General features: G+C 42.8%; 2 protein-coding genes across 9 annotated transcripts; one reads left to right on the top strand and one right to left on the bottom strand.

Annotated features, from left to right (window-relative positions):
* The first annotated feature begins 117,089 nt into the window (after positions 1-117,089).
* On the top strand, positions 117,090-356,872 carry ERG (ETS transcription factor ERG). 4 transcript variants are annotated; one of them, XM_006269410.4, is made up of 11 exons: positions 117,090-117,287; positions 191,488-191,575; positions 303,424-303,641; positions 328,807-328,958; positions 334,525-334,728; positions 335,654-335,734; positions 337,928-337,999; positions 347,970-348,038; positions 349,889-349,945; positions 351,790-351,837; positions 354,527-356,872. In XM_006269410.4, exons 2-11 carry the CDS (start codon positions 191,537-191,539, stop codon positions 355,045-355,047), a joined length of 1,461 nt encoding a protein of 486 aa, XP_006269472.1. In that variant the 5' UTR covers positions 117,090-117,287; positions 191,488-191,536; the 3' UTR covers positions 355,048-356,872. The 4 variants fall into 4 exon arrangements, with proteins under 4 accessions (XP_006269472.1, XP_059576726.1, XP_059576727.1 ...); XM_059720743.1 differs by lacking the exon at positions 117,090-117,287 and adding an exon at positions 117,306-117,416; XM_059720744.1 differs by lacking the exons at positions 117,090-117,287; positions 335,654-335,734 and adding an exon at positions 117,306-117,416.
* A 63,961-nt stretch (positions 356,873-420,833) lies between these two features.
* On the bottom strand, positions 420,834-466,213 carry KCNJ15 (potassium inwardly rectifying channel subfamily J member 15). Of its 5 annotated transcripts, XM_019476439.2 has the most exons (3): positions 466,026-466,213; positions 465,837-465,896; positions 420,834-429,085 (listed from the first exon to the last, which is right to left on the bottom strand). In XM_019476439.2, the coding sequence occupies exon 3, from the start codon at positions 429,067-429,069 to the stop codon at positions 427,942-427,944; it is 1,128 nt and encodes a 375-aa protein (XP_019331984.1). In that variant the 5' UTR covers positions 429,070-429,085; positions 465,837-465,896; positions 466,026-466,213; the 3' UTR covers positions 420,834-427,941. The 5 variants fall into 5 exon arrangements, with proteins under 5 accessions (XP_019331984.1, XP_059576725.1, XP_059576724.1 ...); XM_059720742.1 differs by lacking the exon at positions 465,837-465,896; XM_059720741.1 differs by lacking the exon at positions 466,026-466,213 and having other exon boundaries at positions 465,837-466,019.
* Between the last annotated feature and the right edge of the window lie 89,120 nt (positions 466,214-555,333).

Here is a 555,333-nt window from a genome sequence, read left to right as displayed (position 1 = left end):
CCTGAGGATGCCCAGAGAGTCTTTGAAGGGTGCCACAGGGTGCTGTGTAATGTTAGCACTGTTCCCAGAGATTTTAAACAGCAATCGTCCACATCAAAAATATTCCTGCCCTATTTAGGGCTGTCCAGGGCTGAAGACGAATTGCCCTAGAATTGTTCTGAATTCAAAAAGGAATAAATACCAAGAGCCTTGACTCCTCCTTCATGTATTTTAATCCTTTCTCTCTCTCACATGCACACACAGTCCATAGCAGAAGTGCTTATGGTCCAACCCTGTCAGACTCCAACAAATCTGCAAATTCTGCCAGATGCCTTGTCACACAAGGACACGAGAAAGAAATGCACACACTCACACACATGCATCCACAAACTTTAAAACAGAGGAAGAGCAACTGTTATTTAAAGTGTAGTATCTTCAGGGCAGGGACCAAATAAACTTGAGTATATGATGAACAGTGAACAGTAGTATTTTTGGAGGGGTGTCTTGAGTTGAAAAAAGGTTGCAAAGCACTGTGTTAACATGTCTGAAGCTACCAGAAAGGAGGACCTTTCATTGAAAAACCCTCTTATTGTCCCCTGCCATTTACAGGGTCCAAGTGCTACAGAAAAGGAAGGGGGGGGAGGGAGGGGGGATTTCCTTGCCACTTCCAAACCAGTTTGGATTAAAAAACACAAGCCTTTTTAGCTTATCCATTTAATTGGCTGACTATTTCATCTGATTCCACAATTGGGATTTGGTGGTGAGCAGTCCAAGGAAGAAGACAAGATTTCCTGGGTAGATAAATGTGTATTGTGAGAATATTTGCAGTTGTAAATCAGGGGTTTCTTTCTGGGTTACTAGGTGGGAAGATCTTAGAGCTGGCCCTAAAGAAAACCTGGACTTTTTAATCTGCAAAAGTGTGATGTATTCTTGGCCATCTGTTTCTATAGTCATAGTCCCATTCAAATCTTTAGGGACTCAAAGCAATCTGGTAAATTCAGGATTAGAAGTGGTCTGTATTAGAAGGTACGTGTATTTGATTTGGTTGTTTTATCCAAGACAATGACTGCCCATTTTGCATCCTGTAGAAACATTGCTATTAAGCTGAAAAATATAAGATTTTGACCGGTCACCTATCCTTAAGGTCATGAGATAGCATAAACTATTTTTCATGTGTTTGGAGAAAACACGGTCACACCTTAAAGTCTCTGCTTACAGTGCTCCTTCCTGAGCTGAGCTGCTGTTTCATCTGCCTTTGACTGTTTTGAAAGAAGAAGAGTAAAGTAACAGAAGACAATTTGTGTAAACAGAATTTATTATTAAGGTGTCATGGCTGGCAGAAGAATGTGCTCTAGTCATTTTCTGTCCATAGAGAACTATAACTTCTGTGTCTTCTTTCCATTTTTCCCAAAGGGAAAAGTGGTTTATACTGAATCTGCTTGTCTAGATACAAAACTCTCCTGTTGGTGCAGCCTCGGGGGATCACTACACAAAGCAGGGGAAGAAAAAAATCAGAGCTACAGACAAATTTTTCTCTGACCATAGTGAAGATAGTTCATACAGATGAAATATTCTATTTCCTAAGTGATTTTCATTGTGATTATTGAATATTTTCTCAGTGACTTTAAATAATTCCCCTAACAAAAGTTTATGTGAACGAAGCCTGAAAGTGAATATTTATGGTGGAGAAGTATAAAACTTATTTTCCAGCTGAATTTAATTTTAAAAGTCAATGGTAATGGTGGCAGTCGTTGAATTAATCCAAATCATTCCATGCATTTATATAACACCTTCCATAATAGTTGTAGGTAGTGTTGGGTATTTGACTGGTCAAAAAAATTTGGTCAATTTACCAGTCAAATATTGGTCAACAATTGTAAAAAATTGCCAACAGGTCCAAATAATGCACAGAAAAAGCACACATTTTCCATTAAAAATGTGTCAGAAAAATTAAAAATCAAATTTCTGTCAAGAAAACTACAAAAAATGTAGGTTTTTTTTGAAAATTGCTATAATCTTTGACCGGACAAAAAATATGCAATCAATTGACCAGTCAAATGACAATATTTGAGTGGCCAGTTGACTGGCTTGCCAACCCTAGTTCCAGGTGCTGTACATTTTAGAATATAAATCAATATTAAATGCATATTTAAAGTTAGTATCCATTCCATTCACCTGTGTGAATTTCAGTCTGAGTGACTACCCTGCCTTCTGCCTGACACTAACCTGAATCATAACAGATATTCAAAAAAGCCTCAAAAAATCTACTTGCCCCAGAAAAGTGACAAACCTACCTTCTTGGTGGGGGTCGTAAATAGTAACATTTTTGCAGAATCTTGTCTGGATCTTTGAAGAGGTAACTTCCTCAAGGTGAGGTAGAGTGGGCCAGGGAGATAAGACTGGCTCTGTTAGAGTCAGAAGTTATGAAACAAGGGCTGCATTCTGTTTTCTTTTCTTTTTTTACCACTGATTCATTGCGTGTCTTTTGGGCAAGCTACTTAGCCTCTTTTACTCTGTTCCTTAATTAAGGCACAACAGAACTGCTTGGTAAGCCTTTGTAAGCCACTTTGAAATCTTCAGATGAAATACACTATGGCACTGATTTGGAAAAAAGAATATGGCACTGGGCTTTTAAGGGTATTTAGGTGCCTAACTGCATGGATTTTGATGCAAATCACATGCCTTAAATGTCTTTTAAAAAATTGTCCTATAAGCAAAATTATTACATTGCTCTATTTAACCCAATTCACATTTTAACTTAATTCATGCATTGGTACATAGCACAAGGAGGTGACTTTTCTTGAAATAGCTCAATAACTTCTGTTGCTTTGTTTTAGAGTCCTTCATTGGATTTCAGATTGCTATTTGAGCATGTCTTAAATCAGGATTTTTGACATTTAACAGTTGTAGCTTCCTTTAGCACTGGTACTACAACTCTTAAATTCCCCATTTGCTGCCCTTTACTAATAGCTCCCCCACAATATATGGTTCTAGGTGTCTGCACTTTATTGCTTATTGAACTGCTGCCTCAGAATAAGATTCTTTAACTCAATATTTCTTTTGTAGCTTCTCCTCTTCCATCTCGATAGGAACCTATAATCTGATTCCTTTTATGTACATAAATCCAGGCATATTATGACAGCATACTTTGGAGAGGCACAACAACATTTGATTATAATGATGGCATTTCTTAGTGTAGGAGAGTCCTGATCTAGTAAGGCAACATCTGTTAAAATCCTAAGGGAAACCATTACAAAGGGTATCTGGAGAGTAATTTTAATTATAAGACTGACAAAAACAATCATGCCGCCCTTTGTATAAGGGAAGCAGCTGTCAGAAAGGATAACGTGAAAGATAGAAAGTTACTTATTCTTTGATCCTGTATGTGCTGGGATCCTATGAAAAATGCCCATTTTTGCTTGGATTTTTAAATAACTCTGCTAAAAGCTGCATTTGCATCAGTTTTATACCCCCATAATTTTTATGCCATCTAACCAAGAGAATTACATTTTCAGAACTAGCATAGTGCAGTCATGTGACTTCCTAGGAACTGCCTCTTCCACTCACCATTAACTTCTATTCCTAAACGTGTTGCATTTGTTTGTTTTAATGTACTGTAAAGCACAGTGATATATACAGAGGAGCCGTATGAGTCAATGAATACTTACAATGTCAGTACCATTGTGAAATTTTCATTGAGAATCTTCATTGTGAAATCACTGTGGGGAACTGGCGCCTTTTTTGGCAAGTTCTTGTAGCTGAGTTCTCACGCTGTTGTCAAGTAACTAGAAAGGTGAAAGCCTGACCGTGAGAGAAGAGAAGTAAGTGTTAAGGCAGGAATTGCTATGAACTCATTGTATGAGGATTCTCCAGTAAGTTGTCAAGTGAGACGTTGTCTCAGTACTTATCATCATGTGTTTCCAGGGTGGCTATATGCTTCGAGTGAGATCACAGCTTTTGGGTAGTTCTCACTATTCTTTTCTTGGTATGGTGTCTTATACACTTTTTTTCAGAAAAATTATCCTCTCATTTTGTGAATCCTGGGGAAGGAAGTTGTTCAGATTTTGCAAAATATTTAAATATGAGATGTTTTAATGATCAAATTTCTCCCTGCTTTCATTGAAAGCCATAGACACTTTTCTAAGCGCATAGTTTGGCCTAATATTATCAAATTAAATATAGGTACTTTATAGAAGTAACAAAAGTAGCAGGGTACATAAATCTCCTCTAGATTTGTTGAGCTGAGGTATAACGATTTGTATGTTTTCTGTGGGGGAAAGAGAGGATCGGAACCATGGATTTTCATGGTATGAAGGAGTATGTTCTAGGCCTGATCTAGATACAGAACTCCTATTAATGTCAAGACAGAAAGGAATGGAACCCTAGAAATCTGTGGTTTTAAATCTAATTGAACATTAGAGATGTGTAAAAGGGAAGACACAAAGAGGAGCTATGTTACAAAACAAGCCCCAGGACTTTCTGGAGTGGAAGCCCCAACATGCCTTTAAACTGTACAATGCACATTCATCTGTATGTTGCTTCTCTTTCCTTGGTAATGCATCTGAGGGTAGGCATAGCCCTGAAGTGGCCTACCTTGGAATCCTCGCAGTCTTTGCCATCAGGACTGAGAGTGTGCTTGGCACCTGTTCAGAAAGTCTCTGTTTTCTCCCTCCCTTACACATTCATACAGCACCAGCCACAGCCTGGCAGAATAGCATATTTGCATTCATTACTTTTATAAAACGATTCATCACAGATGAAAAATGCCCATACGTTTGCACCTAAAACAGAGGGTACTGTCTATTCGGTCATAGCATAAAGATTAAAATTAACATCTTTAAAGTTAAAGGTCTATTTGTCTCAGTTTCAAAAACATCAGCATTCAAACTCAGTGCTGCTATGAGTAAAATAAATGAAGGTCCATACTTGATCTGTGATCTAAATGAAAGTAATTCAGGGATGAAACTCTGGTTACTCAAAGGAAAACGTAGCAAGTGATTGGTCATGTACAGTTTCAGAAGAGGCAAAGATAAATGGCAGTTACAGAATCACTTTTTCAAATCTGTTCATTTTGAAGTAGAAACTGTAAAATAATATTTGGAGAATAAAATTTGACAAAAGTTCTGCAAAGACATCTCAGTGAGTCATAAAATACAGTAATATATTCATGTATAGCATTACTTTTAACACATGCAGACTGTTATTAATAATTCCGGCAAAGACAAATGCTCTGTTACAGCTCTCTGAAGGCAAGTTTGGACAAAAGAAATCATTGCCATATTCTGCCTATGTTGCATAAAATTGATGATCATTAAGTAAACCTGTCAGCTCAGTCATTTATACTTAAAAAAATTCAAAAGATTTTATGCTTGTGTGGTTTTTTGAATTAGGTGTAAATGATATGAGCTTGCCTCACATAATGTGAGCAGTTGGACAGACAGAGATGCATAACACATGAACTTTGTTATTATGCATCATGCCATTTGAAAAACTAAGCCTTTACTCTTCATATTAAAATGGAAGGTTAGTCATTAAACTATTCAGCCAGACTGTTGCTTAAGAGATTGCTCATACCATTTACAGTACATTTAATTCATTTTGTGCTGTGAGAGGCATAAAATAAAAAGCACATGTTAATATTTTAAGGCCAAGGGTATCCAGACACCGAAGAGAATATCCTGTACTAATTTTGGGTGGTTTGTTGTTGTTGTTGTTGTTGTTGTTCAGAAGTATTGTATCTCTTTGGAAGAGTTTTCTTTCAGCATCTGAAGGGTTTTTATTTCCCGTTGTTGATTGCATTTCATATGCTGCTCATTTTCTTCTTTAAGTTTACCTTTCCTCTGTACAGACTTACTATGCTGTTGCTCCAAGTTTACTCATTAATTACTCATGTTAATTAAGCTTCCACGGATCTATGCAGAGGAATGACACTTTTCCCAGACAGTGTTGTTTTTCATGTGTTAATCTATTTGCGTTTCTCAAATTTATTATTTCACTCCTCCTCTCTGGTATTACCAAACATACCTGTTGGTTCTTTGGCAGGTTGGTGTGCATTTTTAAAAGTACTACTTTTGCTCTGCATAGGTTTAGGATGACACTCTACAATGCAAAATCAAAAAGCCATTCAGGAAGTTTGTGTTTTGTTCTGTAAGCTATTACAGTCTGGGTAGGTGCAATTTTTGTCACTGAGCATTGGATGAATGTTCAGAACCACTGCTAAACCCATGGCCCTCCCCTACTGACATATTCTGTTACCTTTAAGGAGTCAAACTAGTAACGACAACCATTTGGCTGATACTTAGCTCCTTTCTACTCCTCTGTCTATTCAGATCCTGTATCGTCTGAAGGAAATTTCTTTCTAAATCTCTTCAGCCAGTGAAGTAAAAAAGTGGAGGATGTATGTCTATTTCTATACAGTGCCTTATGGTACCTTATGTACTAGTTCCAGGACTATATGTGGGGGAGTGGAATTTACACAACTGAAAGTGAACAGTGCCATATCCAATTTCTTGGTCTAGTATGAGAAAGAAAATGTTATGATTTAATACATATGTGTTTTTACTCTGTGCTATAACATGCACACCCAGAGTGCAATGGAGAAGCTTATGCTAATTGTGGTTAGGACAAAAACACGTATTATGTTCACACAATGTACTTCAGAATCTTGGTCAAATTTTGGCAAGCATATCAGGTAAAGACCTCCCAGACATGTGGATTTCAGTATCAGCAGTGTGAGCCAATTTGCCTGCCTTTATTTAGACATGAACAAAAATCCATGCAGCGGCTGTTCTGGAGACTGTATTCAGAATTGGTGGCTAGCGTGTAAGCTATATGTTGAGTGAAAATCTTCCACACAATGATGATGAGCTCAAGGTCTATGCACCAGATATGTCCTGTTTTAACTTTCAAGTTTCCTACATGGTAGACAGTCAAAGTCTGCCTGACTAGAACTTGAACTAAATCTCAAAGAAATATTGGGTAATTTAAAGTTCCCTCTAGGAAGGTCTGATGTCTACATTGATTACGTGGAAAACTGCCCACTGTTTATTAGTAGATATGTTTTCAATGGCTAGGTACAGACAGTCAAAAAACCCGAGGCCGAATCAATTCAGTCTTTGCAAGTTAGTCTAAGTTGCAGGGAGCAAATTGAAACAAGTGAATAGACATTTACCTTTGATACAGGAAATACAGCCACATGCCTGCAGTGGCTCAGGCCAGAAGCCGGGGGGTGCTAGAGCAGGCTCTCTGTGTGTTCATTTCTTCTTCCTGCTGCCCCTGAGGCCTCTGGGATTTGCAGTCCAGATTTACAGCAGCAGGACTCTGCAGGGTTGCTCATCACTTCCTCTTTCCACTTCCCCCTACAGACTGGGCTGCAATACCACCCCCATATACTGGCCTGCATTCCCCAGCTGGGGTTGCCCCCCCACACCTCCTTGTCAGCCAGCCCTCACTGCTTCAGCTAGGGAACAGAGGGGTGGGTAGTGTGGCCATTTGTCTGGTTTTACAAAGGACAGTCTGTTTTTCTGGTCCTCTGTCCTCTATTGACATGAAACCAGATGCCTTTATGTCCTCTATTTTTTACTGCTTGGCACCCTGCCCCCCTCCTGCCGCTGACACCACTGTGGCCGCCTGCAGGAGCTCCCTGCTTGTCCCGCCCCTGCCGCCAACACCACCGTGGCTGCCTGTGGGAGCTCCCCATTTGGTTTGCCCCCACCGCCAATACTGCTGCGTTCATGGTGGTGGGGACAGTTGCACTAAATGCAACTGCCCTCTATTCTTGAGGTACCTCAATGGCCACTTTAGGGGTGAGGCCAGCCCTGCTCTCTGCAGCAGAGAGCACAGCCCAGCCCAGGGCTAGAAAGCATGTTAGGATGCTGGGGGACTGATTTAACTTGAACCAGGAAGGGATCTGGGACAGAAGTTTCATAAATTGGTTTGACCCAAATCAGTTAAGTCTGCTACTACATTCAACCAGGTTTATCTTAAACCAGTTTCAGCCATTTTGAAACTGGTTTATGTGCACTGACCTTCTGTTCTGGTACAGGTTTAAAACCAATTTCTGATCACTTAAACTGGTTTATGTGTAATTTCTATCCCTAGCCAATGAGGCCTGGCTCATTCTTAATTAAACCTTTGCTTTTGCATGTCCATGCCAAATTAGTCACCTTTACAAAAGAGAGAAATTTTCAACCACAATCTGCATTCTCCAGAACCCTGACAAGACTAGGCCTTTTTAAAAATAATTAAAACCAGCAGTGGCTTTATCCTTCCAACTCTTTTCAAATGGGGCAGGTGCAATGACCGTATCTGTTATCTGTAACCTAACATGGTTAAAATAAGAATTAAAAAAAATGGATAAAAATGGCCTAGATGTTGCATATATTGTATTAGTCATCCTCTGCCGTCTTGTGTTTATTAAAATTCAGAAAACTATGTTTGAGGTGAGTCATTAAGATTTATTAAAGAATATCTGTGTGAAAACAAATTAAGTAGAAAAAAAATGTTGGAGTTTTTGTTTTAGATACACAGACATTGAACATGATGTGCTGTGTCCCATGATAATGAAAGAATATTGTTTACAAAGCAACAAGTGAAAGTGCTGTCACTTACCTATTAATCTACCTGAGCAATATTCACTCTGCAAACTTGAGAGTGTAAATGATTAGGATTTTTTTTTTTGGTTGGGGGGTGGCATAGGAAGGCAGTGGGGCAGGTGAAATCCACTTAATTACCAAGTCAGGATCCAAGGTGTAAGAGATACTTAGCAGTCTAGCCCCTGAAAATAACTCCTCTCTGGGCATGTCTAGATGAGACGTTTACTGAAGAGTAGGCTAATACATTTCTCGGTAAATGTCTAGCATGTACATGTGTGGTCCTATTAAGCTGCAGGAAACTAATAAACTCCATAGCACTGCATCTGTAGATGCTGACGAGACTTGCTGGGGCAGGAGGGTGCTTCAGTGTGGAGGTCACCTGCCAGCTAGCCCAACACTGAAGCACCCTCATGCTCCAGCCAGCCCCTCTGCAGCATGTTGAGCCAGGTCAGAGCAGCCTCAGGCTGGCAGGTTGACCTCCTGGGGCTCCTGCCAGCCAGGGCTGCTCTGACCCAGCTCGACATGCTGTGGTTTCAGGCGCACATTCAAATGGTGCACCTGGGAGCAATAAACTCTGGCATGACATGTGCCAGAGTTTATTGCTGAGTACTAATAGCACATGTGGATGCACCCTATGACTACTATTTATAGGCTGGAAAAGCATCCACAGTTTTAGTGCTCTGACTGCAGGCAGTACAGTACTGAGGCTATGATATCTGTATACCTGCTGTTCTCAGCTTGCTGATCTTCTCAATCAGGCTATGGAAAGCTGGCATAGAGCTGGGTGGGAAACAATTTTCTCTTCCCACAAGAATCTGACTTTCTGTCTTCATTGAGAAGAGGAAAAGTTCTCAAGCTCAAAAGTTTTGTGAATAGAAAATTTTGGGAGGTTGGGTGGGAAATTGGATTTGGGTTTGATTTCAACTTGTTTCATGTATAAATTAACATATTTTTAAGTATAAATTCCAAACCCTCAAATTGAACTTTTCCTCATTGAATAGTATCAAAATGGGACATGTTGACAATTTCAAAACTTGCTTGCCAAACTTCCAGAATGGGAATTTCATCAAAACTGTGAAAAGTTTGTCTTGATACATTGGTATGTTCCAGTGAAGAATGGTTGGGTTTTTTGTTTTTGTTTTTTAATATTCCTAACCAGCTCTGGGCTGACAGATAAGATTCTTTAGATAAAAGAGACCCTTGATCATGTGTGCACCAGGCAGTTCTCACGGTACGCTCTATACAGGGACCTATTCCTCACAACTCTGAATTTCATGTTTTGGGCCAGATGTAGCCCAGTTACTCAGTAGAGAAATCCCATTGACTTTGAGATTTTTTTAGTGTATTTACTTACTGAGGTGTAGAAAGAAGACCATCAATAAATAGGTATCCGTAGCAATGTATTCCCTACCTGCTATTTTCCCAGCATTCAAAAACTTTGAATTTCTCTGAAGATAAATTTGCATTTTTTTAATATAGTGTAAAATTGGTGTGTCTTTGTTTCAACATAACTTTATGTTAAGTTGAGTGATTTGTAGCAAAATGAGAATGAGTACTAAAGTGTTTTTAAGAAAAATATATTTCTTATGTATTCTATCATAATTTTTAAATATTCAGTTTCTGTGCTACCACAATGATTGTAACAAATCTGATATCCTTATTTTCATCAGTGTATAGGAGCTATATTTTGAAAATAATACACTTTATCATATTTGGGCATTTTTAGACCAAATTCAGAGCAGAGAAAGACAAGAATGGGGTTATAGGGTTGACTTCTGTAGGGTTTATCTGGGGTCAGTTTGAAAGTTCTCAGGTACCCAGGGAGAATATAAATATTGTCTGTGAGAAACAAGCTATTTGGTTGTACGGAAAACAAAAGACAAATTTCAAGGGATGATTTTGATTTTACCTTCTTTAAATTCTTTGTTTTCTTGCCGAATACAAAATTTTTTCTTAATCCCAAAAGCTTTGGAAATGAATACCAATTGTATGCATCTGGGTAGATGACCACTCAGATGACCTGATGAACGTGCTTAAATAGTAGTTATTGGTAGCCATCTTTAAAAAGATCCTCTCTGTGACTCAGACCATCTGCCCCCCCCAACAACCTTCCAGTCCTCCTGCAACTCTCCTTGAGGCAGTCATTTGTGCTGACATATCTTCCAGTGTCTGCCCTGACAATAAACCCTACCCAGTGCCCTAAACATAGTGGCTTGAAAGGTGTGCTCAAAAAGGAACTTGTTGGATTCCCACTTAGAGACTAGGTTTGCACAGTAACAAAGTACACCATTGTGAAAACCTTGGAGGTTAATATGTTCCATAACTCATAAACAATCCATCTACCCCCACATCACACACTTTGACTAGAAAAGCTTCCTTCACTTTCTTTATGCCTCTGCATCCTGTTTCACACTCCAGTGGAAAGTTTACTTATTGAGACAGATGAAAAGGGCTTATATGACCCTGCACTATTACATACATTCCTTTTGGTGTTTTCGGTACTCATGAGTAGACTACAATTTTTTCCTTCCCACATATTACGCATACGCACACAAAACAAGCATATCAATCTATGATAGTTCCTTGTGCTTAGGCATATATATGTATGTGCATGTATATCATGTGAACTCATGCTTGTTTTCAGCAATATTTTTGTTACTTTAGAGCAGAGTGGATTTTTACATTTATTTAAGTAAATTGTTTTTCATAGCAACTTGAGCACTGAGCAATCAAGATTTGTTGTGGCTCCTGTTTTTTTGAGAGATTTGTTTGTCATAATTTGCAGAGAGCTCAGATGAACAAAATAATGATTTGGTCATGTACTCCACAAGTAGGGGCTAAACTGGATGCCTACCAGGATCAATGATGAGACAAAGAGGGCATGTCTACACATGCATTAATGTGCCTTTGCTACTGTGCAGTAATTTTAGTACCTCTAATATAAGGTACTACATTAAGTTGCATTACCCTGTGCTAATGTGCAGTAGCATAGGGGAATGTTTTTTTGTGACGCTTCATGTGCAGTACACTAACTCTACTGCATATTAGCTCATTAGTACAGTTTTACCATGATGCACTAATTTGCAGTAGAATAGGCTACTACACATGATGGCTGCGTACAGACATTCAAAAAGCCAGAGCCTGAATTGATTCAATCTTTTCAGGCTAGTCTAACCTGCATAGATTGAACTGATTTGCAAGTGAATAAACATTAACTTTTGATTCTGGAAATGCAGCCACATGCCTGCAGTGGCTGAGGCTAGAAGGTGGGGGCACTAGAGCAGCCCTCCCTTCCCTTTGTCAGCAGCTGCAAGGCTGGAGGGAAGCTGAGCTCGGTGGGGGGGAGAGTCTGGTCAGGCCCTGGCAGGTTGCTGAATATGACTGGGGTGGGTTTTAAACCCCCATGTTGGCCTGGAAGGGGAAGGGGAAAGCAGCTCTTGCAAAGTTTGTCCCCAAGCGGGGTGGGGGAAAGCATGGCCAGACACCGGCCTGGGCAGCACCTCAGGTGAAGGGATGGAGGGAAGGGGATTAAACTCCCCTGTCTTCTCCCCCTCCCACCAGCACAGGGACTCCAGCTAGGGTCTGCCTGGCTGGTGGGAGAGAGGGGAGACAAGGGAGTTTAATCCCCTTCCTTGTCCACCGTTCACCTGAGGTTGCTGCCCGGGTAGGCTCTGGCCAAATCCCCTGCTGTGTGAGCAGTGAGCAAGAAGGAAAGCTGGGCAGATCCAGGCTGGGGTCCCATGTGGACAGGAGAGGGGAAGTTTGGGGGTTTAATCCCCCTCTCTTCCCCTGAGCCTGCTGGCCCATGCTGCCCTGCCCATTCCACTCCAGTGGGGAAAAATCCGGTAGGGCTTGCTCTGCCAACCACCAGGCAGACTGCACTGTGCCAGCTGTGTTTCCCACCCCCAACCCTCAGCCAGCCGTCACTGCTCATGCTAAGGAGCAGAGGGTCAGGGTCAACCCTGCTCTGCCTGAGCAGACAGCCCAGCCCAGTCCAGCCTAAGCCTGGAAAGCATGCTGGGATACTGGGGCACTGTGATTTAACTTGAACCAGGAAGGGCTCTGGGACAGAAGTTTTGTAAACCAGTTTGATTTAAATCAGTTAAGTGTGATATGATACTACATTCAACCAGGTGTACCTTAAACCAGTTTTGGCCATTTTGAAACCAGTTTATGTGCACTGAACTTCTCTTCTGTTACAGGTTTAAATCAGTTTCTGATCACTTAAACTGGTATATGTGTAACTTCTGTCCCTAGCCTATGGCATCCCATGTAGATGTGCCCAGAGCATACCTGTTCAAATCCAAACCAGATAGTAGTTACTATCTGAAGGCTATTAAATGGCTAATAAAAAAGGAGTTAATTGATTTCACTCGTTTGTATTTGGCAGATGGCCACCATAACTGGTACTTACATTTGCCAACTCTTAGCAAGAAGGTCAAGAGTAAGCGTACATGGAGACTGGGCACCAATCCATGATCAGTTTGAGAGTTTGAGAGAGTAATCAACATGTTGTTTTGTTTTAAAATGTATTATTATGTATTGCTTGCATTGCCCTTTACCATGTGATATGTGTTCTGTGAACCATTAGGGGACTTCATTGTCATTTTAAAAAGAACAGGGCTGGTGGCAGAATGTCTTCACTCAGGATCCTTCCCTCTAGAACTTGTTCTTCTTCCTGTTCTGACAGAGCTTGTGGTCCTGGGACATCAGGGCTCATTAAAAATCTTATCTCTTTCTCCAACATTCTGTGAGAGTTAAGTAAAAGTGATGCAGTTTGGAGCATTTGTAGATTTGTTTATGTTAGGAAGATCTGTCCTACAATGATCCTATGTGATTTGTGTGTATTTTATAAATTAGGAACTTTAGACAGGCACACTTTAGCTTTTTATATTTACACAACTGAATTCTCCGGGCTCTGTACATTTGGCAGCTTTCATCCGTACTGCATTTGTTTAGTGAATTTTCAAAAAGTCTGAATCCTAGCCCTCTTTATGAATGACCACATTGTCTAATGTGGTCTGTTATTGATTTCATCCTGTGGTTGAAGGGATCACCATTTTTGTTGTTGCATTAACTTCAAGTGACCTTAAAAAGACTCTGACATCCATTGTGCTGGGTGCTGTACAAATCTAACCAGTCCTTGTTCGAAAGACTTTGCAGCCTAATATGACAAGATGCAGCAGAGTCGGTGTAATAGACAAAGGACTGAGTAGAGAGGAAAAACGATGATGTGATTGAGAATGATTAGCTTGGTTGTGTTCATAACCAACTCATTTCAAACCAGTATTTATATACTGTAAGGACAAGAGAGAAATGAATTTGTTCAGGTTACTTCTCTTGCCATTATCATTGTCCATTTATATTCTCTCTCAAAACTTTCTGTGCCATGGCATCTACACAAGCCCCAATGTTTAGGCAGCTGGTTTGCAGTGACCAGTTTTTCACATAAAAGATGCTTCCACAGGTTCTTGTGTATGGAGCAGAGCAGAGTTGAGAGAGAATGCATTAAGGTACACAAGATAGGAAGGATTAAATTATAAAGAGCCAAGTCTAGGCAAGAACCTGAAGTCTTCATCTGATGTGAGCAGTAGTCATATCAGATTCCCAGCCAGAAATATAAACAAACCAAAACAAAAGACTATGCTGTTGAGAACATGGGAAAGATGTGTGTCAGGGAGGCCAGAGAAAAGACTGCCACAGTTGGGATGGGAGAGAAATACCCATTTTTGATGAATCACTAGTCATTATCCACATGTCAAAAGTTAAAGAAAACAAAATTTGAGGCCATTTTCCCTTAGCTATTCAGTGGCTTCTCAGTTAAAACTGCACACAGTTTAGCGAGTTAGATATTGCACATACATTTCACACTTAAAAATAAAATGCTTGAGTTGACTGTTGATATCACAACATACTAAATATGGCTTTTGGTGAATTAATAAAAGATCAGCTCTGACAACTGAAGTTAGTGTGTCTAGTTTTGGTTAACACTGGGCGCATCTACACGTCACCCTATAGTGATGTTGTTATGGCACTGTACTTTAGTACATCCTTTTGGAAATACTAAAGCAGGATGCAGTAACTTCCTCTACTGCTCTGTGCGCATGGTTAGTTTTAGCCACTACTTTGCCATAGTGGCATGCTAAAATGGGGAAGTGCACTGCCAAGGCGAAGTAGCTGCTGGTCACTTGTAGATTCACATGATTGCTATGTTACTGTAGTGCACTGTACAACGATGTAGTGCATCACTATGGTGATATAGGATGATGTGTAGATGTGCCCATTGTATGCTAAACCCAGAAGTACTTCTTACTGTTAAATTTCCACAAGATTGCAATAAACTGAGTATATTGCAATGTGCACTGAAGAGGTGACTATTTTCGAATACACATGTATCTCCAGGGAATAGTAAACAATGTTGCAGTCATTCCTAATTCCTGAGACTTAACTCTTAGTCATCTATTCCTCTAGATACTATTATTTACATACATGATTACTGTGTTGCACTTAAATTTAGGATATACACACATTTATTTAATTGGAATTAAAACCTGAACTTGTGTTTGGTGATCTGAATTCCAATCCTTACTCATCCATCTATCATTTATGAAGATTATATATCTAGAATGTGATGTGCATAATTAGGATTAATTAAAGCCATCAGCAGTATGCTGAAAGACTTGCATTGAAAATAGGGGTGGAATAATTAAAGCAATTAGCCAGGACTGACTCTTTGTAATGCAGCTTCTTGAAAATATGGAACAATAATCACTAATCTTCTGGACAGAGATGGACAAAGCATCTGTCTGGTATTTAATTTTGTAAATATGAATTAACTGGGATGCTGCAGTTCTGAATTCCATTGTATCTGAAGGCTATTAGATATAGCTATTAGGAATAGCTATTAGATATAAAGTTCCCATTTTTATCTCTCTCTAAGGAATTTAAAATAATTATATTTTTGGAGTACATAAAAAAGCATTTAGGCTATGAACAATGGTACTTAATCCTAGCAAGATGCTTCCTGCTTTTAGCTCTGAGCACTTTGATTTATAGCACTTAATTTATCTGAGCTGTACATAGTATGAATACAGTGAGTAGAAGGGGTCTTATTTCACTCTCTGCTCCCATATTGTCTGTATGTTAATGCTTGCCCTTAGATTTATGTGCAAGTTACAACACAGAAGATACCTCATATTCTTTATTTCTTCCTGTAGGCTTAACAAGCTTCCTATTTATTATTTATTTCAAGGGAGGTGTGAGGGAATCTAACACCTACTCTTTGGAAACTTGCCTCTGTCATCAGGAGTTTACAGACTATGACTGGGACTAGAACTCAAGGTGTGAGAGAAAAGAGGAGTGAAGGACTGCTACACAGATTTTACAGAATCTCCCAAGACAGTGACATTTTTTTTGGACAGATCCATAAAAGGGCTTGGACACTCTAGACTGATCATGGTAGTCCTTCCATTTTAGGCACTTGGGCTAGGGAGAGAAATTAAACATAAACTGATTTAAGTGATTGGAAACCAGTTCAAATCTGTAAAACAACAGGGCTAAGGACAGACATTACACATGGACCAGTTAAAGTGATCAGAAACTGTTTTAAACCTGTAACAGAACAGACATTCAGTGTACATAAACCTGTTTCAAAATGGCTGAAACCAGTTTGAGATAAACCTGCTTGAATGTAGTATCAGACTTAACTGATTTGGCTCAAACCAGTTTATTTAATGTCTGTCCCAGACCCAGAAGTTCAGCACACATGAACTGCTTTCAAAGAGCACTTTCACACATGCGACGAGTCTGCTCCGACATGCCAAAAATCCAGTGCACTGGAGCAGACTCAATTATTTGAGTCTGCTGGAGTACATGATTGACATAACCGGTGCTGCATTGGGTGTAGTTGTGTAAGTGGTGCAGTGTGCATTAGCAGTGAGACAATGGTAGGCACTGCTTTTTGAACTAAAACACATTTGATGTTCTTTAGTTCGAAGCTTACCACTGCCATATGCTCGATACTGACGTACGCTGCACCGCGTATACATGTGAATACGATGCAGCACCAGGTGCTTTTCTTAGTGTGATCACTAATTAAAAGCACCCAGTGCTGCATCGGAGGCACGTGTAAAAATGCCCAAAATGGCCGAAATTGGTTTAAGATAAACTTGGATGGATGTAGTATCAGACTTAACTGATTTAGATTAAATTGGTTTATTGAACTTCTGTCTCAGATCCCCTCCAGGTTCAAGTTAACTCACAGTTCTCCCAAGATGCTTTGCACCCCCTCTACAATCCAACCCCTTGCAGGGTGGGTAGGCTAGCTTTGGCCCAAGCTGTCTGCTCTGACTTAGCAGGGAGGCATGCTTTAGGGGCCTCCCTTCCCCGCCAGCCCCCTCCCTCATCCCCCACTCGGCTTTTGGCCTGGGCCACTGCAGACATGTGGCTGCATTTCTGGAATCAAAAGTGAATGTCTGTTCACTTCCTTATCAGTTTAATCTAAGTATCTTAGACTAACCTGTGAAGATTAAATTGATTCAGCCTTGGGCTTTTTGACTGTCTTTACTTAGCCTTGATGCCTGTAAGGGAATCCACAGCCCTAAGTTAGTTACTGATGGTTCCTATGCAGTGCTGGTATAGTATCAGGCATCTCAGAATGGGATTCACAAAAGCCGAGACACTGAAGGCGCTGACAGATGTGCAGGCCCTTGCTCTAACTCATGGTGCCCTGACCCAACAGACATTCATCTATTGGCTTGGGGGAGGATTGAGCCTGCCTAGAGGCCAGCAGTTAGCTGAGGAGTGGTCCTTCTCCCCAGCCCCGCAGCCCTGCCCCAGATCCAGAGCTCTCAGCAGTGAGCTGCCATCTGGGGTTTGCCTGACTTGAGCTGGAGGGGAAGTTTGGAGGAAGCCACAAGATGGTGGGACTCTAATCAACACCCTCCCCTGTCCCCTCCCCACCCCAGCTCAGGCAAACCCCAGATGGCAGCTCACTGCTGTTTGCTTTCCCCTCCCCTCTTCCTTCTTGCTGACAGCCCCAGGGGTATCTTTCAGGGGAATGATAGCAGCCTGGCCTGGACCCAATGCCTGGCAGCAGTGGGGGCAGTGCCTCCCCTCCCACTATCAGCACTTACATGTATACCTATGTACACAAGAAATTTATTTAAAAACAAAACAAAACAAGAAATAATCTGAGGAGGGGTCAGGGCTGTAACGCATAGAGGGACTAGTAGCTGTTCTTCCTCCAGAAACATTGGGAAAGAATGTGGCTGTTGCCCCTGAACTTTGTAGACCTAAATCAGGTAGATGTGCTGAGAGAACACTGTATCAGATGGAGCCCAGCAGGCAAAATAGGAGGGCCTAGTTTCTAGATCCTGAAAAGGTTTAAACCTGAGCTAGGCAGCTGGGAGCTTGTAACCATCAAGACTTGAAGCACTTTTCTACATGCAGCTATAGGCACATGGGGAACTTGAATGATAAAACAACTGAAGTGTCCATGGATTTCAGGTGACACCAGGTTTAGGTGGAACTGAACAGGATTTTGAGGATGTAATTTTTGGACTCAAGCACCTAGATTCCATTTTGATATAAAAACTGAGACTTGAGTCATTGTGAAGATCTAGCCATTTACTGTCACCCTTCTTAGGTGGGGTAACAGCCTTTAATTTCTATGGCATTTGCTTCCTGTATCATAACAAATATATGATAGGTCTTCCAGTCACTTTGCTGTATGCACCTATAATTATTACTATAAAGCACTCTGTTCTAGGAAGACTTAAAAAGGAGCACTGTAAAATCAATGTTGGGTTTTTTTTTGTGGGAGAAAAGAACTTTGCACAGAGGTTGTCACTTGAATTATTTGCAGATTCTTGGGGTTTTTTTGTATTTTCAAGGAAATTAGTTTGATTGTGTGCCAAATTCTGCTTCTGTCACACAGACGCAGTTCCCAGAATTTGAATCTCATTCTTCCATGTTTTGCATTAAAATCCCAAGTCACTGAAACACATAAGTGCTATTGATTTCAGTGGAACTTAGACATGCTTAAAGTGAAGCATGCACTTTAAGTGCTTTGTTGAATCAGAGCCTATGCTTCTAAACTGAATAAAACTGTAAAGAGTTGCAATGTCAAAATTTTTCTTTAACCAGCTCATTAGTATTTTTAGGGTCTGACAAAATTTTGTTTTATAAAACCCAAATCAAGCTGCTTGTGAAAGGAAATAATGTCTTAACGGAAGTTAGGAAAACATTACCATATTTCTAATTGCTAATCTTTTTGATGTTGTCAGCTTGCACCTTAAGCAAAGGAAATAATTGTTTAACTTCCTTCCTATTTAATGTGGTCACTTTATTGCTTGCAAAAATGGCCATTGCTGGTAACAGTTACCATTTAAGGCTGAATTGTGACATACAAACACAGCCTACACTGGGGGTGGTGTCATTGTCCACAGTGTGGAGGAGCACTCAGATGCATCCTGCCTTGAGAAGGAAAGCTTCTCAGAGCTCTTTAGAGCATGGAGTATGCTCCTCTTACAATCTCTTTTTATATATTATCAACAATCTTGAGAAAACATGCCTCCTCTGTGCCCCATCCAGCAATGCCATGAAGGTCCGGAAAAGGGTGGATGAAGCAGTCTTGTACAGTGGCCGTACAAAGTGTGAGGAAGGAATCTCCACAGCCTTTTAACTAATCAAAGTTCCTTTTAGTTTACAAGCACTTATCACTATAGTCCAGCATTTGTGTTATGAACAATTTCTCAAACATGCCTTCTTGGGAGCTTTTTTTTTTATTTGAAGGTTTTCTTTTACCAAATAATTTCTTTATACATTCAGGCTAAACTTCAGGCCTGAGAATTAGACACAAACACAAACACCCAAAGTATGAAACTGCTCAAACTCAGCACTGTTTTTCTGTAGTGCAAATCTATGGTGCTCTGAGGTTTTGCTGTATTGCATTTTTTAGGAAGCTTGGATTCACTTTATGTAATGCACCAAAATTTTAACTTGCTTTCTACCTGGTTTTCACCAGATATACCATCATCATATTAACATGTTTCTACTGTGTTGGTGAATGAAACTGATCTCCTGCTTTTAAATATGTCTCATAATATGCTGAAAATTCCTTGCATCATAGCATTGTAATGTAGATTTGTAGGCTGAAAGATGCATACAAACCTGGCTAACCAGTCTGGGGGGAATTGTATTTCTCAGACTGAGAATCCAGCAGGTAACTCAAAGTTGGTAGAATTAAATGACCTCAGAAAGTCAGGATCATACAAAGTATCTTGAGAACATAGGCAAGACAGTAGCAAGACAGTATTTGTGATTTAATATAACTTGTAGATGGGATTATGTAATAGTTGCCCCAATGATTTATGAGTACTGCAAGACATAAAGTCTTGTCTGCCTATGTCCTTAGACCAACACGGCTACAACCTAAACCCCTGCAACATGGAAGATATCGAATTCAGCCGTCTGACTATTCTCCAACTATTTGGGTTGGTCTAATAAAAGATATCAAATTCACCCAAGGAACCTTGTCTGCAAGACATAAAGGGTATTTTTACATGTTATACTTAGAAAGTTTTCAGACCCATCATACATTAATGCTTACTAGCCGCATCTACACAGTTCACTTAACTGCACAGTAAACTGATTAGCAGAGTAAAGCATCACTCTCTACATGTGTAATGCTGTTAGGCTGCAGTATACCAATTAACACCACTGTAAGATAGTACTGTTGGGGACAGTACTGTCTTATGCCAGGGTAATTAACTGAGATTAAATACACATGTAGACACTGACCACAGACATAAATTATGCCTGGTCAAGGCCAGCCAAAAGGGGGCAGACTCTTGCTTGCCACCTAGCCCTCATGCTCCAGTGAGCCCCTCTGCTACCCAACCCTGCCACCTGTAGCCCCTGGCTGACCCCTCATGCCCCTGGCCCTGGCGTAAACTGTCCTTTCCCAGCTCTGTTCAACAAATTGCTGCTGTTCCAGATGCATGTGTAGATCCTGTACCCAGGAGTAGTTTACTCCAGCTCAAACTGCTGCAGAGTTTGTTGATTTGAATTAACTGAATGTGCAGATGTACCTACTATGATCTAAATATAGCACCATACTGGAGTTTTAAACTGGCTCAGTATAGTGCAGGGATTAGGAGTGACACTGTCATGGCATAGGAGCTGGTCCCAGTCCCCACACTGCACTGGAGCCTTAACCAGCTTCTGTATGATGTGGGGGTTGGGACCAGCTCTCATGCCACTCCATTGTCATTCCCAGCCCTGCACCACACTGGGGCTTTGAACTGCCAAGGCTCCAGTGGAGTGGGGGAAGGGTGAGCCCAACAGAGATGTTTGACAGGTTTCCAGCCTCCTTACCTCACCAGAGCCTTGAGCCCAAGGCTTCACAGGCTCCCACCACACTAGAGCTTTGCTGATTCAAGGCTCTGGTGTGGTAAGGAGCCCAGGAGCCCAACAACAGCATTGCTGGGCTCAGCCCTAACCCTAACCACCCCCTAGCCCCTGCTTGTATTACCTCCATGAAGCAGTCCAACGTCATCTCAACACATTAAGTAATATGGTTTGGAAATGCTCCTTGCCAGAAAAGACCTAACTTTACTAGGCTACAGAGGCACTTAGCACATGCTTTGCTGCTTGAACGCTTGGACGCTAGTGCTATAAGTGCAGTTAGTGCATGCTAAGTGTAACATGTAACAATACCCAAGGAAAGAGCTCAGATCCACAAAACTAAAGCCTATGGTTTGCATGTTTGATGTGCTAAATCTTTTTGAAGCAATCTTCAACTAGACTTGAAACTTTGCACCAACTATTTTTCTTAAAAACAAAGTTTTGTAGGCAAATCATAGTATTTAATCTTCCCAGTTTGCCTATGCACACGATTATATCTACTTATGCAAAACTGTATGCCCTAATTTTGAGCTTGCTGATGAAAACTTATCTCTAATTATCTTGAATTATATGCTCAGGAATAGGGCACCTTTATTGATCCAGATATGTTTATCACTGTGTGTGATGGTTCTGATGAAACCTTGTTGATATTGCAAGCTTTTGAGCAACTAAATATATTTATACAGACTTTGCTTCTCTTGGTTTCATCTTATTGAATAAGTGAGATCCAATGGGTGTTCCCTGCTTTCTTATCAGTGGAACCACCATTAGTGACATAAGGGACTTTAGCTTCCAGTCAGCAAAACTGCTGTATTTATGTGTGTGTGTTTTTGTGTGATCCCACAATATAGACCTATTCTGGTAAGCATACATTCATAGACCTTTTTAGTGAGCTGACTAAAAATATCTAGTTAGAAAAATACCCAGTCTTGGCATAAAAACATCAAGCAAGGGAGAATCCACAGCCTCACTAGGTAAATTGTTCAACTCAGGAAATTTGCATAACTTTTTGAACTAGCCTTTTGCCTTTAAAGTCCTCTACTACCTTATTTCTGGATCTGTCTGAAAAGTGTTTTATGGAGAACTCCATTAGATGAGGTGTGCAGGTCTTTGGCATTTTTTATTTTGTTTTTTTTTTGCCAATTTTTATGGAGTCCTGATTCTAAGGCCAGTCAGTACTTGACAGCCTGGATGTTCTAACTTCTGTGTAACTGCCAGTAGTTTCAAGGGGCAATTCTTTTTTATTGATTTTTTTTTAAATGAAACACAAAAATCAGAAATACATATATATCAACTATATCTGTCAATCTAAACTATGTACATCTCTCGCAAACAATAAGTAATAAGGGAGAAAAGAAAAAAAAGGAGGAGGGAAGAGACGGGGATAGAAAAAGAAAGCAGCTGTGCAAGGAGTAATAATTTAGTTACCAAAATAGTCTAAGAATTTTTTCCAAATTGCTCCAAACTTTTTAAAGCAGTTAAGCCTGATAAATGTGACTTTCTCCATAGATGCCAGGTGTGTCATCTTAACATACTATATTTTGACGTTCTACTTTTCCAAAGCAATAATGTAATCCTGCGTGTCACAAATAAGGACCAACTTAATCTGCAATCTGGGAAGGATTCAGTTTGAATTCCTTAGGGATATATCCAAAAACACACATTATTTAAAAAAGTATCAATGCTGTTTTAGAACCATGTTAACTCCAGTTATAATTTCTTGCCAAAAAGAATTGATAATAGGGCATGATCAAAACATGTGCTCAAGAGTTGCTTGCAATGCATTACATCTCCAGTGTATTTCATTTTTTAAGTTTAGAGGGATCCCAGTGCAGATGAAAAATGATCCTTTTCAAAAGGCTACATCAATTTTCAATGTTCAAATATTGTGAATTTTGCTGATTTCCACTGGGTTCTATCATTTCGATACCTAGGTCTTCATTTTACTGCAGTCATAAACAGTCTATATCATACCTGTTATGTGACAATATATATTCATGGTGTGATGGCACAGAATGCAGAAAAGAAGTATATTTCAAGGTAAAAAAAATAATATATCTGGAGTATTTGCTATACATAAAGCCTCAGGTCCAAAATAGTTTTCTAGTACTTTGTGCAACTGCATATATTGCCATTCAACTGTTTCCAGAGGGCAAGGTTGCCAACTGTCTGTAAATTTAAGGACAGTCCATAAAGAAACAGGGAAAAATGTCTGTCTATGAAGTCCATGAAAAAGGAGCCACCCATAAAAAACTAAGAAACACTGAGCTTGTTTGAAGATCCATCACTGACCTTGGAATGGGACTAGATCAAAGTGCCAATGGGAAAACTGTGTAGAGCAGTGCCACCTGGTGTCTGCATGGGAGTGCAGATTGATACGTTGCAGGAAACTGTCCATTAGCCACATTCCCACCTCAGTCATGGGCTATTGCTCTGTGTCCCAGCCATCACCTGCCTGTAGCAGCTGCTCAGGGCTCACTGCAAAGGAAGCAGGGCCATGCAGCTCTGGGATAGCTCAATTCTAGCCCTGGAGCCTAGGCTGGGAGGAGGGGGAGGGAAGAGGCAGTGGGTTGAGGGTCTGGGGGAGGGGTCAAGTTGGAGGATGAGCTTTGGGGATGAGCATGATGCAGGGTGATGTTGGGGGTATCAAGGTGTGGGATGAGTAGGGAACCCTTGGTGTGGGGGCAGCATGGTGTAAAACCATTGGTGCAATCAAGCAGGTTGCCAAACTAAGAACATTTTTTTCCATAATCTGCAATTTTTTTACTGACAACCACACTTTTTTTACTATGGTTGGTGTTAAACCCCTAAATTTGAACCCAGACCTTCTAGCTTCCCTCCAGTGCCTTGCAGAAGGCTTATATTTACATTATGTAAAACACATGTAATTAAAAAAAATCTGTCAATAAAAGAGTTTGGTTTTCAGTAAAATGTTTGCAGATTGTCAGTAAAAATAATTTCTTGGTTTGGTAATCCTGCTGGAAGGCCAAATTAATCAGATAACTCAGAAAATGATTTAATATGATTTCCTACTAGAGGCTGTCTATATGTATAATACCCTTGTCCATCCACTTTGTCCACATCAGCTTGTGGGACCCATACTTTAAAAAGGGTTTGCCCCAAATAGAAGCCATATGATGTAATGAAGGATGAAACTTCAGTAAGTATGCCAAATTTTTCCAAGCATGTTGGCTTGCAAAAATTGTAGGGATTAGAGAGTTAGAAAGAAACCTGTTGAACATTTGGTTGATTTTAACATAATAGGATTGTGGCATTATGACTGGCAGGTTATGTAATAGGCACAACATTAATTTTTAAAAATATTAACACCCCCCTACAACAAAATTGCCAAACTGCTCCATTGGTTTAATCCTGTAATATTACATCAACTTTCTTCTGAAAGTTTGGCAGAAAATAACATCAATGTTCTTTGATATTTTAATACCCAAATAAGAGACATGTTCTGATTGCTACTGAAACTGCTATTTGCTAAACATTTCCTTTGTGGTATGCCCATTTAGTCCAAGTAACACATATTTCTTAAAATTAATATTATAAACAGATAGATTGCTAAAATTACTGATTAATGATAAGAGGGCAGGAACTGATCTCTCAGGCTGTGACAGAAGTATTAGTGCATCATCGATGTACAACAAAATCTTGTGTTCACTACCGTAATGCCTTTTATATTGCCCTCATTCCTTATAGCTGTGGCCAATGGGTGTCTATACATGTGCTTGGGGGGGGGGGGGGATGCATTTTAATTAGATTGGCTCCCAGACAGCCGCTCTAATTAAAGTGCCGCAGCATCACATGGTTTAAACATCCCACATTTCAAAATGGCTTGGGGGTGCTTTAACTAAAGCTCATTCAACAAGTTTTAGTTAAAGTGCCCTCAGCCATTTTGAAATGTGGGACATTTAATACATGTGACAGTGAAGCACACTGGAGCTTTTTAATTAGAGCGCTCCAGCAGACTCGATTAGTCAAGTCTGCTCTGATGCATTCTAATTAGAGCACATCAGAGCACATGTATAGCACCCAATGGTTCTAATGCTAAATCAAATATAAGTGGAGAGAATGGCCAAACTTGTTGAGTCCCCCTTCCCAAGGGAAATGGATCAGATAGCTAACTATTGGTCACAACTCTTAAATGGGATTTGTATATAACAACTGTACATACACTTTTTGAATTTTATATAACAATTGTATATAACCACTGTACATCCACCTTTTGAATTCTTTACTAAAGCTCTGTTGTAATACACAAAAAGGTACTTCCAAGAAACACAATCAGAGGCCTTCTCTGCATCAAGTCATGAAAAAGCCATAGGGACTCTGGAATTTTGTACCCAAGGGGCAATTCTAATGTTAAAACAGCCAAATTGCATACATGGTCTTCCAGACCTCCTTTCTGATACAAACTATGATAGGATGGCAAAAAGGGTGACACAGATGTCTTTTGTAAGCTCTGTACAATTCAGAGATTCTCTTTATGCCAGAGGGTTTCCAGGTAGCTCATCCAGCCAGCTATATGCCTCTGGACCAGCATGGGGAGACTGTAGTGGTAAGAAAATCATGTCTGTTATTTTAACATTGACAGCACCATCTCAATACTAACCAGGAACTGCAAATCCAGCAAAATGATTTATCCACTTCAACTCCTCCTTCCATTTGCCTAGGCTGATATTCTTGTAATTAGAAGCCTGCTACCGGGGGAAGGTGGGGGGAGGGGGAGAGTTAATAAAGTTTGAGAACTATAGAGAATGTAAACAATTATCTGTTTTGCAAGAGTGCTGATTTTTGGACTCTGTGGCGTCCTTTCACTGATTATGTAAGAAAGAACACTGTGGCACAAAGCTTCACTCCCTGGAAAATTTCTCTGTATCTTAAACTCAGCTTGAATTTTTACATTTCTCTCTTTGTAAATATTCTTAGCACGCCTGCTGTTCTTTGTGATATATGCCTGCTGTACTGCATTTTGTTTTATTATTCATGGCCGATCCAGTGCTCCATAGTTTTTTATGTCTTATTTTTTATTGCCTCTGAATATCTTGCAATAAGACGAGCTTTTATTATTATATCGTAAATATGCTGTTAAGCTGGGAAAAATTAAGGTCATGAAACTGCAATTGAGAGTAGTAGTATTTTGGGGAAAGACAAAACAGAACGTCAAGAGTGATTTAGATATGTAACTCCATATACTTTGTATTTGATGTTTTTCTATGAGAGATTATGAGAATAAAAAGACCCTGGAATTGACTCTAAAGCTTTAAAAATCAATTAATTTACTGGAAAATATTAGGGAGAGTAACTTATCCTTGAAAACTCTGTATCATGTGATATATTAATAGAACAAAATTATTCAGCTTTTCCATACTGAGATATGGAAACTTTATCCCTTTCCAAAATGAAAACATTCCAAATCTATATAGAAAATAGCATCCATGCTTACTCACAAGTAATTGCATTCTTTTCTATGTATCATTGATATTATCATTGGCATAAAGCCCCTTCTCCAGATTACAAGTGAACAACATGTTTAACTTGTGGGATTTCATAAGGTCACAATAGGGTTGGACCTTGTCAATAGTTGGATGAGGTTCCATCATAGAAAACAGAGATGCTGCTACAGGAAGCATTCTTGGTGATTCAGTAGGTGGCTCTTTTTCTCTGAATCATTATTGATCCACTGTCTCATTACACTCTTTTGGATGAGACATAAAATTGACATCCTTGCCACCCATAATTACTAACTATGTCATGCCATTTCTTTTCTTGCAAGAACAGGGCTGTTAATTTATAATGGTCTGGCCAAATTCCAGTTCTGATAATTACATTTGGCTTATGCAAACTTCCTCCACAATTCCAATTTGATCTGTTAGTCTTCTTTTCATAACCTGAAGTGTTAAACAGCTCCTGTGTTTACTTTCAGTCCAGAGCTTACTAATTTTTCATGGTGGATTTTTTCCAATCCTGCTATCTATATAATTTGTAAAGTACTTTGGAATCCTTCCGAAAAAAAGATTTATATGATTATCATACATTTAGACAGCTGGACAGAGTCACCTGTTTGTCTTGTCTATATGGACTTCAGCTGCTTAAAGGATGCAGTTTCATTCTGATCTTCAGTTTGAGATAAGCTCCTTTACTTAAGTGATCTTCAAAAGGACAGACCTTTTGAACCTTTCTTTTTCTTTTAAAGATGGCTTGGAGGTTTTCTGAAGATTTGGTTGTTTCTTTCCATATTTTTCTCTGCTGGTTGGACATTAGGGCTGTGCAAAGCTTTGCCAGCTGTTTTGTTTCAATGCTGTTTCGACTCATTTCGAGCTCGAAACAGTGAAATCAAAATGAAACAAAGGGCTTCAAAACAGCCTTGAAACAAAACAAGGCCAGTTGAAATGTTTCAAAACATTTTGAGTTTCAAATGTTTTGAGTTTCAAAGCAGCAGCCAGGTGGTGGGAGGCAGGGGAGAGCCAGGGCTGCGCTCTAAATGGCTCCACAGCCCCATATGGCTCAGCCAGGAGCGCAGCCCTGGCTCTCCCCACCTCCTGCAACCGAGCTGCACTCCTTGGGGCTGGCAGAGCCAATCAGAGTGCAGAGCCAGCTCTGGCCACCTTCCGCTGCTGGCTCCATCAGCCCCATGGAGCTCAGTCCGCCTCCCTCCCTCCCTTCACCGGGCTCAGCTCCCAGGGACTGGCAGCCCTGTGGAACTGATCCCAGTGGGGGGAAGTGCAGCGCAGCTCTGGGGCTGTGCTCTGCCTCCCTCTACCAGCTCAGCTCCTAGCACCGGTCCCAGGAAGCAGTGGCAGCCTCCTGCCCACACCACCCAGGAGGGCTGCGGGACTCTGCCTGACTCCTCCCTGGGGTGTGGGCCCCAATCTGCCTGCGATTACAGGAGAATGCTCCTCCTCCAGTTTTGTGCTTTCCTATTAGAGCCTATGGGCAAAACGTTGAAACAGCAAAACTGTTTTGACAAAACGAAACAGAACAGTGCTTTCAAAATGAAACAAAACTCAAAACGAAACACTGTTCTGTTGAAATGTCAAAACAGAAGTAAAAACAGAACAGTGCTGTTTTGCACAGCCCTATTGGACATGTAGATGGTTATTTGGGTTCCCCTAAGTCACTGTTGTTCACTTGAGAATGAGAAACAAGCATGAAGGCTGTTTTTGGGAGCCATGTCATCCAGTTGGGTGCCACTGTTTTAAGGTTTAAGAAAAACAAGCTTTTCCCAATTTTATTTTTTACAAAATGTGTTCAAGTGCTTTTCATACCTAACAAAAAAAATTTTGTTTTTTTTTTCTCCAGCACCACTCTCTGGATGTCATTTTTAGAGACTGCCTGATCCATTTCCTATTTCTTCTTGTAGCAATGAGACTCAGCATTGAGTTAGATTTCTTAGGCTAATATTAGAGCCAGCCAAAACAAACAAACAAACAAACAAACAAACAAACAAACAAACAAACAGCAAATCACCTTTCAGCACCAGTTGGTGAGAGAGAGAGAAAATTAAAACATAAAGCTGTGGCCTTCGATGAGGACCAGTTTGCTTCTAAATAGCAGCATCCACGAAGTGGCTCAGTGCTCTTTCATTTACGCACTTTGACTTCAAAACTTTAGTTGATTTGCCTTAGTTTTCTAAGTATATCCTTATATAAGAGCCTTAAAAGGCAAATCATATTTCCTGTATTCAGGTCAAGGTAATGAGTAGTTTATGGGAAAAGAAGGAGTCTTGCATATTTTGTTACATACACACCAGAGAATATGCCAGAGTGGCTACTGCAACCTCCAGTAGTTAATCTCTCAGCTTCTGTGGATGGTAGATTTGCATAGATATGGATTGTTATAAAAACTGACCTGCCTGTAGCTCCATTGTGTTCAGGGTCCTCTTATACATTGTTTGGGTTCACAAGACTTTTGTGTGATACCATCCCTTAGGGGATGTCTATACCATGTTGGACTGTGCTAAGGAGCACTGCTATGAAAACATGTGTCCATCCACTCCAACTCCACTGTCATTCACCAATTGCTGGGAACATGTCGTAGCTGCTTTTGTCCAGCAGTCAAGGCTGCTTGCAATTTCAGATGTCCTTTTGAAGTGGTGATGGGCATAGCATGCTTTTGTGGTGATGCTACCAAGCCTTGTCCAGCGTGGTACAAGCATGCCCCAAGAGGCCACAATTGAAACTGGGGTACCATTGTCTTAGGTGCCATACAAATGCAAGCAGTCCCTGGGAGCTTATAAAATAGACAAGAGAGTCAAAGGGCAGGAGAAAGAAGCAACTATCTTCATTCTTGCTTGGAAAACTGAAAAGAGAGACTGAGTGCCTTGTCTCTGTCTGCAGCAGAACTGAGAAATTAAATCCAGTTTCCAGAGTGCCAGCCCAGTATGATGAGACCATCTTTTTCATTACCATTCTAGAGCCTTGACTAGATTCTGAAAAATATCAGAAGTATAAACTGGTTTCCACTTTAAGTACAATCCATGTACAATTTATGCTAGAGTTATAAGCTAATGTTTTATTTTTAAATCAGTTCTACCTCAGCCACAATTATGGCTCATATCAATCAAATTTATAATAATTATTTTATGTCTGACTACTCACTTGTAATATGTATGCATAAGCAGAATGAAAACTGGCTGGATTCCTCCCCCCTCTTCCTCAACAAAAGCCATGTCATTGGTAGGGTGCTAAAGCTTTACATCCAATGGAAATGGAATAACTGAGCATGAAATTAGCTTACAAAATGCCTAAGGATCCTTGTTTTCTATTATTTTTACATGATAAAATTTCTGAAGAGATAATCTGCTGACTATAGCTTGATTTTGAGCACTAAGCAGAAAACATGTGTTTAACACTGCTTTATTGGACAGTCAGAAGCATTTGTGGGATTTGTGTGGGAGTACAAAATTCCTTATGATGAGAAATTTAGTCAGTTTGTTGGCATCTCGTCTAGTGGCTGTTTATATGTAAACCTGAAACCAAACTAAGCAAACAAGAGTGAAGCTATCCAAGGCCTAAAATGTCATCTGGCAGAGCAGAATACTGTAAACATCAGATAAGAGTGCACAGAACAAATTGGCTGCTATTAACACTGACATGAGCTGTTCACCAGACCTTCAAAACCTGGTCATAAAGCCTTTGTAGGCTTACTTCCCTAAGTCACTGCTGTTCACTTGAGGATGAGAAAAAAGTATGAAGGCTGCTTTTGTTTATGTTGTTATGGGAAAAGGGACAAAGAAAAGAGCAAGAGAAATTGATTTCGTAGGTCTATAGAAAAGAGCCAGATCATACTCTCATTAAAGTGCACTGCAAAATTCTCACAGATTTTTCAGTGGTAGTACTATAAGCCTGAAGCATAATCATATACCATTAAGGTTATAATGCTTGTACATAGAAGAAACAATGGAGAACTATATTTAACATATCAGTTGTATATTGTGTATCTCTATATTTGGGCTTGCTGTTGCTTTCCTGTGTAATAACTATATATGGAACACAATAGACAGAGTTGGTCAGGAAATGTTTCTTTTTTCTGCAAAAAGTATCAGGTGGGTTTTGTTAGTCTGGTAGCAGTATCCTAGCACACTTACTGTGATAATAACTGAAGGAAGTTTCAGTTCGCATTAAACTAGCTTTACATCAGAAATATCTGTTCTAGGACCACTAGTCTTAGAATCAGTTATTATGTATAGAATCTGAACTGTCATGACAAAGGATGTGTTTTAAAAGTAAGACAACAGGCTCATTTTTTTTTGTCCCCATTGTGTTGAAAAATACTACTGGACATCTTTAAACAGTTAACTGGAGCAGCAGCCATTTAGATGCTAGGAAATGTGAAAGGTTTTCTTTGAGACTGTTACCTAGAATCAGATTCAGCCAGTTTGGTTTTTTTTAACACCACTGTTATTCCATTGACTTAAGTGGAGTTATTCATAATTTAACTGGCATAAGTAACATCAGAATTAAATCCGGTAAACAGGGTCAACCTGTCCTATCCTGTGAAACCTGCGGCCACAGGGGGGTCCTGCAGCCAAGGGGCCCCCTGCGGCCATGAACACTCCAAATCAGTGCCGTTGCAAGGGAGAACTGGGCAGTTGCCACCAGTCCATGTTGCTTCCGCCACAGACTTCATGATTGACCACTCCCTCCACTCCCCCCCCGCTGCCAGCTTCTTCATGACAGGGGGCTCCAAAAATATATCCTGCAGGGGGTCCAAAAAAATTGTGGGCCAGCCCTGCCTGTAAACACAAGTAAATGTAGCTTTACACTGGACCTGAACTCACCTAATGGGCAGTCCCATTCTGTCTTAGAATCATAGAAAATTAGGGCTGGAAGGGACCTCAGGAGGTCATCTAGTCCAGCCCCCTGCTCAAAGCAGGACCATCCCAAATTTCATCATCCCAGTCAAGGCTTTGTTTACCCGGGTCTTAAAAACTTCTAAGGATAGAGAGTCCATAACCTCTCTGGGTAACCTGTTCCAGTGTTTACTACCCTTCTCATGAAAGTTTTTCCTAATATCTAACCTTAACTTTCCTTGCTGCAACTTGAGACATCTGCCACCACTGAGAACAGTTTAGCTCCATCTTCTTTGGAACCAGGTAGTTGAAACCTGGTATTAAATAGATTTTCATAGATTTCATACACATTAGGGCTGGAAGGGACCTCAGAAGATCATTGAGTCCAGCCCCCCGCCCAAAGGCAGGAAGTCAGCTGGGGTCATAGGATCCCAGCAAGATAAGCATCCAATTTTTTCTTGAAGGTGTTCAATGTAGGTGCTTGAACCACGTCTGATGGCAGGCTATTCCAGACCTTGGGAGCTCAGACAGTAAAGAAATTCTGCCTTATGTCTAGCCTGAAATGGTTTTGTAGTAGTTTATAACCATTCGACCTTGTCATCCCTTGGGGCACTCTGGTGAACAAACGTTTCCCCAGATACTGGTGGTCACTCCTGATAAACTTATAGGTGGCTATCAGATCACCCCTGAGCCTGAGCTTTTCCAGGCTAAAGAGCCCCATGGATCTCAGCCTCTTGTCGTAATGTCTATTTTCCTGACCTCTGATCATGCGCGTGGCTCTTCTCTGGACTCTCTCAAGCTTCTCCACATCCTTTTTGAATTGTGGGGTCCAAAACTGGACGCAGTACTCCAGCTGTGGCCTCACCAAGGCCGAGTACAAGGGGAGAATAACGTCCCAGGATTTGCTTGAGGAGCATCTATGGATGCAAGCCAGCATTTTGGTTGCTTTACTAGCCACAGCATTGCACTGAAGGCTCACGTTCATCTTGTGGTCAATGATGACTTCCCAAGTCTCTTTCTTCCATTGTGCTAGCCAGTGTAGCACTGCCGAGCCTATAAGGATTCTGCAGGTTTTTCCTCCCAAGGTGGAGAACCTTGCATTTTTCAGTGTTAAACACCATCAGGTTCTCATCCACCCATTTGCTGAGCCTGTCCAGGTCAGCCTGGATCGCCCTCCTGTCTTCAGGTGTGGATGCTTTGCCCCAAAGTTTGGTGTCATCGGCGAACTTGGCCAGTCCGCTTCTGACTCCAATGTCCACATCATTAATGAAGATGTTGAAAAATATGGGTCCAAGGACAGAGCCTTGGGGGCCCCACTGGTCACAGGGCACCGTGACGATTGACTTCTGTCAATTGCCATCCTCTGGGTCCAACCACGGAGCCAATTTCCCAGCCAGCGGATTGTGGTGGACCCAAGGCCACAATTGGCCAGTTTCACCAAGAGGTGATCATGGGATACCAGATCAAAGTCTTTTTTGAAGTCAAGATATATGACATCAATCTCTTCTCCCTTGTCCAGGTGATAGGTCACCTGTTCGTAGAAGGAAATGAGATTAGTCACGCAAGACCTACCCGCAACAAACCTGTGCTGGCTATCCCTCAGAATGTTGGTGTTGGCCAGTCCATTAAGGATGGCCTCTTTAATAAACTTTTCTAAGACCTTCCCCGGGATAGAGGTCAGGCTGATGGGCCTATAGTTTGCCAGATCCACTTTCCTCCCTTTCTTAAAGACAGGCACCACATTGGCTTTCTTCCAGTCTTTGGGCACTTCACCAGAGCACCAGGAGCTCTCGAAGATCTGTACTAGAGGCTGGGCTATGATGCTCACCAGCTCCTTGAGTACCCTGGGGTGTAGATTGTCAGGGCCAGCTGACTTGAAGGTATCCAGACTCTTAAGGTGTTCCTTCACAAGGTCAGCATTGATAGAGGGCAGGGAGTCTCCCTCACCTGGACCTCCCTGTCCTGTAGTGGGCATGGGCATCCCATGGGACTGATGAAAGACCAATGAAAAGTACCCATTTAATAGGTTGGCTTTTTCCTAGGCGTCAGTTGTCAGTTCTCCCATCTGGTTCAGCAGGGGTCCAATGTTGCCCTTGCTTTTCCTCCGGCTCCCCACATATCTGAAAAGGGACTTTTTATTGTCCTTGATACTTGAAGCTAGTTGGAGTTCAGTTGCAGCCTTGGCTTTCCTGGTTTGCTCCCTGCAGTACTGGACCAATGCAAAATATTCCTCCTTGGAGGTGAATCCCCTCCTCCATCCTTTGTAGGCCTTTCTTTTTAGCCTTAGGAGGTCTGCTAGATCCCTGGGGAGGCAGGGGGGCTGCTGTGCCCTCTTGCTGCCTCTCCTCCAAGATGGACTAGAATTAGCTTGTGCATTGAAGATCGCTCCTTTGGGGAGCAACCACTTTTCCTCCACTCCCCTTCCCCTGGGGTCATGGTCCCTTAGGGCCTCACTGACAAGCCTCCTGAGTTTGTCAAAGTCAGCTTTCCTGAAGTCAAGGCCTTCAGTGTTGCTGACTGACTTGCCAGCTTTACAGCGGATGGTGAAGGTGATTAGCTCGTGGTTGCTGTCACTCAGCTTCCCATCGATCCTCTTTCAGTCTTCTCTTCTTTAGATTAAATCTCAGTTCCTTCAGCATCTCCTAACAAGCCATGTGCTCCATTCCCCTAACCATTTTTGTTGCTGTCCGCTGAACTCTCTTCAATTTGTCTACATCCTTTCTGGAGTAGGGGTCCCAAAATTAGACACAGTATTCCAGATGTGGCTTCACCAGTGCTGAATGAAAGGGAAGAATCACTTCCCTCGATCTGCTGGCAACATTCCTACTTATGCAGCCCAGTATGCCATTAGCCTTCTTCGCAACAAGGACACATTGATGGCTCATATTAAGCTTATTATAACCCCCCAGGGCCTTTTCTGTAGAGCTGCTGCTTAGCCAGTCAGGCCCCAGTCTGTACTGGTGCATGGGATTGTTTCATCCTACATGCAGGATTTTGCACTTCTTATTGAACCTCATCAGATTTCTTTTGGTCCAATCCTTCAATTTGTCTGGGTCACTTTGAATCCTTGCCCTACCCTCCAGCATATCTACCACTCCCCACATCTTGGTGTCATTTGCAAACTTGCTGAACATGCACTCCATCCCATCTTCCAGGTCATTGATGAAGATATTGAACAAAATGAGCCCCAGGACTGAACCTCAGGGCACTCCACTTAAGACTTTCTTCTGAAAGGGTCCTTATGGAAAGCCACAGAAAGTTGTTCATGGTAGAGAACAGGGAAGTAAGGGTCACATTTTGACACATCCCTAGTAAATCCAGCTGTGGACCTGACGAGAGAAAGGCACTCCTATCAGGGAAGCAGGGAAGAAAACAGCAGGTTTAAAATTGGTGTTGAAGTACAGGGCCTTCACACAGGTAGGCCTAGCCTCCAGTGGGTATCCCGTAGGTTCTTGGTGTTAAGCCCCCTTTTTATTCTAATAGGGAAACTTCATCTTCCCTCACAGAATGGCCTGAGGTAAAGTACTTGAGAATGCTCTCAAAATGTTGCTTCTTTCCTGGACTTCTCCCCAACCCCTCCTCCCTCCCACCCGGTTGGAAAGGGAAATCTGCCCCTAGGTTCTTTAGGTAACTGCTGTAGCAAATTCCTTCTCCCCGATATAATCCTGGTCTATACCAGTTTAGGACATGATGGGAAATGCATTAGGAAGGATTACTTGCCACTATTTTAAGACACAATATTGCCTTATAACAACTAAATATATTCAGTAAATAAATAAACATCATGGTTGAGGTAATACCTCATAAAATACTGCAAAAAGCATGAAGTCATTTAGATGAAGCATAAATACAATGAGACCAGTCATGGTGTAATGTAGACAACATTCAGTGAGCAATCAATGTTTTTGCTGTACTATATTCATTCAGTATTTCCATTCTGACCATCGCTCCACAGCCAGTTGCTGGAGAAAACATTGTTCTTTGGAATGAGAGCAGAATGCATTTGGGTGCTTGTGATGTGATATTATAAAATCCCACTAGAATAGAAATACCCTTCTTTTTAGCACCATTACCAAGATCAATAAAATGGCCCAAGTGTTGGCTTTATCTTTGCCACGTCAGGCTGTAGGCAGCCAGGTCTGGGGATCAGGAGAATCCAGGAAGTCTGAAGCCAGGAGATCGGTCTGGAAAACTGAGTCAGAGGTCAAAGGGACCGGACAGACTGTGAAGTCAAGGGAGCTAGCCAGGTCAGGAATCGAGGAGGTCAGGCCAGACCTGGGTCAGGTATCCAGAGGCTCTGGCAGAACATGAAGTCAGGAGGCTAACCAGGTCAGGTATCCAGAGAATCCAGAGTCAATAGTAGCACAAACCAAGGGTACAACAGCCTAGGTACAAAAGTGCATGTTGTTGCTTAAACACTTCCCCTTCTGGGTCAGGGATTTAAAAGGGTAGGGGTAAGATGTCAGCTGACCTTGGCTAGCCGCTCCCATGATAGGGATTGGGTGTGCACTTAGTCCCCAGATAGCACGTTCTGGCCACCTGCATCTATCCTACCATTCTACTAGAGAAGTGGCAGACTGGTGTGACTGCTGTGCCAGTTAGGCCAAGGCATGAGGTTCAAGGACAAGGCCTGATAATCTTGCTGTCAGATGAAGGGTGTCTTCATTTGAGACTTATGTTGAGCATAGATTGCTGTAACTTGAATTATTCTGGCTCAAAAATAGTGGCCATGCTGTGAAATAATAGTTTTTGTGGCCATGTGGGTGCTTTACATACTCATATACAATGCTAAGACTTCTGGGGGGATATCCCAGAGCTTTTTGCACTGAAATAAGATAAGCCACTTTGGGCATGTCTACATGAGATGTTTTACTGCACAGTAGACTAATCTACTGTGCAATAAAGCATCATCATCTACACATGCACAGCATTTACTGCACAATAAATTAGTCTACTATGCAGTTGGCCACTACCTGAGATACAGGTACTAGATTTACCACAGAGTAGCTACAGGTAGCAGGGGGCAGGGAAACTGCCCAGGCAGCTGCCTCCTAGTCCCCACTTCAATTGGTTGATCAGAGTGGGGAGCTAGGACACTGTCCCCCTGCCCCAGGCAGCTGCCGATTGGAACATAGGGCTGGGAGGCAGCTGCCTTGGAGGTGGGACAGCTTCCCCTGCCACCCCCAGAGCCCAGGCCTGATCCTGGTGCCCCCTGCCAGCTCTAGGGTTGGTACTAGGGGGAGCCTGGAGCTCCCACTAGATGCCGTAGGTGGGCAGAGCAAGGCAGGAGTAGTTCGGCCTGCACTGAACTGCTCCTGTCCAGAGAAAATTTGCTTCTGACAGGTGCATGTGTAGACATGCACCTGTCAGAAGGGAAAGCTTACTGCACCTTATTTTACTGCACAGTAAGCTTAAAGCACATTAATAGCATATGTAAACATGTTCTTTATGAATTTTCCCAGAATATTATGGAAGAATTTCCTAGTCCATTCTGGGCATGCTGGGAAGGTTTGGGAGGATGAACAGTGCTGGAACAGGGCTAGTCTTTGACTATACCAGTGGGCATATTAGCAGCTGAAAAATGGGGGTGAGCTTTAGCTTGTACTTTCTGACTGGACAGGCAGTTTCAGTGAAAGAACTACCAGTCTTGACCAGACTTCAATCAAAGGCAACACTTGAATTATAATTTTGTAGTGAAGACAAGCCCTAAGCTTTTCTTTTAGATCTTCTGATTCTGGTTGCTTGTTAACAGCCACCCTGGAATTTCTTAATAATCAATCATAACTTGGACAGTGTGGGGACAGTGAATAGTAGAATGAAAGAGTCAATATAAGCAACTTGTTTTCTTGTCCTAAAAAATTAAAATTAAAAATTAAGTCCACCAATAACAGTTTATTCTAAGGTAATTGGCTAAGGAGATACAGGATCTGACACACAAAACAGTAATCGGAAAGATGATATTATCATAAAATAACATACATTTTAATTTTATTAAAACCTACTAAATAGGATCAGCATTTTCTCTCCACCAAAATTTCTTCAGCTATATAATAAACACAAAATGTGTCTTTATCCCCCAGGGCTTTTCCACACTTTGTTAATAGGCTACAGCAGGTCTCTTAAATATACAGCAGGGTATGTTGTGTACTTGAGAATAAGGAACAGAGAGTACTATTAAAGACAGCAAGTACTTATGTCTGTAGGTAGTATGAGCTTGCCTAAACAATTCACACGATTGTTAAACAAAACTTGGCAAAAGCTAGAGAAGGAGATTCTGTGCACTACAGAACAAACGCTTATCTCTTACCCACTTTAAACAATGGCTGATTATACTTAACTAATGATATTTGAAGCATTTCAGTAAAACTGCTAACAAAACTAATCCACATCCCATTTTTTTCATAGACATTATAGATGTCATAGGCATTAGGGCTGGAGGGGATCTCTTGAGATCACCAGGTCAAGCCCCCTCCCCAAAAGGTAGGAAGTCAGTTAGGGTCAAATGACCCCAGTAAGATAATCATCCAAACACTTGTTTTTCTAGAAAAGGCATTAAATTATACTAAATAGAGTATATTATTAGTCCGGGATTTTTAATTTTATAGACAGATTTTGGAGAGATGGACAACCCCATCTATTCATTGTGAAATCAGGGCTCTGACTTTGATATCACCTCAGCCTCTAATTTATCCTTCTATTGGGGTTTTAAAAATAGATTCCTTGTCCTTCAACAGTAGAAGAATTAGTTTATTGAGGTGAAAAATAGGAGATGGGCACCTAAATACTTATCTTTTTAGGATCTTGACCACTGATTTCCAATAGAGTTTAGGCTGCTAGGTCATTTAATTATTCTTGATATTTTTGCTCTAACTCTTTTGGCCATTATCTTAAAACCAGTTTGAATACGTCTATGCTGATATTTAGGGTTGACCTGGGGGTGCTTCCCAACGAGTATGAACTATGTGACCTACTCATATATCATACTTTGCAGCTCATACCAAAGCCATCCACACTGTGCTCCTTACTTTGCACTAAGAGATATCCCAGATCCTCTTGTTGTGCCTTTCTAGTAACTGGGATGCCTACTGCTTGTCTCTCTGTCTAGCTTTTGGAAATGTGGGGTTGGGTTGGTGGAGACCAAGTTTTTTGCTCTGAGTTTGGTCTTTTGCTACCCAGGATGGGGAATACTCTGGAGGCTGAGTGCTCCATCCAGGGAAAGAAAAATCTCCTGTCCCGTTCCATAATTAAAAAATGACTTTGTTATAGGAGAAGTTGCATAGATAATCCTTGATCAAGCAGCTGGGTTGGCTTACTTTTGGTCTTGTGGAAAGAGAACAAAAGGGGAAAATGGAAGTATCTCAGGTGACAGCCTTTAAAATTAAAATCATGTTACATTGGTACTTACAATAAGGCAAGGGTGCCAAGAATCTCTGGGCTGCTCTGCAGACCAGATTGGGGTATGCCAGAGTGAGTGTGCAGGGCCAGTCCAGTGTATACCCCATACTGGCTTCCTGTACCATGGGCAGCACCCATGGAGCAAGTTCCACATTATGAGTCACATGGCAGCACAAGCTCTGGAGCAGGGACCTGTGTGCTAGCTCCAGCACAGCTTGATCCAGACTAGCCACAGAACCAGCATACAGGGTTGGTCCAGTGTGGAAGCTGCATGCAGTACATGACCCAGACAAAGCCCCTTTGCCACGTGCAGCTCCCATAGTGCCAGGCTCAGCCTGTAAACCAGACTGGTTCTGCACATTGCATTCAGTGAGTGGGGTTGATCCAAGACCCACAGGCCAGATCATACGGCTTCAGGGGCTGGATCCAGGGTGTAGGCAGTGTTTGACACCCTTGCAATAAGGTAGTTGTGTCATTTGGTTTTGTGTTGAATACTTATATTGCAACTGTCCTCTGCATGCTTGCTACTCATTAGTATATGTGGCACCTCACTGAAAAGACAGGAGGGTAGGTTGCAGAGGCTTCTAGCCACATTTATACCATTCTTTTTGGTGCTCTGAGCCAACGAGATCTACTGTGCTGCTGCTTCTTAACACTGTGCTCTCTACTTCGCTAGTGTTTTAGGCAGAGCAATCCTACCCCTTCCTATTCTACAGTGATTGGCATTCTATAATTCTGTGGGAGGAAGTGGTAGCGAGCAAGGGGAGGAGGGATCTGAGTATTTGAGTTTGTGTAACTAGAGGAGGCAACACCAAATTCCAGCCCTATGGGTCAAATGATTTGGCTTTGTGCTCTGGATCCAGCCCAAGAGCTGGTCACATACTCTGAATCTGGCCTATGGACTGGCCGCCTGCCAGCCTTACAGGGCTGGATGATTTGGGCACTGCTCACCTGGACTAATTATTTTTATTGATGCCTGACCATCTTGAGGAACTTTTCTGCAAAGCAAGTGATGTAAATGATGCAAATGATAATGTTGAGGGGCTTTTCTTTAATGATGCGGCTCCCCCGAGAAGCATTTCTAACGTACCTCATTAAAAGAGAGATTTTTCAAAGCATCCAGTATTGGTTTAATACTACTCTGGTTGAAATTCCACTGACTTCATGGGAGTACAGCAAAATCTCTGTTATCTGGTATTTCACCAACCAGAATACCTTATTAACCAGAATTTTAGTGCCATGTTGAAAGCAGCAGGATGCACATGGTGCCGCACTGTGCCACTTTGCCTCCCACTGCACTGCTGAAAGCAGCAGGACACAAATGGCATTGTACCACACTGCTTTATCTCCTGCTGCACGGGGGGAAGGGGGGAGGGGGAAGCTCGCATGCAGTGGTCACTGCCACAGCCACCCACCACCCTGTGCTGCTACTGCTCTGTGCACGGCTGCCACCACCCCCTCCCTCCCACCCCCCATTCCCTACTTGTGCTGGATAACGGGGATTTTTCTGTAATTACACCAACACTAGATACTTCTGAAAACTCCACTGTCTGGGCCTGATAATGCATTCCCCTGGTTCCTCCAGCTCCTTGCCTCCCTGTATTCAGTAGAGCCAGACCTTAGAAAGTTTTTCAATGGTTTTCTAAACAGTCATGCATAGAAGAATAGGAAGAGAAGGGAAGAGGTCCATTGCCCACTAACAGCTTGGATAAGCCAACCAAAGTCTAGTATCGTCCACCTTTTTTTGCAGAAAGTCACACAACAGGCATAAATTATTTACTAAACTGAGCTGTGTAAGTGAAGACATATGCCATCCAGTCACAAAAAAAAAAAGGAAAAAAAAGTGGGGGGGAGGCATGGTAACAGCTTGCTGTAGAGCAGGGAAAGAAATTCTACTGATTAGCAAAGAAACCTGTAAGGAATCGTTCTTGGGTTGTAAACTGATGTGGCAGCATATTGAGTAGGGACTTCTGCATTCTACCCTGACTTCTGAGGCAGGTTCTGTACGGCTCACATTTCAGCATGTTACTGATGCAATTATGTGTTTGGAGTTTTAACCCAACAAGAGGATCTGAAGTCTATCTCCAGTATTGCTTCTCCTTCCTAGTATCCACTTCTGTTAGCTTATTTAGCAGCCAACATTTTTAATGACAGTCATATTTTCTTTAATGTGTCATTTCTTCATACATTACATCTAAAATGTGTGTCAATGACAGTTATACTTTGAATCTCAGAGGGCATGTCTACATGAGATGCTACATTGCTGTAGTGATGAGCTATGGCGACGTAGCATCAGCGGGCACTAACCGTGATGCCTCCGCTACTGCACAGTAGCTACAGCTGGTTGCTACTGCATGTGCAGTAAGGTCAAAAACAACCTGTGCACTGCCAAGACTGCGCAGTACCAGCAGGTACTATGTAGTCATTTCATACTTGCGAAAGCTAAAGCAAATACTAAAACAAGTACTGAATAACTGCGCAGTACCAACTGTAGACGCACCCAGAAAATATATGATTCATCTACTAAATCAGTTATTAAAATTTCTTAAATATTATTGATGCAGGGTTTAATTGCTCCCTTTCATATGAAAACCTGTGGAAGAGGCAAAAGGGAAGACATTCCTGTGGTATTTTGTTCAGATGACTTCCAAATTGTTGTTCTAGAAAGGGTCAGGGTTTTCCCCCTGTCTACGAATCAGATCATTTAACTGGCCTCCAAACTTTGTAGCTTATGGGTCAGGGCCATTTGTGCACAGGACCTGCATCTCTGTTCTTAGCATTGCCATTTCCTAGATGCCCATTCCCTACAATGGCAGTGCTACTTCAGAGGGACTGTACAGTCAGTGTTTCCCCAGCTGTCATGAGAACCAAATATCTCCTTGAGAAGTGGAAAGGATCCCCATCAAGAAGATTCCTGGAAATGATTCTTGAGGAATCCTCTTTGAATTTTGGCAGAAGGATGCTTATTCTGCTGCTTCACCTGCTATACTTCACGCCCACACTTGCAATTCCATTGAGAGCTTTCCATAAGCCTTTGGCCCTAGCCCAGGACCCTGACTCATTGGAGGCTGCCCGCCCCTTTCTTGTGCCTGAGAGGAGAGGAGTGTGACTCATGCATAGAGGCAGCCTTCCACATGTGGAGTGGTGCTTCATTACAAAGCCCCAAAATATGTCATAAATTTACTTTCTACCGTTCAAGTGACTCTGTGTCATGCAAGCTCAGTTTTGATACATTCTTTAACTTAGAATTACTTTTGCTCCCAACATCATCCCTCCTACAGTAGCACTTGGCAGCAACAAAATTAGTTTCCCACACCAGCCAGTTGCAGTATCGTGCAATACTTTTCTACATGCCCTCTGTCAGGCTTTGAACTGCACTTCATTTCAGTTGTCGGCTCCCACTGGTCTGTTGAGATCCAGGAACTCATCATAAACTGTTGTGCAGTAGTTCTTTTTCTCTCCCAATGGCTAGGTTCATTTTGGGTTGGACTGGCTGTCTTATTTGCAATTATAGCTCTGTACAGTCACTGGCAATGGCTTTTTAATTTTACACAGTAAATGGTAATGAGCACTTATTGTACACAACAGCCTTTTTTTTTTTTTACTTCTCCAAAACTTCCATGCAGTAATCAGTAGGTTTCTAGTGGATGACTTACTATCTAAAATTATAAGCCTAGGATATTATAAAGCCATAGTAAATAATTTAGTGATTTCCTTTCAGCTTGAGATTCTATTTTGTTCAATATGTTTTGAGGTGGAAATATTTCTCTGGGGGGAATAATTTAGTTCAGTTTTCTAATTTGATTAAGGAAGTCAAGTCGGCTCATTTCATACATAGACAGGAATTTTAATGCACCAGGGAGATGTTTAGATATCTGAGTAGGTGTGCTTAATATGTTTTCCTTAATTGTATTTCCTTTTCACTAAATAAGAAAAGCCTTATCGTAATGGGACTAATCTTCCTAGTTCCCCTTGCTTTTCTTTCCTGGTTTTAATTGTACTGCTCCTCACAATCACAGTTGCATACTGTTTTATTGCATTTCTCCATAATGGGTTGTGTGCATACTAGCAATATTCGATTTATACTCTGAGGTCAGACTTTGCACTGGTTTACACCTCAGGAAACCAATTTATTTCATTGGGATTGTGCTGGGTGACAAATGAAACTCTTATAATTAAACCAGAGAACCAAATTCTGCAATTGATAAGAGTAGAGCATGTGTAACCAAAGTCATTGGTGCCTATAATTTGTCCTGTACTGATGTCACTGCTTTTTGAATAGATAAGACTCTGTGTGATGTTTACATTTATTTTCACTATTGAAAGGGTAAAAAAAGGATCATCTTATACTTCAGTCTTTAAACAAACCTCAGTCTTTCCATATGACTGCTGTCTAAAAATGTAGCACAGTGGTTTTAAACTTTTTTTCATTTGTCTACCCCTAAAAACTTTCAAATGGAGGCACAGACCACTTTGGAAATTTTGAATGGAGGTGTGGACCCCTTTGAATTGTAGGTGTGGGTATTCATACTCTTCTGATCAATCATAGTCATCTTTCATGGACTCCTTAAACCATAGCATGACATAGCCACAAGGGCCCTTTTATCCCATTTTATTCTGGGTTCTCAAAATGGTTTTTGGTATTTTACTAATAAGGTAGGGGAATAGAAATGAACATGTCATATAAAAGAGAGAAAAGAGCAATATGTGCCTTGAAGGTGAGTAGATAAATAAAGATTTGGTTAAGTACATTTTGGACCTCTTTAAAAGTTGATTGCTGAGCCTTTAGGGTGCACTTGCTCACCTTTTCAAGCTTTCCTCTGCAACCTTGAGAGCTAGAAACAATGATTTTTTTTTTTAAAGAAAAAATATTCTTATGCCATCTGTTAAAAGATTTCCAGCAGCTAGAGCTTTAAGAAAAAAGCCCATATATTGCTAGATTTGTGTTTAAATTGCAAGAGTTGACAACACTGTAATAGGCATAACAAGACTGGGGTGTTAGAGAGTCTGTACAGTATAAGATATGTCATTTGTTTCCCCGCCCTTGCCTGTGTAGAAATTGAAATGGAAATGTGCCCTTACGCAGATCCTACAACTTTCTCATGTGGGTAATCCTTGCTCTTGTGAGAAGTCTCAGTGCCAGACAAGTTTTATTGCACCATGCACATTTTCAATTATGTGCTGGCCCTAGTAAATATGTGCCACAGAGTCATTCTACTGGGCTGTGGGTGCATCTACATGAAATGCTTCACTGGGCAGTAGACTAATCTACTGCACAGTAAAGCATCACTGTGTGACGGTGTGCAGCAGCTACTGTGCAATAAAATAGGCTAACGCGCAGTTTTCTACTACCTGTAAATACAGGCAGTAGATTTACTGTGCAGTAGCACACATATAGACAACTGACTGGGATTGAATTGCTCTTGGTCAGGCCAGGCAACAGGGGGTGGAAAAACTCTCCCCTCCCCTGGGCAGCTGTCTGCTTCCCAGCCCTCACTCCAATCAGCTGATCAGAGCCGGAGCTAGGACGTCATCCCCTGGCCTGGCAGTAGGCAGCTGCCAGGCCCCTAGTCCAAGATCAGAGTTGGGGCTGGGACATCATCCCCCATCTCAGCAGCTGGGCCTTGCTCTGATCTTGGGGCAATCTCTGATCCGAACTCTGAGATCACAATGGGGGACCAGCAGCTGCTCTGATCTCGGAGTGGGGATTGGCAGCTCTCCCTCCACCTCCCAGGGCCCAGGCCTGACCCTAGTGCCCCCTGCCAGCCTGGGGCTGGCACCCGGGGGAGCCTGGAGCTCTCCCTGACTGCTGTAGGGGAACAGAGCAGGGAAGAAGTATCCCTGCACTGAACTGCTCCCATCAGGAGCAAATTTGCTCCTCAAGGGCGCACATGTAGATGCACTTTCAGGGACAGCTTACTTACAGTATTTTACTGCACAGTAAGCTTTCAGTACACTAATTAATAGCATGTGTAGACACACACTGTGAGACCTCAAGGTAAAAAGAGCTAGGTGTTAGCATTACTAATACCTGAATGCTTAAAGTGATTTATGTGAACTGCAAGATTAAGCTTGCAGAGGAGTTATAAAATCATGTTTCTGCACCTCTCGCTGCCTATACATGTGTTTGGGGCCGGGGGGAGTGCATTTTAATTGGAGTGGTTCCCACACAGCTTCTCTAATTAAAATGGCTCACCCCTACATTTCAAAATGGCCACAGTGGCACTTTAACTAAAGCTCATTCAATGAGGTTTAGTTAAAAAGCCCCCAGAACCATTTTGAAATGTGGAGGGGCTTAATACACGTGATGGTGAGGCGATGCTGGAGCGTTCTAATTAGAATATGAATGAGCATGTCTATAGGCAGCTTATAAGACTAAACAGACTGAAATGTTTTTTGAAAAAAAGGAATTACTTTTACCTCATTCTGATATAATGTGATGTATAGGATATAACACAAAGGATCTGATTAATCAAGAATTTGTTCCTGTGCCTGTTGAAGTAAATGGAAGAATTCCCACTGAATTCAGTGGGTACTTGTTCAGGCCACAAATGAACAGGTAAACTGTTTTATATCTATATATGTATAGGTGGTGATAGCATGTGTGTATAGAAAATGTGTATACACACACACATATGAACATCTGTTCTTTATAAAGATACCTTCCTATACTGACAGCTAGTTCTAACCATAGCTGCTGGACATTTAAACAGCAAATTAATGCTTCATTAATAGGACTTAATAGGACTGTCTTTCCTGTTCTTGTTTTCTATGGAGAAGATTCTGATTTGGTTCTGTAGTGACTCCAAAAGTATTTATTCTCAATTCACACACATACAAGATCAGAATCTGAACTTGAAAAAATAGTAATCTTGTCATTGTTAGGGATAGATGAGCCTTTTCAAGGAATGATAAAATGTGACATGCTATTGCCCAAATTGAAAAGCAAACCTGAACAGAACCTCTCTGAGGTTCAGATTCCATTTTGTTATATAGGCTCTTTTTCCTGCCCTATCACCATATCACCAGCTTATCAACACTGAGTGCCTTCCTTTTAGTGACTTGTTTCTATCATTGTTTTCTCATTTCAGAAGAAGTACTGGGCAGTTGAGATTTAATTTTTTTTTTTTTTGTATTATAGACAGGTTGTTTTATGTTTATGTTGGAGAAAGCACAGTCAAAAAATGTCTAGTGCTTATTATTAAGATGGCGAGATTCATGATTGTCCTTTATTGCTAGAGGACTTGATTTCATAGACTTTCTGAGTTTTTGGTTGTAGCTTTTAGTGCTTCTTTCATTCCTTGAACTCTCAGAACAGCAAAGACTCCCTGGCTAGGTACAGACAGTCAAAAAGCCCAAGGCTGAATCGATTCAGTCTTTGCAGGTTAGTCTAAACTGCAGGGATTAAACTGAAACAGAAGTGAATAGACATTTGCCTTTGATTCAGCAAGTGCAGCCACATGACTACAGTGGCTCAGGCCTGAAGCTGGGGGATGCTAGAGCATGGCTATCTGGCTGTGTTCACTTCCTCTTTCTGCTGTCCCCAAGGTCTGTGGTCTCTGCAGGGTTGCTCATCACTTCCTCTGCCTGTTGCCAGGTACCTCTGGGATTTGTAGTCCACAGCTGCAGCCAGCGGTGAGTTTGAGCAGGGGAAGGGGCCCCCAGGCCCTAGACGGGGTTTGCCAGGGCGGGGGGGCAGTCTCATCCCGTCCCCCCTGCAGACGACTGCATCCCCAGCTGGGCTTGCTCCTACCTTGTCAGCCAGCCCTCACTGACCAGCTAGGGAGCAGAGGGGAGGAGCCAACCCTGCTCTCTGGAGCAGACAGCCCAGCCCAGCCCAAGACCAGAAAACATGTGATTTAACTTGAACCAGGAAGGGGTCTGGGACAGAATTCTCATAAACTGGGTTGACCCAAATCAGTTAAGTCTGATACTACATTCAGCCAGGTTTATCTTAAACCAGGCTTAAGCCATTTTGAAAGTGTTTTATGTGTACTGAAATTATGTTCTTTTACAGGTTTAAACCAGTTTCTGATCACTTAAACTAGTTTATGTGTAACTTCTTTCCCTAGTCCCTATCTCTGAAGAAGGGTGATTACACCCCAAAAGCTTGCAAAGACCTTTTTTCCAACTACTCAGTTTGTCTAATAAAAGCTATCACATCTACCCAAAGAACCTTGCCTGCCTATAGACTTACTGAGAAAACTTTCCTTTGACAGGGGTATCTTCCTTGCTACTCCTATTTACTATTTCCCTTTTATATTTTTCTGTGTTTCTTGGTTCTATGGAGAAAGAAACAGAAGCGCAGAAACCTGATGACAGTAATTCATGGCTCTTCTGATGTGATCATGAGTGCTGGAACACTTGTATGAGAGCCTGTGAGGATTCCAGTTCTGCCCTGCAGAGTTAAGAAGTTCACATAGTCTGCATGAGGTCTGGATAAACATCTGAACTTTTGGATGTTTATCTGAACTGAACTTGAACCCTTAGGTTTGCCAATCAGTAGCTAATTATCAGTAAAACTTTTGTTAAAATGTTAAAAGTAGTTATAGAACAAATTCACAAACAACAGACAAAAGGAATCCTTTGGCAAAGTCTTGTAATTAACCCTTTTTTACTGGAGCAATGTTTTACAGTAGATACTATTTACAGGAGTCAGTGTTACTATTTTAGCATTCACAGAGTGATGGAGCTCACAGGGCTCACCCACATTTGAGGCTTATTGTTTTGGATGGCATCCAAACATGTAGTAAATAATCCAAAGATTTTACATTCTGCAAAACTGGACATAACATGTGGAGGAGAAATTAATGAGAGTGACTGGGCAACAAAAATAATAGGATGTAAATCAGTCAGGAACAAGATTCACCAAAACCATTACAAATAATGATGACATCATTAAAAGGGAGTAATAATTAAAAAGTTTACCTTTCATGAGGGCTAAACTGTACACAGGATCCCTTCTGGGAAAAAAATGAAGTTGGGCCTATTGCTGTAAAATAAATTATTTAATTGAATAAATAAAACATTATTGTTGATGCAAGGCTTAGTTACCATGTTACTACCCTTATGGTGACGTTAAACTTTAACACAATAAAGCTTGGTGCTCAGAGAGAACAGTTTCCACCCACATGGATAAATATTGATCCCTGTGATAAAGAAGGACAAACATACAGATGGCACAGTATGAAAGAAAATGAACCTGATATGGTAGGTTTATTTTTACTGCATAGTAAAAGAAAGTTTAGTCTCTCAACTGAGAACAGGGAAGGGCAGTGGATAGCTTATCAAAAAGCAGTTTATGGGGTAATAAATACTCCAACTTCAGACTTAATATCTGTAGGCTGGCTCTGCACAAAAGCAAATACACTTGCACAGTGAAATCCTGGGTGCAATTAAGTCAATGGGATTTTGGTCATTACTTTCACTAGGGCCAGCCTTTTATGGAGACGCCAAGGCCATAAGTTCTCTGACTTGGTTTTACCATTTTGTAAAAGCTTAAATTATTTATTTACAATAATTTTTTCCTACTGAGCTTGCATTTGAAATGCCACTATTTCTGTTGTGAAGTGATTGTTTCTGGTTATTCTCTTCCTGAATGCACACTAACGTCAGCCTCTGTGTGAATGTGTGTGTGCCCATCTGCATGTATTATACCACAGTCAGGGTCACAATGTGCAATTCAACCCTTAGAAAGACTGAAAGTACTAATTATATTCCAGGACACACAAACATTTCTGTATATTAGAATTTTTCTTTACAGGACATGCATAATGCATCTGAAGTACAAAGTAGTAGTAGTAGTAGTAATAAAATACCCAGCTACTTCTGAACTTCCATAATCTGATGATCTACTCTGGAATTTTCCAGACAAGGAGATATAAGGCCAAATTTTCTACAGGTAAAGACCCACATGCATAAGCATAAATTTGTACACATTTGACTTTGAAATTCAAGCATCTGACTGAGCAAACTTGTTTGAAGACACTGAAATATGTACTTGTATAACTGCAGTTATAGGCAAGTAGTTATGTGTTCGAGTACATCTATCCAATATATATTTTCATGCATAGTTTTCCCTTTCTAACATCTGCCCCCTATTTTCCCTAGTATATATATTCAAATAATCATCTAGGAACCATTTTAGCTTTTTGATGCTGTCTATGTGATGCCAGCTGATTGGCTGATAAATAATCAATAGAGGCAATTTGAAAAATATAGTTTGTGTTCAATAGTGCTGTATCAGAGAAAGATTCAGCCTAGGCTTATGATAAAACTAGAAAAAAGTTAATTTGGGGGTATGTTACTTCATTCTCAAAATTAATAGGTACTAAACTTATCGAGGTGGTGGAATGTGTAGTGAAAGAAAGACTAGTCTATACATTTAATGAGAAAAACTGTCTAAGAACTAGAAGATGGCCAGATACATATTTAAAACTGTGTACAGGAACTCATGTGCTGTGAAACAAATATTAGTAACATAAATAGCTGTGGTCCCAAAGTACTGTCAGCAAAGTAATTGCTGTGATGGCAGGGAGGTGGTGCGCTCTCTGGACACTCCATGGGACAGAGGGGGATGTGAAGAGGTGTGACACCTCTCTGGAGGAGGAAGCTTATATGAATTTTGAATTCTCTATCCTTTACCTTCCACTTTCTCAAACAGTCCTCTGGGGTTTCTGTGCTTCTCTCCTGTGAATCCACCGTGGTGGAGAGAGAGAGAAGAGTGGGTTCTACAGCTGACATGCCATAATGTGCTTAGTGCCATTTTTGGGTACCAGTGACTGTGGGAGAGGGGAGGAGATGGGGGAAGTGAAACCAGCAGCCAGGAGCTAAGATAACTGTGTGACTGGCACTGACCCACCCCGCATGCCAGATCTGCCCACAGCCCAACCATGCGCCAGCCTGATCCCACATACTGGATCCTTCAGTAATTGAGTGATTCTGAGCATGTTTACATGTGCATTAATGTGCTGTGGATACTACACATTAAGTCTAGTACCACTAATAACAGGTACTAACTAAATGTGCAGTAACCGGTGCTACTGCGAAGTAGCACCAGCACATGTCTTTTTAGTGGTGGTAATATGCAGTAAACTAATTCTGCTGCACATTAGTGCAATAGCACAGCTTCTTCTGTGAAACACTAATGCATGGTCAAATTTGTCTACTGCACATTTAGCATCTCATGTAGATACACCCACAGTGATTTGAAGTCAATAAGGCTATGCACAGTGAGTAAAGAATTGGCTTCGACAGCATTAACTGGAGATGTTTATGGAATATGTGGCTCCGCTCCTCATAGTGTTTATAAATGAAGATGGCTTTCATTAATGTATGTTATCTTTAAGGTTAGGCTAAGTGCTGAAGTTGTGCTTGCATATTCCTCATTCCAGTTATTTGCCACAGGTGGCATGCAATGTTTCTTAATTCCACAGGCTTTTTATCTTTAGACCCACAAAAATGTCAATTTATTACTGGGTTTTTTAAAGAAAAATATCTTCGGCTTTTCACCCCTCTCTCTGCATCATCACTATTTCATAATAAGACCTTTTTCAACGCTTTCCCCAGCACACTGAATCAGTAGGCATTTTGCATGCCCAACTGTCTGGATGGATGGGTCCCAGTATCTAGCACTTTCTTCAATGTTCAAGCATTGATTGACTCTTAAAGAGAGACTGTAACTACCCCAGTGCTTTACAAGTCTCCTACCTGTGTCACATTGTAGGTATAGGCCTCAGTGAATGTATGGTAGGTACAGGCACAGAAAACCTAGTTTTGCTTATGAGCGCCACTTTCAAATCAAAGGAAAGAGGAGTCTCTCAGGAAGATCAAAGAGCCATTTGGCCTTTGAAATTACTGTGTAGTATTAGTGCTACAGTACAGGCATAAGCATTAAACCTCAAGCCTTACAGACCCCCTGTCAGCACTTATGAGAGTTCGATTCAATTCAGTGGTACTTTGTTGACAGGACAAATTATACGTCGCCTAAGTGTGAAAGGGATGAAGCTTTGGGTTACTGTTGGATGTAGATACAGCATATCAAGTATCTGCGCTTGATGTGTTTGGTGATATCTCCTTTATGAGGATTTGTCATTTCCTACTCCTGTTTTGGTGGGAAGCGGAAATCTAGCATGACGTTTCCTTTTTCATCTTTTTGTTATGTATACTTTTTCCTCTTCAATTCTTTAATGGAAAGGTAATTTTGCAGAAATATTTTTCTTGAGCTCCTGCATATTTTCCATGTGGAAGCAGTACACATGTTTCTTCTCTGTCAAATTAGCTGCATGGTTGTTTCCCTCTAGAAATATATTGTGCTTTGTCTTTTCATTTCTGCCTATAATTTACAAACACAAATTCTCATTTGATAAGAGTTTGCCTTGGCTTTGCATATCTCACCATAATGAGGCAATCTACCATTGTAATAGCTTGGTGTGAAGATCTGTTATGGTATGGTTTGCTGTTGTTGGTGGCTTTTGATCTATCCCTCCCTGTAACTTCTATATTGCTGCTTTAGCTTAATGTTTTGAATGTCATTTGACTACGGCTATGTTTACTTTTTCTATTGGTATAAAAAAGATTTAGTGCTGTAACCTGAAACAATGTTGCATAAGAGTAGGTTATATTTTCATTTGGAGTTAGCTCTTAATCTGTTAGCACTTTATAGGGGTGATTATTCCTGTTCTACTTTGCAAGTTGCCTGATGGGGTGGTATCTGTGGTCATATAGAAACTGATCAAAAAGCAGGTTTTTTTAGCTTGGTTTTGTTTTGAAATTTAATTTCAGAATGAATTAGACCTAAATTGAGTTAGATCTGATGAAGTTTCATTGAACCAAAAGGGTTTGAAAAAGAAAATTTCAGGCTCAGCATATTAGAATTTTTCAGTAAACTTAGTTTCATCAGAAAACTTTTGACCAGTTCTGTTCATCCAGTAGTGTACTTGTCTGAAGAAACTCTGGTGTGGGCTTTGTCCCACTTAATGGTGGAGTTGACTGCTAAAATTCAGACCAAATTTTCTCTTTTACTGAGTTGGTAGAAAGGCAAATTCTCTAATAAAACTTGTTTAGTGACTTCTTTATGGTGGAAAACATGCTCATAGTTTCTTTTGCAATGCCTTTTAGCCAGTCTGATTCTCCTGGATCATTTTTTCATGTGATACAAGTGGGTGTATGAAATTGTTATGCCTCTGTAAAACACAAATGCATGTGCGCACACACGTTTGATTCGCAGGGACTTTCAAAAAATGCCCCAGGACCTCTGTTTGCAAACTGACCTCCACAGTCCATGTGTTGCAATAAGTTTATAGGAGACATATTAAAAACTTTCAACTTCCTACTTTCAGTTCCAGGCTGGGTTAATTTGTTTATACTTGTATGTTTAGGGCTACAAGCCTTAGCTATGCATTGAGAACACTGTTCTCTGGCCCTAAAGAGCGGGGAAGGGGTATTGAAGTGGGACTCCTTTATCTAGTTTGCTCTCCAAAATGAGAAACCCTAGTTAGGTACCTAAGGAGACTTTCTTTAGCCATTGATAATCTGGAAAAGAGATACTGGGTAGGAAGGGAGGCCAACCCAACAAGATTAAAAAGTGTAAACAGGAAAACATTATCAAAACAGTTTAAATCAGAATCTCAGACACCTCTTGGATTTGTTGTGTCAACCTTCATCACAGCTGCTGGGTAAGTGAGGACACATAGAAGTATCAAGACAAGAGGAAGGAAATGACCAAAGCCAGAAAAAGAAACAATTTCCTTTGGTTTTACAAAGAGCCAAGATTAAAATGCGAAATGGGTGTAAAATGTAGAGTTGTACAAATCTGAGGGTGGGGATTGATTATGTGCTGCTCCTGGAAATGCTGCTTTAAGGAAGGCTACGTCATTTTCATGAGATGAAAACAGTGGCTAACCTAAAGCATAAACTTGCTCCCATTAAAATCAATGGGAGTTTTTTTACAGACTTCAATGGGAGCATGATGAGTACTTTGGAGGGTATAAACAAGTGGAGATTCAAGGACTAATAAAGAAAAGCATGATTTGATTTTGGTAGCTAGTGATCCTAGATACTGATCCTAGATACTGTATCAGCAGATAGACCTCCCTTCTTCATGGACTTCTCTTGTCAGAATAATTACAGAAGGAAGGGAGACAGAATTTGTAGAGCTGGGGTGGAAGTTGGGTAGAGGCAATGGAACAAATGTGGTCCTGGGCTGAAGAAAGGAAAACCTTAAATGCAAAAGTTTGCTCAGAATAAGAAGGGGCTATGTTATGCTGCCTCTAAATTTGTCTTCTGCATACATTTACTGCATAAAGGAGCTTCAAAAAACCTTAAGAAAGTCCTGGGCTAGTAGGAAATTGTTTGAGATAAGACTGAGTTCAAATATATTTTGGGGGGTAAATTCACTGCTGCTCTGCACCAAATACAATCACTTTGGGCCTCATCCAAGACCGTATGGAGTTGTTGGGCATCTCTCTATTGACTTGATTTGACCAGATCCATAAATATCTACAAAAGTGGTTGGTGAAAAATGTTTCTGTTCTAATCAAAATAACTCACTTTCAAATTGCATTAACTATTACTAAGAAGTGATTTTAAACTATACTGAAAAAGTCACTTTTATTTTGGAGCTCTATTGTATCAGTTTTAACCTCATCATTACCCAGCGTGGAGAAATAGGAAAACTTAGGACTGACCTTAACCCCAAGGAAATAGATGGTAAAATTCCTATAAAAGCTGGATTGGGCCTAGGTGTTAAACCCCATGTTGTTGTCACTGGGTGCATCTACACGAGATGCTTAATGAGCAGTAGTCTAATAACACTGCGCAATAGCGTTCTAGGCAATATGCTACTGCATAGTAGTATTAGGCTACTGCGCAGTAAGCATCGCAAAACAAACTATGTGCTGGCACTGCTATGAAATAGCATGAGTTACTGTGCATTTAGTTAGTACTTCATTAAGCAAGTACTAAATTAAATGTGCAGTAACAATTGTGTATTAATGAACATGCAGACACACCCACTGTTAGGGAACATCTCTAGGATGACAGATTGCCTCCTTTTTAGGGGTGAGGAAGTGTCAACATTTAAGTGTCCTTAAATGTCAACATTTCACCTACCTTTTAGAAGGACTGTATCTGCAGGACTGACTGGAAAATGGAAAGGATCACTATTTTCACTTTGCTCAGAAGTGGGTTATCTGTTGTCCCATATGCATCGCTTTTTTTTCCCTTTTCTACTGTGGATCTCTTTAAAAAAACAAAAAAGAAAAGGAAGGGGAAAAAAAAATCCTTCATTGAAGAGAATAAGGACAAGAAGCCAGACACCCAATTTACTTCTTTTTTTTTTTTTACTATTTTATAACAGTGAGTATTATGACTCACTGTTATAAAATACGGTCTCTTTGGGGGCATTGCTGTTTGCCTTCTGCAGTTCATTTTAGCTATCTTCCTTATTGCACTACAGTGAACAATAACACGTTTTCCGAGAGCATAATATTCTGACATGTTCAAGGCAGGCAGCTGATTTTGGCTGGATCACTCACCAGGTGAAGCCTCCTGTGATGGGAACACTTTGGTAACCTCAAAAACAAACATGGTGCTTCGACCAAGAAATGCAGGTCCTCCATTAAAATGTCAGTGAAACCTGCAGTGTGATTTTTTTTTTGAAGAATTCAAAGAAATAAATAGTTTACAGATGAGAAACAAATGTTGTCCATCCCCCCCCTCCCCCCCCGAAGCAACTCCACTGAAAGAAATGCATCGTCTTCCCAGTCAAAATGGAGCAATGGGGAAACAACTGCAATAGTTATAATAAGTAAATGATAAGGTCCTGATCCTAGAAACACTTACACATGTAAGTAACTTTATGTACTTGAATAGTTCTATTAGATTCTACTCCAGCACATAAAGTTATTCATATGAACAAGTGTCTGCAGGGTCAACATCAGCAAGGTAGGGATAAGAATGCAGACGTCCTCTGTGAAGTGCTTTGAGAGCTGCTGATTAAAAGTGCTGTCTAAGAGCCGTGTCTTATTATGCACTAACATCAGAGCTGAAGGGTGAATGCAAATCAAACTGAAAAAAGGGCTTTGCAGTTTCAAGTAGAAGTCATAAATAAGTAAATAAATAAAGAATATGTTTGGGAAACAAATGTGCAAAAGGAATAAATAAGTCTTGAGAAATAACAGCGCAAAAATAATGGGGAAAAATGTTCAAATACAATTTTAGGAGAGAGAGAATGTTGAACAACCTTTGTCCCCCTACAGCAGTAGCTGTCCAGTCTGTTTCATGTATAATTTTCTTTTCTCCTACACACTGAACATCTACTCTGCTTTCAGACATGCTATATGCTTGATTCTCCTGTCACTTACATCACTGTAAATCAGGAGTAATTCCACAGAAGTGAATACAGTTACAGTGCTGTGAGAGGAGATTGAAGCTTGTTATATTTTCCTATGTGCTCTGTGGGTATAATCCTGGCTCCCCTGAAGTCAACAATTAAACTCCCATTAACTACAAAAGCAGTGAGGACCTCACCCTACATCTTCCTGTACAGACATCTACATGCTGCATCTATTTGCTGTGCAGCATGTATCTTTCTTTCACTGTGCTCTTATAGATGACGTATCTTGCTGTGTAGTTTGCTACTTAAAATGATGATGTATCTTTATACCAAATTGCTATCATTTATCCCTACTGCTTCAACTGAATAAGAAGCACTTCTAAGTTCAATTCCCTTCACTGAGTTTGATGTATTTTTATACCAACCTCTTCTCTTACATACATAATAAAAAGGATCATTTGGCAGCACATCAGGATTTCTTTCTTTATAAGAGGACAGTGTGCTTTTTCTCTTTTAAACTGACTGCATTTTAAAAATTTCATGAGGCAATCCTAGTCTGTTTCTTTTTAATGTGATATTTGTTACACTAATGATTTGGGTTCAACCATGCAGCCAATTCATGTATATTTAAACATCTGCGTAGGACTCATAAATAAAGATAAAAGATGCAATGTTATAAAATTCTACTGCACTGCACTGGATACATTGATTTTTTTTTCACTTACAGTGCCCATGCCATTGTAAGTACTGTACTTATAGTGCCACCATCTGGTTGATAAGAGCAACGGGTTTAATTTCCAGATTTTTTTTTTTAATTCACTTTTGCCATTCTTACAGAAAAAAATAACATACTGCTTTGTGGGAAGTGGCTAATTTAATCTCTTGCTTTTAGTTAGGAGGAATAATTTAAAGAGAGTAACTATAATTGGTGATATTGGATATCAAGGATCCTCCATACCCCTCTCCTCAAAAATAGGATATAAAGGAATTTTCTTTTCAAAATCATTAATATACATCTATATTAATATTTTAAAGGGAATATGCTCAGTTTTAACAACTGAGTCATATGGGTGTGTTTGTGGGTATATACAAATATAAAAATGTTCATGTGTGCATTACCAGTATTTGACTTTCAATCTGCAAAAAAGGAAGAATCTATTTTTCCTGTGCTGTGTGTTTACTTTTAATGCTTCAGTCAGCTTGGAAAATCAAAATAGATGAATCAGTTCTGTTGACAGCCAATGTCACTTTCTGGTCTTCATTTCCTAGTGGAAACTGGTAGAACAAGTGTTGCAAATGCTACAGAGAAATATTTGGTTCCTGTGAGAGTTTGGATGAGCAAGTTTTTAAGGGATCAAATCTCCAAAATACCTTTGGTCTGCCAAAACTAAAAAGATCCAATTATATTACAGATATTTTATAGCTGATCATTTAAAGCAGCAGTTCACTTTATCCTATGTTTATAGATTAGTTACTTCTTTGTGAAACTACAGAGCAACAGTTTAGAAAAACTGGTTCCTTTGACTGGGTTCATACTTCAAATCTTTGCTACTTGCTGGCAGCCCCATTGCAACCTTCTCTTTCCCAACACCCCAGATTCAAGATACACCCTCTGTTCTGGATTCTAGTACTTCTGTGCTCTCTGTTTCCTATCCAGTATTGTAGCTTCATTCACTCTGAGAATTTAGGGCCACCAAGAATCCCATAAGTAGCTGACTGTGCCAAACTATGGACCAGCCTAGGGTTTTGGAGATGCTAACCATTCTTGGCTGCTGACTTTTTCACCATTATATGCCCTGGAAGAGGAGTCATTTTGGAACTGCTGTCGTGACTACAAATTGACTCAAGACACACCAAATCAAGTAGTCTTTCTCTTTGGGACTTCAGTTTTGTATTTCAACAGCAAGGCCAGACACAGGTATGGGCAAACTGGGCGGCTGGACAGAAACAAGGCCCCCAAATGGTAGTTGTTATTATCATTATTATTATTATTATTATTATCATCATCATCATCTCTGGCATAGGGGGGCCCTATACTACAAGTTTGCCTGGGGCCTCCAGGGGTCTAAGTATGGTGCTGTCCAACAGTGTATGGAAGAGGATCACAGCAGGGAATCAGGGGCTTGCTTATAATAGGTTGGGTCCCATAGTATTTCCCCAAAAGGTGAGAGAAATTATTTATATAACACTTAACATTGCCCACATCTTCTCTATTTTGCATGTATAAAACAAAGGAACAGATATGACATCTACTCAAGGGCCCAACAGTGAAAATATTACTTGCATAAGCTCAGTTATTTGCTAATGTGTTTCCTTTGAAAAACTCTGCTGTGCAGGTGCTCTGAGTAATTAACTGTTTTATAGGACACTTGAGGCAAACATTTTCAGAGAGGGAGACTTTGGTAATCTCCTGGCCCCAGAGAGTTGTTTCATTTTTAATTGTGCATTTTAGGGTCTATTGGGCTCTGATATTTTACATCATATGGAAACAGAAAGCACACTGCTGTCATTGTAGTCTTCTGTTCAGGGTCATTGACTGAATTACCTCACGATAGACTAGTTAACTCTTCTGGCCTCCTTGTCCTACTCATGTTTCCACACAGCACTTGAAAGAGATGAAGAAAGGGATAAAACAGTCCCGCTGTTGCAGAGTTATGGGGTATTTTATTTTTCATTCAGTGACATTTTAGCAATGTGTTGCTCTACTCAAGTAATATAGATTCAGAGAAGTAGTAGCTTGACGGAGGGAATTTGCTTTCTGATGTCATAAGTTTGGCATATTTACTTTAATGTAAAAAAATAGTGTTTTTTTCTGTTTGCTGCAAACAAAGTGAAGATTCCTTCTCAAGCATTTTTCTCTTCTGTGCAAATATTAATTAGTATAAACAAGGCCCACACAGTTTCTTTGAGAAGAAAATACATAGTGACCTTTTGTAAGTTTTACAAAAGGCTTTGCGTTGCTAAATGTCAGTTCGTTATTCATTATAGTAATATTTTCCCAGGGTCTGATCGAGCCCCAGCCAGAAGAGCACAGGAGAAGACTTGGCTGTCTATAAAAAAGCTGCCTCAACCCTCTAGTCTAGTCCACTGATACCCATTTAGGAGCCAAGTGTCAGGACCAACAGGGGAGTTTGTGTAACATTCAAGGTGCAGGCAGAAATGACATTTGTGGTGCTATCACCCTGTTGAAATTGCTCTAAAGCCATGCCCAAATAGAAGAGCATGGCTGCAGAGCCCTCCGATAGCATGACAAATTAACCCTCATTGTATGGGTTAAAATGTTAACCGTCAGGGTTAAAATGTGTGTACAGGACGGCATGTCTGGATCTGGCTTTGTGGACCCAGATACTAGATGCAGAAGTAGGACTGGCTTCCAAATCCCCCACAGTTTAGGAGAATTTGGATTCAGGATTTTGGTTTGGTTCCACCTCCGAGCATTACTTGTGAAGGTGTCAGTGCTATAAGCAGGACCAGATGAGAAGCCTCCAGCTTTCAACTCTGATTTCTGCTTTCATTTCCAGCTTAAAAGTATGACATCCAGGAATGTGAGCACAAACAGACATACATGAGCCAGCTTTCATCTAGATAGACCTCAGTGTGGGCTATACAACCCCTTCAGGGACTCTGAGTACATATTCAAATTGTTAACTAGCACTGTAGTCCATGCCTCTGCATTGTCACTGCTGTGGTTGCTGTGCTATTTTAATTTAGCTAGCTCACACATGCTTGCATGGCCTATAGTTGTACTTTTGATTTCTTTGTATATCTTAGAATATATTTAGTAATATAATTAGTTTTTTGCCTATGGTCCATCAAGATTATCACATGGGAAATTATTTTGATTTAAAGAATGAGCCAAATTTTTACCACCAACTTCAAGAGAATTACACCAGGTATGATTGCGGTCCTTTACACAATATAAGATACTTGTGCTAGGGGTTGTACAGTACTAATACTAGGCATGTTTTAATAATGAAGAAAAGAGTTGGATGCAGTGATAACACTAAAGGCTAAATCCTAACACAGATTTATGCACTGGACAGATGTAAAAATCCAAATGTGTGTGGATGTGCATGGCTGAAGAAGTGCTTCAAAAATGATCCTCAGAAAATGAGGAACACCTTTTGAAACCCTTCCTGAAATGTCTGCACACTCCACAGGGCATGGTAGAGTCCTCTGACATCCGCTGTTACTTTGCTCCCTGCTCTCCACAACCCCCACTTGCCAACACACACACACTAGGAGGATGGTGAAGACAGCCAGGGAGTACTCACTGTCTTGTGTGCTCATCTGTCCTTGGAAGCTTAAAGAAGCCAAGAGACATCCAAGGAATCCTTTTTTCCAGACCCCTGTCAGCCCCTGGTCTCTCATGTCTCTTTAAGAAAGCAGAGGCTGAGATACAGGGATTCCTGCTTTTCATCCAGGGGGCTATAGAGAAGGATTCCTTGTCTGCTTCAGACCTGGGAGACTCCTGAGGACAGCTGGGTACATAGGAGAGTGCTCACTGGCTGTCCACAGTACTGTAGCAAGGAAGTTCGGTGCCCAGGGCAAGCCCGCAGAGGCAGCCTGCCCTCACCCTGTGCACAGATATGGTGGTGGGGGGGGTACATGCCCACATGCTTGCCCAAGAATGCATACAGTGGCAGGTGCCACTGTCCCCCCATCCCCATGCACCCCCCCCCAAAGAGCCACTTGTGACTTTGTCCTGTGCCCCACCCCAGTAGGGCAGTACCTGTTGGCACCCTTTTGCTTCAGCACCCAGGGCAGTCACCCCGCTTGCTCTCCTTCCTTGCTTTGGTACTGGCTGTCCACCCCATTCCTTCCCTTACCCAGTGGAGGAAGAAGAGAAGTGGAGGCTGCAAGAAGACCAAGCAACCCCCTATCATGCCCTCTGCCTGGAGATCACTGCTGCCTGCCACTGCAGAGATTTTGAAGTGCTCCAACAAAAGGGTGCGTCTCTGGATAGCACTGCAGTGCCCCCAAGCCCCTGATAGACATGCAAGTAAAGGCACGATTGGATCTGATGCATGATCCACACAATCATGCTTCCTGCCTTGCCACACCTACATGGCAGAAAGCATGATTGTGGAATTAAGCATCACATCCCTTCCTGTCTTTTTGATGGTGCAAGAAGAGCCTGAGATATGCTTTTGTGATTCTGGGCTCCTCCTGCAACAGCAAGAAGAAAGGTGCTGCAGCTGGGAGCCCCGTCAACTCCCAGCCAACCAGGGCACCTGGCCACGCCTTCAATTAATGGTGTGATAGGAACTGGCCACAAAGTAATTACACATTTTTTGGAATAACTTTGTGGCTTATCCTTGTTTTATGATGCTATTAATTGATTGAACGTGTAGCCGGGTTACAGCTTAAGGCATGATTAACTGGTTAATCGTGTCTTAAGGGTAATATGTGCCAGGGGCCTGAGTTTGCAGTATTCCAAACTGCAATACAATTTGGAGCACTTCAAATGCGTGCCCACGGCTGTCGCTGCTTAAAACTGGGCTTCAGCAGATTTAGGTATCTAAACTGAAATCTGAAAATCCTGATCAACTGTGCCTAATCCTGGGGGGGGGGGGTGCTAAACTCACTAGAACTATTTATGCATTTTACATTAAACAGTCACCAAATACCAACCATAAATTGTCCTGGAAGTAGAGACCCCAGAGATGCTTTCCCCTGTAAAGACTTGTTAATTGGTTTCATTCTGTTTCAGTTTTCTTTGAGCGCTGGAGTGGTGCTCTTAAAGAAACAGTAATAAATGCCAAGAAAATGGGAGCAAGAGGGGGACAAAAAACCCACTGAATTCTTCTTATGATCAAACAGTATACTTGTGACACATGGCAACTTTGTGTTGCTTTAAAGGTATATATTAGGCAACAAAACAGAGTAAAAGGGGAGAAATACAGAATGTTGGACTTGGGGAGGGGGTGGAGGTCTGAATAATACAGAATGGAAAGACAGAGGTAATACCCACACAAAATAGGAGGAGATCACACATATCTGAAAAGGAGTTAGGGACCAGAAGTCAACTGGAGAGAAAAAAGGAGACACAATACAACTTACACAGCTTACAAGGAAGAACTAATTTAATACTTTAGTATTTAGGTAATAAGTCACTAAAGGAGAGGTATGCAGCAGTAGAGCAGTTTTGGCTAGTAGCCTATGAAATGGAGGAAGGGCAGCCCAATAACTTATTCTACAGAGAGCAATTTGATGGAGATTCCCCACCTAGGGTAGCTCTGCTTAGTTACCAGACTTTCACCCATGGCTGTCATCTGAAATTGTTTTAAAAAGAAATACATAAAGATGAGGAAAAGATGAGACAGTTTGGATTAAAATGCTTCTGCTGGGTAATTAAAAATAGTGAAAGATAAATCATGTCACAAAGAAATTTGTAGCTGAGGTTATAAAAGTCTTTCTCCCTCTGTAAAAAAGAAAAAAGAAAAAGAAACTAATACAATTACTATGAAGTATGATTGTTGCTTAAATGTATTACAAAAATACAAACACTAATATTGGAAGATCATAGGATGAAAGAAAGGAGCACAAAGAGAGGAGATGCAGTCTGTTACTCAGTGTCAAATGCAGTCATCAAGTTTCATGATAGATTTAGGGACTATCCTGTTGTCCAAAAAAACTTTGACATATCATTATAACCCTTGATGTTGTCCGGACAACTCTTGCATAAGGCAGCAGCAATCCATTACATTAGCAATAGTTGCAAATGGCTTTTCCAATTTTAAGAATAATTTAATAATTAATTTGATATAGAAAAAAAATATAGAATCACTTTGGATGCTTGTTCTAGTCTGAATAGAGCCAGCAAGGCCATTAAAGCTTATAGCTCCTTTCCTCCCATAATTTTTCTTCAGATATCTCATGTACCTTGCTGGAAAACCTGTAGTTTTTTACAGTATCTGAACAGTAACACCAGAGGACTAGGATGTGAAATCATTGAAATCATTACTCATTTTAAGTACTGTAAAGCTTTAATTTTAATGGAACTGCCCAGAGTATAAGATACTGTTCAGTGCAAGGAATGGGTGAACCAATGAGCTGTAGAAAATGGAGGTTTGGGGCGGTTTGGCTCTTTTACCTTTTTTTTTTTAATTGGAGAAGGATGAATAGAGCATGGTTTTTGCTTGTAGTCTGACATCAATTTGTAAAGTGCCAGTGATGATGATACCTAAACACCAAAGACTCTCCAAAAACGATTTCATGGTGCTGTAGTAGGATACTTTCTAGACTTGCATTTCTAAGCCAATTTATAGCAGTAAAGTATTACCTACTCTTTAGAGGAAAAGTTTGCTCTCCCTCCATCACTAATCTTGTGTTATGATGACATGAGCCATGTTCATATTAGGGTGAACTAATGAGCTATAGAAAATGGAGGTTTGGGGATGTTAGGCTTTTTCTTTTTACTTTTTTTATTGGAGAAGAATGAATATAGCATGATTTTTGCTTAAATGCTTGCATGAGTTTTTAAACAGTTCCATTTTGGCCATGTGCACCTTTTCCTATATGTCTTCTTTGAGAATTTGAGTGACTGATTTTTCACTGGCACGAATTCATGGAAAGTATATTTGAAAGTTGCATATATGAGCCTTATGATTATTGTTTCCAGTAGTGCCCACAATGTGCTAGCTTCTGTACAAGCATACCAAAAAAGGCTTTCTCTGCCCCAAAGAATGTACCTCATTCATTAAAACTGAATTTGAAACTTAGACATGAGAGCACTCCAGCCAGAAATGTTTCTGTGCTCACCCATGGTTCTTTCTCATGGTGAGAACACATTATGAATGATCTGACTAATTTAACCAAGTCGCTACTTGAATAGTGAGCTTTCCATCCTCTTAACCCTGTATGATCAATGCAGAAAAGTCAAATAAAGATAGTAAATTTGCTTGTTCAATAGTGAATAAATATATGCAAGAAAATTGCAATCTAAGGGTAAAGATGGCATTAGGGGGCTACATTAATTTAATACTCATTACAAAATATTTGCTGTGATCTATTAATATTCTTTCCAGTGGGGGCCCCCTTTAAGGAAGAAGCTAAGGGGGCTCAGATGATAAGGTGACAAGGGATTTATAAGCATGTTTTAAATGATCATAAGGAGATGGTTAACTGTGGTTAACTGAACTCAGGCAGAAGGCAGGGTAGAGATGTACTTTATAGATTAAATCAGAGCTATATAAGCTTTTGTGAACAAGAGCTCACTTCATCACATGCTGTGACAAGACATGCAGAGAGCAAGCTATCAGCAAGAGTGGCTTGAAAACAAAAGACAGGGGAGACAGGGAGGGGGGAAGAGCATAGGGAGTGGGGGCAGTGCTGTTGAGGCCATACTTAACACAATCCAGTCTGTGAATGATTTCTGGTTCCGCAATTTAGTGTTCAAGTTGGCTTTTAAAGTTGTATTATTTAAGAACAGCCACTCTGAGCTCAGCAATGGAATATCCAGGAAGATCAAAGTGTTCTGCCACAGGCTTTTGTGTGTTTTTGTACTTGATGGCAGGTCAGTGTCCTCTCCTCCTTTCATGTAGGTGTTGTCCTGTCTGTCCAATGGAGACAGCAGAGGGGCACTGCAAGCAGGTCAGGTAATGTTCCAGCTTCTGCATAAATGTCCCATTTTTCTTGCAGCTCCAAAAAGTAAGAGAACTTAAAAGGATCTGGCAGAGGATACAACTTTGCAGGGAAGATGCTATTCACTTTGGTGATTGACCGCAATGATCAAAAGATGCTTAAATACCCAAGATGACCTTTGTAGTGATAGTTCAAACAAACTGTTAAAATCCATTGTTTCTGTAAAACTTCAACTCTGACTAAGCATGTATTTCCCTAGATGTGGCCTGACACTTGACAGCTGGCAGAAACCACTAAGTACATGCTATTTCTATTTCTGCCACTTAACTGGCATGGAGGGAATGGCAAAGAATGATAGATTTGATAGACCCCTCTCCCCAACACTGCCTGCTACCTTTCAACCCTGCCTTAGGTGAAGAGCTTCAGTGAACATTTCCTCAGAAAGTCAAATTTGGCTCAAAAATACTATTGTTCATTCATTGCTCTCACACCCTTTACAAAGGTGTGGCACTATTATTCCTAAATTATGCTTGTGGAAGCTGAAGCCCAGAGAGCTTTATGACTTTAAGGGCACAAGACACTTACTGCACATTAGCCTAATATAATAACAGTGTGAAGTAGTGTGTCATGGCAAAAACTGTGCTAATAGCCTACTGCCCAGTGTTTTTAAGCTAATGCACAATAAGCGTCACGAAATATCTGTGCAGTGGCTCTACTGTAAAGTAACTCTAGGTACTGCACATTTAGTTAGTACTTTTTTAAGGAAGTACTAAACTAAATGCACAGTATCTAAGGTATCTAGTTGTAGCGGTATTCATCTAAAGGCAAAAGGAATCAGAACTTGTGGTAGAGGTAATATTTTTTATTAGACCAACTGGATTTTTGCAAAAAAAATTCTTCAATTGAAAGCTTTCAGGCATAAGCACCCTTTTCTCCTATGACTGAAAAGGGTGCTTGTGAAGAAGAAGATCATGCCCGAAAGCTTGCAATCAAAGACATTTTTTGCAAAAATCTAGTTGGTTAAATCTAGTTGCCCCATTCCCCACCCACTCTCAATGGCTGCCCTGCCTGCTCTCCCAGCTCCCGGATCTTTAAAAAAAGGCCCCATTCACTGGCTGCTAATAGGTGGGGGGGTGATCCTCGCTGCCCCATGCTATGTGGGGGGCTCTTCCACAAGCCCCCTGACCCCCACCCATGCTCCTAGCCCCTCCCGCCCCCCCCATGGCTGCCTTGCCTGCCCCAGCTCCTGGCCTTTTAGAACAAACAAACAAAGCAAGCCCTGGATCACTGGCTCCTGCCAGATGGGGGGGGCTGATCCCCGCTGCCCTCACTGTCCCACACTGAATGGGGGGCTCTGCTAGAAGCCCTGAGGCTGCTGCAGCAGCCAGTGAGTTGGGGCTTCTTTTTTTTTAAAGGGTCAGGAGCTGGGGTGGGTGGAGTAGCCATGGGGGGGCTGGGAGAATGGGCAGGGGTCAGGGGGCTCATAGCAGAGCCCACCACATAGCTTGGGCAGTGGGGGGCAGCGGGGATTACCCCCCGGCCAAGCAACAACCGGTGAGTGGGGGCTTTTTTTTAAAGAACTGGGAGCTGGGGCCAGGCGGGGCAGCCATGTGGGGACTAGGAAAGTGGGTGGGAGTCATGGGGTGCTCAGGGGGCTGGGGGAGCAGGCAGGGGATGGGGCTTGGCAGGAGTCCTCCTGTGGTCTCCAGCCCCTCCCCGTCCCCTACTTACCAGCATGGAGTCCGGGTCCAGCTCCCTGCTGCAGTGAATGGGGACTGCCCAAATTGCCAAAGCTCTCCGAATCTTTTCCAAATCTATTTGGAGAGCTTCAAATTGATTCAAACCTTTTAACTGGTCTCCTGATTCAATTTGGATTTGGAGATTCGGCCACTGAATCAGGCTGAATCTCCTCTGATTAGAATCAGTACCTGAAGCTTCACACAGCCCTAGTGAGCATACACGGGCACTTAGTGGACAAACTGAGAACTTCATTTACCATGGTTATGTCTCTAGTACCTTCACAAACACTGGCGATGCATAGGGGGTGCATAGGGGTGCATGTGCACCCCCTGAGAGCGCTGGTCCATCCTTGACAGGCTATGCTCCCCACTTAGGCAACAGGCAGGGGGGGCAGGCGAGAGCACTGCTGCCCCCCCTGGTGAGTGCCAGCCAGGGGTGGGGAGTGGGAGCACCGGATAAAATTCCACGGCCATTTCCGGGAGCTCTGGGGACACTTCCTGGTTGGCGAGATTGGCCATGGGGAGACCCCCCCCAGGTGCTGACTAGTCACTTGCAGGGGGGCATATGCCCCCCCAACTAAGGTGAAACCGGTCGCCCATGTTCACAAAAATTAATTTCTGACAAATTCGCTTAAAATATCATGGTGTAAAAATTAGGCCTATAATCTTAGTCTATTTCAGTGATTATGAACCTTTTTAGACTCAAGACACTTCCCACTGGAGTCAAGGCATCCCTTCAGATAATGCCAGCTTTTAGTCATTTTTTGACTACAGAAAAATAATATAGCAATTTTTCTATTGCAACGAACTCAGGAGGACCATCACAGGTCAGAGTGTTTTCCTATTTGAATGAATTCCTATTTGAAATCTCTGGGTTTATTTTGTAAATCATGTGTAAGTGCTTGCACACCTAACATTGCTAATATTGAGTGGCACCCTGCAGGACTCTTAAAAGGATCTTATGATTCCCCAGGGTGCCACAATGCCCTGGTTGAGAATCACTGTTCTATTTGATTCCCATACAAGTAGAGTGAGAGGCAAAGGTCTCTGTCAGAATATCCATAAATTGCCTGATTTATGGGGCTGCTACCAAAGTAAGTTTTACCAGTCACAATTTTTCAGAGATTTAAAATGAAACCAGCATCCCAAAGAACCTTTAAAAAATTGTTTTTAGTGACATGTTGGTTTGTATGGGCCTGGATCTTATTTTCAAGTCCTAGGCATTAAAAGACAATTTAAGAGCTTTTCTAAATGGATATTTTGTATACCTCCTCAGACCATTCAGGGCACTTCACATTTTGTAATAATTTCCCTTGAGGTCACTCCCAAAAGAATGTTTTTCATCTAAGTATGTATACTTGGAGCTCTTTATTTAATAGAGACAGTTTGATTTCTTTGTGTCAATGTGATTTCTATGTCTAGAAGAACTACATATATGCAAGTACTGTACACATCTTGTAGCACTGTGGAGTTTTGTGGGCCCACAACCCCATATTATCCAGTCTCACAATTTGAGTGTCTCTTTGGTACTATAGTTTGGTTAGATGGAGTGGTCCCAGCTTTATTTAAAACTAACTGGAGTATCTGTGTCCAACTGACCAGTGGGGTTTGTACTACTGTGGACCTAAATCACCAGCATTAAGTGCTACAAACCAGAGGGTGGATATGAAGGCCATGCCTCTTTCTTATATACTCAGGCCTGCCAGGGAGCCCTAAATCCCAGTTTATTGTTGATCCCTGCCCTGGGACCACACTGGAAGCGGCTCCAGGCTGGGACCAACAATCAGCTGATTGTCAGGACCACATCAGTCTTGAGCCAGCTCTGGTTACTCTGCCCCACGTTCAATTTAAGGTATGATAAAAACCAGCCACAAAAATAATACACATCTTTGGCAGAATATTTTTGTGGGTTTTTTCCTATTTTGTTTCACCATTAATTCCTTGAATGTGTTCCAGAGGTACTTATGGCATGAATAATAGGTTAATTGCATCTCACTTGTAACATCTGCCCAGAACCATAGAGAACACATATTATTATTAACCAATACAATAGTACTTACAAACCCTCACTTAACTGTCCTAGTATAAATGTTCTCTGTATATGTTTTGCATCATGGACTATGGAGAGTATCATAATTTGGAGACTATCACTCTTTGTGACTCTGCACAACATTATGTTTGTAGTCATTGCTCTTTTGGGCTTTGATCTATGTAGTGATTGTGATACAGTTCCCACATTCATGGCTGTAAGGAATTCATTTGCTTGCCTCCCACTCTGGTCTTTTTCCCACCAAAAGTACCTCAGTTTCCAGGACAATTTCTATGTGATTCATACTTTCTGACCCATTTTTCTCTTTCAGACCAGCTACCAAGCATCCAATTCTCTTTTTCTTATAACCCCCTTCTAATAATAATGGTACTTTTTCTAGAGTGGAAATTTTCAGGATTTTATCTACTGCAACACTACCATTTTCAGTTTTGTTTTGATTATTTTTAAGTATTTATTTTAAGGTACAGAAGAGAAAATAAAAGACTACTTGTTGAAATGTACTGCATATGTTTTGCAGAAACAATTCATTCTTGTGAAATTATTAAAGACTTCTTTGTTTTTATAGTAGAATCTGAAAGGTAACCATGCTCTCACCTGTTTTTGTTCACTTAGTCAGTCCTTTTTCCTCAGCTATATAGTGGCAAGGTGAGGTACTGGTACAGGGGAGAACAGAATCCTTCCTCCCTGCTTCATTTTTAAGAGCACAAATGAATTATAGTCTTTGTCTGCTTTGTAGTTCTTAAGATATGCAAAGGATGTCTTGGCTTTTGAACCCTCATTGATGAATGCCTTGCATTCAAAAGCTTGTCTGTCTCTATCCCAACTATACAGTTGGTCCTATAAAAGATATTACTCTAAGAAATCCTTGACTCTCACATATGTTTGTAAAGTGACTCTTCAAAATTCCTTTGAATTTCTCAACTCCACTCTGAACATGCCTTTTTCCTTCCTCTACAAGATCCTCATTGAAGCTTTGTTCCTGTAAACACCTTCAGTTCCTGCTGGCATCAATTGGATCATGTGGCTTTAACTGTTGTTTATCAAAACATCAAAGATGTTGCTAGGAACATAAAAAATAGGACTGAATTGGATCTCATGGGATATCAAGTCCAGTACCTGATGTTGTAGACAATCACATTATCTAATTCCTTCCATAAATGTATCTAGCTCCATCTTGAAACCATTTAGGTTTTTTGCCCCCACTATTTCTTTTGGAAGGCTGGCCTAGAACTTCATGCTTCTCATGGTTAGAAACCTAAATTTATTCACTGCCAGTTTCTTCCTATCTGTTTTTGTGCCAACATCATCCTTTAGCTTAAACAGCTTATTTATCTCTCTGATTTATTTATAGATATCCCCTCTTAGCTTTCCCTTTTGCTAGGCTAAATAAATCATGCTGTTCTAGTCTGCTCTTATAAGATAGGCTCTCTATGCCCCTGATCATCTTAATTGCCTTTCTCTGCAGTTGGAGTTCATGTGTCTAAACATGGATGAACAGTAATGTACACTAATTTCCAGATGAGGTCCCAACAGGGCCTTATACAACTACAGTGGCATTAATACTTCTCTCTGTCCGCTAGTAATAGCTCACATGATATATGCAAGGATCAAATTTGCTCTTTTCAGAGGTTCATTGCATTGCAGGCTCATGGCCATCCTGTGAACAGTTAATAAGCTAGAAGAGGTCTTTCTTCTCTTCTGTCATTTCCAATGGTGAAGTCTCTAGCTTATAGCAAAACTTTCTGTCTTTGCTCCCTAAAACCATCACCTTGAACTTGTATTATCCAATTTCATCCCAATTCTCCAAGTCACCACTTCTTTCTGTGATGACTTATATGGTTCCAATCCTCCTCTGCACTGTAGAATGCAGGAGTTATTGTCATGAATTTCTTCTGAGATATTTCAGAGCAATGGAGAAGCACTAAGTCAGTGGCTTTCTGTATGTATGACAGGACTTGGAACAACCATTTACATGGCACTATATATGGCCATGATAATGTAAAATGGCCAAATTCTTGCCCTAAATAATTGAAAGTGACTTTTAATCTTTCAGCTGGTACCTTGCATCAGTTAGAAAGGCACTGCATTGAAGTCACTACAGCTCCTTGCAGGCATCTCAGTCTGTTTGTATAATTTGTAAGATTAAGGCAAAAGAGCCCAGTCCAGTCCTTGGAAATCAGTTGGAGATGGAAAGTATCCTATAGTGGATAAAGCAGTGCAGGAGAGATTTGGGAATGTAGTGTGTTGCTATCCCCAGGCCTCTTCAACCAAGCTTTTGCTCCCCAAGCACCTCTCAACAAGCCCCAGAAATCTACTGTCTTTTAGGGTAGGAACAGAAATTACGCATAAACTGGTATAAGTGATCAGAAACTGGTTCAAATCTGTAACACAACAGAAGTTCAGTGCACATAAACCACTTTCAAAATGGCCACAATCAGTTTAAGATAAACCTAGATGGATGTAGTATCAGACTTAACTGATTTAGGTTACATCTGTCAATTGAACTTCTGTCCCAGATCCTCTTTAGATTCAAGTTAACTCACAGTCCTCCAGCATTCCAGGATGCTTTTGACCTCCTCACACACACCCCCTCTCAGGGTGGGTGGGCTAGCCTTGACTTAAGCTGTCTGCTCCAACTGAACAGGGAGGCATGCTCTAGCGCCCCCAGGCTTGTGGCCTGAGCCACTGTAGGCATGTGGCTGCATTTCCAGAATCAAAAGTGAATGTCTGTTCACTTGCTTATTGGTTCAGTCTATGCAGCTTAGAATAACCCGTGAAGATTGAATCAATTCAGCTTTGGGCTTTTTGACTGTCTGTACTTAGCCTTAACAAATAAAGCAAGAAAAAAACAAAACAAAAAAAACCCTTTGTTGTTCTGGACACTGGGAGGGGTCCGCTGTGGCACCTGTCTTTCCACAGAAGGCTTGTGGGAGTGTCCCATCTCTGGTGCTTCTCCACACCTCCTTCTGGTTCAGCCTGCTAGGGATTTTGGCTCCAAGCAAACCACTTTCTCATTAGCCTTTACAAAGTTGCAGGCCCTCAGCCAGGCTGGCTGCCTCCTTTTAAGGGGAAAGGCTATCATTTTAGAGAAAGAAAGTTATCTCAGGTATGGATCAAATTAATAAAATTTCAGAAGAACAGCAAAACAAAAATACTGTTTTAATTTAAGAAAATTAAAAACCAAATTTTGATTAATTAGTGGTAACATACGACAGTTCATATGATGGAACCAACAGAGATCATTCACACACTGGAGAGATGGTTCCATGGAGACAGGAAAGTGGGAAAAGGTGACTGATAAGGAATTTCTTTGTTCCTGAAAACTAGTCTAACATTTCTTCTAACTAAGCAGTTAGTCCAGTAATACATATCACCAAAAAGTCCTTTGCTTTTCATAAGAAATTCCTTAGCAGTTATTAAATAGTGCCGGAGGAAATAAAGGTAAAGTATGTGACCATTTAGCTAAAACCATAAACAGTAAATTTTGCAGGTTTAGTTTTGAAAGTGATAGTAGTCTCGCCACAATTGCCAGGAGTACTAGTTATTCAAGGTTATATGCAAACCTGATAATATGTGAAAGAATAAGATGTGGGGAGAAGTGGGCACACTGGAGGAGAGGGACAGAATCCAACTAGATCTAGACAGGTTACAGAGGTGGGTGGATGAGAATAGGATGGAATTCAATGCAGACAAGTGCAAGGTGCTGCATCTAGGGAGAAGGAAAAAGCAACACACCTATAGGCTGGGGAACACCCTTCTCAACAGCACAGTGGCTGGAAGGGATCTTGGAGTCATTGTTGACTCCAGGATGGACATAAGCCGCCAATGCGAGGAAGTGGTCAGTAAGGCTAACCGCACCTTGTCATGCATCTATAGATGCATCACAAACAGGTTCAGGGAGGTGATCCTTCCCCTCTATGCAGTGCTGGTCAGGCCGCAGTTGTAGTACTACATCCAGTTCTGGGCACCGCACTTCAAGAGGGAGGTGGCTAGCATTGAGAGGGTCCAGAGGAGGGCCGCTCACGTGGTCAGCAGGCAGTAGGCCAGGCCCTACAAAGATAGACTAAAGGGCCTAAATCTATTCAGCCTCCACAAGAGAAGATTGAGAGGGGATCTGGTGGCTGTCTATAGACTCACCATGGGGAACCAGCGGAAAATAGGTGAGGCTCTGTTTCCCTGGGCACCACCTGGGATAACATGGAATAACGGTCACAAATTGATTGAAAGCAGGTTCAGGCTTGGTATCAGGAGGCATTACTTTACTGCCAGGGGACAGGGGGGGAAGGAGGAGCTCGGCTGGAGCAGATAGCTGGGGCCAAGGCTAGCCCACCCACCCTAGGTGAGGAGAGTGGCATTGCAGGGAGGAGAAAAGCATTCTGGGATGGTGGGGGACTGTGAGTTAACTTGAATCCGGAGGGGATCTGGAACAGAAGTTCAATAAACCAATTTAACCTAAGTCAGTTAAGTCTGATACTACATCCATTCAAGTTTATCTTAAACGAGTTTCAGCTATTTTGAAAGTGGTTTATGTGCATTGAACTTTTGTTGTGTTACAGATGTAAACCTGTTTCCTATCAGTTATACCAATTTATGTGTTATTTCTGTCCCTAGCCATTGTGACTATTGCTGCCTAAGGCACTGGTGGCTAACCTTTTTGGCAGTGTGCCACATGTTAAGGCCCACCCCTTCCCTGATCCCCATGCCTCAGTGGTGTACCTGATTAGAGATTGTACCCTGGAGCACTGAAATGGAGGTAGCGGGGCTTGAGTCTTTAGCCATGCAAAGTCCAGTGGAAGCAGGGTGCGGCTGCAAGAGAGGTGTCACCACCAAGAATTAAGTTAACCGTTCCCTGGTCCTGCAACTGCCATAGTTTTATATGGCAAGCAAGGATTCTAAGTCTTTAATTTGGCAGTGGTTGTAGGGCTAGGTTAACCCAGGTGTCAGGGATAGTATTTTTCCGTCTTCTTCTTTCACTGGGTGCAGGTCTTGATCACAATCTAAGCTAAGCGTGCAGCTTGAGCTGAGCACAAAGCTCAAACCCATGCCTGAATGCCTCTGGGTCCCAACATAGGGAAGGGTTAGCCTACTTCTTGGCAGTGACACTTGACACTATTCTTACAGCAGGGACTTTGCTTTGCATAACCAGAGACTCAAGCTTTCCCTGCCTTCATTTTGCTGCCTGCCTTTACCAAGGGTCCAATGCTCATGTTCCACACACATCAGCTGCCCATGCCACAGGTTGGCTACCCCTGGCCTAAAGGACAAAATCACAGTCCTTGGCAATGATACTTTTATTGCAAACACATCACCTTTCTTTAAAACCCTGAAATGTGGAGTGTTCTTCTATTTGACTGCTGTTCAGCACCTCCAGCAGTAGGAGGGAGACCAACTCTGAAAACTGTCAGGCTGGGGAGCAAAGGCTTATCTTACATGAGTTCTTCCAACTTCTTTTACCCATCCTGAGCTTGCCACACCTCATCCACAATACCAAAATGATCTATAAGGTCTCCCTTTCTCTCTGCTTCATTCAGTAATGAGACCTAATTCCTCAACAGAACACCGTGAATGCAACAGCTGCCTCTGGCATGGTGTGGAGGTTTACAGTAGGGGTGTGCAAAGCAGGCTGTATTTGATTTGGAGTCAGCCTGAATCAGGGACAGTGATTCAATTCGTCGATTTGGATCACTGTCCCGATTCGATTTGGCTGAATCCGAATCTGAAGATTCGATGCAAATTCAGAGAATCAGCGATTTGGCCATAGACACATCTTTGAATGTTTTTTCTACATACCTCAAGGTACCAGGCATGATTCGTGAATACTGTGATGGTGGGGTGGATGGAGCGTCCCACAGGGGGGCCCCTGCATGCTTGGTGGCGGACTCCCCCCATACTCCCAGCTTGGCAATCAGCTGTGAGGTGACCCTGGGTGCCCCGCCAGACCCAGGAGACACCAGTTGCTGAGCCAGTGGGAAGAATGGGGGTCCCCCCTGCACTCCACAGTGGACCTGGAAGTGGACCGGAAGTGCTTCTGATCCACTTCCGGGTCCACCACCGAGCATGCTGGGGGCCCACCCATACTCCTGTGGGACTCTCCATCTGCCCCAGCATCTCAGCATTCACGAGCCACCTGGTACCTTGAGGTATATAGGAAAAACATTTAAAGCTGTGTCTATATCTGAATCATTGAGTCTCTCCGAATTGATTCGGAGGTTTTTTAATTGATTCGGAGAGATTAAACAGTCTTATGATTCAATTCAGATTCAGAGATTTGGCTGCTGTATCAGGCCAAATCTCCTCCAAATCAAATCAGTGACCAAAGCTTCGCACAGCCAGCCCTAGTTTATAGGTATTGTTGGACTGTGTTGTAGGTGTTCTAGTTAAGAAAAAATTACTTGCTTTATTTTATTACTTTTTGTTTGTGCGGCTGCTGTTATACATTGATTTAATGTCTTTATATCTGTCCCTGCCAGTTTATTTTATACTCCTAAAAGGAATAATTGGCATTGGGGTGGATATGATACTGCTCAATGTATAGGACTACAATAATGGCCTAATGCTCTCAGAAAGGCCAATGGCAGTTTTTCCATTAGCTTCTTCAGCAAGAACTGGATTGGGGCTGTCTCACTATTTGTCAAGCATTATTTTTAACTCACAGACCCATTTATATAATGAGTGCCCTCAATTTGGCCCCATGAGTTTTAGTGAGCTTGATTCCAGTGTAGGACTTTACCTTGAATGGGTTTTAAAACATATCTTCTGTTTGTATAGTCACCACATGCCTGGATGTTTGCTTTTAATTTACTGCTTTTCAAATATTCTGATAGAAACAGATGTTTAAAAGTTAAAAAATATTTTAAAAAATAAAATTTTAAAATTGAAAATGAAATTGTAATTGCTGGTTTGGCAGGCAGAAAGAGCCTGAGGTATTGGAAAGCTGATAATCATGTTCTTTGTGTAATGAGACCTAATCACAGGGGAATAAATGAAACTGTTCTCTGATACTTCATGACATCTTTTGCAAGATTTGTTGAAACTTAATTTGGGGGAGGGGGAAGGCGGGGGGAAAGGCCTGAAATTGAAAGGAAGCAAAAGGAAATCATCTCAATTCTTAGCACATGTTTTGTTATATCTGTTTTTCCCAACTTATAGCAAAAAAAAGTATACATTTTTATGAAGAGTAATGTAAAAAGGCAGTAATGAGTGTTTGTCTTTTAGTCTGACTGAAATAGCAAAGATGGAAATGATTATGTCTGATAAAGCCATTTATGTGAACTGCTAAATGCCATGTATGTTTACTGTTTCCAAAGGGATGTGTATATTTTCAGGTATACTAGAACAGGACTAATTACCATTAAGAAAATAGGAATCAAGTATTATTTTACAATGTGTTCATTCTAGCCTGAGGTTTACAAGAAGGCTGAATAATTTAATGTATTTCACCAAAGACATATAAAAGGGAAAAAAGGTATAGACTGTTCTTTCTTTCTTTCTTTCTTTCTCTGGCTGGGCCACATTTTTGATATAGCCTGGTTGGACTGGGTGTTGGCTGAGGGTCTGGCTACCCATTTGGGCATGTACTTGGTCTACTGTGCCACCCGTCTCCTGGGGGACATCCAGGCCATGGCTGCCCTGGAGGACCACCAAGCACTGTGGATCATTCCTGCTGGGAATGTCCCCAGTGAGCCCTTTTTGCCACTGCCCATCATCCCAGCCATGGACCGTGACCTGGGTGGTGGGCCTGGCACTTTAATGGTTTTTCCTGTGCCTCCTGACAGCAATGCTGGCTTTCACTTTGATGCACTCCCCCAGAAGGCCCTGTACATGTGGGTGATTCATGTCTGTCATGCCCATGTCCTTTCCACTCATCCTGACACGATGTGGTGGCAGCACCTAGTGGGACCAGCACTCATTCTGCCCCGCCCCTTTTGGTGCACACTTTATAACCTGCCCATTGCCAAAAGGACCAGGGACCCCCAGTGGTGGTTACTGCATGGGATACTGGCCAATGGCACTCTCATCCACCATATGGATCCAGCTGCATCAGTGGCCTGCCCCTTTTGCCTGGGGGAGGTAGAAGAGGATCTGTTCCATGCCTTCCTGTGCCCCCGGCTCCCACCACTCTTTGCTACCCTTGGCACTTTGTTTGAGGAGCTGGACTTGGACCTGTCAGAGGCTACCTTCTTTTTTTTCCTTCCCATACCTGGTGGCTGGGGGGGGTGGGAGGGGGTGTCATCTGCCTGGCCAACTTTCTGCTTGGCCAGGCCAAGAGCTAGAGGAACTAGCTTGCTGTGCCTGGTTCTAATGATGCCCTGTGGCTCTTTCAGTTCTTGGTCCAGGCATGCCTGTTGCTGGAATTGAGCATACGGTCCTCCAGCGGACAGTCCCCACATTCCAGGTGTATTGAGCCATTCAGGGGGTCCCTTGTTGTACTGTTACCCCCTTCTTTCCCTAATAAGCATTTATAAAAGTCTGCCTGCCTGCCTGCCTGCCTGCAGGCAGTGCTCACCTTTGGGGCATGCTGGGCCCTTGAGGGAACACTGTGCTACATGGAGGATGGCTGTCTTCAATACATGCTCTGATCTCATGACTGGTCTAGGCAACCAGGCAGGCTTGGTGATGGACTGCGTGTGCCCTGGACCCTCACCAGGCTGCTTTTTGTTCTTTTTTTGTGTGGGAAGTTGAAGGTGTTGTCACATGTATGATGGCTACAGCAGGGTAGGAATCGTTTGCTTATAGACGGCTTTGGCTGTATGACCATGTGGCCGGTGTCCCAACCGCTTAATGGCATGTTAGGCACGACGTGTAACTCAACGGAAGTGTCCATCACAGTGTAATGCTATGAATGTAATGACATGGTGCTCTTGGTTTGATGGTAATTTGTTTGTCTTTGCTTTGTATAGTGGACCTGGACCCTGGAGGGGCCAATGTTTTGTACCCTGAACCCCTGAATAAAGTAGCTAAAAAGTTAAAGTCTTTCCTTCCTTTCTTCCTGTGGCCCTAAGAGGCTTAGAAAAAGTAGAAAAAGTAAAGTCAAATCTCAATTTTTATTTTAAAAATAAGATCTGCACCCATAATAGTATTTGAGCCCATAACAATATTTGAAAGGTTATCTTAAAAACATAAACCAATATAACTCTCTGTACACTGGCAACAAGGGCTAAAGAAACAAAAATCTCTGGGGAAAGAGGGTGGAGAGGAGCTTAAATATTCTTCCGTATCCTTTTATCTCATATGCAGTTTTATTTAAACTGCCAGTCCAATTGAGGGACTATTTCCCTGCAGCACTCGCCAGATTTGACAGGCTGGCCCTCTACATTGTGGATTGGCAGTGGGTCAAGGAGCTGGCTACATTTGCAACACAAACGTGGGTTAGGACAACACAAAGTATTAACAAGACTTCTGTAAGGGGTAAAGTCTGACTCTATACATTTAGCAATCCTTTTGTCAGTCACAGAAGGCTACAGTTAAGGATGAGAGTAGTTAGGATTCTTTGGGGAGAAAAAGAAAGCTTTTTGGAGATGTTTACCATTATCATCTCATCTGTTCCAATTACGATCTGATCTGTTCCAACTGTATTATATCTTTGAGCAAGTCAAAATGTTTTCCATGCTCCATCTTCCTGGCTGCCAATCCAGAAACTCTTCTTTTTAAAAAAATTATGACTGGTGCTTTGTGTAAGTGACTTTTCATTCCATTCTCTAAGGTCCCAATTCAAGAACACACTTAAGGGATGTGCTTAATAGGAGCCATTAGACCCATTCTGTCTACCCTGCTACTGCACATCCATGTGAGATCAGATACATGAGCCATGAAGCAGGAGGAGCAAACAGCTAAAGGGAGAGAGGTTACTATCCTTAGGAATTATCTCAGTCCCCTCAGTGCAAGTTCTGTATGTTGCTTTTATTCTTGAAATCAATAAACACTTTAAGCAAAAATAGAAAAAAGAAGCCATGCAGTAAAACAGCATGTGGTGCTGGCCCATCACAGGGAAGGGAGCAGCAGCCTGCAGAAAGCCATGTGAACAGTTGGATTATTTGTGTGGCCATGTGATCCAAAATGGAAGACGTGTCACACTGCAAATCTGTGTGACTTGGCAGGCATGTGCTAGACGGGAGCTGTGGGGCCTCCTGGGTTTTCTACCACCCTTCAGATCCTTGGCTGTCACATTAATCCACATTAAATCCAACCTCTCCTTTCCAGGGATTGACTCCTACATCTTTTTTTCATCTTTCATAGCAGCCAAGCAACATCCTGTGCAGCTGAAACCTATTCAGCTCCAGAATCCTCCTACAAGGAGCACACTGCAGGAGAAGCCTTTGGCCTTTTCTAGTGGCGATGGCCAAGTATGTGTGTAATGTGCTTAGTCTCCACTGGCCCACACAGCAAGAGACTCTGAGCCTCTCTTGAACTTGGGTGTAACACTTTCCCCCTGCCATTGGGCGGGCCAGCTCTAGACTAATATTTTCTGTATAGTTAATGATGACAGGGCAAGTGCTGTACCCTGGTGGAAATTTGCCATTTGAAAAATTGCCTAAAAATATATCCTACAGTAAATGTTTCTAGGCATGATTAAGTGTGCATGTCGACTGCACTAGATGGAGAGTTTCCCAAAAAGCAAATGTCTCAACTATATTTTTTGTCAGGATTTGATATTTTTAACAGTTTATTTTTATTGTCTTATTTACAAATGGTGGAAACCCCTCTGGGAACTAAGAATTCAAAAAGACCTTTAAAGATGAAAGTCCATAAAAGTCTTTTAAAGGTAAAAAAGTGGGACATGATAGGGGGAACATTTCAATCTTTGACAGAAAAGGCAGTTTGGTAGTTAGGCTCCTAGCTTTGGATTCAGGAGACTTGAGTTCAACTCCCTACACTACCACAGGCTGCTTGTATGAAGTTAGGCAAGTCACTTAATCTTGCCATATCTCAGTTCCCCATCTGTTAAACTGGGATAATAATCTTCTCTTACCTCACAAGGGTGTTGTAAGGAAATATATGTTAAGGACTGAGTCACCCAGATACTAACTAATAAGGTCACATTACTACTTTAGATTGAAGCTGGGTAGTGTTATAACTTTTAGGGGCTCCGATTGATGATTCTTTGAAACATCTAGAAAATTTGAGCTTTGCTCTGCACTTTTATGGCTTATTGAACCTAGTGGGTGAATATTTCATTGCTATAAAAGCAGGCATGCGTAGAAGGATGCATGTGCGTCTCCTGTGTTCTGTGCACTTCTCTTTTTTGCAATGAAATTTGAAATTCAAGTGGTCAGTGCAGAATTGGAACAAAATGTTGCTTGGATCCACATAGTTAGGGGTCTACCTAAATTGGGGCTGGTACTAACCAGTTTTCATGGGTGATCACACTGTAAAGTTCTAATTCTGCAATCATTTCGCAGCAGTCCGCCCCTCAGTGCTGATAGGCAGAGAGGCCCATGGGGTGGGGGGGAAGAAAGGATGAAGGGGTGGCCACCATCTTGATTACTAGCTGCCCTTCCTGTTGCCCTGCACCTTGGTGCTGATTGGTGGAGAGGCCCTGGTGGGAAGAAGGACAAGGTGGCAGATGGCATCTTTTCTGCTACCCTCTGTGCCATCCTTCCAGCAGGCATCTTCCCCTCCCAGCAGCGGGGGCTGCTGGCTCCCACTGGGTAGTCTGCATTTTATTTTTATTTTTTTATTTTGGTTTTGTGGATAATCCCAGATTTCTCAGTTTCCGCAAAATCCACAAAAGGTGAATTAAGTAGATCCCTACACAGAGTAGATTTCAGTGATGCCATTTTGCACTCCCGACATAATACAAACATGGAATTTTAAGTACATAGGAAGGGCAGAGCATTGTGTATGAGAGCAGCCCTGTGAAACAAAATGTTTCCCTTAAAAGTGTCTGTTTGGAGGTGTGTACCATCTAGACACCTAGAGCTGATTTCTACAAAGATAAGAGAGGAGCATTTCAATTATGCCCTCTGAGACAAATTAACACAAACCTACTTCATGTTCATACAAGATTTGTAGGGCTGTGATCTACTTGAGTTGTAGCGTAGTTAATCTTAGAAGTAGATTTTTATAAAGCTGCTAACTGGTATTTCAAGAAACCCCTAGGGTGTTTTGTTTTTATACAAAGCCTTGTTTGGAGAAATACTGTGAGAGCTTTTAAAGCAGATCGCCTGCTGTTAAAAGGACTAGTTGAACAATTAATGATTTCTTTATGCAATATTTTGAAAAAAAAAACTTTTAAAAATGCACTTTGTAAAAATTCCAAAGAAATACTCTCTGATTCCTATAAAATCTAAGGAATGCCATTCTATGCACCTCCTCTCACTTATTTTTAATAATGTCAAAAGTTATTCAAAAGAAACTGAATGTAGACCTCTCCAGTACTTGCATTGTCTAACAGCATTTCCCCCAGTTTTCTTTATATTGCAACATTAGCAAGTTTCTTTCCATTTAAGCAAAGAGCATCTGTTTCAAAAAAGGAACGAGTACATGAACAAAATATGACAGAACTTCATAGAATAGCTAAAGAACAGGGGAAATTGCATTTTTTTTTTTGGTTTACTCATCATAAATCACTTGGGACAGTTGGAAAAGACGTGCGGGAAAGATACTGTTCATAACAGTAGCCCTGTTGCATCATACTACAATCTGGTCAGCTCTTACAAACAAAGCACATATGGATTCAAATGCTGGGGAAATCTCTAGATACATTAGGAAGTGTGCCATGGCAATTCAATAGGGGCACCTATACAAGTTACATTTTCATGTAATCAGGCCCTTGAAAGTATTTTATAGCCATGATGTATCACATGTGCATGGCTGCAGAGAACTTCTTAAATGACCAGTTGTGCAAAAAATTAACTCTCATCAAATCTACTATTATCTGAAGATGCTCTAAAACACAGCAACTTAGGGAACTAGTGTTCCCTCAAGAGTTAATTTTTAGTGCCTTCATAGACCTGTCAGCAGGGGAGGGAGGGGGAGGCTGTTTAGAGGCTGTCAAGATGCCCAGGCAGGGGGCAGGTGAAGGGAGCCTCTCTTCACCTTGCATCCCACCCCCAGCTACTCTGGCTGGAGTATTGGGGGGGACCCAGGCCAGGCCTGCGAGATAAAGGGACTCCATTCCACCCCGTCCCCTGTCCCCCGTCCCCCGCTTCAGCTTCAGGCACAGCAAAGTCCATGCCTCTCTCTCCCTCTCCCTCCCCTGCCGACAGCCTTGGAGCTGGGGCTGAGGCTGGGGAGAGGGGCAGCCTCCTTGGAGGCTGCTGGAGTGCCCTTGCCTGCTGGCCAGGGCTAGTGCAGGCAGGCTTGATCCCTCCTGACCCAACAGTTGAATGTCTTTTGGATCGGGGGTGAATGGAGGGAGGGGACTGTAGCTCATGGTACTTTGTGTAACGTGGCATGAGTTAGAACATATCCCCTAAAGCTCTGTAGGCACCCTAGATAGCAGTCTTTCCTCTGTATCAGCACTGAATTAGTGGTCCAACATTTGATGGGGAATGTGCACTGCTGGCTAAGGTGCCAGAGATTGTGGAGGAGAGAAAGGGAGCAGAGCTTCTGGTTGCTTATGTCTAGGAAAGGCTTAGGACATTTTTTTGGAAAGTTTTAGGGACTTGTCTCTGCTTCCTGGCTAAATTCCAGCTTGTATAATCCTTTTCTACTGACCCTCTTGTCTCTTGAGTTTAAAGCAAATAAGGCAAAGGCACCAAATAAGATACTCCTCAGTTTCTCTTACTACCTTTGTTATATCTTGTTAAGGCTCTATCTACAAGGCATGGACTGCCTGCTATAACTTCTAGATATTTCTATTTTTTTCCCCTACTCAACTTCTTGATTTAAACCCAAGGTCTTCTAGCATATTTCAGGAAAAAAAATGAGAGAAAGAGAGAATAACTGTCCCAGAATAGCAAACAGCTTGGTGGTGGGAGCACCTGGCAAGGATATGGAGGAATGGGATAGGGATTTAACTCTGGATTTCTGCCATCCTATTGAAGACTTTGGAGCATGAGGCTGCTGGACATTGACGGATAAATCTCTTTCTTTTTGATCCATCCTAGAGCTGAGAACACTTTACTGATGAGTGTTTCTTCAAAATGGGTACATTCCCATGAAACGTTTTGATGCTGACAAATTTGGCATTTTCTCATGAAATATGTTTAATTTAAGATTTCCTATCTTGTTCTAATTCTGAATGATCTCACTTCCCATTGCCTTCAGTATCAGCTGACAGCACTCAGAACCAGCTGGAGTAGCTGCATTTTCTCCTATGTGTAATTGTACAAATGTACAGTGTGCTCTGTGTGTACATGAGCATCATGCACTCAAGCTCAAAGACTTTTGGGTCAGAAGTGTGCATGCAGTTTTCATACGGGTGTAGGTTGTAGCCGTGTTGGTCTAAGGACATAGGCAGACAAGGTTCTTTGGGTAAATCTGATATCTTTTATTAGACCAACTCAAATAGTTGGAAAAATTAGCAAGTTTTCGAGTTTAAGTACCCTTCGTCAGGCTGGGGAAGCATCTGTAGTTGGTGTGTGCTCTTCCTGGATGGAATGAATAGATTAATGACTAAATTATTCATTCCATCTAGGAAGAGACTCAGGAGGTACCAGTTGCTCATGCAGGGACCAGAACCTTCCTGAAATGCCTGTACCATGAGTTGAAGAGGGCTGAGGAAGCATCTGTAGTTGGTGTGTGCTCTTCCTGGATGGAATGAATAGTTCTAAGTCAGACAAGAAAGTACCAGCCATTGAGATAAAGGGTAAGGGAAGTTTGAAGGATAAAACCCTGGGTGCTTCTGGTCCACTTCCAGGTCTGCCACCGAGCGTGCTGGTCCACACCCCTCTGGGATGCTCCATCTGCCCCAGCATCTCAGCATTCACAAGCCGCCTGGGTTCTGATTCAATTCAGAGAGATTAAAGGGTCTCCCGATTCAATTTGGATTCAGAGATTTGGCCACTGAATTGGGCTGAATCTCCGCCGAATCGGATCAGTGACCAAAGCTTTGAACAGCTCTACTGTCTACCCTGCCACATGCACAAACATTGACTTTACTCAGATTGGTGGTACTGATAGACTTATGCTCTCAGACTCTCATAATATTAATGTCTATGTCAGTCAGTGCTTGGGAGCACTGCTGTGAAAACATTCCCAGCCCACTTTCCCCTGCTCTGCACATGTTGCATGCCAAAAACATGTCTTGTGGCTGCCATTACAGTGGCATTGACACCCAGTGCTGCTCTCATGAATGCACCGAAGACTGAGAACCAGACGGCAGTGGTGGGTGTGCCCTGGGCAGGTGCCATAAGGAAGCTATATGTCATTTTTAGCATGTGTTGAATAGCAGCAAGTGGGAAGAGCATGTTTTCATGGAAATGCTCCCTATTGCTCTCGGACACAGGGTAGATGAATCACCAGTGCCATCCACATCCATTTCCTTAATGCCACTGGAACCCTTATCATTTTCAGTACCAACAGTGCCATAGGAAGGAAGTTTGGCACCTAGGACAAGACTGAAAACACTGCCTTCAAACTTTAATAATTATAAAAATAATCATAGATTCATAGATGTTCGGGTCAGAAGGGACCTCAATAGATCATCGAGTCTGACCCCCTGCATAGGAAGGAAAGAGTGCTGGGTCTAGATGACCCCAGCTAGATGCATATCCAACCTCCTCTTGAAGACCCCCAGGGTAGGGGAGAGCACCACCTCCCTTGGGAGCCCGTTCCAGACCTTGGCCACTCTAACTGTGAAGAAGTTCTTCCTAATGTCCAATCTAAATCTGCTCTCTGCTAGCTTGTGGCCATTAAATCATTTTAATTGTGTGCCAAAGAAGAAAAATATTACATTTATTACCATGCATACAAAAATTATAATTAAAAAACATACATTCCAGGCTGGTTTGGGGGACCATGTCTTTGTGGGGAGTGGGAGAGGTGGGTTATACCACCCCTACGTTGGACTCTACTAGGGCGTGAGTGGGCCACACCAATGCCAGTTGCAGGGGGGGAGCATGGGCTATACCAATGTGGGTGCACGGCCCTACCAATGCAGCCAGGGAGGAGGGAGGGAGGCAGCACTGTGCAAGTGCTGCTGGGAAGTGAGCAGACTGTATCAACATTGAGGGTTGGAGCAGTGGGTGGGCCGTACGAAGCCAGGATCTGATGTGGGGGTGGTGGAACCCTCTGGGTGGCCCCTAGTGGGGCACGGGGGAGGGGTGCAGTGGCTTGTGAGGAGCTGTTGGCACTAACAAAGGGGTGGGCATCTTGCATGGGCTGCACCACGGGCAGTCCACTCCCACTCCCCACCCCCTGCCAGGGCACATGGGAGGCACCAGGCCACTTGCTCCCAGCTCACTAGCCCGATATTGACTCGCCTGTTGGCACCCCTTTGCTTTGACGCCCAGGGCAGTCTCCCCGCTTGCCCCTTCCTTGCTACAGTACTGAGTACCAAGTTCTCTAATGGCACATCCAGTGGTACTAAGGTCTTTGGCACCATCAATAGAGACAGTGTTCTTATTCCTCTTAGCCTTGATCAGTCCGTGGTGGAGGGAAGAAGCAGGGGCTAGATCAAGGCCCCCATGGTGAGGGACAGTGCCACAGAGGCAGGAGCAAGGGTAAGTTGAGTGGGGCCCCAGCCAGGTGGGACTTACCTGCTGGGGAGGCATATACCCAAATACTTTTTTCTCCCTCTGCCTCGATCTGCCCCCCCACAGACTTACCTGCTGGGGGGCGGGGGGAGGGAGGCGGCAGTGCACGGTGGATCTTGGATTGCTTTTAAATGCCAAAAGTGATCTACTCAAAAAGGTTGGAGACCACTGCTGTATATGGACACCTATAAGAAAATGCATCAAGGAATACACAAGCCTTGTAAGAATCAACCATGCAGCTCTCCTCCTCCTCCTTCCATTACAGATCATCTGAAATGCCTAGGAATAATGTGAGAGACAACCCACTCTGACATCTTGTTTGTCTCATTCCACCTCAGGTCATAGACAGTCATTCTGATAGGATTGTTGAGAGAATTGAATCAGCTCCAAGGATCCTAGGCCATGTCCCCTTGTAGGAACTGTTTGGTCCATTTTGAGTAAACATGGGCCCATATTATCATGGACCAGTGAGTCTTGGACACTGTGAGCTGGCTGCAGCATCAAGTTCAGTTCAATGCCTGCTTCCAACTGCTCTTTTCAGAGACCTTTGTACTAGATCATGCAGTTAACAAGAGGCCCTTCAGCATCAGGAGGGGAATTGTACATCAGTTACTTTCTAATTCAGAAAAGAAAAGGAAGGTGGCAATTTGTCTTGGACTGGAGAAAACTCAGTCTATTCAGCTCTAAGTTCCAGTTCAAGAGTTTAGCCATCATAAACCCTTCCTTGGAATCATGAGACTGGTTTGCACCTCTTGGTGTTAGCCTTAAGATGCCTGCTTCCATGTCTCTGTCATATCTTTCCACTTGGAAATTTCTGAGGTTCATGCTAGCTCAAAACCACTACCACTAACAGGCCTTGCCCTTTGATTCTAAATATCTCTGAGAGAGTTTACTATGGTGCCTATAGAGGAAACAGCTCTTTGCAAGAAAAACAATGTATGAATGCATCCTAACTTAAAGGTCTGGCTAGTGAATGGGATATCTTTGCTGTGGATGCTAAAAACATGTCATGCATTCTGCATCTGATCTGGGATTTGGGTCTGGAGAGGACAAATGGCAAGTTAGACCTTCAGCTGTTTGAAAAGAATGGAGTAGGTAAGCATAGCATTCCCCCTTTCCACAGGGTCAAGAAGGCACTGGACACAAATCTTGGACTTAGAAGCAATCTGTTTTGTTTCTGAGAGATACTGCATCTGATCAATGTAGACAAAAGGATGGAGGGAGGAAAGCCTGAGGGGTATCTATGGGAATTTCTTCCCTGCAGAACAGTGGAAATGTGGTGTGCTCCAATGGGCGGGGGAGCTGGGCTGGGGAGCTTCCTCCCGGGCACTAGTGACTGCTACTCCTTACCTCCCAGAGGCTCTTTGCAGATTCAGTTCATCATTGTTCACACTCAAGTTACATGTCCACACTTTTGTGTGTGTCCACCTCCCCCACCCCCCCAAATGAAAGTTCGTATTCTGATTCCACTGCTTTGTCCACTGGGGATATAACAAAAACTAATGGGCTTAAATTGCAGCAAGAAAGACTTGGGTTAGACATTATGAAAAATATTCAAACTTTAGAGCTAGTTAAGAGCTGGAATAGATTACCTTCTTGGAATAGATGTTTTTAAGAACAGATTAGACCAGTGGTTCTCAACCTTTTTGAACTCAAGGCCCATCTCCATAACTTTTGTGAAGTGAGTGGCAACCAATTTCACAATTAATTTATAGATTACAGTGCTTACCTCCTTGCAGATGAGCCTGGCAGTGGGAATGGGGAATCACCCAGGCAGGGACAAGCCTGAGCCTGCTCTTATCTGCTTAGTTTAGCTTCTTATTGCCTAACCCCTAATGGCACCCTTCAAAAGATCCACAGGCATGCTAGATTATGGGCTGCTGTAGTAGGGATGAAGCCAGGCCCTGCACTTGCCAGGGCAATGGCTACCAGGATGTCCCACAGTCCGTGGACCCCTCGGGCCATCCTGATGGTGAGTGGTGAGCCCACAGGCCAACAGCATGCCCCCTGCCATGCACCTGCTCCCCAAGTGAGATGGGCAGACAACAGGCAATGTGTTCTACATGTGCCCATCCTCCAGGCAGGCTGAGAGCCAGAAGCCACCTGGGCCCCAAGCCCAACCCAGAAAGACAACAAGTGGCCAGAGTATCTGGTGCTGCCTAGAGCCTGGAGTCCACAGCTGTAGGTGATTATGAGCCCCACAGGGGCTCTCAGCACCTGGTAGCGGCTGCAGGGCACATGGGGGTATGCAGGGGTCTGGGTTGGCCAACATGGAACTTCCTTTATAGGGCGGCACCAGCCCCAGAGATGGGGAGGCACTGGCCCACACCACTTCCACCTGAGCCGAGGATGTCCTACCTGAAACCAGCTTTACCCTGGCTCCCTCAGCAGGATCCTGACCACACTGCAGATGCTGGATGCCAGGTACCTGCAAGGGCCTCACAGGGGGTGGTAGTGCCCATGGTCCCAAACTACCCAAAGGGTTTGTATCAATACAGCCCTGCCCTATGAATTAGGTTTGTAACTGGGAGCAAACCCTGAAGAGCCTCAACCTCCTGAAGAGAAGGAGGCTGTAGGCTGCAAGTCCAAAGCAAGGCCCATAAGCAGACACAGACATAGCTATTGACATTATATCAGTTTATTTACATAGCCCAGAATCCATTAGCTGCAGACCTTCACCAGGGTCCCAGGGCTTGGCCAGCTCACATCGGTCCCACACTGCTTGGTTTTCCTATCCCAATGGACCTTTTCTCCCAGAATATGAAGACAGGCACCTAGGAAAGCCAGGCATCTATCCTGATCATCAGTAGAACACCCGAGTGGAAAGGGGTGGGGTGTAGGGGAGGTGGAGCCCTGCCAAGACTCCCAGACCTTGAGACCTGTGTCCATTTCAATGAACCCCATACAGTCAGGTGCCACTTCCTGATACCCTTTGTGTTTACACCAACTTGCAGAACATGAGATAAAGAAATAAGGGGACAAAACACCCACTGAGAGTACAGCACCTGGGCCCAACCTCAGTGTGACCCTTGAGCCTGAGTCCCATTACAGTTGCTCTCTGGCTTTGGTCCATTGGAAGTAATGGGAAATAGTGACCACTTTGAATAAGAGTAAATGCGTTTGATGACAATGATGGTGGAATCATGGAAAGCATCAATCAATCTCGTTATATATCATTCAACATGCAATAAGTCACAAGGTCTCAGAAGTAGGTAGCAGAATTAAAAATACAGTGGTGCTTCATAGAGCATTGTAGCAAGCTGAAGATTTCAATCCTTGTTTTGAAGGCACTGAGAAGCTAGGTGCCTGAAAGGACATCTAAAGCTCCTGAATTTTGACCTCTCTTAAAATCTCTGCTTGTAAGGGAGAGTGGAATTACCCACTGTAAAAGAACAGGGTATCTCAGCAGCTTGACCAAGAACATGAAACTTGACCCGTTAAGGCATAAAGGCTACTTGAAACCTGGTCACTTTCTGGTCCAAGTGAATAGTGCATTTCTTCAATCCCATTTTCAGTAACAAAAGCATACAGCACATTAAAAAAAAACACCCCAAAAACCAAACAAAAAACGCAAATGCTAATCAAGAAAATACATCATATGCAAATTTAACCTATGGAGAAAAGTGGAGTTTCATCTTGATTATGTTTGTTGGGTATCTCATTTCATGCATTGCTGCTAGCTATTCAGATACCATGGTCTTAGCATAAGAAATTATGGAAAGAGTCAAAGAACACTTTGCACAAAGTATTTTTCAGGCTGGCAAATGTCTAATAACCAAGGGTGAATGATGCTGAGAATGGTATGTCTTTCTTTTCATTTACCAAAGCGACTTTCACTATAACTGTACTCAAGGTTGCCAACTGTCCATAAACTTACAGACAGTCAGTAAAAAATCAGCTAAAAACACTTGTCTATTAAGGCCATAAATAAATCTCAGCCCTCTGTATAAACAATCAAGCTCCAGCTGCTTTGTGAAGCTCCCTCTTGAAAAGAAGCTGGAGCTTCGCTGAAGAAGAGACAAAAGGAGAGCTTCACTACTTGGTGTCTGAGGGGAAGTACAGAATCCTGCAGAAAGACTTCCTTGAGTACTTTGTAGACCCCTTGCCCTCGAGCTACGTACTGCTGCTGGTTACCGTTGTGTAATACCTCTGGGTTGCAGGTAGGCTTCTTTGGGAGCCCATGCAGGGATGGGGGAAGGAGGATCAGTGAAGGTAAGATTCGGGAGTAGGTGGGAGGAGGGGGGCACCATGATGCATGCTGCAGTTTGGGGTATCAGGGTTTGGGTTAAGTAGGGGAATCCTGTGATGGGGACAGCAAGGTATAAAACCATTGCTGTAGCTGCATAAGGCTCCCAACCAAAAGTTTTTTTTTTTTACTGACTGTAAACACATGTCAGTAAAATAGTTTGTCAGTAAAAGCTTTGCAAATTGTTGGTAAAAAATAATTCTTGAGTTAGCAGCCCTGACCATACTATTAGTTATAGACTTTTGATGTGGCTATATATGAGAATAATTCTATTCTATAGCAAGAGCAGAGGTGGGGCAAAGACTGTATGTGTCAAAATCTAAACTTGCTAAATAGAATGGTGATAAGCAACTACAAATACTTGCACAGACAGATGCATTTATTACAATATCATAAGCTTTGTATTAGTTGAATTAGATCTCTTCATCCACAGTTGACATGGATCCCTGTGCTGAGCAGGGGTAAAACTAGATGACCTCGTGAGGTTTCTTTCCACCCTATCTTTCTATGATTCTATGCTCATGGAATTTTTTAGTGGATCCAGTGCTTACAGTAAGTGTCACATTGGCACCCTTGTATTTATCCGTAGAAGAAAAGCATCACTGGTAAATTTCTCCACAGAGGTTCAACTTGGAAAAATCATACCACAATAAAATCTCTGTCATCCAGTACTTCACCGACTGGAATACCTTATTAACTTGAATTTTGGTGTGGTGCCATGTGGCATTGCTTTGCCTCCTACTGCACCATTGAACATTCCAGGATGCACATGGCGCCACACCACACCACTTTGCCGCCTGCTGTGCAGAGGGAGCAGGGGGCGGGAAGCTCACACACAGCAGCTGCAACTGCCAGCCACCACCCTGCACTCATAGATTCATAGATTCATAGATGTTAGGGTTGGAAGGGACCTCAATAGATCATCGAGTCCGACCCCCTGCATAGGCAGGAAAGAGTGCTGGGTCTAGATGACCCCAGCTAGATGCCTATGTCTATTCTCCTCTTGAAGACCCCCAGGGTAGGGGAGAGCACCACCTCCCTTGGGAGCTCGTTCCAGACCTTGGCCTCTCTAACTGTGAAGAAGTTCTTCCTAATGTCCAATCTAAATCTGCTCTCTGCTAGCTTGCGGCCATTATTTCTTGTAACCCCCGGGGGCGCCTTGGTGAATAAAACCTCACCAATTCCCTTCTGTGCCCCCGTGATGAACTTATAGGCAGCCACAAGGTCGCCTCTCAACCTTCTCTTGCGGAGGCTGAAAAGGTCCAGGTTCTGTAGTCTCTCCTCGTAGGGCTTGGTCTGCAAGCCCTTAACCATATGCATAAGCCATACGCATAACTATAACCATAAGCACTGTCACCGCTCTGCGTGTGGCTGCTGCCAACTCCTCCCCCCAACCCCCATCCCCTGCTCCCCACTCCACGTGTGGCCGCTGCCACCGCCCCCCCAGCCAGAAACCCTGTGCCTCAGGTAATCAGCACTTTCAGCTAACTGGCACCCCCCATTCCCTACTTGTGCCAGATAAAAGGGATTTTACTGTATAAGCTTGGAAGGAAATTCGCCCTTTACATCTATTAAAACCAGTGGCAACATGTAGGGGGTGCATGGGGGTGCACATGTACCCCCTGAGAGTGCTGGTGCACCCCCTGACAGTCCGCGCTCCCCATTTAGGCAATGAGTAGGGAGCACCCAGGGCGTATGCAGTGGGCACTATCCAGCTGCACAGAGGACGCTGGGGACAGCCTGGCCACATCTTAGCTCCACAGGGAAAGGGCGTGTGGCTTGGCCTCCCAGGGAGAAAGGGAGCGAGACCTGAGCCCAACCCAGCCCTGCAAGGGAAGGGGACATGGCTTGAATCTGCAGGGGAAAGGGGAGCATGGCCAAGCCCCTACCCAGCCCCATGAGGGAGGCAGTGTAGCCCAGACCCAACCCAGCCCCTAGGGGGAGAAATGGGTGTGGCCTGCCTCCAATCCAGATATAGGAGGGAGGGAGTGTGGCCCAGTCCTGTAGGGAGAAAGAAGCACAGTCCAGCTCTGACCAGCTGTCTGAGTGCTTGGGGTTGGGGAATTTGGCTGGTGGGAGGGTGGCCATATTCATAGATTCATAGATGTAGGTTCAGAAGGTACCTAAGTAGATTGTCAAGTCTGACCCCCTGCCCTGGGCAGGAGAGAATACTGGGCTCATATGACCCCAGCTAGGTAATTGTCAAGCCTCCTCTCAAAGACCCCCAAGGTAGGAACCAGCACCACTTCACTTGGAAGTTGGTTCTAGATCCTAGCTGCCCTGACTGTGAAATAGTGTCTTCTAATGTCCAGCCTGAACCTACTCTCAAACAACTTATGGCCATTATTCCTTGTTACTCCAGCAGGTGCACGGGTGAACAGGGTCTCTCCATTCCCCGCTGGTCCCCCTTGGTAAGTTTGTAGATGGCCACCAGGTGCCTTCTCAGCCTTCTTTTGTGAAGGCTGAACAGGTTCAGGCCCCATAGCCTCTCCTCATAGGGTCTGCCCTGCTGTCCCCGGATCATGTGAGTGGCCCTCCTCTGGACCCTCCCGATGCTGGCCACATCTCTCCTAAAGTGCAGCACCCAGAACTGGACGCAGTTGTCCAACTTTGGCCTGACCAGTGTCGCACAGAGAGGGAGGATCACCTCCTTGGCCCTGCTTGTGATGCATCTATGGATGCATGACAAGGTGTGGTTGGCCTTACTGACTACGTCCTCACACTGGCAGCTCATGTTCATTTTGGAATCAATAATGACTCCAAGATCTCTTTCTGCCACTGTGCTTTTGAGAAGAGAGTTCCACAGCCTATAGGTATGCTGCTGGCTCTTACTGTCCAAGTGCAGTACCCTGCACTTGTCAATATTGAATCCCATCCTATTCTCATTTGCCCACCCCTGTAACCTGTCCAGGTCCGGCTGTATCCTGTCCCTCCCTTCTAGTGTGCCTACCTCGCCCCAGATCTTGGTGTTGTCAATGAATTTGAACAGGGTGCTTTTCACCCCCTCATCCAAATCGCTAATAAAGAGATTAAACAGTGTGGGCCCAAGAACCAAGCCCTGGAGGAACCCACTGCCCACATCCCTCTAGGTTGTGTTATTGTCATGTGTTGTAGTGAAGGGTATGAGATCTTTGAAGGCCGTTAGGCGGGTATTTATGACGCTTGGAGTGGAATTAGGTACAGACACTTATCGGTTGTAAAGCAAGATTATTTATTTATGTCGTCAAGGTGGTGAAAGACGGAGGTCAGAGATATTTGGTTAGTTATAGCTTAAGGTTTAAAGGTCGGTCTGTATAAAAGTTTTTTGGTCGGGCAGATAAACGGAGAAAAAATCGGGCCGGCAGGTCATTGATTTATGTCTTAAGATTGGGTCGAGACGCGAGGGGGGCACTGGTAAGTGATTAAGTTGTCAGTTATTTTGATATGTGTGATTAGAGGTCTCCAAGGTTCGTATGGAGGTCCCCCTTCTTCACGGAAGTGAAGATGGGTTTTATTTGTATATTAGTTAATTGTTTTTTGTCACGTCATAAATTTAATGAGAATCGCCAATTGTATAGTGGTTTTTATTAGGGTGTTTGTTATAGGGACACGCCCCTGTCATTCCGACCAATTATAATGATTTATATAAAGCAAAGAAGGCAAAAGTTTTTATTTTTGTTAGTGGAGCAGTAATAAATTTTTTTTTGACATGCACAGCAAAAAAAAAACTGTTATTATCATCTTGTTAGTTAACCCTTAGTTATTTTGTATAGACTAAAACTGTTTTGATTAATATATTTTTTGTTTGTGGCATGGGCAGTATTTAAGTTATTGGTTGTGACATGCCCCCTTGTCCATGGCACAGCAAGTTATATTATATTTATGTATAGACTATTTTGTTTATCATTGTTAGTGTTTGGCAAGCGGGTGTATATAAAAGCAGAAAGCGTGGTTAGCTTTGTTTTGAGATATTGTAAAATCTAACAACCAAAACATATAAACACAGCAATCAGTAACAACAGCATAATGAGTGGCATTAACAAGTTGAGAAACCATGATGACGTGTCCCATTTAAACCAACGGAAGAGGTCTGATAGCCAACCTTGACCTATACTCGGAAGTCGGTTGACGTTTTTTGTAATTTTTTTTATTTTGTCTACTTGTAGAGATAGAGGGAGAGATATATTGGGAATGGCAATATAACAATGGTCATGAGAAAGATTAAGGTATTGACAAAGTCCACCTTGTTGAAGAAGAATGGCGTTTAATGTTAAGCGGTTTTGTAGAGTTATCTGGGAGGTGGCTTGTAACTGGAGGTTAAGGAGCTGTATTGTTGTGCTGGTCGTGTTGGTGAGTTTTTTTATTTGTTTGATGAGTTGAATGAGGGCTAGGCGGATCTTGATTTTTCCGTATCCGGGAATGAGGGATTTTGTCCCCCATTTTATGGTTTTTTATAAACGTTTGTGTTAGGGTAGTTGGCTCTAAGTATCTTGGTGTTGGTAAGGTTTATGGGTTATTTGATGACGACGGATAAAAAGACTGTGGGGTAAATATGTATTAGCGTATAAGGGGGGACACAACACCAAGTGGGTTAAAAAACATTGGACACCAGTAAGGGTGGCCAGCAAAGCGGTATATAGCCGGCCGTTAGAGCAGGCCCATAGTAGGCCTAGCGGAGTAGGAGTGGACAACTGTACACAGTCACCCGAAAAGGAATATGCTTTTTAAGCTCGTGGAGGTTTATCAGTGATGAGCTTTATGCCATGACAAGCCGAACTTATTAATGTTGTGCATAAAATGGGGTAAAAAAAAGAATGTCAGGTTTTATTATCGGACACATTGATAGCTAGAGACGCATTTTAGGTGACTAGGGGTGGGGGCCTGTTAAGAGATGAAAGAGTAACCTGAGGGATAGGCCCAGGCCTGCATGGACAAGTAGCGCGAGTATCTGAACAGTTGACACACGGATGGATATAAGGTGGGAGTTTGAGGTATTAAGGGGGAGTTAAGGTCTGTGGGTTTTATGCCAGAGAATTATTAGACCTGGACCATTGTATACCCCAAGGGTTAATTCCCCCCGGGATTCGAGAACAGAAAATTGAGATGGTATCGCCTGTCACGGTATTACTCACTAGGTGATCAGTGGACGTGGACGTACAATTATGTGTGGTCGTGTTTAGGTGGGTAAAGGTAATATCCTGCAGCCAAGTATAGGTTGTGTTTTTGGAAACTCACTTGTTGGACCCTCAGTCAAAGTGAACAGTAATGGACGGGGGATTATCTTTGGATCTATCTTGAAACCAGGCCAAAACGTCAAATGGTTCAAGATAGGGGGTCAACACCGGATTAGAAACAGAGAGGGGGAGACGAAGGCACGCGGTAAGGCTAGGGTGGTTGGTGGCGGTGCCAATGGTTTCGGCCCAAGCTGACAACATCAATAGGACGGTGTTGGTGGATGGCGGTAGACTGTCATTGTCTGGTGGTGGGTTGACACCTTGCTCCTGTAGAGGGCTTGCTCGACACAGGAGGACCAATAGACACAAAAGGAACATGTTGTCATCAGATGCAGGACGACTCGAAAGCTGGAGCTGAAAGAAAAGAAAAAGAGACAAGACAGTAATTGAATTATAACCTAAAGGGTCATTGTGTGTGGGTTTGTGTATCGGGAAAACCAATTGTGATGGGCGAGAAGCGTAGTTGGTCGGTCCTTATGGATGAAGGTAACGGTATAGGTGTTTGGAAATGTTTTGGACGGACGACGGTTTTTTTGTGGATATGCGGATGTGGCTGACGTGAATGTGGAATGGTAATTTAGACTAACTCGTTGGGTGTAAATTTTGGGACCCATGGTTTTGGGGCCCAAGAAGTGGATTTATCCCACAATGTCTTATCTGTATTTAGTGATATGATGACTTTGTTGTTTAATTTTGTCTAGTTTTTGAAGGTTTTGTCACATTTTAAGCGCAATCGCTCTTTGTAGAGGCCAATGTGTCTTTTTATTATTTTATTGGATTGGGGATGATACGGTAAGTGTAGATGTCAGGTAATGTTATGGAGGTGAGCGTATTTGTCGAGCACTGAGGAATTAAACGGTGGACCTCTATTTGATTGAATTGTGTCGGGGGTCTTTTAACTGGCAGTTGTTGTAGTAAGAGCCGATATAATAGTGACGGCGTTGCTCTTTCGCAGGGGGATGACTTTTAGTTGTCGGGTATCAAGATCTACGATAACGAGTCCCTTGTTTGGAGGCTTTGTGTCTGGTAGAGGTCCCAACAGGTCTACTTGTCAGACCTTTTTGGGTGTAAATTGTTGCGCGTCTAGCGCTCCAGCCTGATGTTTCGTCTTATGACACTTTTCTTTGGCGCATGTTTTATAGGCTTGAGATATTTGTTCTCAATTGGACCTTGTGTCATAGGGTGTGGGAGTTTTTGTGGTGGATCACCATCGTAGGTGACTAGCCCTTGGTCCTGGGTGTTTTTAGTGTTTATGTAGCCACGTAAGGAACAGATCAAACTGTGGTTTGGGGTCATCTGTTTTAGTAACTAAGACAATATCACTCCGGAGAGGGTCTTTTAGAAGCTTGTCAATGATTTTATGTATTGGATCAGTTTTAAGTTTATGCGACTTGGTGTGTTTTATGAGCGGTAGAATAATAAATTGGGATAACAGGTCCCAGATTTTTTTTTAATCCTCTAGGTTTTTTGCCGCAGTCACTGTGGCAGTAATAATTTTGTAGACATATTGGGAATCAATAGCTATGATGGGAGTCGGAAGTGTCCCGTCGTGATTTTGAAGACAGTGGCGGATGACAACTTTAAAACCTAAGAGTTTATTTTTTTGGGCTGTGGCCCCTTTTGGGGCTCTGTGTAATCCCACATCATGGCACGGTTTGTAGTAGAACCCATAGCCCCCTCCATTTCGAGTGGTGTCATCAGAGGCCATCCAGGCTGGGGCTATGGTCCCATAGAGAGTGAGGGTTGAGTTATCTTGTGCGTCGGGACCAGGGGGCAAGTCTTTGCACTTCTAACAACACTAATGATAGTGGTAATGTAATACCATTTCGTTCCAAGTAGCCATTTTTTTTTGGAACTGTGAGTCAACCTTTGTGGCGTTCAGCAAAGGTAAGAGAGTAGCAGCTGGTGCTCGAAGCGTTCTATGTCCCTGGGATAGTAATGTGACGAGTCTTTTTGTCAACAGAATTTTTTTAAAGGCTCTGTAGTGATGTTGTGCCGCCTGGAGAGCTTTGTGTGAGGCATACACCAGTTCGTTTTGGGGGTTATGGGCAGTGGCCCATACATGACTGGCAGTATATCCCAAAGTAATTATCAATGTCTCGGTGAGGTTAAGTGCTTGAAATATTAAGTTTTTTAACTGGAGTGTCTTAATGTCTGGTACGCCCAAGATGTTCATGCCCCCTAGAACTGCTTTAACGGTTTTTTTGTGATTGTGTATCCAAAATTTGACTTTTATAGCAGTTGATATAGCATTTAGCCCTTGTATCATGATGGTTTTTGAAGTCTTTTTATGAGGTGTCGCAGGTGCTACGACGTTAATTTGTGCACCTGTGTCGAGGAGAAAAGAAATCTTTCGTTGTATCGAGGGATTATCGGGGTGAACGATAATAAGGCTGGTATATGGGCGAGGATCCGAAGGGTCAGGCTTTTTTGTAGGGCTGCCGGCTCGCCCAGTGGCCACTACCCGTTTTTTGGCTTTTCGGTGTAATTGAATCCCAACTTTTTTGTTAGGGCCTTTTGTCTATCGTCCCTCAGGGTGCGTAATTGTTGTTTGGTAAGGCCGGACTCTTTTATCAGGAACCAAAACATGGCCTTTTCTTTAGGGGTCCATCCTGGGACTGGTGGTGAGCCTTTGTAGGGTGGTCTGTTCATTTTAGGTTGTTTTATGGGGTACACTGACAATGGGTCCGGTTCTGTAGCACAGTTGACACCTTGAGTTATTGCTGTTGGCTTTATGAGGGTTTGGATATGGCCCAATTGACTGAGGATGTTCCCGGCCTGTCTGTCTATTTGCGGGGTAAGAAGGAGGCGAAGAGTGATGGCATGAGATCCCCCATAGATGTTTATGTAAGCTTTTAAGGCTTTAGGGGTGATTGGAACCATTCCGGGTTGCGTTAGGAATCGATGTGGTCACGGCCCAGCGGCCTGTTGCTCCGTTAAGCCGAACCTGTTGTATTGAATATCCATCGGCTGTGGGCCCCTGTCCCATGTGCAGTACGAGGTTTCTATTATTGTTAATAAAAGTTGTTTTGCCAACGCTATTTTCGGGCGGTCGTTGTGCCACAGGTGGGACTTGTTTATGATTTGGCAGGCTAGAAGCGCAGGGAGTGGTATGGCCCAGTGTTGGTTTTTTATGATTGGGCCACGGTCGGTGGCGTGTCCTCCACTCCATGCAGCTTGGCGGATGAGGAAGCTGGCCTCTTCCATGTCCAGTAATTCTGAGCCAAATTTGACTACCAGTTGGCCAAGCCAAATCGCCAGGGTTTTTTTCAGTTTAAATTTTGATAGCTGAAAAATATCTTGTATCTCTGTTCGGTTATGGGTGCGGTAGGTGGAAGTAGCGTGAGTTATGCCTTGTGGATCCGTTGTGTATTTTGTAACAATGATAGGGAAGGCCGTTTTCATGGAAGTCGGCGAAGACTTCATCGGTGGGGGCAAATTCTCCGTTGGTAGGGAGGGATATATTAACTTGGAGGTTCTTTTTTTTTCGTCATAGGGAGGCGGTAGCTGATGTTCTGGGGTTGGAGCCGTTGGGTCCGCCCTGTTGTACTCCCATAGAGAATGAGGTAGTTGTGGACCTTCCACAACTCTGTCCTCCACGTCCTTTTTTGAAGCTCCGCCCTTCTTCTCTGATTCTTTGAAGAAACTGAGTTTTTCGCCGGCGCCATATTGGGGCGATGGTGTAGGCGATTGCTGCGCAGCAGCATTTTTAGCTGCAACTTTTTCCAGGGTCAGAAGTTGGCTATTTAAATTTTTAATATCTCGCGTTGTGTTAACAAATGCGCGGAACAGAACATTAATCATTTTTTTTTTTTTATTTGGGGCCTGCCCATTTGGTCGCGGTGCGACCCTCCCTCTCCAAGTTTTTACGGAGCTGGGTGAAGAGTTTGTGACTGGGGGACTGGGGCACCATGGTCGGACAGTTAAACTTGTCGGGGGGTGTTCCTTCCCCGCCCTCTCGTACGTGGCAGATGTAACTGGCAATCTCTTGGGCAGGGGTTGGGTCCACCCCCGCCGGCACTTTTGCCACTGTCACCACCTTCACCCGATGTAGGGATATGATTCCCGCTTCGTCCCTGGGTCTGTACATAACCCCTTTAGCCGTCAGGTGGGTATTTATGACGCTTGGAGTGGAATTAGGCACAGATGCTTATCGGTTGTAAAGCAAGATTATTTATTTACGCTGTCAAGGTGGTGAAAGACGGAGGTCAGAGATATTTGGTTAGTTATAGCTTACGGTTTGAAGGTCGGTCTGTATAAAAGTTTTTTGGTCGGGCAGATAAACGGAGAAAAAATCGGGCCGGCAGGTCGTTGATTTACGTCTTAAGATTGGGTCGAGATGCGAGGGGGGCACTGGCAAGTGATTAAGTTGTCAGTTATTCTGATATGTGTGATCAGAGGTCTCCAAGGTTCGTACGGAGGTCCCCCTTCTTCACGGAAGTGAAGATGGGTTTTATTTGTATATTAGTTAATTGTTTTTTGTCACGTCATAAATTTAATGAGAATCGCCAATTGTATAGTGGTTTTTATTAGGGTGTTTGTTATACGGACACGCCCCTGTCATTCCGACCAATTATAATGATTTATATAAAGCAAAGAAGGCAAAAGTTTTTATTTTTGTTAGTGGCGCAGTAATAAATTTTTTTTTGACATGCGCAGCAAAAAAACCCCTGTTATTATCATCTTGTTAGTTAACCCTTAGTTATCTTGTATAGACTAAAACTGTTTTGATTAATATATTTTTTGTTTGTGGCATGGGCAGTACTTAATTTGGTTGTGACAGGTTGAATATGACCCGTCCACCACCACTCTCTGGGTACGGTCCCTCAGCCAATTTGCAATCCATCTGACTGTGTAGGCATCAAGTCACCTAGCTTTTTAATGATAATGGGGTGGGAGACAGTGTCAAAGGCCTTCCTGAAGTCCAGAAAGACTACATCCACAGCGACACCTGCGTCCAATGATTTTGTGACCTGATCATAGAAGGCAATCAGGTTGGTCTGACAGGACCTGCCCCTAATGAAGCTATTCTGGTTGCCCCTGAGCATTGTCCCACCCTGCCGGTCTTTCCCAGATGTGCTCCTGGATGATCTTCTCAAAGAGCTTCCCAGGATCGAGGTAAGACTAACGGGCCTATAGTTGCCCAGGTCCTCCCTCCTCCATTTTTTGAAAATGGGGACCACATGGGCCCTCTTCCAGTCATCTGGCATCTGGCCAGAGCACCACGAGTGCTCATAAAGACGTGCCAGAGGCCCCTTGATAACCCCTGCCAATTCCCTCAGCACCATGGGGTGGAAAGCATCTGGACCTGCTGATTTGAACACGTCCAGCCCCTCCAGAAGTTCCCTAACTCAGTCCTCCCCAACCCTAGGCCTGTCAGAGTCTCTCCTGAGTCCATCCTGAATCTCAGTGGGAGAGTCCCGGTCCCTGCACAAAAAAATGGAGGCAAAGAAATTGTTAAAAAGGTCTGCCTTTTCCTCTGGTGCAACCACCAGATTACCTAGCGTATCCCACAGGGGCCCCACATTACCCAGTGCTTTCTTCATACTCCCTATGTATTTAAAAAAGGACTTTTTGTTGCCCTTAATCCTTGATGCTAGCCCTAGTTCTGTATCTGCCTTAGCTTTCCTAGCAGCCCCCCTACAAGCTCGAGTATTAGAGGCATACTCCTCTTTGGTGATAGCCCCTCCCTTCCACTGGGTATACGCCTCTTTTTTGGCTTTCAGGTGTTCCTGAATGCCTTTGGTGAGCCAGGGGGGCTTTTAAGCACCCTTGCCCCTTTGATTCTCATTGGGACTGTCACCCCTTGGGCACGGAGGATCATCTCCTTAAGGAATGACCACTCATCTTGGACACCCCATTCCCCAACTCTCCAGGACCCCAGTGCCTCTCCTACCCATCTCCTCAACTCATTGAAGTTGGCCCTCTTGAAGTCAAGGGCTACTGCCTTGCTGCAGGCCTTTGACACCCTGTCCTGGATGGTGAATTCCAGTAGGTGATGATCACTGTCACTCAGGTGGTCAAGAGCCTGAAGTCCCCTCACCAGGTCATCGCCTGTGGCCAGAACCAGGTCCAGGAGGGCATTCCCCCTGGTGGGACTGTGCACCTCCTGTGTTAAGTGAAGGTCCTGTATCTCACCAAGGAACTTTCGTGAGTGGTCCGACCTGGCTGACTGCTCCTCCCAGCAGATGTCCGGGTAATATAGATCACCCATGATGACTACGTCCCTTGCTTTAAGTGCCTTTGCAAGCTGGCGCAAGAATTCACTGTCTAGCTCTTCCCGTTGGAAGTCCTTTTCCCCACGACCTCCCTGTATTCTGACCCAGAGCACTTCAGCCTGCCCCTCCTCTGACCCCATCCTTTTAGTTGAGGACGTGCATTGCTCTTTGATGTAGATCGCCACACCCCTGCCTTTCCTCCCCATTCTATCCTGCCTGCATAGTCTGTAGCCCCTAATGTTTACTGCCCATTCATGGGATGAATCCCACCAGGTTTCTGTAAGCCCTACTATGTCTGGGTTTGTACTAGCTATCTGGAGGGTGAGCTCCTCCTGCTTATTTCCCATGCTATGAGCATTAGTGTAAAGGCATTTAAGGCCCTGTATTGGTGCATGCACCCCCCTCCCCCCGATTCTTAGGACTATCCGGACCACTATCACTTACCTGGGTGCTCCTTGTGCTCGTCACCCGTCTTGGTTGGGAGGTGTCCTACTGTCTTCCTGTGGCCCCAGACAAAGCTAGTTTAAAGCATGCCATATGAAATCAGCCAGCCTGGAAGAAAAGACATGCTTGCCTTTAGGGGAGAGATGTAGCCCATCCCTCCCAAGCATGTCTCCTGTGCAAAAGTGTGGGTCGTTGTCCAGGAACCCGAGGCCTGCCTGGCCGCACCAGCTCCGTAACCACTGGTTAAGCTCGCCAATGCAGGCCTCGTGTCACTGTCCACGTCTACTATTAATGCCCATGGCTCCCCTGCCGCCAAATTTCCTCACTCAGGGAGAGCCCTCAAGGTCAGATGCAATGGCTCCATTGCCTGCATTTGGCCTGCAGGCTGGAGGTTGAGTACCCCTGTAGTATAGTGTTAACTATGGTGATGGGATAGTAATAAAGATAGCTGTCCACTAGAAACTGAACTGATATTACCCTGCTCATCCTATATGAGCTACTAAAATGCCTTCATATGGTGACAAGTCAATTCAATTGGATTGAATGGATAATACCTGGATGGATAATACCTCATCTGTATTAATGTCTTAGAGTTAAAAGGTTTCATTTCTATTTAGCCATCCTTTGAACTATCCATTCTCTTGATGGTTTTATGGCTACTTCAACTTGTGCTCCACACTGTCTCTTGAAGCACTTTAACTTTTCTCCAGAAAAGTTAAGATCCAGAAAGAGAATATAAAGGTTGTATCAAGAATGTTTCTAAAAATGTCACTAAAATAAAATAATGGCCAGAGATAGGGCTAATCCAGCATCCAAAAATGCCTGAAGTTTGCTGGGTAGTGGTTGAGGAGATAAGAATCTGAATGTGAATCCTAACCCAAATTTTGTATGTGATTTCTAGTTCTGAAATACACTAAAGCAAAACCATTCAGGCAAATACTTTCAGAAACCAAAGTGTTCAACATCCAAATCCAGGCCTGAATCTGTCAGCTCAGCCTCTTTCTGCTAACTGTATAAGTCACACATACAATCTCAAGATGAATCTGCTTAAAGATGGATGCTAAACAAATAATCCTGACAACAGCATGACCTCAGAGTGATTGTATTTGCTGGTGAGTACAAAACACTTAGAATAATTTACTATTTCATGAAGTGATGCAGCTGGTTTACTTAAAATATTCCTGCCTGCCACATGGAGAGAGAAATGACCACAGGAAGTGGTTCTAGAAAGCCATTTTCATTCCACTGTGGCTTCTTTTGCTAAATCAGTTGCAGTAAAGACCTGCTCCAAATGATGCATTTTTCCTGCCCTGGTTTATTTTGTACTTGTTCAATAAAATAGTTTCCAAAAAAGACAAAATTGTAATTTTTAATAGGATTTGTTAAAAATAGCTGAGCTGTGGTCAAAGGGATGACCACAGGAAGTGATTTGTTTTCCATGATCGTTCTTCCTTCTCCATCACTGACCTTTTAAAATGTGTGCAGAAGATAGCCTGTTAATATGATTTAAAATTCATCACAAATAAAAAACAAACGTTAAATCTACTTTTAATCCCCAAAATTGCAAGTGACTGAGTCATTGGAGAACTGGGGTCTTAGTATTCTAAGGAGATTGTCAAAGTACTAAGCTGCTAGCCACTGATCGACATAATACAAAGATGTACAAGAACAAATGTCTTTTTAATGTTGATACACTGGGGAAATGTACAAGGTCAAACTCTTAGCTCAGTGCATGTTATTTACATGATCTGTGCTAGAGAGTTGTGGAGAGCCTAAAAAGGGAAGGAAGCATTTGCCTCAGTGTTCCTGCTCATTCAGAGGTATATGGAATGAATGCTGTCAAAGATCCAGGGATATCTTTTCTTGCTTTTTACATGATCCTAACCTCTAACTCACTCCCACAGCTAGCTGTGGCATGGAGCCAGGGAACTGGGTTTTGCAGGTTTCTTGAATTGTTGTGCCATCTTCTCCCCCTTCTTCTGACTCAGCAGACCTAGTGTGGATGTTGCAGTCCCGCTGCTTGAAATGCTCCGTGAACAAGCATTTACACCGCTTCAACCATTTAAAAAAAGGTTGATGCAGTAGAAATCTCCATCCCATCGGATGAGGTTGAAGTTCTAATCAGTTGGGGTGAACATTTGCACACAATCCCAACTGATTGGGGACACCCTGTGGCATCTCAGCTTGCCCATCTCCTGCCCTGTCCCCCTTCAGAGAAATACTCTGTGACTGGTTATGCTCTGCTGCTTTAGCCTGAGTGAATCAGAGCCCCTCCCCATGACAGCTCAGGAACTGGGAAAGCCCAGCCCATCTCCACAACCCAGAGACTGAGGCAGGGCTAGATTAACGCATAGGCAATTAGGCACATGCCAAGAGCCCTGAGCTGCGGAGGGGGCCCAGTCCTTCCCTCCATGGAGGTGGTGCAACTGGCCCTGTCCATCTCCCTTCCCTTCCCCTCCCCTCTGCTGGCCTCACAGCCATGGCAGCTTCTTCCTAGAGGTGACTCTGAGCCCTGCTCCCCGTGGACAGCAGAGCTGGGGAGGAAGGAGATTTCAACTGGCCTGGGGTCCACGAGTTTGTTTGCCTAGGGCCTAGTAAAAGGTTAAACTGGCCCTTGGCTGAGGAGCTGTCACAAACCCAGATGGTGCTGGAGGAGGAAAGCTACGTGCCAGCACCAGACCCTGTGTTGTCGCTACCCTGCCCCCACACTCACCATCCAGAGCCCTCCAACCTTCCCCCGCCCAGACACATCCCACCCCTGTCCTCAATCCAGAGACCCCTGACCCTGCCCTGGAAATGGCCCAGCCTGTCCCCACTGCCCTAGAGACCCCTGACCTCCCTCTCTGATCCAGACATGACCTGGGCTATCTCCACTGCCCCAAGACTCCTGATCCCCTCTAGACATGGTTCAGCCTGCTCTTGGGGCCCCCAGAGACTCCCAAAACCCTCATGGACATGATCCACCCTTGCCACCCAACACCCCCCACATTACTGGAGACTGTCAGATTCATCCCCACCACAGACCCTACCTAGATGACTGGGGCTAGGTCTGTCCAGAGAGTGGGAGTGGGGTTTTGGGGTAGGGACATATCCCTGCAGTTTTTGTACAGGAGGGAGCAGATTCTGGCCAATTGACCCTTCCCCCCTCCCACATGCCCCCAAGCTTCAGGGATATTATCCCTCATTCCCAGCCCTTATATAAACATGGCCTGGCCTTGAGACCCCGACCCTAGCATTCCCAGCCCCTTCAATCCCCCCTCATGGACTCTATATGGAGTATCAGACTTTATCTGCGCAGGAGGCAGGGGGAAGGTCTTGGGCCCTGGTGGGCCAGATCCTGCACGCTTTGGACAGGAGGGAGCAGGGTCTGACAAATCAGCCATGCCCCCTCTTGCCTCCAAACTATAGGATTCCTACCCCACCAGGGCCTAATACTGCACCCTGCACAAGCATGGACTGGACCCACCTCCAGTATCCAGAGACTCCCAACATCCCCATCCCCCTTCCCTGCCCCTCCATCTCTCTTCCCTCCCACCTCCCCCCATGTCAGGTTCCCCCATTCCCCATACCCCCTCCCATGGAACAATCCCGTCCCTTCTGTCCCCAAACTGTGGAGATCCCACCCCCACCAAGACCTGAAACTGCCCTCCAAATTGACATAGCCCCTGCCCCATTCCCAGAGACTCCCCTTGCCCCTCCATTCCTGGCCCTCGCCCCCTTCTCTCCACCCCTGTTTATGGCCCTCCCATCCCCCTTCCTCCCAACTCCTGTTCCTGGCTCCCTATGCCCCCACTTCCACCCTCATTAACCTTACCTGGACCACTGCATGTCCTGGTAGGACTGGATCCCACAGTTTTCAGACAGGAGGGGTTGGGGGTCTGTCAGACCAATCCCACCCCTCCCAATCCCAAAATGTAGTGTTCTCACCCAAGCCAATATTGGAGACCCCAGACCAACAGCCCTGCAGGGACACTACTAGCCCCCATACTCTGTAGGGGCTAGAAACCCTGGATCCCCCCCCCCCACAACACAACCACTGACCTGCTCACCACCCCTTTTTCTTGAAGCCTGAGGTGCTTCCCCAACCTGAGGGGCTGGAGAGCTACTGAAGAGAAAAATCTGTATTAGACCTAACAGCTAGTGCCACAAAGACAAGGATCCATTGGGTTTCTGAAGGGGCAACTGCAGGCTTGAGATGTGGGATATCTTCTCTGAGTCTGTTGTCTGAGAGCCTGACAGCTGAGGGAGGGAGAGGGTATTGTGGAGAGGGAAAAATGAGATCCCTTTTAGCAGCAGCTGATCAAGCCTGACCTGTGCCCTTGGCTATTGTCACCTGTATCCAGGCAGACAGAAAAGCCTGCATAGCACACTGGGATGTGTGCTCTGGGTCCCCTTGGCTGAGTGCTTCTAGCATTGCAGGTTGTCTACAGATCATGCAGACTGAAATAAACCAGTTGAACTTCAACCATTTGAACATCAACCAGTTGATTAGAACCTTTGTACATTTGTACACCCACATTGAGGACATTGTTACTATGGTAGTTTCAGAACTTCACTTTCTCTTCAGTGCTTACTTAATGTAGAAGGTTAAGTGGTATTTTTTCACAGCTTAAAGAAAGAGAAATATACCCTTGGGACTAAAGAATATATCACCTCTGTCTCTCCTTGCCAGCCAGCCTTGTAAGAAAGTAGCAGATGGATTGAAATACTGTACATTAAACCAGTTGTGAAAAAAAATACAGTGTAGACAACTTTAAGCAAACTATTCCCTAGAGATGAGTCTCAGCAAAATGTTGGATATGAACAGCCCTCCAGAACTCTGGAGAATTATGTTATTTAAACACTTACTTGCAGGAGTAAATATTATAAAATACAAGGTAGCAGAATTGGACCTTACTTGATGTAATGAACATATACAATATATTTGCTGTTGCTGTGGATTTATGTACAGAAAGCTGGCTTTTCTACAGAAATACATAACCTCAAATACTCTTTACTGCAAAACCAATGTTTTTATATCTTGTTATTGCTAAGGAACTTAAATATCTAATCTTTGAATGTATCTTTAAAAATGACATTTCAGTTTTCCTTTTCATTTACATTGAAACCAGAGAAGAATAGGAGCCTTTCGACTGAATGAAATTAAATGTTTCTACGCTATTAGGCTATATCACTGAAACTGCTGCATTCATAACAGATGGGCAATGTCAAAAAATAACCCAGTTTACTGAAGTCAGTAGACAATGTTTGTGTATGTGTGTTTGGCAGGGGGGGGTTAGGGCTTGTGCCCAAACCAGGAAATAAATAGGACCTTTTTTCTAACAAATGTTAACTAAGAAATTTCTCCTTTTCTAAACATTTCATAGACACAAATACATAAACACATTATCTGAGAGCCATGGTCCTACAAACACTTGGGGCTATGTTTATCTTTATTCATATAACCAGTCCCACAGAAGGTATAAAACACTTAATTTGCTAACACTGAGTGAGGACGTGTTTGGGGCTATGTAAATAAAATAAAGCACGTGATCAAGTATTTGCTGAATTGGGGCCTTTGAGCTCAATCCTACATTCATAAAAAGTCTGTTTGAATTGGACTATTGGCTTAAAAGACAGTAGGATAAGGCCCTAAGTCTTTATTCTTACAGGCTGTATTTTCACCTCTACATATTCCTTTACAGTGCAATGATCCGTTAAATTTAGAATACCATTTTTAGAATTTATTTTATGAACATACAAAAAATAATTACGTTGTGAAAAAGCATGCAGGCTTTTGAAATGCCATTTGTGAAATGTTCCAACTATGTATGACTGGCTCAGTTACTACAGTTCCCAATTGCCATCTGAACATCTATTTTTCCAAGCATTTAAGAAAAGTGATGTGTACATTTTTCATGTGTAATTAGGCAGTGTAATGTGATCCCTTGCTGCAGTCAAGCTGCCATGTGCCATAGCCTCACTGAATAGCTTCCAGATTTCAACCCAATCTCTTCTGTCTAGACTCTACGTTGCTATTTTTTTTTCTCCTAGCTTAAAACAGACTCCAATATAAAATGCCAAAAACAGAAGTTTTTGTCCCTCTTTCTCATAAAGATGTGGGACAGATCTCTCAGGCCCAGACGAGAGCTGGGTCCCAGACTTTCATAAGACACGTGTCGTCTGAAACTGACATTAAAGATTGTGCAGGCGTTTCAGCAGGTCATGCACAAAAAATTGCTTAAGAATATGGTTTTCATTAACAAAGTGAGTATTTTTAGAGAGGTGTGGTTCAGTTCAGATGAAAAAGAAAGAAAAATGAAAGCAGCACAAGAGATCCCAAACTGTTACATTAGTTATATTGCTGTTGAAATGTAGTGTGTTCTCTTTATAAACCTGTTTTTGGGAGTGAAATAATATATACCATGCCAGGACCAGGTGCATATCATGTAGAATGTTTATAATCAGAGTTAAAGTATAGCAGATTTGTATTAGAAAGAGCTGTCTCAGAGAACTTTGCAGTGTAAGTGCAATGTTTTAATCCTGGACATTATACATGATATCCCCGACTAAACTAATTATCTTTACCAAAAAGAAAATACTAGTAAAAGATTTCACAGATAATTGCAGGAAACTTGTATCTTGTGTGAAATAGTTTTAAACTTCATGTTCTCTTAGCAGCTTTTAAATTTGACTTTAGCTTGTTTTATTTAAATTATGTCAATAAGCTAAAATTTTCAAAGAGGATTCATTTCCAGAGAAAGATAGAGTTGCAAAAAGAAGCTAATGATGAGGCTGTCTTTCTCTGAATTGCTTTTCTGCATATTTTCCTGAAAATTTGCTGCATTTATACATATGCTACAATAAATATGCTTTCCCAAAACTACCTAAAATAGAAGTTGCTCAGTCTTTTAAAAGGAAGAACCTTGCAAATTCACCATTTTCAAATAAAATTTCTTTAAAAAAAATATTTATTTTCATATGCACTTTTCCAATACCTCTCCTTATGTTTTATTTTCTCTTTTTTCCATTGAAAACATGGCTTTTTGAATATTTTCTATATGACTGTCATCTTTTCTCAAAAAACACACATTTCTGATTGGAAATATTTAGCATGTTCAAAAATGGGAAAATGGTTATTCCTTTCATTTAAAAAATCATATACAACAGCAAACTTTTATATAAATATTGTCCCATATGGTAAAAGGTAAAACTGTTGAGTAGTTGAATAATTATATATGCTCTTAAGAATACTTTTACACATATGCATAGGAAGTTAACACACAATTCCAGCTATCATTGAAACTTTTTCAGCAGTTACAAACAATAAAAATGTTGATGAAAAACTTCATAGAAAGTCTGAGGTATTTTAATTGATTTTATAATAAAATCAAGCCTTTTAAAAATACTCTTCAACAGTAAAATTATAACAAAAATTCATTTTTAAATGCACTAATTTCAAAGTAATTTTTAAAAGGTGGATTAATGTTTGACAGATGGGGAAAATGAAACACAGAGTTAAAGGGTTTAGTGAAGGCCACACAAAGAGCCAATGGGAATGAGACCTGGGTCTCTTGATATACAAACTAGGTTCAGTTAACAGTACAATTCTGCTAACCTTCACTTCTGGTTTACTATTGACTGTGACCTGTTTATCATTCAGTTTTCTATTTTAATTTAATTGCAATTTAATATAGATATATAAAAGCTATGGGAGGTGTTACATTAAGGACTGTGATTAGCCATGCAGCTCTACTATTAGAATAGTGGGGTTCATAGGCTGTATGTCAATGCAGAATTTGTACCAATGTGTCTGGAAGGCTTTGGATCAGTAATGGGGTTTTATACAGAGTATCTACTCTACGTTGCATAGATTTAATAGATTTTAAGGCCAGATGGGACTACTTATGATAATCTATTTTGACCTGCATAACACAGACCTTACAGAATTTCACTCTGTAACTCTTGCATGTAATCTTGTATCTTGTATTATTATACATTTTGGAATATTCCTCCTAATATTTTCTAAAACATTAAGGGTCTGCTTCTGATCTCTGCTTCTGATACATACATATGATCAAAAAATAGAATGGGTTCACATCAGCCTCTGTGCTAAACTGTAGTGTTGCTTTGGGATACTGTCATCCTTCACAAGCCCTTTATGATAGATTATTGTGTCTAGTACACCTATGCTATGTGTGCGGCTTGACAAAATAAGGGAGGTTTGGTTCTCAGTACTTGTACTTATGTTCCAATTTGAAACCACAGTTTCAAAAGCATATTTCATGAGTGTACCATATCATACAGTTTTTGGAATATACAATGCAAATAAACCTGCAGGGATTCAGAATTAATAGGGAGCAGTCTAGATACAAGTGACTTTACATGTCCTCCAACTAATTCAAACACAAAACTAGTATTCAGAAACATCACGTAAGCCTGTGATACTATACGATGAATTTTGAGACCGTAAACTGGAAAGTGATTTATACTTCTCCGCTACGTAGTTTTTTTTTCATCTGTGACAGACAGAATAGTCTTCATTTACTAGCGAATCCAAGCATTATCTGGTACAAATTACTGTCATGAGTTAAACATGTTATTCATTTTTATTATTTCACAAATTGTGTGTGAAAGAATGCAATAAAATACAGATTGTTTACACTAAAGGAGATTGCAATTTTTTTATTTTGTCATGATTCTTAGTGAAATACAAGATATGCTATATGAGTTGAGGAGAGGGATAGGCCTCCACAAAGGTAGTATGATTTCTGAAAATTCACCTTTATGATATACCTTTTAATTCAGTGTGGTATATGGCATGTCACCAGGTGCTGCAACACAATCTGCAAAAGTTTGCCCTACCATGTACAAGAGGTTTGTATGGTGCATGCACATATATAAACACACACACACACACACATGCATCCTAGAAATGCTGTAATATGAATACTATATATCTAGCATTAAAGTATTTCTAGGATATACATACGGTTTTGATCACTAGTCATAAATTTGATGTGAAAATTCAGATTATATATGTCCTTGAGTGTCTCTCTATAGATATATAAAAAGTTAGTATCCTCTGTTCTGTTTCTTGATACATCCAGTAAAGAAATGACTTGGAAACCTGTGCTGGATTAGCAAGGCAGATGAGACATATGGTAGAGCAAAAGTACATAAATAGAGATGTGTATATAGACATGAGTATAGGTAAAACACCACACATATATGCCAGAATTATGGCTATTAAATGCCATTCACTCCTAGTCATACACATCACTGCCAGGCAGAGAGCAATATATAAATGTTTGTAATCACCTTCATGCTCTGGAACAAATTTTGTGTACTTGATAGCAGAATTTAGCCAATCACTAAAGTACATAAAGACTGCATATAAGAGAGAAATAGTTTAAGGAAAAGAGATGACCCAAACAGTGTAATTATTTAAATTATACAACCCCCTGCTGCATATTGTATCCTTCAGAGGTTTTCAAATTAGGCCATGATCTTTTCAATGTTCATAACATACTAGATGATTAAAGATAAATTGAACAATTTAAGACCATGTGCAAACCGCCCCCGCAAAACAAGTAATTTTACTGTATTAAAATTATTCATTGCTCTTTATCAAACTTTTTAAAAACATTTTTTTAAGTCAGATTTGTCCTTGTGCAATTCTCAGATGAGGACAAATTAGGACTTTATGTTTAAATGCAAGGTCTGGCTCCAAAGTACCAAACTACTTACATTCTTTGTTATTAAATTAATACACATCTTAGAAGTAATGCTATATCACTGTCTTGCCTGACTTTTTGTCATTAAGCCTCCTAAAAATTTAAACATTTGTCTCTACATTTAAAAAATGTTACCATGTGACTGGAAAAGTTCATAGTTCTTCAGAAAATGCATGCTTAATGTTTCTGAGATTATTCATTTTTTGATTAGTTATTCTTTGAATTTAGGAAGTGGTATAAAATACTAAGTTGCAATTGCTATAGGAAAAATGCTTTGTATAAAATAAGATATGACATAAAAAGTTACTCTGAAATTCAAAGTGAACGAAAAATGATTTTTTTTAATAATAATAATAATAAGAGGAAGAAGTGTGGTTATCTTTTTGTTCTTTATTGTTGTTTTTATGCTTTTTGTTGTCAATGAATTATTTTTTCTGAGGAAAGAGAAGTGTCAAAATACCAAAAGAAGAAATGTTTATGTGGCATTTTTCTAGCTCAGTTTTGCTGACTCAAGAGGCTGAGCTAAGGTTCAGACTAGTACCAAACCTTCCAGATGACTTTCCACATCAAACCTCTGTATCCATCAACAGTTTGGGCCCTGATTCAAAGTCCATTGAAATCAGTTGGTGTCTTTCTGTTGAGTCCAATGGGCATTGAGCCAGGCTTTTTCAGCGTATTTTCCATTTGTTAAACCTAAGCAGCAGCTTAAGCAAAGAACATGAAATCACCAATTTTGATTGATTGAAAATTATTTAAGTTACTCCAAAACTGGTCACAAGGGCTCCATAACTGATTGGTGTAGAACTCTGAGTAGTACATAGTTGATCCATTTAGCTGCTATTTCTCTGCTAATGAAACGTTATCTTTTACTACTCAGTAACAGTAACATAGAGGAATTGTATCTCTTCCCTGAATTAATAGTCATCTTTGGGTCTTGTCAAAGGGAGTCAGAAATGCCAAAGTGTCCTACTTGGACACTTTATGAATATTTCAAGTCATCTTTTCTGAAATTAAAAAAAATATTACTTGACTGTAGATAGATAGATGTATTCATATGTCTTTCTATCCACCTTGATTTAAATGTCATTTCACAAGAGAAAACCTTTTTAATGAATGCCATCCATACCTATGAGAGTTAATATTGATACGTTGTCTATCACAAAGTTGCTTGAAGTTAGATGTTATTTTTTTATAGGATAAATGTTACCTGTTTTCATTTCAATGAGGAAGCTAATCACTGCTATTGTATTTGTTTCTGTCACATCAATACTCAAAACACACACGTATGTATATGTATATGTATATGTATCAGATACAGGTCATATTATCTTCATATACTGATACTAAAACCTGTATTTCTTATTTTATTGAAAATTGTGATTAATATTAATAAATGATACTATTTTACTTGTACAGAACTTTGTTTCATCTGAGGATGTATTTAAGAATTAGACTCAACATATGCAGACTTTACATCTGTTAAAATGCTAATACATAGAGGGTAAATGATTTGCCCTAAAACCCATGTGACAGGCTAGTGATGTGGCTACAAACAATTTTTGAGACCTGACTTACAGATACCTACCTATCCTACACGTTCATTGGTACTCAGAAAATTTGGACTACTTTTCACTCATCAATTTATAGGTACTGTAGAAGTGTGGGCTCAGTATAGAAATGACTGGGAGAGATTATTGGGGTTTATTACACAAGAGGTAAGAAATTTATTGCAATTGCTTCTTTTGGTCTTAAAACCTATGACTCAAGTGCTAAACAAACAAATGTGAACCCTTCTAATTTTACGGATGGAGAAGTAGAGGCACAGACATTAAAACCTTATCAAAGATAATTCGATTAAAGAGCAGGATTCCATCACAAATGAGGCAAAAGGGCAAAAGTTAGGGCCATGAGTTAGGGTCAGATTTAACCTTTGACTTCAATGGAACCAAATTTTCATCCCTGCAATACCTATTAAGGTCAATGGGAATTGTAGATATCTATATCTTTGAAGATAAGGTCCCAGGTGACTGGAACATATATATTCTTCCATCAACACTGAAAGTTACATATACATGGAGCAATTAAAATCAATTGGGTATAAAAAATGTCAACAGCTGTGTCACTATCCAGTCCTATCATTCTGAAGGAATATTAGAAAATCTCTTTAATTACAATTTATTTTTCAAAATGAGAAATTTCAATATTGCTTGTCAGTTTTAAAGTTTCTGTGAAAAAAATAAAGGGTGAAAAGTATGTGAATATTTTCCCACAGTCTTAATGGGAAAGCAGAAGAAGCCTTAATGCCAAGAATTAATGCTCTTATTAACTAAATGAAAATTTCTATTTCTTTGAATGGGAACAGGATCCAGTAACTGGTTTCCAGAGAGAAAGTACTGATATTCAGCAGGGTTTCTACAGCATTTTAAGGAGCAAAGGTCAGCCCATTAACAATTGCTTGACAATGTGAACTCTACTAGGTGAAGAGTAGAATTATTGTCACCCAGTTAAAAAGGAGGAAAGCTGGAACAATAATAGACCCATCAGCCATCTTTAGCCTGACAGGTCCCAGACTAAATTCCTTTTACACCATTGAAGAAGCCAGTGTGGGCAACTCCATGCAGATGTATAAGGGTAGAAGTCCATTCTGTTGAAATGGAATTAGCTTCACTGCCCACAGATAGCAAGCTAGCCAGATAAAATGTTAATGAGCTATAATTGTTTGGGTTTTTTATTCTTTCAAGTCTTTGCTCAGTGCAAAATACAAGGGATATCATACAATGTAAAATATAATGACAAGCAGTTTGGAACATGTGAATAAAAATCTCACCCCCCCCCCTTTTTTTTTAAATAATTTGACCAGTCTTTATATTAGGGTAGTAACTGCAGAAGTGACCATTTCCATTTACGTGATTAGGGAAAGACTTGGTGACATTTCTAAGTACGATGTATAAGTTGTGGATGCCTATACTTTTGAAGATAAGGTCCCAGGTGACTGGACCACATATGCTTCCATCAACACTGAAAGTGACATGTACAAGGAGTAATTAAAATCAACTGGGCTTAAAAGAAATTGACAGCTGTGCCAGTATTGCGTCCTTTCCTCCTGAAAGAATCCTAGAAGATCTCTTTAATTTAGTTTATTTTTCAAAATTAGAAATTTCAATATTGTTTGTCCTTATGAAATCCTTGTGACAGAATGAAGACATCCTTGTGACAGGATGAAGAAATCCTTGTGACAGAATGAAGCCCTTGATGAAGGCTACGCACAGGCAGATCCCAGGTTGTTGCTGCTGTTGCACAAATGGAGGTTCCCCAATCCTTTTTGTATAAGGAGAGCTCAGTGACAGTTGTACAATGCATTTAATAGCCTCTGATTCTGGGCATTTGGCAAGCTGATGGGAATTACACCCCGTGCCATATTACAGAGCAAACCATTATTGAACCTGCTGTGCACACAAAAGAACTAACTCAAGTCCAACGTATGGTGCAGGAGTTCTAGACCCAGTAAAGCGAAATAGGCCACATCATTGCTTAGCCTTCCCTGGAGTCCACCTATTCTGCATAAGCAAACATAATTCCCCTCTTTGCCTTCTGCTACCCTACAGAATTAATCCTCGTAGCTTTGCATTGCACAGATTCACAGCCACTGATACGCAGGGACTGGTAGATCTTTAGCTACCTTAATATATCACTCTTCTTTTTGTTTCAATGGGAGATTCATTTTGAGTCCTCTTCCTGCTAGATTTATGTGCTCCAAAGATTTAAGTATATTAGTGTGGGTAATCTCACTCCATTACTTCCTATAAAACAGAATCTGTGACTTCCTCCCTGGTGTGCATTTACCCTAGTGAAATAGGCTACTATTTTCATATTTAACTCATAAAAACCAGCTCAAGACATGTCTGCCCAAAGAACAGAACACATAGGAGGACTAAGCAAGAACTTTTATTACTCCTAACAGCCTCAGCGTTACATGAAATAGCAAGCACTAACTATTGTTTCGAGTTGCAGCCCTCACATCCTCACTCAGACTCCCTTTCAGCTTTGAAAGAGGCCAAAAAAAAAAAAGTCAGAAATTTACAAGGCTTTTTAAAAACCTAGATGAGGCAATTAAATCTGCAGACTGGAGGATGTGAACCTTGAAAGGCCCTTTACAGAATATCAAAAGAAAGAAAGGATTATATTTAGCAGGTGTGACAGCCCACTCAGGACATTTCATTGAGAAAGGGGCCTGACATTATCCAGGAACCAATACTTAAATTAATATAAACCATCTTTGGGTCAAGGTGCTTTCTTTTCTTTTCTTTTCTTTTCTTTTCTTTTCTTTTCTTTTGCATTAGGACATCATAAGGCTTTCTGGCTCCTTCAGAAGTGAAGGGTCCCAATGTACAGGAGTCACCCAGCATGTAAAAAAGAGACGACATTAAAAAAGGGAGCTGAAGAGAGAGAGACAGGATAGGGCTGACTAACCCTCTGCCTGCTGCATACACAGGGGTCTACTCAGCGTTCTCCCTCTCCTGTCTCATTCAGAGATCCGCATCAGGATGCGCAAAAAGCCTATTTCTTCTCATGAAGCCGAGGGGAGAAGTTAGGCGCGGGACTTTGTGACTAGCGCGGGGAAGCCCGGACCTCCCCCGCCGGCTCCAGAGGGATCTGCAGCCTCCGAGCCCTTTGCAGCCCGCGCCCGCGGCGGAGTCTCCCGTTCCCCAGTGGCAGGGGCGAGCATCCCTCCTTTCCTCCTGAGTTCCCTTTTCAGTGCAAGGGACGAGATATCCTGATTGGTTCCTTTCTGTCCTTAATTCCCAGTCCTACTCATCTCAAGCAGGAAACTGGACGGGTTTTACTGGGAGGAGGTATTCAAGCTAACTATTCGTATTGTAGAGCTGTAAAGCTACACAACCCATCCTCGCCATAGCACATACAGTACTGGGGAGAGACACAGGGCAAATTACATTGCACTTATATTATTATTATTGTCATTATCATCATTTCTATTATCATCATCATTATTATTGTTATGATCATTATCGATATTATTATCATTATTCTAATACTTTTTGTTATCGTTATCATTATCACTATTCTTATCATCATCGTTATTATCATTGTCATTATTGTCTTTATTAGCATCATTGTTATCATTTCATTATCATTATCAGCATCATCAGCATCATTATCATTAGCATCACTACTATGATTGTTATCGTTATTACTATCATTATCATCATCACTATCAATATTATCATTATTAGAATTTTATCATTATTATCATTATCATTGTTATCACTATTGTCATCATTGTTATCATTATTAGCATCATTATCATCATTATCACTATCATTGTTATCATTATCAATATTATCATAATCATAATAATTTTGTTATTATCATTATCATTATCACTATTATCATCATTGTCATCACTATCATCATTATTGTCATTGTTATCATCATTGTTATCATTATCATCATCATTATCATTATACTATCATTTTAATTATCATTATCAGTATTATCATTATTATAATCATGTTGTTATCGTTATTATTATCACCATTGCCATCACTAGCATCATTATTATTGCCATTCTTATCATCATTGTTATCATTATCATGATCATTATCACTATTACTATCATTGTTATGATCATTATCAATATTAGTATCATACTTATAATAATTTTTATCATTATCATTATCACTATTATCATCATTGCTATCATCATTATCATTCGCATCATTTTTATTACAATCATTACATGATCGTCATTATCATTATTATTAATACGAATATTGATGTTATTGCTGCTGTTATTATTAGTAGTAAAAAATTAGGCCCAGTCAGGTCTTCAGGTCTTCTGCAAGGAAAGAACCTCCGGAGGCACACGATGCGATGGACACGAAGTGATGGCAGTGAATCAACACTGGGCAATTGTGTCGTGCCCTCTCTACCAGCTGTTGCTTCAGACCTGTAGGTCCTTCTGCTTACTTGTTTTTCTTTCCCAGTCATTCAAAAATCTGTGGTGTGTGTGTGTGGTATATGCCCGATCTCACTTATCTGCTCCCTCTCCGTGAGAGGGACACTGGTGGGAAGCCCGCATTCACGCCTTGCCATGTGCCCTCTGGCAGCTCTGGAGTTAAGGCTCCTCGGAGCCTACCCCCAGTCCCAGCCTGGGCAGTGTCTCAAATGAGTGCTAGACCCACTTGGGTTTTATGTTAATTTATTATTATTATTATTATTATTATTATTATTTTTCTTCCCTTCCAAACAGGAAATGGAGCCCTGAAGGCTTTTTAACCGGGGAAAGAAGCGAGGAGGGGTTTTTAACTCAGCCCTGAGCCTGACCCAGACTTGGGGGTCTGTGTGTGTGTGCGTGTGTGTTACCCCCTCCCCCCCTATTTTGGCAGACTTTTCGGAATGTCTGGGCGCTCAGGGCTCTGCTTCACGGAGCAGATTTCTGAAGCAAGAAAAAGAGAAAGTTATAGACTCAACCACAGAAATGTAAACATGTCTGCAGCTAAAATAACTCCGCGCTCATTGAAAACACTCCTCGCTCACAATCAGACTTCTGTGCGCTCGGCTCAATAAAACGGCATGTTAATAGCCACCAATTAATCCATTATGTAGCCCTGCTTGACAAGACGGAGACGTTTTTTCATCATCATCATTGCTATTATTATTATTATTATTATTATTTAATTAAAGGAATACTCCTCGGAGTTTATTTTGTCCCCCCACCTTTCTCCTTCCCCCTCTCCTCCTCGTGCGCTGGCTGCCGGCACCTGGCACGGGGCGGAGGGGCAGCGCGCCCGGCGGGGCGGGCAGGACGCAGGACGGACCCCGAGGCAAGCCGCGTCTTGCAGCCCCGGAGAGGGGGCGAGGAGGCTCCAAAGCACTGGTGCGATGCACAGCACTTCCCAGTTGCCCCCTCGCATTGTCTGCCTGCTTTCAAGAGGAACAAGAAGTTGCAAGAAGAAGGTCCTTTCACTTCCTCAGCTCTGGATATGCCCCCCTTCCCCTTCCCTTGCCAGGCGCAGCCTCAGCCCCTTCTTTGAATCCCAGATCTTTTTCTTCCAAGAGTCGGGGGGGGGGGGGGGACGACCCAAAAGCCCCCTGTTCTCTTCGCAAGCTTTCGGGTGCAGGGGACGTGCCTTGCCCTGGAGGCGGGGCAGTGCGCGGGGCCGTGCTGCCGCCCGAGGCTCTACATGGGGGGGAGGGCGCTTCTCCTCAGGTCAAGTTCAAGTCCCCCCCGGAGGGCGTCCTCCCCCGGCCCAGCCCCCCTGCGGGTGGGAGGGAGCCCGGGCGGGCAGCGAGGGAAGAGCCTCGGGCTTGGCGGCTGCCCCCGTCCCGGATTGGCGAGAAAGAAAGAGCCTCATTGAGCCCGGGGCCAGGGCTATGGGCTGAGCCCGCTCCGCCCGGGGTGAGTCAGTGCGCGGCTGCAGCCCGGCGCTGCCCCCCCTCCCCTCCCCTCCCCTCGCACACACGCGCGCGGGCGCCGGCGGCGGCCACTGCCTGCTCCCCTGCCCTGGACACGGCCCGGCCCGGCTCGGTAAGTGCCTCCCTCTCGAGGGGGAGCAGCCCGCAGCTGGGACCTGGCAGGGGAGCGGGGCAGGGAGCTGCCGGGACGGGGGCAGGGGGCTGGGGCGCCCCGAGGGGAGGACAGCTCTGCAACAGGCTGCCCGGGGGGGTGGGGGAGCCTCCATCCTTAGGAGGGCTCGAAGACCCCGCTAGACAAAGCCTGAGCTGGGCTGGTCCCGCTTTGAGGCCCATCTGCTTTCCTAGATGTGAGGGCTGGAAGGGAGCAGGGTCAGGGGGTCCGGTCCCCCCTGCTCAAGAGGCAGGGGTCAAATGATCCCAGCGAGATAGGCAAGTAAGTCATCCCAGTGCTTCTTAAAGGCATCTAGAGTACGTGCCTTGCGCCGCCTCTGGGGGGGGGGGGGGCACTGCCTTTGGGGGGAGTTTATTACAGGCCCAGGGGACTGGGATAGTAAAGAAGTGTTTCCTTATGTCCAGCCGTAAATGGTCTTCCTCAAGAGTTTGTGACTGTTGGACCTAGTCCTCCCATGGGGTGCTCTGGTGAGCAGGCGCTCTCCCAGTTCCCAGTGCATACCCCTTATATACTTGTAGGCTTTGGTCTAGATGACCTCCTGAGGTCCCTTCCTGCCCTCCTTTTTGATGATTTTGGGATCTCATGAAGTTTCTTGGCTGTGGGGCACAGCCTTGCTTTCCAAACATCTATGGCAGGAGCTGTTAAGTTTCCTTTAAGGCATGTGCATGGTTTGAAAGGGGGTTCACAGCCTTGCTTTCCACAGTATCACTGGAGGGAAAGCTAGTGCAGAGGATTCCCCCCCCCTTTCCTGTGGCCAGGCAGGTCATCCTGATATCCCTTCTCCCTCTTATGAGTTTAATATGTGGCAGTAGAATGGGACAATTATTTTGCCTGGCTTGGCCAAAGGGCTTGGACTAAAATGCTGCAATTCCCCCCCCCAAACATTGTATGGCAGGAGCTGTTAAGTTTCTTTTAAAGCATGTGCAAGATTGGAGGGGTGTTGCACAGCCTTCCAAGGGATGATACATGGCACTGCCAAGGGAGCAGAGACTCTTTGGACCTCCTTGGTACTTTGTTCAGCCACTCTGTGGAGCCCTCCTGCCTCAAGCAACTTGTTGCCTTGAATGTATCCACTTCTAAAGCACTCCCTGGTTTCGTTTGATCCCACAAAAGGGTAGGGGAGAGAAGCGTGTCTTGGGATTCTGTGGAAATAGGTCTTGCTACTAGCCACTGGCTGTAAAGTTTGGGGATATTTTGCAGGTCTAACTTCACAGCTAGCTGGAGTTTTTCTGCTTTGCATGTATACCTGGTCTCAAGGTAATTGCAGACTTAATCAGTTAGTTGTGCCGTACCTGGAATGTGTAGGGGGGGGGCTGTGTGTCACATTCACTGTCCCCAGTGTGACACTGTTCATCCTTCTGCTGTTTTAATACCCTTTATTGCTTCATGCCCATGATTTTTCCATTCTGTTCCCCCCCCCCCTCCAATTTTGTATTAGCAGCACTAGGTTTTTTTTTCTAGCTTTCTTTTTCTCCTCCCTGTACAATCCATCCTTAAATTCACCTATGCTGACAGTACTTTTTTAAAAATCGCATAGCTCTTGAGCATGCACAAACTAAAGGGACATCGAGAGCTGTTCCTTACACATCTCTCTCCCCCACCCCTGAGCTGAAGTTATCTATCTAAGGAGATTCAGAATGGTTTGTGGCACATGGTAGAGTAAGTGCACTGATACAGGATAGCATAGTAACTCTGCTCAAATGATCAGATGCCTTTCCAGTAGAATTTTGAGCGTGAGCAATCATATTTACAAAAGCTAAAATTGTTGGTTACAACTAGAATAAACTTCCATTCAGTGCTTACTCTGACCTCCACAGTACAAGTGAGTTCTTAGTTTTTAGTCAAAAGTCTAATTTTGTTTTAAATGTCATTCTGCATATTAACAAAAGCTTTTGTGCTGGAGTAATAATTTATAAATCACATTCTGCTCATGTAGCTTTCCCCACTAGGGAAAGTCAGATAGTTAAGTGTATGGATTGCACATGGAGAACTGTCACATTCCTTAGTTTTAACCCTTTATTGATCCCCACCCTTTCATTTAAGAATTGAGAGACACCGTGTCTGGTTAGATCAAGAAAGCAAAATTATAATCAGGATATATTTATTAGATATAATTCCAACCTTATCTATTTAAAGTAATACAGTATAATTGATTAGGAGAGGAAAGAAACTTTGCATGGAGTGTCTAACACCTTTCTTATTTAAAAAAATAGGGAATGGAAATCAAGCCAATCTATTATTAATGTTATGTGGCACAAGTATATTTTTGATGATCAATGTTTTATTCATTTCTGAAAATAAGTTTTTGAAAAAATAGAGATTGTAAATCGAAATTATAACTCCAGTCCTTATTTCTGTCTCATAGGCACATATGCTAACAATGGCTAGCTTACTACAACTCCGTGAAAAACTTTATTGGGAAAAAATTCCCCAGCTCGGAAAACATTTCAAAGCTTAGAGCTTTGAATAGCATCCATCCCCACCTTCCTCAATATATCCTCAAGGGTTAAACAAATCTTATAGTACTGGATAGAGTTACATGTTACACGAATTTTATAAATGATCTGTCAGTTTAGGTTCTAGATGTGATTAGTGTTTTTTCCTGCTAAACTTTGTTCAAATTTTGTTATACTTAGTGTAGTCTTTTAACTATAAATATATAGTTTGATTACATTGTTATAGATGCATCCTTCTCCTAATAGTTTGTAGTACTGTCTACTTTTATTTTTTCAGCTACTTTTATTTTTTCACTGCCACCTTTATTTTTTCAGCTCTTTGAAATACTTTTAACAAGTTTTGCTTTGAATTCTTTGCCAGACTCTCCAGTAATCCAAGACATTAATTCCATTGAGGGGTTTCAGGGATATAAAGCATAAGAGTAAAATTCAGACTGTCACAAACTTCATGAAGGAAGGAATTTGTTGTTGCAAAGTTGTTACTTTGCATGTTCATATAGCATATTTTTTCTATCTGAAATCTGTAATTTAAAAAAGCATATTAATATTGAAAATATTATTTGTTGGATCTGTACCATGACTTGTGTAATGTGCTGATGTGACTTTGGTACCTGCTATCATTTTGGAAGTTTATTTTGGGCATACACATAAAAGAATACAAGATCTTTGGATAACAACTTGTAAAGCAATTAGTTTGAGCAGCATCACATGAGCTAAACACCTTGCCATTGATAAGGCAAATCCCTTCCGTTTTGCTTCACCCAAACTGCTAACACTCCACTCTCTAAATATAAGCCTAATTGGATTAGTTTCCTCTATACAGAGTAGTTCATTATGATGCACTCTCGATGGTATCCACGTACACAGCAGAGCACTGTTTCTTCTCTTTCCTGATTGTGGCTACTCAGTAAGGGACAAAGCGTTTGAAAATCTGTTACAGTGGTGATGGCATCCAGAGGTTCCAAACATCTTATTTCCTTTTCTTCCTTTCCATCTGCAGTTATTAAACACTGGAAGACAAACAAAGTGTTAGTAGAATTATTTAAAAGCATTGAGACTGAAACAGGCCCCTTTCACTAAAAAATATCATTTACAAACGTTTTAATTATTGTCGTTTCAGGGTTTTTTGAAGTTGGTATGTTTTTCTGGGAGGGATAGATGGAGGGTCAAGCAGTAGTCCCTTAGGCCAGGTACAGACATTACACTTTTACTGGTATATGTGATCAGTGATCAGAAACTGGTCTGTACCCTTAACAGAACAGAAGTTTGGCACGTATCGACTGGTTTAAAAATGGTGGAACCTGGTCTAAGACTTGGCCCTCCCTCTGTCCCTCATCCCTTAGCCCCTGCACCAAAGAGCAAATGTGTATTCTGTTTGCTGCCAATCTAAATTATATTGCTAACAGAAAACTGCCTTAGATCGATTCTGCTTTGGCCTTTTCGAATGTCTGTACCTAGCCTTAATCATGGAAAGAATTCTATGGAAGCCCAAGGGACTACCTTGAGAAGAAACCTGCCTGTAGAGAATGTGTGCAGAGAAGGCCTCTGGCTTGATCTAGCTTCCACTGAGGTCAACAATGCAGGACCTAATTCTGTGCGTCTAGTAATTCGTACTGCATTTTTCTAGCACTATCTTTTTTTAGCCTGTATTTTATATGTGAAGCTTTCCCTACTGTTTAATTTTAAATGCTTTTGCTCAGAATTTTTTTTTTAGTAAGACAGTTTCAGCTTCCAGTAGACTAATGTTTATCTACGGCTTGGAAGAAATATCTTATCTCCGCACTCTGGTTTTCATTATAGTCCCAAACTGGTCACTTTCACAACATATAGAGTGCTTTTGTTACCAGCGTGCTCCTGGTCCTACACTTTATAGTCAGGTAAAACTTGCAGTGATGTCAAACTTCATTGAAAATTTTGTCTAAATAGACAATTCATGTTTGAATCCTGTGACTTCACATTTAATTTGGCATGCTACAAGGCTGCATAGTAGGAGGGAAAAATTTAATATGCTTGCTTGCTAGGATAGTAAGACTAGTGTATGTAGAAAGCCAGCAGTCTAAAATTACTTTACTAAATTTAAATGTCAGTAAAAAGTAGGTAACAGAAAAAAATTAAAGGGTATATCTAAATATGGAGCTGCGGACATAATCTGTTATATTTAAACTGCATTTTAACCTATTCTATTTATATATAGTGGTATGTGTATAATCTGGACAGCTTGATTGAGTATAAGAAACAGTTATTTAACAATGAAAACGTAGGGATATATTCTTCTCTAGATGCAATATGTGCATGGATAGTACTGATTCACATATAGGTATATTTTATTTGTGAGGACACACAAGTCAGGATTTTTTCATGTTGACTGAGAACTAAAATGATATTTGATCTAGAATAAACACAAGTGGATTTACAAAAGGTCTGATTCCCACGCTTATATTTGTGACAAAACTGTCATTAACTTGAACGGAAATAGTTGCTTGCATAGAGCATGGGGTTGTGCCCTAACAATCCCTTTATCAAAGTTGCAGTGTTACAACATGCTCTGTGCCAGTGCTTTTTTAATTAAAAAAATTCTGAAGGGAAAAAGATTGTTCTTGCATGCTGCTTGCATCAGACAAAATCCCTTCTTGGAACAACTTTCTTCCAGTAGGAGAAACTTACTCCAAAATAAAACTCACTTTTTTTTGGAGAAGATAATTAATATTTATATGATGTGTTATCAAATAGACGGCAATAAGCATATGTTCTCATTTTATCTGGAGATGCAGAGTACACTGCTGCAGAACAGTTTAAAAATAAAACCCTGATCTTATAATCAGTTTTATATGAGGAGTCCCATGGAACTCCGTGGGACCACTCACTTGTGTGAGGGTACTTTTGTGCAAGTGGTTGTAGGACTGGGCCTTATGTTTTGCATTAAGGAGTCCAAGGTAGAAGATCTAATTTATCATGTGTCCATCAGCTGGAATTTAGATATTTGTTAAAGTATTCTGTAAGTAGCAGTCCTTCCAGTACTTTCTGCCGTGTTTCTATTTATGCTTTTAATATATAGCAACCACTAAATTATTCACATGTTCTGAGATTATGTCATAGCATTTAAAGAAATTAAATTTTTACCTTTCTTAAAAGGTCAAGTTTTAGAAATGAGCATTATCACTAAGTCACATTGCACTTGGGACCTTCTTCAGAATCTATTCCTTAGTCCAAAACTTTCAATTATAGGTGCCTACAGTTGTTCACATCTATAAGTAGGCATTGAAATAAAGGATCTGCTGTTTCAGAGTGATGACTACACAGCATTCCCAAGAATCAGATCATTTTAATATATGCCTAATTGTGGATTTAACCCTCTGACTTTGGAGTTTGGGGGTTTCCACAATGGCATGAAAACTATGTCTTTTTCCTTGACAGGCTGGAATAGGAGAGGCTGTTCAGATGAACTTTTTAAAGACTTCAGGGGTGACCTCCTTTGAGAGCACTCGGGCAAGAATTTGTAGGTGGAACCACAGAGTGGCAGGGCATATCCAGTAGGTCAGAGAATAATACCCTGTCTCCTAGCCTACAACCTAATTTACAATAAGGGAATGCACAAGGACACAGTCACAGGAGAGCAAAGAGGCTGGGCTGCGATAGCAGCTGCAACTATGTGCAGATGCTATACTAGGTTAGAAATACATTTCTATTCCATGCTTGCCCCACTGTATATCCCCTGCACAAGAATTTTTTACTCCTAGCTTTGCACTGAACACCATGAATTGGCCATAATTGTTCAGAGTTCTAAGGCTTTGTGCAATTATTTATTGCTAATTATATTATAATAATGTATGATACTGCTGAGGTCAGGGCCCCATTTTTCTATTCATTGAGCTTACACAGAATACAATTTAATAAATAATTTTCTCTCTTCTAAATGATGAATCTTAAAGATTAAGTTAAACTACTCACAGCATTTTTCTGGCTTTACTCTTTTACTGTATGTTGGCAATTTTCTGATCTTTTGCTCCTTAAAAGTAGATAGGTGCAGTATCCTAAAAGTTTTTCAAATCAAAACAGATCTTTTAACAAGTTTCAGTGCATTCCATGAATAAATGTAATTATTTTAATTCAATTAAATGGCTGCAAGAGAATTGTAAATTTAATGACAAATATAGCAGATCTTTTTAATAAACTATGTTCTATATAGAAGTGAGAATACATATGAAAACAGGTATCCCTTGATTTATGCGGGTTCTTTATATGCGAATTCACTCTTATGTAGACCCATAATTCATTATATGTGAGGTAGATTCGCTCTTATGCAATCAGCATAGACACCCCCCCCCACCCAAGCAGGTAAGTGTGTGGGGGGAGGGGAAAGGGCCATGGCCCCATTCACCCCAGAGGCTGCAGCGGCCCCGGGAGTGGCTGGCGCCAGCTGCCTGCAGCCACTGGGCTGCACCATGTTTTGCCTCTCCCCCTGCGCCTGGGCTCCACTTGTCCCCACTCACCTCTGCTCCTGGGCTATGCCGTGCCCTGGTGCAGGCAGCTGGCATCAGCCATTCGGAGGGCTGCTGCAGCAGGAGCTGGGGTGAGTGGGGACAGGCAGAATCCCAGGGGGTTCGGAGCACAGTGCAGCCCAGCAGCTACAAGCAGCTGGTGTCGGTCGGCCAATCTCGAGGCTGTTGCAGTAGGGACTGGGGTGAGTGCCGCCACCCAGGGCTCTGTTTGTCTGCACTCACCCCAGCCCATGCTGGAGTGGTCCCAGGAGCATGGCGCAGCCCAGGAGCAGAGGTGAGTAGGGACAGGCGGAGCCCAGGGGTGGGGGGACAGGTGGAGCATGGTGCAGCCCAGCAGCTTGTGCTGGCTGCTCCTGGGGCCACTGCAGCCAGGGCTGGGGTGAGTGCTGTACCCTGCGCTGCCCAGAGCTCCGCTTGTCCGCACTCATCCCAGCGCATGGTGGAGCGGCCCCGGGAGCAGCCAACACCAGCTGCCTGCATCAGGGCACAGTGCAACCCAGGAGCAGAGGTGAGGGGACAGGCAGAGCCCAGGTGTGGGGAACAGGCAGAGCATGGTACAGCCCAGCGACTGCAGGCAGCTGGTGCTGGCCACTCCTAGGGCCAATGCAGCCGGGGCTGGGATGAGTGCCGCTCTGTTCCCTCTGCTCTGTTGCCTTGTTCAGCCCTGGGAGTGGCACCCCTCCCCCCACCCTTTTCCTAGTCCCAGTCTCACTCCCTCCCTCCCTCCCTTACCGCCATGAGAACCTATCCCTATTTGTTACATTGAAAGTGGGTTTTCTTTATGCAAATTCGATTTATGCACCATTCTCTGGGAACCATGTACTGTATAAATCAAGGGAAACCTGTATGCCAGTCATCCAAACTCCTTTTAGACAACCAAAATACAGCACCATTGCTTTTTCTTTTTTAATTTTTACATACCTTATTAGAAAATTGTATCTATAAGGAAAGAAATTAGTGGATATGTAGAAGCAAAGTCTTTTAATTTAAATTCAGGTTTCTAAGGGAACTTTGTCAATTCTGAATAGCAGACATAAACTTTGTAATTTAGAATTCTGTTTATGAAATAGACTATTCTGTGGAATTCACAAATTATTCATTGAGGATTTATGGCATTACTTTAAAATAATGATACATATTTTATTACAACATATACTGAAATTGGACTTTGGACTTCAGTCTGATATACAAAGAAGCAAAAATAATTTGCAAGATTCTTATAGGAATACGTATGATCAAATTAAGCCACGGTTTCTCAAAAAGACCTTTCACTGTCATGTTTTTTTCTGTGATTGTGGTTGATAGTTCAAAACTTCATAGAGTTGTTAGAACAAATTTGTTCTACTGATGTTAGAAGAAAATTTTGAAATACACAGTGGATCCTTTTTTTTAAACAGTCGTCTAATTCTGCCTTAGTTTACTTCCCATGTATACTTAGCACTTCTGTTAGGTTTTTCCCTGGATGAAAACAGGGAATTTTTTAAAATGGCATTGAAGAGATTTCTGGTATTTTTACATTTTATAACAAACAACCCACAGTGTGCTCTGCATCTCTTGCAAACAAGACAAGCTAAATCACTTGCCACCCATGCATATGTCAATGTCCTGAAATTACAAGAAACAAATCTAACTAGAGATAATTAAGGCCCCCCTTCAACAAAGCAATTTACTGTGTGATGAAAATAAGTGGTTTTCCAAGTCAGATCCTAAGATCTTGATTCTTCTATCTTTACTCGGGCAACTTCACATTGACTCAATAGGAGTATTGCCGGAATGCGAATGTTAGAATTGTTTCCTTAAGGCCTGATCCAAATCCACTGAAGTCAATGGAAAAATCCCCAATTGATGGAAGTAGGTTCTGGATCCAGGCCTAGGATGCCAGTGGCTGCTTCAGGTAGATTTAACAAAAAGCATTTTATGATAAAAAGATCAACTGAAAGTTTTAAATCTAAATGATTTAGTGATGTCATATTGTTCATTTAATGTTTTCCTTTTAAGGTTGGCAGAGTGTTTTTATTAATGTATAGTGATCGTGCTAATACAGATAACTTTCAAGCCATTTTGTTTTGGGTGACCATCACTGCTTAGAAATACATGCACACTATCAAAGCAGCAATAATGGTTCATTTGAGCAGATGCTAAACCCACAAACTGTTTCTCTACAGTGCTTTCACTAAGAATAGAAGAAGAAACAGGCATTTTATGCTTTCTGCTGAAATATTTATTTGAACTTCAGTAGAAAAATATGACATTTGAAAATATTAACTAAACATGTTTTGTTCAGTGTTAAAACAATAGTAAAACTAAATAAACTGGTGTACACTGCACTTCTTCTAGTAAGATTCTTTTCTGTTTGTAAGGGAAACAACATGCCTTAAAAATATGAATTTGAGTTTTAAAAATGTTCAAATGTTGACATGTTATACACAGCAAGTGAATTTCACCCACTTTGTAAAATACCCAAGTATGGTGTATGCACCACTTAAATTTCTCGAATTCCATTTAAACTGTCATAATAAGCTTGTATAAGATCTGTGTTGGTCTCTGCTGTGGGTTCATGTGAGTTTTTCAAGGCTAGGGACAGACACTACACACAAACTGGTTTAAATGATCAGAAACTGGTTTAAACCTGTAACAGAGCATAAGTTCAGAATGGCTGAAACTGTTTTAAGATAAACCTGGTTGAATGTAGTATCAGACTTAACTGATTTGGGTCAAACCAGTTTATGCAATGTCTGCCTCAGACCCCTTCCTGGTTTAACTTAAACCAGAGTCCCCCCATATCCCAGATGCTTTGTGGCCCTGGGCTGGGCTGGGCTGTCTGCTCCAGAGAACAGGGCTAGCCCTGCCCCTCTGCTCCTTAGCCAGAGCTCTGGTGGAGACTGCAGGCACAGCAGGGTTTGCTTGGCTTCCCCCTGTCCCCCCCCTACCCCCCCATGCCATTTGCTGCTCAAGCAGGGATCCCTTCTCCCCCCTCCTTCCCATCTCCCACAGCACAGACCCCAGCCCCGTGGGCCTTAGGCATGCTGGCTAATGCTGAGGGGTGCACGTATATGTCTCCAGTTTCAGTACTACAGGACAAAGGCAGACAGGACGGTGTCCCCTTAGGGATTTTTGAAGCTAATAAACAGGTCAGCTGGTAATGTCCCTTCTTTCCTTCCTTAGAAAAAGATGTTTAAGAAGAGCTTGAACTAATGATAGAGGCTTTTGTTTTGTTGATGGGCTAATAAACACTGTGTTATCAGCCCCCTGCTAGCTGCCTCCCGTCAGGTTTGCTGCAGACAATATGAAGAAGCAGGGACAGGGATATTGAAAATCTCAGTATCATCAACAGATGTGTGCACTTCACACCCTGCCTTTGCCTCATAGTGTTAGCCCTGGGCTGGGGTCTGATAACACTCCTGCCCCTTGAGCAACAAGTGGGGAATAGCCTGGGACTGTGCAGGCAGGGTAGGTGTTTAAACCTCTCCCTAATCAGAGCATCCTGCCAGGGCCTAGCCATACCCCCCATCAGCTCAGGACTGTGGAAGGGAAGGGAGAGCTGCTCTAACACTCCCCGGCTTCTAGCCTAAGCCATTGTAGGCATGTGCCTGCATTTCCTCAGTCCAGAAGGAATGTCTGTGCACCTGCAAACCAGTTCAACCTAGGCAGGTTAGACTAACCTGCAAAGATTGAATCAATACAGGCTCAGGCTTTTTGAATGTCTGTCCCTAGCCCAAGTGCTAAGCTACCCCATTAGATGCAGTTTATCTCTGATATTAGAGTTCTACTTTCAAAAGCCACACTGCAGGGCTACAAATAGATGGTGCATTTGTCTTGAGATAAACCATTTTATCTGAGCAGTCATTCAGCTGTCCATTGTCCTGGGATAAATCCTAAAAAAGGTTCATGAGATAAGTGCATCTGAAAGAAAAGTAGTAGTGCATTCAGCTGCTCACTAAACCCTGATTTGAAGGGTGATGTGTACACACCCATCCTGGGATATCTCTCTTTCAGAACAAACACAGGCACAACTTTTCCAGGGACAAAGGCAATGTCTGTTCTTAGCCTCTGAGCAATCATGTTTGCTGCATGTTAGTGACTTCTATGACAGTTGACAGGCAACAAAGAAGCAGGTTTAGCTAACTGAAAACTTTGCAAGCCTAACCTGGTATTTAGAGGCAAACAGTGTTCCTTTTGGCTCATACAGCATCACTAGTCATAAAGATTCTGCAGCTACGGACATCATGTGACCCAGAATAGAATTCATCTAATTCTCTCATTGCTAGGTTGGTTCTGCAGGACTAAAGAGGAGTGAAAAGTAGTAAAAATCTATTTCAGTCACTAAAGCAAGCAGACATGACTCAGAACCCAGGGAACAGAGGTATTGAGTAAAAAGGTACCATTTCTCTGGCCATATCACCCTTTAAACTCTTATTAAAATAGCATACATGCTCTGGCACTTCTCTTGGAAACCTGAAATGTGAGTGAGAGAGAGGGTGTTTTGCTGTATTTCAACATCTACTTCAAACTAGACAAATTCATTGTGATGCAGAAACACTGAAAAAAAACAGTTGAACTCATTGCAAAGGGGAATTTTGTTGGATAAATCTGAGGTGCAGGAGAGGACAGTGAGACTCCTTTTTCTGTTAGGTCTTTAGGTTAATGATAAGATGAATTCTTGATGATTGTCAGCTACTATAGTAAATTTGAATCCCCCAGTTTCTCTTGGAAAGAATAATGTAATTGTAAATCCTAAATTAGGCTGAAGTGTAGTAAGGCTCCTTTGATCATTCACTAGATGCTACTCTTAGATTGTGCAAAGTGAGTGGTCTAAGCTAAAAATGAAACTGAAACCACATTGACGTAAGCCATATGTGTTTATGATCTTTGAGGAAACAAATCATCATTGGCAACCAAAACCCTGAAGTGGTAATGTTGATATTCAAGTGAGATTAAAATATTCAATGCTTCTGTGCACCTATGGCATAATCCGACTCCCACTAGAATTAATTAAACAACACTATTTTACACCAGCTCAGAATTTGACCCAGTAAGCTATCATAGATTTCATAGATTTCATAGACATTAGGGCTGGAAGGGACCTCGGAAGATCATCGAGTCCAGCCCCCCGCCCAAAGGGCAGGACATCAGCTGGGGTCATAGGATCCCAGCAAGATAAGCATCCAGTTTCATCTTGAAGGTGTTCAGAAGAAGCTGAATATTTATCATTTTCCATGTAATAAGTGACCAGGTAAAAGAAGCAAATTCCATTTCCTGCTCCATCCACATTAGTACATTTCTGAGCTCTAGTCTTGAGTTTTAAAGGGGTAAATTGGAAGCCTGAGAATCCCCACTGGCCCATGACAACTCAGTCCCACTATAACCCTGTGGGGGACTTGTAATTGAGAATATTTTCTATTGGGCCAGTAATCCTATCAAAAAGCAAGAAATCTATTTAAAGATTCACTCCATAATCAACATTTTCAGTTGGTTTTAAATTAAAAAAAATACAGCAAAGTCTCTAGGTTTCTCTATTTAGAAGTAACCCAGGGAAGAGTTCAGAAATGAATGGTTCACACTGGGCACATCTACACAAGATGCTTTACTGCGCATTAGACTAGTTTGCAATAAAGCATTACTGTCTGCATGTGCATGGGACTTACTGCATAGTAAATCAGGCTAATGCATGGTTTGCTAGTACAGGAATCCACAGCATCCATACAGGCTGGGGAGTTCCCTTCTTGAAAGCACAGAGGCAGAAAGGGATCTCGGAGTCATTACTGACTCCAAGATGAACATGAGCCGCCAATGCCAGACCGCAGCCAGCAAGGCCAGCCATACCTTGTCATGCATCCAAAGGTGCATCTTAAGCTGGTCCAGAGAGGTGATACTCCCCCTCTATGTGACTTTGGTCAGGCCGCAGTTGGAATACTGCGTCCAGTACTGGGCACCGCACTTCAAAAGGGATGTGGCCAGCCTGGAGAGGGTTCAGAGGAGGGCCACCCGCTTGGTGAGAGGGCAGCAGGACAGGCCCTACGAGGAGAGACTGAAGGACCTGAACCTGTTCAGCCTCCGCAAGAGGAGGCTGAGGGGGGACCTGGTGGCTGCCTACAAGCTCATCGGGGGGATCAACAGCAAATAGGCAGAGCTCTTTTCTCCCCAGCACCACCTGACGTGATGAGGAACAATGGTCATAAGCTGATGGAGAATAGGTTTAGGTTAGAGATCAGAAGGCAATATTTTACAGTCAGGGTGGCCAAAATCTGGAACCAACTTCCCAGGGAAGTGGTCCTTGCCCCTACCTTGGGCATATCCAAGAGGAGGTTGGACAATCACCTGTCTGGGGTCTTGTGAACCCAGCATTCATTCCTGCCTGTGGCAGGGGGTCAGGCTAGATGATCTGTTCAGGTCTCTCCTGACCCTAGCTACTATTAAACTATGAAACTATGAAGGTGCTAGATTAACCACGCATTCACTACTGTGCAATTGCTCCCAGTCAGCGTAGGCAGCAGGAGGCCACAGGTGTTGGGGAGATGTGGGGGGGGAGGCGGGGGGGGGGGGCGAGCGGGCACTGTCCATGGCTCTGGTGTGGAGCTTGGGATCACAGCCTGGCTCAGTGGTGCTGGCTTGGGGCGATGTCCCATGGCCAAGCAGCAGCAGTGGCCTGAGCTCTCCCCTCACTTTGCTTGCTAAGAGGACAGGGGAGTTCCCTGTCCCTGGTCCCAGCTCTGCTCAGGTCCTGGCTTCACCCAGGCATGGGCAGGGAGTGGGAGCTGACAGGCATGCGCTGCCTAGGCAGGAGCAGGGCTGCGGGGATGGGAAAGCTCTCTGTCCCTGGCCTAGTGATGTGGAGACAGAGAGCTCCTCCGTCCTGGTGCTGCTGAGCTTCAGACTCCTGCAGGGAGCTCCACTATCCCCTCAGCAAGCAAAGTGAGGGGACAGCTCAGGGTGCTGCCGCAGCTTGGCCACAGGGCATCACCCAAAATCAATGCTGCTGAAGCAGGCTGCGATCCAAAGCTCCACTTGGCTGGGAGCTGTCTCCTGCTCCAGGACAACTCCCCCCCCCGAACCTCTCCCAAGAGCCCAGGCCTGACCCCTGTTCCCCCTTCTAGCCCCTGGCTGCTGCAGGGGGGCAGAGCAAAGCAGAAGCAGCTGTGGACTCAATTGCTCCCATTGGGAGCAAATTTTCTCCCAGTGTGGGTGCACATGTAGATGTGTTCCCAGGCACACTTTACTGCACCTTATTTTAATGTTCAGTAACCTTAAAGCATGTTAACTGCACGTGTAGATGCACCTGGACTGTGGATGAAATCCTGATCCTGTTGAAGTGAAGGCAGTTTTCCTACTGACTTCAAGGGGAAGAGTTTGACTCTGTTTCCTCTTAGTGATTCCCCTGGTAGTAGTGGTTATCTCAGGCCTGCAAACTTACTGATCACCCCAAAGATCTGCACAATTTGGGGTCTAAGGCCCTATTTTCTTTTTTGCTCAAGCAAGCTATGTCTTGCCTACAGAAGGAAATTTCTTTGTACAAACTTGAGAGTTTCCTATTTGTGTCCTCAGAGCTAGAAGTACAGCACCATATGCATAAAAGCCCTGTGTCTCCTGTTGCTCAGCCATCCAATTCCAGGCCCTTTCGGTCAGTACAGCTTTGCTGTCAGGGTCTTTTAACTTCCCTTTCCCTAATTTTTGGTAATAGAGCCAAGTAGTACTTCAACTGTAGGATCTTCCTAGTTTTGCTCTGTTGAAATTCTGAAAGGCGTTTGGGAAATGAAAAAAATTAATAGCCAGAGTGAAAGACAATTGCATCATTCTTTATGTGCAAACCAGCTTCCCTTCTCTTCTTTAAGTGGGATGAGTGATTTTTAAAGGGGAAGAAGAAAAGAAACAGAAACCCCATGTGCTTTGGCAAAAGTTTCTACTGCAGTCCTTGCTAATTAATACCTGAGTGGATAGTCTTACAGGAGAGACTATAAAGAATGAATGGCCACAAAAATAAAATTTCCTTCTCAGCCTGTTTTTGGACTGTTCAGAATAGAGTTTAGGAAAGTTGGTGGAATAATAAGGGATTGCAGCTGCTGTCTTTTGGAGGGAGGACTTCATTGTCCAGTGCTTTCTATATATTTCCTTTTGTCAGCACTCAATTTATTTAAAAAAAAGAATTCCACACACACAACTTGAAGCACTGTAAAATAAAATATACATTCATGTGTCTGAATCTTTCATCTTTCTGTAGACTGCATTTGTGACTACAGATTTCAAATAAAAGCAGAAAGGATCTCCCTAGTTTTGAATGACTCAGCAGATGGTGTTCCACAGCAGGGTTAGCCTTCAAGTTTCACAAGTCCTGACCAAACATTTAATGAGTTGTTTTTCCTCTCACAGCCCATAATAAATCTCACATTTAATATTTGCTAAACCTTTTATTGTCTAAAGAATTGTCTGTACTTTGTATTGAATTAAGTGGCCTTGTTCTGCACGTTATTCAGCAAGCAAAACTTATGCAGTGGTCATAAATCCATTTGGTCTGAAGAGGTTGCTGAACAGTTATCTTAGTATAGTCTGTCTTCTGAGGAAGGTGCTGGTCTAAAAGATGCAGCTCCTATATTCTGTGCCCTGGCAATAATGAATGTTTTGGGGAAATGGACTAAGGGAAGCCCATTTCCAATTATTAGGGAAAACTACTGGTGCAAAAGATCATTTCACATTAGAAACTGCTCTACAAAACCCCTGAAGAAACATCCTCCATGTAGACATGACCCCGTTATCTTGGAAGAACATAAAAAGGCAAATAAACTCTAAGTTATGCTGGCCACAAAAAAGTTTGTTCAAAAATGAATGCAACAGGGAAACATTCATGTTGTTATGAAGGGGAAAACTCTTGGAATAAGCAGTCAAGAACAACTCTCCCTCCAATGCATTAAAATAAATGACCCTTGTTGTTCTGTCAGTTTTGAAAGGAAGCATCCCTTGCATACCTGCTTGCCATGGAGATGACAGCAACTGGTAGTCAGCTACCACATATGTACTTGCTATTTTTCAAAATGTTTCAGCGTTCTTCCAGGAATATAACTTGTTCTTTCATGATTAGTCCTTCATTTTTTTCTTCACCCTCTTATGCTTGTTCACTCCCACTCAGGACATATACTATGCCCCTTATTATGCAGTTAAACAGCTATATTTATGAACAGTGGTATAAGTGATCCATAATATTTTGGTTTGCAACTGTGATCTGAAAGGTCTGTGCTGTTCTGCTGCTGAGAACCTGATCTCAAGCCAGGTTAGCTAGTTATGGAGGCATAACTGGACAGGTTTGTGCCCTAGGCAGTGCCCTGCCACATACCTTCTTTGTGGGTTCTGGCTCTAGAGGCTTTGCCAACAGGTGGTGGCACAGGAGGAGCAGCCGGAGTTTGCTGCTGCTGGGGGAAAGTGTTGCCCAATTTTTTTGCCACCGACACCTATTTTTTGCAACAAGGGTGATGTTGTAGTGGGTGTCTGCTATACACCACCAGACCAGGAGGAAGTGGTGGGTAAGGCCTCCTTCAAACAGCTAGCAGAAGTTTCCCAATCACAAGACGTGGTTCTCATGGGGGACTTCAATAACCCTGACATCTGCAGGAAGGGCAATATAGTAGTGTGCAGGAAATCCAGGAAGTTTTTGGAGAGTGTTGGGAACAACTTCCTGGTGCAAGTGCTGGAGCAGCCAACTAGAGGCCATGGTCTTTTTGCCTGCTGCTCATAAATGGGGAAGGATTGGTGGAGAATGTAGTAGTGGGGGCAACTTGGGCAGCAATGACCACGAGATGATTGAAGTCAGGATCCTGAGGGAAGGAAGGAAGGAGAGCAGCAGGGAAATGACCCTGGACTTCAGAAAAGTAGACCTTGACTTGCTCAGGGAACTAATGAGCAGGATCCCTTGGGAAGCCAGTCTGAGGGAGTGAAGAGTCCAGGAGAGCTGGCTATACTATAAAGAAGCCTTACTGAGGGTGCAGGAATAAAGCATCCCAATATGCAGGCAGACTAGCGAATACGGCAGAAGACCAGCTTGGCTTAGCATGGAAGTCTTCAGTAAACTAAATCACAAAAAAGGAAGCTTATAAGAAGTGGAAATTTGGACAAATAAATAGGTAGGAATAAGGGGTGCGCTGATGGAGATTTTTTGGGCCAATACCAATAGCCAATTTTTAAGGAGGCATATCGGCTAATACCAATCTGATTTCCAATACAGCTGCATGCAGCTGGTAAGTTCATTGTAGTGGAAGGGGCGTGGGGGACAGATCAACACTCCCTGCAATGAGGGAGAGGGCAGGGGTAGGCACTGCCCAGCTGGGGCAGGGCGTGGGATGGAGCCATGGCTCATTGGGGGGGCAGCTCCCACTTCTGCTTGCACCCCAGAGGGTATGGGGGGGCATGTGCCCTTGGATCTGCGCCAGGCAGGAGGGCTGCAGCTGCGGATTGGAGCTGGGGCTGCACTGGGCTCTTCTCAGCAGAGGCTGGGCTTGAGGCAGGGGATACAGAATGGGCTGCAGCCACCACAGATTTTGCTGTAGCCAACGCTCCCACTGTCACTGTACCTCCGGTGCAGCCCCGGCTCTTCCTGGCACGTGGGTGGAGGCAGGGTGTTGAACCGGGATTGTGCTGGCCATGCAGTGGCAGTGGTGCTGGGAGTGGGGCTATGGCAAAATTTTGGGGGGGCTGCAGCCATCTCCATAGCCCCTGCCCCAAATCCAGCCACTGCTGAGAAGCGCCTGGCACAGCCCTGGCTCCAACCGGCAGCTGCAGCCTGCCTGCTGCACCCTGCACAGATCCTGGGGCACACGCCCCCTCTCCCCCCCTTGCCCTCCCATGGTGCAAACAGCATCAGGAGCCACCCCCCAGGAGCTGCGGCTCCATCCTGCACCCCACCATACCCAGCTGGGCAGTGCCTGCCTCCTCTCTCACCACAGGGGACATTGATCTTCCCCTCTACACCCCTTCCCTCCTTCCTCCGCTTCCACCACAATGGACTTACCAGCTGCACACAACTCTGCTCCTCGCTGCCTGAGTGCTGTGCTCTGCTGTGGCTGTGCGCATGCATGAGTGTTTATCAGCCAAATTATCGACTGCATTGGGCCAATTTCCGATGCAGCCAATTTTCTTGATACTGGTACCAATCCAATATAGGACTGATGTATTTGTGCACCTCTAGTAGGAATATAAGAGCATTGCTTGAGCATGCAGGAATGAAGTCAGGAAGGCCAAAGCGCAATTGAAGTTGCAGCTAGCAAAGGACCTGAAGGGTAAGAAGGGTTTCTACAAGTATGTCAGTAGCAAGAAGAGGATCAGGGAAAGTCTGGGTCCCTTACTGAATGGGGGAGGCAACTTTGTGACAAAAGATGCAGAAAAGGGTGAAGTGCTCAATGCCTTTTTTGCCTCAGTCTTCACAAGCAAGGTCAGCTCCCAGACTACTACATCAGGCAGCACAGTTTGGGGAGGAGGTGAGCAGCCAACAGTGGCGAAAAAACAGGTGAGGGACTAGTTAGAAAAGCTGGACATATACAAGTCTATGGGGCTGGATGGGATGCATCTAAGCATGCTGAGGGACCTGGCTGATGAGATTGCAGAGCCATTGGCCATCGTCTTTGAAAACTTATGGTGATCAGGAATGGTTCTGGATAATTGGAAAAGGGCAAACATAGAGCCCATATTTAAGAAAGGGAAAAGTAGAGGGAAGTACAGACCAGTCAGCTTCACCTGGGTCCCTGGAAAAATCATGAAGCAGATCCTCAAGGAATCCATCTCTAGGCTCCTGGAGGAGAAGAAGGTGTTTAGGAATAGTCAGCATGGATTCACCAGGGGCAAGTTATGCCTGACCAACCTGAATGCTTTCTATGATGAGGTGACTGGCTCTGTGGATGCAGGCAGACCAGTGGATGAGATATACCTTTATTTTAACAAGACTTTTTATACCATCTCCCACAACATTCTTGCAGGCAAGTTAAGGAGGTATGGGTTGGATGAATGGACTATAAGGTGGACTAAAAGCTGGCTGGATTTTTGGGCTCAACAAGTAGTATTCAATGGCTCAATGTCTAGTTGGTACCCTGTATCAAGTGGAGTGCTACAGGGATTGGTCCTGGGCTGCTGTTGTTCAGTGTCTTCATCAATGATCTGAAAGATGTCATAGAGTGCACCCTCAGCAAGTTTGCAGATGACACCAAACTGAGGGGAATAGGAGATATGCTGGAGGATAGTGCTAGGATTCAGAGTGACCTAGATAAATAGGAGGATTGGGCCAAAGAAATCTCATGATGTCCAATAGGGAGAAGTACACTTAGGATGGAACAACCCCATGCACCAGGACAGGCTGGGGACTCACTGGCTGGGCAGCAGCTCTGCAGAAAAGGACCTGGGGGTTACAGTGGACAATAAGTCAGCAGTGTGCCCTCCTTACAAAGAAGGTTAATGGCATACTGGGCTGCATCAGTAGGAGTGTTGCCAGCAGTTCAAAGGAACCCCCCTATTCAGCACTGGTGAGGTCACATCTGGAGTACTGTATTCAGTTTTGGGCCCCCCACTACAGAAAGGATGTGGACAAATTGGAGAGGGTTCAGTGGTGGGTAACGAAAATGGTTTGGGGGCTGGGAGACATGACTTATGAGGAGAGGCTGATGGAACTTGGCTCATTTAGTCTAGAGAAGAGGAGACTGAGAAGAATTTTAATAGCAGCCTTTAACTACCTGAAGGGTTCGAAAGGAGATGGAGTTAAACTGTTCTCAGTGGTAATGGATGGTGGAACAAGGAGCAATGCTCTCAAGTTGCAGCAAGGGAAGTTTAGCTATTAGGAAGAATTTTCTCACTGGGTAGTAAAACACTGGGACAGGTTACCCAGAGAGGTGGTGAAATCTCCATCCTTGGAGGTTTTTAAGACAAAGCTTTGTCTGGGATGATTTAGCTGGAGATAGTCCTGCCTCAAGCAGGGGATTAGACTAGATTATCTCCTGAGGTCCCTTCCAATCCTAATTTTCTGATTCTGAATCTATGTTGAAAAGCCAAAATACCACCCTTTTTCAGCAGCAAAAAACAGGGTGGCATCTCCCCTCAACAGTTACGAACTCCAGCTACCACTCCTGCATCGCCACCCACTACCACTTGACAGAGCTACATTTCCCAAAATGCCTTTCACTTGCTCATACTTGCTGCTTCTCTGCTGGTGCTGCTCTCTTGCCACAGCTAAAGTCAGGAAGCTGCAGAAAGAGAGGAAGTGGGGAGCGAGGTTGATGCACTCCCCACTTCATTCTGTCCCTCTTTTTCCTGCACTAAGGCAATGCCTGGGGCTTGTGCCCACTCCCCCCGACCTTATGCTGTTGGACCTTTGAGAAGTTTCTTTGTGTGGAAATATTACCTTGTGGAATAGTACAGCATCAGCTTCTCCTGTGCCACTGTTCTTCAGCCTGCCAATAGAGGGAATGTGGATGTGGGAAAATAGATGTGAGCAGAGTCATTTATGTTCGGATAATCTCTAACTGCTCAAGTAGGCTCTTGTCCCTGCTCTGATCTGTGCACAGGTGTCTCAAAGTTGGGGGAGGTACAACTGTGACTTAAAATACCTTTTTGTTGAGATTGAGGACAAACATCTTCAAAGCACTTTGTCCCAGTTCATGTCTGTATAGAGCTTGTGCAAAACCACAGAACAGAATGTAATTTGTAATATTGCTTACTAGTCTCAGAAGTGCCTCCTTCATTTAACATTACTAAAGGGCACTCTTCAGGGGAGACACTACAGCCAGACTGAGGTCTAATAATTGAATATTCAAGTGTACATGGTTTTAAACTATTACTCGCATAAAAATCATTAAACTTGTAACTGATAATGAGAAAAATGTTTATGTGATTAGTGGTTTACCACTTTGGTTCCCAGAGGATAAAAACAACTTCATAAAATTGACCACAGAATGTCCATTTTTAGCCTCTAGGAAGGGCAAATGCTTTAGAAAATATGAAACCTGTCATTTTAAGAAATAATTTAGTATTCTCATTTGAGTAAGTTGGTCAAAATACCCTTTGAACATATTAGAATAGCAGGGATGTGGGGCTTAGTCTTACTGCTAATGACATTAGTAAGAATTGGGTAGGATCAAATCCAGTGTGTGTGTGTGTGGATGAACCACATCTCCCTCTTTCCCTCCCTCTTCCAAATATGTAAGACAAACTGGGGCCTGCTCCTACACTCACTGAATTAAATGATACCTATATGATACCTCAAGCACAGTGGGATCGAACCCCTTGAAGGATGGGGAATTTAATCAAAATTTGTTTTAGCAGTGGTTTTCGAGCCTGCACACTTCGGGCTTTCAAGTCTTTTTTAATGGAAAAGAGAACTTTCAGTATCCGTACCTTTTAAAAAAATAACTGGATTCTCCAGGAACGGTCCAAAGCATTCCAGCATACAGCAGTGCTGCTACTGCAGTGGTTGGGAAGATCATTGCGCTACGCTACATGCTAGTTTTGTTTTTAATAAGAGCAACAGAGAGGGGCGGTGTTTTCTAAGACTGTCTTTGATTCTAAATACATACACAGTAGATATGACTGATTTCACACAGCTGTATTAAATTGACTAGGTTGTTTGCTCTTACGTAAAAGAGGAAGGCATTCTCTACTCCGCCTGCCTCCCCTCCTGTTAAAGTGACTGTTGTGCCTTATTCAAAATGAAAATCAATCAAAGAAGAAACACATTTGGATACATGACAAGAGAAACAGAATGGTGCCAGGGTGAATTTTTATGGAAATGATCTCTGCATAGTATTTCCATGAAAAGGCAACTTACTCACAGATGTAGGCTGGTTTTCAAGAAGTAGAGTATAATGTACCACACCCTAAAACTGGCAAAGCCTATACACTTTTCACATATTTTAAAATTAGGCAAAAAGGAAGCCACACTCAAGACATAAAGGTTTTTCTTATTTACTGTGATATAATCAAGTTTCCTTGGAGATGGAACAAAATAAATGGGGGCTGGGAAGCAGAGTTTTATGGAGCTAAAATTCAAATGTAAAACTAGAATAATGAACGATCCATTGAAAAGGAGAACTTAATTTTATAAAAAGCCCACTCTAAATAAAGTTACAGTGATGGCATTTAAGGTTTGTCTGCCCTACATGCATGAAACTTGTTGATGGCACTCCCACAGGGAGTTCCATACAGCAGAGGATTGTAAGAGTGGTTTAAAGCACTCCAGCATACAGTAGCACTGCTCCTGCCAGAGATGAGGGAATTGGAGGGGCAGAGGATTACTGCAGAACCTTATATACTAGCTTTGCTTTTATTAAAAGCAATTGGGAGTGGGTGTGCTTTGTTTCAGGTTATCTTTGATTCTAAATAGTACTGATGTCATGCAGTAGATATACAAATACAGTAGCCTACAAAACTTTAATCTTATTCTGATTGATACTTGTGAAACTTTTGCTATTCACTTTTATTGAATCAAGATTGAGCCTAGAGGGGGAAAAAAATCCAGAAGAGTGAAAATGAAGGATTGCTGATTTGACAGTGCAGAAAAGTCAAAATGATAAAAAACGTCAGCCTAAACTTTGAATTTCTGTCAAAATGTACTCATTTGAATCTATATTTCTAAAGGAAATACATTTGGGGTATTTGTGTTAACTCCTTCCCCTCCCCCCTCCCAAAGAAACAAATAAACCTCCACAGACCTTTTTCTCTCTCTCTGTTTCTCTATATTTAAAATGATTAAAGAATCAGTAGCTAATTCAGAGTTGAGCATGACTTGAGAGTTGGAGTTCCAGACACATTAGTTTAATATTGAGGTAAGACAGACAGGGATAACAGAGGTGAGAAGGAGGTTGCAAGCTTTCATTATGAAAGCTTGCAACCTCCTAGCCCTGTGTTAATGGTGCAGATGTGACTGTATTATTGTTTTAATATGGTAATCACTCTACAGCTAGAGCTTCATCTTCACCCTTAAGTTGCCTTCAGTATCAGATGCACTCCCTTTGTCGAAGGGGCTGATATTACCTACTTGCCATCTCTGGCTTCTTCCTCCCAACCCAGCATTATCACCTCAGTCATATCTGGACTGCGGTTTAGTTGATTCAATTTCTCCTATGAACAGATTTCTGCTAGACTGAATGAAGCACTGAATTAGAAGTTTATGGTCTTCAACCAACTGCAAATTAATGAATTTGGCCCATAGCAGATACAGTAGACTTCCAACCTTTTATCCAGAGGTTTAATCCTTACATAAGACTCCTCATCCAGGGACATCATTATATTAGTATGAGCAACTATTTGTTTGCATATGCCTATGTTAGGTTTTACAAAAACATCAAGTGCTCATACATTGCAGAATTAAGTCATTTAATAGAGAGGAATATTTCCTTAGCTGGTATAAATTATGTAATGAAGAGTTCTGTTATAGTTGAGAATCTATCCCGCAATTTTTGTGTTCAATATTAAAAACTAAATCCTGGCTTCTGTTGAAATGGTATATCAAGTGAAGGAAGAATTTGGGCTGCCTAACTAATAGAAAGGCCATTTGTGTATACAGAATCAGTCTGCTGACGTGTTAACTAAGTTAATTCTCATTAAGTCAGTAGGTTCTGAAGGTAGTCAGAATCTCACAGCAGCGCTCATCTCTGGTCATGATGAGGTAAACTAAAAGGAACTGCTGGCAGCCCATAAGGACACTCAGTAGAGTACATTCTGCCCTTTGGGAATTTCCCTGTAAGAGATATATTTGGCATTGTCCCTGTTCCAGCAGGGCAGCATCTTGGCACAGACTCCTCCAAGATAGATTTTCTATAGGGGATAAATGCTAATATACCATGGAAAACATATCAATAACTTGTGTTGACGCCAACGGACCATTCGTGATGACAGTGGAAAGGGATTCTATTACTGGGGAGTGATACCGATAATGCTGTTTCATTCAACGCAGAACAAAACATTAACCCTTTCAATGATGTCACATATGGGGAAAAAAAAGCTTTATTACTGTTACTTTGTGATTTAACTTTGAAAGATATATAAACACGTAAATGTCACTGGGTTAAAAAAAATGGCTCAGCATAAGTTATAAATGACAATAGCTGTCCCAGAATGAGTGAACATAAGGCTGAGTTCAATCTGTTGCAGTCAATAAACTGTTTGTGTAGTGCTTTCATGGTCTATGATGTCAGAAGAGCTTTGGAGTGAATTACAGCCTTGTGTTTACTCTGGGGCCATTTATTATCCTGTGTGTAGCTGAACACACGTTTCACTACAAGAAACAATTAATGGATTTTTTTTCTCCTAAAAAGAAGAAAAATCAGTGTCAATCCAGATACAACTCATATTGAGCAGTAGAAAAGGGATATTGCATTAGAAAAGGGACTTTAAGCCAAGTCCCCAGTGCCTATATTTTTCAGTCCACTACAGGAAGGGTTCATAGAGTGTATCCAGAAAGATGTTTTTGTTCCCCCACCTTGGGTTTCAGTCCCAAGACTACCAATTAAATTATCTCATAAATCCTCCATTATAGGTAGTAAAACCTAATTTTAGATTTCCTGCCCACTCCAGTGTCTTGCCTGATTGCTACCAGTTGGACAGAGGCTCAACCTGTTAAGCAGACAATTGTAGTGAATTGCTGTTTTTTTCTATGCCACATGTGGAGAATTTTTTAATATGTGGGATTTGGTCATAATTCTCTCTGGCTAGTTTTTTACCTTTTAGTTGCTAAAACTTTTTGTAAAGCTACAAATTATACATCTGTAATTTATTCTTTTGTAAAAAAAAAAGGTTGTGAGTGAAAAAGTTATTAAAATGTTGATTAAAGGAAAAGGTGACGTTCTGTGTGACAGCTGTGGCTAAAATAATAATCTCTCATAATTAGTTCTTTTATAGCTCTTAATAGGGCAACACATTAATTCCATTACTAAAATGTAAGCTGCAAATGTTTTAGACAAATTGAAAATTACCTTCTTCTTTTCCTTCTTGGCCAGATCCAAATGTATGATTTTTCTCCAGACAGTGCTAATTTCTTAAGGACATCTTCTGATAGCTTTCCTTTCAATGAATGGCACTTTTTTCTACAAATGTCATTTAAAAAAGAACTCTTTTTGTTCTGGGCCTGCCCAACATCAAGCACAGTAGAACCATGGCCCATGACTAGAGCCTCTAGGCATTATTAATACAAATAAAAATAGTAGTTATAGGCCAACTGATAGTGTACACAATGGTGGGAAGCAGGGGGAAGCAGAATCGGGTCTTAAGGCATTTTAGCCTTGATCTCTGTGGCTGGAGACAGAAATTACACATAAACTGGTATAAATGATTGGAAACTGGTTCAAATCTGTAACATAAGAGAAGTTCAGTGTATATAAACCACTTTCAAATGGTCAAAACCAGTTTAAGATAAACCTGGATGGATGTAGTATCAGACTTAACTGATTTAGGTTAAATCGGTTTATTGAACTTCTGTCCCAGATCCCCTCCAAATTCAAGTTAACTCACAGTCCCCCAGCATCCTAAGATGCTTTGCACCTCCCTTGCAACCCCCCACCTCACAGGATGGGTGCGCTAGGCTTTGCCCAAGGTGTCTCCTCTAGCCAAGCAGGGAGGTGTGCTTTAGTGCCCCACGGCTTCTGGCCTCAGCCACTGCAGGCATGTGGCTGCACTTCTGGAATCGAAAGTGAATGTTTGTTTACTTGCCTGTTGGTTCATTCTGTGCATCTTAAACTAACCTGTGAAGATTGAATCAATTCAGTCTCAGGCTTTTTCACTTTATGTACTTAGCCTGCAGGAGTAGACCACTACCCTTACGTGGAACACATCTGTTGCTGGGATTCCCTAAGAATACATGGGTCTGCCTGTGTAAAACTGTAATACTAAGCCAATTTCCACTTCTAAAACTATCTAATAGATTTGAATATTTTTCTGGCATTTTGGCTAGAACATGTTCCTCCAAGTTATAAAATGCCTTGGAAAACTAAAATGCTTTTGAAAACTATAATTGACAGGATTTATTATAACTATGACCTGAATATGGAACTCCAAATGTTACTGTTGGTTGCAGGACTTTTTTTCATCTCCCAAAGGCCATAACAGGAAGTTATAATATTCAATACAAGACCTAAAGTCTTATTATTGACACTTGTGACTGCACACATGAGGAAAATTACCCATAGGTACATCAGAAGCAAAAGAACTGCCCCTCCTGAGCAAATTTACACACATGCAGGGTCTAGCTCTATAGACTTAGCCTTCACAGTCCCTTTAGATTGTAATATAATTTTACAATCCAGAGAGATCTGCCTATGACAACTGCTTCTATGATTGTAGCTATTGCATGACTACTCAAAAGATCTTTTAATTTAGAAAACAAACTGTGATGGACAGTAGGTGTACTAGGTAGGTTCTCTCCTAAGTGTAGAGTTACTCTTTAACTCAGTTGTATAAAGATCAGCAATAACATAAGTCCTTACTAAAGTGCTGTTTTGTCACACACACTTTTGGTTTATTATTGTAGGGCTGTTCATGAGTAGAATGATTTCATGGAAGGATTTCATCTTCTGAAATGGTAACAGAGGTAACGTTTTAAAAATGGAGGACATAAAGGAATAACACGGGCTTTACAAATAAAGCAAAGAAGAAATAAAGGATGATCAAAATTAAGCCCCACAAACCAACGTGGAATCCTTTTAAAATTAAGAAAAAATCACACCTGTAACATTATTTACGTGTTTATGGTAGGACCTATTGTGTAACAGATGCTTTCAAAGCAGACTGGGAGGAATAATGCCTTCTCTAGGAGCTCACAACTGATGGAAGACAGAGAGTTAGAGAGAAATAGAGGAAGAAGGAAATTTATGTGCTTTTTCCTATAATAGTCATCCCTGTAGCTAAACAAGTGTTTTGTACATGGGAGTAACTAATAGCATTGCTTATGTTCTATGTACTCTGTAAGTCCTTGGTCATTTGCTCCAGAAGCTACCCCTTGCTCTGGAATTGTGTTACACCATCAGGACCTTGAGCTCAAAAGCCCTATCCATTATGGTTGCAAAAAAGTAACCTTAAAATATGAAACTAGTATAAATCCTTAAAGTAGTAGCACATTTCCCCTGAAGATACTTGAAAAAGGAGTTTATAGAAAGATGGATTATTCCATCTGTCTCTGGTGCACTGATTCTGAAACCTAATTTTGACCGTACAAATGTTAACATTGGGTACATCTACATGTGCATTAACACGCTTTAGTTAATGCACATTAAATCTAGTACCTCCATGGTGAGGTACTAAGAAAATGAGCATTAGCCTGTTTTCATGCTGTCCCGGGAGAGAACGGGGGGGAAGGACCCCGAACAAGGAAAGAAAGTTACAGAAGGCAGAAGGGGCAGGAGAAAGAGGACAAACAAACATAGAAGTTAAAACAAGAAAAAACTACTTACCCTCAGCAGGAGCTGCGACACAATGGGAGCAGAGGGAGAAACCTGCATGGCTCATTAGCCGTGTCTTTATTCAGCTGAGGCCGGCAGATGACGTCACCGGCAATTGCCACCTGACAGCGATAAAAATGGCCGGTGGAGGAGGAGAGGGGGAGAGAGCGGACCCGAGGAGTGTGGGAACACCAGACCCACGCAGGGATTCTCCCAGGGAGGAAGAAGCAGCAGAGGAGGAGCCAGAAGAGGCTCCGGACACCAGCAGTGGCAACAGTGGCAAGGAACAAACCGCCAATGCCGGAGGCGAGCTAGGAGCAGCCCCCTACAACATGCGAGAGCAGCAGCACCAGGGAAGACAGTGAAGGGCGGGCAAAGACCCTCACCACAACAGGTGGGAGTATTGGGAACAGTGGGGAGGAGGAGGAAGTCTCTCTGCCGGGAGAGTCCCAGCAGGAACAGCAGGAAGGGCCACGGAGAAGCGGGGCATTGAACCCAAATGAGAAAATAGCCAGCCATACATCAGGGAACAGCAAGGCACCCAGATTGGGATGCTCTGGAAGGGAGAGAAGGAGGGTAACACCTGGTTCACTGAGGGAGTGGAAAGGGGGGAAGAGACGGGAGAATAGATGGGGTAAGGCCCGTAGGACTTTGTATTGGATTAAGCTCTTAGGGCTAGAGTGTACCATAGGCGAGTGTAGGATCCATGACTGAGGTCTCCAAACATGGACAACCCGAGGCAGAGTAAGGAAATCGGCCTCAGGAGCTGGCACCTAGGACAGGAAGGAACTCGAGAGGCTCCTCAGTGGTGTAAGAAGAGGCACATGGTCATGAAGATCAGACAATCCATCGAGGTGGTGTGAGGACGGGGCGTAGGGGTGGCGGAGTCCCATAGATGACTGTCAGGCAGACCGCGCACTGCAGGAGGATCCTGGGTAGTCGACCCTCCATTGTGGAACATTCAAAGTTATGGCAGACAAGATAGGGAAAGACTACCCATGGAGGGAACACCTACTCGGCAAGTTGCGGGAACTGGCAAGGTGTACACCACCCGGTGCTCGAGCCAAGGCTGCACGGGACCGAGTGTTTGAGGCCCAGAGAGCACACATGCACATTAACTAAATAGCACAGATTTTTTAGTGACACTTTAATGAACATTAAAATAAGCTAATGTGCATTAAAGCACACATGTAGACACACATTGTCTACTAATTCTCACTTGATTAGTCTTCATGGAATTACAAGCCACACCTGCCAATATGCCAGAAATTTGAGTTTCATTTTGGCCATCTTTGGTGTTGAAGTGATACATTCTAAATACAAAATTGCTTACTGAAAATTTTAAAACTTAGGAGCAGTGAGAACTCAATGGAAGTTAATATTGTATTCAGTGATGCTAAGGCCCCTGGCAGGCATGCAGTTAAAGGCACCATGGGATCTGATACACGATCTATGTGATCATACTTCCTGCCATGCAGCATGTGCATGGCAGGAGGTATGACTGTGGGATCAAGCATCAGATCCCATCACACCTTATTGGCAGTGCAGTGGGAGCCCAGGATTCCGGGTTCCCCCAGCACTGGCAAGTAACAAGCTCTTGCACCAGGGAACCCCATCAGCTGTCAGCTACCAGCCTTGGGGGTGCACGGTATGTACATGGAACCCCCAGCTGATCCAGATTTCGCACCTTAGCAGTACCATGAAGGTTCCTGTAGCTGGGAATGCCATCAGCTGATGACTCCCAGGTGCGGGGTGCATGGTGTGCTCCTATAGATGGGAGCCCATACCTGCTGATGGGGCTCCCAGCCATAGGAGTGCATGCTGCACCCCTGTGCCTCATTAGCTGGTGACTGCCAGCCTCAGGAGTCCCATCAGCTGGTGGGGCTTCTAGTCACAGAGGTGCACCCTATGGTTAGGATTCCCAGCCTGGACACAGTCAATGTAATGGTGTCACAGGAACCAGCTACAAAGTTATTACACACTTTTTGTATAATAATGTTGTGCTTTATTCCTTGTTTTATTATGCCATTGATGGCGTTAAGGTTTGGCCAGGTAGCAACTTAAGAAATGATGAACTAGTTAATCACATCTTAAGTGTAACGTGTGCCAGAGGCATAGGAATTCTGTACTGCTGGTTTTAGACATCTTCCTACTTCGCTGGTTTAAAATCTTGGGCTTTTTATTTTAGCTGAAGCAGCTGCAGAATGTCCAGCTTTTGGCACTGGAGTGCCTAATAATCTGAGCATCTAGCTGCAGAATTCAGGCTAGGCTTGCTGCAGGGCTTGTGGGGTCTGGAATCTGCTGCTGTTGCAAACAAAAATGTCTCTCTGGTACTCTAAAAGGATGAGACATACTGGAGTTTCTAATTTTTAGTATTACTTATTCTTTATTATTAATAGATTAGTGGGGATTTTTCCAAAGACTCCTATGAGTCACAAAAGCTCACATTACTAAACCTTACATATTCATTTATTTATTCAACTACACATTAGAGCTTATGGTCTTTTTAGCCCAGAAAGAGCCAAGATACTGTAAGCATAAATATAGTTTATTGATTTTTAGAGGTCATAAATATCTCTTTTAGGATCTAATTCATCTTGAGCTGTGTGAATCTAAAGAGGAGTCAAAATCAGGAAAGAGGGGGTGTATAGTGCTCCTTGGGACAAACTGTGTATTCATAACCAGAATGAGACCTTGGCAGACAGTAGTTAGAATTAACTGGCACCAGCCAGACAGCTTTATTTTATGCACTGCAAGGTTATGAGAGTTTTATATATTCATTTATTTTGCCAATTAAGGGCTCAATCCGGCTCCCAGCAAACTCACTGACAAAACTCCCATTGATAAATATCTGGTGCAGATGCTGTAAGATCCTAGTTGGGGTTGGGGGTGTAGTTGGGGGCTATATATGCCTCCAGTGAGGTGCTGTGCATTCCACTCTCCCCTTGAAGTCAACAGGAGTTCAAGGCAGTAGCCACTGGCAAAAGGTGTGTGCTCCCATATGGCTAAGTAACTGGGCTCAATTGTCATCTGAGGAATAGGGAGCACTAAAAGAACTGTTTGTAGCTCCCTAGTCTTAGAGCTAGTTCTACACTGTCTCTGTCTCCAGTGTTGCTTAATATAATCGCAGGTCAGCTTTAAACTATCTGGCTTTGGAGCCAAGAAGCTAGAACCTAAACTGACATGCCCCTGCAACAAGTTTTCCAAGCGTAAGGATCGGTGAGGCTGGCAACAAGTGCCCTCTATGCTGGTTGTGTCAAACCGTGATCTCCCCACACTGTGACAGAATCACTGCAGGTAGGATCTTTTGACAAGCTGGTGGCAGAGAATGCTGAAAAAAAGAGGAAATTTCAGTCATCTTATTCAATAGAAGTCACTTCAATAGAAATTAGATTTCTAATTGTGGCTGTCCCAGTCAAGGAGAGGTACAGGGACAGGAGACTTTGGGAACTGGATTTCCCTGAAAGCCTGGTTCCAACAAACCTTTATCCTGACAACCCAGGAGAGGCCCAGGATACCTATGTGATTGGTAAGCATCTCTCTTACTACCTGATATTTTGGAAGAACTTCACCAATGGCAAATATATATTCAGGCTGAGGTACAAAAGGGATTTGATAAACTGAGAAAAGTTCATTCATTCACAAATTTCAGAGAAGCTGCAGAAACAGACAAGGGCATAAAGCTATTTACTTTCTATCTGAGTGGTAGAACAAGATCCTCCAAAAGATAAACTTGTCTGGAGTTTATTCATGGGTTTTTTGGTTTCTTTTTTTCTTTCTTTTTCTTTCATTTTTTTTTTTTTACCATTCAGAAGGGATTCAGAGACATCATAATCAGGACTTCAGTGCTGTAGACAATTCCAGGTGGGGGCTGCTCCGTAATGACAAGATTTTTCACACCCTAGTAGATTTCAGAAGTCTAGCTACCCATTCTAATCAGAGCAGCACACAGACAGTTCCTGAGAATAGCCTGTGCTTACTCAAATTGCCAGTTCCATTTACCTCTGAACTACTGTGTGGGTATTTTCCAAGTCACTCCTGGGAATCTTACATCCAGCAAACCACGCTTTTCCTCCAATACCATCACAAATGACCTCAGGTCTCAGGTTTCAAACAAGCAAAAGATACAGGATCAAAAGATGCTGGAAGGAGCTCAGTGTAAAAACTGGCTAATCAATTAAGTCATTGACATAGTACTGCAGGTCTACAGAACATGTTCTGCATCAAGGAAATACTAGGATACTTTGAACAAAGGTGTAGCAAGGTGTAGAAAAAGGAAATTGAGTACCTGGTGACCAATATGCTGTCAGTTCTTAAGCTCCTTCAAGATTATTTTTCGAGATAACTTGTTCATGGTTTAAGATGCTCTGCTTATGGATCTACCTCTGAGGATGGGAATGTGTTTATATGTCTGTAAATTTCCTTCATGGGATTATTCTGGACCTAGGCCAGGCTCAGAAAGCCTCCCACTGATTTCAGTGGAAGGCTTGGTGTTTATTTTGTGTAAATCAATTTAAGCTAAATCAATTTAAATGAAACTGTAAATCAGTTTAAGCTAAATAGTATAATTTTATTTTATAGCAAGAGTCTCCATAGAGAAACATACTGATGTAAGAAGAGGTGTGAATTCAGACTGATATTTTTTGTTATACTGGTATAATTATGTGTAGGTCAGCCCTCAAGTTTTTGGTGATCTGGATTTGCTGGCAGAAAAAGCATAGTTTGTGGTTAGATAGTAGATACTTAAATGATATTTTTTCTTTTATTGTTGTGAGACAAAAAATCCTGGTAAATACTGTATTAGATCAGACAAAAAAGATCCTTAAAGTTTATTAGGACAGGCCCTAGAGTTAAACTGATTTACACCAGCTGGGTATCTGGTCACAATTTTTACATTCCAGTTCTGTGTTTTCATTTAATAACAGTGTTCTTAATGGAGTCACTAGGGTTTACTGTAAATGGATGTTATACATACTGTAGCACCATACTATTAAATACAGGATGCGGCTACACGTACATTAACATGCTTTAGTTAATGTGCATTAAGGGTGCCTGTTCATGAGCCAGGAGGCTGCTTTGATGCACTGTAATTACAGCATGTCAGAGCTGAATTTGGTAATTACCGTGCTCCAGCAGCCTGTGTCTTGTATATCAGTGTCCTTGCGCTTCAAAACGTGAAGGGGGCCCTTTAACTAAAGCTTATTTGACAGGCTTTAGATAAAATGGCCCTGCTGCCACTTAGAAGAGTGGGGGCACTGATACATAAGATGCTTTGGGCTCTTTAATTAGAGTGGCTTTTGGTGCTACTCTAATTAAAGCACCTCCTCCCACCCCCCGCTAGAGCACATGTAAATATACCCTAAATCTAGTAGAGGCAGCCCTTGGACTTACGACACAATTGGTTCCGGAAAACCGTGTCTTAAGTCGAAACGTTGTAACTTGGAACAAATTTTCTCATAAGAAACAATGTTATAAATGGGGGATTGGTTCCTGACCCAAGGCCTGATACCCTATTTTCACCAAAAATACCTCAGAATTTTGTACTCAATCAATTATAGATGAGTAATATAGCTACATTAATGTATTTATATCGTAAATAGCAATCATATTGATTTGGAAGGACTTCTTTGAGGTGACTTTGGACTTTTTGAAGGGTTCTTGGCTGGAGTCTTCTCAGGTGTCTTGGCTGCAAGTTTTTCTGGAGACTTGTCTGCTTTCTTAAAGAAAGTGTCCAAGCAAGTTTGGACAGATGTTCTCCGGGGAGATGAGCGACACAGCAAATTGGTTTGCTGGCATGGCGTCACATCAGATCAAGCGTTGTAAGTCGAAACTGATGTCATAAAGTTGAAACAAGGTGTCAATTTATAAACGTTGTAAGTGCGAAATGTTGTAACTGGAAACGTTGTAAGTCGAGGACTGCCTGTACTGCCATGGTGAAGTACTAGGAAAATGTGCATTAGCTTGTCTTAGCGCACATTAACTAAAGAGCACAGGTTTTTAGTGATGTTTTAATGCACATTAAAATAGGCTAATGGTCATTAAAGTGTATGTGTAGACATGTCCACAATAAAATACTGGTGCACATTGTTGTTTGCAGCCTGTCACGGGGGCAGAGATAAAAAGGGTCATTTAGCTCTAAGAGTGGTTCAAAGCGCTCCAGCATACAGTAGCACTACTCCTACCAGTGACTGGGGGAATTGTGGGGTGGGGGAGCAGAGGGCAATTGGCTAGTCACCTCAGGTGTCTGTACATGAATGCATGGAGCCTGGGAAGCAAGCAGGAAGAATTGTAAGTCCCCACACAGTCAAGGAACTATGACATGATTGGAATAACAAACTTGGTGGGATAGCTGGCATGACTGGAGCACTGTCATGGATGGGTACAAATTGTTCAGGAAGGCGAGGCAGGCCAGAAGAGGAGGAGGAGTTGTGCTGTATGTAAAAGAGCTGTATGATTGCTCAGGGCTCCAGTATGAAACTGCAGACAGGCCTGTTGAAAGTCTCTGGGTTAAGGTTCAAGGAGAGAACAACAAGGGTAATGACATGGTGGGTGTCTGCTATACACCACCAGACCAGGAAGATGAGGTAGATGAGGCTTTCTTCAGACAACTAGTGGAAGTTTCCAGATCACAGGTCATGGTTTTCAGTGCATGGGGGGCTGCAGTCACCCTGATATCTGCTGGGAGGGCAATACAGCAGTGCACAAGCAATCCAGGAAATTTTTTGGAGAGTGCTGAAGACAGCTTCCTGCTGCAAGTATTGGAAAGACCAACTAGAAGCCAGGCTCTTTCTGACCTGCTGCTCACAAATAGGGAAGAATTGGAGGAGAATGTAGTAACAGATGGAAACTTAGGCAGCAGCGATCATGAGATGATTGGGTTCAGGATCCTGAGGAAAGGAAGGATGGAGAGCAGAAGAATAAGGACCCTGGACTTCAGAAAAGCAGACTTTGTCTTGCTTAAGGTACTGATGGGCAGGATCCCCTGGGAAGCCAGTCTGAGGGGGAAAGAAGTCCAAGACAGCTGATTGTATTTTAAGGAAACCTTACTGAGAGTGTAGGAACATCTCATCCCAATGTGCAGGATGCAAATGTGGCAAGCGACAAGCTTGGCTTAGCAGAGAACTCTTCAGTGAACTTAAAAACAAAGAGCAAGTGTACAAGAAGTGGAATTGTGGACAAACAACTTGAGAGGAGTATAAGAATATTGTTCAGGCATGCAGGGATGAGGTCAGGAAAGCCAAAGTGCAATTAAAGTTGCAGCTAGCAAGGGAGGTGAAGAGTAACAAGAAGGGTTCCTACAAGCATGTTAATAACAAAAGGAAAGTCAAAGAAAGTGTGGGTCCCTTACTGGCTGGGGAAGGTCATCTAGTGACAGATGATGAGGAAAAGGCTGAAGTACTCAATGCCTTTTTTTTACCTCAGTTTTTAACAGTCAAGGTCAGCTCCCAGACTACTGCGCTGGGCAGCAGTTTGGGGAGGAGGTGAGCATCTCTCAGCTGTGAAAGTACAGGTTAGGAACTATTTAGAGAAGTTGTACATGTACAAGTGCTGAGGGAGCTGGTTGATGTGATTGCAGAGCCACTGGCCATTATCTCTGAAAACTCATGGTGATCAGAGGAGGTGCCAGATGTTTGGAAAAGGGCAAATATAGTGCCCATCTTTAAAAAAGGGAAGAAGGAGGAAGTCCTTGCACAGTCATGGAACTATGATGTGATTGGAATAACAGAGACTTGGTGGGATAGCTCTCATGACTGCAGCAGTGTCATGGATGGGTACAAAATGTTTAGGAAGGACAGGCAGGGGAGAAAAGGAGAAGTAGTGTTTTATGAAAAACGGCTGTACAGTTGCTCAGAGCTCTGCTATGAAACTGGGATAGGCCTGTTGAAAGTCTCAGGGTATCGGTCAGAGGGGAGGGCAACAAAGGTGATAGCATGGTGGAGGGCTGCGATGGACAAGTAGTTCTCAGCCTTCTTCACACTGGGACCTATTAGCATAATTATCAGCTTGCTGTGACCCACACCCTCCTGGTCCCTGACCCACAGAGTGTCTCTGTCTCTGTTTCTCCCCACTTCCCCTCCAGCTGCTACATCCAGCCCCCTCCCTCCCTCTCCCATTGCTTTATGTGTGCCCACCATGCCCCCTCCCCTGATGTGTGCTGGCTCCATGCAACCTTGCAGCATTTCCCTCAGACCTCCCCAGGACCCTTTAAAATCTTCTTGTGACCCATGTGTTGAGAAACACTGCCATAGACCACCAGACTGGGAGGATGAGGTAGACAAAGCTTTCTTTAAACAGCTAGCAGAAGTTTCCCAATCAGAGGCCCTGCTTCTCTGGGGAAGACTTCAGTCACCTTAACATCTGCTGGGAGGGCAATACAGCAGTGCACAAGCAATCCAGGAGGTTTTTGGAGAGCATTGAAGAAAACTTCCTGGTACAAGTGTTGGAGAGTCCAACTAGGGCTATGCTTATCTTGACCTGCTGCTCACAAATAGGGAAGAATTGGTGGGGATTGAGGTAGTGGATGGCAACTTGAACAGCAATGACCACAAGATGATTGAGTTCAGGATCCTGAGGAAAAGAAGGAAGGAGATCGGCAGACTATGGACCCTGGACTTCAGAAATGCAGATTTTGACTTGCTCAGGGAACTGATGGGCAGGATCCTCCGGGAATCCAGTCTGAGCAGGAAAGGAGTCCAGGAGAGCTGGTTGTATTTTAAAGAAACCTCACTGAGGGCACAGGAAGAAAGCATCCAGATGCACAGGAAGACTAGCAAGTATGGCAGAAGACCAGCTTGTAGGGAACTCTTCAGTGAGCTGAAACAAAAAGGAAGCTGACAACTAATGGAAATTTGGACAAATGACTAGGGAGGAGTATAAGAGGATTGCTTGGGCATGCAGGGGTGAAATCAGGAAGGCCAAAGCTGAAGTACTTAATGCCTTTTTCACCTGTCTTCACAAGCAAGGTCAGCTCCCAGACTACTGCACCTGGCAGCACAGTTTGGGGAGGAGGTGAGCAGCCCACAGTAGTGAAAGAACAGGTAGGGACTATTTAGAAAAGCTGGACATATATAGGACAATAGGGCCAGATGCCATGTAAAAAAGGGAAGAAGGATCTGATGAAATTACAGACTGGTCAATCTCACCTCAGTCCCTGGAAAAATCATGGGGCAGGTCCTTAGGGAATCCATTTCTAAGCACTTGGAGAAGAAGGTGATGATTAGGAACAGTCAGCATTGATTTACCAAGGGCAAAGCATGCCTGACCAACCTGATTGCCTTCTATGACAAGGCTCTATGGATGCAGGAAGAGCAACGGATGTGATATATTTTGACTTTATCAGGCTTTTGTTATTGTCTCCCACAACATTCTTGCAAGCAAGCTAAGGAAGTGTAGGTTGGATGAATGGAGTATGTGGTAGATTTGTTAGACTCCCGGCATGCTGCTCTGACCAGGCTCCATGTGCTGCGGTGGGGGGGTGCTCTCTGGGGCACAAGGTACCTCAGCACGGGGCTAGCTAGCAGGCAGCCCCCATGCTGAAACTCCATGCCCTTGCCAGCCTGGAAGCAGCACACGGAGATGGGGAAGCAGACAGCCCATGGCTACTTACTGCTGTCTCCATGCACTGTGGAGCCCCTGCACTGCAGCTGGCTGGGACACAGTATGCCTCAAGATGGTGGAGCAGGCAGCCCTGGGCTGGATGCTCCCCTGTCTCCATGTGCCCCAGCATGGGGGCTCCACTGCTGAGCCCCCATGTTGAGGCACATGGAGTTGGGGGAGCAGCAGCTGTCTGGGAGTCCTGGGCAGTAGGGCTGTGCGAAGCTTCGGGTGCTGATTCAATTTGGAAGAAATTCGGCCCAGTTCGATGGCCAAATCTCCAAATCTGAATGGAATCAGGGGAGCAATAAAATGGTCCAAATCGATTCCAAAGATTCGGAGAGCTTTGATGATTCAGACAGTCCCCAGTGGCTGCAGCAGGAAGCTGTAGCCGGACTCGGAGCCGGTAAGTAGGGGGCGGAGGCCCCATCCCCTGCCTGCTCCCCCAGCTCCCCCGACCTCCACCTACTCCCCCAGTCCCCCCATGGCTGCCCTGCTCACCCCAGCTCCCAGCGCTTTAAAAAAAAAACCCTCTTACCGGGTGCTGCCAGGCGGGGGGAGGCAATTCCTGCTACCCCCCACTGTCCCAGGCTGCATGGGAGGTTCTGCCGTGAGCCCCCCAAACCCCACACTGTCCTAGAACCCCCATGGCTGCCCCACTTGCCCCAGCTCTGGCCCTTTAAGAAAAAAAAATGGAGAAAAACCCCAGGACTCACCGGTCCTGCAGCAGCTTTGGGGCTTTGGGGGGTTCATGCAGAGCCCCCCACTCAGCAGGGGGCAGCAGGGATCTTCCCCCCCTGCCAGCAGAAACTGGTGAGTTCAGGGGCTTTTCTCATTTTTTTTTTTCCTTAAAGGGCTGGAGCTGGGGCAGGCTGGGCAGCCATGGAGGGGGGAGGGGGGCTGGGACAGCGGGAGGGGGTCAGGGGGCTTGTGCAGAGCCCCTCCCACACAGCATGGGGCATTGGGGGCAATGGAGATCGCCCCCTTGCCCAGCAGCACCTGGTGAGTTGGGGATTTTTTTTTTCAAATTGCCAGGAGCTGGGCCGGGTGGGGCAGCCATTGCCCAGCTGGGAGAGTGGGCGGGGGATGGGCCTGAGTGATTTGGAGATTCAACAGCAGCCGAATCTCCAAATCCGATTTGGCCAAATCTGTTCAGGATAGTGATTCGAATCACCGAATCAAATTACTGTCCCCCAAATTGGCTGAATCCAAATCCAAAGTGAATACTAGCCATTTCGCACAGGCCTACTCAGGCAATGCAGGGCTTGCTACTCCCATTTTCATGTACCTTGGTGCAAGGACTCCAAGAAGTGGAAACTTGGACACAGAGCCCCTGTACTGAGGCGTGTTAGGGCTCTGTGCCGAAGCATGAAGAGACAGGGGAGTAGCCAGCTCTGGGCTGCCTGTTCCTTCATCCCTAGGCACACTGCACCCCAGCCACCTGATTTCTTGCCATAAGACTTTGCAGCTGGCTGGGGCACACTGTACCTCAGTGCTGGGGCTCCACAGTGTGCAGAGACTGAGAAGCAGATAGCCCAGGGCCCAGGCAGCCCAAGGAGCAGCCCAGCCCTTTCTTTGCATTTGTCCCTGAGGACGCTATTTTGGTGTGCTTTGCATTGCTTCCCCTGCCCCTCCCCCCGTTTTTTTTTCTAGCAGTATTTCCTGGTAGCAAATTTTGCCCCTGCACTGCAAATTAGCAGCACCATACAAAGTTTAACATGCAATGCATGGTGTTTGTGGCACCACAAACTGCATGTGCCTGCATGTTTGGATGCAGCCTGAGAGGGGTTAATAGCAGCTTTCAACTACCTGAAGGGGGTTCCAAAGAGGATGGAGCTTGACTCTTCTTAGTGATGACAGATCACAGAACAAGGAGCAATGATCTCAAGTTGTAGCAAGGGCAGTTTAGGTTAGATATTAGGAAAAGCTTTCTCATGAGACGGGCGGTAAAGCACTGGAACAGGTTAGCCAGAGAGGTTGTATAATCTCCGTCCTTGGAAGCTTTTAAGATCCAGCTAGACAAAGCCTTGAGCAGGTGGTTGGATTAGATGACCTCCTGAAGTCCCTTCCAACCTTAATTTTCTATGGTTCTTTTATGTAAAATGGCTAAAATATATTGTGAGTGGAATTTTTAAGGCTGTACAAGGTTTAAAACTTAATTCCCATTCCAACTTAGAAAGGCAAATAGTAAAGAAGAAATAGGAAATACAGAAAAGTTTTAAAAAGTGCATTTGATTTGTCATGGCCCAAAGCATCACATATTATAAGAAATGTTCCCATCCTTATTTTCTAATAGTGTTATTTATGCTCTTTCTTCCAACCTTTTAAAAGTTAAGAACAAAATAAATTCTCTGAAAGTTTATTTCACCATTTTTAAGTGTTGATGTTCAGAAGCAGTAAAAGGTCTAAACTGACTTGGGCAAAACACTGCTGGAATTCGCCATCCAGCACAGGGTGTTGAGGTCTTACACCAAGACTAAAGCCCCTGACTTCAGAAGGGCCAACTTCAATGAATTTAGGAGATTAGTGGGGGAGGCACTGAGGACCCAAAAGGTAGAGGAGATGGGAATCCATGAGGGATGGTTGTACCTTAAGGGGACGATCCTCCAGGCTCAGAGTGTGACAATCCCTGAAAGAAAGAAGGGGCTCTGAAACCGCCATGGCTCAGCAAAGGCATTCGAGAATGCCTGAGGGCCAAAAGGAAGGTGTACACTGGGTGGAAGAGAGGGGCTATCACCAAGGAGGAATACTCCTCCGTGGCCTGTGAGTGTAGGAGGGCTATTAGGAAGGCCAAGGTGGGGGTGGAGCTCAGGCTAGCGACCAGGATTAAGGACAACAAAAAGTCCTTCTTCAAATACATTGGGAGTAACAAGCGGGCACCGGGTAATGTAGGGCCTCTGTTAGACTCAAATGGTAATCTTGTGGCTACGCCAGACAAGAAATCCGAAATCTTTAACAAGTTCTTTGCCTCTGTTTTCTTGGACAGGGAACTGGACAGCTCTCCCACCACAGGTAGGGGCAATCTTGAGGATAGCACTGCCAGGCCTCAGATCTGCGCAGAAGTAGTTAGGGATCTTCTGGAAGGGCTGGATGTTTTTAAATCTGTGGGCCCTGATGCCCTCCACCCATGGGTGTTGAGGGAGCTGGCGGGGGTCATTGCTGTGCCCCTGGCCTGGCTGTACAAGCAATCATAGTCCATGGGCCAGGTGCCCGGAGATTGGAAACTAATTAATGTGGTCCCCATCTATAAGAAAGGGAGGAAGGAGGACCCGGGAAACTATAGGCCCAAAAGCCTCACATCGGTCTTGGGGAAAATCCTTGAAAAAATCATTAAGGAGCACATCTGTGAGGGGCCAGCAGGGGAGATCATGCCCAGGGGAAATCAACATGGGTTCATCAAAGGCAGGTCCTGCCAGACCAACCTGATGGACTTTTATGACTAGGTAACTAAATCCCTGGATGATGGTGTCACCATGGACGTAGTCTTTCTGGACTTTAAGAAGGCTTTTGACATTGCCTTTCACCCCATTCTCATTAATAAACTGAGCGACTGTGGCATTGATGCCTACACAGTTGGATGCATCAAAAATTGGCTGATGGGGTGCACCCAGAGAGTCGTGGTGGATGGGTTGTAATCGACCTGAAGGGATGTGAACAGTGGGGTCCCCCAGGGCTCGGTCCTGGGACCTACACTGTTCAACATAGATTCATAGATGTTAGGGTTGGAAGGGACCTCAATAGATCATCGAGTCCAACCCCCTGCATAGGCAGGAAAGAGTGTTGGGTTTAGATGACCCCAGCTAGATGCCTATCTAACCTCCTCTTGAAGACCCCCAGGGTAGGGGAGAGCACCACCTCCCTTGGGAGCCCATTCCAGACTTTGGCCACTCTAACTGTGAAGAAGTTCTTCCTAATGTCTAGTCTAAATCTGCTCTCTGCTACCTTAGGGCCATTATTTCTTGTAACCCCCAGGGGCGCCTTGGTGAGTAAAACCTCACCAATTCCCTTCTGTGCCCCCATGATGAACTTATAGGCAGCCACAAGGTCACCTCCCAACCTTCTCTTGCGGAGGCTGAAGAGGTCCAGGTGCCCTAGTCTCTCCTCATAGGGCTTGGCCTGCAAGCCCTTAACCATACGAGTGGCCCTTCTCTGGACCCTCTCCAGGTTATCCACATGCCTTTTGAAGTGTGGCGCCCAAAATTGCACGCAGTATTCTAACTGCGGTCTGACCAGCGCCCAATAGAGGGGAATTATCACTTCCTTGGTTCTGTTCGTCATGCATCTGCTGATGCATGATAAAGTGCCATTAGCTTTTCTGATGACTTCGTCACACTGACGACTCATGTTCATCTTGGAGTCCACTAGGACTCCAAGATCCCTTTCTGCTTCCATGCCTCCAAGCAGGTCATTTCCTAGGCAGTAGGTATGCTGGACATTTTTCCTCCCTAGGTGCAGCACTTTGCATTTCTCCTTGTTGAATTGCATTCTGTTGTTTTCTGCCCATATGTCCAACCTGTCCAGGTCTCCTTGTAGTTGTTCCCTGCCCTCCGGTGTGTCCACTTCTCCCCACAGTTTTGCGTCATCCACAGACTTGGACAGAGTACACTTCACTCCCTCGTCCAAGTAGCTGATGAAGACATTGAAGAGTATCGGTCCAAGGACCGAGCCCTGCGGGACCTCACTGCCCACACTCTTCCAGGTCGATACCGACCCATCCACTACGACTCTCTGGGTATGACCTTCAAGCCAATTTGCCACCCACCGGACTGTATAGTCATCCAAGTCACAGCCTCTTAACTTGTTCACCAGTATGGTGTGGGATACCGTATCGAAGGCCTTCCTGAAGTCTAAGTAAACAACATTAACCCCTACTCCTGCGTCCAGGTGTTTTGTAACCTGGTCATAAAAAGAGACTAGATTAGTCGGGCACGATCTACCTGCTACGAACCCGTGCTGGTTTCCCATCAGCATAATTTTTCCTGCTGGGCTCTCGCAAATGTGAGCCTTGATAATTTTTTCAAAGACTTTGCCAAGGATGGAGGTGAGACTGACTGGCCTATAGTTGCCTGGGTCCTCCTTCCTCCCCTTCTTGAAAATGGGGACCACATTGGCCCTTTTCCAGTCCTCCGGGACCTGGCCCGTGCGCCATGAGTGTTCAAATATTCCTGCCAGTGGCTGTGCAATGACGTCAGCCAGTGCCTTCAGTACCCTTGGATGGAGCTTATCCGGGCCTGCCAACTTAAATGCATCCAGTTCCTCCAAGTGCCTCTGCACCATCTCAGGGTCTACACTTTGTAGTCTGGTGCCCTGCTGCTGCCTCTCTACAATCCCAGTGAGAGACTTGTCTTGCCCCTCGTTTAGGAACACTGAGGCAAAGAACTCATTGAGGAGTTCAGCCTTGTCTCCCCTGTCCATCACCAGTTGCTTATGCCCATTTAGTAGAGGTCCTATTCCACCCTGGGCCTTCCTTTTACTCCCTATATATCTAAAAAACAATTTTTTGTTATCCTTAACTTGGGATGCCATCCTCAGCTCCATGGTAGCTTTGGCCTGTCTAACTGCCTCCCTTGAAGCTCGAGCAGAGGAGGTATACTCCTCTTTAGTAATCTCTCCCCGTTTCCACTTTTTATATGCCCCCCTTTTTGCCCGTAGGCTGCTCTGGATTTCTCTGGTCAGCCAAGGAAGCCTCTTGGCCCCTTTCCCCCTTTTTCCCCGCATCTTCATCAGCGACTTGGACGAGGAGGTAGAAAACACGTTGTCCAAGTTTGCCGATGACGCCAAGATGTGGGGAGAGGTAGGCACGCTCGAAGGGAGAGAGATGTTACAATTAGACTTAGACAGACTACAGAGGTGGGCAGATGGTAATAGGATGAGGTTTAATTTAGATAAATGCAGGGTGCTGCACCTGGGGAGAAGGAATCCACAACATACATACAAGCTGGCGAGCTCCCTCCTTGTGAGCACAGAGGAGGAAAGGGATTTTGGAGTCATTATTGACTCCAAGATGAACATGAGCCGCCAATGCCAGACCACAGCCAGCAAAGCCAACCACACCTTGTCATGCATCCAAAGGTACATCTCAAGCTCGTCCAGAGAGGTGATACTTCCCCTCTATGCGACATTGGTCTGGCCTCAACTGGAGTGCTGTGTCTAGTTCTGGGCACCACACTTTAAGAAGGATGTGGCCTGCCTTGAGAGGGTTCAGAGGAGGGCCACCCACTTGGTTGGAGGGCAAAAGGGCAGGCCCTATGAGGAGAGGCTGAGGGACCTGAACCTGTTCAGCCTCAGCAAGCGGAGGCTGAGTGGGGATTTGGTGGCTGCCTACAAACTCATTAGGGGAGATCAGCAGCAAATACGAAGAGCCCTATTCTCCCCAGCCGCACCTGGGGTGACAAGGAACAATGGCCAGAAGCTGCTGGAGAATAGGTTTGGGTTAGAGATTAGGAGGCACTATTTCACTATCAGGGTAGCTAGGATCTGGAACCAACTTCCTAGGGAAGTGGTCCTCACTCCTACCTTGGGTAAATTCAAAAAGAGGTTAGATGAACACCTGTCTGGGGTCATGTGATCCCAGTGTATGCTCCAACCAGTGGTGGGGGGTTAGACTAGATGATCTATTCAGGTCCCTTCTGACCCCTAACTACTATGAAACTGTGTTTAATGGGTGTTTTGCTTAAGTAAGTACTTTAAGACTGTACCATTTTGACATAAGTCTCAGAGTACTATGATAGGACTCTGCCTCATTACCCAGGGAACAAGAGTGTTACCACTGCCATTGGTCATCTTCACTGTCTGCCCATCTATCTCCAAATCTAATTTTATGTGGCCTGCCTGGTTTTCAGAACCTTTGTGGACTAGGTTTCTGTCCTAATGCCTCCCCTATTCCTGAACTTTTCCAGTCTTGACATGTCTTATTTCACAGTGGGACCAGTTCACTGGGACTTATTTATATAATTATTATTTCTGTTGAGTAATCCTGGAATGGCCATCCCTGGCCTTTGGGGTCAGTATGTCTTAGTGTCAGTAGCACTAATTAATACTGGGATAGCGTTACCCATGTACAACATTGCTCTTTGCTTCCTCTAAGCTCAGCAAATTCTTTCTTTTTCATCTAAGGAATCTAAAAGGTTTCCTTCAAAGATAGATTAGCACCAGTACAGTTATTTCAGATTTTTGCTGGTGTAATTAAGACATGAGTAGGGCATTAATAAAAGTTTGAATGGAAAAAAAAAATCAGGGCTTCTCTGGTACAGGTTTATAGGTATGATCCTACCTCAGGCAGGCGGTTGCCTTAGATGACCTCTGGAGGTCTCTTCCAGCCCTACTTCTGTGTGCTAAGGAGTAGGGCTGCAAAGGGCACCTAAAAGGGGCACTGTTAGCTAATTTTAAGTTACAAAATTTCCCAGTTCATGCTGACTTAAAATATTACTGCTATAAGATTTTTTCTTTCTTATCAGCTACTTTTTACAAGTAATAGTTAAGATCATTGTAACAGAAAAAGATCAGAAAAAAGATATGTCCAGTTGGTTTACTTTATACAGTGTATTTGACAGCACTTTTTGTGCAGTTCTTTAACCCTGCATGGTCAGTCATTTTCTCTCTTTGTTTTTGGAGGCATTTCACACTAAATCAAAAGATAGAAAACATTAACAATGTGATTTTAAGACCACAGTTATGTGCACAGTAGTAAGACTGTGTTTCTTTATGTTTTTGAATTTGTCTATAGTTTAGATCTGGGCTGTTCAAATTCAGAGCAGCCAGTGGCTGCATGCCACCCCAGTCACAGGCCCTGGGTTGCACATTGTGCATGCTGCATGCCATGGGGGCAGCAGGTTGCACAGGCTCCCCAGGATCCTCACCATGCAGGCAGTGCGAGCCGCTCCCTTGCCACTATGTGGGCAGTGTGAACCCCTCCCCAACCATGAGAACCCATCCACCACTTTATGAGCAGTGCAAGATCCCCCACCAGCACTGCATTAGCTCCATACTGTTTCTGCTGCACAGACAGTGCACACCCCTGTCCTATCACTGCTGCATGAGCACCACAAGCCCTCCCCGTTGCATGGTCTCACCTCTCTGCTGCAGAGCTGTATGGGCAGCAGAAGCCTCCCACCTTTCTGGCAATGAGCTCACCAAGTCCCTCTTGCTGTGCTGCCCTGCCCCAGAGACCATGGCTGCCACAGCAGCAGAAACAGTGGGAGAGTGGCAGCAGAGTGGGAGCCCACAGGATGCAGGTTAATCCCTTGTGGACCACTAGTTGGACAGCTCCAATCAAGGATGTTATTTTGTCTCTCTCTTAGTTACACATATGCATGAGAACTTGTTAGCTTTTATTCCTTGAGCTGTACTAAATGATGTTAATAAAAGAACAATGCAGGGAGAACTAATTTATAATTCAGGGATGAACAAAGAAAAAGGACCATGGATAATAAAGGGCCAAAGCTTGAAGAAGAGGGAAAAGTGAAAATTCCTTGCCATGATTTTCCTGTCCCTGAGCTTCAAGGATCCTCCACAATATAAGCACTGTGTCAATGAAGTGTTCTAGGAATGGGGAGGCTTGAGTTAGAAGCAGTTTCCCAGTGCAGCTTGTCCCCTTGCAAAATGGCAGATTTCCTAGCATGCAAACGGGGAGTTTGTGTAGCAGCAGGATGTGAGTGTCCCTGTGGACATATGGTCTTTTGGTGAGAACTGCAAGAGTTTATTTCATAGATCAAAGAGTGCTGTATAATTTTGGTTCTTTTTCTCCTACTGGGCAACTCCTCCATCCTTCATAGATTGGCGTGGCGGGGTGGGGGGAAGCAAAGGCAATATTGCAAGTTCATAGTCAGAGGTTCAGGAAATAATATAAAGTAAATTATGGTGGTTGCTTACCATCAGGCTTTGTACTGTTCAAAGGGCATTTGAATGAACAACAACACTGACAACCCATGTTTCTCTAAAACTCATCTAACATGCAGGTATAACAGTATACATCTGTGTTTGTTGTTTGGTTACCAGTGTTACCCGTGCCAATACTTCTAATAATAAGAGCCTTAATTTTAGGCTTCTACCTGTCTTTTAAGTATCTAAATCAGTAGCTTCATTTTCACAGGTTCTGAACATTCATCACTCTTGATTTGAAGAAAGTTGCTGGCTGCTCAATAATTCTGAAAATCAGGCCATGTGTTTGGTGCCCAAGGTTTTATGCATAAGTATCTCTTTTTTAAAGTCTTGGCCAAATGGAGAGTATTGTCCCATATTTGTAGATAGAAAATAAGAAAATGTAATTTCTTGGCTTTTTGTTGTATTTGTATTAATAAAGCAAATGGCATAAAATTAACACACTATTTTAAAGGCATTAAACTGACGTTATGGCAGGAACATGGGGCCAGGTTCCTCTGTGGTATATACCATGGCTAAATCTGACTCAATGGGTGTGTCTACATGAGACACTTTACTGTGCATTAGCCTAATCTAATACACAGTAAAGCGTTACTGTCTACATGTGCATGACAATAACTGCATATTAGATTAGTCTAATGTGCGATTTGCTAGTAACAAAAGATACAGATACTAGAAAAATGGTGCAATAACTAATGCACTGAAGTGCATATGTAGATGCCGACTGGAAGCAAATTGTTCCCAGTCAGCCTAGGTAGCTGGGGACCACAGTGGGTGGGGAGGAGCTTCCAGCCATGCAGCAGTTTCCAGCCATGCAAAGCTTGGGATCACAGCCTGGCTCAGTGGTGCTGACTTGGGATGATGCTCCATGGCTAAGCAACAGCAGCATCCTGATCTGTCTCCTCACTTTGCTTGCAGGTGTTGGAGGAGGCCAGGATGAACTTGCTTCGTTACCAGTGTTACCCATGTCAATACTTTTAATAACAGGAGCCTTAAATTTAGGCTTCTAACTTCCATTTAAGTATCTAAATCAGTAGCCCCATCTTCACAGATTCTGAATATTCAGCAGCAGGAGCCAGGAGCTGAGCAGTGCCGGAATCGGGGGGGACCCAGAACTTCCCCTCTGGCAGAGGAGGACAGGTGATTTTCAGGTTTGCTGTGCTGTGCCACGGGGCATGGGCTGAGGGATTCCAACCTGTGGCTGCCCTCCTTCCAGCTGAGTGCCTTGGGAGGCAGAGTGACCCTGAGGCAAAGAGGATAGCACTCACCAAGAGCCATCCCTGGACACTGGAGCAGGGCCTGAGGCTGCCAAGTGGGAGGATGCCTCTTTATCTTTCTTGGCGATAGACTGATCCAGGGCATTCATCCTGGCCTCCTCCACTGCCTGCAAGCAAAATGAAGGGAGAGATCAGGGGGCTGCTGCCACTTAGCTATGGGGCAGCACCCCAAGCCAGTGCCACTGAATCAGGCTGTGATCCTGAGGTCTGTGTAGCTGGGAACTCCCCCCCCCCGAAGCTGGGGACAGCTCCCCACTGCCATCCAAGAGCTTTTCCCCCCATGACCCTTGCCAGCCAGGGGCTGTCCCCAGTGCCCCCTGATAGCCTGGGGCTGGCATCCAGGGGAGCATGGAGCCTCCCCCTGGCTGCTGCAGGGGGGAAAAGCAGGGCAGGAGCAGCCCTGGACTTGGCTGCTCCTGTTGGGCTCAATATGCTCCTGACATGGGTGCATGTGTAGACATGTGCCCAGGAGCACTTTAATAAGCCTGAATTTTCTGCACAGATACAGAGTGGGGCGGGGGGGGGGGGGGGGACTTTAATTTGAGTGGGTATGAGAACTACCCACTAAACCACCCACAGCATCACGTGTATTCAGCATCTCACACTTCCAAATGTTGGCAGGGGTGCTTTAATTAAAACTCATTTGATGAGCTTTAGTTAAAGCACCCCCCCCCCACCATTTTGAAGCACAAGGATGCTAATGTGGTGTCCTGCTGGAGTGTGCTAATTAGCGCACACTAACAGACTCTCAGTAGACTCAATTAACTGAGTCTGCTCTAACGCATGCTAATTAGCACACACCAGAGCAGAGGTCCATCACGTGTATAGGTGCCCATTAATTGCACTGGTAGATGTGCCCAATGTGATGAAAATAAGTATTAAGAATAAAGTATAGGTAACAAATCTTTTAAAATACCTCCATCCTATTTTTCAAAAATGAGTTTCAATCTCAGAATCTTATGCATCATTAAAAAGAATGAGACTTGTGCACCTAAGTCTGTCATGTACTTTTGAATTTGTTTATATTTAGCCTGTTTTCTATGGCTTCATCAGATCTTGACTTTGCCATCATCAACTTTGTGCCCGCTCATACCACAGGCAGTTTGAGGTATTGCAGATTTCCATGTATCCAAGCCACAAAATTTTACTCATGCCTTCTGAGCTGCTGTTAATTTTTTTTAAAATCTCTCCATCCTTCCATCCTTTCACACTGAGTCCTGACTCAACACCTGTGAGAAGTAGTGGAACAGTCACATAGATTTTGATGAGAGTTGGGTTGCATTATAAATGAGCTAAGAGCTTAAAAGTTATTCATAGATTTCATAGATTTCATGACATTCGGGCTGGAAGGGACCTCGTATCAGGTCTAGCCCCCTCCCCAAGGGGCAGGAAGTCAGCTAGGGTCAAAGGATCCCAGCAAGATAAGCATCCAAATGTTTCTTAAAAGTGTACAGAGTAGGTGCTTGCCCCACCTCTGGGGGGGAGTCTGTTCCAGGCCTTGGGGCCTTGGATGGTAAAAAAGTTTTTTCTTATGTCCAGCCTAAAATGGTCTTGCAGTATTTTATGACTGTTGGACCTTGTCATGCCTTGAGGTGCTCTGGTGAGCAGGTATTCCCCCAGATCCTGATGCACACCCCTGATGTACTTAAAGGCTGCCACCAAGTCACCCCTGAACCTGCGCTTCTCCAGGCTGAAAAGTCCCATAGCTTGCAGTCTCTCTTCATAAGGCCTCTTCTCTTGCCCTCTGATCATAAGCATGACTCTCTGGACTCTTTCAAGCTTTTCCATGTCCTTCCTAAATTGTGGAGCCCAGATCTGGATGCAGTACTCCAGCTGCGGCCTCACCAAGGAGGATGACATCCTGGGTCTTGCTCGAGATGCATCGGTAGAAGCAAGCCAAAGTTTTGCTCACTTTGCCAGCTGCAGTATTGCACTGGCTATATAAAAATGACTGAAATCAGTTTAAGATAAACTTGGATGGGTGTAGTATCAGACTTAACTGATTTAAATTAAATCAGTTTATTGAACTTCTGTCCCAGAACCCCTCCACAATCAAGTTAACTCGTAGTCCCCCAGCATCCCATGATACTTTGCAAACCCCCCTTATGGAGTGGATGGGCTAGCCTTGGCCCCAGCTATCTTCTCTAGCCAAGCAGGGAGGCATGCTCTAGCACCCCCAGCTTCTGGCCTGAGCCACTGCAGGCACATGGCTTCATTTCTGGAATCAAAAGTGAATGTCTGTTCATTCACTTATTGGTTCAATCTATGCAGCTCAGACCAGGGGCGGGAAATCATTTTGGGTGGAGGGCCACTTACCCCGTTTTGGCAGCCTGTCAAGGGCTGCATGGGTAGCCCTTGACAGGTGCCCTGCCCCTGGTCACCATCTTGGGACCAATGTCCCAATGTCTTGGGACCAGTGTCTCAGGGTCAGCACCAGTGGGGCCTAAAGCGGGGCACAGGCTGGCAGGGGTCTGTGGAGCTGGGCTGGGCTGCACCAGCAGGGAGAATGGGGAGCTGGCCTGGCTCCATAGAGCCCCTGCTGGCTGGGACCCCGTGCTCCTGCCACCCTGCTCTGGGCCCTGCCGCCACTGGCCCCGGGACACCGGTGCGGGCCCCATGGTCCCGCTGGCTCCCATACCTGCTCAATCTCAGTGACCCCCAGCCCTGATGTACAGATGGGGGGCAGTGCACAGCCCTGGCAGGGAAGGAGCTGGTGCTGAGTGCAGGGAAAAGCTTCCCCTCACCCACCCCACGGCCAGCACTCCCTGCTGCAGGTGCTTGCAGCCTACGCAGGGCTGTCGAGCAGGCACAGGCAACTCCACATGGGTTGTGAATGGCTGCAGCATAGGGCACCGGCCACAGGGTGAGCAAGGGGCTGCTTTTTCCCACACTCAGCACCAGCTTGTAACCTGGCTCTGCTGCCAGCCTGGGCCCCGCACCAGCTCCAGGCTTGCCCATCAGGGCTGCGTGCAGCGACAGCAGCTGCAGTCCCCCAGCTGACTGTGCTGGGCAGTGTTTGCTGCTGCTGCCTGCCCAGAGCTCATGCACTGGGCATCCCACAGGCAGTGGTGGCAAACACTGCCTGGCGCGGCAAGCGGGGCGGGGGGGGCCACAGCTGCTGTTGCCATGCACAGCCCTGACAGGCAAGCCTGGAGCTGGTGCAGGGCTCAGGCTGGCTCTGGGGCCAGGTTACAAGGTAGTGCTGAGCACGGGGTGGAGGGGAAAAGCAGCCCCTCCCTGCACTGTGGCCAGTGCCCCATGCTGCAGCCACTCACAGCCCACGTGGGGCTGCCTGTGCCTGCTCCAAACAGCCTCGTGTGGGCTGCGAGCGGCTGCAGCACGGGGCACCAGCCATGGGGTAGGTGAGGGGCCACTTTCCTCCATGCCAGGAAGTAGCCCAGGGAAAAGCTCAGCGCAGGTGGGGAAAAGCAGCCCCTCACCCACCCCGTGCCCAGCACTCCCTGCTGCAGCCACTTGCAGCCTGCTTGGGGCTGTCTGGAGCAGGCACAGGCAGCCCCAGGCAGGCTGCAAGTGGCTGCAAGTGGGGTGGCAACCACGGGGAGGGTGAGGGGCCACTTTTCCCCCCCTGCACTCAGCTTTTCCCTGGGCTCCTTCCCTGCCTGGGGTCCTCCCCTAACCTCCCCCCTTTCCTCCTTACCTGCAGTTCTGGCGTGGGGCAGCCATGTGGTCTCACGTCAGAAGCCCCTGCTGGGGCTTCCAGCTGGGGGGGCAGGGCCAGGCAGGCCCTGCTGTTGTGGGAGTCCGCCGAGCTTCCCCTGGGTCCTACTGCCCTTGGATTTCTGTCATTTTTGACAGGAACCAAGGGCAGATAAATATTAAATTTTGTAAATTTTTTAGGGGCTCTGCGGGCTGGATAGAATGGCCTTATGACCCAGATCTGGCCCACAGGCCGTATTTTGCCCACCCCTGGCTTAGACGAACCTGCAAAGATTGAATCGATTCAGCCTTGGGCCTTTTGACTGTCTGTACTTAGCCCATATGAAAAACTGTATATTTGTAAAGCAACTCTGCATCCTTTTTGGGTTGACGTTGAATAATGTGTTGTAAATTCTATGCTGTAGGTTTCCATTTGCTACTCAGACTTCACAGTTTCTCAAATGAAAGGGCTATGTTTCATCCACTAGACTACTGCAGGATTCTGGCGCTAAAAAGAATTAGTCTAAAATTATACATTCAGTCAGTATTAGCTATTTATAGACATTTTTCAAATGCATTTGAAATAAAATGAAAACAAAGTCACGAAAGCTACAAATCAAAGTATTATTAAAGATGACTTATATCCTTCCAATGTACTTGGTTTAACTGTAGGTATACATATTTCTATTTTTATAATGTATTAACATTTTTTATTAATAAAGCTAGATTTAAATTACAGTGGAAATGCCAGTCTTTCTGATACATATTTTTCCAGAGCTTTTTGCAATAAAAGTCAACACTTATTGAAAGTCACTTTCCTTTTTAAATGACTGGTGTTTGTACAGCTGGTTCTTTCTTTCTTTTCTTTTCTTTTTTTAAGTTCATACATTTGAAATGGAGGTGCCAAAAGTTAAAAACAGAAATTAAACCAAAAGAAAGAAGGGGCTAATGCCAAGGACAAATAACAGGGTTGAAAAGTATGTAATCATATGAAGGAAAAACAGTTTGAAAAGTTCAGAGCCTGCAATATACTGTTTTATTTCATGTATGTATTCTGCATAAAGACAGCATTCAAATAGAACATTTTTATTTGGTAAATATTTTAGTTTGTTAACTAGATGTAGTTTTCTTTTTATTAATTCATTTGAAATAAAAAGTATATATCTGACCACTGTATATAAGTTGATATTGCCTCCTAGGAAACCTCTAGTTTCATGTTCATCCAATATGACTAGATTGGGCCAGAAAGGCCATATTATTTCTCAAAGGGAACATTGCTAAGGCTAGATGGGTGGTTTGTATACCTCCCCATTTTTAATCTATGTTCTCTTTGTGGACTCCAGGCCCTGGTAGGAATGTTTTTCAGGGGATAGTGCAGATTCAGCTGATTTGTTTTCTGCATGTGGAGAGGCCTTCCATACATGGCTCTGGAAGGGGAATAACTGAGCCCCATCAGTGTCATTTAAACCATACATATGGAGTTTTATATAGGTTATTATTCTACTTGACACTTAGGTCAATTATGTCTACTTCTTTCTAAGACTTGAGGGAACATACCTTATACCTGAAAGCTGTCTATATCACCCCAACTATGCAGTTGTTTCAACATAAAAAAACTTTGCCTTTCACTTAAGCCATGCTGAAAAAACATGCTGGAACTTCCTGAATATTCAGTATGGTCCTGTTGGGCTATGTAAGTTTATGCATCTCCTAATTATATCAGAGCTCCAGATTTGAAAGTTCACCATGCAGGGCCATTTCTCACACTTCTTGGACAACTTGAGATTCATAAATCAATTAAAAGATTTCATGTATCTATGTAGTACAGGCTTGTCCAACATACGGCCCACGGGACACCATGCGGCCCACCAAGCCGTTTTCTGTGTCCTGCAGTGCTGCAACGGGAAACGAAGGTAAACATGGTTTACTTTTGTTCCCACCCCTTGTCCCTCCCCCAGCCCCTCAGAAGCTTCCTAATGGCTGCTGAAGGGCTGGGGAAGGGAGAAGGTTCCCACGTGCACAGTGTCAGCTTGATGTAGCTGACGCGGTGTGTGTGGGAAGAGGAGTAGCCATGTGCCTCTTGGGACAGGATGAGCCCGGCCGGAGCAGCAGGGGGTTCAGCTGCATTTTCCCCCTACCTGCGCCGGTCAGTCCTGTGCTGCACACAGCTCCACCACCGCTTCTGTTGGCTGGTGCCGACCCGGGTGGGTCTGTCCCATCCAGAGCAGTATACAGCTGAAGCCAGATTCCCATGTGCTGCTGGGGATGGGAGGAGTCTGGCTGGGTTGGCACTGGCCAGCAGAAGCGGTGGTGGAGCCGTGTGCTGCTCAGGACTCACCGGCGCAGGCAGGGGGAAAATGCAGCTCAGTCCCTGCTGCTCCGGTTGGGCTCATCCCGTCCTGAGCGGCACATGGCTCCGCCGCCACTTCTGCTGGCCAGTGCAGACCCAGCCGGGCTCCTCCCATCCCCAGTAGCTCGTGGGAAGCCGGCTTCAGCTGCATGCTACTCCAGATGGGACGGACCCAGCTGCGTCAGCACCGGCCAGGAAAAGCGGCATGCAGGTGAAGCTGGCTTCTCAAGTGCTGCTGGGGACGGGAGGAGCCCGGCTGGGTCTGCATCGGCCAGCAGATTAGTATAACATGACAAGCCTATGACTGGGGAGGGGTCAGGCTCCCTAGATCTGAGACCTGATGTAGGCTATGGCACAAAGACTCACTCTGGAACAACGTGCTAATAAACTTGTGTCTATACCCGTCAGGAACCCAAGTAGCAGGTGGTTGATACCTGGTAAGCTCATGTGAGTAAAGAGTGCTTATTGTTTTCTGTGTGGCCTTCAAAATGTTTTTATCCTACTAAAATATGCCATATTTTGTGAGAGTCATTGCCTCTGTATGAGAAAGCAGAACCATAGCCACTGAACTAAATTCATGCCTTGTGGGAATAATCACAATTCAGTAAAATGGGCGGGAAGGAAAAGCCAGAGTTCTAAGTGTGCACCCTAAAAGAGGCCACGAAAGAGTCAGAAGCACAACCTTAGAACCAGGACAGCTATCCGGTGACGGCAGTCCAGGAGGCATGATGAGAATCCTCTACTCTCATGAGATTTAGGAAAGCAAGCGAACAACATGTAGGCAGAGACAGTGTAGGGCCTTGGAGCCATGTTAATAAGTGAGGACAACTGTGTTCCCACTCTGGTCAGTGACTAATTGTGGATACATCTTCACTAGCTTCAACCACTCAAACCTGCTGCCAAAAAATAAGCCCTTCCTACCCATTTACACTTTACCTGCTCTGAACTGGAAATGGGGCAGTAAGGGCCCTTCTAGGGTGGTCCAAGGACAGTAGAAGCAGATCACACACAGAGAGTGAGAGATGTTCCCAGAATGTCCTCACCACCACACATCTTCTGAAAATGTCTTTGGACATCTTCGGATGTCCTGAGGTTCATTTAATGTTTGTAAAATGCTTGGAGAGCCCCACATAGATGCACTGCATAGAAATGCAAAATATATTTTTACTTATTTGCTTGGTCACATGTTATTGTTTCTGTAAACTTTTTTTTCATTTAGTTTTGTAGGCTTAAATCTAATCTAATTGGTTTTCTATACTTACTTAAAATGCATGATTGGTATAATTTTTGATAATACAAATTTCAACTTTGGAATCAAATGCTTACAGAAACATGTTGAGGTATTTATCTGGAGCTATTAAAGATTTTTAAACGAGTATTATTTCTTCTTTTTATAAACAGCTTTGTGCTAGGTGCTAGGCATGGTATAAAATGTTAATATTTTAATCCAGGGGTTGGCAAAGTATAGCCTGTGGGCCAGATAAAGCCCACAAAGCCATTTGATCTGGCCTATGGATATGGGCTTCTGAGGTATTTGGTGGTGGGGAACTTTGGCAGAAGTCACTCTCCCCATGCCATCATAGGTAGGGGCCACTTTAATTTGGGCTGCAGGGGATTTCAGGGGAAAGCCCAAAATTTAGGGTTTCCTCTGAAGTCCTGGAAAACTGCAATTTGGCTGGAAATGGCCTGAAACTATAGGGGAGAGGGAAGGTAGGGAAAAAAGTAAAAAAAAAAACAAAAAAAACTGGCCTGAAGCACAGAGAAGAAAGGCAGCAGAGCCCCGGAAACACTGTGGAAGCCCCATGTGTTTCCAGGGGCTGCCTAGTACGAGTTGAGCGCCTGCCAAGGTTCAGCCAATCTGGTTGTTTGATTCCCTGCTTTGGCAGAGAGTTTAAGAGCCCTGCCAAGAGTGGAGCAGGTAAGTACCCCCTGCCCTAGGGATTGTGAGCATAGGCATGCCAGGTGCCTGTCCCCACAGTCTGGGGTGGGGCACAGGGTGCCCCCCCACCCCACCTGGCATGGCTCCCCACCACTCTGCTTTTGTGCTACACAGGAGTGGAGAAGAATTTCCCCCTCCCCTTCTTTGGATGGCAGGGCAGAGCAGGGCTTGGGAGAGTTAAAAGTTAGCACTCAGTAAAAGTTGCTGTTTAATAAAGTTTATTTATTATGGTTTCATTAAGTTTGTGGTAAGCTTCTAAGTGGTAAGCTTTACTTAAAAGTTATTGTTTAATAAGTGGTGAGCTTTACTTTCTTAAAACAGCTGAAGAACAGCCCGTGTACTGCTGTTCAATGGTAATCAGCCCCATGATGGGCTCCCTCAACCAGTCATAGGTGTGAGAGAACACACCCTGAACAACACTTGAAATTGGCTCTGGTGAGCCTGCAGGGAGCCCGCTTCTCCCCTGCTGGAGCCTGAAGTACATTGGTCCCTAATCATAGGGAAAAGCACTAGTAGTTGAGTCCTAACACATGCCTATCCCTGACCCCAACTGGGACAGTCAGAGCCACTGCTTTAAATGGGTGCTGACCTTATTTTCATAGATTCATAGATATAGGGTTGGAAGGGACCTTTCAGATCTTCTAGTCTGACCCCCTGCCCTGGGCAGGAGAGAAAACTGGGCTCAAATGTCCCCAGCTAGATAATCATCAAGCCTCCTCTTAAAGACCCCCAAGGTAGGAGCCAGCACTACTTCCCTTGGAAGTTGGTTCCAGATCCTAGCTGCCCTGACTGTGAAGTAGTGCCTTCTAATGTCCAGCCTGAACCTACTCTCTAACAACTTATGGCCATTATTCCTTGTTACTCTGGGAGGCGCGCGGGGGAACAAGGTCTCTCCCAATCCCCGCTGGTCCCCACCTAGTAAGTTTATAGATGGCCACCAGGTCCCCTCTCGGCCTTCTCTTGTGAAGGCTGAACAGGTTAAGGTCGCATAAAATGGTTCCGTGAATCAACTTTTCTGTTAAACAGATACACCTTCTTTTCCATTTGTGTTTGTTCTGCTTTTGGTTGTATTTGGTGGTTCTTGTGGTGCCTTAGTCATTTAGGTCAGGAGTGTCCAACAGCTGGCCTGCAGGTTGCATGTGGCTTGCAGAGGTTAACAGGTGGCATGTGGGCTTGTGGTCCAGGTGCCATTTCTCTCATTACTCTCCTGCTGCTGCCACCGCAGTCTCTTGGCTCCACTGCCCTCCTTCAGAAGACCACCAGAGAGCCTGCAGCTTGTGGGTGCCTGTATGGTGCTGAATGGCTCAGCAGTGCACAGTGGTCAGGGGAGGACAGCTGTGGTGCAGTACAATGGGGAAGCCTGTGCAGTGCTGTGTGGGTATGGTATGTGACCTACGTGGCATGCGGCCTGGGAGGTGTGCATCTTCTGGCCACTCAGAAGTTGAACATCCCTGTTCTAAATAAAAAATTCTTGTACTATCCAGTATTTTCTCCCAATGACATAACAAAGTCATTTTGTCCAGGCTTGAAATAATAGTTCTCTATTCTGCACCCTCTTCAGTTTTTCAACATCCTTTTTTAAAATATGGACAACAGAACTGTATACATTATTATGTTATCAGTCTGAGCATTGCTGTCTATAAAACCATCTGCTCTTATTTCTAGTCACTACTCCCTGCCATTTATCAATATAAGGATTGCCTTAGGCCTTTCTGATACAGCATCACCCCAGGAGTGCATGTTTGTTTGCATGCCTACTACAAAGATCCTTTCCCAAGTCACTGTTCCATAGAGTTCCAGCAGTCCTGTAGGTTTTGTAGCTTTAGCCTGCCTATGAAACATCTCCCAAACTACAAACAGATCTAGGGGCCTTCTAAAGGGATCTCTGGCTTTGATATTCCTAGTTTGGAATATAGATAAAGGGTTTGTCTTAGATAAAATCTATTACAAACTTTCAGCCAGTGATTTGATCATATTTTCAAATGTGCAGCTAGAAACTTATTTTAAAAATAGAAAGCTGAGGATTATTACAACAATATAATATAGCTAGGTAGTCCAGATGAGTGAGGCAGAGTGAACTAAAGCCATTGACTTTGTGCTTTCAAAGGCCAAATCTGGAGCTAATTCTTCAAGTCCTTCATGCACAGAACAGCCCTAAAGGCAAAGACAGTTCAACCCATGGAAGGCTTTCAGGAATCAGTTTGATATTATACTGCAAGAGAGTATCTGCTTGACTCTGTATTGTTATAGAGTTATAGTTCATGATTGTACTTTTCAGAAATAAAGGGGTGCAGTGGCAGCACTGTCCAGCTGTCTCATTACAGCTTCAGAGGTGTGATTTAGAGCCTTGCTTCCAGACTTGTGTCAAAGGCCTCTGCCCATTGACCCAGCTATATATGACTACCTGGTTATTTGGGTCAGGGAGTCAGGGGCAGCCATATGTGAATGCTGCACACCTCATTCCTCTGTGTGCTGTTGGCTACAGCATCTAGCAGGCCTTACACTTGGTAACTAAATGGTCCTTTTTGGCTCAGGCAGACCATGATTTTCAAGACATATTTTTATTTGCCTTTATCTGTCATCAAAGGATATTGCATTTTCCCAGTTTGTGGCTTCTGTCTTGAAATCATATTTCCTTACTTCTTTGAGCTTATTAAATATATTTATCTTGCTACAGCTGATATTTTAAGTGTTATATTGGTTAAAGCTTTTGAAAAAAAGGGACTTCTCTTAATAGAGAACTGACCACAACTTGGAGATAACCACCATTTTGTTGCTATATCCCCCTCCTGATGTCATCCTGCTTTCATACAAAGTCCTGTTTTTCTTTGGAATGTTGTATTTCTGTCCGAGTACTTGGGTGCATAATTATAACCTGCAGACAAAAATTACATGGTGGCTCCTCCCCTGCTGTATGTTTTATTCTTGTGGAGTCTATTGCTCCACACCTTCAGTTTAGCATGTAGGTTGAATATCTAGACATAGAAATATGACAGACTTGACCTTGGGTGAAACAGAAAGGTAGCAAAACACATTAGGCAAGAGTTTGATTTGATCCAGCAGTCTTACCAGTGGTTTTCCACTTGGAAAACACAAGGTCTTGAGTACATTCTTAACCCTCCCCTTGGTATCTCATGCATGTGTATAAGTATCCTGTAACAGGATAAGCATCAGGGACTAATCATTATCAAACGCTTCTACACAGTATTAAGATAGACAGTCAAAACCTTGAACTATGGAAAGCAGTCATTACTGTTAAATGTGTCAGATATGACTCAGAAGTCTCCTTCCTTTCTGAAGATATAACTTTGTTCATTTTAACCACATTTGTAAGTGGCCTGGATGAAGAGGTGCCATTTGGGGAATTCCTAACATTTTTTTAATTGGTGGGAGATTCAGGAATAGCAACAGTGCATTCCATATTAATGCATAATCTTCATGACTTTGACTTTGAATAAAGTGGTATTTTTCCAAAAAAAAAATTGAAAAAGTTACTGCTCAAAGACATATTATGTTGAGGCTATGTTATATTTTAAATGTTATATTTTTATATAATAAAAATAAATATTTTCATCCATTGCCTAAGTTTTTTACTGTAGAAGAGCCAGCTCCAGGCCAGATCCTCCCTTGAGATGTTAAGTAGGGGCTAAAGTGGCATATCTGATGTGCAGTGTGGATATGTGACTTCTGCACATGCTTCCATATTCTAATGAGAGATTCTTACAGGTTCTGCCACCTTGTTTCATTGAAAGTGGTGGATTTCCATAAACAAGGACTGTTTTAAAACAAGTTTTTAACTCTCACTGCTACCAACTTCCTCCAAAAAATTGTGCCACCCAGCAGCATTATGTTTTATACAAAAGATGCTCCGCTGCTTCGGTTGGGGAAGGAGGGCAGAGAGAAATATTGGTCAAGACTGCTGCATAGAGAGGGGAAAGAAACAACTGGATGGTTGCATTGATTTGCACGTATAGATATTAAGGGCAGAAATGATTTATTAGGACTGTTGAATGAAATGTAGCCAATCATTACCTAAGACCCCACAAAATCAGGTTGTAAAAAATGTCCCAAGTATGATCACATCCATCTCAATAATTAATTACCACCCTTCTCATGTTGATGTTGAGACATATCACCTCTCAGAGTAAAGACTCACTGGGAAATCATTTCTTCCTCCTCAAAAACAAATTCTTTTTTTTTTTTTTTAATTTTTCTGGATATTTTTCTTCTGATTTTTTTTAGTTTTCTCAAAAAGCTATACATTTTCATTTATCCCAGACAAACAAAATACAAAACCCCAGGTCATGGTTTTCCATTAAAATTGAATTCTAATGAAGATTTCCATTTTGTCAAAAAGCCATTTTCCATCCAAGAAAAAACAGACTTTACTAATTAGGGCTTTGTTACATGTTACACTATGGGCCACACAAATATTGATCAGTGTTAGTGGCGAGTTTGAAACAGTCATGTGTCCAAACCAGCAGGGGCCTGGAGGACCGAAAGGTAAGAATCCATACCTCCCTTCCCACCCCCAATTCCAGGCTTCCCCCCTCCCTCCTGGGACTCCCCTATTTCCTCCTTTCCCCGACCCCATTCCCAGGGCTCCACCCTGGCTCCTCAGGGCTCACCCCCACCACTTCCTTTCGTTGTCTGTTAACTCTTCCTTACCTGCTCCCCTGGGACAGACAGCATGAGCAGCCACAAGTAAGCTATGGGTGGGGGCAGGGGGTGCAGTTAGTGGGGATCTGGGTGGCTGGGGAGGGCAAGGAAGGGAAGTGGGTCTGATTTGGGCCAGCAGGGGAGGTGGGGCAGGCGAGGTGTTTACATTAAGGCATAGCCTAGTGTGGCTGCATCTTTGTGTAACATGATCTGGGTAACCTGGATCAGAGATAATCCTGCCCTGGAGTGGCATAACTTTGAGCCACATAACAAGTGCTTAAAACCAGTTTCATGTGTTAATGTGTGCATAAACCAGGTGTTAAAAGCTCTAGGAGCCACCCAAAATTACCATGTAATATGGCTTTTAAATGGCTTCCTAAGCTGTTTTTTTTTTTTTAATACACTTTCAAGTATGGAAGAAAAGTGGGACTAAGGAAATATGCCACAACAGAAATAAGAAATAAATACAGGGCAATGGAAGACATGCAGCTGACTGGAATGGGCTTTGGATCAGACCAGATCCTTTGAGATTCCTTTGACAAAATTTTCTTTATCAAATTCACAGGGGTTTCATTAAGTGAAAACCATGACAAAGTCTAGTATGTAGTGGTAGACAGGATAAAAAGGAGTGTAACTGAGTATGGAGGATTGTCAAGGGGTCTGGTTTAACCATCTCCTCTAAATTTGAGCATCTAATCCCTGGTTTCTTTTTCACTCGTAATCTTCAGTTAGAGTGATGAAATCTCACTTAGCAGATATAATTGATTATATGGATAAACTGGCTGTACAGTAAAATATATTTAATCTATAAAGCTTTTATTGTTAAGGTTTGCAGGGAATTTTTACACATGTAAGCGCTGCAGTGGTGGGTGCTGTGAAAAGAGCCCAGCGCTGCAACGTTTCCGATTGTATAAATGGCGAAATGTGCGTCAGCCATGAGAAAATGGCAGTGGTGCGCTTTTGAACTAAAACACATAAAAGTGTTAGTGCACTGCCACCATTTTCTGCACACTGATGCACATTTTGTTACTTATACAACTGCATGTGATGCAGTGCAGTTCACCTCAGCTTCGCCAAAGCAGTGGATCTCTGGCATGTCATGGGACAAAAACCTATGTGTAGAAATGCCATTTGAGTACAGAGGTTACAATGAAACAAAAAAAAAATGTTCTACTCAAAGGCAAAATTAAACAGAGAACTACCTAATATTGTACAATGCAACCTTGTAACAATTCAGTGTAGTGATTTGCCTCCTCTGTACAAAAAAGGCACTCAGCTGGAAAAACAGTCATCATAGAAGGGTGCCACATTAGCAGAGTGCCTTTATAAGCCATTTTATTGCTGGTTTATGCTGACCAGTAAACACTCCTGTGGTGATAGAGGTTGTAATCTGGAGACACTCCTTTAGTTAAACTACAGAGACTAGGAATTGGGAGATAGTCCCTCAGTTTGGTTGCTAGTCAATTAGTTAGACAGACTGAAGGACTGCAGAAGCCTGCTTACTGCTCCACAAATAAAACTTGCTTTTTTCATTTTTCTCATTCATGTGTGTCTGTGTTTATTGAACCCAGTGATCACTACAGTTCCTACAATTCTAAGCATTTCTTTCACAGCTACTATTAGTTGCCAGTAGTTGTGCCATATATGGTCATATTTCTCACAAACCTCACAAATGGCTAGTGTGTGGAAGAGTCTGCTTCCCTGTTGCTGCAGTGGGGCCACGGAAATTGTTTCTATCCCTTGAAAGCTTAGAAATACTGGATCGTGCAATCTCCATATTGTTCTGTTCAAGAAAACTAGTACAACATTTCCAAAATGTCTGTTTGATACCTTTCTTCTTTTTTTCTTCTTCTTTCTTCTTTCTTCTTCTTTGTAGTGCTTATACTGCAACCAAGACACACTGAGTGAAATTGTGGTTCCACCAAAGTTGAGGGCAAAAACCCAGTTCACTTTAGCAGATGAGGATTTCACCTGTTTTCTTTACAATATCAATAAATAACTTAATTCATACCTATGATGGTAGGGGTGAAAACTACAGGCCCTGGACAAGCAGAACAGCTGTGTCACCTAGGACATTTACCCACCAAAGGCTGTGTACACACCTTCAAATGATCTGGGAGTATTCTGTCAAGTTTGTTGTCCTGGTAGAAAGACTTACCCAGAGATGCCTGAATAAACATTTGAATGTTGAGGCTCTGAAGAGCATAGAGCTTGCAGTGTGCAGCTAGGAGTACCCTGGGCACACTTCTCCTTCAGTCTGCCTGGGCACAGATGGTAGGAGTCCACTGGGTAGCTCTGATCAACTTATCCAGATTGCTCAGAGTCAACCCGTGTCTCCCTACAGCACAATGTCGGGTTTTGGAGGGGGTATGTTCTGCTCCCTGCTTAACTGGAGCAGAAGAGTCTATCCTGAGTGACATATTGGGAGTGTCTACATGTACATTTATGCCAGCATAAATTTACTGTGCAGTTAGCAGGAGTAGGCCGTTGTCTACATGTGCAGGCATTAAAGCACATTAATGCTGTGTGGAGTAACATAGGACGAAAGTTAGTCCGAAGTCTTTCTACACACATAGTATTATGGTGCAGTAAGGCATCTACATGTGCATTACTGTGCAGTAACTAATTGAGCATAAATTTGATACCTGCATGATGCCCGGTATCAAATTTACACTCAAGTTGGCGTAAGTTGCCATATTTACTGCATAGTACAGGAGTGCACATGTAGATATGTGTCTGTACTATGCAATAATTTTGGTTACTGTGCAGTAAATGTGCACATGTAGATACGCCCACTGTGTCCTTGGGGGAGGTAGAGTGGGAGGGGGAGAGAGCTGGAGCAGAGCACCCTGGGATACTGGAGGATGATGCTGTAACTTCTCTCAGAAGAAAACATGTACAGGCATTTACTCTTTCAGAAGAAACTCCCTCTGAGTTTTTTAACTCTTGTTGTTCCCAGGTAATTTTTCTCCTGGAGCAGCCATTTTTTCTCTAGGAGAAAAATCCTGAACATCTGTACACTCATGGCATCTCTTGGGAGTAACTAATTGGGCATAAATCCCAGTGGCTGTCTTTGAAAAGGGCCTGGCACTGTGACACTTGCAGTTGTATAAGTGGCAAAATGTGCGTCAGTGCTGAGAAAATGGTGTTGGTATGCTTTTGAACTAAAACACGTAGAAGGTGCTTTAGATCCAAAGTGCACTACTGTCATTTTCTGTGTGCTGACATGCATTTTGCCGCTTATACAACTATATGTGAAGCAACTCAGTGCGTGTCAGCTTGCATGCGGAACAGACTTAATTAGTTGAGTCTGCTCCGAAGTGGCAGATCTCTGGTGCATCGCGAGACAAAAAAGTATATGTATAAATGCCCAATTTCTGTACATAGCCACAGAAAGGGCAGCTTGAAGTTCTGACAGTGACTCAGTGTTCCAGTGACACTTGCCTTGCTAAGTATGGGCTGCTAAGAAAATGTCTGCTGCTTAGGTATTGTATCTTCTGGACACCCAAACTTTACTTGTCCTATACACCATCTCACCAGTGTGGCAGAGTAGATCCCAGGTAAGGTACGAATAGCCTTTAATTCCATCATTGGGTCCTGATAAATAAAACTCAGAAATGAATAGAGACCTACCTTTTAAAATCTGACATCTGAAAAACTAAGGTTCCTACATAGTATATGGCTTATGCAGGCTACAGATGTTATGAGGGGATTTGAAATTTTGCTGGCACTCATTTGGGATGATTTGCATAATTCACTCATGTATTCACCTCCTGTGACTAAGGGTAAAGATCCCAGTGTTATGCTTATAAAAAACCTCTGTACAACACCACATCATATTACTCACCACATTATTTGGATGTGTGTGCATGAGTTTCCATTCATAGCTGTTCATAATATCTCATCCTAACATATTTATGAAATGTGCATTTATATCATTGCATAACAAATGCCCTTTGAGGAGAAGTGACAAGAGACTGGTCCTGAGTTTAATTATCATCCTGGAAGGACTTTTCTACTGCTCACTCTAGTAATCTGTGCTTGAGTGATAATCTGATATGACTGTTGCTTTTAGAATTATGTTACTTTTCACCATTCGAGAATCTGGTCCATGAAATTTAGCAGGTTGTTTTTCATATGCACAACATTCTGTTATGGTTAATACACATATATACACAACATAGATGAATTTTGTGCATTCTGAGTTCTGCAGATATTTTGAGCTAAAATATCTGCAGACCATCCATGATCTATTCCCATTGAAAATGTGTTTATTATTTACTAATGGCCAAATTGTGGTCAAAGTTTCAGTGGATGTAGCATAGGCTAGAATTTGGCTTTAAGTCTTTTTTTCAATCAATTAAACAGAATAGCAGCTCATTCTTACTGCATTTTAGTTCAATAGATATGGTGCAGCATGAAGGATCTGCATCTATTTAGGTGAGCTTAAATGTCACAAGTTTATGCCAAAATAATGTATTAATTCAGTTAATTTAGGATGCCATCTACAAAATGAAGGATGGTGCAGAGGTAACACTGGTGCATGCAAGTGAATTACAGTATGTCTGTATTGTCACCATGCTGATCCTGAGCCCACCGCTGGAAGGAGCCCCACTCACTCACCCCTGTCCCACATGAATCCCATGCCAGAAAATGTGTGTAGTCATGTTTTGGCACATACCTAGTGATGCCCTCAGGATCCCAGTCTCAGGGTTATGCCACTGCTCTAATGATGACTAAATGACATTTTTCTCAGCATGCAGAATGTGTGGAACAGGAGTGAATAGGCAGAGTTTGTTTTATGGTGATGGTCTCTCTCACAATTTCTTTGGCGATAGCATAGACTTACCATAACTGACATGTGCAGGTAGGCATTACCTCTTTAAATGTGTATAAATAATACATGACCTCACTTGTAGATGAGAGCATCATTTAATTAGATAACTTTAGATATGTACAGCCTCCAGAGCAGAGAGGAGACACCTCTCCTTAAGTCTCCATGCATATGTTTAAATAGTTTAATCCTTTTGATTTGACTATAAAATGGGAAAACAATTTAGTCATACTAGTGAACTCCAGAGCTATGCATACTTCCAGGGCCCCATGATACATTTGTGCAATTTCAAAAATGGTACTTGGAGGTACGCATAAATATAAAGCCTCTATAGTTTTTCTCCTCCTTCATGTAGAGAATGTACTTGTTTTGGGAGTGTATGGCAGTAAAGATGCATGTCCAGGTCCAGCTGATTTTATCAAAAACATAATTTTATTTTATTTTTTTACATTATGCTCTAAATGATCCAGGACACTAGTATGCAATTTGTCCCTGTTAATTTAGTGTGCAATAATAAATGCTACTATTATTCCATTGTTTTGCTTCATATATGTATTTCCAAAGCAAAGTGAGTGAAGCCAGCTGTTAACTAAGAACACCAAGTTCTATAAGAATTCTCCTGAAGTACAGCCAATGTAAAGAACCCTTCTGTATACACTAAAATATGCTACCACTCAACATTCAGGACCTGATGTAAGAAGGCACATAAGCAAGTACTGAAATACCACTGATATTGCTGAAGTTTAAATACATGCATAAAGTAAAACACAGATTTATAAATTTCCCTGAAAAAGGGATGCTTTCCTGAATTAGGGCTTTAGTTCCATTTAGGATCAAGTTCTGTTCTTAAATTAAAGACATGCTTAATAGGAATGCAGGTCAAAATATACAGCCTAGTGCAGACCCTTTGACAGACTGTCAAGCACAACATGACTTGCATGAAATTTGGGGAGTTTCTGACAATAAATACCGTCTGGTGCAAAGAGTTAGTACCAGATGTCTGAAGCTTCCAATTCCAGCTATTAAAAGTGGAACTTACATGATTTCAATAATGCTTTTGTTTGGGGGAAAAAGCAAGAAATATCATAAACACTATGCAATAATTTTGGTTACTGTGCAGTAAATGTGCACATGTAGATACGCCCACTGTGCCCTTGGGGGAGGTAGAGTGGGAGGGGAAAAGAGCTAGAGCAGAGCACCCTGGGATACTGGAGCAATGATTGGCATAGGTAAAAATAGAAAGACATATTTCCATGGATAATGGCCAATGTGGTGCCTATCTTCAAGAGGGGAAGGAAAGAAGACCCGGGGAACTAAAAATTAACCAGTTTGACCTCAATCCCTGGAAAGATCTCGGAAAAAATTATTAAAGAATCCATTAACAACAGGCTAATGGAAGGCATCATTCTGAGAGATACCCAACACAGCTTCCTTATGGGTAAGTCATGCCTGACCAACCTCATTTCCTTGTGTGATCAGATGACATGTCACCTGGGCCGGGGTGGAGAGGCTGATGTCATTTACTTGGATTTCGAAAAAGCCTTTGACTTGGTCTCACATGATGTCTTCATGGTAAAATTAGGGAGCTGTGGCCTTAGCAACCTTACGGACCAATGGCTGGGGAACTGGCTCGATGGTTGGACCTAGAGAGTGATTGTCGATGGAACTGAGTCAGTATGGTGCATGGTGACCAGTGGCATCCTCCAGAGTTCTCGGGCCAGTACTCTTTAATATAGCCATAAACTTTCTGGATTCAGGTGTCAGAAGTGGACCGGCTAAGTTTGCAGACAACACCAAATTATGGGGAAGCGCGGTCACTCTAGAGGATAGTCTGGGGATTCAGGCTGACCTGGACAGGCTTGCAAGGTGAACAGATCAAACCTGATGACATTCAACATAGAGACATACAAGGTTCTCCACCTTGGGAGAAAGAACCCACATCATACTTATAGGCTTGGCAGTGCTACACTCACTAGCACCATGACCGAAAGAGACTTGGGGGGTCATGGCTGACCACAAGATGAAAATGAACCACCAATGCGATGCCGCAACGGGTAAAGCAAATAAAATCCTGGCTTGCATGTACCGATGCATCTCAAACAATACCCAAGATATCATCTTCCCACTTTACTCGGCCTTGGTGAGGCCGCATCTGGAGTACTGCATCCAGTTCTGGGCTCCGCACTTTAAAAAGAATTTGGAGAAGCTTGAGAGAGTCCAGAGGAGAGCCATGCACATGATCAGAGGTAAAGAGAGCAGGCCTTAGGAGGAGAGGCTGAGAGGTATAGGACTCAGCCTGGAGAAGCATAGGCTCAGGGGGGACTTGGTGGCAGCCTGTATGTACACAAAGGGTGTGCATCAGGATCTGGGGGAACGTCTGTTCACCAGGGCACCCCAAGGGAAGACAAGTTTAAATGGTCACAAACTGCTGGAAGACCATTTTAGACTGGACATGAGAAAAATCTTCTTTACCATCTGAGTCTCCAGAGTCTGGAATAGACTCCCCCAAGAAGTGGTGCAAGCACCTACTCTGGACACGTTCAAGAAGCATTTGGATGATTATCTTATTGGGATAATGTGCTGACCTGATGATCTTGCAAGTTCCCTTCCAGCCCTAATGTCTATGAAATCTAAGAATTTTTTTTAATAGCTTGGAAGCTACAAGGGACTGTTTCTGGCCTGATGAAGTGGTTAAATAGTTATCCAAGAAAGAATTAAGAATATGCTGTTAAAGATGAGGTTTAAAATAGCATCCTCTGTATGGCATCACTGCTACTCAATACTGCCTTCTACAGGAAGAATATAAAATTTTGATAACAATTACCTGTGCATTCTTTGAATTTAAACTGTACAAGCATTACTTGTTTTGGATTTCCATACTGGCTTCCATATTTGCTATCTTCTCTCTCTCTTTTTTTTAAAAAGAATGCTTTTCTCTGGTGTCATAATGTACTATGGCTGAGTACTGATATAATCCAAGCAACTCCTCCCAAGTTTCTGCCCCTGCTGCTCGCTCTAGGACTATTTGATTTCTAGAAAGCCTGATGACCCTATTCCAGAAGAAAATGTGGCATCTCCTAAGCATAGTCAACCCCATAAGTTGGACATCTGAACCCTCTGTGCAAAATTTTGCCTTTGCATCTATGAATCAGAAGGGCAAGGGCAATCAAGCTTGGCTAGATGCAGGGTGGGTATCTAAGCTATTATGGCATAGAACAAGGGTTTTCAACCTTTAAAAATAAGTGTACCCCCGGTAGCCCCCTTTTCAATGAGTGTACCCCGGGGGTGGTGGCAAGCAGTTGGACATGGAGCAGGGGGGGAGGTGGTGGCTGGAAACAGAGCAGGGGGGCTGGGGGTTGGCGCATGGCTGGATGCGGAGCAGGGGTGGTGGCAAGTGGTGGAGTGGCAGCAACGTAGCATCTGTGTGGCCCTGCTCTTGCCCCATCCCAGCCCTGCTCCTGTGAGGCAACAGTGCGGGGTGGCAGCAGTCTGTCCCCACCTGCCCCCATGTACCCCCTGGAATCTTTCAAAGTACCCCAGGGGTTGACAGCTCCTGGCATAGACTATACCAAACCTCAGCAGCCCTTCTAATGCATGAAGCACATTGTAGCATGTACATGGCTTTGGGGAGCCAGTGCTGTTACCACGGGTTCAGGTTAGAACTCCACACCATCTTTGACCCACAGTGTGTGACTAGTTGTGTTAAGTAAGCCATCATTCCAGTTTTTAAGGGAGTGCTAAGTGGGTATTGTTAACCCTCATGATGTAAATTAAATGCATTTACAGTCTTTTAAGTTTGACAGGTTAGATTTTTAAATGCAGATAAGCCCCTAGTGGGGTTTTCAAAACTACATAGGTTCTTAACTCTTACTGAAATCAATGTAGTAGGGTTGGAGTGTTGTTGAAACCCTGATGGTCCAGGAAATATGCAAGAAGCAAAGTTTGCTTGGTGATGACATAATAAAAGACATCTGTATAGTTGGGAGAGATGTTAGACAGGATTTCAGGGAAAACATGCCCCTCTTCAGGTCACCTGATATCAAGATATCAGCATTATCCTTAAATAAGTAGACAAAACCTTGAGACTCAGATTATTTTAGCTTGAAGATCAGATATAGTAAAAATTGTAAAGAAAATGTTACTGTTTATGAAAGAGAAGAAAATTATTGACAGTGTCACTGTGTCATTTTAAATGATGGAAAGGGGTCTGACAACATGATGAGGGGAAAAAGAAACATTTTGTAAAGGAATCTCAGATTTTCTAGGCTTTTAGATTAATTCAGATTAATTGAAAGGCTGCTAAAACCTGTCACATTTCTGGCTAGTTTTTCCCAATTTTTTTTACTACAAACCAAACTCCCCTTGTGGGGTCTGCTCCCTTTTGGGGTCTCTGGCATGCCAGCTGGAGGAGCTCCAGGCCACAGTCCAGAGACTGCATGCCATCAGGGACTGCAAGCAGGAGATAGACTCCTACTGCCAGGCCCTTCCCCCCCGTGAGCTGGAGGGTAGACCACGGTCTCCCTCCAGGACAAGGGAGGACTCCGGGACCTCCCATTCTGTCCAGTCAGGGGGATGGAACAAGGTGGTCAAGGGTCCTAAGGCCCGCTGCACCAAGGCCCCTGCCCCACTGGAGCTTAGCAACAGGTACGAACCTCTTGCAGCCCCAGCAGAGCCTGCTGAGTTGCAAGCTCCCGCAGGCAACACAGGCTCAACTGCAGCTACCGCCCCCGCTCTCCCCAAGACAAAACGTAAAGTGTTTGTTGTGGGAGCCTCCATCCTGAGGGGGACTGAGGGGGTAATCTGCCGCCCTGAACCCTTAGCCCAGGAAGTCTGCTGCTTCCCAGGGGCCCGCATCTGAGACATTGAGTTGAAGATCCCTAAGCTCCTCCAGCCCACAGACCACTATCCCGTGCTCCTTATTCATGTGGGCACCAATGATGTGGTTTGGAGTGCTCCCAGCTGGGTCACAAGGTGCTACAGGGATTTGGGAGTGGGGCTAAAGGTTCTGGGGACACAAGTGGTGTTCTCTTCGATCCTCCCAGTCTCGGGGTATGGGCTGAGGTGGGAGAGGAGGATCAAGGTAGTTAACCAAAGACTGTGGCGCTGGTGTCATTGGGAAGGCTTTGGCTTCCATGACCACAGCCCGCTGTTTGGTGAGAGAGGCAGTGAGGTGCCAGGAAGGGATGGCCTCCACCTCTCTCTGCTGGGGAGGAGGCTCTTCTCAGCCAGACTGGCTGACCTGCTCCACTGGGCTTTAAACTAAGCCCGCTGGGGGACGGGGGTACTACCGCCACTGCTGGCCTGCTGAGCAACCCTTGCAAACCCAGCAGGCCAAGGCACTTAAGGGAGCCCACCCCTGCCCCAGCCCTGGTACAATCTGTGGGCAAGGCAAGAGCCCCTAAGGGGACACTTGCCTGCCTGTACACAAGTGCCAGGAGCTTGGGGAATAAACAGGAGGAACTCGTCCTCCTGCTTAACACAAATAATTATGACGTCATAGGGATAGTGGAGACCTGGTGGGACTTTACCCATGACTGGACCATGGGTATAGGTGGCGATACCCTGTACAGGAGAGATTGAGTAGATAAAAGGGGGCGGGCATGTAGCTCTCTATGTTGAGGAAAGCTATGCGTCCCTGCAAGCTGATGTTGGTGAACAGGGTGGACAACTGGAGACCCTCTGGGTTAAAATCCATGGGGAACATGCCACAGGGGACACAATGGTGGGAGTCTACTACAGACCTCCCACCCAAAGTCAAGAGCTTGACCAGAAGTTCGCCCGGGAACTGGCTGAGGCCGCATGCTCCAGGACCATGGTTGTCATGGGTGACTTCAACTACCCAGATATCTCATGGGAGGATCACTTAGCAAAATCTGAGCGGTCGCAAAGCTTCCTATCATGCGCGGATGACCTCTACCTGACTCAAGAAGTCTACGGGCCAACGAGAGGTAAAGCGCTGCTTGACCTGGTACTGGCTACTGGGGATGACCTAATCAGTGACCTAGTGACTGATGGGAAGCTGGGTGACAGCGACCACAAGCTGATCACCTTCACCATCCACCATAAAGCTGGCAAGTCAGTCAGCAACACTTTCCTTGACTTCAGGAAAGCCGACTTTGACAAGCTCAGGAGGCTTGTCAGTGAGGCCCTAAGGGACCACTACCCCAGCGGGAGGGGAGTTCAAGAAGAGTGGTTGCTCCTCAAGGGAGCGATCCTCAATGCACAAGCTAATTCTATTCTATCTCAGAGGAAAGGCAGCAAGAGGGCACAGCAGCCCCCCTGGCTCCCCAGGGATCTAGCAGACCTCCTGAAGCTAAAAAGAAAGGCCTGCAAAGGATGGAGAATGGTATTCACCTCCAAGGAGGAATATTCTGCATTGGTCCAGTCCTGCAGGGAGCAAACCAGGAAAGCCAAGGCTGCAACTGAACTCCAACTAGCTTCGAGTATCAAGGACAATAAAAAGTCCTTTTTCAGAGTGCCAGAGGAAAAGCAAGGGCAACATTGCACCCCTGCTAAACCACATGTGAGAACTGACAAGTGACGCCCAGGAAAAAGCCAACCTATTAAATGGGTACTTTGCATCGGTCTTTCATCAGTCCCATGGGACGCCCATGCCCACTATGGGACAGGGAGATCCGGGTGAGGGAGATCCCCTGCCCTCCATCAATGCTGACCTCATGAAGGAACACCTTGAGAAGCTGAATACCTTCAAGTCAGCTGGCCCTGACAATCTACACCCCAGGGTACTCAAAGAGCTGGCGAGCATCATAGCCCAGCCTCTGGCACAGATCTTTGAGAACTCCTGGCGCTCTGGTGTAGTGCCTGAAGACTGGAAGAAGGCCAATGTGGTGCCTATCTTCAAGAAAGGGAGGAAAGTGGATCCGGCAAAATATAGGCCCATCAGCCTGACCTCTATCCCGGAGAAGGTCTTAGAAAAGTTTATTAAAGAGGCCATCCTTAATGGGCTGGCCAACACCAACATCCTGAGGGGTAGCTAGCACAGGTTTGTTGCGGGTAGGTTTTGCTTGACCAGTCTCATTTCCTTTTACGACCAAGTGACCTATCACCTGGACAAGGGAGAAGAGATTGATGTCATATATCTTGACTTCAAAAAAGACTTTGATCTGGTATCCCATGATCACCTTTTGATGAAACTGGCCAATTGTGGCCTGGGGTCCACCACAATCCGCTGGCTGGGAAATTGGCTCCATGGTCAGACCCAGAGGGTGGTAACTGACGGAAGTCAATCGTCATGGTGCCCTGTGACCAGTGGGGTCCCCCAAGGCTCTGTCCTTGGACCCATATTGTTCAACTTCTTCATTAATGATGTGGACATTGGAGTCAGAAGTGGACTGGCCAAGTTCACCAATGACACCAAACCTTGGGGCAAAGTATCCAGACCTTAAAACAGGAGGGCGATCCGGGCTGACCTGGACAGGCTGAGCAAATGGGTGGATGAGAACGTGATGGTGTTTAACACTGAAAAATGCAAGGTTCTCCACCTTGGGAGGAAAAACCTGCAGAATCCTCATAGGCTCAGCAGTGCTACACTGGCTAGCACTACGGAAGAAAGAGACTTGGGGGTCATCATTGACCAGAAGATGAACATGAGCCTTCAATGCGATGCTGCGGCTAGTAAAACGACCAAAACGCTGGCTTGCATCCATAGATGCTTCTCAAGCAAATCCCAGGATGTCATTCTCCCCTTGTACTCAGCCTTGGTGAGGCCGCAGCTGGAGTACTGCATTCGGTTTTGGGCCCCACAATTCAAAAAGGATGTGGAGAAGCTTGAGAGAGTCCAGAGGAGAGCCACACGCATGATCAGGGGTCAGGAAAACAGACCTTACGACGACAGGCTGAGAGCTATGGGGCTCTTTAGCCTGGAAAAGCGCAGGCTCAGGGGTGATCTGGTGGCCACCAATAAGTTCATCAGGGGTGACCACCAGTATCTGGGGGAAAGTTTGTTCACCAGGGTGCCCCAAGGGATGACGAGCTTGAACGGTTAAAAACTATTGCAAGACTGTTTCAGGCTGGACATAAGGATGAATTTCTTTACTGTCTGAGGCCCCAAGGTCTGGAATAGCCTGCCATCGAAGGTGGTTCAAGCACCTACATTGAACACCTTCAAGAAAAAATTGGATGCTTATCTTGCTGGGATCCTATGACCCCAGTTGACTCCCTGTCCTTCGGGTGGGGGGGCTGGACTCGATGATCTTCTGAGGTTCCTTCCAGCCCTAATGTGTATGAAATCTATGAAATCTTATTAGCAGAACCATCCCTTGGGGCGGCAAATCGGGGTGACTGCCTCAGGGCTTGCACTTTGGAGGCCCTGAAGACAGTGCTGTACAGGCCTTTGTGCTCCACCCTGCCCTCGCACAGGCCCTGCACACCCCTAGGGTCAGCTCTGCTTATTAGCACATATCTCAAGTTGTTGGGTAGTACTTTGTAAAACTGTTTTTAAAAATCTTATGTTTTGAATTTCCCAAGAGTTTTATGTTTAAAATTCTGTTGAACTAGATCCATGGTTCTCAACCAGGGTGCTGAAAAACCCTCTCTGGGTGGCCATGACACAGGCAGCTGATGCTGGCAGCAGCCATGTGAAGCTGCTCTGTGCACAGGGCTGAAGCATGCGTGCATTCTTACTGTGTTAGGAATCTCAGATAATTATAAAACATGTAGGATTGCTAGCTTGGGCTGTAGCCCTTCCCAGTCTGGTCCCCCACCCACTCCCATGCTCCTTGTGGAAAAAGAGACACATAAGTAGAGCTGTCTTGTGTGCCTCTTTCTAGCAAGAGTTGGGGGTGGAACGCAGACTGGGAAGTTTGAGAGCCTGAAGCAGCTCTCCTGTCTGGTTTAGGGCTGTCAGAGAACCCTACCACAGCAGGAGCACATGCATGTGCCACAGCCTTTCCTGGGCTGGCTGTGCAGCAGCCACCTGGAGGCAGCATCACCCAGTTGAGAAGAATTAAGGTAAGTTGAGGCAGCACCAAGAGTGATTCTCAACCAGGGTTGATGCCACATTAACAAAAGTGGGAAAGAGGTGCCTTGACTCTGAAAAGCATGAGAACCACTGAGCAAGATGATGTATCAAATCCTCAGCTGTTGTGAATGGGCGCAGCTGCATTGAAGTTCTGCTCATTTACATCTGAGAATCTGTCCCAATCACCTTGTGTCTTCTTAGTATAACGCACTGTCAGTTAAGTTCACTGAGGACTTTCCCTGGGGTCTGAAGTAGAAGATCAGCCCCTAACATTTGTTTTCTCCTGTGTAAAATATTTTAACTGAGTCTGTAGAAACAAACATCAGATGTATGCCACTATTGCTGGGAGGGGTGGTGGGGGAAGGAGCATGGGGAACAAGCATGAAACAAAACTTAGACCTTGTTCCTCCATAAAAGAAAATAGAGTTCTTTGCAAATAAACTTAAAAAATACAGATGCTTAAATGCTTACGTGATTTTTTGTTTTCTTGGTTATGCAGTTGCCTTGGGGCCTGAACTTCTGGGAAACACGTTGGCCTGTTAAAGGACATGATTCAGACTGTCCCAGATCCAGCAGCTCATATCAAGGTAAATTTCCTGTTGATTGTTCATCTTCAGATGTTCAGGAAGTTAAAATGTTAAGAATTATATATGTCTCCTACTGGTCTATTGTATGCCTCTAAATTCTATCAATTTAGTGGATTATCTCTCTCATTCCTTATATGTGGTCAAATATTTCACAAGATGCAATTTTTTCACAGTATGCCATTTCTTTCTTTTGCTTTTGTTTCAAAGTCTGAAATATGATTTCAGTTGGTTAAAGTAACATAGAATGCTTTGAGGATAACTGTATGGATTACAGGGCTCTGATTTTTCATTTAAAATTTGTGATGCTTGATAGACTAATCCACCTGGAGGTTACAAATCTCATACAGCCCAGATCCCTAGCTATTGAAATGGCAAAATTTTCATTGACTTTAATTGGAAAAGAAAAATGTAAAAAAACAACCCCACCCAATTCCCTCCCCCCCCCCCAAAAAAAAAAAATTCAACAGTTTTTGGTTGTATATAAATAATGGAGATTTTTGCCACTAACTTCAGTAGAACTAGGATTGGGTTCTGTATGTGGGTTGCCTAGCTTGCTGGTTTCTGCAGATGGATTTTGCTCTCTGAGGAGCTTAAAATAACGTCTGCAAGCAACAAAACAAGCAAACAAATAAACAAAACCAAGGCTTTCTGCATTGTTCCAGACACTAGGAGGTCTTTGGCTTTGGCCCCAGCATGGTAGCTTGGCCCTTCCTTGTAGGAAGTTGTTCTGGTTGTTTGCTCCTCCTCTGCTTACTCTTCTGGGACTGTGTCATAGTTCCTAGGGGGACACTCCCTGCTTATCCAAAATATCCTGTGGCTGGGTTTTCTCAGCAGGCCAGGCTGTTCCCATTTAAAAGGATGGATCTTCCTGTTACAGGCCCAAACTGCAGCACTGTTTTGCTACATCTTGAAACCTGTAGTATTTTTTACCTTCACTATTTATGTCATATTAAACTCAAAATATTTTTTTATCCTTCAGATATTATTTATATAATTAAACTTATAAATGCAGCCTCATGCTGTAGTAATAATGCTAAAGTTTTGGAAATAGCATAGACATCATAGAACACCACCTGAGCCCAACAAGCTAACTTTGGTTGATGAGATACTGTATTTCTGCCTATCTGTTGTATCATTGTAAAGGCTATGTTTGGAAAGAGTTGCACAGAATCATAGACCAGAAGGGCTGAAAAGGACCTACACAGGTCATCTAGTCCTGAGGCAGGATCATCCCTGTCCAAACCATCCCATACAATCCATAATCTCAACTCTACTTAAGACTATCAACCCGCATACAACACAGACCAAACACTTTAACGTGCCATAGGTAAAGCAGGGGAACTGTGGCAGCCAATGTCCTGCTTCTATGAAATATTGTCAATATATGATCAAGGGATCCTGGGTAGAGGGCCATGCCCCATGCGCATTACAGAGGAAAAGAAACCCCACCACAGTCCCTACCAATCTAACCCTGGAGTACAATTTCTTCCTGACCCCAAATATGGCAGCAAGTCTTACCCTGAGCAAAGGGGCAAGATCCTCTAGCCAGGAACCTCTGGTTTTGGTCCCAGCAGAAGCACTGGCACACCCCAGTCCCAATCCCCAGCCTTTGCTGCAGCCAACACCTAATGCCTCTGAGGAAGGCTTTAAAACACTCTGGCATATGTAACAGAAAAGGGGGCGGGGAGGTTGGCAACCATCAGGGCCCAGAAGCATGGGAAATACCCATTGTAGAACATAGGCTCTAGATCATCCCTGACCAGTGGCTGCCCAACCTCTTCTTGAACACCACCAGTGAAGGAGAGTCAACAACTTCCCTTGGCGATCTGTTCCTTTGCCTCTCTGTTCTAACAGTGAAGAAGCTTTTCCTGATTTCTAAATTAAACGTACTTTGCTGCAACTTCAAGCCATTAATCCACATCCTCTTCTCTACAGCAAGAGAGAAAAGGTGCTTTCCCTCTTTGTTATGGCAGCCCTTCAGATATTTGATGACTGCTATCATGACCCCTCTTAAGCACCTTTTCTGCAAGCTGAACATGCCTAGCTCCTTCAGCCTCTCCTCATATGACTTGCTTTCCAAGCCCTTTATTGTCTTTCTTGCCTGCCTCTGGACCCTCTCTAACTTCTCCATGTCCTTTTTAAAATGTGGGGCCCAGAACTGCACAGAGTACTCCAGAGAAGGCCTAACGAGTGCTGAGTAGTGAAGTCACACACTTTGTCTTGCAGCTAATGCTTTTACTGATGCATCCCAAAACTGCATTCACTTTTTGTGCAGATGCATCATACTGCAGACTCATTGAATCTATGATCTACCAAGACTCCCAGGTCCTTTCCGTAGTGCTGCCACCCAGCCAGGTGTCACCTACTTTATATTTATGTTTTTAATTATTTCTGCAAAGGCGTATCACCTTGCATTTGTCCACATTGAACTTCATCCTGTTAGCTCTACCCCAACTTTCTAATCTGTCAAGATCCATCTGAATTGGGCTCACATCCTCCATATTCACAATCCTTTCCAGTTTCATGTTGTCTGCAAACTTGCTCAAGCTTTCTATGCCAGTGTCCAAATTAATGAACACATTGAATACCACTGGCCCCATGAGAGACTCCCCTGGGGCTCCACTCAAAACCTCCTGCCATTTTGACATGGACCCATTAATAATTACCCTTTGCTTACAGCTATTGAGCCAGTTATTTATCCACCTTGTAGTAGTTTTATCAAGACCACATTTCTCTAATTTATTTATGAGAAGGTCATGCAGGACCTTGTCAAAAGCCTTGCTGAAGTCCAGATACGCTATACCACAACATACCCTTCATCCAGTCAAAGTAGTTAATTTGTCAAAGAAGGAGATCAAGTTTGTTTGATATGATTTTTTTTTCATAAATCCATGCTAGCTGCTTGTAATAAGTCTTTCCTCTTCCACATGATTGCAAATGACCTTCCTTAGGATATGCTCCAGTAACTTTCCAAGTATTCAGTTGAGGCTAACAGGTCTGTAGTTCCCCATGTCCTCCTTCTTGCCTTTTTTTAAAGAGGGGCACTCTGTTGGCCCTTTTCCAGTCCTCTGGTAGCTGGACTGTCTTCCACGACTTCATGAAAATCATTGCCAAGGGCTCTGAGATCTCCTTTGACATGTCCTTCAGTACCCTGAGAAGAAGTTCATCTGGCTCTGCTGACTTGAATTCATTCAGACCCAACAAAAATTCCCTGACTGTCTCTTTTGTTATCTCCTCCCTCAGTTTGCATAGCTAGCTGGGAAATGACAGATTCCAGATTACCTCCTAAAGAGCACGACTGCAACAATCCTATTCCAGGAACTAAATTTCTCTGCACAAGTGTCAAAAGCAGGGAAAAATACTGATATTTATTTATCACAAACATTTCAGTTATTGTTATTGTATCTCTTGCCTTCTAAAGATACACTTGATAAATGCTTTTGCAGCAGCAGCAGAAATAGATCAGTTATGCAGTTGGGTACTGAGAAGTTTTTAAGTGAAATGTGATGTTTCTTTTGATATCCACTTCCAAGTATTGAACATATCTAGGTTTTATTTGCATCAGATGCATTTTTAAATGTTATTTCTTACACTGTTTCAGCTGATGTCCTCCTGGTTGCTTCTTTGAATATCTATAATTTTGCTAGCTCTTTATATAAATTTACCATTTAAACCATTTCATTTTTTATGGATTTCTTTCTCAATAAAGTGTTTGAAACTAATCAGCAGCTTATTGAGGAATGATTGCATTTGTATAAATAACAATTTTTACTTTTTCCTATTAGAAAGTCTTAACTCAGTGAATCTTCTCACCTAATAAATGCAAGTCTCTTGAAATGTGCTCGAATATTGCAGTGACCCCAGAGCAGACAGACAGTGTGGCAAAAGTGCTTTTCACCATTCTTTTTGTTCAAATGTTTTTGTGGAATATAAGCACTAAAATACTTAGTTCATAATAATTTGAAATCAAAATAGTAACCAATTCAAATCTTTTTAAGGCATCTAATACCTTTTCATGAAGTCTCAGTAATTTCAGAGCCAAAAATAACATAAAAGAACTGATTTTCATGTATTTTGCCAAAAATTACATCAGAAGAAGCTTTCACACGGAGAATTGAATTTCAATATGGGGAGGCTGTGTATACGTGTGTGACTTTTGTGGTGAGACTAATAATGAAATTTTCTGACAGGCTGGCATTTGCAACCACCCATATTCTTCTCTGTGCATGGAAAATACACAAACTTATGTCCTGCATCTTCCAGGAACAGCTTCTAGGAGTTTGATAAACTAGATTTGAAGCAGGCCTCAGAAGTGCACTTGCTGTGGACAAGTAATACTTCTGTGATTTTATGTCCACAGAGCACCGCTGAGCAAGCAACCAGTCTGGTAACAAGGAAGATGAAAGGCAGCTTAAAGGAATCTGTTTGCAGCAGTAAAACATGCAAAAGTTAGTTATAAACATGGACAAGAAGTTTATCCCATCCATTTTCTTAACATGTTTGGGATATCAGTACTAGCTAAGTAAACTTTTATTCTTCCACATTAATTATGGAATTCATTTAAGTATAAACATATTCCTAGAACAAAGTAGTAAATGCTTCTTTGCATACAACTGTAAAAATTGACTAAGGCTAAATAATTACGAATAAACTGTGAGGAATAATCTTAGATCATCTGAGAACTGGACTACCATATTTTCTAGTATGTAACTTGTACCTGTATATAAGACACCCTAAGACACTCCCCCCGGGCAGAGTAAAATTTTGTAGAAAAAGTTTTTATATAAACCTGATTTAATTTTGGTCAACTTTTATTACAATCATTTTTGCAGTCATATTTTATATAGTCTTATATATTTTGAAACCTGTTTAGATTGCAATATATCTTACAGTTGTCTGTGGTTAGTTTTACCTGTAATGTTGTAGTGCTTGTTTATTTATAGTTCTTCATTAAATCCACAAAAAGATAGCTTCACTTTTACAAACACTGAAGCCATAGAAGTCTTCCTCTTCAGAACTGTAGCTCTTATTTTCACTTACTACATATAGAATGTCATCTTCACTGTCATCAGGCACATTGCTGACTCTATTTCTTCAATAACTTAACAAGAGCTTCTCATTTGACTTGATCCCAAGAAGTTTCTACCTGCTCACAAGTATGTGTACTGGTAGGCCTTTTTAGCCTTCCTGAAGCTGTGTGGTCCTGATGTTCAGTGTCCATCACCCACTCATTCCAGTGTTCCTTCATAAAGGTTCTTTCATAAAACAGCACTGGCCTTGCCCCCTCCCAGCCCTGCTCCCTGGAGGCAGCGGCAGCACAGGGTGCTGGCCAAGGGGGTGGAGGGGATGGCAAGGCAAGCTTCCCTCTTCCCCCCCACTCCTTGGAGGGAGTGGTGGCATGATGGGGGGGAACAGGGTCCAACCCACTGTGGCAGGGAGGGCGTGGGAGGGGAATGGGGTCGGGCCTGCCATGCGGGGGGTGGGAACAGGGTCTTGTCCGCTGAGGTGGGGGCAGGGTTGGGCTCACTGCAGTGGGGGGGAGTGGGCCTGGACCTGAACCACTGGTGGGGAATGGAGTCAGGCCCAAAGTGACTGGAGGGGAGCGGGAGCGAAAACAGGGTCGAACCCAAAGTGGCGGGGAGGGGTGGGGCTGGACGAGGACGGGGGGGAGCAGGGGTGCAGGGCCGGAGGCTGGGCTCTGTCCCCGCCAGCCCCCCCTGTCATTTTTGATGGGCAATTTGCTAGTATATATATAGTGATGTTTCATTTTAGTTGGGGATTTAGGGGGTTTAATCAGGGAATTAGCAATTTTTAAACAGAGAAAAACAGGATCCCTGATAAGATGCTCTTTATATTAAGTTCACCTTTCTCGGGAGGCAAAACAGTTTCTCATACTCTAGAAAATATGGTAACCAGCCTGGTAGGCCTTTTCTAAGCACTACTTTTTTCCATAATTTAAGAGGGACACAGTAATTTTATTTTATTTTACTTATTATTCATGTAGTTTTGTTTAGTTATGATTGGTCAGGTCAGTCACATAATGTTATTTCTTTTATGTTGTTGAGTGAATGGACATGTACTTTTGGAGAGGAAGCTAGTTTCTTCGAGTTTAAAATTGCAAATTTGAAGCTAACTTTCCAGGAACATCTGTGCTTTTAAAATTCAAGCACTTGAATATTTGTAGAAAATAGACTCAAAACGAAAGGAGGAAAGAAAGTATGATCAATGTAAATATTTATAGACATTTTTGTGCAATACCAATGGCAATTTTTTCATGATGTGAAATGTTATATTAGAAACGTAGGGGGAAAAAAATCCTGCTAGCGACAAAAGGAAAAACTAACTATTCTCACTGTCATGTCATTATACTTTAGAATGAGAAATGGGGAAGAGTGCCTTATTTTAAAAAAATAAAAGTCCTTCACATTTAGGAGTGGTTTAATTCTGAATCTAGACTGAGAGGCCACATCTAGACCCATCTGCAGCATCACACACTGCACATGCAGGTGATCCCTGTGCTGCTATCTTTCAGTGTGGGTTAGGTTTGTTTTTTTTTACCCCAGGATATTCCATGCCAAAAAAAGTGGGGTGTTGTACATGGGGATAGCACATGCTGCCCCAATCTGGAACCTGACCAGCCAGAGCCCTGCTCTGGGTGCCGGCCGGGCTCCCAGGTGAAGGACCGCTGTGGCTGCAGCTCCCAGAGGCCCTAGGAACCCAGGTAAGGCTGCTGGGGCCAGCACAGTTGCTGGCCCCAGTCTTCCTTACCTCACCCAGGGTAATCTGCCACAGCATGCATGGCACAGTCATTCCCCTGGGACAAGTAGCAGCGGCACACAAGGTGTGCCGCTGCTACTTGTCTCTGGGGAAACAAACAGCCATATTTGTCTGGACACAGATGTTGTGGCTTTATCTTTGTGAACATCAAAGCTTAAAATTCTGCTTTCTGTTTGAAGTGTTTATAACTCTCATTTCTTTTAAAATTACTTGTTTACTTATTGGTTCTGGATGTGTGCTTTCATCACCACATCATAACTTTGGGGAGCTATGGTGGTATGGGTGCTAAGACACACAGTTAACAGCCCAGAAGTTGCAAGTTTGAGGCCATAGCAGAAGCCCTCATGGCATGTCCCTGTCAGATTCTATCGAATCTGTAAATTCTGCTAAATACGTCATCACAAGGACATGAAAAGGGAAAGGATCACAATTTTGTGTTTACATTTAAAATCATTTGACATGAATGAAAATGGAAGGCTAATTTTAGAAGAACAATATTACATGCAGTTGTTTAGTCCTAGTATACAAAACGCAAAATGAAAGACTGGCATGGAAATTTTGGCTTTATCCAGCAAACAATTACATACGTGTTTAAACTTCATCCATATGAATCATTTTGTTAAGTAAATGGGATTACTTGCATCTGCAGAGCTGAGCATGCGCGTGGCTGACTGTAGGATTAGGGCCCAAGTTTCAACAGAGTTGTTACTGGCAGAGAGTAATGCACAAACTAGCAACATGAGACTAGTATCAAGCATAACTGTAAAAAATAAAGATGTTTATTTGATTTAAAATACAGCCAAGAAATTCTTTTTCAGACAGCAAACTTGGATTAAGACAAAAAAAATCCACTTTGGCCAGTCTTTTGGAGAAGCTTTTTGGTTGTTGTTGAAAGTGCTGCTATAGAAAGTGTTACTGTCTGTGGCATGGCTTGAGTTCCCTCACTCTTCCAAACTAGTTCTGCTGTATGAGGATTATATGCCAACTATGAAGCAGATTGAATGCTGGGAAGAAGACAATGATGAGGATTTCAATTGTCTCTGTATGTGCCTAAGTTTAGTTGCTGTGTTACCTAACTTTTGAGCACCTACCTTAGGAGAGAGACTTGAAATGACTGGGTCAGTGCCTAGCATTCTCATAAAGTCAATGGTGAACATCAGAACCACCTAAGCGGGATTCAGGTGTCTAGTTGTTTTCCATAGAGAAGGGGAGTGGTATGTGCCTCTAAAGGGCCATTCATAAAACTTGGAAATACTTAGAGGTTGTCAATGGGAATGACTTTTGCAAATTCCCACCATTCTCAAACTATCCCTTAACTGTTCCCATTTCCTTGCAATTCACAACACATAGCAATTCTGTGATAGACTTGTGCTGCATTTCTGAGGACAGGTAAGTTCATGACACATGAGTCCATTTGACCAGCAGTTACAGCATTTGTCCAGGACATGGGCGACCCAAATCTTAGTCCCCTTTCATCCTTAAGGGAATTACTGTATTTATTCAATAAAAGATGAGGTGTCCCCCGCTCCAATCAGCATGGGGAAAACAGCCCCTCATCTTATATTTGCATATAAGAAAACCTCACTAAATACATTGCCTATCATTATATTGCTGCCAGAAGCAGCACGTACTCAGTAATGGAAACCAACTCTTAAGCTGATTGAATGCAGCCCACACTGAGCATGCCTGTAAAACACATGGCCCATATTGGACAAACATAACTGATGCAAACCTTTTTTTTTCTTTTGGTAATTAAAAAAAGACAGGCAGGTGTTCCTTCCCCAGAGAACTGGCACTGGGCTTAGAGGTACTGCAATATCAGACCGGTACCAGGAGGGCCAGAGCCAGACCCGACACCCTCCCTTGATGACAAAAACCAAGATGCTGCTAGGAAACTTTCTTTTTTTGGGGGGTGGCGTGGTCCTTAAAAAAACCTGGCAGTTGTTCTCCCAGGAGAGAATGAGCACCAGGCCCAGAGATACTGTAATACCAGGCTGGCACAAAGAGACCCTGGAAGACTAGGTTACTTCAGCCCACTTGAATAAGATACAGTTCCCACTGTGCTCAGTCCCACTCAGTGCTGACTTTTTTCTACTCATAGTGAACCACTACACTGAATACATTTCAACTTCCTCTTCAGTTTCACATCTTGGTTTGTGTCTATAGCTTTAAAAAATCAGTTTTCTTTTAAATTTTCTCACCCAACCATATTCTTCCAGCATTCCAGCAAATCAACTAACAGAACATGATACTTGTCAGCAGACATTATTAGTTCAGACAGAAGAAAATATACTTTAAGTTGTTATATGCTAATAAAGCACAAAATAAACAAACTGCAGCAACAGAAAAAAAATATATAATTAAATGTTAGTCTAAGATTGATTTTTAAATTGCTAATAAGTTTAATCAAAACAAAAATAAGGGCAGTTTTACCAATTGGGTCTAATCAGTGCTTCAATTTAAATACATAGCTATAAACGTCAAAATATATAAATTCTTATGCGAGTAAAGAAGTGTAACCAGAATGCAAATACATTCTTCCCTTGACCAGAATCCTCTAACGGGAAGGACTAAGAATTCTGGATTTGGCGGCAATGGGGGGCAGAGCTTAGAGTATGTATAGCTATCTCTGGAATTCTCTTTAAGAAGGATGCCAGCTTGCATTTATACATATCATTTCAAAATTAACTGGAAGTCCTGAACTAAGGCAGAAATTTGATTCTGGGCTTTTTGATTACCTGAGGCCTTCCTATTTAGAAGACCATCCCTGCCTCTGAAGTCTACCCTGACCAGTTCTGAGCTGAGCAGAAGAGACACTTGAGCAACATCACACTGTTTCCAAAAGAGAAAGGTGCTGGTGACAGAGCATTTTTGCAGATGGTCTTTTTTCCTGGGACAGTCTCCCTCCTGCTCTTGTCTTGCCTGTTGCCCTTCCACGAATGTTTACATGCAAGATTTGTCATGAAGGGTGGGGTCTGGGAAGGATGAGCTCTGTGGGGAAGGCAGTTCTGCTTAGCTGTACAATTGTATTTGTTGCTACTGGGCACTTCATTTTATTTTTAATAAAATTGATGATCAGCTATATCAACTCTTTTCACTGGTTGGCCTGGGTAGTTGGGCTGGGTAGTTTTAACATATAGATTGCATAATAGAGCTAAAAAAGGGTTGCCAGTTGACACAAATTAAGCCTCCTTATTAAATTGCCTTCAGCTGTCCTCTGCAAATGCTTTTAAAGAAACTTTTACAAAATCTTTTCAAATAAAAACAGCAGAAGAAAAAAATCCAGCCTCTGGTATTCTGAGCTACTACATCTGTTTGCAGGACTGGGAAGCTTGAAAAGCAGTGTGTGTTTACAGGCAAGTAACACAAAACCATAAGGAATTCTATGAGCATTAATGGAATGAGCGAGTTAATTTTTTTGAGACTAGAGGCCGGCTGTGATACAAAGTGAATTAAACCAGAAAGAGGAATCAAACCTGTGAAAGTGAGTTTACTTGATTTTTTAATTTGCTGTTGCCGTGTATGGCTTAGAGGTTTGATAGACATATCCATACTATCGAATGAGATTAGTCTCTTTTCTCTTTACAGAATGCTTATGAGCAGTTTATGATTTCCTTTAATTCAGTCATTAGATTTATTTACTAATACTATTTACTAATACTTGTTTTTTACTCTAGAAATTAATTATGAACGGTTCATTCCAAGAATGTAATGCTCGGTATTTGAAACTTATGCTGTGTTTCTCAACTATCATTAGGGAAATAAATCACCAAGTGTTTCTTTTCCCTGACTGACCAAACATGAAACATTTAGGTGTGCAAATTTTAAATTTGATTTCTCATATATGAGCATCTTTTGATTTTAAGTCTGATTTCTCATATATGCGCATCTTTTGAAATCTGCATTTTGAGGACATTCATTCCAGTAAAATTCAATAGCACTCTCACTGATGGAAAGCAGAGGAGACAGTTTTTCTCCCACTCACACATCTACGAGATTTTCAAAAGTGGGGCTGCAGGTCATTTTAGAACAACTGGAGCTGCTGGGAGATAATCACTTCTGAAAATCTGGGCACAAATCTGAAGACAATTCATTCAAAAGTCAAACAAACATTTGCAGAAAATCTTTTCATTACAGTAGGTCAACTATACGTAAACAGTTTTTATTTTAAACTGTAATGCCACGTTTCTCTGTAGATTAGAGGAAAATTTCACATAGGAACAGTGAGTTCAAGTTAAATTGACTCCTCTTTCTTAGGGTTTGTCTGGATGGGCGATATTCTTGGTTATACTGTAACAGTCTAATTATATTAGCTATAAAGTGCTTTAATTAGACTAAACTGATGTATTCCCCCTCCTGAACAAGAGAGGCCTTTTCATTTTATTTTAAACCACTTCCTCAGTGATATAAGCTTAATTTGAAACAGGCACTCTTACACTAAAATAGGAGGCCAGATATAAAAGTTACGCTTATTGTGTGGTAGGTGCACAGAAAACAGTCTACAACTGTAACCAAACAGACAGTCAGGGCACATAGTGTACAGTAAAGATGGTTGATCCTGCTCTAAGATAATCCTGAATGGATGTGGTATCAGACTTAAGGGCTGTAGGTTAGAGTGCCATAATGAATATCTCTACACAACATCCCATCGCGAGTCACAGTAGGTTGCATTCTGCTGACACCCCAATGAAGCATTGTGGTACCCTGCTCACCTCTCCTTGTGGGATGGCGGTCTAGCTTACACCAGAGCTCATCCCTTCTGCCCAAGCACCAGGCTAGCTCCACCCTTGAGCTATCAGTGACCCAAAGTGGTGAAACCCGCCTCCAGCCCCCGCCCCCTTGTTCCCTGTGGCTAGCCATGAGCCACTATGTGGTATTATCATTCAGTGTACAGATTCCATTTACCCGATCTGGGCATTTGTAAAGACTGAAGCTTTTGATTAAGTGCTGTGGTATCTGCTGGACAATGTATTCACACAGGGAGCAGTCCAAGACATTCATCTTGTACTGTGTTGTTTTGAAGTGTCTGGATCCAGATTTCAGTCTGTTCAGCTTGACCCACGCTTCTCTGTCAAGATCATGCCCAATGGGGGACTCATTTGGTGTTGGTATAAAATGTTGTAGAAATAGATTTTAGACCAGGTTACTCTGAACGATCCTTTCATTTTCCATTTACCCCATCCTCTATCTAAATTTAGCACAACACACAAGGCCGCAGTACCCAGCCTGCTGGGCTCTCCACAGGCCCAGAAACCTGGCAACAGGGCAGTGGTTAGGCTCTGTCTTCTTATATCACTTGATCTAATGCTCTAGAGTGCAAGGAATACATCTGTGTGCAAGTTGTGCAACCTGTTAAGAGTTTCTGTGCACTGTTAAGTACCATATCAAGCTTTTTAGTGCAAAGATTTCTGGACCATGCAGGAGCACAGTAATCTTTTGAGGCATATACCATTGCATGTGCTGTAGTTCTGAGCATTTTAAATTGACACCCCATGTTGTGCTGGCTAAATGTCTTATGGCAGATACCCATGCAGAGACTTCACTGCTGACCTTCTGAATGTGAAGTTTATAGGTGAGGGAACTGTTTAATATGACTCATTGTTAAGCTGGGGTATGCTCATGAACAAGGATCTAGTTGCCTACTTTGATATTCAACATGCTCTTGGCTTAATTGTCCATGTGGAAGATGGATGATACTGATTTACTGATGCTCCTCGTTGACCTCATGCCTCTCAAACAACCCCCACAACTTCTGTGCCACAGGCCTGGAAAGAAGGTACAGCACCAGGCTTGGTGCCCTCTACTGTTGTTGAGGGGCTTATCAGCTTGTGTTGCATTGAGTGGGACATTGTGTTACACTGAGTTGTCAATCTGGGTAATTGACAACTGACCACCCCATCCCTCAGTGTCTTTACCCAAAGTCAGTGTCTTTACCCAAATCCATCTGACACAAACCCTAACCCAAACAGACCTCAATATATACTGAAAGCTTTTTTTCAAGCCCCACAGCCCTGGTGTAACCAACAGGTGAAACTGTGTGTTTTTGCTGGCAATCTTCTGGATGCAAAGCAGCTATGAATGAGCAGTTCTACAGGTAAGGTGCAGAGGGAAATGGAAATTCTCCCTAACAACGCCCCCTTCTCCCCCCAAAAATTCCGTCTCCTCCTGGAGAACCAGAGTAGGTTCATGCCTCCAGACCCTGAGACTTGGATTTCCCATCCTTCCCAGTTTCCACAGAGGGGAGATGGCACCTAGGCATCTGGGTTTTCCCAGCTGGAAGATGGAACACATATGTACTGTGCCATGGTCAGTGTTGGTTCATGAAGAGCTTTGTGGTTTCTAGTCCTGGGTAGGGGAAAGGCCCCAGACAAGGGACTCATCAGAGGTCCCTTAGTGTCTCCCTTGTCTGCAGGATCTAGATTTGTGCCTGGGAGGCCTGGTCATGGAGCCTGAGATGCTGGATCCAGGATGGTCACCCAGACACCTGCAGAATGCTGAAAACATGCACTTCTGCCCCTGAGGCAGGGGGCTGGACTTGATGATCCTCTGGGGTCCCTTTCATAGACAATGTCTATGAAATCTATGAATAGACAGCATCAGTGATGTGAGGACCAAAGGGGACTCTCAATGTAGGGCATTAGAATGGACAAGTTGGTGACTGATTGCACCCTCAGTGCCGTGGTGTATGAGAGAGTCACATTGCAGGATAGGGAGTTTATGTACATAATCGAAGGACGTTTGGAATCCAGCTATGACACCCTTGAGTAGTGTCAGTGCTGCCTCCTGTAGGGAGACTGTTGTCCTCCCACCATGGAGAGCCCTGACCCAAGGACTCTATCCTGAGATGACAGAAATGGGGGTCCCAAAAGGGGAGGCCCTGGATGGCCACCTTGTGGGAATGCTCCACACTGTGCATTGATTGGGAGAGGCTGGGGTGTGGGGGAGCCTTGGAACAGAGGTATGGTGTTTGGAAGCTGCTGATCCATGGTCCAAGGAACCAGGAAGGTGTCTGACAGGGCCAAAATGTGAAAAGCATCATTGGGGTAGGGGAGGAAGTCCAGGGTGCCTGGGACTCAATGCCAGGGCTGACATTGACTTTGCCTACCTTCCAGGTCCAACACACTACACCCAGCCACTGGTGGTCACTGTCATAGGTGCACAGCCCCAAAAATGTTCCAGGTTTGTCCTAGAAGGGAGCAGAGGCACTCAGAACAAGGAGTGGGGCAAGCTCACCAATCCACTAGGCCAGGGATTGCAGGCCTGGGTCCCACTGTGGAGGAGTGGGACAGCCTCTGTGAAGATAGGCACCCCCCTGGTCTCTGATCCAAGTTCCAGAGTGGGCAGCATCCCAGTTTTTCTTTATTATGTACGCGCAAAGTTTGACAACATTTAGTTAAATGGAGGGGCAGCAATTCATGCATGGCATTCCCCCTGCCACCCTAATGTTTTGTGTTTTGTTAAGTTGCCATGTCATAACCACCCGGTGCAGGCAGGGTCTTTCCCCATTCTCTCAATTCTTCTTTCAACTGAGAAGAAGGTTCCAAATTCTGGAAAGGGCAATGTTGCACAGTTTTTGTTTAATAAATACACTAACAACTTGGCAGTTTCAACATTTGATTAAAATAAGGCATCTCTCTTCCTTGCTCCACATTCTGATGAACCTTGATGTATGTCTCTGGGGGGAGATGGGGAAGGAGAGGAGAAGGGGGATGGTGTGTGTTGTGGACAGAGGTGCCTGTGATGATGGGCCAGAGGAGATCATGGGAGGAGACCTGTGGCTCAGTACCAGGGCATGGGCAGTTAAAGCACTCTGGCTCTGCTCATCCAGGGAAGGCTCCCAGTCCACACAGGTGAAGAGCTACTCAACCAGTGCTTCATGGATTTGGACAGCCTGCCATGGTGTGAGGCCAGGGCCACCAATATCAGTTGGGGGTGGGAGCACAGGCATCTGGGGCACACCCACACACACACCCACCCCAAGCATCTGGGGCACACATGCACACACACAGAATCCAGGCATCCAACACATGCATATATGCATGCATGGCATGGGCAGCTGGTGGTTCATAGCCATGATGAGCTGCTGACACCTCAGGCCTAGGTGGGCAGCTGTGATACCCCTGCCAGCCAATCAGGGGTGGCTGGGACCTTTTGGCTTTGCTTGGGAGTCTTCGGCAGCCTGGGGGGCCCATGGGTCAAAGTGGGAGGCGTGCAAGAGCCCCCCCCCCAACCTGCTGTGCAGGCAGGCTCTGAGCCCCCCACACCAAAGGGCTAACTTGTGTTCTGGTTCCTCTTGAACTGAACTGGAGTGTTTAGAGTAAATCTTGAAAGTTAGAGCGCTTTCACTGCCAGCTTCTTGAATGCCTGTACTTAGCCAGAGTGTCCACATGGGGTGTTGCTGTGGTATAACTTGAGGAGTTCTCAATCTTTTTCTTCCTGAGGCCCCCCCCCCCCAGCATGCTGTAGAAACTCCGTGGCCTCCCTGTGCCACAGCAACTGCCCAGCCCCCAGCTTTGCCTGTACAGCCCCATGTGCAGTGTGTGTGGTCAGTGGTGAGGAGCCCACCACATTTTATAGTAATATAACTTTTCTATGTTGTAAACCTCTAAATAAAAAAAGGGCAAAGTAGCAGGCTCCTGATCTATAAATCCGCTCTTCTCTTTCAATTAAATATGCTTCAGTTTTGTATTGTTCACCTTGATGATGCAGTGGGCTCTAAAAGAGAGAAATGCTTTGAGGACTATCTCAGAAGGGTATCTTGCATCTGAAAGTTTGTCTAAATCTCTCCGAACCATGCAGTTGTTCCAAGAAAATATATCACCCACAAAAATCCTTGCCTCTTGCATATTTCTTGAACTATCACAGTGACAACATCACTCCAATACTCAGTCTGTAAAATTATTTGTCTTCATGGTTTTCTGAAGTACATTTTATTTACAGTTCTCATAAGATCACAAATTACATACTATTTCTCAAGGATATGGATCTTTCCAATGTGAAAAAAGTAAGGAAGTCTTCTCCTAAAATCAGGGGGGAGGGCGGGGCGTGGAGCAGGACAGGTAGCACACACTTAAGAAACAAACACTGAGTTTTTAATATAGTAAATATCCTAGAAAATAACTTCAGAGTCTTCCTTTCCAGTGGTAATCCCTATTTTTTTAAAAACCTAATAAAATGCTGTATAAAAAATTCCTGGGGCAGTGCAGAACTAGGGATAGAGCCAGATGTGCTGGTTAATAACCTAGCACATGTCCAAAGCCAGGCCAGGAGTCACTTGGTATCACCTAAGCCAGACATTCTATATAGATACAAAGCAATACTGCAGAGAACGACTGATTGTATGCAACCATATTTTTTTAAAGAAAAAAGAGGGGACACAAAGATGGAACTAGAGACAATGTGTCTGTCCTGAGGAACAGCAAATTAGAAGACACTCTCCTCCACATATGCATTAGTCTGCCTGTGTGGATTCTGTTATCCAGATGTTGGGATAGATCCTCTGGCAGGGACTGTGAGGAAAAATCCTTTTAAAAGAAATCAAATTCCAGTGCTAAAATTAAGGTTGCCAGATTTTGTAAATACAATGGTGAATGTAATTTTTAAAAAGTTTCTTTTTTAAAAAATTCTAGTCACAGTGCTTACTGTTGCTGGCATTTGTGTATACTTCTGAGTATCTTCCAGATAAAAAATGCAATTACCTTAATTTTAAGCTTAAATTTGACAAACAGATGTAACAATACCGTAGGATACATGACCACCTAGTTAAATGGTTCTCAAACCAGCTCTAAGAAGTTTTAAAATAACTTATGTTATTTTGTCAATTGGATTGATTAAATTATATTTTCAAAACCTGATGTGATTTTTCCTCATCCCTCTCTTAGCTCAAACAGAAATTTGCTTTAATTCAGAGATGGCACCTATTATCCAAAAGTACAGCTAGAGCAATGATCAGAATACATCAGCGTCATCTGAATTAAAAAAAAAAAGATTCAAATTCACTCTAGATGAAAAAAAATAAATTAGATGTAAATATAAATTGCTTGAGGCAGTTATAATATATTTGTAATTTGAAATCAAAGTCTTTACATTACAAAGTGGAATGCATGCTGCATATGCACAAATGATATTATAAAAGGCAGTCTTGCTTTTGTCTCTCGTGTAGTCCCAAACCTATAACAGACTCCAGCATTTATGCATATATGGGAGCTAGGCTCCAAGTACATGGTTCCCATTGCTGAAGCAGGATCTGTAATGGAAAACCAAGTTACAGGAACACTAAAAGCTGTGCACAATTGGCTCGAAATGGTAATGACAAAATAAAAGAAAAGCATCTGTGAATCAATGTTTATTTTAATGAGTCAAATGGTGTGGTTTATTCCTTATCTATGGAGTTTGCATGAGGAATACAGCATTTCCAAAAATGAATTCTGATACTCAGATGTTGCTATTTCTACTATATTTCTTTCCAATTATCAGAGAAAGTGAGACTCTAACTAGATGAAAACTTGTACAGAGGATTTTTTGTCTGTCAAACAGAACCAATATTGGTTACAATTCACTTTGGAAAAGCAATCTGAAAATAAACAAAACAGACTATGACTGAACTAAAAAAATAACTGCATACATTTTGTCCATATATTGTTTTTCATTTTGGAACACTATCTGTCAAATAGGATTTGTGAGAAATCTTAGCCTATGATTTTACTGAAAACCAGAATTTTGAACGTAGATTTCTTGGTGGTCCTTCCCAGAAGTCTGTTCGATATGTATTATCTATTAAGACCATATTATGCATTTCCTAAAATATAAAAGACCTCTGTAGTTAATGTCTTTCTTATTTTTTTAGCATATAAGATGTACCACAAGTTATCCTTTTATCAAACGAGAGTCAGAGAGAATGTTGCTCCTTTATTTTTATATAGTAACAGGAAAGTACACTGTTTCCTAGGAAGAGGAAGTGGAATTGAGCATGTTTGAGAGTGTCTGTCTGACGGTCAGTGGTGAAGTTGATGAAATAGTGTATAATTCTTATGTCTCATCTGCAAAATGGCAAGCGGTGGTTCTGACTACTGAATCCATTTGGACATCGTAAATTATTAAGTGATGCAGAAGGACTGAGCAAAGGGGCAGATACCCTTGCTTGAGAATGAAGATACAATTTCAGACAGTTCTTGAAAACATTTCCCTTTGCCTGTCAGCATCTCCTCTATCCAGTCTAGATTCACTTCCAGTGGCTCTGTCAGCCTCTAAAGCCTGCTTCTGCACTGGGGAAGGTGGATAGTAGAGCCTAGAGAAATTTAAAGAGCTGAATGTACTCTGTGCAATCTCGTACACAAATCCATCGATCTTGCAACCATCCCTTGGGGTTTAACCCATGTGTTAAACAGGGTTATGACTGAAACTTGTGGGACTCTATAGATGAATGCTTTTGAAGCATAGAAGTCCATCATAGTCCACTATATTCTGTTGATATAAGAGTATTGGCACTAACACAGGGTGATTCATCCACCCCTGAGAGACCTCTGAGGCAATTTGACATTATTCAGACTGATATCATTAAATAATGAGGACTGAATGTTATTCTTAGACACTGGATTAAATTTTGGGTTTAGAAGTATATGAAAGGGCTCTTTGATTTTGGAAAATTCCTATGACACTGTCAAATTTGCTAACAGGATTAAGTCATCCACCCACTTTCAAAATGAAGTATCACATCCTTGTATGCATCTCTTCAGTACATTCTCATGCGGCTTTTCAAGGGATTCTGATTTATGAGTACTAAACTAGTGATTATCAACAGTACCAGGTCCAAGAACTTGAAAATCTTATACAGGGATTGTCCCAAGTGTTTTTGTTTATTTTGGGGCATGTTTGATCAACCCCTTCATGTTTTTTATTTGAGTTTCTAGTTTTAATAAATTCAAAGTCTCAGCGATACACAACTAAAAGCATAATTTTTGGTTTCGGGTTTGTTGCTGAATTTTGTCTTGATTCAGCCCCAAACCATAATGCCCTTTCCAAGTACCTAAAACCTGGCTCTAGCCCATTAATAAGGAGAACCTATTTACGTAGCCACTGGTAGCTCAAGGTTGGGGTTTGTAACTAACTCCAGGTTTCATGTGGTTCAAGTCTCATATTAAAAATGTCACGTAGTCTATTCCTGGCAATTAAAACAACTTCTGTTCTGCCTCTTGTTTGTGCTTCTGTCCTGTCTGTTGATGCCCCTATTCTACTGTGTTTTGCTAGTCTGAGTTATGCTGAGCTGGCTCTTCCTGTTTGTATATGAATAGTCCCTCTCCACCCGTCCATTTTGCAGATTTTGCAGGTGTCCAGAATTAGCAAAGACTTTGCAGGCCTCTGGCAGAAGATATATAAATATAATACTGTCATTCCTTTAAGAATTCCAGCAACAGCAGGGTTAGAGAATGCAAAAAGCATGGCGCACATATGAATTGTCTGTCTTGCACTGTTTTTACCACATGGATTTTATTGAGACTGCTAGTAAAACTGAGGGGTAGGGGGAAGGGTTTTCAATCTGTTCAGGAGGTCAGCCATACATGAATTTTTGTCTTGAAACTTTGATTATATTCTGATTGCTGTTGATCTTTATTTAAACCAAAAGACACAAAATGCTCCTGAGGGTCACCTGTGTTATTTCATAGATCATAAGGGCATGACAGACCATTTGTGATGAACTGGACTGACCTGTATAATGCAGGCCATAGAAATTCACTCAATAATTTCTGAATCCAGATAAAGGTAAAATGAGTTTGAGTATCTAGTCTAGAGACTTCCTTAAAACTATTTTTGAGTTGCCAGTATCAAGAGAGAAAATGCTGGAACAAACTCATAAATGAAATAACCAGAAGTTATCAGGAACTGATGGTTTTAATCCAAGAATTGTGAAAGAATTTAAGAATGAGGTGGCTGAGCAGCTAACAACAGCAATAGAACAAGTTACTGAAGTCTTGGACTTAAGAGCAACAAATTAGTGTATAGCTTTCTTTTTAAAAAGGAAGAATACTATTGATTATGGTTGCTTACAGACATGAAAAAACAAAACAGTGCTTTACTTTCAGCTTGACACACTGCCAAACCAAGCACAGCTCATGCTTAAAAGAAGCATCATATTAGTGTGACCCAGCTTGCCCAAATTCTGTATAGATCGGGCACTTCAGTGGGGCCTTTGGGCACTCTAATAGCTGATTGAATAAGCTGAAGGGCACAATCTATACAACTCTGAAGAGCCAGGTCAAACTAATGTGCTTTCTCTTCCGGCAAAGTGCTGTTTTTTAATTTTTTTTTTAATGTCTGTCAGCGGCCTATGAGAATTAAAGACCCCTAAGCCTTCTTGTAGGACCAGAAAAATAGAAGTGATAAGTAGTGGCAAAGTTATTAAAATACCTAGATGAACATAATATCAAATGAACAAATCCATACTGTTTCTGGGAAGAAAATTCATTACTCTCTGACATACCATCATTGTTTGGGCCAATAAACTAATGGATCAAAAAGAAAAGACAAAAAGCTTAAGAAAATGAATTAGCAAAAGGATAACAGGTTACATCCAAAGATAAGAAACTAGCTAAAGATAGATAACAACAGTGATGATAATAGTGATTTTGAAGTATTAAACATTCAATTTTCAGCATGTCACCAAATATTAATAGCAGGCTGTCCTAGACCCCATCCTAAAACTAATGTTGGTTGTATATAAAGTTATGACCTGGAGGAGGGTATGAACCATATCATGGCAGAAACTTGCAGATGACAATATTATTCAGGTTAGTCAAAACTAAATGATATGTGATGAAATTCCAATGGTTTCACAAAGCTGGGTCATGGAGGCAATGTGAGGACAGATGAAATCCAAGGGAGGTAAGTGTTAAGTAACACATATTGAAATGGACAGTCTGAGCCAGACATGCACACTGCTTGGATTAAATATATTGAACTTTTACTCGAGCATAGGTCTGGGTGCACACTACTATTAACCTCCTTTCATAGTAATAATTGTACACCTCTATTTTGCTAATGTATTTGTAGTTGATGATAGAACATTAACAAACAGCTCTTGACTACCTATACCCTGTAACAATCTCTGAAATGGAATTAAAGATTTCAAATACATAGTATTGTTGAGTTTTTTCTTTTCTTTTTTCTTTTTTTGTAATATGAAGGTACATTGAATCTGTTTTGATGCAGAGGAAAAATCTGTTTGTTAATAGGTTGTTTTGAGATATCTGTACAAAGTGTTCTTAGTTAATATACATTTGCTGCCTCTTTGCCTTATAAAAATATCCTGTTTCTACTTCCTCTTATATTAAGAGAAGTGAAAAGGTTTCAAGGTTTCAGGAATAGAGAAGTGGAATATAAAACAGAAGTACCAACTGCTTGCTGTTCAGTTACATATTAGTAATCCAAATTTAAATTCCTTCCACAACCTACTGAAGATATAACCTCAGGCTTTTGTGGGGGTTTTATATTGCAACCTATTTGGCCAGGTTCTTTTGTGATTTTAAATGAGTTTTGTGGTTAGCCTGTGGCTCCCACAGGATGCTATATTACATGATGAAGTTTCTACATAGATAGCATATCTTTATTTTTGTATATTCAGTACTCAAGAAAGGCTGATAGTCCGAGACTAAAGTTTTTTACATAAGAACATAAAAACTACCATTTACCGGATCATCTAGTCCAGTATCCTGTCTTTTTCTGTGTCAGACTGGATGCCGAAGGGGAAGCTAATAGGACAATCAAGAAAGCTCCTCCTCCAATACAGTTTCCAAAATGTAGAGTTTTAGAAGTTCTGATTCAGAGGCTGCAGCCCTATCCATCATGTTCAGTGCCTACTAGTGGACTTTTCCTACATGAATTTATGCAATCCACTTTTGAACTGTGTTAAATTATCAGTCTCCACAACAATTTGTGGCAGTGAGTTCACAAGTTAATTACCCATTGTGTGAAAAAGAACTTCCTTTCATTAGTTTTAAATCCCCCACCTACTAATTTCATATTATCCCGTAGTTCTAGTATTTTGAGACAGTAAATAATAAAGTGTAATTTACTTTCTTTGCACCATTTAATATTTTGTAAGTCTCAATCATCTCTTTTTAGAAGATGAAAAGTCCTAGCCTATTTTGTCTATTTTCCTATGGAAGCTCCTCATGCCTCTGATTAAACTTGTCCACAGAGAACATACAGAAAAGGAGGTGGTAGTGCAAGCTTCTTAAGATTGCTCTGCCTGTGCACCTCAATCTGACCTGGAACAACAATTCGCTAGGATAAAAGGGTAATTCAGTCTTTGTGCATATGCTATACAGGTCCTTTTGCCCAAGCTGGGCAACCTTGGTGCCTGCTGAATTGGTCTTTTGAGATATGAACGCTGGCAACCAGACAACCCACTACACATATCTTGTATAAATCAATGAATAATCAGCCATCTGCTAGCGACACCTTTTGGTTACTGTTGAACAGAGCTGATTTTAAAACATGGCATCAAAAGCTTTGTATTTCTCATTTTCAGTTTGCTGTGCCAACGGCATGACTCAATACCACATCTATTCTGAAGAAAACGACATAAAACAGATATAGCACATCACTTTCAAGTCTCTATTAGTAGCAGTGTATGCATGAAAGGCAAAATGCTTCAGTTACATCTGTGCCCTTCCACTGTTATTTAAATTGATCTGAATCCATAAGATTGTATAGTCAGAACTAACAACCCAGTGTCACCATCCATGTGAAATGAGTAATTCCTTGCTTTAAAGATTCTAACTTTCTACAGTGAGACATTTTACCTCTGATTATTCCAGTGTGTTCCTGGTATCTCATACACATAGGCTGATTTTCTCTAACAGAAAGACATAGTCACTTTCCTTAAATAAGAAGTGGAGACTTGCTACCTTAATTTATAACAACAGAGTAGCTGTACGAAAGAAAAATGCCACCAAATAAATTTACAGCTATAATCTGGGATTAGCTGCCTCTGCGCTTTATATCTTTAAGAATATACTTGAACAATACAAACTGTGGCTTTAATCCATAATGACCAGACAGAGACACAGAGATTAGTTAAAATTCAAGATGGTTACTGTGTTTTCATAGATTTCTGTGGGAAAGTGAAACATTTTTCTCTTGGTCTCATAGGACTTTTAAAGTTCTTTTAAAGTCACTGAACTTTATTTTACATGGTAATTTTCCTTTTATTAGTACTTCTAAGTTATAGATAATTTTAAATGTATTTTTAATCTTGTAATTTTAGGTCTGAAATACTCTGCTTTAATGCTGTGTCTGTGCTTGGCTGAGCCTATAAAATAAATACATACTAATACATGCTTCCAAAAAAATAATATCCTAATTCACAATCTCATTATCCAAGTTGATGGTATCGTAACTAACTAGAATCCATGTGTCTCCTGCAGATTTAAAATATTTGCTGACATGGAGGCATAGCATTCTTGGCTATTTGCACCATACGGTTTATAACTCACATTTATAGTGTGTCTTTCATCCTGAAGGAATCCCAGGGTGCTATACAAACTATTTTTATAGGAGTTGCCTCAATCATCAATGAAATGAAGCTAGTTCTGAGGTGAAACATGGCAACTGTTCAACTGTAATTTGAGTTTCTTCTGCAAAACTTGAACAATTTTTTAAAAATTCAGTATTTGTTAAGTGACATTTGCTATGATCCTCAGTTGGCATAAATCAGCATTTAGCTACATTATCTTTTGTGGAGTGATACCAATTAATACAAACTAAGGAACTGACTCTAGGTATTTTTCCACTGTCTGGAGCTTTGTAATAACTTTAGAAGCCACTTCAGATTCACACTTGTGAATTAAAAAAAAATACCAAAAAAGCACTATCATGCCAGAGAATCTATCTCAGGACAACCTGGCTGTGTCTACATGTGCACTTAACTGAGGACTAGGCTAATTAGCTGCTGAGTAAAGCATCACCATCTACACATGCAATGCTATAAGGCCACAGTAAACTAATTAACATCTCCATAATATAGTACTGTCAGTCTACACATGTGTTTAACCACAGTTAATTACACTGCCATAAAATAATATTGTATAAGGGACAGTACTATCTTACAGCAGGGTAATTAACTTTATATAAACACACGTGTAGACACTGACCATGGGTGTAAATTGCACCAGTCAGGCCAGCCAGCAGAGGACCAGATTTCTGCCTGCTGCATAGCCACATGGCTCTTCACTTTTAGTACTCATGCTCTAATTGCGGCTCTCCCAGGCACATGTGTAGATGCTGCATCTGGGAGTAGTTTACTCTGGCTCAAACTGCTCCAGAGTTAATTACTTTGGATTAATTAATTGAATGTGTAGAGGCACCCCTGGTGTTCTGTTCTCACCTCTGCCACTGACCAACAGCCCCTGTCTGATCAGTGTAACATTTTGCAAAAAATGAGCCATGTTCAGCCTAGAGTATGTACTTCCTCATTTCAGGACACCTGAAAAAAATAAACACATTCTTAATATCAGGGAAATATGGGAAACACAGCCCAGGAAATAGGCAGCAGGGACAAGGACAGGAACATAACTTTGGTGACTTGTTTTGGTTGCTTTTGTATGAGGCACAGTTGATCATTCAAAGTGAAAGAATGAGTGGCGCGGTGGCTAAGCTCAAATCCCTATTTGCCACAGGCTTCCTCCTTGGCCTTGGATATATTACTTAATCTCTCTGTGCCTCCATTACCATCTATGAAATATAAAAAATGGTCCGTCTGTAAAACAAGGGTAATAATATATCCATGCCTCACATGGTTATTGTGAGACTAAATACATAAAAAGGTGCATATGCACCTAGATTGACAAAAACAAGAACTATTGTTGTGACTATTTTAAAAATATCCCTCTCTTAGGGTCTGAAACACAGTTGTGCTTTCCTTTCTTAGCATCCAAGATGCTGTTGGATCATTTATCTTGATATTTAGTTTAGTTTAGTTTAGTTGAGTTTGGCATATCTGCTTTTTTTTAATCTGTTCAAATATCTGCAAATCTTGTTGCAAAATCCTGCCTTATCTTCACACCAAAGAGCAACTCACAAAGACACTTGCATGGGCCGAAAGGAACAGACTTTCACCTTCAGCTTCCTCTGTGCAAAAATGAAGTTTATTTTCTACCTATGGGGACTTGGGTTGCCATCTTTAATTTTCCCTGAGCCTCATGAAGGGTGTGTGAGCCTGAAAGGTTGCAGAAAAAGGTATATTTTTTGCAATTTCTTAGTTGGTCTAATAAAAGGCATCATTTCTGAACCAACAGTTCTAGAGTTTTGCATTTTGTTTTGTCTCAGATTAGCACGGCTACCAAATACATCTCTGCAAGTACTGTCTAAATTCCAAATTGCTCCTCCCTGGGTAAAAAGTCCCGTGGAAATGAATGAGGGACTTGCCTGGGTAAGGGTTGCAGGATTTGACCCAGTTTGCATAGACATTACAAGCATTGTGCTCTGTACAATAGGAAAGTTGTATTCTGAGAAAATAAACTAGTGATTTCATAAGAACTACACATAGGCGGATCTAGAATTTTGAAATGAAGGGTGCAGATAGTGAGGTGCATCATCACATAGAAAACAACACACATTTTTCTCCAGGTAAAAATAAACTAGAAGCTTTAGTAGTAAGCTAAGGCCCTAGGGCTGTATTATTTAGTTTATGATTAATGGAAAAAATAAATATAACTTCACTGGAATGAGTTAAAAGCAATTTGCAGGGCTGTAAAATAGGAGCTTCAGGAGCCAATGATGGCAGAACTGCAGAATAAAGGATAGCTCAATTGGTGGAACACCAAGACCATAAATAAAAGAAGAGAGGGTCATTAACATCTGTAGAAGGAAGAATTTAGAAGGGGTCAGGTAGATTATAATGAGCCATGAAATCAAATGACTCCCTCAGCCCTGCCTGACAAGACATACTGCTGCTACTTGGCAGGAAGTTGGTTTTAAACTTTGGATGGACCAGGAGTCAAAGTGGGGTGAAAAATACACCAGTGCACCCTCCTTCCTCCTATTTGCCCCCCCACCCCCCCACCCCGGGGCCTGCTTCTGAACATACATCAGAACATAAGAACTGCCACTAACTGGGCGAGACCACCAAGGTCCATTTTGTCCAGTATCCTGTGTCACACAGTGGCAGAGAGTAGATGCTGAGAGGGAGAGTGAACAGAGTTTGACCAAGGTTTTTCCATTTTTCTTCTCTCACTTGCAGCCTCCAGAATTTAAGGTCTAGGAAGTTCTGATTTAGAGGCTGTGCCCCTCACTCCCATGCTCAATAGCTACTGATGTCCATTGCCTCCAAGAATTTGTCTAATCCCTTTTTGTCTAATACTTTTATGTTCTTATGTTTAATCTTCTTTTACCAAATCATCACTGGGTGCATCTACACATGCACTTTACTGTGGAGCAGACTATTTAGCCCTGCAGTAAAGTGTCACGGTTTGCACACGCACTGGTATTAGGGAGCAGCAAATTAAATAACTCTGCCATAGTACTGTCCCTATCAGACAGGGACAGTACTATCCTGAGATGAAGTTATTTAGTCCGTCGGAACACATGTGCAGGTAGTGACAGGAGCTGGCTGGGGCATGAAGGTGCTAAAGTGTCAGGGGCTGCCTGCCACCTAGCCCTGCACTTTAGCACCCTCATGCCCTGGATAGCCCCTCTGGCACCCAACACCGCCACCCAGAGCCTGGGGCTGACCCCCCAGGTCCCCTGCCAGCCTGGGGCTGCTCTGCCCTGGCTCAAATAGCTGAGGTCCCAGGCACACTTGTAAGCACTGTACTTGGGAGTAGTTTTCTCCTGCACAAACTGCACTGGAGTTTATCATTTCACATGAATGGCACATGTAGATGCAGTCACTATTAATTATATATATTCTAATGGTTTTTGAACTAGAGATTATGATTCATCTATGGATTCCAATAGAGGAAAGGACTAAACTAGATTTATATTCTGAAATAATTTCCCTTGAACAGTTCTTTTCTTTTATTCTTAAAAGATGTATGCATTCTCATAAACTCATAACTGTCAGTCAGAGCAGAAAGCTCTCAGATTTTATCTTTAGTCTTGAAAATCTTGGGATCTTATAATCCAAGAACTTTCCACTGTATTGAAAATTCATACAAAAAGTTACGAGAAAAATTAGGGCTAGCACAGAACACATGTACTTGTATTATATAGCACATGTGCCTATAAGATTTTGTTTGGAAGTCACCATTAGTGGGATCACAATTTCAAATGCTTTAGCATGTTTCATGTGATCTTGAGTCATTTAGTCTTTGTTCATGTAGCTTACTATTATATATATTTTACAATTAGTATACAGTGAATAGATACAGAAAACTCTCTCTACACACACACACACACATATATGTACAAACATATACCTGTAGCTTTGTGTGTGTGTGTATGTGCGCATGTGCATGCCTTCGTGCATGTGTATTTTAATTAGAATTCATTCCTGAGACTCTTGTCTATAGTAGTAGCACTCTTAGTATTACTGGTTTTGGCTTCTTAGACACAGGAAAATTGGTTTAGAGCCAGAAATCTGACTTACTTGGCTGGGGGCAGAATTTCCTCTATCTTGTTCTGCATGTGGTTATAACTTAATACCATTCTTTTATTTCTGACAGGCAAACAATTTGGAAATTTTTTTTTAAATGTCTCCTTGGACTAGAAGTTCAAGATCAACTTCACACATGTGGAGATGTAAACTTTTTACATAAGCCTGCAGTATAGACAATTCTGATCACAGCAAAATTCTCACAGAATTTTCTATAATACCTCACTGGTATGAACATGAAAGACATTTTGTTTGGTATTTAGAGTGTCTGAAAAGTGACCAAAGAGTCAATAATTAAATGTCAGTTTCTTCCTAGTGTCCATCATTAATTATCTTCAAGTGGGGAAAGTAGTTGCAGTTTGAAATATTATGGTGGTTAATTTTTTTGACATGTATTAACGTAGACATGTATTAATTACTTCATAATGCTATATCTTTACATTTACAAACAAAATAAAGCTTTGAAAAATATTTCTAGAAATGTAGGACATAATTAGTTCATTGGTTAAAGAAATAAATCAAAGAGGATGGATGATTGGACATATTGAGCATATGATTATTAACTGTTAAGGTTTGATAATCACTTCTATATTGTGTAATATATAAAATATAGACTTACCTCTCCTGAAGAGTTATTCCCTCTAAGTAGAAAAGACAGAATGTACTTTGAGGCCTAAAAGAGGGAATAAGTATGATTTTTAGAAATAAATTAATAAAGTACAGATAAATATCTTGCAGAAAAAAGTTGCGTAAGATTTACCTTAATACCTCTTTCCTGCTTGTATATAAGCTAAATTATATAATCATGGCTTTTTTTTCCTTGTTTGGTGCACATCTTAATGCCTTTTGGAAACAGAGAAAGGTAGTTAGCCATGTTAGTCTGAAGTCTGCCTTTTGGAAGCAGTCCATGGGCTAATGACTCAGTTCTGAAAAGGATCCTGTGCTCACTGTTTTCCATTGATTAGCTTTAGGTGGCTCCCTGCTCAGCATTTGTTTCTCTAAATTGCCCTCTGCAGGTGCCTGACTCACCATCTTGCTGAACATTAGTTATTCCTAATGAACAGCTGTTAGAAATACCTGTAATGAAACAGTTGTTTCTAGTAGCACGCAACCAGCTGAGGTCATCTTTACTATTATGGATCTGCAATTATAGCAAATTTAAAGGTTTGAAGTAAATCCTACTGAATTTTGACCAGCTGCAGTTACTTAATTTGCTTTGAAAGTCATGAATTTCAATTCAGAAATACTTAAAATGATTTTGATGAATGTTAAAAAATGACGAATGAACAGTCATTCAAGTGTGAAAATATTTGTATCACTCACTGCATTAATCCAAGTATTTTGACACATTATGAAACATCAGGAACATAGTAAGCCAACGTGATAACTGCTGAGATTCCATAACATTTTGATGAACTTCCAATATCGAGCTGATGTAAATACTATTAAGCCTATAGTAGCAATGTCATTTGACTCGTTTGAGAACGTTGGATAAAAAATATCAACCTTAGCACTAGAGTTTGTAAACAAGGCACCAAAAATGTACGTGGAGAACAGTTACCTATTTCAACAATTTGTGACTCAGAGGCACCATTCAGTGCTTTGTGGGGCAGAGACCATCTTTTTGTTTTGTATTTGCAGACTGTCTAGTACAGCAAGTTGGTTTAATAAAGTATCTAGTTGGTCTAATAAAAGATATCACCTCTTCCACGTGTTTTGATTCCTTTTGCCTCTAGACCAATATGGCTACAACCCGGATACCTAGTACAGCAAGCACTTCTGTTCTGTGTTCATAGAGTGTCTAGTACCTGCTTTATGATTGGGGTTCCTAGGCACTACTGCAATACAAATACCAGTACAAATAATACTGATAGCACAATTTGGCCTTAGGAGTTTTGGCCTTGATGCCTGCTTTCCACTAAAATTAATGAGAATCAGGCATCCAAATCCCCTGGGTGTCTTTCAGACTGTTAGCTCACATACACAGCATGACACTTCCCATTAACACTTTGTTGGCATGTTGGTTTACAGTGACTCAAAGGAAAGAGGTTTACCACTTAGATGACCATAATTTTCCCCTGAAGAATGATAGGTAATCTTATGAAGTATCTTAACAAAATACTCACATGGTCAGACCCTGCTTGGCATATTGATATGATAGGTACAGAACCAGAAGTGCCACAGCTACAAATATACTAATCTAGAGACACTGTAAAGGTTGCATGTTTGAAGAAGAAATATCTTCACAGAGCTCTCTCTAGGTCGCAAATCAGTCTTTGAATCAGTTGCTTCCCTATACTACTGCATTGACAATTTGTATGAAACATAGATTTCATAGACATTAGGGCTGGAAAGGACCTTGCAAGATTATCGGGGCCAACCCCCCTGCCCAAAAGGCAGGAACTCAGCTGGGGTCACCTTACCCCAGCAAGATAATCATCCAAACACTTCTTGAACATGTCCAGACTAGGTGCTTGAACCACTTCTGGGGAGAGTCTATTTTAGTCCTATGCTGCTCAGTCTCTCCTCATAAGACCTGTCCTCTTGACCTCTAATCATGTGCAAGGCTCTCCTCTGGACTCTCTCAAGCTTCTCCACGTCCTCTCTAAAGTGTGAAGCCCAGAACTGGATGCAGTACTCTAGCTGTGGCCTCACCAAGGCTGAGTAAAGCAGGAGGATGAATTCTTGGGTCTTGCTTGAGATGCATCAGTAGATGTAAGCCAGAGTTGTATTTGCTTTGCTGGCTGTGGCATTGCATTGGGGGCTCATGTTCATCTTGTGGTCAATCATGACCCCCAAGTCTCTTTTGATTGTAGTGCTAGTGAGTGTAGCACTGCCAAGTCTATAAGTATGATGTGAGTTTTTTCTCCTGTAGTGGAGCACCTCGCATTTCTCCATATTGAATATCATCAGGTTTTGATCTGCCTACCTTGCAAGTCTGTCCAGGTTGCCAGCCTATTCTCTAGTGTGACCACACTTACCCATAATTTGGTGTCATCTGCAAACTTAGCCAGTCCGCTTCTGACACCCAAATCCAGATCATTTATGAATATATTAAAGAGTAGGTGTGTGTGAAGCGGGCCTTATTTGATTCAGATTTGAATACAGCCCGAATCAGGGACAGCGATTCAATTTATTGATTCGGATCACTGTCCCTGATTCGATTTGGCTGAATCCAGATCTGAAGATTCGATGCTGATTTGGAGAATCAGCAATTTGTCCCCAAACACAGCTTTAAAAGTTTTTTCTACATACCTCAAGGTACCAGGTGTGGGTCATGATCGCTGTAATGCTGGGGTGCATGGAGCATCCCACAGGAGTGTGGGGGGGGCCTCCCCAGCGGACCTGGAAGTAGACTATAAGTGCTTTTGGTCCACTTTTGAGTCTGCTGCTGAGTGCACTGGGAAGCCCCCATGCTTCTGTGGGATACTCTATGCACCCAGCATCACACCATTCACGAGCCCCTGCTACCTAGAGGTATGTAGAAAAAACATTTAAAGCTGTCTCTATGTCTGAATCTTTCTGAATCTCTCTGAATCAATTCAGAGGGTTCTGATTTGATTCAGAGAGATTAAAGGGTCCTCTGATTCGATTTGGATTTGGAGATTTGGCCAGTGAATCAGGCCAAATCTCCGCCGAATCAAATCAGGGACCGAAGCTTTGCACAGCCGTATTAAAGAGTACTTGTCCGAGCACTGAGACCTGGGAGATGCCACTGGTCACCATGCACCATGTTGACTCAGTTCCATTGACTATCACTCTCTGTGTCCAACTATGGGGTTGTTGAGGCCACAGTTCCCAAATTTTACCATGAGGACATCATGGGAGACCAAGTCAAAGGCTTTTTTGAAAAACCTGGTCATAGAAGGAAATGAGGTTGGTCAAGCAAGACCTACCTGCAATGAAGTCATATTGGCTATCACTCAGAACATTGCCTTCCATTAACCTGTTGTTGATGGTATCTTTTATGATTTTTTCCAAGATCTTTTCAGTGATTGAGGTCAAACTTACTGACCTGTAGTTCCCTCGATCTTCCTTCCTTCCTTTTTTGAAGATAGGCACCACATTGGCCCTCTTCCAATCTTCAGGAACCTCTCCCAAGTGGCACAAGTTCTCAAATATCCTCGCCATTGGTTGTGCTATGATGTCAGCCAACTCTTTTAGCACTCTTGGGTGCCTTCCATCCAGGTCAGCAGACTTGTGGATGTCCAGCCTCTCAAGCTGTTCCCTCACAAGATCTTTGCCAATTATAGGAGTATGATTGCCCTTATCCTGGTAGGCCTGAGTCCTGTCAGGCAGGGTGAGGAAAAATTTAACCTAGGAAAAGCACTGGGTCCCCACCCAAATTTGAACTCTCAGTCACTTTGCATCCTTAACTCTGCAATCAAACCACAGTACCACACAGCAAGACCAAACAAAATCCTCATAGCTCTGTTGGGGGGTGGAAGGGCATAAATTGTTTTTTCATTGCAAAATGAAATGTGTGCCTGATTACAATGCAGAAAAAGCAATGCTATTGAAAATAAGCAGAGGAAAGTATTCCAAAGATCTTCATCATTGAAAGACTGGAGACATACGTGGTGACCCCTTAAAATTATCTTTGTGCAAAAGACATTTCCTTATGTTTTATTCGCTGTAGGAAAAGTGGAGCTGTCCAGCAGTGTAGGCAAAAGACACTGAATTTTCCTGGGTTATAGAAACCAAGCAGTCTTTTACAGAGAGGAAGTGTACGTGTGTGTATAAGAAATCCTCCTTCCTCTCCTACCTCTGTATAGCAGCACATACACATGCAAGTGGCATTCTTGCTCAATTGTAGACTGTTTTATTCTTGACACACACAAATTTGCAAGAGCTAAGGAAGCACTGAAAGTTTCTGACATCAGGCACAAATATTAAATAAAAGTGGAACTGGGTAGTTGGAAGTTCGGCTTTGAAATGGGGCAGTCTTCAAAGCTGGCTTGCCTAGACTGTGTCATGATACACAGCCTTTTGTTTTGCATAAGTGCTTGTTTTAATGAGGTAGTGCAATGCAGCTCATTGAAATCAAAAACATATGATGCACCCTAGGCAAGAGAAAGGCAATAACTATACAGATTTTGCAGAGGGCTAGTCATACCACAGGCTACCATTATAACAGAAAAAACAACAAGAATTTTAATATAGCTGTCTGGCCAAATATATTAATTTAAATGGAATGGCTTTTTTCTGATATTATAGCTGTGAGGCACAATGTTCTACTGGCAAACATCTTCAAACCCGTTTTTTAGAAGATCTATTTCAAATTATTTATCTGCACCAGGTCTTGATAGTATGTAGATTTGGGAGTCCAACAAAAATAGCTTTTGATCAGTTCTGTGACCTTAAATGGGGTTTGACTTGAGAGAAAATTGTAATACAGAAGGCTAATTTTTTAATGTGCATTTCCTTGCAAAATATTGAAAATATGGCACTTTTTACTCTAAGCATCTTACCATAAACCATCAGTAGCTCTTACAGAAAAAAATGTTGACAAGTGTGCACGTTTTGTTTAATGAAATGCCGCCCTTCATTCTGTTCGGTAACTTATTTGGTTTTAGTACTGTATTTTTCTGAAATGATCACATTTGGTAACCATCACTTACAGAAAAAGATCTGGTGGGTGCTTGCTGAGCAGTCTTGAAAGGCTGACAACTTCCATTTGGGTTGCACCCTTTTAAAATCTGGTTCCAGTTGTGGGTGCTGAGCCCCCTCCTAAAACTGACCTTCAATGTTTCATTTTCTGTCATAATTTTAGAAGCCTGAAAATATATTTTCTTCCCCTCCTGCAATTACGACTTTTTCCACTTGGCAAATTTGAGAAGTTTTCTCCCCTGTGTATAAGTAGAGTCAGCATGATCACATCTGGTTTTGTTTAACACCAACTTTGGTTTACATACCAGTAGCTCTTTATCTTGACAAAACATCTTTGCACACTGGTCTCGTTCCTTGATAGCACAGAGCTCTGGGGACAGAGAACCGTTAATAGGCCGAGCACTTTCAAAACCCGTTGATGTCAGTGTGCTCAGCACCTCTTTGGAAGGGCTCAGTTGGTTATGTTGTAATGCTTATTGTTGTTGCTGCTACAGTCAGAAGAAATTGCTTTCAGCACTAGGAGCTAAATACTAGTTGAAAGAAAATGAAAAGAGTTTCTAAACCATCTTCTTTTTCACCCGATCCTGGGCTGATTGGGTCCCAAATGACTTCTGTAATAATTTAGAATAGTCTGAAGCTGTAATTCTCAATGTGGGGCCCCAACACCCTTGAGTGCCTTGAGATCCTTTTATGGGTGCCTCAAGGTACCCCACAGTGTTAGCACTGTTGTGTGAGCAAACATGATTCACAAGATAAACCCAGAGATTTCAACTAGGACCCCATAGTATTATAAACATTTGACCTGTTGTGATCTTTCTGAGTTCTTTGTAACAGAAACATTTCTCTATTTTTCTTCCACAGTCAAAAAACACATGAAAACTTGGAGTTGCCTTTTTCTGAGGGGCGCCTTCAGTCTAATGGGGACTGCTTTGAGTATAAAAAGGTTGAGAACCACTGGTCAAAGAGCTGTTTTAACCTTCATTTGTAATAGTCCCTTCAAAGCTTCTGACTTGGGTGGGGCACAAGTGATACCGTCTCTGTGCTACCTGGAGGTGCTTCTGCCTCAAAGAAAATATTCAGTTACTTTCATTGTAGAAGCTTTTTGGCTACTTTGCACTCCTGGTGGAGAATAAATTAGATAATCAGTGGCTGTAAATCTAGCTCCGCACTCTTGTTGAGGTACCAAGCTAATTTTAGAAAAGAAAATAATATTTCATTTTATACCTATAAAAATTCAGCCTGCATCTAAAATATCTACAAAGCCACTCTTTTAGTATGCCGTCCATGATTTTGTAACCATAAAAGCAATTTAATTTGTTGTAATGACAGTGCCAATGGACCACCCAACTTAAGTTGGCACTGCATAAACACAGAACTATAGGTAGTCCTTGCCCTGAATGTTGCATCGTATGACCTCCGTCTACTCCCCAGGGAAGACCTTCCATGAAAATACCATGCAGGTGTTCTGTGCATGTTAAGAGTAGGACATTGCCAAGCAGTTGCCTGGCTGTAGCATCTTTCCCAAATACTGCTGGGAAGAAAGTATAATAGTTTAATCAGCAAACTCTGTGGTTTCTACTCTGTGCTGGCAAGTCATGTCCTTTGGGGAGGCTGGGGGAGACAAAGATAAGTTCTAGCTTAGGGCACCACCATTCCTGAGAGAACCAGGCTACTCTAACAGAAAAGTGGCACCTGAGGACCAATGCAGAGGGGTGGGCTGGCTGGCTGTCTGAACAAATGTTCCAGCTATCTGTGGATACCTTTTAAATCAAAGTATAGTTGCAGGATTTAGACAATCATTCTCCCTGTACTGCTGATGGAGACAATGCTTCCTGCACTTTTTCTTGATCCCCCATGGGTAGTGCACTGTCCCTGCCCATGAGTTTTTCTGTGAGAAGGGGTGGGATGTCCCATTGTGAGTAACCCCAAGGCAGTTTCACCCACTGTTTTGCCTTGTATTTCTTCCTTTGTCATCTAATTATCATTTGGCAATCATTGCCTTTTACATCCATCAGCTAGGGAAATGCACCCGTGCTGAGACCCTGGAGCCAAGAACCTGGATCCTTTAGCCACAACAGAATTTTACAAGAGAGTCTGACTACAGTATCGTGGCCAGTCTTTATCTGTGTAATAAGCCAAACCTACCCCTTCCCCAACTTAAATACCCTCTAAATCTAAATCTGGAGCTAAATTGTATCCCCTGAGTTTATTTTTCATATTGTCTCTTACACATGGCAAACAAGATGTATAGTGCTATTGAATTCAATAAGTTGACTTTTGCCTACAGCATTTCAGTCAATCTTTTCTAAAAACACAGTGTTGTACTTGAGCTAGATGAGCACCTTTCCATTAGCACTGGTAGTTTTAAGAACCATTTTATTTAATAAGGAAAGAATAATTCTTTAAGATGTAAAAGTTATCTAGTGATGATCAAAAATGTGATTTGTTCAACATGCAATTTTTTATGAACCTGTTTACTAGTTTCCTTTGTATAACCATTTTTGACATCCTTGCTAGCTGAGTTTGTACAGTTGATTGCCACGTCTTGTTGAGTTGGAGCTTACCAAAACTGGTTTTCCTCCAAGTTACGTGCCTTCTAATGACTGGTTTGCTGTTCTGAGCATTGTTGGAGGACATCCAAACTTGTGTCAGAATCAGAGTATTTTCCAACAAAATGTTCTTGTTTATAAGGATTGCTAGTTTTTATGAAGCAGCAACTTACTTTCTTCTTTTATTAAAGCCTCCAGCTGTAAATCTCTGTGGGCCAGATCTTAAGAGATGCTGAAGACTTGTAATGCCCAGTGACCTTAGTGCAAGCTATGGGCAATGCAATCCTCAGCACATCTTGATATTTGACCTGCAATTGGAATACACCTTTATCTCTGCTGACGGTTTCTGTTCCAATTGAAGTGATTTATAAAATCTTTGCCAGATCATTTCAAAGATAGGAAACTGCCAGTTTCTCTGATGAATCATCTTGGGCCAGTATTATGTAGTCTTCTACTGCATTCTGTTTACATTAGTTGGCAAGTATGATATTTGTGTTCATATCTATGGGAATTAATCAATCACTTCCCCCTCTAATCCCTTTCTCTCAGGGATTCTAGGGGCTTCTTGCATCACTGCTTCCTTTAGTTGCAATCATGGATTATTCATTACTTTTCCAAGAACTTAATAATATTTTTCCTCATTTAGGTTTGAATTTTTTGTCATTTGTTTTTAAGTTTATCATTAGAAGCCTGATTCTTAGCTTTTGTTTCTATCTCAGCATGTTGACCTTCAATTTAAGAAATCATGCAAGCATTTAATTAACTTTAAGCACGTGCTTAGATAGCATTGATTTAAATTGGACTTAAAACATGCTTAAAGTGAAGCATGGATTCAGGTGTCCTTTTTGCCTAGCAATGCTTTCCTCAGGAAGTGTTTGAGTGCTTTATCTTGGAATAGATCTTACCTTCCTTTGGGGTCATGGCATAGATTGTAGGGGTGCACTAACAGAGATTTTTTGGGTCGATACTGATGGCTGGTTTTTAATAAGCCATATCTGTCGATACCTATCTGATCACCGATATGCAGCTCCGCAGCGCCACCGCCACCCACCCCAAGCACACGCCGGACCAACCCGCCTGCCCTGGCGGGAAGAGCCGGTGCTGCTTCTGGCTCCGGCCTGCAGCGGCAGTCTGCCCTCACCCCACACGCAGAACCAGGGGCACATGCCCCCCATGCCTCCTGGGGTACGCGTAGCAGCGGGAGCCACCTCCCCCTCCCCTCTCTGTGCCGTGCTGTAGCTGTGCGCATGCACATGGCATTTATGAACCACATCATCGGCCACATCACCCCAAAATGCCGATTGCCAGTACTGTCAATTTTCCTCATATTGGTGCTGATCTGATATGGAAACAATGTATCAGTCCACCTCTAATAGATTGTCTTCTTCAGTTTGGTTTGCATTTGCAGATGGTTAATCTGCTAAAACAATACTACTTCAGATTGTAAAGACATCACAACTTTCATCAGTTTCTGCTTGCCACTCGATGCAATTGATCATCTGCATGAACCGGAAGATTTCAAGTGGAATCCCACATGGGTCTGTTCTGGGTCCAGTGCCGTTCAATGTATTTATGAACAATTTGCATGCTACAATAGAGAGCTTCCTGAGCCAATTTGCAGATGACACAACTAGGAAGGATTGCTCACACACTAGACACAGGTGGAATTCAGAAGGATCCTGAAAGCTGAGCTAATGCTAATAAAATGAAGTTCAATGCAGACAAATGGAAGGTGCTGCTCATCAGGAAGAATAATCAGAAACACAAATACAAAGTAGGTGAGAACTAGCTGCATGGCAGCACTGTGGAGAAATATCTAGGAATCTTGGTTGGTCACAGACCTAATGAGTCTGGAATGTGACACCGCTGCACAAAAGGCAAACGTGGTTTTGGGCAGCATCAATAGGAACATTAGGAACAAGACACAGGAATCACCAAGCCTCTTTACTTGGTACTAGTTAAGCAGTATTGTGTGCAGTTTTTGGTTCCATACTTTAAAAGGACATGGAGAAGTTAGATATAGTACAGAGGTATATGACAAAAATAATAAAGGGATTGGAAGACAAACCATAGGAGGAGAGCTTGAAAGAAATAGGTAAATTTAACTTACAGAAAAGATTATTAAGAGGGGACATAAAGAAGAGGAAGAACACATTTTCTCTCTTGCTGCTCAGGGTAGTACACAGACCAATGACTTGAAGTTGCAGTAAAGTATGTTTTGATTTGATGTCAGGAAAAAAACCCTCTTGACTGTTAGAATAGTGGGACAGTGGAGTAGACTTCTGTGGGAAGTTGTGGAATCTCTATTGTTGGTGTTCAGGAAGATGAGAAGTCAAGGATGATCTAGGTGTAGCTGTACCTATGTTATGCTATGAGTATTTCCCATGCTTTTGGGCTTTGCTGGTTGCCACATGGGACCAAGAAGGCATTTTTCCCTCTCCTATTGCTACACATCATGTTTTCTTATTGACCTGCCTCAGAAACACTGTGTATTGGCTGCAGCCAAGGCTGGGGATTTTAACTATGGTGTGCCAGTGCTCTTGCTGGAGTTTTATTTTCTTCTGTAGTATGAGGAGGGGAGCATGGCCCTCTTCCTTGGATCTCTTAAACATAGTTTCACACTCTTTGCAGCAGTAGGATGCCAACTATCATTGTCCCCCTGCTTTACCTGTGGTGGGTTAGGTTGTTGACTATGTAGTTTTAGTTATAGGTTTTATGGGATTCTTGCGATAGGGATGATTCTGCTTCAAGCATGGGGCTAAACTAGACATCCAGAGGTCCCTTTCAGCTCTACTTTTCTATAATTCTGTGATTCTATGATCCTAGCATCAAATAGGTACTTTTACAACTCTTCACAAGGTACCAAGATTGTTTTTTAACTTGGTACCGAAAACATCACAAATATGGAATTAGGGTTGCTTAGCAGTGCTTCGTACTTCTACAAAATGTGGAAGTTGGCAGCTGGAGACTGAAACCCCTGAGAAGCAGGAACAATACACAACAAAATAAAACAAATGTATATTAGAAAATCAAGAAATGCCAAACACCTGCACTCCCTTAATTCAGAACCCCTTTTGGCAAAGAACACATCACATCACTTTCTGAAAACAATGAAAGGTCATGTTAAGTAAGCCCTCCCAGACTTTATTGTATACCCCACACCTCTAATTTGCATTTGGCACATACAGCTCCTGGGAAACCTAGCTAGAGAAAAAAAAAAACAGTTTATTGTGGAAATGTTGAGAGCAGTTTTCTTGGATTTTTTTTTCCTTTTTTTTATTCAGTTGATACTGTTCATCAGGTTTTTCCTGTGTTTGCATGTCAGTTTGACCAAAGCTAGGGTTACCATATTTCCAGTTCCAAAGAGGACACCTATGAAGGGGGCCTCAATCCCAACTCACAGCTCCCTGGCACTGCCAGTGCCCCGCACTCCTGACCCACAGCCCCCCAAACCCCTGGTACCCCTCACTCCCAAGCCACAACCCCCACCCCAGCCCTGCTAGTGCCCCTCACTCCCAAGCCACAGCCCCCTGTTCCTGCTGTGGCCCCTCACTCCTGACCTACAGACCCATGGTGAAAGGCAGGCACCTCCCTCCTGCCCCCTGACAGATGCAGCCCCAGCATCTGGCCACCGATCTCCAACACTGTCAGGCACCTGCCCTCCCTCACACACCCATCGCTTTCCACTACCCCCTGTTACACACACACACACACACACACACACACACACACACACACACACACAGTCCCCCCCTGCCCCCCCCCCCCCAGTTCCCAAGCCCTGGCCCTCCAACCCCCAGCCTCCATAGACTTACCTGTATTCAGCTGTCAGGGTTGCTCCCACCACCCTGTGTAGTTGTATGCCGGCCACATGCGTGTTCACATGCAGATGCATGTGGCACCTTCTGTCTCCAATTACCCTCTGCCTCCAGTCGCCCCATGCAGCTGCCAGCCTGCAAGGGAGAACCTGTGGTTTTCTCCTTTAAAAAGGGAGAATCCATGTTTTTCTACAGCAAATAGAAAACTTGGATCCCTGGTAAACATGCATGTTTTTAGGGCAAGCCAGGAAATGCAGTTCTACCAGCAAAATACCCAGACATTTTTTCATATTTCAAAAAACCTCATGGATGAGATCGGAGGACCCAAACAGAAGACATGTACAGGAAAACCTGGACATATGTTAACTTTAATTAAAGTTAAAGTTATGTTAACTTTAAGTAACTTAAAAGCTATTTTTTAACCAAGTAAACTGTTCACAAATGCAAAAAAAAAAACCAAAAACCAAGAGGCAAAACATCCAAGAAACAACAAGAAAAAATTCTCATCACATCTTGGGCCTTTCTGTGACAATGTGTTCTTAAGCCTCTCCTGAAAGATAGCACTCTGCTTGCTAACACTAGCTACATCCTTTATCTATCTATCTATCTATCTCGCTAGCTAGCTAATATAAAAAGAAGTATTTTTACCACCTACATTCCTGCTACATTCTGGATTTTTTTTAGGATAGGTTCTGTACAAGTCCTGAACACAGCAGCCTGGCATTTCTGACTGGTTACATGACTGCCCAAAGTGGAATGGTAGCGTAAATTACACAGATACAGGAGTATATTTTATATCCATAGATGATCATGCTTGAAAGCAATATTGTACCTTAAAAGACATGACTACAGCCAAAATTTTAATAGACAAAATAATCAGCCTACACAAAGAAATGTAAAAGGACAGAAAACAAACCAGCACCTTACTAGTTGCTCATTGCATTAGAGATGTAAACAAAGGAACAACTTTGCAATTGAAGAAGTGATGTGTTTTGATTCCCCTCCCCCTTTATAATAAATAACAAAAATGGTGGTAAACTCAGTGTACATTATATGCCGTATATACTCAGCAAGGTTTTGTTGACAGGTGTAGAAGTAGTACAAAGGAGACTTACTTTATTTTCCAGCTGTACTTGAACCAATACAGACATTTTTACATTGTTACCCAATTCAGTGTTGTTTGAAAAGATCATTTCTAGAGCAGTGACTCAATACCATCATAACACTTGCTGTAACTCTTGCATTTTTTATTTTTCTAACAGAAGTCCAAGCCAGAAAACCCCACTTCTTGGCAATTGATGAGAACCATTTAGCTGCAATTATGTGGTTCTAAGTCAAGTACTACATCTCAAATTCTTTCCTCATGGAGAGAACTGTGAAGCTGGCAAACTTGACAATGTCTTGCTTGGATTATGTTTCTGATATTGGTGGGAAAACACTTTGAGTTGAAAATGGTTGGTTTGAATCAAACCTGAACAAATATACTTTTTAGATAAATACACTAGTGTCTAGCATTACACATTATTTGTATTGTGGTAGCACCTAAAGACAGGAGCATAACTTGAAATTTTGGACAAAGCAGTTTTGGGTGGGGAAGGGAGCACTTGCCTCCCTGTTCAGGGGCTGCTGTAGTTGTGGTAACAGCATGGGCTGCTGTCACCTCAGACCAAGCTTTCTGAACAGGGACTGTGGCAGCAGGGACACTGTGGGCTTTGCAGGGTTGTTATTTTAGTGCCCCCTCTGAATTGGTACCTGGGTTTGGTGGGCTGCTTACCTCCCCACCTTCTCCCAAGTTACGCGGCTACCTAAAGACTCCAAACACAATTGGGGTCCCATTCTGTTAGGCACTGTACAGATGGGTAGGAGAGCACACTGTTTGATCTGTAGAGTAAAGCTTAAGACACTGATACAGGGGAGAATGTAAGCATACCATACTTACTTGCATACAACATGCCACCCCATAATACATGCACCTAGTTTGGGGAAGGAAAAATGAAGAAAAAAGATTTTCATCAAGTCTTAACTGCCACAGCACAAGCTTAACGTGACTGAATCCTGATGCTTGGCAAGAGGGGCAGAGCCCACTCTGCAGTGTCACTCAATCTCTGTCTGAAGCTACAGACATATAGTTTTATTACTCAGTGGCTGTAACAGTGTTAAAACTAAGGGTAGCTTGACCATACGGGACAATGTGAAATCCAATGTGTTCCTCCCCCCACAACTCCTGCAGGCAAAGGTAGGGGTGGGACATGACTGGTATTACTATTCAGTCAGCTATGGAGTCAGTGGCCCATTAATGACCCATTGTTCTTTACTTCACCACTGTTAGTAGTCTCCTTTTTAAATGGTCATTCCATTAATCAAGTTAAGCTATTAAGGCAGTTAGGGCAATGTTGCTGTCTGCTAGGGCTTCCTATTTCAAAGCTCATGTCTGGCATGCTTATTTTAATTTTCATCAAATGGCAGGGACTGGCCTCCAAAGTCCAGGACTGTCCTAGCCAGTTCGGGACATATGGTCACCCTAAGGGTACATATAACCATTACATACAGCCATTACTAAATCTAAATCTATGCAGGTGTTCAGGGGGGTTTAAATTGCCCCCAAATGGTGGGCCTGATCTAAACTAGTTCACACGAGGAGGCTCAGATGAACTAACTTAGAGCGGGAACAGGTTAACCTGATCTATCAAATGCCTGTACACATTTGGAGCACAGCCCTGGGGCTGAGAAAGCCCAGCCACTCTCCCCAGCCCTGGGCTATGCTCTTCTTACCCCACTGATTCTGACCAGGCTATTTTAAGCTCCCAAACCCGCTATCCCCAGAAGGACAACTCCTCCTCCCCATAGACCCACCAACCCTCTCCTGCATATCAATTAGCAACCCCCCTCACCAAATCCCACCCACTCCTCCTCCCACCATGAGTTATTTACTCCAGTTTCCCCGCGCAGCTTCTGGGACCAGTGAATGGCTGTATGTGTTGCTCCTAATCTACATTCAGGTAGACCATTCATGTAAAGCTGCATGAACATAAACCAGGAGCAGAAAAGAGCTGTACATGCCTCCAGCCCCTGTTCTGGGTGCTAGAAGTAGTCGGGGCAGGGTTTGGGAGTGGACTTACCCTGGGGCATCTGGTGGGGTTGCATTGCCTCTGGAGCCAAAGGGAAAAGGGGCCAGGTGCACCCTTCAGGGCAGAAGGAAGATCCTAGTCACGTGTGGTCACATGGGCAGGGAGCGAACCTCCATTGGCCCCCTGGAGTTCTGGCAGAGCAAAAAAAGGGAACAAGAACATGGACTTCCCCTGGAGAGAGGAATGAACAGCTGACTGAAGGATCTGTACACTCTGCATGGAGATGTGGAGCAGGAACATCCAAACAGCTGGGATGCCAGGGTTGAGCCTGGTAAGCCTGAAGGGGATCAGGATGAGACTGGGTCTGGACAAGAGAAAAGGAGCAGAGACTGCCCATTAGTTCCATGTCCTGCTGATCTGGTGGTGCCTCCAGGAATGTGATGAATCAATTGCTAGTGACCCAGGACTCTTAAGGACTTGATTTGATGATAGGACTTATTTGGGTGAATTATCTATTGACTATGCGAGAATTTGATGAACTGCCTGTTGATTAGGAGGAGGAGGAAATAATTAATTGATTTACAATAATGAAAAGCCATTGATGAAATGACTTAATTGAAGATTACTTTGGAAAGACAGAACTTAAGTGAATGTACTAGATTTATGAACCTGCTTAGTTGACGGTTGGATACTCTGAAGAGATAATGAAGGAATTGATTCCTATCACGAAGGGTCAATGAGCTAACTGTTGCCTGGTCTGGAGAGAGAAGTACCTTGGTAGAGCTTTACTGGGGATTCAACTAAACTGACCATCAAGTCTGCTGGGATCTCTGTAGATGGAGTTGATTGCTGTAGGACTTGGGGCCTCGAATCATATTGATGTGATGAACCCCAGAAGCTCCTTCAAGCAGTATAAAGACAAGAGACAAAATATTGCATAATGCACCAACAGTGTGGGTCACAGATGGTGGGTGCCTACGGTGGTTAGTTCCTAATCAGGCCTGGGCTCTAGAGTTGAGATCACAAAATCTAACATCAGACTTTAAGTGGAAAGGGCAGGTGTAGGGAAGGAGGACCCTTGCAAAAAGGACCGCCTTCAGCAATTTGGATCTCTGCCCTTGTATAACATTCAGCCTTCCTCTGTGTGAACAAGTTGTGGCAGGCAAGAGCAAAGGCACACAGGGATTTGGTGAATGCAGAGGAGAGAGGCAAACCCAGCCACACTTGCTTACAATACCCTAACTGTGATTCTGAGGGGGTGCCCTCTGCCCTTCCCTTCCAGGGTGGGAGAGAAGAACAGCACATGGCAGCCGTTACACAGCAGTCATTACATGCTTCAATTGCAGAAAGTTAGCTTCCCCACTGAACACTTACATCCCCATTTTGGAGGGCTGATTTTTAGGAAAATGGTGCATGAAGTATGTGAGTAAATATAAATTCTGTAGGGTATTGTGGGGTGAGTTGTTTTCAGTCTTTTCTACTGATGCAGTTTCACTTTGCATAGTAAGTATTTAAATAGATGGGGAAGGGCAGAGAATTAAGTAACTCTACAAGTCAGTGGGTAGGGCATTGACCTGGGAGGTAGAAACTGAACCTTGAACTGCCACACTCCAAGTAAGTGTTTTAAGCACTGGCCTATTAAAGTAAAAAAGGGAACTCCCTTCTCTCATAGTTTTGTAAATCTAGCCTTTCCTGTCATTGTCTTTTAGTACAGTGTGCCCAAAAACAGAATGTTGAAACAGTTTATGTTGAAAGAGTAAGAAAGAAAAAGAAATCCACTGAAACAAACCTTTTCAACATTTTCAAAACTTTTTGTCATTTTCACTTGGGCCAAAACTATTCAGGGATTTTGACTTGAATTCAGAAATACTCTTTCCTGCCCCAATATTATAATTTTAGATTTTTAAGAAACAGCATTTTGGTTTCCAAAATAATTTTGCCTAGCTCTGATAAAAGGCTATTTATGTGGTAAGAGTTTGCAAGAATGGGTCTTTAGTTTTGCCTTTAAACAGGGTAGAGCACTGTGCCTAAGTATTAACTATGTGATTTAATATGCTACCCGCCTTATGACTGAGTTTGAAGGCTCATGGGAGAGGGCAAATAAACTTGAGCTGACATTACTAAGTACCGTTAAAAGTAAACCTACCTTACACTGATGACTCTGTGTGTGTGTGTGTGTGTGTGTGTGTGTGTGTGTGTGTAAATTGGCTTTTCAATTCAGAAGGCAAGAAGAACATATCTGAGTTTGTATTGATTGGTGGGGGTAGCAATGGTGTTATACAGATGATTTAAAATCTGGTTATTATGCTTGACTTGAATACTTTTGTTCATAAATTGCCTCAAGTTTCAGGGGCGTGAAATTAATACACTATAAAATTGAAATGCATTATAAATATGAATGATTATTTAAAAAATTATTAATCTTTTGTATCACTGTCTCATGAGGTACTGAGACAAATCTTGGTAGCTCAACTCATTGGAAAGCACCACTATATCTACAGGAGACAGAATATGTAGGACCCTGGTGTTTTTCAACAACCCCAATGCCAAGTCATTGTTAGCACAACATGAAATAAAATAAATGCCTTAATTATGGATAATAGCTATATTAGAAAAATTAACTTTCTATCCTAATTACAATACTTTTAAAGATAATCTAGAGATCATTTTGAATATCTCATCTATTTTGTCTTTTTATTTCTTTCTTTCTTTTTTGCTAATTGGCCCTTTTCAAAGCTGCTCTTCAGCTCAAACAGACAGGAGGGTCCAAATTTTTAGAAACTTGACAGAATTTTTGCACCTGCACTTTAGATCATTTTGAATTCTAAGTCTTTCAGTGCATTTATAAATCAAATAATTTGATGACCTAAATTCGGAGTGCAAAACTGTATCTTTAGTTATTTGAGCTTCCATTTTGTGGTACATGAAAGGAAGCTCAGTCTAAGCATGAACATTTCTCACTAACTTTATAAGGTGAACAACTAGGGTCCTGATCTTGTACACTCTGAGTAGTCCTATTTAAGTCAATGGAGTCCAAAATATGGTAAGTAATAAGTCTTTGCAAAACTTGAATCCAAGAATAGTTTTATTCCAAAACCAAACATGGGTTGCTTAAAAAATACAGTTAAAGATGTGACAACAGTGTCATTGCCTGTAGTGCCATTTACAAAATACAAGAAATCAGAAGCACTGCAATAGTAATAGTTATGGGAAACATAAATCAAGGTTACTTTGAAACCAAAGGAGACATTTTCTATTAAGACTAGAGAATCCTGGCCAAACTACTTTTGGGCATCAGATCATTAAAAATGACACCAATTTGACTAATGTTTTGCAGTTAATAAGCCAGACAAAATTTTCATGCTCAAGTTTCAAGCCTCAGGTTAGCAAGATAGGACTGTATAGTAGAACTTGGTTGCAGCTTTCAGTGTGACTAGGCTATAACTTTTCCATAACAGGGAGATTAAAGTGTAAAATATATTTTTAAAAAAGAAAGAAAAAAGCAAAAAGGCAAAATTCACCCAAGAAATAGCAGAGTCCCCCTCTACAAATTTGAGGTAAGAGTGGGTGTACCATATGCAACATACTCCCAAGTAGAATGCTAAATGGTTTATCTTGAAAACTTCATAGGGAAGGTTATGCTTCCAATAGTTTTTTTCTTAATTACAGTGAAATAGTGGTGCATGTAAAGCTTTTTTCAAAAAAGGAACTTCTTTCTTCCCTGGAACGATAAGACAAGTTTTAGTAGACAAGGGCCTAATTCTGTATCTGTTGAAGACAGTGGAAGCATTGATATTGACTTCAGTGAGGGCTGGATTAGACCCAAAGCAAAGGAAGGAAAATGCTCTTTGAAAGTGCACCAATGAGGTCCTGAGTACTTTGAGGTCAGGGAGCTCAGGATCTTGGAAGACTGGGCTCAAAATACTGCAATTTTTAGAATGAGTGACATTTTGAGTAGATGACAGATATAAAATATAAAATCCTGCCTCAGCTCCATTTTATTCCAACTAAATTATAAATATTTCTTTTTTTGGTTCTGATTCTTGGGAAAGCTGTAGGCTACAAGATAATTTGGCACACATGTGTTAGCAGGTCTGGTATATCAGCCATAGTGGGAGAAGAATTTAAGAATTTCCTTTGTTGGCCTTAAATCATGTGCTAAATCCTACCCATTAGTGACTCTCTCAAATATCTGTTCTTCTCAACCAAGTTATTAAGTAGCCTACTTTTTGCTACTTGTAAAGTTATCTGCTTAGAGTTAGATTTCCAATTCTTGGGAAACTTTGATCTTTTGAGATGTTTTGTTACAAATAAGAATGTTACCAATTATCTAAAAATATCCTACAAAGTGGAAGTTCTTAAACATATGTGTTTCAGAAATATTAGCATCTAGTATTCCTATAGCCAGTTCCAGGCTCCCATCATCCACACAGGAAATCTGAATGCCCAGGGAGTTCCAAGGGTTTTGGTTTAGCAGGCATCTTAAAAAGACTCTGAGATCTTTGGTCTGGTGGTCCTGGAAACTGTGGCCACAGAAACTCTGATGTCTCTTCCTGGGTGGTTGCTTGGAAGCTGTCAGCCTTAGATGCTGGGGCTTGCTAGAAGCCTGCCAGAGAACAGGTAGCTCTCTGTGCAGAACCCTGCTATTAATGGTTTCATACAACTTGCTGATCCCTTGACATTTTCATCAAATAGTATGTGGCATATTTCAGTTTGAGCAGTCTTTTTTCTTTGCAAACATAGATTATGCAAAATTTCTCTATTTTTCTGTCTGATGAACATATTTGACTTTTTACCTATTTATTCCCTTTAGTTTGTACTTTACACTTAATTGTTTTAGTACTTATAAAGGCAAGACTTCTACAAACTTTCATAGAGTTGGGATTATTTCTCTAAACTGCAATGTTAGGAGTTATGTTATCATTTACATGTTAGCTAAAAGTATGCATATATACTTACATACACACACACACACATTGTATGTATATTTGCACACATGTGCACACTGCACATACTTGTCTGCTTTGTAAGATTTTTTCAGAGCAAGGACACTGGTATAATATTAGTTCCATTGAGGACAATAAGAGTTTTGACACTGATTTCAAGAGGGGCAGGATACTGCCTGCCATTTTTATTTTTATTTTTTGTAGAACATCATGAATGTCAACAGTTCCTCAGAACTGTGAGAAATGATGATGATGATAAATCCTAAATTTTCTAAAATAATTACATTATAACAGTTAACCAGGTGTTCTGGTTTCCTAAGAAAGAAAAACTTCCACATTTCTTCTTTTACTTCTATTAAGGTATTCAGAATTTTATCTTTTTACTCTTTCCCTTGCAAAGGCATTTAGTCATTGTGCTCAGATAAGTGCTCTGGAAACTAATTTTACCACAATTTATTATTCACATGATGTTCTTGTTCCCTTTTTGAACATGTTTTTCCAAATATGCTACATTTGACAAAAGTATCAGATCAGGTGGAACATTGTCAGTGACATTTCTTGGATTCTGGAAATGCATAGCATTCACCATCATATGTTCCTCACCCAATGTGTGATGTTATTATGCATTTATGGGGGTTCCCTGGCATATTCCATTTTCAAAAACTCTTTCATAAATTCTTTGGGTAAATGCCAAATACCATAAACTGCCAATAGAGAGTTCTTGGAATTTCTCAGTTACCAAATAAAAGTACTTTATACTACCTGAACAAGCATTAGCAGACATCTTCGCAAACATATTAAAGCTCTGATACATGGCATCTGACTGACAGGAAGAGGCAGAATTTTTGTTGCCAAAGAGTTGAGTGAATAATCTGCAGCACATAAATTACACCATGAACTTGGTCTCTCCTCCTTTTCCTCAAGCAAACACAATCAAATTGTGAGTTCCACAAAGTTTTTTTGCTGTGATCCTAGATCACATATTGCTTTATTCTAGATCATGAATAATTATAGTTGGGTGGAATGTAAGAGATTCAAGATTTGAGCTGGATCAGTTATTAGAGATCGGTTGGCGCCGTTTGGGTCATAATTCTGCTGTTGGGGCTGGTGGTCAGTTAGACAGAAATAGCAGAGAAAAAGAACAGAGCATTTTCGAAAATTGCAAATCTTTCTTTTCTGAAGCTACGCAGGTCTTGTGTTGAAGCAACATTCATGGACTATTTAAGTTAGTGTGACTTTTGCTAGGTTCATATTTTCAATTTACTTTTTATTTGATTACTTTCCCACAAAAGGATTGTACAATGGCTAGCATGTCTTCCAGTTTCCAGGCTTGAACCCCCCCAGCTAATTGTATCTCTGTAGCTTGGACAGCAAGCACCGGCATTTGGAATGTGCACTTTTGGCAGTTACAAGATATGTGGAGAGGTTCCACTTTTAGTGTATGCAACATGTGTTTAGTGTTTTGAAATACAGTCACATGAGTAGGTCCCCATGGAGCTTGAATCTGTGCTTTAGTTTTGATAAAAGTAGCATACTTTTGGGGGAGCTGAGTAACTAAATCAAGTCGTTATCTTAGTCTCTATCATTCTTTTAGCAGTGCATCTCCCATACAACCATGGAATGCAACCAAGATGTGTGTGTATGTGTGTGTGTAACAGAGAGACAGTGTTTTAACATGATACAGCCAGGTAACTGGCAAAGAGATGAATAGGGTTAATGCTGTCTATGTGCACTTATGGCTTCTTTTGTAACTGCCTCTCTTCCACGCCACTGAAGAATCATGCCTCTGAAGAAAATTGCCTGAGCTGAAACATCTGATGTTGGAAATATTTTCCATGCCCCTGAATCCACCTATACTTGGTTTAAATCTGCACAACTCTGGACACAAGTTTAATGGCAATGAATTAAAATCCATATTATGCAAGTCCTTTAGCTCTTGAGTCTATTAAAAAAAAGTCTAGGTGGTCAAAGGGTGGCAGTTTTGAGTTATTAAGAATGATCTGGATTAGCCCCAGTCTCTCTGGGTCACTAGGTTCCAAACTCAGATATTTCACATCTGTTTCTTGTTCACAGTCACTAACAAAGAAGCACAATATGTATACAGTCCCAATTTTAGTTGTATGCCTGTTCCTTTAAGGAACTCAACTAGGTACTAAAAAAAAGTGCAGCTATACCTCCTATTCAAATTTACAGATTAGGCAAAAGAACAGAGGTGAAAGGTCATTTAAAACAGTTGAAAGCATTTTCTATAAACTTCCTGATGGTGGGGGGGAGGAGAGAAAGCCTTCCAGTCCTATGCGGTATGCCATAAAAGCCAGAGCAGTGTGAGAGACACTTTAATGGGTTCCATTCTTGATGAAAATCTTAAAACAGCTTCACTAATATGGTATAGAAATCTAATATGCCAGACATTTTCTCTGTGTGCAGTGGTCTTTTATTTAGGGAGGATAAGACCTGAAGGATAGCATTCAGTAGCAAACTATTCAAACTTTGTTATAAATTTGAGCTAAAACTATGCATCCAAATTATTTTAAAAACATTTCTGAAAAGATGACAAAATATCTTGATCTTTGACCTGACTATTATATTTTTTCCTTGTGCAGAATATTGGTTTTTTTTTTCTGTTTCTTTGTGGTATAACCATCACAAATATTTACATTAAATTACTAGCCAACATAGTACTAATGCTGTCCAAGTTTATGGCAACTTTCAGACAAAGATCTAAAATCTCTCTATAAGTATTAATCTGCACAGCGCTCCTTTGAATCGGGAGGTATAATTATTACCAGAGATCCTGGTTTTCTCTGTTTAAAAATTGCAAATTGTCCGATAAAAAATAACAAATTCTCTAATTAAAACCCCCCAAATCTGTCACTCCCCACCCACAGCCCCCCCACCCCCTGCTGGTGCCCCTTGCTTCCCACCCACAGCCCCCACCCCTCCTAGCCCTGCCAGAACAGGCTCCCAGCTTCTAGGGCTGTGGGGCCTTAAGACCCAGGTCTATAGCCCCCTGCACCCTGAAGCAACACCTGAGCCTCAGCTGCCACCCGTGGGAAGTGGTGGCTGCTGCAGTGGAGTGGAGCGCGGAACCTGGCTCCCCTTCCCCTACAGGCAGCATGATGGGAGCAGAGTCCATGGGGTGTGGGGGCAGATGCTGGCTGACCGCTGCAGACTTGGGCTTCCCACCATGCTGCCCACCCCATGGGCCCTCTGTGTCCCAGTGGGCGGGATCTGGTGCAGCAGGGCAGAGCAGGGCCAGGCAGGGAAGCTTGATGCCACCGCTGGAAGCCAAGCACTACCCTGCCAAGGCACCCCCTGCCTAGCAATGGCCCCTTGCTGCTGCTGGGCGGGCAGGGGGAGCCTCACCAAGTTTATGTGGGGCTTGCGGCAGCAGCAACAAATGACCTGTCCAGCCCCACTCTGCCGTGCTGCCCTGGGTCTCACCTGCTGCGTCTTGGAGGCCCCAGGGGAAGGGCAGCAGGGTGGGGAGCCCAAGCCTGCAGGAGGCAGCCTGCACCCACCCCTGCCCCATGCATAAATCTTGGGGGCACATGACCCCTATGCCCCTCCTGGGAATGTGCGCAGTAGTGGGGAACCAGTCCCCCCACCACAGCAGTAGGATCACCAGGCAGGGGGCAATCCCCGCTGCCCTCCACTGCCCTGCACTGCACTGGGGGGCTCTGCCACGAGCCCCCAGAAGCCCTGAGGCCCCTTTTTTGTTTTTAAAGAGCAGGGTGCTGGGGCGGGCAATGCAGTCATGGGGGGCCGGGAGAGTGGGCGGGGGTTGGGAGGCTCATAGAGCCCCCCCACACAACACAGGGCAGCAGGGGGCAGTGGGGATCACCCCCCCCACCTGTCAGCAGCCTGTGAGTGGGGGCTTTTTTTTTTTTTGAAAGAGCTGGGGGCTGGGGCTGGTGGGCAGCCATAGGGGGTGCTGGGGGAGCAGGCAGGGGATGGGAACTGGCGGGGGTCCCCCCATGGTTCTCTACCCCTCCTCCTGCCTCCCCTCCCCCGCCCCTTATTTACCAGCACGGAGTCCAGGTCCAGCTCCCTGTGGCAGGAAGCAGGGACTGCCTGAATCTCTGAAGCTCTCTGAATCTTTTCTGAATTGATTTGGAGATCTTTGAATCAATTTGGACCTTTTAATTGGTCTCCTGATTTGATTCGGATTTGGAGATTCTGCCACTGAATCAGGCTGAATCTCCACTGAAGCTTCACACAACCCGACCAGGTAGGCAAGCTTTGCATGTCATGCTACATCAGCAATCAGGTCTGCATATGCAGATTGCTCTGAAGTTAAGATTTTTACTTCCTCTCGCAACTCATACAAATGTGACAGAACTTTTCTACAGGAAAGCCAGCATACTTCCATGTGCAAGAGCAAACTCTGATGTTCTGTTCCCACATCCTCACATAACAATGAGAAAAGGCAACTTTTCAAGGGCCATGCTTTATTAAATCCACTATTTTTATTGTTCCATCCAACACTGAGGAGAGTTCTTCTGGCAATGTTTTGGCCACAAGAGCTTCCTGGTGCAGGAAACAGTGGGTCACCAGCACCTCAGGGTTTTCTTGCTTGACCTTGTTTAAAAACCACTTTCCCTGTCATAGAGGCCACCCGGTCAGTAAAGACATTCAAGCAGCTTTTCCATTCTAGTTTTCCCTCTTCAAAATAGGCCATTGTCACCCTGAATATTTCATTTCCAGTTGTGTTACTGGTAGCTGCTTGCAAAATATATTTTTTTGTTTTATACCATCTCCGTCAATGTACCCAGTGTTAGCCAAGAGCTAAGCATGATCACTGATGTCTTTTGACTCATTAAGCAGCAAAGCAAATTTTCTGCTTAATTTTATTATTTCTTCAGCAACAACTTCAATGTCAGCAGACATATCATCAATGCAGCTACTTATCACATTGTCTGAAAGGTGAACCTTTGCGGTTCCATTGACTGCATCTGAGCCAAACATTACTCTCAAAATACTGATAAAATTAAAGATTCTGCAATTGCATGTTGGTTTTTTGTCTTTACAACAAGCTCAGAGACCAGTAGCTTGCCTCCAACACTTTATCAGACGCCATTACACTGTCTTTCATCATTCGCACTTGTTTTTTATTTTGAACCTTCAAATGCTTGAAAAAAATCTTTATCTGTGTTGGCAAGAGATGGGCATTTGGTTGTAAGATGTTGTTTCAATTTACTTGGCACTATGGCGTGGTTTGAAAGTTTCTCCCCGTACACAAGACATAGTGGAAGAGGGAAAGTTGGTTCACTGGTAAATGAAAATCCATAATGCAAATAACTCTCAAAGTAGTGTCAGCTTGCCCTTTTGATTTCTTCATGCTCATGCTCAGCTTTGTCAGTGCAAGTGAATTTGGAGGCATCAGAATCTTGTATCTTCAAATATTTATCCATTTTCCGTTTTCTATTCAAAATTCACCACTGTAAGTGCACGCTCCGTGAATACTCCACTCAACATGATTTTTTTTACCACATACGAAGTCATTAGAGCATAACATGACTTACTGTCTCAGGTCTGTATGCCAGAACAGCAACATGACACAATATGCTTTGGTTCCAAAACATTTTTTTTTATAAACAATATATTTCATTTATTCATTTTTAAATTTTTCTAATATATGACTTTTTTTTCCAAAATCCCACAGCACACATGTTAATTTCTGATGGCACACTATTGTGCTGTGGCACAGGTTGGGAAATATTGGTCTAATGTGTAACTTCAGCCAAAGCCATAAGGATGGTTCAGACTTTCAAGTACTTGGAAATTGGGAGTCCCTGGTGATCATCACTTAGATTTTCTGTTCTTCAATTTTTCCATCTGTAAAATGGAAACGACACTATTGCATTAAGTACTGTGATTGCAGGGGTGTAGGTTGTAGCTGTGTTGGTCTAAGGACATAGGCGGACGCATTATAATCTGCCTGGCAACTGACTCCCCAGCCCAGCCTCTGGCTTCTTTACTTTTCATTCCATCCAGGAAGAGCACACACCAACTGCTGAAACTTCCTTAGCCTGACGAAGGGTTTTTGAACCCGAAAGCTTGCTTAATAACTATTCTCCAACGTTTTGGGTTGGTCTAATAAAAGATATCAAATTCACCCAAGGAACTTTGTCTGCTTAAATACTATGAGACGCTCCCCTGTAACTGTGATGGGTGCTATACAAGTACTTAATAGTTCCCAGGTTTTTTTTACCTTATTTAGTCTCCCGTTCCTTATATGCTTTGTAGGTGAGGTCTGTAATTAGGTTGAGGATACATCAGTATAAGAATGAAGATAATTAGCTTATTGAGTAGATTGCATGATATGATGATTAGGCAGAATATATACTTGCATGTGGATATGTTTGTGTTCATGCACACATGAAACTATTATTGAAATACCTTCTTAAAGAAAATGAATTTGAAAAAAGGACTCAGCTTTAGAGGGTAAATATAGGACAACTGGAGTCAGGTGGCACTTAGAACTGGGGGACTTTAAAAATGAAGTTATGGGTGATGGAAAATATTTGTGTACTCAGGTCAAATTCAGTACAAGAAAAAAATGTTTGGAGAAGACAGAATGTTTCATTTCAATATTTTTTTATATACAAAATGCTCCAATCTTTCATTTTCAAATTGCCAAACTTTAATTAAAAACAAAAAAAAACCAGCTTGAAAACTCAAAGAAAAATGCAACATCTCATTTGGGATAATGCAGCATCTCATTTGGGGTTAAACAAAATGTTTTGGTTTCCCCAAAAATATTTTTCCCTTTTATACACACACGTGCACATGCATGTTTACCAAGAAAACAGAAGAAAATGTTTTGGGCTGTCTCCAAATGAAACTTTCCCCCCAAAATTCTGGTTCAGTCAGAAAACTGCAAAACACACTTTTTTCTCATATTTTGGGCATAAAGGACAACATGAAAAAAGATAGATGGTGACAGTCCAGACAGGTGTGTTAGCCTAATATGTTAGGTTGACTGAAGATGGCAGGCAATGGGAGAAAAGAGGTGTAAAGGAGCTAAGCTGGGACTGTTGTTAAAGGTTAAAACAATGATCTGAATATTTTATTGGAGCTGAAAAATTTTGACATAACAGGAAAAAATCTGCATGATTCATTTCTGTGAAAACATATTTCCTTGTATTGCCCCTGATGTCAGAGAGGTATACTGTAGTTGAGTAGCAAACAAAGCAAGTAGCCAGATCAGACAAGCTAAAGCATTTCTGTTAGAGGGGCACTGAGCACCCTCTAGTGACAACAATCATTGCAACTGAAAAGGAGTCAGCGTCGCTCAGTCTAGTTCTCATTCCATTCAAAGCAATGAAGCTCAAACAAGTAATGCATTGCACACCTCTTAAGATGTGGTCTGTCCCAATTCACTCAGCTCACTGCACAACACCGTTATAAGGCCATTTCTTGGCTTGTAAAAATGCAATATTTGCATTTGGGAAAGTGTCAGAGGGAGGATGACCTGTTATTCCTCTCCATGTTGTGGTTTAAAATAGAAAATAAAGCAAATAAGAAACACACAAAGTTTTGGTACAAAGGTGAAGAGAAAACAACACTTTTCAAAGCAAATATAGGCATAATACTACAATGGTGGAGAATAGGACAAGGAAACTGATGGAAAACCTGAAAGGCAGAGAAAATAAGCTGCAATACAGAACTCTTTCCTTTGCACTGGGATGCTTAGGTGCCACTTAACCTTGATGCATTAATTAGCCAGATTCATATATACATATTCCCCTGGAAAAGTACCTTATCCCATGAGTTAACTTCAGTGTAACTATTCCTGGACTGAAGCCGATTCAGTGAGAGTAAAGGTATCAGAATTTTGCCTTTTATTTTAAAGGAAACATTGCTCCTATTCTGATAGATAGACAGATACTTTCTGCATGATGTTCACTGGTTGGATGTTAATCTGAGGATGGGGAAAAAGGCAGAAAAATTCTTCAGAGAGGTTTTCTGAATATCTTCCTTTGATTTGCAAGTGATACTCTATTAATACTAGATAGATAGGTAGGTATGACCCTTCTGCTGGGCACCAGTCTGCAGCAAGTAACAAGGGCTGGGTTCAGTTTTGGAGTACTAAATATATTTTACCTTGGCTCGAGCCCCCACTCAAGACTACCTGGGAAACACTAAATGAATTGCTAGTGTCCCACATAAACAAAAAAACCCTCCTCGCAAGCAGTGTAAGCACAAAAGACATATTTATTACAGAAAACAGAGAAAAACACCAAATGCAATTTAAAACACTAATAACTACAGAGTAAAGTCTATAGGTGGCATCCTCTTGTGGATGTTTCACCCATACCCAAGCAGTCTGGGACTTGGGGGTCCCCAACAGGTAGTTCTGGGGTCCTGTATCCCTATACCTGCCCTTCAGAAATGGGCAAAGTTTCCAAGCATGGAGATCCCATAACTTCTCTAAGTAGCTAGGTCCAATACTTGAACATCCTCATAGTCAGGAAATTCCTCCTAAATTTCCCTTGCTGCAGCTTGATGCTATTGCTCCTAGTCCTATCCCCTACAGCTGCAGAGAAAAAGACTATCTCCATCCTCTTTGTAATTGCTCTTCAGGCAATAAATGTATACACACAGGTGAAATATGTATACACACACACATGTGGCAGGCTGGCCAGTGGACTCACCAGCAGCCCAGATTGTTAACTTGAGCCCAAAATGGCTCAGGCCAATTGGTGGAGCATTTCCACCAATGAGGAAGAGGCAGGAGGCAAGCTTGTCCCACCCTGACCCAGGGGCAGGGTGAAGAATTGGACCTGGATGGGAACTAACCCTTCAGGCTTTCCTATTGGTACATTTTCAATCAGGATGGAGCTTCCAGAAGGAATAAAAGCCTGCGTGCCCAGCACCTGGAGAGCTGATGGGACGGGATGATGAAGACAGGGCTTGTGAAGAGCTGGTAGAGCTGACCAGTGGAGCTGAGCAGTTGTCCCAGAAGTGCCCCAGAAGATTCCACCACCTAGCAGGGAGCAGCAAGTGTCTGCGTCCTCAGCCCTGCCATGGCATTGGTGCACAGATAGGTGCATGGAGGACCTGGGAGTGGATAGGACCCTGGCGGCTCCACAAGGCCGTGTGGGTCTCCAACCCTGCATGAGGCAGGGGCAACAGTGCACAGATATATATATTTATAAGCTCTTAATTTATAAGTGATACTCTATTAGTGCAATTTTATATTTATTTGTTTTTATATAACCCCCCACAGTGGGCTGTGTATAGCGTTTATGTGTGTGTGTGTGTGTCTGCGCATGCGCACACATGTGTGTATGTGCACATGTGTGTATAAAATTGTATTAAGAGAGTATCACTTGCAAATCAGAGGAAGTGATTCTTCCACTCAATTCAGCACCAGTGAGGTCTCACCTGGGGTCCTGTGTCCAGTTTTGGGACCCACACTTCAAGAAGAATGTGGACAGTTTGGAAAGAGTCCAGTGGAGAACAACAAAAATGGTCAGGGGCCTGGGAGACAAGACTTTTGAGGAAAGGGTGAAAGAGCAAGGGTTACTTAGTCTGCAGAAGTGAAGACTGAGGGGGCATTTGATAACAGTCTTCAAATTCCTAAAGAGCAATTACAAAGAGGATGGAGATGGTCTTTTTCTCTGCAGCTGTAGGGGATAGGACTAGAAACAATAGCATCAAGCTGCAGCAAGGGAAATTTATGTTGGAGATTAGGAGGAATTTCCTGACTATGAGGGTGTTCAAGCATTGGACCAGGCTACTTAGAGAAGTTATGGGATCTCCATGCTTGGAAACTTTCAAAAGCTGGTTAGACAGACATTTGGGCTGGGCTGGTTTAGTCAGGTATAACCCTTCCTTGAGCAGAGAGCTGGATTAGATGACCTTGTGAGGTCCCTTCAGACCTACTTTCTTATGATTCCTAGGATTCCTATGATAAACACAGTTGATGATTACACCCCCTTTCAACTTCCACCAGATGCTGGGTGGGATTTCCCCCAGCACAGACAGAGTGTAAATCTGCTGGAGTGTACCTCTTCATGACAGCTCAGTGTAGGGGTAGGCCAGGAGCAAGACAGTGGGAACATAGTGCATCTCATTAAGGAAATTCTGTGCATTGGTATGGTTCGGAATAAGTCCTGGGTTTTAAGATGTAAATTAGAACAACCAGGCCGCATCCAGATGAGTGCAGTTGTGTGGTATGTGGCACCTCAAACATGTCTGCAGCACCACACACCGTACCTTCAGGTGTTCTCTGCACTGCAATGTAGTAGTGTGGGGTGGCAGGGTGGGTGTTTGAACCTGAGAGATCCCAGGGTCAGAAAAACCTGTGCGAAAAAAATGTGGGGCAGCACATGTGGGAGCAGTGCACCCCCCAAAACTGGAGCCTGATCAGCCAGAGCTACACTGTGGTTGCCAGCCAGGCTCCAAGCAGCAGGATCACCACAGCTGCAGCTCTATGGGGCCCCCAGGACCCCAGGTAAGGTTGCCAGGGCCAGCCCAGTGCTGGCCCCAGCCTCCCCTACCTCACCTTGAGTAATCTGCTGCATGCCAGAGGGCGTGTGGCATGGGCATTCCCCAGGGAAAAGCAGCAGCAGCACAAGTTGTTCTGCTGCTGCTTGTTCCTAGGGAAACAAACGTCCATGCTCATCTGGATGCAGCCCTAGAGGTTGCTCTAACGCAATGTACACCCTCCTCAACTATCACTCTGATTCCCTACCCCTGCTGTTCTGTTTTCTTCTTCCAGTCCTGTGCTCCCTGCTTGATCTGCTGCTTTGCTTTTTTTCCCTGCCCAATTTGCTGCTTTCTGCTTCTTGCCCTATAGGCCACTGTTCTGTTTGTCCCACTTGTGGCACTTGTGCCACAGGTTGGCTGCCCCTCCTCTAATTTATGGCAGGGTCATTTTGGCCCTTAGAGCAGCTCAGAATTGAAAAAGTGGCAAAAAACACCCCTGTAATGTACAGAATACAATCTACCCTCTTTTTGAGGAAGCTCTGTATGTAGTGGTGCAGAGCACTAGAAGTTGACTATAGGTTGGGAGTGGAAGGACAGAGAGAGCAGCTGTACCTGGAGTCTTAATCCAGCTGGGCATACCTACAAAGGGGGTGCAGAGGGACAACAACTAGTATTTCAGACTGAAGTACCAGGCATGAGAGGGCTGGCCTAGCTTCCTCCTGAGCTATGGGGATGGATGTTTTTATCCCCATGAACCCACAATTAGTCCCCTATGAAAAGCCCATTTATGTGAGCTTTCTTGTTGTGAGGAGGGAGATTTTCACTCTTTGTGAACAGATTTACTGGCACTTTCTTCTGAGTCAGTTAGAACAGTGAATTAGAGAGAGGAAGTCCTGCTTGAAAGTTTGGTGAAAACTTGATAAGAATATATTTTCCCCTCACACACAAAGTCTGAGTTTAGTTTGGCCAAACTTTATAAAAAACTCTCCTAGCTACATTTAATCAAAATACTAAGCTTTTTAAATAACAAAAGGTGTATTTAACTGAATGACACTAATGCATATAGGGTGGTATGATAGATGTGCCAGATATATCATGCACTGACATTAAAAAAATCCCTATCTTTATTAAAATCTATATCCAAAAATCCAAAAACAATGACATGAAAACTAGTTTTATTCATTATTACTGTTACTATGTAGTCTGGCTCTACTTTTAATGTATTTATTACATGTAATTGCTACTTCTGGTGAGAAAAAGGGGCCTTGTTTTGTTTTTTTTATCCAGATTATATTGATTTGTATATACCAAGAACTTGTTACTGGTTGCCATTTTCAAAAGCTGTGCTGAGTCATTATCTTTATAGACCCCATACACATGATCCATATGTATTTAAGAGGGAGTTATTTATATGTAATGGGACACTATCAACTTGAAAGTACATTTTCTCTAAGCAAAAAAAGTATTTATAATATTAACAATACTTAAGCGTATTGAAAAGGAAAGGACTTTAAAGATCTAATTTACCAGTCACTCTATGTTCTCTTTATTTTATGAAATTGATGGGATAATGGGTAAGGAAAAGTATTTTAGTCATTTTTGTTTACTAATTTATACCCCAATCCGGCAACTCACACCATAGAGTACACCCTGGGGAATTATGCAATTATGTGCCCGCACAATTTTGCACATAAAAGGCATGCCCGTGCATAATCACATCATTTTGCATAATTTAACAATGGCAGGCTCTGTGCCTTCACCTCTGTAAGGCTCCCAGCACTCCAGGTGGGAGCCCTATGATGTGGAGGCACAGAGCTGCATGACTGGACAGCTGGGTAGGTGGGGAGGGGAGCTCCTGCCTGCAGGTGGGAGGGGTGGCATGGAGTTTGTGGGTGGGCATGGGGGTGTGTGTGGGTGTGGGGTTTGTGGGTGGGTATGGGCGTCACACCATCAGTCTGGGCCAGCCCCAAACAGCCCCAGCCTCTGCACTCCAGCTGGAAGCCACATGTGCAGACAAGCAGAAGCCCTCCCAACCTGATGGTGCATGGCTCCATGCCTCCATGTGCAACTTCCACTGGAGTGCTGGAAGTCCCACATAGAGGCATGGAGCCTGCCTGGTTGGATGACGCATGGACAAGGAGACGCGCACCATTAGACTGGGCAGGAAGCCGCACAGGAAGGCACAGAGTCGTGTGCCATCAGGCTGGGTGGATTCCTGCCTGTCCCTGCACACAGCTTCCTGCTGGAGTACTGGAAACCCCACACAGAAGCATAGAGCCTGCCCAGCCTGATGGCATATGGCTCCTGGTCCATGCACTATTGGACTGGGCTGGCTGGCTCTGTGCCTTCCAGCATTCTAGCAGGAAGCCGTGCATGGAGGCATGGAGCCTGCCCAGCCCAATGGTGCAAGGCTTCTGCTTGCAGTGCTGCGATCTGCACATGCTGGCAAGGATCCAGCCTGATCTGGTTTGAAGGCCCGTACCAGTGGGCCAGGCCAGCTGGGCCAGCATGTGCAGGGCCTGGGACTTAGCCAGAGGTGCACGCCACAGGGGGCTCTGCCTGCCACAGGTATGAGCACCCCAAAGGCCCATTGCCATAGCTGGCCTGAGCTGTGCACCACGGGGAGGGATGTATGATGGCGGGGCTCACACCACCCACAAAACCCAAACCCACACACACCCACACCCATCCTCCACCCCCCCCATGCACACCTACACCCCTTCACAACCACCCCACACGCTCACAAACCACTCCTGGATCCCTCACATACTCCCATACCCATACTGCCCCACAACCCTCCTTCATAGCCCCTCCACAAGCTCCACACCTGTCTACAATCCCCCACATACACCCATACCCCCACACCTTTACAAACCCCCCCACACATACATCTCCACACCTACCCCCGAACCATAAAGTACCTGCATATATTTCTAAAGAAGGTACAAATAGTGTCATATTTATTTTAATTTGTAAAAAAAAAAAAGTAATTCATTTTGCACAATTTAGATTTTTTTTCTGCACATAATTTTGAATTTTTCTGTGCATAATTCCCTGAAGGGGAGTGCTCTGCCCACAGGGAGCTTTGCTAAAGTCAACTGTGATCCTCCCAGGCACACTGCTCAACCCGTGCACAATCTTTGCATGATTTCAGGCTTTGTTTTCTGGAGCTTTATGAAGTAAAAATTTAGTCAACAGCAAAGCTCCCACTAAAACTGAGGGGCACAGGCCCTGGCCCTTTGTGTTGGAGAGACTAGCTTTCAAAAACTCCAGGAAAATATTAATTTTAAAACATCTGTTTAACATAATTTTCATACTCTTTCTCTTTCTCTTTCTTTCAACTGTGGGACACTTTCTGCTAGATTTACACTTTTATGAAAGCTTGTTTTCACACAACTTACATTTTAGGTACGTTTGAAAATAACAGCACCCTTTTCACTTAACAAGAAATTCAGCTACTTATCATCATGCCCATACGGTTGGGTGATAGTTTAACTAGTGGATAGAGGAGGTGCTAGTTTGCTACTGTTAATGCTTTGCAATGACCCACATCAAGATAAGCTTTATGTAGATACAGTCTTTAAATTGGCTGGCTTTACTCACTACTAGAGAGGTAGTTAGTCCTGTTAGTCTGGAGTCAGTTAGAAGGTAGGGCAGGGTGGCACCTTAGCAGGGGAGATGTGTAGGGGGTGCACATGAGTGTGGTGCTGCACCCCCTATAAAAAGGCACCACCGACAGTGTCAGTGCACCTGTGGGTGGTCGCTGTTTACCACCCCGCCACTGACACCACCGCTGGCAGCATCTGCAGGTGATTGCCGACCCCTGGTCGGCACTCGCCAACCTCCCCTCCCCCCTGACCACCAGTGCCAGTGGTGTCTGCTGGAGCTGCCCCACTTACCGCTGCCGCTCTCCCACTGCTGCCATACCCCCCCTCCCCCCTGCTGCAGGGGCCACACATTATTCATGCACCTTAGCGGCCCTGTTTGGGTGGCGTAAGCCCCATTAGCCCTGGCCTTCTGCCACCTGTGGAGATAGGTGTCCATTGCCCCTCTTTAAATACCTTTGAAGTACATTCCCCACTCCTTCCACAATGCTATTTATGTCTTTAAGTTAATAGCAGCCCATTCAAGTTCATTGCTAGTCATTCCAGAGACAAACCTGTCAGGCTGTGTGCTCTGGCTGGCCACTTTACTGACAGAGGAGCAGCAATGCATCTTGGAAGGGCTATGTGTGTACATGGTTGTACTACTCCTGTTTTGATCCAAGTTAAAACACAGGACAAATAGAATTGCCTCAAATGAGATGTCTACTTACAGCCTTAGGAACTACCTGGTTTAGAGAGGCGTGAACTTTCATAGGCAAGAATTCATTTAGTCAAACAATTCTGATCCTGCCACCCTAACTTACTTTCTGCCTTACTCACTGCTCATGTCTGACTCTGTTAAGATTTTCAGGAGCTTAAGCTACCCTTTGACCAATAAGAATTCAAATAATTTTAACATATTGTATTTTAATTTATTGTATTGCACCCACTGTCTGCATATTGAGAAATGTCTTTCTGCTTAATGAGTACAGTTATACAAAAAAGAATCAAAGATGTTATGGTCTGTGATATTTTATAAAACTCAGGGCCACAGAGACTGAGACAAGAGGTATTGTAGGAATGTGATCTTGTAGGGCTAAAGAGATTTAAGGGTGGTAGTGCAGTTTAACATCACATGAAAGGAGCGATACAAAACAGACATATTAAGATATATTTAGAGACGATTATCTGCATGCTCTGCTATAAATGTAGATATTACTCTTATCAACAGTTGATCAGGGAGCATGAGTATAAAAAGCTGCTGTGGCTTTTAGTACCCCCATAGTGCAGGCACTATGGGCTCAATTCTGGCTTCTTGGTCAAGTTGGGCCCAGAACAGCATTCTTGGTTATTCTCTCTGACAGCAATCTGAACATGATGGATTGCAGAACATATAAAGGGTAGGTTTTTCATTAAATGTTAAAATATATTCCCATAATGGAGCATTTTCATATTCATTGTATATCAAATTCAAGACATGAATAGTATTTTAAGATATCAATTGTATTTTAAATTACAAATAATTCATGTGGTTTAGAAATGTCTTAGGGTACATACAAGCATTATATTTCTACTGGTGGAATCACAGCTCCACAAGTAGAAATCCTAAATTTACAAGTGTTCAAATAACTTCTACCAGACCAAAAATGGCAGGTGCAATACCAACTTCTCCCATTTCCAACAAGGTAGAAGGGGCTTTTGGTAAAGTTTCTATTGGAGAAACAAATGCTTGTACACCCACCTCTCTGAGAGAAGACTCCACACTGTTGCCCGGCATTCCAGCACACATTGTTCTGTCCCCCCATTCTCTAGAGAGACAGTCTGTGATTTAGCAAGGGACTACTGATCCAGCTGAACATAGAACAAACCCCACCTCCTGTCAGCTTTGGGTTTGGGAAAGTCCAGGTCTGGGACTGTCTAGCTGACAACCACCCAACTTGGAGCAGGTGGGAGAAACTCATCTTCTCGCACCCCATGGCCCCAGACTGGCCTACCCTGCCTCTACCATTCCTAGATCCACCAATCCATCCCCCTTCCCATGGCCATGGACACAGACCTGAAAGGCCAGTCCATGTTGTGGGGAAAACAGTGGGCTCCTTTCCCAGCAAATACTGTGTGTACACTGTTTGGGTATGGGAGGGGGTAGGGACCCAGATCTGCCAGATCCCACCCCTGTACCCAAACAGTATAGGTCCAGCCCCAATGGGAACATAGTCCACCAACCCCCATCCTCTTGTGACATGGACTGACCTGACCTGGCCGCTGCCAGGAACAGAGGCCCCACACCCATTCCTCAAGGCAGCACCCAATGCACCAGCACCCAACTTCAACCCACCAGGACCCAAATCATTAGCACCTGACCATGACTAGGTTCACCCAACCTGCTCTGGAAGTGGGTCTGTCAGCTGATGCCAGAGGTGAAACTGACAGGCTTGAAAAGAAATGGGAAACTGACAGGCTTGAAAAGACAGCAGACACACTTTGGGTCTGCTGTTTTAAAGCCTGACAGCTCAGAGGAAGGAAGGGGTTGTTATGAGGTGGAGGGAGGTGGTCCCCTGGGGTGGCCAGCCAATCAGCTTAGATCTGTGCTCTTGATTGCTGTAAGTTGTCTCCAGGCAGATAAGGGAGCCTGAAGAGCACATTGGGACTGTGCAGTGGGACTCCCCGGCAGTCTGCAGAGCACCCAGCTGAGCTCCATAACACTTGTACAATGCTCTACCAATAGAATTTTCAAATGTTCATATTAACCTGCTACACTTCCAGTAGTTCATTTGAATGCTTGCATGCACCCTTAACTGTATATTTTTAGATCAGTATTTATATTTTAAAATGATGTGCAATGTCTTTGCACCACATTTGACCATTTTGTTACACATTCTTGTGTTCGTTTATTGTGCTTTGTGAGATCTTTCATTGTACGTGTGCCTTCAAGCAGTGAACATTGCAGCAGGTGTTGCATAGTTTGCGGTTGTGTGCCAGTCACAGGTGGTTGAACTAGTGTTATAGCCCCACTTTTTATTAGTTTCTTGGAGCGTCCAACTCTGGTGCATAAGCAGTCAAGACATCACCACATTTGTGATGGCTTATCAGCCCCTGGTGGTAAGTATTCAGCCACTGGAATGTCCATTTTTTCACTGTCAGGTATTTTTTCAGTCTCTTGTTCTGCATGCATAGTCATGTCTCTTTGAGTGTAGCATCAAGAGGTTGGGTGCTGGTGAGGAACCTTCTGTTTGACTTCAGTTGTATGTGTGCTGCAGGATCGTTGTACAGTGGATGTCTTACATCTTCAGTTTGTCTTGATCTCTCTATTCTGCTGGCTACTGCTGTTCTGTCAGGAAGAGCAATGCCAGCCAGCAGGTACACACTGTTTAGGCTGGTAGGCTTCAGACATCCTGTGATGCATCAGCAGTTATTATTCAGAATAGAATCAAGGCGCTTAGCATATAGGCATCTCCCCCATACAAGGCATGCATACTCAGCAGATGAGAAGCTGAGAACCAAAGCAGTAGTTCAGATGGTTGTGGGGCTAGCTTCCCATTTCGAGTTGGTGAGCTTATGTAAAATGTTGTTATGAGTGCTCACCTTCACTTTTGTCTTCATGATGTGTTCTTTGTCTGAGAGGGTTCAATCAAGGGTGATTCCAATGTAAACTGAGTTTGGACAGTGGGATAGTGGGGTCTCAAACCGTGTAATGGTGGCCTCATTGTTTTTCAGATGCAAGGCACATACTTGCGTTTTCGCTGGGTTGGCATGTAATTGGTTTTCAATGTAATATGAGGTTAGGCCAATTAGTGCCTTGCTTAGGGATTTTTTGATATGGTCAAAGCAAGTGTTTTGGGCTGTTATGTACAGGTCATCTACATAGGTGAAACATTTTGTTTCCAAATTGATTGGTTGGTCATTTGTATAGAAGTAATATATCAGCAATGCAAGTATGCTTCCTTGGGGGAGGCCATTTATGTGTTGCTTTCATCTGCTTTGCTTTGAATCCAGTTTGACAAAAAAATCTGGTTTTGAGCAGGGTTCATATCAGCTTTGTAAGGTGCAGATCTTCTGTCATTTCCAGGGTTTCGTGGAGAAGTCATTAGTACTTAACTGTACTATAAATGGCTGATAGGTCAATGAACACAGCTCCAGTGATTTGACATCTTTCAGAACTGTCTTCAATATGTTGAGTTAGATTGTACAGATGGCTTGTTGTTGATTTTTCCAGGGTGAAAGCCACCTTATTCAGGGATTAGGTGTTTACCCACGTATGGGGCAAGCCAGTTCAGTATCAGTTATTCATACAGTTTGTATGTGTGGCATAGCAAAGAGATAGGTCTGGAGCTCAGATAGACATTCAGGACCTGCAATAAATTAAGCATTTTTCTGTCTTGGATTTTTTTTTACCCCCTTTTAAAACTTAATCTTCTAAGTTACTTTGTAGGTGCAGACAGAAGTGATGATTTTTGCCTGATCTGGCCACAGAAACTGGTCTATAGCCATGACTAAACACAAGTGCACAGCTGCTAGGATTGCCAACTCTGTTTGAATGTATTCTAGGAGGTTTCTAGAATGCCAATGTGCCCACGACACAGAGTAAACATGCCCACATGCTTGTGTATGTCACTTATGGATTACAGTGCATAGACTTCACTTTAGGAAGGCAAATGCACATCACTATTACATTTTTAAAACCCACTGGACTACTGTATACATCTAATTCAACATTTAATATTTATTTTAATGAATGCCCTATCATTTATCTCCCAGGTGACTCTCAGCAGTCTCCTGGAGATTTATATCTAATTCCTGGAGACTCCAAGGCAATCCTGGAGGGCTGGCAACCTTAACAGCTGCAAACAGCTTAAAAATGGCTGAGGGTGGGAAAGGGAGTGGAGGGAGTTCAGTCTGGGGGTTTTTTTAGCCCCCACTGGAAAGTGGGGCAGGCGTATTGGAGATGGGGGGGCTCCAATTCACCCATCCAACCCTCCAACACCAGCTAGGGAACCCCTAGAACAAGCTCCTTCTGCTGTCTTTCCTCCTTCCCATTATGAAACCAGGACAGGCTAGGAGAGAGGAGGGGCCATTGCTAAGGGAAACTGACTGCAGACTTGCAGCCACCAGGTAGATTCTCCACCCACCTGGAAGCAACAGTGAACTTCTGTTTGGTCCAGATGATAGTTGTAACTCAGAACACTTCCTGCAAAACATTCTCAGTTACAGCAGGGAACTTGTCTGCACCTTTAAGTGCATGCTAAATGTTAAATACATGCTTAAGTGTTTTGCTATTCTGAGGCTTATAGTTTCAGTTTGAATGTAAATGAAAACTTCCATAGAATTTTGTCAGTTTAACTTAGAAACATCTGGTGAATTCAGATGTCTAAATGAGGTCTGTGGTGCCATTGTAGGCAGGGGTGATATGTAGAGGATGCACGCAGGTGCATGTTCACCCCCTGAGTGTGGCAGTCACCCCCTGCAAAAAGGCACCATCGACACTGTCGGTGGTGCCTGTAGGCAGTCACTGCTCGCCATTCCACCGCCAGTCCATCATCGCCATTGTGGTTGGTTGCCTACCCCTGGTTGGCACTCATCACCCCTTCTCCTCCCACCGACAGTGCTGGCAGTGTCTGAGGGAGCTCCACACTTACTGCCACCAAGCTCCCACTGCTGCGCACCTGCCACTGACAGAGCCATGCCCCCCTAGCCACCGGGGGTACACACCATTCATGCTTGTAGGGCCAATTAGAATTACTGTTTGGACATAGCTGGCTAAGCTCTGCCCAAGTCCCATTTAAGGATTTAAAGGACCAATCTGTATCTAGTCCTTTGTAAAGTCCTTGTTGAAGGGCTTTGTCAATTTAAAACTGCAAAGTGGCTTACACATGAGCTCTAGAACAAATATACAGTGATGTACCTAGACTCCTGGTGGCCCCGGGTGAACTTTTAGATTGGGCCCTCCTTTGCCAGAGATAATGATAATAATAATTGGAGAACAGAAAAAGAATTACTATTTTTGGACCCCCTTTCTGTCCAGGCCCTGGGTGACCCCCCCAGTTCACCCATGCCTGTATCCAGGCCTGCAAACATATATAGTAAAATAATAGAGCTATGTCACCACTCTTGTACATCCAAAAACAATGCAGAATTCAAGAGATCTGAGGATATGCAAAATGAGCTAGAGTGAGATCGCTATTGATGCATGTTATTAAATGATTGTGTGAGGAAACCTCTTTAGACACATTATATAATGCTTTGAAAATTTCTAGAAATAAAAGTCCCAATATTCTGGTTGTCTTGGACATTGTTTGGAAATGAAAAGGCAAGAAATCAACATCCCTGTGAAATACACGTGCTGTGAATTGCTCCCTTTTCTTACTATTCATAATGAAAGTAGGAAAGTTACCATAATTTTCCTACTCCAAATAGGCACAGTAATGAAACTGATGCAAATCACAAAAATATCCAACAGTACAATTACATTGGACTACATATATAAGTTAACTGATGGAAATAGTAAATCATCCCATCACAGAGATAAATCTGAACTATTCTAAAGTGACCAGCAGTTATAACTGCATGGGTATTACACTTAACCCTTGTGTATTCTTTTTGTCACATCCACCATCCTATTGGCTTCACCTTTTCACTGTTATAGCTTTCTTACAAGTAGTTTTGAAGCAAAATATATCATTTATCAGAATCCAAATCTGCAAATAAGTAATAAAAGGCTGGTGAGAAATACTGGAGGGAAAACGGGTCTCTGTATGAATTTCTTAGACTGAATAACAAAAGCAAAACTAAACCTGTCAGCTGACTTCAGCCTTGTGTCAATGCAAGGCACAAGTCAGGGAGGCAGGGCAGGGCAATTAGGGTTTCAGTAATCACTACGCAACTTTGAAGGTGTCAGGGGCTTAATCAACTCTAACCACTGGTTAGGGATTAATTGGGGCAGAGGTACAGCTTGGCAACACATCACCATTCTCCTCAAAAGCTTGCTTTATGCTTTCTGCCTGACCTAGATCACTCCTGAACCTATTTAATCATTTTCAGGTATGCTTTAGTGGGCAAGTCCTGTTCCCACTGCACAGTCTAGTTAGCAGAGGAGCAGGAATCATTTCCTAAGCAATGAAGTAGCTGGGAGGTTGCAGTAGTTACTATTGCTTTTTTGCTCCTTTTCCACATAGGTATAATGAACAGTAGGTTACTGTGATGACACTACTGTCAGGCTTCTCCTGTAACAACGGGTTCTTTTTTTAAACTCATGGGTGGTGTATTCACTCTTAACCCTTCCCAATCTGTCAAAAATTGCCAGCAGCACAATGCTTGTGATCAACACTGAGGGGTGGAACACCTTTCTTTTTCTGTTTCCATGTAGCAGTTTGCACTGTGCTATCCCAGTTGATGGTGTTGATACAGCAATACTAATACAAGGGTAAGTAGTAGTAATAATAATAACAAAGCAACATAATTTGCATACAGTTAAGAGAGGGAATTACCAGGGAAATTGATTTCAGTTTCAGACATAGATAAAGAAAGAAACACAAAGTAGCAAAAGAGAGAAATAGGATGGAAATATTAACATTTATTATGGACCTGGGGGTCTCTTTTGAAAGCTTAAATTATTTCACAGTCTCTTTTCCTCACTGAGGAAGAGGTAGCAAAAATAAATCATGAATTCCAAATCATCTGTCTTAGTTAACAATAATATAGTAGATCAGGTCAGCTAAAAGCTGTCGATAGCTCAAATGTCCGTGAAGTTAATAGACAAAGTCAAAGATGGCATAAGCAGGTTACATGTAAGTGATGTTAGTAGAGTTGAATGCAGTTGCACCAAATCTGACTTTGGCCCTAAATTGGTAAGTCCCCAGGGGATAGCCTATGTGAAACCATGTCGAATTTGGCTCGTTTCATCTGACATCTGTATCCTGCTTCAGTGTGGCATGTTATACTTAGTGCACATCAGATCACACCTGCCTAAGCTGTCATAGGCAATTGACTTTTTTGTTAAAAAAAATCTTGTAGTTGCATATCATCAAGAAAAACAACATTGTTTTTAGGACCTCTTATCTCTTTGCTCCCAAATATCCTGTTTCTTCGACTTGCAGTAGCCAGGACCAATAGAAACCTCTTCCTGCCATTGGCTGACTTCATTTCCCAGAGTTAGCACAATCTCATCCGCTCTAAACAACCTCATCAAAACTTCTTTCTGGTCAGAGCGAAGCAATAATTTTTATTAACAATTATTAACGATCAATAATCTTGATCACATTATGGCAAGCACTATTAAGGTAAGAAAGGGGTACATTTCTATTAAACCTTTTTTTTTAGTAACATATTCTTTGGTTTCCTTTATCAGCATAGATAAGTTAGAATTGGGCAACACCCCCACTGCCACAATAGAGGACAACAAGATTTCCTCTGTACTGCCTAGTAAATTTCCTTTTTCCTACTCCAACCATCCGCAAGGCTTAAAAACTTCAAACTCGGAAAAAAATTGGGTTTTTTAAATTCACTGTTCAGTGCTGTGGATTGCATATGCAAAACCCTTTTATGAGAGCTTCTGAAATTTCTTGTAGGTATCATTTATGGATGTATACATGGACTGCCATAAGGGGATAGGGTGCTCGCTGAAAGGAAAATAGTTTCCTCCGATTGCTAACCTTTTGGATACTTTTAAATGCTTCCTTTATTGACAGGGACACAAATATTTGCAAAAGGGAATGAAGAGATACCGGCTCTTATTTTTCTGGGTTTTTCTTTTTGTTGCTGTTGTTTGGTTGATTGGTTTTTGAATTTTTTTGCATCATGCAGCTGTTACCACTTTTTTTCTGGAAATTCTGTACTGATATTTCAGGATTTTTCTCAAACATTATTTTAGTGGTAATGGCAATCTGATTGATGTGTTCTTTCTGTCTACTTTTTGGACAATAAAAACATGTCATTGGTACATAATTAATCTTTATGAGTAAGTGTTATTTTTAAGAGTTGTTTAAAAAACTGCTTTGCTGCTTTTTGGCAGTTTCATTGCTCAGATAGCTCTATCTATCTATCTATCTATCTATCTATCTATCTATCTATCTATCTATCTATCTAGTTTTTGCTTCTGAATATGTTGCAATAGACATCAGTTACAGATATAGCAATAGCTGTAATTAATTGCAGAAGAAAACTAACTAGCTAAATGCTTGGTGACAATGAAATCATTTTTATGAGAAGTGCAAAAGTACGTGTACAATCAGAACTCTGCATCATTGTGTTTTTTGGAGATACTGAATCCAGATATTTAATTGCTTCATGGTATTATGTTTTTTTAATACTTTTCCAATTAGGTCAGAGATTTTTCTGGATGATCTAGAACAGCAACAATGATGAACTCTTAAATAATGTAACTAAAGTTTGATTCCTAGATAACTTCTGCTTAGCTGCTTAGTTTTAAAAAGTCATTTGGTGTTCTTTTTATAATATGAAAATCTTGATAGAAAACAATTTGAGGGGTATATATTTTTTTAAATCCTTATTGTCTTGTAATCTCAGAGTTTACAAGCATATCTTGATAGAGATCAAAATCTAACTCTACTTGGCCAGTACCCATCATGTGCTGAATACCTCCTATAACAGCTGAATTCCTATTGACTTCACTGGCAATTTAAGAGTACCCAGCACCTGTCAGGAGACACTCAGCACTTTGCAGGATCTGGCCTGAGATGAAAATGTTGAGGTTCCTAGAGTAAGGCTCAGTGAGACTAAGAGAAAATGCTGTGTATTAAGTAAACATTAGTGTGTGGCTCTTTCAATCAGAGAGAGGTACTTAGCCTGTTAGGCTGAAGTCAGGCAGAAGGCAGGGTAGATTTGGACCTCATAGACTAACCGAATCTTTTAAGCAGAACATCCTACTGATGTTAGTGGGAAATTCTGCTTAACAACTGTTGGTCCAATATTTCTAGATGCAGTAAAGTTTTTCTGATTTGGTATGATATATATTTTTATATTTTTATAGTTGTAGTATGGTAAATCCTTAACAGCTAATATAATACTGTTATACATTTCTTACTGCCTTCAACCTTAACAATAAGAACAATTAGCTTCATGTTACACCACATTTCCTTAATGCAAGTTTCAACAGAGATAGCAAGGTCTCAAGGGTGCAATAGTTTGTGGATTTTTGTCTCCTCATTTTGGGTCAATCGCTGTGGTGCAAGTTTTGTGTAATTAAGGCTTAAGGATTTTAGATTTAGTCAACTGGAAAGGCCTTAGTTCTGAAACCAGTATTTAATTTATGCAAGTACAAAATGTAAATTAGCTGGGGAGAAATTATAGCTGTTTTGTTCTCAAGACTCAGGAAGTATCTAACATGAAGATGATTTTCAGTCCCAAGAGATTCAAGTCCTGTTCTAGATAAACAGAGCAGTCATTTGATTGAGAGAGAGATCAGCAACTTAATTTCCTGTTTGCTTGCTTAAAATGAGTCTGCGTTTTTCTTAAGCAATGGTATAATATAATTTCTCACTTTTGGCTATTTCAAAATGATGGGCCAGATCCTCAGCTGGTGGAAAGCAGCATTGCTCACTTAGTGGCTACCCCAGCTAAAGCCCTGCGCCAAACCTTAAAAGCCTTGTTAAGAGTTCAAATTGGATCTGTGTACGAAATGCCCATTCTTCTCCACCGGAGCCTTGCATATTCAGCAGCTGTGAGAATCTGCCCTGGAATACTCAGTTTTGCTTTTTAACAGGGTACAAATTGCTACTGATATATACGCACATGTTGGTACACTTTCAGTATAACTGACCGATCCTTCATTTTTTAGCATGCCAAACCTGCAATCACTTCTACACTTTCATGCTTATTTTTAAACACAGAAGTAGTTTCACTGATTATCATGAGTAATTGGTATATTTATAGATAAACATTTGACTTATAAGAATTTGCGGGATCAGGACCAGTGTTACAAATATGGTATCGCTATCATTTTTGTAAGTCACAGCTATGTGGCTGCCCTCATGTATTCTAACTTTAGAGTACCTCATAATAATGTTCCCCATGATGATGTAGAAAGTGGAGTGTTTGATGGTTCACCCAAGGACTGATAGGTAAAGCTCAGGAGATTCAACAGCTTTTGCAAGAAAGCCTCAAACAGTTTGCTAGCTAGAGTTGGTATCTGTGGTGAATGGCTACTCCAAAGACTGGAAAAGACAACTTTGTCTTTTCCTCAGCCTTCTGGATAATTTAGTGACCTTTCTCCATATACACTCTAAGAAAACCAAATTGGCTCAGGCCCGCAGTCCCTCTGTAGTCCACAATAATGGCCAGTAGCAGCTGTTTTAGAGGACAATGAAGAAAATCCCATAATGGAACATTATGGAATAATCTGACCATAGGAAAAGTTTCTTTCTAAACTTCATAATTCAGCAGTTTGTTTATGCCAATTGAATTCTAATTTATTGATCTTATCCATGTGATGTAACTGGATGCTCTCATTATTCATGTTTAAATGTTTTTAGCATTCTGAGGTCAAACTGCTCTTCCAAGCAGAGGAAGGTATCTTAACAATAAGGACACCAAATGCAAGGAAGCAACATCTTCTTCTGACATAAATTGTATCTTAAAGGTGTGTGCAGGGTGTACAAAAAATGGGTGTACTCTGCACAAAAAATGAAGGCTATAAACACAGAACCATTGATTATAGGCTTCTTGGCAGCCTAAACACCCCCACCCCCACACACCCCACACACAAAACCAGAGCCAAATACATCTATTTTTATTTTTTAGAATGTCTTGGAGAAATAATTCAATTTTACCTTGTGGCTGAAATAAATATACTTGAATCTCCTTTTATAATCTTACCCTGCAATGCAGGAAGGAACGTAAACTGAAAAAAAAGTCTTCAATTGAAATTTTAATTCCATATCTGGCAGCTGGCTCTGTTACTTAGCACTTCATGCCTACCAGTGCAATTAGTTATTTTATATAATAAAATCCATTCTGTTTGTAATCTACATTTTATAATGGCTTATCAGTTACAGTTGTGGATAGTTCTTTCACCTAATTTACCTGTAAGCATATATATGGGTGCTTTTTATTAGTAGTTTCCTTTGTGTGGTTGGCCTGGGAGCTGTGCTTTGTCAGATAGAATGTCTATATGCATGATATAGGAATTTGGAATACTTGAGGTTATCGTGGCTGGAGTTATGAATTCTGCAGATCACCGCAGAGTGTGGGTGTGCTGATTACATCAGTGTATATAATGCAAGATCCTTTCATAAGAAATTTTAGTCTGAACACTTCTGTATAATACTGTTACTTTTCCTTCACTCTCTTTTTTTAAAAGCAAGATACTTACTGAAATATTTTCAAAACCAAGCAAAAACTGAAGGCAGTTTAAAAACCTGCTGATGTTCTGTGCAAAGCTTAAAGAAAGGTTCTGTTTGGAGATGGGTATGGTTATATTACAGCACTCATAATTTATACAGTATTCTGTATTTCTGTTCCTTGCATTAAAGCAAGATATATAAAAATATATTCTTCATTTAGGACACAATCCAACAAAGCACTCAAGCATGTGCTTAAAGTTTAAGCAGATGAATGATCCTATTGACTTCAAGGATCCACCTGCTTAGAATTAAATACATGCCAAAGGGCCTTGCTGAATCCAGTCCTAATAGACAAACAAGAACAGAATCAGAGCCGTAGAGCCCTTAGCTCTGAACCTGTGCACCACAGTTCAAACAAATTTCCCACTGATTTAAATGAGAGCTTTTATCAAATAAGGGCTGCGGGACCAGGATCATTATTATTTCCAGATCAAACAATGATGTTGCCATAAACATAAATTCATTACATCAAGCAACTAGGAAAAAACATAAGTCTTCACAAAAGGGGAGGGCGTGGGCACAGCCTTAGGCTTCCAGTTGATTTCTTTCTGCTTACACCAAAGGCTGAATCTGATCTGTAGATTCTTTTCCCCTCAAAATGATTCAACCAGTAAAGAACAAGGGATGAAAAATGCCTAGTTTTTTTTAGAGTTTTGGGGTTGTATTTTTTAACAGAAACTAAGATAAGAATGTTTTCCAAGAATTCTTAGACAACAGCTCCTTAAGCAGTAGTATTAATAGAATTAAACATCCTGAGCCCACAAGGGCTTGCCTGCTGAAAGATCATATGGAGACACTTTTAAGAAATGCTTATGCAACAATTTTTTTTCCAAAGTGACAATTCAGAATCTAGTAAATACGTATAATACTAATATATGATTCTATTCATTTAAAATTGATTACTCCATTTTCCTTTCTAAAACAACCCAGCAGAATATTTTTAGAGTCCCTTTCATGAAAAAAAAGAAAGTACTTCACTCATATTATCAGTTTGAACAAACTAGCATTTAAATAGTGAGGTATATTGGTTCTATTTTAAAACTCAGTGAAGTCTATACAAATTTTACCATTGACTGCAGTTGGTTTCGGATATGCCTACTGGTAGTTTATTTAAAAGCAACTTCCTTTAGTGGACAAAGCTACAGTGGAGTTATTTACACTAATTAAAAGATACATGTTAATTGACTGACAAAATTAACATGTGAACAGCTTAATTTATTGTTTTTGTATTTTGTATCTCTAATATTTGTGGAATGCTGATTGTGTTCATTGTACAGAGTGCAAAGGAGGACATGAGACCTGCTCTCAGGACTTTATATATTAAGTTGCTGCATTCTAGATCCAAATATGGAATATATCTGCATGTCAGGCCTTGGTTAGATATTATAAACAAGCTATTTTTTGATTGGATAAATGCCCCATTTCTCACTTTTTATTTTCCTAGTTAAGGGAAAAATTGTATAATTCCATACTTTGGGTTGAGTGAAGAAAGGAAAAGTTGTCAGATGTTTAAGTAAGATTCATCTTGCAAATCAATAGTAAATGGAAGTTCCCTTCCCACATGGATCTGTCTTTTCATGCTGGTTTTTATAGTCCCTTCCCTCCTACCATGTGTGAATCCTAGGTAAAGACTTTGTGATTTTTATTATGTAAATGCCTATCCCATTGGGAAATGAAATTAAAATAACTTATTTCATGTAAATCATGAAATAGCTATTAGTTAGTTATGACTTTTGATTATTGTTGGGTTCAAACCAATAAGCAATACATAAAAGATTCTCTGTTGATTCTGGCAGGTATTGTGCTATATAGGTCTAGCCACTGTCACTAGTGAAATACTGGAACAATTATTAACATAATATCAATATTAATTAACTTCTAAAGGTTCAAAGGGCCACGTGTAAGGAGCATGATTGTGTACAGAATACATCATGCCAAATTTTAAATAGATTTTTAGATAGACTTTGGAAATTAGTGGCTGGAGGGAATGCATACCTATAATGGCTCAAATGTATCCGTGGTATAATTCAGTTGATGAGGAAAGGTGAGACTGAGCTGATAAAAATTGATTTAAACTAGCTAACAATGTGATCCATTAAAAATTTAGTAAATATGCATAGCTAGTTAAGCAGTGATTTATGGAAAAGAGAGGTGCATAACAAATCACAATATCTAGAGTGTACATCCCAAGAAGGGAGAATGTAAGGTGGTAGGACAGGGTATAACTCTTAACATATGATCCTCTATATAGGGTATGAGAGAGAATCCATATGAGATCTGTGGGGAGATCCCAAGAATTCTAATTCCCTGTCCTCTTCCTTATACACTAGAAACCATAGTAAAGGGGATCTTCTGACTGTTCAATATTTACAGTTTTGTTGAGAGGAACAAATGATGGAGTTTAAACTGTCTTTGGCAAATGATTTGTAAATACAGTGAGATCACACAGGACTTTTTTTAAAGTCTTGTTCTTCAGAGCTGAAAAACATCTTTTTTTAGACTATATGTTTATTACCTTGATAAACAGTGAAATGCTGCCACAGCAATTACCTTGATGATAAAGTATCTGTAGACAGATACTTCCTGTGTTCATTTCCTACCCTGATAACTCGCCAAATCAGGGAGTACCAATACAGGAAGTGCTTTCAATAGGAACTTCCTATCTACTAATATCTAATTCATTAAAAGGAACTAACCACTTAATGTTCAATATAAAGGTAATTTTTACCTGTTACTGTTTAAACATAAACCATTATACATCAGACTTGCTGATGTGAAATAAACAGGATCACAGGAGCTATTGTATTTGACTATGAGTTTTGGTATGTTGCAGTGGTGGATAAGGTGATCTCAGTATGTTGAATATCAGGATGTTTAAAAAGCGCTTCGGAATTCCTTGAGGGAAAAATAAACTGTGTCCTGTGGTAGTTATATTGTGCATTAGAGGAAGACTAGGTTTTATTTAATTTTATAATCTCCTAGAGTAGAGATCTTGAGTCTTTTAAAATTGATGGGCAAAAGTTCTTAAAGTGTACTATACAGAGCAATCTTTCATTAGCAGAAAAATGGACTAAATGATCTAATAAGGCTTGTTTCCCAGATGTCTGTGATTCTACTGATTTATTATGGAAAGAGGGGTATGGGACAGCCCCATCACTAATAATATCATCCTTATGGAATGCCTTTTGTAGGACAATAGTGTCCGTGTATAGAGAGGAGTGGATTCATCTCAGGACAGGTGGACTGAATAAGGAACAATGGAGACTTGGCAGGAACACTTCTTGGATTACCTTCTTGTGTTCATCTCTGCTACCCAGTTAACATCAAATTCACTTCTCTGCTACCCTGTTAACAAGATAGGCTTGTCCAAAATATTGTTGAGGACATGGTCCAGTATATTTTTGAGGCATGGGTACCAAGTGTAATCTGATATGCAAGATGCATTCATTTGAGCTGATTACATGGAAACTGCCTCATTGTTCAGACAAACAGAACTATGACTTATAAGTCTGGACTTCTGGTGTGGAAAAGAGAAACATGGACCAAGGGAAACAGAAATAAAGGCATACAAACTCAAATAGTCATAAAAAAAGTTGGGTAACTGTTTTCAAACACATGAATAGAATGGACAAGACTCTGAAAACGTAGGATAAAATTCTGGCCACATGGAAGTTAACGGGAGCCTGGCCATTGATTTTAATGCAGCCAGGACTTCGTCCAAACTATTCAGGGGGCTGGGATTTGGAACTTGCTTCCTGTCTTTGATGAGATGCTGGTCATTGTTCTTTCAATGACTTCATTGACTTCAGTGGAATCACTCCAGTTTTCTTCAAGTGTAACTGAGATCAATATTGGGACCGTTGCCTTGCTGTGCCAATAAGCCTGGTCTAAAGCAGACATAGTGTGGTTCTGTCTTTCAGAAACAGACCCAGGTTCTGTTACCTGTAAGCCACTGCAGCCACCATGACTGACATCATTTTTAGAAGAAAGATTAGTTAAACTGATATTATTTTCTGGAGGGCCCTGGCACTTTTAGGCCAAATGTGAGAGTTGACTTGCAGACTGTTTCAAATGTAACACTAACAAGTGAATGAACACACCAATTATCTGATAGAAGAAAGTTGCCATGTATTGAGCAGCCTTTACATTTATGTTAACACAAGTGAATCACTTCATCATAACTACATTTTACCAAGTTGCAGGTTTTGGGCCCAAAGCAGTACATCATAATTGGGAAGATGCAATCTACCCTAATGTGGAACTTAACTACACTGAGCTAACTCGTTTCAGCTCACAAATATTTTTACTGTTGCTAATGTCCGGTTTATTTGCGCCAGCTTCCCTGATAACTCATATGCAGGGTATTTCCTTGATACCAGTAGCTACTGCATGTAGTCAAAATGATTTCTTTTCTTCTAATCAGATCAACTTATTAAGCGTAGGCCAGAGATACAGTTCACAAAATAGTCATGCAACCTCTACCTTTTTGTAATTTTTTTCCTGAGATTTGCCATCAAGGCACTGCTACACATCCAGTTTTCATGGAATGCAAAATCTGATTGTTTAGTCTACACAGAAAAAAGGGATCCTGTGCCTTTAATGTTGTTTATAACGGTTGGACAGAGCTTGTCAGGTGAAGGTTAATTGCTCTCCAGTTAAAGCAGTTCTCTGCACAGATGGGTTATCAGGGCTGAACACTCGTTACAAGATTAATCTCATTTCCGACAAGACTTCCCTTTCCTTCAACTGATTTTTGCTCAGCCATTGGACCTGTCATCAGCCGTTAAAAGAAGGGTGGATTACCTCTGGGATATTAATGCTTATGTGCAGTGAAACAATACAAAGTGTGTGTCATATCGGCAGGGAACATCTTTAGGAGACAGCACATTTTAGTGCCGTTATGAAGGTCGAGATTCATAAACAACTGAAACAATCAGGAGTACTTGAATTAACCCTCTTAATGAACACAGTCTCAAGCTGATTCATCCTAAGGTTCCTTTTTGCATGTCAGCCTTATTCTAAATGTTCTAGTCCAAGTTCCCAATCTACATGTTTGATGATATTTTAATTGAACTATTTGATATATCTGAAATGTGAATAGTCTGCGTCTTTACCTTTATGGAGACCACTTTATAATAAGCTAAAATACCCCCTTTCTTTTTTCAAATCTCCCTTTTCTTAAAAAAAAAAAAAGAAAAGAAAAGAAAAGAAATGAGAAGCTTTTCCGGTTCATTTACGATCTGTTTAAACAACAGTGTAATGTGATGGTAGAGTAAGGTACTGAGCATAAGAACTTCTGGGATTCTCTTTCTGACATTGACATAAATCAGGATTAAATCCATTGTCATTGAAGATGTTCCAGTGGCATAAAATGAAGGTAGGTGAAAAGAAAATCAGACCCATGAAAGGGTCTCAGACAAATAATATAATCTCTAACCTCTCTCTACCTGGAATTGTAATGGTGTGGCAGGGAAGCTTTGAAAAGCTAGACAGAATGGAAGAGAATGGAGGAGGCTTAGGTTCAAACACAAAACTCTCTCTAGAGTTTTGGGTTTATTTCAGGAATTCTGATATAACCAAAATAACACAACTTGGCAAAAATCTCTGGCTACTGAGTTTCTTCCATGCAGCTTCACAGTCAGTAAATTCCAAAACACAAAACAAATATTCAAACTAACAAACAGGGGAGCTCTTATGTTTCCTCAGAACTTCCTATCTTGGCATCTTATCAGCAAAATCCCTGTCCTTTTAAGGTGCTGAGCATTTCCATTTCCTTCAGTGGCTTTAAATCAGGCCCCCAGTTTTCTGGATCACATCAGCCAAAATGAGGGCTGCATATCTTAGGCTCTAAGATAGGACCACTGTAGGTGAATGTACTTATTAGTTCTGATCCAGCAAAGTACTTAGGAACAATCTACACTTCCAGTCCCACTGCTGCTTTAAGCTAAGTGCCTTGCTGTGTTGGGGACTGTAACAGGGGGGCCTCTCGGGGTCAGCTTCCCAGTGGCCCGCCCACCTGTTTCTGGGCTAACTGCCTGCCTTCTCACCCACCACGCCTTGTTGTTAATAGTTTAATTGATCTTAATAAGTGGGAGGCTGCCATTTCTTGCCTCGATGCCAGGGGGCACTATCTGCGGCTCTGTTCCTCCCCTACACCACAGCCCAAGCCTTGCAGATGGCATCCAGATGTTCTCACAATCACCAGCCCCACTCTGGGCCCCATAATCCTAGTCTTGATCCCCTCTATGATTGCTCCATTCCAGTGGCCAAATCTGCCTTCATCCTGGGCAGCATAGCTCCCTGAACTGCTTCCCCTTCTGGCTGTGGTCCCCCCAGGACCTTTGGCTCCCTAGCCCTGGCCCATCTCCAGGCCAGTCAGAACCCCAGGTCCTCAGCTCTTGGGCATTGCTTGAGGTGGGCCCCTGGCCCTTCGACCTTTCCAGTCCTGGCCCCAGCACTGACCAGTCAGGGGAAGTCCAGACAGGCATGAGTCTATGGCCTCACTCTCTTTCTCTGGGGGTCCACCCTCCAGACCCTACAAAGGGGTAACCCACCCGGTTGTGGGGGCTAGGGGTTATGGCACCCCGACCCATCTTTCACCGGGGTGGTAACTGGCCTGGCATTTCCTGGGTGCTCCCATGCCACTGGGAGCCCCACCAGGCCACCCACTCCTGGTAGGGTGCAGTTTTAGATCGTACCGAGGACCAGGAGTCTCCTTACCATCCCCTACAGCTCTTCCCTTACCTCCAGATGATACCTGCAGCCAGGCAGTGTTGTTGCCTGGCCTCCCAGCAGCAAAATGCCCTGTTTATATGGGCAGCCCAGAATCTAAAATGGCTGCCCTAATCAGGCATCTGCCAGCAGCTGTCTCAGGCCCTTAAAGTGGCAGGTACAAACATTGCCCTGCCACAGGGACTATATTTGAACAAGGTGTGATCCTATTTTTTTGTTATTGAATTAAGGCTATAGGAAATAACAGAACCAGTTCTACATTAACAGTGGAATTCTATTTCCCTTTGTGCAGCTGTTTCACCTGCTTTCTGTATCTAAAAGGCAGACTGTTAACTAGGCCTGTGTGAAGCAGCTAGTATTCACTTCGGATTCAGATTCAGGGGACAGTGATTCAGTTTGGTGAATTGAATCACTGTCCCGAATTGATTCAGCCAAATCAGATTCAGAGATTTGGCCGCCGCTGAATCAGCCAAATCTCCAAATCAAACAGGCCTCCATCCCCTCGCCTGTTCTCCCAGCCCGATCAATGGCTGCCCTGCCTGGCCCCAGAGTCCCGGCTTTAAAAAAAAAAAAAAAAAGACCTGCATTCACCAGATCCTGCCAAGCCAGGGTGGGGGTGATCCCTGCTTCCCCCACTGCCCCGCGCTGTCGGGGGGGGGCTCTACCGTGAGCCCCCACAAGCTCCAGCAGCTGCTACAGCAGCCAGTGAGTGCACGGCTTTTTCTTTTCTTAAAGTGCCAGGATGCTGGGGCCGGGTGGGGCAGCCATTGATGGGGCTGGGAGAGTGGGTCGGGGTGTGGTCAGGAGGGCTCAGGGAGCAGGCAGAGGTTGGGGCCTGGTGGGGATCCCCCCATGGTCCCCTCCCCCCCCTCCTCCAGCCCACTCCCCTGCCCCCTACTTACCAGCATGGAGTCCAGGTCCAGCTCCCTGCAGTAGCAAGTAGAGACTGCCTGAATCTCTGAAGATCTCTGAATCTTTTCCAAATTGATTTGGAGAGCTTCAAATCAATTTGGACCTTTTTACTGGTCTCCCAGTTCAATTTGGATTCTGAAATTAGGCCACCAAATCAGGCTGAATTTCCTCCGAATCAAATGAGCACCTGAAGCTTCACGCAGCCCTACTTTGAACTACATAAATGCAAAAAAATGCCATTTATTTACAAGTAGTGCTTCTATTTGCATTGTGAGTGTGTAAGTATACTCATGTGGGTTGAGAATGAACAGCATGCTGTGCACTGGCCAGGCACATATGGGACTATGTATGTGAGTCCATTCTGGACTGTACCCACACCTAAGCCACGAAAATGTAGGCAGCCAGAAACCCAGGCCTAATGTGTGTTATCTCCAGGGGAGAAGGAGGTGGGCTTCTGGTTTAGTCCTAGTAGCTAAGTGGTTAGGGCACTGACCCAGAAAGTCAAAGACCCAGTTGCTAGCCATTTTGCCCAGAGGATTTTTTAACCTGTCTCTAATCACCACGCCCCCAGATCAGGCATTAATAGGCATAGTCCCCTGGGCAGCCGAGAGAGGGAGACCTGTAGGACAGGGAGGAAGGTAAGTAGCTAAAGGATGTGTGGTTCAGTGAGAGCAGAGTTGCTGGCCTAGAAAAGAGCAGAGTCTGGTTTCTAGCCTGGACCCTTGCTTGACAATGGGGCAGAAACCTCTCTGCTTCGCTACCCTCCATCCATCGTACTCCATGGCTATTAAATGCAAAGGGTAGTAGGTCAGCCTCAAAAAGGAGCACTGAGAGTTCTCTGGTAAATGTCTGATCTCTGGTGTGGTGCTTAGACCACTATGCTGAGAAGTTAGAGAGAGGTACATTCAAACCTTCTCTGAATGAAGAGAGGGCAAGGCATCCTTTGGCTTCTTGGATGACTGCGCTCACTACTCATCCCTCATGGTTAACTTATGGTGGGAGGGCCTTCCTACACCACCTCCCTCATTTCTACATAATTTATGCTCAGATACACGTACCTGGGTTATGTGCACATATATGTGCCCAGTCAATATATCACCCTAATACATGTGCTCAGTCTACACATGCAAGGTCACATTCTCCTAAAGTGAAGGTCAAAAATGGTCAGGCAGACTGCTAAAAAATAGCCATTTAGATTCATGAAGAGAAAGAGCTAAAGTGGCTTACAACTGGAAGTCAGCCTTGTGTGCAATGGGGAGAGTGCACACAGCTTATTAGCAGACCCGTTCAGAAAATGCTTTCCTGAAAAATTTCAATAAACACATTTTATTTGTTTGGTTTTATTTTGTTGAAATTTGTGCTTCAAAACTGTTCAGGTTTTTTTTTCCGAACAAAAACCTAACAACTCAACTAAAACAGATATTTTAAAATAAAAAATGACATTTGTCCCTTTTAAAAAACCATGAAAAAAATTGAATTGGCTGTATTATATGGTAAAACATAGGCTGTTGAAATGAGAGTATGTGGCCTGTATGAAAATTCATGCAAAAAGGAAAACAGGCAAAAAGGCATTCATGCAAAAAGGCAAACAGAAAACCCTGGTAAGAACTATACTTAGCTGAGTCAGAAAAAAGGAAGCAGAGTTAAGGTATTTTCCTGGGTATGCAGTATTAATCAACAGTACTTAAAATATTGTCTGTGACTTCCAAAATATGAGCCTAAAATCAGACACTTAAATCTATATTGAGGCATCTAAAATAGTGGCCTGATTTTCAAGTGACAAACACAAAGTAGCTCCCACTGGTTTTGTTCATGCTGCTGTTGGGTGGGGAGTTTTTGTAATGTGACATGATTACTTTGTAAGTCACAAGTGCTAATGTGGCAGTCCTCAGCCTGTCAATGATAGTAGACCAATGCATATAGTAATTTATTTCCAAGAGAAAAAAAATGCAGATTTGAATTTAGATTCAAAGTATCAACTCTTTCTTCATTTTCACTAAATCAAGCCTCTCCAGGTACCAAACAAATAATATAGAAAGTAATGCAGTAAAAAAAATAATTACCTGGCAAACATGACTGGAGCAGGTTTCTTGGGCTCTGTCTCACTTTTCCACTCCGTCCCTGTTCCACACTCTCCATCTATGCTCATAGGTTGCAGCTTTACAACAATTTCCCTGCTGGTTTCTTTCCATCTTTAGCCCTACTTAAAAGCATGTCAAAATAGTGAGTGTCCTCATTCAGAACAATTATAACCTTGTTCCCCTTGAAACTACCCAACTCATTTTTCTTTTTTTTTCTTTATTGGGGTGACAATAACAGTAGATGTGACTTTTACCATAAAACGTATGATGTAAAAGAGACTGAAAAGATTGAAAGAGCAGCAGTGGCCTATAAATTCTGAAGCTACAGACCTGGCAAGCATTGATGATGCTTAGGGGATACATGGGGATGCATGTGCACCCCCTGAGATTGGCCATGTACCCCCTGACATTGTCCGCCACCGACACTGCTGGTGGCCTCTGCAGGCAGTCACCATTGCCACTTGCCACTCTGCCCCTTGCCTCCAATACCTCCACGGCCACCTGCAGACGGTCCCTGCTTAGCCTGTCCTTGCTGCCGACATCACCGCAGCCACCTGCAGGTGGTCCTCACTTGCCACCACCATGCCTCTGCTGCCACCACTGCCACCACTGCCTATGGGCGGTCACTGTTCCCCCGCAGTCTCAGGAGGCATGAGGCATTCATCCTGGAAAGTATATTGAGAATTTGGCAAGTATAGCTCTTCCTTTTTTAAATATGTGTTGATTACATGTTAAATACCTTTTTAAATATAGAAATACCTATCAAATCATTCTTGAATTAGTGACCTTTAATTTTTTATCCCCTCTCCCTCTTCACCCCCATGGCTTCTCTCTTTCTCGGATGGGACCCAGATTCAAGATACAGCTATCTCTAGTTCCTTTTCTTTTTCAAATCCTTGTCTCTCAGTGTGAGCAAACTTTTTAGAGTCCATAATACAGTAAGTTCTACTCCAAAGTAGTTTTCCTTTCTAGGACTGTGCCTTAATAATGGTGTATTCGCCCTATCATGGAAGTGTTATTGAGCTTCAGCCTTCATCAGTTTCAAGTAAATCTTAGAAGCTAGGGACAGACATTCAAAAAGCCTGAGCCTGAATTGATTCAATCTTTGCAAGTTATTCTAATCTGGCTAGGCTGAACCAGTTTGCAAGTGCATGGACATTCCTTCTGGACTGAAGAAATGCAGGCACATGCCTGCAGTGGCTTGGTCTAGAAGCCAGGAGGCACTAGAGCAGGCGTCCCTTCCCTTCACAATGCTGAGCTAAGGGGGGCAGGGGCATGGCCAGGCCCCAGCAGGACACTCTGATTAGGGAGGGGTCCCGTCCCTCATGCCCCCCTGGTCCTGACCAATGAGGGTGCCAGCATGGAGTTAACACAGCATATAGCACCCCATCAAGAAAACAAAAGCCTCTCATTACTTCAAGCTCTTCTTAAGCAGCTTTTTCCAAGGAAGGGAGGGAGGGACATTACCAGCTGACTTGCTGATTAGCTCCAAAAAGCCCTAAGTGGACACTGTCCTGTGTGCCTTTGTCCTGTGTGCCTTACACAGACACCTCTCAGCATTAGCTAGCATACCACATGCTGGCTATGGTCTGTGCTGTGGGAGGGGCAGGGGGAGAATCTTTGCTTGAGCAGGGAGTAGGGTTGGGGGGCAGAGGGGCAGGGCCAGCCCTGCTCTGGAGCAGACAGCCCTGCCCAGGGCTGCAAAGCATCTAGGATTTGGGGAGATGTGGTTTAAGCTAAACCAGGAAGGGGTCTGGGACAGACATTGTGTAAACCAGTTTGACCCAAATCAGTCCTACATTCAACCAGGTTTATCTCAAACCGATTTCAGCCATTTTCAAACTGGTTTATGTGCACTAAACATATGTTCTGTTACAGGTTTAAACTAGTTTCTGATCACTTAAACTGATTTGTGTGTAATGTCTGTCCTTAGCCAAATAGTAAAATTTACAGTGTTGCCAACCCTCATGATTTGATTTTAAGTCTTTGTAATATATGACAGTAGGGCTGTATGAGCTTCAGGTGGTAATTCGATTCGGAGGAGATTCGACCCGATTTGGTGGCCAAATCTCCAAATCCAAATCAAATCAGGGGACCAATTCAAAGCTCTCCGGATCTCCAGAAAAGATTTGGAGAGTTTTGATAACTCAAGCAGTCCCCGCCTGCTGCAGCAGGGAGCTGCAGCCGACTCTGAGCTGGTAAGTACTAGGGGCAGGGGAGGGGGACTGGGGAGGGGACCATGGGGGAACCCTGCCAGCCCCCCTGATCCCCCCCGCTCCCCCAGCCCCACCATGGCTGCCCCTGCCCACCCCAGCTCGGTACTTTAAAAAAAGCCCCAGTACTCGCCAGGTGCTGCCATGTGGGGGGGATGATTCCCGCTGCCCCCCAGTGCCCCACACTGCATGGGGGGCTCTGCACAATCCCCCCATTCCCCCCTGCTCCCCGGCCCCCCCCACAGCTGCTCTGCCCAGGCCAGCTGCAGCCGTTTAAGAAAAAAATAACCAAGATAAGCCCCAGGACTCACCACTCCTGTTGCAGCCTCAGGACTTCGGGGGCTCATACAGAGCCCCCCATGTAGTGTGGGGCAGCAGGGGACAGCAGGGATCGCCCCCTGCCAGCAGGAATGGTGAGTCCGGGAGTTTTTTTAATTTTTTTTCTTACAGGGCTGGAGCTGGGGTGAGTGGGGCACCTGTGGGTGGGCTGGGGGAGTAGTGGAGGGTCAGGAGGCTTGTGCAGAGCCCCCCTATGCAGCATGGGGCAGTGGGGATTGCCCCCTGCCTGGCAGCACCCAGTGAGTCAGGGCTTTTTTTTTAACAAGTGCCGGGAGCTGGAGTGGACGGGGCAGTCATTGCTGGGCTGGGAGAGCGGGCAGGGGATGGGCCTGGCCTGGCTGATTCAGAGATTCGGCAGCAGTCAGATCTCTGAATCGGATTCGGCTGAATCGAACTGGGACAGTGATTCGAATCAGTGAATTGAATCACTGTCCCCTGAATCATCCCAATCCAAAGGGAATACTAGCCACTTCGCACAGGCCTGTTGGACAGTTTTCTTAAAGCCACAGTTCCTAAAGTTCTATGAATTCTTGAAAATATCAGGTTTCACTTACAAAAGAGGCAAGTATCCATATCTTGTTTTTGTAGAGAAATACTTGAAAATGTCACCCAAATACACCCAAAAGCCAGGAGGCAAATAAAAAAACCCCACAAATTATTCTTTTAAGCTGCATGATTTTTAGTAGCCTGATCAGTGATTTTTGAATGTCTTGAAGTGGTAATACTGAATTCAACACAACACAGAGGACTGAACACATTTCAATTTGTGTGAGGGCTTGCATAGAATACAGGTGTTGTATGTATATTGTGTTGGCCCTTTGCACAGAGGTACATTTCACCTCAAGGGAATAGTAATGTAGGGCCCAATCTTGGACATCCCAACATAGGTCAAACTTTAATTAGCCTGGGTCAACAGGATTAGGTTTGTAATTAATAAAAGGAGTCCTATAACTTTTTTTGGTCAAGTTTCCAATTTAAAATATGCGGTTCGTATTGAATCAGCCTTATACTGAACATTGTTGTTAGATGACAGGTACTAAAAATCCTAAAACATTTGGAAAGAAATGGGCTTGGCTAATATTCCAATGTTTTGTGAGAAGATGTATATTTTATATAGTAGCTGATAGATGCTTATTTCTTGACATATAGTATGTCTGGTGTTTGTAGTGTCACAATATAAACATAGTCTATACCTACATATTACAATGTGCACATTTATAAGTTTGAATTGAGATTTCTGCAGATGGGTGTTAAATATTTTCTGCCACTGTAGAAAAGTGAATAAATCACAGCTTGTGCATTTAGTTTGGTGGGGTTGATCTGGGTATGCATGAACCTTAGTTTATGATGTCCTCCTGTTTCTGATTGCCCTGCTGTTCATTTACAAAACCAGATAAAAGAACTCAGAAGATTCAATATGCAGCAAGGTTTAAAGCATTTGAAAATTTTCATGACTAATGTAGAGTCATGGACCAGAGTGGTTAAAATAAACTGACTGGTAAACAACTATCTCAGTATTATTAATGTCTGTGTTCAAAAATCATAATTCAGAACATGAGGCTGACTTAAAATCAAGAGATTTTAGAAATAACAAGTGTTATTCTTTTGTAATTTTCTGTGTTTGAGGGCCTTAATGTTCCTTTCCAATAATAAAAAGATTAGAAACTGTTTGGTGAACTGTAAACAAAGATTATATCACATATAATGAAACACAATACAACCATGATGACTGATAATATTGTAGTACTGTAAAAACATATTAATTTTCTAAAGCATATTAGAAATTTAACAAATGGGAAGCAAAAAATATTAGGAATTATCTTTTTAAGGCTGTTACTATAGACCAGAACAGATATAACAAATGGGATTGGGATGATACTGAAAACAAAACTCCAGAATTGCAGATGATACCAAAACTAGAGACTGAGCAGAAGCAAAAACAACTTAATTCAAAATAGATTTGTAAACAATTGTTTATATGACTGGAGCAATATGGATAAATTCATTTCAGCATTGATAAATACAGAGCAGGTGGCTATGATGCAAAGAATTGACACAGGGAATTTTTGAGGGAAAGGAAGTGATCGTCTATCATCTGCAGGATTTGGATATTTTTGTGGGGAAAAAATACTGAACAGGAGACATTAAAAAGGCAAAGAAGAAATGATGGCCTGAATTCCTATTTACATTAACATTGTGTAAATTACACTAGTCTTTTAAGCTCATGTATAGTGCCAACCTGATTTAAAGGGGCCTCAATGTAAATGAGATTCTGGCTCTATATATTAACAAACAGGGAAAAACAGAGGATCATATTTTTCAAAATATCCACCAAGAGCCATACAAAAGTGTATCTGTGGTTCATGTTTATCTCTGTAAATTAGGAAAATATGTAGAAAAGCCAAAGCTCAGGCACCAAAACCAGCATTTTGTGCTTCCATTTACCAGATTATTCTGTGGAGTTGTTGATAGTCTATGTGTGAAGACCTTGAGCCTTCATTTTAAAAGGGTTTGGCTCCTACAGCAAAGTTTTATTATATTGTGTGTTCACTAAAGGTAGTTTAGGGCTGCCATACCCCTGGGATATTTTGTTGTCACCCACAACTAGACTGGGGCCACTGCCCTGTGAGTGAGACACCTGTCTCCTTCTTAGGTCTTGCCTCCTCTTTTGGAGTGTTTTGTATCCCTGCAAGTCTACAGCCTACAGCTGGGCCAGGTAGTAAAAAGGAGGATTCCAGGTGTTGTCCACCCACTCCTACACCACTTTGGCACAGGCACACAGATGGGGCCTAGCATCTAACATTCCCAGTTTCAGAATCTTCCCAACAAATGTTATACCTAAATCGACTACTTGATAATCAGCTAGCAGTTGCTGTTTGAAGATTAACTGTGTATTGCTGCTCTCTGCATACATTTTCTTACATGTTTTCAGTTCAGCCTAATCTGTACGATGAATCCTCCATTTGTTTATGCTAATATATTTGCAGCCCCTATATGTACCACTTCAGATCTTTTATTGTGAGAATCATTTACCAGAAGTTTAAATATCAGCATATCTATTGATCAACAAAATAGGGGCATTTCTGTATTACTGGTTGGGTAAAAACTACACTATAATTTCCTGGCCTGTTCTAATAGCAGAGAAAATATGAAATGAAGAATTTAACGTATTTTTCTACTGTTTTATCTTGTCTGATACTGAGTCTAAAAATTCAAAAGTGATTCTAGTCTATTATTCAGCAGTGCTGAGTTAAATATCAAGTGCTGATTTTATCAGCTGTGAAGCATGAGGGAACTTTTAGTACAGTAGCTTGCAATAGAAGCAGTCAGTACAATAACCTCTAAAGTGCTTTTTAAACACTTTGATTCACTTTCTAAGCATCCTGGAATCTGTGGTTCAGCTGATCAAACAGGAGAAAAAAATCAGTAAAACAACACGAATGCTTGGTGTTTTAAGTTTAATGAAACAGTTCACTGAACTTGTACACCTCAGTGGGAAACTTTGGGGAGGTCTTTTGGAAGATTGTTCAGTTTTATAAGTGTTTCTATCTGCATACTGAGTTTTTGCAACATTAAGCAATAGATAGTCACTCATACAGTTCTTTTTGTTTCTCCCTGGATTGTTGTGGATATCTCCACTGCGTTGAAATCCTTGTGAATGTTGTCTTGACTCTGCTCTCTGCTGTCCTCTCTGATCAATTACTTCTCACACAAGTTAATTCTAACATCCTAGTTCCTACTGGGACTTTCCAGTCTCAGCCTACTTTCAAACCATAGTCTACCCCTCTTCAGATTTTTCTTATCTATTCACCTATGCCCACTGCCTCAAATCTCACACATAATACTCCAAACCTCCTTCCAGTCACCTCTTTCCTTAGCAACTGCCCTGAGCTGCTTTGGTTTTATCAACACCTGTAGAAGTATATTGGCCTTGTACACTCAGTCCAGTTACTCCAATATCCCTAGGAGACTAGTAGAAACATAGGACTTGGAATTCTACATTTATAAAAGGTATAAATGGGGTCTTAATTTTCAAATAACTGGTATAAAATATTTGTTTAGATAAGAATATATTTAAATTTTCTGCTAACATTTGTTATGTGAAACATACAAATCCAGTTTGAAAGAGGAATAAAAAATACAACAAGCCATGGTAGAAATAAGAAAGCATTGCACTTCAAATCAAAAGTCTTCTCTATGGCAATGGCATGTGCCTGGAACTTTAAAGGAGAGGGAACACTCCTCTAATGCACCAAGTTAGTGAGGTGGTGCTGAACAAGAGATATAAAAAAAAAATCCCAGACCCCAATGCAATGAATTGTTTCTTTGAAATATAAGATCTGATTATCTCTGTCTTACAAAGACCTGCTTTTTAAATAACTATTTTATATTCAAGTCTTTCAGGAGCTGTTTGTATCAAAGGTTTCAGATGCCTTCCAGATATTTAAAAGACACCAAAAGATCCAGTCCTGTCTCTGTGATTCACCATAAACTTTGATAGAAGCATAGTTGTCCCATTATTTTTACATTTAAATAGATATATCTGAACCCCTTTTTCCTTGGGTAAAAATATTGCTAGAAATACAGAAGTTGTTTATCATCAAACTTGCTGCAGTAGATAGTTCTAATGAATTTATGCCTGAGCTTAGTTGAAACTTGGACATCTACATTTATAATTAGGCATCTCAAATAGTTGCCTGATTTGCAAACCTGCTAAGCCTCCACAGATACCAAAGACCTTTTACTTATACATGTTGCATGTGAATTGCTTATTACTTGATGAAAACTCCAGCTAGAACTTTCACTTGATTCAATTTCCATCTTCAGCCAGTCAAGTTCTTGCATTTGTTTTACTCTAATTGTTGGTTGGTTCATCACTTTATCATAAATCAAGCCTGAATATTATAGTAGAGCAGGGGTGGTCATCCTATGGCACATGTGCCACAAGTGGTAGAGGCAGGCTGTGTATGTGGCACATGACAGACTTGGGAGGGGATAGACAGCATAGAGATTGAGAAGGCAGAAAGCAGAGCAGGAGATCAGGCAGGGGAAGGGGTCACCTGGGAGAACCTAGAAAGTTCTAGCTGGAGTGACACCTGGGAAGGGTGCAGGTCTAATTCTTGGCGCACCTGCCAAAGAGTTGTCCTGCACTGTACTAGAAGATGGACAGTCTTCCATATGAAGTGTTAAAACCATATTAGATTTTACAGATGTGTAGTATGTGAAATTTGACACAGGAAGTGCATGCTAGTATACTGCTGCCTGTACTCATTTGAGGTTTCGCCTAAGATAGGTAGCTTCAATTTTAGCATGGAATTGATTTCACAGGGAGGAATTACTAATGGCATGTATTGAATTAATGCAGCATCCTTCCACCGTAGGTAGACATACCCCTCAACTAGACATGGCTACCATTGGAATAGATGTAGACAACTTCAGGAAACCCAGAGATTGGAACATAGGAATAGAAGAAGCTCCTAGGGCAGGGGTAGCCAAGTCCAGCCCATGGGCTGGATTGGCTCATGGTGGACTCCATTTCCCAGCAACCTCTGCCCATGTCACTGTGGCTGGTTTCCATGGAGACCCCAGGAGGGGTGGGGCCATGACAGCGTGGCGCTGGGGTTTCCATGGAGACCTACTCAAGCACCTCTCCACACTGCCAGGGGCATGCGGGCAATGGATTGCAACACTGCCCTGGCTCTGAACCGCTTAGTCACCACTGCAAAATCCTGGCCCCAGCCCTGGAGGAGCTCCCCACCCAGCCAACACTGCCCTGCCAACGCTGCTTTGGCCAGTCTTCATGGAAACCCCGGCCCCGCAGTGTTGTGGCCCCACCCCTCCTGGGGTCTCCATGGAAACTGGCCGCAATGACATGGGCAGGGGCTGCTAGGAAATGGAGTCTGGCCACCAGTCGGATCTGCCATTTTGCCCATCCCTGCCCTAGGGCCATCAAATTCAATCCCCAGGTAGGCAGGCACTTTTCCTTCATTGTTGACTTTGGGAAAAACTGCAAAGAAGAAATAGCCAGATACTTCAGCTGATAGGAACAGCCAGTAGCATAACAGAGTTGGTGCTTAAGGCAAACCCTTCAGGAAAGTGGGAGACAGTGTGTGCCAAGACCTGCTTTCAGGGAGTCATGGGTTCTGAGAGTGGGGGCGGGGGAGCAGCTGCCTTACCCATGCCAGGGCTCCTCCACAGTTCCAGCTGAGCTGCTGCTGGCACTGCTGCATGTGATCTTAAAGCAGCAGCAGCTGAAAGCTGTATTGGCATTCCTGCCACACCAATGTTGCTGGGGTGAAGACTTCATGGCATGGGGAGGGGCACTTCCAGAACCCCTCCTAACTTGGCACCTGGGGTGGGTGCCACTCTCACCCATCGCTAGTTGCTGTAGAAGCAGTTAAAGCAGGGAACATGGGGCATTCTGATAATTTTCTAGTTTTGACTTGATGCTCTTTAACCTATAGGCTAGGGATAGAAGTTACACATAAACCAGTTCATGTGATCAGAAACGGGTTTAAACCTGTAACACAACAGAAGTTCAGCGCACATAAACCACTTGCAAAATGGCCAAAACTGGTTTAAGATAAACTTGGATGGAGGTAGTATCTAACTTAACTGATTTGGGTCAAACTGATTTATGGAACTTCTGTCCCAGATCCCTTCCTGGTTCAAGTTAATTCACAGTCCCTTAGCGTCCCAGGATTCTTTGCAGCCCTGGGCTATGCAGTCTACTCCAGTGGAGCAGGGCTGGCCTTTCCCCACTGCTGTCAGAGCTGAGGAAGTAAAGCCTCTGCTCCCCAGCCTCAGCCTGTGACTATCAACACAGCGGGACAGGAGGAGGGGAACAGACCTGAGACCCCTCCAGCTCTGGTCTGCACAGCAGGGGAGGGAAAGCACTCTCCATGGGACTTTTAGCCTCCCTGCACAGACCCTATAGCCAAGCTGGAATCACCTTAACTCCCCACCCTTCCCCCCTCCAACAGCTGCACTTGCCTCTGGGGGGTGGGAGAATGCACCCACCCAGCATGGGACCCCCAGCTGGGGGTAAGACACAGGGAGCAAGCCCCCTCCACTAGGTTTTTCACCCCCCAATCCCTTCCCAGGGAGCCAGGCTGGGAATCCTTAGCCCTTCCCCCTCACCAGCTGTCCTTGCCTCCGAGGGTCTGGCTGCCTTTCCAGTTTTAGAAATGAGCATCAGTGCACTTTATTATCAGTTGTATCTGTGCAATTAAGAGTAAACTTTGAAGGATGAATTGATTCCGCCTTAGGCTTTTTGACTGTCTGTACTTAACAATACTGATTGACTGCTTGTGCCAACTCTCCGTCCCTCAGTCTCTTCACTTCACTGTCATTTAACATAGTTACTTTTTGGTTACCAAATGTGAGGACATAGTCCTGATTGCTGTACAGATATGGCTCCCACTCCAGGTTTCCTGCAATTAAGTAATTAGTTTTGTCTTTCAAGGGACATAGCAGAATACTGCCTCATGCGACAGGAATATTAAAACAGGAAGTCAGACAATTTGGAACCAGCATTCCAACTCAGGAAAGAACTTGCAATCCTGGGAGTCTTGGGGGATGCTGGGACAGCCCCAAAATTTGGAAATGTACTGTAAAATTTGGGTTGGTTCTTCACTTTGCCCACACTCCACATCTGTCTCTCCTCTCCTCCTCTCCCTTGCCTTATCCACCTCCTCCAAGGTACTCTTTCCTGTCAATTTTCTTTCCATTTTCTGTATCATCTCCAAATTCAAATCAAATCCTAGAACTTGTATGGGTTTTGCTGCAGTCTCATTGTCCAACCTAGTTATGTTTTAACTTGTTGCCCTCATCCTGTGTCTATCCTGTCTATTTAGATTTTAAGCTTCTTGGGGTAAGGAGGCTTTAGTACTTTATTTAAGTACAATGTCCAGCATAGTGGAACCTCATTCTTGGTTGGTTAATAGACACTGCATTAATACTATGATTAATAAATAATAAGGGGGGAGGGGAGTCAAATGTCCTTTCTTGGTTTTATGAGAACCTACAGCAAGCAGTCAGCAAACTGGACAAGTGTGACCTCCTCCCTAAATGTCATTTCCATTAGAGTATGTTTCACATCTATATCATGGAAGCATTAATGAAATGGTACTATTTTTGATGGTGGGTTTCCTGTATGTTACACCTTTTGTCTACAGAAAACAAATGTCAATGGCATTTCGTAACTGAAAGGACAGAATGGGCTTCACTTCAACACATTTTACAGATGGTTACAGACTCATTAATTGGGAAAATGGATTATAGCTGCCAAGTTAGTTCTAAAAATGGAGTCTTTTGACTTGCAAACCTGTTTCAGGTAGGGTGATTGAAATACTTTGTCATTTAGTTTTGTTCCCTTTTTTCTGCTTTTATGGCCTTGACAGCCCAAATTTGGAAGCAGGAGTTAGAAACAGCATAGTGACATTTACCACTGACTTTTATCAGATGTGCCACAATGAGCTATGTGTAGAATACCTACAGGAGCTCACTGCATGGGAAATGGGAGCCATGCTTGGGTTTTTCTGGTTTAAATAAGTCTCAGCAACTTCAAAGATCGCACTGTTCACCCAGGAAATTAATTAATTTGATTTTCTATTTCATTCTTCTTATAGAATGATGTGTTTCATTTTGCTTTATTTATTACATACTTTAATTTTGCTAGATTGCTAAGAAGCTTAAATGGCATTTGTTTACTTTCCTTATGGAGGAGACTTGAAATCATGACCTGAGTATGACTTATACATTGTATATAATGATATGGCAGTTTTGGACTCCAAGACATATAAAGGTGTTCCTGGAAGCTAAAAAACCAAGGTACAAATCAGTTAGACATTTGGGTGATTTTGAAACCTCAAATCCTTTGAAATAGTTGGCAATATGCCTATTGCATATTTACAGTTATGCAACTCTTCCTCTGTGTGACTTTTAAAGTTACTCCTTCCTTTTTTCTTCACGTCCCTTGGTGGTACCAAAACATTGAGCTTTTTTTCCCCTCTCTCTCTCTTCTTGGTATGGAGCATTGTTCTGTGGAAATGGGTTGTTTTGAGTTCACACTTTGTTTTCCTGCTGTTTTTCTGGGAAGTTGGATATGGCACAAAAGATATGAGAACAGCTTGTAGGAAATGGGTTTGTTTGGGGAAACAATAAAAGAGCAACTGCTAGCATACCTTTCAGATGTATGCATAACATACAAGATATACACACACATACATATATTTATGTAGCATTTCTTAATGCTATCATAAGATAAATAAATCAGCATTTTTGATGTATCCTGAACTTTGTATAATTACTGCTTCATATCACACAGTAAGGATGATTAATTATGTTGTTTAGCTACTCTCTAACCTCTCCAATGTGTTTTGAGCTGTGAGGAAAAAGTCAATGTTTTGATATTCTAATATAAATACGTAAGTTCTCTGGGCTATATATTGCCTTCATTTTGCAATGGAATTTTTACTGGTGTCACTTTAAGATAGTACATATGATCCTTTATATTGACCATACATATCTGCATTTACATGTGTCTACTTTGGTTAGTCCATAAGGTGCAAAACTACCCTGCCTTAACTTTATGTTGACTCTGGAGGTTAATGATGTTGCAGGGTAGTGATATGTTCTAAAGGAGAACTGCAAGTAATTGTTTTAACCGAATCAATTTTATGAAGCATCATAAAATCAAAGAATTTACCTTCACCTAATTCTGCTATCCATACAATTGTCTTTGACTTGCAGTAGTATTTTTACTGCGGTGGTATCTTCCTTCTTTGTATGTATATGTTGCCATTATTGCTGAGTGAATATTTTTCAGCAAATAGTTAATGTGGGATTACCAAATTATTCACAGAATAAAATATAGATAGATAGGGATATCTAACTTGAAAGCAGAACAAATAATTTCAAAACAAGATTTTTTTTTGGAAGGAGGGTTGATCTGAAACAGTTTCTTTCTTGTGATTTTCTTGGTTTTGTCTACTCAATGGTAGTGTATTATTCATGCAGCTCTAGTTACATTATACCACAAAACTTCCCTTACTAGTCTTATATTTAATGTGTGACCTGATACAACAATATCCTTAAGATATTCCTGATTCAAGAAAGAATGAAAAGGACACTAGGTTATACACAGTAAAGGACGCAATTGAAAAGTTTCCTCTAAATCCAGAGAGATTACCCATACAAGCAGCATGCCATGGTTAAAATGGGAAACACCACAAGAACCCTTTAGTATACAATATTTAGAGAGTAAATACACAGAAGTGTGAGGAAGTAAGAAGGGAATCTAATGGAGATTAAGAACATAGTAAGATGTTATACAAAAAAAAAAGAAAGTGGTCTTAATGTGGTGACCTAAAACTGGCTATATTTATTTGCATTCTAATTCCAGCTTCTAATTCTGGAATTTGCATCCTAATTCCAGTTTCCTAATTTCAGAGTACTTAGAAAATGGCAAGAAAAAAAATCCAACTCCAAAGTAAATAAAAATATATGTATAAACAAAGATGCTTTTATCTGCATTTTTTGCAAAGTTATCAAGTAGGGTAATGACTTTAATAAGCATAAAGTTTGATGAATGCTTTCCAAGTAGGGATAATGGCTCATAAATATGTATGACTTTGAACATAGTGGTGTATATTGTAACTTCAGCAGCCAAATGTGGGGCCTGGGGAAGTACACTTCCTTAGCATTCTGGCTAGGGCTGCTAAGAAAAAAGCAGTGGGACAATTGCTCTGAGAATGACCTCAAGCAGTTTCTACACTCCATTTACAGGTGCTGTGTATAATTTCCTGCACCTCTGGGTTGGCCAACAGCAATGAGAAGAGGTGAGAGAGAGGAATAAAAGCCTTAGCCCTAGACCCTTACTTTAACACCATCATTTTGAGCCAAGTTTTCACATGATCAGAAAATGGAAGATGCCCACCAGAAATATGGATGGGCCAGATGTAGAGTAGAAAGTTCCTCTTCCTCTTCTCTGTAAACTTCCATTTGATCTGGGGTAAAATTATCAATAGTACCTCAGTGGGGTAAGAGCACAAGCAAAAAGTGACTTTCAAAGAGACAGAGGCTTCTCGGTGCCTGAATCAGTTTGGAAAATTTTACCACAGATCCCATGTGACCATGTAAAATGTGAAAAGTAGTACTCACCACGTTACATCTGCCAGAGTTCAGTTGTCACACCAGTTTAGGCATTTAGGAGCCCAAGGAGCCTCATTGAAAGTCGTTGTGAGTTGGGTTCCTACCTCCTTTAGGTGCTTTGGTTCCTTTTATCCTTGAGTCTTATTTGTCTCTTAATTTTTTAGATTTGTAACATTTTTCTGATTCTTCGTGTGATGATTTGTTTGGCAGAGTAGGTTGTGTATATATATATATATATATGTTTAGCATTGGTTTGACTAAAATATTTTGATGATTTAAATATTTTAATTTTAAAATGTGCCCAGAAGCTAAAAACAAGATCACCTTAAAAATGGAAATATATACAATAAATTTTGTTAAGCTTATTGTGAATACAATATCTGGTCTTGGAGTTACAGTTCAACAGTGAAGAATGTTGTAGATTCCAACTTCTGTGTTGACTGAGGGAGTCTCAGGATATTCTTCTCCTTAGCTAGGTACAGACAGTCAAAAAGCCCAAGGCTGAATCAATTCAGTTTTTGCAAGGTAATCTAAACTGCAGAGATTATACTGAAACAGAAGTGAACAGACATTTACTTTTGATTCAGGTAATGCAGCCACATGCCTACAGTGACTCAGGCCAGATGCTGGGGGGCCGCTAGAGTATAACTCTCTGGCTGTGTGTTTACTTCCTCTTCCTGCTGCCCCCAAGGTCTCTGGGATTTGCAGTGCAGAATTACAGCAGCAGGACTCTGCAAGGTTGCTCATCACTTCTTCCTGGTGCCTCTGGGATTTGTAGTCCACAGTTGCATCCAGCAGTATATTTGAGTTGGGGAAGGGGTGTTTAACCCCGCTCCCTGGCCCCAGACCCCAGCTGCAGTTTGCCAGGGGGGTCACAGACTAGGCCATATCCCCAGCTGGGCTTGCCCCACCACCCTCTCCCCCACCCCCGCTTGTCAGCCATCCCTCAGTGCTCCAGCTAGGGAGCAGAATGCAGGGCCTCTCTGGAGCAGACAGCACAGCCCAGCCCAGGGCTGGAAAGCATGCTGGGGGACTCTGACTGAACTTGAACCAGGAAGGGCTCTGAGATAGAAGTTTCATAAACCAGTTTGACCCAAATCAGTTAAGTCTGATACTACATTCAACCAGGCCTATCTTAAACCAGTTTCAGCCATTTTGAAACTGGTTTATGTGCACTAATATTCTGTTCTGTTACATGTTTAAACCCGTTTCTGATCACTTAAACCAGTTTATGTGTAACTTCTGTCCCTAGCTCTTTAGTCACTTCAATTGGCAGAAAAAATCCATGATTGTTTATGTTGAGATTTTCTGGATAAATCTGCAAAACCAAAACACAAGGACTCAAATTGTGTCCAAGTACAACCTGTAATTCCAGACTAAGATGAATAGCCTCACAAAAATACAGTAATTCTTTTTTAAAAATGTTGGGGCTGCTACCTGTTGTTCCAAAAATGCAAAGTAGAAACCCAGAGAGGATAGGGTTGCAAGACTAGAATGAAATCTGTGTGTTGGGTCATACAGCTATTTTGGCCCTGAGACTAAGTTTCATAATATCATTTTGATCTAATAGCAAGGAAAGTTCTTAGCAAGTGTGGCATGCAGCCTCAGCTCATTTCCTATTGGGCTATGCTCCACTTTACAAACCTGCCACCCATTTTGCCAAATAAATCTTTGCTTGAAAGAAGACTGAGACAAAAACAGATGTTTATATTTTTTAACAAAGTAGAGGGCTGGCTGCTCAATTAGGCGGATGATAAGGTCTGAAGCTGGAATAGCTTGGGAGAGGCTGTGTGCTGGCACTGGTCTGACAGGATTTGAAGGAGCTTTTGATCCAAGTACTCTCAGTTCTTTACCCTTTTTGGAGTCTCAGAAGTTATCAACAAAACTGAGAGAGAAAATAGTTTGAAAGTTTTTAAAGTTGACAATAATATCAAGATGGAAAAGAACAAAAGTCCATTGTAATATCTTCAAGAAGTAGTTATTCAAGCCTCAGTGTTATTTTGCTTATTAGATGGATGGAAGTACTAAAATAAACACACAAAGTTAGGTATTCTTTAAAAATACATATACAATATACAATTGGATAGCTGCAGAATACAATTGCAATCTTTTTGGCATTCATGAATTTATCTTTTCCTAGTTATTTAGGGATAAACATTATAGGCCTGATTTATCATTGTGTTACTCCAAGTTTGCACAAGTGTAACAACACCAGTTTCAGGCCTTCTGTTCTTTAAGAAAGAGATTCTCAACAGTACAAGAACTTTGTATGTACCTAACTCCTAATTTCCATTAATGTATTTGAATATCTCACACTGTTTTTTTTTAATTCAGTTCCTTTAAAAAACCCCTATCATTAAATAAGACCCCATTTTTCTTTGCTCTACTCTTAGATATTGTAACTGAAATATCCTATCATTGGGTAATCAGTCAATTTGTTAATATTGTGATAGTGTTGATTCTTGGTGAGAATAGCCTGAAATTACTCCTGTTTTGGTACAGGAAGCATGTTTGGCTTGCATGTGTCAGTGCACAAAGCCATAAACCTGACTAATTTAGTGATTTTACACAGCAAATACAATGAAGAAAACTCAGCAAGCCTGAGCTAGTCACAAACCATATTGCCACTTGCTTGAATAGTAAACCTGCCAGTTAATAAATGAAGCTTAGTGCTAAATCCGCTATCAAAGACCATCCAGACCTTTGTCTAAAGACTTCTGTAAAATCTTGTGAAAAAGCACTATGCATTATGTTTTGTTAGCTAATGCCTGCAGTTTCTGATGCCCATGACTTCTGCAAAATGTTTTGCAGTTTCTATCCTTTAACTCAAGTTTGGGATTCTATATGTTGCTTTAAATTATTGTGAGGTATCAGATGAAATAGCTCATTGTGATATGGCATGTCTTTAAAGGTAGGTCCCCTTTGCATCCTTAATACATCCTGTGAGAGAAACCCCCAAGCACGGCCCATCCATCTGCTTCTACTTGACCACTTCAGTGCGATGTCCCCAGTAGCCTCTCTTACGGACACTGGAGACTGAGGTCTCAAGAGCAGCCACAAGGAGACCTCTTCAGAGAAGCTTCATGGGTGCATTTCTGGGTTTGCTGCATGCAAGGAAGCAAGTGTGGCATCCCTCCTGGGGCATGCTGGGAATGCAGCATAGATGTATCCTAAGACATTTATAGGGACTTTCCGGTCTTTGGAGATGATTAGTCCACCAACCTTTTGGATGTGCTAATGTTGTCATAATACCCTGCATGCAGCATTGTCCACCAGATGGAGCTGGTCTAGGAACTGTGGAGACCTAGATTCTAATTCTAGCTTCTTAAGTAACTCAATTTCCCAATCTATAATAGGAATTGAAAAGAATTTGTCTTCTCTTGAAAGCATTTTGAGATCTAGGGGTAAATGCCTGATATTCTAAATATTATGTCATGGATAAGATGTGATGACAAAAAGATGAATACCAATGGCTTTGGTAAAAATAAGGTTATGGAAATTATAATCATTAAATTAAAAATTATAATTCACCTTAAAGCTTTGTGTTTTTAGGTTATCTGGGAACTTAATTACATTATAAAATACAAAAAATTCTGTGTCCAGTCCTGCAGCCCCTATTTACATAATAACTGTGGAGCCAAGAAAACGATTTGCATAAATAAATGCTGTAGGTCTGCCTACTTACCAGCAGTTGCTTTCATGGCCCCAAGTTTCATACTGTCATTTTGATTTAGGGTCAGATATTTATTTTTCTGAGTGGGACTATGGCTGCATCTCTCTCTGGCTTTCAAATATCCTTTTAATTTTTTTCCAGCAAGACATGAAGACCCCCAATAAATGGCAGCAGAATGCCTTTATTTGAATTACTACTGACTTCCCAAGTGCCCATTTCAAATAGGTGGAGGATGTTAACTGAATTGGCAATAATATTCTTATGGGTGGAGGTGAGGACAACATCTGTCTTTCCTATCTTGTACTGGCCAAGGCTTTTTGTTGTTTCTGAACTCTCTCATGAATATAATAAGTGGAATTTTGTCTGATTTAATGAATCCAAGTCATACAGATTTAGAGATAGAACACTTTCCAGATGTGTGCTCCAACTCCTGAAGCAGGTGACTGCATTTTAAGTTTTAACCTTTGTCAGTATCTTCCACACACAGTATTGAATATCTTTTGATGAAGCTTCTTTTGAGGATGATCAGAATAGAGTTGTAAGAATGTCATGATCTAATAAACTGTAGCAAAAGCATTAATCATTTGATTCTAGTTCACTTGCTATTACCTAGTGCAATGAATCTGAGGCTCAAAGACTTGGCTGCAAGTTTGGATTATATTCCAACAGCAGTTCGACCACAGTTTGGTTTACTGCGCAGTACTGCCAGTTTTTGACCTGGGTACAGTGGAGGACTCAAGACTAGAAGATTATCCAATGTCCTGTGAGATGTTATTGACCTGCCACTGGTATCATATTAGCTACATTGTAAAAATGGCATTATTTAACCTCTGAGATTAGGTTTTACTGTCCAGCAAACAGCCTCCTAAAGTGTAAAATCAAGGGAAAATATGCCTGACAACACAGTAAAAGTAGCAAACAGCAGCTGTGCATTTCTGTATGTCATTTGATAAAAATCAACGGAAACTGTTCCATGCAACTGTATATTGTGTGCTCTTACTTCCAGTCTGGTTGACCATTATTTGGCTCATTTTTATGGCCACAGTTTTATACAAAGCCTCTTGATTCAGAAAACACAAGTTTTGCCTGTGACTGGCAAGACAGCCAGGCAGTTTTAACTGATGTCTCTCCATTGAAGTCAGTGGAGTTATACTGATTTACACTGAGTCAGGATCTGTCACTTCACGTATTCATTTTCACTATCAGGGGAGGCAATAAGCATGGGGTTAATGAATGATAACTAGAAAGAAACTTGTTGCTATTTGGCTCTTGAACCTGCAGCTTTTTGTTGATGGGTTCTTTTCTTTTTTCACTCTTCATGTATACTCCATCTCTGTATTTGTTTAAATTCATGTCACGCACCTATAATTACCTATAAGAATATCTATATTCAACATATAGTAGCCATCTATACATGCTAATTAATAGATTGAGATATGAATGGAGGTGCATGGAGTCATGGACCGGGGTGGATTCAGAGCGGTGCAGCACTGCAGATTCACCGTGCTTTCACTACTCACTCTGCCTTTTCCCCCATCTCCCCATGGGAGTAGTGGTGTGTTGAACCTCTTTTAGTAAATTCTGGATCCACCCATAGACATGGATAGCGAGGGTGGGAAACAGAAATAACTATGTGGCTTCATAAGGTACAGAACAGGGCAGAGCCTAGTTAACATGTTAATTAGTACTTGAAAAACCCAGGTGTGACAGCTTATACATTTAACAGGAATATGTCATTCTAATAAAATTTTTGATGGGAAAGAATTTATTAATTGTTTCACATTTCTAATTTTATTTTGATAATGGCAAAATGTGCTGTTTTAAAAAGGTAAAGGGTTTTGTCTTGCCTTTATCCTTGTGGTTTTAGGCATTTATATCACTAAAATCTGAAATGTAGTATAATTTACATCTTATTAATACTATTTGCACCATATTTAATAATGTGTATTACAACACTTCTACAGGTCTGAAACAAAATTATAGTTTGATATGTTTATTCTGTGAAAAAAATTGATCTGATTCAAGGTTGATTTTCATTCTGAAATGTCAGAATATCCTGAAATTTTTAATTTTTGCTTTCTGACCAACTCTAATATTTATAAATGTATAGGAGGTAGACTGTGTTGGGAGAACAGTTTCAGCCTTAGGAAACATATGCTTATGTATCTGAAAAATATGTATTCAAGTTGAATGAAAGCTCATGCAGATGGTGAGAAATAACTTGAAAATAGGGCCATAAAAAAGGTTACATAAACAAACTGATATGTTTAAAACAAAGGAAATTAGTTCTGCTGTATATGGGGCAGAAAAGGGCTCCCACTTTGAATATTGTTTGCATTATAAAGCAGCCGAGCTCTAGAAAAACTACAGAGGAATGCAACAAACATTATATAGGCGGTTAGGAAGTCTTTGTTCAGAGAAAAGGCTCAAAAGTTTTAACATTTTAAGTCTGGGGGAAAAGGAGAGTAAGACATCAAACCCTTCCATAGTTCAGGTAGACTAAAGTGAACCAAGAAGATCTCGGATACCTATTCTACCTGTAGGGAAGAAGCAGTAAATCCAGAGGCTATCTGGAAAATTGAAGGAAAGAATTAAGCTAAATGTTAAGTAATGTTCCTATTCTTGGTGCCTGATCCAGCCCTCATCAAAGAGAATGGAAAGACAGCTATTCACTACAGTGAGAGCTGGACTGGCCCCAGAACGTTATTGGGAAGTTGAACAGTCTACCATATGACGATATGGAAGCAGACTACATAAATGCATCTTGGGCAATACAAGAGATACGTTCTGCAGCTGGAATAAACATAAATAATAATGCTATTGATTCATACCTTTGTCCAAACTCTTTTCACATCCTGCTCTAGTATTTTTGTAGTAACTTTCTATATTGGTAGATTCTACTGCTTAGCTGTATGCTGCCTTAAAACATATTTTTTCTTTTTTTTTTTAATTTTACTAAATTTTAAGAAAAATGGTCTTTGCTTTTAATTTATGAGATTGAACAAAAAGGAGGGACTGATTACCCTTCATAATGCAGAATACTTTGGTCATCTGTCCTGAAATTTCTGCTTTCCAGGTCAAGTAATCTTGGTTTGATTAAACAAACACCTTTCCTCTAATGATTTTGTGTCTGTTTTAAAAGTATAATTGTCCCTATTGTTCTGCTAAATCAGTCTTTTATTCTGGGGATGGGGTTGTTTTGTTTTGTTTGGGCTTTTTTGACTGATCAAAAAGGATAAACCAAAACCAAATACAGAAGGACATTTTGTTCTTTCACCCTTGGTACAGAAAGTTCAAATGAGAGCCCTGGTATACAAACTAAAAAACAAACTCTGAATGAAAAAGAATTATATTCTTTTGTGTTGCTGATAGTGGGGTAGCAATTCTGTCAAAAGAATAAAAATAGTTGTCAGATATAATTTTACTTCTCATAATACATCAAAGTATTCCATTTCATGTACATACATGAATAATCTTTCCTGTCTGTCACTATAGCCTATGCTTCATCATGCCATGTCATGCAAACCACTAGTTACTCGGAATGAAAGCTTTAACCTTTGAGGTGTCAGAAGAATATATTATCTCATGAAATCCAGGAAGATGGCCCATCCAATTACTATAACTGTTCCCAGAAAGGTACAAAACTTGGCAGACTAAGAGGAAGCTTTGTATGACTCTATTTTTATAATATGTTAATATTTACTTTGCCTACTTGACGTTGCCAATTTTTTTGGGTAACAGCATTAATATAAATTTTAAAAAGATTAGCATGAAAATAAGTGATGAAAAATGTTTAATAAAAACATAAATGACATCCATATGCAAAAAGCTATTTTGTTATGTAACCACATATATCTATGTCTGCTTGTGTGTGTGGCTAGATCATACAGCTATTTTTCATATTGTTGATCACTGAGAAGTTTTCATATTGTTGATCAGTGAATGTTTCAGAAGACTGCACTTACATTTTTATGAAAAAAATCTATACATTTATACAAATAACATGTTTGTAGAAAATAAGAATCTATAGTGTACCTCATATATTTAATAGCATATGTCTTCCTAGCCTTTGCAGTTGAAAAGAAAGAAGAGCCTTTCAGGCATACCATATGAAAATCATTTTTACTTATTTTGAGTTTAAACATTTCAAGTAAATACATTTCTATTCACAAATAATTTGTTTAACAATGGATGAAACAATTAGCCATTAAAAATGTTAGTCTATGATTTGGTGATTCATAAGAGTTGGATAAAAGTGTGGGAAAACCTGGATAGCTTTTTCTATTATTAACATGAAAAAAATGATGAAATACATTATTTGCAAATGTTTTTTAATGATTGCTTTACTGTAATGATTGCTTTTTTAATGATTCTTTACTGTAGATACATAGATGTATACAGATGTATATGTATAACATATGGCCATTCCCTCTGAGTTCTTGTACAATGAAAATTCCCTTTGAAGTCTAAATGGCTTGGCTAAGAAGGCAGAGTATGTGTGAGTCTGCACCTGACTTCCCCTATGTATGCACATTAACTACTGATGGCATTGGAAAGTACAAGGAAGTAATTAAAAAGAAAATAATTGTGCTTATCTAATTCATACATTAATATAATGGTTAAGTCTTAGGGGCCTTACTAGAGAGTAACTGAGGATAGATTGTACGGGTAGAAATACAGGAGGAACAAACTGGTTTTGGGTACCCTATCATTTCTTGAATCACAAGATTTTATGTAGTCACAACAAATTCCAAATTTCATGGTACTATTTTATACTTTTCTACAATATGAAACTCATATATTTTTCTTCATACCATGAACCATCCTTAGATTATTAGATATTACTTTATCTTTGGGCTAAATTCTGAAGTGTCTTGAGTCACACATTGTTAAGCTTACTTCAGAGTCCACGGAAAAATCAACATTTGTCAACCCTACCATATCCAAACATGTTCCATAGGTATTCCATGCTCTAAAAACAGGTAAAAGATGCGATAATCTAACATATCATGGGGTAGTAACAATTGGGAGGCTGAGAAAAGGAGAGGATGGAAAGTATGATGGCCTGAATCCTGGCAGACAGAAAATACTGTGAAATGGCAGCTAAGCATACTAAGTTCCAAGTTTCCAGCAGTGAAATCCTTGTCCCACTGAAGTCAACAGCCATATTTCCTTTAATTTCTGGGCTGAAATCCCAATCCCACTGATGTGCAGGGGGAGAGGAGAGAATAGAATAATGCAATCCTAGAAGAATACAACTGGAAAGGATCTCAGGAGGTGATCTAGTCCCACCGCCTGCTCAGGGTAATCTATTCCAGTGCTTACCTGCCCTCATAGTTTGAAAGCTATTCCTAGTGTCCAACCTTGGTTCCCCTTGGTGCAATTTAATACCATTAGTTCATGTACTGTCCCTTATGAACGCAAAGAATACTTGATCACCATCCTTTTTATAACAACCCTTTTTGCATTTGAAGATTTGTATCAATACTTATCTCCTGAGATTTCTCCAGACTAAATAATTTAAGTTTTCAACCCTTCTTTGCATGTCATGTTTTCTATACCTCTGATCATTTTTGTTGTTATCCTCTGGACTCCTTCCTATTTGTCTATGTTATTCTTGAAAAGCAGTGCCCAAAACTAGACACAATACTTCAGGCAGGTCCTCGTCTTCTGAATAGAGTGGAAGAATGACTTCCCATGCCTTAAATGTGACACTTACTTTTTTTAATAGTTTGCCTTTTTTTCTCTTTTTTTGCAACAACACTACACTTTTGACTCATATTCAGTTTGTGGTCCACTATAGTTGCTGGGAAGTAAGATTATCCCATTCTAGGTCACGTTCCTAAGGTATGCTGACTCCACAGGTAATGCTCTGTCAACTGTTCAAACTTGTTCAAACTGAGAGTTGGACAGGCTGTTTTCCCCAAATATCTTGTCTTCCCCAGATATCTACATCTTCCAACAGCAAGGGAAAGAAGGTACATGTGGTGTCACCCAGGACTTATAGGTGCAGACAGAAATGCAGCTCCCTGCTGTAACTGATAAAGTTTTGCAGGAATTGTTCTGAGTAACAATGTTCCTTGGGCAGCAGTAGAGTAAAGGCAGACAGTACATGTAGTCTGGTTATTATGGAAGCTTTACCCTGCCACTAATTCCTCCACATGAAATAACCCATGAGTACAAAGATATGACAGAAAGTACAGATATTCCCACACTGCCTCCATAGCCCTTTACAGGGAAACTGATAACTGATAAATCACAAGGCAACACGCTAGTGGAATCTGAACTCAACTGCCAAATCATATGAGGAATTCCTGTGGTAGACTTGATATTTTTAGCTCAGAAATCATTTAGAATGAGACATGTTACTGATAAATGTAGCTAGACACAATCTTTTATGTTAATTTATGGGCTTTATTTTTCTGTTTTGATCTGTTCTGTTTTGATCGTAGTCTTTACACTATCTCCATAATTGTTACTAACTGCCATAGTTTTTTGGGGAATTTAATATAATCTGCTCAGATACATTGAATCCACTGAAATACGTTTAATTTTCCCCCTTTATATACTATAACATGTCAGGTTGTACATTCATAGGATGTTGAAAAATAACATGGAGATGTTGTAAAATAAACTAAGGGGGAGGCAATATTTTATGATAGTGATTCATGCCAATAGATACAGATTTAGTAAATCCTCCTGTCTCTTAAAATCCTGGTTTGTGGTGTATAAATACCCCCAAACAGTCTTCAGTCATGCTGTTCAGAGCCATGCTTAGTGTGATCTTGGAATAAAAGGTGTTTTATTTGGGAGGAGGGTGTGGGGTGCCTGTGTGCTTGTACATGTGTGTAAATAAAACCAATCAGCTGCATTTTTATGCAACTTTCAGAAATGTCACATATTGATTACAGATTGAAGTAACATTCTACCTGCTTTTTTTGCAGCCTTCGTTTTGCTTTCTCATGTATAATTCATACTTTCTTATACACATATACGGTAAGCAGTATTGCCAAAGTTAACATTACATAATATGTTATTCAGTCCATGTACTGACTCCACAGCGGAGCAGAGGAGAAGGAAGTGGGCAGAAAACTGTCTCGGACACTGAATAGCAGTCCATCTAGTGTTGCGAGTACATGCTCAAGGGAGAGTATATTTTCATGGAGAATTACAGAATACAGTAAAAGAAAATATTTTTCCCCCTGAGAAACTTAATTCTTTGAACCTCTGGATATGAAAATAAGGAAGTTGGATGTAAAGATCCCTTACTAAATGATGCAGCATCAAAGGGTTTTGACACCTCTTTCCCCTGACCTCTCTCCAGTGCATCCTCCTATTTGGAGCCAGGATGGTGGGGATAAAAATCCCCAGCAGTCACCCCACCTTTCTAGTAGAGCAGTTCTCACTTCTTCCCACTAGCATCTGGGATGATGTTTGCACACTGTCAGGATCCCTAAGAATATCAGGAGTTCTGAGCTACTAGGAGCACAGTGAAGAGGTGGCAAAGGGATGGGGATAGAAAATAGGCTGGTAATTTAACTATGCAATGGTTCATGTAATGCCCAGATTCTTGTGGCAGCTTTTGTGCAGCCTTTGTGTAATGTGAATAATGATAATGATACTTTGTAAAACATTTTTTCAATATTTGATGTGTACTCCCTGATACAAAGTTATAGCCTTGTTACCAGCTCTTGTGATTTTATTGTAAATCTCATGATATTTAGTGCTTTGCTTAAAGATTCAGTTCCTAAAGTCAAGAGATTAATTGATAATCTCATTTTTCATTTTTTAAATGTCAGCATCTAGCATTCCAGGTTGTGGAAGAAAGCATGAATGTTACTGAAATATACCCTGAGGGCTCAGAAACCAGGAGAAGAGGAACACTAAATGCATTGCCTTTTTTAAAAAGTCAAATATTTTAAGACAATGTCTTGACTTTAAAGTCTGATTAATGTTTTTGAACAGCTGGGATTAGTATTACTGTGGTTTATTCTTTTCTCTAAACATAGTGACTCCTATAGCTCTAGCTCTTGTCTCCGTTTCATTCTCTGTTGACAGGACCATCATCAAGGATGTTGGCTGTTACAGCACACTGGCCATCCCACACAAAATGTCCCCAGTGGGGTGTGGTCTGTGATCTACCACTTACTCTTCCCAAGCCTGTCTAGGAGACCTAGCTCATGAAGTCTGTTAGTATGTCTAACTTTTGGCAGATGTTCATATGCTGCTCTCGGCTGGGACTGTGCACTCGCAGGCAAGCAGGTCTCTTGTTTGGTGACTTGGTTTTGCCCTGGAATTCTCCAACCCACAACTGATTCTCAGGGCACCAATATGCTCTGGGCTGTCTCTCTGCTCCTCAGTTATATATTGGTCAGAGCAGAGCTTGACATAAAGGGTTCAAACCTTCTTTGTGCTATACTGGGGCAACAAGCAGATGTTACGTCTACCCAAACTGTGCCATCTAAAAGAGCTACGATGACTTTAACTGATTAAAAATAGCAACAAGAAGAAATAAAGTCATTACAAGATTAACTGCAATGGTGCAGTAAGGGAGATGGTCTTTTTTGTAGGCTACATCATTCTTGGGTTCAGTCCCCAACTATATGCAGCTGCAGCTGCCTTCCAACTGTCAGTCTTTGGTACTCAGCCACCCAGACTGTTCCAGGCTGTAAAGGTGCCATAACCACACTGTCAACACAGCGAGGAAGAGGAGGCAGGGAACCTCTTCCCACACATGCAGCAAATTAGGATCTCCATGCAGTTCCCAAGGAAGTGCTCTGAGAGAGAGATGGCTTATGGGTTGGTCAACATGCCACATTCTCAAGGAAGTTTGGTTTGTGGTTTAAGGGTGGTGTCCAGCCAACCAGTCAGCACCTCTTTTGCAGCCAGCAGCAAGCACTAGCCTTGTTTGCATTTTCATTTGCTCACAGACCAAAATCCCTGCAACAGAGGTTACACCCAGCTATATCTCTTCTCTGCATCATTCTGCTCTCCAGAAAAGGATTTGGCACTAATCCTACAGGAAGGAAGAGAAACTCCCTGTGAGTTAGCACAGTTGATTCCTCAATCATTTTGCAGGGCATTTAATGCCTAATACTCATGGATCCTTCTGCCAGATATGGCTTTTTAATTTCTTTATTTTGAATTTGCATTATTTACTGCAGTATTGGTACAGGGTTTTGTTTCATCAGTCCCAGAAAGTGAACTCTTTTATGTGTCTATAGCAAAGGTGCTCAAAGTTTTTATACAAATTAAAATTAGAAATGGGCTGAGAGCTGTACAGAAAAGCATTATAAACACACATTATTAGTTATTTTAGGCTTAGCAATACAAAGTAAAAAAGTTCAGTATCCTGTTAAATTATTATAAATTTAATAAACATAATTAAACTTTAAAATGAAATAGTGCCCTGTGCAGTAAGTAGAGGTGGATGGGCCACTGGCTTTCGTTAGCCTACAAGGATCTGGCTGGTTTCCAGGTTCTTAGTGTTGGTGTGGGAGAGACCAGATGGAGACTGCCCAGCTGGCAACACTGTACCTTACCTCAGCTCCCTGGGCTTCCCAGTGCCCTCCCTGGGCTTCCCAGTGCCTCCTGAAGGGAAAGCTGGGAACATGGTGGTTTCTTTGAAATTACTTTCTGCTGTTTTCAGGTGCTGTTGCCAGCTCTGTGCAGCACCCTGTACATGCATTGGGTGGGTCTTCATTGCCTTTTCCCTTCCAGTTGCCAAAGTTTTCATGGAGATCCAGAGCCCAGGAGCTGAGCATCCCTACTGTTCACCTCTCCTTTTCCCTTCCTCTCCAATGAATTCAATGGTAAGGGAAAATAGGATCCAAAAAGCAGAGGCTGTGCTCATCTCCCATGCTCTAGAGCTGTGTGAAAGCTCTGAACCTACCAGCAGGCTCTGGCTGGAGTCACAGCTTTTGAGCAGCTGTGGAGCTCAGGAGCTGAACACTACCACCAGCCAGAGGCCAAGCTGACATGCTAGTAAACTCAGAGCTTCCCTGCAGCTCCACAGCTCAGGAGCTGAGTGCTGCCACTACTACTGCTGCTCATCCTCTCTTTTTTCCCTGCTGCTGAATTTGGTGGTGGGCTATGGGAGGGGAAGGTGAATGGCAATTGCGCTCAGTTCATGGGCTTCAGAGCTGCAGGAAAGCTCTGAGTTTACTGGCATATATTTCAATGCAAACGAACGCTGTTGCTGCTGCTGCTCATACCCTCCTTTTCTCTGTCACTGAATTCAGTGGCAGAGGAAAGAAGGGGAGGAGCAGCAGTAGCATTCATTTGCACTGACATGCTAGTGATCGGCTGTTCACACCAGCTTCATGGGCTGCACCTGAGGATGAGCACCACTGATCTGCAGAATAACAATAGGACAGACTATGGCAGTGCTTGTGTTCCCATCCTACTCCTTCTCATGTTCATGGCTGAATAATAACTTGGAAAGATCACTCTGAGGGCAAATATGTAAGGTGTTCTGCAGGCCTATACAGTTTTTGTCCATTCTGCTAAGACCAAAAAAACACTAATTCTGGTGACAGCTTTTCTAATGTTGAGATTTTTCAGCATAGTAACAGGGTAGAGACCACTCATATATTTCACAACTGAGAAAACATCAGCTCTTATGATGTAGCTCTCGTGAAGCTAAAAGGATCAGTATTCCACTATGCTTCCTGTAAGCCATTCATTCAGCTTAGGTCATACGGAAATTCCAGGTTAGGAAAAGATCAGGATTTCAATACTAGAAGGCTCAAGAGCCAGATCATCACTTTGGGATGTTCTTTGGGACAAAGACTCTCTTTCTGTTACTGTGTACTGTGCTTCCAGGTTATTATTTTACTGTGATGCTTGTAATTATATTACAACAAATGATCCTTAGTATGCAAATAAATGGTCCATACATACCTTTCATATGATGCCTGAAACCTAACTTATTCTCATAAATGTTTTGATAATATCTGTACTACCTCTCTGATACAGTGTCATGCTTATTTCTGCTGTTTGGTTTTTAGGAAGCATTATCAGTAGTGAGTGAAGATCAGTCCTTGTTTGAGTGTGCCTACGGAACGCCACACCTTACTAAAACAGAGATGACTGCCTCCTCTTCCAGTGAATATGGGCAGACGTCAAAGATGAGTCCGCGTGTCCCCCAGCAAGACTGGTTATCACAACCCCCCACCAGAGTCACCATCAAGATGGAATGTAACCCAAACCAAGTAAATGGGTCAAGGTAATGAAGCCAGAATTTAAAATTATTACTAATAAAGCTTTATGCCATCTGTGTCCACCTGTGGTCCTCGCTACCATAGCATTTGAATAGCTGTATAGAACAGCAAAATTGGTCCATGTCAAAATGGAATGTAAGGGAAAAGATAGTGAGACATTTTAATTCTTGGCTGGTTTCTTTCTGTTTTGTATTGGCTTATTTTTTCCATAGTATTGTGCAGGCAGATTTACCAGACCCATGTATTACAGTATATTTGTTAACTCCTTTTATCAGAAGTCAGCAGGCTGTATTGTGAAAATAGTGTATTTATTCACTCATTGTATGTACCTTCCTCCCCCCTCCAAATGAGTTATGAGTTTTGAACAAGGAAGCTGATGTCCACACTAGAATGGAGGCATAATGTTGCCATAATGGCTTCCAAGACCTTGCTGCTTTTCCTTTCTTTCCCAGGGGCAGGCAGGAGAAGCAGTCACTATTCAGGTCACTCACTGTATCCTTGCAAAGCAAAAGCTATAACAGGGTTAAAACCTGAGTGTCAGAGCTAGTAGGAGGGAGAATGGTACAGGTGGCTGGGAGCATTCAGCCATGTTGAATCCATGTTATGGAAAGGATGACACTGGAAATACCATTTTTTCTTCATTCTGTCCTACCAAAACAGGGTACATATCTTATCCTGGGGGAAGGTATGTGGTATGTGAGAAGATAGGTATACTTTCAAGACCTTTTTTGTCTGATAAAAGGCTAAATTGGAGAAACTAAATTGGGTCATGTACTTCTCTAAGTTTCTCATCATGAGGTTTGGGTTTTTGAGAATGAAAAATATGTACAAAACAGTTTTTATGAAAAAATTTGCTTTTGGGAACTTTAAAAATAAAGTTGCATATTCTTGTTATCCTTATCTAATCAAAGTCATGGTAGTTATATTAAAGGTTTTAATTAGGTGATTGGATTTTGGAAGGCTTCTTAATTTCCTTTCTTTTTATTGTCAGCTGCATTAGAAAACAGGTTCATTTTGTTGCTAACTTTTTCTAGTGAATAGGTTGCCTGAGCTGCACTAATATTTAACCTGTCCATTTTACCTTTGTGAATAAATGCTTGCTGCTACCAGAGAGAGAGAAAAGTATATATTCTTTATCAAGAATCTATACTTTCCTTCTACTTCCTTAGTAGTAATGTGGTGTCATTAAGGTGAGTGTGATCAGATGAGTGTGAAGCAGATACTCTGAAAATGTTCATGGATATGTATAACATTATTTGTTTCCTTACTAGTTACTAGATTCAGAATATGGTTATCTTAACAGAAATACTGTACCACTCATAAATGTTACTGTCTATAAATGTTACTGTTACTATAAATGGGGTACTGTATGTTTCTTTCTCTAATCAAGTTCAGCAGGTTTGTAATTTATCCACATGCCACTATATAGCAATTGTTTGTTCACAAGCTATGTCGATTTTTATGGTTAAAATACAATCTCCAATTGACATGCGCAAGACATTTGTTTTTCATGTAATTGTGACTAGTTTAGGAGGCAAGTTTCCTACGTAGCCAAGGTGAAAGTGCACTCAGACAGTAATACAGAACAATGTGGACTCTCTCTTCCTTTCAGAAGCTTAGTTGACTTTGTCTGTTTTAAAGTGTTGGATGGGGCCCCAAAGAGCCTGGAAAATGGTGTCCAAGTTTGTTAACTAGACTTTATTGGAGTTGTGAGAGAGTGGTAATTACAAATGGCTGGGATTTGGGGCTGCTGTCTTTGTCATGAATGTAACCAAACAGTACAATGCAGAAACCAAGTCCTACTAGCCTACACTTATTGTGCGATACACATGCAGAAAGCACTCTACAGCCATAACAGAACAGACATTCATGACACATAAAGAACTTTAAAAATGGCAGATCCCATTCTAAGTTAACCCTGGATGGATGTGATATCAGACTAAATGATTTTAGGTTAGAGCACTTTATCAAACATTTGTACCAGATCCCATTGTGAGTCAAGGTAGGTCTCATTCTACCAGCCTCCCAGGGGCCCCTAACAGCACACTAGCCTTGGCCAGTGCCCATCTGTTTTGGGTGAGCACTGGACCAGCCCTGACCCCAGGTTATCAGAGAGGAGACAGAAAAGGCTCTGTCTCCTTCCTGTGTGGCCAGGCAGGGGAGGGAGAACAGAGCCCCTGCTGTGACCTGCCCCCAACTTTCTGGCTTGGGTCTTGGGGCTGGGCTGGGTCCACATGGCAGGGTGGCTCTGTTCCCCACCACCACCCCAGCCTTCTGACAGATTCAGCTCAGAGCTGCACACAGCTTTTAACAGCACCAGGTACTGGAGGCGGGAAGGAGGGGATTGGAGCCCCTCGATTTCACCTCCCTCCCCCTCAGCCTGCTGGCTCAAGTCTTGTGGGGGGTGGGGGAAGCTGGGTCCACATGGCAGGGGGCTCTGGTTTCCCCACCCCAGCCTCCTGATGCAATGAAAAGCCATACACAGTTGTGAGCTGCTGCTGTCAGGAGGCTGGGGTGGGGGAGGAACAAAACCCTCTCCTTCCATGTGCCCCCCAGCTTGCTAGCTTGGGCCAGGCCAGGCCCGTGCAGTAGGGAGGCTCCTTTTCTCTTGCCCCTGCTGCCCAGCCTCTTGATGGCTGCAGCTTGGAGCTGTGCACGGCTTTTTGTTGTGCTGGGAAGTAGGGGCAGGCGGGCAGTGGAACAGAACACATCCCCACCCAGGACCCAGCAAGCAGGGGGGCGGGGAGAGGGGCACATGGCAGGGGGGCTCTGTTTTCCCACCTGTGCACCCCGGTGCAGCTGTTCCTGGTGCAGTTAAAAGCCACATGCACCTCCAAGCTTCAGCTGTCAAGAGGCTGGAGCTGGTAGGGGGTGGAAATGGAGACCCCCTGCCATGTGGGGCCAGCCCAGGCCCTCCAAGACCTGACCCAGCAAGCTGGGGGAAACCCAGATGGCAGGGGGGCTCCATTCCCCCTCCTCACCCACCAGCTGCTGGCACTGACAGCAGCCAACTTGTTTGAGGGGCAGGGCTGGGGCAAGGGGCTGTACTAGTTAATCAGGCATGGCTGGCTGCTTGGCTGGCCTCAGCATTCTCCAGCAGCCTTCTGGGAGGCGTGTTGGAGCACCCCTAGCCTGCTTGCCTCAGCCAATGCAAGCAGGCTCTGAGCCCCTCCCCACCAAACAGTGAACATCTGTTCTGCTCACTCCTAACCTAATCTAAAGCACTTTGCGTAAAGTTGGATACTTAAGTGCTTTCACCTCAGGCTTTTTGAACATCTGTACTTAGCCATAATGAAAAGGGGAGTGCTGTTTATCTTTCCTGTCATTCCCCTGAATTATTTGGAGTAGCCTAGCACTGAGGAACATAGTCACAGGCCAGGACTCCATTGTGCTTTGTGCTGTACGAAACCAGAACAAAAAAATAGTCCATGCCTCAAAAAAGATTTCAATCTTAATATAAGACAATAGAGAACAATTGGGTAAGGACAGACAAGGAGCACCAGCAAATGATCACAATGGCAGAGGGAAATTTTAATGGGGGATTTGAAGGAGTATGATGAGATAGTTTTGCAGATGTCTATTGGGAGTTCTTCACAATGTGAGGATCAGCCTGAAAGCAAACACATTGGTGCTTGCTTGAAAAACCACACATGAGTGACCTGAGGCTTCATATTTAACATTTCTCATCCTTGAACAGTTCACTTTTAAAGTTGCTACATGGAAGCAACCCTAAATATCTCTGAGAAAATGGTCAATTATTTTAAATGGTGAGGGATGCATCTACAGAAGTTGCATTTCATCACTCTGTAATAAAAGCACCTGCACTTATTCACATAGTAATCTGATCTCTCAGACAGATTCGTTTAAAAAAAAAACAACCCAAACCAGCCACATGCAGTGGTTACTGTTCACATTTGCTGTACTCCCATGCCCCATGCGTGGTAAAACAGCCTGACAGTGGGTCACATCTATACAATTGTGGGATACATTTCAAAACTGGAGATGGAAACTGTACTGAACTCAAATGTGATATTTCACCAAAGGATTAGGACATACTGAAATTAACCCATAGTTAACTGAAATATAAACGATACCTCAGTAACCAGTGTTACATGAAGTCTTCTTATAATTCAGATGGTTAGGACTAAATATTTATTTTTGCATGAATACAGAAGATGAATTATAATTTATTAATTAAAAAGCAATATTTCATGTGTTTTCTCCAATGCTTCTGGGCTGTGCTGGTTGCAACATGGGGCCAAGAAAGAATTATTTCCCCTCCCACTTTTCTCTTCCTTCCTCAGAAGCCATGGGTGTTGGCTGCAGCCAAGGTTGGGCATTGTGATGGGGGTGAGCTGACGTATTTGCTGGAACTAAAACCTAGAGGTTCCTAATTTGAGGTCTTGCCCTGCTTCTTAGGGTCGGACTGATCAACCACATTTGGGATCAGCCACATTTCTCCATGGTCAGATCAGCATGGACTGTAGAATGTTTTGCTGTTGTGTAACAGGAATTTTTGACGAGAACTTGTATAGGATCGTTTGGGTAGTGATGATCTTGCGTTGAGCATGGGGTTGTACTAGATGACCTCCTGGAGTCCTTTCCAGGACTTTTTTATGATTCTATGATTCTTCCTAATATTACATTTAAGTATTTCCACTAGTTTAAGTGAGTTATGTATGAGAATTGATGGTGAGAATTCTCCAGCCAAGATCAGTGAAATACCCAAGAATATACAAATAGCATTCATAGTTGATTAGGCTCATTGTAATAATTAGTGATGTTATACATAACTAAAGATGAGCCCAAGGCAAACTCTAGGTTTCAAATACTCTGAAACTGTAGGGGAAATCTAGATAATACAGACATATGAATGTTGCAGTTGATCCTTTTTCTAAAATAGACCAAATCAGAATCTTGGATTAAAATTCTCCCAAATTTTGGGATGTTGGAAATCTAGAACCAGTCTGTGTCTTAGAGCCGGAAACAATTTCTATTGGGAATATTATGGCTCCCAAAAGTTGCCAGAATACCTGGAATGCCCAGCCACACAGCTTTTCCCCATTTTCACCCCATTTGCTAGCCATAGGGTGTAGAAGCCTTTACAGACCTTTGCACCAATGGTGAACCCCCTTATATTAGACAAATGCCCACAGAACTACTTACTTCAGCTTTAGGGCTTGGCTAAACCAGCTGAACAGCAGACTAGGATCTGACCCATGATTTTTATCTTGCTGGTATTTAAAGATAACAAGTAGTCACCATTCTTTGTCAACTGTGAGTGCATGTGAGCTAGCTCACAGAATGGTACTCCAGGTCACACTGCTTTGGAAGATAAAGCCAGTCACTGTTCTAGTTTTTAAAAAGCATTTGATAAGAACAATGATCATCTAAAGTGGTTACCATGGTAAATTCTGATTGTATATCTAAGTGGAAAAAACATCTTTAATCCTGAATACACTGAATTTAAAATAAATACTGAAGCTTTTCTGTTTGAAATAAGGTTCAATTTACTAATTTTGTATGCACCAACCTGCCACATTTAAAGAGCAAAGTACAACCAATGAATGATGCTATATCTTCTATAGTGAGCCATGAGAATTTATGAATCTCTACAGTTCCTTAGGCAAGATTTTATGCTAAAAATAGAGGGTTAAAAACTTTTTTTTTCCATGAATATGCAGCTATATATGTACTTACCAAAAATTTTAAATGTAACAATGTAATTTTAAAAAAAACCCAAACTTTTATGAAAAAAAACTATTACCCATTTGTGTCTAACAAATCCATGAAAAAAACCAGATTTGTACTTAACTCTTATATACACGCATACACATACATACAGCACAAGCTTTTGTGAGCTGTAGCTCACTTCATCAGATGCTGTGACAGATACTGTGACAGCACCTGATTAAGTGAGCTAGTGCTCATCAAAACTTATGCTATATATCTCATATCTTAAAAGTGTATCTTTATATCTATATATACAATATCTTTAAACATATATACTATAATTACATCATATTGTATAACTGTAACATTTTATGGTATGTAAAAGCCATCCCCATTCTAAGAGCCTGCAGAAAAGTCCATACACAGCTTAAGCTTTTATTAAAAGAGATTAGTTATCAGTAGTATAAGTATATTAGTAATATATTAATATTGTAATACAGTAAAAGCCACATTATCCAGCACTTTACAAGCTGGCATGCTCTATTAACCAGCATGCTGGCTAGTAAGGTAAAAGCAAAACTGGAAGTGCCCACCGTGGCACTTCCAGTTTTGCCGAGCCCCAACAACCCGGGGCAAAGCAGCCTGTGCTGCTGAGCCCCAACAATAATAGTTCTTTTACCCTTTCTCTTCTGCCCGCCTCCCTGTCCCTTGCAGTGGGAGGGGCGGCAGCATGGCAGAAGGGGCGGCGGCATACCGGACATGGCAGGAGAAGCAGTCTCTCAGGTAACTGGCATATTTTGTTATCTGGCACCCCCGATTCCCCATGGGTGCCGGATAACAAAGCTTTTGCTGTATATATGAAAAATTAATGTGCACACACATGCATGCGTGCATATGTGTGTGTGTGGTCTCATATGTCTGAAAATAATTTTCTCCATACATAGCAGGACTCCTGACTACTAGGGGTGTGCTAAACAGGCCCTATTTGATTAGGATTTGGCCCAAATTACGGACAGTGATTTGATTAGTTGATTCGGATCACTGTCCCGATTCAATTAGGCTGAATCTGAAGATTCGCCACAGCTTCAAATGTTTTTTCTACATACCTTGAGGTACCAGGCACAGCTTGTGAATGCTGCGATGGTGGGGTAGATGGAGCATCCCACAGGAGTGCGGGGGGGGGGGGGGGGCCCTGCATGCATGGCGGCAAACCCGGAAGTGGACCAGACGTACTTCCGGTCCACTTACAGTCTGCCAGGGAGTGTACCAGGGGCCAACCAGGCCACCTGGCTCAACAATTGGCCATGGGGGACCCCGGGTGCCCCCCAGATCAGGAGGCACCAGTCGCTGCGCCAGGGAGTGGGGGGGGGGGCCCTGTGCACTCTCCAGCAGACACAGAAGTGGACCAGAAGTGCTTCTGGTCCACTTCTGGGTCTGTTGCTGAACACACTGGGGAACCCCCCACGCTCCTGTGGGACACTCCATGTACCCCAGCATCACAGCATTCACGAGCCACCTGATACCTTGAGGTGCGTAGAAAAACATTTAAAGCTGTGTCTATCTCCAAATCACCGAATCTTTCCAGATTTATCGGAGGGTTCCAATTCGATTCAGAGAGATTAAAGGGTCCTCTGATTTATTTCAGATTCAGAGATTCGGCCACTGAATCAGGCTGAATCTCCACCGAATCGAATCAGGAACTGAAGCTTCGCACAGTCCTGCTGCCTACTTCCAGCAGATTCATGTGTTAGGGCAAAGGCAGAAGGTTCCACAGTTTTCCTGCCAGACTTTCTGCTGTTTGCCATGTATTTAATTCAAGGGGCAGTACTGGCTACATCTCTGTGGTGTGTGCATTGCACAGTGCTGACAGGACATGCTGCTTTGCAGCCCTGTACACTTTTTCTGCTGAACTTTTTCTGCTTTTCACTAAAGCCATTTAGGCTGCTCTAGTTATATTTATACCTATATTACTGCCAAATTATTGTAAAGGAGCCCTCATGGAAATGAGAATCAACTCTTATATTATAGTAGCTGTTTATTTGCATTATTTTTCTTAAATGGTACATTTCCTTAATGTTCACTAATAATTATATTTAAAAAATGGGAGAATGCATCTACATAACATGAGAGAGGCCAGGGCACTATGGTCTGAGGCACACTAAAGATACACACCCACCCACACAGACCCACCCACGCACACACTCACCCACATACACATGTGAGCAGCCCATGCTCACAGCAGCACTCTTCCCTCTCTCCATGTTGCTCAGGCCAGTTCCTGCCCCAGGCAAGAGAAGCAGTGCCTAGCCCAACCTGCCCCTTGCCTCCAGCTGCTGCTCAGGAGAAGCTGGGCCAAGCATGCATGGGCAGGGTGGTGCCTGCTCCTGTCTGCCCACCTTGCTCCCACACAGCATCCGTAATGCCTGCTTGTCTACCCGCCTATCTGGCACACCGTGCCACTCCGCCTCCTCTCTGGACTGCACCCCACACCCCTGCCTGTCTGCCTCTGCCTATAGCAATGCCACTGACTTGGGGGTGGGTGGAGGTAGGGCACCATAATGCAAATTTACCCAGGATGCCATTATATGAGAGGTGAAGCATGCAAAACTGAGCACAAGATACCACAAAGGAGTACATGCAGCACAGTCAGTTACTTGCTGTTTTGCATCTAGAAGGAATGTTACTATAAGTTTCCTTCTTATTATATTATACTGCTTCCTGACTACATATATATTGTACTCGGGAAGAGGATATAAAATTTTAAGATTGTACTGAGCCTTCAACAAATTAAGAACAAAGTACCTTTTCCAACCAGAAATAGACTGTTCTCTCAGTCCACTGTAATTCTTTCCCCAACAGTACTTCAGCACTTTGGCTTTAGCTACACTACATTAAATCTCAAAATATAATAGCTTCTGCTATTAGCTCACCTGTGGATTATATCCAATATTTTGACTTCCAAAACTATTATTACTTTTAAATACAAAAAAAAGAAGCTACATTAAAAGAAAATTAAAGGGTTATTTTCAGTGTATTGCACAGGGGCTTAGACATTCAGTTTCCTTTAACAATAGTAGGATTTTTAAAACTAACCCATTGTGCACAGCACTAGAAATTACCACCTTAAGGGCATAACCTAAAATACATAAAACAAGAAAATTTTAAATTAATGTTGTCATTCTCTTTGATTCTTCTGCATATATACTATAGATAATAATATACAGTATTAAATTAGGTTCTTTCATGTCCATTATGTGAGAACAGCTATTATATAACTCCAAGACATCAACATTATGGTAATTTTAATACAATCCAGCATTTTGATCATCAAAATCAAGGAATTTTGCCTGAATTTTCCTTGTGCATTAGCATTTTACTTCCATCATCATTTGCCTCAGATCCAGAAGATTTGCTATGTTAACAAGGCAGGCATTACAGTGTAAATGAAGAAACTGTATTGCTCATATAATTCTTTTTGCATGTTCATTGTAATTATTTATACATTTAGTAACATTAAGTGTGCAAAAACCCATTAACATTTATGTATGAAATCTATTTTATATACATAGGATCCAATTCACTGCAGTGCAAATACTTACATAAAAGCTTTTGTCCCATATCTCTCAGTTCATTAATGGCCTCTGGATACTTTCATTAATAGGACTTAACACACCTATACCACGAAGTCCATTAATGAAAGATATACAAAGACATGCTTGAAAGAATTACAATTAATGATAAGGACTCTCTTTTTGGCATGTAAAACTTAAGTGTTGCATAGGCACTTCTGCAGAATTGTAAGGCTGGAATGAATTCCACATATTTTGAAGCATTAGCGTATGAATAAAAGCACTTGGAAAATTAACTGTAGTATAATCATAGCAGAAGTTATTAAATATTAGATTGGTAGATGTAGGTATCTTTATCAAATTAAAAAAAACCTAGCTATCATTAAGACCTAACATCTTAGAAAATGCTATTTAAAACACACACCAATTGTGCTTCAGTGTTGCTTGAAAACCATTTGAAATATGAAATAGTATGTTATATATCCTTTTGGTTGACTTATTTGGGAAACACCATGTTTTTCCTTTTACTGCCTCCACATGCAGACTGTAGTGTCTCATAGAGATAGATGAGTTAGCTCTACATGAAACAGTCTAGCAGTGGTAGCCTGGAGTCCATGGAGGCTAATTTACCCTGCCAAAAAGTAGGATTATTAGCCCGTGCAGATAGTCTGTGTCCTGTCTGCATCTCAGATAATTTAAAATTAGATAAGTATCTCTATACAACACTGCAGTCTATAGTATAGACATATCCCTATAGGAGGTGGATTTGCTTATAATATTTAGAACCATATAATACTTCCTTAATATTAACAAAAAGAAATCCAATTGATAAAAATCCTTGTGACACCATTCCTTTTTCAATGGCATTTATTTTTTTCCATAAGTGAAGTACAGTCCTCCAGCTCATGTTTGACACCATCCTTTCCATCATTTGGTGGTATACCACTATACTCACTAATCATATACTGGGTAAACCTCAGCACAGACTAAATGATGAGTCTGATCTGAAGCCCATTTATGTTCATAGGAATCTTTCCACTCACTTCAGCAGACTTTGGGTCAGGCCATATTTCAGCCATAGTAAAACTGAAAACTAAGAGGTTGGCTTATTTAATTTACTTATTTGAGCCATTTCCATAAACCAGTATTAACTCTGGTGAAAGGGTTGGGCTTTCCATGCTCAGACAGAGTAGTCAGGTGGTGGTGGTGGCCGTGGCCTAGACAGGGAAAACTGAAACTTTAGTATCTTCTTTACATTGTGTTGTGTTTGCTGCTCTGTGAAGCTGGTCATTGCTCTAAAAAGCCAACAAATTCACATTTTCTTTTGGCTTAGCTCTATTCTTGGCACAAACTTACTGCCAAGAGGATAAAAAAATAAGGCGCATGTATCCAACTCATCTTTTGAAATATTTTAATAAGGTTTAGGCTACTTCAAGGAGTGGAGATGTTAATTATGTCACCACAATGTCTTTCCAGAAGATTTTATTTGGTGCTGTTCTGGCAGGTGCTAACTAGAAAGAAGGCAGTTGACTTGCCAATCCAGTATAGAATCATAGAAAACAAGGGTTGGAAGGGACCTCAGGAGGTCATCTAGTCCAACCCCCTGCTCAAAGCAGGATCATCCCCAGCTAGATTATCCCAGCCAAGGCTTTGTATAAAACCTCCAAGGATGGAGATTCCACAACCTCTCTGGGTGCCTGTTCCAGTGCTTTACTACCCTCCTAGTGAGAGAGTTTTTCTTAATATCTAACTTAAACTTCACTTGCTGCAACTTGAGACCATTGCTCCTTGTTCTGTCATCTGCTACCACTGAGAACAGTCTAGTTCCATCCTCTCTGGAACCCCCTTCAGGTAGCTGAAGGCTGCTATTATTAAATCCTTCCCCCCCACCTCTTCTTTTCTCCAGACTAAATAAGCCGAGGTCCCTCAGGCTCTCCTCCTAAATTATGTGCCCCAACCCCCTAACCTTTTTCACTGCCCTCCACTGAACTCTCTTCAATTTGTCTACATCCTTTCTGTAGTGGGGGGCCCAAAACTGGACACAGTACTCCAAATATAGCCTCACCAGTGCCAAAGAGGTGAAGAATCATTTTGCTTAATCTGTTGATAACACTCCTACCAGTGCAGCCCAGTATGCTGTTAGCCTTCTTGTCAACAAGGACACACTGTTGGCTCATATTCCACTTACTGTCCACTGTAACCCCCAGGTCCTTTTTTGCAGAGCTGCTGCTTAGCCAGTCAGTCCCCAGCCTGTACCAGTGCATAGGATTGTTCCATCCTAAGTGCAGGACTTTGCACTTGTCCTTGTTTAGCCTCATGAGATTTATTTTGTTCCAGTTCTCCAATTTGTCAAGGTCTCTCTGAATCCTACCTCTACCCTTCAGTGTATCTGCTACTTCCCACAGCTTGGTGTCATCTATAAACTTGCTAAGGGTGCACTCAATCCCATCTTCCAGGTTGTTGGTGAAGATATTGAACAAAGCCAGCCCCAGGACTGACCCCTGGGCCACTTCACTTCATACGGGCTGCCAACTAGACATTGAGCCATTGATTACTGCCCTCTGAGCCCAACAATCCAGCTAGTTTTTTTATCCGTCTTACAGTCCATTCTTCCTTAGCTTGCTTGCAAGAAGGTTGTGGGAGACCATATCAAAAGCCAGCTGAAGTCAAGGTGTATCCCATCCACTGTTCTTCCTGCATCCACAGGACCAGTCATCTCACAGAAGGCAATCAGGTTAGTCAGACATGACCTGCCCTTGGCGAATCCATGCTGACTGTTCCTAATAACTTCTTCTCCTCCAAGTGTTTAGAAATGGATTTCTTGAGGGCCTGCTCCATGATTTTCCAACTGAAGGGACTAAGGTGAGGCTGACCAGTCTGTAGTTCCCTTTCTTAAACATGGGCACTATATTTGCCCATTTTCAGTCATCCAGGACCTTTTTTAGCACTTTAGACCTTTCCCAATAGACATGAGCTTTCAAAGATAACGTCTCTTCAATCACATCAGCCAACTGCCTCAGTACCCTCAGGTGCATTATGTCCATCCTCATGGACTTTTCCATGTCCAGCTTTTCTAAATAGTCCCTAACCTGTTCTTTCATAACTGTTGGCTGCTCACCTCCTCCCCAAACTGCTGCCTGGTGCAGTAGTCTGAGAGCTAACCTTGACTGTGAAGACTGAAGTGAAAAGGGCATTGAGTACTTCAGCCTTTTCCATACAATCTGACTTGTTTAATTTGAAGTGATACAATTGTACAACTGTTACTTGTTGTCATATGTTCATTGTGGAGTTACTGTTTCTTAATCTGTAAGAACAAGGAGAGACAGATCAAGTTTGAATGTTCTTTTCTCCCTTGGAAAAGTAAACAAGGTTTTAAAAAATGGGTGCCTTTCAGGAGTCCAAGAAAGAGAAATCTCTCCCTAAATCCATATACAGAATGTCTCACAAAAATATATATGGGCCTTTCTTATTCTAAATACAAAGATATACAGATCAATAGTGCTGATTCTTTTGAGTAAGAAACATTACTTAGTGTACACCACTATGGGTGCTGAAGAATGTCTGCCAGAGCAGTAAACAACAGAGCACCACATATGTGTGTATACAGGGTTGCAGAGACACTTAACTAGCAACATATCAAAAAGCGCTAAAAAAAAAGCATTAGTTTTGTTTCTAAATTTAGAAATAGGGGCTTAAATTTGATCTGCTGAAAATGTTGGTGTGAAACTCTGCAAAACCTATCATCATCAACAACAACATTCATTTGATGTCCTTATTGTTAATATATATAACAATAGGAGCCAAGTAAGAATGTATTATGTACTGTGCAATCTCAGTGTAGTAGAGAAGCTCTGTCCTAAGAAGTTTCCAGTTACAGCTAGACATTTTTTGCTTTGGTTTGGTTTTTTAGTGAATAGTTTATTCAGCAAGAAAGGCAGTTTCAGTGCTTACCAAGGCTATTGCCATATTCAGGTTGAGTTTGCTGATTATTTACTGCTGAACAAAATAATCTTAGATTAATAGCTGGGTTTCCCCAATGTTCCCTGCTGTTTACCAAATAGGATAATTTCTTGGATACTTACCTGAAAGTGGAGGACCCACATTCAAGACTTTTCTTTGCCTGAAAGAATCCAAACACATCTCTCCCCACAAAGTAAAATGCTCTAACCATCATGCTACAGGTTATTCTGAGGTGATTGTTTTTAGTCTTTTCTGTTGGAAGTGTTCTGCTCTGTAGAAAATACTTAACTATTCATTGTAGCACAAATTGGAACCTGGTTGAGTGTATTTAGCACCAGACTATAGAAGCATTCTTTCTCTGCTAAAGTGCCATGCAAAGTAGAACATCTCCAGTAGAAAGAGTGAAGACAAGCCATACCACAATACCCTATTGCTGAGTTGGTGACTGTCCTTTAAGGTGGGAAGTGTAGGTTCAAATCCTTTCAGGCAGAAGAAGAAATTGAACCTGAGTGTCTCATACCCTAGGTGAATATCCCAAGCAGTGGCCTACTGAGTAAAATCATGGAACCATCAAAAGAAAGGGCTGGAAAGGACTTCAAGATGCCATCTAGGCTAACCCTCATCTCAAGTCAGGTTCATCTAACCTACTCTTAAAAACTCCAAAGACAGGGATTCCACAGCCTCTCTAGGTAATCTAGTCCAATGCCTAATTGCCAGGGATCTGGGTTTTCCATTTTCCACAGAAAAACAGAAAACTGCAGATTTCCTGTTTTTAGCAGAGAAAATACAGATTTTCTTTTTTAGCAGAGAAACCCACACATTTCCCTGCTTTTGCAAAGAGCTCTGCAGGCTAGCAAAGTTCCAGCCTGCAAGAGCTGTTTGCAAAAGGGGCGGAAAACACCCGGGGAGGGGGATGGGCGGGGCCCGACACTTGCACTTACTGGAGGCTGCTTAAGGCTCACTCTTCTTGCTGCAGGTAAGTGAAGCTTGGGGGTTGTGGGGCAAGGCTGGGGAGGGAAGCTGGCTAGGGGATGAGGGAGTGGGGAGGTATGCAGCCGGCCTGGCACTCCATCTTAGAGGGGATTTGCAGCCTTCCCACTCCCGGCCAGAGTGCCTGGCTGGCTGCAAACCTCCCTGCTCCTCAGCCCCCAGCCAGCTTGGGCAATCCCCAGCTGGGCACTCTGGCCAAGAGGTGGGGTTTGCAGCCAGCTGAGCACTCCAGATGGGATCTGGCAGGCTGCATACTTGCCTTGGCCAGAATGCCCGGCTGGCTACAATTCTCCCCACTTCCTCAGCCCCGAGCCAGCTCAGGCACTCTCTGGCCAGGAGGTGGGGTTTGCAGCTGGCCAGGCACCCCGGCTGGGAGCAGGGAGACTGCAAACCCCCACTCCTCTGGCCGGAGTGCCTGGCCAGCTGCAAGCCATGGGTCACAAATGCTGTGCTCCCTGCCCTGCTGCTCTCCCCCAGGCCCTCCAGAGCACAACATGTGCAACTGGCACAGCAGGGCACAGTGGGCCAAGCACGAAAGCTGCCTGCCGCTGCAAGTTCCACGCTGCCCTGGCCACACTTCCTCTGTGTGCATGGGGGCAGTGCACACCCACCTTGCCCCCACCCCCCACACAGATGAGGGCGTGGGTCCCCCCTGCTCCCCGGGAGTGCACCTGCCACTGGGAGCCAGCACCGCCCAAGTCTGCAGCAGGTAGGCAGCAGGGCGGAGCCGGCTCGTGCTCCTGCTGTAGCAGCTGCTACCGTCCACTGGGGGCACGGGGCTTTGGACCTGGGTCCCTGGCCCCATAGCCCTGGCAGCTGGAGGGCCCCTCAAGCCGGGCTGGGGGGCAGGGGCTGTGGATAGGGGGCAAGGGGCACAAGCAGGGCTGGGGTGAGGGACACCAAGAGATCTGGGGGGGTGAGGGGGCATTTAATTTTAACTATGGATTTGGGGATTTTTATCAGAGAATTTGTGACTTTTTATCACAGAAAACCAGGATCCCTACTAATTACCCCCATGGTTAGAAATGTCTTCCTAATATTCCACATAGATCTTCCTTGCTAAAGTTTAAGACTGCTATTCTTGTGACAGCAACCTCCTCATGCCTAAGTCTAGCCCTTTACACCATCTTGCTTTTGTTAAACTTGTCTGAAATGAAGGAAATAATTCACAAGCCCTATTTACAAGATGGATTCAGGGTGGCATAGTGGCTAGAGCATAGACTCATATAATACAACTTCATAGTAGGAAAGGATAAGCAAACAAAAATATTGAAGGGAGAGGGACAAATGAAGGGAAGTGAATGAGGGGAACCAGGCTGCAGAGAAGAGGGAAGGATAGGAGTAAGGTCAGAAGTCTGGTACAGAAGGGAGGGTCAAGCAACCATTCAATCAGCACAGGGTAAAGTCTAAGCAAAGTTATAGGAAGTACTCTGAGTATCTAGAGGTCCCTGCTTCAGCTGCCCCTGTTCCTGCCAGCTGGAGTCTTGGGCTGATTAATGCAACCTTGTGCAGATGTTCAACACAAAATCTCTGCAAAACTTGAATATCACTAACGGCATGTTTTGTGGGTTTAACTGATATAAAGGAGGCATGCCAGCTCATAGTACAGGGTTACATTTTACTTCTAGAGAATGATGGGGCATTGAAAGTTTCAAAACTGCAGCTCTTATTAATGCAATGCACTATTGTATGTTTTATAGCTTGAATATAAGTAGTATGCACTGTATTTAATTAGCAATAGATACTAATGCTTTAAAAAAGGAAAATCTTAGTTAAGATAAAGAAGACTGGTTAATCTCCAACTTGTGCACATCAATTTCACAACACAAATAATGCCAATCGCTAAAATCAGCAGACATTCCACAGAGACTGGAGACTATGGTTTCCATACAAGATGTCACTTCTTTTTATGCCAAGCATGCTGTACTTCACTAACCTTCTATATGATCCCTGCCCACAAAAGAAGGCATATGTGGCTTGGGAAGGGCCCTGACTCCCAACACACTAGTCTTTTATGAAACCACAAACACAACAGGCTTACAAGCTCTTGAAACAAAATACAATTTGAGAAATGTAATCCATTACTATTATAATAGAATTTCTATAAAAATAATAAAAGAAAAACAAGAGAAAATGGGCCCTGAAAGTTATAGGCCAGCTGGGAAGTTATTGTGGCTTTGGCCTGACTACCACTGTATTAGACTTCAGAATTCTCCCAGGCAGCAATCTCATTGTACATTACAGATACACAGAACATCACTTCTTAGCTGGGGCAGGTAATGTCCCCCTCCTCCCCACTATATTTTCCCTTTCCTCACTCCAGCCTCACACATAAGAAATATTGAAGTGTTTGTGCTAATGGAGAAATGACAACGTGCACTCAAACTTAAACCAGCTGTTTCCCTGCACTCTGAACACAAAGAGCAGGGCTGGTAATATTTATAGTTTGACTGGCCTCTAGTAAGCCAGATGCTGACTGCCTTAATTTACTGTGATGGCCTCAAGGCTTGAGGCAGCTGTGGATTGTGAGATAGTTACAGAACAGGGGAAGGGGGGGGAGAAGATTGTTTCAATTAGCAAGAAATCATTGTTTGATTGAAAATGTACAGCTTCTGCATATACTTCCTGATACATAATCATCTTTTGTTTTGTCTGCAGAATATCAGGAACTTGGATCAATGCATGGTGTTCCCTTTATCCTTTTACTGTACGAAATAACAGACTTTTTATTCAAGACCCAGTTATAACAGCACATTTGATCCCTGGTCTTATATGAGCTATCTTTTTGAAACAGGTCATCCACTAGGCTACTATAATAATTAGCATATGAATCCACTGATAAGAATCTTGTCTATAGGGACTGGAAAGTGTCCCCAGCAGGACTGGCAATTCAGAATATGTCCTGAGTTTGGAGAAGGAAAAACAGTTATAAAAAGTTTTGATAAAAGCTGCAAGCCTATTCCACTGAACTCAATAATAAATATCATCAACTTCAGCAGAAGCAGAACTAGGCACATAGGACAGTCTCTTCTCTGGACAACTAGGTGCTCAGATCTGGTCATCTACATGGCATTTTTTGGATGTGTATGTGCCCCAGCGTGACATGATTACAGTGCTGTGTTAGGAAGCAAAGGAAGCCCTAGTTCAACCCTCCCCCAGGCAAGGCAGGTCCGGAACCCAGGAGCTCCAGCTCCCAGATGAGTTGCATTTATCAATAGGGTAAACTCCTGTTACTTTTTTTCCACTCCTGAGTTTAAGGTCTGGTAGTCATGAGTTTTGGACAATTCATTTCTGGGTGTCTTAAGACCACTACATACCCACAGAAGGGGTTTAGGCATCCAGAAAAGAACAGAATGCCACCTCATGGTGTTTGTTAGGAAATATAAACTCACATGTATTGTTAATGTTTCATTCGTAAATCATATTGCAATCAAGTGCAAATAATTTTTAATACTTTTTAAAGAAAGAAATTATATAAAAGTGGGAGTGTATTTTCTTCACAATAGGCCACATGTACTGAATACACTCAGCAAATTTCAGTGGCAATTTGCTTGTATAAAAATTGAATGAGGATTACTTTTTGTGAGCATATAATACCAGTCAGTTTTTACTTCAGTTATGCTTTACCAGAACATATGTAGTATAACCTGAATTCTATCAAACCACTAAGCTGGGCTTCTGATACCAAGACAGAAGACTGTCTTCATAGTCACAGTTCGTATCTCACTTTACGTCAATGTAATCAACCCTCCGGGCTCACTGTAAAGCCTCTATCTGCTTCTCTTCTCTATCTTTTATCCAGAAGTAGGCATTTTGGATTCCCCATTTTCTTCTGGGGGATGCAAATAATATTGGAGGTGAAAAGATGCTTATTTTTTTTTGTATTAATCTGGTAAGGCAAGTCTCAATTAATGTGGACCTTTGTGCCGTAACTAATGTGTTCTTGATTTAGGCACAAAAAAGACTATTAAACAATTTCAGTGAAAATGTGTTGATTAAAAGCTGTAATGAAAAAAATTGGGAAAAAAAACACTAAAATGTCAGCAGTGGAAGGGAACATTTCTAAAAGTCTATTTTTCAATGAAAACCCTTCTTTTGAAAACTGCTGACTATATAAGTAAGTACATGCAGGAGAAGGAGAGTAGACTGAGTATGGCTTGAAACTAAGTATGTTATGACCTTCAGATGACGTAATTTTGGTTAACTATAATTTACATATATTGGCCCTCTTTGTCTGAGGGATACTTCTTTGTATGGCTTTTAAAAAAGAAAAGGTAGGGCAACTTCACAGAACTGTTCCTCCTTTCCTAGCTGTCTGTGGAAGACATTGTGAAATGTTGGGATAAGATAAAGAGAGCGCATAGATCAGAGCTGAATGGGCCGCATTTCAGAATAGAATGGAGGGGGTGGGGGTAAACTGGGCATGAAGCCAGGAAACAGCCCCATTTTCTCATCCCCAGATCATTGGAGATCTCTAATACATCCTGGGGGGATGCAAACTTTTGAGATGACACCATGAAAGCAGGCATGAGAAATCCATGCCCTACTCCCAGCCTGCTTAACCATGTTTTGGAGTGCAGTTTTGCCAGGATATTCTCAGAGTCCTTCTACTCTTATGAGACCTCTCCTTCCACTCCTGCCCATGAGGGAATCACCCTGGCTTTGGCTATTAGATTAACTAAACTAAGCACTCTATGGAGATTTCTGTAATACAGATGTCATTTTCCCCTACTGATAAATGAATGAGTTTTTCATATTACAAGGACTCTACAAAAGGATAATATAAAATATTTTTGCTTAAAAAGTTATTTTTTTATTTTAATTTTTCACTCAGTAAGGTATTTAATGGCATACAGAAATCTTTTCCAAAATAATGCATGACAAAGAATTAAAAAAAAGATTTAATATAATTATTTATGAACTCTGTCCGTCCTACTTCCACTGGCATCAAGGGATGGTAAAACTCCTAGGAGTTTCAATGAAAGCAAGAGCAGGCACTAAATGGACCATCCTATCATCTTGACTTTAAGTGTTCCTAAATAAAGGGAAGACATCCACTTGCAAGAGCAGAAATATTTCAACCACAAACATTTAGCAACATTCAGAATTGAATTAGCTCATTACATGACAAAACACTAATTGCTCTACAAGAGGGCTCTTGGTTAGCAGCAGCCAAATAACTATTGTAGCCCTGAGGAGGTGAGGGGGGGAAGGGTTGTAAACTCCAGGTGTAATGAAGCATATTTACAAAAGGGTAAAAATAACATGCAGCTGTGAAGAAAAACATCTCAGGTTTCAGTTCGAGCCCAGAGTTCAGAACAGATTGCTACAAAGCTGCACCATTTGTACTGGGCACACTTTCTGAAGGCTGCTTTCCACTGCCCTCGGTCCCCTGATGATTCAGAAATAAAACAGACTCACAAAATGTCCTAAAAAACTTTTTCAGACAATCCCTCTCTTGTTGTTCTAAGTCCTAAAAATATCTTTTTCTAGTGGCTGCTTATGTTTTCAGCTTTTATGGAATTTACTTATATTTGCTGAATTAAGAGCCCATTTCAGAAAAGCACCTAAGCACAGGCTTAGCTTTAAGCACGTGACCAGTGACTTTAGTTTCATTGGAACTATATACATGTGAGTAGTTAAGCAATGGTGTATATGCCTTGCTTATTTGGGGCTTCAGTCATTTTTCCAGTAGGTTAAAGGGTCTCTTGATCATCTGCTTCTGGATTTTAATGAAAAATGATGACTTAAATTGTGATTTTTTTTTCTCTCTGCTCTGTTTATATTCAGATCAGAGAACCACCCCAGCAGTGCTGTCACTCTGCCAAAACCCCTTTGCTACTGCTGGATCTTTCACGTAATTTACCGTTCAGTGTTTACAATAGATTCTTAATGCACGGTTGGCTGTGGAAATGGTGCAGCTAAAGCAGACATTGTATTTTACATCTACAACAAGAAATTTCTGTTGCCTTGCGTTCCAAGTTCTTTTTACAGAAATAAAAATCCAGTCACTTTTGTCAGTTAGTTTGGAAGATCTTGATAGTAGTTTTGTTTTGTTTTTTCCCCAATCTGTTCAAAATAATCTCTGTGTTCAAAAAACTCACTGAACTGGCCAAACTGCCCTCATTTGTGTCCGTGTAACCTCACTGACTTCTGTGGAGTGGTACAAATATAACTGAGGGCAGAATTTGGCCTGCATCTCTCAGTATAAATTGGATTAAGTATGTAAACTGAATAATACAGAGATGCCATTTCTGTTTGTTAAGGGTAAACAAGAAACAAAGTGATATTTTACCCTCAAACTTTGCAAAAGCTCATCATTGTGGCAGGTAAATATGTCTGGGGGAAAAAGGTTATTTGTTTTTCTGCTTACCACGATTTAAATAGAAATAGGAGGCAGCCCTTAATTATCTATTTAAAAGTGTGCAGTGGTGGTGCGGGGGAACATTTGCCCTGGTGGAATAAAGCCCATGTGTTCTGACTGAGCAGGTGGAGATTAAATCCACTGTCATACAACCTAAAGCTGTGTGTTGCTGTGGTATAACTCCTACATCCATCTTTGTGACTTATTTTAGGCCTGTTGGTTGGCATAATTGTTGCTGCTCGTTAACGCCAAATAGACTGAACTCAGAAGGTTATGCAGTTATTTTGTAGCTGAAAACTATTGGAATCTAGTATTTCTAAGACAATCATGGGTAGCTTCTGTCTGTATTCACAGAGCTGAGAACAGCCTCTGGCATGACACCAGTGAAATGTTTTTTGTCTCTTAATTATCATGATATGGAAAAATGAATCCAATATTTGCAAAGTATTCATAATTTCAGATGACTTGAACTGAAGCTGCCAGTGTATAACACCTCAAAAATCAGATGCCATGATCAGATCTATACAAATGCTATTTAATATAAAATAAAAATGGAGGCACAAAAATAATGGATACCTTAAATAACTTGGACCTTAACTTTTTTGTACCTCACTTCTCCAAGTATAAATGTTGGAGGATATCGTGTTGTTAATTCTCTGAAAACTGTAATGAAAATCACATACACATATTACTGAAAATGGAGATATTAAATTATTATAAGTACATATACAGATAACAGATGATATAATGGTTTTACTGTGCAGTTTAGACACTGGATAAAATACCTGCCATAAAATCCCATTAGCAATATTTGGAATTGCCTGATTTATATTTTATGGTGTAACTTCTTGTGCAGACCTAGCCAAAAATCTGTGAACTGATTGGCACAAAAATGGCAAAAAACAAAATCCTTTTCTCAGGAAGTTTTTTTCTTGTTGATTGCATGCTGTCATCACATTGCAGCAGCACAGCAATGGCAAAGCAGTAAATTCATAGGTATAAAGTTATTTCAGCATGAAACACTTTTTTTTCATTCTCTCAGAAACAGTAAATTAGAAACTATGTAAGTAGGAAGTCGGCAAGGTATTTTAAAGAATGACTAATGTTGCCTTCAATAGGACTATTAATGTGCTTGCATTTAGGCATGTGCTTCATTAACTTGCTGAACTGAAACCTGAAGTCTGGACCTTTTATTTGGAAGTTTGTTGAATATTTGAACACCAAATGTATCAGGGTTTTGAAAATGAATCTTTAAAATAGAAGCAAACTTGAATTAGTTCTGTACTTTAAGGAAATATTTAGGAACTGTCTCTTTATATTCCTTTTGCATACAGTGCATGGACTGTAGGACAAAGTGTGTGTACCTTTCCCTTTTTGTCCTCAGACAAATGCAAAGCAGTTCTGTGAAAGCATCTGTATTCAGGACATCTACAGATTTCCCCTTTGATACGCCTATGCTTTGCTTGTACTAGAAGGCTAAATCATCTGAACTGGGCAGCTTGCAAGACTCATGTTGAAACACTTGAGTTAGAGACAGAGGAGCAGTTCCCCGTTATAACTCATGGCACCTTGCAGGAAGCACAATGAGTTACAACAATCCCCTGGATCCAACAGACATTCACTGCTGAGTCCCTGGAGTTGGGAGATCAAACTGCTGTTTACAGCAGCTGCAAGCCTGCAGCTGCTTTCCCCTAGCAACACCACGCCCCATAGATGGAGGGAGAAAATATTATTTGGGGGGCTGAGTGCATGCATCAGCATGAGAACAACAACTTCTATTGTGCTCTGTGCCTTGCAACACATGCACAGTTAGCCTTTTCTTCCTCAGCTGCATGGATCTGAGTGCGCATGGGATGCTGGCCTGGCTGCATGCCAAGCAGTGCAGTGGTGATGCTGCTGTCACCAGCCACCACAAAATTAATTTGGGGGGGGGCTAAGCCTCCCCCAAACCCCAGCTTTCCACTGCCTATGCTGCTCGACCCTCCCAGGCAGGGCAGTATTTTCAGAATAGAATGGAGGACAGGAAGCAGAGGGAGCTCCTTCTGAGAGTTATGCAGCTGACACTGGAGGGTGGGCAGGTGGACTGGAGCCCACCCCTGCCTATCACCTAGCCATAGGGCTCTGCAAGCTGGGGCACACTTGTGGCCTAACCAGTCCCTCCACAGCCTGACACTGCTTCCTGGAACCCAGGGCTGATCCCCCCCGGACTCCCTCCCAGCTGGGGGCTGCTCCACCCTGGTTCAAACTACTTCAGTCCTAGGTGCAGCATCTGCACATGTGTCCTGGATTGTGTCAGCTTGAGTACCTACATATGCCATTAAGGTGTTGTGATAAACTCTGGCACAAACTGCACCAGAGTTTATCATGCTGCCTTGATGGCATGTCTAGATGCATTCAGTAGTATGAGTTATTGGAAGAAGGTATTGAAGGAAACTAATACCTGAAAAAGCAGTCAGTTACTTAACCAAAGTGGTATACATCTGAGCGCTACTAAAAATATACGGTCTCTCTCAAACAATATTTATTATACCAGAAGATTGCCGTATAGCAAATGTTGAGGCTGTATGGTCTCAGGAAAATTCAGAAAATTGCAGACGAGTAACCAAGTACAAGTATGTGTGTACTTGATTAATTAGTTGAATGATTTAGTAAAAACTGAATAATAAATCATGTACAAGAGCATAATATAATATCTACCCCACACAATTTCTGTAAAATAAATCTTCCCTCACTATCCTATTATGCTTCTTTGAACAAATCAGTAAAGCAGTAGATTAAGAGGAACCAATTGATATAATTAATTTAGACTTCTGAAAGGTATTTGGCAAGACATATGTCTTGCCACAAGCTGTTACTATAAAAATTAAGTAGTCCAGATAAGGGGCATAATATTTTCATGGATCAAGCCCTGGTTTCAGACAGTAAACTAGGATTAAGAAATGGAAATCTTTCTTCATGGAAAAAAGGTTAAACCAAATTTGGTGATGGCACAAAATTATTTAGATTAGTCAAATGTAAAGATGAATGTGAGGGACACCAGAACCTAACCATCATGGAAGAATGACCAATATGATTACAAATGAAAATGAAAGTTGACAAATGTAAAACACTGCATAGTGAAGAGAAAAAAAATGAATTATTCAGATCCTTTGCTGGATTAACCCTTTTAATTCAGAAGAATGAACCTTGGTATAGAGATCCTTGGTATAGGACTGAGGTGTTTTGGAGCATCTTCATCTGAACCCTCATGTAATGAGGGTTCAGGTTCAGATTTTTGTGGGATTGGGCCCTTTTAAAGCACTCTGCAGCCATGTACTTGTGTTTGGTTTTGGCTGTAGGGCACTTTCAGGGGCCAGATTGGGCAAGAACTGTCACTTCTGTCTGTGCCTTTGGTCTATATGTAAAAACCGCATAGGCCTGCCCTGAACCATGCTTTCCTGTTTCAGTACATAGAAGATCCACTCAGTTGTGCTGACTTTAATGGATTGGGTTTGGGAGAAGCCAAGACTGAGGTGCAAAATCCTTTTATGGGATAAAGTGTTCAAGTAAAAGAAAATGTCTTGAGAGTAATATTTTTGTAGATAGAATGTCTGTCTAATCTAATGTGACTTTTTGCCTGCTGTATACAACCAGAGAATAGATCTGCATATTAAATAGCAGAATTACATGAATGTTTATGATCTCAATTCTGTATAAGAAGAAAAAAATTGCCCTTCTGTTTCAAGGGTTATATTCTTTTCCTTTTGATTTGTGAAGCAATTCTTGGCTGTATGATGAAACATAATGTAGATCTTAAACTAAGGGTTAAATATGCCTATGTCTGGCAGGAAGCAAATCGTGATGCTATTAAAAGGCCATTAGGGAACCCCTCTATGGAATGTTAAACTCTAAAGGCTCTATTCAGAAACCAAAGCCAAAATTAAAGAGATGTCTGGTTGCAAATCCTCTGCAGACTTTCAGTGCTTAACTATAGGACCATGGAGATTCTACTAGTCAGGAGCTGAAAGTTTTTTACCCCCATCATGCTTGTGATATTTTGAATCGCAGCTTTGCCAAAAGTGCCCCTCATATGAGCCATATATAGAAGAATGTCTACACTGCAGTATATGATGGGCAAATAAGCATCAGCTTAGTGTAACAATAACCACATTGGAGGGAGAAAGTACTCCAAAACTAAACAGCTTGTGATAGTTTTTTTCTTACATCTCCTGCTTTCTGTGCACCAGGGTTGTTTTTAAATGTTCTCTAGTCTATAACATATTTACAGAAAGCAGCCGCATAGCTGCTTGTGGCCATCAAGCCTAGAACAATCACCAGCAAAGTCCAATTCTAGCCTGACCCTCAAAAATAAATTTCTGGCAACTGTAAGTTTGAACATGTCGGGCCAGAGCCTCGCCTGACGTAAAGCAGTGTACTGAAATCAATCACGTTTTCAGAGCAGAGGTAATTAAAGGTCCCAAATCAGTTTTGATGCTAGTTGCCACAGTTTCCAAAAACTGGCCTGTCCTTACAATAAAATCTTTCTCTCTAGCTTGTATAACATTAGTGTTGCTATTATTGAAAATAGTAATATGGGTAGTATAATCATTTAAGCATTTTTTGTCATTTCTGTAGGAATTCTCCTGATGACTGCAGTGTGGCAAAAGGAGGAAAGATGGTTGGCAGCTCTGACACTGTTGGGATGAATTATGGAAGCTACATGGAAGAAAAACATGTTCCACCACCAAACATGACAACCAATGAACGAAGAGTTATTGTTCCAGCAGGTTAGAAAGTTTAAACAAGAAATTCCCCTTTCAAGTAATAAAGTCTGTTACCACTAGGAAAAAAATTGTTGACCTGATGAGATTTAAAACATTAGCCATCTTCTATACTAAACTAGATATGGAACATGTTAAAGACTAAATTTAAGTAGAGTGATTAGAAAGAAAAAAAATGAACTCCCAGGGTTGTTATTAAGAACGACTTGAGAACATAAGAAAGCCTCCTCATGTGCCAATGCTGACTGCTTTTTGGGCAGCACTGGGCAAGCTGCAGGATTCAGCTGCTTCCTCCCTGACTTATCAGTGGCTTACAGAGCAATTTGTCACCATCTAGATTGAAGGGATTGACCAGGTCTTTGCATGATTCCTCACTGACCCTAATGCAAAACACGAGAAGAAGAAATATTCCACCCAGTGCTAGATTAAGATTTATTGGGACCCTGAGCAAACAGAAAATTGGAGGCCCCCCGCACCCCATTATAAACATGAGTATATTAAGGGGAGGCATGGGGGTATCCTGAATGGCTGAGGGGGAGGGAGGGGCCCTGAAGCCACGATTGGGCTGGGGAGTCACCGATGTCATGGTGCTTGGTGGCCTGGGAGTAGTTGTGGAGCACATAGTTCTCCATCTGCAGTTCTGTGGAGCCACAGGCATCAGCACTGTAGCAGGTCAGCCTGCGCCTGACCCCATTCTCAGAGATGCTGGACTTGCTGGGCACAAACAGCTATCACTGGGGGCCGCTGGCTCCCCACCCAGCCCTGCCCCAAACTGGCTTGGAAAGCCGTGCCCGCCCGCAGAGCCTTGCTGGTGCTGCAGACAGTGCACAGCCATGAGCATCCAGCATGTGATGAGGAGGCTGTTCCCACAGGACTGCCGCCCTGGCTGCAGGGCCACCAGGTAAGGGCATGTGCTGGGCAGCACCACCAGGCCCCCGATCATGCAGTTGTACTGCAACTGGCTCTTCCTGTAGCGCTGCCTGCAGTCTGGGACAGGGCCCTTGCTGGCCCCCACATGCATCGACTCCACCTTGGCCTCAGCCTGGTGTCTGGTGTCTTCCAGTGCCACCAGTGCCTGCAGGAAGGCAAATGGTCATAGCTCAGCCCTGTCACACACAGTTAGCCTTCCCTATGAATTTTTTCCACGGGGGTCCTGATTGACAGAGGCCCCCCTGGGCCCATGCCTTAATCTGTCCCTGGTAATCCCACGCCATGCAAATACAAGACACCACCTGGCCCTAAACATAACAGAAAGGGTGGCTTTTTGAAATCAAACAACAGGGATGATCATGCCTTGACCAGGGGAAGGGGTTGGGGATGGGATGACCTCCTGAGGTCCCTTCAAACCCTAGTTTTCCATGATTCTATGAATTTATAAAACCCATTTGTGGAGATTATTCTCAGTGCTTGAAATGTGTAATAAATGTTCATAAGCAACCTAATAATTTGCTGCAATAGAATGGCATGGCTGATAAACTTTGTATATGGTAGCAAATTTTATTGTGGGATTCAGAAGACTAATTGAACAAGTATTCACTGTTGTGTGGACTGTCTTCTTTGGGCACCTCAGGTGCAAGAAAAAAGCCTAAATAATCATAATGGAAACTCAAAAAATATACATGCTACTGGGTATATGGATATACAAATATACAATCAAACATAACACCTAGTATATTGGATTATTATTTTCCATACTGCAGAAATTACTTTGTATGAAACATTGCTGCTGCTTCCATATTGCTTAATGTTTTTACAGTTATTCGGTTGCTAAGGTCTGCAAGAGTACTAGCTGTGGCTAATTTTGCAAGCTGCAATGATTTCAGTTATTTGTTAAGCTACACACATATGCACACAAATATATTGCATTATCCTCCACATGTATTTAGGTAGTGCTTTTCTGAACTTCAGCAAAGTGAGACATTGAATGATTAAGTATGCTGAAAAACTGAAAACAGACAGTGTTTGACATGATAGCATTGGATAACTTTGGAAAGTGAATATTTCTTTCAATGATCATTGCTACCTTTTCCAGGCTTTTAGTAACCACCGAATTGTGAAGATCATAAAACTCACTTTCCTTTTATCCCTTCCTTTGCAATGTATTTTTAGATGAATTTGAATGTGATGCAAGGAGAAAGATGATCATAAGCACAACCAGTTATTTTGTGAACAAAAGAAGAAATATTTTGGGTGAAACTCAGCTGTTGTACATCCAGGCGTTTTCAGTTCTCCACCACTAGTGCAATGTACCAGCTGATGTGGCAAAGATTTGGAAAGTCCAAAAGAAGTTCATAATTTACAGCTAAGCTAACATTTTGAATAGAGCTTAGAGTTCACATTCAAATTCATCACCATAAATATGAAGCCTTTGGAAAGTTTGTACATATAATAAAAGTATGGGCAAACCTCTTAAGCTTTTGTTTACTCACTTTTGTATGAATCAAATTGCACTGATAGCCATCTTAGATAACCCCTGTTAGGGCTGACAACCAGTTATCCTCTCTTCCTCAAGGACTCTAGTTCCCTCCTGGAAGTCACACTACCAGTGCACATTTCCTTCCTCAGCAACTAGCACTCTGTCCATGAGGTCCATTAGGGTTCTTCAGACCAACATTTACTAGATTATGGGCCACTACACAAGTCATGCTGTTCTGAGGCTTTTGTTTTTGATGTGGTATCATCATACATGATGGATCTCAAAAACTCCAGAGGACTAAGGGTTCAGACCTTCAAAAGCTTAAAAATACCTATAAGAGCATATGTAAAAAAAATCCTAGACTATATGGAAGTTGAAGAGAACAGCAGCAAATAAGCTGACTTAGCTGATCAATGCCACATGCCTCTGAAAATGGCTATGGGGGAAACAAATGTAGTTCAACTTGACTAAGGGAAGAAAAGTAATTTTGGAGGCTAATGCACTAGATGGGAACTCCAAACACGAAAGTTCCTAACTCTTCCACAAGATTCTTGTCTGAACCTGAACTAGTCTCTTAATGCTTCAGTGCTCATCTTCAGTGTATGTTGTCTCGTTCTCTCTATATACACCTCAGGGAATTATGTTAAGAAAAGTTAAAAATTATGTGCAGAAAAAATCAAAATGATGAGCAGGAAAACTCAAAATTATGCAAAATTAATTACATTTTCTTTTTTACCAAATTAAAATATAACACTATTTGAACCTTCTTTAGAAATATATGCAGGTACTTTGTGTGGTTGGGGGTGCATGTGAAGTAGGTATGTGAGGGGGATTTGTGAAGCTGTGGCTGTGTGGGGGGTTTGTATGTGGGTATGGGAGGAGTGGGGTTTGTGAAGGGGTTGTGAAGGGGTATGGGATGTGTGGGGGGATTTGAATGGATGTGGGATTTGTGGAGGGCTGTGAGTATGGAAATATGTGGGGTTTGTGGGTAGGTATGAGGTTTTTACATGGGTTATGAAGGAGTGTGGGGGGGTTGTGGGGATGTGTGTAGGTGGGTGTAGGCCCCCCCCCACCACGTATCCCCCGATGGTGCACAGCCCTCGTCACCAGCAGCTCAGCAGCAGCAGGCCCGATGGCACATGACTCCGTACCTCCTTTGCAGCTTCCTTCCTGGCCCAATGGCATGCAGCTCCCGGTCATGCACCATTGGGTCAGGCTGGGTCTCCACATGTGGGGGCTTCCAGCACTCTAGTGGGAAGCCACACAATGAGGCACAGAGTCATGTTGCACTGAACTGGGTGGGCTTCTGCTTGCCTCTACATGTGGCTTCCCACTGAAGTGCTGGAAGCCCCACTTGGAGGCATGGAGCCGGCTGGCCCAGCCTGATGGCACACAGCCCCAACCCCCTCACAAACCCCATGCACACCCACCCCTCCTGCAGGCACGAGCTCCCTTCCCCACTTACCCAGCTGTTTAATCACATGGCTTTGTGCCTTCACATCATGGGGCTCCCACCTGGAGTGCCAGAAGCCCTGAGGAGGTGGAGGCAGAGAGCCCATCATAGTTAAATTATGCAAAATTATGCAATTATGTGTGGTCATGGCTTTTATGTGCAAACTTGCATAATTCCCAAGTATGTATCTATCATCTTCTGTCTCTTTAAAATGTAGGCACACCTGTCTCTTACTATGAATATCCTGTTGCATTAATTGCATGTGGCTTAAACTCCAGAGCTGTTTGAGCCAGAATACACCGCTCCCAGGCACAGCATCTACACATGTGCCTGGAATAGCAGCACTTTGAGCCGGGGTGGAACAGGCCCAGGCTGGCAGCAGGCTTTGAGGGTCAGCCCTAGACTCTGGGTGGTGGCAGAGGGGCTGGCTAGGGCCCGAAAGTGCCAAATGTACAGACCATGTAGCAGGCAGGAGTCTGACCCTCTGCTTCCTTGGCTGATCAGGTGCAATTTACACTCGGGTCAACCTTTACATGTGTGTTACACCACAGTTAATAACTCCAAACTAATATAATACTATCCCTGACCGTACTGTCTTATGGCAGAGTTAATTTACTGTGCCCTAATACCAGTGCACATGTAGAGAGTGCCACTTTACTGCGGAGTTAATTAGTCTACTCCGCAGTAAAGTGCATGTATAGATGTACCCAGTGTGTGGTTTAAAAGGGATATTGGTATTGCTTGGGGCCTCTCAAACTACTGTAATATACAGTAATAATGGAAAGTCAGTAGTCTTTTGGGATGGATGAGGAGGTAACTTAAGGAAGTAAATGGAGGTATACTTGGGAATGGAGATTTATTTAAACCTCAAAGTGTGGACTGGATTCAGGAATGCATCAATAGTTGAACAGATCATATTTTTTTCTCACAACCAGTTTTGCCACAACTTGATGTAGATCACAAAAACTACTGTAAGGCAGGAGCAGTGTAGCAGTATACATTAGTACAAAATAATATTTTAGAGTAGAAAGTAAAGAATGCTCTATCCACTAAAAGCTATGCTAATTTAGTGAATAACAGGCCAAACCATGATGTTTTACTCAGAGTTTTTCTCTGCTCTCCTTTTCTCCTAATGGACCAAATTCATTTCTGGTATGTCTCTGCTGAAGTCAATATAACAGGGATTAAAATGATCCAGTTTGATTATAGTTGGTGCATCTACACAAGATGTTTACTGCGGAGCTGCCTAATTAGATTCACAGTAAATGTCTCAACATCTTCATGTGCAGCCCTATTAGGCCACAGTAAACTAATAAACTCTGCCCTTGTGGGCAACGCATGTGTAGATGCTGACAGAGCTAGCTGAGATGCAAGGGTGGTTCAGCGTTGGGACTGCCTGCCAGCTAGCCACACCCTTATGCTCCAGACAGTCCCTCTATAGCACGTTGAGCTGAGTCAGAGCAGCCCCAGGCTGGCAGGCTGACCCCAAAGACCTGCTGCCACCCAGAGCTGTTCTGACCCAGCTCAATGTGCTATGCTTCCAGGCACAAGTGTAAACGATATGTACATGTAAATGATATACATTGATAAACAGAATTTATTTCTTTGAATTGCACGTGTAGATGCACCCAGTGTATAGTAATTTGCTATTGGTCCACCACATCAGATAAAAATCGATAACAGTATGTTTGTAAAACCATCAGATCCTACATTGTGGAGCACAGACCACGTGCGTCAGTGGTTGGAATGGGCTGTGAAGGAATATGGTCTTCCAGACGTTGACATCTTGTTGTTCCAGAACATCGATGGGAAGGAGCTATGCAAAATGACCAAAGATGACTTCCAGAGACTCACCCCCAGCTATAATGCAGATATCCTCCTCTCACATCTACACTACCTCAGAGAGAGTAAGAAAATTTTCTGACTTTGTGGTAACGGTTGGAACAAACCTCTCAGCCTTTTCAGTAGTAATGCCTTTGAATTTGAAATGCCAAAGGTCTCTACCTCAAGTGTCACTGCTTGTGACAATGTTCTGTAAGGCTTGGTCCAAACCCTGTTGAGGTTAATGGAAAGATTCCATTGACTGCAGTGGGCTTTTGGTCAGACTTGCTGTGATTACTTATAGAAATGAGATTAGAAATGTCTCAAAATGTCCGAGACAAAGATCAATTTGAACCCCAGCATATTCATCTGCATAGTATAGGAAGAAAATAAAGTGGGATTTGATGATAATGTTTTTTCTGGTCACATGCTCTTTTCTTTCTATTGTACATATAAGGACACTAAATGAGAGTGAAAGCATTGATTTATAAAGGAAAATTCCAGGCATGATTCTTTGAACATGTAGGCATCTGTTCTACTTTCTATAGGTGCATGTAACTCCATTGAGCCTAGTAGGAGATATGTATCTCCATGAAGAAGAGCCCCCTCAAATGGAGCCAAAGGATGTGTAGCCCATGGCTAATATTCTAAGGGCAACCAATTTAAATGTTTAAGGCCTCACATGAGAATATTTTGCAAATCTGTAACATTAAAAACACAAAATAGGCAAGTATGGTTTTAAAACCCCCCAAAAAAACAAGCATTGCAACACCAGTGTGGTGCAGTCTTCTCCACACTCACACTGACAATCAGTCATACATATGTATGAATAATATCAATTAAATGAATACCCTTGTTTAAGTTTAACATTCACATCTGCCCTGCCAACAACAGAACTAAACCATTTGGTAGTAGACACTTATAAAAATAGTCCTATCAGGGGAAATGGTTTTAAAAGATAATTCTCAGGTTTTTTTTCATTTTGGTGTTGCTTTTTGTTTTGTTTTGTAGCTCCTCTTCCACATTTGACTTCAGATGATGTTGATAAGGCCTTACAAAACTCTCCACGGTTAATGCATGCTAGAAACACAGGTAATGCTGGCACTGCTCCCATTCCTATAGGTCATCTTCTAAAAGCACAGGATTCCTGTTTATGAGTTGCATGCTAAAAACAGAAATGGGAAATTAGCAAGGAGCACTGCACTAGCCCAAGAGCAGACTTGTGAAGATCATCTTATAGTACTGGTAATTAAGTGTGTGTGGGGGGGTTTCTCCCATGCAGTATACTGCATCATATATTTAAATAGTATTTTATTATAAAAGCAATTAGCCATGAATAAGCAGGAATTTTATTTTTCCCCATTATAGAAAAATGGGAAATAGTACTGGCTCTTTTGAAAATGGAATATTTCCATTTTAAGCTTTTAATTAAAACCATGCCAACAAAGAATGGAATCTTCTGAATTTTAAAAGGGTTTTATAGTTTGCAGAATGTGAAAGCTGTGTGTCTTTTTTAAAGAAAGAACCCTATTTATCATGGTAATCCATTACCCACTCTAACACTATGCCTGGGTATTTTTTAATAGAACAAAAATTACATTTTATGAAGATGCCTTTCTAATAATGTTTTACAGACTTGCTCCCTGAGTATTATGCTCTGCTGAAGCCCCACTAAATGCAGAATCTTTTATCTGTGCACTGCTGTATAGATACATGCATCTTAATATCATCATATATATTGTTTATATGGGCTATTCCCAAAGTCTCAATAAAGTTTTATGATGATTACCATTCAGATTTTTTTAAATGTACAAAAATATTAATACTAACCCTTCTATTAAACACTCCAGGCAAGTATGGAGGGTAGGTAGAACTATGAGAAACACTTCTAAAATGTGTATTGTTTTCTGCAAAAATTATCTGATTCAAAGTATTTATAAAAATCGATGTAAATTCTGTGTTGTTCTAGCATTTGTGCAGTAGAGAATTACTGTTTGCTTAAATAAACATCCTGGGTATTGCATCATCATGCCTGAGGGTATTAGGTACCTACAGTGACCAGAAATAACAATTTTCCAGAAATGGAAATGCGCTACTAACAAAAAAAACCACAAAACGCATTTTTTTTCTGTTTCATAATTTATCTAGTTTTTCACTCAGGTCATTAGAAATGAGTGTCCCTAAAGAATTAGCCAGTAATTGCTCAAAGATTAGATGTTTTTTGCCTAAAGTTAAATGATTAATATCTGATGTATACTCTCTCTGTGCACTGTATCCCTGATCCAAAATACACTAAAGGAATGCGAGTCCATTGGATTGAGTGGGTTTTGGAATAAACCTTTAAATCTAGTTTTTTAAATGTAGCCTTTTCCATCTCTAACATTCACGATAGCCATTTTCTAATGACCTTTTGTGCACAGTTATCTAATGATTCCCTATTTTACCAGACACATGCAATATGATTGCAAGTGTTGAGTTCATTTGGCCAAAACCAAATAATCTGCATTTACTCATATATTGCTGGGATTATTGATATACTAGTCTTACTTAAGCAATGCTTATGGCAACATGATTATTCAGTTGTATAAGAATAAGGAACATTATCCTGTGTGGGTCAAAATCTGAGGTGGGATTTTCATTGTGGCCTGAGAGTAGTCTAGTGTCCAATCTCTATTAATATCAATGGCAATCAGGTGCATAACACAATTAGGCCTCCTTCAAATTCCTAGCCATGGTAATTATAAGTTAGTTAACAAAGTGAAAGTGATTTAAATGCCTGAAATAGTCAGAAATCAAGTTTTTGTATCAAACTGTTTTTCACGGTACATAGAGAATTAATTATCTGAGATCCTGACCCAAAGCCAATTTGAATAAACACAAAGACTCACTGGCTTCACTAGGCTTTGGTTCATGCCATCAATTGTCCGCTGAAAATATATGCACGTTGCTAATGATGACCAGGCAGCACAACTTTGTATTTCACAACAAGGATGAAACCATTTGAAATGTGACATGAGCTTTTCTAAATTTGAAAAATTTAGATTTTATTTTCTTCCTTCTTGCACTGTCCTTTCACTGATGCATCACCACAAGCTTGAACAGGTTTACCCTGGTGTAAGGGAGATCAGTAACAAATTCTATACACCACACTCCTGAGGAACAGGATATTTATTAATGCAATTAATTCAACTAAATGTACTGTAGCTGACTGGTGCATCAGAGGCACAAATAAGCATAAGACTGGGATTACCAATTCTAAAGTGGTTTGTCTCCTCTTGTTTACAGGAGGTGCAACTTTTATTTTCCCTAATACTTCAGTTTACCCTGAAGCAACACAAAGAATAACAACCAGGCCAGGTATGAATGATGACATTTTTTTATGTGCTGTGATCTTGCTCAGTTACTCTCGTGTAAACTGTATCCCTATTTCTCCGTCCTGTGTGTATATAGGAGTTTGCTATGTAGGGGAGAAAGCAGCTTCATAAGCCTATGTTACTCATTATGCCTAGGGACAGACAGGCAAAAAGCCTGAGCCTGAATGATTCAATCTTTGCAGGTTAGTCTAACCTGCAGAGAGTGAACTGGTTTGCAAGTGGATAGATGTTTGGCACATGCCTGCAGTGGCTCAAGCCAGAAGCTGGAGGGCGCTAGAGCACACCTGCCAGCCACTGGCAATGAGGAGGGAAGAGAGATGCCCTTCAAGGTTCTCACGTCTCCCTGCTGGAGTGGAGGGGGCATGGCCAGGCACCAGCGGGGGCTAGCAAGGGGGAGAAGGGGGACAGCTACTGCTAGACTGAGGAGTGGGGAAAATGTCCTTTCTCTGAAGCAAACATGTATTGAACACAGCAATTTCCCTGATGTATGCTTGAGGCTGCAACTACCAAAAATCTTTGCCTAAGCTAAAATACAGCCCAGTAAAACACAGCATACACAACTTAGTCTAACTTAAAGTATAAACCAGGAAGAGAAAAGAAAGCCTTGCATGAATCTTCCGTAATCCTGAGGGCAGAGTATCTCCTTGCAGCTGAAAGGAATCAGAGCTTGCAGTAGAGGTTATAGCTTTTATTAGACTAACTAGATTTTTGCAAAAAAAAATCTTTTTTTTCATTAATCTGCCTATGGGACAAGGTGCCCTGGCAGTGCAAGTAGTGCAGGGGTTTATTCCCCCCTCCCTTTCTTGTCTAACCAGTAGGGACTTCAACCAGGGTGTGCTGGGCAGGGCAAAGCAGCCTCTGCCAGTGACCCTCTTCTCCATCCCCCCTCTTTCCTGGACCCACTGTGAAATTAAATTAACCCCTTGGCTGCTGGCAAGTCATGGAGTCCATGGCCAAAGGGGGCAGGGCAGAGGGAGGAATTAATTCCCTCCTTGCCTGGCTACAGGCAAATCACAGAGGTGCAGGCAGGCTAGCAAACCTCAGGTGCGGTATAAGGTGATAGAGGAGGGAACTAAACCTCCTTTCTGCCCCTTTGCCTCAGAGGCCATAGCAGGCAAACTCTAGCCATGCCCCACCCCTGCTCCTGCTAGAGAACAGAGGGATTGCAGTGGAGCAGAGTCCCACCCAGCCCAGAGAGCATGCTGGGATACTGGGGGACTCTGATTTAACTGAAAATAGCAAGGGGTCTGGGACAGACATTGCATAAACTGGTTTGACCCAAATCAGTTAAATCTGATACTACATTCAACCAGGTTTATCTCAAACCAGTTTCAACCATTTTCAGACTGGTTTATGAGCGCTGAACATTTGTTCTGTTGCAGGTTTAAACCAGGTTCTGATCACTTAAACTGGTTTATGTATAATGTCTGTCCTAGCCTATGTGTTGTTTTTGAGGCAGTGCAGTGTAATGGTTAGAGCTCTGCACTGGCACTAAAGATAACCATTAAATCAATTACTTCCCTGTCATTGCAGTGTAGGACATTGACAGTGCCCTCATCTCCCTTGCTTTTACCTACAGTATGCTCCGTGGCCTGGGAGGCACTTTCCTGTCTTGTGTTCTACACAAGCAATGCTTCCACACATCTACGCATGCAATGCTATTCGACTATAGCAAAATAATTTTCACTGCCATAACATAGCACTGTTGGGGACAGTACTATCTTACAGTGGCAAAAATAACTGTGCCTAAGTACTAGGGCTGTGCAAAACAGCAACATTTCATTTTGACTTCTGTTTCACCATTTTGGAGGGACAGTGTCTCATTTCATCATTTCATTTTGTTTTGAAGCACTGTTCCGTTTAGTTTCATTTAAACTGTTTTGCTGTTTCGATGTTTCGCCCATAGGTTAAAATGTGGAATCATAAAAATGCCTATAACTTTGTCATTTTTTGCCTGACTTGGATGGAAATTGCAAGGATGGTAGCCCCTCCTGAAGGCATGAAGCCTGCCAAGCTGCAAGAAGATAGCTGCAGGGGGTTTTGTGCAACTGCATCTCAAACAGTTGAAAGCTGTGGGAACTGTGCCCAGTTTGATTCCCCAGCTCTCTGATCATTTCCCCAGCAAAACCAGCTTTGAAACTTGAAATGTTTTAAGTGCCCTCGTTTCATTTCAAAGCCTTTTATTTCATTTTGATTTTGCTGTTTCAAGCTTGAAACACATTGAAACAGCTTCAGAACACCCACTGAAATTTTGTACAGCCCTACTAAATACATGTGCATGAACGCCTCGTGCCTCCTGAGGTGGGGGGGGCATGGCAACTGCCTGCAGGTGGCAATGGAGACAGTGGGGACAGCCCTCAGGCGGCCATGCTGACGTGGGCAGCAAGGGTGGGCCAAGAGGGGACCACCTACAGGCGGTTGCAGCAATGTCGCTGAAGGGTGGGGGTGGCGAGGGGCAACCAGCCTCAGGGGGTGCATCGCCAGTCTCAGGGGTTGCACATGCACCCCCTATGCATCGCTAATGTACATGTGTAAATGCTGACCTGGGCAGTCAGTCCAGGCAGCAGGGGCCAAACCCCTGCCTGCTGCCTAGCCACAGGGCTCTACAGGCTAGGGCATTCTTGTGGCCCAGTCAGCCCCTCCACCACCTGACACTGCCTCCTGGAGCCCAGGGCTGACTCCGCAGACTCCCTGCCAGCTCAGTTGATATAATTTATTTAAACTTTTTAAAGATATTTGGCAAGACATCGCACAAGATGTTACTATAAAATTAAGTAGTCCAGATAAGGGGCATAATATTTTCATGGATCAAAGCCCTGGGTTCAGACAGTAAGATAGGATTAAGAAATGGGAATCTTTCTTCATGGAAACAAGTTAATAGCAGGGTACCCCAAGGTTTTTTTACTAGACCTGATGGCGACTAAATCCAATTTCAGTTTTATGCACCTAAATGGCATTTATGTAGCCATGGCATAAAGGTGAAATACAGTTTAGCCGATGATGTTTAATGTATTTATGAGTGAGTTGGAAAAAGGAATCTGACAGCCAAATTTGGTGATGACACAAAATTATTTAGATTAGTCAAATCCAAAAATGAATGTGAGGGACACCAGAAGAAGCTAACCAACATGGAAAAATGACCAAGATAATTACAAATGAAAATGAAAGTTGACAAATGCAAAATACTGCATAGTGAAGAGAAAAAAACTGAATTATTCATATACTTTGCTGGATTAATCCTGTTAATTCAGAAGAAAGAACCTTTGTATAGACATAAGTATATGTGAATTTTTAGTAATGATCAAATGCAATTATATGATCCTTGGAATAATAAATGTAAGAACTATGAAATACAATTCTAATACACATAATATCTGCTTCCTAAAATATTTACATAATTATTGTAAAAAAGTAATATCTGTAAAGTTAAATACAGAATACAAAGCATTAGCAAAATAAGAAATTAAATCTAATTCAACCAGTAGAGAAAAGATGTGCTTTCAGGAAAGATTTGAAATGAGAAGGGAAACTTATCAAATAGCACAATAAAAGAAGCACAAGCTGCTTGGGAGAAATAATTTTTATATCAAGGATAATGAGATTTTAAGAATGACCTGAAGGTAAATCCTCCTATTAGAACCTTGCACCTGCTAATGGATGCACAAGAGCAGTCTCATTATTCCTACTTTTTAATTTATGTTACAATAACACTTAGGACTTCTCAACAAGTTTCAGGGTACTATATCAGTTACCATGCAGATATATAACAAAGACTGCAGTTCTTTCCCCAGAGAGGTTACGGTCTACGTGAAAAGTCCCACTGTCAGGAAGTCCATTTTGAGAGTCCTGAATTGAGTGCATTTTTGTGTCAATAGGAGTGACATAATTTTATTCTGTGTACGTGAGGTGGCAAGAGAAAATAACTTAAAGATTATTTTAAGAGTATGCTTTCATTGGAGGTGAGCAAATATTGGACTTTCCTAAACTGGGACAAAAAGTTGGAAAACTACTCTTTTTCATAAAAGAAATTAAACTAAAAAAAAATTCAGAAATGTGGAACATTTCATTTCAGCATTTATTAAAAGTAATGAAGCATTCTGAAACTCACTATTTGAAATTAACAAATTTCAGTATGCTGGCCTAATACAAAATATTTTGTTTCAAGTCAGTTCAACACTTAATTGCGTCTCTGTATAGTATCACATTGTCTTATAGGAATTGTCATTTGGATGCTACATACCTCCATTCCCCCAAAGGGACAAAACTCTCTGCATAGCTGCACCTTCCCAGATGTATCCTTTCTTATGCAACTACCAACATACATGACATAGCTTAGTCAGAGAAGAGACCATGTTTCATCATGAAACTCATAGTTCTGGAATTCTGGCCCAGATAAGGGAACAGAGTATCTAATACCTCTCATGAGAAACTGCAACATTATTAGGAGGTACAATTAAATTTTTACCTGACATGAAATAAAACGTTTTCAGTTAATAATATTTTAGGTTCAGTAAGGTGAAACATATTAATCTGTGTCCAACTGACTCAAAACATTACATTTTGTTTTGGTTTTTCCAACAGAAAATAGAAAAATCTCAGAAAACTGAATTTTTTCCCACAGAACATTTTGATTTTGCAAAAACTTCTTTTTCTGTCAAAATCTATTTCAGTAGAAAAATCCTGAGAACTCTAGTTTTCATAGAAGGCCCAAATCTCAGGTACATAGTCTAGCATCTATAGTAGAATTCAGCAGAGGACAGTCACTTGATTCTGAGTAAAAGGAAAAAGAGACATAGAGGGTGCTAATTTTTTTAAAAATCAGCCAAATACTGGGAGGCAATTCCAGAAAAGGCAATGAAACATTGCCATTGTTAAAGCAATACAATGGAAAATAGGAAGTGAGCGAGGCTCCGGATGAATTAGAACAACTAAGGCATATTTCTGCAGCTATCTTTACAATAAAACACCAGAAGTTTTTTGCACATTGAAAGTGAAGCAATGATTTCTGTGGTAGTTCAGGAAGGCCTAATATGGTGTTGCCTGAATGTCTCATCAAACAGGAGAGTTCTCATCAAAGATATGCTCTAGATAAGAACCTATTGTACCATTTTCTCATGAATCAAAACAGACCTGCTTATCTGCAATAGCAATATGTTTATCAAAACACAAATCATTGTCTAAATAAACTCCAAGATCCTGAACTAAGAATGAAGTATTAATTTAGAGGCTATTTCAAGCAGGATGAAGAACTGGATCTTTCTTTTAAAAGAGGGTGTAGTCACAAAGCTGTATGGGGATGGGCCTTGATTCAGAAGGCAAAAGAGCTTTCTCACAGGACTAAATTTATAATTCTTAATGCATTTCAGGTCTGTGATATTTTACAAAAATAAGTCCTTATAATTACAAGTATCACTACTATACAGATCCACAAAGTCCAGGTAGCTAGCGTCAGTATACAGATCTACAAGGACTTTCAATGTGAGAAAGTTGTTAAACCCTAAATAAAACCCAACTGAAAAGGGAAGAGGTCAAATAGGATGGTGACAGGTACAAATCTGAATACTGTTATATTTTCCCTTTGGTCCTAGGTCTTTGGGGCAAGGGCTTTAAAGACATGGGACCTACCACATTTATACCTGATATTACACTTATCCAGTCTTTGCTTGTATATCATGTGCTGCTCCTCCAAGGCAGATTTTGGTGCTAGAGACAGACATTACACATAAACCGGTTTAAGTGATCAGAAACTGGTTTAAACCTGAAACAGAATAGATGTTAAGTGCACATAAACCAGTTTGAAAATGGCTGAAACTGGTTTGAGATAAACCTGATTGAATGTAATATCAGACATAACTGATTTGGTCCAAACTAGTTTATGCAATGTCTGTCCCAGACCCCTTGCTGGTTTAAGTTAAATCAGAGTCCTCCAACATCCCGGCATGCTCTCTGGGTTGGGCAGGGCTCTCTGCTCTACAGTAGTGCTGGCCCCTCCCATCTGCTCCCTGTCTGGAACTCGGCACAGACTTGCAGGCACAGCAGGGTCTGCTGGCCTCGCTGTGCCTCCCCTCACCACTTGCTGCTGAAGCAGAGATCCCTTCCTCATCTCTGCCACAGCAGGGAATGTAGCCAGCATGTGGTATGCTAGCTAATACTGAGAGGTGTCTGTGTGTGTCTCTCTCTCTAATTTCACTGGGACAGGCAGACAGAACAGTGACCACTTAGGGCTTTTGGAGCTAATCAACAGGTCAACTGGTAAGCTGTTTAAGAAGTTTGAAGTAATGTGGAGAAAGGCTATTGTTTTACTAATTGGGTGATAAAGACTGTTATCAGCCCCTTCCTCCCCTCCTCTGGCTGGCTTGCTCGCCTGTCAGTTTGCTGCAGACAGTATGACAAAACAGGCAGGGTAAAGCTCTGTATCATCAACAGCTGCATGCACTGCACACACACCCTTGCCTCAGAGTGCTAACCTGGGGCTGGCAACACTCCTGCCCCTTGATCAGCCAGCTGGAAATAGTCTGGAACTGTGCAGGCAGACCTCCCGAATGAGAGTCCTGCCAGGGCCTGGCCATGCCCCACTCAGCTCAGCTCCCTGCAGAAGAGAAAGGAGGGCTGCTCTAGCACCTCCCCCCCCCCCCAGCTTCTAGCCTGACCCACTGCAGGCCTGTGCCTGAATTTCCTCAGTCCAGAGAGGATGTCTGTCCAGTTTCAAACCAGTTCAGCCTAGTCAGGTTAGACTAACCTGCAAAGACTGAATCAATGCAGGCTCAGGCTTTTTGAATGTCTGTCCCTAGCCTGGGTGTTATGCAGGCACAAAGGTGGGAAAATACTGGTCACAACCATTAGATGGGAATATCATCAGCCTGAGATGTTTCTTATCAGCCAGGTGACACATTTCCACCTCCTCTCCTGCCCCCCAGGGGTACACAGTGCCCAGAGATGGGGAGGAAAGAGGCATAGTAAAACAAGGAGGATCAGGCAACAGTGTGGATGGGGCATGATGTACTCTGAAATCCTCTGCTAGTATGGGATCCATTGAGGACTACAGGTACACAGCACTGGTTCAGAGGAGCCCCTCAGCTATTCTAAACTTCATACAGGGAAGTGAGCAAAGGATCAGGGTTATATGAACAATTTGATGACAACCCACTTCTTTCTTCTGTTGTATTGAGTAGACTCTGGACACAGCAGGAAATATGACCCTTTGTATCTTCATTTTCTTTTATGACAGACAGTGAGGTCTGCAGAGCAGGCCCTATCTCTAACTATACTCTCTAAAAGAACATAGGACCATTGGATTCCAACCTGATACTAACTTCTGGGTGCTACTGTAATTCAGCTGGCAAACAGTAATAATAGTAAAGCCTACTGTTGTTCAGTTCAAGAATTAATCCCTGTACTTATCACTATTTTCAATATATTTTTAAAAGAAAACAATCAGAGGTAAAAGTGTAAAAATCATAGATAAAAAAGCATTTTGGGTTAAAATGTAATGCAATTGAAAAATGCATCTCTCAGCAAAAGCAAAGTTTTTAAAGTGTAAGATTCCAGCTGCCCCAAGTGCTGGTAGTGCCAGTCAATCCCTCAAGCCAAACAGACTAAATAAATTAAAGTCAATTGGGTTGTGAATTACACATTACACTTTGTTTCCATTCCACTTTGTCTCATAGTGTATGAAAATGGGCAGAGGTACATAGAGCCATACATAGAGTCCAATCCTCTCTGGGACTTGTTCATGACGTTCTACCTGATTTTGTTTTAACGGTTGTCAGGCAACTTTTCTAAATGAAAGTAAAGATCGTATTAAGAATCTACCATCCAAAGGACTATATGTATCTATCTTAATACTGCACTGATTTGGCAATAAGCAATGTATTTAATTCCCTTTCTTGAATTCTCAAAGCAGGACAAAAAGTTATACATTGACTTGGTAGAAATAGTAGCTAACATGCCAAAGTAAATTATGGAAATGCACAAGAAAGCAAAAGCCTTTTTTGAAAGTGAAATTAACCCCTGCATATTTCCTATACTGTATATTTTAAAGAATTTAGTTAGGACATATGTAAAGAAAATTCCTGAATAGATAAAAAGTGAAAGCAAATGAGACCACAGATACATAAGTTCCTTGTCTCAGAAAGCTTGAAATAATTTAAACAGTATAACAAGAAAAAAAGCTAGCACAAGAGGGAGAATACAGGGCAAATGACAAGGAAAACAGTTGGAAAGCCTCTGAAGAGATTTCCTTAGAGTTACTGCTGGGCATTAAGGGTTGTAGGCAGGTAATATATCATATCATGTTAACTTCTTAAGTTCTGGGTTTCCTTCAGTAACTGTGAAATTGCCACCCCCATACTGACAATGGGAAATGCTCAAGTGTAGGCCAGCAGCTAATTATGAAACAAAAAGAGGTGTTTTATGTGAATGATTATGAAGGCTGAATATGAAATTGGTAAGTGCACAAGAGATGGATTATTGTGCCAAGTGTGAGGAAGGAGCTATGCACAGGGGTGTGTAAGAAATGGCTTATATATGCGAATGAAGTTAACAGAGTGAAGGGCTCACAAAACAGGAAACAGGAACAGCTATATGTGTATGATGAGAGAGGTATACAGTAAGTACCACAACCCAACTAGCTGTTAACGAGAGAGGAAATGGTTCCAAATTTAGTGTTGTTAATAAGATTGATAAACAATAAATGGTTTCTTTAATCAGAAAAATTGTGGAATATTAGCAAGAAATAAAGGTTTGGTTTTGTTGGGAGGCCGGGGGGGGGGGGGGGGGTAAGTCTTAGTAGTTGCTTAGTGCAATGTTATAAAAAAGTACAGAACTATGCTGTCCCAAATATCCCTACTAGGTGGAACCTACATGGAAGAGGAAACACTTAAGCTTTCCATATTACAAGCAGCAACCAGATAGCCTGGATTTATCTCAGAAAGGGACAGCAACATACTAGCAAGTTACAAAACAGTAAAGAGGCTAACCAATAACACAGCAGGTGGTGAGTGAGGGGACACACATAGACTGACTTTTTGTGGGTGCTGGAACAGAGGCAGCGGCGCTTAAAACTTCAACAGCTATGTCTTCCAACAGTACAAAGTAAGCAGAAGCGGCCAGAAACCAGCTTAGAGCAAAGTCTCCAGGCTCTGAAGTGAGGAAGAGGGAATTTGTGGGAGAGGTAGGCTGCAGCCAGGTTTATGCTGCTACCAAATTTAGAATTGTATATGGTGTGGCTTTCAGTGTCACCCTTGAACCTCCCTGATTGCAGTTTCCCAGCCTATTCCTGCTACTTTTCACCAGCCTGAGACCTAACTGAGCCTGGACCAGTTCCTGCTTCTGTTCCAGTGCCCACAGGCCAGGTACATCTCTGCTGTCCAGGGCACTGAATATACTAGTTACACCTCTGGAGACCACAGTCCCTCTTTTTAAAACAATGAGTGGTAGAAGAGGCCTCCATCTCACCCTTGCATCATAGGCACCTAGTGGATCTGACACTTAATCTTCCCTCTGACCTCCATGGAAGCTTGACATCTTTCTACTGAACATGGCTGTAACACAAGTTGTCCACATGTCCACCATGCCCTTTTCCTTATAACTGAGTGGAAGAGAAAAGGTTAAAGACAGGAGCAGAGTTGTGGAGAATTTTGCAGGTAAGAATTAGGAGTCTAACGAGTAGGTAGAAGGTAACAAGATACCAAAAAATATATATAGTACAGTAGTGGGCAAATGAGGTGATTTTTGTTTTTTGCCTTGCCAAGATTGAATAAACTTTGGGGAGTGATGTTAGTCATGTCATGCTGTTAGGGAGGCCAGGGAGCAGCTGTCAGTGTAAGAAAAGAATAAAAGTACAAGGATTTGGGTTATAGGAATCCTTATTTCAGTAATATCATCGCATGCAGTGTTTTAAAACATGTTACACTATACCATACATACCTGAGACAGTGTATTTTCCTCTACAGATTTGCCTTATGATCAAGCCAGAAGATCAGCATGGACAACTCACAGTCATCCTGCTCCTCAGTCTAAAGGTAACACATCTGCTTACTTTCCAACCTAGAGGCCCAGTTCATGACAGGCAGAATTCCAGTGCAGTTTTAACTCAAACCAAAGCAGCAATATCAAGTGTCAGAATGCTGCCATTGTGGTTTTTTTAACTATTATGGCTCAGGTGTCTAGAATGGGTATCTGTGTATCACTAGCTGATCTAAGAACTTGAATGAGGAATTGGGTCAAAATGAGGAATTGACATTTAGGGTCAAAATTTCAAAATCAGAAGAGTTTGGAGAAATGTTAAAGTTTTAGTTATCTCTATGTTCAGTGTCTATTTACCAATAAAGTAAATGTAAGTGCAAGTGCTGTAGACTCCGCAGGAAGATAGGTCAAGATCCCTCCGATGTAGCTGAAATATATTTAAATGATGGGGGTCTCCTAAACGTTGTTCTTCTTTAAAGCCTTTGGGTTCCATTTTCCCATCTATGGCTGCATGAAGAAAAGACTCAGTGTCCAAAGAAGAGAGGAGTTCTGCCTCTATAAGGGAGGGCGTTATTACACGTTACCTCTCACATGTGTTAAGGTCTCTTAAAATAAAAATATCCACGCATAAGGAAAAACAGGTCTCTTTCCTTGTGAGTTTCACAAGAGGTTACTTAGAAGAATTTACTTTTTCCTCTTCGTGTATGTCAGTACTTCTGACAGGAACCAATAGAAATATGCTTGGATGGAACTTGCCATTCACTGGAGATTATGGTGTTAGAATTCCTGATCTGTGGTGCCAACAAGTCCAATAAGTAGTGCCTGGTTTATCCCACAAAATCACAGCCCCCACTCGCTAATATCATGACCTGATTGTGGTGAGGACTGCCATTTTCATTCCCAGATCACGGTGTCCCCCCATTCCCCCGATTGGCTGAGGTGGCAGATTTAGGGCCAGGTTTAATTGCAGCAGCAGAGGCCTTCCTCCCAAGACCTCTGATAGCTGCTGAAAAGCAGACAGCCCTGGCTCCAGGTGGGGGAGAGGCTGTTTGCTCCACTGGGCAGGAAAACTGGGGCACAGGGAGTTGGGGGTGCCTGGGGGCTGCTTTGGCAGACAATCTTGGCACCAGGTAGGGGAGGGACTATTTGCTTCTCTGCATGTGCATTCTCTTCCCCCAACCCCCAGTGCCGCAGTTGTCACACCCAGAGGAGCAAACAGCACCTCCCCTACCCAGTGCCAGGGCCATCTACCAAGGCAGCCCCCAGACACCCCCAACCCCTGCACCCCAGTTTTCCTTCCCAGAGAAGCAAACAGCCCCTCCCCTCCCCATCCCCAGGCTCTCTCCTCCCCCTGTCCCTTTTGCAACCCCTTCCCCCCACCTCACCTGGGCTGCTAGACTTTTGCAGCTGGCTGGGGAATGCTTTCCCCAGTCTGTGGCAGCCATCTTGTTGTAACAAAATGCCATGATATGGCTGCTTGCTGGGGAGGTGCCCAGCAAGTGGCCATGTCATGGCATTTAGTTGCAAATTGCATTTTTCGTGAAAATCACCTAATTTAATGATTTTCATGAAAAATGCAAAATCATGATTTAAACCAGGCCCTACTAATAAGCATGCATATATATGTATAGTAATAACTATGTCCTTCCAATAAAGCTAAAATCTGTTCTCACTGAAGCCAGAGGGACACTTGCCTTTATTTCACTATGTGATCAGCTCCATACTCAGTTGAGCTTATCAGTCCAAATTCCAGTGTTTTCATCATCAGATGCTGCACTGTTGGAAGTCCAGCGAGTTGTTGCTCCTTATGCCAGTGGTAACTTTGGCCTTTTCAATGTAAGATAACTTTGGTGAGGGATTTTCAAACTGGAAAATTAAATAAATATGTCCATTTTTTTATTTTCAGCTACACAGCCATCATCAGCAGCAGTGTCCAAAACAGAAGACCAGCGTCCTCAGTTAGGTGTGTGTAATTTTAAGTTAGACCTGGGTGGCAGGGAATACATTAAATGTTATCAGAAAGTCAGTACAGTGTGCCAACAGGTAGCCTACTGGGAACGCTTTTCAAAGTATGGAGTTTCCTCATGTAGCCTAGTCACTTCATATATTTGTCTGTGTGTCCTGTCCATGCAGCTGACTCTCAAACTGCAACTCCTGATACAAATCAAAGAGCCTAGAATACATGCTAACAATTTGCAGTAAAACCAGACATGGTGAAACTGCATCATTGCCAACATACTGTCATATCCCCACCATGACTTGCTTTTCGTACCATTTAAAGGATCTTTATAACTGTGATTAAACAAATCATGCAATCAGAAAAGATGGAAGCTAAAGATGACCTGGAGGATGCCATGGGTAGGGTAGATGGATTTGGATATCATGTTTTCTAGATGGACTTCAAGTCATTATTCTAGTTTATGTTATAGCTAAATAAGAATATGTGCATGGCTGCAGTTCATTAACTTGAGCTGTTTAAAGATACAGTGTTTGGGAGGTATTTTATTACTGTTTGTCAAAATAGCATTTCTTAGTTGTAGCTAATTTGAGCTCTCACATACCAGAGACCTTTGAGAAACATAGTGACAATTTATGTAAGGCTTGTAGATAACTTATTAGCTTTGTATGAACTGCGCACAGTATTTTACAAATATAAAAAATGCTACCTGATTATCCCCTGAGCTGTAAACCTGTCATCCATTTGAGAGTAGCTCTCAGGAGGATGAGGCTGTAGGGAAATGAGAAAACCCAGCAACAGTCACGTGACCAGGGGGCTTAAAGCTGCATTATTGCCCTCTAGTTTTGGCTCTGGTATTTGTGGCACTCTATTCCCTTTTCCTTCCTATTTCTTTTCCCAGGAAGGAGCCACTGAAATTCCATGGTACCTGGCTGCTTAACTCTCTCAGGCTCCTTTGAAAATCCTAAGAACTTATATAGAACATTCCTTGATGGACCAAGTTTTCAAAGAAAAATTAACTCAGCTTCATCTCTTATGTTCAGCTACATACTTGGTTCACAAGAATGGAAGATAGAGTGGATAATAGATTTAAGAGAAAGAGAGAGAGAAAGGGGCCCTTTGAATATATTATATTGGATTCTTTAGGCCAAATGTCCAGCATCTAAATATGCTTGCACATGTGTGCACCTATTGATGATTGCATTAAAAAGCAACAGAAAACCAGTGTCCCAGCACTGTTTTTTGCATATGCATGTCAGTGAATGTCTTCTATTCAAGGAAGCAGGAAAACTATCCAAAGGAGGGAAAAGACATCAGTTTCTTCAGTTTCCCTCTTCTCCCATCAGAAAGTACCTACCACTCCCAGAATTTAGGGACTACAATCACCTTCCTCTAATTCTCACTCCATGGGAGCCTTACGATTTCTGCTGCTGCTGAATCTTAGCTACTGAAACTCCGCCTCCATTTATTATCACATTTGCTGCACACAGTACTTATGCCAATGAAGGGATCACCTGGGCAGTGGGTAAAGTAAGAAGAAAGCAGGGGGAAAATACAACCTCCCTTTTTTTACTAAAAACAGATGGGTTTTTTCCCCTCTTCTCCTTGACTTAGCTTAAGCAGCGCTTCCTCTAGCTCCTTGGCTGGAGTCTCCCTAGTTCAGTTTGCTATAACCTTTCGTCCAAGGCAGGGAGGTCATATGACAGATCACAGTTCTCAGGTCCGTGGGGTGGCCTTTGCCTTTGGCTATGCATGTGTGTCAGTTATGTATGCAAATCTGTGTGCATGATACCCACATTTCTAGTTGATTTTAGGTTGTTGCATCATTTTTTTTCTTCATTTTCATGTAGATCCCTACCAGATTCTTGGACCAACCAGTAGCCGTCTGGCAAATCCAGGTGAGGATTCTTGATACCTTAAGATAACTTTTCTGATCTCACCACTGAAGAAACCTCACTACAAATTAAATGCCAGATTCAGCAGGGGAGGTGACCATTCTTAGCTGCCATCAAAATCAACCAGCAAAGCTGTAGGAGCTGATGGAACGCAGCAGATTACAGAATTGAGCTTTTAATCACATGAGTAGTCTTACTAAATTCAAAGAGAGCTCTCTCTCACATTGCAAGGGCTTATTTAAGCCTTATTTAGAAGGTTGGACTTAAGCTATACATTGGTGTTATGGTGTCCCATTGATAAGAGTGAAGTTCACTCAGTGAGATTCTCCCACTGAGAAAAAAGAGAAAGCTGCAGTTACAAATAAGATCAGATTTTGATTAAATATGACATGCCATTTCTAAAATGTTATTGAGCACATTCTGAACTGTAGCTTATAATATTGAGAAAGGGATGCAAAACATTACTATGGTGAGTAATTATTTTGATAGACTATTAAAATATTTTGATACGCTGATCTCACTGTGGTTAATCTGATGCCATAGTAATCAGTCCAGTTAACTGTGTCCAGTACAATCAGAGTCAGTCTATTATAAATGAGATCAGTCTGGGCCAGAAGATTGACATTGCGTATGTCATCAACTATTATCCCCTCTCTAGCATCCAAACACTAGAAAGCTTTTCTTTCTGCTCCTTTCCCCCACTGTATTATTTCTGTCTATAAAATGTTTTACTTTTCATGGTTCTTAGGGCAATGTTGTTATGATTTGTTTAGGTTGGGAGCATTTCAATTGGTATTGAATACCAACTTCTAATTAGTAATACCAATTCGCAATGTCAATTGCTATTTTCCCCTTTACTTAGCTTTTTTAGATATTGTATAGTTTAGTGTAATTTTTAAGACAACATTTTTTACATCTTGCAAGAAAGAAGTTAAATAAGAACTAGTGTCAGAAGGTTGTTTACAAATCACGTTGGAAGCTGGGTACCTAACTCCTTCAAACCATTTGCAAATCCCAGCCTAGCACATTTGCATCAACTGTCTTTTTGCTAGACTTGTGCCTACAGCATTCTGGAAAGTGCTAATGTGACCTGCTCTGAATGGGGATACATTTCAACATTTGGGGCAAGTCAGGGGTATGGAATTTCTACAAACCATCATTCCTGCACTTTAACAAGTTTGTGTATTTATAAAATGATGGAATTACTCTCTCATTAAAAGGAAATTGACAGCAATGATTTATTTTCATAAGACTATATATTACATTTGGAAGGCAAGTGTTTATATTAGAACATATGTTGGATTGCTTATTCAAAAAAATTGTGTTTTGTCCAGTGCTGAATTGTTTATTGATTTCCAAACTCTAATCCTCTTGTTATGTTTTATGTATTAAAATTGCATGCCCTGCTCATACCATAGATACTTTTGTTTGTTTGTTTATTTAATGCATGTTAATGGAACAGAAGAAATTCATTAAGAACAGTTTGAATAAATATCATTTAAAGGAATAGAGGTTTCAGTTGCGCTGAAGTATAAACTGCTAATAGATTTCAGATGTGACTTAAGATTGATATTGTAATGCACCCTTATAAACTTTCCAAAGAAAAGCTTATTTATTATACCTACATATCAGCTTTAAAAATGTAATTTCTCATCAGAGATGTACAGAAATGTATGGCTGACAAATTCTGCTGACATTATGCTCATAAAACAGAGCATATTACAAGCAGTTGCACATTGCAGAACACAGTTGCATGCAGTAATTTTCATAATTTCAGTGCTGCTTTATCAAAAATTGTTCCTCTTCTTACATGAATATAATTGGCAAGACCTTACATAAGTGACAACTGCTTAGAAACCTCATATTTTATTTTATCACATTGACAAATGCAACATTTTCAATAGGATCAACTCTTTCTCTTTAAGATTTAATTCCTGGAAGGAGGGGGGGAGATGGGTTGGTTCAGGATGGGACAGGAGGGGGACAGTGCTTTGAGTCTTACCCTCAGCATTTATTTGCACTCTTGTTTGACTCAGGACAATTACAGTAATTCATTTTATGAACTTTTTCATTGTTCCCCCAAATGCTATGCAATATAGTCAGGGGCAATGAAACAGTATGCTAATGAGTTTCCGTTCTGCATTTCCCTAAATACTGGAAATGGGTGATATGGTTTGGATTAGATTCAGCTTTCTCTAAACTTCTGCATTTTGTGTAGATTTATTCCATAGTAGAGAATATTTAATTGTAGAATACGTTATGAGAATAAGACCAATATCATGTAATGGAAGTGAAGGCTGTTTCTCTTGAACTTTTGGGATTAGTTTCCTAAATATGCATTGTATTATTTTGCCATCTGTTGTCCAAACTGACTGATATTAGGTCATTATTGAATCTACATATAATGGCATTCTCCTTCCCAAATTAGGAAAAACAGTATATTCAGTCATGGTCTCTGATATGCAAAGGTTTTTCTTTTTCTTTTCCATTTTTTTTCTTTTCCTTCCTCTTTTTTTTTTTTTAAGAAAAAGAAAAGAGATGCCAGTTTGAGATTGAGAGGCAGGAAGGCTAAACCACTGGCTAATTGGCTATGCATTTGGATTTTGTAGGTTTGCATGAGAGTCTGGAAGAGTTGCCATCGTTATATTATTAGACACTGATTCAACCTTTCTATTTTCTGTTCCGCTCACAGGGAGTGGACAAATCCAGCTGTGGCAGTTTTTACTGGAGCTCCTGTCAGATAGCTCTAATTCCAACTGCATCACCTGGGAGGGCACCAATGGTGAGTTCAAGATGACTGACCCTGATGAAGTAGCCCGGCGCTGGGGAGAGAGGAAAAGCAAGCCTAACATGAACTATGACAAGCTCAGTCGTGCACTCCGTTACTACTATGACAAAAATATTATGACTAAAGTCCATGGTAAGCGTTATGCCTACAAGTTTGACTTCCATGGAATTGCTCAGGCTCTCCAGCCACATCCCCCAGAATCATCTATGTACAAGTATCCATCAGACCTACCCTACATGAGCTCCTATCACGCACATCCCCAGAAGATGAACTTTGTAGCTCCCCATCCTCCAGCTTTACCTGTAACTTCCTCCAGCTTTTTTCCTGCCCCCAATCCATACTGGAATTCACCGACTGGAAGTATCTACCCTAATACTAGGCTTCCAGCTACGCATATGCCTTCTCACCTTGGCACCTATTACTAAATGGAAAAAAGAGAGAGAGACATGCACTTCTCCCATCAAGGAATATAGTCCCCAAAGAATTATAAAGAACTCTACTGGAGAACATGAATTAAAAGTGCCTAAAGAGACATGAAAAGTTTGACTGGGAAAAAAAGATGTCAAAAAGACTTTGTGTCGTAGGGATTGAAAGAAAGTTTTCAAGAAGTATAAAGATGCTAAAATGTAATGTTATATGGGCATCAGGTATACAGACCAAAAAACACAAGACTGTTGTAGGTAAAAACATGAAATGATATGGAGAACCTACAGGAGAAAGTGGTCTTAAAATGTTGATAAGCTTTTGTATAAAGTTTGATATCTTGCTAATGCAAACTGGGACTATAATACAGCAATATAAGGATAACTCTATAGTGACCTAACATACAGTATATGAATTCATTTAAAAATAACAAAAAAACTACCTGTATTTAAAAGATAGAAACATATCAAAAAAAGACTGGGCTAGTATGGAGGCTGATTTGGAATATGATGGCATTCTTTCAATTAAAATCAAAATGCATTCCATTTATTGGGGAAGTATCAGCTATTTCAAACTGTGAAGCCAACCCAAGCTTTAAGATTCCTTGACAGTATTACAGGAACCCTGAGCCAAACATAGGAATTAAGAATGTGCTGAAGGGCAAGTGTATGGTTGTAGACCAAGGGCCTGCATATGAAATAGGAAGTAGAAGGAAAGAGAAGGAAGAGGAAGTTGATGGGAATGGGAGAAAAAATGCTTCTTTCCTGGTAGATACTCAAGAGACTGAAAACACAGTGGTGCTTGGTGGACTAAGAAGAATTACTTGTTTGGACAAGAAACATTCTGATCAATATCATGCCATTCCCAGTATTACAGAAGGAAAAGACTTGATTAAAAAAAAATAGTAAAAAAGGAAGAAGCAGTAGAATTCAGAAATCAGAATATGCATCTCTTTTTTAAAAATTCAAAACTGGAATTGTTTGATATTTAAAGGTAACCTGTAGGACCTCATCAGTATTAAGGGAGTTTGTTTTCTAATGTTGTAAGAGACAAACCCAGACTGCCAAAATCAGAAATCACTTAAGTATTTTTGTTAGGCGGGCGCCAGTTTTTCTTTTTTGAGTCGCGAACGCTGTGCGTTTGTCAGAATGAAGTATACAAGTCAATGTTATTTTTTTCCTTTTTATATAATAATTATATAACTTATGCATTTATACACTACGAGTTGATCTCGGCCAACCAAAGACACAAGAAGGGACAATCAAAAATATTGTGGCCTTGAATTTTAACTCTGTATGCTTAATGTTTACATTATGAACGTATTAGTACTTAGAATGCAGAATGTATGTAATAAAATAAGCTTGGCCTAGCATGGCAATCCAGATCCACACTGTAGTCTGCATTTGCGTTTTTAGTGACTAAGATGTCTGTTAGACCATCTTCCTGCGTGTTAAGATACTTTACAATGTTTGGGTTTTAAGTATGTTTTTTTTATTTGTGAATTTTGGGAAACAGAAAAATAAGGGACAGGTAGCACAGGGTAGAGTTGGGCTTAATATGGGCAAGTCCTGTTAATCTTGTCCCACACACTTACATTCTGCCCTGCTACCTCTGTCCTGAGCATTATGTTCTTTGATTAAGTGTGAAAATGAAACAGAATTGGGGAATAGCGATCCAAAATTTCCTTTTCATTGTATCAGATAATATGACAAATCACAGCCCAAATCGTACTACTATGCTAAAAAGTTTGTTGAAACCCCACTCTCTTTGCTATTAACATATACTGTACCATTTTTGATAAATAAAATGAATACTGAGTAACTGCCATTATTCCTCCCTTTAAAACTGAGTGAATGATAGCTTCTTCACTTGTCATGAAAATCGCTCTCTAATGCATATCCTGAGCAGAACATTCTCCTTGTGTTCCAAATACAGACTGTTCCTGCACTGTATGCTAGCCCCAGGCCCACTTATTTTATTTAATGGCATAACTTCATTTTCTTCATCAGCTGAGTAGCTGGCTTAGAGATTTAAATTTTACATTTATGAGTAGCTGTTCACAGCAGGCACTGTTTACTGTGGAAAATCTAATCAATCCAGACTTCAGATTATGTCCCCTTTTTGGTTCCTCATCTGCCCTTCTTAAATTACAATGGGTGAGGTGGTTTTTAATGCAAGCATTGAATAGCCATGATGTATTTTGTTCACTCTTGCAAAGCAACAAATACTTAGCTAACAGACTTGAATGTTATGGGTGTTTTGCAATAGTCTATAAATGTAGGATTATATTACTAATATTTAAGGCTTTGGGTATAAATCAAATTGCAAGTAACAGCATCATCAGTCATACAATTGTCACTTGGAATAGAACCATTGTGAAGAAAATGGTTTGAAAAATAAAAGCTAACTGAAAGGTTACAAAAACTAGGCGATTGGGAAAGGTTAGTATTTGCTGTTTTAGTGTCAAGCCAGTTACACCTATATGCTGAATATGAGAATAATACTTTACTTTTCTATGGAAACACATTTCTACAAATGTCTGTTAATTGCATCATGTTCACACTACAGAAAATAAAATACAAGGTAAGTTTATTATTGAACCACCTTTAATTAAACATCTTAAAAATCCAAATGAAACAGAGGTCTTTATTTAGATTGGCTTGGGTGTATCTGATGGCCATGCCAAAGTACCTCAGACAATCACCGTGCTGCCCAGAGTTTCTAACTCTCTCTCAGCTTCTGTCACCTGCAAGAGGAACAACATGTTCCAACATCAAATACTTCCATCTTGATTCCTACAGAAGTTAATCATGTTGAACCTGAAAATGATGTTGGCACTACCTCTTAGAGATTGAGAGAATGATCCTGGCACGTGCATTGCCAACAGATATTGTCAGCATAACTGATGAGAGAAAGATTGCTGCAATGTAGATCTGTGCCATCCAGTGTAAGACTATACCCCTCCCACTTAGCTACTGGCAGAAGAAATGTTCCCAGAAAGAAAGGAGTCTGGCCCATACATGCAGTGGCTGATACCCAGGTGCCATCAAGGTTCATCAGGTTATCTTATTTTACAGCCAAAGCTTGTCCTAGCACAAAATAAGCTAACAATCAGGGAAGTGCACAGAAGAACTATCTTATCACCTCCCCTTGGCTTGTACTATGTGCGTTTCAGCTGGAGCCCAAGATCTACCTTGGAGATGGATACTGTTTGCTTCATTTTGTGCAAATGTAATTGTCAGTAATATGGGGTAAGATTCAGCAGGGTAAATCTTGCACCTCCATCTTAGACTTCAGGATATGTAAAAAGCAGACTTCTGTCCACAGGATCATGAACCTAAGAAATGGGTTTAGGCATCTCGACTCCCTAAGTAGTCAATGTGGAAAGTCACTGTGCCAAAGGGCAGCCCAAAAAAGCTCACATGGAAACTACCCAGAAGTAGCTAATTTGGAATACTGGGCCCAAGGGTCTGTTTGAATTCCTGCCTCTTCAAAGCTTAGGCACCTGAGTCAGGACTTCACATGTCTCTGTGCACACAAGGTCCAGAAGCCTGAATCCTCTTCTGAGGGCAGGCACCTAACTCAAAGGATTTGCTCTTTTTAAAATGCCAGAGGAAGACCAGGAGATGGAGGTGATGGTGGGCAATGGTGCTATGCCTACTAGAGGTTTAGGTGGAGCATAGATGCAGCTCTGCCTCTCATGTGGGTTGCAGTAGAGTTTAGGCTTAGGTTTAGGCCTGGTTGCTCAAACCAGGAAACTTCTGCAGATGTATAGAAACTTTGTTTAGGCACCCGGAGTAGGAGTAAGCAACCTTTTGCATTGCAGGCGGGTCACCCTTTGCAACTTGTCTCCCACTATGAGCTGCAAGTCTCCACCCCTGGAGTGGTCAGCTTCCTGCACTCAACCTCACAGCTGATTCAAATCCCTTATGCAGTGAAGGTAAGGGGAGGCACAGTGAAGTAACAGGGGAGCTCTGTGAAGGGGATAGGCAGCACTGCACAGCTTCCTGCTGACACCCTGACTACAGACAGAAGTGCAGCCCCCTGCTGTAGCTGAGAACATTTTTCAGGAAGTGTTCTGAGTTGCAACAATCCACCGGACCAAACAGAAGTTGGTTCCAGTGGGGAGAGGAATCTAGTTGCTGGCTGTGAGTCTGAAGCCTATTTCCGCTAGTAATAGCCCTCCTCTCTCCCAGCCTGTCCCTGTTTCTGAATGGGAATGGGAAAGGGAGCAGAGGGAGCTCATTCTATGGGTTTCCCAGCTGGTGCTGAAGGGTGGGGTGGCTGAATTGGAGCCCCCCCACCTCAGAAGGGCTCCAATATATTCACCCCATGCTCCAGTGGGGGCTGAACCCTCTGCCACCACCCCGACTGAACTCTGTCTGCTTCCTTTCCCCCCTCCCATTCTGAAAACAGTGACAGGCTAGCAGGGAGCGCAGACAGAAGTTATGGAAGAAGTTCTGTTTTGAAACATCTTCATCTGACCCCTCATACAATGAAGGATCAGATTTTCACCCAACTGGCCATTTTTTAAGCTGTCTGCAGCTGTGCACTTGTGTTTGGTCATGGCCATAAATGGTTTTCTGTGACTAGATTGGGCAAAAATTGTCACTTCTGTCTGCAGCCCCTGTGCTGAATGTGGCCTTCGCAGGCCAGGTGTAATCTGACGGTCATACATTCCCAGGCACTGACCTAGGAAATTTTCAAGACTAAAATGTAGGCACTGAGAGAATTCAGGGACTTTCTGGATAAATTTTTTGGACTCAGGCATCTAAATTCCTCCTACATCCTGTTTTAGCACTTTATGTGACTGTGAATCTCCCTAAGAGTACTGAGCATGTAGTGCAGGCATAGCAGAAGAGTCTCAGGAAAGGATCTATCCTTAATTCTCTGAAGCTAAATTAGGACATAAAATAGATTGCTGCAACTGCTACCTTTTAAGAGTCCCCTTAACTACTTTTACATTGCCTTTCTGTATCCAAACTAGTGAACTTCATGGATTCTTCAGCTTCCTTTGGGCTCAAATTCTGGCCTCCATGTTTAGTATACTCTGCATACTCAGCTGGTGATTTTGACTAAAAGTGCTAAACACTCCTCTTTCCCATGCTCTGTTTTGTACATCCTCCAACCATGCAGATAAAATTCGATTGAATTTAGGCTTAACGTTGCATGCACTTTAAGCAGAGACAAAGGAACCCAATTAAACTCTAAGTAGCCCTCTGAATATAATTTCACACCTCTTTTCACTGCTAAAGTAGGGGTTAATTTAGGAAGAAAAGGAGTGTTAATCTTCCTCTTTCTCCATTATCAGTTTAGGAATTGTGAAATGAGCCACTGCTCACAGTAGATTGTGTATATGTTCAAAATATGATTGTGTATTGTTTGTACGGCTCCACTGCGATCCTTATACTGGGATTCCCTTCAACAAACTCAGATCCCCCTTCCCTTTCCTGTGGGTTCTGCTAGCAATTTCAGTTTCCCTCAGGGGAAGCCCAGATGCCCTTGGTCTCAGCTTAGCTTCTTGTAAGTTTACAGAAGACTAAACAGTGGTCTCTCCCAAATGCCATGTACTTGTGACACCATCCTTATTGGTTGCTTATAGTAGACTGCAACTCCATGAATTTCCCTCTCCTTTCTTCCTTCCTCTCATGAGGATTAAAACAGTTTAAAATGCTGACCTTTATCATGATTGGGCCTCTGAGTTAACATCTCTCTGGGATGAATGAGGCAGATCACACCTTTCAGAGCTACTGTTTCCTACTATTCTTGTTCACCTGTATGATGGCCTGAGGAGGAGTGGTGAGGTGTTTTGCAATGTTATTAGCATTCACATCGTACTCCCTTTTTTCTTGCTGATATTCCCACGTCACTGAGCAGGAATCATGCAGTTCAGAGATTTCCTTAAGTGTTTACACCAAATAGGGGTTTGTATAAGAACTGGTGGCATAAATTACCTTCAGGTGGAAGGCAGGTTATATAGTCAGACTAGCAGGAGCAACTGGAAAAGTGGAGGTAACATTTACTTCCATTATAAGGGAAGTTTTGTCAGCCCTTTGTCAGTTAGGTTTGTTATTTCAAGGACATGTTGGATCCTTGGCTGTTTCAGGTTTTTCATAGAGCAGAAGATGGCCCAGAGCTCTTGCTATTCTATTCTCAGTCTAGAAGGCTGCATCTTTTCTTTTAGGAGTTCACACCAGTTCCCCATTATTCTGGCACCTGCAGACTTATGACTAGGGACCTACCGAATTCATGGTGGAAGTGGGCTGTGTGGAAGCTCCTTTAATGTTGCAGGTTCCCCCATTCATTCCTCCCCCTGCCAATTGGCAGAGAGGTCCCACTGTCCTGATCAACAGGGAGGCGAAAACTTTGTATTTTAAAAAATGGTGCCATTTTTGCCTTTCAGCTGGTCAGCAGCAAGCAGCAGGGCCACTGAGGCCCCTCAGGCAATCAGCAATGTGGGGAGAGGGGTCAGAGCAGGGGAACCCATAAGATTAAAGGATCTGCTGCGCAGCCCACTTCTGCTGTGAATTTGGTAGGTCCCTACTTATAACTGCCTTGTTCTGTGTTTAGACTGTATGGGAAGATGAATCCACAACTGCAACTAGGCCAGGCAGACCAAAATTGCTTATACACTAGCAGTGCTTCTCCCAGAAAGTAGATTGCACTAGTCAGAAAACTGCAGTAATTTCCCTTCAGTATCCAGGTTCCACTTCTTATCTGAAAAACTCTCAATACATTCATTGCTGCACATTATGGGGACCATGGGTGCCAAATGCATGGGGGCCCGAGGGCCCTGCCTCCCCCCGCTTGGGAAGGGCTGTCACCTGAAATGCATAAACTTTCCACACATCCATCATCTTAGTGCCCCCCCCCCCCAAAAAAAAAAGTTGGCATCTATGATGGTGACTGCTACTTCCTTCCTTTATATAAAGGCATTTGAGAGCATTTGAGATGCTAGAGCTCAGGGAAGCACAGATTTTTTTTAAAAAGGGAACTGGTGTCACTTATACAAGGCCTTCTTTCTGTGGGATACTGAGCTCAGAAATTTACCCCTCTTACTAACTCAAAAGATCCAACACAGAATAAGTCATCTATTTGCTCATGCTTTCTCGGAGAGGTAGACTGAACAGACAAGCAGTTTTAGGAGTGGGGTATTGAATGAAAGGTTGGGGAAATATTGTTACTATGGTTATTAGCCAATTAAAAATGTACATTTGCCTCCATCTTGGGAAAGACACAATGTGAAAAGCCAGAATAAAACAGCCCAGCTCCTCTTATGAGTAACTCTGAAACTGTTTTAAATCTATAGGAATCAAAGTCTCTATCCTTGTGTATTATAGATCTAACTTTGTGTAAAAAAAGAATGAAAGCTTTTCTATAATAATTTCCTCCTCCCACATATGAATGATAGAAGAAATAATGGAAAGAACCAGTTGGAACACACAGTCCATCTCCCAGGCATTTCAGAACTAGTCTTCAGAGTATATTTGCTAGTGTTAACTTTGTTCCCATCTCATTTCAACAGGCCTCACCATGAGGACTTCCATATGAAGCCCCTCAGGAAACTATCCCAAAAGTTAATAAAGCTCCCAGACAAAGAGATTCCCCTCCCCCCTGTATATTTACCCCACATTTCCCTTTTTGTAATTTCAATCCTTTATTTCTAATTATGCTGCAGTGCATTACACTAAATAATTCGTATCCCGCCTTAGTGTTTACATTTTTCATATATTATCAAGTTCCCCTTAGCTGGCATGTAGCCAAGCTTAGAAATATTTAGCTTTGCAAACCAGTCCCTGTAGCTCCCTCACAATTGCTAATGATGGTTTTGCTGGTTCTGCACTTGATCAATCCTGACATCTCTGTCTAACCCATTGCTATCTGCTAGTTGTTTTCCTGCCACCTCTTCCTCTGGTGGTTTCCTGCTCCGATCCTGAAGCAGACATGCCCAGAGCTTCTTCTGGCCTCAGTTGGAGTCTCTTGTGAGCAGCTGAAGAGTTGAACCCTGTGCAGCCTTATCCATCCTCATCACTGAATGCTCCTCCATGCCATTCTTGTTTGGAACAACGTCCTCCTTGCTCATGTTATAGCTCCACAAAACACACCTCTGTTAAGCTTTCCAAATGGTGACTTCAAGACCTCTCTCACGACTCCCATGACTTCAGGACCTCTTTCATGACCTCCCTCATGACTGCAGCTCATGTTACCTAGCCTTATATTGTTCATTTCTGACCTGTTTTTGTCTGTTGCCTAGCCAGATTGTAAGCTCCTTGGGGCAGAAACTGTGTAGACTTATTGGTTGTAAAGCACAAAGCAGCATGTGTAGCTGCTTAAATGAGAGATAATGACAAAAATAACTAATAAATTTTCTTATGCATTTTTGAGTTGGCTCACAATGAATTGTGTTTCTTTTTTCCATGAAAATTTCAGTGCTGGACTAAACAGGGGGTGAACGAGTTAGTTCAACGAGTGCATTAGAGGATCATAACAGATCTTTCTGGCCTTCAGCTCTATGAAGCTCTGAAAAATGTGGCAGTCAGACCATACATCATGGCTGTGGTTTCAACCATTCATTCTGGTTTTCCGGGTTCACAATTTGCACCCCCACATTTTACACCTGTAGGAATTCTGGCTGTAGTTATTTCAGAAAGGCACCTAACTACCTGTCTGTGCTAGAATACCAGGTAATTAGCCAGCTAACTACTAATTCAGTCCAGAATTACTTAGGGGTGCAAACCCAGGCAACTATATTTTGCAGTTATAAGCTTACATCCACAAAAGTAAAAACCGAGTTGAAGCCCAATCCAGATTATTGTATAGCCTGGTGATCAGGACACTCCTAGGAAATCGGATATGTGGGTTTGAATCTGTTCAGGCTATGGGCCTACAACTGAGAGCTTTCACTTCCTCAAACAGCAGTCCAACCATCAAAGGTGAACACTGCAGATGGTAAGTTAGGGATCACACTCAAAAAGGAGAAAGCATTTTAGATCTCACAGGAGTAGAGAAACCTAAGCTCTGGAGAGGAGCAGGAATTCAGACATAACACTTTGCTCAGCATTTCCTATTTGCTGCCTACAGGTGCCTTCAGGCCTCACCCTATGGAGATACCCAACCTTCCCCCCTTCTTTTTGGGGCTATCCTAGGTGCCTAACCTGGCAGGTTACCCTGGGTGGGGTAGGAGAGGCAGCCTTAACTGGGGTCCTGGGAGCCTCCAGCAGGTGCAGCTGCAGTGCTTCTGCAGCAGAAAACCTGGCCAGCACCTGGAGTGTGGCTTCGACTGGCCAGGCTCCAGTTTTGGGCAGTGCATGCTGCCATGATGTGCACTGCCCTACTTTTTTTTGAGTGGGTTTTTTTATCCTGGGATCTCCTAGGGTCAACAAAACCTCCCATGCTGCAAAGTAGCAGTGCAGGGAGCAGAGGGTGCCACAGCAAAAACCCCAGGCCAACACAGACATCTCAGCTGGCCTGGCCTCTGCTATCAGTGCTGCTGCGGCTGCTGCCACCACCTCCACCACCTAGGGCACAGACCCTGGCTACTATGCTTCTGAGAACTTACCCAAATCTTGCAAGGTAAGGAGGATGTTTAGGTAAGATTCATCATGTTGGACTTCTGCAGTACTTTGACCCATTTCTCTGATACTAATGTTTCTGATAACTAATAAAACAGACTTCATTTTGACATACCTGTGCTATGTTGCTGCTTCCACTGTCTGGTTACAAAGCTCCTAGGACAGAAAATACTTGCAGGGAGATAAGCCAAACTGTACCTGCAAATGGACTGAGGATGAGAAACTGGGAATGCATTCTAAGAGCAGAAGAATCACATCTTATTGCTGTGAAGCACAGACTTGTCAGTAGGAAGGGTGCATTCATGACAGGCCGCAAAGGGGTAAAAGGCATAGCACACCCTGTGATCCTTGATAGTTGTTCTCTGTTTCCTGGAGCTCTGAATTTAAGGAGAGGCAGAGAAGCAGACAGAGGTCAGGTGAAAGGAAACAGCAAGTCATAATGCAAGTCACTGTAACAGCAGGACAGAAGCAAATGAACTAAAGGGCACTTTAATACAGAAAGAATGAGCATATCCCCACAAGCGTACATACACAGTTTGAAGCACTTCAAAGCTGTTTGAGGTGCCACAAACTGCATGTGGCACATGAGCACCCATGCACCGTGTTGCTAATTTGCAGCGCACCAGGTTTTGTTGACATTGGGAGAGCCTGCTGTCAAAAAAAACACCACTAAAAAAAGTGGCACAGCATGCGTGGCAGCAGTGTGCGCTGCCAGAAAATGGGGTCTGCCTGGCCAGAGTTATGCTACCAGCCAGGCTCAAAGTGGCTGGCTTGGCACCACTGCTGCCCCAAGAGGCTTCCAGGACCCCAAGTAAGGCTGCTGGAGCTAGCACAGGTGCTGGCCACAGCCTCCTCTACTCCATCCAGGTCCCTTTGCAGTGTGCCGAAGTGCACGTTCAGGAGTGCCTGAGGACAAATAGCGGTGGCACAAATATGTGCCACTGCTATTTGTCCCATGTGAATCATGTGTCCCTACACATGTATGCTCATGGGGATGCACTCAGTGAGCCTTGGCAGATGAGTTTAAAGAGGCTATACCGTATAGAGCAGCTGCATGGAGGAAGTTATAGAGATTATGGTGCAAGTTGACAAATGGATGGGAACCTTGCAGCACGAGTTTCTAGGGACAACGTGAAGTCAACAGGGGAAGATAAAGAGAGGGACCTTGGAAGGTGGTGAGAAAAAACTTAAATGTGCTTTGACAACAGATAGGGAGACAGTCAAGCAGTTCAACGAGTGCATTAGTTTCATCCAATCAGCATGCAAGGAAGGTGACTTTGGCAGCTTCATTCTGAATGGAGTGGAGTCAGGGCATGTTCAGAGAGCCAGAGAGGCTGCATTAGAAAGGGCAGGATATAATGCTATAGGGAAGTAAAGGACATATCTTGGAGATGTCAAGAAGGAAGAAGTAGCAGGATGTGTGAAGTAAAGAGGAAGTAGAAGTAATCCATGATTGGCTCCCTCTGCCACCTAGTGGCCAGTCACAGTAATCAGCCCAGGGCCTTAGAGAAAAAGAAACCGATGATGCCTTTGAAAACGATTGGGGGAAAAAGGTTTTTTTGAGGTTTTTTTGTCCATATTCAACTCAAGCCAATGACAAGGCCTCTGAGAGGAGATGTCAGAAACAAGCTGTGACATGAAACTGAACAGACAGAGACAAGTTAGTGGAGCAATCAACAGCATAGAGACGATCGTTGAAGCCATGTAAGTTGATGAGAGTCTAGACTCTATAAAAGGCATATGTCCTTTTATTTTTCTTCATTTACCACTTTATTATATTTTCATCTAACATTTCTTTATAATTTTCACAAACATGTCATGCCACAACTTCATTACAATGTATATTCCTTGCAGAACAGCTGTAAAATAGTCTTGCCAATGTGGGTAATTTCCAATGGCAATGTGATAATCAGTTCCAACTGATGAGTGCTACACAAAATGAGCTAAACAACATTTTTCATTTCTTTAATAACTTACCTCAACAATTAAACATATTGCAATGCTAGATGTACAGCATATAATAAATCTTTCCAGGCTTTGGAAAAGCATCAGATGATACGTCTCTGTTGTTTTGTCATAAACTGTATAAAAGGCTGGCTCAGCCTTCTGTAAACTGCTTGGTTCAGCCTTGTCATTTTAATCATACACCAAACAATAGCAGAGTTCAGTGTATACAATGTCATGCCTCTTGTTTGTCAGACCCAGTAGGCTCTCCTCAAAGAAATACGGCCTCTTTTCCCGCCAAATGTAGATCACATTGAAAGGCTTAAGCACCAAAACATGCAGGAAGAAAAATGCGCCCAGCTTTTATACTTTATGTATACCACAAAGAATGCTTTTAAACGGTGATGGATGCTTTTGTGCGTGTGTTGGTAGAACTGTTGAGCCCCAGCTCAAGTCTGGGATCGTGCCCGGTATGCAAAGGCCAATAAAGATACCAGGGGTGAAAGTACAAAGAAGGTTTATTGCTAGCAATAAAAGGTGCGAGCGGAATAATTTCACATAACAAGCACACCAGATTACTATTTCTAAGCATCTTTTATATAGGAGTTTTTGAGCCTTCATAAGCATGCTTGTTTGATGATTGGTTATAAAGGAGTGACGCAAAGAGTTCTTTACTGAGCATGTCTCTATACCTGTGTTTTAGCCATGTATCTCATTTACATACATGTACGTTTCATTAGCATACTTTTTCCCCACCTAGGGGCGTGATTTTTAGTATTTTAATGAGCCCTTTTAACCCAGTTCCCTGTTTTTTCTTTTTGTTTTCAAGCCCTCTTTATCTAAGACTGTCTCCTCCTTATCATTGCAGATGGGCATTCGTCACATAATATTCTCTTCTGCTTCGTCTTCGGGTAGTGCTTTCTAGGTCACTCCTTACAGAACTGGAATTAATGGTAAGTCTCCTAAGCTGGGGCGCTCAACGCCTGGCCCACAGGCCACATCTGGCCCATCAAGCTGTGTCACCTGGCCCGCTGGGCTTCACACGCATCTAAAAATTTGGCAGCAGGGGAGTAGTGGCAGCATTAATTGTTGTTTCCCTGGTGCCAAAATGCTAGACCACTGGGGAGCCCTGCAGGCCAGGGCCCAATCCAGGCATGTGGCGCTGTGGCAAGACTAGTTCTGGGCCTGATCAGGCACACAAAACTGGAGTAATAGGGGGAGTGGTGGCAAGGCAGGAGCCCAGGGGCTGTAACTTAACCCCTTGTGGGCTCCCTGAGGCCTGTGAGGTACTGGTGTAAGTGGGATTCTGTACAGGGGGACTGGAGCTGCTGTGAATCTCTGAAACTCAGGACAAGCCAGGGGGCCACTATAACCCCGTGCACATTTCAAAATGTTAGATCTAGTTTTTAAAAGCTTCCCTAGTGTGGGTTTTCAGCGATGGCCTCTGCTTGTCTTCCATCCCAGAAGCCAAGTCCTTTTTAACTGACTGACCCAACAGCTGTCATGAAAGTGGGAGTGCAGGGGAGAATCCTCTAGGATGCAGCTTTAGAGTCCTCAGAAAACTCCCTTTTGTAGCAAATGCAGAGACCCAGTACTTTTAGCCCTCCTCAGCATCTTTGCTTGGCCATGCAGCCTCTCAACATTTTTCCAGTTAAACAGTTTTGTATAAAATTGCTGGTTGATTGACTCCAAAAGGTTTTATTCAAAATAACTTGAATCTGATTAACTTTCCACACATTCAAGACTGGGGTCCTAGGGGACCTGCCTGGATTCCTGGAGAAATCATCCCAGGTCAAGGTGCCCAGCTGTGGGGGGCCGATGCTCCTTGTAGGTCTGCTGTAGAGGTAGCAACCCTGGAAGTTTCAGGGTACCAAATGAAAACAATTTTTTAAATTCCTCCTATTTCTTGGTTGTCTGCCAGTATTTGGTCACTGACACCTCTGAACCAAGACTCTTATCTTGTTAGAGTTGTTGTTGTTAAGGTACAAACCTCCTGAATTCTTAGCTTACCTCTTCTCTTTGCTGGGCTGATTTTAATTCTGCGAGGTGCCTGAATCAGCCTCTTTCATGTTCTGACATCTACACAGCACACAGGAAACATCTGGGAACATGTGGCATCTCAGTCTTGCTGCTTTCAAAGCAAAGGCATATGTGGGATCTCTGCTTCGGCTCCTCCTGCATGCTGGGTTGATGTCAAAGCACAGGCCTCTTTGGGCTTAGTGACCCCTCCACTCCCCACCACCTCAAGGTTTTTGGGTCAGTGTCGAGGCACAGGCCATTGGGAAGTCACATCTGCATCTCTCATTTGTGATGTGAAGGCCCAGATTTCCAGGGGACTGCAAATTTGGCTGTCTGAGATGATGCTGAGGTTCAGAGCTTTGTGAATACACAGATTCAGCAGTAATTGTTCTAGTCAGTGAGAATCAGAGTACTCACCAGGTTGACATCATCCTGAGGACTATTGTAGCACAGTCACGCTGTAGCATCTGCTGCAACACGGAAAAGGTTCAGGGATGAGGGGACGTGTGTGTACGAAAGGAATCTCTGTTTTTAAGTGAGCCCACAACTCCCCAAAGCATGAGTGTGGGTGTGTGGTACATATCAACAGTTTAGCACTGAGGTTACTCAGCTCCCCGCTGAACCCAGGAGGACTAGGGGAACCATATTGTTTCCCTTCAATTCTGGCTAGGGGAGGAGAAACCAGTAACAAAGTCTTCCTCTGTCCTTGGAGGGAAGAGACATGTGGAGGTTACAGACTTTACCCCCTTCCTTCCATGGAAGCTGGAACCAAAAGGGGACAGTTTTCCCATGGAAAAGGAGGAGGTGGATGCAGGTAGGGGGAATCTCTTACCTGAAAAATTCTGCTCTTGCTGAGTACTGGTGATATTGGACATTTATAGACATGCTCCTGGAGGTGGGAAGGGAGGACACTTTAATTAGCGCAGCTCTAATTAGTGTGAGCCACACTAATTAAAGTGCCTGGAGTATCACATGTACCAGCGTCCCCACACTGAAAAATGGTGGCAGGGTGCTTTGAAATGAAGCTCATTGAACGAGTTTTAAAGTGCCCTGCCACCATTTTTCAGCAGAGGGATGCTGATACATGTGACACTGGAGTCTACTGGAGCACCATACTTACCATGCTCCAGCAGACTCAATTAACTGAGTCTGCTCCAATGCACTGTAATTACAGCGCGTCGGAGCAGCCTCCCTACACATGTATAGAAGCTCAGCATGGCAGGATTATCCGTGGTCCCACAGCCTCCCCATGCTGCTGCTATTTCTCTTTTTGCTCTACCTGATATATTCTCCTTCATGGAAGCGAAAAGACAGGGGAAGTCTGCATGTAAGAGATCTGTGCTCCCACTTTAGCTCCTTCATGTACTAGATTTTTCCTACTTGCAAAGCCTGCTGGAACTTGTCTTTTGTAATGTAGTAATACAGTAATTGCTACATGTCCTACAGCCTTGTCTTGTGGTTTTTGCTTGTGCAGCAAGGTTGAAGCTATTTTATCTACCTTGTATCTACAGTGACACTTAAAACTGTTAGAAAGATGCTACCTGTCTTGTGGGCTAGGGACAGAAATTACACATAAACTGGTATAAGTGATCAGAAACCAGTTCAAATTTGCAACACAAAAGAAGTTCAGTGCACATAAACTGCTTTCAAAATGGCTGAAACCAGTTGAATATAAACCTGGATGGATGTAGTATCAGATTCAACTGATTTAGGTTAAATCAATTTATTGAACTTCTGTCCCAGATCCCCTCCAAATTCAAGTTAACTCATGATCCCGCAGGATCCCAGGATGCTTTGCACCTCCCCAGCAAATCCCCCCCACAGGGTGGGCAGGCTTGGTCAAAAAAAACAAGAGAAGAGGGGAGATAGGGGAGAGGGCAGGCAGGGAGTAGGAAGCAGGGACCATGCTGTTGCAGCTAACCAACAAGCAATAAATCCATAAGAACAAGGAGTCAGAAAAGCTAATCCATGTAATGGGATAAGAATCCATGGTCCCTGTTTAAAGCACACTTACAGTCCAGTCTGTGGATGATTTCTTGTTGGTGTGCCCGGGTTACATTCTACAATTAGTTGCTCAAATCATGTAAAAAAAAAAGTTTTTTTGCTTGTGAACAGCCACCTGCGGGTCAGTAATGGAGTGTCCAGGGAGGTTAAAATGCTCTGCCACAGGCCTGCATCTTTCTGCAGTTGATGTCAGATCGGTATTTGTTCATTCTTCAAATCAGGGATCACCCTGTCTAACTAATGTAGACTGCAGAGGGGCACTTTAAGCAGGTGATGGTGTATATTATGTTGGTGGAGTTGCAAGTGAATGGCACTTGGATGTTATAATCCATGCTGTTTGATCCAGTGATGATGTGGTCTATATTGATGGGAACACACAGCTGACATCTGTAGTAGTCGACAGGCACAAAGAGTCTGCCGCACACCTAAGAAAGGGAGAACAATCCCATGGCTCTACCTGACCTCTCCACTTTCAGTATAATTTATGCCCATGGGCTTGCAAGGGGGGAGCAATCCATTTGTTCCATTAATGAAGGGACCGTAAGTGTTCTTGACTCCTGCGCTGGGCTTGGAAGGATGCATCTATGACTACTACATAGTCATATCCAACCTAGCTTTACATGAACTCGCTTAGATAATGGTAGCAGTCTAGCCACATCAGCATAGAACCTAGGGTGGGCAGCAAAGCCTTCCTGAGAAGATGAGCATGCTGTTGTGATGAGATTGCTACTGGTACCCAAGTTAGCTAGTTTAAAAGCTAGCTCAGGGATACATACACAAGTGGCAGTCACAACAATGATTGCCGTACTGGTATATCCTAAGTATGAGGTTCCTTACACCCTCCTCTCATACATCAAAACAAAGGCCTAGGAACACTCTGATTCTGTGCAAAAAATAGAAGAGGAGGTAAAACAACTGGAAAAGCTCTGCTAATTGTGTTCTCTTTCTGAGGTATATACCTCTTTCCCCCAAGAGATGGCACCAGGAGTCACTGAAAGAGAGACCGTCTGCTGTCTGAAGATTTTCTTTCTGTGAAAAATGCCAATAGATCCTTCAGATCTCATTCACCTGGATTGCATATCCCAAAACACAGATAGCTGAAAAGGGAGGAAAAAGGAGTCTTTGCCACAGGAAAAACACAACATAAGGGGGCTCTCAGAGGTGGTCAATAATGATGAAGCAAGACAGGGAAAAGTTTCCAACTTGCTGAGAAAAGAAAAACAAGAAAGGATCCCCTTTGTGGGATAAGAATAAACCCCTCTGGAGTTTGTGTATCAAACAGAACAGGAATATTTAGAAATATGCAACACTGGAGGGGGAGAATTAGTTTACTGGGATGCTAGTAATGTAAACGCTATGAGGTTTTGTATTGAGATGTTAATTATATTGACATGTTTTATTATAACATCAGCATTCATAAACCTATAGCTGAAGTGAGAGGGTCTGTTTGGGAATATAGGATATGTATTTAAGTTTCTTCAAATGCACATCATTTTATGTGATGATGATAAATATTATAATTAAAATGAAGTAAATTTATATATTGTTGCTGAAGATATATATACTGCCTTGCAATTTTTATAAAATACAAAAGAAAGCATTTTATGAAATTAGTTAATCAACTGTATTTAATGTTCCCAAACATCCAAATTCCAGCATAATGGACTCAGCATTTCTAATACATCTGTTATAACCATACTATTTGCAAAATTCTATTGATTATTCAAAATACAATGAACAACTAGATGACAGTGTGCTACAAAAACAGGTTTAGCCAAACAGATTCCTTGTGTGCATTGTAGACCAGCTAAAAAAGGATGTTAAATACACTGTGGGCATGTCTACATGTGCCCCTACAATGCTGTTGTTACTGCGCCATCATTTAGTACTTCCAAAAGGAAGTACTAAATGATGGCGCAGGCTGCTAGTGCACTATCATTTAGTACTTCCAAAAGGAAGTACTAAATGATAGTGCACTAGCAGCCTGTATTGCCCCGTGCCGGCAGCACATGGTTATTTTTAGCCACTATGTCACCATAGCAAAAAACTATGGTGAGGGAGCACATTGCTATGGTGACATAGCATCTTGTGTAGATTAAAACTAATATTTTTTAAAATGAAGATTCTGCCCCATAGAAAAGACCCATTAACATGATACAGGGTTTGTCTACATGTTCATTAATTCACAGTACTTACTGTGCATTTAATTTAGTACTTGCTTAATGAAGTACTAACTAAATGCACAGTAACTACAGTTACAGTGCAGTAGTGCCGGTGCATATTTTTTTAGTGATGCTTACTGCACAGTAGCCTAATAACACTGCACAGTAGTGTATTAGCATGATTTTTGTCTGGCATGCTACTGCGTAGTGTTATGAGGCTACTGCACATTAAGTGTCTTGTGCAGACATGCCCTCTCGGTATTAAGCAGATGCAGATGTATTAAATCCTTACATGATCACATGCCTAGATACCCTTATAATACTTGTTAAAAGAAGCACTAGCTATTAGGAATATCAAGTGAATTATAAAAAATTACTGCAAGATAGGTCTTCTTAGGAAGGGGACAGAGGACAATTATTATGGAATAATTTATCCCAGATTTTAGTCCACAGTAAATTTACTCCATATTAAAGAGATACATGATGTACACTCGAAGCTACCTGCCTAGAGTAGGTACTATATGCATTGTATGTCTGCTCCACTTACTATGTAGTAAAGTCAAATAGATCCAAGGAGGTGATACTTCCCCTCTATGCGGCATTGGTCAGACCGCAGTTGGAGTACTGCATCCAGTTCTGGGTGCTGTACTTAAAGAAGGATGTTGATAGACTCAAGAGGGTCCAGAGGAGGGCCACGCATATATTTAGGGGCTTACAGGACTATGAGGAGAGACTGAGGGACCTGGACCTCTTCAGCCTTCTCAAGAGAAAGTGGAGAGGTGATCTTGTGGCCACCTACAAATTCATTAGGGGGAACGCAGCAAGGGATCGGAGATGCTCTGTTCATTAGGCCGCCCCTTGGGGTAACAAGGAACAACGGTCACAAACTGACAGAGCAGATTTAGGCTAGATAGCAAGAAAAACTTCTTCACAGTAACGGTGGCCAAAATTTGGAATGGGCTTCCAAGGGAGGTGGTGCTCTCCCCTACCTTGGGGGTCTTTAAGAGAAGGCTGGACAGGCATCTGGCTGGGGTCATCTGACCCCATCACTTTCCTGCCTAGGCAGGGGGTTGGACTTGATGATCTGTTGAGGTCTCTTCTAACCCTAGCAGCTATGAATCTATGAATCTGTGAAAGTCAATGTACCGTGTTGTAAAATTCTATACGTCTGTATGCTTATACTTTGAGAAGTGGCTGGCACTCTCAGGATGATAGTTCCCCAAATCTCACCTACATAATTCTTCCAAACTGAAGGATTATATACATGTGATTCTCAGACTCAAATCGACCAAAAGGGCTTATTTTCAAACTGATTATGAATTGTCATTAAAATATTTACCAATTCTTGAAGACACATATGTGAAAAGTGGTGTGTGAACAACCATCAGAGCAGGAATTTGTAGGGTCCTTCCTCAGCAATGTACATTCCAAAAATGCACATATGATTTTAAATGTATAGGTATAGAAATGTCTACTGAGCATTGACCTTGTAGAGCAATCCTGCAGCTGAGGTGATCACCTGCTTAGCTTCTCATAACAATTAGCAAGCCAAACCCCAGTTATCAGGACAATAATCAAAACCCTCAAAGTGGGAGTGTGGCTGTTTGGTCACTTACAAGGGGCTCCTGTCAGAGAAGATATTAACTGATTATATTGCCACATCTGAGCAGAGTTATTTTGATCCTGTGATGTTTGATCCATTTTTTCCTGTTACTGCCACACCTACTTTTGTTTTAATTAAGCACAGCCTGGTTGATTTTTTTTTTTTTTTTATGACTCTCAACAATGGAGCTCAGTGTAACCAGGTGATATGCTGGATTCTGGAGAATCAAGAGAAGAAATATATCAATATTTCTAATCGATATAATAAAATCAATAGGTAATAATAAGACCAACAATTTGAATAGAATTTACACGTGCAACAATAGGTGAATAATTCCACCACACTGGGTGGTCCCACTTGCATCTAACAACCTCAATGATTACATTCACCTGATTATAACACTTTAAAATAGTTTCCCACCCAAAACCCAGGTTGATTTCCCTCTGGTCACTAGGGCTGTGCAAAATTTCACCACCAATTTTGTTTCAACGCTGTTTTGACCTGTTTCGAGGTTGAAACAGCAAAAATCGAACCAGAACAGATATAGTTGAAACAGCCTTGAAACACAATGAAGCAAGTCAAAACGTTTCACCGTTTCAACGCTGTTTTGACGTTTCGCCCATAGGCTATAATGGGGAAGGACAAAACAGCCTATAACTTTGTCATTTCTGGCTTGATTTGGATGAAACTTGAGGAATGGTAGCCCCTTCTGAGGGCATGCAGCCTGCCAAGTTTCAAGGAGTGGAAAAGGACTGGAGAAGGGCCAATGTGGTCTCTATTTTCAAAAAAGGGAGGAAGGAGGACCCAAGAAACTATAGGCCCATTAGTCTTACCTTGGTACTGGGGAAGCTTTTTGAGAAAATTATCCAGGAGCACATCTGCAAGGGACCAGCAGGGGAGATTATGCTTAGGGGCAATCAACATGGGTTCATTAGAGCTGGGTCCTGTCAGACCAACCTGGTTGCCTTCTGTGACCAGGTCACAAAAGCCCTGGATGCAGGTGTCACGGTGGACAGTCTTTCTGGACTTTAGGAAGGCCTCCAACACTGTCTCTCACGCCATGCTCATTAAAAAATTAGGTGACTGTGGTGTCGACGCCTACACAGTCAGCTGGGTCGCAAACTGGCTGGAGGGCCGCATCCAGAGAGTGGTGGTGGATGGGTCATTTTTGACCTGGAGAGACATGGGCAGTGGGGTTCCCCAGGGCTCAGTCCTTGGGCCCCCACTGTTAAATATCTTCATCGGTGACTTGGACGAGGAGGTCAAAGGCACCATGTTCAAGTTTGCAGATGACACTAAGATGTGGGGAAAAGTGAGCATGCTGGAGTAGAGGGACAGGCTACAACTAGATCTGGACAGGTTACAGAGGTGGGCAGATGAGAACAGGATGGGTTTCAATATGGACAAGTGCAAGGTATTACATCTGGGGAGGAAAAACCAGCAGCATATCTACAGGCTGGGGAACTCCCTTCTTGTCAGCACAGAGGCAGAAAAGGATCTTGGAGTCACTATTGAGTCTAAGATGAACATGGGTTGCCAATGTGAGGACGCAGTTAGGAAGGCTAACCGCACCTTCTCATGCATCCACAGATGCATTACAAGCAGGTCCAAGGAGGTGATCCTCCCCCTCTATGCCACATTGGTCAGGCCGTAGTTGGAGTACTGCATCCAGTTCTGGGCTCCGCACTTCAGGAGGGATGTGAATAGCATAGAGAGGGTGCAGAGGAGGGCCACTTGTATGATCAGGGAGCAGCAGGGTGGGTCCTATGAGGAGAGAGTATGGGACCTGAACCTGTTCAGCCTCCACAAAAGAAGGCTGAGAGGGAATCTGGTGGCCCCCAGAAACTTGCCAAGAGGGACCAGCAGGCAATGGGAGAGTCCCTGTTCCCCGAGCACTACCGGGAGTTCCAAGTAATAACGGCCATAAGCTGACTGAGAGTAGGTTCAAACTAGACATCAGGAGACACTACTTCACAGTCAAGGTAGTTAGGAGCTGGAACCAACTTCCTAGGGAAGTGGTGCTCGCCCCTACCCTGGGGATCTTCAAAAGGAGGCTAGATAATCACCTAGCCAGGGTCATATGACCCCAGCATTCTTTCCTGCCCACGGCAGGGAGTCAGACTTGATGACCAGCTTAGGTCCCTTCCGACCCTACCAACTATGAAACTATGAAACTATGAGATAGATGCAGGGAGTTCAGGGAAACTGCACTCCAAAGCTTTGAAAGAAAAACTCATGTCACGTATATGTGTTAAGCCACAGTGGGGTCAAACCTGCAGGCATGCTAGACCCTGTAGAGGCCACAAAGACTGCCAAATTTCAAGAAGATAGGTGCAGGGGCTTGGGGAAATTGCACCTCAAGCTGCAGACAAGCAAAACTCATGACATGGGTGACACTGTGTGTGTGTTAAGGTGCAGCAGAGTGAAAGCCGCAGGCCTGCTAGCCCCTGATGAGGCCACAAAGCCTGCCAGCTTTCAAGGAGATCGGTGCAGGGTTTCTGGGTTCCTGCACCTGTAGCTGCTGACAGGCAAAACTCATGTCATGGGTGCTTGTGCAACTGTGTCTGTCTTGGGACACGGGGCAGGGGGGGAACTACTGCAGGCCTGGCTGCTAGGCCCTGCTGTGGCCACAAAGCCTGCCAGCTGTCAAGGAGATAGGTGCAGGGGAGTTCTGGGGCCCTGCACCCCTAGATGCTGACAGGCAAAACTTGTGACATGGGTGCTTGTGCAACTGACTGTGTCTGTCTTGGGTCAGAAGCTGTTCCTGGCTCTGTATTGATTCTTTCCTCTCCTTAGTCTGTGGTTTCACAGGTGTTAATTCTTGCTCATTAACTCATTATTCTAGCTAGCTACTGGGTATTGAGCTGGCCCCTAAGTGAATCATGATTGATTGTGTAACACAGTAGCTAGCTAGCACAAGCACCTATGTCACTGAGTTTTGCCTGTCAGCAGCTAGGGGTGCAGGGCCCCAGAACCCCCCGCACCGATCTCCTCGACAGCTGGCAGGCTTTGTGGTCTCAGAAGGGGCTAGCAGGCCTGCATCTTTCACTCTGCTGCATCTTAACACACACAGTGTCACCCACGTCAAGAGTTTTGCTTGTCCACAGCTTGAGGTACAGTTTCCCCCAAACCCCTGCACCTATCTCCTTGAAAACTTGGCAGGCTTTGTGGCCTCTGCAGGGGCTAGCATGCCTGCAGGTTTGACCCCGCTGTGGCTCAACACATACACGTGACACAAGTTTTGTTTTCAAAATGTTAGGGTGCAGTTTCCCTGAACCCCGTGCATCTATCTCCTTGAAACTTGGCAGGCTTCATGCCCTCAGAAGGGGCTATCATTTCTGGAAGTTTCATCTAAATCAAGGCAGAAATGACAACTTTATAGGCTGTTTTGTCCTTCCCCATTATATCCTAAGGGCAAAATATTGAAACAGTTTCGCTGTTTCGACCCTGTTTTGACGGAACAAAATGGAACACCTGTTTGGAATCGAAACAACATTCGAAATGAAATGCTGTCCCGTTGAAACACTGAAACACTGGTCGAAATGGAACGCTGCCATTTCACACAGCCCTACTGGTCACGCTCCCCTTCCCATAACAATAAATGGCAATATAGCTTTAGCTATGATCCACCACTAGGTGAGAGAGGTGAGGCTTCTGCTGCTCCAGAGAAGGTGGACTCTTTGCTCTTTCTTGGTAACTCAGTGAAAAAAACAAGTCTCCAATCAGCCACTGCAGGTAATAAGCTTCTTTTCTTTAGTTTCCTTCTGAAAAAATACACCTCCTGCAAACACTGGGGGTTAAATGTCCTCTCACCCACCCATGCAGATTTGGGATTCTCACAGCCTGCTCCCTCTCTGGGCTGTCTCTCTCCCCCAGCACCTCCACAAGCAGACAGGGGATTCCCTCTCCAGGCCTCTGTCCCTGCAGCACAAGCCTTTCCAGCCCAGAGGACTTCCCTCTGCAGGTCCCTGACCAGGCAACTTCTCCCAGCTAGTTTACCAAGCCCTCTCCATTCTTTTCCTGGGTACCTGTGTCCCTGATTGCACAGCTCTGACCCTGGATGGGGAATCAGCTTCTCCTGGGGTGACTCAGGCTGTCCTCTGTCCTGAAGTTTGCTTCCCAGCAAGCCTCAGCTCCATTCCCTCTGCCTGGGGGGGAAGGAGGGGCAGAGTCTCTGCCTCTCTCTTCAAGCTGGTGTAGCTCTCCTGCTACTTCTCTCTCCAGCTGCTTTTCCCTCCCTCCACTTTGATGGCTCCATAGTAGCCAATCAGAGCCCAGGGTTTGCAATGGGGGCTCTGGTTACTGTTCAAATCCTCAAGTAAAAAGTATGCATTGTGCACAGTTTACCCTCCGTTTGGAAAAGCTATTGCAAACTCTGCAAATGTTTTGCTGCCTTTCTTGCAAAGTTCTTCGGCACAGCTCACCCACTCAGGTTGCAGCCAAGCAAGCCCTGGCAGCTGTTACATCAGTTATTAAGTTTCTGAAAGCAGGAAACTTGTCTTTTTGTGTGTCTGTAAACTGCCAAACACACATGTGGCAGTAGAAATAATAACTACTAATCAAACATTAACGACAGTGACGCAGACTTAAAAGTCAGGTCTGCTTGATTTAATGAGAATCAGTTATGGCCTTCCCACATCCTACCCCAAAAAGTAGAGACTTGGTGTTCTTTGAAAACTTGTTGATGCCTCACTAGTGATCATGGAGCCCTACTAAGAATGGCTTGGAAAATGCACTTCACATGGAAAGAGTGTATATTTGAGGTATAGGGAGTGAATAAGTTATAGGAGCATGAGGTACATTCTGGGGGAAAATGGGAGAAAAAACAATTTGAGTGCTTTACAACATCCAGACGCTAGGTGGCGGAGTAGGTTAGAATATTTGCCTTCCATTTCTGGAGCCCTCATTTTGTGCAGATCTCAGAAACCATCCTCAGGCTGGAAAAACTGAGCCCAGCTGTCAGCTTCTGCTCAGGCCAGGGTCTAAACTAGCAGTGCAGTTTCAGGTCTAGATTGAGAAGCTTTGGCAGAGCTGTGGGAAGCTCCTTGCAGCACTGTTTGCCTGCTGCTGCTTAAGCCATTTCTCTTCTTCTCATGCTTTCATTAGCAATACCGTTGGCAGAAAATTAAAAAAGCAAAGCCTTTGCACTGTAATTAGTCATCCCAAACAGAAACCCACAGTGGGAGCCAGGCTGCAAATGTTGCCTCCTGACTTGCCAGAATAGGGGTGGTTAGCTTTAATCATCCCTTAGCCTGTCTTCTTTTAAGCAGTGAAGTTCATAAGGCCCCCCAGCTCAGCAAGCACTTAAATGCATACTTACATTTCAGCACATTCTCAAGTCAGCTCATATTCAACAAAGCAAGTAATGACATGTTGACTCTAGCAGTAGCGTAACAAGGGGTGAGCAAGTGGGGCATGAGCCCTGGGCACTAAGATAGGGAGAGGGCACCAGAATGGATCCAGGGAGGCATCTTACCCATCCTATTTCTCCTTAACCCTCCCCCCTTGTACCCTGAGCTTTCTATGTACCAGCTTCAGCAGTGAGGTGCAGCAATGGGGCCAACAGCACCTCGGTGGTGTTGGAGGGGGTCACAACCAGTAGAAGAGTGCTGTGGTAGATGTGGGTAAGTGTCAGAGAGGGTCAACCCTCTTGTCTCCTTTTTGTGCTGCCAAAAATCAGTATTTAAATCACTGTTTGCCACCCATGTTGGCAGCAAAAAATGGGAGCAACCCTTCCTGCTACACCAGTGAGCCACCAGTCATTGCTCCTGTACCATGTGCCGCCACCACCCCAGGTGCAGAGCTGGCCAGTTACATGTCTGGACTCCAATAGGACTAGGACCTTGAGTATAGTTAGCAACCGCCTACTTGATTTGCTGAATTAGGGCCAAAGAAGCAGATCCGGCAAGGCACTAAGCACTCCTTTTGGGAAACTGAGTGCCTGCTATGCCCATTGACTTCAATGGAGGGGGGCAGGCAGCAGGGCTTCAGACATCACATAATTGTTTGGCACATTGCAGGTGAGAGCCTTTAATGTGGTTTGATGGGTGGAACTGAAAGCAGCCTTTGGCAGCTTGAATGCCTTTGTCTTTGCATACCCAGTAATTTCTGTAATCATGTTTTTAAATATTTCTTCTAGAGAAAAGTAATTAATGAAATATGAATTTCAGTTATGTTTTGATAGTTGCTTTGAAGCCATTGAGCAATGTATGGCACACGTTATTGTATTCACTCTCAATTAGCTTTCCGAAACTGGGGTGCATGTCTTAAGTGGAGAGGCTGATTTTCCTGAGAATAGCAGCAGTGGCATTCCTACTCAGGCAGCTACCAGGGAGTCAATTGACATTATGGTTTATTAGAATCTACTCAATTCTTGCCAATTGCTCTTCACTGAACAAATGTTAATGACCCACTTTCCTTTTTAATGGTCTTGCTGATCCACTAATCAAGCAAGCCTTTGCAATTTAGCTGCTTCTGGTCTCTTTCTTCCTATTTCACAGCCTTTCAGACTCTTTTTAGTTCCTTTAAAAATCCTAGATCTACCTATGGACTCCAGCATTCAGAGACAGCTACAGTTTCAGCTTTTGACAGATAAGCCAAACTTCTGATAATTCAGCTGTGAAAGGTTTAAAACTGTAGCTTTGGCCAGAGCAGGAAAGTGAGGATGAGTGATCTGAGGATTAGGCTCTGTCCCTGTTGTATATGGCCATAACTTTTGGGGAAAAAAACCCTTGTTTTTTCTTTATTCTATCTTCCCAAAAACAAAGCAAGTGTCTTATTTGGGGACACGTAGTATCAGAGAAAATGAGGTATTACTGTGACGAGATGGCTACCTGACATCTAAACAGGTTATCAGGTCAGTGAGGAAAGTTTTTGGAAACTTGCAAGGTAACAAAATATCTTCCAGATTGAAACAAATTTGGCAGCAACACAGCCCTGAACAAGTCAAGAGCAGGATCAGTCCTTTGTTCCTACAGATTGCTCAGATTGCACTGTGTGGGATTCTCAGAAGGGCCAATCTACAACAGGCATGCAAGGACTATGGCTCCATAAGTCACCTAGGGCCAGATCCAACAAAGGACCTAGATGGCCAAGTTGCCCAAGCAAACATCTAGCCTTGTGATTAGAGGGCACTCCAGGGAAATGGGAGATGTTTGAAACCTTCAGGTTGAAAAGAGGGAACCAACATCTTGGACTTTAGGGGCAGGTGCTCTAACTGCTAAGCTATTACCTAGTTGATCTCCCCCCATCTCCATGACTGACAGAGAGCCACAGGCCTATATATGAAGACATAACTTAGCACTTAAGTCTAACCCATTGAGGTTTCAGGTTGTGAATCTCAGTCTCACATAGGTGCTCAACTACAGCTCTGAAGAAAGCATCTAAGTCTTTTAGAAAGACAGGATTTCAGATACATGCCCCTCTTTGCTATTTCCTGTTGGCTGGTGCAAGTATTCACCATCACAGTGTGCTGAGTATAGAGTAGCCCAACCATAGACACCTAACTCTCCCCATTTCAAGTATGTGTAATTTAGACATCTAATTTGTGTTTATGAATTCCACTCCCAGAGCTGACTTAGGAATACTCAGTGCTGACAGGCTTGACCCATTTTTTGGATCTGACCTTTTATCTTCAAAATAATCTCAATGCATTTTAAACATGAAATGATGCTGGATCTTTTTTATCTTTCTTTTATGAGGCCTTTTTTTGTATGCAAATGCCAATTGGGATATCATTTCCTTTTGACTTTTTGAAATTTTGAGAGCTGAACTTATCCTCAAATATTCTGCATTATAACTCATTATTTATATGCTACCACTATAGTCTAGGTTCTTTACAGACCTAGACGAAGGCAGAGTCCTTGCCTGGCAATACATGAAGGTGCCTGTTTTCCAGTTGAAGATCCAGTAGTTGTCCCCACCTGTGAGAGCAGTCCCTTGATTACTACCCAGAAGGCCAAGGTGTGAGATTCTTGCCCCATAATGGAACGTGTACAAAATCTCATAAAATATGAGATTTTGATAGTGTCAAATCTAGTGTTGAACCTGAAGTCAAGCCTGACAATTTAAGGCCATGCCTTAAGAACTTTGTTGTAAATATGGCTATAAATCCAACCACTCTCTTCTTGGTCTGATCTCCAGCTAAACCTCCTGAAGACACCTGAGATTTCTCTAATTAAGGATAAATAGTGAAGAATATATACATAGTTAGGCTTATTTGATGTATAAAGCAGTGCTGATTTATTTTTAAGGCTTTATTTTCTCCTCCTTTTTTACCTTGGAATAAAGACATTAATAATGTCACCTCTGATCCTGCTTGCAGAATGTTTGGGGAGTCCCCTGGAATAAATTTTGTTAACTCTCATAGTTTAATGTTTTACAAAAACAGTCTTCTTCCAAAATAGTTCATTCATGAAGTGAAATAGGTACTAACCAACTAAACCAAACACATGGAGTTTTAAACAATGACAAAAAATCCTTTTCCATTCTCACTTGTTGAGACATACATCTGTTGATTAATCTCAGAAGTTCTCATGTCACACTAAAATTTTCCAAACAGAATGAGGAAAAAAGTAGAAAAGTAATACCATTGATATCAATAACAACCCTTTCAAACCTAGTTTATGTATTATACTGAAAAGGGGAAGAAGGGCACAAGACCATTTTCTGTAGGTCAACTTTCACCTATTTTAACATCTCTAGTTTCTAAGGACTACAGATATGTCAATAGCAAGACATGACAGGTGTATTTTCTTGTAATAGATTCATACTTTATTTAGATTAGAGTTGCATTTTGCTTACTTCAGATGGTAAAATTCTTATTGACCTGAATGAGAGTAGGTATGGCCTTAAATTGTTTTAATCAGGGCTTTAGGAAGAGAGGCAATTTCCCTAATCATGAGAAAGCAAAAGAAAAAAGCCTTTTGGAAGGCCTCCAATAGAGATATTATGTGCAAAGCAATGAAGAATTAAGAGTGAAGAAATGGGAAACATTGTAATAATTAAATAAACCTTTAAACACAAGAAAAGCAGAATTCCCAAGACCACAATTATTCTTTAAGTGTTTCTCTCCCCTTGCCACAAGCCATGCATACAATTGCCTCTCCTAAATAGCAACATTTTTTTAAGGTTATTTAATGGGGGAAAAAATGCTTCATATGGATGAAAAATAATACTTTGAGAGATAAGACAAATGGAGTAAGATGAATCTCAGATGCAAAAACAACATAAGATAACAACGGAGGTAAAATTATTACAAACCTTATTTCATTCTCAGGAATGCTGTAACAGCAGTTTAGGCATTCTTATAGTACTCCTAGAGGCATGAAACAGACTCAGGAATATTTTCAAGAATTAAATAAGTGGAGTTGGCTTTTATAGACTGCACAGTGGGAAGGGAGCCCTAGAACTCCTAATCTGATTTCCTACATAACAGTCTATAGATTTTCACCCAGGTACACTTGTATGAAAACCCATAAATACAGAGTTATTTTTACCTGTTTACAAGTTTTCAGACTGCTATGAAGTAGTAGTTATCCTTTTAAATTCCAATATTTATCCATCACAATTCATCTAATGCATTGTTTGCCTCTTTGTTCTTCCCCCTTTAGAAAGTGCTGTTTGCAAACAGGGAGCAGAAAAAATATGCAACTGAAGCAAATCACACACCTCATAGCTTGCAAATTGCCAATAACAGAAGTAAATGATTTGTGAATCACCTATACACTGGAAATTATTCATCCAAAACACCAGCAAACAGTTAATAAGTATATGCCAATTCAAAAAGGAACAACAAGGCTATCCTATCATTTTCAGTAGTCTTATGGTAGCATCTAGAGGTCCTATGAAGCGCAAAGCCTCTCTGGGTTCAATGTAGTGCAAAAACATAGCAACAGCTTTTCAAATGCACTAGGCCAGCAATTTTCTTATTATAGACTGGGCAAAAAAAGAATCAGAGAAAGGTAATGTTAGTTCCATTTTACAGATGGAAAACAGAGGCACAGACTATCCTATTAGGCACATGGCAGGAGCCTAAACAGCCTTGGAATATCTGGGTCTCCATGCTTGCCTTGACTATTTAGAAGGTCCCCGTGCCAATTTCAATGTAATCTTGCTATCTTGCTGTATCTGCTTCTGTCCTAGAGACCTGAGGAATGGTACTATAGTGTCTGATCGCTTCTCTAAGTCTATCCCAACTATGCAGTTGGTCCAGTAAAAGATACCGCCCACAAGAATTCTTGCCGCTTACGTACCTTCTTAAATAGCGTCTAGCACAATGGGGCTTTGGTATCTGAGGGCCTCTGCATGTTACCATAGTGCTGCTAAAACTGATAATAACTTAGCTCTTTTGGGTATTGTAATTATTCACAAGCGAATCCTGTTTGCCCTCATGCATTCCTTTTTTAAAGCATTTTAAACTGGGAGCTGCTAGGTTACCTTTGAGGATCTGGATCTGAAAGACTGAAGGCAACATTTTCAAAATCCCCAAAGTGATTAAGAAGCATAAGCATCCCATAGATTTGTGCACTTAAATTACTTAGGTGCTTTTGAAAGTCCAGCCTTGAAAGACTTACCCAAGGTAACCCAGTTATTAGGAGACCTGTGGCAGCTGTAGGTATTGACTACCTACACAGCCGAGTGCTGTGCATTAACTATGCCGACAATTTTAACAGGTCAGAATTAAATAATCCTTATCCCCCTCAGTGGGCATCTATTTGGTTTGAAGATTTTTTTTCAACAGCTAGATTCACGGGTGGTTTTGGTCTTGACTGCAAAATATATATATGCAATGTCCTCTTGCAAAGCTCTACACTGCTACGCCCAGGTTAAGCTTCCTTGAAAGGAAAACAGTGCAGACATGTTTTCACAAGGCATAATTGTCCCGACAAATGAACAGATATTTGACAAAACAGTGTAATTGATCATTGTTTAAGAATGGCCACCTGTTTTGTAGGTTTCTGGCACTTTCTTTGAAGTAGACTTCATTGTACAGCACTGCCTTCAGCCAGGGAACACATAGCAAACAACTGACTGCCATTCAATAATCAAGCAAACACTGAGCTCACTAACTTTTTTCCAGGTTGAGTAGTTTCTGATAATAAAGGAAATATTCTGAAGAAAAGGAGCATGTGGAACTAACCTGGCCTCAGCTACACTGCTATGACAAGTTTGCATAAGTGGCAGACTAGCCTGTGTTTACAAACAAGCATGGGTTCCCATCGACTTCAGTAGGCCTTCAGTCCATGCAACAGAACAAGGAAGCTCACCTATGTAATAGAATTTATTTTCCTTGTTAGAGCTGTACAGAAAATGGACGTTTCAATTTTTGTGGAGAAATGAAAAACAAGAATAAATGTTGGTTTGGGTTCACTGAATGTTTTGTGGGGCTTGGAGGGAAGTTTTGTTCTTATATTTGAAATTAAACATAGGTAATTTTCAAACCAAGATTAATTCCCCAATGAACTGTTGAAGTTTTTCAGCAGTTGCTAACAGTGATTTTCAGGGCTTTGCACAGCGTTTCTGTATGTGTCCCTGGTGAAGCTGAATGGCAGTGGCATGCAAAAAGAATTAGACCCCTTTTGTTGAATTGCTTTTGAGCTGGCATACTAGAATCAACTTAGTCCTATGGGGCAAAAATATAGCCATGCAAGGAATTTAGATTGGAGTGGTAGAGTCCAATGACTTGGCAGTCAAAGGAAAACTACACCTTGATATATTAGGTTGTTTTAATCTGAATTAGATGTAGCTACTTTTGTTGTGATACGGAAGATTTCCAGACAGCATGGTGGAAAAAGGGAAGCTAGCCTGCTGTGCAAAGAAGAAAGTAGGATATTGTATATAGTAACAAGACCTCTCCCAATACACATGAGCAAGCATTAGGCAGTATGATCTTGCTGTGGTTATCCTGCATTTACTCTTTGCTCCTATACTTTTTATTCCTCAGCACAATATTTCTGCCACAACAATTTAATACAGTAAGACCCCCAGTTACGTAGTTTCAAGTTACACTGATTCACCTACACACGCATTATATAATGTGACCATGTTTCAACTCATGTGATACTCTGCTTCACATTTACGCTGTTTGTGGTAGAGCGGTTGTTAGTTTGGTGTCTGCTTACATAGCGTTAGCATCACTTGTCGTCTCCTTCAAGACTGTCCATCATTTTTGGTTATGTTAACCCCTGAATATCTGTGAAAATGTCATCAAAGAAAACCTTTGATGTTGTGCCCAAAAGAGCATGTAAGTGTATCACCCTGGCCCAGAAAAAAAATCCTTAATAAATTAAGGCTCAAAACTTGAGTGAAGAGATCATGGAACTTGACCCCAGCATGGAAAGGAGACTCAACTTTAAGGGGGGCTTAGATCAACTCCTTTCATGTTACAAGGAGCTCCAGAAGGAGCTGGACAGGAATGTGAAGCAGCAGAGGATCACCTCCTTCTTCAAGCCTATTAAAGGTAAAACCTGAGTAAAGGTTTTAATAAGGCTGTTAATTCCCTTATTTTGTGTTTAAATATGTTTTTATTATGAAATAATGTTATCAGATCTTGGTCCCAGGTCCCTGTCCCCCTGTTTCCTATTAACTTAATGCCTTGAGTTACACGGTTTCAACTTACACTGTGTTTTTCAGGAACGTATCCCCCCGTGTAACTCAGGGTCCGACTGTAATTAGTTAAACTGCTATTTGGGTGATCTCCTCTTCGCTCTTGTAGAACATACTGCATAATAATGTTAAGACCTTCTACTGTTATATGACACTATCCATTATTTCAATTCTTTACATTTGGGCAATAAAGAGTGAAATTCTACTGCCTGCTCACTATTTTGTGCTTGATACACTCAAGAGGGTGGGCTATTTTATATATGCAACTATTCAAATACCTAGACAGCTGGATTGATTCTAGACTTTGCCTTTAACAACCAGCAAGATGTGTTCTTTCCCATGCTGACAGTGAAAGCCATGTGCAATATTCCTCAGCCTCAGAGGCAACTGCTGTTTGATGCCAATAGTAGAAGTACAACAGCAGTTTTTTCTCCAGGTTGTTAACTTGCCAGTCTTGGCCTTAGCTTAATCTGAAAGTGGTGTCTTCCTTTTCTCTGTCAGAAGGCTTTCCACTCGCTCACTCTCCCTATTTGGACTGGGTGATAAAATGAGGCACTGGCTTTTTTTGGAACCAGCTCTATTGTTGGGAGAGATGACAGACAAGATTTCAAGCAAAAGATGCTCTTCCTCACATCTGGGAAAAAATGGATACTGCTTAGGTTAAATATAACTTAGAACAATTGCTTGACTGAGCAAAAGATCCTGGTATTTGCATTCTTTTTTCAACCTTCCAACCAACTACAATTTCCATCTCATTGAATGTAACTTCTTATTTTAGCCTCTATTTTTTGTCACAAATTCTGATAAAATGTTGAAATACCTTGTCTTTCCTTAAACAAATGTTCCAAAAATGTTCCATTAGTAAATGGCAAAACATTTCATTTCAAGCCAGCTTAACATCAAACTACATTTTCTTCAACTGTACTGTAGTTTAAACCTAAGTTCCACTTTCCTTTGTCAGACTCCTTTTGTAGTTAGATGACATATCCCAGGAGGCAACAGTCAGGTGAGGCTGCAGTGCATCTTGAAAGCAATTCCATTTCAATTGTGTTTCCTTTCCTGTTGATTAAATCTATGGATGTTATATTATGTTGAATAAAGTTTAAATAAGAGGCACTTCTTAAAGAAACTCATAACTACAGACCGACAAACAGGCTTCTGCCAAGCTTGAGTTCCTTGTTTGTCTACTGTGTTTATCAAAGAACACACACTTTCCAAAACTAAACAACTCACCAGGCTATCTTGTGGGTGAATATTATATTATATCAAACATGTAAAGATCTTGGTGTTGCTCATTGCACTTCTCCTACAGCTGTCTAGCAACAAAGATCATAACTGCTGTATCTCTGAATCCTATCTCTATTGTTGACAAGAGTGCTCTCAATTCCATCCCCCAACACCCAGTCTGAGACAATCTCAGAATCCCTCCAACCCTTGATGAGGTGAGGAAAGCCATTAAGCAGCTGAAGAGCAACAAGGCATCTGGAGCAGATGGAATCCCTGCTAAAATTTCAAGCAGGGAGGGATGGGAGCTTACGTCACAGCTCCATGCCCTCACCTTAAGGATCTAGAATGATGAGGAAATCACAGATGCCCTCAGGGTCATCATGATCATGACAGTCTTCAAGAAGAGAGACAGGTCTGACTGTGGAAATTACAGAGGGATCACCTTGCTGTCCACCACAGGAAAGATCATTGCAAGAACCCTCCTGAACCCTGTCCTCCCACTCGCTGGAGAGCTCCTTCAGAATCTCCGTGTGGGTTTAGGGCATCAAGAGGCACAACTGACAAGAGATACACTACTTACCAGCTGCAGGGAAAATTCCAGGAACAACATAAACCTCTCTCTATGGCCTTCTTTGACCTGGGAGGGCTGTGGAGGCTGTGCTGGAGTCCTCCCGGGGGTGCAGGCCCCCAATCTGTCTGCCAGATGACAGGAGGCGGGTGCTGCTGCCTGTGGCCAGCAGTAGCACTGATCTTCCTGGCACTAGGCACGGACTGCACCCATCTGTGGTGAGTCCCAGCACTAAGCAGGAGGAGCCCAGACTCACTGTGAATCTGAGGCAGGCCCAGGTTGGGTGGAGGGACCTGAGGCAGCACCCAGACTCATAGTGAGCGTTCTGAGGCTGCAGTAGAGAGCTGGGAGTAAGGCTCTAGGAGACCGGGGCCCTGAGCCTTGGGGAGCTATAAAGAAAGCTCCCAGGCCAAGGGATTAGGGGGTAGCCCAGGGGGGCAAAGGGATCGGTTTGGAGCCCTGATCTCAATGTGAAGGCTTGTAAGCCCAATGTGCAGACTTGGAGGCCTGGGGTGGGGCTTGTACTCCCAGAATATGGGCTTGGAGCCTATAGGTGGGGCTTGGAGCCCAAAGTATGAATTAAAAAGCACCCAGCGTGAGAGTGCTGGGGCCACGAGCTCTGGTGGGGAATGAGAGTCCTGTGTGAGACTCCAGAGGTTGGGTCCCAGTGCTAGCCAGCTAGAGAAAAATCTGCAAGGCGTGGGACACAAGAAGCAGAGGTGGCTGGAAAGGTAGGCAGGTGGTTTGCTTGCCCCCAGGACACCCACTTGTTACAGGGACTCACACTTAACATTCAGAAGACTAAGAAGGTTCTCCCTCAACAAATTCTTAATGAGCAGTTCCCAGCTCCGGTAATTCAGATATTTGGTGAGACTCTGGAGAACATTGAGTATTTCCCTTACCTTGGAAGCCATCTCTTGCAGAAGACTGACATCAACAAAGAAATCCAACATCAAGTCAAATGTGTGACATCAAGTGCAGCCTTCAGACACCTGAGGAAACCAATGTTTGAAGATCACGACATCAGATTCAAAACCAAGCTCATGGTCTATCAAGCAGTCCTGATCCCTACTTTACTATATAGAGCTGAGACCTGGATGATGTATAGGAGACACCTCAAGTTGCTTGAGAAGTACCATCAATACTGCCTGCAGAAAATCTTTAAAATGCAGTGGGAAGATAGGTGCACCAACGTTACCATCCTTTCACAAGCAAACCAGGAATATTGAGGCGATGATCATCCAGCATCAACTTTACTGATATGGCCACATCATCTGGATCTCCAACTCCAAAACTCCTGAAGCAAGTTTTATTCTCCCAGCTCAGTCAAGGCATATGCTGAAGAGGGGGGCAGAGAAAGTACTTCAAGGTCATCCTCAAGGCCAACTTGAAAAAATGCAACATTGATATCAACTCATGGGGGACTATCACACAGGACTACCCCAAATGAAGGAAGAGTCTGCTGCAAGGATTTCAGTACTTTGAAACCTCACCATGACAACAGGAGATGGAAAAGTGGGAGTGGCAGAAACAGCATGTTGTGGACCAAATAAAAAACCTGGAGCCATCCACCCCTCATGGAACATGTGCCTGAGTTGCAATAGAACCTGTCAGTCTGAGTTTGGCCTTGTCAGCTATCTTCAGATCCACAGATAGGGCAATAATGGAAGACAATCATCCTTGATTGTGAGGGATTGCTGATGATCTGTTGTATCTCTGAGTAGTCTGATACCACACTGGGACTTGCGCAGAAAGACCTCAGTAAGGAAAGTGAATCTGTTGAGGAGAATGCAGATGAACTATCAGCTATCAACAGGCATGTAATACCACAATAATTTTTGCAATCTGATCCATCTCCTTTCTTGAATATGGTGATAATTCTGGCATCTCTCAAGTCACTAGGAATCTGTTTATGTTTCCAGATTTTCATTATCATGTTGTGTAGTTGGTAACAGAGATTTTTTTCCACCTGGCTTATAAATGTCACTGGTACTCTATCAGGACCACATGCTTTGTTGTTCTTCATCTGCTTAATTGCTTTCTAGGTTTCTTGTTAAATTGGTGGGTCTGCAAGGTAGCTCTTAATGGTGCACTGTGGAATGGCTTCAGTGGTATTGTCTTCAGCTTTAGAATCTTAGTTCAGGAGCTCTTGAAAGTGCTCTTTCCACTATGCATTGATGGTGACGCTGTCTTTAAAGAGTGGTATTCTAACTTTGGACCTCCGAGGGCTGGACCTCCTTGTGTGCTTGCTCCATAGATAGCTTTGATTAACCTGAAGAAACTATACATTATGGCTGTCCTCAGATTTGAGTCTCTTTTGCTTTGTCCTCCCACCGCTTGATCTTTCACTCTCAAATTTTCCTCGGGGTCTCAACTTTAATGTGGTGATAAGTTTCTTGCTTCTGTTTGGAACTGATGTAATTCTGCCAAGCTTTGAAGTATCTCCTTTTTCTGTCAATGAGAGCTTGAATTTCCCTATCATTCTCATAGAACCACTCCTGATGTTTCTTTGTGGAGAAGTGTAGAGATTTTTTGCATGCCTCATGGATGCCTTTCTTGACAATATGCCAGTGACCAATGATGTTAAAATCATCAGGGAGGCTGGAGAGTTTCTCACTGAGGCACTACTAGAGATAATCGCTTTAAGCAGAGTCTTTCAAGCACTCAGTATTGAACCTCTTCCTTCCATGACTTGACTACACCCTTTGATTCGATCAACAGAGAACTCCTATGGAAGATGCTAATGAGATTTAGATGCCCACCAAAATTGGTTACAATTATCAGATTTCTTTGCAGTGACATGGCAGCAAATATCCTAAGCAATGACTCAGAAATGGAGCCCTTCACTATTAGACTGGAGTCAAGTAAGGATGTGTGATTACACCAACACTCTTTTCTGTCTAGATCACAACTATTCCATATCTCATTTTGATAGACTACCATCTGGAGTCAGCTTCCAGCCTCACATGGACAGGAATCTCTTTATCATCAAAGGCATCTCTGAAACTATGCCTTTGATAATCCAAATCAAACTTCACATTTACCAGACTGTTTTCATCCCTGCCCTTTTGTATGGATATGAAATTTGGAGAACATACTGAAAACACCTGAAGGGTTTGCAGTGTTACCATTAGTGATGTCTTTAGAAAATCCTCCATATTAGCTGGAAGGGCAGAAGAATGAAAGCCATTGTTCTGGCTCAAGCAGATAGCAGCAGCACTGAAGCTAGATTTACACAGCACCAGCTCCGTTGGATAGGATGTGTCATAAGGATGCCTGACAATTGGGTCCCAAAGCAGGTCCTATACTCCAAACTCACTGATGGTTAGTACTCTAACAGTGGGCAAAAAAAGAGATGCAGGCATGTTTTGAACAGCAATCTGAAGAAAAGAGATCTTAACATCAGTACCTGAGAGACTCAAGCACCGGATTGCCCCAATGGCACCAAGATGTGTGACAAGGCATCAATATTTTGGAGCAAACTCGACTCACTATGGAGGAAGATAGATGATAGAGACGAAGGGAAAGAGCTGTGATCTGACATCACCAGGAACTACTATTTGCCACATATGGAGACAAACATGCAGATTTTGAGCTGGCCTCCTCAGTCATCTATGGACTCACCAATGACTCCCCTATTTACTGCAAGACTGTCATCTTCATATTAAGGGACTGCTGACACCATTGATGATGACATCAGACAAGCATCTTTCTAGGCTTTCTTTTTTAATATAATAAGCCTATTTGTTACCAATCATCAGAAGTTTTTGTGGGTATTTTTTAGCCTTTGCTAGACATCTGTAGTCAGTTGACTACAAATTCTTGCCTGGTATATTTCCACTGAACTCATTGCTCAATTGTGGGACCGTCTCTTTACTCCCTTACCATTTAGTTTTTTTCCTCTCATTCTCTCCTGTCTGTAAGAGCCTCTTACCACTTCGGAAACATTGCCTGAATTGCCCTTAATTTGACCCAGCCTCTGCTGAAATCCATATTCTTTTCTCATCTCACCTAGTGCAAGTCCTTTATTTATGGCCTGCTTAAATCCTCTCTCTGTATAAGGTAGTAACTACACTGAACAAACAACTTTGTCTAATTCAACTTAAGGCAAACTTTCTGGTTGTCAAAGTTTCCATGAACTGACTCAACCCCCGACTTGTGATATTATATCGTGTACGTTGTGCTCTTGCCCACCCATACTCTCAGTTCTTGTATCAGAAAGATAACTGACAGTCAATGTATGCATAGTTGCTCCCAGGCATGGCTGGTGAACTCAGACTGGTGGGGCGGGTAGAACATCACACGGCAGTGGGGGTGGGAAGTGGTTTGCAGCCGGCTAGGAGCGGGGTGGGGTTTGTAGCCGGCCAGGAGCTGGTGGGAGGGAGGGGATTTGCAGCTGGCTGGGCACTCCAGAGTGGGGAGGCTGCAAACCCCTCCCCCCCACTCCCGGCCGGCTGCATACCCCCCACCACTCCCATGTGCCACTCTACCCACCCCACCGATCTGAGTTCACCAGCCACACCTAGTTGCTCCTATTTTAAAATGAAGGGAGGGGAGCCAGCAAGGATTCCTGCATGTACCATCTGAAGTACAGCAGCTAACCTGAGTCACTTAGCTCCCTTGGTCTTTATTTGCTGTATCACTGTAATCTTGTTATGATGGTCATCATGACAGATGACATAACAAGTAAAACAAATCCTCTGTTCACAAACCTTCCCTAAAATAGCTACCCTTCATCACTTGAGAAGTCCTTTTTCAACTCCAGATGTCAGCAGCCCAAAGCAGGAAATGCTTCCTCCGTTGTGTTTTCCTCCTGGGAGACTGTTAACTCTAAAACCTGCTACTGTGCAGAGCACAGCTTAATTCACAAATGACTAAAAACTGTACAGCATCCTGTCTTTTCTATTCATAAAGTAGAGTGTATCAATCTCTCTATGACACTGAGAGGGACTGAAAAGAAAATTGCTCATCTGTAACCTAGTAATGCTGGATATTATGAGATAGTATTGTCCCTGTTCAATTGCAACAACTTTTTACAATATAAATGCTGAGATCAGGAAGCTGGACAACTTCCTGGCATAATACTGAAAGATTTGCTAGCTTAAAAATAAGAATTACGATGAGCTACTATGATTTTTCTTAGATGATTGTTTGTTACTTTGAACAGTACTAGGATTAGTCTCAATAGCCATTGAAAAAAAAAACAGGCCTGTAATTCTCTACTACTGAGTTTTTATTGGTGGGGCATATAAGATTTTTCTGCAGTGTCACCCTGCTGGAAGTAGGGTTACAGAGGGAATGAGAGTGATCAGTAAAGATTATCACTATTTGACAATCAATGGGGCCACATGGAAAACACCTGAGGTGCATTTAGACTGTAACTCCCACTGTTGGTACTGCTGATAGAGCTCCATGGATTCACATTTCCCTACCTGGAAATGGGGCATTGGGACATCCCCTGAGCTAAGGTAAGTATATTCACTTTGATTAACACCAGCTGAGAATCCAGCTGAGCCATTGTGTGAAGTCTTAGCTGATGCAAGAGGAAATGTTTCCTTGATGTGTGCCAGTTTTATAATTGGGGGATATACGCAACTGGGAAATACCTAGACTCTTCTTCATCTCTTGCAAGGAAACTGAGGGGTTTCATAGCCAAATATTTGTTCGGAGAATCAAGAGGAAGCAGACTTATTTATTCATCAAAGGAAATAGGAGGGCTCAGCTGCTGCTTTGGAATCATTATCATAGTGTTTTACATTTATATGGATAACAGGCCTGCTATTGCTCTCATCCTGTTTCCATTAGTGCCTAGGAAGTTATCAGTTTTGATTCTGTAAATATGCATTGTAACTGTAGGACCTAATGTTTCTCAAAGGCTGTGATGTGCCCTATCAGAGTTACAATTTATTTTCTTTTACTCTTTGTCTGATCTTTGAATAATGCTACCAGAAAGTGTTTTAGCAATAGTCAATTTATATCAATATACACAAATTTATATGCACATATACAGTGTCTCCCAACAAGTATTTTTAATGCAGCTCACTCCCGTTTCCCTACTGATTTCCTACTGGGCCCCACCTTGGAAAGGAACTTTCCAGAAAACCTGTTTCTAGGATCTGAGCTAATATTAACTGGAGTTGTAGGAAAGACTCTTTTTACGTCAGTGGTCACTCTACTCAATTCAATTGCATGTAGGTTTCCATATTATCTTTCTTTGTCACGGTATCTGAGTATCTTCCCATCATGTAATGGGTGGTGGTCATTTTTTCTTTTCCAGGGGACTGCATGTGCAGTTCAGTGTTTTGATTTGGTAGCTTCACTGTGTGCCTACTGATGTGTGATTTTGCTAAAGGAGGCAAGGCTGAAGTAGTCTGCCACACACTAGGACTAAAAGGTGGTGAAGCTTAGGATAGTCCTAAATTTCTGTGGGAGATCATGCTAAGCTGGTCTTCATGGAGCTTTGTGCATTATTGTTATAGGAAAAAGTTCCACTGTGCCAAAGGAGCCCAATGGAGGTGAGGTAATCCCTGTTCCAGAGCTTTAGGCGATCATTTAGATATGTTGAGCCCAGGCCATTGAGTGCTTTGAAGATAAGGAACAAGACCTTGAGCTTTTGTTCAAAGTTCAGTTGGAAGAGGAATAGAGAAAGGCAGGCATGTGTGATGTGGTTTTGGCAAGTTGTGTTGCTGAGGAGTGGCGCTGCAGTGTTTTGTACTCGCTGGCCATTCCTAAGGCCTGATGACTTCATGCTAGTCAATAGAGGCTTACTGTAGTCCTGACAGGGAGTGATGGAAGTGTATATAACCAAAGCCACGTCATTCTCACTATCATTATCTACCTGGAAAAGACAGAGTCTCCTTAACAATGGGAGATGGTAGGAAGCATTATTCTTCAGTGCTGATCTATGAGAACATAACATCCATGAGGGATGCAGGCATATTCCTAAACTATGGCCTGACTTGATCTATTATGGGCATGTTCACTCAGGCAAAGAATTACAGCCTGGCTTCAGACTTTCCAAAATGCTTCTTCTGCCCACCAGCATGATCTTCACTGTCTTTGGTTTGCCATCATTAGCAATGGTCACAAACGAGACAAGTATGCCCACTTGGTTCATTCTTTAGCAGAGTTTTGCTGCCTAACTTTGAAATCTCAAGAAATGTACTCTTTAAAAAAACCCACCAAAGTTTATCTAAGTGGACTGATACTTCTTTGAGAATTGTCAGAAATGCATGATGACAAAATGGAAAAGGTACAGTAGGTACCACAGTATGATAATCTTATTGAATAAATATAATTGGAAATCAGTGGATGTGTGATTAGGTTCAATATATTTGGTGTACTGGTTGAATCAGCACCAAATGATTGGTGGCATGTACTAAATATGGGGTAGGGAGGGGTTCAGGGATGAGAGTACACAAACTGCTGATTTGACAGATCCTCCTGGTTTCAACTTTTCAGACCATTATTAGGTCTTCCAGCTCACAGGTTCACACTGGGCCAGGTCAGTCAGAGTAGCAGGCAAGGTCAGTGTACATACTTCGCAGGTAGTGTGAATGTGATCACTTCTCTCACAGGTATGAACAAATACACACCTTCAGAAGGGTTTTCCACTAACACGTAACAGTGACCTGACTGAGCACCACCAATGAAGCACATGTAATTTGACTTGACAACATAGACACTCGCTAGGTAGATGGGAAATGACAGTCTAAACCTGGAATGAAAAAGCCTCCCTCTATCATGCTAGAGCTCATGGGGATCTCTTTATACTGCTGTAGATTTGTTTTTCTAGCTCTCTTGCTAAACTCTCCTAGCCTTGAACCTCAGTGGGCCATGTACAGAGTACAATCATGGAGACATACTCTGAGTTGCTCAGGTGTGGTGTGGTACATTGGCTCCTCAAGTCCATTGTCTATCCATGCCAGTCCATGATAGGTCCATGGTAATTCTAACATGGTGGGTAGCCTCTGTAACCACTGTTGAGGGAGCAGCCTTCATTTCCACATCTATCATCTAGTGCCCATTGGACAAAATAAATCTTTCCACTGGCATAAATGAGTTTTGGTTCAAACCTCATATGATCAAAGAACTCATGAGGTCTCTTGAATTTACTTCTCTGTGGCAGGTGTCAGCAACCTACAGCCCATGGACCAGATGTGGCTAGCAAAAAGATTGATTCCATCCCATGATGAATGATCCAACCCACAGCATATCCCATGGGCCTCATGCCCCTCCACCTCCCCCATGGGTTATGCTACTGCTTTAGAGGCAACCTGTCAGTGCAGCCAGCAGGCAGCAGCCAGGGGGTTAATGTAGGCCCTCTACTATACTCACAGTCTTTCTTGACTCCAAATTTATTGCCGCTTATTACTGCCAGTGGCAAAAATTGGCAGCACTTGGTGACAGGGGTGAGCAGTGGCTGCAGGAGGGGACATCAGAGGGCTCCTACACCTGGTAAGTAAGCAGGACATGAGGCTGATGAGGGGACCAGAGACACCAGACATTCAGACGCCACCTCCTTACCAGTTCCATCTCTTGGAAGTGTGTCCCAGGGATGATCAGCTGCGGGGGAGTTGGGGGATTGCCTGGTGCGTGGGGATCAGCAGCCCTTAGCAGCAGCCAGATAGCAATTAACAGCTTGCTGTTGTTAAAAAGTTGTCAACCCCTGGTCTGTGAAACACAATTTTCTGCTATTTTTGCTAGTGAAGCTCACTAATTTTATCCCAATCCTATAAAGCAGTTCTAGGAGAAGTAAAACATGCTTCGTAAATGCTTGCCTATTTACAGTATACCATTGGAACAAATCATATCCTCCCAGCTCCCATCAAAACCAATGGAATGAATCATGTGAGGAAAGCAAGTGGGACTTGGTCCAAATCCAAGCCATTCCACAAGCCTGGTTCTTCATTTTGTGTCCGAATACTATACTGCACTCTTGTGTCAGTTAAAGAGCTTTAGCATAAAAAAAAAGTTCTGTGGCTAAACAGGGTGATTTGGTAATCAGAAGGCAGTAAAGAGATAAGAAAGCTGCATTTACAGCCAACAGCACAGAAGTCACTGTGTGGGAAGGTTTTTTCTGTGCAGACTCACAGTAATATAGTCCTGTAGATTTGTGCCCAAAGATGGGTTATTATTTCTGATAAGAGTATATGAATTCTTAAATATATGGCCAGTTTGCTTTCAGATAGTTTTGTACCAGAACAAAATGCTTGTATGCCCTGGAAAGTAGTTATTTTATATAAAACACTGGCTTGTAACCACAGTGTACTTTGTTCCCTTGTTCCAGCCATGCTTCAGTTAGTGAACTATTTCATGTTTATTTTCCTTTTTAATTCAAAATGAGCACATAAGTGCTAGTTATTGACTGATGTCTGAGGCCACTGGTGAGAGCTGTACACAGTGAGAGAGATGGGTCTAGACCCTTTTGGTTTCCTGTCCATTCTGAATCTTTACTACAGCTACAGAGCTGATGCTTTTTATCTGGACCCTATCTTGCCCTTGAATGTCACATGAAATGGAAACTTTTGAATCTAGCCACCTGATTGCCCATATACTAATAAGTATATGGGCAATAGGGAATGTGACACTTGCTACATTTTCTTTCAGTGTGAGGCAGTATTTTCTAAAATGTGACACCTAACAACAGCCTGTAGTAGCCACAACCATGATCCACCTGATCCTGCAAGACCAGGATCAGATTTTAAAAGCTTTTAGTGGTGGCTTCTTAGGAGCTGGGCATCTAAATGAAACTAGAAATCTGGGCCTAAGAGCTGCTTGTGAGGTAGTGAGCCAACTCAACCCTATCAGGTGTGTCCCCATGAGCAGGGACTTGCATATCTCCAGGGACAAACAGCAGTGGCACAATATGTGCTGCTGGTTGTCTCCAGGGAATGCCCATGCACATGCACTCTGGCGCATTGCCCTGAGTGGGATAGAGGAGGCTGGGGCCAACACCTGGCCTGGCCCCAGCAGCCTTACCTGTGGTCTGGGGGGCCTCAAGGGGTTACAGCCACAGTGATCCAGCAGCAGGGAACCTGGCCAACACCTGCAGCATAACTCTGGCCAGCTAGACTCTGGGTTTGGGCAGCATGGGCTGCCTCTACGTGCGCTGCTCCACTTTTCTTAGCAGCATGGGGAACACCAGCAGTGTGGTATATGCAGTGTGTGGCGCTATAGACAGGTCTGTGGTGCCACATACCATACATGCATGCTCGTCTGGATGTGCCCATCTGGTGTAGGCAAATACAGACATGTAACCCAAGTGGTACTCCAAAATGTAACCCCCCTTCAATTGAAGGGATCAGAGCAGGTGCACAAGCGCTGTGGGAGGTGTAGGGACCCTCCTTCCCTATTGAGCAGAGCCAAATCACCAATGGCGACTTAATCATACACCTTTTAAAGAGAGAAACAGTGGTGGGAACATAACATATATAAACCAGGGAGTATAGGGGACACTACAATACCCCGAGGGGACGGGATTCAATAAAGGTTAGGCATTAACATTCATAGACATATTCATCTAGTTAACAAAAGACAGGTTAAACAAAATATAAAATGCAAACAGCACAATGAACAATACTGATTAACAAAATATAAAATGCACAAAATACAAAACACCAAATAACAAGAGATATAGGGCATAGGTACCTGGAGGGGGAAAACACAATGACCCCCTCCACTCCAACAAGAATTTCTCCCCTGTCACTTCACCCACCCCTACTTGGCCCAGCCAGAACAGCTCTCCCACATGGTAGGCAGAAACTCTACCACACAGCCCCCACTGCTGGGCCTGCTCCAGGCTGCTGGGGCTTTTGACCTTCTGGAAGCCCATGCATCACATCAAGCTGCCCTGACTCTTGCTGGAGAAACTAGAAGCGGAGCTGGGAGCCTCTTGGGTCACTGCACAGCTTCCTGCTGGAGCCAGGCGGGGAACCTTTCCTGCTGGCTGCAGCCTCTTGCTAGGGATCCTGGAGCCCAGCAGGGAGCTTCTCCTGCCGGCCGTGCTATGCCACCTGCAGGTTCTGCTCCTTTAGGCTCTTCTGGGGCAACTGCTCCTGTCCCACTGGCCCAGCTCTTGCCAGCTCTTTGAAACTCTTTCCTTGTCGTCCCTCATAGGTGTCCTCTGAGTCAGCTGCGCTGCCCCTTTTATCCCCCTCCAGCTTACCTGAGGGGCCAATCAGGGCACATGGAGGGTGAGTCTCTGGGGCCTGATTGGTGAGGAAAGGGAATCCCAAGGCCTCCAATAATTTTTTACCCTTTCAAAGCCCCTGGGTCAAATCACTACCAGCTAGCCCATCACAGACACACCAAAGTGAAGCATAACTATTTTATCTTGCCATCTCTTGAGGCACTCAACAGCTTGCAGGATTCAGCTCCAAAACACCCTTCTCTTCCTTGGTAGACAATGTTTACAATGTAGAGCTGAAACTGTTTCAGAAATCTTCAACCCTTTTCCTTTTAGACAAGAGGGTCAGGGTCAATTTCTTTACTACTATAAGCCTGAGTGGGATTATTCCTGATTTACACAAATGTAAATGGAGAATCAGTTCCTATCTGTACAGAAGGTATAATGTGATAGGGTAGCATAGTTGAGTTTAGGGCTGCTGTTCATGTTGGTTACTTGATCACTGCTGTTTGCTTGGCTTAAGGGTGAGAAAAAGCTCCTGTGGTTAAGGTACTGACCTAAAAGTCAAAATCGGAATTCAGTTCTCAGCTCTGCCATAGACTTCCTGTGTAACCTTAGGTATGTCACTTCATTTCTCTATGCCTCAGGTACCCTTCTTAAAAAGACAAGGGGAGGAATAACCTTTCTTCACTTCCTACCTTTATTTGTCTTCTGTATCAGGGCCAGAGCCTAACTGAGCTCTGTCTCCAAGGCACTTCTACTGTAGTGCTGTAACTCAGGAGAGTGATCCAGATAAACAGGGCTAGGTGTCAAGGATTCCTATACAGTGAATGGGGAGACATAGATGCTCCCTTAGTGACTCAGAGTATCAGGTTACTTAGCAGGCAGGGGCTAACAGCTTGCTGATTGGCACAGGGGTAAGTTTGACCTCCTGCTCCTCCTCAGAACTTCCTGGCCTAACTCAGAACTACAAGAGAGGCACTTTCATCATGTCCACACTCAAAAGGGAGATGCTTTTCAGTATCAGAATATCCTGACTGATGGCAGCATTGAACTCAGCATATAAAGCAATACTCTCAAGTATGTCCTGGTAGTACCCACCTCTGGCCCAATAGGCTAATGGTAAAAGCAGCTGTTCAGGAAGTGGGGTATCTGTATTGCAGGTTTACTTCATTCTGACGGGATTCACGCCCACATGTTCTGTTTCTCAGGAGAGTGCCTGAAGAGCAAAGTTATAGACAAGTCTTGGGTGGGACCTTCTTTTTGCTGCTTAGTGCATGAGGCATCCAAGATGCAATGTTTGCAGGGGAAGGATCTGGAAGAGGGCTGGCAGGATCAGGGAGCCTGGTGACTCTGTGGGTGGGGGAGGGGTGTCAGGAGGTAAAATAGCCCAATCAGAGATGGGAGAGGATAGGAAGAGCACAGTCCTGGGACTGGGGCAAATAGTTGGGCTTTCCCAGCCTTGAGCTGTGAAATGGGCCATATTAGATTTGGATTTGGATTTGGCCCAAATTGGGGGACAGTGATTCAATTAGTTGATTCAGATCATTGTCCCAATTCGAGTCGGCCAAATCTGAATCTGAAGATTTGATGCTGATTCAGAGAAACAGCTTTAAAAGTTTTTTCTACATACCTCAAGGTACCAGGCATGGCTCATGAATGCTGAGATGCTGGGGCACATGGAGCATCCCATAGGAGCATGGGGGGATCCCCCGCATGCTCAGCGGTGAACCCAGAAGTACTTCCGGTCCACTTCCAAGTCCACTGCTGAGCACACAGGGGACACCTGCCCCCCCCCCCCCCGTGCCATCTTGGCTCAGTGATCTGCTGTGGGGGGGCTCCATGTGCCCCCCCAGACCCAGGAGGCACCAGTCACTGAGCCAGGGGCGGGATGAGGGTCCCATGCATGATCCACAGCAGACCAGGAAGTAGACCAGAAGTGCTTCTGGTCCACTTCCGGGTTCGCTGCTGAGCGTGCTGGGGACCCCCTGCACTCCTGTGGTTCACTCCATCCACTCCATTATCTCAACATTCATGAGCCACCTGGTACCTAGAGGTATGTAGAAAAAAACATTTAAAGCTGTATCTATGTCCAAATCATTGAATCTCAAATCGTTTTGGAGAGATAAAAGGGTCTCCTGGTTCGATTCAGATTCAGAGATTTGGCCACCGAATCAGGCCAAATCTCCACCGAATCAAATCAGTGACCGAAGCTTCGCACAGCCCTACTCTGAACCCATGCAGATATTCCCTGGATTAAAATGTTAAACTGTTAAACAGGTTAAACTGTTCCCAATCTAAGTTAATTTATGTACTCAGGTGAACTAACTTAGATTGGGCCTTCTATTTTTGGCTCATTGTAAACCACCTGAATGTCTGCACAGATGGGCAGTTAGATTAACTTAACCTTTGTTAACCCAAAGTCAATCTAAATGTAACATCTGCACATACCCTGTGTTTGTAGGTAAAGCACCTTGCACGGTAAAACCCTGCTCTTGGTTGGGCTCTCTAATGTCACTTTAATACAAGTAATAAAAATAGCCTTGAAGTTACTGTCTTCAAATCTTCCCTATCTAAAACATCCACATTCAAGCAAAAGGTCTGAAGTTACAAGCTGTTGAGCATTCTCTGCTCAAACCAAAATTGGAGGGATTGAGAAGTGCCAGGACTTCCTGAATCTGCCCAGTACTTCGGAGGATCAAGCCCTAAATAACTAATAACAGATATTTACCTGGTAGAACATTACACCAGATTGGCCAGAAGCCAACATCTGTTTTGAATTTTGAGAGGTTTGGGATTCAAGTCTTCAGAGCTGTTGCTGTAGTTATGGTTCAAGATCAAGTCTAAAAACAGCAGGATAGGGTATTCCAGTTCTAGGGCCCAATTTCTGAGGTACTAAAATCCTAATTTTGAGATTAATGGACACTGAGGGTATGTAGCCCTGCACTGAAGGTACACTGCATACTGTAGGATTGTAGCCCTGTTTCTTGTAAGACTGAAATCTTACAGGAAAATCTTTCTGGAAAGTACTCTTATCAAATGACCTCTTGAGATTTTCAATCCCTCAAATATGAACCTGAACTCTAGCCCTGGGTCAGCCTCAAACCACAAACCAAGCTTAAACTTAGTCTGGATTCAAACACAGCTGCTTTGCCCATTAAAAACACCCACGAATTCTAAAGAGGAATTTTGGAATTCTCTGTGGTTTGTTACAATTTAAGCGGAACAGAATGTGGGTAAAACAAGCATGTAGCAGCTCTTGGTTGCTGGGGGTCAGACTCTGCTAGTTGGACTCTCAGTGAGCAATGCCATTGACAGAGGCAGATCTAGAATTTGGCCAAGCGGGTGCAGAATCACCAACTCACACTAGACAGGTGGCTGCACCCACACTCCCAGCCTTCTCCCCACCTCACCTCCCCAATGGTGTTGACAGACCATGCTACAGGAGCCTCTGGGGACTTTCTAAAGTCCCCAGAGCAGGTCAGAAGTCCCCACTCCCCCAACTTCTATGCTCAGAGTCATGTCCTCTCCTTTCCCCAGCTCACCATTGTTGCTTTCCCTGCTGTCCCAGGAGTGGGGGGAGACTTCAGAGCTGCTTCTGCCCATTCCAGCTCGGCTGAGCAGGGGTTGAACTCAGCTGGGACTGACAGCAGCAGCAGAAGTGGCAGCAAAAATGGTGGGAGGGGAGTTCTCCCACCCTTCCTGTCCCCTGTGAGTAGGTGTGGGGAGGGGGAACTCATTCCCTTACCCATCGCCACTGCTGCTGACACTGTCCCAGCTGAGTCCAGCCCCCATGCAGCCCTGCTAGAACAGGCAGGAGCCGCTATTAAATTTCCCCCCAGGACAGCAGGGAAAGCAGCAGTGGCAGGCAAGGGAGGGGACATGACTGAGCATGGAAGAGAAGAGTGAGATTCTCACCTGCTTTGGGGATTTTAACAAAGGTTAAAGCCTTTTAAAAGTCCCCAAAGTCTTGCCAGTCCAAACGGGGGTGTAGCTGCACCACTGTACCCCCTCTGCATCCACCCCAACCATTGAAATCAATGAAGCTACCTTTAGGATTAGGTGCTACTCCAGGTAAGTGAGAATGGCAGAATATGGCCTTTAATTATTGTGTATAGCTTTTGGAACTGGACTAAGAGAATTCAAAGCATGTGAAAAAGGAAGGATAAGTAGGGATCTCTGTTCCAATAGTTGCTAGGCCTGCAAAACCTGATTTTTTTTAAAACCATAGATAAAAACTAGAGTATCGGTCTTTCTGTCTGAGATTCCAGTACTATGGTATGATCCCATCAAGGAGATCTGTCCTGACCATATCTGCTTGAGTGCATAGGCAACGCATGGGGGGGCATGTGCTCCCCCTGAGATTGGCTGCTGCTGAAGCCACTGCTGGCTTCTGCAGGTGGTCACTGGTCACCCCCACCCCTGCTGCCAACATAGTCACCAGCATCTGTGGGCAGTACCTGCTTGCTGCCTGGCACTTGCCCTGCCCCCCCACCCCAGCTGACAGTGCCACTGGTGTCTGCGGGTGGTTCCCACTGCTGCCTGCAAATGGTGCCCCGCCCCGCAGTCTTGGGAGGCACCAGTCATTCACACTTGAGTGGTGTAAAATATTCAACATGGGTGCGGTCATCCTATGCCGATGGCCTGCACAAAGCTTTGCCAAATACTCAGATCCAATTTAACTTCTCTTTTAAGGACTTAGGAGGTGTATAGCTATTGTGCTGCCTCATTGTCCAGAGATATAGCTCATCCAATGAAATCTGAGCTCCTTGCATCCTAATCAAGGTTTTCACAAAATATTGCAAAAATACCATATTTCAGGCATGTGAACATGAAGGAAACAATTAGGGAAGTTGAAAAACACTGCTGTTTTGCTTAGCAACAGCATCAGATATGTATTTCAGTGAAGTCAGGAAGCATTCAGTGGCTATTTTCCTGGTTTTCTATTACTAAAATCTCTATCTTGACTTTACTGGGACCTGGATCAGAGCATGTTTGCTTGGAAGTGATTTTTTGTTATCAGAGAGGTTAAAAATAATTTGCTAGCAATCCAAAGTGATATCACCCTGAAAAACAGAAACCTTGTGTTTCAGATCAGACTGTCCCATTACCATTAAAAATGGAAAAGGGAGAGGGAAAGAAAACAGCAAATGAGAAAATGAAAAGGAAACAACAGATGAGACTATTGGATAATTATTTAGGACTGATATGTCTTCATATTTTTTACCGCAAAGGAGTGTAGAGAAGAAACGTTTCCATTCCTGGGTTTGTAGTCTCAAGCGTAACGCCATGCCATACTTAATAATGGCTTGAGAGCCTTGTGAAATATTTACCTGCCAACCTCAGATGATGTGCATCAGTGATTAGGGCAGCATCTGCTAAGCACCAAAAGTCAATTCAGAAAAAAATTCAGGAAACATGAACTGTATTCAGTCAAACAGACAGTTCTCAGCAGCTGTGGCAAGAGAACACAGGCTAAGCTAAGAGTTTGTCTAGAAAAACTGAAGATCTGACTCTGCAGATAAAGAGACTAAATTGGCAAAACATGCCTTCTCTTGACTCTCAGTGAATTTCACTCCAGGGCAGAAGGCCAAGTCCAAGCCTCTACAACGTTTCAGTTGGAAGCAGCCACAGGAATTAACTAACTTCCATATTGGTTTCACTTGTAACCAATGCTATATAAATCTCTCCGGTGCATAGAAGATAGGAAATGTATAGAAACAGCATGCTGAAAAGCTAGATCAGTTGCAAAACCAAATGCAGCATTTCCACATGGCACTTAGCTACCAAGATGATAGGCACTTTATAAATATATAAAGGCACATGCATTTTGGGAGGATGCCTTCTAGCTGTGGGGGAGTACAGAATTGGAATTCTAAATGGTGCCTCACAGACAAAAAGAATATTTCCCAAGGTCCCTTTGCATTTTAAGGCTTCTCTTAAGTGTATGAAATCTCACTAACATTATCATACAATTGTTAGAAGCCCTGGCGGTAACTGCATTAAATACAAAAATACAATGTTAACATTCTAAAAGCCAACTACAATATAATAGTTTTCTTTCCAGCCAAGTAGCATCACTAATAGAAAAGTGAGGCATGGCTGAACAGATGATGGCCCAAGCAGGTTTTTAACGATAACATTAGACTGTGAAATAAAACACAATGGGTAGGAAGATTCTGCATGTGTTTTTCAAGTGGCATTGTTGATGGCAAACATCTTTGTTTGTTCATGACAAAATATTTCATTAAGTTTAAACGCAGCCAAATTGAATCACTGTCTCCCAAATTGGCTGAATCTAAATCCAAAGCAAATACTAGCTGCTTCGCACAGGCCTACTATGTATGAACCAATTCAGTCTCACTTAGATCCTACAGCACAGTATTCTAAGGCTTAAAAGAAATTTAAGAGCCAAGTTCAACAACCTGTTTTAAAACCGCATTTAACTACTCACTTCAATGGAATCACACAGAGGCTTAAAATTAACCATGTGCTTCTGTACCATAGTTACTCAGGCACCGATCGTGATAGGTCATGTGTGTGTGTTGTGGGGGTGAATGTCACATCTAATCTGTTAGATTAATTGCTATATTTCACAGATAAAGGCAATATTTCATTGAACTAGAGAAAGTTAAAGACAGCGGGTGCCTATAGACGTGCTGATAGGCTGCTCCAGTGCGCTGCAATTACAGCACATTGGAGCAGCCTCAATTAATAGAATCATAGAAAGTGAGGGTTGAAAAGGACCTCAGGAGGCCATCTAGTCCAACCCCCTGCTCAAAGCAGGACCATCCCCAACTAGATCAGCCCACCAAGGCTTTGTTGAGCTGGGCCATCTGTTCCAATGTTTTACCACTCTCCCTTTGAGAAAGTTTTTCAAATACCCAAACTAAACCTCCCTTGCTGCAACTTAAGACCATTGCTCCTTGTTCTGTCCTCTGTCACTACTGAGAACAGTCTAGCTCTATCCTCTTTGGAACCACCCTTCAGGTAGTTAAAAACTGCTATCAAATCTCCACTCAGTCTTCTCTTCTGAGAAGAGATTAATCTTCCAGTAGATTAATCAGGTCTGCTGGAGCATAGTAATTAGCATGCTGTAGCCAGCCTCCATGTCTCATGTATCAAGCATCCCCGTTCTTCAAAATGGCGGCAGAGATACTTTAAATAAAGCTTGTTCAACAAGCTTTAGTTAAAGCACCCTGCCGCCATTTTGAAGCACAGGAATGCTGATACACAAGACATTGTGGGCACTTTAATTACACCAGCTCTTGGAGTCACTGTAATTAAAGAACCCCACCCACCCCGGGAGCACATGTAAAAATGCCCAGTATCCCAGCTTAGACAATGAGATTCCTAGATTTTGAACATTGCCCACTTAAAGAGAGAGAAAGTGTACTATACAAATCTACATTCTAAAATACTCCGATAGACTGAAAACATTGTAATTGTAAAGTACAGACAATTTTTGTTTGTTCATGGTAAAATTTGTTCATGGCAAACATCACAACAAACAAACCCCCCAAGTTTCTCCAGTATTGCACAAATAATGCAGTGTTAAACAAATGATGTAAAGCAAGACTGGAAAAGTCAGCACAGGCTCCTTCCACTCCATAAAGACATAAATTAGACTTTGCTCTGACAAGCTATCCCACAGTTATTACATTCAGCCACTCCAGAATTAGCTCTGTATAAGGTTACTAGCAAGTATTAAATATTGTGGTATCCCATTGCCCCCATTATGTTTATTTTTTCTGCTGTTCTATAAAATTTTTGTGACCAAACCACTACTAATATGAGGCTAGACTAGTGCTCTTGGGTTCCTCATTCTGTCTGAGTCCAACAGAGTTGGATATATACTACACAGCTTTGCCTTCATTCTTCTAACAGTTAATTTACCCCCACCAAGTGCTGTGAAGCTTCTGCCACTACCTGGCAGCCAGCTGAAGGTGCACGTAGACATCCCTGTACCTTCCACCAACTGCCGCGGTCCAGTCAGCAGCTACAGCCCACCCACAAGCACTCTTCACTCTGTGGCACCTCAGTCACTGTACCGCAGCTGCTGGACATGTTCAGGTGTGTATGTACTGTGTTGATTTGGTGATCGCAGCTGCTGCCTGCTGCCATCAATTCTGCTAGCAGAGGCAGGCACATACCGACAAGAGCCTCCTGTGAGTAGCATGTAAGATCTGTATCTAGAACTTGTTTGACATCTGACAACCAGCACAACGTTGTGTGTTCAGCCTATGTAGCCAATAGTAAACTGGAAATAGATGGTGAGGTTCATTTACCACAATCTACAGATAAGGGGTTTCCAGTTTATACAACTCTAATTACACAATTACATTAAAACAACAGGGAAAGAAAGAATTGTAGGGTTCAGTGACACAGATTCCACTGGGGAATCTTGCTTGGGACATATCCTCAGTCTCTTTGCAGTCTTTCTGAGAACCTCCTCAAACCAGCCCAGGCATAGCTTCTGGAGAGAGTGAGCTCAAAGCTCATCAGGGCTTTGTTTCGTGTTGCATTTTGAGCTGCTCAAATGTTGATCAGTGTTAGTGCTTGCTTGAGTTTGGAGCAGTCACACGTTAAGAGTATGTACAGACAATTGAGGAGGTTAGGGGGAGGTTAGATTGAGTTAAAAAGGGCTGCCCAATCTAAGGTAAGTTGGGAAGGGAGCAGCTAGAAAGGGATGTGTTGGGGTATTGCAGGCCAAGGGGCTCTGGAGATGATTGTGGGGCTCAGGGGAGCTAGCAGGGTCTGTGGGAGGATTGGGGGGATTGGCAAGGATTAGAGAGGCTAGCACTACATGTGGGGGGGATTAGGGGGTTTTGGGGCAGCCAGGCCCGTAGGGGAGACTTTGGGTGAGCCAGCAGCATCCATGGGGGGAATTGGGAAACTCTCAGGGTCTGCAGGAGGGAGTGGGGGGATTGGAGAAATGAGCAGGGTCCACAGGCAGATTGGGGGAAATGGGGGGAAATGGGAACCATGGAGGGGATCAGGGGGGGCTAGTAGGGTCCACAGGAGAGATTGGGGGGATCAGAGGGGAGAAAAGTGTCCATGGGGCTCATGAGGATCAGAGGAGAAGCAGTGTCTGCAGGGGGGAGTGGGAGTGCTAGTGGAGTCTGTGGGAGGTGTCTGGGAAGGTAGGCAGGGTCTACAGGACAGTTGGGAGGATGGGGAGGATTCTCTCCCTACCCAGGGCCAGGGGCTATTTTTAGCCCTCTAACTCTCCCAGTCTTGACAGGCCTGATCTAAGTTAGACTGCTTCTGAGGTACACATTAGCACAGACAGAAGTGACAATTTTTACCTGACCTAGTTACAGAAAGCAGTTTATAGCTGTGACCAAACACAAGTGCACGGCTGCAGACAGCTTAAAAAATGGCTGATCAGGTGAAAATATGACCACTTATTGCATGAGGTATCAGATGAAGATGTTTCAGAATGCAGCATTTCCTGTAACTTGTCTGTGGAGCTCCCAGCCAGTCACTGTTTTCAGAATGAGAAGGGGGAAAGGGAATGAAGGGAGTCCAGTATGGGGGTTTTTCACCCACCACAGGAGGGTGGAGCGGGTGTGCTGGGGGAGTGCTAAGGTAGGTGCTCCAATTCACCCACCCCACCCTTCAGCACTGGCTGGGGAACTCCAAAAATGATCTCCCTCCACTGCCTTTTCCTCCTCCCATTCTGAAAACAGCGAGCACTGCCAAAGAGCTGTGGCCATTGCTATGGGAATCTGGTTGCAGGCTCCCAGGCGCAGCTAGATTCCCCTCCCCCTGGAACCAACAGTGAACTTCTGTTTGGTCTGGGGTGAGGCAACTCAGAACGCTTTGTAGAAAACATTCTGAGTTACAGCTGGAAGCTGCACTTCTGTCTGCACCCAACTTAGATCAGATGGGCTGTTTTAGATTAATCTAACTGTCCTGAACTTCTGTACTGTTCACACTTAGATCAACATAACTAGGGATGTAAGTGTAAGGTCCACACGAGCAAACTAAGATAGCTCAGATGGACATTTTTAACATGATCTAGCCTGCCTGAATGTCTATGTATCCTAAGGCTAAAATCCTTCTCTGACTCTCCCCCACCTGCACAGCAGTGACTTGCCACTAGCAGGGGCCTGACTAGGAGCTACAGCTGTGAGTTGCTACTACAGGCCTCTATCCCTGCTTTAGGGTAGGGGAGGGGGGTGTAAGAGATAGGTTGGAGGGGAGATCATGAAGCTGGGAGGTGGAGAGTTAATGGGATGGGATTCAGTAATGAAATGGGAGGTGGAAAGGAAATGGGAGTGGGGAAAGAATGCTGAAATGAAGGAAGTCAGTCAGTGAAGGATAGAATAAAAAGAAGTAAAAAAAAAAAAAGAAGCCAAGAAGAAATAAAGAGGAAATAAATTAAAGGCCTCATGTTAGTACATTGGAATGGGTGTAAGAGGTGCTGATCATGCTTCTATTCTATTCTATTCTCCACCACCCAGAGCCTGGGGCTGACCCCTAAGCTGCTTGCCAGCCTGGGCTTGCTTTGCCCCAGCTCAGATTGCTGCTGTCTTGGGCACATGTGTACATGCTGTGCCCAGAAGTAGTTTACTCTGGCTCAAACTGCTTCAGAGTTCATTGCCTTGCATTAATTATACATGTAGAAGCACCCACAACACCTACATTTATTCTCAGGTCTATTCCAAAGTAAGAATTAACCCATTCTTTCTTAATATATAACAGCATACAATCGAGACAGGGAAACTGTAAGTGTCTTACTAAACAGGGCTACATTCTGTCACACCTCTTCAGGCAATTTTAATTGTCATGTTTATGTAAGCAGTCCTGTGAGCATGATCACTAAAGTCAATGGGACTGCTTGCATGAGTACAAGCGCCAACACAGGCAAGGATTGAAAAACTGGGCCCCTATTGTAGTTGCAGGACAAAAAGTGAGAATAGTCAGTATTCAGCCAACTCTGAACAATTGAAGTGCTTACTAGATCTAGTAAGGCCCAAAGTTATTTCATCTCTGAACTTTTATAAGCCACATGATTTTCCCTCCCTGTATTAGCACGCCAGTATATGAAAAGCAGACTCATAATCATATAACCAATTTTATCATGTTACTATTGCTTGATAGGAAGAAGTCTGTGGTGATTCAAAAGTATCAAAATAAAAAGGATAAGGAGTATATCTGTAAACCATTAATGTTTCAACAACTAAAAGACTGCATTTGAATACGATTGAGGAAAATATCTTTTTTTCACAGATTTAAAGGGTAATTGGGCGCAAACTATAGGCTGTCAGCTAGTGGCCATGAAAATTTAATTATTTTGTCAACTGCTGAAATGAATTGTGGAGCCTCCCATCCCTTTCTACTCACCTCTCTTGCTAGGCTTCTCCAGACATGCCTGAACAAATTTTATTGGTAAGACTCATTGGTGGAAGTAACAGGCACAATTCTGTTGACTTCAATGGAGTGTCACATACCCAATGGTGAATGTGGTTCAGTCTCTAAAGTCCTGACCCGAAGCTCCTTGAAGTCAACAAAGAGGCTCTTTTTGGCTACCAGGAGCTTTGGATCATGTGTGTACTCCATGTGTGTACCCTTCTGCACTGCCAACAATTATATTAACATTATAGTCTAGATTACTTACAGGAACACCAGCACAAGCATGGGAGAAGAGCTGATGGAAATGGACTTCCAGTATTTAATGGTTCTGTTTCTGTAGAATGGATAAATGGACAAATTAAAGTGAATTAGGGTGAGGACATACTTCAGAACAATTGACCTGAAATAATTGTCCATATGCTTATCTGAGACTAACTGGACCCCTGCTAAACCAGTTGGGACAACTGACAACCAACGCCCAGGAAAAAGCCAACTTGCTAAATGGGTACTTTGCATCGGTTTTTCACCAGTCCCAAGGGACGCCCCTGCCCACTACGGGACGGGAAGGCCCAGATGAGGGAGATTCCTTACCCTCCATCAATGCTGACCTTGTAAAGAAACACCTTGGGAGGCTGGATACCTTCAAGTCAGCCGGCCCTGACAGTTTACACTCCAGGGTACTCAAGGAGCTGGTGACCATCATACCTCAGCCCCTGACACAGATCTTTGAGAACTCCTGGCACTCTGGTGAAGTGCCCGAAGATTGGAAGAAGGCCAATGTGGTGCATATCTTCAAGAAAGGGAGGAAAGTGGATCTGGCAACCTACAGGCCCATCAGCCTGACCTCTACCCAGGGAAGGTCTTAGAAAAGATTATCAAAGAGACCATTCTTAACAGACTGGCCGATGGCAACATCCTGAGTGATAGCCAGCACGGGTTTGTTGCGGGTAGGTCTTGCTTGACCAATCTTATTTCCTTTTATGACCATGTGACCTATCACTTGGACAAGGCAGAAGAGATTGATGTCATATATCTTGACTTTAAAAAAACCTTCAATCTGGTACCCATGATCACCTCTTAGGAAAACTGGGTAACTGCAGTCTCAGCTTCACCACAATCCATTGGCTGGGGAATTGGCTCCATGGTCAGACCCAGAGGGTGGTGGTTGATGCAAGTCAATCATCATGGTGCGCTGTGACCAGTGGGGTCCCTCAAGGCTCTGTCCTTGGTCCTATACTATTCAACATCTTGAATGATCAATGATGTGGACATTGGTATCAGAAGCGGACTGGCCAAGTTTGCCAACGACATCAAACTTTGGGGTAAAGCATCCACACCTGAGGACAGGAGGGTGATCCAGGCTGACCTTGACAGGTTCAGCAAATGGGCGGACGAGAACCTGATGGTGTTTAATACCTGATGGTGTTTAAGTTCATCACGGGGGCACAGAAGGGAATTGGTGAGGTTTTATTCACCAAGGCTCCCCCGGGGGTTACAAGAAATAATGGCCACAAGCTAGCAGAGAGCAGATTTAGACTGGACATTAGGAAGAACTTCTTCACAGTTAGAGTGGCCAAGGTCTGGAACAGGCTTCCAAGGGAGGTGGTGCTCTCCCCTACCCTGGGGGTCTTCAAGAGGAGGTTAGATAAGCATCTAGCTGGGGTCATCTGAACCCAGCACTCTTTCCTGCCTATGCCGGAGGTCGGACTCGATGATCCATTGAGGTCCCTTCTGACCCTAACATCTATAAATCTATGAATCTATGAACATGGAAAAATGCAAGGTTATCCACCTTGGGAAGAAAAACCTGCAGCATGCTTATAAGCTCAGCATGCTTATAGGCTACACTGGCTAGCACTATGGACGAAAGGGACTTGGGGGTCATGACTGACCACAAGATGAACATGAGCCATCAATATGATGCTGCAGCTATTAAAGTAAGCAAAACACTGGCTTGCATCCATAGATGCTGCTCAAGCAAATCCCAGGACGTCATTCTCCTGTTGTACTTGGCCTTGGTGAGGCCACAGCTGGAGTACTGAGTCCAGTTTTGGGCTCCACAATTCAAAAAGGATGGGGAGAAGCTTGAGAGAGTTCAGAGAAGAGCCACGCACATGATCAAAGGTCAGGAAAACAGATCTTATGACCAGAGTCTGGGAGCTATGGGACTCTTCAGCCTGGAAAAGCTCAGGCTGAGGGGTGATCTGGTGGCTGCCTATAAGTTTATAAGGGGTGACCACCAGAATCTGGGGGAAAGTCTGTTCACCAGAGCACCCCAAGGGATGACAGATCGAATGGTCATAAACTCCTTCATGACCACTTCAGACTGGACATAAGGAAGAACTTCTTTACTGTCTGAGCCCCCAAGGTCTGGAATAGACTGCTGCCGGAGGTGGTTCAAGCCCCTACTTTGTACACCTTCAAGAGACATTTGAATGTTTATCTTGCTGGGATCCTATGACCCCTGACTTCCTGCCCCTGGGGAAGGGGAGCTGGACTCAAAGATCTTCCAAGGTCCCTTCCAGCCCTAATGTCTATGAAATCTATGAAATCTATGAAAATCTATGAACTGAAAACTAAAGAGAGGTAGCTTAGCTCTCAGCGCTAAATTATCACAGTTTAGCACTTATCATGGGGTAAAAGCAGCCATATGGATAGTTACTGAGAAGTGGTGGAGGTTCAGCAAGTCCTTTTTTAACTCTCTATATTTTGTTTTTGACATTCTAAGTGTCAGGTCAAGAGACTGTCAATGACAGCTAGAATAGCAGTCATATCATCGATTTCGCTGCATCATAATCCCTTCCTAAGTGTTATCTTATCACCCAACACATTGCTTACCTGCACTTGTATAGACAGCACGGCTATCTTGGATCAAGCTTCTTTGGAAAATAAATAATCATAGACTAACACATTCTTGCATGATGTCAGGTGTCTGTTTTATGAAGCCACTCATGAGAATTTCCCAGAGAAAATTCTTAGATAGGGGTGAAAAGAACTGAAGAGAGACTAAGAATGTGCTTTTAACTGACAGTAAACAACTTTTATTTGCAGAGCTTGTTATAAAATATTGCTGAATGTTTGTAGCCAATATTTTGAGAAGGCATGCATAACTAAAGATGAGGCAAGCGGCGCATGCAGGAATGAAAAAATGTTTCCTGTACTGCAAATTTGCAGCATGGGGAGAAAACTAGACCCCTGGATATCGAGCGGTCTAAAAAGTCCTAAGTTTAGAAGAGCGGGGCAGTGGGGCAGCCAGAGACTGGGTCCTCCGTGGAGACACTCTGACTGCTAGAGCGTCTCTGTGGTTGGCCCCTTGCCCTGGTGCTGAAACGTGCGGCCTGCCAGGCCACGTGTTCGGCACCAGGGTTCCAGTGCCGTAAATAAGGGGTCGGGGGGCTGGAGGAGGAGGGAGGGGCAATGGGGGGGAGGTCCCCCACCAGCCCACTTCCCCATGAGGCTGAAGTTGGTTCCTTATTCCCAGTTCCTTATTCCTTATTCAAAGCTAAACTAGACCCAATAGAAACTTGTTATTAATGAATTACACATCCAAAAGAGACATCATTTCATTAGCTACACATATGTACTAATTAATATGTAAAATAATATCTCACATCAAGTACAGAGCCCTAAACGAAGGTCAATTAGGATGGGATGATGCGGCAAAATACTTCTTGGGCCACTGGGGAACTGTCCCAAAGAACTGCCCCAAAGAAACATGACCACAGTCCCACCCGGCTCAAAGCATGGTTTGGCCACGCCAGGCTGCCAACTAAAACGCCTCATGCCCATTATACTAAGTGTAATGGCTTGAATAAGGAACTGGCTTTCAGGATGGGATTATGGCTAGAAATTCTGCTTGGGCCACCCATCAGGATACCTCTGTGTGACCAGCGGACTGTCCTGGACATCTATGACCAGAGACTTGCCCAGCCCAAAGCATGGTTTGGCCGTGCCAGGCTGCCAACAGACAGCACCCCAGCCACTGTGCTAAATACGTGGAACTGCATAAAGGACTAGATTTTGGGTTTATACCCAGAAATCCTTCTTGGGTCACCCCAGACCACACCTCTGGTTAATCAAGTCTGCTCTGACACGTGCTAAATAACATGCAACAGAGCAGAGGTTTGTCATGTCTACAGATGCTCTATATTTGCATGCTGCCATTTCTCCTGCCATCCAGTGCCTGATGGAACAGCAACATAGAGGTTTTAAAGGTTGAGTGTCAGCTGGCAGGGTTACACTCAAAAAGCAAGCATAGCACAGAACACCAAAATGCCCAGATTTCTATGGGAGACTCCCTTGGCAGTGGGGACATGTTTTGGGATGATTCCATGAGGGTTTAGCCCCCTGATCCCAGGAGAAGGGCAATTTCTTATTGGTAGCAATGTAAATAAGACATGGGGATGGGGAATAAATTGGTGCCTGGCATGGCAAAAGTACAGTTTGGACCACGGAAGAGTGGGGTCCAGAAGAGTTACCCAGTGGCATAGAGGTGTGTGACGGGGTGGCCCAAAAAGGATTTCTAGCTATAATCCCAGTTCAAAAGCCAATTCCTTATTCAAGCCTATGCCCTGAGTACAGTGGGAATGTGGGGCTGTCTGTTGGCACCCTGGCATAGCCAAACCACGCTTTGGTCCAGGCAAGTCTCTGGTCAGAGAAGTCCAGGAAAGTCCCCCCAGTGGCACAGAGGTGTGGTCTGGGGTGACCCAAGAAGGATTTCTGGGTATAATCCCCACCCCAAAATCCAGTTTCTGATTCAGTTCCATATACTTAGCACAGTGGCTGGGGTGCTGTGTGTTGGCAGTCTGGCGTGGCTAAACCACATTTTAGGCCAGGCAAGTCTCTGATCAGAGATGTCCAGGAGTGTCCCCTGGTGCCACAGAGATGTGATCTAGGGTGGACCAAGAAGGATTTCTGGGTACACTCCAAACCCATAATCCAGTTCCTTATTTGGGTGCATACAATCAGCACAGTGCCTGGGGTGCTACCTGTTGGCAGCCTGGCATGGCCAAACCACACTTTAGGCCAGGCAAGTCTATATTGAAGGATGTCCAGAGGTGTCCCCTCATGGCACAGAGGTGTGTTCTGGGGTGGCCTAGGAAGGATTTCTGGGTATAATCCCAGCCCATAATCCAGTTCTTTATTTGGTTCCATATACTTAGCACAGTGTCAGGGGGGTGGTGTCAGTTGGCAGCCTGTCATGGCCAAACCGCGCTTTGGACTGGGCAGGTCTCTGTTCAGAGATGTCCATGAGAGTCCCCCAGTGCCACAGAGGTTCAGTCTGGGGTGGCCCAAGAAGGATTTCTGGGTATAATCCCAGCCCAAAATCCAGTTCTTTCTTCAGGTCCATGTAGTTAGCACAGTGGCTGGGGTGCTGTCTGTTGGCAGCCTGGCACAGCCAAACCGTGCTTTGGGCTGGGCAAGTCTCTGGTCACAGCTGTCCAGGACAGTCCGCTGGTCACACACAGGCATTCTGATGGGTGGCCCAAGCAGAATTTCTATCCATAATTCCAGCCTGAAAACCAGTTCTTTATTCAAACCACTATCCTAGTATAGTGGGCACAGGGGCTGTTAATTGGCAGCCTGGCATGGCCAAACTGTGCTTTGGGTTGGGTGGGACTGTGGTCATGGTTCTTTGGGACAGTCTCCCAGTGGCATTGCTGTGAAATTTGGGGTATCCCAAGAAGTATTTTGCCCCATCATCCCATCCTAGTTTGACCTTCATTTAGGGCTCTGTACTTGATGTGAGATATTATCTTACATATTAATTAGTACATATGCATATCTAATGAAATTCTGTCTCTGTTGGATGTGTAATTCATTAATAACAAGTTTTTATTGAGTCTAGATTAGCTTTGAAAAGGGAACTTGGAACCGGGAATAAGGAATAAGGAACTGGGAATAAGAAATAGGGAACCGGGAATAAGAAACTGGGAATAAGAAACAAACTTCAGCCACATCTCCCCATGACTCCCCCGATCACTTCCCTGCCCAGCCCTGACCCCTGGCAGCCCCACCAAGCCCCTATATCACTTCCCTGCCTGGCCCTTCCCCCTGCCTGCCCCACCAACCCTCCCATCACTTCCCTGTCCAGCCCCACCCACCACCAGGCCCCCAGACTCCCTGATCACTTCCCTGCCTGGCCCCTCCCCCTGCCTGCCCCCCAGAGTCCCCCAAACCCTGCCCTGCCTAGATCCATCCTCCCAGACCCCCACCGATCTCTGCCCCCCCACCCCATAGTTTTAAAAAAACAACAAAAAAATCCCTCAGCACTTACTGACAGTCTAGCTACAGTCTGTCTCACTGTGGCCCCACCCACACAGCACAGGGCAGAGGGACAGCCCCAGCAGCCCCAACCCGGGCCCTCCTGTTCCCTGCTGCCGTGTGCTGCCTGGGGCGGGGCTCTGCCAGGAGGCCCTGAAGCCTCCCAGCCCTTCTTCATATGGTAAGTAGAGGCTTTTATTTCCATTTTTTCTTTCTTTTTTTTCCTTTAAAGCAATGGTGCCTGGGGTTGGGAAGGCCGCCATGGGGGCCTAGGAGTGCAAGTGGGAGGTGGGGCTGGGTGGGGCAGCCATCGGGGCAGCTGCAGCAGCTGGTAGGGGATGGGGCCAGGTGGGTCAGCAATTGGGGGGATTGGGTGGGGCATGTGGGCCTTGCAGGAGGGTAGTAGCCCCTGCAGGGGCCATTTCACCCTTGTTGGGGGGCCATAGACCCTGTGTAGGGACTGTAACCCCTGTGTGGGGGGCCGTAGCCCCTGTGTCAGGGACAAACCCCCTGTTGGGGGGGCGTATCCCCTGTGTGGGGACTGAATCCCCTGTTGGGAGGGGCCGTAGCCCCTGTGGGAGGGCAGCAAAATTTATATTCATGTATTCATAAAACATATATTTAGAGTTCACTTTATTATTATGATAAGATACATGCTTTTACACTGTAGATATATCAATAAAACGTTGTCCAACTGACCGCTGTCTCTGTTTCACTCTCTCTCTCTTTGTACTGGTCTTTGGTTTTACTTGTAGAGGAACATGGATTTTGGGGTATTTTACAGAGTGACTTTGGGATTATTTTTTATCAGGGATTTTTCAGTTTTCCAATAGGGAGCACCAGAATTCCTGCTAGGGAGGCCAGTGGCAGGACCCTGCTTGCTCAGAGCTGGCACCTTGGACCCAGCTGGCTGTGGCTGACCTCCTGGCCAAATGGAGCCAGGAGGACATGCTTTGACAGTTCAAAGCAGGCCACCACACCTGGAACATCTTCCGGGCAATAGCTGCCCAGATGGCCAGGCAGGGGGCACACATGGCAGTAGAGCTGCACAGAGGCCAACCCTGCAGCTACAGCCCGCTGGCAGCTGACCCAGAGGGGCAGATGCCTCTGTTGGCTCTGTTGTCCCCATCCAGGTCTGGCAGGTGTGCAGCAGGTCACAGCCAGGCAGCAGCCCTCACTGCCAGACTGCTGCAGTGCATAGATGGTGCAGGGAACTCTTAGGGCTGCTTCATCAGTCCAGCTGGCACAAGGGGTAGTGTCTCAAGGTACCAATTGGCTAAGCTCCTGAGAGCAAGTAGCCCTGAGCTACTTGCCAGGGCGGCTTTATATACTGCTGGGGACAGCACAGGTGCTGACCCCAGGCTCTAGCTCCCCCTAGCTGCAGATCTGGGAGGATCGAGGCAGGGTTATTTTGCTCCAGATGACACAATTTGCTCTACAACAAAGTGCAATGTCCAAGCATGTGTGCTGAGGCAAAAAGCCCCGGCTCAAATTTGCACCGCTTCTATTTGAGTTTCTGCAAGCGCATGTGCTTGCATGTGTGGACCCGCCCATTGTAGCTGGTAAAGAAATGCAGCCAGAGCCCAGTGAAATGTGAAGTTTCTCAACAACTTTAACAATGACTAGGAATGAATCCCACATTAAATTATGTGGTCTTACACTGAGGACCACAGGATGGCATATATATCTGCTCAGATGTCAGCAAGCCTTCATTCCTTGAGCAAGAGAAAGCAGCAGTAACTTCCAGGAGAGAGTTAGTCCTGCAGTGCCTGTTAAAGGAGGAGAGAATGCCTTTCCTAGGGCTACCATATTTTCAATTTAAAAAAAGAGGACTCCTGTGGAAGAGAGGGAAGATATATGATTGGGGCAGGGGGGAAGAAGTTATATGCCCATGCCCTGCCACTGTCCCTGCCCCTCACTCCCAACCCACAGCCCCCACAGCCCTGCTGCTGCCCCTCATTCCTGACCCACAGTACCCTGCCTGCCAGACCATGCTGGTGCTCCTCACTTCCAACCCACAGCCCCCTGCCCCCCAAAAACTTGCTGCTCACACAGTTCCCTGCTGCCCCTGAAGCTTCCCCCACCACTCTCCCCCACCTCCTCACCCTGCTACAGCCCCAGTGCCAGCAGGCATGCATGTGTGCACACAGACACACACATACGCACTCGCTCTCTCTCTCTCTCTGTCTTACCTGCCTGCAGCTGCCGGGGCCCATGCACAAAGCACACGATGCCCAGCCTCCAATCACCTTCCCTTGCTGCCCCCAGCACCAAGCAGATCCAGTAGTATTGGATCACAAAGAAAACCTTCACCGAAAGCTAAAAATGTGTTGCTGGTACAGCTGCAAAACATTCAGAATAAGTATTCAATAGAGAGACGTGCCCTTGCTTATGAGGGTCAGGATAGAAAAACTGAGAAATACGGACAGAGCAGATTCCTGCTGTGTGGTACTAACAGTATTGCTCACATCATGCACCCAATGTGGCGGCCTATCATCCAGGTTGCTGTATTGGCACTCAGGAGCCTGAATTCTTTTCCCACCTCTGCCACTGGCCCTGCTGAGTGAATGTCAGCAAGTCATTTCACCTTTCTGTGCCTCAGTTCCCAGTTGTGTAAAACGACGAGAACACTGATCCCTTTTATAAAGTTCTTGGAGCTCAACATGATATGAGAGGTAAGTATGATCATTAAAGAGCACCTTTTTTAGATATTAGATAGATGCTGATGCCAGTTGGTCAGTTGGAGAGTCACATTCATTATATTGGCTAAAGCCAACCTCTAGAAGCTCTTGTTTAATCACCCACTAAAAACTGGCACTGAAAAGACTCCAACCGTCAAATTCTAGTTAACCATCCATATAGAAGACCATAGAAGAAAATATGTAAATAATATGTAAATCTTTAAATGTTATCAGCTCATCATCCTAAACCGGAATTTGAGCTGGGCAATATATGTAGTATTAAATGTAAAGCTATGGGAAGTTTCAAGGTTTCTCTTTTCATATTTTGTTACAGTCTTGATAATGGGCTCAGTTTATGGGCTCATAAGATTTCATTAGTACACACCCAGTCCTTGAGCAAAATGAGGTTCACTTTCCAGTGGAAACAGACTAGTTTCCATGCTACTACTATTTCTGCCAAGAATTCTCAAATGACCTATTAAGTCAGTTTTAATACCCCCTTCGCTGCATCAAACCACTGCAAAGGGACCATTGTCAAGCCAAGAATTTGGTCTGTTGACTTCAGTGGCATTATAGCGGGAAGGAATTTGATCCTGTATGCTGAGGATACAAAGTTCTCATTAATGATCACAGACTTGGGGGACAGCAGAACTGTTAGGCATCTGTTTTAATGAAATTATACAATATAAGCACACCTTTTAAGGGAATTACCATTTCTGGCAAATGAAACTAGAACCATTAACAGCAGTGTAAAACTTGTCTAGACAAAATAATCTGGAATCAAATAGGAGGTAAGTGTAAACTGGAGTAGTTATTCTGGATTGAATGCATATGTGGGTGCTCTTATTCTGGCATCAGTAAAGACCCTTTGTGGATTAATTTAATCCATTTTGAAAATGAGGTAGATTAAAATACAAACAGTAGCACAGCAGGGGTACACAAATCAGTTACTACCAGGTCAAAGGAGGTGGGGGTTCATGATACATCATCTCTTCTGCAGTAACTGCTTATATGCACATTCTTCCTCTGAAAGAAGAAAAGAAAGCCTTAAGGGCTAAACTACTGTGATTTAGCTTTCATTTACAATGAGGTAAGAGCATGCATGAGGTCAGTTATGGTAGACTAGCTGATGGGCAGTAAATCCTTATCATCTTTTGTTCCATAGGAACTAATTTATGTGTATGTATCCTTATTCTGGAATCAGAGCATTGGCATTGGAAATTGATCTGGAATAGCTAACCCACAAGATTTGGTTAAAAAAGAGCTTTTCTGAAATAAAGCCATGTGTAGACAAGCCCTTATTTTATGAAGAACTGGGGAAATCTTACCAGGAACAAGTTGACTAATTTGCCCAGGTTTATGAGCAATCACTATTTTAATTTGCAGTATAATCCCTGGGAACAGATGAAGGAATCAGTGCTTTATAAAACAGACATTTTGGAGATTGGAAACCTTTTTTTCACTATCAGACAGAAGATACACTTTTTTTGTCTGGGCCATTGTCTGCAAACAGTTTATTTTTGTAACCAAGTGAAATGTCTTGGCTGCTGTCCTACAAATGCTTTAGCAAAGGGGAAAATCAAATTGCTGTTTCCCTGTGAACATTGTAGCATGTAAGCAATGAAAGTGAAGTTAATTGGTTCCCTACTTCAAAATGTTTAATAACTCTAGAGGGGTAGGAGGTATTGTTCTCCTTCTTGACTCTATATTAAGTTTAGAGTTTTCTCTCTTATCATATGTAAGATCACAGAAACATAGAAAAATAGGGTTGGATGGGATCTCAGAAGGTCATCTGGTACAATTCCTCCATGCCCAAGGCAGGATGATATTTCCCATCCTAGTCTAATATTTGTCTAACCCCCTTTAAAACATTTCCACAAACTCTCTGACTAGGTGGCACATTGGGCACTGAGGTCTGCAACTTGAAGACATTTGTGTAGCTTCTCATTCTCCAGGAGTTCCACAAATCTACAAAGCTATTTAGTTTCTAGGGTGCCCTGTGGGCTATATGGATATATCTTAGACCAAATGAGTTTGCAAAAGATATCAGAGCAGAGGTAGGAGGGGAGTGTAGAGCACTCATTTAGAATCAAGTGTAATTTCAAGGTTTATTCATCAAAAATCTAATAAGCATGTACTGCGGTTTTAAAGAGTAGGGTTATTCCATCTGAAGAGTACCAATAGTAGTACTGCTACTGTTATTTTTTTATTTTCCCAAAAGAAAGATACTATGCTATACTATGCTATGACTTCACAATAAAAGTCTGCCTTCATGGTACACAACAAATTTCCTTCAGTGATAAGGCAAAATTTCTTTCATAGATTAACCTAGATCAGGATGGCATTATATCTGCTTTTAAATATTTCTCCTTAGTGCAATATTCTCTGAATATTTTTATTGATTTCTGTAAAAAGAGTAATCCCTTTATTGCAATAACTAGCAAGGCAGGCAGTTTAGCATGTATCACATAATTTATTCCAGGTTTTAGATTTCCATATTTATTCTGAGGTATTTTTTTTATTCTGGAGCATTGCAAAGGATATGTTTTCACAAATAATTTTGGCAATTTCTTGGACTGAAGCATGAATAGCAGTCTTCTAACTTCAAAATCATTGTTTAACCACAGCTGTTAAATGAAACATTACGCTTCTCAGCTATTCAAGTATATATCCTCTTAGCAAAGGAAAGAACATAAATTGTGATTCTAACCAAAATCAATTAGATCCTTAAGATGAACAAAAGTGGGAGGAAGATTTTGAGATGGAACTAGAAAGGTCAAATCATTTGTTCAGTTATTTGCAAGTACTCGAAACATAAAAACGTATTTAAATCCATGGTTTTGAGTTTCCATTCTATGTAGGTTTTAACGGTGTACACAGTCAGGCCCACTGCATCTTAATTATAAGAATGTAAATTTGAGACTGGTATGTTCCTTCCAAGCTTCTAGCAGATACTTAGGTTAATATAAAGTTTGGCCCTTCTTTCAAATCTCCTGATGTCCTCATATCAGCTCTTGTTTGGGTTGATAGTTAAGAATGATAACAATAATGGAATGGCATTATTACAGTCTACAAAATAGGATAAGATGTGCAATTACCATTGTAAGGTTTATTTGTAACAATATGTGCAATACATGCAAAAGGCAGCTGCTGCACTGTTGGGTGGTTTTACATTGTTTTGCTTCTGTTTACTGTGTGATAACCCAGGGTAGGGCAGTTTAAATGACCTCCACTGAGAAATATATGACGTACTGGAAATGTTCCAGCAGCTCTTTCAAGCCATTTAAGTACAGGATGTTCAGCAGGAATCTTAAGCATTAAAAAGATCCGGTACTCATACTCTAATATTTTCACAGAATATGTTCAAGGGATTCACCAGCATAAGCTTCCATTATTCATGAAATACTAATAATGTAAGTGGGGCAGGTAAATGCTAACATTTTAGTCAAGCAGAGTTTTAGTACTTAATATGCAAGATCTGCATAATACCGTCTTTGGCTGTGCTGTACAGCGAGGAGCTAATAACACTGATGCACAGTCATTACTATTCTGTATTGTGGTCAGTCTGTCATAGGGAACATTCTGATGGGAGCTGGGCTAAAATGACAAATGTAGTGGCAGCCAATGTTCAAATATAAAATCATGAATTCACTTCAGCATTCATGACCCATTTTATTTATCACTGCAGTCATTAAAGATATTTACTTTTGCTGTTGTTGTTGTTGCTAGTAAGTTCTGCATTTGTTTTGAAAGCAAAGGCATCTAACCAATGTATCTGATATACTTGAACAAATGGATCTGATGGTGGTAGACAGATGCCTGAAGTGTGTACCAGGCCATCCTGGAATATCTCGGTGCTCTTCTTTCCTCTTTCAAAGAGCAGCAAAAGCTATTCCATGTCACTTTGGTTATCTGTCGTCACAAAAAACTGGCATAGGAGAGCTGAAAACATAGACATAGGAAATAGTTCATAAATAATCCAAAGGCTGAACTCGTTCATATTTCTGTGCTGTACAGTTTTGAATAACAAACACATCTCTAATACATCAGTCAGGCATCCAGTTGGGGGGGGGGGGAGGGGGGTCTGTTCTATGTCCTGTATTGTTCAACATCTTCAATTAAAGATCTGAACGATGAAACTAAGTCAGGTGGAGTTGTAGACACTTTGGATGGTAGGGCTATGATCCAGAATGATCGGGATAAACTGAAGAAATGGCCCAAAATCAAGGCAATGAAATTCTACAAGGACAAGTGCAAAGCCCTGCACTTGGGAGGGAATAATTGTATGCACCTACATAGGCCAGGGAATGATTGACTAGGTTGCAGTACTGCAGAGAAGGACCGGGGAGTTACAGTGGATCATAAACTGAAAATGAGACAACAGCGTGCTCTTGTTGCAAAAAAAAAAAATCCAACAGCATAATAGGTTGTACAAACAGGCGTGTCACTTGCAAATGAAAGGAAGTGATTCTTCTTTCTTCAGCACCAATGAGGTCTCACCTGGAGTACTGTGTCTAGTTTTGGGTCCCATAGTCCAAGAATGAAATGGACAGATTAGAAGGAATCCAGTGGAGGGTGACAAAAAATATTAGAGACCCAAAAACAATTTATGAGGAAAGGCTGAAAGAACTAGGATTATTTAGTTTGATGAAGAGAGGCTGGGAGGGATTTGATAACAGTCATCAGACACCTAAAGAGGATGGAGACAAACTATTCTCTGCAGCTATAAGGGACACAACTACAATCAATGGCCTCCAAATTGGATTGGAGATTAGAAACAACTTTCTGACTATGAGGGTGGTTAAGCCTTGGAACAGACAACCTAGAGAAAGTGTGGAATCCTCACCCCTGGACATTGTCAAGAGCAGATTAGAAAGACACCTGTCTGGAATGGTTGAATCAGGGATGACCCTGCCCTGAGCAGGGGACTGAACTAGATGATCTGATGAGGTCCTTTCCAGGCCTATGATCCTATTCTTTGGAGTTGGCCCAGCTCTAGTTTGGATCATGGTAAAGTGAACTAGCATCTTTCTCAGTGTAGGGATTAGCACCAGAAAGTCTATAAGAAGTCTAGTAGTTACCAATCTTGATATATTAATATAGATTATACGCCATTTTTAAACAAGGGGCACATATACACGTGCCAGACATGTGCTCCAACACATTCTAATTAAAGCACATTGGAGCAGACTCAATTAATAGGGACTGATTAATTGAAACCGATCGAGCAGCCTCAGCATCATGTATATTCAACATCCCTGCATTTCAAAATGGTGGCAGAGGTTCTTTAACTAAAGCTCATCAAACAAGCTTAAGTGCCACCACCATCATTTTGAAGCCGAATAGACAGGATACTGTAGGCATTTTAATTAAAGCAGCTCCTGAAAGCTGCTCTAATTAACACCCCCCACCCTCTCCCTCCAACCACCCCAGAGCATATGTAAAGACATCCAAGGATTTTAACTAGGCATGCCCATCACTTTGGGTTTCCCAACTCTCAGTGAACTGAAGAAAACAAGAAAAATCAGGCTGCAAAAATGAAAAGTGCTCAACTCATTCCATAAATCATACGTGCATAAATCTTTTTTCCCCTCACAGGATGGATGTTTGGTCTAGATATGTCAGTGATGGTTTTCCTTTCTACTTTTCCATGATGCCAAATCTTCAAGTCCCAATCCTCAACTGGAATAAATCAGCATAGCAGTAGAGCTAAACTATGTTGTACCAGATAAGGTTCTAATCATAAATCTCTGGTCTAAAACCCAGCAGTTAGCAGTTTAACATGTCATTTTGTTTAAATAACCTATTGCGTTTAGTTCTATACCACTAATATATTGCAGAGAGACCTATTTTCCATTCCAGATGTACACTGAACTTATAATAATATCAGTGAGAGTTAAACACTTGCATTAAGGCAGAAAGGAAAATATATAGATCATTACAAGATGGGAATTTGTTTCCAACCTAAAATAAAAGCCTGTATCATATCTTATTGTTCAACATATTGTTGCCTAATGTAAACTGGCTTCATTTGCCAGAGCTTTACCATGTTTACCTTGTGTTGTTGGCTTGTTTAAAATCAAAGGCTCTTTTTGCTGGCAGTTTTGGAACATTCAACTTTATAATGCTTTCTTTGAATGTGAATGGTATTTACCTTGGATGACAAGCTTCTTCAGTGTGATCTAATGAATAGGCCCTGAGAGTGGAATGGAATAGACAGTGCTTCAGGGCAATTTACCCTGATGGTATGCATGGAAAAGCAGATGGACAAAAAGATTTGGACATCTAACTGCCACTTTAGCCATCTAAGTCCAAAATTTAGATCCTCAAAACTACTGCTCAGTTATTACCTAATCCGGGAGTCATTGCCTAATCCTAAAGCCCTGGATCTTTAAGCATTACTGGTTAAGTTTCCTAGTTTTCTTTTTTCATTAATAGACTAAGGTGCTGTCAGTTAGCTTCCACAGGGTCAGATGTGCACACTGGCAGGTAAAGTAGAGTAGCTGATCCAAGGAAAACCCCCATCCTCACTTACTTCATAATAATTTGTTCATGCACCTTTGCCTTAAATTCTATGTGACAGCTGTTCTACATACAGCAAGTATGTTATGAACCCAACACTGCTCCACGTGGTGGTTTTCCTTTTGAATGGGGTTTACTCCCCACTATATGATCATTTGAAGAAATCAACTGTATTCTTTGTTTTTTGTTATATAACTGAATATACTAAGTATTTCGTTGTTTCAGAATCTAAGTACAGTACTACACCATCTTGCGGTGCCACAAAGAAATCAGTAATCACTCAGATGAAATCCCTTCATTAATGGAATGGTCTAATGGACCTGGTTTAATGGAAATGGATCAAAGGAATGCATGTCCATCAAGGTAGAAAGATGTAAAAAATGTCAATATTGTCTACAGAAGTCATTCAGATTTCTTTTAACCAAGACTCATTACAACCTATAGCAAAGCAAGTAATCTGTAGAAATGTATTGTTATGCTACTGTTATAAACTATTTACACTTTATAATAGCAATAGGTCTATCAAAGTCAGTTTTAACCTTTGTGAATTACTATTTTGATTTTTTGTTACCTGCCTTTTGCTTCCTCTTTAGCTACTACATATAAACCAGTAACATGATAAAAAATTAGTATTTAAGGAACAAAAGGCCCCTTGTGCAACAGAGAGCACCATTTACCACAACCCAGCAAAACTATTAGTATGCAAGTCATTGCCTTTCATTCAAGAAGGCCTTTACCAGGTGAAGAATCTTTCCTCATTAACTGAACCGTTTTTTCATACTGGTATATTTTCAATCCCAAGAAGCCCATGCAAATATATATCTGGTATGAGAATACACTTATTAAAGGAGCATATCTATTTGAAAAAGAACTGTATGCTGTGTCTGAGATCACATATTTATAATTAAACCCTGACAAATAAATATTTGAAGAAATCTGCCTAATGTATCAAACTATACTTACCAAATGGTAAGTAACATGTTTGCTCTAACAATTGGGAGATGGCAAAATCATAACATAAACCCTATTGTATTAGGTTAATAATATAAGCAAAGAAATCCCATCTAATTAAAAATACTTAACACCCCAACTTGACAAAGGGATAGATACTCCAGGCCAAAGCTGTTTGCTGAAAGGTCTCCACTCTGCCTTCGTAACAGGTATACAGCATAGAGAATATGCTTTGGTTTCAGTTTGTAGATAAAAGTTACTAATGTTCAATTTTGCACATACAATCAAACATTGCTTTGCTGTAATAATATTGTTCTCAGTTCTCTCTCTCTCTGATCTTCCTGTCTGTACTTTTCTTCTAGTTTCTGTTTTTCAGAGTCCATAGTATAAAAGGTAGAATCTGTGGTTCTTCTGATTTTCTCAAACTGACTAAAATCAGCAACATATTTTCCATTTGGAGAAAGAGAAATTACAGGTACAAATTCATAACCCCAGTGGATCTCCTCTGGAATATAAGAAGTTCTGCTTTGGCAGACAGCACTGGTAGACTCTACTGTGGCATTCAAGAAGACAACCAGTTCAAAATCCTTTTCTTTTAGGTTCTGGGGGGTGAGATCTCTTAAAGGGCTATTTTCATCCAATATATGGTAAAAGGTCAAAGGTAAAATCAAAAAAGGACTTTCTGAAGAGGAGTCAACATGGAATTTGACACTGTCTTGGTTGAGAAGGATCCTCTCCCCTTCTTTGGTTTCATAGGTTTGAAGAAGTTTTCCAGACAGCTGACACTGAATCAGAAGGCTTTTCCGCATGTTTGCCACTCTGATTACAAGGCAAAGTTCTCCATTGTGCTTGGTAATTACAGCACAGTGACTGAACTTAATAGTCTCAGCCCTTTTTTTGGGTCTTGCAATTTTGGCCAGGAAAGTACCAGTGATGAAGATCTCAATCAAAGTTGTGATAACCAGTTGGGCAACCAGTAGGAAAATGGCATGAGGACACTCTTCTGTGATGAAACGGAAGCCATAACCAATGGTTGTCTGTGACTCCAAAGAAAAGAGAAATGCTCCAGTTAGTGAGTTTACTTTCTCAACACAGGGTACATGCTTATCAGAGAATGGATTCCTTTCTAAATCTCCATGGAGAAATGCAATAGCATAATAGATAACTCCAAAGAGGAACCAGGTCATCACAAAAGTAGCAGCAAACAAGGTAAGCTTGTATCTCCACTTCATGTCTATAACTGTGGTCCACAAATCTTGAAGGTAAAGCAGGTATATACCATCCACTTTGTCGATCCTCACATTGCTATGGCCACTTTTGGACATCACACGAGGTCTGTGTGTCTTGAGCTGAGCATTGATGCCACCATTAATGAGTGGAGCACTTGACATATTGATCTGAGTGGCTTCCATTTTCAGTGCTTCAGTCCTAAGAAGAGGAAACAGAAAAAGAATTAAGTTATTACATGAAGTCAGAGTACATAACTGATTCTTAAAACCATTTTAAAATACTGATAAATAGCAAATAGAAACATTACATATTTATAGGGAAGAAAACCACCTGGAATAAAAAAAGTTATTATCATATAGTATTTGCTACTAAAGCTAGTAATTTTTTTCAAAGAAAAAATAATTATTTGACTTTACTGAATGCCATATAAGGAAAAAGCCTGGAAAAGAGTCTGACCAAGCTGAAAGCCTATGTTAGTGTTTTATTTTTGTAAAAGACACTAAATAGATTTCTTCTCGTGTATAAAGAAAGGAAAGGAGACTATTTTTTAAACACAAATCCTAACCATGTACTCAGGAGACAGATTACATTAAAATTAAGCATTTTGATGCTTGGGCTAGAACATAGGATCAGTACACTAACCATGCCTCTCTAAGTGCTTCAGGCAATATAAACTAGACAAAATTTAAGTATGACCGATTAACTTCCACAAGTGATTTAATAAACATTTGCTAAACATATAACTAAGTTACAGGGAAAAAGCATAGACCTATGAATACATAAAGGAGAGCTTGGAAAAAACATTTTTGCACCTGAAAACTCATCAAGACTGTTTATAACAGAGCGCACCAATTTCAAACAGTCCATGGAAAACAAGGTAATTCACACAATCAGCATTCTAGCAGTGGGCCCTGACCTGTGCAAACACAGCAATCATTGAACCACCAGACTCTTGAAGTTTGTTTACTGTGCATCCCAGTTCAGTCCGGATGGAGATTAAGTGTGAGGACACCCAGGGCTGAACAAAGCCCACAGAGTGCAGTGGAAGGTTGCCTGTGCCACTTTGATGAGGCAAGTAAAAAGACACTGCTTTCAGGACCAGACAGGGTTATGTAGTGCAAGGACAGGGCACATTGTAGTAGTTTCCAATAACAAAACTTCCTGCTCTAAAAAAAAAACCCCTATGCATCCTTTGTGCTTTGGCAGTTCACACAACAAGCATTGTTTTGTTCCACTGTTTGGCTCAAAGAGAAACTTTAATAAGTGATTCATTTTTATGAACCAGAGAAAAAAGATAAGTTTTCCCTTGCAACTACTTAAAAAGAAACTCTCAGGAAATTCAAGATGCAGTGGTGGTATATGTATGTGCCAGCCTAGGACAAGAAAATAATTGTTTGTTGTTGTACCTTTCCTGTTATGTTAATAAAAGAGTGTTTCATTTACTGAATACAGTTTTAATTGAGTTACTGTTTTTCTGAAGAAAAGTTAAACTTTAGTATTATTATTATAAGCAGGCTGTAAACCATTCTGATTTTGTCCTAATCATTAAGCTCATTTTCTTATTCCAGGATCAATTAAAAAAATACATTAAAAAAATAGGAGCGCTCTGATGATCCCAGCAGGAGATCTTTTATGTGACAGTCACCTCAGCACATACGCTGCACAGTATGTCCGGATAATAAACAGGAAAAAAGGCCAAGTGATCTGAAAAAGAACAACAGGAGGAAACCAAAGGGAGGGAGGTGAGGGGGAAGCAGCATACAAGCAACTGCTATTTAAACAAGCTTAGAATTTAAACATTGTCACCAAAGGAAAAGGCACCTTAACGTGAGCATATGCAGCTTCTAATGGGAAACGTACTAGGAAAAATGCATGACATTTAATTAAAAGACTCTGGTGCCGAACTTAATGACACAAAAGGGCCCCAAATCTGTCCTGAGGTTGATATTGTCACCCTTTAAAACAGGACTCTGTAAAAATGGATTAATCAGGCACCTGAGTTGATATCTTATGTGTATGCCATAATCCAGAGGATCAACCATTGCCTACTAAAGTTCATTCCCCATCAGTCTCTGCTTCCAGTCACAAGTAATAATTTGTTATAATTAGTTCCCTTCCACAAATAGCTTTGAGTTTCTGAAGGGAAGAAAAATATTGGCCTTTATGAACACTTTATGTACAGGGGAATAAGTCCCATCCCCAGCACACCCTACCTTGATCTCTGCTTTGTGTGTAGAAGAGGGCTACAGCTGGCTCCCCAAAGCTGATGCATCCTCCTCACTTGAGCAGGACTCTGAAGTGTGAGTTCTGCCATCTTCCCTCAACGCACCAGGAAGTGGAGCAGATGTGAAGAGTAATCAGACCCTGCAAGGCTACTGCAAGACAGCCCCACCATTAGAGCAGGGAGGAGCCTGGGAGGCACATGTCCTTTGCAGGGTTACTTCTTGGGTGACACAGCTATATTATGGACCACATCTTGCATTGACCAAGACGTGTTCTTTCAATACATGTTCTACGTGGTCCACGAAATCTCCCTTTCAACCCTTAACTGAAGCCACCTTCCATTCCCAATGTTCTCACTACTTCTTTAATCAGCTTGACAGATCAGTGGGCTTCTGAATCTTCAGTAAGTTATATACAAGTTAAAATAGCTTTTCTCTGGTCTTTGGTTTCCTTCTCTCTTAGTTCGTATTTCTGTTAGCCAGTTGTTCCCATGGTCTTGCTGCCTTCCTTCTGAATCCTTGCTGAATTGATCCTGTTGAATCCCAGGAATTTTTTTTTCATTTGTTTTAAACTTTATGTATTCTGACTTGCCTCACTTATTCCTGCATCATCCTCGGTTTCTTTCCTCTTCTGGAAAATTCGTGTTGGTTTCCTTTCTCTGTAAAAGTGCTTCTTCTCCTTTCTGTTGCATTAATACAGGAAGACAGGAATTGACAAACTGTATCAGAGCAGTGATCTGATATGTTGTCATGGACAGCGGCTAGTGCCAGACACTTCAGAGGAAGAAACTGCTGTAGCCAGTTGTGAAATAATCTCTCCATGAGAATAAAAAATTCCCTCAAGGAATAGAGATTGCCGTATATCCTGAATCCAGAGGGGCTGAATCCTTTTAAAAACTCTTGCTAAAAAATGTTTACTGTTATAGGAGCCTCTTGTTATAGTCTTGTAAAACTTTTTATAACTTGTGGCAATGAGTACTACAGGCTCATTTTCTGCTATGTTGAAAAACACATCCTTTTATCAATTTTGTAGTTGTCAATGTCAATTATCATTGTATGTGTGCTTGGCCTTGTAGTGAGAAAAATAATGAAAGGGAAGTTTCCGTTTACTAGTCTAAAACATTCATTATTTTGCACACTTTTACCTTGTTCCCTCTTATTCATCCCCTCTTATTCATCCCCTTCCTAAAGTAAGTCATCCCATTCTTTTAAGTTTTTCTTTATATGAGAGGTCTTTGTTGTCCTTAATCATTCTCACTGTTCATCCTTGAATGCTGTCTAATACTGCAAGTATCCTTTTTTGAGATGAGGCAACCAATGTGGTATACCCAATGAGGACAAATCATAGATTTATATAATGAGATCTACCTATGAACCAACTATGAATTTATATCATGGTATTATAATATTTCCCTTAGTATTCTCCCTTCCATTCATTTTTATATAGGCTTCTTAGATATTTCTACATAGAGATGTCCTTGCTTTGGCTGGACATTTTTAATTCTGCCTCAAGTTCTTGTCCCCTTATAATTGTTATCCTTCTCTCTATTTTTCCATCAGTCAGAAAGCATTCCTTATTTAGCAAATTTACATTATTCAAGGAAATATTCATAATAAGAATATATTACTAATTGTAAAGAAGCATCTACAATATATTATCTGGCTGATCTACTCTGAAGAGAAAAATACCATTTCTATTAGCCAGAATACCTGGTTAAAACTTTACAAAAACTCTAACTCCAAAATGAAAATGAATGGAGTAAGAGTGAAAGAAAGAGCTGGAATAATATAGGAAGATGCACAGACATGCACAACCTACCATACTTTTGCAATTACCTTCTTCTGATTCTTGACCAGAATTTTGGATCAACTGAAGGAAAGACTTCGCCAGAATGCACCCTGATAATAAAGCAGTTTAGCAGGGACAAAACCATGAAGTTTAGTTACATACCTAACCACACCTCTTAAGATAATGCCAGGAGCCAATGATACAAATAGATTGACAATGACTCCAAAGACCACATTATCAAAGAGCAGAGGCCAATATGCACACATACAAAAATGTCCATACACATAAAGCCGGAATAGCTTGTGGGAGACGGACATAAATCAAGCAAACAGCACATAATGACCAAATGTCTTCAAATGCCTTCTTGTTTATATATCAGATGTGCTTCACCATCTGGGCCCTCCTCCCCTGCCAGTACTTGAACTGCATTTTTAATCCAACATACCCACCAGCAGGCCCCACATTTAAAAAACAAAACCAAAAAAAACAGCTGTGTAATCTTAAGATCTTTACTAGGTCTGTCATGCTTCAGTTAACTATGCAAGTGTCTCAAATTCTCTGTGCTCTGTGTAGCATGAAATATCACCATCTCTCTAGACTATGCAACCTCTGAAAGGTGACAGGCTCAGGAAATCTGGGGCTGTGACAGCTCACCAGTCAAATCTCCCATGTTCTGACTCGTGGACTCAAGAAGGTGGAGTGTTCCTGTAACCGAGCCCTTCATCTTCTCCCAAACTATAGCTCTGGCAGGACAGCCTTGTCACCTAAAACCTTCTACTCTGCATGAAAGAATGACTTCATCATTAGCCTTGAGGTATGCTTTCTCTGGCATCTGAGAGGGCTGCTAGCCCATTTATGTATTTTTCATAAACAAACAAATATTCTTTTATTTGAAATAAACAAATGCTCATGACTATAAAGATAACTTCCTGATATTTCTTGGTTGATAGGTCAGATCCTATAACTAGTCATTTATTATAATTAATCCATTTGCCTCGCTTCTCCATCACAACTTGATGTCCAAGGATGTAGAAGAGAGTCCAATGAGTGGTTAACTTTAGACATGCATATCTAAGCAAACGGAGTAAACCACTGAAAACTAGAATTGGTTTTGTCAGCATGCATCTCTGCCTGACTGACATTTGGTCACCTGAGAATGAACTCAAGTCAAAGATGTTCTGCTGTATCATATAGGATTCATATAGGAATCCTATATTTCATATAGGAATCACAACCCCTTCAAGGTCCACATCATGGATTTTGCTATTGTTATTGGTTTAACTTAGAGGATTATCAGATACTACAGTGATGAGTATGTCCTGGGTACAACTATAAACTGCAGCCAACTGGAGGGCCTGGTGGCAACATAGTAGGGATTCTCTTGCCAGGTAGTTCCTATAAAATACCACAATGTTGCAACCTCCAAATAAGGCAAATATAGGGTGCCTCAAAACCCTAACCCCCACTGCCTTATGGGTATTGCTTGGTTGGAGAAAGGCTATGGGACATCACCCTGACAGAAAAGCATCCTCGCTGAGGCACTAGGCAGTCAGTAGCAGCTCTAATCTGTTGCTCTCTGGCAAAAGTTACAACCATCAGGGCACTGAGCATTTGGACTTGGTCTGGCCTTTGGACTCTTGTCTCAATGGTCTCAAGGGAGGATGGTAGGTCTTGGGCAGACTCTACTCCTCCATACTCTTGCCTAGGTGTATGCATCAAAGATCTTTTTGTGATGGTCACAGAACTGTGTACAAGCAGATTCATCGGGCACCTGACCAGACCTCTTACACATACACTGTGATCCAGATGATCAATGGTTACCTACTACAGTGATGAGCAGAAATATAAGACAATTAGACAGATAGACCCTGTTTAAGTCAAAGCATGATTAAATATTTGTAGATGCAATCTACTAATTAGGACGTCCTAGGCTGCTAAATGCTGGAAGCTGTAAAGGAAGAGGAACAGATAAGTCTGGATTGGTTTCTTTTTCTTAACATCCACCTTCCACCAACATCCCTCTGAATCTAGCCTGAATAGTCCTTGCATTGTGGAGTAGTTTCCACTGCCTTTCCTCCTGTTCTGTGGATAAACTAAGGGCTTTAATCTTTACACTTCTCTCCATCTGGGATCATTCATGAACATCACATTAGTTGTTTTTTTTAAGAAGCAAATTAAATATTGTCTAAAAAAGGAGTTATAAAATGTTGCTGGAGTAAAGACAAATATGTATGCAAAAAGTCACCAGAAACCTGTTATGTCAAAACTTTTTATCAATGACACATCCTCAGTAACAAAATGCTCAGTACTCTTTAATGTCTCACTTGCCTGAATAACATTTTTTCAAATTCCTTGTAGTTCAAAATTCTCTCATCTTTAATGTGTATTAGCATAGCCAGGCATTTAAAACCTAATGCTGAAGTGATGCTCTTTCCTCCCTATAACCCTTTCCCCAGTTCCTTCTGTAAAAACCATACCTGGCATTTTAAAAGAATGCAAGTCTAAACAGACACTAGCTTGCTAAGAGCCCATACTTTCCATTTCTGAGCACCTGGGTGCCAAAATTCAAACAGCAAATTATAGAGGGACATTAGCAACTGAACATGTTAATCATAATAATGCTGCACAAACAGTTATTACTCCTCACAATGGACCTGTGGTGCAGCCAAGCAGCTCCAGACCCATTTTTCATAGAAGGATATCAGTAAAGAGACAGAAATCACTGCTTTATTAAAGGCCACATCACAAGTCAGCAGTAGAACCAGAACCAGCTTCTAGGAGAGCCAGGAAAGCCTTGCTAAGGTCTTCCCTGTCATCAGTGCTGCATTTTGCCTTTTACTTTATTAGTGTGTCTTACAGGAGTCTCCAGTCCTCAGAGGGTCTTGGCTCTGCCCTTTGCTTTGAAGTATCCTCCACTGTTCTATTTTTCCTTTCTTTTCCTCTCTCTATTAAACAGAGTCTGTCTATTTGCATTATTACATTTACCAATGGGATATATCTGACGCTCACAAATCTTCATCTCATTATTTTTACAGATTAGTGCCACCACTTCTTGAAGTTGCCAAAGTCCTCCCATTATAAGACCCTGTTTTCAGCTGAACATCACTTTGATGACTTTGCCAAACTTTAATTGTTTGGGCTGAAATGTTCTAGGCTACATGGCTGCCAAAACAATTTAAACAGTTTAGACATTTTCAAGAATGGGACATGTTAAAAAATGTTTGCCCACGTTAGAAAATTCTGCCAGCTTTTTAGAGACATTCTTGTACACTCATACTTTGGAGCAGAGACTTTAAATTTGGCAGTGGGATGCCTTTTTAAGTAAGTAACATCCTTTATGCCATCTATGTAAAAATATGGCCCCCTCATAAAGCCAAGTTATGAGCTTTGGGAAAATCACACTTTAGACATACTGTCTGCGTCTACATGAGACACTGACTGCTCAGTCATTACTGCACAGTCATTTAGTACTTGTCAAGTAATGAGTTACTGCGCAGTAGTGTTGCTGAATGTTTTTTTATGATGCTGACTGTACAGTAGCCTGTTACTACTGCGCAGTAGCATTGCATCATGCTTCCTGCCATGCAGCACTACTGCACAGCAATCACGAGCTACTGCGCAGTCAGTGTCTCGTGTAGAAACTACCACTCAGTACAGACTTCTAAGACTGCACCAGCTACATTCCCTGAAGATGCTTTTCATCGTGACCATGCTCTACCCAATGCTGAGCAAGACTTCCCCCTGCAACAGCATCTCTGGGCTGGGCTAAGTCTCAGTAATGGAAGGGAAAGCAGAGCAAGTGCTTTCCTGTGCTTTCAAAGATTCCTGTATGGGACCTCAGCAATTTGTAGAAGGAAGTAGCTGTTTTGAACACAGGTGAGAAAAAAAGCCAAGCCAGCAGGGGCCAAGGAACGGACATGATATTTAAATTGGTACAAGGATCCTGATGGCAAGAATGGGGCAGGAAGGCAGAAGAGTAAAAGGAATCTGGGGGTGAGATTTGGAAAGTGGGTGGGCTTGGGAAAGGGGACTGGGACTATGAGTTAGTGGAAAAGAGGAATAATGAGGGAGCAATTGACCGGGGGCCAAGAAAAAGATTCTTCAAGAAAAAGATTCTTTGAGAAGCTGGAAAGGGAGAAACAGGGGCTGATGGAGGACAAGGCCTATGCAGGGTAGGAAAGACTGGAGTAGCTAGACAAGGAAATGGGGAGTGACAGCTGAGGATGGGAGAAATTCTGGGAGAGGGACAGGGAATCCAGAGGTGTAAACTAGGACATAGTAGGCAGAGAGACTGTGATTAGGCTGAAGAGCAGAGCATGGGGCCGAATAGTTGAGTGGAATGGAACTGAAACAGAGCCAAAAGTGGAGAAAAGAGGAATGAGATTGGATGGAGGAAACTGGGCCACCCTTGTGGGGAGAAAGAGCAGAAGAGTCTGTATAACTAGAGGCCACATTCTTCCAGGGTCTGAAATGGACCCAATTCTCCTGCTGTCAGTAAATATCTGTGAAAATCCATCAGCAAAGTGCCCCTAACCTCCCTAATGCTGATTTGTAGAGAATGACAGCCAGCTATTTTAGCTTGCTTTTACAATAACCTAGGAAATTATGCCCACAAAAAAACAACATGAAGCAAACATAGGTTACAAAGTCATGCACTCAAAAAATTAGGAAAAGTCAGAATTCATGTTGTGCAGTCATCATGCATGTCATATGAAACAGATAAAACACAGGTAAACAGTCTTTGCATCAGGGACATAAGTTTAGAACTGCTCTCTCCCAGACAGGAGCCCTAACCACTAGGCTGCTGAGTGGCACTCACTCATGTTCACTCAATGGCTTGGAAAATCTTGAATGCTACCTGGCCAACATCACATCTTCAACAGGAGGGCTGGAAAATATTTTCATGCCACACCTAAAATAGCCCCTGTCTGGCTATTCTGCCAGACCTAAAATAGCCCCTGGTTCTGGCTGGCTCCTGAGAGGTAGGACGTGTGGTGGACTCTTTCCTTACTTCCTCAAGAAAAGTAGAGGGAATTGACTCTTGTCCTACAACCTGACAAAGTTATATCTGGGGCATGAGGCATCACCACCACCATCTCCTCTAGTGACTGTTTGCATACAAAAGCAGTAGCTGCCAAGCAGTAGCTTGCAAAGAAAAGCAGTAACTGCTTAGTTTGAAGCCCTGTCCTGTCAGTGCTCTGAGACTGCCCAATGGAATCTGGCCAGGATACCCAGGAGGACCTGACAGAAGGACACCTGATTTCTGGATCCTGAATGAATTTAGGCACCAGCTAGGTACTGAACTGCTCAGCACCATCATGAATGAAGCACTTCAGGGCACAACTAGGAGCAGAACTTTAGGGCATGACTACCTAGTGCAAGGCAGAACTATGCAAAGATACCCAACCTGGATCGGCATATGCTAGCTCCAGAATGAGAAATGGAACAGTACTGATGAATTATTGTAGCACTCTGCATAGGCTAAGCAAGCCTTGCTTCTCCACCATTGACACCGATGTGGCTATCCTGCTTCTACTTCTGGAGCTAGCTACCCCAAAGCTAGTACATTCAGAGCTAGCTCAGAGTATCTCCATGTGGCACTATTGGGCCATGTGGACATGCCCTCTGGTGCTTGGGGAACTGGAAGGTCACAAACTGAGGCATCTATGGATGTTAAGTGCCTTTAGGGTTAGGCACTAGCTGTGCAAGAATTACTCAGGGTCCTAACTTTGGAGTTAGTCATATAAATCCTGCCTGAGGATCTTTAGTCATTTAAAGATCTTTTTAAAGCCTCTGAGTCTTTTTTTGGATATGACCCATAGACAGACAATAGGCACACTTACTGGAAGAGCATGGTATTTTACACATCATTTGCATATCTGTTATGCATATTGTGTTGCTACATTTTCTCAAGTTTGCAAGTGCAGTCCTTTTCCCACAGTAAACAAAAATGTCCTTGTTAGTACCCTGTCTCAGAATGCAGGTGAGCAGGGAAGTCCTGCCTGGTAAAGGCCTCCAGAAAGGGTGTGCTCAACTTTTCTCAGGTTTTAGGGTGGAGGCTGCAAATTTTTGTATGCCAAATTCAAATAACATTGTGGTAGGAAATGGGAGTTACCAGTATGCATCCAATGACAGGATGTGGATGCTATTTATTGTCAAGAGGGATACTGAACCTGTCCCTTATTACTGCTGATAGCCACCATATTCATCAGGAAGAATGTTTATATATTTATAAAAGAAAGCTCATCCAAATAAGGTTAACATTGATTCTTACCCCCGGTTATTATTTGCAGCAAAGTTAGAGACAATGCTAGGCAGAGAACAGTCCCAACATGGGATGTAGGTATAGAAGGGGAATAATGAGGCAGATGACAGCCTAATATTACCCCCTTGAACAGCAGCACACATTGAAACATACTGTGGGGAAGAACACTGAAAGTGTAAATCTATTCCAGCTGCCTAAGAACCAGGAACAGGAAAACCAGGACTCTGCTTAGCAAACTGGGGCCACCAACAAGTTTACCTTGATTTCTGTTAAACACTGAGGATCAGTTTTGCTAAACTGATAATGAATTTTGACTCTGAATTTCAGCATCTGTGTAAGACACAACTTGGTACACACAGAGAAGATATCACTGGCCATGCCCTCTGTCTGCATACCACAGATTCAGAGCACCTCAAGATGTATCAGCCCATCACCGCACTGAGACAGATAAAAAGCTACTCTTCCCGTTTTGCAAAGCAGAACTGAAAGGCAGAGCTGAAACACTAGATCCATTAAAGCCACTGCAGGGGGCAGCATTGCAGGGCCTAAGTTTTACGCACCTTGCTGACCAGTGGAGTCTGAAGTTCTGTTAGTAGCCTATACAATGCATGAGAAAGTTAGATGCCTCCGCATGTGCTCTGTAACATCCAGATGAGTTGCCTGAACTTCCCAGTCGGAAATGCTAAAGCCCTACTCCTTAGGAGGAATGCCTTTCAACCTAAACCTGGAAGCTTAGGTTTTTTTTCCCCACACTTGAAGAAGGGCATGTTATGCCTGCAAGCTTGTCTAACATCTCTCCCAACTGCAAAGTTGGTCCCATAAAAAAATATTACCAAACAAATCACAGCTAAACACCACAGCTATGCTGCTTTGAGGTGAGGGCTGCAGCAATCATCTGTGAGAAGTGAGCCATATTCAAAACTCATCAGGGAAACAAGGAATTTAAACTTGGGTCTCCCCCATCCTGGGGTAGTGGGCAAAGGGGGAGGCAGAAGGACACTGCAACCAGCCTCTTTATCATTTCTGTAGTGCCTGATCCTTTAAGTATGTGCTAAGACCATCTACTAGATCAAACTAGGGTGGAGGGGAATGTCTAGTGTGTGAATCCAGCAGGCTGTAGTTATAAGATAGATGTTTACCTGCTCAGCTCTGTATGGACTCAGAAACAGACACTTTTAGCACATGGGGAGCATTATTGGAAAAAAAAAATGGGAGACTCCAAAGACAGGAAGCAGCTAAGCAAGGGCTCTGAGGATCTGAATGTTGGACTAGAGCATCTAAAGAAAAAGTCAAGCACCAAAAGGCACTTTTCTGGGCTTTCCCAATGACACATGGAGCTGTGGGTATGTCTACGTTGCAGCACAGATACCTGGGGTAACTCCAGCACTGGGTGTTTAGCTGCAGCAACATAGGTGCATACAAATGTTTGCTGTAGCTGGTCTATGATCATATGACTGACTTTAAATCACATGATCGTAGACATGGAGCAGTATACCAGGCCTACACTGGTGCCAGGAGCCACACACAATGCAGTGTGAATAACTTTGGGTTGGGGGAGAGGAGGGCAGGATCAGGGTCAGGGGCTAGCAGATCTGGGAAAGGATTGGCGGGACTGGGGAGGCTGGCACGTCTGCTGGGAGGGCAGGGGAGGGTAGGTTCAATGTGGGGGTTGTCTGCCCAGGGTTGGGAGGGTCGGAGGGCTAAAAAAGAGCTTGATCAGGGTGGTGGCAGCAGAACAAGGGCAGGCCCTGGGCTTTCCCAGCCCTGGGGCACCTGCTCAGGTGAACCAGCTTAGATTGGGCCCACCATTTTTAGCCCAGTTTAATGTCCTGTCCCTCCCCCCCCCCAAACATCTACACAGATGGGCATTTAGATGGACCTAACCCTCAGTTGGTGAATCTAAATGTAACGTCTGTAGTACCCATACAGTTTTGTGCAGGGTGGATAAATCTGTTTCTTAGCACAGTGCTTTGTGCTGCTACTGCTAAATGGCTTCTGGTGCTCAGGCTGCAGTGGAAAGACATAGCACTTCAAAGTAGATATGCACAGGGAACTGAACATACACTAAACTCCAGGCTAGTATTCTAACAATGAGACGATTCTTCCCCTTTATTAACCTTTGAAATCTACTGCATGTGGTTCTTACTATAGGTGCATCTGCATGGCATAGTGCAGCATGCCTGAGTTTTCTTTTTCTTTGCTTTGCTGCTGAATAAAGCTTAAAGGTAAATTCTGACATATAGGATGTGAGTCACCACTTAGCAAAGGGTAATAGTTGCTTTGACTTAAAAATCAATATGCTTAGGAAGAAGATGCTTTGTCTTACTATTTGCCTTTCACTAATATAAAATAATTCTTTTTTTTAACATCTTTCAGTGCATGAACTTGTTCACACAGGTAAAGAATTTTTTCCAAGCCCAAGAGCTTCCTAAGAAAATCAACTTCTAACAAGTTTTGTGAGGAGAACTTCTCAGAATCATTCTTCTTCCTTGGAAGTACACTTTCTAGTATTGCAAAATCGTAAGGCCAATTTCATCACCATGCTCAGGTCATGCAAATCAGCCACAGACCTAGTTATGATAGATTTTTTACTTCATTGCTTACTTAACTGAAGCATTTCAAGGAGTTGAAACATACAGGTGCATTGTGTCACTGGCTTCATTCCTATGCTTGGACAGGAGATATCATATTCTCCCAGCTACATTAGAGGCTTGTAGATCTGGCCAGAGCACAGTGACAGAGTGGGCAAAGTGTTGGCTTATGAATCTGAAGATACAGCTTTGAGATCTTCTTTGGATTCAGGTTGAAGTTTAATGCCTTCCAGCAAGCCTCACTTTGCGGCCACACCTATGTTAAGTTATGAAGGCAGTTTTGTACTGTGACTAATTGAAAAACAAAACTCAACTTGATTCTGATACAGCACGTGCATTAAAGCAATGAAATGAATTAGTAAACAGTTTTACTGTGGCTAGAAGAAAGAGCTCTTCAGAGTATGTGTGACTGAAAAACTATACCGAAGCACAGCCAACACTCAGATAACATGGCAATATGTGACTGAGCTAAGAGGGTGAGATTGTGCTCAATGATCCAGGGGCTGATGGAGGTGATGCAAACACAGACATTATTCCCTGGCTCCTACTTCCTTACTTTGCCCCTAGTCCCATGGGCTAAGTGCAGCGGTTCAAACAGCCGGAGGTGAAATCAATTCGCTCTTCACAGTTTTTTTCGAAGCTGCATAGACTGAATCGATAACAAATTGAAGTGACATTCAGTGTTCAGGTGGCTGAGACAGGCAAAAGCTTGCACTGGGCCATGCCAGGAGCCTAGGGCACTCATGTGCACACCCCCCCCCCCCATGGTAACACTGCCTAAGGCTGCTCAACCCAACACAGTGGCAGCCCATGCCTAGTTGAGAGCAGGGGGAAGGGTAACACATCCTCTGACCTGGCACTGCCCCCCCCCCCCCCCCATCTGGGGTCTGCATAGCACAGGGGGGGCCCACCATGAGGCTTTTTCACCCCTCCAACACCCCACAGCCCAGTGAGTCAGGCTGGGATCACCTCAGTCCCACTCCCACAGCAGCTGCTCCCCCCTCTGCACTGTGCAGACCTTGACATGGTGGGTGGGCAGTGCCAGGGTGGCATGGGGAGTGCTTCCCTCCCCACTCCCCATCTCTCAGAGGCAAGCAGCTAGGGATGGGGTGGGGCTGAAGTGATCTCAGCCCGACTCAATGGGTTGCTGGGAGAGGGGAGGGGTCAAAAAGCCACCATGGCAGAGGCTTTCCCTCCCCTTACACTGTGCAGATCCAAGCTAGGGGGGCCTGGGGGTCCGTTCCTCTGACCCCATCCCACCAGGCTGACAGGTGCAGACCTTACAGCACAGTTTGTAACCAACTGGCTGTTTCAAAGCAGTCCTATACCTCTTTCCTGCCTACAGCATCAGCTATGAGGAACAAATGAGAATGTAATTATCAAATATCCCCCTATTACACAAATGTGGACATGGGGGGGTGGTATTGAGACAGACAGACAGATACACACACACACACACACACACCCCCTCTCTAGCTATTTAAAAACCTCACTATAGCTTCTTAAAGGGCAGGATAGAGTCCTCTATTAAGAAACTAGAATACAACTAATCATTTGGCTAGCTAAGGCCTAATAGCAAAGAGGGTAATGCGGCTAGCACCACATCTAGCCACTCTCCAGTCTAACTGGCCACTTATGCTCTTACAGCTGGTGCAACTGGGGGCAGACTTCAGCCTGAATCCAAAGAAGAGCTCAAAGCTATATCTTCAGAGCCATAAGCCAACACTTTGCCCACTCTACCATTGTGCTCTGGCCAGAACTACAGGATCAAATGTAGCTGGAAGAATATGGTATCTCCTGTCCCAGCATAGGGATGAAGCCAATGACACAGATTCTCCTGTCTGTTCCAACTGCTTGAAATGCTTCAGTAAGTATGCAATGAAGTAAAAAATCTATCATAACTAGGCCTGTGGCTGATTTGCATGATCTGAGCATGCTGATGAAATTGGCCTTACGATTTTGCAGTACTAGAAAGTGTACTCAACCTGGCGAGATGTGAGCAGTGGGGTACCCCAGGGCTCGGTCCTCAGGCCCACACTGTTTAACATCTTCATCAGCCACTTGGACGAGGGGGTGGAAAGCACGCTGTCCAAATTTGCTGATGACACTAAGATGTGGGGTGAGGTGGACACACTTGAAGGGAGAGAGAGGCTGCAACTAGATTCAGACAGACTACAAAAGTGGGCAGACGAGAATAGGATGGGGTTCAACGTAGACAAATGCAGGGTGTTGCACCTTGGGAAAAGGAATCCACAGCATCCATACAGGCTGGGGAGTTCCCTTCTTGAAAGCACAGAGGCAGAAAGGGATCTTGGAGTCATTACTGACTCCAAGATGAACATGAGCCGCCAATGCCAGACCGCAGCCAGCAAGGCCAGCCATACCTTGTCATGCATCCGAAGGTGCATCTCAAGCCGGTCCAGAGAGGTGATCCTCCCCCTCTATGCGACTTTGGTCAGGCCGCAGTTGGAGTACTGCGTCCAGTACTGGGCGCTGCACTTCAAAAGGGATGTGGCCAGCCTGGAGAGGGTTCAGAGGAGGGCCACCCGCTTGGTGAGAGGGCAGCAGGACAGGCCCTACGAGGAGAGACTGAAGGACCTGAACCTGTTCAGCCTCAGCAAGAGGAGGCTGTGGGGGGACCTAGTGGTTGCCTACAAGCTCATCAGGGGAGATCAACAGCAAATAGGCAGAGCCCTTTTCTCCCCAGCACCACCTGGGGTGATGAGGAACAATGGTAATAAGCTGATGGAGAATAGGTTTAGGTTAGAGATCAGAAGGCAATATTTTACAGTTAGGGTGGCCAAAATCTGGAACCAACTTCGGAGGGAAGTGGTCCTCGCCCCTACCTTGGGCAAATTCAAGAGGAGGTTGGATGATCACCTGTCTTGGGTCTTGTGAACCCAGCATTCATTCCTGCCTGTGGCAGGGGGTCAGGCTAGATGATCTGTTCAGGTCCCTCCTGACCCTAGCTACTATGAAACTATGAAGCTTCCAAGGAAGAAGAATGATTCTGACAAATTTTCATTACAAAACATGTTAGAAGCTGGTTTTCTTAGGAAGCTTTCAGTCTTGGAAGAATTTCTTTACCAGTGTGAACAAGTTCATGCATTGGAAGATGTTTAAAAAAATGAATTCTTTTATATCAGTAAAAGGCAAATAGTAACACAGCATCTTCTTCCTAAGCATATTGATTTTTAAGTCAAAGGTACTATTACCCTTTGCTAAGCAGTGACTCACATCCTATATGTCAGAATTTACCTTTAAGCTTTATTCAGAAGAAAAGCAAAGAAAAGAAACTACTTAAAGCAAAATTTCACTAATTGGCACAAGTGATAAGGAAATATACAACAGATTACTGAGGAATCGACAAAAGTCATTCCTATACGAAGATGATCTATGTACCACTTAATCTACAGGCTGTTTCTCTGGTGCATAAATCTCATGCTGGCTCTACAGAAGGTGGAATTTCAGCTTTGATAAATGAGTAAACAAATAAAATGAAAAATAAATATTTTCAAGATGAAAAATGAAGGGGATTTTGTGGTGATGTTTTTCAAGGTTGCAATATAGTTGTGCAAAAGAAAAAATATATACTTCCGATGAAATCTTTGTCTCATTTTTAAGTCAGTGGCAAAACTCTCATTGATATTAATACAAAACATTATTTCATCCTTTATTTTTAAAATGTCTGCCAGGATCAGGACTACCAGCTTCTGACACAGCAGAAATGTGAGTTTTTCTCAGAGTTATAGGAAATCTGTTGCAGTTATGGGAGTTATGGGAAATCTGTTATGGAGGATCTGTCATGGAGGATTTGTTTCAGTCACCTCATGCTTATGGATTAATCTATAATGAATTATTGAATAAGTGTAGTTAATATTCTCTTAGAGCAAAGGAAGAGCTTCAATAGTGCCCATTCTTACTCCACTTTCTCTTTACTCAAAGGTTGCAAATCACACCAAATACTTAGAATGATAGAATCCTCGAAAATGAGGATTGGAAGGGACCTCAGGAGGTCATCTAGTCCAACCCCCGGCTCAAAGCAAGAACATCGCCAATTAGATCATCCCAGTCAAAGCTTTGTCTAGCCGGGTCTTAAAAACCGCCAAGGATGGAGAGTCCGCAACCTCTCTGGGCAACCTGTTCTAGTGTTTTACTACCCTCCTAGTGAAAAAATTCTTTCTGCTATCTAACCTAAACTTTCCTTGCTGTAATTTGATACTATTGCTCCTTGCTCTGTCATCTGCCACCACTGAGAACAGTCTAGCCCCATCCTCTTTCAAACCTCCCTTCAGGTAGTTCAAGGCTGCTATTAAATCCCCTCCCAGTCTTCTCTTCTCTAGGCTAAATAAGCCCAGTTCCCTCAGCTTCTCCTCAGGAGTCATGTGTCCCAGGCCCCAAACCATTTTTGTTGACCTCTGCTGGACTCTCTCTGATCTGTCAACATGCTTTCTGTAGTGGGTGGCCCAAAACTGGACACAGTACTGCAGATGCAGCCTCACCAGTGCTGAATAGAGGGGAATAATCACTTCCCTTGACCTGCTGGCAATGCTCCTACTAATGCAGCCCAGTATGCCATTAGCCTGCCTGGCAACAAGGGCACACTGCTGGCTCATATTCAGCTTATTCTCCACTGTAACCCCCAGGTCCTTTTCTACAGAGCTGCTGTCCAGCCAATCAGCCCCCAGCCTATACTAGTGCACTGGATTCTCCGTCCCAAGTTCTGTCCTAAGTACAGGGCTTTGTACTTGTACTTGTTGAACATCATGAGATTTTTTTTCCCCCTATCCTCCCATTTGTCTAGGTCACTCTGAATCCTAGGCCTACTACACCCAGCTTGGTGTCATCTGCAAACTTGCTGAGGATGCACTTTCTGCCATTTCCAGGTCATTGATAAAGACATTGAACAAAACTGGCCCCAGGACCGACCCTTGGGGCACTCCACTTGATGCCAGCTGCCAACTAAACATCGAGCCATTGATTACTATTCTCTGAGCCCAATGCTACAGCCAGTTTTCTATCCACCTTACTTACATTCCATTCATCCAGCCCATACTTCCTTAGTTTGCTTGTGAGAATGTTCTGCTTGACTGCGTGTGTGTGGTTAACACAGAGCAAAATCTACATGGCATTGAAAAAACACTTTGTAGTTATTAAAATGAAAACCTAAACAATTTAAAGTGATTAAATGAAAAACTGGGAATTGCCTATGAAAGTCGGGCCATAAGGTCACTTTAAAAATATTGCATTAGTATATATACTTTGTTCTGGGGTTGACAAATTGGTCAATTTACAGGTCAAATAGTGCCAACTGACAGTATATTTTTAACTGGTCAAAGATTATAGCAATTGGAAAAAAAAGCTACATTTATTTGTAGATTTTTTTGATAGAAGTATGATTTTTTAATTGTTTTTGACATATTTCTTTATGGAAAAAAGTATGTTTTTTCTGTGTATTATTTGAACCTATTAGCACTGGGTTTTTTTACAATTTTTGACTGAGATTTGACCATTCAATTGACCAAACTTTAACTGATCAGTCAAATACCCAACCCTACTTTGTTCCATTCTATGGATAACCATAGACCCATTTTTACCAGTTCTAATAAGATAGCATTGTGCTCCTATAAATGACCTGCAGTACAGGTAAGCACTGGGAATATCGCACAGCAGCATACACTCATTGGCTGCCTCTCTTGTTGATGATTGGGTGAAGAATAAACTGTTGCAAGTATGAGCAGGTTTACATAGTATCAAGGTATTCATTTGTAAGATAATTAATTTGCTGCATTTAAAGGAAGTTTTGGAACTTCTGGTTCTGAATGCAGATTGCTTTGACTGTCTTGGTTATAGAGCTACAGGGGTGTAGGTTGTAGCCATGTTGGTCTAAGGACATAGGCAACAAGGTTCTTTGGGTGAACCTGATATCTTTTATTAGACCAATTTAAATAGCTGGAAAACAATTATTAAGCAAGCTTTTGGGTTCAAAAACCCTTCGTCAGGGCTAAGGAAGTTTCAGCAGTTGGTGCGTGCTCTTCCCAGATGAAATGAACAGTAAAGAAGCCAGAGGCTGGGCTGCTATGCATACAAGAGAGATAGTCAGTGAAAATGTAGATTGAGGAGTCAATGGGTGAGAGACAGGCTGGGGAGGGGGGAAAGAGAGAGAAGGGGGATGAAAGTGGAGAGATACCTGGGGAGTCAGGTCTCAGGCAGGTTATAATGTGTCATAAATCCAATGTCTATATTTAGTCCATGATTTTTAGTATCCAGGAGGTTGATGAAATGGAGCTCATAGGCTCGTCTCTGGGAAGTGTTTTGTAAGTTTCCTTTGAGGATCAGGACTGAGAGATTGGAGAGAGAGTGGCCGTCCTGTGAGAAATGTGCCCCCACCGGTAATTGGGTATTTCTGTCTTTGATAGATTTCTGGCGTGCATTCATTCTGGTGCGCAGTTGTTGTTTGGTCTCGCCTACGTATTTTCCATCAGGGCATTTGGTGCATTGGATGAGGTATATTACATTTCTGGAGGTGCAGCTGTAAGATCTGGGAATGCTGATGGCTCTGTTGTGGGGTGTAGTAATTGTGGGGGTGGTGGAGATGTGTTGGCAGGTTTTGCATTTCTTGTCATGGCACAGTCTGGATCCTTTTGGTGTGTCCCAACAAAGACACTCTTCCAGAGAGATAGATCGCACATTTGAAAGAGCCACCCAGATACCACGGGAAGAACTTCTGCAGTACAGAAGAAAAACCCCCACAAATCGCACACTGCTGGTTATGACCTATCACTCGTCCCTTGAACCTGTACGGAAAATCCTCAAACAGTTGCAACCCATACTAGACAGAGACCGTATTCTTAAAAAGATCTTCCCAGAGTCACCCATCCTAGCCTTCAAACAAGCACCGAACCTCACTAACCTCATCACCAGAAGCAAATTTCCTCAAGCCCAGAACACACCAAAAGGATCCAGACCATGCCAGGACAAGAAATGCAAAACCTGCCAACACATCTCCACCACCCCCACAATTACTACACCCCACAACAGAGCCATCAGCATTCCCAGATCTTACAGCTGCACCTCCAGAAATGTAATATACCTCATCCAATGCACCAAGTGCCCTGATGGAAAATACGTAGGCGAGACCAAACAACAACTGCGCACCAGAATGAATGCACGCCAGAAATCTAACAAAGACAGAAATACCCAATTACCGGTGGGGGCACATTTCTCACAGGACGGCCACTCTCTCTCCAATCTCTCAGTCCTGATCCTCAAAGGAAACTTACAAAACACTTCCCAGAGACGAGCCTATGAGCTCCACTTCATCAACCTCCTGGATACTAAAAATCATGGACTAAATATAGACATTGGATTTATGACACATTATAACCTGCCTGAGACCTGACTCCCCAGGTATCTCTCCACTTTCATCCCCCTTCTCTCTCTTTCCCCCCTCCCCAGCCTGTCTCTCACCCATTGACTCCTCAATCTACATTTTCACTGACTACCTCTCTTGTATGCATAGCAGCCCAGCCTCTGGCTTCTTTACTGTTCATTTCATCCGGGAAGAGCATACACCAACTGCTGAAACTTCCTTAGCCCTGACGAAGGGTTTTTGAACCCAAAAGCTTGCTTAATAATTGTTTTCCAGCTATTTAAATTAGTCTAATAAAAGATATCAGATTCACCCAAAGAACCTTGTCTGCCGTTTGGTTATAGAGTCATTATTTCTGCTTAGCAAAAGTCTTTGGGTCTTGATACAAGTGGAGCAACTACAATGACTATCAGGATGCCTTAGCCACTGTAGCTACTCCACTATTCTCTTTGGGCCAAATTTTGAAATCCTTACTTAGCCAGAATTGCCCTTCGGCTTCACTAAGGAACAGGACAGACTTTCAGACCATGTCCCCAAAGAGGCCCCCTAAAAATGATGCCTGCCTGTGAACTGAAGCAACAGCAGAATGGAGAACTGGACTCCCGATGCCTTCTTCAACATCTCTGATAGCTACTGCTGGTACACAGCCCACTGCAGCCTCACCTGTGTGGAATAAACCTAATAGCTGCAGATTACTTACAGTGAAAATAGAACTAGATAGATAGATAAGCCATTATAACCGCATGGTACAAGTAAAGACTTTCACCTGCCACTTTGAAATGACGATAATGCTATTTAAAATGTCAATGACACATCCCTGTTGAAGTAGTTGGGCTTATTTTCAGTAGTGGCTCAGAATATTATTTCAGGGCAACTTTCTGTTTCTTTCTTCACCCATCCATGGATGTGGTCAATTTATGGTTTAAAAGGTTTTTCTCTCTCTCTATCTCGCACACACACACACACCCCCCCATATATGTTTTCCACTGAAGTCTGTGCTTTTTCCTAGACCCACCCAAATTCCAGTGCATACCTCACTTGTGTGCCAAGCTTTCAAACTCTCCATGAAATAAATGGAAAAAAGCCCTTTTTTTCCACTTCTGCACATTTTTGGGGAGAGAAAGGAAAGGCCTCCAGAGGAATTTGGTTATACCTGTTGTTTCAGGGCAGAAACATGAGAGATTGCCACTGTTAATGAGAATATTATGGTGCAGCTGCTGGAAGGAAGTTTATAGTGTTGGAATCCACAGTGTTTGATTGTGATTTCAAGCAGTGCATGTAGAGTGCTACAGTGATTTTTAAAAATAATTATGAAGTAAGAGTTGTGTAAACTACTAGATGGTGTGATCCTTTGTTCCATTTATGTGAAGAATTCCAATAAACATCTTGAATGCATTGATGTTTTATGAAGGAGAAAAAAAACTCATCAAAGCTCAACAGGAAAAAACTTTAGAAGGCTTCAAGGAAATGATAGCTTTTAGTTGTAACATTATACACATCTTATAATACAAAATTTCAGGGGATTCAAATGTTTGTGAATGATACTGGAGTCACAGCATTGCAGTTTTCTCTGCAACACATAGAAAGTGGAAAAGGCTGCAACACAATGATCTTGCCAGCATTGCCCCAGCTGCCATTCCAGAGGGACCACCCACTTTAGGACTGAAACTTTCTCACAGACTTTCTTTTCCAAAGTTTATTGAGGTCTGAACTGTTCTTCACAAACTGATTCTGCTATTTTTACTCACAGGGCACATCTACACGAGTCGAATCTAGACCCAGCACTCTTTCCTGCTTATGCGGGGGGTCGGACTCGATGATCTATTGAGGTCCCTTCCGACCCTAACATCTATGAATCTATGAATCTATGAATTACTGCAAAACCATGCTAAATGTGATAATGCACAGTAGAATGAGTTTACTGTGTACTGGCATCACAAAAAAGCATATGCTGGCACTACTGCACAGTAGTGCCGATTATGGTGCATTAAGTTATTACAAGTACTAAACTTAATGCACCATAATTACAGTGAATTAATGCATGCGTAGACACACCCACGGTGTATAGCAGCTTCCCCACTGAAGTCAATGCCCCAGATGATCCTCCTACAGTTAAACCATCAGGAGTTGCTCTGGGCAAGGAGCATTCTGCAAAAATAGATTCCTTATGGATCGGCCTATGAGTACAAATAGGATTTGTCAACCACCCAAGAAACATCACCCTACTCCCAAATTTGCTGGAAGGTAGGAACAGCCTTGTAATATCCTAAAAAACCTTAGAAGCTACTTCCAAACTTTGTGAGGATTTGGGAGAAACTATTCAATTATTCATAGAAGTCAGGGAAGGATGGCATCTCAGAGGTGGCACCTTAAGTGCTCACCTTAGAGAGAACATCTGACAAAGTAGGCTGTTGTCTATGAAAGCTTATGCATCTCTGAATCTGCTAGGCCATTTGTACATGCCACAACATTGGCCTTTAATGTGACTTAATGCACTTTTGCACCACTCTAATGGTACAGCTGTTTGCACCTGGCAGCTTGCCCTCCCCTAACCGCCGCCAGAGAGGCAGGTGAAAGTCAGGCCCAACCCTTGTGTATGTGATGTTTTTAAAGACCCACTGCTACAATTTAGGGAGTATTAAACTGAAGTAAACCCCCATGGCATGTACAAATGCCCTTAGTCTCTACCCTACCTTCTGCCTCACTTCAGACTAACATGGCTAAATACATCTCAGCCTAGTCAGAGATAGGAGAGCTACTTCAGTGATTCAACCTATCTTCAACTCTCTCAGCAGTGATCCCTCTCCTTATCTTTTGTATATGAATTCCCTTCTATTCACCTAAGGTTTAATTACACGTTGCATTTCAAACATGTTAAATGCTCTTAAGACAGGACTGTCCACATGTTAAGGCAGTAAAAGACTAACTAAGTATCCTCTGAGACTCTCAAAGTGAATCCTCTTTAGGCAAGGATTTGGAACAATGCAAAGATCCCTGGAGACCTGAGAATGCCAACATTGTGACTATCTTCAAGAAAGGAGATAAGTTTGTGTGTGAGAACCATTGAGGTGTGTGTGGTCTTTTTTTCCATGGAAAGGAAAATCCTTGTCTGCATTCTCCTGAACTATCTTCTACCTCATGTTGAGGAAGTCCTACAAGAAATCTTAGTGTGGTTTCAGATCATCCTGTGAGGCAATTGACACAATCTTTGTTGCCAACCAGGTCTAAAAGTAAGCGTCAGGAACAACACCAGGACCTGTATATGTCCTTCACTGACCTCACTAAAGCCTTTGATTCCAAATCATGAAGCCTTGTGGAAAGTAGTGACCAGATTTGGATGTCCAGAAAAGAACACCAAGGTTTTGAAGCTTCTTTAAAACCAGATGACTGAGACCATTCTATGTAGTGGATCGGAGACAAATCTGTTTGTCATCCAAACTGTGGTCAAGCAAGGATGTGTCATCACTCCAACTCTGTTCTCCTGTTTTTGGATGGTCATCTTGGTTCTCAGTGAGGACCACCTTCCTTCAGTGCAGATACTGAGCAATGAATGAATACTAAATGAATACTGTAATGTTTTCACTTTATGATATTTTCAGTCAAAAAACAAAGTACTCAAAACAACCATCCTTGACCTTTGATATGCCAATGACTGCTTCATCCTTGTGCACACAGAGAAAAACCTCCAGACTGTGCTGGATCTTTTCAGAGAAGCCAGCTGAACTTTGGGTCTCTCTCAACGTTGAGAAGATTAAAGTGCTTTATCCTGAGCTACAAATGTAACCTCCCTCCCCAAATTACCATTGAGAGAAAGACCCTAGAAGTAGTCAAGTACTTCCCCTACCTCAGTAGCCACCTCTTTCAGAGAGTGAACTTTGATGAGGAGATCCAGCATAAGATCCAATGTGCAACTATCTCCTTAGAGAACTTGCTTTGGCCTGTCTTTATTCATTGTGAACTCCAGAAAGACACCAAAATCCAGGTTTACAATGCAGTCAGCATCCCCACTCTCCCCTACAGATGTGAAACATGGGTGACCTACTGTCATCTCAAGAGCCTGGAGAGGTATCACCAATGATGGCAGTGGAAAATCCTCCACATCAAATGGGAACATCACCACACAAACTCCAGCAGTCTTGCTGAAGCCAATGTTGCCAACATTGAGTCGGTGATCCTCAAGCACCAGCTTCACTGGGCCAGGCATCAACATCCAGATTCCTAACGCTCAACTCCCCCCCCCCCCCCAAAAAAAAAAAAAAAGTGCTCAACTTCCAGTTTAGTAATGACCTGAGGTCTTGGAGTGGCCAGAAGAAATGCTGTAAGGACACAGTGAAAGCACATCTCAATAAAACAGATGCCAATGTCAAGACTTGGCAGGACCTGACTGCTAACTGACTCCAACAACACCACCACCTCAAACAAGTGACTGGTAAAGCACCTCACCTTCAAAGCAAAGAAGAGACAGTGGGGGAAGGAAAAGAAGAGAAATCCTGGCCTACAGCCTACCCTCCCCTGCAGAAAGACCTGTAACTTCATCAGATGGGTCCCTGGCTCAAGGATTGGACTCTAAAGTCACCTCAAGACCTATCAACGAGCCATGGTAGAGATCATACTCAAATTGATGGATTATCAATGACAAGGCTGCAGAGAAGTAGGGGAAGGGCCCCCCATATTATTTGGATCGCTCCTCTGCCCACCAAATTGCCCTTCCGTCCCCCACCTACCCCAGATTCACCTACCATCCTGCAATCAATCTCTCCAAGCCCCACACACCAATCAATCTCTTCTACCACCCAACTCCACATACCACCCACCTGGGCAGCAGCCCCAGGCCTGCCCTATCCAACTCCCTCCTTCCCTCAATACTCTCTCCCTCCCCCACCAGATTTGCCTGTGGGAGCTGCTCCCCAAGCTGCCTGGCAGTCCTGTGCATGTGTGAGTGTGCACATGCACATGGCACCCCCTGCCTGACCACCCTTCTCCTGCTCCACCCCAGCCCTTTGCAGGCTGGAACTCTGCCAGCTTGCAGAGAGCTCTTTGCAAAAGTGGAAAATCCACGTGTTTTTCTGTTAAAATGAAAAACCCATGTTTTTCTTGGTTAAAACAAAAAAGCCATGGTTTTTTTCCATTTTTCTGTGGGAAACAGAAAACCTGGATCCTTGGTTATCTCTCAGATCAAGAGTTCAATGATCTTTTATTTTAGGTAACTTGAGAAAGTCTACCTTTGATCACCAAATTAAAAAAACTAGATGGAATATTGTTCCCATTCTGTTCCTATTCTGTTGATTTTCCCTTATTCAGAAATCCCCAAATTTATTTTTAAAATATTCTATCATTCAGGAATTTGAACAATAACTTTCTTTAACTTATTTTTAAATAAGTTTTCCAGAGCCCAAGGAAGTTAGACATTGCTTAGAAGTTTTCCAAGTAAAAAGCTTCATGAGAACAGAAATATTACCTTTGCCTAAGTTTCTTACTATGCCATCTCCAAGTGTTTGGTTCACAAGGAAATTTTTATTCAGGTAGCTCTTTTACAGCATTATAATATATGCCACAGAAAACAACAATCACATTTAAAGAAAATAGTTGATTGGAAAATATTTTCTCAATCTGCTAGAAATTTCAGTGAAAATAAAAATTAGCAAGACAAAACCCACTGAAACCCAAAAGTATTTTATCTGTGATACAGAACTCTTTGTTCCATTACTTACAGGTAAAACTCTTCCCTTCATTTAGGCAGCTATGAACCACAAGATCACCAAAAACCATCCCTTCTTCTCCAAACAGTCAAAAGTAGCTAGTTCTCCTGCTTGATTTTCAAAACTTGACAACTGCAAGGTCATGTCCTCTGTCCTTAGCACACCTATCCAAACTGCTGCAGCAAAGATCTTTTTTCCTGTCTGTTATTCTGACCATAACTTCCCCTTTCATCAGTGCTTGCAAAGTGTTCGCTGCCATATCTGCAATTAGTTAGAGCTTCAATTGTTCACCTTCCAGGTTTCCCATAATTCCATATTCATCTAACTCAGGGGCAGGCAATTATTTTGGGTGGAGGGCCACTTACTGAGTTTTGGCAAGCCATCGAGGGCCGCATGACAGGTAGCCCAGGGCAGATTAATATTAATTTTCTAATTTTTTTAGGGGCCCCGCAAGCCAGATAGAATGGCTTGGTGGGCCGCATCCAGCCCACGGGCCACATTTTGCCCACCCCCTGATCTAACTCCTGCATGTCCTCCATCTCTTTCTGGTTCACATTTGAGTAGTACTTGTATCTCCTTGCTTACAACTTTCAGGTTTTTCTTATGGTGCTCCATATTCTTGGAGCAAACTTCCCATTAGCATATATAAAATTTGCTTTCTTGCTGCTTTCAAAACATCTCCTGAAAGCCCATCTGTCTTGAAAACTTTCTAGGTGTAGTTACTACTTGCCACTCTATGTTTGTTTATATGGTATGTGTATGTATTGTTTGTGTTGTATCATACTTGGCTTGTACTGCTAGGGCGCTTGTACACATGATGGAAATTGGCTGCTTTGTGGTTTAATTGTGTCATGCTGTGCATGTGCAGGGGTAGGATTTTTTACGATTTAACTGAGTTTCCTATATTTCAAACTAAACCACATCTGCATGTAGATTAGTTTGCAACATAGCTCTTTGTAACACTGAAGCCTTTGACAACTTGCCTCCCTACTACAGGAGAGGCGGGCTTAAGGCAGAAGCAATGAGGGCCCAGATCCCTTTTTTTTCTTTTTTGCAGAGCCTGCCCATGTCTCCTGTGGCTGGGGGGCAGGGGGCAAGCTGCCAGTGGGCCAAGTGGCCCTTAAGCTGTGGAGGGCCCTGGTCCTTCCTTCTGTGTTGGTGGTGCCCCTTGGGGCTGCCTGGGGAGGCTGCTAGCAGGCAGGTGTTGCCACAGCTCGGGCTCAGGGAACAGCTGGATCTGGCTGGGGCAGCACCCGCCCACTAACCACTCACCCGGGTGGCCACAGGGGGCACCACTTCCATGGAGGGAAGGTCTGCGACCTCCCGCAGCTCAAGGCCTGCTGGCAGCTCATCCCCTGGCCACAGGAGAGGGAGGCAGGCTCCATGGAAAAAGAAAGGATGAGGACTCTTGCTGCTTTTTTTTTTCCTTGCAGCAGAGCCTGCTTGTGTGAGCTGCCGCCAGGCTGTGCAGCCCCTGAGCTGCAGGGGACCCCAGTCTTTCCCTCTGTGGTGGTGGCACCCCCCCAGGCTGCTTGGGTAGGGTGCTAGCTGCGCGGTTGCTGCCCCAGCTTGCAGGTAGCACCCGCTAGATCCAACTCTTCCCTGAGCCTGCATGGGAACCAGCACCAAGTGGGCTTCCAGCGCACATGTTCGGGGAAGAGTTGGATCCAGTGGGTGCTGCCTATGAGCAGGAGAAGCACCCACACAGCTAGCACCCCACCCAGGCAGACCCAGGGGATGCTGCCACCACAGAGGGAAGAACAGGGCCATGCTGCAGCTCAGGAGCTGCACAGCCTGGCAGCAGCTTGCATGGGCAGGCTGCACTGAGGAAAAAAAGAAAAAAGCTGGAACGGGCCTAATCCTTTTTTTCCCCCCACCGTGGAGTCTGCCCACATGTCCCACAGCCAGGGGGTGAGCTGCTGGCAGGCTCTGAGCTGTAGAGAGCCCTGGACCCTCCTTCCATGGTGACAGCACCCCCCCAGGCAGCACCCACCCACTAGCAGCCCACCAAGGTGGCTCTGGGGGGTGCTGCCGCCACCATGGAAGGAAAGACTGGGGTCCCCCACAGCTCAGGGGCCACTTGGTCTGCTGGCAGCTCACCCCCCAGCCACGGGAAACGCGGGCAGGCGTCACTTAAAAAAAAAAAAGAATCAGGCCCCTCACCATAACAGTGACAGAAGCCCCTAAATTGAAATGGTAGGTTTTTAATCATCACAATTAAAAACCCACCATTTCAATGTAGGGGACTAAATCCCCATCATGTCTACAAGAGGCCCTAGAGCGAAAATGTTTTAGGGCAGCAATGCTGTTGCTTGTTTGGCATTTTGTAGATACAGGTTTCCCTGTCTTTGTGCAGATTCTGTATGTGCGAATTTGCTCTTATGCAATGACCCTTTTTATACCAAACATTTGTTATATGAAAGGTAAATTCACACTTATGTGATTGGTGTGGTAGAAACCCGAGTCAGCTGCTTTCTGCTGTGCATTGTGGGAGTGATGTGCACCAAAATACAGACTCCTGTGTGGATCTGTGCTCCTCACTCGTTGTCTGTGACACGTGTTTCTGTAGTTGCCACCCCCACTATGATAGTGTCCTGTGTTGGTGAGTATCAAAATTGTCTTGTAAAAGTGGTAGAAATGGGCCTAGGGGTCAGTACAGCTGAGGTCTTGTATCTCAACTTGTTACATTGTAAAGTTGGTTCCCTTTATGCAAATACGAGTTACGTGCTGTTTTCCAGGAACACATGTACAGCATAAAGTGAAGGAAACCTGTATATGTTAGTGTGTAAATAATGCATTCAAAACAGGTCACATTCAGTGCTAATATCAATACAAGTGGCTCAATAGCTTGTTGGCTTGTGTCTGGCTTGGAATGATAAAAGACCTAGGTTCAAATCCCATAGCATGTTGGTCAAATAGGATAGAAAAAGAGGGCCTACAGAAGGTCAAATTAAATGAACTAATGGGCCCTTCTGGTCCTAACAGCTAGATTACTGATTTGTAAGTCTCTGTAAAGCAAGCACTAAGACAACAGAGAAGGGTGCAACACAACAAACTGGAGATGCAAGATAAATTGTGAGAATGCATCTGTTTTTGTCTCACACCTTTTAAACTCCTCTTCCCTTCCATCTCCTCAGTATGTAGCTATATACCACCTTAAAGTCTTGAGACTATATCACTTCACAGATCCATAATGCACATTGCAGTGAAGCAAACTAGCATTAAGGCAAAGTAATAAACTGCTTGTCCTGAGAAATTCAGATGGATTTTTGGTATCTAAGAATCACCAAAATTACAAATGAAAATGAACAATTAGGCCACCTAGTCCAGTGGCTCTCAACCTTATTAGACCCAAGAGACCACTCATGAAACTCAAGCATCCCTCAAAAAATGCTCTTAGTTTTCACTCATTTTTAGAATATGGACAAAATAATATAGCAATTCTTCTTTTGCAAAGAACTCTGAAAGACCACAGCAGGTCACAAAGTTTTCAACACATGAAATCTCTGTGTTTATTTTGTGAATGATGCTTGCATACCAAACGGTGCTAACATGGCATGGTACCCTGCTGCAACAGTCCGCAAAGTGCAGTCTCATCAGTTTGGTGCTGTTTAGTACTACGAGTTCCCTGATCCATGACATTGGTGCATCTAAACGTGTGCTTTACTGTGGAGATGGCTAATTAGCTCCACAGTAAAGCGTCATCATCTGCACATGTGCCTATATTAGGGTGCAGTAAATTAATTAACTCTGCTGTAGGATAGTACGGTCTGGCACAAGTACTGTCCTATGGCAGAGTCATTTACTGCACAGAAATGCACATGTGGAGGGTGACCGGAATCACAGCCATTTGAGCTGGGGCAGAGCAGCCCTGGGCTGGCAACAAGCTCAGGGGGTCAGCCACACAGTTTCGCAGTTTCAGCACTCTTGTGCTCCAGCCAGCCCCTCTGCTGCTCGATGCTGCCAGCCGCTCGGGGCTGACTCCCTGAGCTTACTGCCAGCCCCGGGCTGCTCCACTCCGGCTCAAATTGCTGCAATCCTGGGTACACGTGAAGACACTGTGCCTGGAAGCAGCTGACTCCAGTGCAAACTGCACCGTGGTTTATTGAGCCGCATTAACATCTCATGTAGATGCACCCACTGTGAAGTACGTAACTCCATAAATAGTGTTGCCTAGTTCTGGTGCCTCACCCTGTGTCAAGTTCCTGTCCATTAGTATCCCTACATCCTTTTTAAACATCACTTTTTTCCAAGGATCCCATTCCCAAAGAGTTTGATTTTTTAATTCTGCCATCACTTCAGATATTTGCATTCATTAAGAATTAGCTTAAAACCAGTTGGAGGGGGGGAAAGCAGAAATAGTGCTGTATGTTGGTGCCGTGTGCTTCATTTCAACTATTTTAAGATTGCTGATCAGTCAGGGGTCCTACTGATGTTAGCTGAAGTTCTCACCAATTCTGAAAATCTGAATGCTGCTCTGAGACTAAGGAACCAGGGTATAGTGACTGTCCAAGGCTTTTTGGTTAACTTTTAACTCATGTAGCATGTGTTATAAAACAACATGTGTTAGTGGGTGTTTTCAGTCATTCTTAGAAAGGAGAGCTTATGGCCTTTTGAGAAACTTTTCATGCCTTGTTATCTATGGTAAATTAGTTTCCTAAAACAGCATAACAGATCTAAAAGAAAATATTTTGTTTGTTTTCTAATCATTACTCAAAAGCTTTCAAGAAGAAATATATTTTCTCAGAAGTAAAGTGAATCACTCTAAAAGTTTTAAGTGCACTGAATCGTAAATATACCAAGCAAAAATAAAGTTTTAGTACAAGATCCCCTAGGATGATGCATTTGCTTCTTGACTTTCCAGAGGAAAAAATACTGAAATATGGCATTATTGTAACACTTTCAAGTTCTTCATCATAAACAAATCCTGTATAATGTGTTGGAAAGCTAGTAAAGATATTGTGTGGCAAAGTCAAGTCAGAACTTGCCTATTTCATACTGGGAAAACAAATGAAATAATTCAAGATTAAACTACATTTCTAGTTTCAAAAAATCAAAGTATAGTGTGCAATAAATACATTTATGAATTGAAAAAAAAAACACCAAGAGGAACTTCCATGGCAAGTGTTTCTCACCTCTTTAATGTGGCATTCACAACATAGTCCGCTAGAATTGAACAGATACAAATAATATGCTGTCTTAAGTAGCTTGATAGTGTTAGCTCAAGAAGAGCAAAGATATAAAAGAAAAATAAACTATACTAGTTGAAGAGAAGTCAGAACAATATTATGCCAGTCCAATCACAATCCAATCGTGCTTTCACTGTTACAAAAGTTGAATTGATGCTCAGAAAATGATGCCAGTTTCCTGTACTGGAGGCACAAGGTGCAGTTCTCACAGCAGAATGAGACCTTAAGAGCCACTATAAAGTCCCTTTTCACTACCTAGTGTAAAGGGACCTTGGAGTGTATGAGAATCTGGCCTGAAGTCTTTTGTTTCTCCATTGTTCACAGATAACAATGGCTGGCTGTGCAAGCTTTCCCATGCCACCTGGCCTTTAGTATCAAGATGGCATTTCACATTCCAGGTCATTTCAGTCTTTGACTCTCCCAAACAAGAACCCTAAGCAAACTTCACTTTGCCAGGAGACTGGGAAATCCATGTTCAGTAGCCTTTTGATGACATTTGTTGTGTTAATCAATAACAAACAACTGGAAAACTATGTGCATGTTTTTGTCTTGCCTGTGGGGTGGGGTGGGGAGGGAGGGAATGTTGCAATATCTGGAAACTAAGAAGTGCTCTGAGACCAATGGCATGTGTTCCCTGTGAGCCATTAAAACAGGTGTCTGCTGGTTAGGACTAGTCTGGGCTGAATCTGAACAGGGTTAAAGAAGCAAAAAAAGCTTCCTAATCAAGTTCTAATTTCTTGAGCTGTTCAATCTCCTATGTTCTTTTAATCCAGGAAATAGTATACAAATGCTTTCTCATTTATTTCCTATGAAAATCAATCAGGACTTCATGCAAGCTAAAACATGTAAATGTTTCGTCCTATATCCTGCTCATAACTAAGGCTCATAACTAAGTTGATTCACATTTTCATGAAAGTCACAGAAATAATGTGGCTTTGTTTCTCTTTGTGTACTAGGTCTCATCTATTTTGGCTCCATTTGATGCTTTAGCAGTGTTTTGTGTGTGTTAGTGGTGGGGACTGTGCTGTTAAGGGTTAGCATCCAGGGGTGCATCCCCAGAAGCGGAAATATGCATTTCCCCTGAGACAAGTAGCTGCACATATTTGTGCCACTGCTAGTTCTCCCCAGGATGCCCCTCCACGCGCACTCTGCTGTACAGCAATTTGCGCCAGGTGGGATAGGGGAGACTGAGGTCCTGGGGCCATCTTGGGGCTGCAGAGGCAGTGATCTGGCTGCTTGGAGCCTGACTGGCAGCTGGAGTATGGCTCTGGCCAGCCGGGCTCCAGTTCTAGGTGACACACATGGCTGCAACATGTGCCTCCTGAAACTGGAGCCTGGCCGGCCAGAGCATGCTCCATATTCTGAACAGGCTGCATGTGCCCAGATGGGCACCGCTGGAGCCCCAGAAGGCCCCCAGGACCCCAGGTAAGGCTGCTGGGGCCAGCCCAGATGCTGGCCCCAGCCTCCCCTACCCCACCTGGGGAAATTTGCTGTGTACCAGGGCACACGTGCAGGGGTATGCCTAGGAACAACTAGCAGTAGCACAAGTATATGGCACTGGTAGCTGTCCCTGGGTAAATGTATGTTCCTGCTTATGGGGATGTGCCCTAGGAGGCTGGGGCAGGATGCTTTGGGGAATAGGTACATGTGTACAAGACACCAAAGGAGTAAGGATTGTTTTCTGGAGTAGAGACAGAGGAGGGTTCAGTAGCTTGGAGTGAAAATATTGCGAGTAGGGTTATGGAAATTGGGAGTAGGGTTAAGGAAATAATTGAAGCTGATCAGAAAAATCGGAATGAGAGTTCTGGAGTGGGAATGGCAGGAACAGGGGAGATCAATCAAAACAAAAGTTAGTTTTTTGTTGAGTTTTTTAGGGCACTTGTTATTAACATTTTGAATTTCAATTTAAAAAAGGAGAAAATGATTGATGAAATCATTGAGAACTTCTTTCATTCCACATTTTTTACCAGCTCCCACTATCCACCTAATCCAAATTAGGTGAGTAGAAAAGCAATGCATACAGCATTTGTACCTGATTTCTTTTAAGGAACTGCATTACTTTGTGTTGTGCTTCATTTCCATTTACACTAATGTGTTCAACAGACAGTCATTTTACTAAACAGCCTAAACACTAAAGTATAAATTGCAGATAAAGAAAAAAGCAGATAAAATATGAATGCAAGAGAAGAGAAACAAGCTGTGGTCTAACCCAATGTGCATTATATAAACTGAAGTCATGGAAATTAACTGGATCTAATCAGGTCATACTGTTATTCTGATCAAAACTCATTTCACTTTATCACTTCTAGCTGCAAAGGGTGTCCGCAATTGACTTTCCCGGGCTTTTGTGTGCCTTTTATACTGATTTAAAAATGCAAGAAAAAAGCACTGACAAGTCTAACTTTTAATCCTTCCTACAAAACAAGAATAAACAAACCAAGCACTGTTAAGTGGAGAACATGCCTTGCCTTTCTTAGATGCCAACCCTCACACACACCCCTCCCTTTACCTCTAAAAGCCAGAGGGGAAAAAGGAAAGTTTATAGCATATCCTGAAGAAAAAAGCAAACACAAAACAGAAAAACAAAAAAAATAGTCTGGGCTATTTTGAACCAAGTAGAGCATGAAATTCTTAAGTCTGGCAACCATCCTAAGAAGTAACACAGCAACAAGCTCTTTCACTCTATCTTGAACTCTCTACTGGTTTTATATGCAGCACAGCAAAATAGATGGCCAGTCAGGTAGGCATCTCCAGGGGCAGATCCAAACATATCCAAACATGGTGTAGTTGCATCCCCTTTTGATTCCTGGCCCAATCAAAGTTTAAAACTGCCTGGCTGGCAGTGGCTGCAGCATTTCTAGTCAGGCAGTGCTGGGGGAGTCAACTTACTTCATGGCTCATTATAATCTACCTGATTCCTTCTAAAACGTCATTCCACAGGTATTAACAGCCTTCTCTCCTCTTTAATGGACTTGATGTTCCACTAATCAAGCCATCAATCCTAACAATCCTACTGTCTGTTAGCTGTTCCTGGTAATGTAGCTCCTATTTAACACAGTGGCAGACTGTAGCTAGAGACATTAGCTCCGACAAACGTTAACTCAGGTGTGGAAATAACTTCCAGTGAAGCACTGGATGCACCGCCAAAGCTAGATTTTGTTTTATGAATCTGAAAAAAAGAGATGTATAGGACTAATAAAATGGCATCTTTGGATTATTTTTTAACATTTCCCAAGCCATGTAGAATGTCATAGGTCATGACTAGCTTAAACTCCACACAGGGACCCACAGGATGGTAGCACAAACCCACGAATAGTGCCAGATCAAATCACCTTATGGTGAAGCCCACAGGAAGACAAAAAGATATTTGTAAAGCTTGGCGACTTTATAGTCACAGGAGCATGAAGGTTGCCTCTTTGTCCACACCTGAAGTACCCCAAGATCCAAAAGCCTATCTTGCAGAGCCCAGTGAATCTGGAATTCTCTAGCACAGCCTCGCTCACTGCAGCATGGATCTGATTCACAGCAGGGATAGTATATTCCCTCCCCCAACCCCCAAAGTTTTGTGCTTGGAGTTCACTGGAGTCAAACTGTTCCACTGTACCACAACACTTCCCACTTCCATGGGTAAAAGCAAATGGAACTGGGTTTTATTTTAGAAGTTCATGATGTCCTTGCCATTTTCACATGTTCCTGGGGAGGGAAAGAGTTTGCAGCTATGCCTCTCTGTTTTTCCCTCCTTACCCCTCCCATGTTAAGCATTCATCAGCTGTTTTTTGGCTGGAATTTGTGTGCATTTCACCCAAAGCATGCCTAGAAACAGAGAGAATGATTTAGCTTTTCACTTCCGCTCATGTGTGACAGCTCTAAGCCTGATGACTTTTTCAACTCAGCACTGTTTACTCCAATTGTGTGCACCCACATCTTAATTCCAAGACATTTACTATATTAGCAATACAAATAGGAGCACTAGAGGGATCCTGGAGTCTGTAGTAACTCATTCAAGTAACTCATGAATGCTCTTTCATTCCAGTGGGTTAGGGACAGCACAGCAGGAAGGCAGCTTTCAAATACTTGACATTTAATGGATTCACTCAGACTAGAAAGTTTGATTTTAACTGTTTGATGTTCCAGCCAGTGTTTTCCATAATTTGTGGTGTGTGTGTGTGTCTGTGTCTGTATATACAAGATAAAGATTTTTCCCAATACAAGAAAAAACTCCCAAGCCCGTAATTGACTGTGTTTTTTTCTGGAAATAAAGCAAATCCAAGTTTATTTCAAAATGGTCTGAGGTTCAGCATGCAAAACAGTTAAGCTTCTGTTTTTCTTGGCTTTGCTTATGAGTACCGTCTGGTACTTCATGGCTTTGGTCTCTACCTGTTCCCAAAGAATACAGCCTGTCTATGCTTGTTATGTGTGTCGGGAAAGAGAATGGGGGAAATAGCACTTCACAGCACTTTGGGTAAAAATTGTGCAAACCAAAATTTCAGCTCCAATCAGTGCTGTGGGCTGGTGACTTGTTTGTTTCTTTGCATGAGCAGCCAAGGTAAAAAAGAACTATTTGTTTTAACTTGGGAGACTATAAAAAGTAACGGGACTGAAGTATTGTATGTATGTTGGAAGAGTGAAGCCTAAGTCATCTGCTGCTGTTTTTGTCTTTAGGCCATGCCTCATTTACCAAGATGGAATTCTTTTGGAAGTTTTTGGTCACATCTACATTCTGCTTTACAGTCTGATGCCAGTTTGTAATGTACAACCAGCTGCACTAAATTACACTGAGAGTCTTTTTTTCCCCAATAAGCTGATTATCAGAGAAAGCAGAGACCCCAGAGTGACATTTTACAAGAAAAGAAATAAAGAAGATATTTCTATAGCAGCTTACTGTTTCAAAAATGACCATTCTGATACAAGAAATGATGGATGATGATCTCAAATGAAAATTCAAGCAAACAATTTTGAGATAAGGTAGGCACTCAAATACTGTGATAAGGACCTTAAAAATAAATATCATTAAACTAAAGGAAAGAAAGGAAACAAAGTTAGTTATAAAGCTAATAAAAGTTTCTAAGGTTCATCTAGAAAAGCTGGTTTTGTTGCCTTTTCATAGCATGTACGTCATGGAAAATGTAATTTATCTGTAAATCTGTTTAAAGCATAACTCTTATCTCATAAACAGGATGGTAAAATCAAGCTATACAAAAGTAAGGGGTAATTTTCTACTCAAATCTCAGATTCAGATTCCTGAGAGTAAACCAAATTTTTTGTAAACTTAAGCAATCAATTTCAAGACAATTCAGGAACTGGAAGAAAATGCATGTTTTCTAATTGTTTACATTCCTTATACTTACCACAGAAAATATACATAAGCTTTTCTTATACAAATAAATAACAGAGGTTTTTATAATGTTCCAGTCAAATATTCAATAAAAAAGGAAAAATAACTGTCTGAAAATTTGCAGAGGCATGATTCTAACATAATGCAAAACATTATAATCTCTTTTGGAAATACTTAACAGTAAATATATTGCAAAGGTAAGTCCTATATTTTCTTCCAACATGCTAATATACAACACACATTATAAACCTAAAATTAGGTATATTACATCAATGAGAAACATGTTGTATCATCATTAAACTCTCATGCATCTCTATTTCACATGCAGACAAGATCTTACAAGCAGATTTTATTTAAAGATAGTTTCTAAAATCTTAATTTGCTAAAAGTAGTTAGAAATAGGAACAGAATTCACTCATCAACTTTGCTTTTACATAAAGTTTTCAAGCCACTGTTAAGTATGTATGCATTTAGACAATTATCTTACCTGCAAAAAAAAATGTTCAGATTCCTTATTAGATGTTATCGTCATGACAAGCCAAGCAACCTTTTATAGAAGATTGGGTGTACTTTAGATTAAAGCACATATATGTATGTTTTTAAAAGTTCCCCAAAGAGTCTCCCTTAACTCACTGTCAGTCAAAGGCAAGTTGGTAAGAGTCTGAATTGGAATTACCTGAATGAGGAAACCGGAGAAAGGGAGAGAGAGGGAAAGGAATCTGAGAGGAGATTCAGTGATGTCAGCAGTATGTCTTGAGGAAATCTACAGCTGAGCCCAGCAAACTTTATAACTACATAGCACTCAACACCCAGTTACGTGGTAAGTAAATACCTGCTTAAAAGGAAACTGATGTACTTTTAAAGAATGTCAGTTAATCTTTGAAGAAACATTAGCCATGCTGATCAAAGTCCCAGAAAGGCCTTATTGCTTAAACAAATAAAAGGCTTTGCACAAGTCTTATAAAAAAATAAAAAAGAATAATAAAAAAGAAAAAAAATCAACATTATTGATGACCCCATTCCTTTTGGAAATAAGAAGAATAAAACTCATCTGAAATAAATTTATAACAGGACTATTGTAATACACGGAGCCATAATAGCCATAGTCACAGCTGAGATCCCTGACCACTAATGTTTCCAAGCTGGTTAGTGATGACACTGTTTCTTTCTGATTAATTGTTCCAAGGTTTCCTGTGTGCTGTTCCCTCTGTTATTTCCCAGATGCCAAAAAATAAAGAGAAATGATGCAGATATGATTTGGAAAAACTTGGGTACCTTCTGAATTCAGAGATGAAGAGGTGTAAGTGTTTTGCCATCCAGAAGTCTTCTTGTCTGCCTGACATGCCGCTGTGTTGTTTGATGGGCTTCCCAGAAGTAATCCCAAAAGGAGAAATGAAAGGGAGGACACTGCAGTGCTGGGAATATTTATCTGTTGGCCCTTAGATATTGTTCTCTTACATATGACCTCCCAGATGTACTGCTTCCAGAAATGTTGTTTTAGCAAGCTGGTCCAATACAACTGTGGGTTTAGCAACAATTACAGAGCCTCTCAATGGCAGTAGAGATGCTACACTACCCTTGCCCTATTTCATGTCAGGTACTGACAGGTGTTTTAAGTGTGACTTTTTACTAGTAAAAATCTTAACCATGTCACTTCAAAGAGAACACATCAGCAGAAACAAAAATTTTCCCTTCCACAAAGGCATTGGTAAACAGACATTAATAATGTCATCGATATGCAACCATAGGAAACCAGAGGTCTGGAATTCTGCCATTATGTGGTCAAATATGTAGGCATTTAGGCAGTGCCAGCAGGCAACAGCTGTTTTAAATTTAAAAGGACATAAGTAATATGTGATTTTTTTTCTTTGTTAGAGACAAAAGAATTTCAAACAACTCAGACTGCTACCCAAATCCTTGAACCTGTTACTCTGAGTTCCCCATTATTATTATTATTATGATGATGATGATGAAAGGAGAGCTGGTAGCAAACTCTATATTTGGGTTGCCTAAAGCTTTGCATTAGAAAAAATCTTGTGAGCTTTTTTCACATGTTGCTGGTTTTGAGTAGCTCGATTATTTCCACTGTTAGATCTAAAACTGGGCAGGAATAAAGCCTATGCACTATGGAACTCCTCTTCATCCTCCCAAGACATGCCATTCAAATATACCTGAGTTATAAACTATTACGTTTAGAAAATATATCATCTCCCAATTTTATTTCTTGGGAAAATGTTGGCAGCCTCCCCAGATAACAGGTGAATATTTTAAATTACTGAGTTCAGATTAAAGTAGGCTATACTGCCATGGGAAAGCCTGGTTGCTGCCTAAGCAGCTGTAGTGGTAAAAGCTGGATGTACCTGCTGACCTTTCCCTTTGAATTTGTATATGGATCCAGTATTCAGTCCCTTCTATGAGAGTATCAAGTAGGACAAGAGTTCCTCTACTACCACTGTCAGTCTGTGCTATAGTGCTGGAGATTCAGTTCACCCTCACCTGACTAGTGATCTGGGATTATAGATTTTTCACCTAAAAAAAGGAGACAAAGAAATTACTTGCAAATATATATATTTAAACATTAAAGTTACAAAAAAAAGCACATGAAGGATTGGAGGTGCCTATATTAGTTGGCCATGCAACCCTAACTCAAACCATTATATAAGTGCATTATGATCTTTAAAAACAGAGTATGGATTCTTAACCCACTACCTGTTAGCTTTTGTGATTCCTTTGTGCCTATGGGTTTATTACTCATTTGTCTCTCCCAGAACTGCCCCCTCCCCCATCTTTCCCTCCCCTCCTTGTCTTTTTTATTCAAATCACTTTCTCTATTTGCTACATGACTGCTCTGTTCATGTCCTTTCACAGCATCTGATGAAGTGTTTCAGTTCACTAAAGTTCATGCTATACATCTCTGATTTAGTTAGTCTATAAGGTGCAAACCTACCTGGCCTTCTGTAATTGTACAATCACAGGCTACTTTTTCTCAAAGGACTCTGTCTCATCCAGTGTGTAGACTGAATATATAAAAAGGCAGAATTAAGGGTGCATGAGTATAATATCAGTCTGACATTTCCTAACTTTTGAGCACTTGAATTTGGAACCTAAAAATTCTGTTTTATAATACAGAGATGTATAGGGTCATAGCATACAGGTCTCTTGACAGAGAATTCTGAACAGAGTGTTTCTGTCTTTAAGACTAGGTACAGACATTCAAAAAGCCTGAGGTAGAGTAGATCTAAATTATGTGGTTTTCTGTAAGCGGCATAGTTTAGATCAGTAGCAAACAGAACACACATTAGCCCTTAGGTGGGGGAAAATCTTAGACTGGCTTCCACCTTTCTTAAACCAGTCTGTGTGTGCTGACCTTCTGTTCTGTTATGGGTATAGACCGGTTTCCAATCACTTATACTGGTAAAAGTATAATATCTGTACCTGGCTAATAGTTTATAATACATGACATTTGTTCACCATAGATCTGTACAGTAGATCACAAAACCATTGGCACGCAAGGTCATTTTGCTCGGCATACCACCGCCAGCCTGAGCTCTAAGCAGCTGCTGCCAGCCATGGAGCCCAGGCTGCTCCCAGCAGGCCGCTGGGAGGCTGCAAGCCCTGCTGCAAACAGACAGGCCTCCGTGGGCTGGCTGCAGCCAGGAGGCTGCAAACAGCTGCTCCAGACTCTGGCATGTCGGCACTCCAGCACCTTCCAAGGTAGACATTGTGGTTTTTTCAGGACTCTGGCCGAAAAACGTTGCCTACCCCTGGTTTAAAGCAATAATAGTTTGTCTATCCCTTTGGCCTATCCAAAACTCTTCAATCTACAAACACGGGCAGGGGAATCTCAAGATAATAACAGAACTTCTTAAAACATTTCCAGCTTCTACACTATATTTTGAACGGAGTCAAGTCAGATTAAGGGACAATAAAACTAGAATCTCAGGAAGAAAATTGTTTAGCTATTTCAGACCTGCAAGGCTTGTTACAAGTTCACAGTTTTAATTTTTTTAAAGGTTTATGTCAGCTCTTATTTTATGGTTAATGCTTTGCCTATCAAAAGGAGTGAGAGCCTCCGAAGCTGTCTGTGCATACAAATAGGCAAGTTTGCTAAGTCGAAAAAAAGCCATAATGAACTTTTAAAGCCTTTCATCTTTCTATTAAGATGTCAGAAAAACATTCTGCTTTCCTCTGAAACCAAAAAGGCTCAACAAAATTTAAAGAGGCAGACATCACATAGGTCAATGTTGGCCCACCTTCCAGCTCTGTAGGCCAGATGAGTGGTATAGGATTGATCCACAGGGCAGATACCACATAGAGTCAGTATGTGGGATCAGTTGGTAGGTGCAAAGCAGCATATAAGCCTGAACCCATGTGCCCAAAGCTGGCTACACACTAGCAACTGTGCACCTGCAACTGGTCGTATCCTGGCCTGGCCCCATATGCTGGTCCAACACTGTGTACCAGCCTGACCCCATGTGCCTAGATCTGGCTATGCACTGGTGGAATCTGGATGCAGGATTACAATTTCTGGCCTACAGGGCTCCACATGGGTTCAGAAATCTGGCAGCAAAAGTGTGTGTCGACACATGATGCTGTGACATAGCATTCACGGGTGTCTACATGTGACCAGCAGCTACTTCGCCATAGCAGTGCGCCTCCCTGTTATATTGCACCGCTACAGTGAAGTAGCTGCTAAAAATAATTGTGCACTGTGCGTACAGTGCCATATGAGCGGTTACTGCACCATGCTTTAGTACTTGCAGAAGGAACTACTAAAGCACAGCGCTGTAACAACATCACTGTAGGGCAACATGTAGACGCACCCAAAGAGTGGCAATGAATGCTGCCACTGCTACCCTGCTGCCAGTTTTCTGGATCCTTGTGGGCTGAGCACCCCTGGTAAAGATAAATCTTCAGAGGAAATAGTCTGTAGCAGCATAACTAAGGGGCTAAGTAGAGGGGACACCAGTATGGCTCCCTGACCCCAGGAGTCTGCCATAGCAAGTACAGCCCAGTTGAGCAGTACAGCCCCATGCCCGGTGGTATATCTGGGTGGGGACATGGAATGACACCCCCTCCTCCCAGAGGTTTTGTCATGAAGGCACAGCTCTTGGAGAGAGGAACAAATGGGGAACTAGGAAAGGTCCCTGGGAAGCCTGCACTGCTTTCTGTTACTCAGGAGCAGCACCACAAGCCTCTGCTGGGACAGCCCCAGTGAGGAGAACCAGGACAGATGAGACTCTTTTCTTCCTCCCCTCTCTCCCTCCCCTCACCCCTCACTGGATCAATTATCCAATGATCAGCATAATTCTCTCCCCACAACACCTCTGCCCCAGGTGCTGAAAGAGCTTATTGCTCCTCTGATAGTCTGGGTTACAATTTATAGCCATAAACTACAAAATAGAAACAAATCTGACCAAACTACATTTTTCAGTTGTTCTTCCTTAGATGTCTTAAGAGGGCTAGGTACCTAAACTCCAGTGGAAAAGAGCACAGACCATCTGCAGATGCTTCCTCAGCCTGACAAAGGGTATTTGTACCTGAAAGCTTGCAAAGAAGAATTTTTCCAATTCCTTGAGTTGCTCTAATAAAAGGTAGCAGATTTACCCAAAGAACCTTGTCTGGCTGCTTTTGTAAATGTCACTAGGTTCCTATCTGCCTCTTTAGGCAACTTTATAAATCTGGCCCTTGTCCTTAAATTTATTTGGTGCCACAGGAGTGTATCAGATATGTGAATACCTCTTGGCCTCCATGTTTCAGGTCTCTACATATAAAATGGGGATAATAAGGTGCCGTTAATTCCCAGCAGTGTTATGAGAATAAATACAAAAAAGGTGTTGAGGTGCTCAGACACTATCCTCGGGGGGGGAGAGGGTGGGGTGTCTATATAAAATAAAAAGAAAGCCAATCTCTCTCAAACAATATCATACTCTTTTTTCAATAACTTGACAAAAATTATCACATTTCCAATGTTACATGCAGCTTCAGAGTTTAAAGACCTGCCTAAGCAGATGTTGTGGGTTTTTTTATATCAGTTCTTTATCTTAATCATGGCTTTTCTATTGAATACTAAACTTCTGGAATATTAGTAGTTGTTTCTTATGTACAGAAACAAAATGCCACCTGGGTTTCCCCTTTAATTAATGAAAAGTTAATTTGTCCATGTTTACCATAGGCATTTAATTGTTTAATTTGTAATTTTAAAAGTTAAATCAGTAAAACAGTTATTGAAAATATGACAAGAATGCTTCTTGCCAAACCAATAATATTAAAAAATAAAATATAAACAAAGCTTATTATCCATTCCTTAAAATATTTTTTGGTTAGGAACTCCTTTTTGGAAAAACCAAAACCAGTGAAGTTATTTATTTCAACATTTAAAAAAATTAACACACAATGAAGCCCAAGCCACACAAACTAGTTAAATCACATCAGTGATTTTGAACCAGGAATGCCCTAAGATCCTTTCAAGGGTGTTGCAGGATGCCTCTCAATGTTAGCACTGGTAGATGTGCAAATATGATTCACAAGGTAAACCCAGAAATTTCAAATAGGATCCATAGTGCTAAAAGCATTCTGACCCATTGTGGTCTTTCTCAGGACCTTGCAACGGAAAAGTTGTTCTATTTCATAGATTTCATAGACATTAGGGTTGAAAGGGACCTCAGAAGATCTTCAAGGCCAGCCCCCTGCCCCAGGGGCAGGAAGTCAGCAGGGGTCATAGGATCCCAGCAAGATAAACATCCAAATGTCTCTTGAAGGCATTCAAAGTAGGGGCTTTAACCACCTCTGGCGGCAGTCCATTCCAGACCTTGGGGGTTTGGACAGTAAAGAAGTTCTTCCTTATGTCCAGGCTGAAATAGTCATGGAGGAGTTTGTGACCATTCGACCTTGTCATCCTTGGGGCACTCTGGTGAACAGACGTTGTTTGTTCTGTAGTCAAAAAATGAGTGAATGAGCTTTTACTGGCATTTTTTGATGGGTGCCTTGAGTCTAAAAAGGTTGGGAACCACTGAATTAGATTATATTGTTTAATTTTATAAACCTTCAGGATTACAAATTATGTTTTATTAAAACGTGGTAAGAAGATCTATATCAGCGTGCAAACAGGTTGCATTTTAAAGAAAAGAAGTTAACCTGAAACTTCTTTTACATTGATCAGCTTATTACAAAACTCATGAAACCAGGACCTATTGACTTACGAATAAGCAGACACCAGTATATTTCAAAACCAGAGGCCTTGAATACAACAGATGAGAAAAATTTAATTCAAATCTGTTTTTTTCATGATATCATTTAGTTATCCTTTATGAGAGTATGAGATTGCAACATTATAGCCTCCTCTTTCATTACAGTATTTTCTTTTTTTGTTTAAAACTATCTTCCATGTTTTGCATATTTCTCCCCTTTATTAGAAATGTTACTTGTAACTAAATCCAATTTTGGATTAAACAAGTAAATCTCTTTCTTATTAACTGAGTTCTTGATAAAGTAGACTTTGAGGATACACATTCATTGCTGGCATTCCCATGAATGAATTAGATAAGCCACAGGGGAGAATGTAAATCTGTGAATGAATATACAGTCTCTTGTGCAGAGGTGTCCCACCTGAGTTCCTAGGGAAATGGTCCTACTCAAAGGGCATTGATCACACCCCAGGGGAATGAACAACAGAGCTACTGTTGACATAAGGGATACAGGATCAGCCCCTGAGAGAATGCATCATCTTTCTGCTCTCTCATATTTACAAACCATCATACTAAATGCTGTGGTCTACTTTTGTACCATATTTTCTTTTGGCAGTTCTTTGGAGACATCACAAATGACTCCACAGCAGGAAAGTGATATCACTTTACACTGGTAAAGCACTGCTTTATATGAACAAGTCACCCCTTAGCAGAGTGTTTGAACTGATATAATACAGTTCCTGGTTGGCAATGACTCTCCTGTGAAGATTTTATGGCACACAAAATACAAACTGGAATGGGTTTCTCTTCCTCTGAAGGAACCTCACACTGAAGGACTTGGGACTAGGGGATTTTACAGAGCTGTCTAACTTTGTCCTATATCTGCTCTCACTGAAGTCAACAGAAACATTTCCACTGACTTCAATGGAAGCAGAGTTTCCCAAACAGTGAGGCAGACAAGGTTCTTTGGGTAAATGTGATATCTTTTATTAGACCAATCAAAGTTATGACATTTGCCCAAAGAACCTCGTCTGCCTATGTCCCTAGACCAACACAGCTACAACCAACACCCCAGCAACCAGCACCCAAATAGTCAGTGCTTTTGAATATTCCACCTTCATATCAAACAACTTAGTTTCACTGAGTGACCTAGTGTTGAGAAGTTTCTTAACAGCAGAGTGTGGGAGGGTTTGCTTTCCTTTACCTGACTTGTCATGTTATGGGAGCAGTAACAAGACTGATATATTTTAGTTACATCAGCACTTCCATTATGAACCTCACTCGAGAGATGGGGGCCATGCTTTCAAAACTGGACATCTAGTGCTAGGGTGAGCATTTGGTCTCCAGTGACAAAAATATTGACACATTTCAGTTCAAGATGCCCAAAAACTTACGCAGTTTCCTCATTCAGGATGACAGGAAACCTAACTCCATGAGAAGAGCTGCTATTGTCTTTTCTTTTCTTTTTTTTTTTGGCTGAATTTTAACTAAAATCAGGAAACAGGCCCCTTCCAATTTTGAATGTGACCCAGAATTAAGACTGAAGGTCCATATTTGTATGCAGGAATTCAAATTGAATTTAACTTTCCACTCTAAACTAAAAATTCAAAAGGGTTTTTGCTTCAAGAAAGATACTTTGCCCAACCTGTTCCGAAAACTCCAAAGCAGCCAAAAATTCTTCTCACAGTCCTGAAACTCAGCCATGTCTCTTTTCCTCCTCAGACACTGTGAGGCGGTGGCTGGCCAGAAACATGTCATGTCTTGAACTGGGAGGGTCAAATAAGCTTGCTCAGATTATACATAAAATGAGGAAGCAGTCTTCCAGGCCATTTCTAACACACTGACCTACACAAGTTCCTTATACCTATCCCAACATTTCGTCCTCTGAAAACAGGAGCAGAAGGATGCAAATGGCCCCTCAAGTCCTTTCAGGCTGTATCTATACAACATAAATACTTTGGGCAGTGTGACTGAAAAAAACAATGGCCTTGTCTACAATATGGATTTGTTAGCACTCAGCAGGACCCAGTTCTGGAGAGTGTCATCAGACACAGTTTGCTGTGGTAGACAGTCTATACTGAAGCTCTAGAATGGCTGTTTCACTGCATACTAAGGCTAGATACAGACATTCAAAAAGCTTGGGGCAGAATCAATCTAAAGAGATTTTCTGTAAGCGGTGAAGTTTAGATACGTACTGAACAGAACTCATATTTGCCATTTAGTGGGGAGGGCAAACCGGGTTCGGCCATTTTTAAACCATCCTGTATGTGCCAAACTTCAGTTCTGTTGCAGTTATAGACTGGTTTCTGATTACTTATAACAATAAAAGTTTAATGTCTGTACCTGGCCTAAAGTACAGTGCCCTTCTGGAAGGACACTGGAAGTCCATGCTTTTAGGTATTACAATCTTTCCCTCTAGTTATTTGCTTTCATGACCAAAGAACAGTCTTCATGGGAAGGGAAGTGGTACCTCTGATTGCCTGTGAATATGTTTAATCATGCTTCTTTAAAAACACAGCTCTTGGGAGGCAAACCTCCCCTCCCCCAAAAAACCAAACCTACCTAGTGTAAGGGGCAAGGGAAATTTCTCTTGGTCAATTTTTAATTATGTGGAACCTCTTAACCGTGGAGACTCTAGTGAGGTTTTTTACTCACTCTGAGGCCAGTCCTCTACCTCTCAATGAGGATATTTTCAAAATGGATTGCTCAAAGTATCTATAAACATCTTTTTCCCCCAGATGTTATTTGGAAAATGGATCGCCACCATGGGACTACACAATACCAAGTAAATTCAGTGCATATTAGGATCAAGCTCAGGGGAATTTGAGCACCAGCCCAGGAAAGCAATAAAATAAGTTTCAAACACCCACAGATTAGACAGCTTCTCTGCAAACAGCACTAAAGAAAACCAAACCAAACCAGTTTTTTTTTACTGCATTCCTAATGTAAATTCTTGGAAAACAGCATTCAGATCACACATCTAAAGGACCTTCACCTTCTGGCTAGAGTCTAAGAGGCTGGAATCTGTGATTTTGCAAATGTTTTGTAAAGAAAGGCTTAAGAATTGAGCCTAGAGACAACTATTGAAGTTGACATAGACTATGAACGATATACTGAAAGCCCAAGTGGAGATGATAGAAGAGGGAAAGGTACAGGGTTTAAGGTGTAGGGTATGTGTACAATGATTACCTTTAGGCTTATTATCTCATGGAGGGATCATGTTATTTCTATTGTGAAAAGATTAAGGAAGATATTCAACAGCAAAGAATATATTTGTATATAGATATAGCTAAAATTACTCAATCTTAGAAAAGAATGTATTGAAAAGCAAACATCTACCTTTTATCCTGCTGAATTTTGGTTTGGAAAGGGGAAAAGGATTGATATGAATGATGGTGAGACAAAAAGACTGTTTCAAAACAAGAAGAGGGAACTGGCCACACCCCTTATCATTATAATTGCAAAATAGTTTCCATTTTAGCCCCTGTTTTCACAATCTCAGCAGCATTGCAAAATGTTGACCTTTGAGGTTTAATTTTTTTTAACTTCGTCTGTACCCTGAAGGTGAATTCTTTTAGAAAGTTTGAGCAAAATCCCTTTGGGTACAAGGGTTCTTACTTTCAAGCTGTTGCTAGGGCACTTTGCCTATGGCAGCTTGTACAGCTACTGTCTTGTTCCTCTGAGGTAAGTTAAAACCTGCAGTAAATCTTGTAAAGCAGAAGAACAACAGACACAAAAATATAATCAGGATCTCTTGATTTTAAGGTCTGCATTTTTTTAGGTTCTCAAATGGCTAAGGATAAGAAGAGGGATACTGAGCTGGACATGATGTTTTTGTTGCCTCTCTCCATTGCCCATCTCCTTTAATGAGGACTATAATAACATATTCATATTAAACAGACTATCACCATCTTAAACTCCTGATTTTATGATGCTGATCATTGGTATAAGAAACATTAAATATGTATTAAGATGTTAGGTAGAAGGATTTTCTCTTTTTGAGGGAAACAGGCTAATGGGAGTTGACAGAAAATATGGCCCTTGGGTATCTTTTGGCCAAGGTTGTCCCTTACCTGCTCAGTGAAGGAACTAAATGATTAAGGAGATCTATGTTGCTCTTCATACTCCTAAGTGGCCTCCTTGTATAGCTGAGGAAAGCGGGTTCCATGGGGCCATTCCCCACCCACCTCCAGCTCACAGAAAACTGAGAGGATAGGATAGGATAGGATAGGATAGGATAGGATAGGATAGGATAGGATAGGATAGGGAGCAACCAAGTATGAAGGCTCCTAGCCCTGCCGCACTTCAGTAAATTCAGCTGAGCTGATATAAAGTAGGAATCAATCTAATACTGGTAAAGGCTAGTGGATACCATAGAAGTAATCATAAATCTCAAAGCCCCTGTGACAGAGGAGTTACACACAGTCCCTTACACTGTAGGAAACCATTGGGTAAAGCCCCAGCCCCAGTGAAGTTAGTCATAGTGTGCCATTAATGTCAAAGGGGTCAATATTTCCTCCTTAATTAGATACCTACACCTGTTTGGATCCTATATATGACCTGATTTTCAGACATGCCAAACATTCAATATTGAAAAAGGTGTCAGTGGGAGCTGTAGTCCACTTATCCAGAGCTCTAAACACACACTTTGGTGTCTAACTTAAAGCATCCAAGTTTGATAATGTTCACCTTAGGGCATCTGCGTTAATGTTCATTAGCCGATACCCTAGCAATCATAGATTAGGAGGAATCAGAGAAGTACCAGAATTCAAAACAAGAGAAAGTTATGACAGTAAGCCATGGCACCCACAGAAGACTGATGTCTCAAGTGCCTACCCTCTACCATTAACACAAAATATGTCTGGCAAGACAAATACAGTGAGCTTTCCTACAGGCAACAATGAAGGCTAGACTATCCAAAGATTTCTGGATTTGTAAATATGTTTGTTTCATTAAGTCTAACTTGTGATAATTCACACCCGTCAAATGCAAATGCATTCAACACCAAGTAGCTAGAGATTAAACTTGGTGGTAACAAATGGCATTTATAGATGTGCTCTGGAAGCAGGGAGAAGGGAGGAAAGGGGGTGGAGAGAGGGGGCACTTTAATTAGCACAACTCCAAGAGCTGCGCTAATTAAAGCGCCCGTAGGGACAGACATTCAAAAAGCCAGAGCCTGAATTGATTCAATCTTTACAGGTTAATCTAACCTGCATAGATTGAACTGGTTGCCAATGTATAGACATCCCCTTGTCATTCTGGAAATGTAGGCACACACCTGCAGTGGTTCATGCCAGAAGCCCAAGGGTGCTACAGCAGCCCTTCCCTTCCTCAGGGAAGTTGAGATGAGGAGGGGGGAGGGGAAGGGAGGGAGAGGGGGCAAGACCAGGCCTGGGTAGACCTAAGTAAGACTGAGGAAGGGTTTAAACCCCAACCTTGGTCCCTGTTCCTCCCCTACCACCACAGGGTATGGGGGGGAGCTCTCTGCGGGGCTGCCTGGCCCTAGAGGGGGACTCTTCCCCCCACCACGGGGCGGGGAGGGGGCCTGTGTTCAGTGATGGGAGGTACTTTTCCCCGTCTTCCTCCTCCCTCTGCCCCCCTGCCACCACAGGGTGGGGAGGGGGGGCTCTGTGTGGGGCTGTCTGGCCCAAGAGAGGGACTCTTCCTCCTGTTTCTCTCCCCCCATGGGGTGGGGGGCTCTGTTTAGTAGTAGGGGGGACTGTTCCCCCTCCTCCTCCTCCCCCCACTACCATGGGGTGAGGAGGGGGAGGGGGGCTCTGTGCAGTGCTGCCCAACCTGACCTGGCCCAGCCAACCCCGGCCCAGCGGGGGCATGGGGAACAGCTGTAAATGAGCCACAGCTGCCAAGGGTGGCCCTGCCCATGTGACCTAGCCCTGGCTAAGGGCCAGTTTTGAGGTACTGCAGGGGCTCATGGGTCCACAGCCAGCCTCCATGGTGGGTGGTTGCCAGGCTCCAGACCCACTGGCACCTCTGAGCCAGCCACCAGCTGTGCACACTGGGCAGGGCCACTGACAGGGCTCAGCATCCCTGTCACCGAGCTGCACCTGTTGGGGGTGGCCCCACCCCCTGGCCCAACCATGCAGCTGCCTCAGCCAAGGCTGAGTGAGGCTGGACTGGGCTGCAGGGGCAAGGCCACCCCAGTAGCTGCTCCCCTGTGCCCCAGGTGGCTGGGCTGGGTAGCACCACACAGAGACCCCCCCTCCCCACCCCGTGGTGGCAGAGGGAAGAGGAGGAGGGAAAACAGTCTCCCTCAGCACTGAACAGAGCCCCCCCCCCCACCCTACGGAGGCAATATGGGAGGGAAAAAACCCCTCTGGGCCAGGCAGCCCCACATAAAGCACCCCCTCCCCACCCCATGGCAGAAAGGGAGGAGCAGGGGGAAGAGTCCCCTACCAGGGGTGGGCAGCCTCGCAGAGCACCCCCACCCCATGGCGGCGGGGGGGAGGAGGAAGAGAAGGAGTCCCCCTCCACAACTGCACAAAGCCCCCCCCCACCCTGTGGGGAGGAAGAGAAGGAGGGGGAAGAGCCTCCCTTAGCATGGAACAGAGCCCCGGCATGGCCCCGTTAAGTTGAAGGCAGCAGGGAGAAGGGTTAATTCCTCTCTCCATCCCTTCTGCCCTGCAACCAGGGTCTGCCAGCCCCACAGACTACTGCCCCCTCCCCTCTGCTCCCCAGCAGGCAGGCAGGCACTGGCTGTGGGGGGGATGAGGGAAAGGAGGGAAGAATTAACCTCCTCCCTGTCCACTCTGCCTTAATGGGGCCATGTTGGCTGTTGTCTCGCCACAGCTGGTCCCTGCTTGAGCTAGAGAGCAGAGGGATGTGGCCAGCCCTACTCTGGAGCAGAGAGCACAGTCGAGCCCAGAGAGCATGCTGAGATGCTGGAGGACTCTGGTTAAACTGAAACCAGGAATGGGTCTGGGACAGACATTGCATAAACTGGTTTGAGTTCAATCAGTTAAGTCCAATACTACATTCAACCAGATGTATGTCAAACTGGTACCAGCCATTTTAAAACTGGTTTATGTGCACTGAATGTCTGTTCTGTTACAGGTTTAAAACAGTTTCTGATCACTTAAGCTGGTTTATGTGTAATGTCTGTCCCTAGCCTTATTATGTGCTCTGGGAGGCGGGGGCGGAGGGGGGAGAAGAAGGGAGTGCTTTAATTAGCACAGGTCCAAGAGTTGTGTTAATTAAAGTACCTGGAGCACCATGTGAATCAGCATCCCCGCACTTAAAAATGGTGGTGGGGTGCTTTCAACTAAAGCTCATCAAATGAGCTTTAAAGTGCCCCGCTGCCATTTTTCAGTGTGGGGACACTGATACGTGTGATGCTGGAGTCTGCTGCAGCGCAGTAATTACCACACTCCAGCAAACTCGACTGAGTCTACTCTGATGCACTGTAATTACAGCACATGGGAGCAGCCTCCCTGCACACATACAGGAGCCCATAATAATTAATGCTGCTGACTAGCCCACTAGCATTTGATTATTATTTCACCACCAATGTCTTGGTCTCTGCAGAGGTTTCTAGTTCAGCTTAGATTTTAATTAAAAACTACCTGCCATTTCGAGGTAGAAGCAACTATCTATTTTGAGTGTAATCAAGTTATTCAGGGGTGTAGGTTGTAGCCGTGTTGGTCTAAGGACACAGGCAAACAAGGTTCTTTGGATGAATCTAATATCTGTTATTAGATATCAGATTCACCCAAAGAACCTTGTCATCAAGTTATTCAGCCTCTTTCCTACCACTGTTACACAAAGTCTGGCTGCAGCTTTTGAAGATGCTGTCTTAATGAACCAATCTGTATGTTGTTGCATAACAGACTTTTAATGTTGTGGTGCTGCTTCTACTGACCATCTTTGTTTTCTTTTTGCAGCTGTCATAAAAAGAATCTTTATTTTTGGCACAACAAACAAGTATATTTTGAAGGCCAGATTTCCTTCAGGCACTTAGAGGCAGAATTAATAGTAAGCGGACAAACGACAGAAACAGTTAAGTCCTTAGCTAATGCATTTGAGCCAGGACAGTGAATAGAAAACAAAGTGAGAAAAATCAGCTCTAAACACCACTATCACCACCACCACTGGAAATGCAATAAACAAAATAAAAGGTATAATATTTGCAGTTGCTTTACTTCTGGAAATTGATAGGCAGGCCTCAGTAAAACAGAACTTCTATTTGGGTGTAATGTATTCATATACACCACGAAGCCAATGCACCCAAGTCCCATTAAATCCCTGTTTATGTTTCAGCCCTCTGCTCAAGAAGGAATTTCTACCTCTGTGAATACCTATTAAACATTTAATAGCCATAACTGTTGTCCTTCATCTTTTTTTTCTTTCTTTCTTTTGGCCCACAGTATCTTTCCAGCCACAGGAGCAGTACAGCATCATCATTTATTCCTGTCCAAAGCATCTTTCCCTGTTAAGCTCAGCTTGGTCCTTGTTCTGTTTACAATGTCCAGACATCTCTGTCAATAGCTGACCTCAAGATCAATGGATTTTTTGACATTATATTTCTTTATATTTCTTTAGCAGTACTCCTAATGGCAACGTCTTTTCAGTTCCCTGTGTTGATTTTTCACCCTGCTCCCTAAATTTTTCAGATGTTTCCAAAATCATTCCACTTCACATCTGCCATCTTTAGAAGAATTCTAATCTCTACTGCCTCCAATTCTGTGGTGTCTGTTTCATTCATTGCAGCTGCTTCCAGTCCATACAGCCTCCTCTAGTCATTGAGTCTCTTCTTTCCAGAGCTTTTGCTTGTTCAGTCTGCTGATACTCTGGCTATATAATGATTTTGTTTCTTCCCTTTTCCCTCGGGTATTCTTGTTTTGTTGCTTGTCCAACTTTCCTATGTTTGTTTATGCTTCCTAATAACTTCCTCACCTTAGTTTTGTATTGCTTCCTTGAACAGTCCCATCTGGTTTGTAGCATGATTTCTTTAGCATAAGAAAATTAACAACCTGAAATGCCTTCCAAACATCTCTTTCTTGCTTCTCCCCCGGAGCGATTCTGTAATTTATCCTCAACTGTGTAGAGGTGTACTTCCTAAGTGATTGATGGAGGTAGGTCATCTTGAGGAAACCTAGGAGATCTCCACTGAATAATATGGTGTGACAAACCCTGTTATGTTTAGGGGTTCACAGTATGTCCTAATTATTTTCTTGCATTTTGTTGTACTGATATGGCATGTGCAGTCTCATTGGAAAGCCCATGCTATGTATGGATTATGTTATGCTGGCTATTTATATCCTTATTTTTTGGATACAGTTTAGCTAGGGATCTCAGGAGTGGGTGGCACTGCCAATTATCCCTTGCTTTTGTGTTCTAGGGCTAGGGCAATTGCTATTCACAGACAGGGCCACTGGTGGATGGGCACTGTCTGCCTATGATGGGAATAATCAATTCTACAATAGCAAAGTATGTGGGAGTAGTGGCCCATCAGGCCAGTGGGACTCCAAACACACCAGAACTATCTGAAGGATTCTGGTGATTCATGATCATTAATATAATCTAATGGGAAGGCTACCTTGCAGGCTTTTTAGAGCCTAGGTGGGCTACAATATTTGTCATTGAATCTTCCCTCTGTCACCACGGGGTGGGAAGGTTCTGGGGGTCCACTGGCCCCATTTTCCTGGACCGGTAAAATCAGCAGGAAGGCTGATTTCTAGAAGTCTGGCAAGAACTCTCATGGGAGGATCAGGGGAGCCAGATGGTAACCAGAGGGTAACCATCTGTACGTGTTTGTTTTTTGTCTCCAAACCTATGGTCTCTTTTGTCTGCATAATTTTTTCATCCTATGTAATAAACCCTTTTGCTGTTTCTCTTCCTTACTGACTGCCAGAGGAGAGTTATTTCTGGGTGAGCTATGTTCCAGACTGACTCTCTCCATGGAACGTGCTCCTCCCCGTCTGCTGCTAGGGCTGCATATCTGTTCTCCAGATGAACCACGAGACGTGAAGATCTCTACTTGCTGCCAGAAGTCACAAGCCTCCAGCTTCCACCCTCTTGGCTGTCCATGTTCTCTCTTGTCTCTAGCACTGCATCTGGCATTTCTTCCTCCACAGTCCCAGAGATCTCCAGCCTCGGATCAGCGAACACCTCCTGGCAGAGGATACTTCGGAGCCTTGCCACTTCCTCCTGTAGTTCTCTTGCCTGTTCCCTGAGCGACACCACCAGGAGGCGCCACTCAGACCGCAGGTACCCCATGACCTGGCCGTCCCTGGAAGGAACCTGCAAACCACAGTCCCCACAGCCCCAAACCTGGACCTGGGTGGAAACATTGATGGTGAGTGGTCCTGCCTGGACAGAAGCCTCACAGGTGCAAGCAGAGGCAGTGGCAGTGGCTCGGACATTGCAACACCCTCCAGTCATTTCCTTGGGTCACTTAATCTGCCTTCTGTCTCTTACCGCTCTTCTTCCAGCAGACCTTCCCTAATGAACTCGCCTGGAAGCTGGCCTGTTTATTGCTTGTTGGCCCCAAAGAGTTCCTTTTTATCCTGCTTACTCACACCACGCTGAAAGACTTGCCCCTCAAAAAAAGAGGGGGAGGGCCCATGAACTGACCTAGGAATTGGCCTGTGAAGTGCCTCCAAACTACTTACCCCGTTTGCAGCCCCATGTCACTGGATCCCTGGTCACCTGGGGAGTCTCCTTTTATACCCTGCTGGGCCCGGACTGACTCTGCGCCCTCATTAAGGCTTCCGTCAGGCCCAGGCAGCAATCACTCAGCAATCAGCAATCACTCCCAGCTTCTCAGAGCACACACCCCAAACACACACAGACCACCAAACAAACACTCAGCAAACCAAAGGCTCAGGCACACTCCTGCTCCTGCTGTGCCACTGTGGGCAGGTGGGCGGAGGAGAAGCTTCAGCCAGGTGGCTCCTGTTGGAGACAAGGGGAGCAGAGCAGCACCTGGCCAGCTGCAGCCTCACCGAGAGCAGCCCCGCCAGAAGCTGTATGTTGGCTGGGGCCAGGGGCAGCCTGCGCAGGGCTCTCAGCCCCATCAGGGCCAGATGAACCTTTTAATGCGTCCTATACAAAAAACTCATGGGCCCTGGGTCAGTCGAGACCCCCCTCCTCACCTCAGTGCTGCTGCCTATGGGGAGTGGGGCTCAGAGATGCTGCTAGGGGTTCGGCCGCCAGGGTGGCAAGGCCAGTGGAGGGAAAGGAGGCAGATGGGGCCATTTGTGCTGCCTCTGTGGAAGGAAGGACTGGGCCCCTCCACAGCTTAGGGTCCTAGGCATGTGCCTAGTTTTCCTATGCATTAATCTGGCCCTGAGCACCATAGGGGCAGCAGTAAACTGCACCACCTGAGCGAGCTCTGCTGCCTGCACCTCCAGCACCCTTCACTTACCTACCCTGGACAGGATCTGGTGCCTGTTTTCTCTCCCCCTTCCTCCTCTTGACCCCAGCAACTGCCTGCAAACTGCTTACCCTGTTTGCACCCCCTGTTCACTGGCCTTATCCTTATCTGTGTTGTCGTAACTGTCAATAGTTAGGTTCAGGCTCTCTTCCAGGGCCTCAGTCTTACTGATTGCAGGATCCCTCCCTACAGTAGTCAACAATCCTGTGTCCCTTCCAGGTCTCAAACATAGCACCTCCAGCTCTGCAGGCTAATAATTCAACCACTGGGCCAGGCCTGTGGACATTTAGCCTCTGGTGCTCTGACAGGTCCCAGGCCTCAAAACAAGCACTCACAACCCACTGAAGGCCAATTACAACAAAGTCCCTTGTCTCAGTGCTCTGCTATGCAGCTCCACATTGCCCCTTATAACCATACCCATTCCACCAGTTGTTAACAACAGATATTTTTAATGAACTAGCCAACACTGGACCCCCAAAGTCCCAAACATAAGTCTTTGTCCCCTTGGGCCCAAAAAGATAACAAAAAAACCCAAACACAGATTACTGTTGCAGCAATCCATGCATCTTCAGGTCTGCTCCCTATGTGCTTCAGGGCACTTCTGGCCAGCTTATGGGGTCTCTCTCCTCCTCTTGAGGGCTGTCAGCCCTGGCTTCACTGCCAGGCTTCTCCTCTCTCTCCATTGCTGGCTGAGGCCCAGTTTTTATGCCTCTGGGCCTTTCCTCCTTTCTGGTCACTTGACCCTGTCCAGTCGGGCCATCATAAGAGGTCCTAGTTACCAGCACAGAGTCTCCAAGAGGGGCATGCCTGCAACTTGTCCCCAGGTGCATCTCTTCACCCTGTCTAACTTGAAAGGTCCTGAACTTAAAGGGACCTAACCCCAGATATCCCCAGTAACAGGGGTGAAGCCCCCTGTTCCAGGTTCTATGCAAAAAAAGGATCCAGGAGAAAGAAGTCTGATTTCATACTGGGCCAGACTGAGCCTACATATCTTATTCAGGCAAATCTTGCCAAAAAAGGAAAGAAAAAATCTGTTTCCTAAGCAGTCTAAGATTGATGATTTTGGAAGGCAAGTAGACAAGGGTGCAATCACTGCTACCTGTTCTTAGAAATTCAGCAAGTTAGGACATGACACTCCCTTGAGCTGGATAGGTGAACTGGCCTAACAAGTCATTACATCTTAAGCTAATTCATTATAGAAGCAGTACTGCAAGCCAACAAATGTCTGATGCAGGCCTATAAGATTTAAATGGAAATTCTCATAGGTTTCAGTTAATTTAACCTTCCTTTGAATTTTGCTGATGTAATGCTAATTTTTAAAGAGGGCTCCACAGGGGGTCCAGGAAATGACAGATCAGTAAGCCTAAATTCTGTTCCTGGAAAACTGGTAGAAACCATAATAAAAATAGGATTGTCCATCAGGATGAACAGGACTCGTTGGGAAAGAGTCACCATGGGCACATCCTGACGAGCGTGTATGTGCTGTTTGAGGCATCACAAACCCATTTGCAGTGCTTCAAACCTCATGCAGCACACATGCACCCATTCACTGCACTGCTGATTTGCAGCATGGTGAGTTTTTTTTACATTGAGAGATCCCAATATCAAAAATACCCACCACTAAAAACAGCAGCATGGCGCGCACGGAAGAGGCATGTACCACCAGAAATGGAGCCTGGCCAGCCAGAGCCATGTTCTGACTGTGGGCCAGGCTCCAAGTGGCCAGCTCAGCACTGCTGCTGCCTTAGGTGGCCCCCAGGACTCCAGGTAAGGGTGGTGGGGCCAGCACAGGTGCTGGCCAAAGCCTCCCCTACCCCACCCAGGTCATTTTGCTGCACACCAGAATGTATGTGCAGGGGTGTGCTAAAGGGAAAAAGCAGCAGGAAAATATGTGCCATTGCTTTTTGTGCCACAGGCAATGCGTGCCCCTGCACATGTGCGCTTATCTAGATACACCCTATGACTTTATAGAAAGAGGTCATACTTTGCAAATCTACTAGAGTCCTATGAGTGTGGCAGTAACTATGTAGATCAGGATGGTCCAGTTGATGTGGTATATCTAGATATTCAAAAAGCTTTTAACAAACTCCTGCACCAAAGTCTCTTAATGAAATTAGGCTGTCATGCCATTAGAGCCAATGTTGACACTTGGATCAGTAACTAGCTAAAAGACAGGATGCAAAGGGGACGTATAAATAGTCAAGTTTCACAATAGAGGGAGGTAAGCAGTGGGATCCTTCTTGGCCTGTCCAGTGTTGGGCCTGTGCTGAATAATGAGGCTCAAAATTATTGAGGCTGGTACAATACAAAGCTGATTAGGAAGAACTGCTGGAGTGAATGGGCAACAAAACAGTAGATGAAGTACAATGCTGATAAGCACAAAGGGATGCATACAGGAAAAAATAATCCAAGATCATAGAATAACAGACAAATAGGCCTGAAGGAACCTCCAGAGGTTATCTACTCCTCCTCCCTCCTCATAGGTGACTGGTGCCTCCCAAGTCTGGGGGGGGGGGGGGGGGGACACCAAATCGCCAACGGGGGGAGGAGAGGAGCAGTCCCCCAGTGGACTATCGCCAAGCCTGGAATCACCAGTGGTGAAACCAGTAAAACTGGAAATGCACTTCCACTGGCACTTCTGGCTTTGCGGCTGGCACTTCCAGGAAGTGCACAGCCAATCTCCCATGCATCGCCAGTGCCCCTGTCTGAGGCAGGATCATCCCTATCCAAACCATCCTATGCAATCAATTATCTAAATTCTGCATAAGACTATCATCAGCCCTGACACAACACAGACCTAACACAGACCTGATGATGGACTGTTGTTACTACTCAAGCAAGAGATCTTGGAGTTTAAATACATCATTCCAATGTCAAGTAGGAACCAAAAGGACAAATGAAGTGTTAGAAATCATTAAGAAGGGAACAGAAAACAAAACAGAAAGTGTCATTATTATAACATTGCATAAATCAAGGTTATGCTTACACCTTGAATATTGCATGTGGTCCTGGTACCCTCGTACTCAAAAGGGTAATAGAACTAGAAAAGATGCAGAGAAGTACCACAAAGATGATCAGGAAAATGGTGAGGTTTCCAGACAAGGGGGGACTAAATAGGACAAGACTTTTCAGCTTAGAGAAAAGACAACTGAGTGGGGATTAGATAGAGCTGTACACAATAATGAATGATCTGGAGAAAGTAAATAGAGATTTACTATTTACCATCTCTCACACTACAGACATAGGGGAATTCTGAGGAAGCAGGTTTAAAACAAACAAAAGAAAGTTTTATAACACAGCATGCAATTACATTTTGGAACTCATAGCCTCTACAACATCTTGTGTCAGACAAACTTAACCAGGGTCATAAGAATTAGACAAATTCATGCAGGACAGGTTCCTCAGTGGGTATTAAACATAATAGTAGGTCTGCACCCTCCAAATTAGAACTAGCTAGGCTTCTAAATGCTGGAAGGTGTAAGACAGGGGTGGGCAAAATACAGCCTGCAGGCTAGATCCGGCCCTCCAACTGACTGGATCTGTACTAAGGCTGCCGCTGCAGTACTCTGCATGAGCAAAGCCCCACTCACTCCTGCTGGGGCAGCCCCCATCACATTCCCGTCCATGCCCATTGGCCCAGGCCCCAGGGTGGGGGAGCTTCAACCAAGCGGCTCCTGCCATAGCACACAGCCAGGAGCCGGAGATGGAATTAGAGCCTCCATGCAATAGGGCAGGAGCCTCGTGGCTGAAGTTCCTGCTGCCTGCAGTGAAACAGCAGGGGAAGGAGAAGGAGCCACTGCTGGAGGCAAGGGGAGCAGAACAGCTCCACTGGCCTGGGCTCCAGCCAGTGCGTGCAACTTCTGGCAAGGCTGCTCCCAGTGCAGCTGCAGCCGGGTGGGTGGAGCTCTGCTTCCCTCACCCCCAGCACTCCTCCTCCCACTCCTGCCCCTGCTGTGCCACTGTGGGTAGGTGGGCGGGGGGAGCTTCAGCCAGGCAGCTCCTGTTGTAGGTGAGGGGAGCAGAGTAGCACCTGGCCAGCTGCAGCCTCACCAAGAGCAGCTCTGCCAGAAGCTGCATGCTGGCTGGGGCCAGAGGCAACCTGCGCAGGGCTGAAGTAACCTTTTAGTGGGCTCTAGACAAAAAACTCATGGGCCCCAGGCCAGTCAAGACTGCCTGCAGGGAGTGGGGCTCGGAGATGCTGCTTGGGGGAGACCACCATGGCAGTGAGGCCAGTGGAGGGGAGGGGAGGGGAGGGAAAGGGAGGCAGATGGGACCATTCGTGCCACTGCTGTGGAAGGAAGGACTGGGCCCCTCCACAGCTCAGGGCCCTAGGTATGTGCCTAGTTTGCCTATGCATTAATCCAGCCCTGAGCACTATGCAGAGCACCACAGGGCAAGCCGTTGACTGTAGCATCTGGGTGAGCTCCGCTGCATGCACCCCCAGCACCCCTCTCCCTCCCTTCACCCCCAGCTGGCTCCCAGGACCTATCACCCAGCTATTCCCCCCTCCCACACACGAGCAACCCCCCCCCCCACACACACACACACCCACAGAGTACGCAAGGAGCAGAGCATGGCTTGGCCCCGGCTCTGAGTTGTCACTTCCCTGTGGCTCAACCTATGATCCTGGCCTTGCCCACCCATCTGGCTCCTGAATCCTGCTCCCCACCTACCAGGGAGTTTTTGGCAAGTTGTTGCATGGTGGCAGGGGGGAGGAAAAAGGGTGCTGACCTGGCCTGTGACAACTCATCAAAATTCCCTACATGGCCCTTGGACCCACATAATTGACCTGGCAAAGGGAAGAGGAGCAAAGGAAGGATGAGTCTGGATAGGCCTTGCATAAATCCTCTTCCCTGTAGCATCTCTACTGTGTGCCACTGTGAGTTACAAAATACTGAGCAAGATGGTCCATGGTCTGACACAGTATGGCATCTCTTATGTTCTTAAACTGTAGAAATATGCACCATTTCAGGTAGGGAAAGAAATTTCACTTCATGTTGGCAAAAGGCTTTCAGGCTCAAAAAATAGTTTGCAAGATGCTCAGAAGATTCTTGTTTTGGAAATAGGTCACAATGCAGATGAACTTTTCAGGGCTTTTAGTTTCATTGCAAATGAAACATTTCACATAACTCCAGTGAAGAGGAGACCAGCTTATTTTAAAAAAGAAAGGAAGCTGAAAAAAAATCATCCACCTCAGGCAGTGAGAACCACAGATTTATTGCACTACTAGCAATTTGTGGCATTAAAAGCAATGTAACAAAATAATCAAGGCAACAGAGTCTTTTCATAACATACATGCATATTAAAAAGTGAATCATTAAACCTTAGAAAATCCACACATATTGTCATGTTCTTCCCTTTTTTGCACATCACCCTTTTAAAATGTTCCCTTTGGGGAGTGAAGAAGTTGTTTGTTTCTCTGTTCTAATTGCTGTTGGAGCTACTTCCCTCAGTCTTTTCACTTCATTGCTTTCCCTCCCAGCAAAGGCAGAGCATAATATGGATCTCTTACAATTTTAAACTGTAGAAATTTACACTATATCAGGTAGGGAATAGCATTTCACTTCTAGTTCCAATATTTTCCCAAATAACTCCTAACTTGCATTGACTCCTTAACATATTTAGTGTCATATTGAGAGTAGGCTCAGTATTGTGGACTTTGGTATATGTATCATGAAGTAGAAACCCTACATTGCATAATATATTTATAAAAAGTAGGGCAGATTTTACTGCCAAACCTTTAAAGAAGCTTCTATTAAATCTGCATTTTCCCACAGGGCTACAAAGCTCATGTTTACCTAGGAGACTATGATGATTTCCAAGGAACTCCTACAAAAAAATCCAGTAAATAATATTTATTTCCAGAATTGATACACATGCCAAAAATGCACTGGGGTTATCAGCAGGAATCCGGGTTTGCTGTTTCCCATGGAAAAACAGAGTATAACGCGGAGTTTCTCCTTTACCAGAGTAAAATGTGGATTTCTCATTTTAGCAAAGAAACCCACAGATTTTGCAGCTTTGCCGTGAGCCCTCTGCACACTGGCAGAGTTCCAGCCTGCAAGGGGGTGGGGGAGTGACAGAAGGGCGGTCAGGCAGGGGGCACCATGTGTATGTACATGCACATGGCCACCAGACAACCTGGAGAGCAGCTCTGGCAGGTAAGTGGGTGGGGATTGATGCCCACATAGAGAGGGAGGGAGGAAGTTGGGCAGGGCTGGAACTGGGGACGCTGCCCAGCAGGGCAGTGTGTGGGGCTTGGGGCCCAAGGCTGCAATGCATGGCCAAAGGGCCCCAGCAGGGAGTGGGACAGGGAGGCAGGCAACTTATCCAAGGGGCAGGGGGTGGAGGCAAGGTTCCCTCTAAGGTGCGTGCATGCACGGTCGCGCACAAAAAAAAATCTTGCCACACATTAGCTTTGTAACACCACACACCTGCCTGGAGAAAACCTGGGCTGCGGCTTCCTAGAAACCCAGAGCGCGGCGGAGGCACTGGCGGTAAGTTACCACTTGGCTTCACTCCACTCCTCACCACGTCAGCATCCCTGCAGGGAGAGAGAGCAGTGCAGGGCGGGCAGCAGCTCCTCCCTGAGGCAAGGCAGAGGTGGGGACAAGGGCTGGGGTTGAGCCAGGCACCACGCAGGCTCCCCTGGCTCGGGTAAATGCTCCACTCCCCAGCCCTTTCAGGCGAACTTTGCCCCGAGCCCGGACACCATCATTATGAGAGCCTAGCAAAGATAAGTACCTCATCCTAGCATTAACTCCACCACATCATATAATGTATTTGTATTACACATTGTTTTCAGTATTTGCTGTGCCTCAATATATCTGTTATTGAATATACAGCATACAAGATACAGGCTACGCACTGTGACTGAGCGTTATGTTATTATAAAGCCCCTCACGTCTTCATTTCCTAACTTCACAGCATTTACAATTGAATGTTACATTAATGAACCCACAAATCACTTTGCCCATCACTGAAAAGTGGCCACCACTGTGATGCAACACAGCTGCTGTTTAATAGCATACAACAGTTTAAGGCAGGAAATCATGTTAAGAAATATAGGGAGGAAACATATTACATGATGTCCTCTGAGGGAGACTGTTTGGCTTCTCTTAATTTTTAAAAAATAAAATATATAATATATATAGTTTAGTATTTCAAGAATCTTTTCTCCCAAATAATGTTGTGAGAATAAGTTGCTCGGTGAAAGTGGCACCAAAAGGGGGAGGTGAGACCAATTCAGGAACAGACCAAAGTGGTGCGCTCACGGATTGCTAAGCCTTAGAGGGAACATTGGGTGGGGGGGAGAGGCTGGCTTCCTGCTGCTGTGTGCACTCCCAGGGGGTCAGAGGGACCCATGTCCCCCAGATCTGTGCAGGGGGCAAAGGCAGGGGAGGGGCTCGGGCTCCGGCTCTGCTGCCCTCCCCTGGGGCCTCCGCAGCCCAGTGGGTGTGACTTGGTGCTGCAGGGACAGCAGGACCATGCAGGAAAGCTGCTTGCTGCTGTGAGTTCTGCACTGCCCTGGCGACACGACCCCTGTGCGCAGGGCCACATCAGGGTTGGTGGTACAGGGCTGTGTCTCTCACTGCAGCTGCATGCATAGGAGGTGTGTCACCAGGGCAGCATGGAGCTTGCAGTAACAAGCAGCTTTCCTGCGCAGCCCTGCTGTCCCTGCAGTGCTGGTCACACCTGCTGGGCTGTGGAGGCCCTGGGGGAGGGCAGCAGGGAGCCCAAGCCCACAGTGCACACATGTCCCAACCCCATCCCATGCACAGATCTGGGAGGCATGGGTCCCCCCTTACCCTGCCTGGAGTGCGTGCTATGGCGGGGAGCTGACCCCACTTCCCAGCTGAGCCTGCATCAGGGAGGCAGCAGCGAGGGAGGAACCAGGCTCTGCTCCATTGCAGCAGCCGCTGCCTTCTGTTGGGAGCAGGGAGCTGCAGACCTGGGTCCCTGGCCCCATAGCCCTGGCAGCTGGGGGTGGGGAGGGAGGCAGGGGCTGTGGGTGGGGGGCAAGGGGCACCAGCAGGGCTGGGGGGGCTGGGGGAGGTGAATGACAGACACTAACAGGGCTGCGGGGGCTGTGGGGGGCCTTTAATTTTAATCACAGATTTGAGGGGTTTTATCAGAGAATTTGCAACCTTTTTTATCAGAGAACTTGTAATTTTTTATCAGAGAAAAACAGGAACCCTCGTTATCAGTTTGGAACCACTACCGTCTAGTAATTAAATAAGTCTGGGGGGGTTTTCAAAAGCCTAAATTGTGTATCCAATCCAATTGTGTCACCTCTCATTTCCTTCAAAGAGGAAGTAAAAGGTAAGTTATGTGTGTTTTAAATTAACTGCCACCTCATCTGTAAATGACCCTACAAGTGCTGTTTCTGAGAGCATTCAGTTATCTCAGCCCCCAGCAATGCCTAACAACAAGGTGGTGTATAATAATAACATCATCTTACATTTATATACGACTCACCAGACTAAAGGAGGATGAATGTATTTTACATGGTGAGCTACTATGCATTACTATGCATTAATATCCCATTAATATTTCCTTTGACTGTAGTAAATTAAATTTGCTTCTAATTTATCATAAAAGAGACGACATGGGAGGCTGAAGCGGGGAGGAGAATCAGGCTTCAGTTTATTTGAATGAAACACACAGAATATTCCCACCTAGTCTGCAATTTAGAGTTCTCCAATCAACTTTATATTTGTACACTCTACCATATACATATGGTATGTGTATTATACATAGACTCTGAGGGTATTTTGCACAAATATATTTTTGCTGGCGCAAACTAGGCTTGGCTTTATGACTCTCAGGACATGCTGCATTGGATGCTAGAGAAAATCAGGATTTGGAAAGTTGGCTGAAGCCGAGGTGCTTCTTCACCTCCAAGTATTATCCTTCTACAGAAAACTCACACACACACACACATATACATATATTATATTATATTATATTATATTATATTATATTATATGTGTGTGCATGCACAGATATATATGTATATTAATGTGTGTATGTTTGTATAATGTGTAAGTAGTTTGCACACATACACACAAAGTGCAGTTGCATTGTTAGGGGTGCTGCCTCAAATTGTTCCAGCATTTTTATTTTCCAGATTTTGTTGACACTACAATAAAAATTAAAAATCTATGTGCATTTGCTATCTAGATAGTAGAACAGGGTAAAACACTTCCCTTTGTTTTAGTACAATGCAATGTTCAGAGTTGATTTTACAATGTATTTCATAATACTGATTTTTTTATTGAAACAAAATCTAATCAGTGCTTACAATTCTAAGGAAATAAAGCAGTGTACTTGGTATTATGACCTTGAAATCTCCCACAAGAAATGTTGGTTACCTTCAAAAGTTAAGTTTTACGGGAACTACACGTTTTAAGTTATGTGTAATTTCTTCTAGAACTGTTATGATACAATTTCATTTATGATAGCCAAGAAGAGAGTGTGCTATGGGCCAGAGGTAATCACATTTAGCATTTGGTTCAGCTGCAGCTCTTTTCTCCCACGTTGTTGTCACATGGTGTATCACTGCACATGGACTGTCCCTACACCTGTATGTATTGAGTTTTATCTTAGATATACAAAAGAAATTGAAATATTTTGACCATGAAGCCGCCTTCAGTGGTGATTTAAAAAATGTACATTTAGGGATGAAAGGAGAAGTAAAGGTTGCAATCAAAGAAAAAAAAATACAGTTACCCACATTGCAGTTAGGCACATTTCCACCCCCTTTACTCTCTCTTGGGACCTGTGATGTCTTTCTTGGACATATATGAGCAGAAAGCTTCAGTGATACAGACAATGGGAAACCTTTCTGGGTATTGTATCAGGACTAGCCCTTCCAGACAATGGTAACACCCAGCAGCTGGCTAGCCTTCCCCCAACCCCTTCCCCAACTCCACCAGCTCTTCTGTACTGCCAGCCTGTATCTCGCTGCCATGACTTCAAGAAACCAGCAATTATGCAGGAGGCATCCTGAGCCTTAGAATGGGGTTTTCCTTTGGATCACTTGGCTCTAACCTTTTTATATTTGTCCAGGCCTGACCCTCTCAGTCTGGGCCTACTTGCTGTAGCTGCTAACTAGTCTGATCTTGGATCCTCCAAAGCAGCAGCACACCTGAGAATTAAGCCCCATGATCAGAGCTCTGAAATATGAGACAAGCTGCCCCAAAGCTAGTTTTATACTATGAAAGATCTGGATTGTGTATGGCTACTGCTAGACCCCTATATCATGATTGATGTTTATTAAGAAGTCATGAAGCCAATGGAAGAGTCCAGCTTGGTTCACAAAACACATTTGAGACTGTTGGTAAACCAGTTCAGTCATTTGTACTTTGGCTATCTCAAGAACAATTTCTCCTAATGGAATATTTCTATTGTTCATACTTAAAACCAATGTTCCTATGGCCAAGTTCCTGTGGGTGCCATATAAATGCCTGCTGATTAGTACAAATCACAAATGTAAAGAAACATTATACTTCCTGTTTTCCTTCCAACAAACCCCATTGTTTTCTCATGGATATGCACTGTTGCAAAACGGATTACCCATTCCACTGATTTATCCAGTGAGATATGCTCGTCTTCTATTTGCTGGAAATATATTGCAATTAACCCCAAGTTCAAAGAAACTGTTGCTAGACTCTGAATACACATTAGCCAAGTGAATAATTGCACCGGATGTTGTAAATTCACCTCTTCTGGATTAGCATGAAAGCTAATATTTGATGCCAGTGTTACTGCCAGTGTTATTTAGCAGTGAAATTCATTGACGTTTTTATTAACTTACCCAAGTTCTCCAGTACTTTTACTGACAAAGGTACAATAACTCTGTATGTAACCAAGATGCTATTCATTTTTGCAAGCGTAATGAATTTATTTTGGAGGGGCTGCACTCATATTATAACCTTGATCCTAACGAAGTCATTGACATATGCCCCATTGATTTCAACAAAGCCAGGACTTTACCCTTGTTCTTCAAAGTCACTGAGTTCTGTAAGCAAGACTCTAACTGCAACAACATGAAGGAATAAATAGATATCTGATAAAACACTTCACATATTCACAGCTAGTATTAACACCTTCACTCAAGAAGTACATCCTTCTTAATGTTTAACACATCAATACAGATACTTTGACTTATGAATAACAGTCTAGATACTTTTTAACTGGGAAAGTCCGGACAATGATCATCAGTGCAACTTGTTATATAATCCTACACAAGCTTAGAGGCTGCTCTGATAGACTGTAATTACAGCACATAAGAGCAGACTTGATTAATCAAATCTGCTGGAGCTTGGTGATCACTGCACTCCAGTCAGTTTCCATGTTTCGTGTATCAGCATCCCTGGGCTTCAAAATGGTGCTGGGGCACTTTAACTACAGCTCATTTGATGAGCTTTAAATGAAGTACCCCTATCGCCATTTTGAAGTGCCAGGATGCTGACACATGACATGCTCTGGGTGCTTTATTTAGGGAGGCTCTGAGAGCCTCTCTAATTAAAGTGCACCACCCCCATGTGTAAAGATCCCTATAGTGTGAATTCGTAACTCAGTTAATCTGTTAGCCCACCAATCTCTGTGCCTGTGACCATTGCTTTAAGATCTAGAAGTTAACTGAGGGTCTGATCAGCCTGTAATATATTTGAAGGGACAGCCGTTAGCAAATACAGTTCAAAGCAGTCCTGAGCATGTCCCAGAGCCTCTCCCTGGCTTTCTTAAGACAGACTGAGCACAGTGTCAGGCCAAACATTCAAGATTGCTCAGGATCATTTAACGCCTTTACTCACTACTGAAATCAGTGATAAGACTCCTTGTAGCTGAAGTAGGTGCTGGATCAGCTTAGAGAGTGTTAGTACTATGGCTGGGATGCAAAGGAGAAAGGCGAATGGACAGAACTGTAAGATATTTGTCATTTGAATTGATATCTTTAAATATATATCTTAGATATCTCAGAATAAAAATATAGAAATATCTTGTACATGTCACACTACCTTATTAGAAAGTATAAATATTAATTTATTCTAAGTAAAACAAAGAAAATTTAGTATATGTGCATGTGTGTGTGTATGTATAGAAGTGTCTACACACACACACACACAAGTTGTGGCAGGTTAGGGTGTTATGTCAAGGTTCATGGTAGTCTTGTATGGAATTTAGAGTATGAATTGTATAGGATGGTTTGGATAGAGCTGATCCTGCCATAGGCAGGGGGTTGGACTATATGACCTCTGGAGGTCCCTTCCAGCCCAACTTCTCTATGATTCTTTGATATATTTGCGCGCGCGCGCGCGCGCGCGTGCGTGTGTGTGTGTGTGTGTGTGTGTGTGTGTGTGTGTGTGTGTGTGAGAGAGAGAGAGAGAGAGAGAGAGAGAGAGAGTGCATTAAGATCAAGGTCAGAAAATTACAGCCAAACATCTTGAGCTAACTGATTTTTTTTTTTTTTAAACAAAATACCATTTTCATGGTACAGCTGCCGCAGCAAAAGCAGATGCTAAAAATCTCACTCCAGAATTCTCTGCTTTTAGTCCAAACTTAGAGTAGTGGTGATTTTCCAAGTTAAACTCACAAAGGAGAGAGAAATATGCTTGTGTTTTCATTTTAATCTGAATTTTCCATTGAAGATGTGGTTGAATTAGCAGTTCATTTTTTAACTATTACTTTAATTTACTCTTTGTGGTCAATGTTTTCTTTTCTTTTGCCTATAAATCTTCACCTCCATGCTAGGTTTTTGAAACACCTCACAGTAAAATATATAAAAGGGCAGAGAACTGACTAATTAAATGTCTGTACAATGTCTAGTACACTTTTGCACACACTAACACAAATAAAAATGAAGTGGAATGTGCTGCTGAATGGATGTGGCACGACTATCATGTTTCTGTATATATGTAGTAATACCAAGGTGTTGGGAGTGATTCTGTAGTTAAATTTAAGTCTAGACATCCATTATAAGTCCTGCACTTTCAATCTCCTTTTAATTATTTCCTGGAATAACTGCTTTGTTCACAAATTGGGACACTTGGAACGGGGCATGAAGATTGCGTTTTCTTTTTCTAATTAGGAAGTATAAGTTGCTTATTTGCTCTTTGAGCACCAGTTCCCTATGTTTTACATACTTTCCTAGTGCTATTTTTTCCAGGACAGCATATCTGATCAGTGGTGGCTTTTCAAAACTTCATGTGTCACACTGTGATGTGACTCCTAGTAAATGCCCCATGATTTAACATTTTTCTGAGAGAGAAATATTTGGAAATTTCCATCCATCCTGAGAGCAGCCATGGAGGATAGGAAGACATTGGGTTAGACAAACTCTTTTCACTATCCCAGGAAGTATGTTGCATGTTTGCTGGTTTTCTCTATGATTTTGGAAAATAAGAGAGAAAAACCAAATTGGATGGTGGAAAGAAGGTGGAAAATGAAGAGACGACTCTGTGGGAGTGTGAAGACATGAAGGAACACAGACCATGAAAAGAAGAGGTTGGAGGAAAGGGGTGCCTAGGCTTGTTGGTGTTGAAGAGGCCAGTTGGGGTCATGGAGCAGCTAAAGAGCTACCAAAGGTCTATTTGGGCTACAGGTAGGAAGATAGGTACCTGGAGATGAAGCACCTGTTTCCCTCTTTACATGTTGATGCTTCTCTGGCCGCAGACAAAAAATGCTGGACAAAGAAACATGTCAGCTCCACTCAGCTTTCCACAACCTAATTTGCTCTAGCATCCAATGAAGCAGGTCCTGAGGAGTGATAAAACCAAGCCTAACTTGCATCAGCATGGCCCTAGCAACATAAACATGTTAGCAATATTTTAGAAACTAAGGAAATTTCCAAACAACAACAACATTTGCTTTGGTGGAATTGTGAGTGAAAGCACAGTGAGAAAACCTTAAAGATATGATGAGCGCACATCCTGGAATGCTTTACTCATACTCAGACAGTGGTTGCACAAAGTACTGATAGATAAGCTCACCTCAGGTTTTTGGTTTCCTTGAGCAGGTCATTACCATAGGGGTAGAATTAAGGTTGTTTGGGTGCTTTGACTGTGTATTTTCATGCTTGCAAATGTTTGGATTCTTTTTAGTTCAACCTTGACTCTGAATGTTATGTTATAATTGCTTCCTAGTTGTTGAAATATTCCTGTAAGGCCCCTCCCCACATTACTGATATATGCTATCAGCAAGGGTTTGGTTTTGTTTTGTTGGTTTTGTGCCTGAAGGTCATTTTGCTTTCCTAGGTGTTGAACTGCCAAAGGGAAATACGGAGAAACAGCAGTTCTCTTAATTCTGTTCTTATGTCATGTCAAGAGACACCTTTCTGAATACAACAGCTGACGATCTTCTGCAATGACCTCATATAGATTTAGATAGCAGGTTTTTTTTTCCAAAAGGAATCTAAAGAGTCTCACTCATCTCTAAAATAGTGCTACATCAGAGGTGAAACCCAGCAACTATTTAAGAGTACAGAGCAACTCTATCCAACAGACTGATTCAAGAAATGAGAAATGCCATTGTCTTTCAATGTCTTTCAATGACTGACCTCCATTGAAATATTGTGCCTTATGTCTTTCTCAATCCTTCTTCCACACTAAGAGGTTTTAATACTTACTTATATGTACTTTGCATTTTAATCCCTAATTGACTTAAAGCCTCAGTTATTTTGCTAAAATCAATCAGCCTTGTGTTATTGCACACTACAAGTCCCTTTTCTATATTTAATTTTGATATCACTAACTTCCTTTTTGATCTCTATCAGTCCCTTCTTGACAGCAGGACAGTATTCCAGGGATGGCATCTTTTCTGGCTGGAATCATTCATTTCTGGAACATGTTACCTATAACCTTTATGATGAAGCCTATTAGTAATACTTGGACAGTTTAACTTTTCCTTGAGTTCTCCTTACCTCCATGGACTAAAGCAATATTTAACAGACCTCTCTCCTTTATTTTCCATTTCCAATTTCCTTTCTCAAAGATGCTGAAATTCCATTCTACTATACCATAGTAAATTACCAGACTATAATTCCCTGATTTTAATAGATTACTCTGAATTTACAGTAGTTTAATTGACAGCACAATCCTGAGTTTTTGTAAAGATGAGGGGAATTCTGATGCATATTTTTATTACCTGATTACAATAGGTCAAATTTCACCAACTTTAATAACCTTGGAGAGGAGTTACTCATCCAGATTATCCCCATGATAGTCAATGGAAATACTTCAGTGAGTAACTGCTTTCCAAAATGTACAGAGGTGGCATAAACAAGGCATATTTATCTACTCAGGAAAATGCTGATTCAAGAAAATGCTGAAGCATGGGCTGAATATTCAACGTGTGATTAAACGTGTGGTTAACAATAACCCTAATTTGGCAATCCCTAATGGACCCAGCTCTAACCCCTACCCTAATTGTAACCAAGCAGGCCCTCCCAGCTCCAACCCCAACCCTAGGGAGACCCAAGCAATAGGGATCTTAATAGTCTTAACTCTAACCCTAATGAGGGGGCCAATAACAACTACAACCCCTAAATCTATCTTGCAAGCTCATAATTCATGCCGTAACACCAGCTAGACTTACCAGCCTTAATAATAACCTAAAACCGGAGCAGCCCCACCCCAAACTATGGCCCAAAGAGTTCTATAAGCCTCAGCCTTGGAATCCTCTACCACCAAACCTTGACCCAGAATCCTAGACTAGCCTCTAACCTAACCTGACCTTGGTGTCCTTGTTGAGACAAAAATTGAACACCAGCCCAGGAAGCCCTGAAACCTAAATTTTAACATTCACCAAGGGTGCATCTAGACGAGATATTTTACTGAGCAGTAGCGTAGTTTACTGCACATGTGCATCTGCACGTGCAAATGCTTACTGCACACAAGTAAACCTGGCTAATCACAAGCAAATTTGCTACCTGCAAATGCAAGTAACAAATTTACTTGCGACTAGTTACTACATAGTAGCACTTGTATAGACACCTGACTGGGAGCAAATCTGCTCCTGGTCAGCTGGCACCAGGGGCCGGGAGATTGCTCTCTGTCCCTGGGAGCTCCCTGCTGCCGGGGCAAGCTCCACCCCCAGACCCCGGGCAGGGACTATGTCCCCCTGCCATGGCAGCAGGGAGCTCCAAGGCCCCTGCTCCAAGATTACGATTGGAGAGCAGGGACTGAGAGATCTTTACCTCCCAGTGCTGGCCCCACAACTGAGGAGCTGGCACCGGGAACTCCCTGCTGGCAGGGGCTGGGGAGTAAGGTCTCCAGCCTCCTCCCCACCCAGCTCTGCAATCATGGAGTTAAGTAAGGAAGAAGCTCTCCAGCCTGCACCCCATGATCACAGAGCAGGGGCTGAGAACTGTCCTACTCAGTTCATATGGTTAAGGGCTTGCAGGCCAAGCCCTATGAGGAGAGACTGGGGCACCTGGACCTCTTCAGCCTCCGCAAGAGAAGGTTGGGAGGTGACCCTGTGGCTGCCTATAAGTTCATCACAGGGGCACAGAAGGGAATTGGTGAGGTTTTATTCGCCAAGGCACCCCCAGGGGTTACAAGAAATAATGGTCACAAGCTAGCAGAGAGCAGATTTAGATTGGACATTAGGAAGAACTTCATAGATGTTAGTTGATTCATAGATGTTAGGGTCGGAAGGGACCTCAATAGATCATCAAGTCCGACCCCCTGCATAAGCAGGAAAGAGTGTTGGGTCTAGATGACCCCACCTAGATACTCGTCTAACCTCCTCTTGAAGACCCCCAGGGTAGGGGAGAGCACCACCTCCCTTGGGAGCCCGTTCCAGACCTTGGCCACTCGAACTGTGAAGAAGTTTCTTCCTAATGTCCAGTCTAAATCTGCTCTCTGCTAGCTTGTGGCCATTGTTTCTTGTAACCCCCGGGGGCACCTTGGTGAATAAATACTCACCAATTCCCTTCTGTGCCCCCGTGATGAAATTATAGGCAGCCACAAGGTCGCCTCTCAACCTTCTCTTGCGGAGGCTGAAAAGGTCCAGTTTCTCTAGTCTCTCCTCGTAGGGCTTGGTCTGCAGGCCCTTGACCATACGAGTTGCCCTTCTCTGGACCCTCTCCAGGTTATCCGCATCCTTCTTGAAGTGTGGCGCCCAGAATTGAACGCAGTACTCCAACTGCGGTCTGACCAACGCCCGATAGAGGGGAAGTATCACCTCCTTGGACCTATTCGTCATGCATCTGCTGATGCACGATAAAGTGCCATTGGCTTTTCTGATGGCTTCGTCACACTGCCGGCTCATGTTCATCTTGGAGTCCACTAGGACTCCAAGATCCCTTTCCACCTCTGTGCCACCCAGCAGGTCATTCCCTAGGCTGTAGGTGTGCTGGACATTTTTCCTCCCTAGGTGCAGCACTTTGCATTTCTCCTTGTTGAACTGCATCCTGTTGTTTTCTGCCCACTTGTGCAACCTATCCAGGTCTGCCTGCAGCTGTTCCCTGCCCTCCGGCGTGTCCACTTCCCCCCATAGCTTTGTGTTATCTGCAAACTTGGACAGAGTACATTTGACTCCCTCGTCCAAGTCGCTGATGAAGACATTAAAGAGTATCGGTCCAAGGACCGAACCCTGCGGGACCCCACTGCCCACACCCTTCCAGGTCGAGACTGACCCATCCACCACGACTCTTTGGGTGCGACCCTCTAGCCAATTCGCCACCCACCGGACTGTGCAGTCATCCACATCACAGCCTCTTAACTTGTTCACCAGTATGGGGTGGGATACCGTATCGAAGGCCTTCCTGAAGTCTAAGTATACGACATCCACCCCTCCTCCTGTGTCCAGGCGTTTCGTAACCTGGTCATAGAAAGAGACTAGGTTGGTCAGGCACGATCTGCCTGCCACAAACCCGTGCTGGTTTCCCCTCAGCATAATTTGCCCTGCCGGGCTCTCACAAATGTAAGCCTTGATAATTTTTTCAAAGACTTTGCCAAGGATGGAGGTGAGACTGACCGGCCTATATTTGCCCGGGTCCTCCTTCCTCCCCTTTTTGAAAATGGGGACCACGTTAGCCCTTTTCCAGTCTTCTGGGACTTGGCCCGTGCGCCACGAGCGTTCGAATATTCCCGCCAGTGGCTCTGCAATGATGTCGGCCAGTGCCTTCAGCACCCTCGGATGGAGCCCATCCGGGCCTGCCGACTTAAAGGCATCCAGTTCTTCCAAGTGACTCTGCACCACCTCAGGATCTACGTATGGAAGTCTGGCGCCTTGCTGCTGCCTCTCTACAACCCCAGTGAGAGACTTGTCGTGCCCCTCACTTAGGAACAAAGAACTCGTTGAGGAGTTCAGCCTTGTCCCCCCTATCTGTCACCAATTGTTTCTGCCCATTTAGCAGGGGTCCTATTCCTCCCTGGGCCTTCCTTTTACTCCCAATATATCTAAAAAACAATTTCTTGTTGTCCTTTACTTGGGATGCCATCCTCAGCTCCATGGTAGCTTTGGCCCGCCTAACTGCCTCCCTACAAGCACGAGAAGAGGAGGTATATTCATCTTTAGTGATCTCACCCTGTTTCCATTTTTTATGTGCTCCCCTTTTGGCCCTTAGGCTGCCCTGGATTTCTCTGGTCAGCCAGGGAAGCCTCCTGGCCCCTTTCCCTCTTTTGCCTCGCTTGGGGATCGTCTTGCTTTGTGCCCGAAGGATCGTTTCCTTTAGGCACAGCCGCCCTTCTTGGGCTCCCATCCCTTCAAAACTCCTACTCTGCAGTGCTTCCTTGACTAATCGCCTGAGTGCATTGAGATCAGCTTTCCTAAAGTCTAGCACTTTCACCCTACTAGTTACCTTACCCACTCGCCGTCTTATGTTGAATTCTATTATAAGGTGATCACTGTCTCCCAAATGGCTACCGATCTGGAGGTCCCCTATCATGTCATCTCCCGTTGCCAATACCAGATCCAGTATGGCATTCCCCCTAGTGGGACCGTGTACCTCCTGTGTCAGGTGGAGGTCCTGTACACAGGTTAGAAACCTGCGTGAGCGATGGGACCTTGCTGTCTGCATCTCCCAGCAGATGTCTGGGTAGTTTAGGTCCCCCATGACTACTGCCTCTTTAGCTTTTATGGTCTCTGAGAGTTGCCTCAGGAGCCCCGCATCTATTCTTCACAGTTCGAGTGGCCAAGGTCTGGAACGGGCTCCCAAGGGAGGTGGTGCTCTCCCCTACCCTGGGGGTCTTCAAGAGGAGGTTAGATAAGCATCTAGCTGGGATCATCTAGACCCAGCACTCTTTCCTGCCTATGCAAGGGGTCGGACTCGATGATCTATTGAGGTCCTTTCCGACCCTAGCATCTATGAATCTATGAATCTATGAATCTATGAATCAGGGGCAGGTCCCAGCCCCATGCCCCAATCAGGCAATAGAGGTGCAGGACTAGGAAAGAGCTGCAGGGGTGGGGCAAGTCCCAACCTGCTGCCCCACCCATCGGTGGGGCAGCTAGTAGTGAGCCCCCGGCTGGGCAGGGAATCCTACCAATCCTAACCCTAATGGGGGAATCCCTACTAGCCCAAACCCTAACCTTATACCAGGGAGTCCTACCAGCCTCAACTCTGATTGCCAATGGACTTGTCTTCTGTTTATATGTTGCTTCTAATAGGGTGCACCTACACATGACACTACCTCGCTGTAGCAACATGCTACAGCAACATAGCATCTGCAGGCATCTACACATCTGCAGATTTACCATAGCGACAGGCTTCCCTGGTATAGCACACCCCTACAGCAAAGTAGCTGCCAAAAATAACTGTACTCCACATATACAGCACGTTGTGGGCTTTACAGCACCGTGATTTAGTACTTCCAAAACGTACTAAATCATGGCACAGTAACAATGTTGCCATAGCAACACATGTAGATGCACCCATAGTATGCTTTCTTCCCCCTTTTCCTTTGTATTCTTTTTTCATAGGAGCCTCTGCAGGGCAAATTGGGGAAAAATGTAATAGAGAAACTTTTACATTATATATATATATATTACACACACATGCCAATTTTGTGACTAGATACTTGTTAATAAGCTAAAACTACCTCTGAATTTGACAGGAAATCCCAGACAAAGAGATTTTTTAAGGAGTAAAACTCAAGTTGGATGACTTGGGGGTTGTTTTGTGCGTTTGTTTTTAAGGTATATACATAAAGTGGAATATTCTTACAGGTATTTAATTTTTACATAAGAGTTATTACCGCAGACAAAAGTTCACTGGACCTAGCAATGAAGTTTAAATGCTGCAATACACCAAAACAATTGGACACTTTCACTCTTCTATTAGTGTTTTACAGCATCCAGCTACCATTAGTAGGCACCACTCTATTTGTCCTTTTTAAGCACAGAACACATTAGTTTACATACATTATGCATATTTGGTTTAAAATAGCTAACAATTGAAATAATGACAGATTCACAGAATAATTTACTTCATGATTGGGCTGTGCTACCAAAAGCATGGTCCTGAGCTAAAATTTTCATTGACTTCACTTAACTCTGGAACAGGCTCTGTAATGACAGGCCTAAGCTTCCTTTTATCAGAGACAGACGCTTATGCCATGACAGAAAAAGGTGGCATATTTCACATTGAAAGGCATGCAAGTACATCTGCCAGCAATAGCATTTTATGAATTTCAGTTATTCAGCGAGACTGTCAGCATAGAAATAAAACATTGTGGAATGGAGGGGATCAGCTGTGCCACGATATGTTGCCCCACAGCTCATCCACTTCACTGGGTGAAAGAAACGTTGCTCCTTGTCCCACCCTTGATGATGCAGGACAAGGGGCAATGTGATGTACTTGCAGTCCCCACTGCCCTAGACCTATGTCGTGGGTCTGGGGCAGCAGGGAAAGTGCCAAAAAGTAACAGGCGTCTGCTTCAATAAAGCAGGAAATTCTATTACTCCTTTTTGTTGCACCTCTGATTTTCCTGTCGTGTGGCGTAACAAAGGGTACTGATGTCTAGTTGCTCAGCATTTGTGCCACCTTAAAAGGCAGCACAAATGAGGCAGCATAAATGAGACTTCAAGTAACATCCATTTCTATCCTCAGAAGTTCAGATTGAACAGTGGCAAGATGGTTCCTAGAGATTTCCAGAGTAACAAAAGATTTTTCAATTACCAACATCTAGTTTGCCAGTGTTCCAAGAATTACACAAATCTCTGTAGGTAGAGGCTACATGCATCTCTGAAAACCACATGTAGGCTTTGTAATCTCATTAGAATCTGATTGCTTTTTATGAGTCTCTGCTATTTTGGTCATTGCTGGCCAGTAGCTGAGCTAAATTATCCCTTTACCTAGAAAACATATAAATCTAGTCTCCACCCACTTCCCCACAATAAACCTAGAAATCAGTGAACTCCTGCAGAGAACAAATAAAATGACAGGATTTATGCGTGTATGTATGTTTCTTTTTTTAAGGACCCAATTTCTTTTCTGAGGGAGGGAGATTGAAGATCCTATTCAAGCCAAAAGTGCACTTCTAAGCCATATTCTTACGTTCCAATATGAACAAGGAAATCAAAGTCACTTTCTAAACTGTATGTTACCACTTGGAAATAGAGTTGTGGGTGTCGGTATTTGCAGTTTTGTTTTTTAGGGGAAACTATGCAGTTGCGGCACCACAAACTGCACGTGCCTGCACATCTGAATCCAGTCCAGGAGTCCTGGATGTGGGTTGTGGTGTCTAGAAAGCTTATATTAGTGTAACTGAGTATTCCAGAGAAAGTTTGATGAAGGGATGACAGTTAAATGTGTAGTGGAAGCCAGTAAGAGAGTCCAGGTGTTCAGTCCAGATGATGAAAATATCATCTCTGTAATGCAGGTACAGTGCAGGTTTCATGGTATAGTTTCCTAGAAATTTCTCCTCCAGGTGGCTTCTTTTCTACTAATTGTTTTTCTGCTACCCCTGGGAATGTCTTTTTCCCTTCTTCCAACTGTTTTTTAACTATACTGCTTGGCTTTTATAGCTCAGACCTGATGAAGAACATATTGCATTCAAAAAGTTTGTCTAACTTTATCTCAACTATGCAGTTGGTCCAATAAAATATATCAACCTAAGAAATCCTTGCCTCTCACATGATTCCTGGACCATCACAGCTACAACATTACTTTAACACCACCACAACTGCTTATGGGCATTCTGGAGCATGAGGAAGAAATTACAATTCATACCAGCTATCTGGCATTGTGCTTGCAAAATTCAAGTTTGGCTTTTTCTAAATACCTGTTGTATCTACTGGCATACTTCCTTCTCAAAGTCAAGGATGAAAGTTAATTTACATCAAAACAGAGGCAAAAAAGGTAACAGTATTTACCCAGGCTAGTTGGAAAATACTGTTCATTACTAAGAGAAGGTTTAAATAATAAGTCACTTGTAGGAAAAAAGGACCTTCCTAGTTTCTGAACTTTAAATACGTAAAGCAATCAGCAGCCATTTAAAATGAATTAGTTCAGGTGTTGAGGTCCCAGATGTTTGTTTTGTGAAAATTTCAATTTGGTCTAATTGTTGGGAAGGGTAGCATATAAATCAAATGAATAAATAAATAAATAAATAAACTTTGTGGCTTTGCCCTTTCATTAAACTCACTATTGGTAGTACTTCCCTCCTACAGGCTTTTATCTGAAGAGCTCAGAATGACTCAGTCATCATGGCTTTTTCTAACCTGACTTGACCCTGCTTAAACCCTTCATACCTGACGGATTTAGTAACACATGGTTTCAGCTGCTCAGTGTTTGAATGTTATGGTTGTTTTGCAAACTGCTCATGTTGATAACATGGCTCTACTATTTCCATTTGGGGATAATAATAACATTGCTGACAATGACCATTTTCCATGCTTCTACCAAAAGCTTCCAGAAAAGTTGATCTTTTTACCTAGCTGTCATTCCAACACCCTCCCCACACAGTTAATCACTAGTTTTTGCTTATGAGCTGAAAGGTATCTGTAAGGCTTGCAGCTAAACTAAGCATTGATTCATCAACCTTCAGCAATGAAAAAGGAAGAAAGACAAGAAGCCAGATCCAAAGAGGGAATAAGGAACTGTTGTAAAAAGAACAAAACAGGTGGATAAAAAAACCTCTCCTGCCTAACACAGTGAAATGTAAATAAAATCTTTTACACACAAAGAGATTCCTGGAACCCAAACACCATCAAGTTTAAAGGAAAACAAAGCTATTACATGAGAACTATAAAACATTGAAAAGTCGGTCTATGGTAGAAAAATGATCTATTGACCAGGTTTGTGAGCAATAGGAGTTTCTCTCTCTCCCTCCACCCTTCACCTGTACAGATCAATAGGACAGAAATAATGTTCAGCACCATTACTGAAAGCTTATCAAACTAGCGTGTTTTCTGTAAGGACACTGATAATATTTTAGACCCTTTAAAACAGTGGTTCCCAGCCTTTTTATACTGCAGACCGGCAAATTCACTCAAAGAACCTGCTAGCTTATTAACTGGGAACATCCCACAGCTTCTCCCGAAAAATCTACAAAATTCTGGAACACGTCAAAGACTCCCCTATCCACATGTTTCCCCCAGGTTTCCAGCTTGGTTTTGAAGGCTGTGATTTTATCTGCCATTTTAAAACCAGATGCCATTGTCCCTTGCATCAAGAGATTGAGTTCGTTCAGGACAGTGAATACGTTGCTCAAATAAGCAAGTTTAGCAAGCCATTGAAATGCACAGCTAGTGGTGATTTTTTTGTCTGAGACAAATCTCTGCAACTGTTGTCTTAATTCAAAGACTCTGGGGTCAGGGCCTTCCCTCTTGATAGCCAACAAACTTTTGTATGCTGGAAAAGCTGCTTGTGTTTGGCGCCCATATCCTCACAGTGATGCAAACAAAAGTGAATACAAATGTGAATGATTGACAATACAAATCATGTCACTCAACACATCGTGTCGTTCAGGAGACAATCTTCAGCGTACCAACATTTCATGGCGAATTACACAGTGGGTACACTCACATTCAAGCACCACTTCTTTTACCCTGGTAGTAAAGCTGGAAAGCCTTCCAGTCATTGTGGTAGTATCATTGGTACAAACTCCTACACAAAAAGCCCAGTTGAGCCTGCCTGAAATGTAATCATCCAAAACCCTGAAGATTTCTGCCCCTGTTCTGTTGTTAGGCAGTGAAAGTGCACACAGTAAATCTTCACGCACATCATCTTCAAAAACATAACACACATATACTAACAGCATTGCCTTGTTTTAAATATCAGTTTAAATATTCATCCACCTGAATTGAAAACCACGGAGACCCCTTTATCCTCTCCAACAACTACTCCTCAGTGTCCTCAGCTATTTCATTGATCCTCCTGGCAACAGTGTTGTCAGAAAGAGGAACTTGTCCTACCTTGCAAGCTGCCATTTCCCCAAATAGCTCATGGCAGATATCTTTTGCAGCAGGAAGAATCAGCTCTTCACCAGTTGTAATAGCCTTTTTAGCTTTGGCAATTTGGTGAATCACTAGGAATGATGCCCTCAATGCAGCTGCATTTGTATATGTGGTATTGCAAAGTAATTGTTTTTGCCCTTTAAATTCACCTTTTTTCTGTTCAAAAAAAATCTATAGGTGTTCCTTCTAGAGCAGGGTGTTTGGACTCCAAGTGCCAAAGAAGCTTTGAAGTGTTTGGACGTTTATCTTGCTGGGATCCTTTGACCCTAGCTGACTTCCTGCCCTTGAGGCAGGGGGCTGGACTTGATGATCTCCTGAAGTCCCTTCCAACCCTAATGTTTATGAAATCTATGAAGGTTTAATTCCTTCATTGGACAGCATTTCCACAAATATAACGCACAGCAGTTTCAGAGCCTGTGAATCACCCAATGGAATAAACCCATACTTTATGTATGAGGAGTCATACTTGCGATTGAAAGTTGCTTTTTTTAGTTTTTTGGCATTTTCTTGGCATTGTACATCCTCTGCACAATTCTCCTCTCTGTCATTCAGAACTTCACTGCCCTCTTTCGCAGAAGCACTCTTTCCAAAAACAAACAATCCATTGAAGTTTGCTTGATCATATCTTAGCCATTGCGTTGATATGGAAGTGACTAGCCACAGTTACCGCAGTCCAATTTCAAAAGCTAAAGTCACAGTCATTGACCAAACGAGGACATTCTCGCCCAGCCAATCAGCATGGTATGCGTGTGGCCTGGGCATAGAACTGCTGCTAGCAGTGGTTAAATCTCATGTCACAACCTGGCAGCCAACCCTTCACAGCCCGGTACCAGGCCACGACCCAGTGGTTGGGAACCTCTGCTCTAAAACACTAAAGTTCTTTTGGCACCAGTTGGGGAAATCAAAGCAAGTCAACTGCTGACAGGCAGTGTCAGCAATTGATTATTTTGCTGGTGCTTATAGATTCTTTAATTTTCCCTACACCGCTGTTAACATCGTTCAGCCCTGGGAGTGTTGGAAGGCTATAGTATAAACAGGCTGTTAGGGCACCTATACACAAGCGCGGAAGCTACTCCAACGTGCTGGAATTCCAGTGCATCAGTGCAGACTCGATTAATCAAGTCTGCTGGAATGTGGCAACTGCCTTCTGTGTCTCATGTATCAGTGTCCCTGTGCTTAAAAATGGGGGCACTTGAACTAAAGCTTGTCGAACGAGCTTTAATTCAAGCACCCCCACTGCCATTTTAAGCATGGGGACACTGATACATGCAACACAGGGGCACTTGAATTAGAGTGGCTCTCAGAGCCGCTCTAGTTAAAGTGCCCCACCCTCCACCCCCAGAGTTTGTGTATAGGTGCCCACAGCTTTTAAGTAATGTTTAATGCACATTAACTAAATAACATAGTTTAGTGATGCTTTAATGCTTGTTAAAATAGGCTAATGTGCATTAAAGTGCATGTGTAGATGCACCCTGTGCCACTTAAACTGTCCCCCTACTAATTTGTGCTGAGGCAGTACCTCTGCTGCCAGTTTAGGATGTAGCACACCCAGGTCAATGCAATGTGCTGGAGGGCAACACCCCAAGGATGTCAAGGTTCCATATAGGCTATAATGCCAATAATATTGATGCTACAATGCCTAACCTCTGAGTAGGTTTATGCTAATATAGTCAGTTAATCCACCCGCTGAAATTTTATAGGACTGTACAGAATAGAGCTACAGTGCAGAAGACACTCTCTCTCCTCTCCCATTCCCTGCACAGGAAAACCAGGCTGTTCTACCATACCCAGTTCTTTCTGTTCACCAAGAAAGTAGACTTAATGCCCTGGTTGACTGATAATGACAACAGCCTCTCTGTCACTACTTTGAGACCAGCCACTCAAGCAGTCATTTAAAGTGCAAAGGAATAGCAAGAACAATGGAAGAGAAGGAGCAGGAAAAATAAGACTAGTTTGATATAGCTATAGATATCTCAAGTTTTTAACCCCAACTCAAGAGTTAATGGTTCAAGCTTCATTCTTGTGGTTTCATTAGGACTATATATAGGATTATAGTCCCTTAATTCATGGATAACTATGAATTAATAACAAAGACCAAGTATATATACAGTATAGTGCTTTGCTTCTTAAAAGTACTATACAAACACTGATTCAGGACCCAATTAATACCCTTACAAGGAGGAAAGTAGCATTAAACTTTTTTACATATGTAGGACCTTATCCTCAATACCAATCCTCAGATCTCAGAGTCACTGAGCATGAGATGGTTCCAAGGAGCATGTTAGAGCAGCCCCAGTGTTGGTGTAAACTACCTGGAGATTGCCAGGGTAGCAGCACTCCAAAACTGTGCAGTTATGCATAGCACTCTTGTGCTTTCTCCAGATCAGTGAATGCAGCTCTTAGTAGCCCCTCACAGATCAAGGGTAGAAGAAAACAGAGGTCATTCCTTACTTGTAAGTGCTGCTGTGGAGGACTTGGAGATCAAATTTATCATGACTTGTTCCAGGTGAGTACAGCAATTCTTTGAGAGCCAGGAGGAGAGCTCAGAAGCTCCTGTCTCCCATGCAAAGAACATCAGATCCTAATGCTTACTCTCCACATACCATGAAACCATTCTTTAAGAGATGCTTTTTGGGAACCTTTCTAGAGTGGTAAGTCCAGTACAATATGTCCTTTCATGGTCAAATGCAGTAGTCTTGTATTATTTCCACTAGGTGGCATCTCAGTTCTTCAAAAGACTCCTAGTTTCTATCGCATTTTCCAATCCTGTTAGATTTACCCAGCTTACACAGTTTAACTCCATCATTTTATAAATAAAGATGCCCAAATATTATCTGCTTTAATTCTAAGGTACCAGAAAACCTGCTGAGGTGTGTTAATGTAACAGCTTCATTGCAAATACCCACCTTCAGAAAGTGACACTACTATAAATGGCCTCTCGGTAATAGTAAGCAAGTGAGTCTATTATTCCAGTGAATTCATTCCTAGGTGCATTGCCAGATGAAGGCAATATTGTCAGAACTGGAAAAAGGTATGTCATGATTATGGGGAGATCTAGTTCTAATGGGGGCAGAACAAGTTATGTGTTATCTCTAAATAACATTTGCATTATGTTATAATACATTCAACCTGCAAAGTTTGTGTCACAACTCATGACATGAATAATAAATTCTCTATGCCCTCAACTTCTCTCAGAAGGGTCTCATTCTAGCTTCTTTTCAGCATTTGAGCTTATCATGCAATTGGAAACCTTTTAGATGCCCAAGTTTTTTCATGGACATAAAACTAAACGAGTCCACTGGCAACAGGTCTGCAAGTCATTTTAGGTCTGTCCTTGGTAAAGAGAAATAAGAAGAATTAAGAATGAACATTTAACAAATGTAATTTACTGATGCATCTTCACATCCACAGAGGCTGAATCAAAGGGCAGTGAAGACACCATAACAACTGCACCATTTCATTTTACACTGTTTACCGAATCAACACACAATTCTCCACCCTACCGCTTTTGTGGCAATGGCACCAGTGGTATAAAATCAAGCCTAAAGGACAGAAAAGAAAATCAAAACACATAGGTGAAAAGTAACAAAGCAACTTTGATAATTCAAGAGGAAAATAAGCTCCAGACTGCAAGCAGACCCAAGGCTGGTATAGTAGTAATTCCTTTGAGGAGCCATGACTTAAACTATATGGTATATCTATGAGACCAGGGAATGGGGTACTCGGACACACTGCACTCCACATGCACTACTTTGCAAACTAGGGGCAGTGTAGATACCTCAGTGCAGTGCTGCATGTGCCAATAGGCTCTTGAAAGACCCCCTAAGCAGGTGTACACGTGCAATGAAGGTGCATGAATAAACTCCAGAGCTTATTGCTCTAAAGTTTATTGCACCCAGGCACCGCATCTTCCTGTGCACCCGCAGCCACAACATGTTAAGGCAGGTTGAAGCAGCCCCTGCTGGCAGGGAGCTCTGAGGGTCAGCCTGCCAGCCAGGGGCTGCTCCCCTGGCTCAACATGCTGTGGAGAGGCTGGCTAGGGCACGAGGGTGCTTCAGTGCAGGGCTATGGAACTAAAGATACAAGCATCAGTGGGGCTACCTGACTGCAAACTTGGAGGAGATAACTGAATCTGCAGCACTGGCAAACCAGACGTAGCAATTCTACTGCACATTAATATGCGGCTTTAATTTGCAAGCACAACAACAGCAATGAAGCTAAAAATCTCCCACTCTTGTAACAAGAACCTTCCTTTACACATGAAGCTCCATTGAGATGACAAAATTAAGATACATTAAAAAAACGACTCTTCATTCACATTCATATTCTTCTGTAATGAATGAGTACGTAACACGGTTTGAAGTATGCTCTTTTATAACAAAAATCTGTCCTAAACCCATTGTAATTGGTTTGACTTTTTACTTGAGTAGTTGATTCTTAGGAAAAATGTGGGGTATAATGAAGGAAAATGTCACCATCTGGTCTCAAAATGTCTGGGAGAGTGAAAGACAAAAAAAACTGTAATTTTATTCCTAAATGTAATTTATCACATTGACAAAGTTAAAGAAAAATTCATTCATTCACTAAACCTGCAAACTCAGAGATTTTAAACCTGTAAATTGTCTTGTAGCTTTACATTAGCATTTGTCTTCTTCCATTTCAAAGAAGAGATGACCAAAATAAAAGGATGAAAGAGTTGCTTTTATGACGAGAAACGGATATCTTGAATGGATGAATAAACCAAGACAGACCATAAGGAACTTGGAGCTCCTCACACAATTTGCATAAAGCTACTTGCAATATACATAATGTAGTCCCCCACCTGGCATAGTTGTCTTATAGACCTTAGATCCATATACACATAATGTTTGCTGAATTAATTGTTATGAACTGCTGCTACTGATCAATCCGTAAAAAATAAAGTTGTAGTCCTGAAAGGAAACTATGGTCCTTAATGGCAGCAGATAAATTCAGACTAGATAAAAAGATAAGACATCCTGCTCTTTCCTGTATGTTGATTTCTATTTTTAATGTACTGGCCTTTTATTTATTTAGATGACTGTTCTTGATATCCTTGTTGAGCTGTTCACTAAAGCTTAGTTTCAGTGATAATGCTCTGGCACAGGGTATGGAGTTTAGAGAATATTCCTTATTGCCTGTCCCCAGCATGGTGAAAGGTGTGAAGCTCATAGAACAGTCTAAGTGCAAAATTAGTATCACTTAAATGGGGGCAACATTTCACCCTATATCATTATCACATGGTGGGGTGAATAGCACTAACTCCAGCAGAGACTGTTGCAGCTATAGTGACTATACTTTAAAAATGTGTTCTGTTTTGGGAACCCATTCCACTAGGAGCAGTGGGAATTAGTTACAACTTTGGAAGGTGAATAGATTATTTTTTAAGTGTCACCACTGTAGTTTGATACTAGCCCTTTAGTTTTAGTACCCCTGAAGCTCTGTTATATTGAAGCCAGAAGGAAAGTAACTAAATCACAACACTATAGAAGGTCTGGATCCCTTTGTGTTTTTTGATTTTCTTCTGACAGGCTCTCACATTCTGAAATAGCCAACCACTGCCCCGCAAAGGAAAAAAATAAATTAATAATGTTGTCATCTGAAACCATGATGAGAAGGAAAACACATTCAAGATCTTCATAAAAGATTTGGTTCATATGTAGCTTAATGCACCCACAAATCTCAACCAGCTTTTACAACATTGGTGCAAGTTTACATTGTGAGCCCTCAAAACCAGAAACAAACCTCAGGTCCATCACTTCCCACTCTGTCTACTGGGCCACAATGACTCTATTCCATTGTCACAAAGATCTTGTAAGAGCTCTCAACAACCTTCACCGTCCACAGCCTTCGGCCAACATGCCATTTACAACTGGCCATTTTGCATCACTGTCACATGACCATTCTTATACCAGGTGTCCATCAGGCAGAACTCTCCAAAAAAACATGCTCCTTTTCTGCCTCAGTTTTTTGGGTCTGAGTTCTGACTTACCACTATGTTAAGCTACATTTTGCATTACTGCAGATCCACCGAAATCAACGGAATTGCATCCGCATTCAAATGAAGTAGAGAAGTAGTGACATAGGACCCTGGTCTTTGCCTGCCAGTGCTGAGAATTTGCCCTGCACAGCAAGACTCCCCTGGCAGACACCAGCTGGCTTTGTAGGTGCTAGTTCAAGAGTCCCCCCATGCACAGTGTAAATGGTGTGAGGCAGTGAAGGATCAAGCCTCTACATTTTTTTATTCAGTAATCTATTAAAAATGGGCTGGGATTTGAGCATCAGCAAGTTGGATCACTGGGCTCTGGTGAAGATTGGTTATAGGCCCACATGGAAAAGGAATGTACCTTTGTTCACCCACTCTTACAGTCTTCGTGTACTGTTCCTTTTTGGTCAATGTACTGGGCTGCTTCAACCCAATGTGAGACAGAGACTGCTATCATACTCCCAGGGCACTTTTAAATACTCCTGCCCTACAGGAATCACTTAAAACTGCTGCAAAGGCAGAAGCAGCACTGGGAGTTCATGGCTTTTTCCGTACAATTTTTAAAGGGAGAAGGGAGGTGGGATGGAGGATGGGGCACAGGCAATCCAGATCATGAGAGAAAGATGTTCCTCTTGTCTCCAGGTCAAAATTGGAAGCCTGGGAGGAGGAGTATTGACTGTTTTTAATCAAATGTGCCTTTGAAATGTAAAGACAGAAAATTCTCTAGAGGAGCAAGGCAAGAGAATCTGATTAGGAGAGCAAACGAGCCCTAGCTCCAGCCCCATACTGCATTTTATGGGTGCTTGAAAAAAGGGTGGACAGGGGATAGGTAGGAAGCAAAAAGCAGAACATTTTGTTTTAGCTCTGTCTCTTTAAATATGCCTGTTTCTGAATAAAATCTCAAGATAAAATTAAAGCAGTAGCAGTCATATTTTAAAGTGACTTCAGCTAAACTTTCCTTGGATTTCAGTTGAAGAGCTTTAAGGAAACACAGCTCGGATCATCTCAAGCATTTGCAGCTCATAATACTGTCCCATTTCATTTTTTCAGCAATATTCACACTGCTAGGTGTGCCCTCCTCTCCCAGATTCCCTAATTTCATATTCCTTCTTTTAAAAACCACCTTCTTATAAAAAAACAGAACTTCTTTCTCCATAAGGTTTCATTCATCCAGGGCAAGCTTGATAAACTCAGCATTCCTCTCCATCCTTGTATCGGCTCTTAATTGTGCTAGTACTACAGTGTGGAGCAGTAAACTCCCCAGCAAGTTAAGTGACCCTGCCATAAATGGCCTCTCAGTAATAGTAAGCCAGTGAATCTATTATTCCAGTGAATTCATTCCTAGGTGCATTGCCAGATGAAAGCAATATTATCAGAATTGGAAAAAGATATGTCATGATTATGGGGAGATCTAGTTCTAATGGGGGCAGAACAAGATATTTGTTATCTCTAAATAACATTTGCATTATGTTATAATACATTCAACCTGCAAAGCTTGTGTCACAACTCAAGGCATGAATAATAGATTAACTGTGCAATCAACTTCTCTCAGAAGGGTCTCATTCCAGCCTCTTCTCAGCATTTGAGCTTATCATCCAGTTGGAAACCTTTAATAGATGCCCAAGTTTTTTCATGAACATAAAACTAAAAGGGTCCATTGGCAACAGGTTTGCAATCCATTTTAGGTCTGTCCTTGGTAAGAAGAAATAAGAAGAATTAAGAATGAACATTCAGCAAACGTAATTTACTGATGCACCTTCACATCCACAGAGGCTGAATCACAGGGCAATAAAGACACCATAACAACTGCACCATTTCATTTTACACTGTTTACAGAATCAACACACAATTCTCCACCCCACTGTTTTTGTGGCAACAGCAAGTCTGACACCCTAGACCAATCTGAAAATAGAAATAATGTGGAAAAAAATCTTCAGGGTAGCCCTTTAAGGAATTTGAATCTCCTATAAAGTGTTTACACATCTTACGTTATTGCTATTATGGCATATAATAATATTTAGAACCTTACCAAATAAATTATCTAAATGGTTTCTATTTCTAAAAGACTTGCAAAAATAGGTATGGAATGAAAAAACTTCAGTTGTGAAAGAACTGCTTTCAGAAAGAAATTCTTGTTTTACATGTATGATTTTGTAATAAATATTATTGGTTTGCTTCACTAGGAACCCGCAAAACCATGTCTTCACAAGTATTGCTCCTGACAGACAGAACCATTAACATACTATGAAGGGATGAATTAATGTAGGGGATTAATTTCTTTTACTGCTGTACTGACTGATGGAGCTTTGTCAAAACAGGATTACAGGCTTTGCTTAGTTGTTTGGGGGGGCGGGGGGGGAGGGCAGGGGCGGGGAATCATAATAAATGGAAAAGGAAGACAAAATCAGTCCCAACTGAATTTATTCAAGCAGCCTGGAAGAAAGAAAGATTTTTTTTTAACATGCTAAAATATTGCTGATAAACACTAGGAATGTTTCTTGCAAGAAGTCCAATCAGCTAAAGTAAGACAAGTTTGTGTTATGGGTTAAGGCAGGTTTATGACTTAGACTAGCAGTAACTGCCTTTGCCATCTTCTCTGGAGCATATGTTCCTCTTAAGCCCTGCCAAAATCTTTTATCTCAGACTCAAACCCTGTTCCTATCTGAGGTGTATCGTATTTCCAGTGTGTTTCTCCTTATCCCAGCAGTCCTGCCCGGTGCCAGACTGCAGCACAGTGCCCTCTGGCACCCAGACAGAAAATGAATGCGAAGGTTAAACTAAAGGAGTTTTTTTTTTTCATTTAAATACAGATTTTGTAGCTTGTATCTATGTAAGACAGACAACAGTCTTTAAAAATGTAGAGGTATGCAGCACTTCTATCAATATTCATTTAATATGTGGCTTGAGGTACCAAGTTGCTCTTTATTTCTGATCATGTATGGAAAGTTATATTAAAACCACTGCAGGTGTAACTGCAATAGATCTCATGTACAGAGATACCTGAATATAAATATGCACATTATAAGTAAAACTAATGTCTTCAAGCAGACATAGTATAGTATACGAAAATGTAAAAAAGTGGCGCATATCTTTGGCCAACAAAGGTTATCTTTCCTCAAATTTTGGAAGAGAATTATTTGAATGAATGACAGGCTTAAATGCACCAGCCTAAACTGTTATGAACATAAACAGCTACTCCATGGCAAATGCTACTTCTTTCCCCATTTCCTACAAAAGGTGAGGGTCATTATGATTTTCTTAAATTATGTTATACTTTGTTGAACTTTAAAATCAAATAAAAAGCAAGCTACAACAATCAAGAGATTATGTCCATGAGGATATTTTTGCATAAAAAATACAGGAAGATGAGTGTCCATGGGGATGTGGATACTGTCTCTAAATCACTTGTTATTCAGAATCCCACTAGGAATCCCATTATCATTGAGATAACAAATTCCCCTGCCCAATATCTGTCTGAAGAATGCAAGTTAAGCCAGCTAGAGGGAAAAGGAATGAGATTACCTTTGAAGGGGCCATCCAATTGGATGGCTGTGTTTGAACAAACTCCCAGCTTCATTGCTTTTAAATATCTATTAATAGTTTCTCTTAGGCTGGAAATAGACTTTTGCTTTGAAGCACGATCCCCCATGCCTCAATGTGTTGTGGCACAGCTGATTCACTTCACTTATATCTACAAGGCACCAGGGGCCCAATCCTGCTGGAAGACAGCCCTGGGCACTGTGCCCTCATTTGGGACTAGCGTCTGCAAGCAGGGGAAGACCCTGCCTTCAGATGCCCCCTCCCCCACCATGTCAGGGCACAGGGACATCCCCCTGCAGTGGATTCCCATCTGCAAGGGGGGCAAGAAAAAGAAGGCACAAATATGAATAGCACTGCCACCATCTCAAAAGTTTAAGCATTCATGGTGTGACAAAGGCTTAAGATGTCTCTTCACTCAGGTTCTGTGTCACAATAACATTTTTTTTATGGTGGCGCAAAGTCAATATGTGTATGCAGCATTAATCTCTAATACTGTTGTCTCAGAAAAGGGACAGGAGGATAGGGAAAAGTTGTTGTTATTGTACTCCCGTGTCAGTAAGACTTGACATTTCATTAAACCATATACATTAGAAGTATCTAAGTCAGATAGCTCTGAAGTAATTTTTGCATCAACAATTTACTATCAGACCATAAGTCCAAAGATTCCAAGAGGAAATTAAGCTGGTTTCCTTAGACAATGGTTAATGTTTTAAAACAGGGGTACTCAACCTCCAGCCCACAAACCAAATGCAGCCCACAGAGCCCTTGCATCTGGCCTACAGGGATCCCCATGGGTCGGGAAATTTGGGAGAAGGGGAGCAGTGGCTATTAATAAAGCCAAATACTTCCAAATTCCGAAACCTCAAGCCCTGCATGCCTGGTTGGAGCCAGGCTGTGACCCCTTCCCTCCTGAAGGGTTAATTTGGGGCTGGGCCATGCCCCTACTCCCTGTGGGGTCAGGCAACACTCACTTTTCCCCCCATGGGGCCTAGTAACACCCCCTTCCCTCCTATGGGGTTGAGTTCCCCCCTCCCCCACGGGGCCAGTTTGGGGATGAGCTATGCACCCTTCACCTCCCAGGCTGGGTCACATCCCTCCCCATCTCCTCCCACAGGGCCAGAAGATGCCTTCTTCCCCACACTGCAGGGCCAGGCTGAGGCCAGGCTCCAGCCAGGCTGCCCCCCAACACCCTTCCATGTGGTTGAATGGTGCCCACCATGCCAGCACCAGGCACTGGATCAGGACCACCACCTGACCCATGGTCAGACCAAGGGCTGCCCATCCGGCCCACTGGGGAAAAAGGTTGAGCAGAGCGCCAGTATTTTAAAAGGCTTTAAAAAAAGTTCAGGATCCAGATTGCTTTGTTGTATTGATTACCAGTAAGCTTCAAGAAAGGGGTGAGACTCTGAACCAATGTAAAAGAGAAATTCTTATCCTTCTGTAAGAAAAGGCACAATTAAAAGGCACTATAGGTTTCTATGACTGTTATGTTTTTTTAACTCTATTTCAAGGTTGCCTGATTTTCCAAAAGACAGCTTTTTTTTTCCTCTTTGTGAATACATAAAAAAAAATCCTTATCCTTGTATCCAAAGGCAAGCCAGGAATTTTCTGGTTCTGGCAGTATCCCAAAGAGTAAAAAAATATTAGCAGTTATGACTTAGGCAAGTCTGAATGCCCAATGTTCACAGTTTGGCACCTATATAGAAGCAACCCTATTTTCTGTAGAGGCTCAGCACCATAATGTTATCATTTCTTTGATAAGGATAGGTGCTTAGGTTTGTGGAAGGAAAAAATGTCCACTGGGTTTGAAACTTTTTGCAACAGTCAATTCTGTTGGTGGCACACAAAATAATTAACAGCATGCAGCGTGTTCTTCCACATTTGTATTAATTTCACAGAATATAGCAGGAGTTAAAAAGTAGTAAACATTCATCTGTCACTACAGTAAGGTGATATGATTTAATAGAGCATAGCTGTCATAGCTGTCCTGAAAGTTTGGGGTGAGGGGAGGATTAAACTGAAAACAGTTAATCTGAAATGCAGACTGAACTCTCTGCCTCAAGCTGCAACAAGATACTATGCTAGAGTCTTAGCAGTGGCATTACAGAACTTAACTTGAATCTTCCCTTTCAGCATTGCTAACTGGGAAAACTGGAAAAAAGTCTTTTGTATAAACACCATTTATCACTAGTATCACCCTTTAAAGAGCTAGGCTGTATACAAGCACAAGTCACATCTGCAATGGCAGTTGTCAGTGAACCTCTTTCCTTCCCAGATTATTGTGCCATGCCAGAGATATGATTTTAGTCTTGGAGGCAAATCCTCTCAAAGTCCTACAAGGTGCAGCAGGTCTGCACAAATAATACAAAGACATGTAGCCAATATATTTTGCAGTCCAGGACTTGACACGATAAAACCGATTCCATGAGGAAGCCCGTGCACTCTGAATCCACTGGCAATGCAAAACTTAATTAAAGGCATGTCTACACAGAAGGAAGCTATTGTGAAATACAATCAGGTGTGAACTTCACAATGGTTATTTCCTCATGTAGACAAGCCTGAACTGTGCCTCTGGAATTCGCAATGAATCATAAACATGAAAAAAACAGGCTCAATATACGGCCAACCCCTTTCAGGTGGAAGGACTTGCAAATCCATCCATCTCGGTTCTGATGGAAGGCAAAAATATCTCTTATAAAAGATATCAGATTCACCCAAAGAACCTTGTCTGCCTATGTCCTTAGACCAACATGACTACAACCTACACCCCTGTAAAATATTTCTGTGCATTTCAAATTTAATTTATAGGTGCTTGCACAGCTCTAGTGTTCAGCCCATCAGCAACCCCCTAGGCTTTTCTGGTCCAGCCAACCTGAGCACAGATGAAGATTTGGGGGGCAGGCAATGATGCCTTTAAGCCACCTTTAAGCTCCCTCAAATCTTGAGACTGCCAGATACTAGGCTGTTCCCCAGCGCTACAGTGGATCTATACCATGCAAGAAATCCCATAGGTAGAGGCAATCCTCAAGAGCAGTGTTTCTCAACCTGTGGGTCAGGACCCAAAAGTGGGTCACCAGAATATATGAAAAGGTCACGAACAAACTTTAGAAATGGATTAACAAAATGGATTATCCTTTAAAGGAAAAAAACTTGGGAAATCATGGTTTTTCCCTTGCTGCTCGCCCCCCCCCCTCCCCCAGAAACTGGGGGCTGGGGCATAGGGGTGGGAGGCAATGGGCTGGGGGTTAGGGGCACTGGGGCAGGAATGGCTCTCAATGTTTACAAATGGGTTCTGGTGCAAAAAAGGTTGAAAACCACTGCTCAAGAGGACAGATGTACTTGCTTTAGAGATGCTTTAGGTCAGAGCAGTGCAATGCGGGAGAAGAGTGCAGGATGCAGTTCAGACTAGAGCATCCCAGAGGCTCTTCATCTGTGGAATTCAGTATAAATGCAACACCAGTTAGAGCATCTTCTGGGAATACTCTTCACACTTAGCAGCTGTTGACAGGGTCTGCATTAGACATTCTTGAACAGACCATGTTTAACATGGCACACCGAGACTTCAGAGAGAATTTACATAGCATAGGAAGCTGAAGTCTTGAGTTGTCTTGTTCGTTTTGTATATAGCATCAAGGCAAGCTATTATTACATATAACATTTGAGAAAAAAATAGCTTTAAAATACATTGAACTGCCCAGAAAAAAATCCACTTCCAAAGAACATGGCAATACACTGCAAGATGACAATGTATTGGGGATGTAGATTAGCTGCAGCATGCTGCAGTCTACTGCAGTGCCAGAGAAAACTCTCTTTATGCTACTTATGAGTAGAGCTGTGTGAATAAGTGCTGACAGTTTAAAAAAAAATAAAACAAATGCATTTCAGGTCAAAGGAGAAACCAAATCAAATGTTTAGCTATGTGCAACAAAGAATAATGGGGTGCTACACACAAGTTTTAAAATAAAAATCAGTAAGAAAAAAGGGCTAGATTCACAAAGGGGACTTGGGTACCACTCACAAAACCTATAAGTACAAGTTTTCATTTGCATACTGTCAAAATGAACAGTTAATAAGGACTTTGGCAAATATCAGTTTCCTTGTGTATACATATGTAGAATGTTAAATTTCTCCCCTACCCTTATGGAAATGGGATAGTATTATGTGTTTCTACGGCACAAACAGAAGTAGCTTGATATTTAACCATTAACACTTAACCATTAACAGTTAACCATTAACACTGCAATATACTTCTTAAGCTGGTGTTGGAGTTTTCTCCATGAATCCCTATTTTTAGTAGTTCAAAACTTACTGCAACAAGTTTGCTCCAGGCTGAAACCTAGAATACAACGTCTTCGCCAAGAAGTGACTCTAAACTGTATTTCCACAAAGTGTGAGAGGAAAGAATGCACTAAGGGCTAGGCTTTGGCTTCAAGCCATTGCAACAGGAAAATAAGGGGAGAGAAGCCATGCCTTAGCAGCAGGACTGTCAGGCACTGTCCCCAAGGCAGACTGAGGACAGCATGTGCAGTGCCCACAGCAGTAGCTTCCCACAGTCCTTTTGACAGGATATAACATGTGGTTGTAGCAGCAATACAGGTCTGAAGCCATTATCCTCTCTGTATCTCTATGGATTTTTCTAGGATCGTTATCCATATTTCACTGTCTGCATTGTCAACTGAAGAAGCCCAGACTGCCAAAGACAAATCACAAGGGGTTTTAAAAAAATCACCTAATTTAGGGGATAAGGATCAAGTCATGGTTTTAGTTTGTCATTTGAGTTTTGATTCCCCTCTGCTCTCTCTCTCTTGTGTGACAATTACAAGGTTGCCAGGAATCCCAAATTTATAGTGAGGAATATGATTCTGCCTCCTACCGCAGGAGATCTTGCTGGAGAACCTGACTGCAATCAAATTCCAGAAACCTGCACAGAGCACTGCTGGAGGGGACAAAGACTCCTGCTTCTCCCCAAACCCCCAAATACCAGTTAATAATTCTGTTATTTGTCTGTCCTCCCACAACAGCTAGTGACAGATCGTCCCATTCTCCAGGCCTGCTTTAATGAATCATGTACCCGGCTAGCCCCATTTCAGTCTTGGGAATCTGGGGTGAATGGGGGGCTTTCCAGCATGCTTGGCAGCAGACCCAGAAGTGGACCAGAAGCATTTCTGGGTTTGCCACTGAGCATGTGGAGGGCCCCCCCATACTCCTGTGGGATGCTTCATGCGCCCCAGCCTAGCAACGATCATGAGCCCTTGCTGCCTAGAGGTATGTAGAAAAAACTTTTATAGATTCATAGATGTTAGGGTAGTAAGGGACCTCAATAGATCATCGAGTCCAACCCCCTGCATAGGCAGGAAAGAGTGTTGGGTCTAGATGACCCCAGCTAGATGGTTATCTAACCTCCTCTTGAAGACCCCCAGGGTAGGGGAGAGCACCACCTCCCTTGGGAGCCCGTTCCAGACCTTGGCCACTCGAACTGTGAAGAAGTTCTTCCTAATGTCCAGTCTAAATCTGCTCTCTGCTAGCTTGTGGCCATTATTTCTTGTAACACCCAGGGGCGCCTTGGTGAGTAAAGCCTCACCAATTCCCTTCTGTGCCCCCATGATGAACTTATAGGCAGCCACAAGGTCGCCTCTCAACCTTCTCTTGCGGAGGCTGAAGAGGTCCAGGTGCCCTAGTCTCTCCTCGTAGGGCTTGGTCTGCAGGCCCTTAACCATACGAGTGGCCCTTCTCTGGACCCTCTCCAGGTTATCCGCATCCCTCTTGAAGTGCAGTGCCCAGAATTGCACGCAGTACTCCAACTGCGGTCTGACCAGCGCCCGATAGAGCGGAAGTATCACCTCTTTGGATCTATTCATCATGCATCTGCTGATGCACGATAAAGTGCCATTAGCTTTTCTGATGGCTTCGTCACACTGCCGACTCATGTTCATCTTGGAGTCCACTAGGACTCCAAGATCCCTTTCCACTTCCATGCCACGCAGCAGGTCATTTCCTAGGCAGTAGGTAAGCTGGACATTTTTCCTCCCTAGGTGCAGCACTTTGCATTTCTCCTTGTTGAATTGCATTCTGTTGTTTTCTGCCCACTTGTGCAACCTATCCAGGTCTGCTTGCAGCTGTTCCCTGCCCTCCGGTGTGTCCACTTCTCCCCATAGCTTTGTGTCATCCGCAAACTTGGACAGAGTACACTTCACTCCCTCGTCCAAGTCACTGATGAAAACATTAAAGAGTATCAGTCCAAGAACAGAGCCCTGCGGGACCCCACTGCCCACACCCTTCCAGGTCGAAACCGACCCATCCACCACGACTCTGTGGGTGCGACCCTCTAGCCAATTCGCCACCCACCGGACTGTGTAGTCGTCCAAGTCACAGCCTCTTAACTTGTTCACCAGTATGGGGTGGGATACCGTATCGAAGGCCTTCCTGAAGTCTAAGTAAACGACATCCACCCCCGCTCCTGTGTCCAGGCATTTCGTAACCTGGTCATAAAAAGAGACTAGATTAGTCAGGCATGATCTGCCTGCTTTGAACCCATGCTGGTTTCCCCAACACCAGCAAACAGATGAACGGGGAGCTACAAGAGTGGGAACATGAGTAGGAATCTGGGGTGAATGGGGGACTGATATTTGTGAGTTCAGCATCAGCACTCTGGACACTGCTATGTTGAACTAGCAGTCATTTATTATTAGAATTCTCTAGAATCATATCCAGGGTGGATCTTAACATTTGCACTACTAGATGTATGCAGATCTTATACCTGCTCTGCCTCTGACTCGACCCAGCCCAGTCCTGTGGAGGGAAAGGAACCAAGAATACCCCTGGCTCCACATGGCAGAGAACAGGGAGTCCCCAGTGCTGCAAAACTGCCCTGCAGTGCTGAACATGAGGACTTTGGCCTTAAAGGGACAGTACTAGGAAAACAATAAGACACAACAGGGACAATCTAGGCTGGCAGAGGCTGGCAGGCCCCAACTCTGGGCTGGTGGTGGGGCAGGGAGGGGGCAACAGGACCAATCTGAGCTGGCAAGTGTGATCTGGGATAGTGGGGGTGGGAGGGGAGGGGTGTAGTCATGCTAACAGGTGATGTCAGGCCTGATCAGGCTCCCTATATTACATTTGATCTGGACTGGCAGGGGGTGTGGGTGGGGTGGGGGCAGTGGGGATCAAATCTGGGTAGGCAGGGGCTAGAAGGGCCCCATATAGGCTGAGGTCCTGTTCCTGGGACCTATACTGCCCTAGAGAGCAGGCGAGCCAGGCAGGCACGAAGCCAGTTTGGCAGCTCTTAGCCACACCCATGCTCCCTAACCCTCTAAGGGCAGGTCAGAGCAGTACACCCTACAGCGAGTATTAAACCTTAACGTATGACTGCTGCTCACAGCACATGCTAACTTTAATATAGCCTAGCACCCCTTTAAAGTTAGCACGTGCCAATTGTAACATATAACTACAACCTGAGGCATAAACAGTTAGGGCTTGACTCTAGCAGTTGTAGTCCAGGGAAGAAGGAGCAGGCAAAGTCAGGGAAGTAAAGTTTCAGACTAGAGGCCAGAGTCAAACAATCAGGAGCAGGTAGATCAGGAGGCTGAGGTCTAGAAGGGATCATGACAGGCAATCACCCTGGGTAACCCAGGGTTCAATCACCCACAGTACAAAGGGCAGAGAGTGGTAAGAAACAGGGGGTTGAGATCTGGACTGGCATTATCCAAGGGGCCTGGAGCAGGCAGCTAGAGCCATGGGCAATCCCCTAGCTAAGCCACAAGCCAGAAGTTGACTCCAGAGAACAAGACTCTGGAAGCACAAGGGGTCAAGGAGCCAGCAAGGCAGCCTGGAGGAACAAGTGGTCCAGGCTGGAGTCTGGAACCAGGAACAGATAGGCAGGAACCAGGACGAAGTCAGGTACAGGCAACCAGACACAGGGAATCAGAAGCCCAGGGTTAGACAAGGAGGGTCTGTCCTGTTGAATAGCCTGCTGGGTACTAACAGGGCTGCTGCTGAAAGGCAGACAGCCATGGCCAGCAAGCAGCTGAGGTCAGGTGGGAGTAGCTCAGCAACCAAGCCAACTCAGGTGACTAGGGATAGCTGGTGGCAATATGGCTAACCTGCTTCTCTGGCCCCTGACATGAGAAAGATGGAAGAGAAAGGAAGTATCAGAGCCAGTCCAGCCACTTTGACTCTATTTCCTCCTTTCCCAACTTTGGAAATGGTATCAGCTGCTCTCCCCAGTCCAAGACTTTGTCAGCCCTTGAGTACAAGAAGGAAGCTCTGCCTGCCCACCCCAGTGGCTCAGATTGGCTGTTTTTCTCCAGGAGGTAAAATCACATCAAATCAATGGGAAAAAGAAACCTTCAAACTGCAAGACATGAACAAAGCTAGATTGAAATTGTGTATGATTCCCCAGACACACAGATCCAGGACTGCGTCAGTACATAGCAGTATGGAAAAGGGAGGAAAATAAATAGTGATATATCTCCCAACTCCATCCACAGTAGCATAACTTAGTGGGTGAGGCACACCTGCCTGGGTGCCAGAATCCCTCCCACCCCTGCAAAGTCCACACCCCAGCAACATACCCATGCTGGGAACTCAAAAACAGTCCCTGTCTACTGCTGCTTTAAGGACAACAGCCAGAGAGGATAGACAATGTGCAGTAGCAGCCTGGGTAAGACTGTTGCTCTCCTGCCTCCTCTCACAATTACATGCCCCTCTCCCCCACCCTAGGGTTTGCCCTGCATACCAGCTCCACTTGTTATGCTACTGTCTATCCACCTGTGGCAATAAAATATACTGTTACTCATTGAAGTGACAGTATATTTTGATGCTGTAGGTGGGTGGCTTTGGAAGATACCACCAATTATCTCACCCCCCTCACCCCAATCAGAGTCAAATCCAATAGGGTGTCCAGACCAACAAGCCTCATTTATTTTGAACATAGCACTCTACTGGCAAAAGCAGAAGAAACAGGGTCTTGTATAAGTAAACACTTCCCTTTTTTGCTTTTGTTTGATGTTCTTGTCCATTTACAAATTATTTTTATGACTCTGAGATCTCTTTAATATAAAAGAATAAGAGTAAATCATAGCTAATCACATGACTTTATAAACTATACCTGATGAAACTCCTGGAGGGTCTATACCCCACTTTTTGCAACACCGTAACCATGCAGAATCTAGTACTATTAACATGGTATAGCTCTGAGCATTAGCAATATTGCTTTATGAGTTTAAAGGCATGTAAACCCATTGTAACAGCCTGCAGGTTGCCTGCAGGTTGGAATAAGTGCTGTAGGAGAGATGATTTGGAGGGTGACACCAGGAAACTCCATGTTCTTAAGGAATTGAGCAACAGCTCCAAGCACGCACTGCACCTCATAGCTGCAAGCAGCAGCACTGAACACATGGCACTTAAAAATAAAAATCCAAGTTCTTGTAGCCCAGATGGAGTCCATTCATTATTGCACAGAGTTCTGTGCATGAAATATGGTAGCAGTGACTAAGAAAAACAGCAAAGTGTGTGCGATTTGAAGCATCACACAGCAAAGAGGGCAAGAAGAATAAACAAACCTGGCAGCAGCATGGAAGGATTGGAAGGAAGAGCTGACCTTGTACACACAGCAGACAAGGATGTGAAAATAAAGGTAAACCTCTACCATTACTTCACTGGGACAAAGGGCAAAGAAGTGAGGGGTCCAATACGTTACAGCAGCTACTGAAGGTTTTTGATGAGTGCTGTGACCCTAGAAAAAAATTAGGCTGTCGAAAGGTTCTGTTTTTTCATCCAGAGTCAGGATCTAGAAGAGGGAATACATAATTATGTTACAAAACTGAAAACACTGGCACCCATGTGTAATTTTGGAAAGATAGAAGACAGACTATCTGTGGGACACCTGATCCTAACCTAAGGAGAGATTATTGAGAGAAGCTGATCTCACTCTAGATTAAAGTGCCTCCAGATTGTACTGGCAGCTGAATTATGTAAGGAAAGAATCAGAACAATAGCCCTGATGCAGAACAAGTACACAGGAACCAAGATGACAGAATGAAGCTAGGCCAACCGAGAGTGCTGCCCCCAGATTCCAGTGTTGGAACTGAGGAAAGCAGTATAAAAGACAAAAAGAAAAATGCCTATCTTGACCACGTCTGGACAAGCGTGGCCATGTGGTACATGGTGCCACAGACCTATCTGTGGCACCACACATTGCACATTCAGGTGTTCCCTGCCCTGCAAGATAGCAGCGTGGGGGGGAGGGGTTGACCCCGTGAGATTCTGGGGTAAGAAAAAACAGCATGAAAAGAAGTGGGGCAGTGAACGTGGGCACGCCACCCAAAACCAGAGCTATACTTCAGCTGCTAGCCAGGCTCTGAGTGGCTGCAGCTTCCACAGGACCTCAGGTAAGCCTGCTGGGGCCAGCCCAGTTGCTGGCCCCAGCCCAGTTGCTGGCCCCAGCCCAGTTGCTGGCCCCAGCCCCCCCTACCCCATCTGGGGTAACCTGCAACGCGCAGAGGGCAAGTGGTACAGGCACACCTTGTGCCACTGCTACTTGTCCCCAGGGGGAACAAATGTCCATGCTTGTGTGGGCATGGCCCCTTATGAGCAAAGATTCCTGAGCTATAGGAAACAGGACCATTTTTTTATCCCAGTTCCACAACAATGCCATGAGAAATAAAACCGCAGCACATGCAGTAGGAGAGGATTTCTTATAATGAAGGTGAAGTCTTCTCAGTGATTTTAGCAGATCCAAATTCTTTTAACATACATGCACTACAGAAGAAAGCTGTTACACAGCCTTCTGCTATACTGGCAATTTTTAGTGGAGCAGCAATCAATCATAATCCAATTTGACTGTGGAATTGATTACTACTCAGCAGTAATATCAGATTGGAGAGATATGAGCAAATACATATGATTTGCAATAAAAACAACTAGAGGGTAAATGCAGACTATCAATACAATGCAGATTATCACTACAACATCCGTGGAACAGAAAGCAATGCTGCCTGGAATTCATAGTGGCCTACATTGAAGAGTGCCATCCACTGTTACACAGCCAAGCAGAGCAAATATGGACCTGATCTCAGTGCAACTCCAGAATATCCTCCACATGAGACAGGAGGGTAGAAGCACAGGATGGTACTTGTCAGATGTTTTACAGGAGCAAAAAAATGTATTTCGGGGAAATGTGCACCTAGAGGGTAAGCTTAAGTTAGAAATGGACCCACAAGTACAGCCTGTACAGTTGCTGAAATGCAGGATACCATATGCCCAGGTAGCACTGCTTAAAAAGGAACTAAAACAAGACAAACAAGAAGGGGCATTATTTAACCAGTGGAAATTAGCACTGACTGAATCAGCAGCCTGGCAGAACCATTTGGCAAATTGAGAATCTGTATAGATCCAAGGCTTCTTAAATGGGCATTGAAAAGAAACCATTATCTATTGCTCACTCTAGAATCCTACTCCTAGGGTGGCCAGACTGCAAGAAACATGTATCCCAGGAAGTCATTCCCTATTAGCAGGTTAGGGATGAGCTATGTGCACAAAATGAGATCTTGTTTAAAGGCAACAGAGCAATAATCTCTGCCAGTCAGACAAGATATCATGAAAAGAATATGCTTCACACCTGGGAATAGAGGCATGCCTAAAGCACGTCCAGGAGAATGTCTACCGGCCAGGCAGACAAGGTTCCTTGGGTGAATTTGATACCAGGCATGAACTTCCATGAGAACATACATGGAGTACGGTGAGGTGTGCAAAAAGCATGGAGACAGATAACAGAAGGAAATGCTACAGCCTTATGAGATCCCAACATGACCTTGGGAAATGGTTGGGGCAGTCCTGTTTGTATTCAAAAATTGAAATGATATGGTCACAGTAGATTATCACTCCAGTTTGGGGGATATGAAATTTCTAGGGGACACTCAAATAAGAACAGTGATTAGGAAGTTGAAGGCACAGTTTGCCAGGTATGGCATACCCAGTACCTTGTATTCAGACAATAGGACACAATATACATCAGAGGAATGAAAAAAATGTAGCACAAAATGAGAATTCATACCCAAGACTTCTTTCCCTGGGTATCTACAAAGCAATAAAAAGGCATAAACAGCTGTCAAGACAGCCAAAAGACTCACAGAAAAAGCAAAAACAAACAGCCCTCCCCCTCAAAACCCCACAATCCTTCTCCAGCTTTGTTGGACCACTGGAATATACCCTCTCAGGGACTTGATAGCAGCCCAGCCCAGACACTGATGGGGCAAAGAACCAGGATGCTAATTCTCATAAGGGACAGCCTGTTGCAACTGGATGAAGGGAAAGCAGAGGCTGCTCAGAGAACATCAAGGCAGACAGGCGGCATATTACAATAGAGAAGCCAGAAACCTGAGGGCTCACCACGTAGAGGAGATGGTATGGATTCAGCCATTCAGCAGCCACACAAAACAATGGCAAAAGACCACTGTCCAACCATTTCAATAATAGCTCAGTAATAATTCAGTAATTGGGCCAAGGTCCTATGAAGTAGTTACCAGTGAGGGTTGGCAGTTGAGAAAAGACAATAGGCAGTTGCAGAGAAGCAATATCTGGGAACAAGTATGCAGGGACAGAAGAGACCAGTGACCAGAGGACTCTGATCAGGCCTTGACTATCAGCTGACTAGATGTCAGAGAGTTAGATGCAGCAAGAAATACAGGTGGCCTCCAGGAAGGCAATCACCACCAGGAAAACCACAACAGGAGACTACCAGATCTTGTGCCTGGAGCTGTGCGCCAAACAAGGAGTATAAGACTGGTTCAATGACCACCACACTTGAATGACTACAAGTCCTAAAAGGCTGCACATTAGACTGGTGGTAAAAGCCCCACTGTGGGCTATGTGCTGGTAACTTCTGGCACCAGTCAAAGACACTGATACGCACAATTTTTCCTCTTTTTTATTTAGTTTTATTTATTACAAGGAAAGATCGAACACAGTGTTCTCAGCGTCTGCTTGCAGCCATGAGATGCAGTGTGGGCTTGGTACTATTGTGAAACTCCCCAAGGACATGGAGCTTCCTAGTGTCACTTTCCAAATCACTCCCCCTACAGCATTTGTTCCAACCTGCAGGTTGTTACATCTTTCCTTGTAATAAATAAAACAAAACAAAATAAAAATGAGGAAAAATTGTGTGCATCAGTATCTTTGACTGGGGCCAGAGGTTGCCAGCACATAACCCACAGTAGGAATATGGCATCATTATTTTTTTTAGTAAGGGAAAGCAGCTCATTTGGACTACAAGAACTTGGATCTTTATTTGATCCAAGTTCTTGTAGTCCAAATGGAGTCCATTTATTATTGCACAGAGATTTGTGCATGAACCACTCTCATAACAATTGAAATAAGTTATGTATACATAACTGCATGCACATCATAGTTGCACCATTTTAATAGAGCTGCTCTGCCTTTCTAAAAAAATGAATGATGCTTAGTCTAGGCCAGGGGTTGTGGTCTAAACCAGAGGTCTCAGGTTAACTAAATTCATAGCTGAAGTACAAGTCTGTGGGCCACATCACGCCTTTTTACCCTGCTCAGCTCCACAACCCAAACGTTTCTCCCCACCAGCTCTACTAATGGTTTTCTCCTTTCCCGATTTTCATTTGGCTTCCTGTTTCATCTTCTTTCCTCTTATCGTTTACTGGTTCTCCTTTGTGATCCATTTTATAGTCTGTCTCGGTTCACCCCAATTCTTCACTGCTAGCTATGCCTTCCAGAAAGCCTTGCAAAGAATTACTTTTAGTCAGGAAGAAGAGTGAACTTAAACTACGAGAAGAGACCAGGCCAGAAAAGCAGAGCACAGAATCCAAAGGGAACCATAATCCTTTTGCAACAGCAGTTTTTTTAGCTGTGCTGCTCCGGTCTAATATGGTATAGTCAGTTAAATCCTCAATTGCAAAAACACAAATATGTATTTTGATGAATAGCATTTATGTAATTCACTTTAGGAATCTTGTGCGATCTATCAACATATTCTTATGGATTACCACAGAACTAATCACTCCCTTACTGAGCCTTTGTAATTAAGTCTGCCCTAAATACCAAACATATTCCTCTTACCCTAAATACCTTTTATTATTTACAAATGTCCTTCTATTCTCTCTCATTTACTCCTCCTCTTACAGAGATGTGTTGTTTTTCTGGACTCGTTGTGGCATACATGAATATTACTGTAAGGTGCCTTCATGCCATATTGTAGTATATCACCTAACCTTTATTTCAAGATAAACATTCTGCTATTTAAATATAGTGAACCCATTAACTATGTCCAAGTACTCGGATAAGACTTGCCGGGAACATCAGTTCACCAAAGCAACTATTTCTTCAGTGGCATTAGGCTTCTCAGGCGGGCATCATGAGTGTCCTCCTCAGAGCAGAGGGGACTGTATCTGAGGGCCTGGCTATATAAATATGGCCTTCTCAGGAAGATGGTTCCCACTGCAACTGCTCACGGGCTAACTACAGACAGTCAAAAAGCCAGAGCTTGAATCAATTCAGTCTTTGCAGGTTAGCCTAAACTGCAGAGATTAAACTGAGAAAAAACTAGACAGAGATTCAGTTTTGATTCAGGAAAAGCAGCCACATACTGGCAGTGGCTCAGGCCAGAACCTGTGGAGCACTAGAGCACAGCTCTCTGGCACGTAGCCAGCATGGACTGTGTAGTCACTTCCTCTTCCTGCTGTCCCCAAGTTCTCTGAGATTTGCGATCCAGAATTGCATCAGCAGGACTCTGTAAATTTGCTCATCACTTCCTCTTCCTGTTTCCAGGTGCCTCTGGGATTTATAGTCCAGTTGCAGCCAACAGTAAGTTTTAAGTAGGACAGGGCAGGGCAGGGCAGCTCTGTACACGGTGGAAGGGAAGTTTAACCCCCCTTCCTGGCCCCAAACTCCAGCTGGGGTTTGCCCTGGGGAGGGCATTCTGCCTGCTTCTTCTGCCCCCTGTGCCCACTCCCACTACCCCTCCTGCTCTCCTGGAGCAGACAGCACAGCTGAGTTCAACCCAGGGCTGGAAAGCATGCTGGGATGCTGGGGGATTATGATTTAACTTGAACCAGGAAGGGGTCTGGGTAGAAGTTTCATAAACCAGTTTTACCCAAATCATTTAAGTCTGATACTACAGTCAACCAAGTTTATCGTAAACCAGTTTCAACCATTTTGAAACTGGTTTATGTGCACTGAATTTTTGTTCTGTTACAGGTTTAAACTAGTTCCTGATGACTTAAACTATTTTATGTGTAACTTCTGTCCCTAGCCATGATGCCCACCTGAGAAGCCCAAAATCTGCCCTTATACAAGGACACTCCAGTGCAAAAATAGACTGTACATTTGAAAGACATATCCAAATACCCCAAAGTAACCTGTTACAATACAAAAGGAAACCTTCCTGCAACTGCACACCCCTGGTGCTCACCTACACACTGGAACAGACCAGAAAAATAACCAAACTACAGCCCATACTCACCTTGGCTAAATACAGTCAAAAAATCCAATGCTGAATTGATTCAGTCTGCACATTAGTCTAAACTGCAGAGATTAAATTGAAAAAGAAGTGAACAGACATTTACCTATGATTCAGGTAATGCAACCACATGTCTGCAATGGCTTGGGCCAGAAGCCAGGGGATGCTAGAGTATGGCTCTCTGGCATGTAGCCAACATGGGCTGTGTGTTCACTTCTTCTTCCTGCTGCCCCCGAGGTCTCTGGGACTTGCAGTCCAAAATCACATTGGCAGGATTCTGCAGGGTTGCTCATTACTTCCTCTTCCTACTTTCAGGTGCCTCTGGGATTTGTAGTCCCAAGCCACAGTCAGGAGTAAGTTTGAGGAGGGGAAGGAGTGTTTATCCCCCCACCCCTGGCCCCAGACCCCAGTCGGGGTTTGCCTGGAAGGGGCAGTTCTCCCTCCCCCTGCAGAATGGGCTGCATCCCCAGCCGGGCTTGCCCCTCCCCCCGTCAAATCGCCCTCACTGCTCCAGCTAGGGAGCAGAGGGGTGGGGCCAGTTCTGCTCTCTGAAGCAGACAGCCCAGCCCAGCCCAGCCCAGGGCTGGAAAGCATGCTGGGATGCTGGGGGATTATGATTTAACTTGAACCAGGAAGGGGTCTGGGGCAGAAGTTTCATAAACCTGTTTGATCCAAATCAGTTCAGTCTGATACTACATTCTACCAGGTTTATCTTAAACCAGTTTCAGCCATTTTGAAACTGGTTTATGTGTACCAAGCTTTGTTCTGTTACAGCTTTAAACTAGTTTCTGATCACTTAAACAGGTTTATGTATAATTTCTGTCCCTAGCCCTTGAGATAAATATTGCTAGCCCCTGCACTCCAGGCTTTCAAACAGCTCCCTAACCTTGCCCAACTCATCATCAGAAGCAAGCTCCCCACAGCCCAACAGACATCAAGTGGCACATAGCCTTGCTTTAGCAAGAAATGCTTAACCCGTCAAGACATGTCTGCTGCTACTACAATCAACTCCCCGCACAATAAGAAACCATCACAATCCATGGTTCTTACATATGCCTCACCCAAAATGTGATATACCTAGCCCAATGCCTCCATATCAACTATGTGGGTGAAGCTAAACAGCAACTATGCACCAGAATGAAGTCTCACAGAAAAAAATTTAAAGGACAGAAACACATATACACCATTAGAGTCATATTTGTCATAGAACAGCCACTCCCTCTTTGACCTCACTATCCTTGTGCTTAAGGGAAATCTACTTAACACCTTTAAAAGGTGAAGTTGGGAACAAAAAGTCATAAGCTGGCTGGATACTAAGAATCAAGGACTAAACATTGATTATATAGGTTTTATGGCATATTATGTTTTACCCAATTCCTGAATTCTTTCCACACAGGCAAAATGATAATGACCCTCTCCTGCCTTTTGATAGCCCTTGATTTCTCAGTAATCAGCTTCTTTTCTTCTGCTAATTGTGTGTCTGCTACCCCTGGGTACATCTGCACCTATGCTTTACTGCAGCGTTCACTAATTAGCTCAGCGGTAAAGTGTCACAGTCTACACATCCAGCAGTATGAAGGCACAGTAAATTAATTAACTCCACTGTAGGATAGGCGGAGTTAATTGTCAGGGACAGTGCTATCCTACAGTGGGCTAGTTTACTCTGTCAAAACTCACACGTAGATGGTGACAAGAGCTACCTGGACCATGAGGGTGCTAAAGTGCAGAGGCTGCCTGCTGCCTAGCTCTGCACTTTAGCACCCTTGTGCCCTAGTCAGCTCCTCCACTGCCCAGCACCACCACCTGGAGACTGAGGCTGAACCTCTGGACTCCCAGCCAGGCCGGGGCTGCTCTGCCATGGGTCGAAGTGCTGCAGTCCTGAACACACATGCAGACATTTCACTCAGGAACAGTTTTCTCCAGCACACCAGAGTTTATCACATTGTATTAATTGCACGTGTAGCTGTACCCCCTGAGGATTTCTTTCACTCTCTCCCCTCTGCTGTATTTTTACTATACAGCGCCTGCTTCCTGTGATTAGAGACCTGAGGAAAAATGTCTTACATTCTTGTCTAACTTTATCCCAACTACATAGCTGGTCCAATGAAAGATATCACCCTAAGAAATTCAGCAACATTGCCATTTCTGATGCACTACAAAGCTCGTGGATGTTAGACAGGTGGCTGATGCCCCCTTAGAGCACGCTTCTTTTAGAGCAGATGCCATATAATTTTACAGTTAAAAAATGCAGCTCTGAGAAGTATAAAGTGTTCATCCTTAAGATCAACAACTCTGTTGGGCCAAAGTCTGCATTCTTTAATGGGGAAGCCCATGGAAATTTTGCTAGATAAAGGACTACAGAGTTTGGATGGTTGCTGATATGTCATGTCATGTAAAACTCAGTGGCTTTGGACAGTGTGCAGATTAAATGAAAACATCTGAAACTTGATGACAAATATACAGCCAGATACGTGGCCTTGTTCTGATCTCTTCATGCTGTTCACATAAGCAGTCACTGGGAGCATCTACACATGCATTAATGCGATTTTCTTGATGCGCACTAAATTTAGTACCTCCAATGTGAGGCACTAAATTAAGGCTCATTAGGCTGCCCTAATTTCTTTACATGCCACTTTAATGAACAGCAAAATAAGCTACTGCACATTAAAACGCATGTGTAGACATGCCCACGGTTTCCTATTATGTGCTACAAGGACTGAACTGAAAATACTCCAGTTTGTGTACTTGCACAAGGCATTCTGGCAGAATGAGCTAGCATTACTGTCTCCTTGAATTCCTTCCTCATAGCTCCAAGTGCACAGGGCTGGCTGGGGCATGAAGGAAAATGACCAAAGTGCAACATGCTCAAGCTATCCCAAGCTGGCATATGATCCCTAGGGGACCAGAGCCAGCTGAACACATTTCAAAGAAAAATTCAGGCTGCTGCAACAGGGTACAAGCACTTTGTAATTGGCTTTTTGACAAGCCTCACACCAGCAGAGACTGGATGCAGCAGAGAATTTAACACAACATATTGAATAGTTCTGAATACATTCCTTGATTAGGAGTTCATTTTTCATCATTAACCCTTTCTTGCAAAAGAATTTGCTGCCCACTCATGATGAACTATATTTGCTAACCCTGAGTTACTATTTCTTGCAAGTGATATTGTAAAATAAATATGTGGTCTGCCATGATCAATGCAATTTATGGCACAGGCACTCTAACAGAGAAGGCTGCAGGGAAACAGAAAAGGTCTAAACCTGATGGAACTTGTGAACACTAATTGACTGCTTTGATAGTGTCATATTGTCCAAGAAAGCAAGGGCTAGAGAAAAAATTTGAAAGGAACAGAGTTAAGAAATTAAAATGAACTAGTTCTGACCTCTGTGGCAGATAATAGTTATGATCTATAGACATTTCATGTAAGCAAGGAAAACAAAACAACAAAAATTGCTGAAATATAAAACCTTCCTCTCCATAAAAAATGCTTAGCATTTTGTGCCAAACCCATAGGCTTCTCAGTGGTTTACAGTGCAGATCTGTTATTTCATTCCTGTGGATAGGCAAGGATTATTGACAATTAGCATCTTTCCTGAGGAAGGCAAATTAAGTGTTGTGAAAAGCCAAATGCTGATAGGGGAAGGGAATTCCCCTTTGCTAAGATAGCCTACATGTTGGGGTACTCGTTAATTAGAAAGCTATTTGGGTTTTGGTTTCTAGTTTATGCAACATAACCCTATTTAATAAGGCACCTGGTGAACTACAATGCTGATTAACAGTATCACATGGTAAGACATAACTTAATGCAAGAAGAAATAAAATTAGTGGGAAGCAGTGACAGCTTTGTTTCACACATCATTTTCAATACTACATTTCCATGATTTGCAGAAGAAGCGCTCCAAGGGAAAGAGGTGAATAGTCCAAATCTTTTTCCATTTTACAGTCCAGTGGAATTCAGGAAAAACATGTTCACAGAGTTGTTGCTCAAGTCATTTACATACTGAGCTGCTCACTGTGGTTTCTGGGCAACTTTCTAACTAGAAGCAAAACACTACTACAGTGAGGAATGAAAACAAAAAAGAGATCTGGGTATATTTAAAAGGAAAAAGAGATATTCAGCAGCTGACCCAATCAGTATGTGCTATTATATTAACTGGTATGAAAGCCACATGGACCCTCATCTCTATAAGTAACCCAGAACAGAAACCTGGAAATGGTCACAGGAGAAAGGCAGGAGCAGAAAACACTGAAAAGCCCATGGAACACCATCCTACGACACTCAAACACCTCCTAAACACCTACATGAGCATAAGCATGCTTCCTCTTAATATTTAGGAGCTAATCTCTGTGCATCTCAACACCACATGAAAGCCAGAAGTGCCAAAAAAACTTTTTTACTTAGGGTTGTTTGGAAATGTTGGCACCATGCTAAACATCTGCAGCAATAAGAACTAGAATAATGGAGCTGGCTATGCCAGAGAAACAAACAATGCCACCAGGTGAGTTGTTATAGGAAAAGCATATGCATGTAACTTTGGATGCTAATTAGTCCGGTATAAAATACACTCCTTTGCTCTTCCTCATGTATTTACTATCTATAGACAAAATATGCCAAATAAACATGGAAATGTTTGAAGTTTTGGCTTGCTCACCAAAAAGTACTTAGCATAGTATATCAAAGATTCTTTCTGTCTAAATCAAGCTCTTACTACATGCTTTGCCACTTTTATTAAGATTGCAAAGAATGGTGGCTAGATGAAGGAGTAAGTCTTAGAATAATATTTCTAACCTGAAATTAAGCATAGCAGGTAGAAAGACTGAGGACATTTTCCAAGATATATCCAGTATGTTTGCTAATGCATTTTTGTCACATCCCAAAAGAGGGATACTGATTAGTAAAACATTTATCTTTCCTACAAATTAGTAGTCTGAGCTCTCAGCATGATAAATGCTTCAAGAGAAGACACTGATACTATCTGATTATTCAACAATAAGTCTTCAAATATATTCCCCATTCTGTTTAAGGTTCTATAGTAAAAAATACAAAGAATGCAAGGTTAGCATGCAGAATATTATGAGAAGTCAGAAAGTACATCTGAATTTTAAGGAGAACAATATTTTGTATGTAACCCTGGGCGCGACGCTACCCATGCCCTCACCTGAATAGTGGGATCCTGGGGTACCCAGTAGCCAATGGCCCTGCTCAGCTCCCTGAGTAGCTGCTGCAGGGTCCTCAAACGGAGAGCCTCCCCTTACAATCAAACAACCTTGCAGACTGTTATAAAACTATTTACAGGATTTAATTATTTACAAGGTAACATATAACCAATGCAATAAAACAAATGTTACACTGCATGACCTGGCAATGGTGGCTTAGGTGTTTTGCTTCTTGGATACATATTACACTAGGGGAAGGTATACAAATTACCCACAATAAATAAGGAAACAATTAATAAATACATTGATACTCCAGCTAATAAGCCATCAAGAACTTTTTTACAGTCTATAACTTATACACTGTGTACTGAGGACCCTGTACACTGTGTACTTGTACACTGTGCACTGCACTGCCTCTGGCTGGGTGTTTCAGGGAGCAGGACTGCATCTGTGTCCCTGCACAGGAGCTGCTGGTGTTCCTCTCCAAGCTCCAGGGGTCGCAGTGCAGCAGGCAGTGACTCCTCCCCTGCAGACCCTGCAAGAGAGCTGATTTCTGCCCAGACCCCCGCCACTGGCACAGCAGGGAGCAGTGACTGAGCTGCAGGTTGTAGCAGTTTCCACTGCCCAGCAAAGCCCCACAGCACCTGGCAAATGCAGGCCCTCCCTGGCCGGGGGCTTCTGGTGGCTGGAGCAGTCCCTGCCCCTTTAGCCCAGGGCTCCCTCCAGCACCCTGCGCCTGCCCCTCCCCAGGGCCTTCCCACTCAAGGAAACACCAGGACAGTCTCAAGCAGTCTCCCCCTGATCCTGTGCCCTCTCCCTTGCTGTGCTTACCCAGCCACACAGTGGCTTGCAGGAGGGTCTTCCCAGGCTCCTCACAGGCAGCTCCTCTCTTGTGCCTGCCCCAGCAGGGCTGGAGGGGGAAAGGAGGTAGAATGTAGGGGTGTACAATGTAGGGCCAATGTAGGGCCCTATTCGATTCGGATTCAGCCCAAATCAGGGACAGTGATTTGATTCGTTGATTCAGATCACTGTCTCTGATTTGATTCTGCCAAATCCAACTGAAGATTCAGTGGTGATTTGGAGAATCAGTAATTCAGCCATAGACACAGCTTTAAAATGTTTTTTCTACGTACCTCGAGGTACCAGGCACAGCTTGTGAACACTGTGATACTTGGGCAGATGGAGTGTCCCACAGGAGTACAGGGGGGCTCTCCACGTGCTCAGCAGCAAACCTAGAAGTGGACCGGAAGTACTTCTGAGTCCACCGCCAAGCATGCGTGGGCCCTCCCCCCCCCCTCCCCCCCCCCCATGCCCCGTGGCTTGGCAATCAGCCACAGGGGGACCCTGGGTGCCCCCCCCCCAACCCAGGAGGCACCAATCACTGAGCCAGGGGGCAGAGGGGAGTCCTCTGCACACTCCTTAACAGACCTGGAAGTGGACTGGAAATGCTTCAGTCCACTTTCGGGTCTGCTGCCAAGTGTGCTAGGGAGCCCCCGTGCTCCTGTGTGATGCTCCATGCACCCCAACATCACAGCATTCATGAGCCACCTGCTACCTAAAGGTAAGTAGAAAAAACATTTAAAGCTGTGTCTATGTCCGAATATCCGAATCTTTCTCAATCCATTTGGAGGGTTCTGATTTGATTTGGACAGATTAAAGGGTCCTCTGATTTGATTCAAATTCAGAGATTCAGCCACCAAATTGGGCCAAATCTCTGCCGAATTGAATCAGGTACTGAAGCTTCTCACGGCTCTAGCAGAATGGACGCAGTGCAGCACTCTTAGTGCAGGCTCTTGTTGCTACTTCTGCAGGGCTCCAACAGGGGCTTTCCAAGGGGCAGCCATGGGGAGATCCTTTTCTTGGTCTCCAGCCTCTCTCTCATCTCCTCTCTCTCCTGTTTGTTCTCCTCCCTGGGAAAACTGCTCCTCTCTTTTAAACAAACCTCTCAGCCAATCCCAGGCCAGGGCTCTTCCTGGGCTTTTGCTAAAGTCTCTCATTCAAACACTGCTGGGGTTACATCACTCCTCCCACTTCAAAGAGGACTGCCTCCAAAGCAGTTTCGCTCTCCCTCAGGAACAAACCCTGTCTCTTTACTCTCTGCCCCTCTGCAGCCCTTCCTGTTCCTTCCGGTGGGTCCATTTTTAATGCTGCTACATCTAACAGAACATAGGGTGTGGTTTATTAACCACAATATAATAAACAGCAATTTCTGTTTAGTATATATCTACTAGTCCATTTCCACATGTAATCCAGAGAATATATTCATTACCCTCTCATTTATAGATAGTAATTGAACATGGCTGTCAGTTCTGAAAAGTGTATCCTCCTGGTTTTGATTTCTGTTGAAAGTATAAACTAGTCTCTTTACTAAAACACAGGTTCAGCCCTTGAGAGCTGTGGCCCTGTCAACTTCTAAGTTGTTAATGATCCTCATTATTTCTGAGAAAATTAGTGTCTGTTAAGTATCTAAGCAGATCATGTAAGAAAGAAGTCAAATAATATAGCTAAGCTATGTCTGTACTGTGATCAACAACAGCAGAAAGATTTTGTAGATTCCCCATCCAATATATGGTGCTGTACAATGCCATCAGTTCTTAAGAACAGGTCCTTGCTGAAATAAAGGTGTTCATCTCAAAACTGTTGGCAGCACACATACTAATGAAGGAAATGCGTGATATTCCAGGAGAAGAAAATCTTGGATACACAACACCATTATCCATCTTCTGTTTGTTCATCTAGGCCAACCTATTTAAATCTGGATGCCTAGATCTGTGCTCCTATGGACAGTCACACAGAAATGGTTCTCTTTGCCCATAATTTATTTTTTCAATTTAAAAGTCACTGTTCTACATCAGGACGAAATTGAAACCTTCTGAAGTCTTTTGAGAAAAACAAGAAAGAGCACCCAAGAACAGTCAATACCTAAGTGGCCAGGGCACCCAAATGAGAAGTGAGAGAGCCAAATTCAAGTTCTAGCTCTGCCTGATTCAGACCAGGAATGTGAACCTCAGTTTTCATGGGTGTTGGTTATAGCTGTGTTGGTCTAAGGACATAGGCGGACTAGGTTCTTTGGGTAAATGTGGTACCTTTTATTAGACCAAATAACAGTTGAGAAAACTGTTCTATATAAGCTTTCAGGCACAAACACCCATCTTCAGGAATAGGAAGAGTCTGCTGGTGTTTGCCTGCTTTCCTGGGTGGAATAGAAGCTTAAGGCAATATGCAAAATGCAGGTCTGTAAAAATGCAAATGCCTGGCAGGGAAGATCAGAGGGAATGGGAGTTAATAGGTGTTAGACAGGTAGATGGGGAGTGGGGAAGAGGGGAATGTTGATCAGTGATAAAATACAGCTAGTAAAATGTAGAGAGGTTACTTGGGGTTATTGGATGACAGGCAGTATAACGTACCATAAGACCAATGTCTATATTTAGTCCATGATTTTTTGTATCCAGTAGATTTATGAAGTTTGTAGGCTTGTCTATGAAAATGTCTTGTAAATTTCCCTTTGAGGATTAGAACTGAGAGGCTAGAGAGAGAGTGGTTGTCTTTTGAGAAGTGTGCACCCACAGGTAATTGAGTATTTTTGTCTTTGATAGATTTTCAATGTGTGTTCATTCTAGTGCACAGTTGTTGTTTGGTTTCTCCTACATGGTTTCCATCAGGGCATTCAGTGCACTAATGAGATATTTCTGGAGGTCCAGGTGTAAGATCCAGGAATGGTGATGGTTCTTCTGTGGGGTGTAGTTATTGTAGGAGTAGTAGAGATGTGGTGGCAGGTTTTACATTTTTTGTCCTAGCATGGTCTGCATCCAGTTGGTGTGCTTTGGGAAGTTTGCTTCTGATGACGAGGTTGGCAGGGTTTGGTGCTTTCCAGGATGGGTGGTTCTGGAAAGACCTCTTTAAGAATTGGGGATTTTCTTTTTCTATTGCATCAATTCTTCATGTGGTATCCAAATGGCTCTTTCAAATGTGTAATCTCTCTCTCTGGAGGAGTGTCCTTATTGAGTGAAAGCCCTTTGCAGATTTGCGAGATGACTATTGGGGGTATTCCTCTGGGCAAATGTGGTGGTGTCACAGGGCTTGGCTATCTAATACAGCTTTCTTGGTCTGTTCAGGGTGATTGAAAGTTCAGTGTAGATATGTGTGTTGGTTTGTGAGTTTCTTGTCTGTGGTGGTGTGTATTTCACCATTCTGGATATTGATCGTAGTGTCCCAATGAATCACTCACCCTTAGTTATGACTTACCATCCTTCCTTGGAACCTATATGGAAAATCATCAAACAATTGCAATCCATACTAGAAGAACTCCAGAACCACCAAATTTGCACTGAGGAGAACACCCACATTCTAGATGAGTCCTATGGCCACCAAAGTTTTGACTTAAAGAGGGAAGAGGAGCCTTTCATCCTTCCTCCCTGAAAATTCTGTTGTAGACCTGAAAGAACTTTCCTGATTAAAGTTTAGTTGAGACTTGTATTTTTGTGAAACTGGTATTTTTGCCACAAAAAAAAATTCATAGGAAAACTTTCCAGCAACTCCGTGTCTGCCTCTTACCCTCTTCACTCTTTAGGTCTCCTGTCTGTCCTCCCACCCCTTGCCCGCCATGTGTGTGCCTGTCGCCTCCTGCCTGCCCCTGCCCCCCTGCCATTTGTCCCCCTTCTGCTTGCCCCCGGTGCCTGTTTTTAATGCTCTGCCACCTTCCTCCGCACAGTGCCTGCCCTCCCCACCCCCTCCTCCACCCTTCCACCTGCACTCCCATGCCACTTACTTTCTGGGTGGCTCTGGCTCCAGCTCTAAGGAAGTGGCAGTAGCTCCAGCCCCAGACTCAGACCTGGCCCAGCTAGGCAGAAACAGCAGTGGGAGCTCTGAGCCCAGCCATATCAGGGCTGGATGGGCCAGAGCCAGAGATAGAAATTAGCAGCAAGGGGAGGGAGGGAGGGAAACAAGTGGAGGGTGAGGGGCCAACCCACACAGTCTCCCCTGCACCCAGCTAATCTGGGTGTCCCCTGTGTGCCCCCCACCCCCACTGCATAATCTTCCCTGTGCATCCACCCACCAAATGCCCCCCACCACATGAGCCACCCTGGCCCAAAGCAGGCGGTGGATCATCTCTGGCTTTGGCCCCAAGCTTCAGGCCCTGAGCTGGTACTCAAATCTAAGACAAGTTGATCAAAGAAACCACCTCGTCTTGGAGTTGAGTAAATATGCTACATATTCCACTGAATTCTGTGGGAGACACAAGTGCACAAAGTCTTTGATAAGTCTGTTCTTTAAGGTGCCTGGATTTAGGTACTGAGGTTTGAAAAGCTTGGTGTCTCATGTTAATTATCTCACATAGTTAAGCATCTCATGTAGACACACCCTGTGTGAGCTATCAGTTCATGGGCAAGACAAATGGTCTAGCCTCCAAGAGCAATCCCACGCAGCCTGGAGTCTTCTTATGAGTGAGGCCTTAGACTTCATTTGTTTATCTTAAATGAAATAAATGTTTTTTAAAGACATTATATTCAGGAAAACAACAGACACACTTAGAAATGAACAGAAATGAACAGAATACCATTATATGGATTAATCTATGAAATAAAAGATTTTCTGGTTTATAAAAAAAAAAAATCACTGTTTCTATTCTAGATATAGTTTCATGTCACAATATTTAGTGCAATACTTATTATACCAGTATATTGTTAATATGTCTAGCCTTGTCGTTTCCTACTTGCTGTTTAAATCTCCTTACTGACAGCTGAGACCTTTGTGAGTGGGGAAAATATGTGCAACATTATTTATGAAATGTCTAAAAACCATGCATATGTCTACAAAGAAATATAATAATTAGCACATTGATGGAGTAAAAGAAGAGTGTGAAGAGACCTGCTTATGAAATGAGTGGGGAGGTGGAGGATCAGGATCATTTGATTCTCATTTAATTCTCATGAGGTTATGACTGCATTCATTATTTTTTTAAAGGCAAGGATATCACTGCAGAGTGTAAGTGAATTAACTCCTGTAATCACTTTACTAATAGAAAATGCCAAGCCAATGTTCAGAGATCTTGATCACTGGAATGGACTAGTAAAATATGTTAACATGTAACTGATCTGCCATTTTAAATGAACAGAGCAATTTGTATATAATAAGGCTACAGCATAAGCTCAAAGCATTACTTTCATTTTCCATAGTTAGTAAACATTTAGCTGTTCTGATATCAAGCAAAATAAAACATATTTTTATCCCATATCCAAAGCTACTCATCAGATTCATTAAGGTGCCAAAACAGTTATCAGTGGTAAACTGATAAATAATAATCTTCCATGCATTAGAGATAGACTGATTAAAAGGTGAATCAATTAGTCGTTCTCTAATGGGATCCTGCTTTATAACAAAACCCCAGCTGGTTTATGACAAAATAATGGAGTACTGTGCATGAAAAGCATTCAGAATACAATGAACGACTGGCTACCTAACATTTTGAATCCTGGATGTGGTCTGCAAAGCTGGGAAGTGAAATGCTCTAAGTATTTACAGTAAATAATTATCTTTTAACACAGAAAAGAGCACTGCTATTATACTGGGATCACAGCATTTTCTAAAGTGAGCTAATCCATTTGTTGTGATGCACCTAGTCATTAATATCGGTGCCAAATCATTAAGATCAATAACATCTTTCCAGTTATTAAGCAAAGCCTGTTCAATATTTGCAGACAGGAAGAATTGAAAAATGAAATGCCTTATTCAAAATAATATATGGCTTTTTGCTCTAAAAAACCAAATCCTGCTTGCCCTGAAACACTGGTTGCAAGACTTCTTTCTGTAAGTTGATGGAGTCATGATTCATTCTGTCTTCTTATCCCCATCCTTTTCTCCCCATCTTGGTTTTTGGTCACTGTATTTTGTTCACTGTTGCCCTTTTCTTAGGATATTTCTGCTCACATCTTCATTTCCTCACTCACAAGAAAGCTCCTGGAGGCCAGACCACTTGTCTTGCACATGAGTGACTAGCTCACACAGTGCACATCTACATGAGATGCTTAACTATGCAGTAGTGTAGTTTACTGCACAGGAATCAAATTTACTTATGCTAAGTTACTGAGCAGTAATGCACATGTAGATATGATCAGGGAGCAAATTTGCTCCCAAGTCAGCGCTGCCACTAGGGGCAAGCCTCAGGCTAGCCCCAGGGCTCCAGGCTAGGAGCCTTTCCTGCCCTAGGGCAGACCCTGTCTCAGGCCATTAAAGGCCTGCACACCAGCAGGCAGCCTGACACGACTGTAGGCCTTGTGTCCCCCTTGGCAGGCCACAGGCTAGCCTCACCAGCCTGCCCACACCCTGGGGCTGCTGCCTGGCACTGCATTGCCATGTGCCTTCCAGACCTGAAGGCTGCTGCAGGTTGCTATAGGCTCTAGCCAGGCCTGCCAGCACCCAGGCCCAGCTTCAGGCAGCTTCTGGCTGCCACAGCCAGCTCCACCTACCCACAACCACCCCCAGCAGCATGGCTTGATCCTGCACATGCTACAGGGTATTGCCTCAGCCATGCAACTGTCACTCCCAAGCTGGGCCTCTGCACAGAGTGCTGCAGGCAGCTGCCCAGGCCCAGCAGCACAGGGGCAGCTGCGTGGAGGTCCAGAGAGTCAATGTCGCCCATGGCCACGCTTATGCCTGCCACCTGGGCCCCAACTGGTCACAGGAGGAGACTGGCAATCTTGTGGTGCTGCAGGACAAGGCAGAGGTGCAGCGCAAGTTCAAGTGGGGTGGGTATTCCAACACCCACATCTATGAGGGGCTATCAGGCCAGATGCAGGACAGAAGTGCCACATAAAGGTCAAAGCATTGAGAATAAAGTGTACAGAGTACCTTGGGCATCCAGGAGCCCATCCTGCTGAATGCCCTAGTTGCAGTCTCCACCATCAGCTTGGGAAACCTGGGCCAGTTCCTGCTGCACCAGCTCTGCAGCCTCAGCCCCCGCCACAAGGCATGGCCAGCTATGACACCACTGGCCACCAGCAGCACCAGCCCCAGCCAGGTGGTAAGGCCCACACTGAGGGGAGGGCCCTCCTCACTCTGGTCCCCCACCCCTGCCCCCCTCTCCACTTGTTCCCTGGCCCTGAGTTCCCCCCAACAGCACAGAGAGGAGGACATCACTGCCAGCAGCAACATGTTCCTTGCTGTGTGAGGTCCATGCCCACCTCACTGCGGGGGCTTAATAAACTTAGCACAAACAGCTCCTCATGTAGTGCCTGTGGCACGTGCAGCAGGGGCATGCTTGGGGCACAGTGGTGGTGCAGGGGGGTTGTTCTCAGGGTGCTTCCCTAGAGAAGACCCCTGTAGGGAGGGTGGGGGTATGGGCAGCTCCTTGGCCCAGTCACCCAGGAACCCTACTCTCCGCAGGGCCTGAGCACCATAGCCTGGTCAGCAGTGCAGCAGAGCAGTTGGCCTGCAGGAGCAGAGGGGGACAGCCGGGTCTGGAGCCATGGCAGTAGGTGCTGCCAGGAACCTGGCCTGTCCCACCCTGTGAACGGGGTAGGGGAGGCAGGCTGCCTGTGGCCAGCACCCAGTGGTATCAGCCCCAGGTGGGTGGCTCTGCTTGTTAAGGAGGGAAGGGAGAGGAGGGATCTGTTTTTTGGGGAGGGAGAGGAAAGGGGTCTATTTTTGGGGAGAGGGAGAGTCTGTTTGTTGTGAGAGGAATAAAAACTAGTTCTTCTGAGATGTCTACAATGAGCATGGTGCTCAGGGTGGGTGATCCATGGGCAGCAGTGCAAGTGTGCTAGAGCAGGGAGTGCTGGAGGAAGTGGTCAGCCAGCACCTCCTGTGCCCAGTGCCCTGGCCCCCTCTGATGTGTGTGTGGCTCTCCTGGGGCCTCAGCGGTGGGGCTGCTGCTGCCACTGCTGCTGCAGGTGGTGCTCCTGCTGCCAGGCATCCTCCTCACACTGTGCCTCCTCCACCCAGGCCTCATGGAAAAGCTCCTCCCAGGCCTTGCAGATGTTATGCAGCACACAGGCTGCGATGATGACCCAGGGGAAGTTATCCTCAATGAACCTGAGGTGGTCAGTGAGGAAGTGCCAGCATCCCTCGAGATGGCCAAAGGCACACTCCAGCAGGGCACAGGTCTGGCCCAGGCATTTGTTAAAGTGGGCCAAATGGGGGTCTAGGTGGCCAGCACAGGGCCGCATGAGCCAGGGCAGCAGCAGGTAGGCGGGGTCCCCGATGAGGAGGGGAGGAATGGCCACAGCGCCCATCTGCAGGTCTGGCACCCTCAGCACAAAGCGTTCACTCTTCACCAGGCCCAACAAGCCAGAGTTCCAGAAGATGTGGGAGTCATGGGCACTGCCCTCCCAGCTGGCATTCATGTGCCTTAAGGCCCCACAGTGATCCACTATGGCCTGGAGCACCATGGAGTAAAAGTCCCTGTGGCTATAGTAGGGGCAATTTCCATGGGGTGGGCAGGTGACAGGGATGTGAGTCCTATCCAGAGCCCCGATGCACTGGGGAAATCCCACCACTAGTGCCAGGGAGTAGTGCATGCAGAGCACAATGCATGAAACCCCACCACTAGCGCCAGGGAGTAGTGCATGCAGAGCACAATGTCCCCCAGCATGTCTTGGAGGGTACTGCACACTTCCAAAATAGCCTCCCTGGAGCTATCAACTGCTGGCAGGGTCTGCTTTTAAAGAGGGCTGCAGACTACTAGAGCCTGGAGCTCTCCCCAGTGGTGGCCAGGACCCATTGCAGGCCCCCAGGAAGCAGGAGCAGATTGGCAGTAAGTCTGTTTTTGCTTCCCTGCGCATATAGATGCCTGCCCAACACTGTTTACTCGTGAGTAAACTGGTGCGGCAGTAAATGCACATGTAGACACACCACAGTCATGAAGACCAGCTGCATGCCCCTATGGCCCGCCCTATGAAAAACAGCTCAGACCAGCTGTTAGGGACCGCAAAACAAGGAAGGAAAGAAGAAACAGTTCCTGGAATCCACATGGCACTAGTTTTCTTTTTTCTCAGTACTCTTCCCCCTCTCTTCCCACACCAATTCGTTTGCACTCAGAACAGCAGGAGACCTCCAGATGGAATAATTTGACTTATATGAGTCATGACAAAATGTCCTAGGTATGTTAGAGTAAAGTTACATATTACACTTAGACCATACTAAATCTGTGGAATATAAACCTGTGTTAAAGTTAGAATGTGCTATGAGCAGTCACACATTAAGGATTAATATAATTTCTTGCCTGCACAACTCTTACTTGCCATTAGAGGACTGGTGAGTAGGGGCATGGCTAGGAGACAGGACACCTAGGCATTTTCCCTGGTCTTAGTGTGTGGGAGGGGAGCTGAGAGCAGTACATCCTGGGATGCTGAAGGATTGCAAATTGCTTGTTTTATCTCCATAGAGCAGACTGAAGTTACCTTAACATGAGCTAGGTAGCTTGGTCCAGAGTGAGTGGCATAACTTTGAAACACTCAGAGGGCACTTAGTATGAGTTAACAAGTTTTATTGTGGAGACACATGCTGTTTAAGTAAGTGCCCTTAGTATGGTCTAAGTGTAATGGGTAACTTTACCTTTAGACAAGCAGAATTTAGGTCAGAATGAGGAAAAACAGTGCTAGTGATTCTTCTTCAAATTGCTGTAGTTGTTTTGAAAGAAGTTGACAAAAAGATTCATTGTCTAATTGCATAATATTGGGAACATATCACTCAAAACACTGCAATCCTGCCTAATCTATGAGCACTTGGAGTGACACATCCCATTTCTTGACATATTGCTATTATCTATTTTACTCTATTAGGGATTGTTAAATGTTTTTACATCTTTACATTAACTTTTCTGCAGAACTCTCTATTCAAATCTGAAAGGATGACTGGGCAGTAAATTAAAATTATACCCTGATGTTGGTTAAACAGCCAAATTCTAGTGCTTGTACTCATATTGAATAATGCAAGTAGTCCCATTCATTTTAATAGCACTACTGATAAAGTAAAGGCACTATTCAACATCCATCTGTCCTTAATTTTTTCCTTTTGTCTAATTCAAAGCGCTGCCATATTGCACATAACAAGTGCTACAAACTAATGACAAGAGTTTGCACGTGCACACACACAATTTTAAAAATATTTCTTTTTAAATATTAATATTACATGGAAAGAAAGAAATGTAGATGCAAAGTGGCCTGTGCTTCAATTACTAGAGATAAAGGTCATTATACATTCAGTACCAAAAACCTGTAATAGTCAAGTATCATAAGTAGTATCCTTTGTAGTTGCATTAATGTATCTTAAAATTAAACAGTCCTTGAACAAAATACTTGGAGAAATGACCAGAACCTATGTTTCTCTTCCTCCTAGGTAAGTGCCCTAATCACTAAACCAGCCTTACTCTAATGCTGTTTGGCACTCACTGAACATTGAATTCTTGTATGCACAGTGGAACAGTTTCAACAAGATAGAGTAAGAGTGCCTCCTTTTATAGGGGATATTTGCTGGGGGCGGAATTCCCTCAGATGAAAGAGGAAATTGAACCAGTCTCTTACATCTTGGGTGGGTACTTTAGCCAGGAGGCTAGTGTATAAAATAGAGGAAATGTCATATGGAAAAACCTGCTTGTTTTTTGAAGAAAGGGCATAGGCTCCAATCAGCTTCAACCCTTGGTTCTAAGCTGCAAATTCCAATTCAAGGGAAGTGCTTCCTGGTAGGGTTGAATAAAACATCCTAGTCCCAGAGAGGGACATGATTTTAGGTACAGCTCTATCCTCAGTAGATGCTCTTGGCTGATTTAGGTGGCTTCTCACTCAGAGGGATATGGATCCCACTCTGGAGTATCTAATTCTTCCCGTGCATTGTACATAGAGCCTGAGCACCTAACCAAGGCAGTAGATTCCACTACTGCCAGGCACCACACGGGGACAGACACTAATAGCTACTGTGGTGCTGGGTATCACTATGCCTAAGACCCTCCATGGATCTAGACCTTGTTCTCTCTCTCTCTAAAATGGGTATAAGTCTACTTCCGAACTTCACAGGGAAGATTATAAGGATATAAGGATTATAAGGGTTATAAGGATAAATACTAGGGCTGTGTGAGGCTTCGGACCGTGCTTGTCCAGATCGAAGTGCAGGCTTTGTTAGGCTTTCTGAAGTGGTTCGGAGCTTCTGAAGCGCTTCAGAAAAGCTTCGGAGCCACTTTGGAGATCTGGCCATGGGGTATAATGGGGAATCAATGAAATATCTATAACTTTGTTGTTTTTTGTCTGATTTGGATGAAATTTGCAGTAGCCTCTGCTGAAAGCATGAAGCCTGCCAAGTTTCAAGAAGAGCAGTGCAAGGTTTCAGGGGGAACTACACCCCAAATTCTTGAAAGCAAAACTCATGTCACATCTATGTGTTACAACACCGGGGGGAGGGGGCGGAGAAAACTGCAGGGGTGGTAGCCCCTGGTGAGGCCACAGGCCTGCCAAGTTTCAAGAATATCGGTGCAGGGGTTTGGGGGGGAACTGCACCTCAAGCTGCTGACAGGCAGAACTTGTGACATAAATGACCCTGAGTGTGTTAAGGTGCAGCGGGCTGAAAACTGCAGGAGATAGGTGCAGGGGGGTTCTGAGGCCCTGCATCTCTGGCTGCTGACAAGCAAAACTCATGACATGGGTGCTTGTGCCACTGTGTCTGTCTTGGGGCCAGGGGGGAAACTACTGCAGGCCTGGCTGCTAAGCTACTGTGTTACCAGTTACCAATCAATCATGATTCACTCAGGGACCAGCTCAATACAGAGTTGCTAGCTAATGTAGGCAGTTAATTAGCATCAATTAACACCTACAAAACCAGAGACTAAGGAGAGGAAATAATCAATACAGACAATCAACAGCCCCAAGACAGAGACAGTCAGTTGCACAAGCACCCATATCACAAGTTTTGCCTGTCAGCAGCCAGGGGTGCAGGGCCCCAGAACCCCCCTGCACCCATCTCCTCCACAGCTGGCAGGCTTCGTGGCCTCAGGAGTGGCTAGCAGGCCTGCAGCTTTCATCCCGCTGCGCCTTAACACACACAGTGTCACCCGTGTCACAAGTTTTGCTTGTCCACAGCTTGTGGTGCAGTTCCCCCCAAACCCCTGCATTTATCTCCTTGAAACTTAGCAGGCTTTGTGGCCTGAGCAGGGGCCACCACCCCTGCAGTTTTCAGCCTGCTGCACCTTAACACACACACGGTCATCTATGTCACGAGTTTTGCCCATCATCAGCTTGAGGTGCAGTTCCCCCCAAACCCCTGCACATTTCAACTTGAAACTTGGCAGGCTTTGAGGACTCACCAGGGGCCACCACCCCTGCAGTTTTCACCCCACTGTGGTATAACACATAGATGTGACAGGAGTTTTGCTTTCAAGAATTTGGGGGGCAGTTCCCCCCTAACCCATGCACCTATCTTCTTGAAACTTGGCAGGTTTCATAATCTCAGCAGAGGCTACCACTCCTTTAAGTTTCATCCAGATCAGACATAAAAACAACAAAGATATTTTAGATATTTCATTGCTTTCCCATTATACCCTATGGCCAGATCTCTGAGGCAGCTCCAAAGTTTCGGAGTCGCTTCAGCCGTATCAAAGCAGAAACCTGGTCTGGAACTCCAGATCGAATCCCTGGCATCGGAAGCAGCTGGATCCGAAGCCGGATCAAATAGCTGCCTACTCGCACAGGCCTAATAAATACTGTACATTAAAGACTGTGAGGGACTAAAGAATCTCTCACAAGAACTTTTGACATATAGTAATAGCTACAAGAGCTCTATAGCCTCTTGCTGTCCTGACAGCATGTGAAAAATTCCTTTTCCTCTGAACCTAGCAAATGCCCTATGTGGTTTGTGCATGGGAGAGGAACTGGCCTGTATTCAGTGTATATACAGAGCATGCATTACAGGTAGGATTCAATTTCCTAATGAGAATGCTTTAATATAGAAAGACTTTATTTTTTTGCCTGCACTTAGATTTTTTTTATAGAATACAGCTTCCCAAGGTTACATTGTAAGTACTATTTTACTTTGCCTTTCAGAAAAGTACAACCTTTCTGATATGTGCTTATTAACTTCATCAAACAAATAGAATTTCTTGTATACATAAAAGACAAAACCTTGACAGCTGTGTCATATAGACTCCACATGCCATCCTGTTCTTCAATGGTACCATTTTCATGACAGCCAATCCTTTGAGAAAACTATTCACTTTCTGACAGACTTTACAAATTATGGACCAGAAGGAATACTGACGCAAGCTTTATTTAGGCATCCTGTTAACTTTATATGTAAATAATAGGCTAGCTTCACTGCCTTAACAGAGCTCTGATCAGCACACAAGCAGAGTGGAAGAAAATGTTGTGTTATAGTACACATCACTTCAATCCTGAAATGAGCAGGAGATTAGTTTCAACCTAGAAGGGTACATCTATATGTGCAATTAATGTGACTGAATATACTCCGGCTCAATTTGAGCCAAAGTAAACTAATCCTGATGTCACCATCTACACATGCATTTAAGTGCAGTAATTAACTGTGCTGTCAGATACTACTTGTATCTGATGGGACTATCTGGCACCACAATAAATTAGTCTACTCTGCACCCTAATTGCTGTGCATGTATAGATGGTGACACTTCACTGTGCAGCAAATTAGTCTGCTGTGCAGTAAAGCGTCTTATGTAGATGCATCCAAAGAAGCTAAAACTGTCTTAGGTTTGCTCTAAATTGCACCCCACTATCCACAGTTCTCAGGACCATTTGAGCACCAGACAATCATAAGATGTCTGCTGATCCCATTCCCATCCATAAACCATCAGGTGTGGAAAAACTGACAGCTAACATGAGCTCTAGCCCAAGCAAGGATGCTCCTTACATTGGGGTTGCCATTTCACACAGCAGCCAGTCATGAAATCAGACAGAAACCAAAACATAGTCAAATGATTCATATGAATAAGCAGTTCTGCTTTTAGGGCAGAAAGGATGTTTAACATATTTGTCTCACATAATTGGAAGAGCACAATGGGAGTCTGGATAGAAGGTAAAAAACAATAAACTAGCAAAATTAGTAGAAGACAACTAGAGTGGCTCCTGATTCAGAATATCTGGTGTCTTCCATAACTACTTACAAACAGGTATGTAAGATTTAATTCTCAATAACTTATGACGTTTGTCAGCAAAAAAGCTGGAGTTACTATGCTTTCAAATATATATCTAAATAAGATTTACAAAAACAGCTCTGAAGAGAAACAAGGAGCCCTAACTAGAAAAGCTGTGGTTGTTTTCTGCATGGGTTGGTGTTTTTACTTTTGTTCAAAACAGCTCATTTTAACAAATCATAAGACTATTATCAAGCAGCTATTAAAATGATCACATCATAGGTTTAAAATATTTACAAAATATAAGATGGTATTTGCACATTTTTGCTTAGTCTTTATAGACTTCTTGCAAAATAACTATTAGCAACTAACCAGCAGTGCAACTCAAGTTATTCCACTAAGCCTGTTAACAACTTCAATAAAATTAAGAGGAGAAGAAATTTTCAAATAGATTGTTTACAATTCTTTGTTTTCGCTGACACCTATTTAACATCAATGGCTAATTAATACTGTTGTAATAACGTAGTTTTCTTTAAAGATTCAGCATCACTTCCTTTCAACTGAAGTGTTAGAAATTACTAGACGCTCACTTTTAATGGCAGCTCTCTTCCATATAAGTTTTCAAAACTCAGTCATATTTCCTTCAAAGCAAAAGGAGAAAAGGCTTTGCACTGCTGTCTTGCAGGTTAGCTGTTCCCATATTTCACAGGTGAAAAATGTTGTCTGCTAATCTGTTCCTGGACAGTTTAAAGGTTATTATCTCTGAGGTTACTTCAAGTTGAGGTTGCTTCAAGTCAGTTTGAAGCCCTCAACTAAATCACACAAAGTTGGTATACAACGTGCTGTCTTGATAGCATTTGCACATCTAAACTATTGCTAACAAAGCTGGCAGACATCAGGCAGGGGAATCTGGTCAAAATTAGCCAGGGAGATGAAACAGCGAGTTTTAACCTTTAATGCAAGTTATATATTGTAAGTATTGGCTTTCAGAAGCCTTGCAACAGCTCTGTTCACATTAGTCTGCAGCAACCAAAGCTCTGTCAGGCCTTCTATTATGAGCACAAATTGAATCTCAGTGTTAAAAATTTATTTTGGCATCAACCAGTCATGAAGAAGCAAACTTCCAGATCAGTCCACGGAGATAAGACTTGACTATGTTTACCTGGAGCATCTGTGCAGCTTGAGGGTGATTTAAGGTACTCTACCCACACAGTGTGCTCATAGCCCTCGGTAAGACATCCTTTCTATTCTGAGAAGAGAGAAGAGTGCCACCTAGTGAATCTTTCAGGCTACTTCCTACAGCATATCAGAGACTCCCTAGACCACGGCTTTTCACTGTCTAAGGGGTCCACAAAATATGACTGTGATCAATCAAAAGTATGTGAATACCCACACTTACCATTCAAAGAGGTCCACACCTCCATGCGAAAAATCCAAATGGGTCTGCACCTTCATTAAATTTTTTTTTGGGGGGACTGCAAATGAAGAAAGGTTGAAAACCACTGCCCTAGACATCTCCTGAACAAGGGGCACTGCATCCAACTTTGTTTATAAGTCACACTTGCAAGTCAGCATTCCCCTAATAATTACAACACAGTAGCATTTAAAATGCTGCACTAATTATGTTGCCACAGTGTCAACGCGAGGGAAGCAGGAATGGAGAAGTGCCATGAGGAGGCTGAGAGAGAGGGAGGTTACATAAACACACATTGCTTATATCAGCTAGC

Source organism: Alligator mississippiensis, chromosome 1 (genome assembly GCF_030867095.1).
Source record: "Alligator mississippiensis isolate rAllMis1 chromosome 1, rAllMis1, whole genome shotgun sequence".
Lineage (NCBI taxonomy): Eukaryota > Metazoa > Chordata > Crocodylia > Alligatoridae > Alligator > Alligator mississippiensis.
Note: the sequence above shows the minus strand (reverse complement) of the source record. Positions and strands in the feature narration are given on the sequence as shown.

Bases quoted from the DNA above. Each gene is read 5' to 3' on its own strand.
- ERG (XM_006269410.4), top strand. From the start codon at position 191,537: ATGATTCAGACTGTCCCAGATCCAGCAGCTCATATCAAG. The intron at 191,576-303,423 runs GTAAATTTCCTG...TTTGGTTTTTAG, and splicing joins ATCCAGCAGCTCATATCAAG to GAAGCATTATCAGTAGTGAG. The intron at 348,039-349,888 runs GTAACACATCTG...TTTTATTTTCAG, and splicing joins TCCTGCTCCTCAGTCTAAAG to CTACACAGCCATCATCAGCA.
- KCNJ15 (XM_019476438.2), bottom strand. From the start codon at position 431,201: ATGGCAGAACTCACACTTCAGAGTCCTGCTCAAGTGAGGAGGATGCAT. The intron at 429,086-431,100 runs GTAGGGTGTGCT...TCCTCTTCTTAG, and splicing joins CACACAAAGCAGAGATCAAG to GACTGAAGCACTGAAAATGG.